At 40.2% G+C, this 550,833-nt stretch overlaps 20 protein-coding genes, 3 long non-coding RNA genes and 1 other non-coding gene across 42 annotated transcripts in view; 13 read left to right on the top strand and 11 right to left on the bottom strand.

The window, feature by feature from the left end:
* The window catches only part of fbxo18 (F-box DNA helicase 1), a 17,881-nt gene extending 14,252 nt beyond the window's left edge, over positions 1-3,629 (top strand). The window contains exons 20-21 of the mRNA XM_051392539.1: positions 2,721-2,855; positions 3,142-3,629. Of these exons, the coding sequence (XP_051248499.1) occupies positions 2,721-2,855; positions 3,142-3,303 (297 nt within the window). The 3' untranslated portion in view covers positions 3,304-3,629. The remainder of the gene's footprint in view (positions 1-2,720; positions 2,856-3,141) is intronic.
* A 669-nt stretch (positions 3,630-4,298) lies between these two features.
* Positions 4,299-12,133, bottom strand: il15ra (interleukin 15 receptor subunit alpha). Of its 4 annotated transcripts, none has more exons than XM_051392541.1 (8): positions 11,901-12,132; positions 10,791-10,994; positions 8,936-8,983; positions 8,785-8,832; positions 7,240-7,347; positions 6,287-6,388; positions 6,112-6,193; positions 4,299-5,921 (listed from the first exon to the last, which is right to left on the bottom strand). In XM_051392541.1, the coding sequence occupies exons 1-8, from the start codon at positions 11,977-11,979 to the stop codon at positions 5,840-5,842; spliced, it is 753 nt and encodes a 250-aa protein (XP_051248501.1). In that variant the 5' UTR covers positions 11,980-12,132; the 3' UTR covers positions 4,299-5,839. The 4 variants fall into 4 exon arrangements, with proteins under 4 accessions (XP_051248501.1, XP_051248500.1, XP_051248503.1 ...); XM_051392540.1 differs by having other exon boundaries at positions 6,112-6,196; positions 11,901-12,131; XM_051392543.1 differs by lacking the exon at positions 6,112-6,193 and having other exon boundaries at positions 11,901-12,133.
* A 754-nt stretch (positions 12,134-12,887) lies between these two features.
* Positions 12,888-23,116, top strand: rbm17 (RNA binding motif protein 17). 3 transcript variants are annotated; one of them, XM_051392588.1, is made up of 14 exons: positions 12,912-13,030; positions 13,159-13,204; positions 13,395-13,542; positions 13,736-13,852; positions 14,022-14,188; positions 14,325-14,437; positions 14,679-14,729; positions 15,247-15,385; positions 15,729-15,880; positions 16,337-16,387; positions 18,531-18,607; positions 19,178-19,276; positions 19,360-19,432; positions 22,812-23,116. In XM_051392588.1, the coding sequence occupies exons 3-14, from the start codon at positions 13,420-13,422 to the stop codon at positions 22,913-22,915; spliced, it is 1,266 nt and encodes a 421-aa protein (XP_051248548.1). In that variant the 5' UTR covers positions 12,912-13,030; positions 13,159-13,204; positions 13,395-13,419; the 3' UTR covers positions 22,916-23,116. The 3 variants fall into 3 exon arrangements, with proteins under 3 accessions (XP_051248547.1, XP_051248550.1, XP_051248548.1); XM_051392587.1 differs by lacking the exon at positions 13,159-13,204 and having other exon boundaries at positions 12,888-13,030; XM_051392590.1 differs by lacking the exons at positions 13,159-13,204; positions 16,337-16,387 and having other exon boundaries at positions 12,888-13,030.
* Positions 23,117-27,956: 4,840 nt separating this feature from the next.
* pfkfb3 (6-phosphofructo-2-kinase/fructose-2,6-biphosphatase 3) lies at positions 27,957-36,482 on the top strand. Of its 4 annotated transcripts, none has more exons than XM_051392584.1 (15): positions 27,957-28,188; positions 30,052-30,174; positions 30,325-30,421; positions 30,531-30,597; positions 30,704-30,778; positions 30,866-30,922; positions 31,044-31,168; positions 31,268-31,475; positions 31,589-31,735; positions 31,825-31,929; positions 32,061-32,190; positions 32,315-32,442; positions 32,623-32,811; positions 33,103-33,125; positions 33,745-34,994. In XM_051392584.1, the coding sequence occupies exons 1-15, from the start codon at positions 28,110-28,112 to the stop codon at positions 33,797-33,799; spliced, it is 1,608 nt and encodes a 535-aa protein (XP_051248544.1). In that variant the 5' UTR covers positions 27,957-28,109; the 3' UTR covers positions 33,800-34,994. The 4 variants fall into 4 exon arrangements, with proteins under 4 accessions (XP_051248544.1, XP_051248546.1, XP_051248543.1 ...); XM_051392586.1 differs by lacking the exon at positions 33,745-34,994 and adding an exon at positions 35,008-36,482 and having other exon boundaries at positions 27,958-28,188; positions 30,049-30,174; XM_051392583.1 differs by having other exon boundaries at positions 27,958-28,188; positions 30,049-30,174; positions 33,745-34,993.
* A 5,053-nt stretch (positions 36,483-41,535) lies between these two features.
* Positions 41,536-66,211, top strand: LOC127358978 (uncharacterized). Its single transcript, XR_007882574.1, has 3 exons — positions 41,536-41,590; positions 57,613-57,789; positions 65,772-66,211. It is a non-coding gene; the product is annotated as an uncharacterized LOC127358978 (long non-coding RNA).
* A 35,700-nt stretch (positions 66,212-101,911) lies between these two features.
* LOC127358927 (uncharacterized) lies at positions 101,912-111,671 on the bottom strand. The gene is made up of 3 exons (XR_007882567.1): positions 111,548-111,671; positions 105,214-105,334; positions 101,912-102,163 (listed from the first exon to the last, which is right to left on the bottom strand). It is a non-coding gene; the product is annotated as an uncharacterized LOC127358927 (long non-coding RNA).
* A 13,995-nt stretch (positions 111,672-125,666) lies between these two features.
* On the top strand, positions 125,667-162,995 carry ntf3 (neurotrophin 3). Its single transcript, XM_051392492.1, has 2 exons — positions 125,667-125,854; positions 160,626-162,995. The coding sequence occupies exons 1-2, from the start codon at positions 125,837-125,839 to the stop codon at positions 161,508-161,510; spliced, it is 903 nt and encodes a 300-aa protein (XP_051248452.1). The 5' UTR covers positions 125,667-125,836; the 3' UTR covers positions 161,511-162,995.
* A 19,440-nt stretch (positions 162,996-182,435) lies between these two features.
* Positions 182,436-192,638, top strand: LOC127358926 (uncharacterized). The gene is made up of 6 exons (XM_051392493.1): positions 182,436-182,546; positions 182,765-182,826; positions 184,456-184,581; positions 184,757-184,825; positions 190,283-190,378; positions 191,019-192,638. Exons 2-6 carry the CDS (start codon positions 182,785-182,787, stop codon positions 191,106-191,108), a joined length of 423 nt encoding a protein of 140 aa, XP_051248453.1. The 5' UTR covers positions 182,436-182,546; positions 182,765-182,784; the 3' UTR covers positions 191,109-192,638.
* Positions 192,639-202,675: 10,037 nt separating this feature from the next.
* ano2b (anoctamin 2b) lies at positions 202,676-269,577 on the bottom strand. Of its 3 annotated transcripts, XM_051392489.1 has the most exons (26): positions 269,262-269,577; positions 266,241-266,624; positions 254,407-254,505; positions 253,969-254,120; positions 253,520-253,574; positions 253,372-253,423; positions 250,223-250,278; positions 248,861-248,908; positions 248,027-248,091; positions 246,153-246,287; positions 245,461-245,621; positions 244,730-244,812; positions 243,868-243,954; positions 243,744-243,776; positions 242,799-242,882; positions 235,280-235,354; positions 234,824-235,025; positions 232,574-232,685; positions 231,908-231,965; positions 231,699-231,799; positions 228,366-228,508; positions 221,851-222,003; positions 220,510-220,562; positions 218,944-219,122; positions 207,649-207,754; positions 202,676-206,936 (listed from the first exon to the last, which is right to left on the bottom strand). In XM_051392489.1, the coding sequence occupies exons 1-26, from the start codon at positions 269,292-269,294 to the stop codon at positions 206,550-206,552; spliced, it is 3,096 nt and encodes a 1,031-aa protein (XP_051248449.1). In that variant the 5' UTR covers positions 269,295-269,577; the 3' UTR covers positions 202,676-206,549. The 3 variants fall into 3 exon arrangements, with proteins under 3 accessions (XP_051248449.1, XP_051248450.1, XP_051248451.1); XM_051392490.1 differs by lacking the exon at positions 243,744-243,776; XM_051392491.1 differs by lacking the exons at positions 242,799-242,882; positions 243,744-243,776.
* Positions 269,578-284,977: 15,400 nt separating this feature from the next.
* pik3cg (phosphatidylinositol-4,5-bisphosphate 3-kinase, catalytic subunit gamma) lies at positions 284,978-298,439 on the bottom strand. Of its 2 annotated transcripts, none has more exons than XM_051392755.1 (24): positions 298,283-298,439; positions 296,296-296,515; positions 296,042-296,213; positions 295,693-295,955; positions 295,475-295,561; positions 295,296-295,396; positions 294,981-295,150; positions 294,672-294,859; positions 293,997-294,104; positions 293,805-293,892; positions 293,290-293,719; positions 293,097-293,195; positions 292,873-293,008; positions 291,314-291,379; positions 290,961-291,104; positions 290,672-290,753; positions 289,430-289,533; positions 289,094-289,240; positions 288,795-288,885; positions 288,578-288,708; positions 287,788-287,899; positions 287,388-287,545; positions 287,112-287,193; positions 284,978-286,909 (listed from the first exon to the last, which is right to left on the bottom strand). In XM_051392755.1, exons 2-24 carry the CDS (start codon positions 296,506-296,508, stop codon positions 286,710-286,712), a joined length of 3,372 nt encoding a protein of 1,123 aa, XP_051248715.1. In that variant the 5' UTR covers positions 296,509-296,515; positions 298,283-298,439; the 3' UTR covers positions 284,978-286,709. The 2 variants fall into 2 exon arrangements, with proteins under 2 accessions (XP_051248715.1, XP_051248716.1); XM_051392756.1 differs by having other exon boundaries at positions 296,296-296,511.
* A 1,649-nt stretch (positions 298,440-300,088) lies between these two features.
* Positions 300,089-308,537, top strand: LOC127358785 (HMG box-containing protein 1). Of its 3 annotated transcripts, none has more exons than XM_051392166.1 (13): positions 300,089-300,185; positions 301,257-301,361; positions 302,361-302,468; positions 302,561-302,756; positions 303,350-303,476; positions 303,707-303,818; positions 303,931-304,040; positions 304,507-304,663; positions 304,749-304,893; positions 305,032-305,150; positions 305,326-305,509; positions 305,594-305,735; positions 305,877-308,537. In XM_051392166.1, exons 2-13 carry the CDS (start codon positions 301,271-301,273, stop codon positions 305,892-305,894), a joined length of 1,509 nt encoding a protein of 502 aa, XP_051248126.1. In that variant the 5' UTR covers positions 300,089-300,185; positions 301,257-301,270; the 3' UTR covers positions 305,895-308,537. The 3 variants fall into 3 exon arrangements, with proteins under 3 accessions (XP_051248126.1, XP_051248127.1, XP_051248125.1); XM_051392165.1 differs by lacking the exon at positions 300,089-300,185 and adding an exon at positions 300,212-301,119; XM_051392167.1 differs by lacking the exon at positions 301,257-301,361 and having other exon boundaries at positions 300,155-300,185.
* Positions 308,538-308,597: 60 nt separating this feature from the next.
* Positions 308,598-377,368, bottom strand: ptprz1b (protein tyrosine phosphatase receptor type Z1b). Of its 2 annotated transcripts, XM_051392161.1 has the most exons (36): positions 377,235-377,368; positions 374,807-374,949; positions 370,535-370,610; positions 367,809-367,942; positions 367,582-367,701; positions 344,016-344,084; positions 331,322-331,501; positions 328,863-329,014; positions 328,664-328,759; positions 328,498-328,564; positions 328,009-328,166; positions 326,836-326,986; positions 324,708-324,892; positions 323,341-323,467; positions 323,196-323,248; positions 322,189-322,692; positions 321,823-322,015; positions 321,007-321,234; positions 317,320-317,464; positions 317,134-317,225; positions 316,930-317,015; positions 315,873-315,893; positions 314,964-315,060; positions 314,793-314,875; positions 314,583-314,717; positions 313,886-314,017; positions 313,543-313,700; positions 313,243-313,378; positions 313,017-313,163; positions 312,842-312,935; positions 312,614-312,687; positions 312,375-312,503; positions 312,130-312,282; positions 311,823-311,965; positions 311,547-311,682; positions 308,598-311,377 (listed from the first exon to the last, which is right to left on the bottom strand). In XM_051392161.1, exons 3-36 carry the CDS (start codon positions 370,588-370,590, stop codon positions 311,234-311,236), a joined length of 4,578 nt encoding a protein of 1,525 aa, XP_051248121.1. In that variant the 5' UTR covers positions 370,591-370,610; positions 374,807-374,949; positions 377,235-377,368; the 3' UTR covers positions 308,598-311,233. The 2 variants fall into 2 exon arrangements, with proteins under 2 accessions (XP_051248121.1, XP_051248123.1); XM_051392163.1 differs by lacking the exons at positions 367,582-367,701; positions 367,809-367,942; positions 370,535-370,610; positions 374,807-374,949; positions 377,235-377,368 and adding an exon at positions 364,015-364,302.
* Positions 377,369-377,455: 87 nt separating this feature from the next.
* Positions 377,456-379,024, top strand: LOC127358787 (cytochrome c oxidase assembly factor 6 homolog). The gene is made up of 3 exons (XM_051392172.1): positions 377,456-377,652; positions 378,018-378,173; positions 378,346-379,024. Exons 2-3 carry the CDS (start codon positions 378,030-378,032, stop codon positions 378,442-378,444), a joined length of 243 nt encoding a protein of 80 aa, XP_051248132.1. The 5' UTR covers positions 377,456-377,652; positions 378,018-378,029; the 3' UTR covers positions 378,445-379,024.
* A 152-nt stretch (positions 379,025-379,176) lies between these two features.
* On the bottom strand, positions 379,177-402,450 carry slc13a4 (solute carrier family 13 member 4). Its single transcript, XM_051392164.1, has 16 exons — positions 402,320-402,450; positions 393,156-393,284; positions 390,187-390,323; positions 389,869-390,044; positions 389,643-389,706; positions 389,489-389,525; positions 389,293-389,376; positions 388,939-389,123; positions 385,895-386,014; positions 385,557-385,658; positions 385,090-385,191; positions 384,717-384,829; positions 383,277-383,389; positions 382,737-382,898; positions 381,658-381,795; positions 379,177-381,393 (listed from the first exon to the last, which is right to left on the bottom strand). The coding sequence occupies exons 1-16, from the start codon at positions 402,440-402,442 to the stop codon at positions 381,256-381,258; spliced, it is 1,923 nt and encodes a 640-aa protein (XP_051248124.1). The 5' UTR covers positions 402,443-402,450; the 3' UTR covers positions 379,177-381,255.
* A 121-nt stretch (positions 402,451-402,571) lies between these two features.
* On the top strand, positions 402,572-440,653 carry zgc:162331 (uncharacterized protein LOC793007 homolog). Of its 3 annotated transcripts, XM_051392168.1 has the most exons (7): positions 402,572-402,660; positions 414,264-414,354; positions 418,321-418,639; positions 432,681-432,872; positions 433,579-433,732; positions 433,830-434,015; positions 438,341-440,653. In XM_051392168.1, exons 2-7 carry the CDS (start codon positions 414,334-414,336, stop codon positions 438,657-438,659), a joined length of 1,191 nt encoding a protein of 396 aa, XP_051248128.1. In that variant the 5' UTR covers positions 402,572-402,660; positions 414,264-414,333; the 3' UTR covers positions 438,660-440,653. The 3 variants fall into 3 exon arrangements, with proteins under 3 accessions (XP_051248128.1, XP_051248129.1, XP_051248130.1); XM_051392169.1 differs by lacking the exon at positions 414,264-414,354 and having other exon boundaries at positions 418,043-418,639; XM_051392170.1 differs by lacking the exon at positions 414,264-414,354 and having other exon boundaries at positions 402,589-402,660.
* On the bottom strand, positions 415,758-415,829 carry trnaw-cca (transfer RNA tryptophan (anticodon CCA)). The gene has a single exon. It is a non-coding gene; the product is annotated as a tRNA-Trp (tRNA).
* A 2,071-nt stretch (positions 440,654-442,724) lies between the features above and the next one.
* Positions 442,725-446,093, top strand: LOC127359109 (G-protein coupled receptor 183-like). Its single transcript, XM_051392830.1, has 4 exons — positions 442,725-443,234; positions 444,042-444,138; positions 444,601-444,837; positions 445,084-446,093. The coding sequence occupies exons 1-4, from the start codon at positions 443,070-443,072 to the stop codon at positions 445,485-445,487; spliced, it is 903 nt and encodes a 300-aa protein (XP_051248790.1). The 5' UTR covers positions 442,725-443,069; the 3' UTR covers positions 445,488-446,093.
* Positions 446,094-446,820: 727 nt separating this feature from the next.
* On the bottom strand, positions 446,821-468,655 carry LOC127359108 (aryl hydrocarbon receptor nuclear translocator-like protein 2). Of its 2 annotated transcripts, none has more exons than XM_051392828.1 (17): positions 468,326-468,655; positions 459,093-459,204; positions 458,914-458,952; positions 458,786-458,827; positions 458,399-458,556; positions 458,231-458,313; positions 458,043-458,135; positions 456,956-457,073; positions 456,684-456,833; positions 453,332-453,566; positions 452,745-452,851; positions 452,187-452,337; positions 451,960-452,012; positions 451,751-451,862; positions 451,432-451,522; positions 450,518-450,614; positions 446,821-449,676 (listed from the first exon to the last, which is right to left on the bottom strand). In XM_051392828.1, exons 1-17 carry the CDS (start codon positions 468,366-468,368, stop codon positions 449,519-449,521), a joined length of 1,842 nt encoding a protein of 613 aa, XP_051248788.1. In that variant the 5' UTR covers positions 468,369-468,655; the 3' UTR covers positions 446,821-449,518. The 2 variants fall into 2 exon arrangements, with proteins under 2 accessions (XP_051248788.1, XP_051248789.1); XM_051392829.1 differs by having other exon boundaries at positions 459,111-459,204.
* Positions 468,656-474,419: 5,764 nt separating this feature from the next.
* On the bottom strand, positions 474,420-489,929 carry LOC127359067 (serine/threonine-protein kinase 38-like). Its single transcript, XM_051392743.1, has 14 exons — positions 489,550-489,929; positions 483,827-483,966; positions 483,085-483,136; positions 482,849-482,971; positions 482,664-482,747; positions 482,425-482,548; positions 482,132-482,286; positions 481,870-481,972; positions 481,653-481,714; positions 481,263-481,380; positions 480,935-481,058; positions 480,666-480,761; positions 478,987-479,078; positions 474,420-478,807 (listed from the first exon to the last, which is right to left on the bottom strand). Exons 2-14 carry the CDS (start codon positions 483,958-483,960, stop codon positions 478,683-478,685), a joined length of 1,392 nt encoding a protein of 463 aa, XP_051248703.1. The 5' UTR covers positions 483,961-483,966; positions 489,550-489,929; the 3' UTR covers positions 474,420-478,682.
* A 2,248-nt stretch (positions 489,930-492,177) lies between these two features.
* Positions 492,178-496,688, bottom strand: med21 (mediator complex subunit 21). Its single transcript, XM_051392497.1, has 4 exons — positions 496,612-496,688; positions 496,132-496,246; positions 495,368-495,468; positions 492,178-492,889 (listed from the first exon to the last, which is right to left on the bottom strand). The coding sequence occupies exons 1-4, from the start codon at positions 496,651-496,653 to the stop codon at positions 492,710-492,712; spliced, it is 438 nt and encodes a 145-aa protein (XP_051248457.1). The 5' UTR covers positions 496,654-496,688; the 3' UTR covers positions 492,178-492,709.
* Positions 496,689-496,732: 44 nt separating this feature from the next.
* On the top strand, positions 496,733-500,225 carry fgfr1op2 (FGFR1 oncogene partner 2). The gene is made up of 6 exons (XM_051392496.1): positions 496,733-496,981; positions 497,911-498,047; positions 498,274-498,391; positions 498,669-498,811; positions 498,962-499,075; positions 499,725-500,225. Exons 1-6 carry the CDS (start codon positions 496,957-496,959, stop codon positions 499,860-499,862), a joined length of 675 nt encoding a protein of 224 aa, XP_051248456.1. The 5' UTR covers positions 496,733-496,956; the 3' UTR covers positions 499,863-500,225.
* An 813-nt stretch (positions 500,226-501,038) lies between these two features.
* On the top strand, positions 501,039-517,273 carry tm7sf3 (transmembrane 7 superfamily member 3). The gene is made up of 12 exons (XM_051392495.1): positions 501,039-501,327; positions 504,819-504,973; positions 509,363-509,513; positions 509,917-510,037; positions 511,934-512,105; positions 512,219-512,396; positions 512,594-512,680; positions 513,358-513,438; positions 513,538-513,690; positions 513,792-513,892; positions 515,230-515,392; positions 515,487-517,273. The coding sequence occupies exons 1-12, from the start codon at positions 501,252-501,254 to the stop codon at positions 515,738-515,740; spliced, it is 1,692 nt and encodes a 563-aa protein (XP_051248455.1). The 5' UTR covers positions 501,039-501,251; the 3' UTR covers positions 515,741-517,273.
* A 2,401-nt stretch (positions 517,274-519,674) lies between these two features.
* On the bottom strand, positions 519,675-550,214 carry gas2l3 (growth arrest-specific 2 like 3). 2 transcript variants are annotated; one of them, XM_051392757.1, is made up of 9 exons: positions 550,076-550,214; positions 535,173-535,228; positions 528,097-528,283; positions 526,861-526,979; positions 525,983-526,124; positions 524,609-524,672; positions 524,349-524,490; positions 523,289-523,393; positions 519,675-522,339 (listed from the first exon to the last, which is right to left on the bottom strand). In XM_051392757.1, exons 2-9 carry the CDS (start codon positions 535,194-535,196, stop codon positions 520,948-520,950), a joined length of 2,175 nt encoding a protein of 724 aa, XP_051248717.1. In that variant the 5' UTR covers positions 535,197-535,228; positions 550,076-550,214; the 3' UTR covers positions 519,675-520,947. The 2 variants fall into 2 exon arrangements, with proteins under 2 accessions (XP_051248717.1, XP_051248718.1); XM_051392758.1 differs by lacking the exon at positions 550,076-550,214 and adding an exon at positions 537,697-537,887.
* LOC127359077 (uncharacterized) lies at positions 538,178-540,990 on the top strand. The gene is made up of 2 exons (XR_007882596.1): positions 538,178-540,542; positions 540,636-540,990. It is a non-coding gene; the product is annotated as an uncharacterized LOC127359077 (long non-coding RNA).
* Positions 550,215-550,833: the final 619 nt, after the last annotated feature.

Raw genomic sequence — 550,833 nt, 5'->3', positions numbered from 1 at the left:
AACAAGATCTGTTGACATATTCAGAGCCACTGCTGAGCTGATACTGTTGGAATGAAATGCTTTGCAAACATCTGCACATAAGCTAGTACAAGATATTATTATCTTAGTGGTTTTTCATTTACCGCCTCCGTTACTGGGTTTCTTTTGGCTGCCTTTCCATGTAGTTGTCAGGATGTGGTTGAGTGAAAGAGTAGTATGATGTTGTTTACCTTTCTAAAGAACATGATGTAGATCAAATTTGATTAACACAGGTATTGATAGTTTTACTTCCTGCACTTACATGTAGTGTTTTAGTGATTGCTTAATTCTCGGTGTAAATCCAGATTGCCATACTTTCTTTCTCTTTTACTGAACTGGTTTTGCTTGCTAATTTCATTTGGTGTCAAGTCGTGTTCGCTGTGGCCCAAATTGTATCACACGGACACAGCAGAAGCAGTAAGTCAAACATAACTTAGTCTTTGTGCAAAGCCTAGGTAAGAGTAAGTGAACTTGTTCAGGGCTGAAGAGTGCGACTAATAATCCCTCTGTGTTCTCCTGTGACCCAACTCACACACTCATGGTAGGATCATATCATGTTCTAAACCAATAAGAGACAGAGCTCGGGCGGGTGTTTGCCTCTGATTGGCTGTGGTCCTGTTCACCGCGCTAAATTGTGTGTGTTTCAAAATTGCCGAGCCCCGGTCCTTCGGCGACAGCATCAGACTCGGAACCAGAGGAGGAGACATCCGAGTCTGGGATACAGCCCGGCTCCGAGACCCAAATTAAAAAAGGACAAAATATATTCCTTCAGACAGGACTGGCTGAAACAATTTCCCTGGCTGTGGTACAACAAAGGACGTAACGCAATGCACTGCGTGTACTGTCAGGAGTGTGGTCAGAATATGGACGGAAATAGTGCATTCGTGAGCGGGTCAACAATGTTTCGTATCGAACTTTTATTTGGAAATGTTTTATTTTGCTTAGTGTTTTAGTTTGAAATTTAGTTTCAATTTCAGCTCAGTGAAGCACTTTAAACACTTTATTTTTCTTTTTATATATAATTGTGCTTTAAATGAAGACAAGCATTTCTCTACACCTTATTCTTGTTTAAAAATCATTCACATTATATGAAAGTTATGGAGAGCGATAAAAAGGTGAAAAATTTGGGTGCACCTAAAAAAAAAAAAGTTAGGCGCACCAGTGCAACCAATGCAAAAAGTTAGTCTGGAGCCCTGTTGTTGCCAACCTCATTACCATGTTCGCCTCCAGTTGCCATGATGCTCCATGCTCTCATTGGTGATAAGATAGACCCAGATAGTTTTGTACATTTTCACATAACCAGTGAGCAGATGTGCTGGATCAAGCCACACTAAAAGCCAAACAACAAAGACAACAAGAACCAAACTGAAGCGGAATGTGTGTACACTTCACTGTTTTGATTTCTCTTTTCTTGTTTTCCTTGCTTTCATACAAGTTGCATGAATAAATTGCTATTGTTGGAGTCTGTGCTGTGCGGAGAATATAAACCACCCACCGCGGCTGGAGCCACACATTAGTGCATGCACTTGTGTGTTTCACTAACTGGCCATTAAAGATGCACATTAGGACAAAAATTCACTTTCCTTTCCACATTACCCTCTGGACCACATGCTTCGAACATCGAGTGATGGGTTGGTGGTGACCTAATGAGAAAGAGAACGTCCTCAGTCTCTATTGAGCGAAACATTCAGAGACTGGTTTGTGTCTAATTGTGAACCAACTACTACAGATTTGCACTGAACGAAACAGAATAAAACATAATGAGGAACATTACTGTTAATTGAGGGGGATAAGGACGGAGAGAATAATTGCTCTTAGTTGTAAACAAGGATCATAGCTCTGCTTGAGCAAAATTTTCAGCATCTGTGTGCGGTGGCCTGGGGGAGAAGAGTCTGTGTAGAGGAAACGCACACATTTTTCTGCCCCCGCTAGTGTGGTCTTAAGCACATTTCCAAAGATCCTCCAGCTGTCCCATAAAACACAACCCTGGAAACTGAGACTGCTTTAAAAAAATATTTACAACATGAAATTTATACAGTGGGATCACAGAATATTTGCAGCATCATTGCATTGTTATGGGCTTGAGTTTGAACAGAGCCGATGGCACATTTATGTAAATACCTGTCTCCCAAATATGTGAAGTGGTCTTACATGATAAGGAAATGAAATGGGTGTGACACTAAAACTGGCTTCAAATAATATGCTGTGGCTTGTTTCCAAAAAAAATCAGTTACCTTTTTAAACTAACTATTCCTAAAACTGTCTTCTGTTTACATTCAGTGTGCTAAAACCCATTATGTGTCCCCTTGAGATCTAAGAAATGTGCGAGTGTCTTTCCTTACTCCTAAAACATCCACAAAGTTAAAAAAAAAAAAAAAATGAACTGCATAGTTTACTACATGTTTTTCTTGTCAACCCTCGTGTCTTGACTTGTATCTGGCAGTGCTGAGATGTAAAGCAGTGCAGCAGTTCTTTCTCCACATCTGACCCAGGGGTTTAACATTGTGTCTGATGGGCGTTTCCATAGTTTTAAAATTCAGAAAAAAGCGTGATACTAATTACATCCTCAATTGAAAAAGGAGGATGTGGTACAATAAAGGCATGTATGGCTAACAAACTATTGGGAACATGAGCCTAAAATAAATTGTACAGTAAACTCTTTGCCTCTCTCCACCACATCCTCAACTTCCTGCCGTTTCCAGGAGTACTTCCTGAAGTCAGAGATGCCAGGCTCATCGCTGAAGGCGGGCGAGCCTATCCCGTGCTGCGTCACAGACTGTCCCAACTGCCTAACACCCGGAGCGGCCTTCATCATGCGCAAACAACAGATGACATGCGTAAGAACCTAACAAACTCCTGCTAAGTTATAACAAACCAATTTTCTAATGCTTCCAAATACCATTTTCTCTTTTTGTTTTACATAGATCAGCACAGGTTTTGGCATTGAGATGTTGTATTTATGCTTAAAGCCTAGAATTTACTGTTAGCCTTTATTAGCCAGTTAGCGTTTTGTGAAAGTTGTATTGAAAAGTCTCTAGTCAAAAGTCAATCAGAAACTTGAAAACAATTCAGAGACATCGCTTGCTGTGGTTTTTAAGTCTCACTCTTTTGTCCTTTGTCCAGACTGACGGTGTGTCTGCTGGCGGCCCGTTGTGCGAGAGGTGTGTGTGGACACGCATCGGGCCAACTGCCTTCCTCATGACCGACGACGTGCTCTCAATGGCTGCAATCCCACGCAGACTCCGCCCGGTGGACCACCACGTGATGTTCATGGGGATTATCTAAAGCCACTTGACTTCAAGGACCTAAAATAAAACGGTCTTCTTTTGTGCATTGAGGGGGGAAAAAGGACTTTCAGGTCCCCTTTTTAAAATGCTGACCGGGGCGAGGAATACTGTCAGGCCTCCACCTACAGACACTCACACAGACTGAAAACTTTACAAGCTGTTTTAATTTGAGTTTTTGTATTTTTCTCTGTCAGATAAAGGGAATTGGATACTGTAACTATTGAGATAGTCTTTATGAAGGTAATTAACAGCCTACAGCACCCACAGTGTGATTGTGTGACAAAAAAAAAGTGTGTGCGTATTAAAAAAAATGGACAACTTCTGGCCAACTTTCCTACTTTTACGTTAAAAGAAACAACAAAACCACATTTTGTGAAGTCTTTCTTCTAATCAAATCTTTTTGGACTTTTTGGCAGTTGAAAGCTGTGTATTAGGAGCTTTTTTTAAAGTAACCAAGGCCAATGACTGCTCTAACTACTGCACTGGAACTTGTTGAACTGTGTTCCCGCCAAGCAGCTGCTTCTAACTGGCCTCTTGGCGAGACAGTCAAACATTCTTATGAAACACCACAGAGGCTTTTCAGTACATTTGACAAAATGTGAAGGAATTATTATTATTATTATTATTAAACCTACTTAGGATTAACAGTGTTCAAGGGCAATTAGGAAGATATATGTTTGAGGCTGACAACCAACCCCTCTGATACAACTGAACCTTATTATTCTAATGATAATGACTAGAATCTACACTGGACTATGTGACCAGCTCTGAGATTCATTTTGCTGAAAAGTGTCAGGAGAACACAACAGGAACTCTTCTGTTTGAACTTGTTGCTGAGCAAGTGTTTTTTTTGTAACATACTTTTGAAACTGGGGAAGCCAACCCCCTCATTCCAGGGAAGATTAACAAAATGAGGTGACTCTAATGTGTGAACTCAGTTCTGATCATCATCGTACGAATCAACAGGGCAGAGCAAGAAGAAATCCAGGAAAATAAGGTGATTCACATCTTTACTGTTCGCTTTCATTGGAAAATTCAGCATTCTTTTGAGGTTTTTTTTTCCCCTACTGGTCATTATAAAACAAAGTAGACATACAAAACAACATTATTGAAAAGCAGTGGCATTTTTTAAATAATACTATTAAACATCCAGTTGTTCATAAATATCAGGGCTCTCAGAAAAAGATACACATTTCAATAATACAATCATACACTGATTACTAATGGATGCTATTGCTGCACAACATGGAAAAGCTTTGCAGTTGACAAATAGGATATATATATACTGTGTACAGCTAGTTGCTATCGGGGCATGCATTTTACATTACGGGAAGAGGAAGAGATCTTATTTTTTTAAAAGTGACACTTATGGGGAGATGGGATGGCAGATGAAGGCTCAGTGTGGTGGTGAACTTCCTTCTGCATTAATGCCCATTATTTTCTTCATGGCCGGAATCTGAGTAATGCAGGAACAAACTACTTAGTTTGGATACTGACATCAGACATTACTCAAACCACAGACGGTGGTGGTTCTTACTAAAAACCCACACGACTGTGCAACCAGGGTTGAGGTCATTGTCTTGATATTTATTCTTGGACTGTGGGGAAGTTACCAACCTGGGGGCTGTTTATATTCTCAAGATAAAATGTGTGGGTACTGTAATTCTGCAGAAATGCCCCATGATGTTCTTACCATATCATGCAGCCCGAATTATTTTTATTATTATAATAATATTTGAAAAGAGACCTTGCTGATAATTTTTTCAAATACATTTTTTTTGTATGAATCTAATCGTTCAGTATGTTTAAGTGCCATTTTAAAAAGCATTAAATATATTTTCATGATTATTGTGTAACATGAAATTTAACCCTTTAACTCTCTAATTCTCCAGTTAATTAACTTACATAGATACAATTATAGTGCAGGCTATTGCCTTTTAATCCTCACAGTCTGCTGTTAATTGAACAATCAACACTGTACCATTAACAAATAAGGCTACCAATACTGTATTATCTCTAAAAAGGCAGAATAATTCCCTGAAAAAGCTCTTTTGAGCAAAAATTACAATATTTTACTAGGGGTGAGTATTTACAGCAACAGAAAACTATTGGAACTGACTGAAATGAACTGCAGTGCCTATTCATTGTGAGGAGAGAACATGTTTACCCTGGTTAAAGGTGTGGCCCATTGGTGTTTTTAATCAGACAATAATGGCGCTCTATAGGAGCAAAGGATAAGCTATATCGAACTTTGTCTGAACAGGCAATTCTTGTTGGAAGGACATATCCTGAGGGGTTGAAGTAGGCTGTGTCACATTGTCTTCAATATTAAAGTTCCTGAAGTGCAGTTCAAACATTTCTTTTACAAAAAGTCTTAAGCTCAGAAAAAAAGTGCAAATTTCACGTGAAGCCAGACATTGTGTTCTCCAGCACGATGTCCACAGAACGTCAAAAGGGGTTGTGTGGAGGCAACAACCTGTTCTTCATTGATGATCCCAATGCCCTCCAGTACAGCTGCTGCTCTCTACAAGCTTCTATGATGCCGGTGCTAATGGAAAATTATTCATGGGTGTCTGTTCTTCCACTGAGTACTGTGGGATGTTATTTCTGGACCTCCTAATGTACATATAAAGAAAACAGTGATGAGATCAAAACCATTCAAATGATAACAGGAATTCCCCCCCAAATGCACTTTCAGCACAGAACTGTTAACCACTAACTTTGAGACCTTTGACAGATAAACTGCTTGTTCGCTGCAAAAACATTCTACTCAAATAAACCAATGCTTTTTTTTTTTCTAACTTACCATTTATAATAAAAGATTCCAATCAAAGCACAGATGATCACGAGTGAAACACAGGCGATCAACGCAGCCAGGTTGCTAGGTACTGCTAATTAGAGAGAAAAAGTCAACAAGTGTTTTCCTTGTATGCTTTGGATACTCTGCTACAATTGGATATAATGACAGTGTCAAAGCTCACCTTGGTTGGACTTATAAGGGTTAATTGTGCTGTTTGAAGGCTTAGTGGTGGTTGAGGTTGGTGTTGTTCCGTCCCTTGCTTTGGTCTCATTCACAGTTCCTCCTTTCCAGCAGAGAAACAAAGACTGAATAAGATTTTGCTGTAGGCTAATTACTCTTTAACAGTTTCGCATATGGAAGATAAATGCAGTGTGAGTTGTACATCAATAAAGGATAATTGATCTTATGATATTCCCAATGTCATCCAGGTTTCTGTACTGTTTTGGCTATGCTTTAAGGATCCATATTTTATAATCGGATCAGATGAGACCACCGCCAATGTGTATAACGCCGAGTAAAATTCAGGTCAAAATTCTAAAGATGGCGTAAGTTTCAGCTCCCAAATCATCAATAACGAAAACTCGCGCCTAAGTCAGTAACATACACACTAAACAATATTTATTAATCATAAAAGGTGTAATAATTATTACAGTAAAAGATACAAATTATCAATTTATTTTGGATTTCTAATTGTCTTAACCTTCTTAAACATTTTATGTTGTTTCATTTTTAGGTCGACCCCTGTGTTTACAATTACGTACCGCATGTATTTGTTATATTTTATAAGGTTATCAATTAAAAATGGCTCCTATATCCTTCATACCCTCAATAAAGATTTGTATTTATAATATTTCAAACTGTATGCAGTTACACTGATATCGTCAACATAACTATAGTGGGAAATGATATATTAAAACATGTATAATGTTGGATACAATGACTGATAGTGGTCTCCTGCTTTGCTACAGTGCAGACCCTCTCCTCACTGGCTCTCTGCTTCACTGCTATTTTTGCTACTCTTTCCTTCTCTAGCCGGCTCGGTAGGCAGAGGTTTCTTGTGCGTGTGCTCTATGGGCCCCTCAGCACCCCCAGTTTGTAAAATCAGCGTGGCCTGTGTGACTGTAAACTATTTACCCTCTGAGTGATCTGACGTTGAGGTTGGTGCTGCACTGCGTGTTTCTGCAGTCACTGAAGCTGAGGTGCTTATAATCGGGGTCATCTGTAGGCCGGTGGTGCTGACGGCTGATGAGAAAAGAAATGTACTTTTACTAATACTGCATAGAGCATGACTGCATCTGCAACTACTACAAATGCTACCTCTTTTACTACACTGTTGCTTCTTCAACTACTATTTGTAAAACTACTGTGGAAGGAAACAAACTCATACTTTGGTTTGGTAAATGCAGGTGCATGGATGTCTTTGCTCATGCACGGACAGTAGTTGAGAAGTACTGTAAGTACGCCAGACATGATATTTTTCGGATAAAATGTGCCACATAATTAATAGCAAAGGGTGAAAACGCATGCAAGGTTTTGTGTTAGTCTGTTTAATATTATTACCACTGTTAAAACTGCTGTTACCACTTCTAAAAGAACTAATCCTACTACTACCACAACTACAGAGCAAGTCCTGTTGCTAAATCTACAACCATTAAAGCTACCAGAACAACTATTATACTACTACCTTTACTACTACTACTACTACAAAGGGAGGAAGTAACCAACAGACTGGTCTACTTATCAAATTTTGCATTTATAATATCAAAATCTCATTCATATTTGCACTCTCATTACTGTGACTAAGTCGAATTTGTATATTTTGACCTTTTAAGGCAGTATGAACAGATTTTTTGGCCACTTGGGGGCAGCAGAATAAGCTAGCTAAAAACCCAACAGTGACATATCAGATTACTATCAATACTCTTAATTTACCTCTGTTTTGGTCTCCACCAACTCTTGGGGGAAATATTTGGCTCTTTAGTTGCTATTTACCCCACCAGGCTCACCAGCTGTGCTATCACACACATCATACATGTTGTCATTTACTGACATGTTGGATTTAATTTTGTTATCCTACAACTATTGTAAACATGTACGAAAGTAAGTTTTATTTACAGACCATTTGAATGAGCTATGTTGTATTCTACACAAAAATGTGACTTTTACTTAAAGCAGCAACAAGGAACTTTTATTTTGTGTTGATTCTGGCGGCCCCTGTGGACAAAAGCGGTAGTGTTTCCACCGCCATGTCTCATTGAATTCAAGGGGAATTCAACCAAATCTGGCAGGCTTTAAGAATTACTATATAGAAATAGCCAATCTTGTCAGTGGTGGTCTTGTTTGCTTATGTAGCTCATATAGAGGGATCAATATTTAATTTAGACCGCTCCATAACCTCCTTGTAGTACGTTTAAGTAAAAAAAAAAGAACAATAATAAGTTTTGCTTGAGTAAAACTAACTCCTACAACCATTAATGCTACAACTGCTATTGCTACAACTCCTAACATTACTACTCACACAACTGCTGCTACTATCAGTTGCTAATGTTCATCACTACAACCGTACTAACATACATGATCTAGACAGAATCTAATCTAGACAGTAGATTTTTTAGTTTCATTATTGGTACTTATTTATTATTAGTATTTCTTCAAAGTTCATGCAAATACAGAACTCACTGACTGTGGTGGTAATGGTGGAGTCATGGGGAATACCATTGTTACCCACTGCAAGATCAGACCAACATTAATCAGGTATGTGGTGTGAAGAATACCTCTCTCTGGCTCATAGATAACAATAATTTCCCTCTCATGCATACGGTTCACTTACTTGTTACTGTGGTAATTGGTGGCTTTGTTGTGGTTATCTTTGGGTCAGCTGAAAAACAACAAATTGAAAGAAATTGTTTATCATCTGAAACTATGAATAATAACCCTAATACTCGCCTAATGTCAGTTGACAACCCTCCAAAGGACAAGTGGTTATAGATAATGGATGGAGTATTAATGTATGTGTACTTAAAGGACCAGGGTGTAGGATTTAGTGGCATCTAGCAATGTAGTTGCAGATCGCGTCACCATGCCGTTCCAAGTGCGAAGGAGAAACTATGGTTGCAACGAGAACGCCCCTATCTAGAGCTAGTGTTCGGTTTGTCCTTTTTGGGCTACTGTAGAAACATGGCATGATCTGTAGATAAAAACAATTCATTCTAAGGTAACAGAAACACAATGATTCCTATTCTCAGGTTATTATACACTAATGAAAACATACTTATGAATATTATATTCCATTCCTGCCGAGAGACCCTCCTAAATATTACACACTGGACCTTTAAGATACACATATATTTGTACATAAGATAACACAGATTTTCTCTCTGTGGGTTAACAAACATAAACACTTCTATATGAGTGTGTATAATGTTCATGTTCCTGTTCACTGAAACTTTCACTATATCCTGACAGTAGTACATGAGACAAGAAAAATCACTGCACAGACACAAAAAAAACCCTATTCCCTTCATTTGTAGCACTAATAAAATTTCTTGAGCGAGTTAATCTAATTAATTTTGAAGGCATACTGAATTACTCAAGTTCCATGCTCGCCACATGGAGCCAACCAAAATGCAGAAGGCTCAATTCCTGAACTTAATGTTAATGACAGCATACTAGTTCATACCCAAGAGGTTTTCATGAATACACATCTCCTTACGATCAAATCACTGTAATTTTGAAACTGCTGTAAAAGAGCAATGACTCATTTCAATCCTCACACAGTATGTGCTCACTCCCTTCCACCAAGTTACATACTCTGTATGAACAGGGACTGATCCACTAGACTCAGGAAGGAGATTTGGATCATTAGAAACACTTAAACAAACACATGTGCGTGGCTGTGCACAGTATAAAGACACCAGTGTGCTTTTCTGTGTTGATCATTAGAACTCCTCAAGGGGGTAGGCTGACAGGAGTGTGTATGGAAATAGATGTTTATGTGTAATATCTTTTGTAACATACAGATGCTTTCCCTAACGTTCGTATTTGGAGCTGCCTCTCAGGGTTTAGGAGGCGTTTAAGCCCCAGGAGGTGCTGACTTAATTCATGCTGGTGCTGCCAAGAGTGTGGGTGATCCATCTTTTCTTCCAACTCTCCTTTCTGACTTCAACTGGATTGGCGTTATTGAGTCTGAGGGTTGGATTAGACCAGCTGCTAATTTAGATTTGATTCTGGGTACAGATTCAACAAGGGGATATCAAACCCCAAACCTATATTTACATGTAGTCAGAGCCCCTCTGCGCTAAACTCCGAGACAGAGAGAGAGCAGATGATGAGAGGACAGAAGCAACGCGATCAGAAATTACAGCAAAACATGTCACATGCTCCAAGGATGCTGCACACAAGTCTTTGAATTTATGGTGAAACCGCTTAATCAGGGTTAGAATTAGCACCCACTTTTAACGTGTTTAAGTCATGTTTTATCTATCATAGGGGCATCCAAGAGGGCAAACCCCCACTGAGTCTACCATTGGTGGGAAAAACCCCGATGGTATATGTTGCTGGGTGGGAAGATATGATTCAGGCTCTGTACATATAATATGTTAACTGGGTGAAGAGGTATACTGCCTTCCTCAGAGAGTTTGGATTTTGTGAGTGATGCAAAGGAAAAAAGAACAAATAAATCTTACGTATGCACTGCAGTTTGGCCGTTGTCCACTCTACAATACCACGGTCAGTTTGTTTGCATTTGATGAGATTTGAGGTTCCCACCTTCCTCAGGTAACCTGTTACACATGTGTAGCGAAAAGTGTCGCTAATGTTGAAGCAGGTCCTCCCTGGAGGTTCTGTCAGACTGTGCTGGGGGATTTCTGGGCATTGACAGTTGCTTTTGACTGGAATAAAAACAACACCATGTAAATAAAATTAAAATGTGGATGCAGAGATTGACACAGACACAACAAGAGGAAATGTAATGGTTGACCTTAGTAGTTAGTTTCAGATGGCAAAGGAAGAAAATAGAAGACCTACAAGGAACTACAGAGCAGTTCCTGATGTGTGTTTCAGTTGAATCTTGTTTGTGAGGTATATATTTTACCTTTTACTATAAATTGTAGCACATGCTTAAATTAATCAATAACACAACAGCACCAGCAGCGAAATGCTGGTAGAATATGGAAGTAGCTGGTCGATTTCAGACACAGAATAACGATTTTCAATGAGTAAATTTAAACATTTATCTGCCAGTGACTTGCCCCCCCCCACAAACACACACACACTTCATAATATGTTTACCATGCTGGTTAAAAGAAAACATCTTTTTAAGCGAATAATGGTCGGTATTCTGTCCTGAAAACTCATCACTCGAATCTGAAAATGAAATATCCGCTTATACAATGTAAATGAAAGAGGCCTGGATCTCCTCAATCTCCTGTTTACCGAAGTACAGAATTGGTTTTAATTCCTTCAAATGTGTGAGTTTAAACATGCACGTGCATATCACTATTTTATTATTACAATGTTGCTGTTATATTTTCTTAAGAGTTTGTACTCACTGAATTGTGTTTTTGAATGTGTTTAAATTGTTACATTTTTAGTTGCAGAAACTGACTGCGCAAATCCTCTCAGAGTTTCGTGTTTGAGAAAGTGAAAGCAATTTAAAAACTAATTTAAGAATAGTTAATTTTTGTAAATGTTTTTACTATTGTTATTTTGCAGTGCCCGGGTTTGGAGCAAACAGCAGTGAAGAAGTGAAGAGTCCTGAACAGTAGTGAACATACTGTTGTGTGTATATCACTTACCGCCGCTGCAGAAGCGCGCAGCTCCGAGCAGACAGACCATCATAACGCAGACGGGGACTGAAGGGGGACCCAGATCCATCTGAGAGCTCTGTGGAGACTTAAAACATGTTCGCCGAATAAACCACGGCCGACAAGGCCATCCTCACTCCTCCTGTTGCTGTTCTGTAACTTAACTTTCGCTTTCACCGCCTTTTATGGCATACAACTTATGGTACGGGTGGAGCATTATCGATCTGTAGACGCCATGTTTGTAGTTCCATGGCACGGTATTTTTGACGTTTACACGGCGGCATCATCATCGTCATTTAAACGCATTTGTGTTTTTATGGTACAGGGACACGAGTACTTTAAAGTGTAACGCGACTACATTAAATTGTAACTTGGATATATTATGGTGTAACTAGAGTACATTAAAGTGTAACCAGAGTATATTAAAGTGTAACTAGAGTACATTAAAGTGTAATTAGAGTACATTAAAGTGTAACCAGAGTATATTAAAGTGTAACTATAGTATATTAAAGTGTAATTAGAGTACATTAAAGTGTAACTAGAGTACATTAAAGTGTAACCAGAGTATATTAAAGTGTAACTAGAGTACATTAAAGTGTAACGAGAGTATATTAAAGTGTAATTAGAGTACATTAAAGTGTAACTAGAGTACATTAAAGTGTAAGTAGAGTACATTAAAGTGTAACTAGAGTACATTAAAGTGTAACAAGAGTACATTAAAGTGTAACTATAGTATATTAAAGTGTAACTAGAGTACATTAAAGTGTAACAAGAGTACATTAAAGTGTAACTATAGTATATTAAAGTGTAACTATAGTATATTAAAGTGTAACAAGAGTACATTAAAGTGTAACTAGAGTACATTAAAGTGTAACAAGAGTACATTAAAGTGTAACAAGAGTACATTAAAGTGTAACTAGAGTACATTAAAGTGTAACTAAGGGCTCAGTGGTCATCCCGCCGCTAGGTGGAGCCAAATGTCGTTGTCGTGTTGTTGTTGCTGCCTTTACTTCCGTTTCACACAGCGAGGAGCTAACGCTATATCAAATGTGCTGCTAAACCTTTTTATATTATAACGTTTGGCACTTACATTAGTTAATGCCCAGGTATTTCTGAAACCGGTAGGTTGAAAACAAGCTAATTACATAGATGTGTATGTTTTAAACATAATTCGTATAAGACCAGACAGTTAAGGAGCTGTGTTAGCACTAGCTAACGGTAGCTAAATGAATTGTTATATTATTGACAGGTTCTGCTGGGGTCTAAGCTAACGTAAATAACTAAACATAGCAAAGGTACGTGACAGATATTTCCACATTTTGCGTTTATTGAATTAACCACTCAGTCACAAAACAGTGAGCCAGCGTTTCAATAAGGGTGCTGCTAAGTTACAACCTCAATATCTACACAAGTGTTGCACGACGGAGTGACGCTCCTGAAGCCAGCTCTGATTGTATCTAATACATCTTGTGTTCGTGTCTGTAGGAGACGGAGGTACTGACAGACAACAATGTCACTGTATGATGACCTCGGTGTGGGTGCCAGTGACACCAAGACCGAAGGCTGGTCCAAGAACTTCAAGTTGCTGCAGTCCCAGCTGAAGGTGAAGAAGGCGGCTCTGACCCAGGCCAAGGTAGGCAGAGAGTCTACTCCATTGATACTGGTGTGCCGAGAGAGGAAGTGACATAGAGTGACCTGTAACCATGCTAGTGGGAAATTAGGGACTTCACAGCAAGTGTGCAATACATTAATATATAAATAAACAAGGACACACTATAAACCCAATGAATACATGATGTGCAATGATTTTACTGTCATGTGTGTAGACCCAGCGGATGAAGCAGACCACTGTCTTGGCGCCGGTCATTGATCTAAAGAGAGGGGGCTCCAGTGATGAAAGACAGATCACAGACACTCCTCCACATGCTGCCGCTGGACTCAAGGTCTGCCTAATCCAAGGAACCTAGTCATCATTTTTTAAATCCCTCTCTTAAAATGTTTCGAGCTGCTTGATTTTCTCTCTATCTCACTGTCATGTTTTTGACTTGCCCGTGTGTGTGTGTGTGTGTGTGTGTGTGTGTGTGTGTGTGTGTGTGTGTGTGTGTGTTTCAGGATGCCGTGCCCAGTGGTTTCTCCTCTGGCGATGTGCTGATCCCATTGGCAGACGAGTACGATCCCATGTTCCCCAACGACTACGAGAAGGTGGTGAAGCGCCACAGAGAAGAACGACAGCGGCAGAGGGAGCAGGAGCGTCAGAAGGAGATCGAGGAGAGAGAGAAGTACTGTCATGCTCGATTATTCAGCTCACTAACCAATAAAAACAGCCGCAGGGATTAAACATGAGGGAGTATACCTTACTGGATTTTTACAGAAGCACGGGGCTCATGTTTAAAGCTTGAACTTGGTGTGTTGCAGGAAGAGGAAAGACAGGCATGATGGTGGAGCTCCAAGTGGTTTCTCCCGCTTCCCCACAGCAGAGGGAGAATCAGATGAGGAAGAGGACTATGAGAAAGAGCGGAGGAAACGAAGTGAGTAGAAACATTCTCCATTCCCGAGGCATTTTACATGCTTTTTATTTGCTCTCAGATTAAGAGGTAGGTCAACTGCAAGAGTATAATGTACCATTCAGGGACTTAAGGGAGAAACAAAAATACATCAAACATGTTACGTGAATTACATGACAATGTGGGAACATAGAATCACGATGTCTGATTACATTAATACATTGATGCTTGAACATGATGCATCATCTGTCTGTCTCTCTCCAAGCTTTGGGTGGAGCAGCTATCGCCCCTCCTTCTTCACTTGTGGACAGAGATGGTAAGTCTTCTGACCCACCAGAGGTTAAACATCAACTGAACAGAACAGAGCACACAGTGAGAGGTTTAAGATCAGATCAGATAAATATATTGATCTCACACTGGGGAAATTCACTCGTTAGAGCAGCTCAAGAGTCAAAAGAAGAGGGAAAGGAAACGTATATATAGTGATTGAGTAATTAATAAAACTTTGATGACCAGAGACAGACTATCAGCCTCTGTTAGTGATGTTAGTATTCTCTTAAATTAGCAGCAGTGACGGCAGTGTGTCTACAGCAGAGGGAAGCATCGTCTCCGTTATTGGTTGTAGTGTCTGTAAGATTGTAAATGTCAGTGTAAAATTGCAAGGAGGGAAAAACAAAGCCAGTCTTTAGTAACCAGGTTGTTGTTTTTTGCTTCAGTACCATCATTAGTTCATCATTAGAAATTTAACTGAATAAATTAGGCTGAAAAATCAAATCTGGTTGTTCTCCTCCTCGGTGCATGTCAATACTGGTTGTGTTTTTCCATGTTTTTAGGCTCATCCCCGTTCGCATACGAGGATGAAGGTCGCCCTGCCAGAGGCTCAAAGGCCGCCATCCCTCCGCCCATGTTTGAGGACTCAGACCGGCCACGTTCACCGCCTGGACCAACCAGCTCCTTCCTGGCCAACATGGGGTGAACAGGACACACACGCAGACACACGGAAACACACTACAATTAGATAATCATTAGTCACTTTGATTGAATATTGATTGACATTTTTGTCAAAAAAGCACATTCACCGACATAAACCTGGGTGTGTATTTTGTTTTAAAACTCAACAGTTGGTAGGATCAGCTGCATGAAATGTGTCAATACTCAGCCTACCGTTTGTGAGCAAGTGCTGTCCTGTATTGTCAAGAAAATGGCCTGGAAAGGTCCTGGATAATAATTCCTTAAAAGTGGGAACCCGCCTTAGTATTCAAATTAATTCCACTTTTTAAATTATACATCTTTTTCTCCCTAACTGCTTCCACAGAGGTACGGTGGCTCATAAGATCATGCAGAAGTATGGCTTCAAAGAAGGTCAGGGCCTGGGGAAGCACGAGCAGGGCCTCAGCACGGCGCTGTCCGTGGAGAAGACCAGCAAGAGAGGCGGAAAGATCATCATAGGCGACGCTGCAGAAAAACGTATGTCCTACCTTTTGTGTGTTATTTATTTATGTACATATATATATATATATATATATATAAATATTTAAACTTTTTTGCTGCCAACATTCTCTCATGATCAATGCTCTTTGTATGCTACACTCTGTTTACATTGTACATTTTTTTTACTTTGTTTTATGTCAAGTCCTTTTTACCGTTGAACTGCATGAATCAACCTCTGCTTGTGTTGTGTCCAGAGCTTACATGTGTTGTTTGTCTCAGTCTGTGTCTAACCTGCGTTGGCTTTAATTTAGACGGAAGCGTTTGGTTTCAGTTTTTATCTTTCGATGTGTATTTTTGCTCTCCGCACATCACGGTATCATTGCAAGATCAGTTAGATGTTTTCCTGTGACTTTGTGTGCATGTGTTCTTTTTCATTTTCTGTATGTATGTATGTGTGTGGGTGCGTGTGTGTTTGTGTGTGTGACTGAGCAGCAGGGTCCAGCCAGTCAGGCGCTGCTGAGACATCAGGCGGAGGTTCTGCAGGTTGGCCTCCACTCCCATTTTCTCTCTTCCATTATGCAGAGTGTGCTGTAACATTTGCCTTTTTATTCTAGAAGTGTGTGTTTGTGTGTTTGCATGCGTTTTATCCATATGTGTTTATCCATTGTCATGCAGTTACCAAATTAAGCGATGCTTTATGTCTCTTAAAAGTTGAGTTGTTCCCAAACCTTAAAATCCAAAAGAGTTCTGTATGAAGATATGACGTGGAAATGAGTAGAATAGTTTTGCATGGTGTTCTGCTTAATGTGTGCTAGTAATGCCAACACGCACAAGTGACTTCAAATCTGATTCTTTTGCTCATATATGACGCTGATTTGTTTTTTCATAACAGCACAAATCACATGGAATCTAATCTTTTCAATTCTGATTTGGATCTTTCATATAGTATGGTTGAAATCAGATACAGATCATATTTTCTGCAGTGTGAACAGTAATATCATAATTCATGTGACTTTTTCGTCACTCTCGATCAGCATTCATCATGTGGGTATTTTCAGGACCGTGATATGGGCCACATTTAAAAAATAATGTGGGGGAAAAAAATCAGTTTTGAGCAATAAATCAGAATTGAGTGCTGAAGCTTGCAGTGTGAACGTAGTGTCAACTAACACTGCAGTATTTGCTCATTTTGTAGTTTTGGATTCATTTTGGTCTACTTTGAATCTGGTCTGTACAGCTTGGCTCCTAATTCGCACTTGCTTGCACTTTGCATTTGTTTTGATTCTTTTAACCTACTCTTCTAACCGCTACACAATGATGAAATGAAGCAAAATCCACTTTACATATTCAGTATGGCTTGAAGGGATAGTCCAGCAGTTTGGGGAAAATGCTTATTCGCTTTCAGCTGGAGAGTTAAATGATCATAACTTTTTACCATTAAATATGAAGCTACTGCTAGTAGCCGTTTAGCTTACGTTAGTACAAAGGCTGGACACGGGGATATAGCTAGGCTGGCTCTATTTGAAGGTGACAAAAAAAACCCTACCAGCACCTCTAAGGTTTCCTAATGTTTGTTTAATCCATACAAATAGTGTAAAAATGACAATTTGCTCTTTTACAGTATGTTATTTGCCAGGTTGTTCTTGGCCAGGCTACTCCCTGGGTCCTTCACAGGTTGCAGCTGTTCAGAGCCAAAAAATAGTCTGGTACACACCCATAAAATGGTGAATTGTCGTTTTTGTTCATATAAAGCAAGCAAGATATAACGTGTTAGTGAACTTTGGTGGGTGGTGGATTACGTTTCCATAAGACAGAGCCAGGCTAGCTACTTCACCTTGTTTTCATACTTTATGCTAAGCTACTATCTGCTAGCTGCAGCTTCATAATTACCAAATATACATGCCCATCTTCCCATGACTCTCTGCCAAAAAGTGAATAAGCGTATTTCCCAAAATGATTTAAAGAATCCATATGTTAACAAGTTTTTCTCCACTAGCTTTAATGTTGCCAGCAATATAAATTATTTTAAGCTGAACTGCTGCAGTTGTATGAGCAGAGTGTGATGGGATTTACAGCTGATTAGCAGGAATCCCTGTTGTCAGTACTGTATACTAATCAGAATAAGAGTTTAGATGAGAATAGTCACTCTTTGAAATTCTCTCCTTGTTCTCAAATGGGAGTAGAAACCAGGACACCAGGTTCCCCCTGAGGAACACTTTGTGGCGCTGATTACCAGTTCAGGGACCACTGTTCTTAGTGTAACCAAGCACAACTGAGACGTTGTCTTGTGTAATACGCTATGTATGTATACATTTGCAGTGCTGCTTAGTCACTTTTCCAGTAACAATGATGTTGCACTTGAGTGAACCTTTTAGAGTATCAGCAGCATGTATAACACAATAAAAGCACTGTTAAAATATGACAAAAACAGCAAGACGTGACAGAGAAAGTGGATATCACATCAGCAAACACAGAACAAGATTTTTTCTAACAGCTTTGGAACAAAAGATTTGGGAATTGTTTCATTTATCACACGTACTGAATCAAACAACAAACAATCCGATAAAATGTTACGATAAAGCTGTTACACACTTTCAGCTGCTCCATCCAGCTTACCAGCAGCCTTTGAACATTCTCTCAAGGAGGGAAAAAACGTGACCTTTTGTTTCTGTTACTGTCCAACCAGCGGACTCTTCCAAGAAGTCCGAGGCCAACCCGCTCACAGAGATCCTCAAAAACCCGACCAAAGTGGTCCTGCTGAGGGTATGTCTGTGTGTTCTTAAACCCTCTTATCTAGACTGCATCAGTATCACAGAGTAACTTAAAAAATAATTCTTTACATTGTTTGTAGTGATGTGTCCCCACGTTGTGTTTTACATATATCTTACAAACAATACAACTAACTAACTGTATTCAAGTGTAATCTTGTGTAAAAAGTCAAAAGAAGGGGCGCCCGGTTAGCTCAGTGGGTAGAGCTGGCGTCCCATGTACCGAGGCTGAGTCCGTGCTGCAGCGGCCCAGGGCTCTAATCCGACCTGCGGCCCTTTGCTGCATGTCATCCCCTCTCTCTCTCTGCCCCCCTTTCCTGTCTATCTTCAGCTGTCACTATCATAAAGGCAATAAAAGGCACAAAAAATACTTAAAAAAAAAAAAAGGAAAAGTCAAAAGAATAGTCATAAAATGAAGAGTGGAAGACCTTCTAGCGTGGTTTGAGTACAGGTTTTGACATATTGCTTTAAATTACAAAATGGCAAAACTTATACAACCTCAACTATGTATGTAAAGTTGAGGTTTGCTGTAAAATCATATTTGAGGTCTGTGTTTGTTTCTCAGAACATGGTGGGCCCAGGAGAGGTGGACGAGGACCTGGAGGGAGAGACGAAAGAAGAATGCGAGAAATACGGCAAAGTGGTTAAATGTGTCATTTTTGAGGTGAGGGGAGAGGATTACAAAGTGTGTGAAGTGAATGTATTAATCAAACAGGACAATGACAAAAAACACATTTGTCTTCTCAGATAGCAGAAGTGCCAGATGATGAAGCTGTCAGGATATTTCTGGAGTTTGAGAGGGTGGAGTCAGCCATCAAAGGTCAGTATTTAGTCATCACATGCACAAACTTGATGTCGATTATTCAAGTTTGTTGTCAACTATTAAGTTAATCGCCAACCATTTTGATAATTAGTGTGATTAAACAGCCGGCCAGTTAATTGGGTTGCATTTTGAGGTAATCAGCATCAGCCTATATCTGCTATCACGAGGCAGATAAATAAAAAATGTCTTCAGACACATCTGCAGGCAGCCTCGTCAGTGTGGAAGGATGTCAGTGCTCCCCCTTGTGACTTTGGGGAAGGTGGTGAAAGAGTTAGTTTGGAGCCCTGTACTATAAGTTTCATGCATCCTGCTGTGAACATATGCCCGAATTTCCTATATAATACAATTACACATAACTTTTCTTTGATTTGTTATCGATAGCCCTGCCGATGGCCAATATATATATATATATATATATATATATTTTTTTTTTTTAAATATTTTTTCAAACTCATCGGTTTACCACAACTGATAATAAATTACTTGTTTTGAGTCCATTTTTAAGAGAAAAATTCCAAATTCTCTGATTCCAGCTTCTCAAATGGGATAATAGTTTCTCATTTCTTTAATCCTCTGTAAACTTAACATCTTTGGGTTGTGGACAAATCAAGACATTTCCTATGTCACCTTGAGCTTTGGCCAACAGTGATCAACATTTTTCACAATTTCTGACTAATAGCTTATCAATTAATTGAGAAAATGGTCAAAAGATTAATTGCTAATGAGTGTGGATAATAATAATCGTTAGTTACAGCCCTACAGGTCATTTTGCCTCAAAATAGGTGAAGAGCTCTGGAAGCTCACCAAAGAATCTGCACCTTTTGACGCTCCAAACTCGAGCCTGCATTATTCGTCAGTGAAACTTATTTCACCGCAGCCGTCCTCTTCAGCATTCCCATTTTGATGCTGCTCTCACAGGGTCATTTTGAAATCACAGTGGTACTTCCATAAGTAAGGAGCTGCTTTGTTTTTTCGGTGGGCGAACAACTTTATATAATGGCATCACTTTGTTCCTACCATTGCATAACTGCTCTAATAATGTGGGTGAAAGTGTGTCCCATTCTAAATGTGTTGGCCCAGATCAGAAACAAGGTGAGACTCGGCTCCCTGTGGTGTTACATCATACGTGGCCCAGCAACCCAGCCGTCTCCCTGCGGCCCCGGCAGCACCGCTCTTACATCACAGCTCTCAGAAAGCGGGACAGACACTCAAAGAACGATACGGAGGGCCACAGTCAGAAGTGTTGCGCTGCATGATCTATTTCTATAGATGATGATGAAACATTTTATTGCTCACAGGAGAGAGTGTCTCTTGTTGCGTGCCTCAACTCTATAGGGAGGTCAGAGTTCAAGCAGGAGCAGGTGGGATATGACCCCACCGTGCAGCCGCAAACAACGAGGGTTTGAGCCCAGTTTCACCTCATTTCCCTCTGTGACTGCGTGAAGTCACTTTATCAAGTCTCAGGTTGACATTTGTTCATGTTAGCTGTCACAGGGTTGGGGCACTGAGAGGGCATCAGGGTAACATCTGACCCTTGACTCTTGTCCTTGTTAGAAGCAGTTTCCCATAATGCTCTGGATATGTCTGGAATTGTATGCAAAAAGCTGTTGTGCAGATTGGAAATTGCTCACAAACTGGGGGACATGTGCTTGTTTGCCTTCTTGCTGAGAGTTGGATGAGAAGATTGGCACCATTTTCATGTCTGTGTTAAATGCGAAGCTACAGCCAAAAGCCAATTAGCTTAGCATAAAGACTTCAAACAGGGTGGAACTGCTAGCCTGGCTCTGTCGAAACTCCAGTGGTAAACAAATCTGCTTGCTAGCACATTTAAAGCTGACTAATGCACATCTCAAGTCGGTTTTCACTTATAAAGAATTAGTTTTGATTTGGAGCATAACAAATAACGGAGAGAACAATAAACAAGGTGAAAAGTAAAGACTGTAAAGTCAAGAGCATAAATATAAAAAGGTAAGATTTAGATTACAAATGAGTTACAATGTGCTTAACTCACATTAAGACTTTAACATACAATATTTGTTTTTAAGACTGTACAGTTGTGTGGAGTGTAGAGAAGTGCAGAATGTTGCCCAAGGAATGTGCAAAAGGTCACAGTGTGAGTATAACGAATATTTGTAATGTGCGAAGGAATATCTACGGGAGGTTGTGTGCTGGACTAGTTCTTGGTCAGGTGCATTGACTTACAGGAGTCTCTGCTGGTTGCCTGGATACCCCTGGCTCCTGGATGTAGCTTCATATTTAGCGTACAGGCATGAGAATGGTATGCATCACCTCATCTTACCCCTTCCAAGAAACACATTCCTCAAAATGCCAGAACCTTTCCCTCAGAAGAATATATTGTGCCATCTCCATACACACACTGCATGAGATGAGATTTACAGCTAAACAATCTTGCCAGTGTAATCACTGCAACATAACGCACTCTGTTAGGTACATCCAGTGTCAGCAGACTGAAGCTGATGTGCACACGCATGAATGAAAAGTACTGCATTAAATGTGCTGACTGAGGCGATCTTAAGTGTCCTACAAGGAAAGTGGATTGCTGGACTCGAGCAATATGAGGTTGCTCATTTCATTGATAAGGTTAGCACTGCCAGACAGGACAGAACGAACACTGTGTGTCTCAGCTGTCCCTTTTAATGGAAGGTTACCTTGGGGTGTTTGTGTGCATGTGCGTGTGTGTGTGTGTGTGTGCGTGTGTGTGTGTAAGAACCGTAGGACAGCATTTACAGTATGTTGTCGCACACACAATCGACAATCATGGGAAAGAACACTGATGTCATATTTCTCCTTTTTTTTCCCAGAAGTGGGAGAGCCAAAGCAAAATTGTTTTTCTTTTTCGGGCTTTTATCACTGGTACTTAGGGCAAACTGTTAGCATCACTCAGCCGCTTGCCACAACAGTTTGTTCCACACAAATAATTTTTTCTTAGAACAAGAGGCCCTTGAGGTTAAAAGAAAATCCATCAGCACAAAACAATTGAACTGTTCAATCTTGCTTCGTTTAGTTTTTTGTGTGCCGTGCTAGTACTACAGAGTACGTCAAAAGAACAAGAGACTAAGTCTTCAGCTCAACATTGTACCATTGTTCAACAACCACACAGTGAAAGGAATTTACAAGAGCCACAGAGAACGTATACATGTTAAAGACCCTGCACAGGGTCTTGTAAATAAAAGGCCTTTTTCACACTGAGGACACGTCTGCTCAAATAAATACAAATGCTACAGTATATTATACAATGTCAAACCCTGTCAAAGTATCTGAAGACAGATTTAATATGGCGGTACTAATCTGTTGTTGAAAGGTTTATCTTTGTACTCGGGTACAGTCTGACCTGAACTGTCTCTCTGCCCTGCAGCCGTGGTGGATCTGAACGGACGTTATTTCGGCGGGCGGGTCGTCAAGGCCTGCTTCTACAATCTTGACAAGTTTCGGGTTTTGGACCTTGGTGAGCAGGTCTGATGTCTCCCCCGGGCGCCAACAGACACTATGAACACACATCATCTCCCCGCTTGTACATAATAAACCTTTTTTATATTTCCTGAACAACAGTGAAGTGTCTGTATGTAGTGATGAGTCCATCTTGTAGATAGATTTTTTTTAACTGTGATGAAAAATACCTTTATGCCAAGACAAAATAAAGGGTATAAACTGTCTAGTTAACTGCTTTGTTTATTTGTGTACAATTGTTTTTCAGCCTCAAAATGTGAAATATTTCAGTATGGTGTAAACATTTTGTTGTAAAATCATAAATTGAACTCAAAACTTGCAGACAACCTGTTATGGTGCTGCTGTTAATATCCAAGAAGCCTAGTTTTCCTCTGAATTTTGTCTGACATAACTCTGGTTCCTCAGTAGTGTTAACACATCTCCAGGGCCCCATAGTCTTAACTTAGCCCTGATGGATTATGGGAAGGGGACTGGGGCGGTGAACACAGCCCCAGCCTCATTCAGAAGTTATGTAAGTGCACCAAAAGGGCCCTGGAGGTTCCAGCGAAATACGTCAGGAAGGATCCCACCGGAGCAGGTTTAATTCAGATCAGGGAAACGGGTTGGATATAAAATCAGGAGAAGAAGTGAGGCCCATTTCAAATATTTTATTCATTCATACTGCAGGGCTGCTGGGGTCAAAGGTCAGGGGAATAGGGATGAACAGGTTCTTTTTTTTCTCAAAATAATAAAGTGCAGATAAAAGTACATTCCTTTAGTTGTAGAAGCTGAAAATGACTAAATAAAATGCAGCCAAGTTGCAATTCAAAGAGCTACGAAACTGAATTCCCTAATGTGGTTTTGAATGTAGACAGTCCATGACTCAACAAAAACACAAAATGACCCACAAAAGTGCACGAGTCCATGCTGGGTGTCACGGTCAGCAGCAGGTTTGTTTTGGCCTTGTTGGGTGTGTGTGTGTGTGTGTAGGGACCAAGTGTGAAACTGATGGTGAGAGTGTGAGCTGAACGTGCACAGCACAGCAGAGTGATGTGATTGGCTGTCAGCGATTGGCTGTTAAATCATGACCTAAATACCAGTGGGTGTGACATGAGACGAAGTCGAGAGGTCACAATGCATTTAGCTTGAAGGGGTCTCTGTGTATGTTTGTAAGGGCCTGCAGGTTGACCTGGATATGTTGTGTCCAGTCTCTTCCAGCTCTGAAGAATTACAATGAAAGAAGGAAAGGAAAGGAAATAAACTTTAATACATATACCATCTGTACATATACCATCCATACAGTATACATGGTGGTGATTTATTTTGAATGGATGCAGCCTACCTCTGTGTGTTTGGTTAACGTGGTTTGACCTCCACCTTATATCACAGGGGCGAAAAAGTACCAATGCAACACTGTAAACAGTACAAGTAAAAGTCCTGCATTCAAAAAGACCATCTGTAAAAGTACATGTTTTGGGGGAAAAATGGCCCTACCACTGATATATTATTATTCATTAAGTTGTTATAACTGATGCATCAATGCATTTGTAGCATTTTACTGTTGCAGCTAGTCGATGCGGTTTCTGTACTTTTTGCTACTTTATATACAGTTGCCCTCCAAAAGGTTGCAAGATAAATCTGAGGGGCCCGGAGATGATTCATGGGGTAGGAGAGAATAATCTTGGCTTTTATTGTGAAGTAACCGATACTTCTACCTCTTTGGTCCTTGAACGATAATTGATATAAAACCATGTGAGAGGTTTAGAGGAGAAATGTTTCTTTGGTGGAACCAGACACTGCAAAATAAAAAAGTATAATATTTAGTAGCATAAAATGGAAATACTTGCTTGTACAAGTGCCTCAAAATTGTACATGATGTGCAGGATTCAGTGTTAGGCTACTATCAGGGAATCAATTCCTGTCTACTTACAGCAAACCTACATACTGTATATTATAACAGGTAAATTCATTGTTGACCATACTGCATTTTCTTCTATAATCTGGTCTAAACCTCACTGACAAACCAAGAAAAAGGTCAAATTAGTGTTCAGAGAAACGTCAATCAAAGTAGATTTCATTACAGACTAAAGACTTAATCAAGTGTTTTGCTCACAAATATTATTTTAATTACCTTACACTTAGGCGAGCCCCATTTGGATTCACAGCTATTTTCAGGGAAAGTTGGCCAAGACTGACAAGCAGTTTATCCTCCGGAGACAAAATACAATCTAAATCACTGTCAAACTCGCTGCATTTGCAATATAAGTGAAAGCCAAGAATTCTTTTATTTGCATGCTTAAAGGGGCAGTTCCCCCCAAAATTAAAAATAAATATTTCCCCCCTTACCTGTAATGCTATTCATCTATGTAGATTGTTTGGGTGTTAGTTGCCAAGATATTGGCTGTAGATTGGCTGTCTGCCTTCTCTTGAATATAATGGAACTGGGTGGCACTCAGCTTGTGGTGCTCAGAGCTTCCATAAGCATATTAATATACATTTGAAAAACTAACACACTAACTAACAACAAGGTCTGTGGGTTATCTTGGGTAACTGGGTCATCATTTCTAGAAAGAGACATTGCTGTTGTGTTTTTCAAATGTATATTTTTTTGGGTGATTTGAGCAGCCGAGTGCCATCTAGTTCCATAATATAGTAATAATAATAATAATAATAATAATAAAGAGAGGAGGCCGATACTTCCAAAACCCAACAACTCACATGAAAATAATCTAGATGATAAACAGCTCTACAGGTGAGAGGGAAAATATGTATTTTTGATTTTGGGGTGAACTTCCCCTTTGAGAAAACAATAACACATTATAATACAATAGCAAGCCTTGGCCTTGGTTCAGCAGCGTTTATACTAGTGTTACTGTAAGTTAAAGAAAGGTAACAATCTTATCTTCTAAAATCCCCACAGACTGCATTCACATTCCTATACACTTTATCTTTCCTGCTCTTTTTGTCTAAGGCAAAGTTTAAAATGTGTTTCACTATCAGGACAAACAACTGGCACAAACCAAGTTTGGTTTCACAACCACAGTTTCTCCACCCGGACACGTTCACAAGTCTCATATGACCTGGTCGTGTTTAGGAAAATAACTGCGGTCTTACTAATGTTTTCGGGGGATGTTCAGCACATAAATATCACAACTGTACTGCTGTTCTCTTTTCTCTCACAGCTAGCCTTTGTTCAAGTGCTCAACAGGAAAGGTTTGTCACTGATTAAATAAACAGGATATCAGTGTGAGTGCCATAGAAATGAGGTTTTTGGGGAACGGTTGGAGAGAGTTCAGAATAATAAAAAACAGAGGGTATAAACTAGTTTACTGTTTTCTTTATTCATGTAACATTATTCTATGCAAATGTATGTTTTTGTCGTTGTTTTCTGAGTTTAACATGTCAAACCTTTATTATTAGAGTCAGTAAAAATAATTATAAAATTAAATTCAGTATTAGAAATCAGCCTAGTCATGATGACTGGACCCAAATGGTATAAATACTTTGTCATAAAAGAATAAATCAAACTCAAAACGTGCGCACATCCTTTTGTGGAGCAGCTACTAATAACCAAAGGCTGAAGTTTTTGGGGAAAGGTTGGGGAGAGTTCAGAGGGTTTCAAGTCTAAACTGAGGCAATCAAGGAATTTCAGTACACTGAAAAAAGTTAAAGAACCGCAGCTGTTGCTTAAGTATTTTGAATTACGTGGTTTTTTGGTTTTTTTTCACAGTGTAGCCACAATTCACCGTTCGTCCTCACGTTGCAGAAAATATTATATTACTGCTTAACAAGAAAAGTATAAAAGTCACTTATAGTTTAATGAGTAAATCTGCACCTGAAGAGCACAGTACCTTAATGAATAGTGATAATAAAAGTGCAAACAGAATGAGGTCATGAGAAATTCAACAATGACCACCACAGACGAGCTTTAAGTCACTTTGAAGTAACAGATTGGTTCCATTAGGATCCACAGAACGTCAGAAAGCTTTCAGGGTTTCATACTAATGCAATGGATGGCAGGCCATGAATTAGATGCAAAATATTACAAGGTAATAGTGTCATAGGATGGTGTGTGTGTGTGTGTGTGTGTGTGTGTGTGTGTGTGTGTGTGTGTGTGTGCTTCTTATCTGAACTCTCCATTTGCAGCCTGGTGTCACAGGGGTCAGGTTGAAACTGTAAACCAGCAGAAACTCAGTGAGCTGTTATATTTAGTCTGTGCTCAGGGGCTGCAGGAAGCTGCATGCACACGCCGCAAATGAGAAAAACAGTATTAAATATATGGTAAATATATGTTCTCCAGGTCCTCACTCAGACTATATATTTAGTTGTTTTTTTTTAAGCTCTCCTACAATGTTTGACCAATGTGGGCTTTTTGATGTTTATGCTAATTTCCTGCACAGCTTAATCATTGTGACTCAATGGGATAACCCAGAATGAGGAAGCAGAGTGAGGTGATGTGACACTCTGCACGTTTCCTCTCAGACTGTATAAATAATAAATAAAGTGGTAGAAAACAGATAAATGACTATTTAAAATAATAGCACAGTAATAGATGAAGGAAATGACATTCAAAAGCTAAATACATTATATACAATACATCAGCCACATGCTAATCATCGAATGACTATTGCCCCCCTGCGACCATTTATAAAACTATATAAACAAGCAACAACATCGGAAATATTTGAAAATCAATACATTAAAATACACAGCGAGAGAGTGCAATAATTCATATATAGAATAATAATAATGATTCATATATAATTACTGCTGTAGTAGCACAATGAAGCGACTAATTCAAACATGCATCATAAGAACTTTTACTATAAGTATACATTATATGTTGTTACCGATAATAGTAGACTACATGTAAAATAATAATCAGAAATATTAAATAGAGTAACCACAGGGAGGCGCTGTGGCTGCCTCTGTGTGTGTGTGTGTGTGTGTGTGTGTGTGTGTGTGTGTGTGTGTGTGTGTGTGTGTGTGTGTGTGTGTGTGTGTTTGCATTTCGTCACAGCAGTCACGTTGCTTCCCGGCCGGGCGGGCGGAGTTAAATAGAGGATGTGTGCCGCAGACCGGCAGATTAGCCCGGCTCAACGCGCTCTGCAGACACTGTGAACGACCCGGTTCACTGCGCCCGAACGGAGGCTCCGCTCAAACAACCACCTGCTCTATTTTGTCCCTTTTTTCCCCGGGATCTAAGCGGCTCTTCAGTCTCTAAGGAATGCCCAGAGAGCTGACCCAGAACAGGATCCAAAAGATCTGGATTCCCACCAAAGATGACAAGCCGGCACCCCGGAGAGGTAAAACTAAAATACTCTTACTCTCTTTCTCTCTCAGAGTATCGCTATAGAAGTGTAGTGCCGGTATTAGTAAGTAGTATTAGTGTTTCTGGCGTTATCTATCTCTATAATACATTTATATGGACTTATAATGTTGATAATGTTAACGTGTTATGGCTCTTTTTTTTATCTCTTACGGCTAATTGTGACGAAGTGTCTCTGGTATTCAGGACCAGCTTGAATCATCACTAGCCTACTTCTGTTTCCGTAGTACAACCATATAAAGTCTAATACGTGTTTCTACTGAACTAAAAAGCGGTTTTAATTTACATTTTTATTATTATTTCTTCTTCTTCTCCATGTTTCCGCTATATCTGTAGTTAGCTAATTAGCATCCCTCGCACCTGTCGGTCGTTTGACTCATCATCATTTCATTGATTGGTGGTCCTCATCAGCACGCGCCGCACGTCAGAGCCATCCTCGTAGCTGCGGTCGCCATGGTAACCGCAGCGCCCCGCAACCTGTGTGTGACGGTTTTGGAGCGAAACCGTCTTCTAATTGGTCGGCCAGCGGCGCGTGTGCATAGCGCGACCCTGCCGCTGTGGCGTTTGTGGCTTTGTATGAAAGAGAGCACGGGGAGATTATTGATGAGGGTCGCCTGCTCAAAATCAATTTAACGCCACTGGGAAGCTTTCTCCTTTAGTTTGGCTATTTAAGATTTTTTTTTTTTTTTTTTACAGCTGCTGTTAAGAAGGTCAGAGGAAAAATATCTGCTAATTTAAAGCAAGAAAAAAAAAATACACTTATAGCTTCTCTTAGCTCAGACACATTGCCTCAAATTCCTCCTCAAACTGGGGTTCGCCAACATTTCTGCTCAAACTTCGAGCAGAGGAAGACTCTATCCTGCTTGCTTATAAGATTTGGTTCAGACAGACCAGCTGCACATGTAGATCCACATTGGTCCCTTCCTACTCTTGCTGCTGCTCATTCATTATTGATGTGATATTGAGGTTTACTGATCAATGAGAGGGAAAGAGCACTGTCCATGCTGAGGGACTGGCTTCTCACTTGTGCCTAAGATCTGATTCAGACAAAATTGAGGCTTTTATCAACTGTGTCCCTAATATTTTTTTTCCTTAAGGAGGAGAGTTTAAATAATAAAAGAGCTTTGAGGTGGGATGGGATGCTGTGCAGTAGGTGAGATGGACTGGTTGGGGGAATGGTGAATCAGATGTCTTGTGTTATGGAAACAGGATTAGCAGCACTGCGAGGAAGAATAAATGAGCTCTCAGGGCATTATCAGGCGATGAGTGGTCACTGCTGATGGAGATGGAGAAAGCAATCCTGCATACCTGGGTGAAAAAAGACCCTTAAAAGACAAAAATGACCTACAGAACATATTTTTTGGGTAGAATCAACACCACTGCAACCCTCCTGCCCACTGTGTGGATCCAGGGCAGCCTTCCCTGCAGCGACGTGCCATATGATATAAAATCTCCTCAGGGGCTCTATGCTGGGGTCACAGTATATTTGTGAAAAGTGAAAACAACTCTTCCTTGCTCGTCTAAGCTGCTTCAGAGCGCGTAGATATGGGTCAATGTGCAGTGAGGTGGAAGTAAAAGGCTAGTCTGGTGGCAGCAGGCACCCTCGTGCTCGCTGGGAGTGTGTCAGCATGGAAAGAAATAAAGATTATAGGTAAATAAGTGGTTTTGATAAATAAATCCAGGCAGGCTGCAGCTCTGGTTATTTGTGCCAGCTCTCTGGCTGCCTCTTATGGGTCTTCTCGGGTTGCAGAGCACAACATGTAAATTCTCTCCTTGTTGCAGTTTGTAAACAGGTGCTGTTACCGTAACATATCTCCCCCTCTGTCCCTCTCTGCAGCAGCTGGCGCCCCCTTTGGCCACCCCCCCACCGTCATCGTGATGGTGGGTCTCCCCGCTCGAGGCAAGACGTACATGTCCAAGAAGCTAACCCGATACCTCAACTGGATCGGCATGCCCACCAAAGGTACACAACAGACACACATGTAAACATCCCTATCAGGATGACACGCCACTGCCATGAAGTGTTTTGGCAGCATCAACTTGCATCCTGGACATAATTTCATGCTCATTCTTCCTGTGTGTGTGTGTGTGTGTGTGTGTGTGTGTGTTGTAGTCTTCAATGTGGGAGAGTACCGCAGGGAGGCTGTCAAGAACTACAGCTCCTATGACTTCTTCAAGCCCGATAATGACTGTGCCGTGAAAATCAGGCAGTAAGTTCCACACACACACACACACACACACATACACAGTTAGTCATATACTGTAAATGCTTTAATGATAACACTAAATGAACATCTCCACTGTCTTTGTTTTCTTTAGGCAATGTGCCTTAGCAGCCTTGAGGGATGTCAAGTCCTATTTGAAGGACGAGGGAGGCCAAGTGGCGGTGAGTTTCCCATCATGCATCACATGCTTTTTCTAAAACTGTCCTCAAATGTGCGACTTTATGATCAACGTCATCGTCTTACACAGCTGTTTCATGTTTCTTTCAGGTCTTTGATGCCACAAACACGACAAGAGACAGGCGAGAGATGATCCTCAAATTTGGCACTGAGAACGGCTTCAAGGTGAGTGTTACTACGGTGACCGAAAGACTCAAGGTACCACCTCGTCGACAATGCAGACTTTTAACGGCTTTTTCTTTTTGTGCCTAGATCTTTTTCATCGAGTCTGTGTGCGACGACCCCAGCGTCATCGCGTCAAACATCATGGTGAGTCACAAACATGACATCGCAATGGTGCTGTGTGACACATTAAATAACATTAAATGTTTACAACTCTCTGGCATCAGGCGTAGCATTTGCCGTCTGACAATCTGCCCTCCCCGCACAGGAAGTGAAGGTGTCGTGTCCAGACTACCGGGACTGCAACAAGACTGACGCCATGTTGGATTTCCAGAGGAGGATTGAATGCTACAAAACCAGCTACCAACCCCTGGACCCTGATCAGCATGACAGGTGAATGACCAGTATTTTTTTGTCAGGACGTCAATTTCAATTTCCAATACAACTCTCACAGAAATCACTCATCCCATCCTGTTTGCCTTCTTCCTCCAGGGATCTCTCCTTCATCAAGGTGATAGACGTGGGTCGGCGTTACCTCGTCAACCGGATCCAGGATCACATCCAGAGCAAGATTGTCTACTACCTGATGAACATCCACGTCCAGCCGCGAACCATCTACCTGTGTCGGCACGGAGAGAGCACCGACAACCTGGAGGGACGGCTGGGCGGCGACGCGGGCCTCTCGCCGCGAGGCAGACAGGTACGAACAGCCGCAGACAGAACCGCAGAAGTACACGTTTAGCAAGATGAGAAGTTTTTTACGCCATAATGGATCAACTTCAGGCGTTAAATCCTGTTCCCTCCTCACTGTAGTTTTCGACTGCCCTGGCTCGGTTTGTGGAGGAGCAGCAGCTGAAGGATCTGAAGGTTTGGACCAGCCAGCTGTGTAGCAGCATCCAGACCGCCGAGCACCTGGGGGTCCCGTACGAACAGTGGAAGGCTCTCAACGAGATAGACGCTGTGAGCAACACACACTATCACACCATATCACACAGCTTTATCAGTCGTTGTCGAACTGAAGTATAATGCTTTGGGTGTGTTCGTTTTAGGGAGTGTGTGAAGACATGACGTATGACGAGGTGAAGGAGAAATTCCCGGAAGAGTTTGCTTTGAGAGATGAAGATAAATTCTACTATCGCTACCCTGCTGGAGAGGTACACACACACACACACACACACAGTCTACAACCACTGGACACCTTCACACTTAGGCCAAAATCCTGTGGGCTTTGTAGTGTGATCAAATAAACAAACAATGATAAACAACCCCACCCTCCTGATTGCAGTCCTACCAGGACCTGGTCCAGAGGGTGGAGCCGGTCATCATGGAGCTGGAGAGGCAAGAGAACGTCCTGGTTATCTGCCACCAGGCCGTCATGCGCTGCCTGCTGGCCTACTTCCTGGATAAGAGTGCAGGTGGGTACTACAACTCCCATAAGCCCAGAGGTGTAGTGTCATGATCTAGATAATGAGTTATAATACTCCAGTCTGATACAACTGTGTTCATACCTGTGTTTTTTCCTCGGATTGGCTGTTGCAGATGAGATGCCCTACCTGAAGTGTCCCCTCCACACAGTGCTGAAGCTCACCCCGGTCGCCTATGGGTGCAAAGTGGAGTCCATCTATCTGAATGTGGAGGCAGTGAACACCCACAGAGACAGACCAGAGGTAATGCTTCATAGACGGATTACTGGGACTTTGTGCTCAGATAAATAGAAAGTCAGGGTCACATCCTGTAGAACTGCTGGGGGGTGGGAGTTCATCACAACTGGAAACGTAAAAAAAAAATGGATACAGCTTGGGCTTTATTTCTGAGTCTAAGTGTTGCATGTTGATCTTCCTCTGCAGGAGGTGAAGAGGGGCCCTGGCACATTGATCAGGAGGAACAGTGTGACTCCTCTGACCAGCCCTGAGTCAAACATCAAGAAACCTCGCATCGATGACCTAGACGAGGCTCCGATCCAGGAGCTGCCCCCATCTGTCGCCTCACTGGCGCTCTGCAGCCCCTCACACCTCCCTCTCGCCCTGGCTGGACAGGTAGGATTCTCACAAACACACACACAAACGCACTTATTGTCAAATGATTAAGACTCAAGTCACGAGAAGCTGATGCCTCACACCCAATTAGAGATTCTTTATGGTACGGTTTGTGTTTCTGCAGAACTCTTATTTACTCAGGATGGAAAACCCTCTTTCAAACACAGACAAAAACATTTCCTTCATCTGTTTCCTTTCTGACAGCTTCTGTATAAACTGCATGTATGTTCGCTCACTTGTTTCCCATCCTCTTTTCCTCTCTGCTGCGTTCTCCTCCTCTGCGCCTTACAGCATTGGCTGGGCAAAGTTTGCCTGTAAGTATTCGCTCAGTTCACTATCTCTGGCTGTTCTCGCTCTTTTTATCTCATCCCTCCACTCTCTTCCTGTCGCTGTGTCTTTTTGTTTACACTGTGGTTACTACTGACATTTATTTTCCCAGACTCCCAATAATACTTAACTGAGATCACACTTAAATCTGATTTTGAAATCTAATTATGTAAAGAAATATCAATGTACATTGTGCTCAAAATTCAAAAATGTACATTCTGTACCTTAATAGTCACTTTATATACTCTCTTAATAACATTTATTAATAAGTATTTATTATTAGAATGCAACACATTCCAGGGAACTGATATTTTGTGTCGGAATTTGTTACAGTAAGCCTGTACTGTCTCAAACCTGACTCACAAGAAATTATAGTTTGTACTGAGTAACAGCATCACTGTTTCCTCTCAGCGAGGGAAAAGAAAAAAAACATTTGTTCATAGGGAACTCAACTTCCCAGTTAACATTCCTGTGATTCCTGCCTGTTATCGTCACTGTTGTCGTCAGCACACTCTGCTTGTTGTACTACGTGGATTCATACTGACTGTCCTGTTGTTGTCTCTGTGTTTGGTTTATTTTTGGCCCGTCTTGTCCTGTGGCTTAAAGACGAACCATGCTCCAATATCTGAAAGTGGTTTCACTCTTAGTCTTTCAAAGGTAAACACGCTGTAGAGCCTTTGCAGTTGCTTCATAGTTCCGCCAGCAGCCACATCTGACACTAATAACTTCAGATAAATATACTACAACTAACAAAACCAGTTTCCTTTGGCACAAGTAACTCTTTCTCTCACAAGTTTACTCCATAACAAGGGGAGATTTTGAAGAAGCAGCAGACAAACCAGCAGGCTCATTTAGCAAAGACACAAATCAGTGCTTGAAATCAAGGATGTCCCATTGTCCCAGGGACCATAAAAATAGCACCTGGGGCACAAAGATACAGTGTCTGGGATCATTCTGGGACAGTAGAGTTGTCCTTAAAAGTGAAACTATTACATTTATAATATATATTATTTTAATTCTTAGGCTTTGTCAAGTGGCACGCTACGTAGAGAGAGACTGTTGTTACCAACCTGGCCACATTCTCACTACATTTTACCCACTTTTCAGACCCTTTTAGCGACATGCTAAAGCTAGCTTCCACTAGATGTGCTTGTTTTGTGCTAATCAAGAGTGTTGACAATAAAACAATGATGGTCAGCGGGTTAGCATGCTAACAGCTGTTGACTGCTACCAAATATCTTCCAAAATGGCCAAAAGTGAAAGTCCCGTGCAGAAACTACATCAGACATGACTTTCCTCTTAGTTTGTTTGTTGAATACACTGGGCTATTTCTTTTGAGAATGACCTCATATTGGACCACAGTTGCGTCTACAAACAAATAGTTCTCCAGTAGTTAAATGAACGATGCAAAGTCAGTGAACTTCATTAACTCCACGAGGGGAAATGGCATGTCTGCGCTAGTTTTGCTGGCACAGTGGAAAAGTGTGGATAGCGAGGTTGGGTGTGTGAGGATCTTGTCAGCTTCATTCATAATCACCTGAGGATTAACTCGATGCAGGCGCACACACACACACACACACACACACACACACACACAGTCATCCACAGCAGCCTATTCACACACTCATTAACTCAGTGCTAGTTTTCACGTACTCTAAAAATATCATAGAGGAAGTCAGTCCTGAGAAAATGCAGGTGATGTAACTTGTGGTTTAGGGATGACACTACAACAGAGAGTATAATTTGCCCAGGGGACATATATTTATTTTTATTCATGCAAGAGCAGTGTCTTTTGTGTTGTTGTTGAATGTGTTGCCGCAATACAGAAGGCCTCTAACGTCGTTGGTGCATTTCTTTTTGTGTTTACAGAACCTGAAGAGAAACTCATCCGGCCGCCATGACGTCCTGCAGCCCTGCCAGTGAAAGCGCACCGATGTGTGACGTAGCTCAAGAGGCCAGAAAGTGGATCGCTAACAAAGACTGAAGACAATAACATGAAGTTATTGTACCTTTTACTGTTCACAGAGGACTGTGGTTTAATTGCTGTCCTATCAGATATTTATGTTCAAAGATATGTCATTTCAAAGCAAGGCTCTTAAATTCTCCTTTTCTTGCTGTTGTTAGACATTTTCTTTCTCTCTGAGACTGATGAATCTGTGTTTTCTGGGAAACTTAACATCACATGTATTCATTTATTCAGACTGAAAGAGGCAAACTGTGACTCCTTTAAATCAACAGTTATTCCTGTTACAGCTCACAGCTCAGATGGCCGGCTCTCTGGGAAACCAGTTTCTTCTGGTTTGATATTTTGGAGAGACCAACCCTCATGCCTAGATAACACTTTCAGCTCATCCTTTTTTCAACTTATGGTTGCACTGTTGATTTAAAAGAGGATATAGTATTTAGTTTACATTGTAAACTATTTGGCACTTCTTTGGAAGCACTGGCATTTTTCATGTTTCTTAAAAAAAAAAAAAAAGGTTGTCATGATTTAATTGACTCCTTTATATGCTGACATGCTACGAAATAAGCGATTATTTTGCACAGTGGGGATAAATTTGTACTTTTGTTTGTTTTTTGTGTCACAATGTGTTTTTCATGTCATTTTACGTCACAGTAATGGAGGTGAATCTTTGCCGTAGAGTGCCTGTAGTGCTTGTTTTGCAAGCCCGACGCTGCTTCTCTTGCTATTTCCCTGGAAGTGATTGCTCGAGGAGAGGCACCACATTTCACCTAATAACTCCACATATCATTTTAATATTTACCTTTTCACCATTTGAATATTTATTTTTCATTGTGTTTAGTTTCAGTGCTACAGTACATGTCAAATGTACAGTACACAGTACATTTGACTGAGTTCTCTACACTGATGGGAAACTTAATTTTCAAGTTTATTTTCCTTGATTGCTGTCAATGTCTGCTACGCACAAATGTAAGCACCTATATTTTTATTATAACAATGCGTGCTGTTAATAATATCTTTGTAAATGTTAGTGTACATACAGAATAACTGGAGATGGATGGGATGATGACTTGGAACTCTTGGGAGTCTTTTAATGAAAAATGTGTGTGTTTTTGTACTTATGTGTTGGGACTGAATGGAAAGAAGCTGTTGCTCACCTCTCTCAGTAAAACTTTTGTTAACATGTTTGCTTGAGATACTTGAACTGTTTTTTTTCGTAAAAACTTGTTTTATTATATTCCTTATTTATTTTTATGTAGTTTTAAATGACTGCTTGGAGCGAAGGCACTTTGTTTTAATCAGAGGACTATGCATGAGAGGACAGTATGTTGTACAGTTGATTTTGCATCTGCTGGACCAATAAATTAGCTCCAGGAAAATATACAGTTTGTTGTTTGCTCATTCTTATTGTCAAACATTCTTATTACATCTACACTTTGTGTTTCCATTTATGGAGCTAATCTACTGTGTACACAGTGTGCTCTGGCTCCACTGCCTTCACTATCTCACCCATTCACAAAATCACACAATCACAGTGAGTCACAAAGTGTGAGTCGCATGCTGCTTATCAGACTAATCGTGACTGGGTACATTTAGGATGTTGCTGTGAAATTGCATCAGAGTGGATAATAAAAGGATTCTCTCTCTCCAACAAGATTGAGCACAAAATTAGGTTATTGTAGCAGTGATACATTTGAGTTCCATGGCAGATTAAAAAAATACTTTTCAGGACAGAATGCTTGGTGAAAATATTGACTGATGATAACGTCACAAGGTTATTTTAAAAATAATTTTGGAATGAAATCTACATTGTGTTTCTGAAATGATACAAAGATGCAGAAAAATGTGGCTGCCAGTGGGTTAAAAAAGCGCTGCAGGTGTTAATAACCTCTACGGTTTCTTCAAATTGTAAAACATACGGTTCAATAGTCAGTTTAAATGGGATACATGTGGCCCACCTGTAAAGATTCGGATTGGAAAACAGAATCCATGTGGTTTTGAGGATTGCCATAAAATTTCATACATCTGTGTCTCCTTCACAGTGAATTGTAGCAACTACATTTTTGATGTAACGCAGGAGTTAAAATATCTAGGGAATCCTACTTAATTAAAGACAAGTTTTTTTAATTTCATATTAAGTTTAATGCTATAAATCTAAAGCTATCTGCTGGTGGGCCAAATCAAACCTTACAGTAAGCCAACTTTGGCCCACGGGCCGCACTTTGGGCTGCCCTAGTCAACATTACTGCTAAACATTAGCATGTTACCATTGGCACTGTGAACATGTTAGCATGCTGATGTGAGCACAGTACCTCACAATCACAGTTGAGCATTTTGTGTAAACTACTTGGACTACTGTTTTACAACCAAATTGCTGTCTGAAGTTGTTGGCAAGCATAATGAGTCCTAGAGGGGAAAGTGTTCATTATATCCAGATGTTTGTACCAGCTTTCACATGACTGCGAACCAACACAGCAGTGCTGCTGCAGTCTACTCACTGACCTTCTGGCATACTGCTGGTTTGAATACATTTGAATTTGAATTTGAAACACCAGACATCTACCAGCTGCCGGGTGCGGCCACACAAACAAACTACATGAAGTATGACATAGTGTTTAGAATTGCACCCTGGGATGTTGTGTGTGTGGTTCAGTCAGGGGCCAGGATCATCTAAGCATCACCTCAGTTTGAATGGTCAAAAGTCAAAAACTTTCACAACCATTGGCACAATAGCTAACACAGTGTTGTAGATTAAAGCAGCTGGTATTAAAAGGCAAAGGCCTTTGGTGATGTTTCCACCACTTTTCATTAGTGAATGATTTGATACTTTTACTGCTTCCTGCTTTGCAAATGCTTTTTCTTTTCTTTTTTTTACAGAGAAAACTGATGCAATGTTTGTGGAACTTGTGAAATTGGAAATATGTTTAAGTAAATATACAGTATTTGCACATTTTGATGATTCATGGTCCTCTATAAGATGATTACAAACTATTTTGATGACCCACTACAGTGCCATCATCAGGTCAGTGTATTGTGGGGATAAAGGAGCCATTCATGAGTGAAACATTTACAGATGGTGGTGTGACTGCTCCAGTGACAGCTGACATCACAATCATAAAGTTTTTTTTATATATATATATTTACTGGGCTTGTTGCCTTCATTGGATAGGACAGCTAAACATGTACAGGAAGAGGGGGAGGGGGGTAAAGATTCAAACCTGTGGCTGCTGCAGGATTCAGCCTTGGTACATGGGACATATTTTTTATGTTTTTAGATTTGAAATTGGCAGTGTCTTTTCAAGACTGTTGTTTAAGCTTCATGCTAACGGATTACTGACATATATCACCCTTCAAATGAGCTGAACATTTGCCATTGTAATCCTTTTTCCTCTCCTCCTCTCTCTGTCTCTTTCCCACTCACTCACTCACTCACTCACACACCTACACACACACACACACACACACACACACACACACACACACACACACACACACACTGTGCATTTGCCAGCTGAATGTGGTATTTCCTCAAGTCTGAATCATGGGCAGACTGACTGTCTTGGCTCCAGCTGGTCATCCTGTGTGCAGATTGGTTATGTGACTGCTGTCAGGTTCACCACTTACAGCTCCGCCTCACACAGTGCACACACACACACACACACACACACACACACACACACACACACACACATATAAACTCCTGTGTATGTGACTCCTGACAGGTTTACTCTTTCCTCAGCACTCACAACATCACTGAAACTCTAAAACTTACTTTGCATTTTTAGCTTTGCATATTGTTGATATTCACATTGCGCCTCTTTTCCTTATCTAAGTGTCTTTTTGTGAATATGCAGAATGTTTCCGACACACACCCTCACGTCATTGCAAGCTTTTATCTTCCACTTCCTCTTGTTTCCCTCTGAGATAAATGTAATCATTGGTGGCTCAGCTGTCTAACTATATGTTTTGCTCAGCCTAAAGTAGACTTGCATGCGGTCTGATGTTGATACTGGTGGTTATGCTGGTGTATGTGTGTGTGTAATCTCTGTGGGAGAGAGGAGTTGCTGTGTCAGGCATATGAATAGTACGTGGGGTTGTTAACAGCCAGCGCTAAGCCAGCAGCTCCACAAATAGCTGCCTAATTCTGCGCTGACGAAGGATTGTGTGCGTTCCCAATCACTCAGGTTGAAGGTATACAAAGAGAGTAATGGAGACCGGCCTAGTTGGTCAATGGAGCCGAGTCTCGGAGTCTAACAAAAACTCAGCGCCTCTCTTCAACACGGGCACAAAAAGGAGCGACATTTTGCCAACATCTACGCACACTGTTTCACAGACTGATTCACTCTCATCAGGCGACCGGGCATCATGTCTCACTCTCTATCTTTGTTGCTCCTTTATCATGACTCAGCAGCTCGTCCTCCTCTACCTGCTTAGCTCTTCCCTTATTAGCTGGTCATGTGGCCCCTGTCCCATTTGAGCTCAGAGTAATCTCGGCTACAAGTACAAGTGTACCTTTCACATACAGTTCAGTATATACACATAAACACACAAACTCTTTGACCCATACGGACAGAAAAATTGATTCCCAACCACGGCTATTTGTACCCCAGGGAACATCTGCAGTTGCCAGGGATACATTGAAAACATGTGAGCAGCTAAACTAATTTGAACTTGATAAAATTAATAAATCCACAGACAGAGAATACAATGTCACAATTAAGAGTGCATTAAGTTAAACGGTTCAATTGTATGGAGAAATATTTTAACAATATCTACTTTTATGTCAGTAATATCCAGTTTATTATATTCAACTGAACATGTCTGGACCAGGATGGGTGGTATTGATGAAGGGGAGTTTCACACACGTCCGCCAACAAAGGTCTACGAAGGCTTGGGAACTATTGGCCTACATAGATAGATATCTTCTTACCTGCATTGCATCACTGCCAGTAAATACACATTTATGTCTTTATGACTGCTAGACATCAATAATCACATGATCACTAAGTCTTTGTGAAACATGCCCGTTTCCTTGTAGGGACACAGCAAGGTCACACATTCCTATCTGGCTTGTGAGTGGAAATTTACTGGGTCAAACCCGTGGAAAACCCATCTTTAAAGACCTACTGCCCTCCAAAGAGGGATGCTGAGCTATCCTTTCTAACAGACTGGTTTGATCAATAGAAAAATGTCAATCTGTAAATGGACAAAGCGGTCATGATTGAAGATAGTTGTTTTTGTGTTGGTATTTCTTCTTTAAAAAATGTATTTGTAAGTGCATATTTCTTTAACAATTCATTTTATTTTGTTGCCAAAGGGGCCAAACTTAAATGATAACATTAAATAAATGTTGCCAATGCTGATTCTGATTCTGATTGTCAGAAAGCACACAATTAAACAAAATAAATACTACAAGGAAAATCCAAAAAGCTCAACCATCCTGCCCTGGTCTACAGTCCCTGAGCTGTGAAAGTCTATTACGTATATGACTATGAAGCAGTGTTTACATTGAAACTGTATATGCTCAAGTTGACCTTGCATTTTTTCTGTTTTGTAAAGAATGCACTACCTCCATTATTTGTGCGGTGGAGTGAAAACTCATCCCTCTCTCTTTGTGCAGAGGCCATTGATGGGGAGATTTTGCGCTCAATGGAGAGGATAAGTCATTCAGCAGGCCTTGAATGGAACAGAGCAGATTAAATAGACCATGTGTTATCCCTGATTACACTGGTGCTGAAATAAAAGCCCTTTTACGTGATCCTCTGCACAGTTCCATCATCGTTCAAAAAATTGTTTTACTGTTGTGAATCTTCCTAATGTTTTGTTTCATGTCACATTGCATTGGTAGAATGCATCTCGACATCCAATGCTTGAGTAATATTTTATTTCTAATAAAGTTAAATAATATAGAAAAAGGAAATACAATAAAAACAAAAGTAACATAAGTAAGTTAAAGTAACATCATATTTAACTGTGCAAAATGACAGCAGAATTGCAATCAAAAAATGTACAAAAGTGATAAATAAAAGTTTTTCTTACTTTCTTTCTTTCTTTCTTTCTTTTTGTCTTTCAGTTTTAGACATTAGATAGAATAGGGTTTTGTTTTGAGTGGATTGTGACCAGCTTTTAGTTTCATTTTATGTCAGAATATAAAACCTCTGCCTCTTTTGTGTCACTTAAACACACAGATCTTATCATATGTTATCATACAATGTATGCACTCCTTTTAAAATAAATTCTAATAAGTAAATACATTTGTTCTACATGGGCAGTCTGTGTTGAGTCCTAAAGGAATGCTGAAACCTTATTACCTTTAGTTGTGGGTTTGTTGTATAGGTATGTCTTTCATGAGGCTAGCAGCTACAAAACAGGAAGTCACAACAATATTTAGCAACAAAAAAGCATTAGGCAAACATCCGTTCAAAACCATGGTCTTTTGAAGATGTGGCGTTGATGGAGATTAAAGGGAGGAGATATGAGGCACAACAGGTAGGTAAACTGTTAGGTAAACGGTGCTAGCTAGATTATAGTTAATCTCTCATATGGTTAGGTATGGTGTCCCACAAGGATCTGTACTCAGTCAACAAACTACTATTATTCAATTTATTTGTATTGTCAATCTCCACTTCTATGTGGATGACCCTCATCTCTATGTTGCCGGTAATCTATCTGATTGCTGAGTGTGTTTAGACCAAGTGGCAACCTCAGTGGCTTCTTCAAAGCATTTACTGTATTATTATCACTCCTTTATCTATTAGCATACAGTATCAGTACTGATTAGTTGATGAGATCCTGTATTATGGATTCAGTAATGTCCTTCTGCCTGGGATGGCCCTGGCTGCACACCTGGTTTTGTTAAGAAAGAGTCAAGGCTGCTCTGTCCCTCTGCACTGCCACTGGCCACTTTTTTTGCTCTGTTGAATTCAGAAAACCTGTAGATGAACAACATGGAAAGTTAGGCTGTCAATTATAGTATTACGATCTGGATGATATAGCTAACATTTTTATGTGTAGCAAAACACATCTGGAACCACATGTTTCTGAGAGAAGACCTGGATCTAAACTAATGTTGCAGGCCATATAACAATCTTTTATTTCTGATTATAGAGAGGGTTGCTAAAAAAAAGATATAGACTAACTCAGGGTAACATGAAAATATTGCTATTTCCTCAGGCCATTAGACTCCTGAACCAGAACTCAACTTGACCACTCCCCCCACCACCAGGACTTAGCCTGACACACACACACACATACACACACCCTTGCACATATTTTCATTTCTGATTACATTATTTAGATTATATTTAATTACATTATTTACATCATATTAGTTAGAAATTTTTATAACCAAATGTAATCACAAATGGTACAGCAGCAGCTGCAGGTGTGCCGCCGGTCGCCATAGTTGCCATCCGAGGTACTAGTGCGTGAGGCCGCGAGGTGCGCACCCAATGCGTAATATGGTTACCATGAAAAAAAGGAAGGAATCACATTAAGCTCGTCAGACGTTTCAGAGTTTCCTCAATATTAATACGCCAAAAAAGAAAACAATGACTGTTCACGAGTCCCAAAACACGAGTCTGAGTCGAGTCTGAAGTCTCTGTGTGTGCGACTTAAGTGTCAAGTCCCCATCAGCTAGCAAGTCGGTACATTGGCTGTTTGGAGCAAATAAACAGACTGCACGGATGGTGCAGCAGTCAAATTCATATGATGAATAATGCAAGGTGAAAATTTGCTTTGCTTTCTGTCAGAGCACATGGTTAGAGGTCTGTCTCCTAGCTGTTACAAGCTGGAAAGCTACGAATTATAATATAACTGAAATATCAGGCACCAGTAATCAAAGGTTGATACTCTCCCTTTAGGGATCTGCACTGGGATGTATTTTTCTGTTAAAACATTTGAAGGTTTTAAATCTGTAGGAGAATTGTATTTGTTGTTGGCATTACTGCCTTTATTGGATAGTGTGCATCAAGATAATAAAAGGAAGTATGTTGACAGAGAGAGAGGCGACAAATGTCCCTGTCTGGATTTGAAACCAGGATGTTGTGGTTACATGGAATGTGTTTCATACCACAGAGAGCCCAGGACGCCCCCACCAGAGAGAATTTCAAATAAACAGGCATTAGAACTTAAGTAAGAAGTAATTTGTTTTGCTTTACTTTTAACTGGGAGGAAATACATAAATTAATGCCATTGCAACTCAAGTGAATATAATCAGTAGTTAGTAAATCATTACTTATTCTGAGTAACATCCCCATCACTGGTGCAAGACTGCTGCTGATGTGTGTGTGTGTGTGTGTGTGTGTGTGTGTGTGTGTGTGTGTGATTTCTCATCGCCTGTGTGTTGATATCCAAGCCCTAAACAAGTTTCTGTGGAGGGCTGCTGTGATCACCCCTTAATGTCATCTACATTAGACAATCAGGTAGGTCAGATTTAGGTGCCAACAGCTAGACACATTAACATAATTCCCTTTGGGCCCAAATAGACACCAGATTAGTCGCTGGGTTGACAAAGAGCTAAAGCTCTAAAGAAGGAAAGTTGCCAATGTGGCTACAGAGTGCTCTTGACGTTATTAGACACCAGTGGCTCACTTCCTCTTATATTGATCCTGACTCTTCCTAGGTTCTTGCCAATTTAATGGGTTAGAGATAGCAGGCTAATAGGATAGTCCCGGGCTGCAAACAAGGCAACATTAGGAAAGAGGGGAGAGGAGAGGAGGAGGAGATACAGGAGAGAAGATCGGGTTAGAAAGGAGATGAACAAAGGAAAAGAAGGAAAATGAAAGTTAAGGACAACACAAGGACAGATCAGATAAAGTGAAGAGAGGGAGATGGTTAGAAGAAGTTAGAAGAAAAGGAAGGGAAAGGAAAAAGGAAAGGGTGAGAGAGAAAAGATGAGGCAAAGAAAGTTACAAGGGGAAAAGATGGGGAGAATTTAGAAAAAATGTGGAAAGTTTAGCCAGAAGAAAAGATGGCGTTTGTTCAGCGTGAGCAAAGTCACGTCCACCTGAACTCGTCTGCTTCTCATCCCTCCTTCTTTTACCCCCTTCTCCTCCTTTTTCCTCCCCCTCTACATGAATAATTGAGAGAGTGATGTGTGAAGGCTCACGTAGTCCAAGGCATGACAGAGAGAGAAAAAAAAAGGCGGAGTAATACCAGTGGTGGGGAGGGAACTAAAAGCAGCAGTGGAGATGAAATTGTGTGACACCTACATGTTGATAGGTCTATTTCTTCCTCTCTGAAGTCAGAGCACTGAGAAAAGAGGATGCAAACATTCAGGGTTTCAAAATACATGGTAATAATGTACACACACACATTTCTCATGTATGCCACCTTGCCAAAAGTTTGACTTTTGACAACTCACCTGGCAATTGTAGACACTTTGGCCATTGCTAACATGTTACTGTGTCATTGTGTTTTTTTCTAAAAGAAGTATTTAGTGTGCGATATCATCCAGGGACTTTCTGAGGGGATAGTTGATGATGCTATTCAGAGTAACAGTTAGGAACTGGTTTTGTTTAGCTGAAGAGGCAGGAATAATTAGGTTAAAGCCTTTTTGCAGGAATAATCTGATTGGTTAAAGCTCCTGTATAGCCATAGTACACCCAAAAATATTTATTTAGAAATAAAAGGGTGCCCCTTTAGCTCAGTGGGTAGAGCTCGCAACCCATGTACCAAGGCTGAGTCCTTGCTGCAGCGGCCCAGGGTTCAAATCTGACCTGCAGCCCTTTGCTGCATGTTGTCCCCTCTCTCTACTCCCCTTTCCTGTCTATCTTCAGCTGTATCTATCAAATAAAGGCAATAAACAAAAATAACTTTAGAAATAATAATTCTGTCCATTTTGAGGTCTTCTCAGGACTGTCTGTATGTACAGGTCTCAAAGTCTCCTTTGTTACTTGTTAAGTCTGTGCGACCTTTATGATTCTTCAGCACGTTTGCACCAAACGTCTATCTAACTTTAAAGTAGTAATACAGTAATTGAGTTTTTGGCCATAAACACAACATATTATGACCATATAAATTTTCTATAAATTTTAGCAAATTGTTGCCTATGTAGACGTGGCGAAACATTTAGCATTTATTTGGAAATGTGTTTCCACCTGACTAATGTGTAATAATGCAGCCCAGTCTCATGCCAGAGTGTGTAATAATCAAGTTTAGATGTCTAGATATGAAAATGACCTGCGTGTATGAAGGTGCATTATAAAGCGCAACAAAGTTTGCATAAGATGGAGGATGAGGTGGATAGATGGATCAAACAATCACATGACTTTCACCTAGGAAACCACTTTCTGATTCTCTTGTGAAATCGAAGTTTTATGTGTAAACTAACTTGTGTAACATAGCCTATTTAACTCACGTCAAGTACGTAATGTAACTTACAATCTTTACTTAAACCTTTACCAAGTAGTTTTGGTGCCTAAACCTAACCAAATTCTGACCTCAGCAAGCTGTATTTTAAAAGTATAACTGGATGATGCATATTTGTTACTGCTAACTTGATGCAAAATGAGAATGTGTTGAACTTACGCTGCCACGCCTAGATGTGGCAAAACATGACATTGCCACAGTGGACCGTGTAAATGTGTATCACACACTTTTAGCCCTGCTTTGGTCTGAAACAACTCCTATCTGACTCTTAGGTAATAAATGCTCAACTATTGATGCAGGTCGTAAAACCAAAACAAGGAGCTGAAAGACACTAAAGTCGGGTGGTAATTCCTTGTCACTATGAGCCCTTGCTGTTACTACTTACATATACATACCGGTAACCATGTGACTCATTGTTAAAAAACCCCAAAACTGATGTTGACTCTGACTCATGTTTTCTGGTTACTTTTACTTTGACCAAGCAAAGTCACAAATGGGTCCGTGTATGTTTTGGTCATTGGATTTTCCTTTCAGAAACGGGTATTAAAAAACAGAAAACGAGTGGTTATTTGATTTTCGTTTTAAAATACAAAAATTCAAATTGAAATACAAGGCGTTTTTCTTTTTCATGGTCAAAAAGGGATGAGCGAAATTAAAAAAAATATTCGATTTTCATTTTCTTTTTCATATAACAAAAAATAAAATCACTAGAAAACAGAAACGGAAAAAAGGCCTGTTTTTTCATATTCTGAGACCGGATGTTGTCATTTACAGGACGGTGCTGTGGAGAAGAAACAGTAGGCTAGTAGACTGCGGTCAATCCAGCCGTGAGTCCGATCTCCGTGGTCAAATCAGCCGCACTTAAATTTAGAGTGTACAAGTATTCTCAGCATTATGGTAAATGCGGAGAAACAGCGTATTTACTTCCGGTTTTCAAAATAAAGGTATTTAGAGCCGTAAGCTATAATTAAAATATGTTACATTAAAGTGTTGTGCCCCTGATGAATAAAAAAACACTTTATATCAAGTATACTGCACCAGTGTGGAGAAATGCCAAAATAAAAGTCTCATATTTATGCCTCCAGAGATTGCATATTTGACATATTTGTGTGTATTATCTCCATCTCTGAGACAAGTCAAAGATATTGCAGGCTGCACATTTATCACTAGTGCTTTTCATGAAACAAGACAAAGAAAAGAGATACTGGAAAAGTGCTGCTGCCCTAGGAGGATCATCGGATTGTCTAGCCTGTGAGTCAAAGTGAGTGTAGACTAAAGCAAAAAAAGCTAAAATGTGTGTCTGGACAGGACCCACTGTTTACTCAGTGAGAGGAAAAACACTGGAATGAACTGAATTTACCTCTGTTGGTGACCCAGACGGACGAGATGACTTTTCCTCAGTGCACAAAGAGTTCATTGATTCTGAGTGGCCTCAAGCTATTGTGTTTGTATCTCTGTGTTGTATTCTAGTGGCAAAGTGCATGAGGAGGACAAGTCCATGGATTATATGAGCTATACGTTCAAAGCTAAGGGGAGTATAACATTTTCACAATAAAATCGTAGCAACATCAATTGTAAAATTACACCAGAAGGTTTCAAAACACAATGTATGTAGAAATGTAAACATTTATTAGATAAGAGATTAATGTTAGCATAATCAAAGGATGCACATTTCACTTAATACCAGGCAGTAAACAGCTTGAAAAATGAAAACTGCACAGTATAATTATAAAATTTAGAACACTTCTTAAGCAAACCAACTTAAAATTTAGTTTTTTCTACAGTTTAAACATTTTTGCGGTAAAACACTATCAAATCTATGCATATACATATATTCAGTATTTTTGCTGTATTGCATATTGGATGCAATTATCATGCAATATACAACTCCACATTTTCTACGTTATTGCTCCTCCTTTGTATTGTTTTATTTATTTTCCCCACATGGTTTAATAACAGCTGGAAACTAAACAAAACTAAGCAAACACGCACACACTTTTCACACAAAAGTTCAGTTCAGGTTTTATTTAACGGATACAAAAATCACCGTTATCCAAACCTGCACAGTGGTGTTAGAGAGGAATTTAACATTTCCTGTCCCTGGAGCTGCCAAGTTTGTTCTCTAACCCAATCTATAAATACAGAGGAGGGTGAGGAGCACTCTGGGCTGAGGCAGATTGGCAGTGAGCTGCCTTATGTCACAGGTCCAACGAACTCATTGAGCCAATCGTGCCACCCGGTTGTGCTGTGTATCAACAAAGGCTCGCTGTTTACACTTCAGGCTTTTCGTTAATGACCTTATGCAAGTGTAGAGTGACAGGAGCTTCAAGCTGTGAGTGTCTTAGTCAAGGGGTCACTCCTTTCTAACTGGTTGGACATATGCAATATAGTGCTACAGGGAAATCAAGCATTTCCTGCCTGCCTATCTTACTGTTATAACATTACAAATAACAAGTCTACATAGCTGACGAGCATTAAATACATTTCAACATTTCAATAAGCCCCAGTCATATGACCCTGTTTACCCCGAGGTAATCAGTTCTTCAAACTTTATTTCTCAGTCTCTTGTTGTCTTGAGAAACTTAGGAAGCATTGAATGACAGTAACCAACTTCTTTATTTTGAGATTGCTGTAATTGGTTTTTGAAATACCAGTTGCTAAACCCGTTTGAACTATAGTTCACTGGGCTCCCAAATACCCAAGCCTTGTCCTGTTAGGAGGACACATGCAATGCATAAAACACAACCAGACAAGGTGATGTATGGTAGTTATGATTGCCATGAAGTTTCTGGTTTTATCCATCCAAACCCAGAAAGGCTCTGGTGGGAAACATCTACAATTCAAACAGGAAATCGAAAAGAAACAGTGTTTTTTATCTGGGAAACTTCCACAGCCCTATCAGATTAACTCATATATACCGTCATGTTCCAAATGTGTTCATTTTCATTTAAACTGGATGTTTTAAAAAACTTACTGAACCTATAAAGAAATGGAAATTGTTACAATAAATACTGGTACCACAGAGTGTTAGAACTGGATGTTCCAACCATTTATCCATTACTTTTAGTTAACTATTATGACTGTTTGAAATCACTTTTAGCTCTGTATTTAAACCAGTACATTTAGCTTACAACCATTTAGGTTATCCATTAGACCCACTTTTTTTCTGAATTACATTTAGCTAACTATTTCAACATTGTTTATAAATTACTTTTAGTTTGAACTATTTATTAGTTAATTTTGGCTAATTACTTACGACTTCTCTGCTTGATTGCTAACTAGATGTCACACACTCTCATCACAAATGTTTCAAATTAGTTAGCTAATTAAAACTACTAAAGTCTACTCTACAGTCTGTCTCTATAGGCCTAGTCTCTGTGATACTACAGATACCCCTGGTTGGGTATTATGGTTGTAGATAATGTGCCCCACAAGGGTTCAAGATAAATCAAAATGTGAATTTAAACCAGATTACAACAGAAGGAAGTTATATAAGTATAACAAGAATCCAAGAAAATCTAAAATCAACTGTGTGATGAGCTGACTACAAGTGTCCCTGAAATGTTATTGACAGAAATTTAAAGATTTGATGATTTAAAGAAGGATAAAATGGCAAATATGAGATATGATGTGTGAAACACTTTGTCACACTGAGATTAAACTGCATTTGTTGTTCAGAGGTCAAAATTTTTTTCAAATTTGAACTTTGCCTGATGGATTACAGATGAGAACTGCTTGTCCCAAACACACAATTTAATTTCTCATGTCTGACGCCACAATACCTGATACCTAACTTGACCTCCAGATTGTGGCCGCTCCCTGCGTCAGAGGAACAAATCCCCAAATCAATCTGATTCATTACAAAAGAGTTGTATTGTTCTGAGCTACATCGGAAAGTGTGTGAAGTCATGTAGTGATTCTACACAAAATCTGATAGCTTTAATGCTGAAATGAGTGATGATTCTGATTGGACAGTTTCTTTAGTAACAAACTGACCTAACTGAACGTCATCTCTCTAAATGTTTCTCCATAGTTGCTAAGCCAAGTTCCCAGTGTTGCAACAAGTCACTTCTGCAAATGTAAATTCTTAAGAAAATTCACCTTACTCTCAGTATGACCTTGTTCCATTCACAGCCACTTATCACCCCCATTCCCATGAGAACATAGGAGTCCAATCTGGTGGTTTTATGTAGTTATCTATGGGTATGAGAAGAGTTTTCTCCCCTCAGTTTTTGGGCTCCTCAAAACTTTTTTCTACACTGTATCAATGCAATTTGCCACATAGCTCCAGTCTTCATAGGTCTTTTAGGTTAAACTGACACATTTGTCATTTTGTTTTTGAAGGGAGTGATCGCCAAGAACCCTCTGTCATATCTACAAATAAACCAAAGCGAAAGCTAACTGTAGCCATGGTGCTGTGGGTGAATTTGTTAAGCTGTTGGTTGGATGTCAGACTCCTTCAGCGTCACAGCAGGGGGATCTTTCTGGGAAACTTTTAACCTCAATGATCCTCTGTCCTCTCAGCTGTAGGGCAGCTCTAATGGTCTTATCCAGGATCCTTTACAAACCTGCTTTCTATCTGCACGTCTCTGCCTTACCATCTCAACCATGTCACCCACAAGCCCGTTTCATCCTCAGACAGATATATAAACAGGGATTTATATATCGTATCCAGTTGATTAACTAGTTAATCTGGACATCTAAACATATCTTTGTTAATAACATACTGGTAGTTTGGTAGTTTTAAACCAGACAGCTCACCCTGCAAGGTATCATCAGGTTTGTCTTTGTGGCAGGTCTCTGACTCTGCAGTTAACTGGACCTTAATCCATCAAAGCAGCGTGTGAGAGAAGGTCTAATACTGAACATATCATGAGAGTATCTCTTAGCTGGTGTATATCCTCTTAACTCTCAGGACACTTGGCCCACTAACATAACCCCGATCTCTATAGGCATTAAGTACAACATACAGGCCATCATATATATCTGACATTAAAGGTGCAATATGTAAGAATTGGCTACCTGTCAAATTCATACTCCAAACAATTAGCATGGTGCTGCAAGGGGGCGGGGCCACCCACCAGCACAGTTTCAGACTTTTCAGATTTGAAATTCTTAATTTTAGAAGACAGCTGTTTGTATATTCAGATATTGCAAAAAACATTTGTGCAATTTGCACAAGTCTGTCTGGAATATCTATGTAAAATCTTACTTTTGATGCTTTGTTTTGTTTGTTTTACAAATGATTTCTATTTAGGATAGAATCCAAGTGTGGCAGGGTCTTTATAAGTGTTCCATATTAAGCAGGACTTTGCTTAAATTCTGCATCTATGACTTGCGATGATAAAAATATAATTAGCTTTTGATCTTCAAGCTATTTCCTATATCCAGCTCACAACACCTGTACACACACCCCTCATGTTTTCCAGAGGTGGCTGCTGACACCACTGAGAAGGGTGAGAAGAACAAAGTTTATGGTTTAGTAAAGTTTTGTAATTAACTTACAGTCCAGACACAGACACATGTCATTAGTCTGGTTTCAGTGGAGAGGTTTTGTTCTAAATGTGTGTGTTTAGGGGACTTGTCCAGCCTGATAAGACAGAAGCACTGCAGTGTGTCTCAGATGCAGAACCCATGGTGCTCTCTGAACATCTGCATGTGGTTACATAAGATGAAATAACCTCACATTGCCGGCGCAGCATCCCAACAGATCAGTGAAGGCAGTACTGTGATTAGGAAGGAACAGAATCTAACATTCATTAAATGGGATGCAAAATGTATTAAATGTTTTTTTTTTTTACATTTAGGCATGAAACGTTGTAAGCAATTATCAAAAACTGAGCAAGAAAGAGGCTTAATTAACACTAGAATAAGTGATAAAAATGATTTTGATACTGCTATCCTTGCAGACTCACTAAGAAACTGTCTGTCTTAGTGAATCATCACCTTCAATTAAATTCATGGCTGATTGGATTCAAACGAAATCTTCCTTTGTGTCCAGTCTTTTACTGAGCTACCTGCTATAGCTCAATAAACTCCCCTCTGGAAGGGTTTCAGGACGGCTGATACAACTCGAGTCACTTTATGAATTTTTATTGCGCACACATACACAATAAGCATCCACACACTAGGTAGCCTGACTGCTACAACTACGTTAGCCTGTCAGCTTGATAATTAGTGACGTTAATGAGCTAGATAGTTAGTTAGTTAGTTAGTTAGGTTGTAAACCTGCAACGAAAACACAAACACAAAACCCAGAATTAACCAATGAAATTATACAATCATTCATGTGATTAATTCTTGATTTGAATTAGTAGCAATGCTAGTTTATAGTCACTTACCGGCAAGGTGTACCAGTCCTGACCATCAATTGAATGAAAATGCAAACTAAAGTTGAGCCACCTGCGCACTGTGACTAATTATGTATACACAGACACACAGTCTGGAGACCAGGAATGATAATAAAACAAACCTGTAACCTGGTATGATTATATCACATATGAAATATAACTATACTAAATATGCCTGCATTCGGAATAAGGTGGTAAATGTACACACTTATTTCCTCAAATACCCCAGAACATAATCATAACATCTACCACTTTTAATATATATATATAAAGCAATAGTTACACCTGCTGGAAAGTTCTACACTTTGTAATGATCAACACTGCACACAACTCTGTGTTCTATTCTCTTTTTCATTGCTTTGTGTTTTTTTTTAATATTATATAACTGTTTGTCTGTGGGTGGTAGTGATGAAGACAAACCTTCTTGGAAGCTGTCATATACTGTAAACCAGTGATAGTCCTCCTTATAATGTGGTACGTGGTAGTCCGTCCGCTATGTGGGATGATTGCAGGTTGGTGTGTGTGATAAATGCATGACAGTTTGGATGACTGAAGCAATCCATGAGTCATATCTGGATGTTTGGTCACCTGTGTTGACCATGTACACTAATATGAAAACCAGAAGTTTGCCAGCTTCACTTCTACATCCAAAACATCCCGATATCGGTTTCCACTCATTTATTTCTGCCCCAGTTTTGTAAGACAAGACACCAGATCCCTGCTTTACTTTTGACTTGACATTTTGAGAAATATGCTAATTTGTTTTCTTATTATATCCCATTTCTGCCAATAGATCCACCTAAATGTTACACACTGGACTTTTACATTTTACAATAAAAGTCTTTCAGTCCAATTTGGACATTTTACAGGTCCCATAGTTAACTATAATTAGCTTCCACCATCTAAAAGAAGGGACATTTAACTGCAAATTCATAGGAAGTCTTTTTTGGAAAGAACTGTGTCATTTGGTACAAATTATAGGGGAAATGGAGACAGTGTTAGCACACGTTCAATTTAATTGTTAGTGTCAAGTATGCTGAATGTGGAAAAATGGGAAATTTTGTAGGCAAGCATACAGTTGAGCAAATATGGAGTAGCCAATAAAGTTTCCAATAATATGTGAATAATAAATTAATGAATAACGGTAACAACTTTATTTATATAGCACCTTTTAAAAACAGAGTTTACAGACAAAGCAAAAATAATAGCTGTGATTCACAAACTATGATTAAATATAAAAATAATAAATACCAAAATACAATTAGAGGAGCAGAATAAAAGCCATAAAACTAAAATGAAAATAATTATAAATAAATAAAAGTACAATATCTAACAAAATTACTAAAATGCAGTAAACAGTACAACATGCAGTAAACAGACAACATCACATGAAGGCAAGTCCATAGAAAATGGATTTTAAGAAGTGAGAAGTCACTGATTCTGCAAACCTCATCTCCTCAGGCCTTGGTGGCAAATCACGATGTTCATTTGGGCACAAATGGAGGTTTCTTTTATGGGAAATTCCAATAACTGTTAATAAAATCAATTAGTACTTAATTTCATAGTTCTTTCCAGGAAACATCCAAAGAAAATATTAGAAAATAATGGGCCTGTAAAATGAACTGTTAACATACAATCATATGTTACTGTTTATAGTATGTATTTCAGGCTTTATTCTTATTGATTCTGGTCCAGAATGACAGACTACACAACTGGTGAAGTTTGTAATGAAATGTAATGTTTGGAGATTAAATGATTATACAATGTGTTGTAGTACACAGCTGGATGTTTTGTGACACAGCACACTGCAGCTGGATAGAGAAAGGCACATTCAACCTGCCACCACACCGTCTACTGCCAGCACATGAAACTACACTGTAGGTCAAGGTGCAGATATAATCTGACCCCAGTCATTTGTGTGTATGTGGGTGTGTGCGCGTCTGGAGGAGAGGTTATAGTTAATCTGTCTGTCTGACTGTCTAGTAGTGGTCTGTCTGCGTTGGGATCAGTGCGTCCTGTCAAATAATACCATCTAATCTGAACTGAAAGCCTTTCCTCACATTCGCTGACCTCATACAGGTGGAAAATATCATGAAAAAACACACACACACACACACACACACACACACACACACACACACACACACACACACACAAACCATTTTGGAAGGATTCCCAGCATGACTCACTTTCACTGACCACACAGATGAGTGAGTCAGGCACTCGTGACAGGAAGGAAAATCAAGTGTTTCCCCTGTTTCCTCTCAGTTTTGCATGAGCTCATATGAAGCCAGTGTGCGCCCTCTTCAGGACAGAGAGAGACAGAGAGGAAGAGAGAGTAAAAACAGACTGAAAAAATGTCTGGCATCAGAAACTGCTGCCACAAACATTGCTAATCCACCGATGGCAGCATTCAAGGACCACAAAAATCCAAACCATATGTTACAGTATATTCATAGTCAAAATCTATCTGTCTGTTGACACTTAACGTTACTGCAGCTTGTTCTGTTTACTGAGGTGTGGTGAGCCAATGAGTTTAACAAATTGCTTTCCAAGTTGCAACATCATCGTCATACTGTTTATTTTCTGATTACTGCTGTTACAAACTGAATGTGGTATAACTCTCTAATTAATACTATACCAGCTGGACTTAAGAATTCCTACAGTCTGTCCAAATAGGCCAGTTTAGCCGAACATGCAGGGGTGGTCCTAGACCATTTGGTGCCCTGGGCGAGCTTTACCGATAGCGCCCCATCCCCACGAGAAAAGAACTCATGTCCAAAGAATTGCACATTTATTTAAACAATTATAATACAAACAATATAACAATATGTGCAAAAGAATAAACCTGTTCAATAATAAATATGCAAAAAATAAACTTTTAAACATATTTTTAACAGTAGTGCACACTAAAGAGTCAAAACAAAAACTTTAACAATAAAACATTGTGTGCAAAATTAGATACTGTAAAATGTGATTCATATAACCTATTAATCAAAATACAATATACAAAATAAACAAATAATGTTCAAATTCACCCCAAGTGAACAGAATAATATATTCTACTTCACACTAATATCACACTTCATTCACAATGCGATCTTTCTGGCCTTCCTTGCCGCAAAGTCATCAATAACCTCCTCGTAGGAAATCTTACCACCAACCAAACAAAGAGGTAAAAATGTCGGTCTTATGACTTATGACAGTCTTATTATGAAAATATTGGGCCGACTGCATGTTAATAACGACCAAACCTAGCCGAACGCAGCGGGACGTCACACACCCTCATTGCTACTTAATGTTAATGTTGTCGGTGAATTTAATAAATATATAATCAAAATTACGTACCTTACTCTTTTGCACCTTTCTCCCGCTCTTCTTTTCTGCGCTTTCGAAAGTGCGCCCCAGATGGCTTTAGCCGTTTCATTTTCTGTGGACTGTAGCTGTAACCATGGTAACCCGTCGACACACAGCCGACCGACCGACTGCGCATCAGTGTGCAGGCTAGCATGTTGTGACCGTGACGTGTAACAGTCAGAATTGTCATTTCTTTTACTTAAATTTAATTTATTTTTTATGTCAAAGTATTGTTGCAGATAGAGGGATGGCAAAAACTGTTGAAAAAATAAGTAGACATTATAATTTTAATTATAATTTTTTTCTCGCTGCATATTTGGCGCCCCTCACTAGGTGGCGCCCTAGGCAAGCACCTATGTCGCCTGTAGGAAGGACCGCCACTGCGAACATGGAAAGGCTCCACTCAGTGCAGTGTGTTCACATTACTGTAAGAGAGAAGCTGCAGCTGACAGCTAATTATCAGCCAGTAGTAATAGAGTTACTGTCACAACTAATCGTTGAACATCACATATATTCAAAAACTACTCAAACTATCGTGCAAACTTTGACAAAACCCAAAAATAAATCAAGCGTTGCACATCCAACTAAAACAAAAGTGTCTCGGTGTGACTCGTCCAGTAAACACAGCCTGGAAATAAGGCAACATCCTGCCGATGCTGCAGTTGCCGTGGCAGCATATGAACTCAGCACCAAGGTGACTGTGCTGTACTTTGGCCGCAGACAGGAATATAAACAGGAAATGGACTAACTAATAGGATTATGAGTCAGCTGCATGCAGGAGTGCAGTGAGCAGTGCAATATGCGTGAGTTGTTAATCTATCCCTGTGAGAATGACTCACTTTCACTATAAGGATATTTGGCTGGTCCTTTCTTTAGGATTGGGCAATCAAATTAAATGTATTTTTGTAATGCTGTCCACATTTAATTCAGAATGACAGAAAACAACTGTAACAGCTCTCTCGCTCTCATTGGTGTGCCTTCATTGTCTTTACATGCATTTCTCCAGTTGGACAGAAAACACTGCAGGACAGAATTTAAAAAAAGAGTTGAATGCCACCATTTGCTTCCATAATGTGTCAGTAGAGCTGCTAGATATTGCCCCCAAAATACCTCACTGTTTATGAACTCAGTTAACCTTCTCTGCTGTGTGAATTTGTCCAACTTTGCAGCAACCCTGCCACCTGCTGGACATAGAAAGTAAAACTACTATGTCTGACAATCTGCAGCTGCTGCAATTATAGGCCTTTTTTTTACACCGGATCTTTTGACCCTCACAGCAGGAAAAGCACAGGCGTAAAGAACATTATTATTACTTACCAGTCATGTTGGCTCGATGGGATGGCTCACTGCAATGATTCCCAGCCTTTTTCTTTAAAGGACCCCTTTTTCTATCATTGAGTAAACTGACCACCCCTCACTAAGTGATATATTTTATGGATACAATAGTACAACAGTACAGAATATACTGTACAAAGGACCCTAATTGTGAACACAATAAATTTGTGTCAAATTTGGATGAATTTTGAGGAGATTTTTTTGATCAGAGATGAGTTTTACTAATTTTTTAGGCACTTTTTATACTATTTTCTGTCTGTATTATGTATTTTTCTAATTTTTAAGAATCTTAACTACTTAATATACCTCTGTTTCAGACAAATTCAGTGTGTTATTCTCTCTGATGCGTGGCCATTTTCTATTAGCTCTTTGGTTGTTTAATTCAATTCAATTCAATTCAATTTTATTTGTATAGCACCAATTCATAACAGAAGTTATCTCAGGACACTTTTCAAATAGAGCAGGTCTAGACCGAACTCTTCATAACATTATTTACAGAGACCCAACAGTACCACCATGAGCAAGCACTTAGTGACAAGGGCAAGGAAAAACTGCCTGTTAAAAGGCAGAAACCTAGGACAGATCCTTCCTAGCAGCATAACTAAGGGATGGTTCAGGACTCACCTGATCCAGCCCTAACTATAAGCTTTATCAAAGAGGAACGTCTTAATCCTACTCTTGAATGTGGAGAGGGTGTCTGCCTCCCGAACCACAACTGGAAGCTGATTCCACAGGAGAGGAGCTTGGTAACTGAAGGCTCTGGCTCCTGTTCTACTTTTAGAGACTATAGGAACCACAAGTAGCCCAGCATTCAGAGAACGTAGTGTTCTAGTGGGGTAATAGGGTACTATGAGCTCTTTAAGATATGAAGAGGCCTGACCATGAAGAGCTTTATAGGTGAGGAGGAGGATTTTAAATTCTATTCTACATTTTACAGGGAGCCAGGGCAGACAAGCTAACTGCGTACTTTTGTAATGCGGGATTAGGCTTCAGAGAGAGAGTGAAGGATCTGCGAAGATAGCTTGTCTTCAGGCCTTAAAGTTTCAATCTTAAATAATAATCTAAACTTGAAAAAATCTTTTTGGTTTTTTTTCACAGAAATAAACTACCCACTGTGGAGCTTTGGTCTCCCCTAGTGGGGGTCCCGACCCCCAGGTTGGGAACGACGGGTTTACTGGAACTCTTTAATGGAACAGAGCCATCTTCAATGTGATCAGATACACCTGTGTCTCTGCTGCTGCTGTGTAGCAAGTCAAAAGATTTGCTGTGAAAAAGGTAATTTACTTGCAGACTGGCATAGTTTATTACCGTTCGAAACTCCACCCAAAGTGGATCTTTTCAGTTTGGGTGGAGTTTCTTCCCTCCTGCACGCTTGGAAGTGGCTGTATGAAGTTTACTTTAGTTCATTTCTTCACAGAACACTTAATGTACACAGAAACCTCTAAAAACCACTGTTGCAGTCTGTTCCACTCCACCCCCAATCTGTATGCTAAACACTTATATTTCTGATTAAATATGTGTAAATAGATGAATGATGTGTTCATGGAGTAAACTGAACAAACCAAATGGCTTTTTTCACAATCAGGGCACTTATATTATATATATTTTTAAATACTCCCATTTTTATTGTTTTTGTTTATATGAAGTTTGTATCATATGGGTTGATATATAACAAAGCAAAACAAAAAACAACACAGAAAGGGAAAGCAGCACCCCCCCCAACTTAAACATAATATCAAATTATTTCTGTATAAAAAAGAAAACCAATGGAAAGCAGAAAAAAGTTGCTTTTAGAAATATATGACGGCTGATTGGCAACAGGTGCTGAGTATATGGAAGAAATACTCCATTACTTAAGTGAAAGTACCAATACCACACAGTAGAAATACTCTATTCCAAGTACAATTTCTCATCCAACATCCTACTTGAAAGTAAAAGTAATAGTATTATATAACAACAAAAAGAACTTGTTCTGCCTACAGTCCCCTGTGACTGATTAAGGTTCTTTCTAGATTGTAATGTTGATGTAGCAATCAGTATTTTACTGTTGTAGCTGGTTTGAGATGGAGCTAGTTTTAACTTCTTAATTCACAGTACAGGTATATAGTCCAGTGGTACTCAGTCGTCAGGTTTGTTTAAAGGGTCACCAGATAAATCTGAGGGGTTGTGAGATGATTCATTGGAGAGGGAAGAAGAAGAGAAGAACTGTTCACACATTGGTATTTATTCTCTGGACTTTTCTTTAATCTTTAATTTTTTGTGAAATCTTAATGCTTAACTGGTAAGTATAGCAGTCAAATTAATGTAGTGGAGTAAAAAATACAATACTTCCCTCAAAAAATGTAACTACTCAAGTAAAGTACAAGTATCTCAAAAGTACAATAATGAGGTAAATGGACTTACCACTGCTATTCAGTAACCACAAATTAATAAACCTAACCTACATTGACACAATGTGTAGCACTAGTTTTGAAAGTAAATTTTTAAAAGAGCTACTTAATATTGTTAATATTGTCATTAATGTTGTTTACTGCATTTCTTCCTTTGTTTATGGGAGTTGGAAACTCCACACTGGCTGCTAAATAACCCATTACTGACCAGTTGAGTAAAGTTTAGTTTGGACTAATAAAAGACTAGGCTATTTATACATAAAACATTTACACAATACACAACATTTATTATTCATTACTATTTTCAAAAATGATATTATTACTTTACTCCCTGACAACAGTAATTCGTTCTAAAACTATTATATTACTTTTCTGCTTTTCCCCACAAAATTAGTAATTATGTCCCTTCTTCCCAAAATTCAGACTTATGACCATTAAATCCAGTTTTTTATGTTAAAATCAAAGTAATATATACTATAATATTTCTGTAATATTTCCAGCCACTGAATATAAGGTTTTCCATCTCCCATGCTAGTTTTCTTCACGATTACAAACTTTAATCCAAGGATTTGATTGGATTGTTGGATTTTAAATCAGTAAAAGTAATATTGTAACTAATTATTCATTATTCATAATTTTTATGAAATGAATCAGTAATTAGTTACACTACTAGTTACTGGGGGAAGTAATATTATCACTGTAATATTATTACCAGTGATGAGTTACTAAGGGGGAGCCAATTGTCCCACTGTGAGGCATTTCTTCACTGCAAAATGAGATACTGACAGTGTAGAAAAAAGTTCAGTCTTAAGGCTCTGAAATATGATAACATTTAGTTATTACTTCTAGTATACACTAGATGGTGCTGTAGGGTTTAAGATCGTAGCAGGAACATTACATTAAACATACACATATACATTATACATAGATGATAGTTGAAAACATTAGGATTACATTAAATAAATGAATAAATCCTTAAAGAAATTTTACTTCAATAGAGAAAAACTCCCACTAATAAAGTAAGTAATTATGTGTTATATTAATCAAAGGGACACCCAGTGGTGGAAGTATTTAGATCAGATCTTTTACTACTAGATCTACTTTTCTTAGATCTTTATTGTAGTAGAAATACCAGTGTGTAGAAGGACTCAAGTAAAAGTCCTGTATTCAAAATTCTGTAATAGTAAAATAATAATAATGATAATAATAATAATAATAATAATAATTTGAAGATAGTAAATGTCAATTAATATGAATTAATATGAAATGATTGAACATCTCAGATAACCTTTATAAGATTCAAGCACTTGGTGTTTTTCAGTGTTACTTTTCATGACAAACAGCTGACAAACTTGAGGACAAGTGAGGACACGAAGACGAGGAATTTTACTTCATGATGGTATCAATAAAGCTAAAATACCACAAGAGCTACTTAATTGCCTCTAAGCAAACTTTAAATCATTCTGGCGTTGTCAAGAGCTTCATTTCCAGAGGGATGATTACAGCGAACATTACAGGCTGTAGGTGAGAGGGTCAGAAACATTGTTCTGCCTGTCAGGAGAATTAATGTGCTTTCTATTTTTGCTGTGACGCGAGCATAAGTTCGAGGTTGTGAGAACAATGTTGAAAGTTGAAAGTTTAAGTGATTTAAGTGATTACTCTCTATTTCTGTCTGTAGGGCAGGTGTGGTCAGTGCTGTGTAAAGAAGTGAAGTAGCTGGATGGCAGCCTGTGTATTTATTTAGAGTTACATGAGGACACTGGCTCTTTGTTCCTGAAGTCAACAGCGTTTACACAGATAGGAAGAGTCTAGCTGGTATAAATGATATACAATATCACAGTCCAGGAAAACAGCAAATGTTTTATCCTGTAGCTGCTAGAAACAACAGTGAATACAGTGCTTCAATAAACAGTGCTAAACAGCAGATAAATATTAGATATGTAAGTCACTTGAACAGCAGAACCAGCTTCAAAACAGGAAGGATTATGGGTAAAAGAAAATGGATGCAGGCAGGGGAGTGTCCAGACTTTATTGACTAGGACACACAAGTTGGGCATTGACTTATGAAGGGGGGGGGGGCATGAAGTATATCCGTCATATTCAATTTATGCAGCATTATTCAGCCTCATTCCTGACATAGCCCGCCTCTGAAAGACAGTGCAGAGAGGATAACGGGGTGGCCAATCAGATTTCAGGAGTGGACACCCTCTGGACACGTTTTAGCATATTTGATCACTTTTCCAGTGTGAAAAGATTTAAAACCACCACTGATGGTGGAATGTAATTGAGCACTTTTACAAATTTGAGATACTTTACCTTACCTGATTGGATTTTTATGCAACTTCTAACTTTTTACTCCATTACATTTGTCTAACTCTTGTAGTTACTAGTTAGATCACACTGTTTCACACCCTCCCTTTCCAGAAAATGTTCTTACGTTTTAAGATAAATAAACCATTTAAACCCGTCTTAGCTGGAAAATGGGCAGTTTTTCACTGGACAGCCACACTACAAACATATGATGATCTTATAGAATATGATGCATTGCTGTAGATTAAACTACCCAACAGTATATAAAGTAGTTCAAATGAGCTCAGCCTTAAACATACAGCAGTAAAATGCAACATACATATTATTGCAGCAGTAATATTAATCCAAAGCACCTTTTTACTGCACAATGGGTACTTTTACTTCCCATACTTTAAGTCAATTTGACTGATAATATTGAAATACTTCTACTTGAGAGTAAAATTTAAGGATAAACTAATTACAAACAACAGAGACACACACAGACAAAAAGTGTCTCGATTATGCCTTTAATTTGATATTTCCCTGTGGCATTATATCATGTTTGTACTTGTGCATTTCATATAATCAGGTTGGACTTGATCTCACATTGCATGCTGCTTTCTCTGAAAGACTTTCCGTTTGTTACATAATAACATATGCTATGTCCTCTCCAAACATCAAAAACCACCTTGCACCCAAGTGTGTCACCTTCTTCACCTAAAATGTGAATGTATATCATCTTGCGGGTGGACTCACATCAGGATACCGTTTAGGTTTTACCCGGACCTTATGATGGATTATAAACCTGTTTATTGATTTTCTCATTTATTGATGTAACCCTGGGAATTGTATAGCCCGTCCGGGACTACTGCTCACTGTTAACTAAAGTCAGTGTTTTAATGTTGCTGGGAAAAGAGGGGCCTCTCCAGTCCAAGACACTGATGTTTTAAGGATATATACATTCAGTGTGGTACAGAATTACAACAGAAGGTCCCAAGATGCCAACTTGCAGTAACCCTTAAAGGAATAGTTTGACATTTTGAGAAATACAGTATTTGTTATCTCGCTGAGAGTGAGATGTAGGGTCCAAAATCAACATCTGGCAGACGCCAAATATGGGGAAATAAATTGGGGTCACTGGTGAGGTGGCCAGTAAATCAGTTGGAATCACATTGTTTAGGGCCAGGTTTCCATCTCTGTGTGTTTTATGTGTTCTGACTGAGACTAATATGACCCTCACTGTCCACTGTCCACTTGTTGACGTGATGAAACAAATCAAATCAACTCACTACTATCTGACACTTTCTACACAATGTCTGTCTCTGTTTTTGCCGTAAAAAATATCGTGTTACATGTTATTAGAGATGAGGGGACACATTCAGGGTGTTAAGCCACCAAAAAAGAAAGACAAAGAGAAAAGTCACAGATATTGGTGTTTGTGCGAGAGGTAGCAAGACTCCAAGATCCTGGCTAAAAGAGTCAGCAGCTGGTTAGAATAATTTAAAGACTGGAAAGAGGGAAAAACAGCTGGCCTGATGCAAAATCCACCAGAAGAGACTCCAGGAAGTCACTGCACCTGGCCAAGAAATAGTAGACCAATAATCAAACATAACACCATAAAGCCAAGAATTGTCGTTTACAGGTGCTGGTAGGTGTCAGTGTCAGGCTGGCTGTTTCCAGTCTCTGTGCTAAGCTAAGCTAACTGGCTGCAACTTCATATTTAATGTACATGTACATGAGTGGTATCAAACTTCTTGTTTAACTCTCAACAAAAAAGGGAATCAATGTATTTCACAAAATTTTGGACTATTCGTTGAAGATTTCTGGAATATTTGTCCATATAAATGTTGTGCCTTTAACAGAAATCCCCCTTCTTTGTTTGGAATCTAATCCTATTCAGGGCCCTAACATTAACCTATGACCATCGATCTATGACCTTAAGAAATGGTCAGCAACTACGTTTTTTCCAGCATCATTCATTGCGGTGTGGTGGAGACACAGTGTTATACTGTATGTTGTCAATGTTTTCTTTATTATTTTTGGAGGCCTGGATTTGGCCCACAGCCTGCTACTTGCTTACCACTGACACCTGAAGCATTTGACTGGTACAACTTGGCGATACATACGGCAACCTGCCTGGGTGCACAGGAAAAAACATTTTTATCTATATTATCATTTATTTAAATATTCTTTAAAATGTGGATCATTTCTTTGGATTTATGACGATTTATTTGTTTTGGCTGACCTTGTCTGACCACTCTCTTCCTGCTCTTCATTAGCCGCCTCCTGACTGACTGGACTTATTTGATTAGAGTGTCGGATCATTCTGTTACTGCTGATGAGGGCACAGTGTGAGGATAGATAAAGATAGATAGACTTGATTGTTCAGTGGGTGCATGTATCCGTCTTGACCGCCTATTTGCAACCATAGTTAAACCTCATGTAAAAGACCTCATCAAAATATTAAACTTGATATTGTTTGTTTAGCATTTTAATAGTCAAATTTCCCACAATGTTTTCGCCAAAATACACTAACCAAATCTACAACAGTTTTGATAATGACTGAAAACTGCAGGCGGATGTCAGGCCTGTTTCAAGTGAAATGCGGCATGACCCAGAAGAGAGTACTGCACATGAGGAACAAGTGGCAGAATGAGCTTGTGCTGCTGACAGATGTATTGCCTTTGGCTCTGAGCCCACAGCTTCCTACTATGTTCCTGTTGGGTAGTAATCACTCAGAAATAGTTGAATGACTTCCAATAGAAATAGCTGAAGGACTATCTCTCTTCCCCTTTCTGCACATCACTTCCAAGGACAGTGACCTAAACAAATTTGGGAAAATAAAGCAGTGTCTGTTATCTTCATTATTTTTCTCTGTGTACAGAGGACCAAAAAAAGATATTTTCCACAACTGGGCCTTTTGGATTGTGCAGCAGTAAATAAAGCACATCGGGAATAGCAACAATGTGCAATGTGAACATGGCAGAAGTTAAAGTTAAATAAAGAGAGAGTGCACTATAATTGGAAAAAAGGTCGTCGAAACTCATCACCTTTTTGATTAGTTTATGTTTGCTTTCATCAGAGAGGTCGAAGGCTGTCGTGTTCACATGATGTGGAAGATGAGTCGTGTCATTTAGTGTACGCTGATGTTACTGAATGGTATGAAAACAAACGACTGTTTAGACCGTGATGCCTCAGCTTGAGTGCTTCAGCTTGACTGTTGTCTTGGGAAAAACAAACTGGCACAGAGCGGAACGCGATACAAGTATCAACAGGCAGTTTACTGGTGGCTTTGTCACATGGCAGCGTGTTGCACCCTTGACAACATCATCACATTCATAATTACTGTTTAACACAACGGTGTGATCAGTTCCACGAAACTGAATCCTCTCATACGAACTTATTTCACATTTTCTTTCTAGAAACTCATTATGGACCCCCTGCTGTAATAGCTCTGTGATAGTGGCAGCTCCAGCGCCAATTCTGACACCACCCCCACTCTCTGTTTACTGCAGAGGCGTCATGCAAGCCAAAATTCTGAGGGCTAAATATTCGGGTAAATACTGTTTAGATGTCATTTCATGTCAATTAATTCCACTGTTATGGGTATTAAAAATGACACATCCACACTAGATTCTACAATGCTGCAACCTTTCTTGAAAAAGAGCTATCTATCTATATATATAAATTTGTATGTAAACTATGCTATTGCACACTCCTAGAGATGGGCCTGAATTTAAAATAATCACAACTACATATTATAAAAAAATCTAGATATTAAAAATCTGTTGGAGCAGGTTTCCCACCAACTTGAAAGGGCATGATGCCACTGGTTTACTGTGGATGTATTAGTTATTGATCGGTAATTGGTTTGTGATAACTTGGTTAAGTAAAATTCTGTGTAGTAAAATGCATCATGTAAGCACAGCATACTACACTGAAACAATAAAGGCCTTAAAAGAAAATGTTATTTTGTGGATCCTCTAAGATGACCTAATAATGCAGGTGTCGCCTTAAGGCCTCTGTCATTTCAGTTACATTGTTACTGTGTGGGTAAGATTGGATTCTTTGCATTTGGAGGGTCTGGCGTTCCATCCTGCTTTGATCAGCTATCCAGCTTTTACCTGGTGGTATTTTCTTAAAATGAGATGATGATGATTGTTGTTGATTGATAATTCATGTTTAAACAGTAACAGATCATTTGTAAGTCAAGATGTCCAAGTTTTGATGTCTACAAGTTACATAAAACTGACTTGACTTTGTTGACATTGCAGCGACCTGAAATGTGGATTTATGAATAAATGTATTGAAGTCACTTGGAAATCCCCTATCAACAAAGACAGTCTTTCTGTCTTCTTCAACTTTTCCTCTGGACAAAGGCTGTCTCCCAAAGGATACCACTGTAATATTTACAACACCTAAAAGCAGTTTGGAGAGACCTGCCATAAATAAATGAGATTTATCAGCCGGTTTAACCACCAAGCCTCAATACACATTTCAAAGAGACACTCTTTATTACCAAGTGTAACCTTTGTTATGTAACTTTGTGCTATGTGCTATTCTCTGCATGTCTTGCAGCCTCTGCCAAGTATGACCGTTTAACCACCAACAACAGTCTGGACGACAAGAAGCCCATCGTCTCATCTGGAGCAGGACTGAGCAATTGCAGCACTCATCAAATAGTTTGCACAGAAAAGATTCTCCTTTTTTGTTTGATTTCTGAAAAGAGTTTGTTGCTGAAAAAATAAGGGTACAACGGTACATGTATGATATATTTATTTGGAACTGTTTTGGCGGGCGACCTTCTGTGGTCCTATAAATCCTAATTATGTCAACAGTTCATCTAAACATATATCAAAATTAAATTCTATTCTTTCGGCTAGTCGGGTTAGCCTTGTTATTTACAAATGCAAATAAAAAGCTGTAAGAGCTTCTGATATAATTTAGGTTTAGGAGTGTTGCTGATATTGTTGGACCAAAGTTGGGTACGCTGGGTATGCTTCTGGAAACACAATCAATCATGCAATGAAAGGAGCACCAAACAAAGTTTGATGGTCTTATTCTTTGGTATGAAAAACCATAATAAGTCAGTGATAAATGTCTAATTACACAGAACAATATGGAGATAATTACTAAAGCAGCATGTAAACCATTGCCAATCCACACAGTACTTTTTGAAGAACACACAGAAATCAGAGCAAGTTGACTACAGACATAAACTGTGAGGTCTGAAATGGATTTGCTTCAGAGCCAATTTTGTATCCCACAAGGTTAGGTCATTATAAAGATATGTGGTGTAAAAAAGACAAGTTTGGAAACCACTACTGCAGTAAAAAAAATAGCAATGACATGACACTAGCCACATTCACATTGAAAGGCCATGTCTAACATGATCAGCTCAATTGGAAGGCCATTGGATTGCTGGACAAAGACGCTGATAGCTGTAATGCAACTTCTTTACAGTACCATTAGGTTGTCAGTCAATGAGGCAGCGGATGCACTGTGAATGATTGTAAGGGGAATCTAAATTTGGTTTGGGCCCTGTTAACACAGCGATGATTTTGATAAAAACGGAGATGTTTTTCCTTTTAAAAAGGTATACTTAGGGCGTGGCTACCTTGATACTGACAAGTCATTCTTAGTGAAACATCCTGCACACTGCCAAACTAGTGCTGATCAAATATGAAGCAAGATTCTGTTACTGTTTCTCACTTTCTTTCTTTAGGCTACTCAGGTCTTGCTGTTGATCTTTGCTTGTTGGGTGCTGATGGCCTCTCCATCATGCAGCATGGGGTCATAATTTGGGAATTCAATTCTGGTTGATTTTTCAAATAATCCCCTTAATGTTGGAGTCACAAGAAGAAAGAGAGCCATCTGCAGCATGCCCCATACCTTCTAATATACAGTGTCATATTTATTACTACAGAAATGCTCCTGTATCATTGCCTTGTCCTTATGGTCTAAACCTTTTGACGTCATGTTAAGGAGGCTTCAACTGGGACAAATGCTGGAGGATATTGCTGTGACGTGCAAACCACTTCATGAATGGACGTCCGTTGTTCAGCGGATGAAAAGACCTTATAATCCGCATGTCCGATTTTTAAACAGATCTGATATTAAGCCCGCCCACATCCACTTGATCTCCCTCTTCCTCCATCCTATTCGCACTCTGTTCCTTTCACCGTGTTCCTCTCCACTGACTGGTTTTCCACTTCATCAGAGTAGTGAGAGTCAGCGTAAAGCCCAAACGGATGTGTTCACTCCTTCGGGGGGCTGCAGGGGGAGTGGTGGTGGGGGCTTCCCTGATGATGTTGTAGGAGGATTAACCGCCCGCTCTGCCACCTCTCTGCTAGATTATGACTTTGGGATTATGTCTGCATTTACCCAGAGAGAGAAAAAAAAAAAAACATTTAACCTCTTGTGGAAAAGCTGTGACTTATTAAAATGGGAGCCAGTCTTGTGGGCTCTTGCTGGTCAGACAGCTAACCCTAACCCAGCTGTGGGGAAATTAATCAAAACTATGACAAGAAGAGAGACATTTACTATTTTTTTAAAAATATTTTATTAAGTTTTAAGCTCTTATGTTCATGGGAAAAGTCAAACATTACATGTGTATTTCATGTTTGCATGAACTTTACTGTATTTTGCAAAAATTACAACTAGAAAATGGGAGATCTTCTTTAAAAACACACAAGAATATTTGGAAAATGTATTATAATGGGAAGTTTGTTAATTCTTTCCTGTAAAAGGTTAATGAATTAATATACTTACTCTCCAATACTGGCAGTAATTTAGGCAGTAACTTTAAGACTGTACATGCAGATTTTCATACATGATAAAAATGGATTCACTTTGGTAAATGGTTGACAGTTACAGTATGTAAAGTTTCTCCAATTTATAGTGAATGGGTTAAAATCAATACATTATTACGGAATTGTTTGCTTATGACATAAACACATGCATTTGTGTGTCTGTATTTGAGTGTGTGTGTGTGTGTGTGTGTGTGTGTGTGTGTGTGTGTGTAATCTGTGCGTGCAGTCAGAGGAGCAGTGATTAACGCTCATCTCTACTTCCTGGTGGATTAGTCTCTGAGCATCGTGTGTATCGTCACGACAGCGGCTGTAGAGGATGTGACCCGTTACGGGGACGGTGTATAACCCTTCGTCCTCTGCCTGCCAGGACTGTTTGAAACGTTTCATTCAATGACAAAAGCATGGTTCTGGCCTTTAAAAAAAACCCCAAAATTACTTCTACTACTTGGTAGTATCGAGACTAAATAAAAAAACTGGCAAGCATTTTATCACGAAAGCAGGATTACAATTTAGATGCTTTCCCTTTAATAGCATGCAAACATGAAATAAGATATTAGAAAACATAAGCCTTGTGGGGAAAACGTGTAATCTGACAGGTGATCAAAGACATTTTAAATGATAAGATGTTCTCTTATCATCATGTCACTCGCCTCTTTCTATTCTCCCACCTGTTGCTGTTTTTTTTCTCTTGATACGGACAGTAAATTGTCTAGGTCATTATATCTTAGATGCCTCTGTCACCACCATGGCTTACACAAACATTTTCCTGTTTTTTTTTTTTTTTCGTTTTAGGGGGCATCAGGTCTTCGGTTTGGAAGTCTGTTTAGTGTCTGCTGTGGCAAATCTTCATCCAACACTGCATCTGCTCTCATTCATGATAAATGAAGGGTTGAACAGTGAGAGGGGAGTTTGTTCATGATGGAGACGCACAGAGATTGTTAAGCTTGTTACACAAACAGTCTGATATTTGGGGAAGTACACCAGTTTGCTGCTATATCAAGTCACATGAGAGGATTGACCTAGCATCCAATATAAATCAACAGAGAGTACATTTATATCAATCATCTAGGGAAAGAGGTTAAATAAGCATATTTCACAAAATGTTAAAGTACACCATATTTCTCTATGTGGACAGTCTGGGAAGGAATCCACTCATCTGTTAAGATGTTACAGATTTAACTTCGAACCTGAAGTGGGAGATATGGATAAAATCCTCTTTTACGTTGGAGTATTAATACAGTGACACAGTACATTTTCTGGCAAATCAACTGAATAACTGTTTACAGATAAAACCACCAGACAGCAATAGTTGTTTTAGGCAAATCCAGCAAACTGAACAACTGACAATAAGTAGGCCTTTTCATTAAACTGATACAAACAACCATAAAGAATCCAATATTGCATAAATAGCATGCTATGCTTTGAGCTAAATGCTAATGTTAGCATGCTCACAATGACAGTGTAACAAGCTAATATGATGCTGATATAATCTTTACCATGTTAACCATCTAGTTCAGCGCATGGGCATGCTAACATTAGCTAATTAGCACTAATCACAAAGTACAGCTGATGCTGCTGGGAATGTTATTAGTTTTGCAGATATTTATTCATATAGAAAAGACAAAATTACAATTCCTCCCATGGGGAACATGAATAATTTCATGACAATCAGTTTGGTAATTGTTGAGATTTTTTCAGACAGTAAATTGATGGACCCACCGAATGGCGGACACCGCCATCGCTATAGTTGCGCTGCTAGCATGGCTAAAAATCCAGTGATGACAACAATGCCCACAATGGCCAAGTACAGAGGCCGCTGTGAATAATAAAGAAATAAATAACACAGTATAGAAAAACAGCTGATACATGTATATTGTTTCACAATAAGCCTTTTGGCCAAACATATAGTATCTTGACCACATGTATCAACTCACATACATAACTAAAGTTCATATTCAGGCCCCCAAATTCTCATACTTGGGGGCCAGGTGGTTAAGGTGCATGCGGTGTACCTGCAACATCCTCTTTGATTACAGCCAGGGATCTTTGTTGCATATTGTGCCCCGTCTTTCTCTCTACATGGTGAAATAAAGAATCCTTAAAAACATCATAGCTTCAGGTCCATCAAGAATTGACAACCAGAGAGTCAGACCTTTTGCTCTGTCGCCAAATTATCTATGTTGTGTGTCTGCTGCTGTTTGTTTGCGTGGATAAGGGGAATCAGCATGCTATCTGATGACTCAAGAAACATTTTATTGCCACTGTGTTTTAAATGAGCTCTTGGTGTGATTGCAGCCTAAGGACAGCACTATGACTTGCAGGGGTCCATGAAAGGCGCTTCTCATTGAGGTTTTGATTCCATAATACTTGCTCCATTAATGTCAACCAAACCACAGGCACCAAAATGATATCAGTAGTCTCATGTGGTGTGAAGATGGTATTAAAAACACATTTGTGTTTATGTGCTAATGAGATCTTTGACTGGTATTCAGCCCTTGAGCATAAGGACTTCTTAGGGTAAGAGAACCTGCAGCACTTGACAGAAAGAGACAGAAAGAGGTTTGAACACAGAAAAGGCAGTCGGCAGATAACTTAGGTCACTTTTGTTCCTCATTATGTCATTAGACAGAGGTGGTCTTAAGTTTGCCAGCTATTTGCCCTACATGCCTGCTTTGAAGGAGGTGGGCTTTTGAAAAACTGGATTACATAACACCACAGTGCAGTCATCATTAATGTTGATTCAACCCGTCATACTGTAGGCATCAGTTAAGATTTAAAGGGCTCCTGTGATATCCACAACGATCTGCTTCTTATAATACAGTTTTACTGCAGCTGTTATGTAATTCTCAGCCTGTTTTGACACCTACGGTCAAACCGGGATGCTCCTCACGAGGTTCAGTAATGGACGATAACAGAGTCTTATTGTAACAGCTCAACAGTACACTTGTCTGCTGTCTCCATCCAGCTCTGAATACAGACCAATCTTTTATGTAAATACTTAAAACAAATCTGTAGTTTTCTATTTATACCATGCTTCCTTTTTTTGAAGGTTTATCATTACTTAATTTCAAATATTTCTACTACTTGGATAGCTAAGACACCAGCCATGTTAAAAAAGAATATGCTTCATTGAGGCCTACAATACATAATAATTCATAAGCTTAAAGTCTGCTGCTGTGCTGCATATGGAGGACTGAATTTAACTACATCTAAGATGATAGGATAAGATATACATGTTCCTTTATTGATTCCCGTGGGGGACAATTGAGTTGACACAGCAGCACTGTCCATCTTGAGCTGTCCTATCAAATAAAGGCAAAAATATACATAAAAACAAGTCACTATGTGAAAGGTGTTGCTTTTAGTGATAAAACCACAACACATTAGCACAGTTCCCATCTGCTCTAGGGTTTCTTCATCTTTTAGCTTGTTTTCTTTGGTTTTTAGGCAGCAGTTTACTATTTACTTTCTTTCTTATCTGTTTCTTATTTCTTGCTGTTTTTTTTTTTTTTTTGTGTTGTACGGTGTCCTCGAGTGCCCAGAGAGGCGCCTCTAATAATTTAATGTATTATTATTATTATTATTATTATTTAGATCAGTCTTGAACCTGTAAACGCCACAGCACCAAACGGCAGACAGACAAGGTTAGTGACTAACATGGCGGAGCATTTAGCTGTTATTAGAGAAAGCTATTTCTCTCAGAGACAAAGGGGTGAATATTTGGACTTTCAATCATCAGGTCGCCAGAGACATGACTCCGAATGAACGCTATTGTTGCAGTTAAAAAATCCCCAACATATCGCAATCAGTCAGAAAAATCACAATCGCAGCTATAGACTGAATCGTACCTTACCTCTGTCAGCTGACAAGTTTGATCCTGATTTAGTTAAGCACAGGCTTTGCTCTATATGTGTGCATGAAAGAGGTTCCCTATTAAAAACCAGATTACATAACAGGGACTGGACAGGCTAGAGGCTCCAAAAAACTCAATCTTAGGCCTCTTTTATTACCAAGATGTCGCAGAACAATGAAACATTTGGTATCAGCATTTGAATACCAAACTAACTTTGACACCACACAAGAGTTTCACAAAAAACTCCCCTCAAAGTGCTTTGAAGCGGTTAGCATACAATTTTTGGATCCTTGACGTCACCAGATCTTCTACTGTGACAAGCCCTGTCCTTCTATTAATACTGTATGTGTTGGATTTAGGGGAATTTGGAGAGCTCAGTTATGGTGCTAAAGACGGCTGTTTGTATAACAATATAACGACTGCTGTCAGCCTTCTTGAGATGTTCCCTTTTTCCAAGAGGTCAGAGACTGTTCAGGAGGAAACAGGCAAGAGTTCAAAGATATGAATTCAAAGAATTGATGCTTCATGAAAAAGGGACATGGATCTTTGTATTGAGAGTGCCATCTTTGATCAGAGTGTACCCAGTTCTTTTTGTAGTCCAAACAATCTGTATACACTCTTGTTTCTAGCATGCACTTGTTCCCAGAGATACTGCAGTGGATCAGAGCCACATGTTCTCCTCCTGGCCTGGGACTGAATCCCACTTGTGATTTGTCTGCTGTGGCTTCACTAGTTCGTCTCTCTTTCTCTACTTTCCCACTCTCTAAATAAAAAAAGCTGACTTTCAAGGAAAGGCCCACCCTCATATCCTATTACTCGTGTCAGAGATGATCAATTTCTAAATTTGGCTGCATTATGTAATTATTTTTAGTATACTCAAAGGGAAGTTTGGGAAATACATTTTGACAATTTGCCTTCTTACCAAGAGTTAGGTGCTGATCAGACGCATTGCTACAGAGATGGCTGCTTCCAAAACGCCTCGGCAAAATGCATCTGGCAGAACGGCTGGTGCACGATATAATGTGTGTGTTTGTGTTTATTAAGCCAGGCTAGCTGTTTTTGTTTTTTGTAATTTACTCAATTATCTAGCCAGTTTACTCCATTACTTGTCATTTACCAAATCCATAATCTAGCCTCAATTGCTTCGCTAGCCATTTGCTAGGCTGAGGGAGCCGGGGTTTGAACCATAAACCTTCTGACTACGAGACCACAGCTCTACCTTGTGTTTCCACTCTTTGAGCAAAGCTAAGCTAACCAGCAGCTGGTGGTAGATTAATATTGACATGACAAGTGGTATGAATCTTCTCATCTAACTCTTGGCAAGAAAGTGAATACATCCCAAAATTTGTCCAACCGTCACTTTTTTTCCCTTAACATTTTTGTTCCCAGCTTCCTTTGATCTCCCTTGTCTACTTCTGCTTCCAATACTGAGCTCCTATGTTTCCCAGAATGCTTTTTGACAGCCCTCTGAGAACTGAGGTTGTGTAATGTCACTACAACTTTATGGCACCAGAAAACAGCACTCAATTTACTGTTGATTATTTTTACTAACAAACATCATTGTAGCTGCTGAAAATATCTGAAAGGGACATGTCTCTTTTACACACACACCCCACACTGAAAATCCCTGGCACTTGTACACACAAATCAGCAAACGCACAGCATAGACATTTGCATGGTAAGCTCGGAAACAGCAGAATGGCCTTGCACCGGTCATCTACATGGGAAAGAATTTAGCAGCTATTCCCAGCAGCCACATTATTCATTTTCCCATATGTCAAATTTTTTGATTCACTCACAAATGCCTGGGGTGAACCAGGGTGACTGCATCCAAATAAAACTGGGAAAGCCTCCAGGTTTTACTGATTAAGTCTAACATTTTTGATGTGGTGTGATCATCGATGTAACTGGGTATAAAGTACTCTTTTAGACTTTTAGATCTCAGGCAGTTGTTTTTCTGTTTTTAATGTCAGAGAAATATATTGATGTGGATTCCAGATGACTTTGTCAACAGTAGGAAGACTAACTTTAGCTCCCGGTCCCCTAGCTTCTTCTTAAAATGCACGCTGTACCAATATTTCTCTCCTGGGAAGAAGCAGTTTGACATTTTCTGCTGTAAACGGGTCCAGAACAGGCTACTGTCTTACACAATCATTAAAGCAGATGTATGGTTTTTATGCAGTGGCTGTGGAGGCTGTGGGTGTGATTTTACAACTCAAAGGGCTGGATTCACAGTTTTTCCCACAACCCTTTAATTGAAAATATTGATGTTGAGACTGTGACACTGCAATAAAATCAACAGCGGGCACATTGGGTTACACAAACTCAGCTTTCAATTACAGCAGTAGCTCCATCTTGGTTGTGTGCTTCAACTTACATGACTTGTGGGTGGGAAGCAGCTGAGGGATCATGGTCTTGTTGCTGAACTTGTGACTTTGACTGGCTGTTTCGGGGGGGATAGTGCGAACCTCATGTCTGTGACATGATAAAGCTCCTCCTTAGCCAGCCTAGTGTCCTGAGGAATTGTGTCCTTATGTAATGAAGCGGAAAGTCAGGGTGTGGAAGTCAAGGTGGTGGATGGTGATGTTCACGTCCCATCACTTTTTTTTTTTACATTTCTTATGGTAGCCACAATCTTTCCCATTGGTACAGAATGTTACAATTGCTAACAATACCTCTATCATTGTTTATTTGCCATAGCCATGATCTTTTCTCAACCTTAACCATAATGAAGTTCCCATACACAAATACTAAATACATTTTAAAATGTTTACTAAAATACACATAAAAAAATACAGTACAGTGATTGAAGGCTTTATCAGACCAATTATACTGGGACAAGGAGGTAACAGAAAGACTTTTTGCTCACTCTAGCCTGAACCCAAAACACGAATGACGTTAAAACGTGTCAAACAGTACAAGAAGTATAAAATACAAGTGCAGTAGATCTAGCTAATTACAGCAACTCATGACAAAATACTCCAGCTGGTGAAACGTCTTTACCCTAAACTGTCAACCTCCTGTTTTTGTAAATGTCTTTGAGTACTCGGACTGTGTAATTTGAATAAACAGGCTGTAAAGTCAGTCTACTTTAAGTTTTGGATAATGGTTGAATTATCTAATTTATTATTTAAAATTAAATCCCTGACCATCAAACAGCTTGATGAACAAGATATTCAAGTTGTAAATATGAGATATATGAACAGTCTTAGGTGGCAAACGAGATCACCTTCCTACACACAAAGAAAGGATTTTACTAGATTTAGGAGGAGTAGAAGTCAAATATTGTTTTATTCCTGTGTAAATTCCGCCAAGGGTTTTCCTGCTGCTGTCCTCTTGCTGTAAATGAAATTTGTGTGTTGAAATCTTTGACATTTCTCCTTGAGGTGAACTGAAATCAGATCTTCTGTCTCTCATTACAGAGCTTGCAAAGGCACTTGGCTTCACAAGGGAAAACAAACAGATTTATTCCATTAAAAAAACGTCACCCACTGAGAGAAAATCAAGGAATGATTTTGAGTGAAACCAAAAACTCATGAGACTTGAAACAGAGAAATGTAACTACTTTCTCACACACAAACTTTCACAGTTGACAAAGAAAAGGAAAGATGAATGAAATGAACTTTAAAAAAAGAAAAACAACTCCCATCCTCCAAAGTGGAAGCCATAATCACTCTCTTTTTCACTCTCTCCATCACTCTCTCCATCATTTCCCCATCAGACAAAGTTTTGACATTGCTGTCTGCCAGCCGCCCCAACACTTCACTTCCTCTCCATTATCTCTCTCCTCCTTCATCACATCCCTACACACAGATGCTGACTCGTCTCTTTCTGTGTCCTAATTGTTCATACTCTCCAGTCTGGATGGTCCACACAGGGAACTAAAAACCAAACTGCTGTGGCAATCCAGTCGACCATAGAAATTTAGTATTCTGAGACTTTATTCACCACATTCAGTGAATAATTATATAGAAAGCTTTGGTGTAAAAATGCTAAATGCTAGGTGTCTTATTTAGGTAAAGGTCTGATTTAGGTCATAAAGGCCAGCAGGGGGCAGCTCCATTTGCTGCAAAAATAGGCCAACAGTATTGAGTCTCATGGAGAAATGAGCTGACTTCAAATTTTATTTATTAGCTCAGTAAACAATTATTAGGGTTAGGGGTTAGTGTTAGTCGCAAGTGTCAAGTCTTCTTCCATACAGCATGATGTTCATTTAGTAAATGATGGTCCCATTTAGAGTAAAATAGACGATAAAGCAGGTAATGCTTTTGGGCGTGGCTACTCTGATTGACAGGTCATTCTCAGTGAGTCCTTCCAGCTCAATGCACCAAACTCAGATCGAACTGCCAAACTAGGCAGTACTGATCAAATTACGAAGCAAGATTCTGTCACTGCGTTGCCATTTTCTTGCTGTGTGCTGTTCATCTGTAATACGAGATCATGTGTGACCAGGCGAGCTGCCAGTGTTTCCTGCTACGCACGAGTTGCATAAACCAACACGGCGATGGCTTTAATGCCAAACTCGAGGCTTCAAAACAATACTCCACAAACCAATGGGCCACGTCACAATAGGCTGAACAAGGGTGAACAATGGATGAACAATGGATGAAATGACAACTGGACTACACAGAATTATCACCCGACTCTGCAGTTCCTTTTCAGCTCATGGTGTTATAGACCCTTACAGACCCTGTTCGACCATCTGACAAGCTTCAGTGAAAGGATACTGCTGCTTTAAGTGTGTCTACTCCATCTATGGTTTTCTGTGTTGATCGTCACAATATGATGTGATATAGTGAAAAAAAGGTGATTTTTTCCCCCTTTAAGCACTTGAGCTCCTAAACACTTCAAAATGTGACATAGAGGATGTGAAGTGCCTCTGCTGTCCTGAATCCTCTTATCCTCCTCTTCATACAGGACAGGACTGTGGAAATAATTCATGTTGTGTGTCTGTCCTCCCTGGGAAAAAAAAATGCTGCCGACATGTCTGGGATGAGAGGAGATGGGAGGAGAGCGACGTCTGAAAATAGAGGAGAGGATGACAGTGGGTGAGAAGGATGGGCAGAGTGAAAGAGTGAGGCAGAAAAGAGCGTGTGTGGGACGGAGGGAGACTTGTCAAAACTTGGCCTCTTCACTGCTTCACCAAACTGCTTTTAGCACACTGCTCTTACTCAGGGCAGCGAGTGTGTGTGCGTGTGTGTGTGTGTGTGTGTGTGTGTGTGTGTGTGTGTGTGTGTATGTGTGATTGCGTGCTTAAAGATTGAACCCCCTGCTATCTCAAATCTGGCACTCAACTCCTCGCAATAGTTTTAAGTCAAGAAAATGTAATTCTTAAGTAGAAATGAGCAGATAGGCACACAGTTTACTACAAATATGACCCACATTTGATAGCTATCTAGAACTAATTTTAAAAATGGGGCGAGATTTCAACATAATTATGACAAACACACACACACAGCCAGTATTTTTTCACTGCTGTTTTTGGCCAATGGTGGTCTGACTGTTTAAAAAAATAGATGTATGTGCTCATATTTATCATTAAAACCTCTTAAGAACCACTTAATCTCTTTCTATGACTCCAGGAACTCCTTCAAGGAAAGAAAGAAAAGAAACTTCTCAAGAATCTCTGGATCCCATTCAAGAACATATACTTTTTCTCTTAGTCTGAACTCCTAATGATTACGTAAGAAATGACCAAAAATAACAATAGATTTGATTCTGATTTAAACTGGAATATCCTGAGGAACCCTGTGAAATCATCTCAAGAGTATATGAACCTCCATAAAGGACATAAAAACCCATTGGTGACTTTATTGGGGGTGCAGCGCTTGCGGTCAAGGCAATCAGCCACTTACCTAGAGCCGGGGTCTACTCGAGGTTCCTCCTCTTAAAAGGACGTTTTTCCTTGCCACTGTTACCAACTGCTTTTTCATGATGGGAATCGTTGGGTCTCTGTGAATAATAATTGCAGTCTAGACCTACTCCTTTGTAAAAATGTCATGAGATAACGTCTGTCATGATTTGCTGCTATACAAAGAAATGTCAATTGAATTGAATTGAATAGTGGAAAAATAATCATAATTAAGTGGTGGTAAGTAGGGCTAAATGGCTTAATACACAAATGGATAGGCCCTATTTACAGCTCCAAATGTCTCCTATCTGGACAAATTCAAGGAGGATCTAACATACATTTAGCCATATGTGTCTCCATTAGCTATATCACAAATCTGACTGCATCATTCTGGATTGTTCCACACTAGCGGCAAACCTCCAGTCAAAGGACGACATAAATCACCAGAGGAAAAATAACTTCTAGAAAACTTTGTTTGGCTGTCTAACTTACAACTATCTGGATTGACGGCAACTGAAACAATTTATGGTTTTGATGTCATTACTCAAAGATCTCTGGATATAATTGTTATGAAAGTGGCTTGTAATTACTTGTTAACAGTCATCAAATATTTTTACAAGAAATGTCATAATGTTGACTGAAAGACTGGAAGTCAAATGTTACATCATATAGCATATGGGGGCAATTGTAAATCAAAAGTTAAGACAACGTGAAGAAAAATACTGTAGATGTAAAAAATTAATTTCATACCTCAAAAATGAGTCTTTGCAGAAAAACCTTGACAAGTATGAGACATCAGTTTGTCCTTTGGCAAACCATGTGCATAATGAGTTTCATGCTTCTGCCTTATTTTTGATTGGTTGAGTTTTAAGTGTTACAATTGCTGCTTGCTACAATTGCCCCTGGTCTACCCATACTAACACAAACACATGATGAACTGAATGAATACACCATCATGGAGACTCACTTACACAACTCTCTAACCCATACACATCATTCAGTGGTTACTCTGATCAAGAAGTGGTAAATGCTGTCACTTTAATGGGACAGGAAGACAGATGGCTAATGGCAGTGTCATTGGCTAACATAGCTACATATGGGAAGAATAAATATCAAGTATGTAGCTGTATCTTTTTATCAGACTGCAATCCCTCCTTAATGCTTCTTGATTGCATTTACTTTTGGCTTAGCTATGCAAGCAGCGTGCCTTTGGGGGTGGCCATGTCTGTCTGACTGTTGGGCAACCACTTTGGTTCAGACATCTCCAATACCTGATTCTGGTGATTACTGCAGTGGCAAGTCGTAGTGACTTTGTGACTTTGTGAGTGACAGCATCATGGGTAGTTGGACTGATGATGTTAGGTTGTGGCCCCAGTTACAGATTAAGGTACTTCCCAATTCCCTCAACAACAATGTAAATAGTACTGTTACATAGAAAGCAAAGGGAAAAGTGCATTCAAACATGCACATAGTGTAGGGAGACGCCACCGCAGTAATGGCCACTTGTTTACTACACAAACATACTTTGACTACCTGCAAAACTACTGATTTTTCCTCAGCTGTACATTGTGTTTGGTGCTAATTAACTAACAACATGCTAAACATTATACCTGCTCAGCATCAGTAACATTTTCATTGTGAGCATGTTAGCATTTAGCACAAAGAACCATATTCTGACAGAGCCACTAGCATGGCTGAAGACGCTTGGTCTTGTTTGATATCACATAGCTACCAATACGCCCAAGAAGTGGCCATATTTTATATGAGGTAACACACACACTACTCCACTCCCTTTTTTCAATAATGCAGCCCCTGGTGGCAAAGCCTGGAATCACCTCTGCTAGAAGCCTTTCAGGAGCCCCCCTGAGGGCCCCTGCAAGTTCCCAACCCCAGAACTACTGCGTTGTTGGTTGTAACCCCATTATATCCAACAGAAGTAAGTATGGTGTACTGTATAACACAATATGGAGCATTTGCAGTTGCAACAAAACCTGTCTGTCTGCCTACCTCATTCCCTTTTCTGTACACACAAAACACACAAAACACACACACACACACACACACACACACACACACACACACACTGAAAATGAGGGTAGCTTCAACAGGGGCATACTATACATTAAAAAGGAATAGGTTCATGTTACTGTCAAAAAATCACATAGCTCTAGTTACAGGCCAGACATTGTGTATGTAGGTGTGTGTGTGTGTGTGTGTGTGTGTGTGTGTGTGTGTGTGTGTGTGTTTGTGTGTGTGTGTGTGTGTGTGTGCGTGTGTCAGTGAATCTATTCAGTCTTAAATAGGAAAGGACTTTTGTCTATTTATGGTGTGGTATTTCGTTCATCTTTAAATATTCAACCTTTCACTGCGAGTACAATTCGGAGCAGATAACACTTCCAGCATGCCTGCCAGACAATGAATGAACATGAATTTGGACGTATGAACATTTTTACTGTGTCATAATTTAACTTTGAAACCATGCAAGTAAGAGCTGGCTGCAGTGTAAGACAAATGATAGAGAGGGAAGTCACGAGAGAAACAATTATGAAGGGGAAAGAGAGAATGATAAAAAAAAATATCTCTCTGTTGTTCTCTCTCACATTCTGTTCCTGGCACTCCAGTCTGGGATGCTAATTCAGTAATTGATCCTGAGACGCTGAGGTTACTCTGTGTGTGTGTATGTGTGTGTGTGTGTGTGTGTGTGTGTGTGTCTGGGGTTACAGCCCTTCTTGTTCTGAATCAGGGATGTGGAAGAGGAGGAAGGGTCACCCCCTGGGAAACAAAGAGGGAGAGGAGGAAATTACAGAAAGAGAAAGAGTGGATAACAGATAGCGAGAAAGAGTTGCCTGAAGATTTAACGTGAAACTGCAGAATAAGAGGAAGGCATGACAGTGGAGAAGAAAAGCGAAGTGATTTTAAAAATGGCAAAAGTTGGGCTGTTCTGGTGGAATGTGCGCAGGGAATGTATTTCAGTGTGTGTGTGTGTGTGTGTGTGTGTGTGTGTGTGTGTAATCTGCTGGATATGTGCATGCATATATTAATATTTAATGAAAGTTAACAAACTTAAACACATCAAAATCAAACAGCCATTCCAAGTTTTGCAGGATTTTGTCAGACCATTTCAGGGAAAATGAACTCTCCTAAGGATTAAAATGTCTATAAACACTAGATCTATGTTGTATATTTTGTTAAGTTGTGTACTTACATTATCCCAAATGTTTCCAACAATTTTCAGACCCAGAGAAATCTGTAATTTTATTTAGGTAATGGTGTGTTTCACCAGTCGCCTGTTGATGGCGTATCCCCTTTCTGCATGCCTCAGTGTTGTGGTTGTGTGCCAGAAGCAAAGTCAGTCATGAATTGATTTTTTTTTATCCAGTTTTAAGCCACATCTTTTATGATACACTTTTTTAGATCTTGGTGGTTTCAACTGTGTGTTTGAACCAGATGAAGGATTTTAGTTATCGGACGTCTGGATCTTAAGTTATCAGAGAAACAAGCTGTTTAAGCGTGGCTGACAAGAACTCCGGGATGCTTTTGGATGCTGAACAGAGTGTGAGAAACACAGATTTTTAAGGTTGAACTGCTTTATTCAGTGTTTTTAGCAATTTTAAACCCCGGGTCTTTTTGTTTTAGAGAGGAGGAGACCTTGGTAGATGATTGAGCACCCAGTAAAAACCCCTGAATGATGAACACTGAAGGAATCCTAACTCTTTTGTTATTGTTTTGCCGTGAGAGACCCCATAGCAGCAGAAGTTACATGTTTTATGTTTAAGTTGTCATAATGTACAATACAAAAGGAAAATGGCACTCACTCTTCACTTCACCCAATTGGTTTTCTTCTTGAACATTGACTCTCAACTCTGCAAGACATTTGGCATCTAGATTAATGACATGTAACAAATGATTCAGGGCCAAACATTTGTTTGCTATGCACACATGTTCTTGATTTTTGCTTTGAAAGAATATTTTCAAACCATTTTTCTTCCATCTTCAATAAAGGCTTATTTTTTTTAACAAAGCTCTTTTACCCATGGAGAACTATGTGTTTTATTCCACACAAACACCTCCTTATTTACTCTATCCTCTGCCACTTTGACTTTCACAGTGGGACCAGATGAGTAATGGATATATGGAATGAAAGGCAAGTAAGACGAAAGAGAAAACGAATTATGTATCAACATTGAGCAGGTCTTTAGAGGACACTCACGATGACGTCTCACTCTTTATGTGAGTCCTGATCCACAGTGCTCTGTATACAGAATAAATATATAGCTAACAGAACAAACAGTGAAGGCAGTATCACACTGTGTTCAGATCTACACTGATCTGACTTTGGGCTGCAGGCTACTTCTTTGACCAGAATGCAGCTGAAGGATGATGGTCACAGCCATCACGACAAGGCCTCAAAATAAACTCAGTGAATTGCTCCTTGTGATATTATTGACATGACCATTTATATCGATTTAATACAGTACAGACCTGAGGCATAGAAGAATATAATATCAAATTATTTAAATTTAAACTGCATTTATCATTCATTTGCACTCTGTTCATAGTCAGATCCCTGCTGCACTCATTGCTCCACATGTGCCAATGAATAGTGAAGATACTGTACTGTTCCAGCTACATAATGCAATCACAAACTCACAGCATAATTCAATTGCAGGAATTTTGATTAAAAACATTGTATAAAATGGTCATGGCTGTGATTTTTTTCTTATAGTATTTATAAGGCTGAGAGTGACCAAAACCAGACACACAGAGACAGATTCTGGCAAACAACAGGAGCCATGCATAGATTAAACTCTGTCCTCACTGAGATTTTTCAGGTTTCTGCAGATGCAACATATGTAGTTGGCTGCAACAACCAAAGATTTCATGTTAGTCATTGGTTGCTTAAGCATAAACATGAAATCTGTTTCCACTGACCTAATTTCAGCTTTTCTACTGCTAAAACATCAAGTTTTACTGAGGCAGTCAGTACTGTACTGTAGCAGTCGGCAACCCGACAGATGTATTTGTGTCTTCAGAAGCTCCTTCTGTGTACTGCAGGTACCACGTTCAGACTTTACATGAACAAAATTTTGTGGTAAAACAGTAGTTTTAGGAAAAAAGCAAATTTGCTTTTACAGCAGTACATTTTTTTTGTCCACTTGGGGGCAGTGGAACCAAGTTGTGGACCCAATTTTACATATCATCTTTTAAGTTGCTTATTTATTAGTGCTGTCAAACGATTAAAATATTCAATCGCGATTAATCGCATTAATGTCATAGTTAACTTGCAATTAATCGCAATTAATTGCACATTTTTATCTATTCTAAATGTCCCTTGATTTCTTTTTGTCCCATTATTTTTTCTCATTTTAATGCTCTTATCAACATTGAAAAGTGGATCGGCTTGCTTTGTGCAAATGTTGTTTTTATTGAAAACAACATTGGCATATACTGTAGTGTTCAATTTCACACTAACATTCTCACTTGGAGCAAATAATCTCTCACACAATGTAACACTGTCCATCAATAAAAGGGTGAAAAAAATACTTTGTCACACAAACAGCCCCTTCAACAGCCCTTTCTAAGGGATCAAAACAGGGCGATACAAAATAAAATTACAGTGCACATGTAAGGTAAACTAGGACTCAGCCTATAGTGCAGTTAAACCATGGCTTAATACATTTCTCAAGTTTGCTTTGAACATAGCAGTTAGGCTACTGCTCTTTATTCACCAGAGGCTCAACCCAGCCTCTTATTTCAGAAAGAGTGAACAGTAACGGTTACCAATAAAAGGTAAGCCTACTACTTCTTTGCTTTGAGCCAGTTACTCAAACAGACAAGCCTGTTGACATTTTCAGACAACAAGGAATCCATCCATTTCGGCGTCTCGCGCTCGCCATCCACTCAAAACGTAACGTCTACTGCTCTTAAACAAGTGTGTGTGGCGTGCCTGTTGTTTTGTTTCCGGTCTAGCTAGATCCGGTGTGGTGTTGTAGTTTTTCTAACGTTACTAGTTGTTGCAACAGCATGTGAAAAAAACTACAAAGTGTGCTAGACGTTAATCTTGCGTTAAAAAAATTGACGCTGTTAAAATGGGTTTATGTTAACGCCGTTAATAACGCGTTAAACTGACAGCACTATTATTTATACACCTAGCTGTTAAGGAGAAACAGTAGTATTCAGTTGAAGTCATGTATTAGTCACCTGATAAATGATAAATGTAAGTCCAATAATCGCTCTCTTGCAGCTATGTTTTGTTCTCTACAAACGCTTGAGGGAAATATTTGGCTCTTTAGCTGCTAAATGCACAGCTAGTCGCTTACTGTGTCTGTCTGCTGCCTGGAACTGAGCAGTCAGTGCACAGCCAGGTTTTAGAGCTTTTTCTCTGACAACAGCTGCCTGCTGCAGCCGAACAAACTGCCATGAGAGTGGTGAGAGTGAACCAAAACAGTAAAGTTGTGGGCCAGACAGCTAAACAATGACCTGAACCTATCTATGAAGCTCAGTAAAACCAAGTAATCTATATTATGATATTAAAAATGATTAAAATAATTAAAAGGAAAAGCAACATTTGTGAAACTGAAATCGTGAAACGTTTTGCATGAAAAATCAAAATATCATAATAATATCCAATTCATTTTCTGTCAGTGGACTAATTGATTAATCAACTAATTGTTTTAGCTGTATAAACCGTTGGGTAGAAAAATGTATAATAAAGCATCATATTTTCTTAATTTGTTTTCTGTGCAAAACATGTAATTTGTAAAGTAATTACTAACTAAAGCTGTCATATACTAAAAAGTACAATTGTTCCTTCTGAGATGCAGTGGAGTAAAAGGAGAAACTGGTATGAAAAGAACAGATTCAGTACAACTACCTCAAAGTCACTTGAGTCAAGTACTTATTACATTCCAGCGTTTAATATCACAGGCTGCAGAATTACAAACCCACAACACAAAACTGCAGATTATTGCGAAGCATAAACATGATCCACGGGGTCGATGAGTCACCGAACATACCTTGAGGCCCCGGAGAGGTCAACAGCCAGGGTCAGGGTCACAGTAAGGGTTGGTGTCAAGTTAGTGAACGTGTATGGTCACCTGCAGGGGAAAGAGACGACACAAATACTTTCTCTTAGTCTCCTAGTCTTTCCTCTGACTATCCATAATGATTCATTCCTTCTATGTGGTTGGTGAGTGTGTGTGTGTGCGTGTGTGTGTGTGTGCGTGTGTGGAACTGCATGTGAAAGTAATTGAGAAGCAAGGAGGAGGGCTGTCAACACAGATTAAAATAATAAAGATTAGGTGTGTCAAAAATTCTGCTTTCAATTTACTGACCCTGAAAAATCTGTTTCTGCTATTGGCCATCTGTGTGTATGTGTGTGTGTTTGAAAAGAAAGAGAGAGAAACTTGAATTTTGACAGACAGCAAAAGTAATTATGGAGGTCAGAGTTGAAAAGCATCGTTTGGGTTTCATATGCATGTATTCACATGCACACTGTGGGTTAAGCAACCAGTGCCACACACCCACCCAACCACCCACCCAAACTGACTTTTCGAGCAGTTCAGTACCTCATCTTAGTGATGTCATGGTAATTTCGTTGTACGTGTGTGTCTAATGCCTTGGAGGACAGTTTTTAAAGTGAGCTTGATAACTCCATAATTTAGACATTTACTAAAATTACTGTTTACAATCTTCAGTCTGAAAGTATGCTGTGATTTTATCAAGCAATGTTTCAACTTGTGTTAATGTTTTTAATGTTAATGTATTGCCATCAGTCCATTTAACGAAGCTTGTGTTGTTATTTTAATTGGTGAAGGTTTTACTTTGGACTAAAATTCTTTAAGCACTCATTCATTTCCTTGTATGGGTGCATAATTTGAATGGAATTTTGAAACAGGATTCAAGATAACAGGAGAAAGGCAAACACATGGTGGAAAAGTTTGAGATGCCAGTGTGTCTGCTTTTGACAGATGAACCCCAGAGCTGAGAAATGTCTGTTTTTCATCATTTCAGCTCCAGTGTTGGCCCGGCCAGAGCTTTAGTAAAGGACTGAGGGTGAAATGTCAGTAGGAAGCATCAGTCTGTCAAATCATCATCAACAAAACCCCACTGAGTAGAGCTGAGAATTGACAGGAGTAACTGGCCTGGAGCAAACTGGGGCTGCCATAAAACTACAGGAGGTCTGTGTTCACACAAAGTCTAAAAAGTACTGCAACATTTATCCTGATCTGTCCTTGATCTTTTTAAAGGCTTAGATCTGGTGTTCCAAAACTGACCAGCAACAAAAACATTTGCTTTCCCTTTAGGTAAGTGTTTGAATGCAATAAATTGGCAAGAGAAATGTATGGCAGATGGAATAAAAACACAGCAAACTACTTTTTGCTATGTAAATACATAGTGGTCATGGTGTTCTGAACTGAGAATGATGCCTGTGTTGCCATCTCAGCCTCTCTGTGGTTTGTTTATAAAGCCGATCTCTGCGTGCAGCCGAGAAGAGCGACTGAAACTGCTGTTTTCCCATCTACGCTAGTGAAGTAAGGTTTTATTTCAACCAAACCAGAGCTGGTGATTGTTGCAACAGTGAAAATTAGGGGAGCTTTATTTGGTTTCTGTCCACTTTGCATTAAGTTACAATATAACAACGATATACAAGGAAAAATTAGCTTCTGTTCTGAGTCTGGTGGCGAGTGATAATGATATTATGGTTGTATAGTAGGTATATCTCTGTAGGGATCCTTTCCATAATGTTGTCAGACACGTAGAATAACATCCTGAGCCTGTCAGTGCTAAAAAGAACTTTTAGTGGATGTACTTTATTCTAATTAATAAGTTGTTGTTAGTCGTTAAGTTGTTAATAAGTTGTATCAAACAGAAATGTAATGGACAGCGCGCGGTTAGCTGTTTCCTGATGTCTCAAGACGAAGCTGAGCTAATCCCCCACTGACTCTAACATTCATTTAACGGACAGACATGAGGGTGCTATCAATCTTCTCAATTAAAAAAGCAAATTTTCCACAATGTCAAACTATTCCTTTAACTTTCAGGATGAAAACTAATAACCTGACCATTTGGTAACTATCTGTATCTTGAAGCAGCAAGAACAGGCCTTATTAATGCTCAAACAACACAAAACTATATAGCTTCTCTACACAGGAGGTGCTTCAGTGCTGAAACTGCTGCTGCTCTGATAATGTGCAGCCCTCACAACACTGGCTATGTAGACATTGGGTTAAGGCTCTTAAGTTCTCGGACACTAAAGGCAAGGTTTGGAAGGCTTTTCCTACAAAAATGTTAAGTGGCCATAATGAAATAAATGAAAAGACCATACCAGTGGTTTTACATGGTATAGCCCAATAAATACTAAATGCGTAATTTACATTGCATGCAACCATTTTATGAAGCCTACCACAAGCCTTTAAACTAATTTCCTACTTTCCAAGCAGATGTGGGTATCCACTGATTTCCAGCAATAGAAAATCAATTGCAATGAAGCTTGTCAGTTCCACCTGAGGTTTCAGATTTTACTTTCAAACAGAAAACTTTTTAATGCAAGAAATGGCCACACTCACTTGAACTTTCCCACCACATACGTGTTTCACTTTGTTTTCTATGTGTGAGTATGTCATAAATGTAATGCTATAGCCAGGAAATAAAATCTTGGGTATTCGAATGGCATGACTCCAGGCTGCAGTATTTATCGACCTCCACATGTTGCACAGTGAAACACGCAGCCACTTTAGGTATAAGAGGACAACAGCAGATTGATACAAGTCATACTGAGGCAAAAATAACACAGATTTTCAAACTGAAGGAATAAATTGGATTTTTAACCTACACATGACCCAGGTCTGATCCTTTTCATTTCAGGCCAAACCCATGAGCAGTGAGTCAGAAAAAACTTCCTGGTGTGTAAATCCCAGGATAGATTATCAACTAATCCAATTTCTACATAACAACAAAAAAAAAACTTCCAGAAGGCAGACACATCATGAGGCAGACTGACCCCATATTGACCCCTTATTATTGGTTTTGTTTCGGCACAGCTGATCTCATTCTGTGAGAGTGTGTTGGACCGAGATTACTGGCTATTGTAGCTCGGTGGGACAGAAGCCAACTTGTACATCTGAAGAGGGAAACAGTGCAGTAATTTGTTTATTAATACTTAGAATGTCATTCTGGTAGTATTGTTCAGTCAAGTGTAATGAGATGACGGATCACCGTGGCCCGTTTACTCTGAGCACCACTCCCTCGTCTTTATTCAGCACCCATGTCAGAGGAAGATGAAGAACCGCTGCAGTGGGGAGCGGTTTTGCCTTCCGGACTAAATTATAATAATGTCTTTCTTTTCATGCACTTGTCAATGTTTTCGAAAGTTTAGAAGGCTTCTCATAAGCCAGACAAACAAAAGACACAGAGACTGGATTATATAAGGGAAAGAGACTGCTGCTACTGTATAAGGGAAATATGTATTTGAAGGTATTGGAAAATTAAACACATAAATGTTGACAAAGGTTGTGCTTTAAAGAGATTTTAGGCTAGCAGGCAATATTTTTATTGAGAATGACTTGCCAAGAGTACAACAGTACAATGACCAAAAAAAAAATAGTAAGGTTTTCTACCCCAGATAGATCTAATATGTAAAACTTTTAACATTACGTACAAAATCTTGATGGGAATATTAAGACGACAATGAAAGCTTGTTTTTATCCATGCTAGTCACATGGCTGTGTAGAGGGCATTGTGTCTGTTGGTTGGCCCAGACTTAAGTACCTCAATAACTATTGGATGGATTGCTATAATTGTCATTATTTCCATTATTTTGTCCAGATATTCATTGTCCTAAAGGAGAATGAAACCTGAAGAGTCTTTGGCGAGCTTCCGATTTTTTCGCCACCATGAGGTCCACAACTACAACTACTGGATGTTTTTTTAACAGAATTTAGGACTCACATTCATGGTTGCCTGCCATTGATCCAATGGCCCATTATTCCCGAACCCCAATAGTGCCTTTGGACCACCAATTTACCGGCATGGTATAACTTACGCATCGTATTTAACTTATGTCATGTACGTAATTTAACTTAACTTAAGGTGTTTAATTCCTTTTTCCATATTGACAAAAGTTTAAACATTTATATTCATGTAGGCGATCTCAGCAGCTTAGAACTCGGTCAGGTGGGCGACCTGTTGGGTTTTAAGAGGTTTTAAACATCTAAATCATTTCTATAAAATCCAGACCAGGCCTCTAATTGAGACCTGCCTTTATCTGTCAAAACATGTAGCCCACCAGGCTAGTGAAGGAGACCTGCCTCTAATTGGGATCCTGCTTTTAATTATCTGATTTTTATGGGATTTATTTTAAGATAAAACTAGAGCAGCCTTATTCTTTAGTTAGCATAAAATCAGTGCCCAGAAAAAAAGCTGAACTCACTACCATTATATTTTGAAAAGTTATGTTGCCATTTTGTACTGACAGTGTGCCACTGCTCACTGCCAAGTAAACCTTTAAGAGAAAAGGCTGTGAATATGGTAGGTATTGCTCATAAAAGATGACTAATATAAAACAGCTTCTAGTTTAATATCTACAGGTTTATGTCCAGCTATCATTTTATTTTTCGTTCCTTCTTCCTTATAAAATATTACTTTCCTTATCAACTTTTCTCCATGTTTGGAATGAATTTGTCATCTTTCTGTCCCTCTCTCTGCCAACTGTTATGAAACATAATACTTTATTACCGTGGGCAAGCATTCCTTACAAACCAAACTATTTTACTACAACACAAAATGGCCCTGAAACAGACTTGGATTAAGTAATATTTGTTTTCAAACCATTCCTCTTTCTGGGGTTGAGCACAAACACCCAGTAGCTTTTTAGCAAGCAACAGGCTAACTGTAATTTCTACACTGGCAGCACTAAAACAGCTGAGTAATACTACACAGCTGCCAACAAGAGCTGAGCACTATAAAAATAAGATTTTACAAGTGGCAGATATAAGACTGCTGGCCTGCTGCATTGTTGTTCCACCTCAAAGCAGTGGTTCCCAATCTTTTTCCTTAAGGGGCCCCTCCTAAGAGACATATTTTATGGATATTTGATATTATATTATATATTATATTAAAACTCTAATAACAATTTAATTTGGTTTTCTTCAAAGAAATCATTTACTGTGTATATTTTTTCTTCGTATACGTTTTCCTAAAACCCCTTAAATATAAGAAAGCCTTGCAACCCCCTGAAAAGCTTTGGCAACCCCAAGTTGGGAACCACTACTCTAAAGAAACATTGTTCAACAATACACAGTAGAAGACAGCTGCAAGTACTGGACAGGATTTGAGATTAATCGAGCATTACCTCAAAACATTTATAACACATTGCCTCCTAGAATTGCCAACAACAGTAATTTTGACTGTCACAGAATATAATCAGAAGAACCTACAGAATAAATTCAGGCTACAAAAGCATATAAAATAATATAATACTCATTTAATAAGAACTAACTTCATCAATAGGTTGGTTGGTGTTAGGCTGTTTAAGCTTCACAGTCAATGCAAGTGACTTATTCTCTCCTTGCGTACTTTCTACACATGGGTTTGCGGCATTTACAGCAGGTGTCATGTGTACTGGTCCAGGCTAGAGTTGACAGTAACAAAATATCTGCAGCACTTTAACTTACATAATCTATTGTTTACCAGCAGAACTAATACAAACAATCTCTGGCTTAATTTTGTTCGCTCATTAGCTCAGCTGCTAGTTCACACAGTTATTCAAAAGATGTATTAAGCCATGTCTCTTTTATAGAGGAGTTTCACTCGACAGCGGAGGGTTAAATAAAAGCGAACTGTTCTTGAACTCCATGGCTAACCATTCTCTCAAAGGTCATCACTGTCAAGACGACTTGATATTGATCAAATTCTGGGCAAATCACCCCCATGAGCTAATCTACTAATTTCTGTGACTCCATGGAAATAAACTAATCCTGCAGTGATCAGTGTGCTAAAGGGTGGAGAAAACCTTAAATAATAAATAAAAAACATAAATAAATAAACAAGCATAATTCTAAATAACCTAAATAGCCACAGGTTAGAAGAATAATAAAACTCAACTACACCTGTGCTAGAGGCAAGCTGCTCTGGATCAGGGTGTTAAATGGTTCCTCTAAGTGTTTCTGCCTCATCAACAGAGAAGAAAAGATCTGCTTGTTCTGGTTTACAAGTGGAAAGGACGAGATAACATTCAACTTAAATGTCAGCAGTTGCATGTTGTTCTCAATGGGTCGGAGGCAGATATGTGTCCATGAATATACATGGAGGGGTTTGACTGGGGGAGGAGGAGGAGGGTTATTGGGAGGAATGTGGAAGAGTATGTCCAGAGTTTGTCTGTACCTGTGGGCACGTGTGACTGCCTATGTTACCTTTGCCTGTGTGTGTGTAGGTGAGTACTTTCCCCTTGTTTTGTGTCTCATCTAGTCTCAGGTTCAAGTCCCCTTCAGACGGCTTTTTGCAAACCACTCAATTTAAGAGACACAGCCTCATTACTTGCAGTATTTTAATGCAAATTACATTATGACAGTGCAGGTCAGAATACATTATAGATCATGTTTTACTCCAGATCTTGTTACTTGAAGGACCAGTGGGATTTAGCGGCATCTAGCCTAGTTTAGTTGCAGATTACAACACGTCTCATCTCAACCCCCCTTGTAGGAGAAACTACAGTGGCTGTGAAAAATGCAACAGACCCACCAGGACCAGTGTTTGGTTTGTCCATACTGGTCTACAAACATGGCACTTCAACATGGCGGCTGCTTCATGGTTGAACTGCTCATTCTAAACAAACGAAAACATGATTCTCATTTTCAGGTGATTATGAAAACATACCTATGCATATTATATTAATTTCTGCCAATAGATCCTGTAACAAAGTGGACTCACCCACACCATTTGTCACTCATGTACCTGTTCATTTGCAGCCATTGCATTATCACGAGTGTTTGTCTTGTTTCATTAGCTGTTATGTTAAACCAATACGTATAACTATCCCGATCTGTTTGTGTTGAGTGTTACATTTAGTTGAGATTTCCATTGTCCTTAAACCTAGGTTAACACAAAAATGAAAGAGAAACACTGTTTCCATTTCACTTTTATTGGTACTTTCATTACACAGCTTTATTATGTTTTGTGTTTAGAATATTTCCTTTGTCTATTAAGGTAGGTTTGTAATCTGTAACAGATTGTAGTGGCTCCCCATTGATAAAAGGATTAGAGGAATGCAGTTTTCTAAAATGAATGGGCATTTCCTTTGTTTGGAAAAGGTGTTTCAGAGAAAGTCTGACTTCTCACACCAATTTAGGAAATAGTCAAAAACTGGCCCGTGCTCCTCCTCCCCATCGTTTAGGAGGCTCACCCAGGCAGCCAAGATAAACAATGAAGATGATAAAACACGTCTTTTGGGGGAGCCTGTGCAAGTGCTCATTTTGTGTGATGGACCTATACTCTGACCTGCTGGATTCAGCTTAACTAAGAAAATCAACAACCCAGGAAATACTGGGGTGAACAGACTAAAAGCAGACAAAGAGTCAGAATTGCATCTTCCACCCCTTTAGAGGCTTGACAGGCTTGCAGGGGTCAGTGAGTTGCTGTGTTTGTGATACCATATACTTCTTCTAGTTGTTTAAAGCACTTGTCTGAAGTGCTTTCAACAGCCTTACTGTGTTAGATGAGACTCCTAAACTTGAATGTTCACAGGAAGTATAGAACATTTCCATAAAGTGGTCATTTTTCTGCAGTCAGTGCTACAGTGCAGTATGTACTCCTCTGCCTTTCAGGGCAGTATATGATCACACAGGCGTTCAGAGGACACAGAGGAGGTCACTGGATTCAGCCAGCACTGCATACATACACAAGCTGCATACAGTTTGCCGGTAAGTGTATCTGGGTCGTTCAGGAAGCTACTGTGTGGGCAGAGAGAATGTCAGCTGTGTCTTCCCTTGATTAAAAGAGAGAGGAGAGAGAGAGAGAGAGAGAGAGAGAGAGAGAGAGAGAGAGAGAGAGAGAGGGGAATGATGACGCAATATAATGCACAATGCATCATCTCCCTTAATCACTGATAAGGACCAGTGTTGCAGCTGTGAGTGTGTGTGTGTGTGTGTGTGTGTGTGTGTTCGTGTGTGTGTGTGGAGAGGTGTTAGGCTCAAGGTTGATCACTCTGTCCCTGTCTGTTCAACCTCTTGACTCCACGTCCCTATCTCAGCATCCCTCCCATCACCTCTAGCTCTGCTCTCTTTACCTCACGGTCAATAACTGACATTCAGATGTGTATCAATTAATTAAATCTTACCACTAATCTGTTGGTAATTGAAGACAGTGACGCCCCCGGAGGGTTCACCTGTTTTCAAGGCTTAAGGTCAGAGATATCTTGTTGTCATATCCTGGTAGCAATCAGCCATTACGATCACTTTGTTGTCTCAACACAATAAATAGTCCTGGTGACATTGGTGCACAGACAGTGGCCTTGTTTAAATACAAAGGATTGCTGCTATTGTCTGTACGATTAAAACTAATGGATCCTGAAAGCTGTATTTATAGAGGGCAACTATTCCCAAACATGGTCAATATAAGAGCCCGCTTACTAGCTAGACACCCAAGCCAACGCATGGAAAGCCCCTCGCCCCACTCCTTGGATTGCCTCTTGTTGGTTCTTAAGAAGACTAAGAGCTGCAGCCATGCTAGTGAATCTGTGTGGCCTAGCATGCCAACGTTGGTTAATCATCATTAAACACAAAGTACAGCTGATGCAGATGGGAATGTAATTCATTGGTCATAAGGAGTACGATCTAGACCTTCTCTTTTTGAAGACATAACTTGTTATGATTTTATGCTATACAGATAAAACTGAACTGAATCCAAAAAGCCAAAAGAACTGGACAAACTGAAATGGTTCCAGATGAAAAGTGAAGGGATCACCAAAGTCAGTAGGATTTATCCTCTGGGGAGCATAAAGGTTAGAACTGTTTGTCACACTATGATTCATGTTGACTGGTATAAATCAACAACAGTGGCTGAAGGTGTTTTTCCAACTTAGTTCTTCTAACAGAGCTTTAGGTTAATAGAAAGGGATCATTCTGTGTTGGTCTTGATGTGATACTTTTGAATGGAACCAGTATGGACAGTTCTGGAGGTTTTACATAAGACATACGTATGTGCTGCTCACGCCCAGGTTAGACTGTGAGGAAACTGTGTGAGAAGCAGGGCGGTGCTGGAAAAAGCTCACTGTGTAAATAATGTGGCGATGTGACATAGAAACTCTCCACTGAGGCAAACATGGTTGAGATGACAGCGCTGAATACGAAGGTCCAACCGGCTCCTTTCAGTAGTGATGGAAAAAAAAAGGGAGTTCCTTGTGCCTTAAAAGGTGACCGCTGCCAGCGGAGAGTAAAAGAACGATGTAAAGAAAATAAACTCTGTGCAAGTGCTTCTTAAAAGCACTACAGATTATCTCCAGTCAAAACACAGCAGAGAACACTAAGTGACAGATAATGAGCCACAAAGAAAACATTCCGGTTTGATGAAGGCATAATGAAGATGCTTGTCGACTTAGTCACCAAGCGTATTATGTGTCAAGGAATTCCTCATACTATCACACAGAGTTATCTACAAGGTATGGTGATGAGTGTTCCAGCCACAAATATTAGGTTGTTGAGTGAACAATTGCAAAAAATAAAAAATGCTGTGACTGCAGTGTACTCTGTACTTCTACTATGCGTTGCACAGCGAAAAAACCTGTGCTAATTCAAAGGTTAAATCACAAGTCCCCAGCTAATTTATTTCTGTCAAAATGTTGCAGATTTTTACTTTAGTGGGATAAAAGTATTTCATGGCATTTTCTTGAAGTAACCTTGGTGATTTACGCTAGGGCTTGTTTAAGAAATGTCCAAAGAGAACTTTATTTTGAAATTTAGAGAAACTTAAAACTTCACTTATGATGATTGGAGTGTGTGTCCCTGACGGTGTTCATTTTGCAGGTTGGGGTATGCCAACACTAGCAGTTCCACTCAAAGTTAACCAGAGAACAGGATGTAAGTTACTCAGATGCCAGCTGGCACACAAATACACTATAATTACACAAACACTTGAGTCCGGTAGTACTGGTCGGAAAATGACATTTTGTGAAAATGAGTTTCCCATGGAAGTGTTTGACTGGCAGCTGAGAGTGTAGAACATCACAGTGGACACAGAACACTGATAGAAGACAGTGTTTCCCTCCACTGTCTGTCCTTTTACAACATATAGCTTTTGGTGAAACCTGTTGTGCTGCTCAGTTTGTATAGGCCTTTATTACGGAAGACATTTCAACATTTAAATAATAAAAATTACTGATGACTAAATCCCATTTAGTTTACAGTGACCAGATTCCCCGGTTGTCTGGGATTGTCCCGTTTCCCAACAAATATAAACTAAAATATCCCAGTTTTCAGCATTTACTGACAAACTGTCCACAATTAAAATACTATAATATAATATTTGACTTGTTTTCAGCGCTTACATAGTATTTATCATGTACTGTCCCACTCATTATTACCTAACCCAACATAAAAACTTAACACACTTCTGAATCCAACACTGATCTGTGAGTCACATACATAGGCTCTTTCTGACAGAACCTGCATGCAAACAGTTTGCTGTCATGCCACAGAGAAAGAGTCGCGATGCAGCAGTCTTCTTAAAGTATCCGGCAACAAAAATGCTGCGTTCATGGCGTCCATGGTGTTGAAAGGTGTGCTCAGTAGGTGTGCTAAGCACTGAAATAACTTTCCCCCATACTGATAAAAAATGCCTATGGTGTGTGTGCATGTATGCATGCATGAACGTGCAGTAGGCTACACTTCAGGGTGCTGGTGTTTAGGTTTGAAGATACGCTTACATTATTTAGCTGCTTTGGTTTCAGGGTCCTGGTATTGGTCATGCTGGCTCACTGTCACCCTGTCATGACTTACTGGGACACTGAAAAAGAATAAAGTCATCATTAATGTTATTAGTAACACCTCTGCTTTTCCTGATGAGCCATAATGTTTGCTGTGAAAAAGGCCTATTTCCTAATAGCTAGTAGGGGCTAAGTAGTAGGCTAAGTAGCTTTCACTCAGAATGTGAAAGCTCATGGGGCGCTAATCGGACTGCCACTGGATGTAACTTTACATTCATGTTATTTTAACAACTGCTCTGTCATTGGCAGCTCCTGCACAAGCAGTGCTGTGTGAGGGGGTTTAGGTGGCATTAGCTGTCTGTCTCTCATGGGTCCAATCACAGTGATGACCAGACTGTCACCACCGACAGCAACAGGTAGTCCTGTAGTTACTCTATATGTACTCTGTTACTCCAGCTGGGTGGCAACTCTGTGTTGCAAAAAGACAAATATAATTTTAATTTCTTCTCTTCACTAATAACAGTCTTTGGTCAACAAGTACAAAAAAAAACAAAACATGGAGGGTACATTCAGATTGCATGCATACACACGTGTGCAGAATTGTACTGCCTAAAACAACTGTTCTTGTATGTGGGTGGTATGGGAGGAACAACAACTCTTTGTGTTGATGCTGTTCTTCCAGTAAGCTGGAATCCGTTGGCATGGACCATAACAATAACAGGCAGCAATTAATCTCAAATATGAGGTATGCATGTCACTTTGCCAAATCTAAACAAAACAAAAACAAAACAAAAACCCCAAATGTACAGATGCAAATCAGATACTCTGTCAGCATTTAGTTCCAAAATCGAATATCCATTACTGGAAAAATAACCTTTGATTGAAAATAGTTTTAAAGATGAAAGATCATTGGATATTTCATCTTGATGCATTCATTTCAAATCCATTTATTAATAATAAATAAAATATATTCAATCGTTTTGATATTGGATAACAATGGTTTTCTCTCACATAAATTACATAGAAAACATTACAGCACCAGCCGCTGTTTTAGTAATAGTTCATCTCTCAGAAGTCCAGCAAGCACTTTGTGACAAAGAGCAATGAGCATGTGGATTAATAATTTAGCTGTTTACGCTGCTCAACTCAAAGCAGATAAATGCATCAACAAGGCCTCAGCAATAACACTATCCGGGCGTTGGCTTCAACCCTGTGACCCTTCTTATACCCTGAGAGGAAGCTTCCTGCTCCCCCTGACCCTCCAGCAGGTGAACACACTGCACTGCTGCGAGAACAAGAGACGGAAAGTTAAGTCGACAATGAAAGCCTGTTCATTTCTCTCTTCCATATCGATGTTCAAGGTAGAAGCTTTTCTTTTTCTCTGCTATATCACTTTACTGTGTTATCTGGAAACACGCACGGCCAGTTTTAGTTCAGCATACGCTGCAGCAACTTTATTGAAACTTCACGGATACATATTAGGCGCTTGTTGTGGATATATTTTGATTGTGGTCGACCAACAGATTGTGCTGACAGGACGCCATTCCATCACCAATCAAGTCCACTTGTCTTTTTGTCTTCTCTCCTAAAATAACTTCTGTCACCCTCCCTGTTTGTACTGTTTAGCCAGACTGCTGCGCGTCCAACTATTATAAATATCTCAGGTGAATAAACATTGGAACAGAAAGTTACCCGGATATGATTATAAATGTAACTATTTAATACAGGACTGTTTTCAGTGGTGTATGTATAGGTTTTTATCAATCAATCAATCAATAAATAAATTAGTAAATATTCTGTTTTTGTTACTGGGGTTATTTATTGTTGAGAGGAAATTAGCAGACCAGTCATTACAGTAACAGTTAAGTGTATTATCTTGGTCTTGGTCTATTTTACTTTAAATTGGACCATCATTTACTAAATGAACATCATAATTTATTGAAGATGTGAAACTAGCGACTGAGACCCTAAACTCATCAGGAGACTGTTTACTGAGCAAGTAAATGAAGTGTCAAGTCAACTCATTATCCATTAAAGTGAATGGGATCAGTGTGTTATTGCAGCCAATGCAAGCCAAGATACCTAGCTTCCACTTACCGAATATATGCAAACTTAACTTGATAAAACAAATGTTGTGAAAGTACAGATGACTGCTTATGGATGATAGCCCGCACTATGTAAATGGGCTGTACTTATGGAGTGCCTTGCTAGTCTTTCGACCACTCAATGTGCTGTACACTAAATGCCACACTCACCCCATTCACACACATTGATACACTGATGGCAGTGGCTGCCATGCAGCAAACACTCACACACCGATTCACAGCATTGGGAGCAATTTGGGGTTCAGTGTCTTGCTCAAGGACACTTCAACATGCAGCGAGAGGAGCTAACCTTCCAGTTAGTGGACGGCCCACTTTACCTCTGGCCACAGCCACCCCTACATTTGTGGGCTTGCTGATATTCTGCAGTCAGTAGCACACCACCACAGCAGTTGATAGCACCCCTCTTAGCAACTATCAAGCTAGCAATCCGATATCATTCAACCACTGCCAAGGAAAAGGTCCACCCACAGGCTTTGAAGCTTAGGCTACGTTCAAACTGCCTGTCTTATGACAGTCTGAACAGCACAAAGCAGATTTCTTCAAATCAGATCCAGGCCACTTTCATATGTGGTCCTCAATCGGATACATATTTGATGTTTTTCAAAGCGACCTCAGTCTAAACGGTCATACTGTGAGTGAGACAGATGTCACAATTCTGCGCCAGAGGAGGCGGGGCGTGGCAATATCAGAACAGTTGACGAAAGCATGGCAAACACCGTTGACATGCGTAGCATCCATATGTACTACTATAAATTATAATGTGAACAACCACGCAAAAAAATCGTATCTCAGCAAGAAATCGGAATTGAGCATTAAGACCTGCAGTGTGAACGTAGCCTTAGTTTCATACATCTGTATTACCATGACATTTATTCTTATTATTCTGTTTCTATCATATGTTTTTCTTAAGTAGCTTCACAACGCTTAACTGACATAAATGTTACATGAGCAACATTATTAAAGACTTTTTAACACAATGGCAGCACATCACAATGTCACGCTCCCCTCAGGGTGACGCCCCACCTAGCCACACCCTGCAACAGGCCCCAGATGGCCAGCATCACTCACCCTGAGGTGACACACACTCCAATGGGACAAAACGACAGGTGCTTTATGTACAAGTATACAGAGTTGTGTTGCTGTGACTGTACGAGAACTTTTAAGTGACATTTTGCAATGCTTTTGAAACTTGGGCTCCAAGAAATATGTACTCCATAACACATTTTGACAAACAGGTTTCATAATACCCCCACTTTTCCCAGAAAACTATATAATCTTTTTTCTGGTTATTAGTTTTTGGGTCAGAGGTTGAGGCAGACCCACCCAGCAGCCAGTGAAGAGTCCACGATACAGTTTAGCGTAAGAAAAGAAAAACAACAGGTTGGTGGGTGAGCACATTCAATAAATCCCTGCCCCCCTGTCTTTAAGGGCCAAGGCTTCACAGCATACTTTGTCCTCATGCATTACACCCTTCCTGTCTGCATTTACCTCTGCCGTTGATTGCCTGCTGTTTTGTCACTCTCAATTCCCACATAATTCTCCACAGGCAACACCCTTTTCCTCTCCATTGTATGTTTCCTCTGTTCTCAGCATGCACTTCATGACCTGCTGCTTAATCAGACCCAATGTCTTTGTATGAAAGCATGCTGTTGTACAGTATGGTGATTGTAAACACTAATGCAGTTAATGCTGGTATGGAGCAGCAGAATGGTTTTTATAGTTCTGTGCTTTTCTTAAGTTCACAAGTCTCTCGTCTCCCATAAATGTTTTGTTCAACTCGACTGAGCAGAAAGATCAGGCTAAGATATGAGCAATATCAACACAAACAACATTTAATGCACCTGTTAAAAGTTGCAATGTGTAATTTAAGCATTTTTTTAAATGCTAAATTTAAACATCACATCACGGATAGAGTATGTAAGATTATACTATATACTATTTCCTTAATATTTGCTAAATGAAACAATTAAAGGACCAGTGTTTAGGATTTAGAGGCAGATTACAACTACACCGCTAGATTGCCCTCTCTAGAGCCAGTGTTATGTTTGTCCACTCTGGGCGGTTCAACATGGCCGACTCCATGGAAGTCAACCCACTGCATCTGCAGTTAAAAACGGCTCATTCTGAGGTCACAAAAACATGATTCTAATTTTCAGGCGATTATGCATTAATAAAAACATAGTGATGAATATTATATTCAGTTTCTGTGAACAGATCCTCCTGAATGTTACACACTGAGCTTCTCAGCTTCAGTCCAGCAACAATGATGTTTCCTGCGTTTTACGTGCCAGGATTTTCTCTTTAGAGTAAGTGTGTGTGTGTGTGTGTGTGTGTGTGTGTGTGTGTGTGTGTGTGTTACCAAGTTATAAAACAGTTCTCTTTCAGTCATAAAAATATAATGAAAACAACACAGTGCAGTAGAAGATGGTGCGTGTTTGACCTTTAATTGACAGTTTTTGGTTCAAATTGTACATGGGTGGTTTAGCACATGTTTACATATGATTTTATCTTTTTCTATGTCATATGGTTTAATTGCTTATACTGCAGCTTATTGTTTCTTTATTATGTGTGTTCATTATGTGTTTTTACTGTAAGTCCCGTCTGAAAATTTCCCCTCAGGAACTGTAACATTAGCTGAAACACCACAACATAAGTTCACTTGATTCAACCTTATAATATATTCAGTATTGATTAATCTAAAATTCCAAGGAACATTTTTAACCCACAATGACCAAAAATACAAGAGTAGAATCTATAAATAAATATATTATATAGTCAAAGGATCGGGTAGCTCTTCCCTGGAACAATCCTCTACCGCACAGAGACTGATGGATGATACAGGCCCAATCATTTGTCTCAGTGTACAAGAACCAGACTAAGAGTCAACAATTCTAGGGGCTCTTTAAGGCTGTACTTAGGCACAGCAGTGCTTTGAGCTACATTTTAAAAGCAGCCTGCTGACAGTGACAATGTTAAGCAGATATATATGTCCAATATCTTAGTTTAGCATGCCAATGTTTGCTAATTAGCACAAAACACAAAGTATAACTGAGGGGGATGTCATTGGTTGTCATTATTGGACAAATGAAAGATGCTGCTGATGAATAGATAAGAATATATAGGATAAATAATGTCAATCTCTGATTGAATGAGACTGTAACAACAAAGGTGTCACATTTTAAGATTTGTATTTATGTTGTGAAATCCCAGAAACTCTGTTTAGGCGCCATCTGAATGATATGACATTCCCTCTGTGTTCTCAGAGTCAAATTCAAAGTAAGTAAGTAAGCAAGTAAGTCATATTTCTCCCTCAGACTTGGCTCCAGGTTATAAAAAGATTTACTCAGTTAAGCCTTCATGAAACATTTACAACCTGTCCACAGTACACAGTAGCAGTATTTTATTAGTTACATTTTCCCAGGGTGAACTTTCGTAAGTTTTGGCTCTGACATGAAATGGCTAAAGAGTATAAACTTTGCTTAAGCTCATAAGAGGAACGACAAGTATCTGGAACACATGTTGCGGCTTGGTTCAATTTGTCAGGGAGGAGAAAGAATTTGCTCATGGTGCTAGCTGACAAATGTATTGGTTAAGAGGGCATACTTTTCTCCTCTGTTAACCTTGGTACAAAATCTGCCACGGTCCATCTCCTGAAATAATAACCAATGAACTTCAAAACATAAAGAAACAAATGAAGGTTGTGCTTTCTGTTATCAGCCTGGACTCTGACTGTCAAACACTTGAATCAGTCAAGCAGTGAAGCTCACCTGAACAAACCTTTCCTTGTTCGGCCAACAGATCAAAGCGCTGACAGAAATGAAGCCTTGTGACACAAGTTTTTCAGCTCAATGTGAAAGTTAGATAAACATCTGTTGTTAATTTAACCATGAGAATGTCATCTTAACGTGCAGTTAATTTAGTCTTCAAAAGCAGAAATAATTGAATTATCCCCAGGGGAAAATTTCATTCTAGAATAGAAATACATTTGTTAGAACAAATTACTCAGATCCTGTGTCACCATCCTCTTAACAGGAGCCAGGTCATGTCAGTTTTTTGGAAATGATGTTGTCACCATACAGATAAAAAGATGAATGTGTGGGAAGAGCATGAGGAGTCACATCTGCATCTTATTAATTGGTTAACTGATTCCAGTTAATGGCTTGTGGGAACAAATGCAGCACTGTCCTCAAACAAGACAAACACATTTTTGCCTTTGTTTGAAAAAACAATTAGACAATTTTATAGAGTGGAGTGGATAGACAGGCTGTCTCAAACCCCCAGCAAGAGTACTGGGGTGTGATTTTGGCATAGTTGGATACAAAGAGTCTCACAGATCTGGATACAGATCCATATATATACCATTGGCTCTTTAAGGATACAGGTCCTTTTTGTCCAGTGCAAGTTGAAACACTTCGTGTGAAGGACGATGACTCTGGGGATGAAGACACAGTGGGTTCAGGGACAGGAGAGGCATGAAACGAAGGAAGAGAGACGAGTTTGTAGCGAGTTAAATAGTAAGTAACTGTTAAAAGTTACAGATAATCGATCGTTTCAATAAGTGGAAGTTATTTATTCTGTGTTTTGTTAAAACAAAACATATTATATATGTTATACTGCGTTGAAATAACTAAATGTAGGTTGTTCAGACACATTCAGAATCATTTTCACCCGGCTGTTAAACTTGAGAGGAAGCTGGACTTCATCTCTAAATCACGATATCACAGAAAAATCCATCTCGCCAGGCTTAAATCTATGCGTTTGTGACCAGTACTGTGCTACTGAAAACTAGAGTCTCACTAAGCAGCACTATGAACGTTTCAATTGCCTTCCCAATTCCCCTTCCCTTTTCATTGAAGAGAGGCCTTTATTTATTCCAGGAGGACCACTTATTCTAGTGTTACCTGTTACCTTCCTACTCCCATATGGGAACTGCAGACATATCGGACTGGGCAATCTAACCCGACAACTCTCTTGTGCTCTTGTACACTCTCTTACACACACACACACACACACACACACACACACACACACACACACACACACACACACACACACACATATTAAAACCCCTCTCTCTCTCTTCCCCTTTCCCTCTCTCCTATCTGGCAGAGTGATCTAATGCAGCAGCTTTCCTGCCGTCTGGCTGCCACGACAGGTAAACTATACCTGCGGCCTTGAATTACCCTCCTCTGTCTTCTCCTCCCTTTCCCTCCTTCTCTCCCGTCCTCTCCTCCTCAACTCCCCCATCCCTCCTTCCCCCCTCTTTCTGTACTCGCCCCGTTTCTGTGTCCTGCTACATGGTCTCACGCTTTAGGTTAGCGATGCGTGGTATTGGACTTGCCATTGCAACAGATGGCCTGTGAGTGAGTGTCTATGTAAATGAGTGAGGGAGAGAGAGTGAGGGGTAATGGTAATTTTGAGAAAGCACATCCTCACTTTTCTTTAACTGCAAAACTTAACTTTACTTGAAGGAGGTTTATTGTTCCCCTGCCCCAGTGCGCTCTGTTGTTCTAGCCTCTGGCAGCTGTCACTCACCTACCTTAGCTGTCATTTGAACTCAATTAAACATCTGTTAAAGGTCTCCTGAAGCAGCTAGCAGAGTAATTTGCTTCCGCATATTTTATGAAATATTAAATATAAATATAAATTTATGATTAGAAGTAAGTGAAAAATGTTTCTAGGCATGGCAATGTCTCTCAGGTTGAGGGTGGTTCCACCACTTTGTTCCAGACTGGACTTAACACCTGTTGGATGGATTACCATGGAATTTTATACAGATACTCATGGTCCCGAGAGGATGAATCCTGATGAATCTGGTGATTCCCTGACTTTCCCACTTGCACCATCAAGAGATTGATAATTTTGGTTTTGACAACTATTGGTCTGTTTATGTAGAATGCCGTGTTATAATTTCACACCTTTAATACAAGCCGGCCAGGGGTGACGTAGGATGAGTGGGTTCCTTGTGTAGTGACATCAGGACCGGGGATTCCCTAATTGGAATTACTTTGCGCCTATACAAATTTGTTTCTCTCTGCAAAGCAGTCACGGGACAATTGAAGGTACTGTTTTTAGCTGCACAAGTATACCTACAGATGAACCGACTGCCCTGGAGAAATAGCGCATTACTCCTTTTGGGTACACTTTGGGGGTGGGCATGCAGCAAAGGGCCACAGGTTGGACCATCAGGTGAGCCACTGGTTAAGATTTTGTGCAAAACAGAATTGATGAGATCTCGAATACAATTGGAAAAATTAAAGAAATTGAATTGACATTGAATAGAGCAACAGAATTTGACAAATACTTTTGCATTGGAAAAAAATTGGGCAGCAAACAGAGAGGACTACATTGAATTTGAGTTTAATTAAGAAATGAATTGGTCAATTGTTTTGGAATGTAAAGCTGTCTTTTGGCAGTGATAATTCAAATTATATATTTTTTTCTATTTTCAGGGTGGTGTCTTCATCTAACAACGACATGGAAACCTTCACTTTCACTTGCAGGCATAAGGGGGTGGGCTGTTTTGCTTCAGTTTGTATGAGTAGTTATTATTCAACAATTCGCAACATTTTCTGCTACGTGACCTGGGAATCTTACAGGTTAACAATTGGACCATTTCCATAACTGTTGTGGGTGGGCATGAGTATGGTCAACAGAGGGTTAGAGCAAGAACAGACACTATGTATCAGTATGCAGCCACAAAACCCCTAAAGGAGTGGAAGACCCCTCTGAGACAATCATATGAGCGGGTGGATGTATTAGTGTGTGTGGTTTTATACAAAATCTATATACTCTATACACTAGTGTGAGCGCCACTGTGTGCTTTGTTTGTGAGTATTTTGCGTGTGTTACTGTTTGTGGTGACTATAAGGTGGACAACAGTAGATTGAAATATTCTCAGCCTTTGATGAGCTGTTGTGTGTAAGCAAGAGAGTGTTTTCCTCGCAGATTAAATGTTGCTCATGTAAGCGGGAGCATGTGTGTGTAAGCAAAAGACAGAGCGAGATAAAGGCAGTGTGTGTGAGTGAGAGTGTGTGCGCTGGAAGAGTGTAAATATGAGACTGAGCCAACAACTGAGCCGAGGAATCGAGAGGCCCCGAGGGAAAAGTCACAAGCTTCTCGCTGGGAAAACTTCTACTGAGCAGCAAGTTTTTTATATTTCTTCTTTTAAAAAATGATTTTAAAGTTTTTTTTTGTCTTCATCACAAGCATTGCCTTCATTATGTGTTTTTTTGTACACTTAAATGGATCACCTGAGAGTGGACTTGTATGAGAGAGTGAACACTGTTTCGTGTATCAGTGTGTGAAAGTGGGGTAAAAAGCAAATCGATGACCCATCAAACTGGGCAGAAACCTGATCCAGACTTGAGTAAAAGCTCTCCCTCTCTGTCCTTGTCTCACCTGTTTTCCCTGTTTCCCTTTTCTTTTTTTCCTCCTCTTATCTCTTCCCCCCCGTGCCACATCTCTCTTCCTTCTGTGTACCTTTTCTTTTTCCACCTTCATCCCGGTGCTTCTTCGTCCCTTCTTTATTTTTTCCTCCTCCTCCTGCTCATCTCCTCCTCCCATGCTCCTCCTGTCCTATTCAGCTCCAGGCCAAGGATCACTGTCACACACAAACACACAGAAGAATGCAGTAAGGGGAGAAGAGGGTTGGGGGTAAGTAACTCGTAAAAAAAAAAAAAAAAGGAAAAAAAGTGTAAGTTAAGGTTAACTGTCTCTCTTGTCCATGCTGTGTGAAGGAATGATGCCTGTGTGCCTTACTTCTGTTTCAGTAAATACATCTCACATTTTCAAAACAAACTTGTTACTTTAAGTTCTATGCATTTGAGGGGAATTATTGATTTTTTCGTTAGTATTACCCCTTCCCAACATGACAGACACAACAGACGTAACAAGACAAAAAAGATGTACCAATACGAAGCAGTTTCAGTCAGCTTTAAACAGAAATAGCCGGCAGTAATGTCCTTCAGGGATACCAAGAAAGCAGAGTGCTGCATTGGGATTGGAATCCCATGGGACTCAATGCAAATCACGCAGGAGCGGGCGGTTTTGACTTTGCTGCGGGTGGGAGCGGGCAGTCAAAAAAAAAACCATTAAAAAAAAACTGGGTCCTGGGATTTATCTTGAGCCCACCAGAAAGATGGAGACAGAGAGAGGACACATTAAATTAAGAGGAAAAGCAGGGCAAGTCTGGCATTTGGAGACATTTCAGTTGGTACTGACAGTCAAATAACATCTTTTCACCAGTCCCAGGGCTCTACAAGAGAGTACGTTATACTTTTATACTTTTAAAGAAGTATTAAGTATAAGTATCTGTACTTGAGTAAAGAATGTGTGTATTTTGCCCCCTCTGGTTTAAACACATGATACAGCTCTTAATGTGTGCTCAGTGGCAGACTCTGAGAGGCAGGTATGGGGGAAAAAAGAGCACAAATTGTATGCAGTGGGCACCAGTGCACAGAAAGTCATTATGCATTTATGGTGAAACCCTAGTTAAGATTAGTAGTGGAGGATCTAAAGAAATATTGATGGGGTGGCCAGTGGGTGGCATGGAGACTTTAAGGGAGTCAATATTTGCTTGGAAAAGCCCCCAAATAAATATATTTAAACTTAAAAACATAACACTATCGTGGCACATCAGTAAAGCGTTGAATAGAAATTTCTAAAGGTGGCATTTGAAATCAATAAATTGTTTTATTTCCAAATCTCTCTACATCTACATTACTTTTAGTTATTAAATTAATCTGATAAATTGTACAGCATTTGTGATGAATGATAATATGTTTATATATATATATTATATATATAGTATGTTATATATCAGTGGTCCTCAACCTAGAAATCGGGTAGATAATTTCAACGGATGGTCAAATGGTTGGGAGAATAAAATAAAATTACATATTGTGGCAAGCAGTGCATAATGAGAGGCAGGAAGCAGCTCTCAGTGATGTCATCCCTTTAATAATATTCAGCACAGGGGACAAAAATTCAAAAACACTACAACTGTGAAACTAGTTGTTGCTCTGTCTGTAGGTAAAGAAAATCCCGGTCTGCAGTGGTCAGTACCTATCAAAAGTGCTCCAAGGAAGGAAAAGGAGTGAACTGGTGACAGGGTCAGGGGTGGCTCATTGACGCACATGGGGAGTGAAGACTGGCCCAAGTCAGTACACAATATACACAAGTCAGGGGATTAGTAATTAGATTTTTTAAAAATATTTTTTTTTGCATTTTCCCTCATCTTCCTCCTTAAATGTTTCTGAGGCACTGTTTGAAATACTTTAAAATACACTGGTCTAAACCCTCCTGAGACCACTATTCCATAGTACAGAAATTGAAGAAAAATAGAATGCTGTCCTGTTCCTGGAAAAACAAATGCATTAGTTTTTCAAAGATATTTACAACCCATGTGAAACTGTCATGCCATGAAAACCGACAGTATCAGTTGTTTCAGCAAGTGCCCAAAATAACACGCTGACGTGCAAGTGACAAAGCCCTCTAGTGGCTGAAGGAATTAAGGTCGGGAGCAAAGGAGGGGAAGTAATAAAGAGCTAAAGAACTTTGGAATTTAAGATGAGAGATTTCACTTTGTTTTCTTTCGATGTATTTTTTTTAAGCATGACCACAAATGTTCCGTAACCTTAACCATATGGTAATTTTTGTCACCATGCCAACGAAGGTCCCCTAACTGTAATCAGCAGCTTTACATTTCCTTTCTTCAATCACACAGTTTAATCAACTTTTTTCTTTCTTCTGTGCAGCAGCTTCACTTTCCTGTTTCGAGCAAAAGCTTCTTCCAAGTCTTCTTTCTGTAGTTCTGGTCCACCCACCACCATCAAATTCCCCAACACTCCTACGAACGGATATCTATCCATCAGAAATTGTCTGTTTTAACTGCCTTAATTGGCTGCAGATGCTGACGGACACGAAACATCTACAATATCTCTGCAAGAACAAGACATTTTCCAAAGCACAAGTAGAAAAACACCTACGCAAATACTATAATCAGGTTGGGCAGCCCACAAAAGACTGTCCTCTAGGCTGTTCATAACAAACACACAGTGAAACCCAGTTGGGTACATCTAACACAAACATCCAGGCCATTAATAACCTCAGAAGAGATGTTTTGACAGTTAATCTGGATGAGATTTCCAACCGCTTGATTAGAAGATCATCTGAGTTTATTATCGTGTCATTGACTCTCGCACCATCTTTGTGATTTCAGAGCACACTGAATATTTATTGAAAAAACAAAGCTTCTTGGATGACACTCCGTTTCTACTTTTTCACTTTGACACAAACATTTTAAGACCTCCAAAGACACCATGGGCTGTGGGAAGGCCATGATATCCACTGGCAGGGTTTTTTGAAATATTGTTTATACAGATAATGGCTGGCAAGTGACCCTGTGCATCAAAATACCACCAAAAACATATTAACATTAATGATCAGGGTTGTTTAATCCCAGAGGAAAAGAATCATTTCATTTAAAAAGACTGATAGAAGTGGGGAAAAAAGGCTCCAAGTTTCTGGTTATTAAATAAATAGACACAGCCACAACAAAATGGAAAAAACCACAACCCAACGGAAGAGAGTAACAACTGATGTGTGGAAGAGGAAAGTTGTCTGCTTTCTTCATTAATGTTACATGTTGCATTCATTCAGCTCGCATCAGAGCGCGTATCAAAGTGCATTTATTGTATGTCAAAATCTAAATCTGGTTAAATATTAGTTTGTTACTTAGGACCATCTCTAAGGTTAATTTGCTCTGTCTGTCATTACTTTGAAAAGTGCTTTTCCCCCTTACATTCAAATATTACACAGCATCAAGTCACTATCAGCTCACAATAAAACCTCTGCATGTCCTTTTTACCTTTTTTTTTTTTTTTTTTTAATATAACACCGTCTCTGTGAAGTAGCTGAAATAAAGATGGTGTTAGACCTAGATGCAGATCTGCAGCATTTTCGAATCACAAACACTCCTGTGAAGAGACGCGCAGAGATGTCTCCAAATGTGAGAAAACGTTTCTCAAGTACAGAGCTGACATAGAAAAACTGCAGCAGCAATTCAAGGAACGCTTTCCAGATTTCTACGACATGCAGCTACGAATTGAGATACTCACTGCCCCCCTCTCTGCTGCTGTCAGTGAGCAACCCCCAGAGTTGCAGGGGGTAATTTCATTTTGGAGACTACTACTTGAGTCACGCTTTCCACTCCTTAGGGATTTCGCAATTTTCAATGGCCAGCATGTTTGGGAGCATTTACATCTGTGAGAGCAGCTTCTCAACAATGAAGCACATCAAGTCAAAAGAGAGAAACAGACCGACAGATGAAACTCTGTTCCAGCTCATGCAGATTGGATGCACAAACACTGACATTGACATTCAGTCCATTGCATGCCAACAGGAGAGGCCACAAGTAGAGACAGAACCTAACACTGTTCCACCTGTGGGTGAGGGTCAGTGACTGTTGAGTAAAGCAATTTGTGATTCTTGCGAGACTTGCATTGCTGGTTCTGGTTTGCTATCGTGATGATTTGCTATACTACGAGTTTGTTTACCATCGAAATGACTTGGAAGCTGTTATATTAAGGTAAAAATCTTGCATAGTATGCCTTTAAGGAACCCAAAGCTGTTGTGGTCAGCGTTGACCTCCAAGTTGAATCATGGCCTGATTGAAGTGGCCTGATTCATGAGTCATAACAGATCTGTTACATGTAGATTGAAATCCTTTCAGACCTCACTAGCACAGGAGGCACATGGAAAAAACACTTGCTTATCATACCAGATACTTTGGTTGAAGTCTCTATGTCCCAGTTTAAATAAAACACAGCCAGGTGTCTCCTGGAAAATTTAATTTATTAATTAATTTCTTGGAAATGTGCACACTTAACTGGGTTTACATTATATGTACTCTAGTAGGGTGTCCATACGTTGTCAGGCATTTGGTCTGGTCGGATCTGAAGTTCAGGGCACAGATTTTGTAATAAGAGGCACCTGTTGGCGATCCATGTGGGCTATTCTCAACTTTTTCTCCACCACGTAGGGCTGGAACACTGCATGTAGCTTGGCGATCACCGCACTGATGGGAGTCAATTGAATCTGTGCGGGACTATTCTGTCGTCTGATTGAGTTTTAGGAGCAGTGTGACGAGCAGAGTTGACTGGGACCTAGGGGTGGCCGATATGGGCAAAAAATAATATCTCGTTATTTTTTGGGATTTTGGCGATAAAATGTGATTGGAATTGTCTGAATTAGGGCTTGTGTCCACCAAACGCGTTTTTAGTGCTGAGAGCGCTCAAAATCTAATTTTCCGAGCGCCCAGCGGTGTTAAAAGTTTAACAGATTTCCACTTGAAGCGCTCTGAGCTCTGCGCTAAAAAAGTATTTTCGAAACCAAACCATTTCCATGCCAGAGAGGTAGACCCACGTCTCGGCACTAAATCATCTGAAGTACCGGTAGCTTCAGGGACTGGAGGTGCTTGCATTTTCTCTCTACCATCACAACGCACTGCTAAACTGTTGCAAGGAGGATGCTAGCGAGAGGTCATGTGATCACGTCATGTGATCACGTAGGCCCACTAGTTGTGTGACTGAATCCTGCCATGCTGTAGAGAGTGTTGCTGCACCGTGTATTAAGTGGATGTGAGGAGTTTGTGAGGAGTAATTTAAATTCTCGATAATGTAAATTTGCACATCGTCAAAACAACAATGATGATATTATCGCAAACGATATATATCGCCCACCTCTACTGGGGCCGCAGATGTTCTTGCTTTGTTGGAAGTAAGTTACTGTGCGAGTTCTCCTTACACTGGGTTAGTGTGTTTGTGTGCTCCTTGAAGCTAGTGGATGTTGTCAGACGGTGTGTCATTGTGTCATAAATGTGCAGCTGAATGTCAATCTTACGTCGTCAGTACACTTCCAAACCTAAAATGTCATAATTTTTCTGATGCTAACAGATCGCTCTTTTGTTCAGGCAAGGCAGGGGGCTACTAAAACAGTAGTGCTCAAGTTTTAAGGGGTGTAAGAAAACTTAAAAAATTTAGACAGTATGCCTATATCTCAGCATTTCATTCATTTCTGTGAATAAAACTAAATTAAATTGTTATTTCTAAAGCTTAGATTATTATTTGAGTTTTAAACTTTGAAGACCTGGGCACAAGCTATAGTCACAGAGCATTTACTCTCTGATAAACAGCCCTGTCCTGCTTTAGAAAAGTTAAAACAACCAAAGAGCTAATAGAATGATGAGAAGAGAACTTTAATCTGTCAAAAAAGAAGCCTATTAAGTATGTAGGATTGTTAAAAAAAATGTAAAAATACATAATACAGATACAGATAATTGAATAAAATGTTCCTAGAAATATCAGTGAAACTTCTTATTCACGGGAAATAATCTGCTCCAAATTCATCCAAATCACTTCCTGAGGTTATTGTATTCACTATTTGGGTCCATTGTACAATTAATCAGGTGTTCTGTACTGTAATTGTTGTGCATTGAATATAACATGAAATCCATAAAATATATCACTTAGTGAGGGGTTGTCAGTTTACTTAATAATTGAAAAAAAATCTGTTGGGAACCACTGCACTGAAAATGCTTTGGGGAACTCTGTATGCTACTGCCTCCCCATATAATAACATAACTGCTATTTATCAACACATTCAGGTCTCTTTCAGTGTCTGTCAGACAGGATAGAAACCAGCTTATGCGGAACAGAACACTATTATTTCACTCTGCTGTGGGTGTTGACATGCTGGAAACACACAGACACACATGGCAATGCATGCACATGAATGCACACACAAACATACATACCTTTGGCTCTCACACACATTCATTTGTCAACAGATATGGCCACGGCTCTGGAGTCCCGTTTTTCCTCTGAAGCAAAGGTCTTTTCCTCCTCAGGCAGCTGCTTGTTGTCTTTATCCAACTTGTCTGACTGGGCAAATAGGGAGGTGGAGCAAGAGGAAAGTGTTTTTCACTTTCTGTTCATCTTTTGTTGCCTTTACCATGCAGAGCTGCAGATGTTGTAGGATCCCAGTCAGATAAATGAAAGCCTTGACTGATGGTCTGACATGATTTTGTTTGTTTTCAGTGCACTAACACCATACACAGTCTAAGTTGGCTGAGCTCATTGATACTACATGGCAGCCTTTTGGGAAAGAACAGGTTTCCTAATTACATGTGTTGCGATTGTTTGATTGTCTTGTGATTTTTGGACATTGGAAGACTTGCTGTCCTAAACATAAACTCAATTCAAATAAATTGTAACTGGTTTCTCATTCATCCAAGTCCTGCTTATTTCCTGTAAGAGCCTCTCCTAGTATGAACTGGGTGAAAGGAAGGAAAACAGCTTTGGCAGGATACCAGTGTACAGAGTGCATGCTGCAATATATATTATAATATCAAATGCATGAATTTAATTTGACCAAATAATTGATGAGACACACAAAGGCACCACAATAAACACACAGTTGTAAATATTGGCTTTCATGGTGGTTTTCAGGGAACTGTGTCACGTTTTTACAGGCAACTTTCCATTGTTCACTGGTTCGCCTCAGTGTGTGTGTTTGCATGTCTATATTAAATTAAATTAACCTTTATTTACTCAGGGAAGGTTTGCTTAGCGCCAGTGCTCCTTTAGAAACGCCCTATTTCACACTCACAAATTCAGGCTGCAGCCCAGCACGACTGCACTCTGATGCAACTGGAGCTGCCTCTTGAAGCATTTAATGGTTTAGTGCCTTGCTCATGGGAATCCCAACCCTGGACGCTGAGGGAAGTGTGATTAAATGCAATGCCTTTGCGTCACCCTCCTGTTCCAAGCGTGTGAGAGAAACTGCTAGAGCCAAGATTTGTTTTGTCCGTTTTGGTCTGTTGCAGAAGCATTGAGGTTCAACATAGTGGCCTCCACAAAAGAGGACCCGCTCCCTCTGTAGATAAAAACGTCTCATTCTAAAGTAACAAAAACACATCAGTACTTATTTTCAGTTGATTTATACACTAAAACATATGTATGAATATTATATTGCATTTCTACTGATAGATCCTCCTAAATGTTACAAACTGGACTTTTACAACTGGTGTGACCAGGCTGTATACATTATATGATTACACATAATGGGTTTGCTTGCAAATTAACCATTAAAGGAGCAGTTCTCAATGACCATGTAATAAAAAAGTGAGATCTCATGTCTACACCTTTATGTTCTCTGCGATCTGAATGCACTTCAGTGAAGCAACATTCACAGGCAGACCAAATAATGCTGATCTCATAAGAAAATGGACCACTACACTGAGCAGCACATTCATCCAAAAAAGGGATGGTTTTCAATGGATTGAAGGCGCTTAACTCTTGAAAAATTAAAAAGACTTTATTAACCTTGGCTAATTCATAACGCACCAGTGCATTTGTGCACACAGGCCTTCTTTGGGATGTAGCATTTACTTTTGCCTGTAAGTTTACCAGCCAAATTTAATTTCAATTTGGCGACACTGAGGTGGAAATGACATCAAACTGTGGTTTTAAGGCTTTAAAAGTTTGTGAGTGTGTGAATCGTGAAAGAAACAGAACTTTCCAAAGTTAACACATAGCTTCCCCATATTCATTATCCTCCACACAAACCATTGTGTCTGAGCACATTTACATCACGTTTTACTTAAGGGAGCTTCATGTGGCACTGTTAAACATCAGTACTGTCAAACTGTTACTTTCTGTACATTCCTTCTCTGTGGCGTTCTCTGCTTTTCATTGGAACTGTCATTACAGAGTCTGGCGCTTTAGGTGACTCACAGCGGACAAACATGCCAGCCTAATATGCAAATCTGCTGAAGCGGCTGCAGAGCCTATACAATAGCCTGGAATTTGGAGGATGTCACCAGCTGAAGCGTCAATATAAGCATAGTCTTCAAAATGTTTTTCACAGAAACAGACTTTAGTCCTACCAAAGACTGGCTGAGGATCAGGCTTTTGTTGGGGAAGGTTAGGGTGTCTGCCGGGGTGTCGTTTAATATTTTTTTAAAACAACAAAAGTAATCTAATTCTTCTTTATTTTTTTTTACCACCTATTACATTGTCCTGGTGAATTTTTTTGGCCTCAATTTTGATTGAGTTCTTCAATATTGGGTATCGACTGATACTAAGGTCCAATGTACTTACATTGACCTAAATGTTGATTAAATATGACACACTGAAATAACAGCAAAATGTTATACTATATCTTAAATCAATGAATTGTTATTTAGTTATGTCATAATGTCATATGTCACAAATCCTATGAAAAGTTTGTTTGGATATAAAACATTAACTTTCCTGTTCTTGCCACAGTTACTTACAAATGCCACTTATGCAGCCTGAGGTGCTCTGATCAGATAAAAAGGCTTTTAAATGGATACAAAACTTAGTTTTAAGCTGTAACACTACCTCTGCCTCTGGATAATTCTGTTGTCCAAATAACGACAAAGTGAGAGTCCTCCCAAGAGCACTTCACGCATTGGTGCTTTAGGTAAACATTCTTTTTTTTAAGTTATTTTTTTGGCCTTTTGTTGGCTTTATTTTTATAGAGACAGCTGTAGAGAGACAGGAAAGGTGGGTGGAGAAAGAAGGGATGACACACAGCAAAGGACCAGGTCATATTCGAACCCAGGCCACTGCAACAACTCTGTATATGGGTTGCCAGCTCTACCGACTGAGCTAACCAGGCACCCCAGGTAAACATTCTTTAAATAGTTTAAACTTAGAAATGAGAAATTATAGTTATAATTAACGAGCAATTTCTGAAATTATTGCCACACGCTGCAATTTATATGCATTAAAGGTCGGGTTTAACTTGTGTTGTATTGTTGAGTTTAAATCCCAAGGTAATGTGACTCAACAATACATTTTAATAAAAATAATGTTTTGCTCAATGGCAAAACTTAAAATACTTAATACTATCCATGCTTGATCCACTTTCCTATCTACTGGGGTAACATCCAAACAGCATATTCAGCCTGTTTTTTTTTGTTGTTGTTTTTTTATGTTGCAAAAAAGCCAAAAACTCAAAGTATCTCTGGGTGTGTTGAAATGCTGGAGTAGTTTAAAACAATAAAGGACAGACAGTAACGATCACTCTTTAAACACCACTTTATCATCAAGACAACTGTCACACCAATCACACCTCAAATTATTCCTGTACCGACGTGTACTCAATTGCTGGCAATAATCACACATTTTCTTCTTGAGAAAGCACATAATGTGGTCATGTTTCTACAGCTTGTCTGCTACACTGCAGTCCAATGTTTGTAAAAATAATAAATAAAAACTAAAAACACATGAGTAGCCACTACATTGCCAAGCCTCGACCAAATATTTCGCAGACATGCACACTCATTTCACTGTGCCACTTTCTGGCGTAACCAAACCCTTACTCGTGTTCAGAAATGATTCATAAAGCTGTTTTGATGTGCCACTGCTTTGGTGAAAGGTTTGATTGAGATTAAGCCACTAGACTACTTGATTAAAGTTAGAGAAATACTGTGGCTAAGGTTTAAAGAAACCATCATTAACTGTTGGAAAGGATGCATGTAGTGGTTTCTCTGAATGAATGTAGCACTTTCTCCCTTCATCTTTGCCTCCTCTCCATCCTCAACTTTGGTTTGTCCTTCCTCCTCTGTCCTCCAGTAGGCTACCCTTCTTTTCTTTCAGTCTCATCTCACCTCCTGCCACACTTTCCACTTCTTTCTCCTTCTTCCTCTCTCTCTTCTTCCTTTTTCCTCTTCATGCTCTCTGCATTTTGCCTGCTTTCCTCCCTCACCTACTTTTTACCTTCTCTCACTCCATCATTCCTCCTGCTCCTCTCTCTCTCCCCAGAGAGCAGGATGAATAATGCAGTGTTCTGCTCTGATAATCATCGTCATTGGGCTTTCCTCTGATTTCTCTTTTTTCATTCTTTTAGTAAGACACACTTTGGCCCTGCTTATCATCAAAAATGACTTCCAACAGACAGCGAGTAGAGATAGATAAACTTGTGATTCTTGGCTGTATAAATAAACGGGACACTATTTTGGGGTGAGTCTAAAGTTACCAAAAAAGAGAGATGGTGTAGTAGTGCCATGATGATATAAAGGCAATTGTTGGTGGGTTGGGATTATACCCTTATTTATATTCCTTAAAGGTCCAGTACGTAGGATTTAATGGCTTCTAGCAGTGAAGTAGCAGATTGGAACCAACTGAATAGCGCTCGCCTTCCAAGCATGTAGGAGAAACTATTTCTGCAAATAGATCATCCTAAACGTTACACACTGGACCTTTAAATTTAAATTTGGTGTTTTATGAGCATATGGTTAGCATCTGGCCAGGGTGCAAGGGTGTCTGGGTTAGGCTTTAAATTTTTAAAATGTCATCTTTCTGCTGTGAGCAACACAGACTAAATTCCAGTTCCCCTCCTTTGTACTAGGGTGGAGGTGGAAATCTCAGAGACAGATACTTCAAAATTTTAAAGCTATCTGACTGAATTGATACCACAAAAAGAGGAGAGGGATGTTATGAAATATGTCTACAGTATATCTGTAAAAACATATTGGACATAGTATATTAAAATGACCATATGTCTTGAATATGTATTAAATAGATTTCCATAGGCTATATATCAAATGCATGCTTTGGGTATTGGTGACATTTGCATATTTTAGTAATATGTCAATCCCTTCAGGATCTTGGAAAATTCCAAAATAGTGTGACTTCTTTGATATAATAGACCTTTTTCACAGCAGCCATTTCAATATGAAATAGTTGGGTAAACACAGGTGTTACCACATTAATTCAGTTCAATTTAGTGAAGCAGAGCCTTTCCAGTGAGCACAACATGCACAATAGCAGCACCCTGGCTCTGTTTGACCTGAATGGAATAGAAGCGTGATTAGTATCATTGGTAAAAGCTGGGTTTACCTTACATTTTCATGTCAAAATGGCTGCTGTAAAAAAGGTAAATTAAAAATCAAACTGAACTTTTTGTGTGGGGCACTGCTATGACTGGTGAAACTCATGGGAAACTACAATTCTTGGTCAAATTTGAGGACATTTTTGTGGTCACTGGACAAACATCTCAACTTCTTGGAGGGACCGAGATGTAATTTCAGATTTTTCATAACATGGGAATAACACAAACAGATACTTGACATGTTGTACAAAAAGTTGTACAAAAAACAGTTGGTATACTTGTGAGGATGCTCCAAAGCCTTAAATTAATTCCCAAACCTTTCCTCTAACCACTACAACCTCAGCACACACACAGCTACGCACACTGACAAAACAAATGCACACATTCTAAGACAGAAAACGTGATTGCACACTGTTACACACACACTCAAATATCTCACACACTCGGTTCACACTAGTCCCTCAAAACCAGTAGTCTCTAATCAACACCGACTTGGTGCCCGTGTCAACACAAATACACACTCTGCCTGTGAGGTCTGTATGTTCACCAGCATGTAGGGAGGCTTCTGCTCTGCTGAAGCCACAGGTTGCGTGATTGTTAGCACACAGACACACACCCTCATGTCCTGTGTGTGTAACCCATAGCCTTCACTCTCTTCTTCCTCTGTTTATTTGTCTAAATGTCTGGGAGGCATTAGAGCAGAGCAGCAAAGCCCTCCTCACCTTATCCTCCCTTTTCTCCCTCTCTTCCTTCTTTACTCAATTCTTCTCCTTTGTCCTCTCCCTCCTCCTCATCCTCACTCATTCAGTTCTCCCTCAGGTGTGTTTGTTTTGTGTGCCAGGACACATCTGTCTCCATTAATTATGAGAATGTGTGTGTGTTTGTCTTCCTATTGGATTCTGAATAAGCGTGCGTGTGCTGCATTCATCTCTTTTTAATATGCGTGTTGGTCAACGCTGCTGTTTAATTTTCCAGGGAACGGAGAGTCACACGTTACGCAGAATGCCGTGACAAAAAAAAAAAGTGTCCCATCAATTACTCTGTGTTGATATTTTCAACAGGGACGGTGTTTGCTGTTGGTGGTTGGGATTGTTCGCTGATGCCTATCACAGTGCAAACAAAGAAATAAGGCGCACGGTGCTTTTGAACAGGCATGCTTGGATCTCGGCATAAAGCACGTGGAATTTACTGTGCAAACAAATCTAATCCGGTTCATGTAATTTAGAATGCTGCTTGTGATCTCGTCAGGATTTAGTCTGTCAGAAAATACTTGTTTGAGGTTATGTGGGGTATCCCAACACGGCATCATGTTTCAAGCTCTATGGACTAGCTTAGAATCTGGAATCCAGTCAGGTTAATACAAGTCATATTTATTTATGATGAGGTTTAAACAAACATAAAGACAGACAAAACAAAAATGAATGGACGCAAGACAAAACAAAAGCAGGAGGAGCAGAGTAGTAATTCCCACAGAAAGCTGGTTCGTCCCCTTCACTGTTCAAAGAAAAATTCACCAGGATGGGTGTGTATAGCTTCTTCAAGCCTCCAACCCAGGGTGTCTTTATATCTTTCTCTGTATTGATTGGTTGTTTTAGTTCAGGCCCGGTGGATTCTTACAAATGCCATTAGGAGCACTAGGAGGAGTCAGAGGAACCTAATTATGTCACAGATGATCTGTTTCTTATACTACTGCAGGACACAGTGAAAATTTCAGCAATAATGACAAACAGTTAAAAGTCACCTACTGCAGCTTTAAGTCTCCTTACTTTACTTGTTCTCTCTCCAGCTGATGGAATATGACACAATCCGTCCTTTCAACAGGTCCTGGGCCATTGATGAGGAGACCAGAGTCAAGCAGACTGATCGATGCTAGACTGGTGGCTAAAAAATGAAATGACGTGCTGTTAATCCAGCTATTAGCTAAAGGTCTTGCCTTAAATATGATTTAGTTGGCAATCGTAACATACCCCGTCTCCCACATCTTATAGTCAGAATCCCCCCCCAAAAAACTATTAGAAATATGTTTAATGACATCTAATACCCAATTATTTCTTACAGGAACTCAATTTCACAAATCTATATATAAAAAAAAAAAAAAATTCAAATGTTACGCTCATGTCTGTTTTGGTTTGTCTTTTCTCTGAGTTTCTTTATGAATGTTTTAAGCCATGATGTTTGCACGCAGATATTTGTTTAATAAAACATTAATAAAAAAGTTCTGATATCACTTTGATTTACTGTAGTTTTCAAGATTGAGAAGATTAAACAACTATTCATCTTTATGCTAAATCCCACAGCCCCGCTCCTGAAGGGAATAGGAGAAAATGCGACCTGGATTCCAAGCAGGTAAAGAATGTTTTTAGAATTAATTATCTTTTCTGTTGGTCCTCTATTATTTAGTTTGCAGTTTCTCCAGTTGTGTGTGTCTGTGGGATTTTATTTATTAATCTTATGTCACTTGGTGCTGTATGTGCTTTAGTGTAAACCACAGAGTTTCCTTGTAATTAAATGTGCTATATAAATAAAATGACCTTGCCTCACAATTACATGTCATTGTACACAAGAAATTGTGTTGACTTTTATTGGGAAATGACTACAAAGACTTTATTATATGTGTGTGTGTGTGTGTGTGTGTGTGTGTGTGTGTGTGTGTGTTTGCATGATTGCATGGTGAGTATGGCCATTAAAAATCTCTCTGACATAAGTGTCTATTACATAAATATACCTTACAGTTTTATTCAGGCGTAACCGGGTGGATACATAAAGAGCCACAATGTTTGCAGTATCTGATGCACTGATTTGATCTGACAGATAAGTAACAGCGTTGTTACTGACCTTATTAAGTAGATCACGTATTAGCCAAATCCAGGCAGTTCACATTAAATACAGTTTCATGTTCTGCTCCATTCATTTTAAGAGATAAGATAACTTGCGCACACTTCCTGCATGTGCTTTGCAAAAGGCAAAATGCATTTCAATGTAAAGGCAGGACTGTGAACAGTGTCGACAGTGACATTTTCCATTAGCTAATGTTACTCAGGTTTTTACTGTTCATGTAATTCTCTACCCAGATTTACCAGATATACACCTGTTCTAAATTTTTTACACTTTTCATAGACGGAATACATTTTATTACATGTTATATAAGGGAGAATGGCTCAAGAAACAGGGACTGGCATTGCATCTTATTTACAAAGGACCTTTATCAACTGGAGCTAACTCACTACTGTAGGTTGTTTTAAGGAAGTCAGTTTTGATCGGGGAAGAAAGATGAAGCCACACGCAGGTGAAGAGCTGTGGTGAAAGCACACAAGCCTCTAATTATTCTGAGGGAACCTTTTTCCATGTGAAGACAGCGAGTGCAGCGCCGGCTTTGATCAACACTGCTGAGTGCTTTTTGTGAGGTCTGTATCTGTTCACGACACCAGTCATCACAACACATAACTCTGTTTGTTACATGTAGTGTGTGTAGTGTGGATGTGATGGTGTGTCTGTTGTTTTTAGGTTGATGCATTGACAGTTCATGCGCCTAAAAAGTATGTTTGTGTAAGAACATGTTCACTTACAGGAAGTGATGTGTAGCTACAGCCTCACGTTACCTTACACAAATCTTAATCAGTTTAACACAAACGTTCAGAGATTTTGGAAAAAAAAAGAGCATTGCTATTGAATTCATATGGCTGACACCATGAGTTTGGATATATATCAGAATCAATCTGGGAGGAAACAGTTGGATCCCTAATAGTTGGCAACTGGTGCGCGAGAGGGAGTGATGGAAAACAATGCTATCAAGGAAGGTAAGAGTTTCCTGTTTTCTCACAGGCTGCTGGATTTTATCCTTTGTGCCTGTGGTAACCGTTCTCCTATACCTCACAGATTAGTTTGTCATATTTTTATGTGAAAATCCCTGTCTTATGTCTTCCTGTGAAACATTAAACTCCTGATGTTTTGATGTTATTTGACTAAAACCACCTGACACAGCTAGAAAATGCCCTAAGAATGCCCGAAAGAATTGAGTCATATTTTATATATAACTATTGTTTATAGAAAATGTACAACAGCAAAACCACTATATGCACTCAATAATATTTTACAATCAAAGTCAAATAAATAATTTTCCTGACAACAAACACAAACAGACTACATAGAACCAGCATTCCTTTTCGGTTGTTCCTAACTCACTATTAGATTAACAAGTTGTAATAACAACTGCAGACATAACTGCGGACAAAGCAGGTGGAAATATTACTTTTATACTTTTTCTAATTTGTATTTGAGTTGTCGTGAACTTGAGCAAACTGCACTGTTTGTTGTTGGTCAGGTAGAGTACAATGCATTTCAAAAGGACATTTCTGAAGTTATCTGAAGCTCTTTAATCTGTTTCTCCTCTCTCATATTTAACCTTCCGTCTCTCCGTCCTTCACTTTCCACCTTTCCTTCCACTGCATAATCTCTCCTCTCAACTCACGGCTCGTCTTCCTCTCCATCTTTTCCAGCTTCTCCTTTCCGTCACCTTCCCCTCTCTCAGCTGACTCCTTTTCTTTTCTCGTCGTCTGCCTCTTCATCCCCCCCTTTTCTTCTCTAAACTCCCCCCCCCCACTCCTTTCATATTTGATGATTTCACTGCGGTCCAGGATAATAATTACACAGTTGTCATGTCACGTGGGGAGCCTGAGGGACCTGCTGGAGACGTGCGTTGCCATTGTGCTCGTTAAAAATTTAAAACATCCTTTACAGTGATGATGCTGAGCGAAGGGCTGGTATTAAGGGACCTCTTATGATGTATGACTAATGCTTAGTCATACATCATAAGAAACATTTACAAAGAAAAGAAACAATATATTCCTCAGCATACAGAGATAAGCGAAAAAACTAAATGCAGTGCAGATGTGTTGATCTGTTTGATTGCAGCTTTAAAGTTTATATTTACAAGAATAGATTCCTCTATTCAAGTTCACATGTGAATTGCACTTGAGTTTTAATATTGGCTGTGGTTGAACGTTTTTAAAGTCTGTGTTGGTTTCACTTATTCGGTGTAGGGCGGATTACTGGCATGAAAGTAAACCAAGCAGGAAAGTAGATGGATTTTGTTTCAAACATGTTGTCTGTTTCAGCATTCCTCATACCATCTAGTGGTGCCATACTGCATACTGAAGGCGGGTGTGGCTGAGGAGGTAGAGCAGGTCGTTCGCCAGAAGGTTGTTGGTTTCATCCCTGGCTCCTCCTGCTGCATATCAAAGTGTCCTTGACCAAAACACCGCAACCCCAAATAGCTCCACGCAGAGCACTTTCAGTGGTTGGAAGACTAGGTGCTATACAGGTACAGTCAATTAACCATTTTAATTTTGGAAGCATCAACAAAGGACCAGTGGTGTTTTCAGTATGGAATAGGTGGAACCTAGTTTCCTGTTGAATATTGAAAAACTTGAATAGTCACATTAAATCATTTAGAACAAAAACAAAGGAGAAGGTGTTCCCCATAACAAACAGTGTGGACCAGTGGTAGGTTGTTTTGTATGAATATTCACAGCTCATTCATGTATCTCCCTGGCTGATAATTGGTGGCCTGAATGTGCTGCTGCTCCCCACCTCTCACTGAACACAGTAAGTTACAGAGAGCCACATGAGAGCTCATTCACAATACTGGGGACTCTTTTCAAAGTAGAGGAGGTTAAAGGTAAAACATTTTCCTTCACTACAATTTTTCTGTTTTAGCAGGGTCGTTTCTTAGACTAGCCTAAAAGAATGCTGCTGCTGAATATGGAATATTGATTGAAAAGAAAACATTTTTGCACGATAAGTATGCATTCATCAAGGCTACTGCATGTGTGAGGAAATATTAATTAAACAGCCCAATATATGTCAGCCACCAAAAGTCAGGGAAAACAAGTAGGAGGCAGAAAGGTAAAGTCGAGTGAAAGACAACTTGTCTTGTGGTGCTGGACTGAAAGCTCAGCTAAATAACTTTATCATGCATCTTTTAATGTGTTTCACTCTCTTTTCTCATGTGTTGCTTCTAGTCTTGTCCAGATGTGTCCAAAAAAACAGGGCCACAGATTTCACAACTGCTTTTCCCAGATGTTAGAAATCAGATATAGTGACCTCTGCTACAGTGGTCAATCTGTGGTGATGAATAGAAATGCCCTTAAATACATATTGCATGAGCCCAAACAAAACAGCATTTTTCAGTGGCACCACTTTTCTTCTATTTCAATGGTGCAAAGCCTCAGTGTGGTCGTTAAGTAAACAACGGTAGTTTATTCTTATCCTTTTTTAAAAAAGGGACGCAAATCATCAGTAAATATCCTTTTACAGTTACAAATACAAACTGTTTTAATGAACTGGGTATTTGTTGGACAACTATTGTGTTCTATCAATCCTAAAATGTCACAGCTTTACCTGAAGGTTTTCAACATATTTTCCAAAGAGTTTAGAGTGAAACGCATTATTATGTGTCTTTACATAACAATCATCTGCAAAATTTTGTTTTGCATCACTCCCTATCTAGTGCGTGTACATGTGCTTCCTCACATGTGCACTTGCAGACATTAAAATACAAACAAAACGGAGAATCCGTCATCTATGTCACTCAATAGCACCAGTAGTGGTCAAAAACTCACACATGGTGTCTTTAACATTTTGAGAATTTACCTGAGGAGGAAGGCTTTCTTGCCCAAGCTTTCAGGCAGAGCTTCTGTAAGCTTGTGCAGAAATCTGCCTTCATGGTTGATGGTTTGGCAGGCTCAAACCACATAATGATACTAAACTTCCCATAAACTTCCCATTTGATTGGCAGGGCTTTGCCCTGGCAGGAGGCTGTGCCTGCAAGCCACTTTACCTTCTACTTTGGTTACTTACAGTTTAATCATAATGGTCTATCCACCACTTACCTGTCCAATTATCAGTCAGGTCAGGTCTTGCCTGTGTGTACTGGCCAATGAGAAAGCTTTCATAGCTCTACCAGATGTGCTGTTGAGATTGACAAAGAGATGGAGGGGGAAGACCAGATGTGCAGCTGACAGAAGGCCGCCATGTCGGGTTTCTTTTCTTGGAGATATACTCAGACACAGAAACTGAAGAGTTTGTCCAAAAGAACAAATAAGCTGAATGCACAAGCTTTGGTTAAGGTTAGACAGCTAGACGTACTTGGTTAAGGTTAGAGAAAGATCATGGTCATGGTTAAATAAACCAGTGTTGTGTGTTGGTATAAGATGGGATGCAAACCATGGCCTCCAGTGTCAAAGTCTGCCACAGGATTTCAGTGATGAAATATTCAGTCCCCATTCAGAAACATTACAGATGTTTTTAGTGTTTGTTAGGGCAGCAGTAGCTCAATATGTAGGGATAAGTATATCTTCTTCTTCTCATAAAGCCCCTATGAGCTCAGGCCTCCGATATGGCTGCCAGAGGATGTGTTACACTCCCCGAAAGTCTTGTAGAGTGAGTAGGGAATAAAATTATAGGAGATTTGAGCAAAGCACTGCTCCAACTGCTATAGAGCTAAAAAGAGGTCTTACTCATCTCAAAAATGTCAATGTCAAATGTTATGTGAAGTGATTCCACACAACTCTATTAAATAAAAAGTTAATGTACTGAATTAAATGACAAAACAGTGAGTAAATAAAAAATATTGAATGTATTCATCATTATGCATTCAGCCAAACGGGTTACACTCTTGACTCCTTATAAGAGAAGCTTCTATGTTCTCTCAGGAAGGAAGGACCTTCTGGCTGTGAGGCATCACCACACTGTCTGTACATGTAACTGTGATTTCATTATCTTTATTTATCCTATTACGTATCTATTTGTGTGTCTCCAAAGAAAATAAAGATGCTCTGACATTCAGTGAATTTGTCCACTTTACACAGGACAATAAATCATTCAATCTAAAAGTGTAATCTTCCTTTTTAAGAAAGTTATTACATCTGTACTTTGCAGCATCTTTACTGAGTGTTTTTTTTTTTGTTTTTTTTTTTGTTGTTTGCTCCCATGATATCCTGATATAGAGGAATATATGAGATGCATGTATAAGGGAGACTGGGGACAAATGCAACACAGGGCGGTTGCAACAACTCTTATTCTTCTTGTTGACTTCTGAATGACTAGGTTTGCATGTGTCAGGATCAGTGTATCTAGCTAGCACATGATGTTCTATCATGACTGACAGGGTGGGTACCATTGACAGTATATGTAAGGGCTGTTCCTTACAGCTTCCAGGTCTGTGAAGTGAAGCCACTTGGGAAGTGTCTTAAACCTGCATTCTATGTAAAGGCCAGTAGAGGGAAGCTCCACTGGCTGCAATAACACAGATAACATACAGTCTTATGGAGAATGAGCCGACTTCTCACTTGATTTATTAGCTCAGTAAACAGTTTCCTAATACGTTTATGGTCTCAATCTCTAGTTTCAAGTTTTCTTCCATACAGCATGATGTTCATTTAGTAAATTATGTTCCAATTTAGAGTAAAATAGACATAAAGCATGATATGCTTTTGGGCGTGGCTATTGCCTATTTCTCACCTAAAATCATTTCACACTAATTTATGTCCATATTCCTAAGGAATTTTTTTTCATTTATTATTTTATTTTAGGGCTACTTAAGTTCATTGAGGGTTTTTTAAATCGCCCTTAAAATAATATGCCCCTGTCGGACTTTCAGTCTTGTGGAACCTGATAAATGTCAGCCAGCACTACATAAAGACGTAAAGATTGCATTAGTCACGCACACACATAGGCGTACCACACACACACACACACACACACACACACACACACACACACACACACACACACACACACGCTCCTAATTCGGTGTCCTAATTCATGTCAGCAGGCTTGCTCCGCTGACAGACAGTGGCAGCATGCATGCAGGTCTTTGCAGCAACATGCGCCAAGAGCCATCTGTCCTGTAACAGAAAGAGCGGCGTAGATTATGTTGTAGAGAGAGAGAGAGGGAGAGAGAGAGAGACTGACTGACAGAGAGAGAGAGAGAGAGAGAGAGAGAGAGAGAGAGAGAGAGAGAGAGAGAGCATTACGCACACCCTGATCCTCTCCACACATAACCAGTGTGGCGCACGGACCGGCGGCAGCCCTCAGAAAGTGGGAAGTTTTCGCCAAAGGATTCTGTCCAAAAATTAATCACCTTCATGTCGACTCTGTTGGATACTAACCTGCCGATGCTATGGTTACCTTTATTACGGTAGGAACTGCTTTATTTAGTTTGAGTTGGTACCTCGTGGAGCATTTGTGTCGCTTTGGTTCTTGGAGAATCTGACGCGAAAGAAGTGACAGAGACTGACCCAAAGTGTTCAGTGTGTTCAACAGACTTCAAAAGATGACAAAGACTCACAAAGCTGATCTTTAAGAGCTTCAAATCGTGTGATGAGCAGCTTTGCAGCTTCTGGAATTCCAACTGAAGCATGAATAGCTTTAAAAAGTTTTGGGAACAAGATTTGGCACCACAGACGCGTCTAAATTGGTTTTGGGTGCTCCAGATTAAATATTTACTTTTGGTATAACAGAGGAGTTGCATGATATGCTCAGGGACTTATTTCTTCCTCAAAGCTGAAGCGTTGGCAGGTAAAACAAACTAGAATGTGAGAGGTAAACTAGTGCGGACAAACTCACTGCTTCTCTCTCTCTCTCTCTCTCTCTCTCTCTCTCTGCACAGGTAGACAAAAGGGTTGGGTATTTCCAAAGCTCGCTTTACGCACACAAACATAAGAAACTTCTGCGAGTCTTGCTCTTTTCAAAGGCGTGTGCGACGTGTTGGAGGGAGCGGAACTGTCTGAATGCGCACAGGAACGGTTCAGACGAGGTTCATCTTGTATCTTTGGATTACCGACGCGCTAATTGCGCCTCGGCTCGCTGTTTAGTGGGAGTGAAAGATGATATGTCACAGTTGACTCCCAACACAAAGGCGGACTATGCGTTGAATCCTGAATCCTTCCCTCCCTGCGCGTTCCCTGCCCCGTGTGCATGAGTGCATATTTGTTTGTGTATGCATATAAACTATAGCCTGTGTGCGCACGAGGTGGAGAGAGTGAATGTTTCTGTGTGCGCACAAACGTTCTCTCCAACGGACCTAAACTTTCCCAAATTTGCCTTTTTGGATAAATGCAACAAAATAATTCATAATTTTTGGGACAAATGAGTGTAATGGTAAGGTAACATGTGCCTGTAATATTCAACACGCGATTATGTGTATCAAAAACGAAAGGTTAAAGACCTCCACATGTTTAAGGATTTAAAAAAACTTTAAAAACAAATAAGCCCAAATAAGAATCAAAAATCAAAATTTTCTTCAGTTTTTGGAGCTGAAGTTTCCTGTGCAGAGCTTGGATTAATGTGTGTTTTGAGTTAATTTTATACCTCCTTGTTTCCCCTCCTCAGCAATGTAGGGGTAATTCCCCCCCCCCAGACACCAGAATCTGAATGTTGGGAGCTGTTGATGGGATTACAGCCAAATAGCCCAGTAACCCAAAAATACTCCTGCTGTGTGTGTGTGTGTGTGTGTGTGTGTGTGTGTGTGTGTGTGTGTGTGTGTGTGTCCAGTGTGATAACAGAACATAGAGGCAATTCTGCATAATGGCTTTAACAGTGCTACGTTGCAGTTGTCTGTGTCTGATATGACATGTGGTCTGGGCAGCTTTGCGTAATGGTGCGCCATCAGTGGGCGTCTTGAGCCTCTGGTGGATGCTTTCCTGCTGCTGTGGGAGTCCACTCATGTGTGCACGTGCATGTATGCATGAGTGTGCGCGGAGGCCGCTGGAGCAGCTGTTGCAGCGGGCGGATTTAACGCACAGCCCCTCCTGACATGCAGGCATACAGCAGGGCAAGGAAATCAGGACGCAAGGAAGGAGGCGAGAGACAGGGGCCGGTTCCATTCTGAAACTCCCTTTAAGGGCACTTGAGTCGAAGATGGCCTCCCCGGCGCCCTGAGATAAGCTTTCTACTACAGCTGTGGGCTGTTATGTGTGTGTTAGAGCTCTGGGTGCAGTGCAGCTGCAACGACTCAGTTTAACAACATTCGTTTTGTGTTTTACGGGAGGAGAAGAGAGAAAAATTAGGAGTGAGGGGTGTGAACAGATTATGGGCTGGACTCATGGGAAGAACATAAAGTAGATAAGGGTACAAAGGGGCCAAAATGGCTCCCAGGTGGTTTAATAAACTGATAATGTTACTATGGAGAGTTCCTGTTTTTCCCCTTTGGCTCTGCATTCCAACCTTTTTGTGCTTTTGTGTATCCAGCTCCCCTCCTCTATCTGTTCCCTTCCTCTGCCTGTTTCATCCGTCGCCCCAATTTCTTTTATTTATGTTGCAGCAGTTGTCCAGCAACATCAGACAACAGAAATGAAGATCAAACTTACTTAGCCTCACGGATTACGAAACAGTTTGGACCTAAGGTTGCTGGTTTAAATCCCAGACCGCCAGCAGAAAAAAAAAGTCAAAGATCAAGACTGAAGTGTGTATTAAATGATGCACACAGCAGGTGGGAAGACAACTCATACACTCTGTCTCACAATTAACTGGAGCAGTTTTGGGTGCTGTTGAAATGTCTGTGGTTGTATGCTTGTAAGTCTACAGGTGTAAAAATGTCCATCTGTCAAATGGGGATTAACTTTTCCTCGATATTAAACAAACAGATGAAATGATGTGAGGTAACTGACTTGTGCTGTTAGTCACTGATGATTTTTCCCTCTGGATTAGAGCATCAGCCAGACACTTAAAGAGAAAAAGGCCGCCTGGGTGTATCATTGGTGTTATCCCACCACAGATGTTTCATTCATTTGGGTTCATGACACCTCCAGAGGGACTGACTGGAAGTTGTGGTGTCCTTGAGCCTCCCTGTTCTGGAAATCTGTTCACTCAACATGTGATGTTGCACATTTCTTCAGCTCTCCTCATGCTGTGTCATTATGTGTAGTGTAATTTAATTCATTTACACATTCAGATTTTTTTTACTATTAATCTTAATCCAAAAAAGCAAATCCAGGTTCATTGTATCACAGAATACAAGACAACGTGACATTTCAGTCATGAAGGTGCCTCAAAATCTGGAGAAATCTGAACCTGTCGGACTAACACAAAGAAAAGAGTATGTAAACATAACAAAAGCAGTTGATTGGGTATGATTTACTTCAGTGTTACAGTGAGGTAGGAGACATCTTGTGTCCAGCTGGAAAACTTTAGAAATGAACAACATTTGCATAATCATAGATTCTGGAACTTTAATAAGGTAGAAGGAGTAGATGCCTTTTAAAGGATTTAAATATGGAAATTTTTGTTTTGCAGATCAGACACACATTGTTCCAGGCAGACTATTTATATATATCCCCAATACATGTCTGGAGGGGATCTTTCAGTGGATAACAGGATGAGGACTCGGGGAAACTTTCCCAGCAGGAGGTGTCCGAATGTATTTTGTATTTCCTTGAAAAATATTTTTGTGTCAAATGTCAAATAACCACTGACGTAACACTAATAAACTATTCATCCAGGATAGGGGTATTGATTGTACTGGCATTAATGGGAACTCGGAGGTGACGGGGTCCAAATGTAATGCACAGAGGGTGGAAGGTGGGGAGGGTTAGAAGGTGCCCAACTGCAAACCTTACCCCAGAGCCCCCTCACAGGTTAATCCGGCCCTGCCACAAGGTATAAGTTGTTGGAACTGTGCAGTCAGACTAGAGAGGAGAGCACCATGACCTCTGTATGTATGAACATACTGGCTGTTAAGAAGTGGTGGGTGGACAGTCCTCGTTCCAGGCAAAAATGATTTGAAGTTAATATGACGCTTATGCAGTCTGAGTCTGTCAAAGTAAGTGGATATCTTCCAAAGTTAGTATTTTTGTACCAAATTTTCTTCTTTCATTTTGCTGAAATGACAGTAAGTTTGGAAGATAATCACTTGATTTGTTAAACTCAGAATTCTGAAGTAACATTGTACATTGAAATTTGATTGACTGCCATCAGGTTTATGGTACTGATCCAGATCCAAATTCATATCAGGTACTTTTATTTTGTAGCAACACAATACAACGTTATTCTGCGTTTAGGAAAATCAAGTTTTACATGTCCAAATCATCCAGTCACCAGCTTTGAATTTAGATGCTATTTTCAACATGTCCAATGTTTGAAACATAAATTTAAATGGAAAAGCATCAAGAGGAAAAAGTTGGTGGCAGAGAATAAATAAAACCTGTCACAGATGTGTTGTGCAGTTAGACCTGCGTCACATTCAAAAGCAGCAACAGTAACTTCTGCCATCTCCACCCATCACTCCTCTGCAACTCTAAAAGCACTTAACAGACATTTCTTGCAGGTTGCTTCTGCTTTTCAAGACATTGAAGGGTTTCGTAATTAAAGTCAAGTGGAGCTCAAGTACTTTTCTAATAGATTTGTGTCAAATTTGGTGTTTAACTTTATACACAGGGTCAAGCACCTAAAGCGTCTGTAGGGCCTTTTTCTAGCAAGTTAGTGAACATGAGTGACATCACTTTACAGGCTAGTCCTTTAAATCTGCAGACTTAAACCTAAATAACGGGCCTGTGTAAAGTGATGTGAGTAAACTGAAGGTCTGTGATGCTTCATTCCAAAGGGATGAGAGAGGCGATCAGGGATGAGAGATGGTTCAGCTTGTGTTTAGGATAAAGGATTTTTTCCAAACTTCCTTTGCCCTCCCCCTTCATTCTATACGGTTGCAGTTTTACAGCCCGGCCCGTTCAGAGATGGTTTACACATTTAGCCGAGTGTTTATACGCTGCACATTCTCATGGCTAGTTAGAGCAAAACACGCTGTAAGGATTTGGATTAGACAGCTTTCTCTGCTCTGTGGAGCAGAAACAGCACAGAGGAGGAGAGTTGTGTGCTGAAAGACACATATACATGTCAGGATGTTCATTTAGGGAATTCATTCCTTTAACCTGTAACCTAAACTGCTTACCTCCATGTAAACAGCGCTAAATCTTAACTGAAATCCTAGCGCAGCTCTAACGGAACAAAAGTTTCACCGTCTTTCTCACAATTCCCTGAGCAGATAGGGATCATGTGGTTTTCAAGGTGAGGCTTGGCCTTCCCAGCAGTTCAGTCATATGACAGTTCAGTCCTCCTCTTTCTGTCCATTCTGACCCGGTAATCTGCGTCTATGTCTCAACGATTTTCTTTATCTCCCTCACACTCGCTGTCTGGGTCCCTCATTTGTTCCTCTCTCTCTTTACATCCCCCTCTGCATCTCGGACTCTCCCTCCCAGCCTGTTATTCTTTCCACTCCCTCTGTTTCCACATTAAAAGGTAGACTCAGTGACCTCCTGATAGCATCCCTATCCTGATACGGCCGACCACTGATAGCGTCGACTGGGATGAATTCCCGTACAAGCCTATCTTCCACTTACTTATATGCCTCTACGGATTTGGTTATTGTTTATGCAGATTATAACTTGGCAATAGATCTATGTATGTATGTTTGCTTGCAGCTGTGGACCATTTTTATACAGAAATGTTTTCTGTTGCTTATGCAGATCCTATAAGTGAATTGTAGTTCAATTTTGTAGTTAATATAGTTTATTTGTTCAACCGCATATCACTTATTTGTCTTTTAAGGATCTATTTCAACTCCAGTTGCCAATACAACATATTAATAGAGGCTGGAAGGTTGTTAATGTTTTTACTGTACCAGGGGTAGAAGAAGTATTCAGATCATTTACTTAAATAAACGTACCAGTGAATTGAAAGTAATTAAAAACGTACCTACTTAACAAATTAACAACATACTAAAATAATAGTAAAACTGCTGTACTAGTATTGTCAGCAAAGTAAAAGTACTTGTTCGGCATAAAAATGGCCCCTGTTACTGCCAGTTTATAATCTGCTGTATCAGTAAAGTTTTTGGGGATTTTTCTCTAATCTTCTATCTCTAAACTACAGCTTTCAGATAAATGTAACGCAAAAAAGTACAATATTTCACTCCGAAAGGCAGTGGAGAGGAAACAAAACAATACAGAAATACCAATAAAGTACAAATACCTTAAAATTATGTTTAAGTAAAGCGTAATTGCACTAAATGTGCTTCCATCACAGATCAATATTCTGACTGTCAGATGGGTGTCTAAAAAGGTTATGCACATATTTCCATTGACTTTGGTGGGTAAGTCAGCCTTCTCCAACGTGCTACTGGATTATATTAAGTGATCATATCAGATTAAGATCTGGGGCTTTTTTGCCATTAAGAGGTCAGTTTCCTCTTGTTTTTTGCTGAAGCATGGCATGGATGTGTTGTTTTAGCCTTTCTCTTACATCACCTCCATGAAAAAGCTGAAAACCTACCTTTTGTTAAAGGACTCTTGTGTTTCACCCGTATTTTACACTGATGATTTCCTCACAGCAGTAATACCAGGTAGGCTGAAACTACCTGTTGTATAATCACAGCTCAAATACATAGAAAGCGTCTATCTTCATTTTTCTCTTATGGAATGAGATATAGGTGCTATCTGTGTGGACTGATGTGTCAGGTGAGTGACCACCTTTGATATTTGAGCTGACAGATGTTCAGATGGCCCGAGGGTGAGACTTGCTGCTTAGAACCACAGACTCACACACAAACCCAATCCCTACTTGTCCCCTACTTGGCTAAACCCTAACCCTAACATGAGACTAATCCTAACTTTAATCTTTACCCTGAAGCCAAAATTCCAACTCTAAATGTGGCCCTTAAGGAAGTGAGGATGATGGTTCTTGAAAAATGTCACCTTTTCATGAGCTAAGAAAAACAGGCCTGTTTTCACCTTTGTGACAATGCATAATCCAATGGGTTTTTAAATGCTTATTTTTTTGTTAACATAGGCAGTTATGTTTACTCACAGTTTGAAGGTCTGATTGTGCAGGTCGAAACTTGCTTGAGATAAGTAATCAAATTCAAATGGCTTTATTGGTTTGACATAATCAGATACAGAATTGCCAAAACACTGTATGATTGCTGACATTAGTAATCTGTCACAGATAATGCACTTGAAAGCCTGGATTGATTTAAAAAGTGTGCTGGTGTGGTGTGTTCATGTGGTGGTTTGCGGCTTTGACAGCCGAGAGTTGTGTGTGCTGGTGTGAAGGTGTGGGGATGGGTAGCAGAGGTATTTTTAATATACAAAAGAACAATGGATACTGCTCCTTATTGTTAGGCCAACACAGGTTGCACACTGTTGAATGGATTTCATCCTCCTCGTTCCTCTTCAGTGCTGTGCCTGGTGTTGCTGCTCGGTGGATTGCTTTTTACAGTGCTGTGTATCCCCCAGGCCTTTTCTGACATGAACATTCTCAGTATCTATGTCCAGTATAAACATGAGGGCTTTGCAGTGGAGATAATCTCTAAACACAGATATCTGCATATGAATTCAGAATCTGTAGGCAAGGGACAAGATTTTGGTTTGGGAAGCATTCTGGTTTCTGTTTGTATTCCACCGTAGTGCGGAGAGCAAAAGAGGTGGAACACACTGGCCAGAGTACTTGAGGTCCCCACATAGAATGACTGTAGACACCACAACTCCAACATGTAGTTTGAAAGTAAGTACAGTGTAGCTTCATAACGTAGAAGTATAAATGAAGCTTAAAGGTTTCGAGGTCTGGGTGGTGGTGGATGGCAATGGAACGTAAACAAAACTTACATGGGGTCTCAGTGTTCTTGCATGGTGAAAGGGAACCCTAATGTTCCTGCTTGGAATCTGTACCTTCTTCAAAGCATTAGCCAAATTAATCATAAAAACAACCTATTTTTATGCATTTCCATGACTTTTTCTGTGTTTAGTCTAAGTCTAAGTCTATTGGACCTATTTTGTGATTGTGTGTCGTGTGTGGTCCTTTCATCTTAATATGGCCATTTGGTGGTTTTATAAGCTCCTCTATTTAAGGACAAAATGTTTTGTCTGAAGCAGAATATAAACCAAACTAATTTTACAATGCTGTTTGTTTTCCATTGTTTACCATTAAAGCATGAGTAGCCTTAAGAACAAATGCAGGATAAAAAGAGGGTGAATACACAAATGGATGGATCACATTGCTGAGCTCAGCGCTGAACTGACAAGAGCCTTATGGTTAGTGAATCAATTAGTAAAACCAGAGGGAAAGAAAACCAAGCTGCATAATATCTTTTTCGTATTAAATAGCATGATTTCTTGCCCCAGTGCATGTGGAAGGAGAGCAGTGGTTTGTTTGTTTACATCTAGTAAGCAATGCAAAACACAAAATTTGTGTTTTGCATTGCTGATTAATGAGAAAAAAGTGGGATTAGACATCATGCCCTCTTTTGTACTAGGTGTTCATTGCATGAGAAGCAGAAAGCTAGAACAGTCAAGAGAGTTGTGAACATTATCAGAGGCAAATTAAGCCTTTAATAGCTGCATTCATTCAAATGTATGAATGTGGTAAACAACAGTAATTTGCATGGGGGCTAAGTCTAGGACAGAGTGTGCAATGTGACAGCTGGAGTAGTACAGCTCTTTCCAATGTCAGTGCTTCTCCATGCCTTATCCTCAACATATACATTTATAGCGGTGCTATTCCTCCAAATGATGAAATGTATTTCTTGGAAGGACAGTGCATAGAACTCCAGACAACTTTTCAGCAGGAAAATAATTGGGACACATTAATTTCCTTGCATCAAATACTGCACTGCACTACCGTTGGTAATTGCTATTTTACTTCCACATTATTATCAATACTAGTCCTGGCAAGGAGCACAGACGCCTTGTAGCTACATGCACACATACTCGCCTCTGTGTCATTTGCATGAAATGTTCTAGTACTGTGGATATGTGACTAAACAGCTGGCTAGAACATGTCAAACTTTTGATATGGTTTGTGGTGTTTGAGCATAAAGAATGCAAAAAATGAGATGATTCTATTTTGATTGTAGACTTAGATATTCAGCCTATGGCATTCATTCCTAAACACTGCTGCTATGTGACTTCTTTTGAACTAAACTAAACAGCATGCTAACATGCCTACAATGATAATGCTGCATGTTGATGTTTACTGAACATCAATATTTAGTAGGTATAATGTTTACCATCTTAGTTTATCATATTAGCATTGTAACATTTGCTAATTATCAACACAAACATTTCAACCTCATGGTGGTGCTAGAGGAAGAGTCAGTCGGGAACTTTAATCCCCGATGAATATTTCCTGACTGTCCATTTAGTTGTTAAGATATTTCACTTTGAACCACAAATATCAACCTCATGGAGCGCTACATGCAGTAAAAAGGTCAGAGAGCTTAGTATGGACAGAAATAAAACCACTTTCTATTCCAGTTAAGATATCATGGCTATGTGACACAGCATGATGCTAGTCAGACATAGTTAAATCTGAAATTCAACTGAGCAGATTTGTTATAGCTTGGATGACCAGTGTTGGCACGGAAGAGAGGACAGAGTACCAAAAAGAAAGATAAATAGCAACTTGATGTTTTTCTGGACAGATTCCTCGCTTTAGTTTGGATGCTTGTACTGTGATCCCAATGGTTTGAGACAAAAATGGATGTGGCTTCCTTTGCTACAGTAACTCATATTTGTTTCAAATTAATACTGCTGTTATTTATCCTGATGTGACTGGAGACGTGATGTGTCCTGGCATGACCAGATGATAAAAATCAGTCCATGTGTTTGTTTTATTGTGAAAGTGCTTAAGTGCTGGTTTGGACGGAGAACGCTGCAGTGTTTTACATGAGAAAAAAACCATTCCCAGAGTTTAGTCCCATGTGGAAAAAGGACCTCCCCTCTTGTACAGTGATCACTGACTGAAACGTCAGGGAAAGTTGGACAGTAATGCTAATTTGACATTATGGGCTTCACAGAAACCTTAATGGAATGCTACAATATTCTTAACAAATGTAACCTCGGAATCTTGAAATTGAAGATGATTGTATTTTTATACAATTTCTTACAAAAGAATTTTGTTTTTTTACACTTTAAGCCTCTTTTTCACATGCTGAGTACAGGTTGTGTATTTACTGTAATGTGCGTTTGGAAGGCAACCCCTGACATCTTTAAACAATGTCTTGTCAACACTGGGATATTGTGGTGGAAGGAAACACTTTTCTTCTTAGCACTCACAAGTTGAGAGAGGATGAGAAGCACAACCATGACATTTTCCATTTATTTGCCAAACCAAAATGAGACCAAATCTACAGCCAAATAGCTGACAGGTCATTAGTCATCCAGGATGTGATGCTCTTTACTGTCAGAAGTTAAAAACCCTGCTTAAGAGTTTCATTCAGGAATCAGATAACTGTTGTTTCTGCAGAAGCAATATCTAATCTGACAGTAAAGGAGATTCAAAAAATGTAAACATATTGTCATTCTTCAAAGAGTTGTGTGTATTCTAACTGACTGATAGGTTTCGGGTCAGGATTTGTCTCCTAAGAGATCAAAGATATGACAGCCAAGTATCTGAATAACATGCTCACTTGCAGGTTATGAATCCTCACCTTCTGTGTGGAGAACATTTTTAAACAGGAGCCAAAAACAACACCAAAGTCTGATCTGGGCAAACAGGAATGAAACTGACATATAGTAGGTGAGAACACAGGCTTTTCTCTGTTGCAGCCCAACATGTGAGCACATTCTGGTTTCTGGATAGAAAGTAAAGCAAAATAGGCGCTGCCATTAAAGTTATGACTCATCGTGAGACCTTTGCCCCCAAATAGTTGTTTTGGGAGCTTGAAACATCTTGAAATATTGATGAATTCCAGGCAGTAAATGTTTTACAGTGTAGACACACACATGTGCACAGACATGTAACATATAAATTGGTTCAGGGATGCTTTTATCCAAAGTGCCTGACAGTACAGTTAGTGCAGACCTGTGGTTTCAGAACCGGCAGACCCAGTGGAACAAACAAATGTCTATGTTTGAGTGACTGTACTTATGATGACCTACTATAACAGCAGTCATCCCAAAACCTTTCCAATCACTTAAACCTAATCCAAACTCTGTAAGCTTAAAATGAAATGGCAGTAAGGGCCAGTGAAATGTTCTCATTTTGGAGTAATGTCCTCACAAGTCTCATTGTTGAGAAATTTTGGTGATCTTAAAACAAGCCTATGTGTGACAACAAGGGAAAGTTATTGGATGACTGTAAATAGTAACAAGGTGTTGTAACAGCTGTGCAAGTTGAGAAGACTCAATAAGTCAGGGAACTGATTCTGTAATGTCCCTTGTATAGAAATAGCCTGTTTGGGAACCTATTGGCTATTATCTGACAACAATTTAGCCAACGTCCAGTGTTTACTCTCCATATGGACCGCTTACCTGCATGCAACCAAAGCCCGCTCAAACGTGATTGGTCAATATTACTAGCACTACAAAATGTTGGACCCTTGCAGACAGATTTATTCATATGCAGATATTTGTTTCTAAAAGTAAAACTAAACTTTACTAACGTTAGCTAACATTAGCCACCATAAGCTACTGCTCATACCAGACAAAGTTAGGTTGCACCAGAAAACTGTACTGAATTGAACAACACTGTGTTTCACTGTTTATGAATTTCATTTGAACATTACATTTAGAAGAGGATATTTCCTCTTTTAAAAGTTACAGTGGGAAGTTGCTTATAGAAACACAATACACACACATTTTGCATTCACACAGCTCTAGTAGATAATACAAAGTTTGTAGCATTCATTCAGACAAACAGGACAAATATAATAAGCAGGAAACAGCTACTGGTGCAGCCATTGGCTATATTTCCGCCATCTTTCCTTTAACCATGGGATACACAGGCAGTAAAAGAAAATTCATTTTAAGATCTCAGTCAGATGACAAATAGTGCCGGGGAGAATGAAAGAATGGAGCAGATCCTATCGTGAAGAAATTAATCATGACCTGTTCCGGAAGCTCAGTAATTGTCTGTTGTAGTTGTTGACACGCTTGTTGGAATTTAATGCAGTTGATTCTTTTAACACTCAGGGGAAGCTGGATCATGTGTGCTGCATGTGACACATTACGTTAAGGACTCGTTTGATCCTCATCTAATCTACCATGGTTTGAGAACTAATTAATGGCAATTACCAGAAGGACGTGCTGATTTAATTTGAGGGCTCAGATTTCTCCCACTTGGCATCAGGAACGTCATGTGCCGTGGTAAAACAAACACTGATGTCAAAAGTTTAAATGGATGGGGGAGAAATTTATAGATATCCTGTCAGTATAAAATGACTACATATCCTGTGGACCCATGGCCAAATGAATCTTCTAAAATGAGTTGCTGGGCCCCCATTCCTCCACACTCTTCTGCTGCATGTTAATATGATTAAACATATAAATCTTTTAAGTCAAACTGAAATAATAAAGGTATAAACAAAGATTTGACACACAGTAGGGACCTTCTTCAAGATCAGGTGATAAAAACAGAACAAAACTTTTTTTGCAATTTAATTTGCAATTAATCTATACCTGCAAGTAGGAACACTGGGGTCCAAGCACCTGATCGGAACCAGTGGTGTACCGACTTGGGGCCTGGGGTCCACCCTTGAATAGGGCTTAAAACGGTGGTTTGATCAAGCTGAGACATCCTACTGCAGTGAACACTGTCAAGGTCCGCTCCAACTTGTGTCCATACTTTCCTCTATAAATAATTTTACGCCTCATTCATAGTTGTGGTGTTTTATAGTTTTGGTACACTGTCAGCCTGGAGCTTTTTTGGGGCCCTTGCAGTGTTGCTTTCGTCAACGAAAATTATGACTAAATATCGTCATCAATGAGCCTTTATCACGTGACGGAAACGAGACGAGATGCAACGTAAACGGTGGTCATGTGACGAAAACTATAATCAAATTTATAATGCAATATTGTTGATGAATAAAAACAGGACTAAATGTGGTTTGCAAAATAAAACCTCTGCTACAATATCTCTCTTTTGTTGACCAAAACGAGACAAGACGAAATGTTATAACGTTATTTCATCTCGCTATTATTATTATTATTTTGCAATATTTCTGTCTCCTGAGTCTCGGGGCTGCATCAGCGCACTGCACAGACGCAGATGACGTCACTTCCTCAATCCCCACTTGCCATTATTTAGAAGATGCAGCTGCGGTGGGTTAACGTTAGTCACAGACACACACTTTTTATTTACATTTTTTTATTATGTCATTGTAGCTCGAGCAATCCAGCACCTTGTTTCTCTTTTAGTTAAACTTGAATGTAATGTACATTTGTTCTGGCATTGTCATTTGAAGCTATTTTATTTATTTATTTTATTTAAATGTATGTGTGTGTACTTCTTAGTACATATTTGGTAGGTAAAATAAATATGTTGTAAATTCAATTCAGAGCGTCTTCCGTGTCTGGAATTGAATGTATTCTTGAGTCTATAAGGTAACAATAATATAATAATAAGATAACCTTGTTTGACTTTTGAAATGGGTGACTTAAAGAAAATTTTGGTTTTGTCTATACTATACTAGGTACTTGTACTATATTAACTGGGTTAAATAGAATTGCATTACTAAAAAGAGACTAAAATACAATTTTCATTGACTAAAACTAGACTAAAATAGTCTTGGATAATTCTGACTAAAATAAGACTAAAATGCTCAGACTTGTAGTCGACTGAAACTTGACTAAACTAAAAAGAATATAAACGTGACTAAAACTAATAAAAACTAAAATGACTGTTTGACACAAAGACTAGACTAAAACTAAAATTAAAACAGGCCGCCAAAAACAACACTAGGCCCTTGGAGTTCTGGGGCTCCGCTGCAGTTGCCTACTTTGGCGGTCAGTAACCGAGCCCTGCACCATTAATCCAGGAAATACTACCACCATCATAAACACACACACACACACACACACACACACACACACACACACACACACACACTAACACACACTAACACACACACACACACACACACTGAAGCAAGGTCAAAGCCACTGTTGAGCCCTACAGTCTATTCCTGTGTCTGTGATTCTATTAGGCTTGACACCGGATTAGCCCTCCTGATCTCCACGGCTGATTTGGGTTGGTTATTATAACCTATTACTGCCCTGTCTCACTCACTCTCTCACACAACCTGTGCTGACACTCTGTCTACCACATATACTACAGTGTTCAGATCACGCAGTTCTCATTTGTCAACCCCACTCCTGTGCTCTTTTCTTGTTCCCGCTCCTCCTGAGGGCCTCATGTCTCTGCCTGTGGAGGAGACGTGGATTTAAGTGTTGGTGTGATTTGAAGTGAACTTTAATGTAACTACAGAGTGCTTTCTACAGACAAATGTGGGTTAGGGTTAGTGCTTGTGCTTGAGAGAAAACAAATCATGCAGAAAATAGTTTTGGTTTTTTTTATTAAAAAGAGGGCAACTGGAAGAAAGAGCATAACCCTCTGCCCAGTGTGTGTGTGTGTGTGTGTGTGTGTGTGTGTGCCCGCATATAATCCCAGTCAGAGTGGACCTCGTCAGATGTAGGGCACAATGAAACCACATCAAAGTCATAACACATTCTTCTCCTTCGCGTTTTGAGCAAACCACAGAAATCTGACACTGCGGCCGGTCCTGTTGTGTCTGTCTGGCCTGTTGTGTAAGATGGAGATGGATAGAGGCTTTTCTCGTTCTATTTCTTCCTCTCTTTTTCACACAAGGACTAAACAAGCGTCTGTTTCGCTGCTGCACTTGTTTATCCTACAGACCGGGTGGAGACAGACATGTGCCACTGAGGGTCACAAGTCTGCAAGTTCACTTTGCCACCCAAACACTTCAGCAGCTGGTTTCACTCATTAAATCATCTTCTCTGTTTGAAGTGTGATGGCTCGGTTAAACTGAAAGTACTAATGATGTTATCTGCATATTGTGGCCCCTCAGTGTTACTCCTGCATCAGTGCTGGGCTTTCTTTGTACATTTACCTGATTTAGAGATAGTCTAACAGAAGACACTAATGAGTTGCATTATGGGAAATCTTCAAGAGCTTATGGCAAATAGGCGAGAAAGGTCAAGATATCTTGACCTCTATTGCTTCGACTTACAGTGTTAAGTGCAATACTTAATTGCTTTTGAAATGTGTTAGCCTAAAGCATAAAATTAGGCACACAACAAAATAGAACACAACATCTCTACTTTGCACTAATTTCTTGGGTGTGTTATATTTACTACTAAGAGGAGCCAAATGGTTTCACAAGAGACAATTACAAAGTCTCCTAAACAGCATTAAAGGTGCCCTGTGGAGTTTTCTGTTTACTCACCAAAACACACAGCGTGTATCCTCAAGGAATGTGTTGAATCCATTTCCTTCCTCATAACACATTTGCAAAGTCAATTTTCTTTTATATAAATAGATATAAATATAATATATGATATGCTATGATATTTTTGGCTTTATGAGGGATGACAAAAAAAATTGTTTTTAAAAAAGTTTGAAACCAGTATTGTTTACATCCCTGTTTGCCTTCCTGCAGTCTTCCTCTTCTTCTCTGCCGTACTGCTGCATTTCTTGGCATGTTGGAGATTAGTGGAATAGTGTGTTTTTCTTTGTGTATGTGCGTCCAAACAATCAAAACAGGGACCCAGTGGTAAAAACATTGCTCCACTAGAGGTCAAAAACTCTACAGGGTGCCTTTAAGTTACCTCTTTGGAGGACTTTAGATCTTCCCCTCCTTCACTGACCGGCATCGTTTATGTGCAGTTTACTGGTGTTATAGTTCAGGTGATAAACTTCAAATTCCTCTGTTACAAATCTTTGCCATTTGGTTATTGTTGGTGTTTTATATTCTCCCAGTTGTGAGGTGAAATCATACAATTGGGGGGGGGGGTCCTGCAGGGAGAATCAACTTTGTTTGATACTTTAGTGCTCGTCTGTAGTGCTTACGGGAACAATCTTTGCTTGGCTGCCATGCTTTATTGTTGGATATGGCTGATGGATAGACTTGCTGACAGACAGTAACCAGTTTATTGTCCAACCAGGATGTCTGACCGATGACTGATGGTAAGTTTCCTTTGCTCCATGCCATATTCAACAATATGGCGCATGTCTGTACCAAGACAAATTGGACATTAAAGGATCAGGTGGGGGTCACTTTTGAAAGCACTGTCAACTTTTCAACAGTTGTTGTTATCACAAGTACAGACAAAACTCTGTCTGGCTCGGACTGGTTGCCTAAAGGGTATAAATGATTTAGAATTTGAGTAATATGTGCACTGGAAATAGTGATCATTTATTTTTACTTCTCTTGCTGGTTTATGTAGTCAGACCCATTATGTAGTCAGTGTGTGTTCTCGTTAGTTTTTCTCTGTCAGGTGAAGCAATGTGTACCTGTAGGTATGTACATACGTATGTACATGTACTCTGTGTTCGAACTTTGTGCACGCACAGCAGACATCTCTAAAGAAACACATCTTAATATGCGTACTAACCTTCACCCCTCCACACCACCTTTTATCATACAATTCAAACATCACTTTCCCTCTCAAACCCACACCACACCAAAGAGGCTTGCTTTTGCAACCACACTGAGGCATAAATTAGTTTTCTCAAGGGATAATCACCATGACGCAGATGACTCACCTGGCAGGAGACAGCGAAACATTCAAAGGATAATTCACTGTTATGATTGGAATTCTGCCGTTCCCTTCACTTACCTTAACACCCTGGGGGTGAAAAGAGAGCAAGGTGGGAGGTGGAGGAAGACGAGGAGAAGCTGCCCCGTTGTTAAAACCAAAATCACAAAGTGAGGTTTCAAATTGACTCAAATAAAATGTGCTGTTAAAAATGGTTCCTTCACTGCCCACAGGAAGTGGTGAGCTCACTAATTAACACGTTCAATCTTGTTTGGTTAATTTGTACAAATACTGTGTAAAACAAACGTGTTAAACTAAGCTCACCGGCTTCTTGGGATAGCTTCATATTTATGAAAATGATATCAATCTCCAACTTTCTTAAAGAACGCTATCATTTTAAGTCACAAAATCTTGAACTATTACTTTAAATGTGACCCACAGAACACCAGTGTTTCAGAAGAGGAGAACCTTGATGTTAATAAGATGTTGTTGAGGCTAAAATTACAGAAGAATGAGAAAAAGAGATAGCGGAAGAAGAAAAAGAAATTCCAAGAGTTAAAAATGTTTCTTTGTGTGCGTTCTGAAGATCGTTTTCCATTTCGCTTTCGTGCAACAGAAGTGTAAACAAAGTGGTTAAACACATTCTCATTTTTAAAATTCCTTGATAATCTCTGACTTGCACTACAAGTTTCCCTTGCCTGGGATATTTCAAGAATTCGTTCATCAGTGGAAAACCTGTAAAACTTCACTGCCCCTCCAAATCAGACCAGATGTTTTCTAGAGTTTGAGATTCAAACAATCCAGAAGGATCAGTTGCAGTCAACTTCCTGTCCGTATTGTTCTGTTGTTCTGTCTCTCATCAACACAAGTACTCATGCTGTAATTCTCAACAAGTTTATCTTGTGTGAGTTTTGAATTAACATCACTTTTTGCACTTCTGTTGACACCTCCAGCAAATTCCGTCAAGTTTTATTATTGCGGTACAGTGTTTTCTGTTATGATGAATTAATGTTTGCAGAACAAACACTTGGCTGGAAACTGAGCTACAGACTCTGCCATTTTCCCTCTCTCTCTCTCTCTCTCTCTCTCTGTGTGTGTGTGTGTGTGCTGTAACATCTGGAGTCAATTGGACAGTATTAGGGCTCAGACATTGCCGGGTGAAAATCCCTCTGGAGGATTTGCTGGTTTGGCACACTGCTCACTAAGCCCCATCACTAAGCGCCCTGACTGCATCATCACTGGGGTCTCCACGGTAACTGCAACGCACACCATCCTTCGCCACTGTCTCAAATTGGTAGAGTTGTGGTTTCCTGAGCCAGCAGGTTTCTGCCTGGAGCCACAAGTTCTAACTAATGGGTCAGGTGTGTATTTTTTATTGTAGAGAATTTGTCTGATGTTGATTATTAGTGCAGCTAGTAAAATCAGGGTTTGACTTATAATACCTGATCCAATACTAATATGAAAGAGATACTTAGTTAAGCAACATTAAGCCCCACTGAGTTTGGCCTCCAGAAGCTTACAGTGTTTCAGGGAAACTGGTCAAACACTGTTGGTGGTCCAGACTGGACAACAGTTGTGTCTTTCAGCCCAGTGTGTGTTTGCAGTGCAACGTTCAGGGAAACTTAGGCAATGACGCTTCAGTGGGTTGCAGAAGCTAGAGAAACTATAGGTTGGATACCACATGAAACTGTTTTATCAAACATTTTTATCACCAGTGATTCTGGTTATAGTACTCTCTGAGCTCAGATACCTCAGCTGTTTGCTTGCTCAGTATCTGCAAAGTGAAAGATAGCTGCTGATTAAATTGTGTGGACCCTACTGTACACTGTAGAAAACTCAACAAAATAAGTTTAATTTGAGTTTAATTTAAAGTGTTCTATTAGGCAAGACATGGCAACTTTATTTGTATAGCACATTTCATACACCAGGACAATTTAATGTGTTTTTAAATGTACAGCAAGGACAGAAGATTTCCAATTTGAAAAGTGCACTTAAAATTGGTAGTTTTGTCAACTTATATTTAATTAGTTTACAAAAAGAAGTTAAAAAGAAGTAATTTGTTAGACTTGCTCTTTAGTTCAGTTTTTAGTTTTCACCTGTAAAGCAGTTTCAGGTTTGATTTTTGCATGCACCGCACAGCAGTGCAGATTAGGCAAACAGCCACAAACATGAATCTGTGGATCAAATTTGTGAAATATTTTATGAAGAAATAATGCAGGGAGTGGTTGAAGTGGACACTTTATCACTCACGTTTGCTGAGGTTTGTCAAGTGATTTTTTCAAAATTTCAAGTGATATTTCTAGAGCCAAACAACCTAATCCTTATAGGACTAGCATTTTTACAGTGTACATAGCTGTGTTCCTATGAGGGTTGAGGAAGATTTGTGAATGAAACGAATCACAGTGAGGGCAGATAGTGTCACTGTAGTATTTTCCCTCAATCATGCCTTTGATGTTTTTTAATGCTTTTTGATCTACTATGCTTAAACTAGAAATTTCACTTTTATTTACTTTTGATTTTACCATATTGTGCAACTCTAATAAGGCGTAATATTGGACACAAAAAAGATTTAGGGTTGTATACGGTCTGTAAAAGTTTCCCCAGGACAGCATGCATACAGTAAGAGTGAAACACACAGAGGAATTTAAGTTTCTAGTAGTTACCACAGGAGTTGGCAGAGTCAACATGAAACACATATAGCTGTGCCTTAGTTACAGCACAGTAGGAACCTGTCTGAGTAATCAGATTGCTTTGCTAAAAGTGTGTGTTGTGTAACTGAGTCAGTAGAACAGAACACTTAACATCCACGTTAAAACATGCAGTAAAAACAGGCTTGTAATGTTTGCTGTCTTAAATGCGACTTCAGAGTTGTGTAAAAGTTAACTTTAAGTAGCATTCAGTGTTTGTTTTCACCGCTGGGATTTGGGAGATCTCTGCGCTATTAACTGCATCATTTACCCTTATGGTCCACTGGTCGGCTCGCGTGCCCTGTAAGGTAGGGATGACTCAGCTAACAGAGATGTTCGGAGCACGTCTGCATCGCTCTCCTCCTGCTCCACATGCAAAAGTGAATCTCTAATTAAAGCAACTGTCCTTAGATTTTTGGCATGGCAGCCAAAACAGAACGTACAACAGAGACCTTATGTGTTCTAGTCAAGTCCGGACAAAGGTAGTTTAATGACCCATTTATTGTCCCAAGTAAACACTTGGAAGGTAAGGTGCAGTAAATTATAAATATATTTATACTTCTATGTTACATTTAGAAGATACAGCAATTGTTGAAGTCACACTTATTTGTTAGGTTCTTGTTCAGTTTCAGCCCTTTTGGAGTTTAAAATTCTTGGACGTTACAAGAAAATGTCAGGTCTGCTTGTCCCAAAGATACTAATTTGTTAAAGTTGAACAGTTTAATTCATAATGTCTACTGTTATGCCTCATTATTTATTTCCATTTGGACACTAAGATTGTTGTCTGAATACTGGCTCAAATAAGCAAAAGTCTGAGTTTCTTTCCCTTCTGTAGTACTTGAGAGCAGTTGGCTTGCCTTATTAAGCATTACTGCCAGTAGATTACCAGGCTGGCGTCCCAGTTACTGTCAGTTCAGAGGTTAGACAGTGATTTGCTGGTCACTGTCGTTTTCATCCCAACTTCTTAAAATAGCTTAATCTTCTCTACTTTTATTTTGCCTTTAGCCTCTTTTTGCCTCCCTGCCTATTCAACTTTCCATTTCTCATCTTCCCACCTCCTCTCCTGGCTTCCCTGGCAAAATCACAATATTTGTAAAGTGACACTTTTTATTACCCGTCCTCATCATGTTCCTTTTCCTCCCCTTATTCCTCCCCATTCTCTGGGTGCTTCACGGTATCTGATACACATTACGGTACTTAACTAACAGCAACCTACACTTTTTGCACTGTCAAAAGACACAACTGTCTTGACACTGAAAAAGGTGAATTTCTATTGAAAATGAATGATGTATACAGTATAAAGCAAATACTACTGGTGTCTGCATGAAATAAATGTTGTGTCTGATAAGTCTTTGCACACACCTCATTATGCACGATGAAGCTCAAACATGCAACTATAGGAACAAGAAGAAAAATAAATTTAAAGGAGGGGACTTTAAAAATACATAAATATTTAACAGATTTTTAATATAAATTCAAAGAAAGTTAAACACCAGCTCTAGAAAAAAAAATCATAAAGACCTTTATTTTAATACATATTCATATAATGTATATTAAGGTACATTACAGGAAACATTTCCAATCTATACTCAAGTCCATAAGGTGACAGGGTTCTCAGGCAGTGAATCCAATAGTCAGGGGCGTTACCAGAGGGGTGGCACTGGCCACCTCTGAAATCTGATCGACCACCCCATTATCCTTACCCCTTACACCATCTATTAGAGGCTGTAAAAAGCTTTAAAGCTAGAGTGAAGATATGGTATCATATGAAACTCTACAGTTACAGCAGTAAGTATAGTCACACTGACTACAACAACCACAGCGGCAGTCAGGCTTGAGATGTTACTAACTGACGAGGAGTAAATATGAGTGTACCAGGTGGTCTCTAAGGTTTTTACCTCCTATATATATAATGAATGGCAATGTTTGACTGAGATCTGAAACCTCAACGGAATAAAAGAGAAGTGCATATGGAGCCAGAGTGTGCGCAATGCTTTCTCCTACTCTCTACTTCCACTGATCCACACGTCACTAAAATCCTAGGTGTGTGTTACTTTTCTATATCATACGGCGTGCATTGGGATCTTTTTTGCTGCCTGCTGAGAGTTTGCGGGCTAGAAAACCAAAACAATACACTAAAAGATGCTAAAATGCTGCTGTCATTTTTACTTCTTATCCACCTATTCCTCATCTTAGCACATCTCCACTGGTTGGCTCTCTCTCTCTCTGCTGCCAGGCTTCCAGGCGTCAACAATGCCGCTGGTACCTTTTTTACAGTTAATCAGACAGATGGGCTGGCGTCTGTCTTGCTCCAACACGCTACCCTTTCACTGCCAGTAAACAGCACTTTTACTTTTCACCAGAATGGAGTAGAAGGGTGTGTGTTCAATTAGTGGGCATGTTATCACCACCACGCCCCAAGGACGCTACATTCGTCTGCACTCTAACCTGTCACACACACACACACACACACACACACACACACACACACACACACACACACACACACACACACACACGAACAAACACAAACACACACACAAAAGTCGGATACCTCTCTGAGTAACTTTCAGCCTGTAAATGGTAAATTGAGACAACTCAATTATTAACTTCATAAATAAATAAATAAATAAATTTTTTTATGCATATTCAGAAAAGAATGGGTTGATTTCCTTCTAAAATAAATATCTATTACATTGATTTTATGTCAGTATTTGAAGTCCCCCTCCACCCAAAAATGTTTCCTTCTTGTTCCTACAATTGAATGTTTGAACTTCACTGTGCAGAATGAGACACTAGGAGAAGTGTGATGTAGAAACATGAAGCCACCAGTGCACCTACACTGAGAATGGACTTTACAGTGAAGTAGGAGACATCTTGTGTCCAGCAGGAAAAGAAATTTGCTTAATCATAGATTCTGAAATGTATGCCTTTTTAAGGATTTTAATGTGGAAATTATACTTTATTATTATCAGACACACATCATTGCTCCAAGCAGACTATTTGTATATGTCATTATACATGTCTGTCATCCATGATGAACTTTAATTTGCTATATTTCCAAATATTTTTGTCAATGATCTGAATGCAGGAATATCAAATGTCTGTTTGCCTTGAAGCGATGAGGCTGGTGTTGTAGTTTCATGTTTGTTTGAATTGGCCTGCAGGTCTGTGCTGTTAACAACCATTGACGTGCACACACAAATACAAAACAACACTTGTAGTATTCAGTCACATACTCATGCAGACAGGAGCGTTGTTTTTCAGGTTAACTGAGAGGTGCACACACTCACACACACACACACACACACCTACACCTGCTGTCAGGTAAACAACTGTTGTGACCCCCTCTGTTACACCAGCTTGTCTGAGGCCTCTCTTTCTTGTCTGTTAGGTTAGCACATGTACACACAGATAGATGCTCTTGCTGCATGCACTGGTGTGTAGCGCTGCCTGCACCAGGGGCGCCCCCAGAATCTTTTCATAGGGGTGGCCAGATGGGGCCACTGGAAATCCTAGGGTGGCACACCAAGGGAGGAGGGCGACGGAGTGTTACAGTGAAGGCTGGATGCGTTTGTTATTTGCAACCCTGTAAACTGTAAACTTGATCCAGTATATTTAAACATTATACATTATACATTGTCTCCGGATGAAGGATACGTGGAAATCAGTTTAGTTTTGGGCTAACTGACGTGATCAGTGTTTTATTAGCAGTGTGCCTTCATTATTCTTTTAGCGTATATGCACGATATGCTGGAGCATTGTAAGTGTTAATATTGCCTGAAACAAACAGGAAAGTTTCATCACAGACAGAATGCATGTATGTTGCCATGGCAACACGATGCATACAGTTTGCACTGCTATAATTACACAGCTGGTACAGCTCAGTTAGTTTGCATACATAATGTGTTCCTTCAGCTAACAATCAAAGCTATCATAGATAATATTGTACGGAAAAGAATTAATGAAAGGGTCGTGCCACTTTTAATCTGAAACTCTGACCTCCTCCGGAGCAGGTTAGGTGTGTAAATTACCACGGCGATCTAACCAGATTAAAAGAGAGCCACCTTCGTGACATTGAAAACTCTGGCTTTAGGCTCAAGATACCTCGCTTATCCATTAATCTCGCTCATTCCTCTTCATGTGCATACAAATAATACAAAACCTCACATTTTACGAGACAGCCAGCCAATCAGTCATTCATCACATCACAGTCAGCTGCTGCCATCCAGTACGTCACTGCTGGGGAAACCTGTCTGTGCTGCTGCTAAGACGCCTCCACACTAAGGCTGATTATCTGCATCAATCCCTCAGGAGTTAAAAGCTCAGAAGGCATGAGTCTGCAGCTTCTACCTGTAGCTCCCACACACTGAATGCAAGAGACACATTTTTGCAAACGTAACCTCAGGGCAGCTCTTCCATCTTATCTTATAGATCTGCCGTGTCACATTTGCGCCTACTCGCTGCACACTTTACATTAGGTGCATTTCTACGTGCAGCAGCTCTAAGCTTCAACACAAGCTTGTGGCAGATTAACAGCTTCAGTGAGCGCGGAGAGCAGGTGAGACGAGGATCTTGGCAATTTACCCAGCTCTATTTTCTAGGAGATGATTAGCACAGGTATTTTGGACACAGAGAGGAAAATGGGCAAACACACTGATGGCGGAAGAGCTTGGAAAGTTTGATACATGATACTCAATAAGAAAAGTTGCATGAATATCTTTGGAAAAGACAAAAGATTTGTAAAGTAGATTTGCCCAGATTGTATTGTTTCTGAGAAACAAGGAGGTTTTTGGAGTTTGTGGGGGTTGTTTGGGAATTACATAATTCTCTTCCTGTGTGTGAGTAGGGCTTTAGAGAAGGATAAAAGCACAAGCGGATAGAGAAAGGAGAGAAGTGAGGATGAATATGAGCAGATAGGAGAGTGAGATGATGAGCAGATGAGGGAGGGATAATGTTAGAGGGGTGAGGGGTCTGGACACTGACCTAATGTGTCGTGAGCTTCCTAAACTGAAAATATAAAATGAGCAAAAGGAGTGAGCGTTACTAACTTACAAACATTTCTTCTTTTAAAAGTAAAAAGTTTTTACTTCTGCCTTCTGTGATAATTTTGATTTGACCCAAGAAGCTTCTGATGTGTCTGTTAAATATAATGCAGGTCTTGTGATGGTGGCTCGGGCGGAGTTTTGTTTTTTTGCGTTAGTTTGCATTCTTCTTTGGCTGGCGGGATTACATTTATAGAAGAAAAAAGAATGTTTAATTCTATTTTATTTTCTATTAAATTTCTATTAAATTAGATAACAAGAAAAGAGAGATGAGTGTACTGATAGTTCAGCCAGAAAAGCCATGGCTGTACTTTTTACATTGCACATGCACTACATCTGTTCTATACTGACAAAGTAGACAAGACAGTGGCATAAAGGTTTAGTTTTGCAGCAGGGGTTTATAGAGGTGCATCCTCTGTTGTCAAAGCCAGGTTTCTAGGAACAGTTACATCAGATGGCATTACATCCTACAGCTATTTCTACTTACCTTTGTTATTACTTTATCTGTTTGTAAACATTCAAATCTTTTGCATTCACACTCACATTTGTAGCTCACGCGCACAGCTTATTTTCATATTACATGATAACTTATGTTGATCCCAGTAATGATGAAACACTCAAACCACTCCCTTTTAACCGTTATTATTGCTTGCTTCTCCTCTTTTCATCCTTTCCTTCACGTCTTCCCTCACTCCCTCTCTTCTCCCAACGACCAACCCCTCTTCTTCTCTGTCCTTCACCACCGCCTGAGGTGAAAGATTATCCAAATGATTCTGACATTTGAATAAAGGAAACGGGTCCTTTTCTGTGTAATTTTTTGAAGACGTTGGAGCTGACACTTTAATACCTGCCTCATCAAGCCCTGGCCTGTCCTCAAATGTCTGTCTTGTGTGTCAGTGACAGTAAATCAAGGTGGATAAAACACTTCATCCTTAGTCATGTGGTGGCTGATGTGCTGTCATAACATTAGTAAAAATGAAAGAATGCCTCAGGTTGGCATCTCTGCTTCATGTTGCAGTTCTGAAGTGGAGGGTGAACAGCTAGTGTGAAGGCAAGGAGGATTGATTGCTGCAGTGACCGCAGTGATACAGCCTTAACCACACTGTTATGGTCAAGTCTTAGGGCTAATCTTTGAATTTACTGGTCAATTCACTTTCAAAACCTCATCTATGATCATGAGCTCTGGGTAGTGACTGAGAGGATGAGATAGCAGATGCAAGTGGCTAAAATAAGCTTCCTTCTACAGTATCTGTAGGTCCACAATATTGTTGTATAGTATGGATTTTTGCGATGTGGCTGCCAGAAAAAAAAACCTTGTACTTTTCTCCATGATGCCCATGTTTATTTATTGATGTCTTCAAGTCTGACATGGATCTGTGTTTTGTCTGTCAGGCTCACTTGTATTGAACTTCAAGGGTGCTGTTAATTTGAATTTATCAGCATGTGTGAGATTTAAATGTGTCTGAAGCGCTATATATGCAGGTTTTAGTGGGGACATATGATGAAAATTATCATTGGCTATGGGGATGAATCTACATGATTATAGTTGGATAGAAGAAGGAAGTAACTAAACTAGGAAGTAAAAATGACTTCCTAATTCCCAGCCACCAGCGTCCAATTGTTTGATGCTTGTCTACGGTTACACTCTCACAAGCTGTCTCGCTCTGCAGATTAAAAAGAGCAAAATACAAAATCTTGACCCTACAGAGGTTTTAAAGCTACACACCTGGACAGCTAATGATCGAAAAAGAAACAAATATAAAATAAAATGACACATTTACACTGATGGAAATAATGTTTAATTTAACGAGTAACACCAGCCGCTTGAATTCTCTGCTGATGTGTCAGGCACTGTATTGAGTGCAGGTAACCTGCTTTTTGGCAGCACTCAGAGCCCAGTACACGTAAGCGTTATCTGGCCTTTGCATTGATGAAAAATCCTGTTCCTTCAGATGCGTGTGACGTTGGCCAACTGAAAAATGACTGAAATGTCTCCTGTGCAGATGCACTGTCAGAGTCCACAGCCACAGTGAGGCAGTTCGTGCTTTGAGCTAAATGCTAACCTCTGCATGCTAACACCCCCACTAATGACAATGCTAACATGTTGGTAATGTTTACAATAAGTACAACTCAGGCTGATGGAAATGTTTTGCAGAAGTTTTCACAGGCCAGGCGCCTGATTTACAAAGATATTACTAGTACATTTGGTTTTAATTACCAAAGCAGATGCAAAGAAGTTGAGTGAAAGCTGGTTTTGTCGTGTTGCACTAAATCTTCAAGATTTTGATTTCTCAAACGCCTTCCTCTCCTATTTATCAGAGTAGTAGGTTTTGGTGAGTAAAGGTACTTTTAACTAAGTCATGGAGCAGATGAATACATTGCTAATACACTGTGAAACACAATGAGTTAGGTCAACTCAAACTGTTTGAGGAAACAAATTGCCCTGAACAGTTTAACCATTAAGTTAATTATATAAATTCCATTCAGTTAATTGAAGTTACACTGATTTAAAATGTGTGACCAGAATTGATTTGAATAAAGTAACTTAACTGCATCTTCTTTATACAAATCCTACCACTTTTACTCCACTGAAGCAAATTATTACATTTCCTGTCAAAATGTAATTATGTGACAAACATCAAATCTTTATACTTTGGGTGATCGTGAAGAATTACTTGGATAACAAATAAACTGAAATTAATACAAAAAAAATAAAAATCCTAAGCTATAGAGCATTTCAATAGTATTTTTGTATTGATATAAAGTCCACTTAAAGAAAATGAGCCAGTGGAACAAACTGGAATTATATCGCCAGTACTTAAAATACTGCACACATTTAAGTTCACTCAAAACAACTGAGTTGCTTCAACAATTCATTTTTGATTTGGGTTTAATTCATGTCAATGAGTTACTCCAATCTTTTTGGAGGATTCATTTATGTTAACTTACTTCTCTTCTTAAGATGTTTTGTCTTAAGAAGTTTTTACAGTGTTGGTGGGAATATAGTATAGTTCAATAGGGGATAATCACATCTGCTTCTCTGAAGGGAGGGTTATTTCAGGCTGAGGAGCGGAGTCACAAGGCACATTAAACAGCCCAATATTAATAAACTTTACAGCACTCAGATAGTACAACTCAGCCTGATGGAAATGTTTTGCAGATACTTAACCATAAACTAAAGTATATGAATAAAAATCTAGAGTCAGTAGGCTTCATCATCTGGAGACCATGGATATCAAATTTCACGGCAATCCATCTGATAGTCATTCAGTCTGGATAAAAGTGGTGGACCGACCGACCAGCATCTCCAAAGCCACTCCAAAGCCACTCCGCTAGCACAGCAGAAGCTGATTTCAGTGTGTTCATTAAGCATTTTCGATCATGTATTGAACACATCTAGTGGAGAAAACTTTCTTACACACGGTCTCTTTTAAAATGATTTTAATGATTAAGTATCAGCACCAAAACAAGGTCCTGATTGTTATTCTTTAAGCGTGTGAGGCAGACTGTTTAAAGCAAAGATTCATCTTGTTTTATTATTCCATTTATCATTCAGGCAGATTTTTGGCTGGAGAACTGGCAGCTGGCAAAAGAAAATGCCAGAAAACATTTAGCCAATATTCATGTTAAATTAATGGGAGTCACATGGGGTGATGTGGTGGTGCGGGAAGACAAAGCCCCAAAACCCTGCATTCCAGTTTCACCCAGTTCTGTGACTATTTTCAGGCCACAGTACCATCTGAATGTCACATGAAAAATATATTTTCCTTGAGCAATTATCCATTTAAGGGTGAAGCACAACGCTCAGAGGCACTCGGTGAATTTCTTGTAAATATGCTTACTACTGTGTCGAATCCCTTCTTTTTTGAGCAGAAAAGTCGATTTAAGCTAAATTGTGCGCTTACATAAGAGATGCTGATGGTAACCTCGCCCTAAAAACGACAAGCTGGTAATGAGCACCAGTTCCAAATTTCCTGTCCTCATCACAACTTCACGGAATCTTTTATGACCTGTAGATGAATGTGAGGAATCCTCTGACAGTTCCCTGAGGCTTCAAATGTTTCTTCTTGCCCAAACCTGCTCCTTTAGTAATTTACCATATGTATACAGTGCACACTCTGAACACACTCTGAATCAGATGCAGTGGAAGCAAAGTTTCGAAGAGTGCATAATAAAGGATTACATGGTCCTTTCTGAGTTGACCTTTTTTGGCTAATGGAACAAATCCACCAGAAAATGAAGGAACTTGCTCAGACCTCAAGCTAGAGGCAATGCTGCTTTTCGTATTTCTGGAAAGTTTTGACATTTTGGAGAAACAAGGTTGTCAGCTAGGTTTAAACCTCCTCCGATACCAGTGTCAGCTGACATCTGGGTCAACAGTTACACAGAGAGTGAAAGTTGGGGTATGCTTGAAACAAACTAGTTTATACGGAGTTGTTTAAACACGTCTAAAAGGCAAAAGTGTTTGTATCTGTACCAAAAGGCCAAATTCGAAGCTGAAGTAAAAAGTTTGTCATTATAGAGAGGGGGGAGACATGTTGGATAGTACAAATGGGAATAATTTTAATTGTTTGTGACGTCGCACATGGTTATACACACAAAATTTGTTGGATGTAGTGAAGAATGAAAAAAAACCCAATTACACTTAAATCATTCATATTCAGCCACATATTGTATTATGTAGCAATCCAATTTCAGTGTAACTTTAGCTGTTATCAAAGGGGACAGAGGCTACTTCCAGAGATTGATTCTGTGTCTTGGAGAGACGAATGCATTCACACCTTCTCAACATCTGACTAGAACAAATCTTTTCAATCTGTCTTATGCCTATAGATGCATTTACACCTTTTTGAGACCGAATAGCACACCCAATATGCATGAAGTGTACATTGCTTCAAGAGAACTTGAGATAGAAGTTTAAATCCTGCACACTTTCTCACCCACACACATCCGGCCAATCACTGCAGTAAGTGGGTACGCTTGTCAGCTTGATGTTTCAGAAAGATGTGGAGGGAGGGGGTTTCTATGGTGGCCGACAAGGGCAAACGCGCCGCAAACGGGCAAAAGCGCCGCAAACAGCAAAACGCTACACACACGGAAATGATGTAAAACCAAAAACACAAACACATAAAAACAAATGCAACAGAAAAATGCTGCAAATACCAAAAACACACAAAACAACAAAACAACTGCGAGAGAGAAACGCTGCAAATTCACTCCACAAAACAGAAGTGCACCAGGCAACTAGGGGGACCCGACCTGAGGGATGGACTAAAAGGTATGTTTTCCATTATGTCTTTTTTAAACACTTGGCCGTAATCTTTTATAATATTATGATATTATAATTATATTATAATATTCTTCTAATACTATTATTATATTATAATATTATAAAAGATTGCGGCCAGGTGTTTAAAAAAGACATAATGGAAAACATACCTTTTTAGTCTCCTCTCTAAAACTTAGCCAACTTTCTTCTTCTTCTTCTTCTTCTTCTTCTTCATGTCTTTCAGGTCTGGTCCAACAGGGTTTGCGGCGCGTTTGCCCTTGTCGGCCACCGTAGGTTTCAGATGATAGCCGTGTTTTCATCCAAATGCATTGAAATTTTGAACCAAATTTCGAGTAAATCAACAAGAGGGAGCAAGAAGAAACAGCTCATGTTTGCTATGTCAGAAGCGTTTCCATCTCCCTTTAACACCATTAACTCTTATTCAGAAAAACATCACTTCAAGTGATTGTACTTGTTTTTTTCCTTCTTTTTTTGTTGCAAAATTGAGAGTTTAAAAAAAAAAAAAAATAATTCAACACAAAAGACATCACAGCATACTCTTCCCAAATACCTACTTTCCATCAGTCATCCACGTAAATGCTGCCCAGCCATGCCTCCAGATCTCAGTCTCAGCTACTGTAAAAAAAGAAAATGAATCCAGTCCTTTGTGTATTCAGCCAAAGGAAAAGGCAGACAGGGAAACACGCAACAAGCAGACAGACAAAGTTTGTCTTTCCTAATCAGCTCTTTGGTCACCGGTCAAACACAGTATAGAACCAAGCGTGTCTGTAAATAGATTCACCTTGATGCCTTTGAAACAGGTGGACTAATATCCTGACAATCTGTGGCTGCACACCAATATATTTTATCTTTTGGCAGCATTAACATCTGTCAGCTTTGTTCTTTCACATACACTTTGACTTTCATTGACTAAATGTATTTCCTAACCCTTTGTGTAAGCAACACCTAATTATAAGCCTAACCATAAACTGAAGTCCTAAAATAACTTCTTGTAGAGGTGAGGACGGGCAACGTGTCCTCAGTGGGGAGGTGTTTCCTCATTTGTTCCTACTATAAGCATAGAAACACAGCGCATATACACACATACAGCCTCATTATCACCCTGCCCAATGAGAAAGTTATTGCTCACCCACTGTGCTTCGTTAGCCTTCACGAGCCAGAATGTCAATATCATAAACTACAGTGAGCTTTTATGGCAGCGATTATGGCAGCAGGAGGGGAAATTAATTTGTCTGACTAGATGCAGTTTTCACAGGCCAGGCGCCTGATTTACAAAGATATTACTAGTACGTTTGGTTTTAATTACCAAAGCAGATGCAAAGAAGTTGAGTGAAAGCTGGTTTTGTCGTGTTGCACTAAATCTTCAAGATTTTGATTTCTCAAACGCCTTCCTCTCCTATTTATCAGACGTAGGACCACAAGTCACCACAAGTAGGTTTTGGTGAGTAAAGGTACTTTTAACTAAGTCATGGAGCAGATGAATACATTGCTAATACACTGTGAAATACAATTAGTTAGGTCAACTCAAACTGTTTGAGGAAACAAATTGCCCTGAACAGTTTAACCATTAAGTTAATTATATAAATTCCATTCAGTTAATTGAAGTTACACTGATTTAAAATGTGTGACCAGAATTGATTTGAATAAAGTAACTTAACTGCATCTTCTTTATACAAATCTTACCACTTTTACTCCACTGAAGCAAATTATTACCTACCTATTTCCTGTCAAAATGTAATTATGTGACAAACATCAAATCTTTATACTTTGGGTGATGGTGAAGAATTACTTGGATAACAAATAAACTGAAATTAAAACAAAAAAAAATAAAAATCCTAAGCTATAGAACATTTCAATACTATTTTTGTATTGATATAAAGTCCACTTAAAGAAAATGAGCCAGTGGAACAAACTGGAATTATATCGCCAGTACTTAAAATACTGCACACATTTAAGTTCACTCAAAACAACTGAGTTGCTTCAACAATTCATTTTTGATTTGGGTTTAATTCATGTCAATGAGTTACTCCAATCTTTTTGGAGGATTCATTTATGTTAACTTACTTCTCTTCTTAAGATGTTTTGTCTTAAGAAGTTTTTACAGTGTTGGTGGGAATATAGTATAGTTCAATAGGGGATAATCACATCTGCTTCTCTGAAGGGAGGGTTATTTCAGGCTGAGGAGCGGAGTCACAAGGCACATTAAACAGCCCAATATTAATAAACTTTACAGCACTCAGATGTACTTCTAATTAATAACCCTCTGAACTCCAAGCAGTTTCTGGGCGTTTTCTGCTCCTGTCACATTCTTACTCACTGTGGGTTTGTTTTTCCCTGCAGTATAAGTCCTGCATCTCTATGGAAACATCACAATCATGGCTAGAAGTAGGGAGAACTCAATAATGTCTTTTGTGCAGTATAACACAATTAAAATGCCATAAATCATAAAAAGAGAAAACATGTGAGTCGAATTTATTTGCTAATTTCTTTGGCAAAAACATTTTGTCCACAAATATTACCAATATTGAAAAAAAGACTAACTGTATATCGCCGCAAGAAATCTTCCCCGCTATCTCTGCAGTACAGTCTAATTGGCACATATGGCACATAATTTAATGATCTTTACAGGATCTGGTTAGTGCAAACAGTCCGTTGTTGGTGACATTTTAAATGATACATGTAGAATAAAGAGATTTAATGAAATATCACTATTTTAAGCTTAGATTCGGTTGCTTTTCCTGACGAAAGTGCCCGTCCTACATGATACGCTCAAGGCCCATCGAAAATTTGAATGAAAAACTAACAATCATTTATGTTCTTACAGTTTCTGGCTATGATAAATGGTGTTGTTGATATTTTAAAGAAATATGCATTTCAAACCTGCTGGCGGGTTATAGATATATAGATATAGATAGTTGCTGTATTTTATTAGTGACGTTTTTATTTAAAATATTCAAATTCCTTTCCAAGCTTTAGTGCTAATGCTATCTTTGTGCTAGTGTCTGGGCTCTTTTGTGTGGAAGTTCACCACCACTTATGGCTTAATAATTAAATCAGTAATAATTAATTTAAAACCTCTTTTTTTCAGTCCATGAATCTCATGTGACAGATAGAATAAAGCATTTTTTTTTAAAGGGGGGCTCTGTCGATTTAACACATCAAAGTCTATTTACAGGTCTTGGGGAGTACTATTGCAGTTGTCTTTTGTGGCTCCAGGGGGAGCTGTGTGAAGTCTGACAAATGTCCTCGAGTGAGGTCACTTGAGTCAGCATGGGTTGAGTCTGAAAACTACAAGTTTGAAAATGGAAAAAATCAGGGGGTATGGAGTGAAAAAGAAGTGCACTTTCCAGACCACTTTAGCCCAACTGCAGCTAAATTAGTTACTACTTGCATAGCATAGCACACCTGGATCGCTGACAGAATTGTCGGTGGAGGAGCTGCATTATGGGTAATATAGGCACCAGGTTTTGTCAAGGAAGAAGAATGTGTGGAATAAAAAATGTTCTTCTGCATCAATTTTGATCCTTTTTGTTTTAAACTGTCCATTGTGAGTCCGACAGTGTTATATGACTGCAATGCTAAATCTTGTCATCCTCTCTATTTTAGTGCCCTAGGCAAACTCTATAATTTTTTTCAACCAGAGTGAAGAAAGTGTGAAGGTGCAAGTGTGTGTGTTTGTGCAAATCTGTGTGTATATGTCTTTTTTCATTTTTCTGAGCCATTGATTGTAAGGTGACATTGCTGCTGAACAGATGCCCCTCCCTCCAACAGCTGTATCATTCAGCTGTAACGTTGCTGATGGGAACGAGTCACCTCTTTCCATTCACAGCTGTCTGTTTGTCCATTATCTCTCACCTCTTTTCTCCTTTTCTGTCTGGAAGGCATTCGAAGGGAAGGGAAGGTTTAGCAAACATGCATGTGTGTGTTGGATTGCAACATATACATAAAATACACATCAACACCTGTTTATGTGTGGAAATAGCATAATTATACTGAGTGGCACAGAAGAAAAGTATGCAATGTTTGTTTGTACTGGTGTTTATGATGAACATAATTATAAATATATATATATAATAAATATATTTTTTTTAAACGTAAAAAGAAGAACTGACTTATTGGCAGCAATAAGCAGCAGCTTACTGTGTGCGTCCAAAAAAATAATATATAAGAGTAAATATCACCATTGAGGGCATAACCGAGCCAAAGTATGACATACTGTAGTAAGAACAGAAGCTTTGGGTAGAGCCAAGTTGGGTAAACTTTTTGGCTAAAGACAAAAGCCAGCTGCAGTGGTTTGATGCAATCTTTGACTAACATTTCCAAAACTAATACAGATAAAAGTGTGTCTTTGATCATTTTGGAAAGTACACATCAAGGATTTGCAAAGATGGTAAGACAAGAGTCATGAAGACTGCAAGAGAAAAGTGAAAATAGTATTCAGTGTTTGATATTTTACTGGGTGAAAAGTTGATTCTGGTAGTTACTGTGGACCAGCTCTATGTGATACCTTTCATTCAATATAATGTATAACAGTTTGACCTTTCAGTAATTATCCAACAATGTGAGGTTATGACAGTTATGCAGTAAAAGCTGTTCAATATGAAGCAGGGCGTTACCGCTCAATCATCCTGCTGGTCCGGGGAATCAAACTGGCAACCACCCCATCATAAAACTACCTCTCTGCCAAGTAAACTACTTTTCACTAGTCTACAGGGTCATGTTTTCACCTCAATAAGCATTTAAGAAAGACAGAGACCACTTAGGGCGACACAACAAAGTGGGTGTTTATGACGTGTGTGTGAGACAATTTTCATGTAAATGTTTCCATGCAATACTCTGAACAGAATCATGAGGGTTTAATGGCCACATGGTATGTTGTTCATGTAGCAGCACGTAATTTCCCATAACTGTTTGTTCCTACCAAAACTGCTGCTGCTATTTACTTTGTGGTAACCAAGTTAAAAACAAGGATTCCCACAAAGCCTCAAAGACTTTCATAACTTGAATCCCAAGAGAAAACTGAACAATCCATGTTTTTTAAAGTATCTTTGTAGTAGTCCATGAGCTGTGTGTCACAGCCACTCCTGCAGCTCCAACTGCTGACTGTGTTGATAAACTGCCAAATCAGCAATCAGCGTATAATAACCTTAACCTTAAACTTTGTTTTACGACACCTGCACACACCTGTCTCTTTTCACCTCATCCGGTATCTTTGCCTCTCCCTTGCTCCTTCAATTCTCACATGCCCCCCTGAGAAGGTGTACCTCACTGTCTGAAAACCTCTGGTATAGAGGGACTAATGTTTGAGTTAATTGTTAATTAATAAAGAAGTTCTAATTTCTGTCAAAAGGAAAGCGGAGATATAGCATATCTCTTAAAAGTTTCTCTCTTTCTGTCTTTGCAGATCTTACAGGTGAATCTAGTGATGTCCATCCTGCTGTATGTGATGGTCCTCGTGTACCTCTATGGTATCCAGGCAACCAACATGGACAGCAGTCGCCAGGGGCAACAGCAGCAGCAGCAGCAGCCAAGTCCCGACCCCTTAAACTCTCTTATCATCCAGCTACTTCAGGCCGACTTGACCAGGGGGAAGACCAGGGGGAACCAGAGCCAGCAGGGGAAAAGGGACACTGAGCCCCAGGACACGCTGCCTCCTCTACTCAGTGCAAACTTTCCTTTAGAGGAGCAAGGCGATGCGGAGCAGTGGGGGATGGGTGGTCGCAGCATAGGGAACAGTGACGGTGTGGTCGACCAGCAGGTGATGCTGTTGAACACGGACCTTCTCAGGCAGCATAAGCGGTACAACTCACCTCGGGTGCTTCTGAGCGACCGGCCGCCATTGCAACCGCCGCCGCTGTACCTCGCGGACGATTTCGTGAGCGGTGGACTAGACGGCGGCGCGGCGGGAAACAAGACACGAAAGAAGCGTTACGCTGAGCACAAGAGCTATCGCGGGGAATATTCTGTGTGCGACAGCGAGAGCCAGTGGGTGACGGATAAAACCCAAGCAGTGGACACCAAGGGGGACCCCGTCACTGTTCTGGCCAAAATTAAAACCAGTGCCACGCAGGACATCAAACAGTACTTTTATGAGACGCGCTGTCGGACCCCCAGGCCCTTCAAAGGTGGCTGCAGGGGCATTGATGACAAGAACTGGAACTCACAGTGCAAGACCACGCAGACATATGTTCGAGCACTGACGCAGGTTCGCAATGCAGTTGGCTGGAGGTGGATACGCATAGACACCTCCTGCGTCTGTGCACTGTCAAGGAAACGTCATAGGACGTAAACAAAACAACACAAGCCCTGCTGGGGACTACCTGTTTGGAATTCTACTTCCTGTATAGGATTTTATTTCCTGTTCACAGTGCTCACTACCACAGGATTATGTGTCATGGTGGTGAAGAGCAACATTCTGCTATAAAATGAAACTTCTACTGAAGAAATCTTTGGGTCCATTTAAATGATATTTCATGTGTGCTGCAAATCCACAAGCCGGTGCAGAACCGCTGTTACGGAAGAACTCATTTGAGAGGGGTTGGGGAGGGAGGGAGTGAGTGTGTGAGGGGGGGACTGTACATATAAATTATTTAAATTATATGAAATGCATGTAGTTTATACATGTTTATCTATCTATATATGACGTATGAATATATTTGTGTTATTTATTGAAAGAAGTCTTCTTCAAAAGGAAAAAAATGTCTATAAAAAAGGAATGAAACAAGCTATGAACTCATTGTGAGACTATAATATAGAGCTGGGCTGCAAAGGTGCTTCACAGTAAGACTTTACATGTGCCTTGACCAGTGTGGCTGCAGAGCAGAGACATAGGACATGGTAACTCAAGACAGCAGTTGCCGCAAATGTTTTGGAGGTGAGACTAAAAAGTGACGGAGATGCAGGGCCCTGTCCTGTCCAATATGGGGCCTAAATTCTTAGCATTACCCCTTAATGAGAGATATATCAGAAGCTATAAGGCCTCATATGACCAAAACACAGATTTGAGTTTTGTGACCAAACACATACATTTACACTGCGTTCACAATTGACCATACTGCTATGTTGTAACACACCATACGTCCATTCATTCCTCTGGAAGACAAAATAAAAGTTCCTTGTGTGGAATCTGCTGGCAGTGATTGACAGAGATAATCCAACTGGTTTTCCTCAGACCACCTTGACTCTGTTCACCACATTTTACTCTCAACTGTTATCATGAGCTGTTTTTGTTTCTTCCTATTAATAAAAACCTATATTTCTTAAAGCTGGAAACATTTCATTAACAAATACCCATTTCGAATTCTGAAAAAAATGAATATGGTGATAAAGATTAGGCTACATAATGTAGGTGATACCATAGTACATTTCCTAACAAGGCTATTATTATTATTATTATTAATATGAATTACTTAATAATATTATATATTATATACAATAATATATAATATTAATTGTATAGCAGCAGCCATTGCAGAAGTCCCTCACCTGTCTCTTGAGTGTAAAACTTCAATCTCTAAAACTTTGTTACTGGCTTTGTGAGCATTTGTTCCTGGTTTGATGGCCTCTGCATTATAAATTTACTCTGGAGAGTACATTTAAAGAGACCCAGATATAACTCCCTCAGCTGAAATTCAGACTAAACAAAGTGGAATTGTGAGGTTTCCACACAAAAGCAGCTAAATGAATTCAATCGTTAATGTTAAAGGATAAGTTATAAGTTGGAAATATTCTATATTTTTCTTATTGTCAATAAATCCCATGAAAAGAAAACTAATGAACTGATTCATGAGCAATAATTGTGTGTTCCAAAAAGCTATGAAAAACACATCAGTGAGCTGTACTCATTTTAATAAACATGGGGACTGTAGTTTATTTTGAGTCTTTCACCATCTGTAAGAATTCAACCAAATCTGTGGCATAGATGTTTGACCTTTAACTGAAGCACAATTCCATCGAAAATATTGTCTGGTGGTGAGAGTCCACAGTTCAGCCAGTGAGAGAAACAGTGACGGTTGATCAGAGGTCTGATCAATAGTCATTTATTCTGCTATCTGATCAGATGTTTTACACTTCAGTTATCTCGCCAGTTACAGCACAGAGAGAGAACAAAGATATCACATGGAACTAAACCTTTCTCCAATGGGGTCAGTGGTCAAAAGATGTGTGGAGTTCACAATGTAAAAAAAAAAAAATAGATGAAAAGTGTTTGCAGGTGTGTGTGTGTGTGTGTGTGTCTACAACAATGATGTTTTAGAGTCAAAAAGCTCAAACTCCCTGCTGCCTCACATCATTTCACTCACACTGCAGAAAGCATTGTTCTAACTAGATGGCAAAAATCAATTATCTGCAGGACTAATGCAGAACGGATGCAGGAAGTATCGAAAGGGACTTCTACAATGGCTCCCACTGTGTGCAGCGCTAATGCACGATGAACTCAAAGTCGGACTTCAGTGATGGTCATCACTGTGGAACTCTCATTATCTGATGTTAGTTACAGTATTTAGACTAAAAGGAAGGGAAAACCCAGAAAAGCAAATTAAAAGCCTTACCTAAGGGCCAAGAGCAAACTAGCCCAAATAAGTCATATGTTGTTTATCTGCAATACATAAAAAATAGGTCCCAATCAAGTCTGAACACCCTGCCTCAGAAAAGGAGATTTCAGAAACATCCTAAGCAGCCGAAAATAAAGTGTAAAAATAGGGCCATTAATATAACATTTTGCAAAGCTCAGAAACAAATCTGATTTCATGCCAACAACCTGCAGCCTTCATAGAAAGTCCTCATGTCTGTGATAAAATGGCTCAACCATCGGAGAGCAAAGCAGGAGCTCAACAAAGACAGAACAACATAAATGTAGAGCGACACATCAGACAGAACGACAAAAAAAAAAAAAGAGAAACTGAAAAATTAAATTAAGCAAATCCCCAAATGTGCAGTGAGACAGATCGAGACCAGAGGCAATGTGATTGACAAAGATATGACTCACTCATTATCAAATTCCTCAAAGGTTACAGCAGAGCATAGGTGTTACGTGACTAGACAGAAGACTGAGTCAGTGAGGTGATACTAATAGGATACTTTAGAGTGATAAATAGGATTGCGAGAATGACAACACTGCATGTCCTGGGTAACCGTGAAGTATGAGTCATGTTGAGTATCAGTCAAAGTTTCAAAAATGGATGTACAGTGTTTATGGAAGCAAACAATCCCTCAAAGGGTCATATGACTGCTCCTGGATTGAAGAGGATGAACTGCACACGTGTTTTTTGTCAAACCCTCTGTGTTGTGAGGATTGGCTTGGCATGCATTTGATCTTGGTCAGTGAATCTTTTAAAGGAAAAATCCACCTTTAAACACATTGATACCAGGTTAAAGAGAAAAACACAATTGGTAATGGGTGATTTACCTTTGTTTATGCACTCCAGGGTCCCCTGTGTTATTTCTTGCATTGTTCTTCTACTCATGGACTATTGGCCAGATATGTGATATCATATCCAGATGTTTGCAAGAGTTGTGAGAGTTTGGTAGCAGAAAATATTCCAGTGATCTAAAACGTTAAAGTCAAACAAACTGAACCAGAATGAAAGTAAGGGCTTTTTGCTGAAGGTGCCAGCATGTATCAATGTTTAGCAGTCACATTGGGAAAATGGTATTGTTCAAAACCAGAGATAATGATCATTTAAACTCAGACAGAAGCACAAAGTAGATCAGATGACAATGTAGCTGCATGACCAGTAATATGTAACTCTCTTGACCAGAAGAAACACAGATACATTTCTTTTGCAATTGTGTTGTACAGGTATGTTCTCTTGGGGTTGTTGAAAGGTACTCTGGGAAATGTAGTAATTCATTAATTGAAGTAGTAAGGTGCTGGTACAATCAAAACACTGAATTACAACCCCCACTGTCATAGTCATCCTCATCACCCTTTACTTACATTTTTCATAAATGTTTGCTGGTAGCTGGCACTGAGCTAGTATTGCTGCTGACCATTCTGTTGATCCAACAAAGCTTAATGCATTAACAGGCTGCTATCTGTACTCGAGCAATTTAGGTCATGCTACTGGGAAATAAATAGATGACGGAAAATAAATAATTCAGAAAATGTATTGACAGATTTTGAAAGTGGTAGCAGAAGTGACATAGAAGCTTCCAACAGAGTTGACAACACACTGTACATCTGAAGGTGGATTTTCCCTTTCAGTGCCTTATTTTAGGGCACATACTGTAAAGTTACTTTACCTTCCTGGCCCAGATTTTTCCATATGGAAAGGATCACAGGATTTGGTCACAAACTTTATTGTACCTACGCATCCACAACAGCATCTGGAATTCAGCAGGGTTGCATCTCTCAGCTGGACTGTAAATGTCTGTGCCATAACATACAGACACTGTACAGTCTATATAAAGCTCTTATGCAACTTTTATTGAGTTCTGTTAAGCGGATGGTCCAGGCCTTTGGTTACTATGACTGAACTTTGTGAACTCAGAGTAAAAGGACATATTTTCTGGAGCCTGACATGAACCAAACTCAAGCACTGGTTTCAGTCAATCTGAAGCACTGGTTTTCCATGTTTACCAATTAAAAACATGCTGGGAGCACTGAATGGGAGTGTGATGGTCTTCTTTTGGTTGCATAGGGTGCAGAGTGGTGAGCAGGCTGGGTTCGAATCCAACCTGTGGCCCTTTGCTGCACATCATCTCCTCTCTCTCTACCCACCTGTCGATCTTCAGCTGTCCTATCCAATAAAGCCATGAAAAGGCAAAAAAAATGTGTATGTTTCTACCATTCACTAGCTATTGTGGTGCATATGTTCCATACAGTTAAACTGCTGCAGTATTTAATCTGTACTGCACACAAGCTAATAGTAACTAGTGAAGCTGAAAAGGTAGCAAAACAACCTTTCATTCATCGTGTGTGTGCTCCAGTACTTCAACAAATAGTACCTCTGATTGTAGGTTACAGAAAGGGTCAGACACAGTGCTAATGAAGCTATTCGACCATCCAGCAAGCATTTCTGATTAAAGGGGAACTTGGCAACTCTAGCCATTTCTTCGCTGGTTTTCACTTTTGTCGTTGCATGTTTTCTCAACAAGCTCCTCCTACAGCTCTGGGACGTATATTTCAAAACACTGTCGTAAAAATAACTCACTTGCGGCACCCTCCTCCCACTTTCTACCGTTGCTGATGTGAATTTTTCGTGTGGAACAATGTCCACCGAGGTGGGCCTTTATTATGCATATCTATGGGTAATATAGCCGGCGTGACTAACTGGTATTGAGGGGGGCGTATGAGTTTATGTGGAATTGCCGTAAAGCATTTTTTGTTTCTCGCTCGTTCTCGCTTCTCACAATACTTCGTATTTTCAACTTAACGGGACAGTAGTCCCAAAGTTGCAAGGTTGGTTTTCCGCCTGGGGACGCTAGGGGGAGCAGGGAAAGTCACCATTTTCACCAGAACAGGCCATTTAACCATCCAAATGATTTCTAAGCGGGTTTATTAGGTTGAAATAGTTGCCAAGTTCCCCTTTAAGTGTACTGGCGCCTTATTTACCATAACCACAATGAAACCTCCATAGTGGTTGTGTGCAGAAACCGAGAATTGTACAAACATCAGCATTGGATGTAAAGACAAGTACCATAATCTTGAGTTTTGCAGAGTCAGGTGATGGGGTTAATTCCCATATCTTGAGCAATCTAGCATAAAGTGCTGAAACATGTCCGGTAACTACTTACTAAGTATTACTTTTTCCTCAATATCTAGATGACTTTCGGAGGTATGGATGCAAAGTGGAACAGGAGTAGTAGTTCCACTGATGAACTCAAAAGTAGATCTGTACTACAGTACAAGAATGTATCAAAAGGTACTGTACACAACTCATGGGGCCCCACATGTACAAGTAAAAAATGTACTCCAGAATAAAAATGTAATCCTGCCTCTTAATACAAAAAGTAATATGATCCAAAACATTACTAGTATCAGCTTGGATGGGTCTCTCTTCTACTTTGCAGCTTCGGTTAATGAGTTATGCTGACGAGACCGTTCCGTTCTTACAGAGGATTATTGCCTTTTGAAGTTTTTACTCTAGAATTTCTTTGTTGCCTACAGACTGTGATGGAAATGATAACAGGCACAAAGCTTGGCAGTGATGTTAGCCAAGTTGGGGCATCCTGCAAACTGCTGTAGCTCAAGTCATGAGGTTATCCACTGCTGATTATCTCTCACCACCATCGCTTTTCACAAAATGTGACAACATTAATTAGACCTCCCATGATAATCCGTCACCCCTCTCTGCCTCCCAGTAACCCTATAGTCCTCATACAAGAGATGGTTTCTCCCCATATTTACCTCCCACCTAGAGGTGTGATCAGACATGCACCCCTTTCAAAGCCTATTCATACAGCACCTACAGGTGTACAGTGTTTGATTTGTTATTAATTTGTGGAACATAAAGGAAGTGGTAGGAGGGAGCAGCACATTGTGCTGTCTCTAATGACCCAGGGGTTTTACAGAGGGGTAAAGCTGATTTAAGGAGATGTACATACATGCAGAGCTGGGATTTGAGGCAGTAATCTCTTATTCTAAGAGGAGCTTACCACTTGTCAGGCTGCAGAGGAGAGCAGATCAGCAACGCCTTCAATGTGCTGACTGAATGCATGGTCATATTTAAAATTCTTTAGGTACAGTTAATTGTAAAGGGCAAATTTCAGTGAATGAAAGAAACCTAATCCCTGGGTAGACTGGCTGCACTGAGAAGCAGTAAACGTCTCTTTCCTGAAAAAGTGTATTGAAGCACAGACTTTAGTCGAATAATTAATCACCTGAAAATGTTTTTGTTACTTTAGAATGAGCCGTTTTTATCTACAGATATCCAATAACCTGCCGAGTATTTTTTGAAACTGCCTGCCCTTTTACAAACGTCCCAGATGATTCTTTGTAACAAACCATCCAGCACAGAACTATAATGTTTCCACAGTACCCCAGAACAGACAAACCAAAGACTGGCTCTAGATAGGTCCTTTTGTGGCCACCATAGTTTCTCCTACACACTTGGAAGGCTGAGCTGTATTCAAATGGTTGCAATCTACAACTTAACCGCTAGATTCCTCTAAATCCTACACATATCCAATGCTTTCTGACAGTGTAGTAGCTACATATATAGTGTAGTTGAGTTTAGTCTTTAAGTAATTTACATACATGCAAAATTGACGCATTACAACTGACTGACTCCTTAATAATTGTGTTCTTTCATTTCTTCTTTTACAGCCAGAGCTAAAAGTGCAGACATGGCCAATTTGTCTAATCTGTGATGTCACACCAACGTACAGCTTCAGACAGTATTAAAAGGGGAACATGGCAAAGGTGATTGTAAGAGCAGCCAGGATGATTACATGATGCTTAACCAATATCCTGTGTAACCACTCCTTTTCTGTTACATGGTTTGATTGACAGCATTACTATATTACAATAACATGAGGGTCATTTGAGGGAAAAAGCTCAAATAAATATCGCAGAAAAGCTTTCTTAATGGTACTCTACCCCTAAAGAAATTAATATTCATCAACATGTTCTTGCATTTTCTGCCATTCCTTCTAAATCCTGCTAGCTATGTTATCAGACGTCAAAAGAAAATAAATCTATGGCAAGTAAATTATCATACACCCCCCACCCCCAATGATTACAAATATGCCAACGGTCAGCATAGCTGCTTGGCCTGGGTGTTGACTTATATACCTGTTGCATGCTCGAAACAAACAAGGAAAGACGGTGGATTATATCAGGAAATAGGATTCTTTCAGCTTTAGACAACACAGATTCGACAGACATAGGCGTAAAGAGAGCTTGCTGAACTTCAAGAGGTTTTCCCTCTCAATCCTGCGTTGATACCTGTAGGGGGGATTTGCAGAGATGGGTATTCTGTATTCTGGACTGGGCTGTTCATGCTTAGCGGTGCGTGAGACCTAAACCACTGAAAGCTATTTGGGGGTTTTCATTCAGTCCTAGAGCCTGCTGAACGGCTGAAGGTCACAGGTCATGAGTGTTTACAGATGGCAGGGTCACAACAAGGATAAGAGGCAGCGAGATTTGCCAACTGTCAATCAAGCTCATTGCTGTTACTGTATTTCTGATCAGATCTCTTTCTTTAGGTCTGAATAATAGGAAACTACTTCTAAGCCAACAAACTTCAAGTTTGGAACCTCTGCCAACAAAGATCAAAAGAGGTTTTGTCTTCACCCATACTTATCTGTTTGTTCTCAAGATATCTAAAAAAAAAGTGATTTAGCTAGAATTTGGTACATCGCCTGTGGTCTGAAGATTAGGTGATAAGATGTTTGTGGCGATTTCCACCATAAAACACATTTCTCTTCTTAACTTGAGTATGGCATGAATCAGTTTGTTGATGGCGACACCACAAATCTATAATTATTATAACACTTCCTTCTTGCATCAGCCTCCAACTGAACTTTTCAACAAGTTCTCCAAATTAAACAAAATACAGCATGCAGTAAATACAGAAAACAAATACAGCTTTTGTGACTGCCCTCCAGTATAACATTCCGAAACTATTACAAGTCACTTTTGAACATATAATACACAAACCAACTTGATTAAAGAACAATCACAGTTAAAAGAAACAAATTCTGACATGTTCAGACAGGAGTCATAATCTGTGTGGTCATGAGAAGGCTTTTTCAATTGAACGTAACATGTAATTTTTTTGGCTTTTACGGAAATATCTGATGCTGTAATTTTTTGCCATACTAAAAATTGGCTCGAGAGAATTAATCCTACTGATTTTGGTGATTTTCCCTTTACCATTAACTTTGCAAGCAGCCAGACTCGGAAGATCACACAAGAATCCATCATGTCAGGAAGTACTGGCAGCTACTGGAGTTGCGGGCTAGGTGTGATGCAGCAAGAAGACACAGTTCATTAAACAACAATGATGGGTTTGCGTAGATGCTGCTAGCATCCGTTATATCAGAACTGGAGAGTATTTCTGCATTTAAAGAAGAGAAAACAACAGCAGTGAAGGCTTTTGTTGATGGAAAACATGTTTTTGCTTTTCAGGCTTCAGTAAGAGTTTGACTAGGTTATATGGTTCGTTAATCTAATTGGTTAAAGTCAATGAAGATGATGATAGACAGATGGTTCATCCAATCACCTGCCAAGTATTTCTTTAAAGTGCCTGCCTTTTTCCAAACAGTTTCCAACGTCTTCCCACATGATTCTGTGTAACAAACCATCTGAAGCAGTCAGGTTATTTTACCATGGCTATAGACTCTCAGTATTGTTCTTGGGATTACAGACTACACTTTTACATGATATGTTTTCTGTGCCAAATTCCCAAGCTTTTTTGTGTTTGAGAATATTCACCAATGGAGCGCAACATCATAATGCAATGTACTGTATGGGCCTTAATGTGAGTCCTGCATTATTACCGGTCCTCTGGATTGGTCCTATGCTAAAAGTTACCTTTATATATTACTGAGTAAATTTGTGATGTTGACTAAATTACCAAAAACAGAAGGTCACTAGGGGCCCAAAAACAATATTTCCCCTGGGGGCCCAATGCAAGGTTAATCCAGCCACAGTTAAGACATGACAGCTTATGCAATGAATGAATTTGTGTCTTAAAATAATAAAAGAGGCCATCCAATTATGTTCAAATACTTGTAACATCTTACAGTTCTCAAGCATACAAACATTCAAGGATTTTCATTGCGCGTGGGAGCCCTGTCAAACATACATTTAGCCCAGGTCTCATGCCAAAAGCTCTGACTTTCTGAGGATTAAACCCATGCTTTAGAGAGCCAGGTCGTACCCAGAGCAAGTGCTTCGTTCATCAGACATTCCAAAAAACAGCTTTGAGGGATCCACTAATACCATGTATTTAAACTTGCAGTATCTCAAGACATGAGTCCTAATATGGTCCTCAGGGAAGCCAACTCACAGTATTGCCCAAAATAGGTATTTTCTACAATAAATGTATGTATGAGGGAGCCCTTCTTTAAATGCTTATTAACAGTGAAATAAGTCACCCATTATGCTGCAAAACAGAAGGACTTTATTAAATTTAGTTAAAGGTCATTTCAAGGCTGCAGACATGTACACATTTGAAGCCAGGATACAACTGGATTTACAAAATATGTTTACAAAGCTGTACAAAAAAGATTTTGTGACATGTCATGCAGGATTTTATGCATTCCTTTTACTGATTTGCTTACTCCTGCATTTGGAAAAGTACATTTTGACCTACTGAGGCAAGAACGAGTCGATGTTCAACATCTGATGTGTCCCAGAATCAGAAAACTGAAGCTATCGTGCATTAGCATTTATAGTGTCAAACAAAAGTTGAAATTAGCCTGTAATGTGTTTTCTTTGCTATCAGCACATCACAGAGCTTTAATGCTGGCATAGATCCTTGACATTGGAAGGCAAAAGAAAAACAGAAGCATTGCCAAGTGCTTGATCTAAAGAAAAAACATGCTCAGTGTCTAAAGGAAGTTTTAAGCTACAGTACATTCAGTATTGACTCTGGCAGCGGTTGAGAGAAGCCCACATGGAGACATTTAATTGGGTCGCAATGGGAGGCCTGTGTGCACGGCTGAGGGTGAGCCCGTTTTAGTGCACACACAAACACATCAGGGGATAAGAAAAGAGGAAATGGAGGAAATGAGAAGGTGCTATTCACTGAGATGATTGGCAGGTGAACATTTCTGAACTGTGTGGCCGTTTCTGAGACGGTCTGCAGTGTGAACATCTGGAGTTAAACGCAGCATTAGCCACCCACTGGTCCTGTGTGTGTGAGAGAGACAGTGGGGGCGAAAAGCATAGCTTTGTATAGGGATTTTTACAGAACATATAGTCAATAAGGAGTGCTGTTTCCTCTACATTGGTTCTTCTCTCTTTGTTCTTTCTGTTTGCCTTTATGTTGCAATTGTTAACAGGTCATGTCTTATTCAAATGGACAGACCAGTAATCAGCAGCTTGACAGTAAAACAACACGGCTGAATTTGATTCATTAATGTTGCAGTGTGAAAATACAAAGTACATTTGGTTTGCATAATTTCTATTCAGAATCAAACAATTATTACTATTATGACCCTTGAATGATCATATATCTAATGGAAAAACATTTTAACTTAGTTTTGTGTGTGTTGGCTAACTTACTTGAGCCTTGTGCTATTTAAATCCTTGGTCCGGTTACAATCATTCATCATCAGAAAGGATGGCATTATGGGTATTTTCCTGTCACCTAACAGCTAGGCTACAATATATGCATTTAAAGGCAAAAACAGTAGACATGTATGGTTTTTACAAAATGTACCACAGGATTTTAAAGCTATATTTGGAGGGTTGTGGAAGCGGTGGGAGGAAGTGTGAGACGTTCTCATCTTTTAAAGAAAATAGAGAATTTTACAGCACCCTGACGATTTAATTGAAATGATCCTCACTGATTTACGGAGGAGGTTTTGTAGATTGTGATCAGTTTATTTTACCTCACTGCTTCCTTTTTTAGAAAGTTTGTCTAGATGAGACGCCTAAAACTATGTCTTAGCCCTTCAACAGGAGACTGTTTCATTTAAAGTTGACAGCCACAAAACAAAAAAAAAGTTTTATGGACTGAAGTAGAGTAGGATTTTATAATCCAAGGAGAAAGCAGTCCATCATGCTCATCAAGTCATCAATTCTTAAAAACACAGTTGAGATACTTTAGACTAACCTTTATTTGCCAATTTTTGCTGTACCAAAGAAAACTCAACCTTAAAAGGTGTGTAAAGATTTAACACAAAGCAAATTTGTGCATTACTCATGTAAATTTTATGGCTGGCTTACAGACAATGCAGACGTATGCACCACGTGACCACTAGCGGGGCCAGGATTTTGATTGTGGGTGGGCCACCAGAAAACTGGATGGGCCAGTTAAAATAAGTCAAAAAAAAAAAAAAAAATGGGTTCCCCTTCATCTCCGTTTCAGCACTTTTCTGCGGCACTGAGGACAGCGACTCAGTAGCCTACCTGTGTGGCTCTTGTGTCGCTGTCCTCAGCTCAGTGCTGAAGCGGACAAAGACATACACCTTGGCAGTAAGCCTAACTTCATTTATCTCTTTTGAACATTCAAAACACAAAAAGACTGAAACAGAATTATGTCTTTGGAGGGTCTGTTTCTCTCTATTTACTTACTTAATTACTTACTTTATTTATTTATTTACCTAACTGTTTCTTGCCTTGCTGGTGTGAGGGGGTGGCTACGGGAGGACTTGATGGGGAGAGGGCGGCCGAGCTGGATGGTAACTCGTCACTCATAACGTTACTTAAAATGGCACGAATTTCCTCCTCCTGCCCCTCGGAGCGTTTCTTGGTGAATTTAAATGAAAACAAGCTGCTTTGCTTTGCTATGTTGACGTTTCATATCAGCTAATAGCTACCGTCTGTGTCTGTCTCATTGAGCTTGCTTGAAAAGCTTGCGTGCCAACGTCATTCATTTCATTGGATCACTTGCTGGTGACGATGCAGCCTGTGGGCAGGCTTAAGAGTCCACACATGGGGTAGAAGCCGCTGATTGGCTGAGAAGCTTTCACTCAAAGCTTTCCTCAGGCTGCTTATTGGATGAACAGCTAGAATGAAAATCACTCACTACTCACTATAGGCCTGGGTCAAAATGGCCAAATAGTAGCGCCGCGGGTGTGACTGTTGCTCACAGAATTAAACCACTACCTTCTTTATTTCCCTCAGGATAAATAAAGTTCTCTCTCTCTCTCTCTCTCTCTCTCTCTCTCTCTCTGTCAGGTTAATGCAATAATTTACCAAGGTCATTTTCCTTTATTTACCATTAGAAATTCTTAATGAACATTTCACCACGCCCTGCAGATAAACAGTTACTGTTTTGCTGCTACAAAACCAGTGATCAGTCACGCCACCGGATCTGACTCCAGTACAATGAATGGATATCTACTGCTTCACCCAGCCAAAACGTTTTTCTAAGGCCGTCAAAATCAGAGGAATGGGCCACAAGTAAAAAACGAATCAAAAGAGTCTTTGTGCATTCCCCTCTTCACCCCTTTCTTCACTCCCCTGAGCCATTTAGATTTTCCTGAAAGTGAAATTAATATGACAGGTTTCTATTTTAGTAAAGGATGTTGTTTGTCTGTGTGGTGTTTGTTGTGAAGTAAAGCTGACCCATGTCTGTTTGTGTAGTCTGCTGATTCACACCCATCCAAATCCTTGTATGTGTTGAATGTTCAGGGTCATATTGTGGTTTGAAATCCTCTGAGCATACAACTTGTATACTTTTGTTTTCTCCTGGCAAAGAGCTCGAGGTGGGCTCAGTTTAAACAGCTGGGCCTGACCAGGATAAAATGCGGTTGAATCCACATTACAAAACTTGAACTGACCCATATCTGATTGAGTATGTTATGCATGGAAGGCTTTGAAAATTATTGATTAAATCCAATATCATAAACTCTTCAGAAAGGATAAGAATAACAGAGAAGGAATACAGTAGGAAAAATCCTATTCTGAATGCGAACATGCAGCAGCCATCTTTTCAGGGTAATCAGGGAAATGAAACTACTGAATTAATTGAGTTTTTATGATATTGTATTTCATGCAACTATTCAGCTTTTGTTTTTTTTTTGGACAGTTCACATTTTAATTTACTTATACAGAGTTCAAGTACAAGTCAGACTCTTAAAAAATAATGAAATTCATTTCAAAAGCTGTGGAAATTACAGCAGAGTTTCATTTCCAGACATCAGACGATTTATTTTCTGTTTTATGGGGGAAAAAAATATCCAGTTCTGGTATTTTTATAATTGGACTTTATTAACATTATTATTACAGTATGAAACTGATTTGCAGAGCAAGCAGAAATAAAACAACAATAAAAGCACAATAAAATCAAGTCAGAGATTTAGTCCACACAGCAGACATCCACCAGTGGTGACAGCTCACATACCACGCCATGCCAGCAGAAGAAAAACAACACAGCAACACTATGCTGCACCAACATGCAGCGCTTCTACTAGTGCAAGATAGAAGAAGTAATTTAGCATGATTGCGGGAGGAAAAAAAAGAAGCAATAAACAATATGCATATGGGGAAAAGGTATGTTGTGGGTAATTTTTCAATCTTAAGTCAAGCTAGCAGTGTGGCTCTATGGCAATGTCTGAAATGTCTCAACAACCGTTGGATGGATTGCCATGAAATTGTGTATACATTCATGTCACCCCTGGAAGATTTGCAGCAACTTTGGGGATCTCTTACCGATTTATTTAGTGACATCATCACTTCAAACTCCAAATACAAAATATGACAAAATAAACTGGTGACATTTCCATCACTGTATCAATATGAATTTCTTTTGTTTTTGGATTAAGTGCATTGTTGCAAGACTGTACAATCCCCTCAATACACAATCATGCTCTGCTTTTTCGAAAAGTAAAAGGTCCAGTGTGTAACATTTAGGAGGATCTACTGGCATAAAAGGAATATTTGCACGAGTGGAAGTGAAGTGGATGAAGCTGCTGGTGAGATGCATGCAGGAAAGTTTTCTGATCACAGAGAAGTAAAAGTTTTAAAAAGAAAATACAGTTATGAAGGAGAAACATAGTGTGACCGACAAGGACAAACGTGCCGCCCACGGGAAGACGTTTCAAACACGGGAATGAAATGCTGCAAATTCGCTCGACAAAACTGAAGTGTGCCAGGCCACTAAGGGGACCCAACCTGAGGAATGGACCGGTCCTGTGGGACCAGACCCAAAAGTCATGAAGAAGAAGAAGAAGAAGAAGAAGAAGAAGAAGAAGAAGAAGAAGAAGAAGAAAATGAAAAAGAAGAAAGTTGGCTAAGTTTTGGAGAGGACAGTAAAAAAATACGTTTTCCTTTATGTCTTTTTTAAACACTTGGCCGTAATCTTTTATAATATTATATTATTATAAAAATATAATATAATATAATATTATATTTTTATAATATTATAGAAGAATATTATAATCATATTATAATAATTATAATATTCTTCTATAATATTAAATAGTATTAAATAGTATTAAATAATATAATTATAATATTCTAATATTATAAAAGATTACGGCCAAGTGTTTAAAAAAGGCATAAAGGAAAACGTACCTTTGTACTGTCCTCTCCAAAACTAAGCCAACTTTCTTCTTACAGCACTAATGCAGGATAACTGCGGGCTAATAGATCAAGGTGGACTTCGGTAATAGCTGCTACTTTATGGTGCACAGGGAATTCAATGGCTATCACTCTTGTTTTCTTAACATCTCTAAAAGCCAAAGCACTAACCCCTCTAACGTCTCAGATTGCCTTGAAAAATTACATTATATACTGTAAATTGTTTTTACAAGGGACTATCCTCAATTTTCTTAAGCTTGTTGTGATTTTTTTTACCCCCTAGGAAATCAGTCCTTTTGTATGCTTTTATTTATAGCTCATGACTAGGATTTGACAAAGGAAAAACCTTAAGGTGTTTTTGTAGTGGTCGGTTTTCCCAACTCTAATAGAGGACAAGGGTGTAAGATGGAAATGTGAGCTCTCAGCTTCAATGGAGAGACAGAGATCCTCTCCACAATACTCCTGTTCCCATAACTCTCTGACATAATGTTATTTTAGTCCCTGTTGAAGTGGAGTCATAACCCGGTCACTCTAAATAATACCTTGTCTGTTTCTCTCACAGCTTGAGTGCCCCAGTTTTGGTCATAAAACCTCATGTTTATCTTTCTAAGTAACAAAAAATGGCAACTCCGGTCTCTAAGGCAGATGGATCGCGACGAGAAATATCATTAATTTTACTGCGGTTCACATAGGGATGGTGTCATTAATCACTAGGTCTGGCTACCAAACAAACTTGACTTAAATGTATATTCTTCCTCTTACATGCAACAAGTGGAAGATTTATACTTTGGTCAAACAATTTTCTGAAAAGCGTAAATACACTAATTACATTGGTTGAGCTATATTTCAGAGAAAGCATCCCTGTTACTCTTTATATTCCTTGGAACACAACAGCCGTGTTTCCACCAAGCAGTCCAGGTCAGTTCAGTTCAGTTCAGTTCATTTCGTAACACGTTAGAAAAATTATTTTCATGTTTTCATCTGAAAAAGTTGTGGATGGTACCAAGAGAACCACTATCTGTTAAGGGAAGTTAAAACACAGATTGGTCAGACAGAGTTGTCTCGTTGTCTGCACTCCGATGTAGAATTTCCCCAACTCTTCTGCTTTTTCAGCAGTCTTTTTGTCTTGCTGCCAACCACATACTTAGAAGAAAGAAGAAGAAAGAAAATGGGTATTGTTAGTGGGTAGTGTTTGAACTGTTTCTGAGCATGTTAGCATGATGCCTTTAGCATTCATATCTAAGCAGTGCTGTGTCCAAGTACAGCCTCAGAGCAGCTAGCGTGGCTCTAGGCTCTTGGTGTTGTCTCTTAAAATGTCATTTGTCAATTCTGTGAGCACCTAAATTGTACTAGGGTTGTTGTTGCCAGAGGTTAAAACTGTGACATGCCCAAATAATTACTGACATGTTCAGGTGGGTTTAGTCATAGTTTGAAAAGATGAAGATAAAGGTTGGAATAGTTTTACTCTTGGGGCCCAAATAATCCTCTCTGAATGTAATGAAACATCTAAAAAAATAAGCCCACCCACACGCATGTTTGGTGCAAACACAGTTTTTCAGCAGGGATTTGGATGATGTTCAAAACAGCTTTGTGCATCCAGCATACGTACAGTTACATCCAAATATTAGTACATGTCCAAACACTGTTATTGCCAACAAAGTACTGTCAGTACTCTTCCTCACAACATGACAGAATCTGCACTGACAAACACACATGTACACACACATTCATGCACATGTCTTAAAAACACAAAGAAGGCAGTTCCAGACCCCTACATGTTTGGGCTCCCACCCAAGCCTACTCTTGCACCACAATGGGTGTCCCACGGGTGGAGCTGAGTCCCTTGAGGCCTAGAACCGTGCTGGACAATGGGTACTGGGGAGGAGTTAAGCCTCTTGCTGCTCACAACTTAGTGGCCAAGGGATCAGGCATTAAGACACAAGGCGTGTTAGGAATCCTTCATGACAAGAGCTTTCACAGAGTCACTCCAGGTCACCACACAGCAGCTCACTCACATCTGATTTGAGGCAACGAATTTGGTCTTTGGAATGAAAAAGGACATGATGTCACACAGGCATCGTGCCACAGCAGTGATGCACTCTGCCCTCGTGTCACTTCAGTCAACCTTTGCACTTAGTATGGCTTCACAGTGTTCTTTATCGGATCTGTAACACGGCTATCAAAGTTTGTCTGTAGCTGTCTGCATCAGTACATATCTTGTATTGTATTGGGAGGAAATCAACAATCTTACAGAGTGGTGCACAGAAAACAACCTACCATTCAATTTAAGCAAAACCAACAAGACGATATTTCATTTTATGAAAAAAAAAAGACACACCCCTGTTTACATCAGTGGAGCTGAGGAGGAACAGTTGTGGGTTCCTCGGAATCAGCATCAAAGAATGGTCATGGTCATGTCAAATCTCTACAAATTACTGTATTTCTTAAGAAGTAAAATTGGGATGTGCATGGCCGAGGACAGGAGGACTCTGCAGCAGGTTTTAATAAAAAAAACAACAACAGAAGATTATTGGCGCTGAGCTGCCCAGCATAAGTGATATTGGTGACCTGAGGTGTTTATGCAGAGACCAAAGGATACTCAAAGACGGCACCCACCAACCCAGTTATAGTTAAAAGGGAACTCTAACTGAATTTCATTCTACAGCCTTCTGTAAAAGACAATAAAATAACCTTGAATCCTTGAATCCATCTACCAAAGCTGAGTCTTTGATGTAGTGATGAGGTTAGAGTCCGACCTGTGGCCCTTTGCTGCATCTATTTCTGTGTCTGTGTGAAAATAAATGTATGTTGCTTTATGGCATTTGCTGAATATAGTCTCAGTAGAGGGACATATGGGTTACGTCTGCTGCCACTTTCACACAGACAGTCAAATAATGATGGATGGAAAGTAGAGCTCCAGCCCAGTGGGAATGTAAGTATCTGAACTGAACCTAAAGTGATTTCCCTTTGAAAATACACAACCAATCTTAGGACCGTGAAGGTAAGGATATGCCTGCAAGCTTTTCACATTGTGTTACTCAAACTTGTATCAAAAGGGAATTCAGGCATCATTTCTTTAGCAGGAACTTTAAGTTTGCAAAGGTTTATAGATGCAGCAGAAGTTTAGAGATGAAGCCAAAACCGAAGTATCCCTGTTCTCAGCATTTTGTACTGTTGCCCAAATAAGACCATGTGAAGAGCAGTGTTATTAAAAATGGATTACAGTGGCATGAATGAGTCCAAGGGGGTAGTAATGACGGTGACTGAATACAAAGGCCATATATGGAGCTTTACACTAGGCTATATACCATGCAATGTGTATACAATGGAACACAAATAAAAGCCCATTAATCACTGCAAAAAGCTGTATAACCGCTAATGAATCACTCTGACTTTAGTTTGCTAAAGGGTTAGTTCATGTATTTTGCTGGGGGAAGCATTTAAAGACCAGAGCTGTTTCCTGTTCTGAGCAGGCTGATGAGTGATGTCAGCACGTTGGGGATGTTCAGGTCAAAGATCACAGCTTGTTGCTCACTCTGAGGGCGCTGAATGTACGGAGGTTGTGTGAAGTGATGTGGGATAGTAGATCGACGTGTGAGAGTTTGTGTTTGTGAGAACATATGGACGCCATGAGTGCTCTTTGTGGGCTCAGACTTCAAGTTAGTTTTATTTCCAGTGATGTTCTAAGATATACTGTAACAATAATGATTATTGCATCCTTATGTTGCAATCAAACTTAATGCAGTTAGGAAACTGTGTGCAGATTTCTATATAATGATCCTTTGAATGTAATTCAGATCATCGGGCATTTTTGACTGCTGAATTACTACATTATTACATCTTTGGTTTACTAATCAAATGTTCTGATCATGTTTTGAATGTCACAGTATGGCTTTAATTTAGACATCTTGTCTGCAGGGCTCACACACACACACGTTATGGGTTTCTAGGCCTGCCAGAGTTCTGTGATTTCTCATTATGAGTTTGTTCTGAGGTTAACAACCTATAAAAACCCAGTTACAGCTACAGTCAGGGCAACATACATAATTCTACAGTGGGAGGATGAAAATGTTGCACCTCATAAAGAACAATACTGTACTTAAAATGTAACTTCCTTTGATCTTTTACACACGCACACTCAACTCTGATCAATACAGTCATACTTTATACTGTGCTTTTTCATTTACACTCCCATGGAACATAATGGCTCATGGATAACTTAATTTTTTTTTTTTTTGCCATTGCCATTGAGAGCAAATGAATGCAGCTTCAGATCTGTGGTAATATTATTGTACCAATAGTCTGAAATTATTATACGTTTTATTGAACTCAAGTGCAGACAGTACAAGCAATAAAGTATGGTGCCATTTGCTATATATGCCTTGAAAAGGCAAAACCATTCAAGTAGCACTCTATGAAAAAAAGTATATGCTTATTCTACAGAAACTATAAAGACTACAAATAAACTATTAAAAAAAGTAAATTAAATGAATTATTCTTATTTCTCTTGGCATCTCTGCCATACACAGATACGCAAAGCTGAATATACAATAAACTGTCTATAATTAAGTGTGTACATGGAATTATATTGTATAAGCACTCTACAGGAAATTACTTAGTTCACCATTGATGTGACCAAAATAACTAAAAACTTTTATATTTGTACAGTTATTTTTATTTTAATCTTTTATCATGATTAATTTTATTGATTTTATTTATGTATTGTGGTACATTATTTTATTTAATTTATTATTATTATTATTTTTTTTTTTTTAACATATTTTAGACTATTTTGTGCAATCCTGCTGTGTCAGATGTGTCTATGTATTATCTACAGTATTAATTATTCAAGTATGTATTGTTTCCAGTCAGCTGGATCTGCTGGTCATCGTGAATGTGCTGTGACATTGTATAGAACATAAGCTGTCAGCAGTCAGAAGTTTCACTCTGCTTTGACCTCCGGCACTGTAACAGCTCCCAGACCTGTTCTTCATAAATGTGTCAACAGAATGACAGAGTGATCCACTGGAAACACTCTGAATATCTACCGTATATCCATCACATCAGCAGCTGTTGAGGCTGTCAGGCTCCTTATTAGCAGCCTGCTGAAAGTGCTATTAATTAAAATAAGAGGAGGTGATGAACTTTATTGATCCTAGAGGGGAAATGCAGCAGCAGAAAGCGGACTGTAAATAAAACTGAAGCTGCATGTTTGCACCAAGGATTGATGCAACTCTGCACAGAGTGCTGTGTTGGCATGTGTTTGAAATACAAAAGCAAATATAATAACCAAAATCAAGGTTTTTAAACAAAATCACAAATTTGTATATCAGCCTCAGTACCCCCCGAGAGTTAGATCAAAGGATTGATGCCACTCTTTACACTAAATATGAAACTACAGCCAGCAGCTAGTTAGCTTAGATTAGCATACAGACTGGAAACACATGGAAACAGCTAGCCTGGCTTTGTCCAAAGCTGACAAAATCTGCCTACCAGCGCCTCTAAAGCTCATTAATAAACACATTATATCTGGCTCCAATAAAACAACAACTTTGTACACTTTTTTTGAAAACAAAGCTTATTTATTAGCAACCTTGAAAGCCTTTGGACAAAAGCCAGGCTAGTCATCCCACCTGTTTACAGTCCCTTTGCTAAGCTAAGCTAACTAGCTTCTAGCAGTAGGTTTTTTGCATAAAGATTGAGAGTGGTATTGATCTTCTCATATAACTCAAAAAGAAAGCTAAGAAGGATATATCCTATATTAATTTAAGTTTTAATTAAAGTATTTACTGTTTGTGGAACTGAAGACCTCTCGGCCACAACCTCTCTTTTCTAACCTTCAGGCCACCACTCCCCAAATGCTGAGATTGAGCATCCTGAGGCCTCAGACTGATCTCACCTAATTAAAAACGCTTCAGAACTATCCATTATGCTCTTCTGACTTCTTGACTCTTTATTAGTGTGACAGTGGCAATTCTGACACTGTACTGTGGAAATAACTAGAATGTAGGCTGTGTGCCGTCACTGTATAAGAACCTGTATAGTTTGGATCTGAGCAACTTTCTGTTGGGACTCAGTCCTAGAAGGAGGCAGGACGCATATGTGTTCATGAGAAATTAAACAGAGAGGAAACAGTGGGAAGCTGCAGGTATTGATTAGCACACAGTCACTGTTGACCAACAGGTGAGTATGACTTTTATTTGTGTACATTTACATACATACATAGTTTGACCTTATTAGACCTTGTTACACATTAAGTACATATTTGATTGTATTTTTTGATCACGTAAACTGTCACAAAGCAAATATAAATGTCAGTTTCCTCTGAAATAGTTGTAGAACATGTCACGAAAATGAAAGGATTTAATTTATTAAACTGTGAATGTGTGTGTCATGAGCAGCAGACCTGTCCTGGATTAAGATGACTCATGTGAAAAGGTTTCAAGGGATTCCCATGTCAAAGGTATGTTATGAACTGCTGGAATCGGGCTAGAAACTTGACTGTAAAGATTGGAACAATCAGGGATATGTTTGCCGTTATTAAAAGCATGCAGTTACAGCTATTTTGCAAGTTCCTTTGTGTATTCATTCCTTATCAATCCAGCATCAACCTGGCAGACAGTTCTTCAGTGAAACCAAATATTTTTTCCGAGAAGAGCCAATAACAGAAGTAAACAACAACTTAACAGTACATATCTTCCACATCTGGATTTTCTAATTTTATGATCTGGTGACTGCAAAGACATTTGATTTGCATAATTTTTAAACTCCTCAAACAATTTATTGACCCTCTGGTACCCTGTGGATGGGGCATTATCATCTTAACACATGGTCTGTGGTCACGTTTTTCCATTTTTGCTAATTTATTTATTTCCTCCTAATCTTGTGCGATCACCCCATTTGATAGCTTCATATTCGAGCCGCCTTCTCATTTACAGTCCCTTTAAAAACTTTTCACCTCTCTTGGATGTTTACATTGTTTCAGATCTCTACAAAGAGATCTAAAAACATAAATACAACCACAAAATCCAGCCACAAATTCCTGATTGGATCAAGATCTGAACTCTGACTCGGCCACTCTGTGACATTAACATTGTTGTTTTGAAGCCTTCAGTTACTTTCTGCTTGGGCTCGGAGGATTTTCCCGTACTTGGCTGCATTTTTTTGCAACCTCCGCCCTCACAAACCTTCCAGGGCCTGCAGTAGCATAGAAGCATCCCCACAATATGATGCTGCCACCATCATGCTTCACACTGAGAGTGCTACAGTGTATTTATGATGTGCAGTGTTTTGTCGCTTTGTCTGATAGCCAATAAGCTCATTATTGGTTTCATTGGACTGTGGAGGCTTCTTCCAGCTGACTTACTCTGGCTGCACCCTGCCATTAACCTGCAACTTGTGACCCACCAGGCCAACTGTTGATGTCTCCAGTGTCTCCAGCCTCGACCTCTGAAGCTTGTAGCTCCTTCAGAGTTGCCACAGGTCTGTTGGTGGTCTCGCTCACTAATCTTCTTATTGCATGCTCACAGCCTCTGGGCAGATTTATTAGCTGTGCCATACTTTTTGTCTGTCATAAAGATTGATTGGACCTTACTCTTTGGGAAGTTCAGTGGCCGTGTAATGTTCTTGTAGCTATCCCCTGACATTTGCTTGTCAATCACCGTTTCACTGAGTTGTTTATTCGCCCCCATTGCGGAGGTTTTGCCTGATTGACTAAAGGTTGCAGCTTCCAGATAAATATGTATTTACTGCTGATCCCCAATTAACTTATTATGTGGCTTTAAAAAAACAATGTGCTGCACCAGTAATCATTTAGGTGTGTACATTGAAGTGGCAGTAGTTTGACATCAAAGGCTGTTGATCATAGGCAAAAGAACCACATTAAATATACTTGCTGTAAAAGACTGAAATATAAAAACTGAAATATAAAAACTTTTTAATAGGCACTGTGGTTTAATTAAAATCAGAATAGGCAATGCAGAGACGGTTGATACGTGCAGTAGAGACAATAGCTGGAGGCAATTTGAATCAAGGAGGAAGATGTGGAAAAACAAGTATCACATTTGATGAATAGCTGTTTTTCTGGTTCTAGTCAATGAGAGGTTTGTGTAAAGAGGAGGACTATGCTTTTCTGGGAATGTCAGAAAAGACGACGAAGGAAACGGCAAGAGTAGCTGGAGCTTTGGGGGATGACTGGCGAGACCAAAAGGAGGAGAGGGTAAGAGATAAGGAAGAGCCAGCCTCTAAATATAACAAGACCCACTATTATTACACTCCAGCTAATTGAAAAAAATACACGATGTGTGTAAGTATGTATATGAGTGGTGTGTGTGTGTGTGTGTGTGTGTGTGTGTGTGTGTGTGTGTGTGTGTGTGTGTGTGTGTGTGTTTCAGGTCCGCAGGCGACTGGAGAGAGAGCAGCAGGAGAAAGAGAGACTTCAAGAAATAGAAGAGGGCAAAAAGGTGGACACACACACACACACACACACACACACACACACACACACACACACACACACACACACACACACACACACACACTCTTTGGATGACACACTCTACAAGTCTGTACATCTGTGAAGCCAAACAGCCTCTTCATTCTCAGCATTTGGCACAGCATGAAGGCTTATGCTAAATGACACCAGCTCAGCCTCAACGGCTCTCATGTGATTCTCCTGAGGACACACTCTTGCCAATGCATGCATGCAGATTTTTTTCGCTCTCACCCAAACACGCGTGCACAAGCACAGACACCCAGGTTTACACCCCACAGCCAAGCAGTAGTTTCTGGAGCTGATTGGTGTAATGACAGATCCGCCTGGCTGTCAGCACCTATTTATTTGAAGCCAAACTCTGAAGGAAAGAAAACACTTGGGATCGTGGATCTTGGTAGCCCTCAGTTTCTTGTCGTCACATTTGAAGCGAGGATTTTGTGCCTACACTCAGCCAGCAGTATCCCAAATTATTTGTCATATTCGTATATTAGTGATCAACAAACGTCAAACTGAGTTTTCTCTCTGTTTGTGTTTCTCCCAGTTAATCCGCTCTGTGAACGGAGCTCGTTATTCACATTTTAAGACGCTGCGCTTAACATTTCATGAGAGCAGGCTGTTATAATCAGCCTAATGGAAACAGCGGGCTGAACAATCAGGCAGACAGGCAGTAGTGTGGTGTGAGATCGATGAGTGTTAATTTACCGGCGAGGTTCACTTCATCGCTCACAGCAAAATCAGATTCACTTCCATGGAAACGACAGACAGGGAAACACAACTCTGGCCCTCTGTCAAGGCTGCCGGGCTTATCAGTCGCTTCGAACATCACTCACACTTCACGGCGCTGAACACACACACACACACACACACACACACACACACACACACACGCTGGAGCACACTTAACAGCAGCAGAAACACACATTTGCCATTTTAAAAAGTAGTAGTGTGTCAATTCATTCAAAAACACACACACAGTTGCCAAACAGATGGACATCCTCATGGACATGGAATGCACACACACACAAACACACACAAAACAGCTGTGGGTGCTTTGAGCAGCCGCCTCTTTTTCTGACAAGTGTGTGTCAGGTCAACAGGGGGCGTGGGCTGTTGTTGTTTCCGCTACACACACAAACACACACACAAAAAGGCAGGAAGCTGATGAGAACATTTACCCTGATATAGAGGACAGTCACTCTCACCTCAGTATGGAATGTACTTTCCGCTGAACCCTAACTTAACCTCAGACACACACACACACACACACACACACACACACACACACACACACACACACACACACACACAGCCTCCATGACTTATGAGTATAACCCTTGACATATGCTCTCACAAACCCAAATACACGTATGCATGTATGGTTGATGCACACAAGCAACATATACATGGACACACACACACACACACACACACACACACACACACTTTTGGACAGTCACTCTGGATACAATCTCTCACATACACACTCAGTGCTGGAACAGCGCAGTCAAGCCAGAGGAATTCCACAAACACACTGTAATGTTTCTAACTTAACGTTCAGGTTCGAACTGCTTCTCCAAATTACACAAATTAAACCAAACCACCCAGAATAAAAGCATCCCATGACCAGGGTACATTTGAATGCCATTTCCAATTTAGTTCTCTGGAAGAAAGGCAGTACAGTATATAGTCCTCAAGAGGCTAGGCCAACCCATTTTGGTTAGACTTTGTTAACACAATTTGCAGGGTGACAAAAAAATAGCAAGCAGGAAAAGCATTTCTGTGTAAGCACTTTGGTTAAAGTCTTGCATAACATCTGGCCTCAACATCAACTGAATTTGAGGCTGTTATCTACAAAAGAGTCATGAGCAGCAGTACGCTACTGTTAATTATACTTTACCCCGCTGTATGTACTATGTTATTTGCACATATCACATCAGCACGTACTGTATCTCTCTGCACCAACTACCCTCTGGCTGTTACTTTCAAACTGAAAGCAGACAGAAATATGTGTTGTTGGGATTTTTTTCTTTGCAGACCTGGCAACTAAATTCAGGGAGTGCAGTGTGATAACATTGTGGGTGCAGTGAGTTGAGCTACAAAGAATGCTCAAAGCCTTATGGTCATCCTTAATTGACACCAGACTCTATAAATGCATATCTGAATTCTTTGGAACATCTCTTGTCTTTAGTTTGAGTGAGTAACAGTATTTGGATGCAATTCCATCATTAGACCAACAGAGAAAACTTGTTCCTGTGTACCAACAGAGTCCAGGGACTGTAATCTGCTGGGCTGGGCCAGTAAGACAATGATAAACTAGTTAATTCAGTTATCAAGCTATTTATCTCATTTTAAATCAGTGGACTGGAAACAAGTGAAACCCACTGGAATTTCCCAAAAATGTGGTACTCTGGCAACTGAGGTGTTTTGTTTGTCCATAAAAAAAACCTCAGACTGCCCTGACGTCAATCTGAAAAGTTTTCCTCGTGCCTCAGAGTTCAAGTCGAGATGAAATGTCGGTCTGGCAGGACTCACACTGTAAACACAAACAAGCATATTGACTTCTTTAAACACCAAGTAGCCAAATACTGATCACATTTACTAAAGGCCTAAAAGGATTCACACCGGTATATATCTTTACATATTATTAAGTGTTCCTATTTAGCTCTGCACCTGATTCTTTACATTACTTTACCAGTTCCCAGTTTCCCTTTCCTGACTTTGAAAGCAGGTCTAGTGAAATGTGAAGTGAAGCAACCAATTCAATATTTACAGTTAGTAGACCTGTTATTATTATTATTGATTTTTAGCCATGCAAGCAGTGTGTCACTAGGGATGGTAATGTTGGTCTGTTGGTTGGTCGGTAGGTCCACCACTTTGATCCAGACGGAAATGTTTCAACAACTATTGAATGGATTGTCATTAAATTTGATGCAGAGATCCATGGGGGCCAGAGAATGAACTGTAATGACGTTAATAATAACTCTTCATTTAGCTCCATGAATTGGGCCAGTACTCACCAGTACTGAGTGCCAGCACTTCTGATTTTTGTCCAAATTAGTACTGTTACTTTTTCCTCCAATGAAAGTTGTGAAATAATTGTCTAAAAATGACTACTTTGATGCATGCCCCCAAACCCCACTAATATAATCAGTTTTTGGCCCGCAGTATTTGTACAGTCTGTATACAGCAATGTTGGTGAGCCATTCCTAAAGGCAACTATCTCTGTGCAAACACATAGAACGCTAAAAAAACGGCAAAAGAATTAGGGTTGTAGTTGTGTTGTTTTTAGGGTTAAGGTTGTGCTGAATTAGGGTACTCCAGCAAGATTATTCGCTGGAACTCGTTATTGAGAAGGCAACATTAGGCTGTTCAACTAATATTTCCTCATATACAGCCGAGCTCCGAATGAATGCACTATTAAAGTTCCAAAAGTGTCTTCTTTTCAAAAAGTATTCAGCAGCAGAGAGCACTTTCTTTTGCACTCCTCTGCTTTCCAAACATGCACAAAGTCAGTCCAGCGTTAGATCTTATTTTGCTGTAATTTACGCAAATTAGAGAAACTGCAGCCAGGCTCATTAAATAACCTGCTGAAAGACTGTGGTAGGTTGGTAAATATCCCTCAAAGTGTTTCACACCTCTGAAGACATATGACACTCAACTCCACAACCAACACCAGTGGCCAGATGGCAAATTGCCGCCATGATGTTGTGATTGGATCAGAGGTAGTGAAACAGGTATTTACGTAATTTGTCAATTTGTCAGTGATCGCCAATTTAACACAATTTGTTCAACATGTGCTACTCTCTCTTCACACACCGCAAAGACGAACAAGTGTGTATAGAACATGGATGAAGTAATCATTCACATGTCCAAATGCTTCAGCTCAAGGCCTTTTCGCAAAGAATGTCCTGATTGTTCACCTTAAAGTGTGTGAGTGTTTGTATATATATATATATGTTCAGCGTGTAATTGGGGAAGTAACGGTTTAAGTGCTTTCACCTTCACTCCATGTGTCAGCAAGTCTTCTCAAAACTGACTGGCCTCCCACTTCCTCCACACATCACGGCTCCCCCAGCACACACACACACACACACACACACACACACACACACACACACACACACACACACACACACACACACACACACACACACAGCATGACAGAAATGTTAATTGATGACAGGCACTGTCCTTTGAGAGCAACTGGCCTCAGCCATCTCACATGTATCCCATCTAAACCGTTTAAAGTTTTCCACACACACGCCTAAAAGATTTCTTTTTTTTTCTCCCTCTGTCTCGCGCACACACACACACACACACACACACACACACAGAGAGAGAGAGAGAAACTATACATAACAATACACAAACACATAGCAGGAAACTGTATCCAAGAGAGTGTTACTGGGTCCAATTTGAGGTCAGGGATACACATCCAGCACTTTTCATCACTCTCTCACACACCTCTATACACACATGAACACGCCTACTTGAGGCTCAGAGGTGCAGTCCCAGCAGAACGTATGTGCTATTATATCATTCTACCAGGGGAACTTTGTAAGCTTTAAAATGATCCTACAGAGTTTACAGATATTAAAGAGGATTTAGTGTGAGGGATTGTGGGTGTTTTCTTTGTCAACTTACTTTTTTTTTCTGCCCAAAGCTGGTTTGCAGCTGCAAAATTAGGTCCTGATATTTGTTGTTTTTTAATATGGAGCATTATATAGGATTGGCTATATAAAAGGTACGACAATTTAAAATCTACTTTATCTATACAGTACAGTATATTGATTTGTAAGTGACACCTATGGAATGTACTTTCAGCTGAACCCTTACTTAACCTCAGACGAAGGTCTGAGCACATAAACTCTGCCTCTTCCTGCAGGATTAAGCAAAATGAAGGCAACACGTAGGCTGACAGCAGGACCTAGAAAGTCTTCCCCAACAAAAAGTAATCTCATAATTAATGACGCCAGTCCATACTATTGCTCGCACGTTTGTCCACCAGTTCCACTTAAATAATATACACAGAGATTCAATCACAGTGTGGGCAGAGTTAAGATAATGAGAATACTTGAATACTTTGTGTAAATGCAAAAGCCTGTGGCTCAAACATCACTACCAAATACTGTGTCCAGATACAGGTCACATGTTAAAACCAGATCATGCCTTGATGCTCCTCTATATATACACATTACAATATGAATAGGTTTTGGGGCACTTGAAGACAAAATAATAAAGTTTCAGGCCATGAAATCAAAACAATCAGCTGAAAGATGTTAAAACGCTTCTTCGACATTACACATAGTAATCTGATCTATTGTTAATGTGGAAAAAATTTAGGAGTGAAGCTTTGAAACTCAATTTTGGTGTTCATTCTTGTAGTGGACAACTAAGTTAACTGTGCATATCCTCTGTGTGTCAGGAGAAAGAGCAGCAGTGGCGGACTCACGTAGCGGAGCTGACCTCCAGCCAGGAGAAGACCCTGCAAGACAGACTGGCAAGACTCAGGAGATTCAGGGTGAGAATGACACACATACAAAAACAGATATCATAATCTTAGCTGTGGACCAACTGCTGGTGTCAAATACAACCAGCTGTTGTTGTTTGACATCTTTGACATGCTTAAGTTTACTGTGACGGTCTGAGACACCACAGTGTGACGACTTCAGCAGCCACAAGGCTTTTAACGTTTCAAAGCTCCTGCGGAACACACAAGCTTTTTAAAGATCAGAGACAAGCTATTTATCAGACACCGAGGGTTCCTGGACATCATCCTCAATTTACAGAGAGGTCACAGTTCGTCGACCTTCATTCAGTTCATTGATCAGGAGCCGTTAAAGGTGCTTGTCAGCAGCTCGTCAGTTGAATAAATGCTTGGTAAAGTCCAAAGCTGTCAATCAAGGGGTTATCTCTTATTTCATGTCACTCTGGTGCCAATCACTTCACTGAGACCACCTGTCAATCAAGTACTGTGGGAGGGACTGCAGATGAAAGTGTCTCTTGATCAGACTTCCTGTTTGCTGACCATTACCCAAACATTTTCTGACTATGTTTTAGTTTTAGTTTTTGGATTGTCCATTCAGCATATGCACTGTCAGTTTGTTAATAGCGTCTAGTTAAAATGTCTTTTATTTCTCCACACTTTTCTCCTCCTGCAGGAGTTCCAGAGGAAGGTGCTAGTAGAGGAGTCAGGGATGGAGGACAGGGCAGCCAGCATCACAGTCAACCAACTTCTCACTAGGATGTAGAAGCACCATATGAGAGACCGGCTTATGATAAACGTACTTATTTTGTTGCACTTTCACATCAATAAATGATGTGTCACTGTGTCAACTGAGACATTAGTGTGATCAATGTAAATGAATTAGATGCTCGTGGAAACCAGCTGCAGTATGAGGGACTTCCACATCGAGTTAACTCAGCTGTAGTGGCTGCAGGTAGCTGTTGAGCTGTGAAAACCTAAAATGTCACAGAAGTGACCCAGTTAAGAGCCAAATAGTGATAAATATCAAATCTGATATCAGATTGTGCAGCAGGAACCAATAGGCACTACAACTCCTGGCTACAGCTTTCGCCATTTAAACAGTAGATAAATGAATCCAGACCTGAAATAACCAAAATAACCTCCCCATTGCTACACACTCCCTATTCAGCACCGTTGCTGCAGGACAACTGAGCAATTGATTACAATCTTCCAGTTTTGTTCTTAATCCAAAAAAAGCCCAAGCTATTTAAAAAAAACAAAAAATAAATCTATCAGCATCTTCAAGCTCACTAATGAACTTCCCGGAGTCTTGCTGTCAACATGAGGTTGAGAAAGTAATAGCACCTAATTCCCTATAAAACCATAGCTACACTTTGGTTTTTTGTATGGCTTAAACAGAAGACACAAACTGCTAGTGAGCCTTTAAAGTGCTGGTAGGTGGATTTTTAGGCTTTGGAGTGAGTCAGGCTTGCTGTTTCCCGTCTTCTAGTCTGCTAAGCTAATTAATCACCTTTTGGATCCAGCTTTAATTGCGGTCTCATCTCTTTATTGTGGTCTCATCCCTCGGCAAGAAAGTGAATATTTCCCAAAAACTATTTCCTTGATAGTAAACCACTGTGGAAACTCCAACAATTGTAGTGTAACATAAAATTAAATCTCTGCATTCTTCAGCTGGCTAAATGTGGTTATATAACTACTGCACAAGGAGCCAAAACTGAGAAATTACAAAATTGTTTGTTGTTATATTATGATATTATCAGATTTGACATGACTTCAGATTCCCAGACTCACCCACCATAAATACTTTTTAAAGTTTTAAAGAAGGTTTGTGAGCAATTACTTTATCTGAGCTGAGTTAAAGGTGCTGTGCAAAAAGTTGGATCTTATCACGATATAATGGGGCTGTTTAATGGACTAAACTATTGTCAAAAAAGAAAAAAAAATCAGGCCATAATGTCTACCCAATATCATTTTATGATCATCTGCAGCTTAGTGGATGAAAATCACAATGAGTCAGACGAGAAAATAACCCCAGAATTATTCATTGTTTATGTTGTGTTCTGTTTTCATGCAGTGTCCAATGTGAAAAGGATGAAGCCTGCAAAGCATTTTGGGGTCATAAAACATCACTTTCTGTGGAATTTTGCTCTAAATGTTTCATGCCCTCATGTTTTTAGGGATTTATCTCAGCCATACGTAAATCTACAGCATGTGTGAGTGTGAACCTTGCTACTTTTTTTCCTTTCTTTCTTTTTTAAAAACACATTCTGGTAAATGTTCATATCAGTGTCAATGTGTGTCAGTCTGTGTGTGCGTGTTGCATCTATGCGTGTATTCGTATGGCAGGAAAGTCTTTCTATCTAAACAAGATTTAAGAGGTCCTGAGACATTTCAGCAGACTGTGGCCTTCTATGGTAAACATGCAGGCTAAAGAAGAAAACAGCAGAAAATAGACAGTGACATTAATAAATATGAAGCCTGAAGCTTCAGGGTCACTATGGACTCTTAGGACCAGCGTTCATCCTTGTTGATCACACCCAGTCAGACATTTCTGTTTTTGGAAAAATCCGTACACGTTACCATGAAGTATATTTAGATGCAACATTGGAAAATGAGTTATGGAGGAAATGTAATTGCTGCTTTTAAGACATTCTATACTGGTTACCTTTCTTGCTGAGAGTAAGATAAAAAGATTGGTGCAACTCTCATGTCTTTACTGTAATGAAGAAGCAGCACATTTGCTTAACCAGAGCAGATTTTGTTACCATTGAGCAGTGCCATGCTTGCTCTGTACAATCTTTGTGCTAAGCTAGACCAACAGGCTGTTGGCAGACATTTCATATACAGTGGTATGCAAAAGCTTGGGCACCCCTTAAAAAAATCACTGTATCAGTTTGTCACTTGCTGGGCTTTTGAAGCAGCAACTTAATTTTAACATATGTTATACCTTATGGAAACAGAAACATCTCAGTAGTGAAATCATTTTTATTGGTCCAACAGAAACATTTTTATGTGCATTTAAACAAAAATAGGCATGTGCATAAATTTGGGCACCCCAAAGAAATAATTCCATTAATATTTAGTAGAGCCTCCTTTTGCTGCAATAACAGCCTGTAGACGCCTCCTATAGCCACAGACAACTCCCTGAAGTCTGGCAGGTGGTATTTTGGCCCATTCCTCCATACAAAACGCCTCCAGTTCAGTCAGGTTTCTTGGCTTCTGTGCGTAGACAGCCTGCTTCAAATCAATCCATACGTTTTCAATGATGTTAAGGTCTGGGGACTGGGATGGCCATTCCAGAACATTGTACTTGTGCTGCTGCATGAATTCCTTGGTGGATTTTGAACAGTGCTTAGGATCACTGTCCTGCCGAAAAATCCAACCCTGGCGTAGCTTCAACTTTGTGACCAACTCTTGAACATTCTTGTCAAGAATCTGCTGGTACTGAGAGGAATTCATGTAAATGGTAAATGGTAAATGGACCTGTACTTGTATAGCGCCTTTCTAGTCTTCCGACCACTCAAAGCGCTTTTACACTACGTGCCACATTCACCCTTTCACACACATTCACACAGTGATGGCAAAGTCCATCGGACAGAAACTAACATTCATACACATTCACACACCAATGCACGGCATCGGGAGCAATTTGGGGTTCAGTATCTTGCTCAAGGATACTTCCAAGGATCGAACCCACAACCTTCTGATTAAGGAACGACCTGCTCTGCTTCTAAGCCACAGGGATTGGATTGTGGAAAGATGAACAACTACACCATCAGCAGCCAGATGTTTTTGTAGTTTTCTGGAGGTGGTCTTTGGCATGTCTGTGAACATTCTAACCATCCTTAGCCTGTGCCTTTCCTGTATTATTTTCGGCCTACCACATCTTTCCTTCACAAGGACTGTTCTTGTGGCCTTCCATTTCTGCACTACATTTCTGACTGTGGAGACAGACAGTCCAAACCTTCCAGATAATTTCTTGTACCCTTCTCCTTATTCATAATAATGAATTATCTTAGTTTTTAGGTCAGTGGAGAGTTGTTTAGAGGCCCCCATGTTGCCACACACTAAGAAAGAACCTAGGACAAGCACAGCCAGCAATTACCTATGTGAAACACCTGTCTTTGTAATTGAAGGTCTCACGGGCTAATCAAAGCAATTTTGTGCTGCAACCTGTCAGCTATAAATCCATACAGGTCTTGACATGAATGCGATTAAAAGGGTGCCCAAACTTTTGTACATCCCATTTTTTACATTTTATTTTATTATAATAAAACTATGTAATGCTACTCTAAGAATTTCTGTCTGGAAAACACTCAAATATCTACATCTCTGTAGGAAAACTAATCTTGTTGCTGTGATCTTCTCTTATAAAAGGTAGAGCAAATTATCATGAAATCTCAGAGGGGTGCCCAAACGTTTGCATACCACTGTATATCGTGCATTAGAACCCTATCAATCTTCAAATCCAGCCCTGAGCAAGACAGCACATATTAAGGATTTGATAAAAAACTGACTTGAAGCACGAGAGAGGACTGCTTTCGTTAATTTGCCTTTTGAATCAAATTACTTTGTGTAATGTGAAATAATTCCTGGTTGACAAGCACACGAAAAATGATCACTTACTCTTTAATGGCAAGCTTTCTTTTAAGCCTCTTTTAGCTCATTGTTTTGGTTTTACTGCACATTTAGTCATCAATGCTTTTTTTTCAGAAGCAATAGGCATTAATGAACCCACTGCACACATTATTCCTAGAACAGCAGAAAGATGATACTAGTTAGCAGTTAGCTGGTGAGGGTGAAGTCTATTACCTAGCAAAAAAAGGCCCAGATATTTCCCTCAGGAGTAGTTAGACCAAAATAAAGCTAAAAGGAGAGAGAAGGAGGAGAAAATATTAGACTTAAACTCATCAGGTGCAAATTAGATATATGACTCCAAATTAGTGCTCCATGTCTGCAGTTTGTGTAAAGTGACAGCTGCTTGCTGAAATTTTAGCCATAACTACTTAAAAACAGTGTCATTATGGCTTCATTGCAGCAAGTTTTTGAGTTAATCTGCCCTAGCGGCCAAAATCAACTAGCGCAGCTTTAACAAAGTGGCCTTAAAGCTGCAATAGGTAACTTAAATAAACACAAATTTTTGTCATATTTGCTAAGCTTTCATGATATCCTGAGAGTATCAGGAGACACATAATCTGTGAAAAAAAATCTGATTCCTCTGGCTCCTAGTGCCCCTAATGGAACTTGCAAGCACCTGAACGAACTCTGGAAAGATTGACGGTAACACACACAAACAAAAAAACACACACACACCCTTCTCTCACACTTCAAAGTTAATGTATTTACACAGATGGACAGAGAATAGGGTGTGTCCTGGCTGCAGTCTTTATGTATGCGAGTGTGTGCCCGTGTACATGTGTGTATGCATGTACGCACAAGATACGTTTTGCATATATTATTACATTCTTTTAGTTGTGTGTGGGTCTGTGTGTGCAGACATACAACAGGTTTAGAGTATACATGTGTTTTGTGCAGCGTGTGTATGTGTGGGGCTGGCTGTGTATATGTGTGTGCTTATAAGGTGTGGCCTGGGGCAGTTTTCAGAGTGACACATGAAAGAATTCACATCAGAGTTCTATAGATCGCTTTCATCCGTATATTAAAGGGGCAAAAAGACAAAAGCTGTTGACAGAGAGAGAGAGAGAGAGAGGGGAGGAGGAGAGGAAGGTGAGATGAGGAGGAACAGGAGTTTCCAGTGTGTCAGATGGGGAAAAACAGGAAGAAAAAAGAGGAGTATGTGACTTACAATGCAAAGTATAGTATTGCCCAAGGACACAGACATACAGGAACATGAACTCTCTCTCCTCACTCGTCCTCATCCTCCCTCCCTTTTCCTATAAGCCTTCCCAGTGTTTACGTCCACTAGAGCCCCATTCTGGTTGCAACAGAGAACAGATCATTATTTTACCACAGCTCATTTTCAACATAGAATTTCTCATTATTTTTGTTTTTGAATCTGTGAATTTATTGGAACTTATTTGATTAATGAAAAAAACTGGTTAAAATCAGTATTTTAAGAATACCACCTGCAGAGCCAATGGTGTTTCTTCCCATTTTCTCTTAAGAATTCTCCCAGCTATGCTATTCATGCTTTTAAAAAACATTAAAAAGGACACGCCATAAACATAGTGTTTCTCCAATGCCTGCACATCAGACGGTAAATCAATAACACTCATTAATACCATAAATAGGATTGTTTTGTGATGAAGCGTGGACTTTATCAAAACCTGCATTTCTTTAAACTTCAATTAGTAATCACTACATTTTAAAGAATTCTTTAAGACAATAGTTTTCTACTAGGGTCAGATGTCTTTGGACTTTTTTTTTTACAAACTCTGGAGCATTAGGTACAACAACAAGGGGAAAGAAAAGCAATGGAATTTAAAGGTGAAAAAAGAAATCAATGTGAAAATTCTTTCAGTGGCAAAACTGAAATGCAACGCCACCGTTACCTCCTCTGTTTATTGTTGTTTCTTTATATGGCAGTGCAGAATAAGCTGTTCTCAGTTCATCAGCTATGGCTGCATATTACATATATTTCAATGATCAGTTCAAGCTCCAACAGCTCCCTGCAGTTCATACACACAGGTGTTTTCACTTTGCCTGATCAGACCTCCCCTACCCTCTGACTGTGTGGGCGTGTACCGGCCGTTTGATTGACAGCTCCCTTACTCCTTCCTCTGTTTGTTCTTTTGTGCCTCTTAAGAACAGACAGCGCTTTCACACGTGATCTGTTTGGTTCTAGTCAGTCAAAAAGCAGCTAAATCTGCAGTGTTTCTGTGGGTAGGGCTGGGAGGGTAGTGTGAATGCGCCTGTCTATATACGTGCAAAAAAATACTTCCAACATATTTCAGATCATACAAAACACAAACAATAAAATGTGTTGTTTTGTTAAACAGACCAAACCCAGGTTCTCTCATTAGTGGTCTGAGTAGGAGTCCAATCAGCCTGATAAATTGAAAACACCCCTGTTGATCCAGGACCTTTAATTAGCACACAGAATACTGGGCTCTTCTCATTTCTCTGTTTTATGCCTCCTCGTCACCTCCGTCCTCCTGCCCGTGACCCGGAAATCAATCTCAGCTTGAAGGATATTTTAGTTTCTAAAATGCGTCTTGACACTTATTTTAGTGAGAAATAATAGCCTTGTTCAAGATGAAGTGCTCCTCGCCTGGAAAGTGAAGGAGATCAGGAGGCGGTGACAGAAAGCTGCAGTCAAGTCGGACAGTTTCCAGCAGCCTTCAAGAAATATACAGGAAGTCACAAAACGGCTACATCCAGATCATCTTAAGGCGACCTGTAATAGTTTGGATGTATAAATAACCCTAATCCATATGAACAAACTTTGTCATTATTACCAACCACACAAGATGTTTGTTGACAGATTAAACCTTCATTGCACAGCATGAAACAGCTACAATCTGGAGTTAAATATTAAAATCACACAGAAAATAAGGAAAACAGGGAGTTTGCTGTCAAACCTGTCCTTGCTGCAGCGGCCCAGGGTTCGACTCCAACCCCTGGCCCTTTTTATTGCGTGTCATCCCCTCTCTCCCTTTCCTGTCTATCCTCAGCTGTCACTGTTGATTAAAGGATAGATAAAAGACCCAAAAAATACTTAAAATAAGAAAATAAGAAAACAGATGATGCAGCTGTGCTGTTTCTGATGACTCTAAAAGGAACATGAGGACATCTCTTTTTAATAAATGCCTGTTGCCTCGTCTCTTCTGCCTCTGCGAGGGAAGGAATCAAGCATATACAAACTGAGAAAAAGAAAGGCCCACTGTGTGGAGGCTCTATTATTCTTTGATCAGTCAGCATGGTGTAGGTGTTAGTCCCTGTAGTGCTAATATTATACAAGAGCATAATATTGCATGGAAAAGTATTCTGATTTCATAACATTTAGGCTACTTAGATAACATTAAAGGTGAGGTACTCAAACTTTCACATCTCAAATTGTCTGAGCACCTTCCTGAAAGAGTAGAATAGATAGAAGCAGGTTTGTAAATGAAGAACTGAGACAAATCAGGGCAGGCTAGGAATTAGCCAGAGGCAGTAAACACACACAAAGATATGTAAAGGATAGAAATGCACCACATAACGTCATGTGGAACACCTCTAGAAAGAGTTTAGCTGCACGCAAGGTCACCTGGAAAACCATGAATGACAAAAAAAAAAAACAGTTAAGTGGATAAAAAGTTTAAAAGAGTTCTCTGTGATCCAAATCCTATGTAGGAGAAAATGGAAATAACAAGTATATCTTTGAGTAACTTTGATTTGAATTTAACACACACACCATAGGAGTGTTACCCATAACATTACCCATCAATTCTTTGCTGTCTATGGTTTTTTTAATGTGTTTTATTTTGAAGCAAACTGGTACATACTGTTTTGCACAGTTCTGATACTGCATTCAGTCTATGTCATACTGCAGCCAACTTCATTCATAATAATATAGCCCACATCATGTATGGCATATAGCTATTTAATAATTCAGAAGTGCCTGATGGATTATATTTCATTACATGAGGGAAATGAATGTATATGAATACTATGTGTGTGCTGAAAGAAAAGCGAAGGAAGGACACCAGGTCATGCTGCTAATGGGGTTTTATAAATCAGGATAAAAATTAATATTAAAAAATCTAATATTAAAAAATAAAAATATATATGTTCAATTCATGCTGTTTGCAGAATAACAAGGGAACTGTCAGTGATTGTGTGTGACAGTAGCACACAGCTAACACAGTTGTTATTGATTCATTCATTTTTTTGAGGTACCGCAACTAACAGTCAGATGTTGGGAGGAAATATGAGTCAGCTCCTCGAGTGCGTGCATTAACATACAGTAGTCAGCAATGATCTCAGCTCTGGTGCATAAATTAAACATCCATCGACTGACATGAGTCTGTCATCATCATCTGTGATGTAATGTGACTCTACTGTCAGATGATTCAGCTGTAAGACTCTTCCACAGGCACTCAACCACTAACCACTGCATGTTGCAGTTAAGTTTAAGGAGGTATTTTGTTCAGTCTCAGCCAAAATATGTACTGCTTGTCAACCAGTACATACTCAATATTTAAAAAAAAAAGTATAATTTGAGTAAAATCTCAATTTCTGTTTCCTTTTTGTTCTGTAAGTAGTTCTCTTATCTTTGTGCTTAAAAACATTGTTCTGAAGCTGTTCTGTAAATAGTTTTCTAATAAATATAACAACTCCTGTATCAATTTCAGGATTAAATGAACAACTTCTGGCTAGTCCGGCCCACATCTGGTCTAAACGCCGCCCGTTCCGAGTATTGATACAGATAATTTAGCAGCTAGATACAGATCCCTAATACAGACCCTTTTCACAGCAAACACTTTGACTTGCCAAAGCACGAAAAGCCCGGGTGGAATTAATACCATTACTAATGGCTCCAGTCCACTTAGGTGATCCAGTTCCAGGGCTGGATCTGGATCACTGAGCATGCTCACGCACTGACACAGCTTACTGGGACAATTAATGGAATGGAGCCATTGTTAAAATTATTATTTACAACGGTGCTTTTCCTGTTTTGTAAAAATCTAAATGTCTGCACTAATCTTACGTTTCCTTTCCACATTTCTGGAATAAATAAAAACCTGCATGTGTCTTCCCACAGAGCTGGAATAATACTTATACTTATGCCTTTATATTAGGCCAAGGTGACTTTGTCTTGTGAAAAACAAAACATCCTAAACTATTATTTCTAAATGTTCACAATTCAACGGGTCTCTTCCTGAAACAGTTCAGAGCTTGCATAATGATTGGAAAATGTGAAACAAAAAAGCATGCAAGGACATTTTGGTGCTATTCTCGCCCCCCTCTGGTCCTCCTCTCTCTCTATAAATACATTTAATACTGTACTTTTTCTGTTCCCTCTCTCTCCAACCTTTCTTTCCCTTTTCCCAGCTCTTGTCCAGTTCTATCCTAGTTAGGGGAGAACCAGTGGGACTCCTCAAAACAGGCTTCACCTCACCCTCCCCTGTCTTCCCATGCTTAAAATATCCATTCACCTCTGTGTCTCTACTCTGACTATTCTACCATCTGTTCCTACTTGTAGCTTTTTTTTACCTTCATATAAAAAGCAGGTTTGTGTGATTACCAACATGCTGCAGTGTGACCCACCATCAGCGTATGTTCTGACTGTGAGAAGCCAAATGTTTATGTCCTCCGGTCCCTGAGAGCAGGGTTTGTCAAATTAACAGACTATAGACTATAGTCAAGCCTTCAACTTCCATAACCCTCTTGGGAAATGCAGTTATACACACACGCTCAGATCAGACTGATGAATATAGAATATTAAAGTTGTGGACTAAGTTGTGGGATATTACATCATCATCAGAGCACGGCAGCTTTTTCTTGGAGAGCAGTTAACTGAACTGAGGGCTGTTCTCAATCTGCATTCAGCTCAAAAGGTCCAGCCAAAGGCGGCTTTGTGGTTCCAATTTGAGCCTAACACATTTCAACAAAAGCTGTTGTAGGACTAGTGAGATGGACGGAGCCGTTAGCTCAATCCCAGTTAAATGTCAGGAATGTGGACCCCATAATGTTACATTCAGGATGCTGATTGGCAGGAATGTATCCACTGCCACACACAGCGGAACAGCTCGTGTTGATCATGATCTTAATGCTACCATCATGTAAGCAGCTGGTGATTGGACACAGTTATTGCAGATTCCATATGTTGTATTCTTGCAGTGTTTTATTAAATGAAACAGTCTACCTAACCTAAAGACATACCAGAACTGCTGCCAGTTCAACTTGCTAATAGAGTGTAAAGGGTGACAAAGGATGTGGATGGCTTATAATGGATTCTAACAACATTCTGGATTTCAGACTTTAAAATTCAGCTAGATTATCTAGTGCACATACCAGAAGACAGGAGATACAAAAGGGACAAGTTTAAAGTTGCAAGAGGTTGCTATTCATAAGCAGTACGTGTGTGTGTGTTTGTGTGTGTGTGTGTGTGTGCGTGTGTGTGTGTGTGTGTGTGTGTGTGTGTGTGCGTGCTAATTGCAGCTAATTTTTCTACGATGAGGTTTTGCTCCCTTATGTTTTGGTTGCATGCCAATTTGGCCTCACACTACAAAAAGGAAAACTAACTGATGTTCCATTACAGACACACACACACACATCAAAGCAGAGAGCCACAAACACTAGTGCACATTAGAAGTAGGAGACAATTGCAATTGTGTGAAATTTAGTTAGCAAGAGAGAGAAGTTCAGTTAGCTAGAAGTGATGGATAAATGGATGTCATAGTTAAAAGTTACGGATAAAAAGTTGAAACAGATTTTTTAAAAGTGATGTTAACAACCTAACCATTGACAGTTCCATTGTATAAAACAATACTGTTAACAATTAGGCTATACAGTTTTATATAATTAGTATTAAATTAACATTCATGTTAAAATTAATTCAAATGAGCAAATTTGGAATATGATAGGTGGCTTTGATGAAGGGCTACTTTAGTTGATCAGGGCTGCGCGCGGGTGCATCTGATAAACAATTTTGAAAACCACTGATGTGGATGACACCATAAAAGCCGCTTTAGCATTAGATGCCAGTTACCCAGGTCACAGACCCTCTTTCCTTTCCTATCTGCTGTTTTTTTGCGTAAAAACTGATGTATGGTTCCTTTCTTGCTCTTTTTTCTTAGTATAAAATGTGAAAACATGGATCTGTGCATAATATATCATTTGTTGGGCATTATCTGTACTGAAAGTCATACAAACACTTCCTGTTAAAACAAAGATTCAAAATTCATTAATGAATCAGTTGCATAAAGGCAAATGTTTACATACCTGTTCAAAATGATGTGTTGACTTAAAGACTCCACCGTTGCACAACTCATATCATAATTTCATTTCCATTGTTCTACAAACATTTCTAGTCCCACAACAAACAAGTGACAGCTGCAAAGTTTAACTCTACAGACAGGAAATTATGTCAGTGTTGCATTCATGGAAAATAGGAAACTTCCAAGACCTTGTTAGTGCATGCATTGTTGAGATAATTGAAACTCTTCTGGTACGTTAAAAGGAAAACACACACGGTGCCCGGTTAGCTCAGTCAGTAGAGCTGGCGACCCATGTAGGGAGTTGCTACAGTGGCCGGGTTCGAATCTGACCTGCAGCCCCTTGCTGCGTGCCCCCACCCATCCTCAGCTGTCACTATCAATAAAGGCAATAAAAGGCCAAAAAAATAACTTTAAAAAAAAGGAAAAAACACACACCTCCATGGTATACAATGTGACATACACTCATTTACTTTAAGAGATATGGGATTTTTACAGTACATCATATTACAAAAAAAGCATGTCCAATGTGTTACATATTGCTTTTTCTATAGCTTCTACCTACTCTAAACCACTGCTATCTTATCAGTTGCCCTAAAACTATGAACACATCTGGGAGACACCTGAAGGGATTTTGTCCAGCACAATGAATATAAATCCATCAGGCTATAACTCCCAGTTCCCAGCTGTCTTCAATGACTGCATTGTGTATCATTGCGTAGCTGTTCAGTGATCACGGTGCATAAAAATGACAACCTTCAATTGTGATATCATCAGTGTACAAGGAGGGGAAAATGCAATTCCACAAACATAAAAAAAGAATTACTTCACAACCTAATCTAAGCTGCAAATGTCAGTGAGAGGTAGATGTTTAAAAACCGTATGAATTAACTTTGCTTACAGCTGTGAGATTGCTCATTATGTCTTGATTCATAACTTCATGGGAAAAAGGGTACCGTAACCCACTTGAAGCCTAATCCTAACCAGATTTGAAAAGACTTGGTATATCACAATATCACACATGTAGGAATGACTTTTGCAGAGTATCATCATAAACTAGTCACCAACTGGTTGAAAACTCTTTGAGTGATGTAGTGGTCAAAGGCTCAATCATAAGATGAGGCATTTAAAGCTGCCCTGAGCAGTTTGTGACCACTAGGTGGCAGAAATACTCTCAAACTCTCTCTTGTTTTCGGAAGGAGTTTCCTACTTAAACATTTGGCAGGCACAATGCATCAAGAGCATCCAAATGGAGTTGTGTTACTGCACACTTGAAAAATACAGTTCGATATTCACTCTTTTATTACTTTTCTGGTCTCCCCCAACTCGTGAGAAAAATATACGAGTTTTCATGGTTTATAAAGGGACTTTAAATGTGATTATAGTGTTTCCCAGCTTAAAGTATATTTTTACAAAAACCTGCTTTTGTTTTTCTTCTTAACCATTACAACCGGTAGGAAAGCTGAGATGGGAAAACGCAGGGTCAGCAACAGAAGATTTTGGCAGGATTCACCCTTCAACCAACTGGCATTTTTATGCACCTGATCTACTGGTTGCCAAGGAAATTCCAGGCAAGACAAGCTCAGACACAAATTTCATCTACCCTCAACCCATCTACAGCCAAAGTAGCCTACAAGAAGAAACAGGCACCAGAGATCATGACAAATATGATGGTAATTAACAAAAGCATTTCAATGTCTGTACATGAAGGATTATCTGAATATATTGCTGTCAAAATGGTTGAAATGCCACAATCTGGTAAGCGCAGGAATCTGCTTCAGGCTTGTATGTTTATTGTTTTCTAAAGACTTTTCTTTTGTCCAGGTAATCCCACTACCTGGTCAAAAAAGGCCAAAAAAATTCAAAAACAAAAAAACAGACCAATGAGATAAAAGCAAAGATATCACACAACATGTAAAATAATTTCATAATCCATCCAACAATCATGTATTTAAGAACTTCTACACCAGCTTACATAAGGTAAGGATGGACATTTCTCTTCTTGAATGACAAAAACTAGTATGACACCACTATCACAATTTCCATCTCCTGAAGTCCATGTGAATACATTTAAAGTTGACAATCTGTCACTGAGTCCTAACCTACCAGACAGATCTGATTGTATTGAAAATATAAGAGCAGTTATAAGGCCTCTGAAACAGTAGGCTACTGAAGGTTTACGGCATGTCGGCATGTTAACACCATAACAAGATCTTGATACGGTGTTTCAAGATGGTACCCATACATTCCAATCGAAGTTGCTCACCCAGTGTCTGCAGGACACATTGGCAGCAGGACTGACACTTCCGCACCATAATCAGGTGTCTTGACCCCTCCATGCTTAAGTTTAAACTGAAATTAAAATTAATTTAGGCTAAGAAATAAGCATAAACAATTATATCCTTTGTGTTTGCTTAGACTTTTTAAGAAATTTAAGTTTTATTAATTTTAGCTTTAGTTACATTTGTGTAGTGGGGGCATGGCTATTTGGTTCTGACTAACAATGTCATTACTGGTAACGTGAGCGGCCCAATATCTGGTGTAAAAATTGTTTTCGTAATATGATTTCAATTCCAACAGGTGGTGAGCTGATGTTGTTATTTTAGCATTCCATACGTTATTCCGAGATTCCGTATATTACTTGCTGTGAGATTTGACAAGTTGGTCATTTACCATAACTGACAGCTAGCTGGACCCCCTTCTTTCTTTTAATAAGCTAGGCTAATTAGCTTCCATTTCCCAGGTAAGAAGCTAGTCAGCTTAGCTTGCTGGTTTCCAGTGCTGAATGAAATTCAATTTCAACTGAACAGGGACAGATTTTTCAGTAACTAGTTCATCAACATGGTGAGAAAGCAGGTAAAAATGTTTTGCATCAATGTTTGTAGGCGACATGTTTCCTAGCCCCGAATGTCTGTTAAACGTTGCCAAAAGAACCGCCTGCCCAGAACCGTTCCCACTAACATTTATCCGTTTCTTGAAAAATGGAAATGCAGTGTCATTATAGCTTATGTTTCCTTACACAAAAAATGGAGAATTCAATCTTCAGTTTGACTGTAACATACAAAAGCTAATTCAATCAGTATGATAATAAGTTGTTAACAACTATACAGTGATAGTTAGACCGGATAGTATGTTAGCTAGCTAACAAGCTGAAATTATCTAAACCTAAAATCAATCAGATGTATCAGTCACAAACAGATGGCCCAGTTGTACAAAATAAAATCTCTTCACAGCCTGTGTTCCTGAAGATTTCCAACATGGCTGCCAATGGTTGCGTGACACCAGTAAGTTCATTACTTAAGTTTATTACTTACCTCCAAGTATGTCAGAGATTACAGTGTGGTATTTCATAATGAAGGAATGCTGATGAAGTATTTGTTCCCTAGACAATAAAAAACTGAGATCATTTCTAGCTCACTCCCATTCACAGTTTGCTAAAGAGTTGGCTTCCTCTTAGCATTTAGAGGTTATGTAAAAGCTGTAAAAGTCCCTATGGCTAACAGGAAAAAAATTAGCTTCACAGATCACCTATTTCTAAAAGTATACACTGGACTGGAATCTATGAGTGCCATACAACAGTGTGCCACATTGGCATGAGCATCCCTAATCCGAATACGCGGGGGCTGACGTATGAAAATGATTCAAAGTGATTCCTGAATTCTACAGAGCTGAAACAGTAAATGGTGTAAAAGAAAATGATTTGCTCTTCTTGGAGGCTCGCGTGTGCTTTCAGTACCATGTATTGAAAAATACAGAAAATGTGGAATGTTGGAGCTGCTACAAATTCTGTTAAAAACAAAAATACATAAAGAGCATAAGCACATAAAGCAGGAAAAGTCTGATAGTCCCCAGCCCTACTAATGAGCCAGTGTCCATTAATCCATCTGTGTTGAATCTGTCCATTTCTTAATAGTCTTTTCATTATCTTCAGTCTTTTCTGGGTTCTTGTAATATTCATTTGTTCAGCCTAATACAGTAATTATTGCTTGTCTACGCTATGAAGCAAGTGTGCCTCGCTAAATAATGTATTTTTACCAAAAAGTAAAAATTATATTACTTTATCAGGTGAACAGTCGGTGCAAGGAGGAACAACACACAGACACCCATTCAGCCAGTGTGGACATTCCACACTGAGACCAATGAACTCAAATTTCTTCAAACATGTGCTGCGTTTTTTTTTTTAAATTACAGCACTACTGTGTCACACACGCCAGGACACTAAAGACACAGTGAGAGACATTCACAGACTGAATCACCCGAGCAACATGTTCTCCAGTCCTGAGGCCCAGCTGAAGCACCCCTACAGATGTGTGTGTTACATGTCACACCGCCGTGTGTCTGGAATTCTCGTTTTCATTTCTGGGCGACGAGGGAATGTTTCTGGTGAATTGGCTGAAGCTGGCCGCCCTACACCTCGCCCTGGGCCCTTCTCCTCCCCTGTCTCCGGCCAAGCCCTGCTTTGGTCCTGAGGGTAGAGTACTGTAGCGGCCCGGGATGGGGAGGCCCTGACCCGGGTGGAGCACGTGGCCGCCCGGTTGGAGGGTGGTGTCCTTGGAGAAGAGGCTCTGGATGAGCTGGAATTTTTCCTTCTCTTCCCGTAAGAAGACATCCACCAGGAGCTTCTTCTCCCGTTTGAGCTGCTCCATGATGGTTTTGGGAGTGTCGGGGATCACCCAGGCGACCACGAGGCTCAGGAACATCACCAGATTCTGGAGGCGGGAAAGAAGAGGAGAGAGGGAAATGAACTACAACAACAAACTTCCCATTGTGTTTAGAACACCGGCATACACCTGTCCCTTTCACCTCATCATCTCTCCCAACACGCCCTCCCCACAACCCTCCTGTGCTCCCCCCGGGGAGACACGCATCACAGTTTGAAAACTCCCAATCTAAAAACTTGAGAGACATTGTTAAGGAATGTCCTGAATTCTGAAGGACATTTGGTAGACATATGTTAGTGAGGCGTGCAGGCGGAGAGACGGAAAGAGCTGTTTATCAAATGAGCTGGTCGCTAACTGACTGAGGCATCTGGTAAAATTCCTGATCATGATGAGTGTACAGCGTGATCCACCAAATTAGTACAGACTGGACCACACATATGCACAAACATTTACTTTATCCGTCTTTTTATTGTAGTAATCCATTAAAGTCAACTGAAGAACACCTAAAAAATGATCACATGAGAAACCTATCAATGCGAAGCAGCGTGTGTGCTCTTAACTGTTCTGCAGAGTAACTTATGTATGTGGAAAAAATGTGTTTGCAACCGTTGGAGACGTCTAATTCGACTAATTCCAAAATGTTGCGTCTCTCTCTCTCTCTGTCTGTGGTTTTGTTTTTAAATGGTCTTTTAACTGTCTGGACCTCAGAAACATGAGCTGATTGAAATTAGCTTGTAAAGCAAACACAATGAGCTCATACCTGGAACACTATGACGAAAGCCAGTCTTGCAGCCAGGACACACCAGTACTGTTTGGAGAACATGTACGCATCCGGAGACCACGGGGGTTCCCTGTAGTCCTTATACCTAGAACAAAGCACACATGAATCCAGCGTGGTTGCTAAAAATGGAAGTCAAATTTCAAATGTGGTTGGTTAAAATCAAAGGGTAGTTGAGCACGAGCAGTAACGAGAGGACCACCTATAGAAACAAAACTCAATCAATCAATAATCCAAGGAAGGCCCCTCCCACTCTGTTTGACTGTGATTGCTGGGAGATTCAGCGAAGAGTCTGAGAATCCGTCTCAGACAAACCTTCCTCCTCCGCTATTGTTCATTCATCCATCCTTGGACCCAAGCTGATTTATGTTGACCTGGCTGAGACCTAGCCTCATTAAAACACACTATTCCTCCACTCAGCTTGGGACCTGACTCAAAGTGCAATAAACTTTATTGGGATTCCTTTCTTTTGTTTTCTTTGTAGTAAACGGCCTTTATTGTGCTGGCAAAACAAACAGGAGAAAAACTCGAACCACATGTTGAACGAACGGAAGACGGCTTGAAATGAGGACACTGAATCAAAGAGAGAGGGAGACGAGAGAGGAGAAGGCGAAAGTAAGAAAAAGGGAAGGAAGAGAGGCAGAAAACATGGAGATAAAGAGGGAGACAGTATAAGGAACGTATGAGAGAAAGACAGAGAAGATGTTTTGTGCATAGCGGGCTTGTCACCGCACAAGAATTTATTTGACTGGGCAGGTTGAAGATGTGTTCTCATCCGGTACACACACACACACACACACACACACACACACACACACACACACACACACACACACACACACAGACAGACAGCATGAAACAGCTGTATATCTGTTTTGGTCACCAGAGTAATCTGAAGTCCAATTTCAGTTCAAGGCTTCTATGAGTGGAGGATCGTAAATAAAAACATCCTCACACCAGGTTGTTTCGTTTATTAAATTCGCTCATTGTACAGATTCAGCCACGTTTTGGTTATGCTTTGTTGTCTCATTAAAAAAAAAATTACATTGCTCCGGCATCGCTGAAACTACATTTCCCCTAATTTGTCGCTGGCAGGCTGCTGTCACGTACAAAGCCAGCTGGGTCGTGACTGATTCAGATCTGGTGCAAGTGTTGCATTAGCAGACTGTGAGAGGCCATAAGGTGAAAACATGGTGTAGTAATGTAACCTGTGGCAGTCGGACAATTTAGGCGCCATAGCTGCTGTTGCTGCGGCTGGCTGCAGAGCAACAAGGAAAGATCAGGCGATCAGAGAATAATGCAAAATGATGTCAAGTTGGCTGGCCCGTCAACATAACCACAAAATCTGTCACTTGAAGGAGGAAAATGTTGATGCTTTGTTATTTTCTTTCACTGTCCACTCTCTAAAGAAGCCAAAAAACTGAATAAAAACAAGATTCATTAGAAAAGAGAATCTAGTGGAGCAGCATCTGCTTTCAATAAGTTATTGTGTACATTTGTGTTCAGTAAGTCCTGGTACAAAGCCAAGTTGATGGACAAGTTTGACCTAGCTGTTTCCTGTTGGGTGCAATCACTCCTAAATAACATAAGCAGGGTGAAACCCTCTTTATACTCGACTGCAGGGATTATTTAGAATGTAACTATTTAAGTGCAGTCATTCATTATATATGTTAAAGAATGCAGCAGGATTTGTTCAAAATCAACAGCCGGCTGAGTTGACATTGGGGCTTGTTCTGAGTCAGGTTAGAAACCTGCTACACATAATCAAACAATATAGTTTTCTGACTATAATCATATTCAGTCTCTACTAAAGGCTGCAACACATTCTTCTGAACATGAATCTGAGGTACATAACTCCGTCAGTAATCCTGGACGTTGGGTGACTGCCAACTATGTCTACTATCAAACTGTGATTCTAATACAGGTAAAAGTAATCAAATGATTTGTTTGCATTTACTGATTGATTGAGCTTTTTTTCTCAACAATGGCCTGATGCCAACCATTGACAGTATATAATAGTGGCCAGAGCGTCCAGGTCTGAAAAGTGAATCCAATGTGGAAGAGGCGACTCTACTGTCTCCAAAAAAAGTCTGACTGTATTCAACGTAATGGCAAAATGACCCTGCTTCTCACTCGATTTATTAGCTCATTAAACAGTTTCCTAATAAGTTTATGGTCTCAGTCGCTACTTTTATGTCTTCCTCCATACAGCATGATGTTCGTTTAGTCAATTACAGTCCAATTTATCTACCTTGTGATTGACAGGTCATTCTCAGTGAGTCTGTCTAGCTCAACAAACCAAACTCAGCTCAAACTGTCAGACTAGGCACTGCTGATCAGATACATCAAGATTATTTTACTGCGTTGCGTATTTCTCGCCTAAAGTGTACTTTAAATGTAGTACAAAAGGTTTGTGACCAGGCCAGCTACACGCTTTCATCCAAAATTTCATCCACTTCTGACTCCAAGAAAAACAGGATGGCTACAGTCATATTGCCGAACTCGAGGATTCAAAACAGCGCTGCAATGGGAAACACTTTCGATTAACACCGCACAGCTTTTTTTGTTTGTTTTCTTTATTTGAAAATGAAGCTGTTTTTTAAAATAAAGGCCCTCAACTGTACACACTTTAAACTGTGAGGGGCCAGAGTGCAGGCCAGAAAGTGAAATTTCAGTAGCAGGTTACAAATCTGACCATCTACCAAACCTCTACAGATAATGTATGTCATAGCCATTAAATACGTTCTCATGTACTAATGCCTTTAAGTGTAGTGAAGGACAGCTTTATGTTACAGTAGCCTACCTTTGGGCGCAATTTTCACAACAGCTATTTTAAAAGAGTCATCCATTCCCTGTGGGAGGCGTGCAGAATGTACAACATATAGCATTCCTTTCAAGGCAAGAGCTGGGAGACAGTCTCACTGTAAATCTTGAGAACATCTTTAGGCAGAAAAATGCATCCTTCCAAAGCACTGAAAGCACGGAGGAGATAAATGAGATTGAGATTTATAGACAAAGATCTGCATTGTGAGGAGCTATAGCTATAGATAGAACTCTTCCAGCCAGCATTATGTCAAATTAATGCATTAAGTACATTAAGATAAACAGCAGACAGAGTTAAAATAATAAGGAAACCTATTCATCACTTATCTAGCCGCATGTTCCAACAAAAAGAAAATTAAGAGAATCAGGTTCAAGGGTCACACAAGGGCGAATGTTGTTTTATGGGGGCTTATGTGCCGCACTATTTGTTGGCTGGGAGCAGGGACTTCCTGAAGTTTTGTTGTCACCCTGAGGTTGCCAGGCAATCAAAGATTTCAGGAAGTCCCTGCTCCCAGCTAACAAGAAGTCCAGCACATGACCCCCCATAAAACTGAGATAGGTTTACATGTTTTTTTTTTTTAACGGATTTAATACATTTTAAATAATTTGTTAATTAGCGAGATTTTGTTTACACTATATTTATTGTTTTTTGGCATTGAAAGAACATACTGTACAGTGATACATACAATAACATTTATAAACAGCCCAACCGCCTCCTACTCTCACCATCCAATAGGAAAAAAAGAAGTGAAAGAGAAGAAAATCTATCCATCTATTTCATTCATTTTGGCCTCATTTCTTTCCAGGAATTGGAAAGATTCCTGGAATTGTCCCATATTTCTTGAATCTGTTTGTTTCCCCTGTGGCCACATAGGTAAATTTCTCCAAAGCAAGGTAGGAACCCATTTTCCATAACCACACTGCAGGTGTAGGGCCATCCATACTTTTCCACCTCAACGCAATCACTCTCCTAGCCTGAAGCACATATTAATCAGGGGCGCTGCCATGCGGCCTGGTTCATGGTAATCAGGATACATACCTAAACTTAGTGAGATTTAGCAGCACTGATAGGCACATTTTATTACTTTCGGACAGAGCCCGGCTAGTTTCCCCCTGTTTCCAGTCTTTATGCTAAGCTAAGTTAGCTGGCTGCAGGCTATAGCTTTATATTCATTGAACCAATATGAGAGTGGTATCAAATCTTCTCATCTAACTCAGTAAGAGAGCAAACAAGCATACTTCCCAAACTGATCAAATGTTTGTTTTGTTTTCCAAGCATTTAATGTAACTTTCTCACATCAGAATCCGTTTGGCCAGACCTCTCATGCCTTCCCACTCAATTCAAATCAGCTAATAAACATAATCTATCACTATCAGTGTCCAATGGCCTTTTTCATCCAAACTATAAGATCAGGCTATAAATGAATACTTTCTGCTTGTAAAGTACACTCTGTCCTGATGATTTTCACATCATGACTAATAGCTATGCTCCGCCTCCTGTCAGTCACGACCCTGTCACGCAATACACTCTTGCACTGAGGACAGTTTGACATCCAAGCAGGGACATGCACAGCTCACTGTCACACTGTCACGACTTATTGGGACACTTGAACAGAACAGCGCCATCATTAATGACATCCACACACACTCTTTCTCATGAAAACATCCATCTGAAGCCAAAATAGATGACTTAGCCTGATTGAGCTGTCTCACTAAGAACTTAACTAGCAGTATAGAAATACTAGAGAGTGAGGGCGAGATGTGTGTGCACGTGCGTTGAGTGTGTGTCTGTGTGTGTGTTAGTGGGGTCTTATGGTGTCTGATTCCTTCTCCTTATACAGTCATGAGTGAGGAATGCTGCCTGTGAGAGTCAACTCTTCTCTCCCTCTCTGTTTCTTCTTTGATCTATTCATCTTTCTCTCACTCGCTCACTGATATTTTACACAATTTTGTTGTGGATTAACTTCCAATGTGAACTAAAGTGTAAAACAAGACCTCCCGCCCTGCCATGCTCCAGTCAATTGAACTTAATTTGCCTGGGTGGAATTAAGTTTATAATATCATTATCAAAGAACATTTTTCCCTCTCTTTCTCTCTTCCTGTGTGTGTGTGTGTGTGTGTGTGTGTGTGTGTGTGTGTGTGTGTGTGTGTGTGTGTGTGTGTGTGTGTGTGTGTGTGCGTGTGTGTGTTTTCTAGACGCTCCATGTTTGGTTATAACGGTGCAGCTCGGCAGCAATTGGAGCATCTAACTCAATATTCTTTCATAAGACTCTCTCAATGAGATTATGGTGAGTATGTGAGAGACTGGAGAACGTGTGTGCGTGTGTGTTCCTGAGAGTTCCTGCTGCCAATACAGCGCCTCTTGGGATCCAGGAATACATTTGCAGACAAACAAGGGTCAGACCATTCCCATCCTTAAAACACACACACAGACACTAACCCCTCATCACAGAACGTGGCTGGTGCCAGGTAACAGACACCAAGAGTGCCTGTCTGTTGTGTGCAAGAACATGTGGGCTCCATACTGCACGTCTACCTTTCAGTTTCAGACGTTCTGTGCCATTGTTTTCCCTTTCCTTCCTTATCTCTTTTTCCCCAGAATTCACAGCAGAGAATGTGGACAACCTGCTTGCTCTGATCCAAAACCACTTCCATCCCTCTGCAGTTTATTACTTCCCCTTGGCTGCGGTACAGACAGAGATGGAAGAGGAACAGGAGGAGAAAAAACACCAAGGTCCAAAATTCTCACCCAACACCTTCCAGATTTGTCTTTGACAGCTAAAAGATCACTAACCACACTGCTCCAGCTGTCATTTCGGAGTTTTAATTTGGGAAAAATAGTCAGGAGGTATCAGTACAGTACATTTAGATTTAGATTTCTGGTGCTCATGTGCAGCCAAACAAAAACACAGCTGTCTCACAGATGCTCGTGGTTTTCGACCTTGTCTGCTCAATTGCAGTGTTTGGGAATGACACGTTTCGATGGATGACCATGAAAAACCTCACAGTATTATTTATGTATAGTACACCACTGATGACACTATCACTACACTTTGTGCAGACACTCATGATCCCCTGAGGATGAATCTTACTTATCCCACTTTACTTTTAGTACCACCATGGGATTATCATTTTGAGTGGATTTTCTTGACAACCACTGATTACCTTTAAATTTGGCACAAATATCCATGGTGTCCTGACAATGTATCACTAGGACTTTGGTGTTCTTGACCTTTCTTCTAGTGCCACTATGAGGTCCATGTTTGTGGTTTTGAGTGAAACGTCTCAACAATTATTGGAAGGATTGCCATGAAATTTGGTACATAAATGTTTCCCACAAAATTCCCTTTTCTATTGCTACCAAAGGTCACAATTTTAATTTGTGCAATACTTTGATTCATGACCAAATATCTCTAACTAATGACATTCCCATCAGCCTCAAATATACATTGTGTTTTAGCTAATTGTCAAATATTAGCATACTAACTTGCAAAATTAAGATGGTGAACATGGTAAACATTATACAGGTGTGCTAAACATTTAGCTCAAGATGCCACTGTGCTTAAAGCCTAAAAGAGCTGCTAGACCAGGGATTTCACACCGCAGGCCCACAACATGATGTCAGAAATATATGACCTGGTTATTTTATTATTTTCTCTAGTTGTTTCATAATAATTTAAACTACCCCTCCATATACAATTCAAATAAAAACACAATTCTATTTTAAAAAAATTTATTTTGTCTGGTGTCAAATAATGGAAAAGGTCAAAAGTGCTCACAAATGCATGCAAACAAAGAGAGCAGGTTAGAAACTGCTGTTTAAGTAGATATTTTTTTATTTTCAGAATCTTGCACCTCCTGGTAGTACTTGAACATGGACCTCCTATGAGACCCCAAGTACCCCATGAGATTTTATTAAATCAAGGGCAGATTATACTTCTCATCTCTTTATTTTAGCATTCAAAATTAAATTAATTTGACAGAAAGGAAGCTAGCGGTGAAGGTCAAAACTAAAGGGACACATAAGTTACACAATACCCATGAGACATCTTCATAATTCATGTAGGACGACATGTTTACTGCTGTGTTGTTCCAATCTGTCACTGATATTTTTACATTTACATTGAACTCAACTTATTTCTGAGCTAAGTACACTGAATAAAGAACACATATTTTCTATCGATGTACTAAAAGGAAACATCGTATCAGAAATTACATAATAAAACTCCTTGGCCCTCACTTAACTTCCACAGACGACTTCCTGTCAGTTAAGGGAACAAGTGCTGTCTTGACATGAAGCAGGTAGAAGGCTATAAGTCAAAAGACTTTTCAAAATCTTGTCCAGGAAGAGATAATGATTTGCAACAACATTCTAATCACAAGAGTTTGTGGTTAACTCGTCCTGTCTCTTGTCTTTATTATCCTTAATCTATCTGTTGATGTTGTCTATGTGTTCTTTGTTTTCTGTATATGGCTGTAAAGTTTTCTGACTAAATATAATTGATTTAAAGCTAACTGACGTCAGTACATGTCGGGAATGAGGAGAAAAAGTGCATCCCTGTAGGGAAATTCCCTTTTCTCTTGCCCCCTCCACATGGAGGTCCGAGGTCAGCCAAATGACAAGAGAGGCTCGTAGAGATTTAATATTCAGCTTAACAGTAACTTGGCAGGAACTTGGACCTGATTCACCTTTGAAGCAAAAGATTTTATGAGAATATGTTTCTGGCCAATTAGAGTTTAATGTTGTATAACAACTTATGAGCAAAAAGATTATCACAAACCTGTTGTATACAAGTGATGTGTGGAAAATCTAAGTACCCTGTATAAGAACATTTCATAGAAATCCTTTAGTTGCTACTGCAACATCCAATTTTCCCAAAGAAATAGTTAACCTCTCTTTCTGGCTGATATAAACCAAGTGTAAACTGATTTATGGTGTATTTGCATTAGACCTTCCAAGAGTAAAAGCTCATTCTTCTCTGAAAATAGTCTGCAAAAAAGTTTTCCTAACATTGACAACTATTGGCAGAATTCAATACAACTTTAGCCTCATTTTTATTTAGCACTCATTTAGCTCTGGGAATACAGTAGAGAAAACATGACTGCAGAGATGTACAGTGATGCTCTGCCCACTGATGCAGAAACTGTCTTCAAGTTCCTCACATTGCTGTTTTTAAATGTAATTAAAGATTTAATACCGTAGTGGTTGGCCTCTATCACACCATCCATCTATTCATCCCTCCATCCTACAGTGCTTCTCCCCTTCCTTCCCTCTGTCTTATTTCTGCATATTTCCATGCTGCCCTATCCCCGACTCTGTCTTCTCTTCTCTTCAATGATATCTTTAATTTCTCCTTCCTCAGTTTGACTCCATTATCCATCCATTTATCCATTCTTGACATCTTTTCCTCTCTCCTGCAAGTCTCCATGACAACAGCTGTGCATGTATATGCAGCAGCCGGTAGCTCGTTCACTTGCTACATTTTTGTTTTAATATGTTTTTGTTTCAGCTTTATTGCTGAAAACATCAAATGATGTTTGATTGGGTTTGATTTTTAAAGGCAAAGACAAAATTGTTCAAATTGAGCGGATCCTCACATTCTGTTTTCAGCTTTATTGCTGAAATACATATTACCTATTCCTAAACTAACCCATAGCCATCAGAAAAGGAAGCGTGGGATTTAGATTAAAGAGCAGCAGACTTTGAGATGATACACCCACCCAGCCAGATCAGCTTGACCAGCCCAACACAGTGAGTGCTTTCACTCCTGGAAGAGAAGGAAGAGAGCTGGATTGGAGGCCCATGCTGGCCCACGTTGGACTTAATGCTGCTTCTGGCCGGTCCGGTCTGGATGGAATGGGACCCAGACAATGGAATATCAGAGACTGTGCCCACATCTTTACAGAGACCTGCTCCATCAACATTCTGGACCAAGCACTCGACAGGCGGACTACTTCCCGAGCCGGCAGAGTGTAGAACGAGAGGAGGCGGACTTGGTGCTCAGAATTTATTTTCTGTTATTCAATTAATTGAATCATATTTTACTATGTATGCACTGCAAACTTTAATTTCTTCATTCAACCTTGTGTTAATAAATAAATGTCCTTGATCCCTTGATTCATTGATATATTCATCCATACAACTACAGTCCCCAAATTAACTGGGTCTTAAAGAAAGAAAAAGAAAGGAATGAACTGTCTGAAGCATCAGACATACTTTGAATTACATGCTGTAGTTGAATCATTTGCCTTGAGCCTGGAGGCGTTAACCACAACATAAGTGGCTAACACACTGCCTCCAGTCTGTACACTATACGGCACTACACACACTGCAGACACACACACATGCCCTTCTTAGAACATCTTCCATGCCTATAAGCATTCAAGGCCTACAGTATCTGGTCGTGTCTGAGACGTGACGTACCACACTACATTGACACAAAGACTGTATTCTTGCCCTGTAATTCTTTACTGTCTTATGTAACAGCAGGTTGGCCTCTGTGGGCGCTGGCATCCATGACCTTTTCTTCTACAGCGCTTTATATTGATATTATGAAACAGATGCTTGCCACTGGTATGAAAGAAAATGCATAGAAGATACAATAGTGCACTGTCTTTAGGGGGCTAATACCACTGAGCTTCACTGGTGTTGTGACAATCTCTGTCACATTTGTTCTTGTTGTAGACACCTCATCTTAACATACAGCGAGCGAGCACTATAGCGGATGTATACTATGAGCGACGTTGCTGCAACAACCTTATGTTAACCTTGTTTTTATGTATTTGGAAACATAACCTTCTTGTAACTCCCAACACTCTGATTTCCTTCCAAACTATGTCCTTTTTGATTATACAGTGGACTGCTGCCATTGATTCCTGCTACGGACCAAGTACAGCCAATGTGGCGCAGCCCAACTCGCAGTACGTCACGGTTGCTGGTTGCAAAAAAACAACATGGCGACCGCCATATGCCAAACTCAAAGCTTCAAAAATCCACTATTCCACATCTTTGGAAACTCAAGCAATTGGCCATCGCTCATATAATGCATCAGTGCTACTGTGTATACATGTTTAATATAGAACACTATATGTTGCTTTATCCAGATGATATATCAAATGCTCCAACTACACTCACTTTAATTGAGTGTTTTGGACACAAAGCCAGCTATGCCTTTAACAGTGTGATGGCCCTATCTAAAGCCAGTTTTCAGTTGGTCTACTGTAGAAACATGGCAGTTACATAGTAGAAGAGGGGCCACTCCCTCTGTAGATAAAAATGGCTCATTCTAAGGTAACAAAAACACAATGATTCTTATTTTTTATCTTGATTTGGATTATACACTACAACAAAACACACGTAGGAATACTGTATTGCACTTCTGCTACTAGATACTCCTAAATGTTACACTTTGGACCTTTAATTCTGCAACCTAGGCTGATTTATTACTTACTCTGCTATAACAAAAACAGAATGTATTGCTCCTGGATCGCTTTATGGAACCAACCAGAAAGACTGCTTTAAATGCAAAAGCTTTCAGAGTTTGTGGTGACAGCAAACATAGAACAATGAAGGGCTGTGATAGGGGTGTATGGATCTGATCTCAATGATCGGTATTGGAGCATATCGAGGCATTTTTAAACTGATTGGTATCGGCTATATAGACCTTTATTGACCCCATCCGATCATTTGTTTTTTATGTCGCCTGTCACACAGCTGTTTTTACACACCAAGCTGTCAAGCAATGTGCAGCCATCATCAACTCTCTCTGCTGTCTGCCTCCTCAAGCGGTAGAGAGCCGACACAACCACGCTCAACACACCAGTGCAAGTGCAACAAAAGCACTGCAAACCAAAAGTTAGTAAGATCAATTAACATAATCTGTGCAAAAGTCCAATAAAAAATGGATAGTAAGATATGGTTTCTTGATAGGAATAAAGGTTTGAAAGAAATAAAATTGAGTTGGAGATGGACATGAACCACAGAAGCAGAAACAGAGACACCCTTCTGTCAAATTAAATGGTCACTAGCCTTGAAATAAGCATATAATTGGTAGTTATTCGTTGTTAATGCAGAGACTGAAGAGAAGGTCAAAGTTATAAGCTATGACAAGACAGAGTAATGCTGTTTTATCCACTTAGACAAAATCCAATTAGGCAAAACTGAATTCCTGTGATATAAAAATAGATGAATTGACATGACTGTTTTCCACTGGCAGTAAAAGGAAAAATATATCAGAAAACAAGAAAAGGCCAGGAGTGTATAAGTGCATAAATATGTTCATTGACCAGGTGAATTAAATAATATTGTTTTTTTAAGACTACTTGATTTGTCCTTTGTATTTAACAATGCCTGTCACAAAGGAAATATAAAGGCAAATATAACTGTATTACTTCCAACATCTTTAAGTTCATGCGTGTGTGTGTGTGTGTGTGTGTGTGTGTGTGTCTTTTTACCGGCAGACGATGATGTCTCCGTGCTCCGAGTTCTGCGGTGCCGTGCCAGGTTTAAAATTAGACACGTTGAAGTAGGATAGCGTGTGGTCAATGAAGCCATGCATGGTGCCCGTCTGGCTGAACATGTACTGGTAGACAAGCCGAGGGATGAAGTCTGATGTGAAGGAGATCACAAAGGCCTCCAGGGAGAAAGAGACAGACAGTGTGAGAACAGTTTTCTATCATGAGCATTGATCAGAAGAAAATACACAATGAGACAAACTGTTAAACTTTTCAGTGAAAGCAGTCAAACTATTTACTTTCATTTGTTTAAAAGCACTGTTCCCGTAAACTACATTTTAGAGATACCCGAGTAATGCATTTTGTAGTCTGTAGAATGGATAGATGCAAGAAACATGCACAAAAAGGGGAACTCTGCTTCCAGTTTTCCACAGCCTCGACGCTCCTGGGGAAGCTTAAGCATGTGTATGTGTGTCCAATGCCCCATAGCTCTAGAATAAATAAAAACTCCTGCTGCTTGTTTTTCTGAATCCTCCACAAATCTGTTTAGTATTAAAAGTAAACGGAATAGGATTTAGTTAGCTGGCCAGAACAAATCTCAAGCAGAACTTGCCTGATTCCGCAAGCGGACACACACACACACACACACACCACACACACACACACACACACACACACACACACCGTGACCTCCACAGATTGGCATTGTTAAGGTGTTTCAGACATGATTCTGGGATCTCCACATGACATCTTAGAGCAAATGGAGACCTTAGATCTCCATTCAATATTAACTGTTATCATTGTGATGGATAATTGTAAATATTTGCAAGGAACACACACGCACCCACCAGACCTGATGAAAGTCGTATTTCGTGTCGAAATGTTTCCAGAGTTTGAGGTCAGTGGCAAAGCACTGCTGTATCTTTGTTAACATTCGGCATCCGTTCCTGTCCATTATGAGGTTAATGGACTGAACTTGTTTAGATTAAAGCTGAATATTGGGACTTCAACATGATATAATATCTTTGAAATGTACCTCTTTGTTATTCTAAGTAATTCAAGTAAGTAAGTCAAATGTGAACTGAAAGCTTTTCATTTCATAAATTTCCATGTAATGACAAAAACATTTAACTGTTAGATTCGTCATTTACAGGATTTTTCAGGGACATTTTAACTAGTCAAGTAATACTAACTGACAATGTAATAACTCACAAGAATAGGAATAATGAATACATACAGTAACAAAAGTTATACTGAGTGGCATCATCAGAAATGACAATGCTCCTTCTAGAGCCACAGAATACATTATACAAGTGTTTCCACAGGCGGAGGACTCCTCAACTGTGCTGTAAAATAATCCAGTTGATTTCACCCCAAATCTGTCCTATATGTTTACACTAATGACTCAAAATTAAATTAGTGCTCACTTATTGAAATGTTAAAGTGTATTCTGTGGGACCTTAAATCAGCCACATTATGTAGGGGTCTTCATGCATTTATTGTGCATATATCTGCCTTCATCGCGAACTCAATGCAAATAATAAGAAGCGCTGCATTAATACTTACATTTATAATGACTGAAAATTTTCCCATTCCACTCAGTATGTTGTACCATATACCTATAGAAAGAAGAGCAAGAAAGAGAGCAGTTCAAGTGATAAGGGTTAGGAAACAAGAACAGACAGAAAGAGGAACATCTGTATTAAGCACAGTGCCAAAATTGGAACTGGGTTCTGATAGGTAGTGTTCAAAAATTCAATTTAGAACTCTTCATAAAGAACTCAGTATCATAAACTGCATGTTTTATCTGTATTTTTTATGGCTGCAATTGCTTGTTTTCATTATAAATTAATATGTTGATAATTTTCTCAATTCATTATTTTTGGTCCATAAAATGTCAGAAAATGCTGAAGAATGTTCAGGAAAGCAGTTCAGTGAGACTAAATGCTAACATAGATAGATACTTTATTTATCCCGAGGGAAATTCAAGTACATCAACAACAACATCAGCATGTTTATCATTTTTGTTTATTTTTCTACTTAGCACTAGACACGTGGTATTTCATTAGATTTGCAGGTGAGAAACCAAAGAAGAAAGAAGTATTGGACAGACTGAAATGCTGGCCTAATGATGGTACTAGATGAGACATCACAGTGATTGTTAAAAATTATTACAATTCATCCTGAGGGAGATATAAATGTCTGTTTTAAATTACATGGCAATCCATCAAACAGTTGCTGAGACATTTGACTTAAAAGACCAAATGTGAACCTCATGGTATCACCAGATCAGATACTAGAGGAAAGGTCAGAGGCTCACCAGAGTCATTAGGATTTATCCCCTGGGGACCATGGATGGATGTTGGATGGGCCAACAGAGTGACAGACCAACAGACATTGCTATTTTTGACATTTCCTAGATGAAAATGTATTTAAACCCAAAGGAACAGGTTATCCTTCAAATGACTTACGGTATGACCAAAAGTGCAAAGAGGTCAAGTTGAAATGAAACTGAGTTTCTGCTGAAAAGATAACACTGAAGTGATATGAGCTTTCAGCCGACAGCAACAACATGACTATACTGAAGTGTAGGGGTGGAGGGGTGTCAGTTTTTAAACTCAGCAGTGAAACCTGCCTCACTGCCTGAAGGCACCGCTAACCCTGAATTGAATCAGTCTTGTTTCAGTTTTGGTGTCCCATGGGGTATGAAATGCTGCCTCACAAGAGTTTCCACTCTGACATGAAGGAAATTATGGAGGAAATATTTAATATTTCAAGTGTTTTTGGCATATAAATGATGGTTTAAAGATGTATTACATCACCAATTTATATGATATGATATATGATATGATTCAAGTTATGCTCTGTGTGTCTGCATTTCCATTTTTCAGTGTCACATCAGCTTACCGATGTCTTTAGCACGTACGGCGACTGGCCTGCGTAGCTCTGTAACAAACTTCTTGGCATCCAGTCTGATCTCGATGACGTTGTTGAGCAGAGCAAAGAGAGGAGCAAGCGGGAATGAAGCCACGAACAGAGAGACGAAACCAAACTGGATGACTGGAGAAAAGAGATGAACAGTCATCAAACATGTTAGTGTTGTTGACCATCAGTTTTGTTTAACATTTCTTGTTAATTGGTCCAAATGAATAAGTACAATAGGTCTGTCATAAATATGGATTATAATTGTATAATTCAACGAATAAGACCATAGTGCAGACAGGGTATCTGCATTTGAGTGTCTGGAAATGAAAGCCATATTTCCCATAAGCCCAGTTCCTCCATTCCCCAAGTACACATACCAACACTGGCACGAGAATATGAGGTAAAACAACATATACACATGATACCAACAACAAAGACACATATGTCTGATTCAAAAATGAGTGTGGTCCCATAGCCTTCAGCTACATCATTCATGGAAATCCCATTACTTATATTCACACAATTTATAAGGACACAATATCTTAAGGACACTGATAAGCCAAGTCACATGTTTTTACTGCAGGGCATAGTAGACTAAACAACACCTAAATCATATACTTGTGAGGTTCAAGCTTACATTATATTAGTTCCATGGTTGTCATAACATGTAAAATGCCACTGCCATTGTGAAATATTCTATCTCGATTATTGCCTTGCAGCAGAGTTCACAGACAGTGGTTGGTTATCACTTTATTCTTTGCCCATCTTTATCTCAAAGCAGTCGCTCTCCTTGTCTTAAGCTTTTCCATGTATGCACATGGAAGGGCAGGGAGGTCCCAGAACAGAGCCAAACTGCCAAATATAACATTCTGCATTTGTGATAAGTTTCTTTTGACAAAAGCCGGCCTGACTGAAGTACAGTCATTAACAATGGCTACATTTACATCTACATTAACAAGACAACCATGATGGCTTCAGCAATATAAGGTGAAGCCCATATGAATGTAATGTGGTTATGCTCACAGTCAGAGAAAGTATAATTGCATTAAAAGACCTCAAAGAACAAGCCACTCAGAATTGCCACTCCCTGCTGGCTGCCAACCGGATATATCTATTCATTCCATTCAGATAAGCAAGGGTCTGTCATGAACCAGCCGGCAATTCTATGTGGCTGCATCTGTATGTGCAGGATTTGAGAATGTTGAGTTGCATGGTGCTATGCTATGGGAAGTCAGAATGACCAGTGAGAAAGGATACAAACTAACTTCCTGCTTCAGTACAAGGCGTCAGGTTTCTCTTGGTAAACATATTTGCACAATGCACATGCTCTACTTTGTTGAAGTTGCTGTAAAAAGAACCACAACATTATTTGACAGCATTAGAGAGGTTGATGTAAGAAAGGAATTAAACCTACATCATCTGAAGCACACATTTCAAACTGCCACTAAGACGCCATCAGATTGACATTTGTGAATGGTCATTTGTCTGGTCAGGAGTCATACAGTCTGTCCAGACTCGCTCTGTGGTTGAGATGATGCCTTTTAAGGTTAAACACTCTACTGCACCAGCTAAAATGGGACTTTTTTATGATTAAGCAGTGTGTGGAACTATGTGTGTTTATCTATGCTGTATGTTTGTGTGTGTGTGTGTGTGTGTTGTGTGTGTGTGTGTGTGTGTGTGTGTGTGTGTGTGTGTGTGTGTGTGTTATATAAGTCAGTCTGGCTGGATAACCCTGAGACATAACAATGACTAATAATTCAAACTACAGTCGATGGGAATTTATGGTACAGCACATCACAATCACACACAAACACTGGATACTGTGTTGCCTCACTCAGTACTGTCAACTTAAATAGCAGTTCAATAACCAGAGGCCCCCGAGTGGTGACTTAAAAGACGTGTCCAGGCTTGGACAGGTCTTGTGCCACCACCTTTCCTTCGGCAACAGGAAGGTCAGAGGTCAGCTGCAGTAAGGCAGTCTGAGGACACTCCAGACAGGCAGATATTTGGATACACTGTTTGCATACTCTTCCCACCAGGCTGGCCTTGTTTTCTAGTTCCCTTGACTGAAAATGATTAGATAACAGAGCTGGGCTTGAAGTTTGACCACTAACTTCCATTTGTGAACTCAAAAGATATGACACAAAAGTCTAACATAACATCAAGGTTTAATATTAAGAACATTTTCCTCTTTGCTCGTCGGCCCGGTAGATCAGTAGGTCTGGCAAAAATAAATGTTACAGTAACTGCAAGTTTATCAGATTCATGGCTATAAATAAATAAATGAACGCTGGCGAAGCACGGGTATGGGTTTGAAGTAGAGCTTTATTCCATTATTGCCCAATAAAGGATCAAAACAACATCCACCTGCTTCCTAAGAATGGGGAAAGGAAACATGAGAATGACAAGGCGGTTTGCCTGACTTTGGCTGATGTACGGCTCTGATCAGATCGGTGGAACTTTAGCAGTGTGGGAACGGGGATTTCCAGCGAGCTGGAGACTGGCGGCTTCACCTCGGGACGCCACACTGAGACAAAGAGCGCAGAGGAAGAAAATACGACAGCGGAGCGGCGAGCGCTAGAGGGCAAGCTTAGAATAACCTCGCCATCTACCTGAGCCGAGGTTGACGGGTTCGAAGCTGGCCCGGGCACACACACAAAGGAGACACACACCTCAACGTGAACACCAGGTTGCACAAATACATCACACTGAAATACATAATGAGCTAACACAAACCCAGGACGACCCATTCAACAGCTGTGTGCGAGTGTGTGTTTGCATGTAGAGCTCAGACATTTCTGACATTCCTTCCTGTGCCCTGCAGCGACATCCGCTCAGTCTCCTGTTTTTCTCTCCCTCCTCCCAGCTCCCTCTGTCCTCACTCCGTATCGCATGAAATCTCCATACATATCATATCACGTCCCGATCAAAAGGCGAAACTAAACTTTTTGTCCTCAAGACTGCTCTGAACCCTTGATTCTACCAAACCACACAGCCGCTTTAATGATACACGTAAATGAAATGTCATTATTCTAAATATGAAACGTCAGAACATCTGCCGATGCTTCCAGTTGTGAGTGGTTGCAGCTCTTGTGTCTGTCCCTTTAGTAGAGATACTTCTAATACGCTACGCCTGGTCCATCTTCTAGAGGACTCTAAGTGTGTTTTGGACCCCACATTTACAAGAACATTTCCCACACAGAACGCAGCACATTTTGCCAATAATGCTTTGCTTACTATTTACTGTTTCTCCTTTAGATGTTGCCAGTTTCTAAAGTCAAGCTTGTTGCTGGATGTTTGCTGAACTGCTGCTGCACTTTGACTGCATCAACCTGAAGGAAATGCTCAGCAATATCAAGCTGTGTGGCCATATTAGTGGAAAATCATCTATATATTCATCTGCTGTATGCATCTCTCTTAATGACATTTTTGCTTTTATGTACAGAATAATTTATCATCAATGCATGTATTCAGTGGAGCCTTAAAGCAGATATTTTCACATTCAGTTAATAAATAAAATGAGTTTATCAACCAGTCAATCAACCAATAAATCATCACAGAGGATTGTTGGCAGTTGGTTTATGGACATTTCAGTCAATGTGTCACTACCTTCACTGTTTGGAGGTCAGGCATGAATGCCAGGAACCTTTACACCTCCTTCATTACATATCATCAGTGTCCTGACTATTGTAGTTGCATCTGGCAGCTGCCAACCCAGTTTCAGGGACTGTTCAATTTAACACATTATGATTAATTTAAAAAATAACGTGTTGAAAATGCAAATCAATATATCATTTTTAGGATTTGCAGTTAATTTAGCATACATTTCTGCCACTCCTTAAAGTCTCCTTGCCACCCCATGAATATTCCTCAGGCCCTGTCTAAAAAGCAGATTATGGAGATCATGGATGGTGATGAGCTACATCTCCATCAAACATGTCAGCTAAAAAGCTGAATCCTCTTAATTCTTAGTTCATATGTGTCACCCCTCTCAGATGTTATGTCATGTTATGTCAGGGCAATGTAGCCAGCTCTTTTTACCCCTGACTTTTACAAATAGCTGGAGGATTTTTGTCATTGACTTAGTGTTATTGTTGTGGAATCACTTTGACTAAACAGCTTTGTTTCATGTCTCGATTTTTTCCTGTTTTGGGCATCAGTGTGGCTCTACTTACTGCTTGAGAAAAGCGGCTAGAGGGCAAGGTTAAAACTGTACCAGAGCGTAGAGATTTTCAGTAAGGTGTCATTGCTTTTTCACATCCGTTGCAGGAACTAACTCCAAACACTCAGTGCAGACTGTGGGTTTTTATGTTTCTTACTGTCTTGTATTTAATCCCAGCTGTTGTTCTTGCTTCTTTAAACATAAACTCAATAGAATAAATTTCATGGGAAAGACTGGGACAGAATTTTAAGTCCTTCTCTACTGAAAAATTGATTTTGCTTATTGTTACTTCCCATGAATGTTTGACCTTCACTATGTAGAGTTTGACTCTAAGATGTTTTTTAAATTAATATTCCAAGAAGAGTATTTTGATATGTCTGGAGGGGATCTTTAACAACTTCATCATCGACAGTCTGTGATAGAACGTAGCAAAAACAGATATTTATATGACAAGTCTACAGATTAAAGCTTTAACCAAAACACTTCTATTTCAGTGTTAACAGCTACATGTTAAGCTGCAGTGTTGATTCAAGCAAATAAAAATTCAATGTTTCAGTTTAGTCTAGCTCTTCATCAACCCTTAAGGCTTTATTTGTTTCCCAGGAAAAGTTATGACTGAGCAGGTGTTGGTTGTAATCGTACAGGAGGCATGCCTACAGCTGTGTGTGTGTGTGTGTGTGTGTGTGTGTGTGTGTGTGTGTGTGTGTGTGTGTGTGTGTGTGTGTGTTATACCATCAGACATAACAACCAAACACCTGTAGCTCTTTATCAGCTAGTAACACAGTCACAGGCAGTCAATCAGTCAGCTTTAAAGGCACATAACTGTCCCTCCTTTCATCAGTTTAACCTATGAATGACCTTAACGATGGCATTTTGGAGACACTCTTTACAGAAGAATGTGAGATAAGTTAGAAAAGAAAAATCTTAGTTATCTTAGTTTAACTTCCCTATCTTTCATTTTCCCTCACATCTCATGCTGTCTCTGGGTTTTCTCTGCCTGCCAGTCTTTGTCAGGATGAAATTTAATGAGCCTCTGGATATTATCCGATTTACAGGGTTTTTTCTTCCACCATGTTTTTATGGTACAACCGTAAAGACAGACTGGTAGTTCCAAGCCCTTACACTGCCAGCTTTCCGCAGAGGGTCTGAATGGACTTAAGTAAAAGTGATGTAAAGATTTACAGGTTTTTCCATGTTTTCATCTCCAGCTGGACCAAATGCAGTAAATGTGTGAAAAGTTTTACGTCGTCTTACAATTTGGTAAATACATAAGTATGTCGTACAACCTTAAATGACTGAATTGTACTGAGGTGAAGGCTGCAATACCACACTGTAGAAACACACTTTTCCTACACTCAAAGTCAAGTAAAAGTACAAAAGTATTGGCATCAAAATATACTGAAGTACCAAAAGTGAAAGTATTCAACATGCAGAATGGCCCATTTCAGAATAACTCACTTTGGTGTTCCAGCTGGTAAAGGCTGCAGCTAATTTTACTTACTTTATTCTGCTGGGCCAGAAGCCTTTCTGACAGGCAGTACAAGGGCCGCGACCAAAATAATATGTCATTTGCTAATTAATAACAAGCTGTCCTTTTAAGCTTCAATATCAAACATGTTGATTTAACGTAACAGCTGAGACTGATTATGCACGAGGGAGGAAACTTTTAATCTGTGACTGCATCTCCACTGTTTATGTGCTTTGGCTTGTGATGGACATGAATGTAAATGACTGCGTATACAGCATGTGCTGTATGTGGCTGAATGCAACAAGCCGTCAAAACTAAATGACAAAACAGTGCGAGTGCCTTACAAATGACCATTCCAGAAATAATTTTCATGACCCTTTGTTGGCAGGGTTAAGGTTTGATTAGGTTTTGGCACATGCACTACATGTTTAAGGTTATAATAACTGTAATGTTGCAGCTGTGGCTTAAAGAAAACAACGATGAGTGTCGATGGAAGACGGGAAACAGTTTCCTGTGTCAAGAGCCATAATTCACGTCTCTGGTCCTGGTCATGTCAACATAAACCTAGGTTGTTTTAACAACTGACAAATGCTGCTCATAAGGGACGGTCTTTATGAACAATAAGCAAATACATCCTACATCCATATGCTCTTCAGTCAAGGTGTGCACATTTACCTGGAAAGGTCATGTTGGGGCACGCAGATACATTTTACATAACACCTCTCAGTGATGTGAGTACTCACATCACTGAGTACGTTGGTGCCTAAATGGCTGCTCTTTTCCCTGAGGCTATTTTTCTGTGTGTGTGTGTGTGTGTGTGTGTGTGTGTGTGTGTGTGTGTGTGTGTGTGTGTGTGCGCAGACTCACTCATCTCCATGTACTCAGGTGTGAGGCCTTCAAAGGGAGCCAGGGCGTAGTCCAGGTTCCACTGCTGTGGAGGCCTCTCCTGCTCACTCTTCTTCTCTGCTGATCCTTTATCTTTTATCGCACGCACCAACTTCTTCAACTTCCTGTCAGGGTCGGGGGAGAAGGTGGAAAAAGTTTAATGTAAAAATAAACACTGGATCACCTGCCAAAGTGACTGATTTCAGCCACTCACTGATTCTTACTAATTCTTACTTATACACCTCTGGCATGGTGGTACAGAGATGCTGCACTTGGCACTTTACTGCAGCTGACATTTCAAATCCTAATTCCAATTCTAATCCAATGAAAAAGAAATGTGTCTCCCAAACAAACACAGTATTTATTTTACAAGGTACTGAACCTGAATGTTTTTTCATCTGTAAATGTGAAGCAGGGTGGTGCTGCTGCATGAGATGTGTACTCAGTAAACCTTCCCTGGAACAAAAGATGTTGAAACGGTCTCCGCTTGTGAAACATAATAGACAAGCAAGTATTTACACAGGTAAAGTAATGCTAAACATTTCATTGCGAACCAACCGCACGAACAGCCAGAAGCTGACTGTTTTCAAAGAAACGTGGACGCCTTAGAAGAAAGTAAGCCGCAGATTGGCATTAGAGTGAAAAGTGAAGCTGTGTGATGCTGACAAACTGCTTCTGGGAAAAACAGTGGGGGGGCAGAGAGTTATTGTGTGTAATTATCTAAGTACATGACATAATTTCCACTCACAGTAAGTGAGTGTGCAGATAAAGCATATGTGTAATATGATAAAACATACTTTATTTGTGCTGTGTATGCATGTGGTAGGGCATGTGACTGTGTGCACTGCTTGTAAAAAAACTAATAAAAGCAGCTAAATGCTTGACTGCATTATTTATGTGGTTATTATCACACACACACACACACACACACACACACACACACACACACACACACACACACACACACACACACACACACAAGATGGTATGGCACATTTAAGGAGGCAGAGAACACATAAATGTTTACGGCACTTTACACACATACAGTAGATAAAGACACACTCATACACACACAATTTAGTGTATTTGAGTACATACACACAGGTTCATGTTACTGAGGGGAGATTAGAGGTTTCTGATGTAGGTCAGGACTCTCTCGCTCTCCTTCTGAATGTTTAATGTATCTCTCTACATAAAAACCCCCCTGTTCTTTTTCTCTCCTTTGGTAGCAATAATGTTGTTTTACTGTCAGGTTATATCATAACTGGTTATATATCTTGTGAAAAATGCAAAGCATAGGTCAAAAATGTAACCAAACATTCAGCTGGGTGTGTGCCAGTTAACATGAAAAACATCAGATTATTAATAAGAATGATATTTTGATGTGAATGTGAAAGGGGTCACTTGTACAGACAGTTATAAACTAATTCTGCAGCTCTATGCAGCTTTTAGCCAAGTGGAAAATTAAACATCTGATAAGTTAAAGACTTAAAGGATGTTGGTGTTTTTAAAGGACAATCAACTACTAGAATTTGGACAGCATTACCGGACAGTTTTTGTGAATCTGTTTTAGTATTTTTCTGCCCTCTAGTGGTCAAAAATGAAAGTTCAACTCACAAATGTCTAAATCAAAATTTAAAATGGGTTTAAATCATTTTAAAATATGTAAAAAAAAATAAAATAAAATTGGCTTTGTTTCACTCATAAATATGTTTTTCTTCTTGTTCCTACAGTTAAATGTTTGATCCTCACTGTGCAGAATGATTTCTGATTATTAGAATATTTTTGGGGGGTCTTTTATTGCCAATAGTGACAGCTCAGGATAGACAGGAGGCAGAGAGAAAGGGCCATAGGTCGGAGCTGAACCCATGGCTTCTGCAGAAAGGACCCAGCCCTAACTAACTTCATATTTTTTGTTTTTATAACACCGGCATGCACCTGTCATCACGCAGTCTCTTCACCTCATGTCTTGCCCTCCTGTCTCACAGTTTGAAATCCTGTGTCTCACATACAATTCCTTGTACACACACAAACCATGTCCCAATTCAGGGGCTGCATGTGCTTTGAATTCCACATTTCAAACCTCAACACGTCATAATGACTCAACAAGACTGTCTAGTCCTGAAGGCTCCTCCAGATGCAGCAAAAACACAACCTTCATTTATAATTCAACAGGCCACAACTGTTGTGCACCGTGTCACTTGTTTGGGAGCCCAGAATGACGCTGCTGTGAGGTCTCCATAGACCTGAATCTTACTTGGGAGGATGTAAACATTCAGCCCACCGGTCTCCAGTCCTCTGAAGGAGACACCTCTGTCGTTTGCTTAGCACGAAGGATGCAGCCCCTGGGGAGCTCCTAGGGTGTGTTATTTGGGAGATAGCCAGCTCTCACTGAAGTTTACAACATTAAAATCTCTGCAGGCTCTTTCTTATGCATCACTATGATAAATGAAAACAATACTACTGCTCCAAAAGAAAAATCTCTCTCAACTCATACAGAATTTAACTGGGTAATTTTATCAACTTTGTTTTAAAGGTAATATATATATATATATATATGAGCAGCAAACTTTGGCATCTACTGGGTTTTTTCAATGCACAGGTCCATCTCTTATACAACATGGAATAGGATGAGGAAAATTACTAATGATAGATGAAATCCTCATACTTTATTTTATATGGATTACAGACTATTTATGAACTGACAGGAGCTTTTAGGGTCAGAAACCTGTGAAAACCTCTAATGTACTGCCTTCACTCAGCTGCCCCAGAGACTACCCCTAAAGCTGCTGTCTAGCCTACAGTATAAAACTGTGGTGTTACTGGTCGAGCTCCCAGGTGTGAAAGCTTTTAAGTGGATGAATGTGAAGTACATGAGTAGATGGTATGTAGATGGACTAACGTATGCGTTGTGGCACGCTGATCCCTTGCGGGGCGTCCTGGAGAAACCCGAGTGTTTGATGAGACTCACCCAACGGGTCAGGAGGTCAAGCTGTGCTTACAGCAGTGGTAACAGTGCAGCCTGAAGTCTAAAAGGCATCTCTGTTGTGTGACAGTTGTTATAAACAGAGCTGACCTCCGACCTTTGGGGTTTGCATGTAAAAGTTGTTACAAAAGAAGTACCACTGTACAGACATGGGAGGAATGTTATTAGAACAAGAAAGGGGAGAGGGAATCTTGTAAGTGCTTGTGACTAAGCATGTTTTTGTGTAGGATTGTGTGTTAGGTGTCACTGGCTCTTTAGACTTTTGACAAAATGTCCCACCTTTGATCTTATCGCCATGACTACAGAAAAAAGGAATATATTCTACTTACGGGATGCCGATCTCAAAGATGTTGTTCTGGATCAGCTGCTTCCCCAGCATGATGATGCTGAGCTGAATGCACAACTCAATGAGGCAGCCCCCTGGCGCACACTGAGGGAGACACACACTTCATGTGGTCACTTTCAGTCATCATCACTTTATGTTTGACTAATTCAGCCAAGTGAATAGAAACACAAGATGTAAAGTCAAATGACAAACCTCTTCCATCCGGTAATCATTAAAGACATAAACGTAATTTCCAGGCCGACCAGCAAACCTGCGAACACACAAACACACACAACACAATAAAGACTGAGAGGCTGAATTCACACTGCAGAAATGACCCTTTATTAAGATGATGACGTTGGAAGTGGCTAAAGAGAGAGGCATCTCACTTCTTTCTCATCTCTGTTGAGAGTTGCACATACTCAGTGCCACTCAGGGCGCTTGCAAGGAAATGGCAACGGGTAAAGACAAAGTTTGCTTAAGCGCATTTCAATTATCCTGAAAACAGGAATTTAGGTGATGTTAAGAGGATGTGGGCGAAACTCCAACTATGTCTTGCGCAGTTTGCTGCAGGTTTGAAAACTAGCTGGATATAAAGGGGTTTGTTTTTCAAAGGCACGTCAGCCGACAGCATCTCACTTAAAGCTGAACCCTTCATGTATCTCCAGATTTGGATACATTGAATTTTTGACATAAACTGAATGATCTTTATTCTCCTTATTGAACTAAATGTACCCATTGAGTTAGCTGAAAAACGTTTGTCACGAAGCTGAAAACAACACTGTTTTCTTATCATATGAAAAATTGGCATTTTGGAGTTGGTTTTCACAGGACAGTGATGCACAAACACACTCCCACACACATGAGAGCAGGACTCACCGTCCCTTGAAGAAAGCCACGTAGAAGATGGGTGCGTATGCGTTCATAAACTTGAGCAAGAAGGCTTTCAGGATGAGACGCTCCTCAAAGTCGGTTTCTGTTTTGGGAATCTCTGAAAAACAGGTCAAGTGAAACTGTAAGAAAGACTTGGCAAATGGAAGGTATGTATGGTATATTAGGCTTGGCTAACGTATTTTATAAATGGGTTTTTCCTCACTGTTTTTGTACAGTGTGTGTCTCGAGGTGGTGATTACATGAGAACTCAGACTCACTGTTCTGAGAAAAGTGGAGATTCTGGAGTCATAACATAATCACTGTGGTGGAAGTAGGTTAAAATACTGCCCCCCCCCCTCTCTCTTTCTCACACACACACTTTCCCTCTTTCTCACACTTTTCCTTCCCATTCTTTTCCTCTATTTCAGAGGGTTTGAATATGAATGTAAATCTGGCTGAAACCTCCTGGGATGACTGATGGGATGACTGGAGCATGAAAGCATCAAAATTTCATCAAATGGTCCAGCAAGAGGCAGGAAGACTCTTCTGACTCTACAGATGCAGAAGAATACATGTAAAAAATGAAGATTTTGTCCGTTGAGTTGCTGAAGCAGTATGTTTCTCTGAACACTTCTGAAATATGTCATCACGGATACTGACTGAATGACTCTCTGTCTCCCATTAGTAACGAGTAAGGTGCAGAGGCAGACTCATCTAGAAGTTGGACGAATTTAATTTCTAAAAGTATTGCAAAGTATCTGCAAGTATGTATAGCACATTTCTAAAGTGCTGTTTATTTTAAGGAGATGAAACTAATTTAAAGTATAGGTGCTCATTTTTCTATTGGAGGCAATTGTACCTCTAAAATATTTATTACAGGAATGCGGATTTGAGGAATATTGGAGTGGAAGAATTCAAATACCATGTCAGGGCTAAATGCAGAGAAAAATGGGCAGAAGAAACCTGGGAAACGCCAAATTGAGAGAAAAATTATAATGGTGAAAAAAAAAATCTAATACATTTTATTCTCTACTTTATTTTATACAATTTGCAACAAACATTAAAAACTTCATGTTCCCGATTTTGATTTGATTAGAATTTAGGATAAAGCGTTAATTGAGTGCTTATTTGAGAATGTTTTTGCATTTACTGAATATATTACTAAAGCATGGAATAGGATGAGAAAAATTACTAATGAAAGATGAAATCCTCATACTTTATTTTATATGGATTACAGACTATTTATGAACTGAATACTGTGTACTGACATTAACAGATGCAAACATGTCGCTTTTGTTTGGCTTGGGTTATGTTTGTCTAAATGTATTCATTATGTTTATACTACGGCTACGTGTATACATATTTTAATTTCATTGTTGGATAGCTTCTGGGGAATTATATGTATGCCATTCACATTTATATGAGGTCAATATTTTGTGCTGTTCGATGCTGGTGGCCATAAATATCATAAAGTTTGTTGTGTTGTTAAATAATGTGTTTTAATAAATGGGTCATGAATAGATATGGACATGAAAACAAACCTATTAATTCTTTCAAAAGTGCTGCAGCCTTATGTCTAGAAAACAAATCGTCAGTTGGACCTGGACTTCAAATATTAACTGATGGCATTTTTGTGCTACACAGTGACTTTTATGTTTAAAGAATGGTTTGACATTTTGGGGAATACGCTTATTTAGATAGCGATACAGCCAAGAGACGGTTAGCTTAGCTTAGCCCAAAGACTGAGAGCAGGGGGGAAAGGCTAGCCTGGCTCAGGTAGAAAGAAATGTGCGCTGTAATATACCAGCAACTCTTAAAGCTTAAGAAATGCACACATTATATGTTGTTTCTTTATCTCATAGGAAGTGTCAAAACAGGACATTGTTTTTATCTTCAGACAGAGCGAGGCTAACTGCTTCCTCATGCTTCCAGTCTTTGTGCTAAGTTGAGCTAACATCTGGCTCTAGCTTCATATTTAATGTACAGACATGAGAGTGGTTTCAATCTTCTCATCTAACTCTCGGCAAGAAAGTGAACAAGTGTTCTCCAAAAATGTCAAACTATCCCTTTAATAATTCAGATTGCATGACTCTGAAATTGCTGAGGCTAGCTAGTAAGGTTTGTTTTAACATAGTTGGATATATGGTTCATTTTCTTGCGTTCTCTCGCTTGTGTTAATGTTTTCAAAAGTTGCATTGCATTTGTTTCTCAAAGCCACTGTACTACAAGAGTTAGTGACTGTATGTATTTCTGTACCTAGCTCAGTCAGCCACAACGCCACAGCGCCGTAGATTTCATCGAGGATCAGAATGACCACTAGGTTGATGATGACCGCAGTGGCCGTCACCGTCACCCGGACGTTGGATTTGGTCTCCGGGTCGGGGCTCATCGCCATCAGGGCCGACACTGTGATGCGGTAGATGATGACGCCAAAAACTGCTGAAAACGTCAAGCCAAACTGGGAGCAAAACAGAAATAAGAAACAAGATAAATTAGTCATTACTCAACCATATTTGTCTGATACTCACTGTGCAGAGGCCGGAATTAATATAAATAATAAAAAAGAACACATCGACGTCACTCATACACTCATTTATGTACATTACTTATGTCGTATGCATGTTTGTTTTTCTATTTAAAGTGCTTTCATCCATACATACAGAGAAAATATATGTTCCAAGTAGAGCATTAACCTGATTTTTATGTACTTACCATAAAGAGGATAGAGGAAATGTTGATGAAGTATCCAGGAAGACGGTCTTTCCAGGTCAACTTCTCTATGGCAGCCTGACAGGAAGGAAAGGGGGGGAGAGAGAGAGGAAAAGTTGGCAGTCATTCATACAATGTCCAATGCTTCATCAACGTTTGTGGGGAAATCTGCGAACAGAACACAGAGCCGCCCACTGAGACATCGCCAAAGAAAAGAAAGGAAGAAAAAGGCTGTTTCATATTGACACTGATTAAAAAACAAATCTCTCTCCAGTGCCCTGATGTGAAAAGCATTGTCAAAGTTCCCTTTCCTCCTTTCAAACTGTTTGTAAAAGCTGAATGGAGAGTTGAAGCAGCAGCAGCATCTGTATTTCACCGCCTCCACAGGAAGTCTTACTACATCTCAACAGAGAGACATAAAGGAGCACAATAGCCCATTTTACAGCCTGCATCCTACAATTTAAAGACCAGCTTGGAACAAACGTCTTCATTCAATTGATGCTAAAATACCCAGACATCCCCCAGTTAATGTGATGTATAATTTTCCCTGGCACTTATATGGGAACATTTTGTGAAAATATTCATGTACATAAGAAGACATAAATTAACCAACAGACAAATTTAGTAAAAATGTAATAAATGAAAGTAGTAGGTCAATAAAATGTTTTACCTTTGTCATGATTACCTTGTATGACTCGATAACGTTGTGCTGCATTAACAAACTTCCTGGTATCTACTTAAAGAAATGCTGTAGTTCAACATTTTAGAAATGATTTGCTTTCTCGCTGAAAGTTCCATAGCACTTTCATACTTTCACACTAAATATGAAACTATTCTACAGCCAGGAGACAGTTAGCTCTTCCTTTCATAGAGACTATAAGCAAGGGAAAACAGCTAGCCGGCCTCTGTTCAGAGGTAAAAACTGGAAGTTGTGGTTTAGTCTAGCACATGACTCCCCGTAAATCCACAACTTCATTAATTTCAGTGATTTTTACACTTCAGTTTTTGTACATATTTAAAAAAAAAAAAAACAGATCTAACATGTTAATTAGTTAGCTCTAGAGGCTAGCTGGGAACAAATGTTCTCATTCATTTGACGCTAAAATACCCAGAGAGCCCCCAGTTTACGTGATCCCAGGCACTAATGTGGGAACAGTTTGTGTTGTTTTAGTATTGAAATGAAAAAATATCACTACTGTACATAAGAAGACATGAAATAACAGTCTGGATTGTCTGGTGATAAAATGGGGGTAAAATCAGGATTGGGGAAGGATGAAAAAGCATTTCAGACTTTCCTAACTCCACCCTCATGCCCACCCAATTTAGTGTGTATGGTATGCTTCCCTGAACTTAAAACCAGTGGGAGAAGCTGACCTACTTGCATCAAAAAGAAAAGTCACTTCACTGGCCTGTCAGTGGTTAAATATGGTTTGATCTCTGCAAAGACAAATGATGCATCTCCATCCTCAGGTATGTGACCCCCTTCACCCATATACACACATATACACACATGGGCAGGCTCAGGAATTTCACACACACACACACACACACACACACACACACACACACACACACACACACACACACACACACACACACACATACACACACACACACACACACACACACACACACACACACACAGAGGCACTCACACAGACCACAGAAATATGGACAGATTCTGTACATCCAAAGACCTTTAACATGCTCACTAGCAAGACAACACCACCATCTAGTGAATACACAGGCACAGTGCAACCTGCCCTTACTCTATTCCCACAGACACACATCAAAAGCATAAAACTACAATACTATAGCCATTGTAAAAGTTACTGCTCATTCTTCAACTAATATTCAGCCAGTATTCCATTATGTAGATTGGTGCAGTGTTTCTACAGTCTGGCGCAGTTTTTCTCCTGCAGCTGAGTTGCAGAAATGTTTCCTGTGTTTTACAAAAAGCCGAAAAACTGAATGAAAAATGTGCAACTCTTAATATTTCTCAGAGCTGATATCCCCCAAACATTCAGATCTGGCTGCATTCATAACCAGCAGTTCTCATTAGTTTATCCAAACTCTGCAGCGTTTCCTCCTGTATCTTATTTTGTTTGTGAAAATAATACTTTTTGCAAAAAATACCAATATACCTCAAAGGACCACTGTGTAGGATTTAATGGTGTGGCGGTATAGTTGGAGATTGCAACTCCCTCACTTCACCCTCCCTTTCCAAGCACAAGTGAGAAACTGCTGTGGCCGTGAAACGCGAATGGGCATATCTAGAGACAGTTTTTGGTTTATCCCTTCTGGGCTATTGCAGAAACAAGGCAGTTCAATGTGGCAGACTCCCTAGAAGAGGACCTGTTCCCTTTGTAGATAAAAACAGCTCATTTTAAAGTAATGAAAACACACTGATTCTTATTTTCAGATGGTTATACACTTATGAAAACATATTAGTAGATCCTCCTAAATGTTACACACCGGACCTTTAAAGAACCAAACACAGAAATGAAAAAGTATAGTTCAGACTAAAGAAAACCAACTGTACATCTCACATCTTCCTTATTTCATACTGTCATCGTAAACATCGTACGGACAAATACTATCATAAAACTAATGTTAACTAGTTCATAGCTAGGTAAAGTTAACTAGGTAATAAGTTATCAAACTGTTGCTACAGCTTCAGACATCACAACAACAGCATATCTTGGCAAACTAGATGTTAACCTGAATGTCGCTTTTTTTTTGCAGCACACACAGAATAGTTAGTGGACTGTGAGGAGATATTGTCTGATTTGAACAAAATGTGTATTGCATTAGAATCACTGACCCCACCTTTACATATACCTTTAAGAACTGCCTTTTGGTGCAGAGGCTTGATTTCGAGCAAGATACTGAAGAGCAGCGCATAAGCACACAGGTTAGCGAACCTGAGGGATTGACTTGAAGGACAAAAAGACCTCCAGAGTGGAACTGTGTGTGTGTGTGTGTGTGTGTGTGTGTGTGTGTGTGTGTGTGTGTGTGTGTGTGTGTGTGTGTGTGTGTGTGTGATGGTTGGTGGGGACAGCCATCAAAGACAAGGGTAGTAGTAAATGGGTCAGGTGTTATATTTGGCTTGAAACCTCCGTTGAGGAAAGCCCAACAAAGCCTTTATCTCGTGACAGAGACGCACTCACAGTCTTTATTTCTCTATGTCACTCGCTCCCTCTGTTCATCCCCCCCCCTTGCGCTCTCTATCTTTTTCTCCTTGTGTCCAAACTCTGGTTGTCCTATACCCAGTTTTGAAGTCACGTTCTTGTCACGGTCTGATAGCCAACACTGCACGGAGCAGTACCAAGATGTAGCCCAGTCGCTGACAATCACTGTCTAATCTGACACCAACACACACAGTAATTACACGTAGGTGCACAGAACAATATAAAAGAATCCCACAGCTATACCCTAACACATAAATCATGCTATATCATTAATCAATTATGTCACATAGGCTGCGTTCACACTGCAAGTGAAACTGCTGCAAATTGGATTATTTTTTTGCTCACATTTGAATCAGATCAGTTTTTTTAAATAAAGGTACAACAGCATAAATACATGGAATCTGTTCTTGTCAATCCTGATTTGGGCCACTGTTGTATGTGGTCAAGATCCGATATATTCGTCACAATTCTCTATACAATCACCGTAACCGGTCTTTTGCTACAACTCTGCCTCCACACACACACCTCTGTACAGAAGTAGCAACCATTGCTGCACAAAAAGCCAAAACTAAACCTCAATATCATCTGCTCATGAATATGTTATAAAATATAGAAAACGTTAACAAGATAAAGTGATATGTCATAACAAGAAAAGTGTCTTGTAAAAATATAATAATTTAGTAAAATAACAATAAAATATGTCATGAGAACATGGAAAATATTTTGTTATAACACACATTTTTTTTTAGTAAAACAAGAAACTTTTCATCTTACAGAGAGAAACTGTGCAAGTTTTGTCATGTAGCAGCGATATGCTATATGAATTAAAACTCTCACTCAAGAATTCTCACAATAGAACAAAATTGTCAATTGTTCACAACCACAATCCCACAATGCAATGCGTCACATTTTACAGAGGCAAAAATGACTGTTGTGCAACTCTGCAGCTGTCAGTGAGGATGAATGCCGATGATTCATAGGTGTCAGAAATCACAATTTACTGCTCGCTATAGATTAAACTACTAAGTGAATGAATGAATGAGGGAGTGAAGGCATGCCAGTTTGATTCTAAAGATACAAAGATATACACACAAGAATGCTTCACTTTGTTTAGAATTGGTGCCAGCAGCTTCAACGTACAATATGCAATTTCTGCCACTAGGAGGTCTCTCATATCAAAGTAGTAACAAAAGATTAAGCTTGATGACGCTGTGAAGCAGCGTGGGATCATTGGAGTTGTTGTCTTCACCACCATTAGCGTCAATGCAATCAGCGTCTTCCGGTTAAGATTTTCACTGTTCATCATTTATGAGGTTTTTATCAGGAAAAAAAACACTGAATAACGCATTTTTTCTCCAACGCTGTTTGGCAGACAAAGGACATCCCGGAGGGGCTGCGAGCCGAGCTGCTGCTAACAGTTGTTTCTCTGATAACTTAAGATCCAGACGTCTAATGATTAAAATCCTCATCTTGTTAAAATGTATTGATAAAATGACAAAGATCTAAAAAGCGTATCATAAAAAAATCTTAAAACTGGATAAAACAGTAAATTATGACAGCCTCTAGCAGACAACCACAACGCTGAGGTTTCTATGTTTCTATATCTATGGTTCCTTTATTATTATTATGGCTGATATAAATATTATCGCAGAGAACCAACAAAGAATGGTAGTAAGCCAGATTTAACACATTCGGTGAGTCCTTGTGCCGACTTTCCAGTGGTAAAATATTTAATATCATCCTGTATATAAAAACCTTTTTTAGCTCTTTGGACATGACTCAAATTATTAGCACTGACAGCTCCTAATTTAAGAAATGATTTGAAAAGTCTTGACAGAGGACCGCCCGTCACTGAGGAACAGACGTGGCTGCAGTGAATAAATAAACCAGAGGGTAACGTAAGAAGAACTGTATGTTATATGTTTTGTACACTGAGTATTGAAAGATAAAAGATAATAGATCACACAGTACATTTCTCTCTCTCAGGTGTGATAAGTGTGTGTGTGTGTGTGAGAGAGAGAGAGAGAGAGAGAGAGAGAGAGAGAGAGAGAAAGAGATTTCTGTGTCGCCATAGTGACGTTCACTAATCTTACCCCTGGCTTCCTGCCCAGCGTGCCTCACTCCCACTCAGCCGCCCTCCCTCTGTTTCTCTCCATCCCTCTACTCCTCCAAGTCTCTCTCTCTGTTTATTTGAATGCCTCTCTCATTGTCTTTTTCTCTTTGTCTCTTTTCATGTCTTGCACTCTTTGTATATTTTAATTTTCTTAACCACAGACAATTGGTTTGAAAGTTGTTGCCAAAGCAGCAGGTGCAGAAATATAGTAATAAAATTCAAAACAGCAGTTAAATATATACGTTTTTAACAGCAGACATATTGACTTGTCATTGCAGGAACAGCACAGGTATGACTACTGATATGAAGTTATGACAATTTCTCTTCATTTGGGTGTTCCAGTAGTAGTTTAACTGGGAATTACAAGTCCAAGTCCCCCTCCACTCAAAAATCAGATTTTCTTGTTCTTCCTACAGTGTGATTTTTGAGCTTCACTGTGCAGAATGATGTATGTGCAGAGTTTGACATGGACGGACAAGGATGTTTTCACATTCATCTGCTGAAAGTGGAAAGTTTCTCTGAGCTCATTGAAAATCAAATTTTTAAGGGGCGGGGCCTACCAGCATGATTTGTGACATCACAGATAGTTTGGAAGTCAGTCCTGGTCCAGTATGCAACTCCTACAAAGAGTAGAAACCTGAAGCCACCAGTGCACCTCCACTGAGAATGGACTTCACAGTAAAGTAGGAGACATCTTGTGTCCTGCATTTGCATATTTATAGATTCTGGAATTTTTAATGAGGTAGAAGGAGCAAATTAATTTTAATGCGGAAATTAAAGTTTTTTTGTGGGAAAAAACGTCATCATTTGTCTGAACACATGTCTGGAGGGGCTCTTTAAGGATCCCAGCCTGACTTCTGTTTAAGACACTCAGCCCTAAACTCATTCATTCCTACTGAAGATGTAAACAGCAGTAAGCAGTGTATGTGTCGGGGACTATTTTGAGCTGTGGACTAATACGCATTTGGTTAGTCTTCAAGGCTCGAAATAAACTACAGTGTGTGTGTGTGTAATGAAGGAACAGTGTGGTTCACTGATGTGTGTTTTGCACAGTAATGGCTCTCTCAGGCTTTCACTACACACACAATACTTGTTAGTTGGATCAAGTCATTTTAGTCTTTTCAAGGGATTTCTTGACGACGACAACAAATATTGTATCTCCATCCTAATATCCTTCAATATCAATGAATATCTCCCTCTGTCAATCTTTAGCCATGTGTTTGAGTGTAGGTTTTGTCCACCCACGCACTCACACACTAACCAGAAATGGCAACCACAGAGACTGATAATCCCTCATTAGCATCAGCTGTCTGTCCATCTAGTCCTTCTTCAACATGTCATTAACTCCAAGCAGTGCTTAAAAAAGCACAGTAGCTAAATGGTTACTCAACTTTGCATCAGTGAAAGTTCTGTCTTCTCAAACTCACTTTTTGACCTTTTCTGCTTTGGAACAAAAACATTCCACCTGCTGGAGTTTCCAGACACACTGCCTCTGTTTTCATTGATATTGATTTTTTTTTTTGTTGTTGTAAAAAACAGATTCATCTCCTCTTCTGCTGAAGGTAGGTGCATTCTGTTCCCTCACTGCTGGGAAATACACATTATTTTTGCACAACAAAATGTCTAACCTAAACAGGCTCAGTCTCTCTACAAACAACTTTCCATGGTTGAGCTTGAGTAGACGGGAACAATTCAGAGGTTTCTTTCCAAAAATGACAAAAATGGTGGTCTGTTATTAAAGACCTAATACGTAGATTTCCCACAGACTGCTTTGAATAAAAACCTCCAATTACCATATATCTCATTTGTACCTCATTAATGGGAGAGAGAAGCTCACATAGGACAGGAAATGAGAGTAGTGATTTGCAAGGCGAACTTTCAGTCAACTTCAACTAAGCAACAGACCCTGAAAGAATAGTTCTGTCATGGTATGAGTCCCACAGACACTCTTAAAAACGTTACTAAGGCTCAGTTTGCTGCTGTGAATCTCAGATATCTGGATGAAAGTAGTTTTCGTTTTAGATGCACGAACAAGTACCTGAGGAGTTGAGACTGTAGAAGCCAGAGGATGGGACAGGAAGACAAGAACAGATAGACTGCAGCCTGGAAACGGAAGTGAGGAGCAGGAAGAGGAGGAGGAAGAGGAAGTAAAAGAGGAAAAGGAGGAGATGAGGAGAGGAGAGGAGAGGAGAGGAGAGAAGAGGAGAGGAGGGGTTACCGGTATTCCTGCAGCCATGGCAGACAGTAGTTTTTGTCTCCATCTGTCCTTCCCTGTCTCTGTCCCGTCCTCCGGCTTGTCTGGCTGCAAGACAAAGGGACAGGTTACACACACACACACACACACACACACACACACACACACACACAGAAACCACGCCTAAACGTACAAAAACGTATACACAATCACAATTAAGCCATTTTCTGCCCCCAGTACAGACCCTTCCCTATCTTTATTGCTTTTATTATTAATGTATATGCATAATAAAAGCATTCTGATTTTATACTAATTTAGAATGTATGTATTGCAAAATGTATGAGGTATGTGAGGGATAATACACAATGAGTTATACGTTCCACGACTGTAGCAGAAAACATACAGTATAGGCGAAGAGTTGTCAGCAGCCATGGTTTTGTACTGTATATATACAATCAATATATAAACAATTATTTCAATTCCTTGTGGGGGAACTGTGTGGAGCTTTTTCTTTTTCTTGAAACACAATGTTGACACACACTACAAAAAAAACAAAAAACACCAGTCGCATCCCTCAGGTTTCCTACTTTTATCCCGAGGTCAGGTATTTGGGATGGTGAAGCCGTGATCCTGAATCATGTGAATCACTTCCTGCCTCTGAGATTCGCGCTGTGGCAGGAAGCCATCTGTCGCCGCAGCAAAGTGTATGTGGGCCAACAGAACTCAATGTGATTGACCCAATTTAGAGACTGAATCTAGATCGTTCCCAATCAGTAGATTATCACACTAATGTCTGCCGTGCGCTTTGGAAACCAGACTATCAGGATCCATCTGGATCATTAAGAACCATCTGATTCCAAATGTGGAGACTGAGCCGTGTGGGCGAGTTTCATGATCAGCTGATCACGCGTTTGTTTTCCCAGCAGAAAGGAATATATGGTGATATGAATGAGTTTTACTGTAAAATACCTTTCCATTAGTACTGTTGACAGTCAGGTCCAGCTAAGAGAATGGAATCCATATGTTCATATTTCGTAATGCAAAGAGTTAATAGGCTTTATGGGAAAGGACAGAGGTTTCTTTTCTTCCCTACCTCATTCTTCTTCTTCTTTTTCTTATTTTTCTGCTTCCGCTGTCTCTTCTGAAGGAGGATGTTTTCGTACTTTGGCCTGGGATGTTCCTGAGACAAAAACAGGAGAGATAGTCACAATTGTATGTACTTACAAGTGTTTTTCGATATCCAATATCCATAACTATAGATGCTTAACTGTGTTTCATGTCCTTTACTTTAGATAGCAGCAGTAGCAGTACATATGAACATATTATTAGACGTAAGAAATATGCTTACCCCCATTTGGAAGCCTTTTGACTGAAAATTTAGTTTTTTCTGACTTGGGGTATAGAGGAATAATTTTGGCCACAGCAAGTATAATAATAATTATTCCAGATAGAAAGTTTATCTTAGGCTCAAATTGAAGTTTATGATTGTGGGAAGTTTTCTATATACAATTCAGGATACTCCCTGCCAATTGTCATACTTATATGATTATTAATGCAATTACAGTACCTTCATATTTGCGTCATTTCACCTGAAACATACCCCAAAAAAGGGGTTTCAGGTTCTCTGACATCAAACAGCGCTGAGTTGGGGGTGCTTATTATCTACTTCTGATGACCCAAGCTATAGGCTAACTGGAAATAGTTAGCAGAAAACACCCTGAGGGCTGGACCTGGCTGCCGGACTCTACTGTTGCCATGCACTGATATTGTACTGTAGGAATAAATAATCTTAGTCGACTTTGCCATTGAACGTTTAGAAACATTGTTGCTATAAAAATGTAAAGTTTTGTGATTTGCTCGATGCACTTATGTCAGTGTGTTGATATGGATCCACACATTTCTATGTTGTGTGCAATTTGTGTGACTTTGCTTATGTCCTTATATGCTGTATATACCTCGTCCTCCTCGATGCCGGTCAGATCCCAACTGAAGCTCAAACTGATCTGACGGCGCTTCCAGTGCTCCAGGAACAGGACCGCTGCACAAACACAAGTCAAATCATTTGGATGAAACTCCTTAGAATGATCTCCATCTTCAGATGCACTGACAAACTGATGCATTTATGGTTTGGCAGTGATCTGACTGCTGATCAAAATAAAGAGTTTTGGCACATGAAGAATTTTCTTATTTTCACTGCCCAATTTTACAAACATTACTTACTTGCTTTCTACAAGTAAGTAAGCTTCCTACCGCATCTCATGGATGAAAGCTTGAGAAAAAAACTAGTAGGTGGGCATATCCTGTAGAAAGCTCTGGAAAAGGGCTGGAAAGTGGGAATATTTGGTTAAAAGCTATGGAAAAAGCTAATAAGTATTTGTTTGTAAAATTTGTTTCTATTACACTACTGTTTCCAGGGTCAAAAATGTCCTCTAATGCCCAGCTCGTTTTTGTTTTACCAAAGTTTAACTTGGAAAAAACAATTAACCATTAGACTACATAGTGTTTGTGCTGCAAATCCAAATGTTCTTTTTTTAATGTACTTTCTGCATTTGTTATCCTGTAATGTGCTGTTTTAGCTTGTTGCTCTCAGCGGGACTAGCACTTGAGGTGAAGGAGGTTGTAAGATATTAATGAGCAACTTCACGTTCAGGCCACCCTTTTCACACACACATATGCACGCACTCACCCCACAGAGACATAAAGATGGCGAAGAAGACAGTGGCGGGGTTGTCGAAGAGGTGTGAGGCTCTGGCTGTGCCGCAGGCGGTGCTGAGGTGCCAGAAGTCACAGACTCCGTCACACAGAGGACACATGGTGAAATTGAGACTCTCGTTACACATTTCCTGGCTAAGGAGGGAGAAAATCGAGACTTAGGTCACACAGCACTTAGATGTAACAACATTAATCCAGCCTTAAAAAAGTTATGTTGCTGTACACAGATTCAGTGCCTGTGTGTGTTACATTTAACATTAGAAATGAATGGAACTTTTTAACACATAACCACAATACGAGCTTCTCTGCTTTGACCCTATTCATAGTCGGTGTAGGCTGAATTATCAACCTTTTGCTTCATGACACGCTCACACACTGCCAGCCGTACCTTCTGTGTTCCTCCCACACAACTCTGACTAAAGCCAGCTACAGCAGGTATCTGGGCAATCCCTGTCTAGTGTGTGTGTGAGGGCATGTGTGCATACATTTAATCATGGTAGGAGGAAATCCTAATTTTCTGCATCTTTCTAATGTTAGTATTTTATCCAGCATCTTCCACATTAAAATCAGGAGAAATGTCACACTGGGTTTTGTCCATTTTTTTGTACCTTAATTCAACTGAAATGTGTGATTTTACAAATGCAGCTGCAGTACACATTGTAGTACCTGGGTATATCAGTCTCCACTGTTGCCACCCCGAAGAAAAACACAATGATTCCCACTATAGAGGCTGGTATCAGCAGCTGGGTGTATACACCGAGCCAGGCGAAGTAAAGACCGATCTTCTCGCCGAAGTACTTCCTGTGGGGTAAAGGTCAGGGATTAGGAGGGGAAAGTGTCAGTGAAGTTCACGGTGAACACGGAGCAGACTGTGGAGAGTGAAGCAGCAAGCTGGAATCCTAATGCTGTGTTAAAAATAAAATGCTAAAATAGAGAAAGAGGTGTGTTAATGTTTTATTTAGGGATTTCATTCATTACAGTGAGCTTTTGAAAAGCACCTTGTGTACAAACTCCACTTCCTATGCTACAACAGAGAGACTATGAGCCTCAAACATGGACTTAACTATAACGTTATAGAAAAGATGTTTTAAAATTTTAAGCATTTTTTGTCATAAAATTAAACATCCATTACACCTGGTTCACACTGCCTACCTAAGCAATGCGCGGCGGCTGCCTCGCTGAACCTCTGCGGCTCGCACGCCTGAGGTGACCACACCGAGAGCATTTCTGCTGCAGGGCTGCTGCTGCCAGCCCTATCTTTCTATACTGAGTTTGCCTTTGATAATACTGTACAATAAAAGCCCGGTTAACATATGAATAGATTCTGTCCACAGAATTGCGAGAGCTTTCAATTTCAAACAGATTTAGAAGGTGACATGTTCTAATGTTGGAATAACTATGAACAGACCCTTTTCGCTGTTTATTTTTGCATGGAACCACGTGCGGCTTGCGGAAAAAATAGGAGCGAAGCGTGACTCACGCGGGCAGTGTCGCTGTTCTAATCTGCAGGGCGGCGAAAATATATAACAAGACAATCCGATACACAGGCGCTGCAGAAGCAGGCAGTGTGGACCAAAGTTAAGATTTTGAAGAACATTTAAGAACATTCTTAGGGGCCAATCACACAGAGACGCATGGCTAAAAACCAAACCATTGTTCCCCCATCATATCAAGCAAGAGGCGGGCTTTACCACTTCCTTCCTGTTTCGATGCTGTTTACTATGCTGGTGAAGCTCAGACAAAAACAGAAAAACACAGAAAAACACTAATGAAAGAATCGAAACTGTTCGAACTTTGACAGAAAAGTCTGTGTTCATGTGGGAATCAAAGACTCACAGTGATTGGGAAAATATGTTTTCAGGGCCTTTAACTATCCCTAATAACATAATCATTTGATTGGTGGTACTTGCTAGGGGCAGTACACAATCTGGTGGAAAGCAATACAATAACTAAAATACACAAATCAGAACCTGTTCCCTTTTAAAGGACAGTTTTAGTAATTTTGTGATTTGATTCTTTTACGCTCTACATTTCATATTCTCAGAGTGAAGTGGTCCTTTTCATTTCTGATTGAAAGGACAGGTTCTATCTTTTATTTAGTGTGTCTATTTTACTACTCATATATCCACATAGCAATAGCCAAAGAGAGAATTCCCTTCTAAAAAGACTATGTATAACTTTGGGAGATATAGATATATGGCTAATTCAGACTTCAAATTCACTTTATAATTCATTTTCCACAGAAACGTGCAGTATGATTACTGTCACTAGCAACTTCCTCAAAGTACATACTGTGTGTGCAATCACATTGACCCGCAAAAAAAAAAGATTTGGTTGGGATATTGTAATAAAGATAAATTTCAAAATTCGGTTTGTGAACTACAATAACCATAATGCACTGTGATGTCTGTATATTTGCAGTGTGTCATTCACTAATCAGCTGTCTTGAGTTGTTAATTTGATGAAGCAAAACCATTTAGGGCTGAAAACATTTGAGTTACTGATGTGATTTCCACATTTCGGTGCTGTGGTCACGTTACCTGACAAGATCAATGGGCTGGTACTTGTAAAAGGCCGAGTATCTGGCCCACTCCTCGTGAAGAACCTGACAGGAAAGAGAGACAGAGTCAGTGTGGGTGTGGGTTGTCATGTTGAGCATTTACCAGATGTGGCAGATTGAAAATCAACAAACAATCCTCAGAGCTGATCTGGAGGCAGAAATAATTTGACTGGTTGAGTCAAACCTCAGTGGATGAAGCCAAAGAGCTGCAGTTTGAGCAACATTATCCCAAAGCGAGGGGAAAGAGAGGTAAAGGAGGAGGAAGATGAAAGAATATCATCTCACAACAATGAACTGGTTTAACAGTAAAACACGATTGCCATGACCATGATTGAATGAAGATTATTTTAATTTTCACTTTCATTTTGACCAGAGTTCATTGTCTGCTGTTGTTTTTTTCGCTTTGCTAACCTACTCTCCAAAAACAGTTTTTGTTTTGCTCCGTCCTTTGAAATTCAAGTCAGCCAGCGAGCATTGTATTCCTGAGCGCAGCTCTGCCTCGGAGAAATGTTTATTGAACTTAAACTCCAATCTGTGACAGTATTGGACAGATGGGAAGAGGAGGAACAAGCTCAGAAATGAAAAAAGGAGAAAGACACAGATGAAACCATTGTTTAGAGAAGTTCAGGTTGCCTAGCTCTTCAGCTGTTGGGAGTTTAAAATGTCTAGACTTTCAGATGACAGACGTCAGCACTGTACCACATTCTGCAGTGCTAGAGCAGTGGCTACAGTCTATAGCAGTGAACATTTTGTAGTTTATCTTTAGACAGACACGTGGAGGGAAGAGAGAGAGAAATGAGAGGAGTGGGCCTACCTGTCTGTCACTCTTCTCCTCAAGGTGTCCAGTGACCTTGTAGTCACCCTGAGGAGCGAGAAGAGAGGGTGAGTGCACATTAACACACAGACTGCAAAAATACATTATAATTAAACAGAAACTGTCCAAATACAATTCTATTCAATGTTATTTCTATAGCACCAATTCATAACAAAAGTTGATTTACAAATAGAGCAGGTCTAGACCGTAATCCTTATAAAATTATTAACAGAAACCCAACAGTTCCCACCATGAGCAAGCACTTGGCGACTTCCTACACTACACACATTTAGCTTTTAGAATTTCTTAAAGTTTATGGTAACCCTTTCTGTGAAGATCATATCTATAATGCATTATAAGCACATTCATAAAACATTACAATGTATGTATATGGCTGTATAAAACTTGTTTATAAAGTAGTATAAGTGGTGGATATAATGTATTATAAATTTAACATTCATAATGCTTTATACCTCCATACCAAAGCTACGTACCTATTGGCAATCTTTGCTGTTATATTATCATACAATTGTTAATAACTTCATACAGTGCTGTCACTTTAGTTTAAGCTTACAAAGTCCATTTTATTGATGTTTGTAAGATACTATTCATAAAGAATTTATAATAAGTTGACACTTTAGAGCAGTTCTCTCTCTTTATAACGTTATGTTTATAATGTTATGGTGGTTATCATTTTCTGTGTGACCCAGGACTCAGATTCTTCATTCAAAAATGTAATAATGTCTTATAAACATCAATAATTTGCTATAGCAGGACTTTGTAACCTTAAAGTATAAAGTGACCGCATTGTATAAAGTTATATGATACTAAGCATAAGTTGCAAATAGTTATGTAGCTTTGGCATGGAGGTATAAAGCATTAGGAATGTTAAACTTATAACACATTATTGCCACTACTACTACTACTACTACTTTATAAACCTTGTTATACCGTTAGTTGTCATGCGTGATCATAAATATTTATAGTTTTATAAAGCATTATAAATGCTATATCTTACATGACCTTCATAGAAAATGTTATGTAGTTTATTTGAGTGAAAAATCTACCTGCAGAGACTTAAAACTTGCTTCGATATCTCATCAATATCGCATTAATTGAGTTGTGTTGAGAGCAGGGATTTTTCTGAGAACCCTCACTTGTTTGTGCTTCCAATGTGCATCTACACAGCTTCAACATTTGGGATTATTAGTGTCAGCTGCTGAAAATTAGAATTTGGTCTTTTCTTCCATTTCTATTTCTGGCTAGACTGATAAGTTTCCATTCTCTGCAAATTGAATATTGTAGTGTAAAATAAATTAAAACCAAGTGGCGCCCGGTGGGAATTCTAAACCTCACACTTACATCATGGAGAGGGAAGGCCGAGTCATACACGCCTTTAGCTATCATCGTGCTGATGCCTGGAAAAGACAGAGAGAGGGAGGGAGACATGAGAGAACCCCAAAGCGGTATTTGAATGTCACTCTGAGGTTTTTTTTCTCCTCCTGCCCTGTCATCCAAATCATCACTGAAACCCTCACGTACCTTCTATGTAAATCACGACTGCATCGACTGCAGACACATTCTGATATTGTAAGCTTTGTCTTTTGGTGAAATGGGACATTTTCTCCTCTCAATAGTCTGGGCTAAAGATTTACTTTTTAAACCAGAAACTCAAGCAGCTGGTGAAGTAATAGTTGAGTCACCGGCATTAATGAGCGAGTTAACACCAAATGGCTCCAAGATGTGGCGTGAAATAAAGTGGTAGCCATTTTAAAAGAGCACCTTCTGTTATTTATCTTACATCTAGTGCTGCACACTGCTGTGTCCTTTTGATATGTTATTGATTACTGAAGATGAAACTCATCTTCTCACTAGTTCAGATTCAACGTCGTGTTCAAGGACACTTGGAGTGGTTGTAAACTCGGACTTTATCGGTGTCACTGACATTGTGCTTCCAACCAATTGGTTGTTGTCTAGCAGTCTTGTTTTTGTTGCACATGCAGGAGCTCGTTCTCTAGCTGGCTTTACATTCACATTAGTAGGCTGCATAGCCAAGCTATTGCAAAATGTCACAACTGCAGCCTGCACCGTTTCAATTCCATTTTTCAGTGCCAGGCAGACTGGGATTGGTTTACGTAGGTAACACTTTTAGTCGAGAAGTGAAGTCCTGACCTGTGAATGTCATGGCTGACACGGACACGTCTGATGACCTGGCACACCAAACTGGCTCAAAGTAATTAATCAATAAATGATCGTGCCTCAAAGGTGACTGTGAACTATGCAGTGATTAGCTGTGCTATTAATGAAACTCGCAACTCGCACACAGACAAATGCTGGGAATGCTCACTTTACCGGCTACTGGCTAGAAACAACCACAACTCCCAGAGGCCCCGGCTACAATCTCAGCCTGACCCAGGAAGTATGACCCACTTGTAGAGGAGAAGAGGAAGAGGTCAGCAGAGACACATGGAGCGGGCTCTGTGTCCGTGTCTGTGTGTGTGAGATAAAATATATACACCAATAATGAAGAGGAAAGAGAAGATAGAGGTTAAAGAGATGCAACTCTATTTTCTCTCCCCTTCCTCCCCTGCAGCTCCATCAGTACCCGCTGGCTGAGACCTTCTGCTGTGATGGGGAAGCCAAGGAGACATATGGTGGAACACTGGAAACGGGTGTCAGCTCATTTCTATATGCGAGTGATGGGTCTCATGAACCGATAGCCAGCTGTTATCTGCATATCATTTAAATCTACAGATATGAAAGGCCCATGTTAACCTGAATGATTTATGTGTCATACAGACAGTGATGGACCCATTTTTCAAGCCTCATTGAATCATTTGTGGTGTGTCTTACATATTTGTCGTTTTATGTAGCTGCGCCATCTCAATAGACTTTGTCAACATTGCCCACACAAGTGATAAACAACTGACACCGCTGCTGAGGTGAGCTCAGACTTTTAATTGCCAATCGTCCCAGCGGATGTCTTGTAGGAACACGCTGATGAGCAGGGCGTTGCTACAAAGCCCAAAACAAATGCCCAAACAAATTAGGGTTAAAAAGGTGTCTGTCTCATCCAATTATCCGTTCATTGCTCTCCTTCTTTGTGTCAGCCGCACTCCACCTCACTTCACCTCCCCACTGAACTCCCAGCGGGCATATCAATATCACCTCCCACTTCACCTGTAGTCTACCAAACACAGTCCGGTCGTATTTGAGAGTTTCAGCACAACCTCGAAATGCAACTGACAGCTGGCTTTGCCCTGCAGTGTCACACACTAAGATGTTACACAAGTGTTCCACTGCACCTGCTTTTCCTTTTTAATCTCAACCTTAAAGGGATAATATGCATGCTTTTTTTATGTCCCACAGCAGGAAATAACCTATGTCTGCTGGGGGTTGATCGAGATGTTGTTCATTCTCGGGGACTATTACCCAGCCTGTTGCTGGGATTTTAATTTTCCAGGCTATGCATGCGCTTGAAGAGAAAACTCCAAATCAAAATTTCAATACTACACTTCATACTGACTGGCCGTTTGAGCAGCTTTTGAGCTGATGGGGATGGTGCTTAAGTATGAATCAGTGATCGGTATTACAAGATATCCACAACAAAGGCTCATAAAGACTTTTTATTAAGCCAAAACAAGCAACTGCCACACCATAATTTCCGTCAATAATGTTTTCATTTGATCTTGAACTGTGAAGCACTCTGCGAAGTCTGTTTCGATATTAGCTGTAGCCTATAAATCATTTATCATCCCTTCTGATGTTTAATAATGACGAATGAAATATCCCTGCAATGATGATTTACAGGGACCTGTGATGAATATGTGGTACGGGTGCTATAAATAGCCACAGCCACTTGAAAAAGTTCCACTTTTTCTTCTTTGTAGTTCTTCTCGTTGATAGCTCTTATGAGAGGTAGAGAGGGCACAGGTATTTATATGCATACAGGTTTTCCAAGGGCCTTTCTACGTCCATTTATGGATAATTGTGGGACTGGAAAAAGATTGAGATTTATAAAACCTAATCTAACCTAATCTGCATATTTCTGTCTTTGAATCATGAATCCACACAGAGTTTTATGCATCTGGGTTTTATCCCAGTTTTGTGATTCATGACCTCTTTGCTAGATTCTTCTTGGACCTCTGCTGTTTTTAGCAAGTCACCTCCAAAATTAGCCTGTTTTTAATCAATTACAGGCCATCATACTTCAAAGGGATGGGAGAGGTAAGCAGATCCTGTTTCTTGCCAACAGAGGTGGATAAAATCATTGATTATTTTGTGCACCATTTTTAACAAGGGACAACACTGACCGACCTTTCTCAGATGCTTATGCCTGCAGCAACATTAGATCTCAAATGGGTCCACCTAATGTCAATCATTTAATTACTGACCAAGTCAAAGTATACATGTCAACCTGAAGAACGTACAGGGATTGAAAGGGCTGCATGTGTTCAGTAAACTCCTCCCAACACACACTGTTTTGCCTATGAACTGTTGTTTAACCTCACCTATGGTTTGACAGGTTCGTACACACACGGTCCGTCTCAGGATCTCATATACCTACAAAAGATGTAAGAATATTAGACTGGATATACAAGCTAATCCTAAAACACACCGCATGAGGGAAAAACAGATTCAGTGTGAATGAACACTTACTATTCGGCCCCTTGTGGCGTTGTCAAAGAATGTGTCTTTAGATGTGATGTTGTACCTGCAAGACAACACAACCGATGAATAAAGAGCTGTGTGTGAATCTTCAGCATTAATAACTGCTAAAATGTAGTGAGTCATTAGAAGTATGAGCAGTTTGCTAACATTAGCCACCTCAGCTACTGGTACCAGACCAACTGAGGCTGTAGATACAAAACTGCTGGGGGTATTGAACTAAACAGTGCATTTTATTGCTTATGAATTCAACTCATTGGATTTTAAAAGGAATTAATGTGATAAAGGTGCCATTAAATTCTACATCCCAGACATTTAAATTCAGCTCAGTTCTGCTTATCTGTGAAGTTGTGGTTTATGACAGCCATGGAAGACATAAAAGTGTGTGTGTGTGTGTGTGTGTGTGTGTGTGTGTGTGTGTGTATAGGTGCGTGTCTCACAGATGGAGTTTGTCCCTGGAGAAGCAGTGTGAGAGAAACTTGGTGCGTTCGTGGTCCTGATGTGGTACTTTGGGCTGGAAAGGCTGGTTCATTTTCCTCCACATTGTGCTCATAGCGGACCCAAAACCACTTTCCTCTTTAAGCTCATAACTCTGATGAAACACACAACACAGAATGAGTCAACTTAGTTAAGTGCCTTACAGAAAATACAATTTGTAGAAATGAAACGCTAATACATTATTGATATAAATATCATTATCAGTGTCTCTCTAGGATTGCTTATTGAATTCTGTGGCTCTGTAAAGAAGGTGAAAGACTCTTTATCAAAACTTTACATTTACCAGTGATGTTTTAGATTTAGAACATTTTCTACAATCAAAGCTAAAAAGAGCTGCACATGGACTGCTAATAAAATTCAAACTGCTACTGAGATCTCACCGTCTTGGTGGGGACTTTAATCTTGAGAAACTCGGCCTCTCGACACAGTACCGGCCAGGGCGCGTGGAGACGAGTGAAGCTGGGGCCGTGGGTCTTTAACTGAAAAACAAACAAAACTTCATGTAAATATATCTTGATTTCGTAATTGAATGCTGACCCGAACCTTCAGGAACTGAGAAAAACATGTCCACCCAGTCTTGTGGTCAGATTCAGTGGGTAAAATAATCCGATATGTGTGTCTGGATCCCCAACAAGATACAAGCTACTCAGTTACATTCATCAAGCATAGATGCCAGCTTTAACAATAGGAGGATTAGGAGTTTTATTCTTCATGTTTCTCTGTTCCTTATTCACATGTACTTTGTGTCTGAGCCAAACATTTTTTCTACTTTTCAACTCTTTTAGTAGAAAAAAACTTATTTTTGGGGGAATATATTACCAGACTGCTTGGCTGAAACTACCTGCTTACCAGACCATCTGTCAGTTCTGCTTTGCAATCCAATATAGCCGACAGACTTTAGCAGGAGAGGCCTCAGTATGTGCAGCACTTACGCTGTACTCAATTGCTTCTCAGCTGCTTTTGCCTTCAGATCTCAAAATTGGCATCTGAAGCCGCAACACAACATTTCAGATTGCACAGCACTCCAAGTTGTACTTTACATCTGAACCAGTCACAACCAATCCCTGTCATCAGCCTGACCCACTGAAACAGTTGGCGTACCAGTTTGGCCAGCAGCATTACTGGTATTTATAAAAGATAGATGTAGCCTCTGTTCCTAAAGCAAAGCCTGGAGCTGTTTTTCTTCACTACTTGTTGTTGTAGCCAGTTCCTGATGCATTTTTAGTTAATTTTTCTGTACCTAACGAAACAGAAATAATGTATTTACTGTATGTAAAATAAAATCCTGACTCATCTAGCTTGTTCTGCTAATGAATCATTGTCCGGTGCCCACACTGTAATTATTATTTAGTATTAAGATGCATTAGCAAAATGTGATAATTGTCAGCTTCAAATAGCATCAAAAGGTGTGTGTGCACTGACAACTTCTGGCCCTCTGTAGTCGACTAAGGAGCAGCAATTTAACAGAAACATAAAGCTCATTGTGAGCAGCTGTGACAACTGCTGCTCCAAAATCTATGCAGCAGCCAGTATGGAGCTGTGTGAGTTTGTGTAACCAGAAAATAAAGAGAGCGGAGCCAGCAGGGGACAGCCAGGTAACCTTACCCTCCCCAGACCCCCGTCAGCTTCAGTGAGGGGGGGGGTGACAAAAGAAAGGTGGCATGGCAAATGATAGAAACCTGAAACGATTCCCTTTCTCCTCTCTCGACTCCTACTCTCCTGAGATCTCTCACTCCCCCTCACCACCACCCCTCCTCACATATATATTACTGTACCTTCTGCTACCCGCTAGACACTGTTTCACTGACTGATTGATTGACTGGCTGACTCACTAACTGTCACTCTTGCTCCTCTTATATTTCATTATCTTCTGCCTCACTCACATCCACACTGTCCTTGGTCATACAAAGCGACACAGTGGAGCGTAAAGCCATTAGCCTTTAACTCTCCTTTATTAAAATGTTACAGAACATATGTACATATAAGACAACTGTTTGTAGGTAGCATGTAGTTTTAATGTTTGAACTTTCAGTCTGACTTTGTGTTCACGTTAGCTGTGTCCTGTTGGGGAGGGGTTGTTATTTTTGCCCTAACCAATCAGTGTTAGGGCAGAATAAGCAAGAGTGACATATTTGTCCCAAGGATGTCGTTTTAAGTCAACATGGAAGATGGCTGCTAGGAACTGTTAACTTAATGTTTGTCATGTCCATCAGGCAAATGTGCACATTTATGATTTGTTATTTCTGCAAGTCGGCTTACAAAAACCTGTAAAGCTGTGTCAGTCTCACCCATGCCTGATGCCATTTTTCTGGCTCTTTGCAGAAAGATGACATCCTAAATCCTATACCTGCCAACAAAGCTCTTTGGTTCACCGATCCAAGAAATAGCCATCAATGAGCATCAACCCTGATGCTTTAAAGGTCCAGTGTGTAACATTTAGGAGGAAATAAAATAGAATAGATGATTCATAGGTATGTTTGCATTATTTATTGGGAGCGACTGGGATTGAGCAACAGGTTTCCTCCAAGTGAAAATACTGGAGATACATGAAGTTATTTGAAGACAGATTATTTTAAGGAGTAACACGTCAATTTCTGTTTTCAATTAAAGATTAACTGCAGCGAGTCTAAAAACCTTGCACTGCCAACAACAACATGTTTTTTCCACACCCAGTGCAGAGGGGTATTGCACAAAAGTAGGATAAAGAAATCCAGGATAATTGAGCAAGCGCGGCTTGACTTAGCCTGCTCAGCGCATCCTGTCTTAATTGGTTGCACGTTTGCCGAGCCAGGATTAAAAGGTGCGGCTATGTCAAGCCAGGTGTAGATAGTCGGGATAAGTGCGTGTTCACGGCATACTGAACTAGACCTCGCGATCGCTCACAGAATCACCGATGGGAACATGGATAAGAGTCGCGCTTCATATTTCACGGCCGCTGAACAACAGCTCCAGATGGAGTTCTATGAAGAGGTTGAAGGTTTATGAAAAAAAGGCAATACCAATGCCATAATTAAAGAAAGAGAGAAAGCCTGGCAGACAATAGCGGACCAGCTTAATGCTTAAGTAGTCCAAAACTGTACAATGAATAAACAGTGCTCCACTGGAACTGTCATAATTAGGCTACAATTAAAGGACTAAAGGAGTTACTTTAAGTCCACTAATCAACGGTTGTACACTTTGCTTTAAATGTGGCAAGTACAGGTGCATGTTGCTCAGGAAATGTAGAGTATGATTAAGTGCTAACAATCCATCTATTTCTATCTATTTTATTTTTCTATCCTTCATAAAGAACAAACTTGTCTGGCCATAAAAGGACCTGGCAGCAAGTTAAAATTAAATACAAGAACATTTTGCAGGCTGGAAAGTGACTATAAAGTGGATAACAGTGAACAAATGAGGTGAATAGATTAGCTGTCTGCTGACATGTTGAATGTCTGTATGATTGTAGCAGTTAAAAAAAAAGCCCATAGAACTGGCACAGGGGGCCCACCAAGCCACGATATGTGCGGCAAATGGCTCCTTTATTGAGGTTCTCTGCATCCCCAACAGAATAAAGGAAGCTCCCACTTGCAAAACATCTCAATGTAACACAGACCATCTGTGGTACAGTGAGAGCATGGCTTCTTGCCATCTGGTGCTGTATTTTTGGACCCAGCAGCCTACATAAATATCTTAGTCCATCACCTGAGAATCTGTATCTCTCAATGAGATAGTCATCTCCAACGGCCAATGGGTCTGACCTGTCCTGGAAGACTCTTTCATTACTAAATGCTCGTCTGAGGATTAGGGCTTCCTCATCCAGAACATCCTCCAAAAAAGGGCAAGCCATTATGAAGAGGGAACAGGTGTGAATAATATATATATATATATATATATATATATATATATATATATATATATATATATATATAATGGCATGCCGTTTAGGAAATGAAGCTTTGAATATACTGCTAAAAATGTGAGAATACTGAATGAAATTAAAAACCTAGTTGTATCCTTTTCATCAAAGTGATAGCCTTCTGAATTAGCTGGTTTTACAAAATGGCATCAGTTGAAATATTACAATACTTTCTTGAACTGGAAAACTTTTTTGCTTCTGCTGCCACGATTAAAAAAGGAGTGAACTTCTTCGTCAGGAGAACGGTATTGGGCACGGGTACTATGGGAAGGATTTTGGCCCGTACAAGCACTTGCCAATGAGTTAATAATGTCCTCATTGCTCAGTATTGCTGCCACAAGGTTCCTGACTGACTCATTCTCACTTCTACAAGATGGCAGCAGTGCCTTGATGACCAGTCAAGTTTCATTCCATATATTCAAAGTTTCATTTTATATATTCAAAGATTAATTTCCTAAACGGCATGCCATAATATATATACTATATTGCCCTTGTCACAGATTTCATTGAAAACACCTTTGCAACTTCATCAGCTGTGTTTTGTAATCTCAATTACTGCAATAAAACACATATTTATGCAATTTGACAAGCAGTCTTCATTAGCATAGCAATATAACACTTGGCCTGAGTAATAATACTACCACTTGAATCAATATAAAACGACTGTTGCAATTACAAACAGCCAACAGATTTAAATTAAATGAGAAATGACAATATATATGTAATATTTTACTGCAAGATAATTAAAATGATGCAACATACTTAGAAAGACCATTGACATGCTGTAAAACACATTAATTCCTCACAGGATTGACGATGGACTAATCTTAGCCTGACTGTTAGCCTGGTCTGGAGCAGGCAAGCTGCAGAGAATATATCACCATAGTAACTTGGCCGGGATAAGTTTGAGCTGCTTTCATGCAACCGACTTGAGGCTAAATTCAAACAGGATGACCAACATATCCCGGCTTAATCCCATATCTTGGTTTTGTGCAATACCCCTCAGGCGTGATGTAGCATGATGCTTGTTGTGGTCATGGTGAGGCCACTGCACACCTGTGTTTTTGTTGTGCCTAGATGGAAGATGCAGTGCTTTCTAGTTCAATTTTTTTGTCAGATGACCCTTCGTTAGGACTGGCTGCATTTCTTCATAAAGGGATCAAATCATGGTAAACACGACTGCTTAACAGTATCTAAGACAAGTGCCATTGCTATGACAAGTGTTTCTCCAAATTAGACTACTTTTCCCATAATCACTGTTGCTACATAAACAAGTAGGAAGTTCTTTAACTATTGGCCCTTCACCACATACTACACAGCACCATCTTCTGAGTGGTGGTCTTTGTTCATGGTGCGTATTGTACTGTCACAAAATGAAAATGTGCAATATTATAAAATGCTGCCTCATTCTTTTTACTTCAGCCTCCATACCTCGCCTTCCTCCCTCTCTTACTTATACCCAGCTTCTACCAACATTCATTATATTCTACCCATTGCCTCACATTCATTTCTCAGCCCTCTCACCCGTTTTCCCTTCTCTCCCTTCCCTTCCTTACCCCCTCCCTTCCTTTCCCTTCTATCGCTCCATCAAAAAGCAGAAGATATAAATACCTTTCAGCCTGGAGAAGGTTAATTAGTAGAGGGATTTCCAATTAGCTCTTTATCTCTGTAGGGGGGGTAACTAGGACGCCGCCGTGGGCGTCTTTGGATGATGGGGGGTGCGGGGGTGCGGGGGGGGCATCAAGTATGAGAGGGTGAGCTGTTAGGCGACAGGGTCGCTGGGTGGAAAGTGAAGTGTTGAGCAGAGAGACAGTGAGTGAGGAAGAGAGCGGATGGTGAGAATGAGAGAAGGATAAAGACAGTGGTAAAATGGATCACACAGAGAAAGACAAATAAAGACAGAGACACAAAGAGAGCCTGTAAGGGGGGGTTGACATTACAGGATCATTACAGGTGGGCGGATCGTGGGATCACACTGGATACATCTCTGGCTACCTGTTGCACACATATGCTATTACCTGATCATTTGTGTGGACTGGCTGTATTTTTCAATCACTGAAACCTGCTGCTTCTTGTTTCCACACAATAAGAATGTGATCATAAATTGTCAAGGACCATGTCTTAATATTGGTGGATTTTAATTTATGTTTCATCCTAACATTATGCAAAGCTTTTATTTTCACATTTACATTTATAGCAGGAGCAGCTACAGGTTTCTGCTGCAGAGCTTTAACACACTGAAAACCTCATCCCTAACATATGGAGTTTGGAGTTGCCACAGTAACAGTTATGGTTACACTTCATCTTGAGTTTTTATGCTCCCAATTTCTGTGCTTAGACAATCCTCTCTTATAAACCCAGCCTCAAAACCTTTTGCCTGCTGCCTTTCCAAAATAATGTAATAATGTTTTTTTTTTTAGAAAAGCTGCAGTGAAATCAGGCATTTTAGGCTGCCACAATCCTCAAAAAAGCCTGCAAAATCCTGGAGGGACTGTTTTATCTTATAACCGGAGCAACAGGGTACTGTTGTCTCCTCACAAAGTCCAAACACATGGGTATTAAGGTGAATGGGAAAATGTGTTAGTCCGTCTATATGTGTGAGGAAAAGTTGCGACTATAAGTCTACTCGCAACTTTTCCTAGGCAGTACCTAGCGTCTCTACCAGTGTATTCTGGGAAAGATGCCAACCTCCTCTAAGTATAGATGTATAAACATAGCTAGATACCGCCACTTTTTGCCCAAGTGTTACTTGCTGTATTGCAACTGTGAAATCCCTTGCAACTCAAAAAGCAGTTCCCCATAGACCACCCTTACATAAGAGACGTCTGTCAAACCATTGACAGGATACTTCTGACTGCAAACAAGGCGAGTATTATGAATTTCCATGAAGGTCTCTATATTTCCAAAAGGGGCTTTTCCATGGGCACTTCTGGCCATCCCAAGTCAAACCCTGATTTGCGTTACCAATTTAAACACATCGAGTTGTGCCAGAACGCGCCCAAGATGGACCATCTCCAGAGTTAGGCCCAAGTGCACCCAACCGCCTCCAAGCCAGCTGTTTGCTTTCAGCTGTATTGGAGTTGTGTGAACTTACTGCTGATGAAAACTCAACATTTCATGATTTTTCTGCTCCATAATAAAACCTGTAAATATTAAAGTAACCAGGGACTTTATATTGTGAAGGATTCTTAGGAAATAAAATGTGTTTATCAACATAGCAGAGCTTAGCTAGCTGCTTTTCTTCAATAAGAAGTCGGCATACCGCAGAGAGGAAAATGGCGTGTTTATTTGTGCTTAAGAACATAACCGCTGTGAAACAATCAGAAATAAAGTTTGCCTTATCTTCCCCTGAGTTTCACGATGCTAACATGACATTTAGAATCCTTTTATTCTTGTTTAAGAGATCAGTGTTGTGGGTTGTGGATGTGTTTTCACTATTTTGTGACATTCACCTTAAAAAACCGCTGCAGTAATTGCCGGACACACCTTTCCCTCCAGTAATCTTAAGTGTTCTTGATATGATATTTGTTGCCTTTAATTGACATTTCTCTACAACACAGTGTTGCAGCAGGACTTGAGCAGGCAGGTGTAGTACAGAGGAGTGTGCTCTCCTTCCGTCTGTTAAGCAATTTGTGTTGGAGAGAATCACTCTCTGCCGATGGGAAGTCTTACCAAACAGTTAATCCTGCTCATTCTGTTTCACCAAGCCCCCAATGACTGAACTCTTCAGAAGTCCCGGCTCCACTTCTTAAATTAACATCTTGCTCTGATTTAATTAAAAGTGTTCTGTAAGAGGATGTCCCTAAGAGATCAAAGGTCAGCTCAATAATCCTCAGACACAGTCAACAAGTTTGACATTTAAGCCGCTCTTTTTTTCTACCAACCAATTAATGTGAAGTCAAACAGGTTGCTATAAAAGAATGACTTACTACAGGGGTACTGCTACACTGAGCAATGCTTAAACAGTGAGCACTGACTCTATCATTTTTTGTACTTGGCCAATAAGTCACATCCATCCGAGGGAGGTGTGGCTAAAATCAGTCTTGTAACTAGGCTTGGGGAGTAACAGATTACATGTTACTGAGTTACGTAATAAGGATATTTTAATCCATTACAGTTACCTAAAAAAAGACTACAGAAGATTACAGTTACATTATTAAAAAGGGGAATTATTAGAAGGATTACAGTTTTAAAGTACATTTTTTCTTGATTTCCATTTTCTTTTCTGAAGTTACATTGTTCTGTTGTATTATAGAATAAACGTATTGTTATGTCTTTTCTCTTGGTTTTAGTTGCATATTTGGTGTAGAGGTAATCCAAAAGTAACTGAAAATTATTAAATTATGTTACTTTAATATTGCAGTACTTGGATTAGGTTACTGCATGTTTTTTTAACAAGTAATTAATAATTGTATCAGATTACATTTTTAAATTAACCCTCCCAATCTTGCTTGTAACAATACAGTACAGTCTAACAGAACCGTATTGCCGTAACTAAATATGCTTTGTGAAACATTAACTGTTTCTTTGTTGAACGGTTGGTTGGTTCAGTCATTCGTTCGTTCATTTATTCAGTGCCACGTTTTCAACCTGCTGTAAAAAACAAAGCCAAATAGAGGACTTCTTCAAATATGCTGAATATTGAAAATGCTAAATAGCAGATTTGCTTGTAAAGTGAAATTTGAGGTTAATAACTCAATACCAGGACCACAAACAGATTAACCATAATCCATCAGAAAATATTGCAAAATGCATTAAAACCTATTGGCACACATTCAATGATCCTTGAAACCAACAGGTCAACAGTTAATTCTCTGTCTCTGTGATGAGTTAAGTTCATTTATTTCAAATTAGAGAATCTGTTTGCATCATCCTGGTACAGATACATTATGTTGCTGGTACTGCATGAACTCAATTCATTTGCTGCATTATTGTATTATCTGCACATTTTCAATTTTCTGATCTATATGAGTGATTAAGTGAGTGGCAAACCTGCGGTTATTATCAGACAACACCCCCCCTCTTTGCCTCCCACAACCACATCAAGCTACACCCTGATGGAAGCAGTGTTAGAGTACCTGTCGTTACATTCAAATGAGGAATATAGTAATGCAAGCCCCCCCAATCAGTGAGATAAGGAGCTATCAGTCAGTCAGCTAATCTCATCCTGGCTTAGGCTCTGTGGCCGCACTGTCAACAATCTGATTAATACTAGCCTGCAGACCTCACACACTGCCAACTGGCTGCCAGCCAACACACACACATGTCCACAGTCACATGTATAGCGAAATGGGTATCACACACATACTAAGAATTCTCTATCCCGAATTTAACAAAACTCTTCCCTGAACATTATACTCCACTGTAATACTGTAAGAGCGTATTGGTAACCATATCACTGCTATGATGTAACAATTCACAAATTGCAAGACTGTTCCTTGGAGATTCCAACAGCTGAAGCGAGCAACACTTAATTTTCCCAAATGATTCCTCTCTTAGCGTCAGAGCCAAAGAGCAGCAGCAGTTCATTTGGTAATGAGTGGAACTTTAACAATAACTACATTTGTACAACTCTGTGGCAGTGAGCCTGCAGCCCCACTACAAGAACACAGAGCACACAGACTGTGTGTTCTGCCAAGCGCCTACTACACGTACACACACACACACACACACACACACACACACACACACACACACACACACACACACACACACACACATACGCAGACCAATAGCAGGACTGAACTACACACTCTCACACACAAATACTGGTTGCTACGTAACACACAATCACAGCGAAAGCGATTTGTACATGTCAAAACAAAATTACCCGTTTCAGGCTGAATTAGTAAATCGATACAAAGGGGTCAGCACAGCAGCTGTGTTGGCTGCAGCGACCAGAATTAGTCTGCCAGCTCACATGAAACCATCAGGCCCTTGTGTGGACTCCAAAATAAACAGAGTCCCAGTCATATATATGGGCGGTAGACAGAAAGTAACAGAGGCATCACATGAGAGATGGGTTTAGAGTGTAAGTAACTGACTCATGGTTAGAAAACAGTTATATTCAGTAAACTGCCACTTAGCAGTGCAGGTCGTCTATAAAAGAGGTCAGAGAATCAACGCTGAATGTGAATTTTCAAAAGAACATGAACAGAGCTCAGAACTGAGACCTCACTGTATTTCCATCGGATGAGAGGAAGTCATTAAAATTATTTTTTGAGTTCAGTTCATAGGCTCAGAATTGGTCTAATCTGGGCCTAAAAAATGGCAAAATTACATGTTTGAAACACACTGACCACGCAGAACAGTCATCAGTCTTTACTGTTTCCATAAGATCAATGCACATATACATTATTGGCAGTAAATATCATTGGTTTAAGGCTTCATTTGTCTTCTCGCAAGAAGAATGACTCATCAGACTTGATTTTTTTTTCCATGGCTCAGGTTTGCAGGTTTGGTGCAGCTCGTACCAAGTTATGCATTTGTGTGTTGCCCTGGATACGAGATGTTCTGACACAGAACTTCTTTAAATACCACTTTGTAAATCATTTTCTATCAAGACTTTTGTAAAATATGTTTTTGATTGAATGATTCTGAGGTCTGTTTTATATAGAGATTTGATGTTTTTTAAAAGAATCCTGTCATGTGTCGGTCTATCTTTTGGTGAGCTTAAACATGTCTTTTCCTTTAAGACATGAACCATCATAAGCCACCTTTAGGTTTCCTGTAGGATGCTCACCATGTAATATGGACTGACTCTGCTAAAAGAAGCAAAAAAAAAACAGATTTATTCTAATAAAAAAACAAAATAAACATAGCGTGGTGCAGCAAGGTGCAGATTACTGCCTGTTGACAGTGTTTATACAATGACAATTTTATGACAATTTGATGACTGAATTTTGAGTGTAAAATCGAGCTAGTCCACTGTGAACAAACTGACCCGGAAAACAGACCTTGATGATATTGTTGAAGGCCACAGGAAAAGAATTATCTCATATTTATGTGCACAAAAAAAAAAAAAAATCACCTGTTTTCACGGATCAAAAAAACGAACTGTCAAAAAATGCTTATGTGAAAAAATGATTTCACCTGTTTGCCCAGATGAAATGAACAATGAAAAAACTTAGAAGAATGATCATGAGAAAAAAAAGATACACTTATCTTTCAGGGCAATATTCTGTACACATTAACTCAGTAAGCTCACCTGTCTGTGTATCTGAGTCTAATGACTTACAGCGTTTACAGTCCCAGTGTTAGCGTGCCTTTGGCTAATCTGACACATACTGATCAACAGATTTACAATAATGACTCCTCAGCACTTCTTTATGTAGTGTTTTTTTGTCTAACAGCAGCAGGGTGATGGAGGCAGAACAACGTGGCATATAAAACTTAAAAAGGGACATAAAATGTACATTTCAAAGTTTTATAGAAACCTCCCCATGACACTCTCTTGTTGGTATAATAGCCACCTTATATCCTTCACAACACCTCGAGTCTCACCCACCTCTTTCCTCTACCATCTGAGCCAGGTTCCTATGTAGGCGCTCACCTTAAATAGCTCAAGACAGAGTTACATCAGATCCTGTGTCGAGATTTATCTTAAAAAGTCCTGTAAAAACAAAAGCATTTAGTCTGTGTATCAAACCACAGGCTGCTGGTTAATGTCTGAAATTATAATCCTGATTTACCATAATTACTCATCTTATTAAAAGGACAATGCGTTTTCCAAATATCAAACCCTTCAACATCTTCGTGTACCAACAGAGCAGCACAGAAACACGCCAGTGTTTGACCATTACCTTTCTGGTTCACTCTCACTGCTCTCATTAGCATTGATTCCAGCAGCAAGACATAACTGTTTCCAGTAAAAAAAAAGCTCTGATAAACCTACTGTACGCTACCAGCCCAGCTCTAAACAGCAGGCAGACAAAGTTAGGGACTGGCTAGTGAACATCGAAGAGCATTTAGCAGCTAAAGATCCTGATATTTCCATCAGGAGTTGGTGGAGACCAAAAACAGCTAAAAGGAAAAGTCAACTTTACATTCATCAGATGGCAATCTGATGAATCATCTGAAAGACACACAATGAGAAAATACGAAGTGATTGTGATTGTGAAATTTTGAATAAGCATGTTTCTTGTATTAAAAGGCTGCTGGTCAAGAGTTTTCCACAAAATCATCACTCAAAACTGCATTACCACATATTAATATAATATTAGAAAGTAAAAGCTATAACACTATTTTAGGTGTCAACATGGAGAAGAGAGGAAGAGGAGAACATAGACATTAGTAAGGCCAAAGATGCACACTCACCTCTCTGTCTCTCTCTATCTCCAGGCCGGCCTCCAGCAGGTTGGCTTCAAATTCCTGTCTGATTAGACGCATCTCATTGTCAGCAGGATCCGTTGGCTCGTTCCCTCCCGCACCTCCAAGCTCCATGAACACCTCGCCGACACTAGCCTCTCCTCCCAGTATGGCGCCTCCTCTTCCTGCCGCCGCATCTGAGCCCACCGACGGGGGAAAGTTGCCATTGGAAACAATGGATAACCTGTCATGTGAAACTGAGGTGCTGGCATGAGATCGTATGGAGCTGTGCCGCCGCCGCTGAAAGACCAAAACGTAGTCAACTTTCCGTCGGCCATCAGAAAAGCAAAGGCCTTCTCCGATGCTCTGAGGGCTTGGGGTTGGACCCACGACCTGTAGGGAGCCAAGAGAAATCAAAAGGGAATGTAAAATATACAGTAACTACTCTGTAAAAGCAGGAGAACAATAGTGATGACCATTGGAACTGCTGTGAGATAGAAAAAAAACAGCCATCTCCATGGTATCACAATCAATTTAACAAACACACATTTTTAAAGACAGCATAGACAGAACCCTTAAGCAGCAGTGGAGTTATGTAATAACCGTTTGAATGAACCTAAACATCTACTGCACTGTCATCACACGCAAACAGAAGTGGCTTTTGGCAGGTTCTCAAAACCACTGAAGTGAGAACCTTCAGCAGCAGAGTGGGCAGTCAGCTCACCTTTGGCAGTTTTATTCTTTATTTAGACAGAGGGAAAGTAGAGAGGGAGACTAAACATGGAGGGCGCAAGAGGGAACGCTCTATAGGCTCGGGGCATGATGGGATATTTATTTAACTTCCTGAGAGCAGGTTTTGTTACTTATCAGCAGGACATATTTCTGAAATATGGGGCTCTATGCTGTATCTGTTCATTTCTCTATTCACATACTGTCTGTGTATGTGTGTTGTAACACACAATTACTGACTTAATTTATTTGTTGGAATTAGACTAATAAATTGACTATCAATAACACAAATATGTGTCTGTGTTACTGTGACTACAGCTTCATGAATGTCTTTCTTAAAACCAGATGAATCGTCTTCTGTGCCTTGGTCTGACTTCTCTTTACAGTGCAACATTTAACCAGGACAGTACGCTAATAATGGAATTACACAAGTGCAGGAAGAACCTATTGCAATACAGCCAAGCTAACTACCTTACGCTATATCTTCAGTCATAGCTAAGTCATTGTGTTTTTATCTTGTTTAAACAATAAAAAATACAATGTCAGTTATATACATTTGATGTATTAATATGTATACATGGAACAAATGTACAGTCAAGCTCAAGTTTCCCATGCAATAGACCATATTAGCTTCATTTGTGGTATTTTGGTCTGAAGCTGCTGTCGCTATAGCTCTGCCATTGGTTACGTCTTTCTAAAAAGAACAAATGCTAGTGGAGGTGACTTTATCTGTGCCTCGGAATTATTTTTTACATGTGTAGGAAACAAGTCTTCTACATTCATCACAAAATGCTTTAAAGCAGAGTTTTTGGGGGGCGGCAGAAGCAAGTTGCGAACACAGCATTTACATATCACCTTAGCCGCAGTTACAGGGCAACATTAGCATTCCTTCGGAGTCATGTTTTGGCCACCTGGGGAACATAAGTCCAATATTATTATTATTATTATATAAAAAAACACTCTCTTTTAGCTCTGTGTTTGGACTCTTTAGCTGCTAAATGCTTAGCTAGTCGCTAACTGTGTCACTCTGCTGTTTGGTGCGGAGCGGGCAGTGTAGCTACACAGAATCCTACACATTGGTCCTTTAACTTTTCAATTCTGAAGTCACCTTCCTCTTTATGACGAAGGACCTGGTCAGAAACATCAGAAAATGTAGCTTAATGGACTCACTCACTGGCTTTAGCTGTCAGTCAACATTAATATATGGCCACATGCTAAACCAACAACTTCCTGTTGGGTGGCACAATTTACACCTTCATCACTTTTTTTTACATGGGCTTCATCCACGATCATCACGCCATTGTTGCTATATTGTGCATTATGTTTACTTTCTGCCATTTTTTTCGAATTCCTTAATACACCTTTTTCACAGCAGCCATTTTGACATAAAACAGTATGGTAACACAGGCAATGATACTAATTACGGTTCCATTCCATTTAGTGTAGCAGAGACTTTCCAATGAGCCTAAGTGCACAACGGCCTGAATGGAACGGAACCTTAGTTAATATCACTGGTTATATCTGTGTTTATCCTACTATTTCATGTTGAAATAGCTGCTGTGAAAAAGGTCAGTTCTCAGTGTGGAATTCAAACCCTATAAAGCCTTCAGAAATGTCCAGAATTATAATAATTTCTGTCCTATTTAAAGAGGTAGAACTGAAAATAATCCATCATAATGAGATTTTGAATATTTACATTTCTAACTACCTATTATAAAAAACTACATTCATTGTGCATGCCGCTTGGAAACATAGCAGCAGTCTACTGTCCAATAATGATATCCATTGGAGGCTTTCACCTGGTGACACATACATACGGCACACACACCGGTTGCAACCCTCAAACTCTTCACACTTTCCCTAAGGCTTTCTGTTTGCTGACACCAAATAAAACAAGGTACTAGGAAGATACCCTCTTGGTTTAGCTTGGCTGCTTCCAAGAATATTCCCACATGCTGGTGTTAATAAAACCTCTGGGGGACGTTCCCTGAAGGTTCCCAAAAGATTATACATTCTATACAGAACAACTGTTTCCTGATACCATTAAACATTTCAACATGGTGAACAGTGACAAATTAATAATAAACACATCACTTATGTTGTTGTGCGTTATGCTGCCTGTATAGTGGGTCAGATGCTCTCCTATACAGCAGCAGCAGTTACAGAATCGCCTGCCTCCTAGGTGAGTGTAACAACTGTTACAGTGGGTCGTAAACAACACGCACACACAGATCGCTCTCAGGTGTAGTGAACTGAACTCAAAGCAACAGAGTGGCTGCGGATGGATACGGATGTACTTACTGGGATCTTGACTTCACTCGGGGAGATCTGCATGCTGTTGCGCTTTAAAGACACACGGAGAAGTAGAAAAAGAAAAAGAAGAAGAGAGGGAGTGAAAGTTGGCGGTGTTCGCAGATAAAAACAGCCGGACTCTTCATCATCACCTTCATCCCCATCATCTCCTAAATGATAAGCGAGTTCACTCCAGTTAGTCCACAGGAGCGACGGCTCATCTGCGCCAGATCACATTGTTCTGTTTCAGGAGGGTCTGTCAGGTATAAGAGGCTGCGCATAGAGAGTCTGCAGCCTGATCACATGCCGGTGATACCCATCTATCCAACTCTGCGATCTGGAGGCTGCCTGCGCACCGCCGGCGCTTTTTGGCACAGAGCGTGCCACACTGTAAAAAATGTCCGTCTTCAATATGTTATTTAGGCTCGATGCCCACTCTAAAAATGTCGTTTTAAGTAAAGAAAATCTAAACATTTTTGCCAAATTGATGAAAATGTAAATTATTTTCTGTGTTTTTGAATTGCTCTTAGAATTAAATTTCAGTAAAAATTTAAAAATTTAAAAAATTAAAAATCTCCTGATTTGCAGTAAAACCTGGAACTACTTAACCTTTCTTGGGAGTTTGTTTTTCTATCTCCTGCTCTTTTTTCGAAAAATGAGAGGTTAAGATGGATATTTTTTGTAGTGTGGAGAGAGGGACCAGCCCTACACTGACTTACTGGGAGAGAGATGTGTTTTCCTAACAGCTACACCCAGAAGGAAAAAAATGTAATGTATTTGAAGCATTATTTTTCATTATATTTCTGTGCATTTAAGAATAAATCATTCAAACAGCCTGCACAACAGACTTCACACACACCTCACACACACTGATGCCCCATGAGGCACCACTCACCCCAGGCTTTACCATTAACCTGTTTCTAATATCAGTCTTAAGCCTCGACTTTTTAAGTATTTTCCCTAAACTAATGTTAGCCTTGAGCTCATGCGCTCATACCTTTCACTCAAAGTCAGATGGAAGTCAGTTTAATTCACCAAAATATCTCAGTTCTAACTCTTATTTTGAAATACAAGATTAAACCAAAATTTAGAGAACAGCTCCCTCTGTCATCATCACAGATTCTAAAAACTAAAGTCATTTTAATGAGTTTTTTCAATTTTATGCTAACTCATAAAATGATGCAACGCTTTGAAATACATGACCCACACAGGAAATGTTACATGATAATTTTACAAGTTGCTCTGAGTGTGAAGTTTTTAACAGCACACTTTATCTGGTCCTGTAATTACCTGTAACAAAGTCTGTGATTCCTCAACCCATGGTTCTTCTTTATAAGGTTCAGGCTCCAGGATGCTGTAGGACATGGGCTCCAGTCCAATTCCAGACATCTCTTTGGTCAGATGGTATAAGGCGTCGCTGTGGATGGAGGAAGACTCGCTGAGTGCTGTGGACACTCGAATGAAGCCTGCACCATTGGTCCATGTGTCTGGAAGACATTTATTTTGAAAATTAAGAGAAATGCAAATGATTATATCTCAGGGTTAAGCATCTTGATTGGACATTTGGTCATTTAAGACAGCACAAGGCAATTTCAGGTTGAGATATAACAGCAGAATTTTGATGGTTAGTAGGAGTGTGTGTACCAGAAATGATGTATTGTGATGTCAGTCACTAAAACTCCACATTTCAGGGCTGGAGGAGGTGAAAAGCTACTTCTATAGGCAGTGGGTGCAGTTTACTCTGGGTAAATACTTCCCACCAGAGACCAAACGCAAAACTGGGTGAATCTAGAGCCTCTTGGATGATTCAGCTGTATTGATTCAGGTGTACTTTCACATCTTTTCCTGTGCATATTTCTTTTATTTATCCAGGCAAAGTCAGCCAGACACACTGTCAAAGCTTGCTTCACATTTATGCACTTCAAACTTCTCATAAAAGGAACATAAAAAGATATGGTTCCTGCACCATAAAATGACTGAGATAACAGCATACAATTAATGAAATTGTTTACACATTTGGCTGAACAGATTTATCAGTTGCCATCTCACAATGTAAAAGATGTATTTTTTCTTCTATCTACTGGCTTCGGTAAGAGTTTGACTATGTTTTATGGTTCGTTGACCCGATTGATTGAAGTTTTCCCGTGATAGACGGTAACAGACAGGTGGTTCATCCAGTCACCAGGTCTTTTTTTTAAAGTGCCTGCCTTTTTCCAAACAGTTCCCAACAACGACTTCCCAAATAGTTCTGGGTAACAAACCATCTAACGGCCAACAGCTGGTTAGTTTAGTTTAGCACGAAGACTGGAAACAGGGACAAACAGCTAAGGTAACAAAATCTGGCTATAAGAGGACCCCAACCATCACCAGTTAATTAATGAGCTTTAAAGGTGCTGTTGCTGTATTTTTACTTTTGGACAAAGCCTGGCTAGCTCTTTCCTCCAGTATCCAGTCTTTGTACTAAGCTTAGCTAACCGTCTACTGTCTGTAGCCACATATCTAACGGAAAAGATATGATAGTGGTACTGATCTTCTCATGTAACTCTCTGCAAGTAAGAGATAACGCATATAACTATTGTTTTATCAATGCTTTGCAAAGCACAAGTTCTTGTTCCCCACTGTGTCTTCTCATAATACCCTACACTGTAATGCAATCAGTTATTTTAACAAAAACTTTTTACTATTTTTGTTTTCACAGTACAAATAAAAATTAAAGCTGCAAACAGCGTTGAGCGGGACCTCGCACTCCACGCAACTCGGGGCGTGCTGCGGCCGCGTCACGTGCCGTCGTAACACATACAGACCACAACATGAAAATCTCACGTAAATCAGCTCAAAATTGCGGACATGCCCTTTATTGTACATGCAGAAATAGCACAACTTTTAATCAGCACCATTTTTTGACTGTATTGACCAATTTTGAAGTAGATCCGATAAATTCCCTAGGAGGAGTTCGTTCAAATACAAGGCGAAAAATTCACCAAAAAATGCGCACGGAATTCAAAATGGCCAACTTTGACGACACGCCAAGGACATGCCCTTCAACGTACATGCACAAATAGCACAACTTTAATCAGCACCATTTTTTGACTGTACTCACAAATTTTGAAGCATATCCGATAAATTCCCTAGGAGGAGTTCGTTCAAATACAACGCGTAAAGTTTGCCGAAAGTGAAAATCAAAATCAAAATGGCCGACTTCCTGTGGGGTTTCGGGTATGGGTCCAAGAGGCTTTTTTGTACGTCCCGGCATGTTACACCTGCCCACTGAGTTTCGTACATATCGGTGAAATGTGGCGTCAGGGCTGCTGTTTTTTCATCCTGTAGGGGGCGCTACAAACACGACAAACACGATTTTTGGTATGTGAGCTTCAGGCACCACTCTACACGTGCCCTGTGAATTTCATATTCATAACTATTACAGTCTCCGCACAGTGATTTACCATGCCGCCAGAGCACCACCTAGTGGCGTATTTTTTTTGTCCTTTTTAAGTGAGCCTCAGGGAGCCATGGGCAATCATCGTACCAAGTTTCATTTTAAGCACAAGTGCCGTTGCAGAGATATAAACTTCTTCATTTTAAAGAGCGCCACCTAGTGGTGATGACCTGAAATTGTGCATGATGCCTAAGAAAGACATGAGTAACTATGGACCCAAGCTTGGTGACAATCGGACGTACCAATGTGGAGAAATGGTCCACTTCCTTTTTTACGAAAAATCCACAGGAAGTGTTAATTTTATAACGTGCTTATTTTTTTTATATCAAAATTCTTTGAATTACTTTTTTATTAGGACGGTCCCCACATGCTACGTGAAAAATTTTGTGCGAATCAGACAAAGCGCATGGGAGGAACACGGAAAAGTGGTTTCTAGACATTTCGTGCTCTAGAAAAAAAAAATTCTAGGCGGAAGTGGGCGGGGCTTACGGGGAGATTCAGCTCTATGCACTGAACGCGTGGATACAAGGTTTTTGAATGTGCGACAAACTATGCAGAAGTTATTAGCCTAAACGCATTTTTTATGATAGTAGCGCCACCTAGTGGCCAACCTGAAAGTGACGCATAGAATATCCCCATTTTCACCAGGCCTGACAACTTTGCCAAATAAAATTTAGTTTTCGTATATGTTCGGGGGGCAAAGATGCAGTCAAAGGGGGCTAAAAATAATAGGTAAGAAGAAGAAATCGAGCAAAAACAATAGGGACCTCCAGCGGTCACTGGCTCGGTCCCTAATTACAACATTAAGTCAGTGTCACTTAAAATTATTAAAGCTACTTGGTCAAGAATTTATTTTAAACTCATCCACTTTCTCCGCACACATTTACAAATAAGAGTCTAGATTTAATGCAGTCTTATCAAACCTAGAACCTCTTGGTTATAGTGCGGTCTCCCCATTTCTGAGTTTTGAGGATCAACATCTTCAGTCACTGCTCATTGTTACTGGAGCCACAAATATGCAAAGTGGCCTAGTGAATCTTTGTTTCACGCTGTGCAAATTGATGTGTGTGTCAGTCATCACAAACCCTGTCTCAAAGCACTTTACAAAGGACAAGCCTACGTACAGCTGAGCCAACTTCTCAACAATCAGCCTCAAAACACAAAGAACACCATATAATACAAGGAAACAAAGACAAAATTTTTTTTACATTTTGGATTCTGTACATGGTGCAGGGAAGAAAAAAGCACAAGCAGAATACTTGTTGCTTTATAGTGTTGATTTTTCCAAACACTTCCTCTGGGAGTGCAGTGGTGACAAAACAGATATTTTTCCATCTTCATCAATCTGACTGCTGGGTTGTCAGGAGCTGCAACAGATTGCCGTTTTTCTTTTTCCTTTTTTTTTTTTGCAATAAGGTTACTATGTGTGTGTATGGTTATTTTAGGGATACAGACAGCTGTAGCCATAGTAACGCACCAGGCCACGTGCTGTGCTCTCATTTCAGTACCATGGACAGCTCTCTCTCTCTCTCTCTCTATTTAATTCTATCTCACTCTCTCTCATCTACATACAGTTTAAAACACATAAACATACAGTATGATGTATCACCATGAGAGCTGTCTGTCAGGTCAAGAGGGAAAAATATTTTGAGAATGCCTACTGAAGCATTATTAAACTATAAGGGAAGATACATTCATGGCAACAGTTGTGTTCCTCTTCCTCACAGCTTACTTGACAGCAGCACAGTAGCCTGGAGGTTAGAGAGGGAGGCCTGTAACTGGAAGGTCGCCAGTTTGAATCTGGTAGGAGGGTAAATGAATGAGAAAATCCCTCTTGTATAAATATAAAGCAAGGCATTACAGGAACCAAAATGAGGCTCTGATGAATGTTTCCAGAATCTAAAATAAAATAGATAGTATAAAATCTGTTTCTCTTCTTGTCCCAGTGTGATGTTTGAATGCTGTCTGTGCAGAGTCTGACACTTGAAGGATGTTTTCACATTCATCTTCTGAAAGTGGAAAGTTTCTCTGAGCTCATTGATGATCAGATTTTAAGGGGCGGGGCCTACCAGCATGATTGGTGACATCACAAATAGTTTGGAGGTCAGTCCTGGTCCAGTATGCAACTTGTACAGTGTGATGTAGACACTTGAATCCACCAGTGAACATCCACTGAGAATGGACTTTACAGTGACGTAGGAGACATCTTGTGTCCAGCAGGAAACTTTAGAAATTAACAACATTTGCTTAATCATAGATTCTGGTATTTTTAGTTAGGTAGAAGGAGTAGATGTCGTTTAAAAAGATTTTAATGTGGACATTATACTTTTTTGCTAAAAACATATCAGACACACATTATTGTTTCCAAGCTGACTATTTGTACATATGTCTTAATACATGTCTTGAGAGGATCTGCAACCAAATACATGTTTTCCAATTGAAAACTTCATCTATTCTAGAGAAGAGATTCCTTTAGTAGGTTCTGAGGTATTTCATACACTGAATTTAGAAATACTCTCATCGGGCAATCTATCTCATAGAAGTGATGTTGAGTGTTTAATTAATTTATTTTGTCACTTTTATATTGTTCTGTTATCATATCCATTTCTTCTCACAAGGTGTTCATGGGGACAGATTACTATAAATTGGGGTTTAACTTTTATCCCCTTAAATGTGCTAAACAGTGAAAAAGCAACCACAGTTTCCTCCGAATGTTGCTTTATATCAGACCCTTTTGGAATTTCACTCAGCCTCTGTTCCTCAGAATGATTGTGTAAGATAAACACTCTGTATTTTCACAGTAATTTCTAATGGCAGAGACAAAGGGCATCTTTCAGGGAACAGCTAATGGGCAGCAGCGCAGCACAAAGACTTAATGCTGATGCTTTTATCACATGTTGTCTCAGCTCTGGCTCGCTGATTGTATGGAAGCCTCTGCCAGGACACAGCTGAATACATTTTTAACCCTGTCTTATTTGCTTTCGTGTTATTACCATCTTGATTAAACTAAAATACTTATTTATTACAGCTGTAAAACCTTCAGTATTTTGAAGTGATGAGCAAGATCTGCAACACGAAGCATTAACTGAAGAATAGAAGAATTTGGCCTAATTATTAAAGTGCCCATCCATTCAAAAATGTGTTTTGCTTTTTGTTACTCGAATGTTTGAGATTCACTGTGCAGAATGGTGTATGTGCAGAGTTTGACACTTTACTGAAGGGGCAAAAGTTTCTCTGCGCTCACCATAAAGGTTCCCTGTGGCGTTTTGTTTAACCTCTAGTATCGCTAGTTCAAGTTTAGTAGTGGAGATTCTATGAGTGGGTTAGGTTTGTCTCATGTACCTGCACAAGAACACACACGCACATGACGCAATACACAATCCTACCAATGGTTTCACACAATTTCACTGATCTACAGGTGGCAGGAAAGTGTCAAGAAATACAGCAATGTCCTAACAAAGAAGAGAAGAAGAAGACAGTTAGCAAGTTAACAAAGATGTTAACAATGCAGGATTTTAAATACTTTAAAGAAAGATTCTTTGCAAATAGTTTACTTGGATTTGTGAGACCTGAAGGATGCACACAATGTGTTTTGGTGAGTAATGTTGAAAGTAACTCCATAGGGTACCTTTCAAGCATCAGTGTGTAGGACTTAGTGGCATCTAGCAGTGAAGTTGCAAATTGCAACTAACTGAATACCACTTGCCTTCCAAGTATGTAGAAGAAACTATGGTGACATTTTAAGAATTCTTAATTAATTTTGATTAAAAAAAAACCCTATTAGACGCAAACTGTTATTCCAAGAAGACAACTTTTTATATCTCTTCAAACATGGCTGGAGGGAGTCTTTAATTTTTCATTCAACAGCACTGATAGAACTCTCCCCATGTGCTATTCTGGGTTAACAAACTACATAGAAGCCAGCCATGGATGCCAAAGGAAAGGTGTGTGCTACAGTTGAAGCGTAATTATCGGCTATCAATCGGCCATCTCCCATCAAGGCTACAGTATTATAATGACTTTTTAACATAGAATCTCCTGGAGGCTGGATAGTAAATCCTGATCAGAGCCGCCATCATTCCCCTGCTGCAGTCAATATCCCCTGCCTGCACCATTAGAAAATGTTTCCCCTGAAGCAGCCCAATAAAATGCACTACAATGCACAAGTTGCGTCTTCTGAAGTCAGCGTCTCAGCTCTGGGCCGTTTCTGAACAGCGGGGATGCTTCGTTTAGTCAGTTTAGTTATTATTACTATCCTCCTCCTGCTGTTTCACTAAAACCAAAAGTAGAATTTGAATTCCGACCTAATGACTTCCTCACCTCACGTACAGAGGAGAGCAGCAGTCAGCCATGTACACTAACCGGGATTACCGCCCTGCTTGAGGTTTACCGCGAGGGAGCACATGTCTAAGACATGCCATCCTTAAAAACTGATCAAATGTGTCAAAATATTTCCTCCGGGAGACAAGCTGAGAACAACAAGCGAACTACATTAGCTCAGAGGGGCCTGAATGAATAATCGAATTAAACTACAGCAGCCTCACATGCAACTGTATACCCTGCCTGCCGTAAAGAGCTGCCTGTTGACGGCTGCCCCACACGGCCTGCTGACACACACACACACAAACGCACACAAATGCGCACAAACACTGGGGGAAATGGGACGGGACAATAGGAGGGTTTACTCTACAGTGGTCCTGTCTAGTGTGTCCTTTTTGTTGGGTGAGGATACAGGAGGGACAGGCAGGACAGGCCACACAAAGGAGGGTCCTGCTGGGTTTCCTATACGTTACCGAGGCACTCACCTGGGCGGGTAGAGGAGGGGGACCTGCGGAGAGCCATTTCACCTTAACTCTGAGTAACTCCAGCTGAGAAGCAGGCCTGGTTTCCTTCAAGTTCACAGTCAGTCAGTCAGTCAGTCAGTCAGTCATGCTGGTTTGCTGTCAGCAGCAGGTGAGAGGAGCAACAGCAACACTCTGACTCAGTTGTGCAATCCTCAGCTCAGTGGAAGCTAAGCTCTGCTGGGATAATACTCTTCTCCAAATGGCTGGCTGGGAAGCAGAAACTCCACAAGTCAGCTTATTGTGTACACTCTCTTAATACACAGCACACCGGGCTTGTGGGTAACAGACTGGCTGGCTGATTGGGTGTTTCGCAAAGGAATTACAGCCACACACAGACGAGCAGAGATTATTGGGTCTTCTAATGTGCATTAATTACTGTGCCTTCTGTTGCAGTTTAGCTGCAAACCTATGGGGTCTTAAGGGTCCACTTCATGGAGCTTAAGCCCAGGGAAGAGGCATCCTTGTGTAAATTAGGTAAATTAAGTTATACAATGAGGTTCACCCAAGAAAGGGAGAGGCACATGTGACATATGGACTTTAGGTCTTCAGTGACCAAAGCAAGTTTTATTGTCACATACCGTCATACAGGTGCAATCTTATTGAAATGTTTTCCATAAGCTCCAAAATTTGTTCAATAAAAACAATGTAAAATAGAACAGTAATAAAGAATAGAAAATGTAACAAATAACAATGGTTATTATCAAAGTAATATGAGTAAATAATAATATTTATATATAATAATAATAATAATAATAAGTAAAATGTATTCTTATTGTAACAGGGGAAGGGGGTGTATGCCGTCTAAGGCAGTGTCCTCATTTAGAAAGATAACAATGACAAAGTCAGGCTATTAGCAGCTCAGGATTTAAGTTTTTGAATAATATTGTAAATCAGAATTATTTTGGCCAGGATAATTGTGACCCTAAATTTTTAACTCGTCCCATGCCTGTTGCCAGCTGAAACTTATAGCATAGAGTCAGAGAATTCATGTCCAGAAAAGATCCAGAAAAAGCTAATCCTCGTCTTTATGTCAAGCAGGTTGGACTACTATAAAGGGCTGTGTCTCTCAGTCACTCAGAACGCCACTGCTGACTAATAATTGCTTTAAATATAGCTACTGCTGCTGTGTGACAAAATAACAGTAAATGAGGTTGGCTCAAGAGTCATCATGTGATCACTGTATTTACATCAGTTTATAGATCACTAAATGTTACATACATCTCTGATCTAGAGGTAAACATTCTGCACATCTGCATACTCCTAGACAGCCTCTTTCTTTTCCACCACTTTAAGGAAAAGAAATTAATGAAATAAATGCTCAAATTTGCTGCTGGAGTTGTGTGTTGCACATTCGACTTCCTCCCAGTCTAATTGCTTGGCCAATCTCCTCAGGGACTAATTGTTCTACCTGATGGTAACTGAAGCTAAATACAGATAGAGTGTGAGAGGCAGTGTCGGGTTGCACATGCACAAGCACGCACACACCAACATGTACTCCTATGCGCCCTCGTATTCTGTCAGTAAGGGTATCTCATGTGGCACACTAACTGCCGGTGCCCACACACACTCATGCACGCGCACCCAAACACACCTCCACATTCAGTCTCCGGTTACAGCGTGCAGATATGTTCAGGGTGTTAAATATTAAAGGCTGTAATATTAACGGCTAGGTGTTGTAATTGAGGAAACTGCTAAAAGGTCAAGTTCGAAACAGGCTGCTCTGGTTGATCATGTTGTGTAGCTTCTTCAGCAGCACTTCTCAAATGTTGACTTGACCTAAGTTCAGTGTTACTCCTGTTGTATTTAAGTTTTTATGTCTAAACATGTGAGGACAGCAGCCACAACATGTAAAATATTACTCCAATCATAGTCTAACAGCCTATAACAGATCTTTTGACAGAAGCCATGAGAGAAATCTGACCATAGAACTATTCAAATTGTAAGACAGACAAACACATATTCAGATCTGCCAGAAATCCAGAAAGTCGTCTGGCAGCAAGACTGTTGATCATTCAGGCAATTGTTTAGACCGCCTTTAAACTGTATTTCAAACAAACAACAACTGATCCGACAGAAATTTAGTGGGATTCTAAAATTAGACAGGGGCAACTTGTCATACTACGGCTTTAAAGGACCAGTGTGTAGGATTTAGTGGTATCTAGTGGTGAAGCTGTAGATTGCAACTGACTGAACACTGCTCCCATCTGTATATGGCGACCTGGGAATGAGAACTGGCTGTGAACTGTGTAGAAGAAATTACGCTGGTCACGAAGGTCAAGAAAAAAACTAAAGTCCCCATCTAGAGCCAGTGTTTGGTTTGTCCATTCTGGGCTACTGTAGAAACATGGTGGTTCAACGTGGCAGACCTGCGGCATCTGTAGATAAAAACAGCTAATTCTAAGTTAACCAAAAAAAGAATGATTCCTATATTCAGGTGATTATACACCAATGAAAATATGCCTATGAATATTATATTGCATTTCTGCCAATAGATCCTCCTTAATGTTACACACTGGAGCTTTAAGGTATCCTCAGATTGAATGCAAAGCTAATTTTAGAGACAGCAAGATTACATTCAAAACAATGCAGACACTGGTGGAAGCAAGCAGATGCAAATTCATTCTGAATGGCATAAAATTCATGCCCCTGTGACTTGTTTCAATTTAAATTAAAAATGTTAAGTTCTCACATCAGCCATAGACTGACTCTGTGTTTATGCTGCTAACAGCTAAAGTAAAACCTGGACGTTTGGTACATACAGCTAAAAACAGAAATTAACCAAATATAGAAGATACATTTGTGGGAATAAATCAAGGTGTAAAATTTGTTTAACATACGACCTGAAAGCACCTTTGCTCTGTACATCTGGGGGAACACAGTTTGGGGATGTCAGCTAATCATCACCTGGGATCTAAGCTCACCTTGCTATCCCAGGCCACCCCGAGATGCGCCCCTGGTGCAGAGCTGTGCTGTTAGTATGAAAAAGCATTATGGAAGACAAACAACTAGAAATCTTTTGCAATACACTGATTTCATTTCACGCAGCATCATAAACAAACATAGAAACCGTATGCTACACCAACAATAAAGATGACAGGTACAATATATGAATGGAGACAGCTTCAACAGCTACACAGGTCACACAGCCACCTTGTGAATTCAAAGGGAATTCACAGTATTTATATTTTTCAAGCCACTTAAAAGCAGCTGCCGTAAATACCATAAATAGACTGTATCACACCCACACATCATAATCATATACATGTTCATATAAGCATTTACATTCATACATACACAGATATGTGCACACGTGCCTACACCAATCTCACACAAGCACACATATTTCAGGCTACTTGTCGTTGGCTACAGGCCTTCCCAAGCTCTTAACCTTTAGCTGTACACATCACCTGGGCCCATATGTGCTAATTAACTCTAATTAACCTCAACCCAAGTCCTGACCCTAAAATAACCCCTGGGAGAGGTGAGGACAGGCTACAGGCCCTCACCCTGAAGATCTAAAAGGCAAACTGTTCCTCGCTAAGACAGAAGTACAGGTACACATTAGAGCACATACGAGCACACACACACACACACACGCACACACACGCACACACACACACACACACACAGGAAGAGTGATTTCCCCCGTCGTCTGATCTGGTTCATGTCTTCCTGGAGAAGCACCAGAGATAAAAGAGAAAGAGAGAGAGAGAGAGAGAGAGAGAGAGAGAGAGAGAGAGAGAGAGAGAGAGCGTGAATCGATTCTCGATGCTCCAGTTTACTCCAGTTTCTTCCAGTTTCCTCCCACACCAACCTCAGCCACCTGTCAGAGCCGAGGTTGTTATTCCATAAAAGCTACAGCATGTGAAGCAAAATCAGTCCGTAATTATTTCAAAGCCATCTTTGTATCATTGGATCATAAAGTGATTTTTAACATTGGTATAACTTGCACATATGAATGAATTTGGTGAACTGATCACATAATGGGTTTTTCTATGCTGAAATTAAATCTTGGGGACGACATTCAAAATGTCTGATGTTATGCCATAAAACATGTAAAATAAAATAAACATAAAACTGGGGTATTGGTTCTTACCAAAATGCACGATGTCTATACTTTAGACCTAAAAAACATGTTACATGCATTTAATAATAATAATAATAATACATTTTATTTGTAAAGCACTTTTCATAAAAGAATCTCAAAGTGCTACAGAAACCAAGAAACAAAATAACAAAAAACACTAAGGGCAATAACACATTAAAATCAGCAACCAATAATAATTCAAGTGATAAAATACATTAAGAAAAACAAAAAAAAGGACAACTTAGGAATGCCTGCCTGAACAAGAAAGTTTTAAGCCCTTTTTTAAAAGTGTTCACAGACTGGGGTTTTCGCAGATGTTCAGGGAGGGAGTTCCAGATGTGAGGGGCAGCGGAGCAGAAGGCTCGGTCTCCCATGGTGCGGAGTCTTGAGCGGGGCTGATGGAGGAGGTTTGTGCTTTGGGACCGGAGGTTACGGGTGGAGGAGTGAGGGGTAAGGAGGTCTTTGAGGTATTGCGGGGCGTTGCTGTAGATGCAAAAGTGGGTGATGAGGGCGATCTTGTATTGGATTCTTGAGGTTATGGGGAGCCAGTGGAGGTTCTGAAGAATAGGGGTGATGTGGTCGTATTTGCGGGTTTTCATCAGAGTTCGGGCAGCACAGTTCTGAATGAATTGAAGTTTCTGAAGGTGTTTATTGGGTATACCGATGAGCAGGCTGTTACAGTAATCAAGCCTGGAGGAGATTAAGGCGTGGATGAGTTTTTCTGCGTTAGAGAAAGTGAGGAAGGGGCGGAGTTTTGAAATGTTCATGATATGGAAAAAGCAGGTTTTGTACAGATGTTTGATGTGGTTTGCAAAGGTCAGTTGTGGGTCCAGTTTCACACCGAGGTTGGTAACTTTGGTTGAGAGGGGGATGTCTTGACCGGAAAAGGAGATGGAGGTTATGAGTGATGACTGGACCTGATGAGGGGTGCCAATTTGTATGGCTTCAGTTTTAGAGCTGTTCAGCTGGAGGAAGTTGTGACTCATCCACGCCCTAATCTCCTACAGGCAGTTGGAGAGGGCTAGAGATGATGGTGAAGAGGGAGCAGGTGATGATGAAGGGACCGGGGTAGAGGATAGGTTGGGGTTGGTTCATAGGTATAACTGAGTGTCATCAGCATAACAGTGAAAAGAGATACCGTGTCGGCTGATGACACGACCCAGTGGCAGCATGTATAAGATAAAGAGCAGGGGTCCTAGGATAGATCCTTGGGGGACACCACAAGTGACGGGGGCTGTTTGGGACCTGGCAGTTCCCAGGCTGACGTACTCTGTCCTGTCAGCGAGGTATGAGGTGAACCAGTCCAGTGTGGAATGACGGAGACCAATGTCAGTGTGGAGGTGGCTTAGGAGGTGGTCGACATCTCTCATAAAATGTTTGCAAACGCTTTGTTTGTTTTTCAATGTTAAACTGCTAGCTTGCGGTCTTCTACACTTCCTTTGTTATACCACTGTCAGACCATATTCAACCAGATAAGTCAACTGAGAATCAATACTTATTTACAGTGATGACCAGGCCAAGAGGCCAAGTGAGGCTGATATGTCCATCAGTAAACTCTGTAAATCCCTCAGAGTTGAGGCAGAGAAGATACAGGACATCAACTAGAAAATAACTAGAACAACTTTCCTTCAAAGCTGAAAAAGCACTTTCTACATACAAAAACCTGAAGGGTTGGTCCTGACCCCTGAGCAGAGCAGTCGGACAGACAGACTGCACGGTTCCTGTACTTCATGGGAGCGCTCAGCCGTGCTCAAACTGGAGCAGATAACAATGTAAAGAAATCAGTGACGAGCTGGTGTCGACTCACATGAAGTCAAAAAAGACTTTGTAACTTAGTTTTTCGTGCACAGTGAATTTAACGTACTGTATGTTTACCTCATTCTTTGACACTTTGGCCTTGTTTGATATCAACATCCAACATTGTAATATTATATATGACAGAAACCAAGGAAAAGCATATAGTTCCCCTTTAACTACAAACTTAACGTATTGAACTCAGTAACTGCAAGAAGTATGTGTAAAATTAGTGATTTGGATTCATCTTGAGCAGATTATTGTGTTTAGGGAACTTTTTATAAAATGTTCTGTATGTATTATGTATTATTTTAATTATTTTGACAATCATACACACTTATTCGGCTTCTTTTCGACAAATTCAGTATTTTCTTGTCCCTGGTGCTTGATCATCTATTTATTTAACAATTTACTTGACATGAGCTTATATAGTTAAATGTATGTATGTATATATATATGTACTGTGTATATTTTAAGTTTTCTTACACATCTTAAAGAACCAGTGATACTAGAATTCAGACTATCTATTCAGGATTCATCCTGACAAAAAAAAACACTGCCCATGGCTGAACTCAAATGATCATATTTAAAGACATTAACTAGCACAGAATATTTATCATCAGGGATTTCTGTGAAAAATGGACCTTCCAAACTAAAGTCAAAATCTCTTAAAAGACTACATCTTATTCAGTGTTCGTTTTCTTTATTTAAATATCGCATGCGGTTTGCACAACCCATGGTTCAATGGAAGCCATTTCTAATCCAGCCATGTAATTTAATCAATGGAAAATAAAGCTGCTCGTCTTCATTATTCCGAAAATCTGATTCCTTGATTTTTGACAGTTGGCACGACACATAGAAAGATAAACACAAACAAAAAGTATGCTAAAGAGAAACAGTGAACAGAAGACAAAAGCTTCTGCAACCCATTCACATGTCACTCTCTACACTTCCTCAATAGACCTCCATACAGTTCATAGGTGCGCTAAAAAGCTTACATTCAGCAGAGTAACAGGGTTTACACAGAGGCCTTAAAGCTGCGGGGAATGAGGAGGCTTATCTGTATAATCCATTCAGACCCTCAACATCCTGTACATCAGCACATACACAGCAGTTTACAGCCACGACACACAGTGACATGAAAGAGACTTATTGTTCATACTGTTCACTCACACCCACTCATACTTCTCTGCTGAAGTAGTGCTGGAAAAGACAGGAAGAGGATGAAGAGATGAATGTAAACTGATGGGAAGAAAGAGGGAATTGTGAGAGAAAAAGGAGGCAAATTTGGGAAGAAGCAGGCGAAGGGGGAGGGGATAGGAGAGGAGAGGATGAGAATGCTCACTGTGTCGGGGTTGAGACTTGTGGTGTTGCCCCATCTTGTGGTCAACATCCATTGTCACAGTAGATATTTTAAATGAGTTTCCAATTGGATCTGACTCAGGGTCAGAATAATGCATGTGAAGATGGAAGATATGAGAGAAGGGGGGTGTAAATTACTGGAAATGTGAAGTGCAGTCAGCAGGAGGTCTGATTTATAAAAGAGAAAATACAAAAAACAGTATTTTTAGTGCATAACTTTAATTGTCTGATATGATTCCATAGAAAAGCTGTTCCAGTTATTCCATTTGCAGAATCAGTGATTGAATGTTTTTACAATTTACAGTCACAAAAGGCTTTATTACAAAATGTTATTTATGAAAGAAGAAATGAAGGTTTTCCATCACATCCAAAAAATACTGATTTTCAAACTGCTGAGGCATATTGAAGTTTTTATCGCCGACTGGAAAGTAACTCAAAATGTAACAAAACAATCCACAATCTGTGGTGGCCAATTCCTTGAAACTCCATTATGACTTTAGGTTTACGATGTCTCTTGCCTCAGTCTCGTACACTTGTCCGAATTCATTTCAACAAAAACTTGAGAGAGAGATGTGCAAATTATGAACTTGTGGCTGTCAGTCAAACTGGCTTGTATGGGTGTTTACTTTGTTTGAAAATATGACCTGGCATAAAAACCGTTGAAGAGATAAAAAGATCACATAGATAGTTTAAAATCCAGTTATTGTAAAGAGAATAATCTTACTTTTTACATGGTGCAATTTAAATATTCCAAATCATAAGGCAGCAGACAAAATCCTGTATATGTTCCGCTATCCTATAAGAGGCGACTGCAGCACTGACCAGCATGTGCTAAATGTCACCGACAGGCCACCGTAGCGTTCCAAAGCCACATACAGCATGTAGTTATAAATTAGCATAATTCAATTTTATTTTAATACATATTTTTGGAATCAAAATTTCACAAAGTTTTTCAAGACATCTGAGACACTAACAATCAGTGCAAATGATACGATTGTTAATAATATAAATAATAAACTCTTGAACACTTCATTAGTAATACATTATGTTCTATCTCTGACCAAGATGATGCAACTAATTCAATAATTCCTTGCATATTATTCAGTAAAAACTGAAAAAATATTTCACAGGCTGATCCTTTAACAGCTCCTCTTGGAGTGGAGGACAGTGTTGCACGACTTCAGTGAGAATTCAATAACCAGTGTGACATGTACCACGTTTTAAAATGAAACAATGTGAAGGAAATGTGTTTGCTCAGCAGGAAATGACTTTGAATGAAACAGCTAGAAACAGGAAGGACTTAGACTTTGTAAAAAGGATGAAAATAAAGGGTGTAAAGATCCATTTCCTTTTTTTGAGTTTGGTTCCTTATTTAACCATAATCTACTGTTTTGGGTCAGATAGAGCAAAAGCTTGAAATGTGTAGAAATTAAAGGTAATTCTGACTCAAGCTAGTGATGATTTAGGAAAAAAAACATATGACTTTGGTGTGGATGTTTGACTTGGTCTAAGCTGTGTAATGAGAGCACTCACTCCTGTCGGACTGATTTTCGGACTATGGTTAATAACATTTAGCACTTGGGAACTTTGGCATCTTGGTGCAAGTCTGCACACATAGGTTAAAATCCTCCTGATTTGTATTCACTTACACATTTTTTCTTCTTCAGTCACTCCTGCAGACCGTATGCAGTTTTGCTTTTAGCGTTCCAGTCTTCCACTCTCATTATTCTCCATAAAAACATCTTTATATTTGAGATAAAATACAAAATCTGTGTTTGCAGATATAATGTAAATAATTTCAAGCAATCATTTTCATAGCTACCCAGACTTTTCTGTTGGAACCCTCTTGTAAGACTCTTATTTACATTGACTAAAAAACTGAAATATGAAGTGGAAAACTTGAAATCTTAATCTTTCATAATTTATACAGAGTCCTAAGTGGACCGTTTCTCCACACCCTGCTTGATCCCCAGCACCAGATGAACAAACCAGTTGATCTGAACCATCCAGCCTTTCTCCCTGCAGATCTCTATCTGGTCCAGCAGGTGGCGCTGCGCCTCGTCCTCGCTGCGGCCGACAGTTAGTGCCTCGCGGATGTACTCGATATCCTCCTTACTAGTCAGCTGGGGCATGCCTGTTAATGGCCACAAATAGAGTCTCCATCAGTTTCTGTCTATCATTCATAATCTGATCGTCTGTCTCCTTTTAAACTACTGAAGATAAAAGCATAAAAGCTGCACTGAATGACAGCCAGCTAGTTTTAAATCATTAACTCAAACAACATTTTGAACTACAACTCCTTTCCTATTTAAAGAAATAGTGGTAACAAGTCATACCGGTCATCAGCATCATGGAGAAGAGGATGATGAGCAGGTTGGTGTGGTGCCGAAGGGCAAGGTAAGCCTTCACACACACGTCCTGAGACAGAAATAAAGGATAGATAAATAGATAAATAATTTATGTAGATCACATAAATACTGTACATACAGACAAATACAAGCACAGATATTTTAGATTTGGGATGATGTAACACATCCTCCCTAAAACCTAACTAGCTGATTCCTGCAATGTATGTTGAGTGTATTCACATGACAAAATGTCATTTTCTGCACCTGGAATTTCTGGAAGTGGGGGCTGCTCTTCTTTCCTGATGTTCCCATGACGTACAGGAAGTCTGGTGTGAGCACGAAGGGAACCCACTCCTTACTGATTCCCATGAAACTCTTATAATTCCCCAGGATGTGGCCGAAGTCGATGTGGAAGAGATTCCCTGCAGAAAACCAAAAAGGAGGTTCGGTTTCAGTTTCTCCTTTAGTTTTTAGACATAGGTAAACAAAATGATGACATTTATTAATACATAATATATTTTACAGATACTCAGGGGTAAGCTTTTTATAATAATTTAATCAGAGCTAAAAAAAATGGTGACTTTTGTGCAAATGGTACAGGCTGCAAAATTTCTCAGTCATATATACACAGTGAGAAGAAGATTCAAATAAAAGACGTCATTACCAGATTCAGTGATCATGATGTTGTCATTGTGGCGATCTCCAATACCCAGGACGTAGGTAGCCACACAGTAGCCACCGCAGGAGTACAGGAACCTCTCCACAGCCTGCTGGAACTACACAGAGAGAGAGACAGAAAACAGTTTGTCACACAATACAACAACTTTCTAGATAATTATTGAAACTGGCATTGGTTTTTGTTTTGAAATGTCAGATTCACTGAGTGGATTCCTCGTTGTTTCAGGAGAGCTGCAGAGTGGTTCAGAATAAGTTGGAGGCTCTGCAGATGCGTGAAATTGAACGACAGTCAACATAAAATTGCCCTCCTCCATAAAATCTTTTACTGTAGATGTAAAAATTAATCTTCTATGATGGACTAGACAAAAATAATACTAAAGCACCGCGTGGAGTCACAATTCCTTCTGAATAAAAGCTAAAAGACGATGCAGAGCAGGAACATTTAACAAAAACAAGATAGGGACTCTCGGGGTGCAGGTGTCACGGCTAAAAGTAGTGCGTGTCTGCGCCTGAGGGTTACTTCCTTCCTGACAGCTAGACTGCGACTTCCTGTAACGTCTGAAAAACAGAGCAGCTGCTGGAGACAAAACACTGAATCCATAACATTCCAGCTCTAAGAGACAGGTTTACTTCTTACTGAGAGGATAACAGAGGAATGTTTGTTTTCAGCTGGTTGGATGGGTGCGCTGGAGAAGTGAGAAGTGAGGTGTTTCTGTTCCTAAGAATCTTGATATAGTCCATATAATAATTATTTGCATGCTGAATCTGATGCGTACCTTGTCCTCACTGACACACTTGTCCCGGAGCCACTGATAAAGGATTTCATCTTTAAAAGCTCCGGTGCTTCCTACAACACTCTGCTGGATGTTAGCGATGGTGGTGGCGTCCTTCACAATCTCAATCATACCTGCAATGCAACGGTAAAGACGAAAGGGAGGGGGTAACTACCACAGAACGGCTGATTTTCCGTATCGGTCCGGTTGAATAACAAACCTATTCTGTTTCCGGTGGAGATGCAGCCGTATGGTAACAGACAGAGGTCCAGGGATTCAGTCTCCCAGATCGACTCCATGATCAGCAGGATCTGAAGGGACACGAGAGGAAACTAAGTAAAAAGAATCTTTCTAAGAGTCTTTCTTCAGTCATTTGATACCTGAAAACAGAAACAAGAAGGCCCACTCCAATCTACCTCAATTATGAGCTATAGAAAAAATAACTCATCAGACTACACCCAGAAGACATTAAAACTTGTTTTGAAAAAGTCTCTAATGTCAGACTGTGCTGCCGCTCACCTGCAGGATGAGCATGTCCTGTCTGAGGTCATCGCCGTCTTTGAAGATTATGCCAATGGGGTCTTTGGACAGAGTGGTGGGGTCGGCCCTTTTAAACTGCAGCCACAGCGGCTTCTTCTTAGACGCCATCACTTTACACTGCTCAATCTGAACGTACACAAACAGTATTTATCTTCAGTGACATTAATGTTCACATCCACATTTCATTTTTGTTTATTTCACTTGCAAAACTACTTTTATAAATTGGTTATTATATACTGTCTTATTGCAGGCAGCTAAGAAATAAGTGTGTATGATTGTCTCCACTGCCAGTGTGTGTGTGTGTTTGTCCCTCACCACCAGGGCTCCAGCTCTGAGTCCAGGATCATAAGGAACTCGGAAACTCTTGGGTAGGCCGGACAACTGCAGAGCCTCCAGCTTTTGACGCAACTGAAACACCACTGACAGCACACACACACACACACACACACACACACACACACACACACACACACACACACACACACACACACACACACACACACACACACACACAGCGTTAGTTTCACTGCTTGGACATATGTATTATCTTTAAACCACAGTCGATTAAATAGTTTCACACACTACTGCTACTAAATGTCAGTTTTGTTCTTATGGTGTTTTCCTTTTGCTATATTTAAGGCAGGACCTCATGCACGTTATAGAGTTTAATAAAGTGTACATCAAAACAACGAGTTTACTGTCTGAGATTGAGTAGCTGCAGCAGTAGTAGTGACCATTAGCACGTGTGAAAGACGCTGTAGTGGATAATGTTGGACTGAATCTTTGATTGTTAGGTTTTGTTCGGATTGTGCTCAGTTAAGTGTACACTATATTAAGTATATTTCCCGCTTTGCCTTGCCGTCAGACAGCCCTTTCTGATGAGAAACTGAAGCATTTATATCGATCTATGCTCTCTACAAAGCAACCAGACTTCATTGTTAAAAAGAATGATTTTACCTTGCAGTTTCTGGTCCGCCACTGCCCTAATGGGTTAGTTTGTTTGTGTAATTGTGTGATGTCGGTGTTAACACCTAAATTCGGAACCAAGCTAACGTTAGTTGTTAGTGGATCGATGCAGCAGTAGACCAGCAACTACTGTGTGCTGCGAGGTAAAATTACAATTTTTGTCAAAGTAGCCTGGTGGCTTTGGAGAAAGCAATATAAACACAACAATGTAAACACTTTCCTGTTGGAAAGGCTGTCTGGCAGTAGGGTAAAGCGTTGAAAACATTCTAAATATAGCATACACACTGATATTGGTTTTGTTAGGTGATAGGTGATATGGTTTGTTGCTGTCCCTGTCCACAGCAGTGCATTGTTTAGCTCCCATGCTCGTAATCCTGTCTGCTTCTCCAAATTTAGGCAGTGACGACCTCCGTCTACACTGACTATGGATAAGTACCTCATAAAGTACAACCCCACTTCAATAAATCTGAATGGACAAATTAAATGTTCAGTCTCATTAAGAAATCTGAATGTTAAAGTAAATACACAAAGCTAACAGAACCCAGAAAGCATAGAATTTCATCATAGGAACTGAATATTGCCGGCACTCACCTTGTGCAGTGACGTCATACTTATCAGCAGACATGGCCTTGATGTCACGGGTGACTTTCTGCAGAGCCTCAGTCATCTCCACCTGGAGAGCATGGTGTAAGTTACTCACAGATATAGCTGACTCTATATAGTCTAAAATACTGCCAAATTTAGCTGGCTGTCAGCCATCAGTCACCATCTAATTAGGAGTTTGTTGTGATAAGACAAGGCAAGACTGAAGCATTTTACACCTCAGTGATTCTGAATCTACACACACCATTTTATGTAGGATACATGACCTACTGCTCACCTGTTTCCTGAAGTCCTGCAGCATGTCCTCACCACAGCCTCTCAGGTAGGCCTCCAGCAGGACAGCATACCTCTGCTGGTAATGCATGGACTGGGCAATCTCACTGCGCAGGAACCAGAAGAGAAAATGACCTATACGCTTACTCTGTGGGGAGAATACAAAAAAAAGAGGAAAGACTGACTTTAATTAAGTGTAAATGTCAACCTGTGCATACAGGTATCTTTCTACTGCTGGAGAGACAGTAACACTGTATGATTATTGTAACATTAATCCATGTAAATGTTCAAATTAAACACACAGACAGACACTGTCAGACAGTGGGAGAAACAGATACAGATGTTGGTACCACGTACCCTCAGAGCTCTCTTCAGCAGGAACCTGACCAGGGCGCTGTCATGGTAAGGCTCAAACTTGACCGCCTGCAGGAGACACACACAAGCAATGTAGCTTAAATAACAGGATTTTCAAGTTTCGGCAGACGCACATTCATGCATACACATGTTTTCTATTTCTGTTCTGTCATGGGAAACCCCTTTGTACACACTCCAAACCACAGGGTGGAAATCTGAAAATGTTTTCCTTTAAAAAGCTGTAACAATAGGACAACATTTGGCTTTTTGTCAATTCTGATTTAATCCTGAGGAGTTGTGACCAAGCAGTGGTGTGTTAAGGCTTTGGGGGACAAAATCTAGACTGAGGTCAGAGGTCACGAGGCTGAAGGTGGACTGTGGGAATAAAAGAAGGGCAGTGAAAACACAGAGCTCACTGTGCTCACACAAGACTGTCATTCAGATGTTAAAATGTAGGAAGCAGAGAGTGGTTCAGCAGGTCGGAGGTGAAGACAAATAATGATCACGATCTAATAAACAAACATTTTACTGCACTATAACATTATGTCCTGAATGAAACTCTATTATAGAATAGGGATGCAATTGCAAACTATTTGTATTATCAATGAATCCATCACTTACTTTTCGGATTGAATGACTTTAATATTACCTTCAAATTATTATCTCATTAAATTCAGTGAGTCATTAAGTCTATTACAGAAGCACTCAGAGGCAGGTGAGAAAAATCATTCTTGTTAAGTTGTTTTCTCTCCTGTGTTTATGACTTGAGAACAGGTTGAAAACAGACAACTAAGGAGTAGAGAAAACTATTGAGAAAATGTATCACCAGAATGTTTTTTCTCTTTCTATTGTATGTCAGAATGAATAAGAAATGCTAAGTGTCCTAAAATATCTACACCATCATCAGTGTCCTTAAATTCATTTTGTTCTGTGTTTGCTTGTACATTGTTTAGTTGAAACATACAGACCATTTAGAATGACACCTGAACAGCCTGTCAGTGTAAAACCTTTGCCTTTTTGGATCTCAATCAGCATTATTTCTCTATGTGTACAGTATTTAGCATTTCATATTAACATATCAGAATGTGCATTGGAAAGAAACCCTCCACAAGTTCACTGGATACAGAGACAACAGTATCTGTGAAGGTAGGAGTCATTTTCCTATCAGACCAAAGAGCCCTTTGTTGGCCTCGGCTGATAATTCATATTACTCATGCAAAGTAGACCACAGTGTCACTATGGAAACCCATCAGAGGACAAACACGCAGTGTGTATCTGCTGAGCCGCCTCTTTTCATGAGCTTGTGAGATGAGTGCAAGTCCAGTGAGTTACTGGAAGAAGCACTGTTCTGTAAGCCAGCCAGCCTGGTCCAGTATGCAACCTTTACAGTGTAATGTAGAGACTCGAAGCCACCAGCGCACAAACACTGAGAATGGACAGTGTAGTAGGAGACATCTTGTGTCCAACAGGAATATTTGCATATTCATACATTCTTCCTTTTTATAATGCAGAAATGGAGCATATAAAAACAAATAGAAAAGAATGGAAAATACACAACACACCTGTACAAGCTGCAGGAGGTACCTGAGCACATCATCATCTCCCAGAGTCTCCAATTTCCTGACAGCCATAGAGCGAACCTGAGCGTCTGAGTAGTGACAGTCCAGCAGCTGCATGGCCAGACCAACGTCCAGACCACTGAACAGGGACAACATGATGACAGGTGATGGGACATTCAACCTACCGTGGACAGATATATATAGCGGCAGTGGGAAAGCCCTTTTACCTGCTGTCCCACGCACTGCTGCGCTCCAACAGACGGTGTGTTGCTAAAACATCTTCCTGTTTCCCCCACCTGACTGAGCCCAGAAGCTTTGGGTAGGCCCTGAAGACAAGGAATCGGGGGACAAATTTTAATAAGAGCATAATGATGTAACACTCTGTTGTACATTTTCTTTGGAATAAAATAAAATAAGTACCTGGGGTCGCGCATACACTCATGCCTGAAGTGCCAGAGAAGCTCTTTGTCCTCAGGACTGAGGGGATGCAGGGGGTCTGTAGCCACGATAGCCGCAAACTGCTTCTTTAGGTGGTTTGGCATCTCTCTCTGACCTCGCTCCCCACCCTCGGCCTCCTCGCCCCCAGCCCCGATGTCCCGGCCCACGTCGCGACTCTTGGGCAGCACCACGGGGTAGCAATACTTGTCCAGTAAAATGGCGATGGCCATGGTGGAGGCCTTGTCCGGGTTGGTGGCTGAGGTTAGCTTGTCGGCGTTGATGCTGCTGCTGCTCTCCTCGCTCTTCTCCGGCATTTTCCACATGTGGAGTATGAACTCGCCCTGGCGGAGCAGGGAGCGGTGGTCGATCAGCAGCAGGTTGACGTAGTACAAAAGGCGGCTCTTGGTCTTTCCTGAAAGATGGACAGACAGACAGACGTGGGCCTTGCTCTAACAACTGTCAACATGATGAAGTAGGCAAATGTTATTAGACCTTACCATCATGGCTGCCTGTTACTGCTGTATTATCCTGGTAGGTAGAGCCTCCCTTGGAGTTTGGCGTCTGGGGCTGCTTCCCACAAACCACCTGGGTGGGACAAATAGGGCAGAGCAGTAATACTACTATTTTATTCTGTCAAAAAATATATATATTAGGAGACTGACAACAATGATCACAGATTAAATGTTTACCTGGAGGTTGAGGCGGGCTCCTTTAGGCAGATCCTTGATCTTAATGTTAAACTCCAGCCAGCAGTTCCACAGCACTTCTTCATTGAAGGATTTAGAGGACGTCCTCTCCTGAGGGAGTAAGGGCAGGGTTAAACTCTGCTATCTCGGTTGTCCAAAACCTGCTATTTACGCATTTTTTCGGGAAAAAAAGTGCTTCCTGAAATTGTTGGTTAAAAAAACAAAATCCAGCTCACATTAATTTAAAATTTATGGTTGCCATTTTTTGAGCAATATCTATTTTATGTATTTAAATACTCTCTTTATAGTGTTTTTCATTGTTAGTGGCGGAGTCCGCCAGTATCCTGCGGTATACAAAAACCTTCACACACAAAAGACTCACAGGAAACGGTGCAGCATGTGACACAGTGTTCATATTATCTCACTGATTTTAGCCTCACTGTTCACTCTTACAGACATAGCAAAGAGATCACATCAAAAGCATTCAACTCGGCTTTTATTGTGAAGCTGTCAAAGGAAATGCAATGTATTTCTCACTGAGGTTAGAGCAGTGTAATGTAACAAGAAGAAGCAGCCACAGTGAGCCGTTGGGACTTTATGTTCTTCTAAACTAAAAGAAGAAACATCCTGCCTAATGGTTTTAGCAGCCCTAGCTTTTGTGTGCTTGGACTACCGTACCTGGGCTAGAAGCTGCTGGCCGTGGAAGATGCTGGCCTCTATGAAGACAATGAACTCTGGGATTTTGGGGAGGGATGGGATGTCGATACCCAGCACCTTCACTCTGAACTTCCTATTACAGTCCCACATGGAGATGGTGAATACCCGTTCATGGTCCTTCTCATCAATGGTCAACTGCTCATGGGTACCTGACAAAGAAAGGTTAGGAGGAGAATTATTACCACTAAAAGACAGACAGGTCGACCACGTCTCAATGAATTGGACTTGATGCATCCTTAAATACACACACAAACACTTCTGTTAATTTACCCGCGACTCCGGTGCAGTCATCTACTTGTGCCCAGTCCTCCTTCTGGACCAGATCCAGCTCGGGATCAGGTGGGGACTCCAGAACCAGGTGGATTTCCTCGCCGTTCTTCAGACACTGACGGATCCAGTTGAAGTTCTGCAGCGGTTTATCCCCGTACAGGTACTCCTCCCTGTGTGAACATAAAATATGAATGAAACTACCCTCAATGATACAATCCAGTGAATCACTCTTCTACTTTCAATGCAAACTTGATCACTTTGGCTCCATGTATAAGTAGCGATGGTAGGATTGATGTGTTTTAGTATCTGACATACCTTCCACACACACGCATCACAAAGTCTTCCTCACACATGTTTTCAGGAATGCCCAACAAAGCTCTCTTATTGGCCGTCTTTGTGAAAAAACTTGCCAACACCTAAACAAGACAGATAATTGTTAGAAAGTGGAACAGTAACAGAACAGAAAGTCGTACTCATCAATGCTGTTCAACTACCTGCGCTGGTGGGTCATCGATGGAGACCTTGATGGTCTGGCTGGCCGTGCCGATGTGGATCACTACCAGGATGTTACCGTTGCCGACCTGAAAGGAGGAACGAAGGAATGAAAGGATTTTTTATGCCCAAGATTTTATTCTATATAAGCGGTAACAGCAGAGAATACCTTTTGGAACTGATCATTCACATAATAAAATCAATCAACCTACACACACACCTTGCTAAGCAGGTGCTCAGGTAGTGGCTTGCGGGTCACCCAGGGGTCCATGGAGTAGAGCTTTGGGTCACGGTCGGACAGCTCGATGCGCCGCGGCGTCAGCAGCTTCCTGCGGGTGAACTCCAGCTCGTCGTCGTGCACGTTGCTGACATCCGTCACGTCGTAGCCAATCAGGTAGTTGAGGTAGCGCTGGTACTGCAGGGACTCGTCCGAGGGCTGCGGACGGGGAACCATCTGGATCCGGCCTACATCTTTCTTCAGGGCTTTTAAAACACAACAGGTGAGTTTGACATAATCAGAATGTAATAACTTGTTGTTTCTGACTCCACATTGTGTCACCGGTCGGTACCTCTCCAGTAGCGAATGCAGTCCAGTGTCTGAAAGACCTGGTGCTTGTCGTAGATCTCACACACGTTGCCTTTCTTCTGGTAGAGCAGGATGCAGTGGTCGGGTGAGAGCCGCTGGTAGAAGTCAGGACAGAGGTTCAAAGTCACCGCCTTCAGCCACACCTGAGCTTTCACCTGGAAGACAAGAAATATCAATATGATGCATGTTCAAAGCCACTACGAGTGCCATTTTAACAGCATCAGTACGTCAGGTGACCTGCTCCACCGTCCAGTTTCCAGCCACCTCCAGCTGCAGAGTGTCGGGGCTGTTTCCGCCCCGCGCCGTGGTGGGCAGGACAAACTCCACAGCGATCTGATCCATGGAGCTGGAGGAAGACGAGGTGATGGCCTTCTTTCGTCTCCTCCTCCGGTTCTCTTCTCGCAGGACTCTGGGCTCTTCGTCGCTCACCTGGATCTGCTTCCCGTCCATCGCCTAGCTTGAGGGGGACGAAAGACGCACAGGAACAGAAAGACAGAATACTCCGATGCTGTCATTGTGTATATATCTCATAGTCCTTTAGAGGCAGGATCATCAAAGGAGAGACAGTAATGCAAATAAATCACAGATAAACTGATATATTGATAGAGGTAGATATTTGGAATACCAGTTATATGTATGTTTCATTGTTTATTACCTTCAGTCACAAGGTAGCTTTAAGATAGATTTAAGGTAAATATAAGACTTTTTAAGACCTTTTTAAGACTATTATGAATGCAACTTAAGAACAAGTAATGTTAACTTTATTAATCTAATACACTTTTAAGTCCTTTTAAAATCACATTTAAGACATTTTAAGGCCTAAAATTATTATAGGCCTTAAATAATTGGATTTAAGGTTTTTAAGGACCCTGTTGACACCTTGCACTGCAGAATTACAATTTGAGCAAATGAAGCGAGGCAGAAACTCCTAGTGCACCCACTGTGAAAGCCTCCTGAGATTCATTCATTGAGACAATGCATTAAAGGCGCAAGTGATACAAATAAGTAAGTGAAGTAATTTACGATTCTGTTAAAAGGTTCTGTTTCCTGTTTCTGACAGCAGTTGTCAAATGTAATAGTAGAATCACACAGTGTGAAAAAGTTAGTGTGTTACAACTGTGATGTATGTTTGTCATTTTAAGACTTCAGTTTACAGCCGTTCGACTCGCAGAGAAAGATGTTCTGTTTAATACAATATGTTACACAGAAAAGCAGAAAATCCTCACATTCTGAGACACTGGAACCAAAGAATGATTGACATTTTTTGCTTAAAATTACTCTGATAATTAATCAATTTTATACATGTTTTAATATTAATTTATATCAATCATCTTGTCGATCAACCCACTAATTGTTTCAGATTTAAACTGCAGCTAGCAGTGACAGTGATAAAGATGTGGACTGTTTATGAATTAGAAGTTGTTATAATAGACTTTTAAGAAATTTAGAATTTGTCATTTTACTACAATATAAGAAGAAACTAAACAGCTGTTTTGTTGACTGAGACTGTCCACCTCCATTGGACCTCCTGACCAATGCAGAGCAATAGTCTCTTATTGTTTTTGTCTAAAACAAAGATGGCAACCCAATAAAGATCTTACAGGACTAAAGTGTAGGAAAATCTCTAATTTCATTTCTACAACAAATCCTAAAAATAAATTCAAAGGGGTTTTATTGGCATGGTAAACAACATGGCCAAAGCAAGTGTAAAATATATAAATTAGTAAGAAAATAATATCTATAATAGTAATAATAATAATAATAATACAATATAATAACTTGAAATAAGTAGAAAAATAAATGATATTGATGATATAAGAATGATAATAATGAACTCATGATGATAATTGTGAATTGACTGCAGTGGCTGAGGTCACAGGATGAACTGGCTGGAGTTTCCCTTCTGCTTCTTTCACATCAGCAGAGGAAGTTTTGAAAAGCAGGAAGCAAAAACTCGAGCCAGCATGGATGAAACAGTCTGTGCACACAGAAAGTCAGTCTGCCGCTGTAACCACTGCGTTACAGCCGTAAGTAATGTCTGTTTCCGCAGTTAAAGCGGACAGTGACAACCCAGCGAGCACTGAATCACACTTTAACGAGCAGACATAGCGGAGCTGGGTTGGTCTGCGGTCAGTGTAACGGTACTACAGCTGCCATAATAATCGGAACAGATGCGTCAATTCTTGTCAAACAAGCACATAAAGTTTTTTTTTTTGTGACTCACCAATAAACGCAGACGGCAACGAAACCCGGAGCTTTGGGCGAAAGTTTCGGCATTTATGCTACATGAAGAGACCAGAGACTATAGCGAAAAATAGTTTTTAAACTGCAGACAAAGTCCGCATTAAGGAAATGCTGCGCTTCTACCCGGGAAGTGTCAAGCTCACCGGCTAACTTCTACCAACCAGAACAGGAGCAAGACTTCCGGTTTTCTCTTCAAAGTAAACCACGTACCGCGGCTCTAAAAACGTTTTTTAAGAAGAGTAGACAGATAATAGAAACATTTAATTTTTCTGGGTCGTCAGTTGGACTTCAAAGTGTATGTAACAGAAGGTATTGATGTTTATTCATTAGTTTTTATTTTATTATTTATTGTTTATTTCGAAAGTATAAAACGGACGTTGTTATATAATCCTATCAACCTTCACGTCCTGTCGTCGTGCAGTACCTCGCGGTGGCCACTGGATGGCAGTAAACACTCACGATGCTACATATTATAACATAACTTTCTAACACGTTGGCAAGCTCTCCACAACAGAGAACTGTTTTTTAAACACCACACTGGTGTTACTCTTTATATTTGAAATAATCACACGAATAATGATTTGTTCATTCTCATATAAAGATATAAAGTCTCTGATGTGGCACTTTGGCCCATCTTTAGTTCAGCCAGCCCTGTTTACTTAAACCCTTACAGATATTAAAGATTTAAGACTTGATTTGTCAGGTGTGCTGAATTGTTTTTGGGATTATCTCAAAGTATAAGGACACTGGGACTTGTTGACACTTTCACTTTCCCTTTTTGACATAATAGTTGTATTATAAATACATATTTGATTTACTGATTTATTTAGCAAATCAATAGAATAGCAAACATTATAGTATGCTATTTAAACATGCCTACTTGCTGGCGTACTTGTATTGATGTTACATTTACATGTTAAACTGTGATCACACTTGTAATAACTGGGAATTTTGTCCCTTTGTATTTAAATCTGAATTTACTCATAAAGTTACTCATCATGCAAATACATATTTTGCAATAAAGTACTTTGTTTTTACTATTTTTGCTGAACTATACATATACACTATATACTTTTATTTCTTGAGTACTTGTTGTAATAAAGTAACATTAGTCTTTTACCTGAGTAGTTTTTGGCTACACCACCTCTGACTAACCTCTGACGCACCATTTCCTACGTGCAGCTGTGAAACATTTACAATTACAGAGTGAAGAGTGTACTTAGGGATATTAAGGGTTTTATACAAGGCGTACAAACATGTGTCGGACACTGTCTGTGACCAGGTTACTTTGCTGAAATTACCTGTTGGTCTAGTTGTGCTGGATATATGACAACTGAGCTTAAGGCTATTTGTATGCTGCTGATCAACAACATTCATACTTAGAATTGTCCATGTTCTCAAACTTACATAATCTCATGTTTATACTCTGTTTTATCATATCATATCATTACACCCTTAACAAGCCCTCAGTCTTTAAATCAGGCCAAAGAGTGAATATTGTGCTATGAACATGTCAGTTCTTTAAATTGCCATTACATGATCTTGCCACAATGTGAGACTGAGAGATAATACTTTCTACCAATCTTGTTGTCTCACTACGTTCAAACCACGGTCATTCTGTTTAAAATAATATATATTCAGTATACAGCAGATTACACGTTTGGTAATTGTCATTTGAGCTACTTTTGGTTCAGCCATCTTTCATCATGTTAACCCACCCAATGTTTTATTGTTGTGGTGATGGGAATGAAGAGAACAAGTCTGCGTTGAACTGACCAATGAGGATGAGAGAAGCAGTAGATTGACATGACGTCTGACCAATAGGATCGCCGGGGGAAATGTGTTTATACCAGCCCCCTTTCCCGTACAAGGCGACTGTTTTGGTGAGTTAAGGAAAGTTCATTGAAATCATTTATGGCTTTTAAAGCGTCGAATTTGAGATGTGATTACACAATTTGAATGATTTCCCCCTGAACTTGGCTCAGGAGCAATAACGTGAAACTGTCAACGTTTATTTTCTGCCGTAAATGCAGTTTCGCTGCTCTCCGTAAAGCTTCATTGTTGACGTTAGTTGTTTTGTTGCCTTTACGCAATAGGACTGCTCGTCCATTTTAATGTGTTTAAACATATTTGGACACCGCGAATCTCATTAATATCGTTAACTTGTTCGTTAAAATACAGACGGCGACGGGTTTTCTTTCGTTTTCGTCGACGTAACTTCAGTATTTCAACGGCACTTTTGTTTCGTCAGTAGATAAAACGCTGCTTCGTCTGAACTTTACCGACGCTTCGACACACAGACACCTGTAGCATGTAACAGCAGCCGGCAGTGGCTCAATAGTTAGTCTGTACTGTGCGGTTAATGTCGTGCTTTTGACTCCTTTTAAACTACTTACTGGAAATGTATTATCGCTGCCTTTCTCAGTATTGAATGAATGGGCTTTTTGTGCGCATGCGTGCAGGATCTCAAAAGTTTATAAACAAGGGGAGGGAGTCACATGACGAGAATATTGCGAAATAGATGAGATAAACATACTCTTATCATGTTTACAGGTTTATATCCAATTAGATTCATAAACCTCCATTAAATACTTCAGTGGTAAATATAATGGAGCATGAATGTGTCTAAACATAGGTGTGTTATTAGGTAATGGCAGCTCAGTGTTACCCCATGCCACCTCAACCATTTATAGCCTATACATTACAGCTCAGTGAAGGATTAAGTTTCTCTGTATGTGTGTGTGTGTGTGTACGCTTGACCCCTGGGTTCCCGTAATATGGCTAATGCTGATACTGATGCCAGTAGTTACCTGTACTGTAGGTGATATTTACTACATATATTTCTTATATCCTTTATTTTGAATATTTACATTAAAGAAATTATTATAATGCTGGTAAAGACATACTTGCGGGCTGTTAGATTATACATTTATTCAGCTGTCTGCATGTTTCAGTGACCGTTGGCATCATGGTTTGGGAGGTGGTGACCCCGGCCGTGCTGTCCAGCGACCCCAAACATCAGAATGTGCGGGATTCTGAGACTCAGGGTGAACACACAGGTAACCACAGAGCAGTGGACCTCCCAGTTCACCTGCGGCTGTACTGTGTAATTACTGACACAATACTCTTACAGTGATTTAGTGTTGCAGCTGTTGGTTGACTCACCAGAGACAGATGGTCAAAATAAAAGCAGCAGAAGATGAGATATGCAGTCTTTGGATTCTAACCAAGAGTCTAGATTTGTTTTAAATTGGACCCTGCATTAATCTACAGCACCTCCATTAAAATGTGTAGTTTCCAGGCCCAGGCTCCGGAGTTACAAAGACATTAGACAGCTGAGTAAACTGATGTTAATGTGTGTAAAATCAGTGGAGTGTCCCAGTAACTAGCAACCAACCAACCGCCAGACAAATCTGTCAAATTGGGAAAGCTGTTTGCATCCTTATTTCCAATGATATACTAATAGTTATGTTGGCAACTTATGATTATTTTCATTGTTGATTAATCTGCTGATTATTTTCTAGATTAATAAATTAATCATTTGGTCTATAAAGAAAGAAGAAGTTAGAAAATAGTGAAAAATGTCCATCCAAGTTTCCAAAGTCCAGTGTGATATTTTTAAATGTCTTATTTTGTCAGTCCTAAATCCAAAGATATTCAGTTTAATATGATATAAAACAGTCAGGAACTCTTTTTTTTCTGCTGGTAGTAATAGTTGTCAATTATTTTTCTGTCGATGGACTATTCAGTTAGTCGACGCATCGTTGCAAATCATAGGTGATGAATAAATAGAATGAAAATATCAATATATTGATAAGAATGGCAATGGACTAATAATTGATGGATTGATATGTAAGTTTTTCTTATTCTATTCATAAATGTGTTTTACTAGAACTGTTCATACTTTAATACTCAGACTTTGTAGTTCTACTCAGTAAATCACTCTGTAAATCTAACATGACGAGTTGTTCTACAGGCTACGTTAAACAATGAACAAATGTAAAGTTGCTGGGAAATTAAACTTTGACCTCCTGTTGTTTGTGCGGTCTTACCTTCAGGAGTGATGATGGCTGCAGACGGAGACCAATCACTTGACCTGCTGTGCTGTGAGGAACGCCTCCCCTCCTCACCCGGCTTCCCCACCAGTGACAGTTACATGGAATACGGTACAGCGGATGGATGAGTAACGCATGTGGGCTTCACGTTTCTCAAATCAGTCAGACTTTTTCAGCTAGTGCCTGTCTTCTCCTCCTCCTAGACGACCTCCCAGACCTGCAGGAGGTTCAAGAGGAGGCGGAGCCAACAGCGCCACCCGTCTACCAGGTAGACGTGGGTGTGTCGCACCAGGAGCGACATGCACACGCGCAGCTTCCCGACACACACTGGCTGACGCAGCTGGCTCACATCGCCACGGGACCCCAGAGCCCACTGCTGCAGGAGTCTCCTCACAGCAGGTAGCTGCGTAACCATGTTACTGATCTAAATAAACCAAATAAGTAGCGAGCAGGGCCGTAGCTAGGATTTCCAGAGTCTACAAAGGCCCCGGTATATCACCAGCCCAAATAAATTCATTGAACTGTTCAAATATATGTTTTGTACAATTTATCTCTACAGAATTCTGTTTGACAATGCAGTTTCAAATCCTGCCCCTCAAAGACAGGAATATAAAGCCAGTGGAGGACTAAAACCGTCACTGTAACTTAAATTGTCAAATTTAAGAATGTTGACTTTTAAAAAAACATCAGAATCAAGCTCAAAATGTGTCATTTGTATGTTATTGTTGAATGTAAAGCATTTAACAGAGACACTACTAACTCAGTGGTAGCTCCGGCCTTGCTTTTAATCATACCAAAATGAGAATTAATATTCACAAACATGCAGCGCTGAATCACAGTGAACAACATGAACTTTAAGGAGTATTATAAGCTTCAGTATTACAGGAACACCACTTCTTCTAAATGTGCCATCCGCCCTACAGAGGACTTCCTGTCCTTTACTAGCTGCTACAACTCAATGCGTGCAACTAATGAGCCTCTGTCATTTTCAGTTCCTCTCCGGTCTGTCTCTCCAGCACCAGCTGTAATCTACATTCCTACGCTCGGCCTCCTCCCCCTCTCCCCAGCGGCACCTCGTCACCCCCCAGAGGTCACGGCAGGGAGCGTCGGCGCAGCAGGGTAGAGCTCACGTTTACCTGCTTCGTCATCACTCACCGTCATTAAATACTGTCAACAAATACAAATAAAAGTATTTTATGATCTTTCACGTATTAAAACTGATTGGCCTCTGACCCTGTGCATTAGAAAAGCTGTGTGTTTGCAGTTTGTTTGGAGGACAAACCGACAGCTCTTGGCTCTGTTTATTTCCCAGTCGTGCCTGACGATGCTGTTGCTTTATGTTTCAACAGAAGAGCAGTGAATGTGGGTCTGCAGTGTCAACCAGATCCTCTCTGTCTGATGACGAAGACATGGGCTGGAGCTTCTCCTGGCCCCCCACGGCCTGGCACTGCTTTCTCAAAGGTACACACACACACACACACACACACACTCTCACGTACAGGCATACACAGGGCAACTTGATGATGAGATTTTATTCTAAGCTGTTATCTCAGGGCAGCTATTCTGTCACCAGGCACTCATCTGCGCTTCCACACCGGCTCTAATGTGGAGTGGCAGGACGTGGAGGACCTGGACTCTGCTGAGGAAGACTCTGGCGATGAGGAGCAATCCAGATCTCTGAAGGTACATTATGCAAGAAGCTTGTGGCTGCAGTTCGACTGTCAGGTCTCTGAGTTCACAGTGTACTTTTTGATTTAAGTCTCTGTCTGTAGCGTTATGTGGTCTTTGTCAGTTTGGCTCAGTGTTAATGTATTTTTAACAATTGCAGCAGCAGCAATCTGAATAATTTACTACAAGGAGTTTTTAAATAGTTAGTTAGTCTCAAATTAATACTGATGCCTCAATATGACCTACATAAACAAACAAGACCATCACAGAGAAGTTTGGCTATTTGTATTTAGTTATTCTTAATGCACGCCACTGTGTTGGTGGAAACATTGTGTCCACATGCGGTGCCAGAATCAACACAAAATGTAGGGGCTTTAACTAAATGAAAGACTTAGAAGGTAGGTAGTTCTGCTCGCAGTCTATGTATGCAACAATAAGCAATGGTCCACCAAAAGAACAAACACTGCATGCTCTTCTGCAGAGTTATGGTTCTGAGGGTCTGCAGCTGGTGGAGCATTCAGAGATCGTGTTGTCTGGTCAGGCTGTCCTACAGCTGACCTTTGACCCCGGGGCATTCGGACATGCCCCCCTGACCGCCCGGTGCCAACTTCATCACCCCTTCTACATCAAAAACAGAGGTAGGAGTGATGGTGAGAAAACGCTAGAACTGTTCAAAACTCTGATTATATCCACTTCCTTACACTCTGGCTCACTTCCTGTTAGGCTGGTCGTCATTTTACCCGAGCTTGACCGTGGTGCGTCATGGGATACCGTGCTATGAAATGGAGGTGGGAGGTGTGTGCCTTCCTCCAGGACACAGAGATGCCAAACACACCGACGACTCACTGGTGTTTGACACATTCAGGAGGTAAAATGTACCTTATGGTATAATGCTCCAGTAAACATACAATACATGTGATAACCGTATGCTGTTCTGAACCTAAAGCAACAGGTTAGTTAGTGTGTGTGTGTAACGTCTGTTTCTATATGTGTGTGTCTTCCTCAGTTACGATTTCACTCCTCTGGATTCTTCTGCGGTTTACGTGTTGAGCAGTATGGCCAGACGGCGGCGAGCCTCCCAGTCCAGCGGGGGAGCTGCTTCTCCAGACAGAGACACACCACAAGGTACTGTGCTTCAAATCTCCCACATTTTGAGACATTGTCCACTGTGTGAGTAATTAGAAACATTAAGAATAATTCAGTTTGTAATATCCAGAAACACACCGTACAAAAACACACGAGCAAGGGTCGAGGATGCGTTTCATAAAAGAACAATTGTGGATGTGTTTAAAACCTGCAGACGCCCACAGTCCCGGTCACTCCCATTCTCCTCGTCAAAAGCCAACCAAAAGCCAGAATGCCAGCACAGCAGGAAGTAGTAATGCCACGCCCACCAAGTGCAAGCGGCCAATGAACGCCTTCATGCTGTTTGCCAAGAAGTTCAGGGTTGAGTACACACAAATGTACCCGGGCAAGGACAACAGGTGGGTGTGATTACATGTGTGATGTGAAGCTGTGGTGTGTGTATCAGTGTTTATTATAAAGTAATGTGTGTGTGTGTGTTTTAGAGCGATCAGCGTCCTCCTTGGTGAGCGGTGGAAGAAGATGCGAACTGAGGAGCGGCGGGCGTTCACCGTACAGGCCAAAGCCCTCGCAGACGAACAGAAAAGACTCAACCCAGACTGCTGGAAACGCAAACGAACCAACTCTGTAAGGACACACACTCACTTACACACGCGCACGCGCACACACGCACACGCGCACACACGCACACACACACACACACACACACACACACACACACACACAGTGCCTCCTTCTGCTGTCTAATTCCTCCTCTGTGTCCAACAGGGTTGTCAGGGAAATTAAGGTTGCTGACATGAAGAGGAAGGATCTGCATGGCCTGTAGGAGTACACACACTCTCACTCTCTCCCCCACACACACACACACACACACACACACACACACACACACACACACACACACACACACACAGTGTTCAGAGGTGAATTAAAGGAGCTTTGTGTATATTAATACAATGCTTCGATATTATATTTTAACAACAGACTTGATCTCCCAAAGTGAGGACTTGTTTCCGTCATTTGAAAGAGTCTCACAGTAAAAAAAAAAAAAAGAGCACCAGCATCTACTTTCTTATAGAAATGTTTAAGCAGCTCTCTTGCTTTTAAAAAGTGCTAAATGTAACATTTTAAAGAGTTATAAATCATTATGTGTTGATAGTAATTATAACAACGTAAACAACATCACATTTGAAGGCTCCAAAGCACCTCAGCGTCTCCCTACGGAGAGAAATATTTTTCTAAATGAAATTACGAAGCAGATCAACTGGTTTTCGTCTATGACTGGAGTTCATCTCCACGAGTGATTTTACAGCAATGTGACAATAAAAGAAAAAAAAAAAAGAGATTCTGATTACTTTCAGTTTCTCACCATATGCTTGAAACGGGTGGAAGGTTTGGTGCTGTAGCATTTTAGGTAAAGTAGAGAATGTAGCTATTTTCCCAAAATTAAATATTATATATAAAGATATAAACAAAGTATTTTCTTGCCTGTATTACTTGCATTTGCACTCAGTGTATTGCACAAGACCACATATATTTTAACTTTGCTTTCATGTAAGTTATCATGTAATATTTAGTTATTTAACAAATGTTTGCCATAAATTCTCAAATAGTGGACTTAAGAGAGAACCAGGCCTGTATTACAGAAAGAAATGTTGTGTTTCCATAACAGTTGCTTGAGAAAGTACAATGCCGTGGTTTTATTAAGCTCAATTCCTTTACAGCCACTGACAGATACGAGTGACAGCGTGTGCTCCCTAGCTTTTATTTATTTTATTTTATTTGAGAATTTACCATACATATTGACATATATTGACACAAGGCATATAAGACCACATGGGTATGCTAGAGAAAGTTGCCATTATAGCACAGGCTGTCGGGATGACAAGAGGACTTGATTTGGGTTTGCCAGACATCATCTACACTGCTGAAGTGTCCTTATAAGGAGTTCGGTCTACACCTGCTCTATTTGGAAAGTGTCCTGAGATAACTTCTGTTATGAATTGGCGCTATACAAATAAAATTGAATTGAATTGAATTGAATTGAATTCAAGACACTGGATCCCCAGCAGCTGTAGGGGAGCAACAGAAAATATCCTCTCAGTGCAGGAATCCATATATGTTATTGCTTTTGATTCTAACATTATCTGTGTGCCATATTAAGATTTTCTTAGATGTGTTTGAGTATGTTTGTGTATAATCAAAGACACATTAATACAGGGGAGAGCTGACGAGGGTTCATGTTACTCACAAAGAGTTAAAATGGAAAAGCACAGAAAGTGCTTGTTTGGCCCCGCCCCTTTAGGTTTCTGGTGAGTTTTGGTGGCTTTACTTTATGTCCATAGAAACAGATTATAAAAGCATTTGTAGCATCTGTGAAGACAGGTAGTGAGCACACTGAGAAAATACTAAACATTCTGACAGCTAGGATGGGGGGGGTTTGTTAACAGTGGAATTTGTTGCCATAAACTACTCATTTATCAGTAATCAGAAAAATCTGTTTTTAATCAGGATGTTGGTGACTTAAGAAATGTAACATGCTGAACTCTGAATGTGTTTACATGCACCCAGGAATCTAGTCTCCTACAGGAGCACCTGCGGCTCAGGGTGGAGGTCTGGAGACATTTATGCTTATTGACCCTCATGTAGTTTAGGCTGCCTCTGAGTCTGGAAGCCTGTCAAACAGCCCTCAGAATCCACTGACTGTACAGTGATCCCAATGATTAAGACTGTGAGGGTGAAAATTGCTATCACACTGATGTTACAGCTTAAAGCGAGGCCTAAAGCATCATGTCTATGTTCTAGCTACCTAAATATATTCTCCATAACCCCTTTGTAGGTCTGTCTAAGCAAAAAGCCATTTATTCATAAAATATCATGGCTGGAAAACAAGGACCCAGAGCCCACAGGGCACAGGATACAGAGTAGAAATCTATATCCTAAAAAAAAATATATATATATAAACCCAGCCGCTGAGGAGTGCATGTAAACACACTCACTGCAAACATGATGATGTGTGAGGCTTTGATTGGCATGTTACTGGATGAAAGTGCTTCATATAGAGTTATATATTATATGCAGAGTGTGGAGGCTTGAGAAAAGTGACATGTTTTACAGAAATAGTCAAAAATAAAATGAAATACTCCCAGGGTGGACACTCATATTATCACTGCATAACGAGGTTTATTCTTAATGCACTATATACACTTTATCTTATGTGACTGCTACAGTATAATGTGTAATGGCAAATATTAATATGATTATACAGAAATATATATTTTTGGTTTTGACTTAATCTGTGTTAGCCTATCATGGTTGTGCATTGATTATTTAACTTTAGTTTGTCTTTACTATCATGTACAGGTCGATCAGGGGAGACAATGCAATACAATGTATTACGGTATAAATAAAAGCATGATAAATCTGTAATCCCATTCATCCTGTGTCTTTATGTGTTCAAGAGTGTGTGGAAATAAATTAAGGGATAAGTTTGGGTCTAAACAAGAACATTTTATTTTTTCCTCCAAGAAAAAGAAACAAGTTGAAATCATAAACAGGGTTTGTTCAACCTGTTGCTATATACATACTGCACCAGTGTATGGCTGGAGATAAAGGTATAGACATTAAGCTGCTACTGTAATCATAAAGATAAAAAGAGATAACATTCCATTAAAACTATAAACATGATCAATATTTCCAGGCTAAAATTATCAAATAGAATCCACACAGTTAAATATGTGTAAATGACTAGAAAATCACTTTTTATAGTAAAATAGAAAATATATAGAGGTACAGTATAAACATACAGCAATTTGGCCTTTTGATGTATTCAGGGATATTTACACACAAAGAGTGTTGCGCTTCAATCTGCTTTGAATCGCTGTCTGGTTGAGCAGCAGTAGCCGATCTGTGCCATTGTGCATCCCCAGATGAGCTAACGGCAGAGTGCACGCGGATAGAAGCCGCAACATCGTTTGAAAGATCGCGTCCGACGCAGGGGAAACATTTGGACTCCCTTGAAATGAAAACAGTCGTAGCATGTGGCACAGGGACGCAGAGGAAGTGCAGGGTCGAACATCAGCAAGTTCAGCTGTTTGTCTCTAAACTGAATGTTTGCAACAATGTGACAGCTGGCTCAGCTGAAAGATGGACTGCCTTACTTATAGCTGATTATATGGATGGATCACTCTGTTGCAGCAGTGGTTGGAGAGGTTTAGATATTTTCTCTAGCTGTTGATCATTTGAATCCATTGTTAACTGACATGAAATCAAACTGTTTACAGCCACGTGTCAGCCTTACAGGGGCTGTCAGGTGTTGTGCAGATTATCACTATAAATCTGATCTTTTACAGATTGTCTGAGCCTGATGACGTTCCCCCCACTCTCCTCTCTGACCTTTAAGTTAACGAGCATAACGAGACTTTAAGAAAATAAAAAAAAAAAAGATCACAGGTCATTATTTTGGCATATTAGTCACACAGTTGTATCAAAACCGGTTTAAAGTACAAGAACATGAATTACAAAAGGCACGGGGGGGTACCAAAGACCATGGAGCCAGTGGCAACAGGACATGAACAGATAAATTCAACAGCAGTAAAAACCAGCAGTCAGTTTACTGTCACTAGTGAGGCCTCAAGAGATTTTGGTTATTCATCACATTACTCTAAATAAGGATACGTGGTAGTTTGAGCCCCAGAATCTGCTGGTTAATGTGCAGTGCATACAATATCATCAAGGGTTGAGGAGGGTTTAGCATAATTTCCCTTTTTTAAACATAAAAGCTACTTTCATTTGTATTTATTTGTATTATCGGAACTCCTGCTTTAACTTTGTTTGTTTTGCCTGTTTTCCAGTTGCAATTTTTATTTCAGTTTTTTAGAAAAAAAGATGGAACACATGAGAGTGACGAAAAAGAAGCAAAAAATAACAATTGTTCAAATGAAAAAGAAAAAATGTTAAAGATTAATTTAGGAAATGAGGGTAGGCCTGTTACTGGAATTAAATAACTGACTCCCTTCATCATTAAGAAAAGTGATTTTAGATTTTAATGAAAGCCCTCAAAAGGTTTTTTTGCCGTCTCTCTGCTGCTTCAGGCTGCACGCTGAGCAGCAACACATACACAGCTGGAACGTCTGGAGGCTCTCATTGGAAAAGGCAGTGAAGCTTTTTTGGTACCACTTTCTAATAACGAGCCTGTTATAAAGGACTTTTTGAATTTTAAACACGTCTTTATCAATGGCTAACAAATTGTTCACCAATGCTTTATAGATCAGTTATTGGGTTGGCAGAAATCTCATTGGCTCATGTTTATCCTTTCTATTCTGTAAAAACATAGTTATCAATCTTGGGTTTTCACTTTCTAATTAGCAAGTCTGTGTTATAAATGTTTAATAAAGGGCTTTAATTAGCAAGTCTGCAACATGTTACTAAATGGATTTTGGTCCATCTCGTCTGCAGCCCTTTTCCAGAAATAACTCAAAGCACAACCTGGCAACACAAACATTGTTTATTTAAAGACTTATAACTGATCTATAAAGCATTACTAAATTATTTATTAGCCTTTAATTAATTAACTAAAACCAGGCTGCCTGATCAGACAGTGGTACCTTTCACATCATGGCGGGTTGGTCAGACATGAGCTCTGTGTCTGGTAGATTCTGTAGCTTAGTCTGCTGTGCATGCTAATGCTGACAGTATGAGAAGTAAAGGTCATCCCTTTAATGACCTGTCTGCAGCTGCCAGATGTGTTTGGAGGGAAAACGAGACACACATGAACTGCGTCAAAAAGAAACTACGTAAATGATAAAAAGCAAACTGCAGACAGCAAGTTGTTTGAGCTCCTGTTTAATGGGATTCACTCGTCATAAAAGTGGTGTTTTTGTTTTCATTATTTATAATTAAAAGGGAAGAGAGTGATTTGGATTACTTAATGTACGACTGGATTACTTATTATTATTTTATTTTTATATTTTGACTAACGATCTCTGATTATTGAGCATACTGTACATTAAAGCATTAGCATGCTCAGTGGACACAGCTATTAACCATAGACACAAACATGATGCCTTTCATCCTCTCATCACAAATGAGTCAATGTGCATGTATGTGTGTGTGCTTGTGTGTGTCTACATGAGGGACTCCAGACTCTCAGCGATGTTAGTCTGTCCCAGTGGTACAGATCCGTTCGTTTCTGGACTCTGCAGGGCTCTCTGGTCCTCCTGGCTGCTAACCAGACTCAGCACAGCTCGGTACAGATACTGGTACTGTTCCTGTGGGGCAAAACACAGCTTCAGGACTGAACCATGTTTTATTATAAAATAATACCTCTTACTGCCTTATTTTTTTTAAATAAATTATGATTATGATGATTATGATGTCTGAGGTGCAGTTGTTCACCTGTGTGTGTGTGTGTGTGTGTGTGTGTCTGTCAGTACTTACTACATCATTAAAAACCCCAGGTCTCATGAGGTTGGTCATCCGTGCCACCTGGTAGACGTCAACCGCTCCTTCCTCCTCAAGCTGACTGCACAGGGTGGTGAGGGCACAGAACAGCCCTGATGTAGCACCTCCCAACCTACACACACACACACACACACACACACACACACACACACACACACACACACACACACACACACACACATATAAATTTACCCTTGCAAAGAAAGAACAAAATGTCAAATGAATGAATGAACCTGTCTGTGTTGTACTCACGGGTCGTGTATGACCGTGGGTCCGTCTGAGTGTCTGCTGTGCTCTCTGACTGTGTTGACCAGATCAAAACTGTTCCTGATTGGGCTGTCTGGGTTGGGCCAGCAGGTGGCGCTGTACTGGCGCACCTCCAACACATAATTGTTCTAGACAGAGGCAGAGAAAAACAGAAAGGAGGGAGTGACGTCTGTGAGAAAGATAGTGCCTCAATATCTCAAGTGATTAAATGTATGCAAAATACATACATACAACGCCACGTCTGTGTGTGTGTGTGTGTGTGTGTGTGTGTGTGTGTGTGTGTGTGTAATACCTGTGGAGACTCCATTGTAAAGTCCTGCACCAAAAGCCTCTCGTCATTGGACAGACATACATGCTCCTCGCCCGAATACGACACAGTGAAACCCTCAAAGCTCATTGGCTGGTCTTTTCTGGGCCAGTAAACACAAGACTCGCCCTCCTTACTCTGACATAAACAGGAAAACATGTGAACGGGTGTGTTTATATACAGTCACGTACCATACACAGTATGTGTTGGTGTGTGTGCGTGTGTTGTACCTGACAGTGTGTGTCTGGCAGACAGACAGCAGTGTGCGTGTTGTGTTCCCAGATCATTCTCCAGAAATCTGCCACGGTGCTGCTCAGAGGAGTCTGGCTCACTATGAACTCCTTACTGTGGTGGTGTCCCTGAGAGAGCACGAGCAGCATCAAACTACCAGCGAACGGTTTGTTCACGTATTAAAAACAGAAAAAAAAACAGCCTTTAATAAAATGGTAACAATCTCCAGTTGTCTCACCATGACGTAGGAGGCGTTGATGTACCCCGTGGCGTTTGTTTCTGAAGCGGTCAGACACACTCTTGATCTTTCCACTGTGCAAAAACACAAAGACGTGACTCAATGAATCACTTGCGAAGAATAAAGGTCTTAAAAGTAGATTTTTACTGCTGGTGCTCTCTCTCAGAGCCTCAAGATCAGGTAATGAGCTCAAAGCCTTTGAAGATCCTGTGAACCGGCCCTGCTTACCAGGCATCAGAGCTCTGGCTCTGTTCCTCTCAGCATTGCCGTCTCTCAGGGCCGTGCTGTAGTCTGCGTGCTTCGCCTGCCGCTGACTGATCAACTGAAACGCAAACAAACATTCAGTGTGCACTTGCATGATAATGACCCCAAATCAGAGGTTTATAAAGACAACATGCTAGACCTTGAACTGTTTGTCCATGCGGGTCCTGCCCGACACCCCGGGGGTCAGGAGGTCGGACACGTAAGTGTGGAGGAGGTCCGAGGTCACCGAGGTGTCACGGCTCAAGATGGCCTCCACCAGAGCATCGTGGATGAACACGTACTGCTCCTATAGGAGAGAGACAGGTGGTGAGACAGTCTGTTCCCAATAAGGATGGACATCAGTGGGTGTCTGTCTGTCCGCTTACCTCCGTCTGGACCAGGAAGTTCCTCTGCGTCCGTACATGTTTTAGGAACCCGAGAACGTTCACCGTACCCTGATCCTGGATCTGCTGCAGCATGCTGTCTATCACTATGTAGGTTCCTGTCCTTCCTACGCCGGCACTGTGACACACATCACATGTTAAATACATGTACTCATGGCATATGGCATATCTGACATAACACACACACACACACACACACACACACACACACACACACACACACACACACACACACACACACACACACACACACACACACACACACACACACACACAGTGTACCTGCAGTGTACCAGTACGGGTCCCATCTCCTGTGTCCGTGCCCGGGAGGATGCTCTGATGAAGGACAGGACAGGCAGAGTGTATTCTGGGACGCCCATGTCTGGCCACTGGGTGTAGTGGTAATGGAGGACAGTGTGTTCAACTCTCCTCTGAGAAACCTGGAAGAGCAGAAGGGGTGTTATTATGTGTGTGATTTTTGTGTGGGCACTATTTGAGAACACATGTATCTAAAGAGCTTTACAAAGCCTATGTTTGTGTGTGTGTGTGTGTGTGTGTGTGTGTGTGTGTGTGTGTGTGTGTGTGTGTGTGTGTGTGTGTGTGTGTGTGTGTGTGTGTGAAGTACCTTATTGGTGGTGTCTCTGACAGTGAACGTCCGCAGTGTGTAGTAAGCGAGGGTCTTGCTGCTCTTCAGGGACACCTGGTATGGACCGTATTCCTCCTGGTTCTCCTCCGGCCAGTACTGGTCACATTTTGTCTGTAGAAATATGATATAAGATGAAACAAGAGGATGACCAGCAGAGATGTGTGAGAGAACGAACACATCCCTCCGTCTGTAAAAAACACTAAATAGTTATTGTCTGTTCACCATGTCAGAATTGACAAGAAATGATAGAATATTGTAGCTGAAACCATAAGGTGGCAATAATCAAATAATGCAGTACTGATATGAAGGTCACATTAAAAAACATAAAGCTGCTGTAATCAATATTTTTATGAACAATGGCTCAAATTATATATATATTGTTGCTTATAGTATTTAAATTTTACAGTACATAATAAACATAATGGTAATGTCTTACTCGGCCATCACAATTGCACTTTTGTTTCAAGTAACAATTAACATTCACTTAAATGTGCATCAGCATCTTGTTTTAGATAACATAAAGGAAGAAGGCTACAAAATTACATTCCTTCCAGATGAACGATGAACACTACAGATTTCCAGATGTGTTATATAATACAATTATATATCCAGATTTTTTTTTACTGATCTCAGGTGCTGTTTATTTCAGACTGGTTGAAGCAGAGTGACCTCCTACCCGTCCTTTCTCCTTGAGGTTGGTGATCATGACAATAACGCCAACATTCTGCTGCCAGATCATCCTCCAGAAGTCTTCCCTGCCCGCTCTGAGAGGCCCTTGAGCTGCGATGTACGCCCTCGTTCGCTCATAACCCTTCAGAGGAAACCACTATTTAGTCAAAGAAAACACAGTGTAATTACAGTTTATTTTGGTGGAAAACACACTTACGTCTACAAAGTTAGCGTTAATGTAGTCCCCGCATTTCCCATCTCTGTCCAAACTGCTGGAGAGCTTGACTCTACTGTGGTCATCTGATGAGAGGAAAAGGTTGATCAGTTTCACCACTGCTGGCTTTTACAATTAAATGTTGAACAGTGATCGTACTGAACAGTGACGTACAGGCCAGTATGTTGATGTATCGGTTCTTGCTTTTGTTGTCTGGGTGATTGGAGCTGTCGGCAGTGATGCCCATGTCCACCGTGCACGCCTGCACCTCCTGAAAAACAATAGAAAACACAATTAAGATTTGGGTTACTCGCTCAGAGGAAGAAAAACTTGCTAATTAGCACAAAGAGTGAGCATGAGATGTGGCTGTTTTCCTTCTGGACAAACAGGTTGTTATCTTTTTTAATCTTTCATTGGTCTGTAGCTGTCTATATTATTATAATACAATGGTCAAGAGTCTAGAGTGAAAACATAAGCACACGAATGAAGCTATAACCAGAATTAAGATTTGTTTATGGAGGAATAAAATAAGGATTTCGTGGGACAAAGACAAAGAATAGCACACATTAGGGTTACAATAATCCCTGGTTCATTTAGTGAAGTCCACACATGTGCTAAATCCATCTCCATATACAGGAGAAGGAGGCATAATTTGTGATCTATGCAGAAGACTGATGCAAGTGTACCTGACCTGTATTAAAGATTCATATTCAATTAAAATGTGGGACAACAGTCTTACAAAAACAGAATTATTACAAAGGCAGTTTTCATTTTTATTTCATTACTATAAATAAAAAATGCTACTCAGAAGGGTCCTTGGCTCCATCTCTGTTTCAAAATATGTCTGAGAATCGGCTTCAAAACAAGCTCAAATCTGAAGAAACAAACTAAAACTCTCATTTGTACACATTTATATCCAAATGCCTATTCATTACTAGCAAAGAAATTTACTTTAATTATTTACCAACTTTACATTCAATGTCGTATCTGACATAAATGACGCAGTCTACAAACACACTACTGGTTTGTCAACAGAGGGTCAATCTCTGCAACTGCAGAGGGGTCATACTGTAGGTGTCTTACCTCATAGGATTCTTTGACAATCTAATGGAGGGTGGTGAGGATGCAGAAAGCACAACGATGGTGGTGGAGGTGGTGAAAGGAGAGTGGGAGGAGGAGGGGCAGGGGGCAAAATGTCAAACAGACAGACAGACAGACAGACAGACAGACAGACAGACAGACAGGGAGTCAGTGCAGGTACAGGAATATGGGGTTCAGATACACACGGAGAGGGCGGTGCTAAGTGGGAAATAGACTGATATTCCCAACTGAGCTGTTAGCTTTTAACCATGTTAGCCATGTCCTCTCGTTGTACACTGTGAAATATTAAGGCATCGTATAGCTAAAAAGGTTTGTGTGTATCTACAAGTCAAGGCTCTGATCTGCTCCTTCAGTTTAGCCTCTTTTTTTTTTTAGATTGATATAAAATGTTGGTTTGTTGCTGCAGCTACAGAAAAGCCCAAAACCATATAACAAAATGGGAGAAAACACACAAATACACTTACATGGGAGAAGTATACTTGAATTAATCCTATCTGTGTGTGTGTTACTCAGGAGGTTCATGCTAGGAAACAGAGGTGACTAATGTCATGCAGATGTACCTATTGTTGAAACACAAGCTGTTCTACAAAACAACATTAAGATATGTCAATACTCCACATGAGACATTTCTAAAACACCAAGATTAAGACTTTTCCAGCCTGAAAGCTTGTAATAGGAAGTTTTTAATCCATCAAAACCTGCCTATGAAATCCTCTCCTGTCCTATCCTGAAGTCCTGTCAGGGCTGAGAACCAAGTAGCACTCCCATGGTTAGTAGCGAACACCCTTCCTGAATACTGTTGCACAACATGTTGTACATGGAAGTTACACATTATCACTGTGCTGCAGGATATCCCTGAAGAACATGATGTTAATAGAGATATGGAAGAGCATTAAAGAGCAATGAGGTACTGTCTACTTATACACATGAACCAAAACTATTTCTACTATTTTTTTATTGGAGGATTCTTTCAAAATATCTTGTGGCTGTTTACGTTCCCCTCATAAAAAAAGATTCTAAATATGAACGATCCACGTACCTCAAAATCCTTGGAGAAGGTGTTGGTGGTGTGCAGCTCCATGACGTGCTTCACAAACTGCTTCACTGTCAGCGGCTCGTGACCATCTGCAACCAGACAGTGAACATTTAACTGCATGCTTCGTGGCACAGTAGTGTTTGATCTCACACTGATGGTGTAATAAATTCCTGTGTGTGTGTGTGTGTGTGTGTGTGTATGTGTTACCTGTGGCCAGCAGCAGGGGTGTAGATGGAGCTGATATGACTTTAGGTGATGCACCGTCATCTGGGTAGAAATTAGCCGCCTGGAAACAATTTCTGTGACACAAACAAATGAGAATTGAAGTGAAGTGCACAGGTGAAACTCATCCAGGCAGATACTGACCTAGTGTGTATGTGTGTGAGAGAGTACCTCCAGTAGATGAGTATGCCCACAAGTACCAGGAGACAGAGGATGGTGAGAGTGGAGACGACAGCCAGAGGAACCACTGTCCTCTTCTCCCTCTCCACGCCTCCGACCAGTCCGATCCGAGACTCGTGGCTGCTGTTGCTGCCCTCTGAGACAGAGGATGAAAGAGCGTCAGAAAGCATAGAGACAGACGTAAAGATCATGTCAGTATAATGATCTCTACAATTTTAATTTAAAGTTTGTAAATCAGCCAAAAGCTCCAGAACAGCTACTAAATGGATCTTAAGGTCAAGCTTTGTCTGCTTCTCAGCCAGCTTCTAAAGGAAATCTGGCTTTTTAGCCTCTCCACTATGTTCTGTAGCTAGTACTAACTTCATCTGTCTGCTATTTGGTGCTGGGCAGGTGGCATACCATTATCAGAGCTGAGAAAACGCTGCCTGCTGTGGCTCTAAAACGAGTTTGAGGGAGCCTAAAAACCCAATCAATGAGCTGAGACACTAAAATGCTCCATAAAGCTGAGGCAAACTGCCAAGTTGGGTAATAATTCTCGGTGGGTTCGTCACTGCAATCAACCTGTCTCACATTACACACATTTCATCCTCTGTAAATGTAAAAATATTGTTTATTAGAGCGTTTATGTTTCCACCAGCAATAACAATGTTGTTTGGCATAAATGTCTATTCAGTCATTGTTGCTGAAGATATAAAACAAAAAGCATAATTTGGTGTGTAGGATTTAGTGGCATCTAGTGGTGAAGTAGCAGACTGCAACCAAGTGAATACCGCTTGCCACCCAAGCATGTAGGAGAAACTGCGGTGGCTCTGAGACTTGCAAAAACCGCAAAAAAGCCCCTATCTAGAGCCAGTGTTTGGTTTGTCCTTTCTGGGCTACTGTAGAATCATGGTGGTTCAACATGGCTGACTATGTAGAGGAGGACACACTCTCCCTCTATAGATAAAACTGACTCATTCTAAGGTAACAAAAAACACAACAATTCTTATTTTCAGACGATTATACACTAAGAATATTATATTGCATTTCTGCCAGTAGATCCTCCTGAATGTCACACACTGCTCCTTTAACTCCAACTGTGTAGGTTGACACTAACTTGTATGTATGAAAGAAGTATGTAAGAGGGCAAACTGCCCTGTCGTATTGGGTCGCAGAGAGGCAGAGCTGAGGAGAAGCTGAGCATTGAGGGACATTTACCTTCCATTTGCTCCTTTGCGGCCTTGCTGCCATCTGTCAGTCTGAGCAGAGGGACGCGACGCCCCAACACAGGACTTCTTGCAGCATGAAACAACAACCCGTCCACAGTTGAGAACGGCTGTAAACTCTCTCCAATCACAGATGCATCAATGTCCTCTTTACCACCTACTTCAATGTGTTCCTCCATCTTCACACCCCCATTACTTTTACCATCAGCGTCTCCCTCTGTGTTATCCTCCAGAGTCGAGTTACCCCCAACGATGTGACTGTCAAGACTTATGTTTCTCTTTTCTTCATCATTTCCACCACCATTGTCATTTTCTTCCCTGCTGCCAAACAGTGGGGACTCTGCTGTAGGTTTATCTCGACTGGCAGACAGCTGGAGACCTGGATCCCTTCTTCCAGATACAACTTCTTTGTTGCCATCTGCCCTCCCACCACCACTTAGATTTTTACTGACAGCTTTGATACCTTGTGTGTCATCGCTGACTTTCTTTACTTTTCTCGTTCCCTCTGCATCGCCATCTCCAGAACCAAGGACGTCCTCAGGCCAGCTAAAAACTCTAAAATAGGACTCAATTTCATCCCCACTGCCAGTCTCAGAGTATATTATCTTTCCTGCTAAAGTCTTACCTTCAGTTTCTCTCTCTTTCTCTTCCAGCATGTCACAACCTGCTGTGCTATTGAGCCGTCTGACACTCTCATCTGGTTCACCATCCACTTTCCTCACTCTCTGATTCACAGTGTCGTGTATACTTTGTGTCTCTGCGGCTTTTTCACTCTCTTTCTTTCTACTTATTTCGCTTCCTGCCCCATCTGTAACATCGTATTTTTCACTATCCATCTTAATTCCTTTTGATTTACTTTTCTTCACAGTGTTATCCATCTTGAAGCTAACAGCTGAGTTTAGAATAGTAGAAAGGTCAGTCCTGACTGTAGTGACTCCATCAAACTCCTGATTGAGCCTTTTGCCATAAAAGCCGGAGCCTGATCCACTAGAATCAAAGAATGATGAGTTCTGTTCCTCTTCACGTCTATCCGTCCCGTCATACTCTTCATTGTCAGGAAGTGGCAAGATGTTCAGACCGTCTTGAATCCTACCATCAGTATTTGTGGTATTTCCCTCAACTGTGTATGTTTTTGATAAGTTGATGGTACTCGAGTCATTATCAGGCACAAGAGGAAAGGAGTATGCAGTGATTAAGCGATCTGGAGAACCCAAAGTGGTAGAGGTCAGAGGGTGTTCTAAACCCATTTGTGAATGGACAATAGAGTGCTCTTCAGCAGTCTTGTCATTATGATGAAAGATAATGCCGCTCCTCTTATCTTTAGCAGAAGGACGGAAACTGCTTGTGTATTCATTAAAAGGGTCGAGAGACTCAGGTGTGACATTGAATAAATCTCCTTCAGCAGAGAATCCTCCTTGTGGGACTGAGACTGCAGGATTTGGAGGGTTGGCGGTCACTCCACGAGGAGCGTTAGGAGAGTTTGTTAAGCCAGAGGACTGATCAGAGGCTGAGTCTTCAACCTTGGAAGTGGGTGTATTTGCTGAAAGAAAAGCCAAAGTAAAGGTCTGACAGAAAACTTTTCCAGGACACCAGCACTGTATAGTGTCCTTTCAAAATGTGCTGCTCATGCCAGGAAAGATGGAAGAAAAGGTCAGAATTGAACGTCCCATATAAGGTATAGTTTGACTGAAGTTGAGAAATTCAGACACAAGGACAGTCTTGACTTAGCAATGGTAGTTTCCTGGCATTATCATGCCCGAACCACATACAAAATGCAAGAAGAGAACCAAGAGTCGCAAGTTATTTATTGGTTTCCTGAATAAAGTGAAGACACACAGAGAAGGCGCCACTGTAGATGAAGTGAACCCTGCATTCTGTGAGAAGGACAGAAGGAAAAATACAACAACCACCAGAGTGCGCCATTGAGCCACAGAAAAGAATGCAGACCCAGAAGAGGAATCCCAAAAGTAGATGCTAATCACAGAGCTTGAGTGGACTCGAGTAGATTATACAGAGCCAGGAAAAGTACGACCTCACGTGAAGTCATAACTCAGCAAGAGTCACAGCATATTTAATTTCTGAACCAGTTCAGAGAGTGAGGCAGCCACTGATTATCACTCTAATCATCATCAACGCCAGCTTATTCTTTTCCGACCATCATCATTACCACCACCACCACCACCACCACCACCAGCATTATCTACATCATGCCACTATACAACATGCCACCGAGATCGCAGAGCACAGCAGTGATTAGCCAACAGCAGTGGGCTATTAGAGGAGACAGGCAATCATCCGCCGCAATTAAGTCCAGCTGTCAACCCACCACAAAAAACCATTTATTTATACCATGCTGCTGCCGTGTAATATCCCTCCCATTATAAATTCATAGACGCATTTAAGAGTAAAGGGAGTAAAAGTCACATCTTTAATGGTATATGATATATCTTTGTAGAGAGGGTGTTCATCTTACCATTAAACATGGGCTGGGTTGTGTGCATCAGCACCCTGAGCAGAGAGGAGGTGGTGAATGATTTGTAGACTGACTCAGCGAGTGTGTTGCTGGCGGTCGCCGCCCTCGCTGTGATCCAGAGGGGGGAGGGTGTGGAGGACACTGAGGCTATGGTTTCTGGTAGGGGTTGGTTTACAGGGGCATCGCCATCATCAGAGGACGGCGGAGAGAATTCACCCATTTCGTTACCTGTGGGACAGAAGACATACAATGATAATATGGTGACACCTGTTGCCACATCTCAACATGACACATGGCAACATGATGATCTGACATGCTATGATGTAATTAATTAATGTAGGATGTCATGTGAAGTGATCTAATGAGACATCATGTCACATTTTCAAACAATCAACTAAAACAAGAAACACTAGTTAAACAAACATCTTAACATCTTGTCTGGCCGTTGAGACAAGGTTAGCAAACTTAAACATCAAAAGTGAACAACCATTCAACAGCCATGTGTTATGATTACAACTTAAGCAGCAATAGCTTTTCATATTATTTATTTGAAACACTTATTAAATGTATACATTTAAACGAGATTCAATTTAAAATTAAGCTAAAAACAACACAACCTAAACATCAGTGTTAATCTGAGCAGAATCTGTGGCAAGCGTCCAGCAGAGGAAACATTTTCTGCTGGTACCTATTCAAATATTTATGATCTTAAATTCCTCCTTGGCACTGCAGAAAGGCAGCAGCAGCACCAACCCGAGATGTTTTTGGTAAACAAGAGTGCCAAAAAAAGAAAAAGCTCTTCAAATCAAATCTGACCTGGCAACACAGCAGCAGCAGCAGCAGCAGCAGACACTGTTGAGGCAGACGTGGGGGTTTCTAGTGGAGAGTTGTTGACTGTGTCTTCATAGAAGACATCTGTGACTTGGATGTCCTCCACAGGAGGGGTGTAGAGGTCCGACTGGGGAGAGGGGAGGTCAGTTTCATCGGCTTGGTCTGGTGGATCCCTTGACTGCAAGTAGAAAAGGCAGAGCACAAAAAAATTAAGGTTTCTTGGATGAGGAAGAAACATGAACAAAATCTTTGGATAACTAAAACAATTTGGTATTATATTGAATACATTTTCAATAAGGATGAAGGAAATAAACCCATTGAGAAAAATAGGCAACGTGTTCAGCGAACTACCTGATGTGGAAGCACTGACAGAGAGGCCTCTTCTGTGATTTGTCGGCGGATCGTCGGCGGGGTAGTTGTCCGAGCAACTGGAAACAGGAAGCCCGGCTGCTCAGTTACATCAGTTATCCATATTGCCCCATTGCCGTCAAAACCTGCCTTATTGATCGACTGGTGTGTTCGGACCTCCTGGTCCTCATCAATCCAGTTCTGATTCACATAATCGGGTTCCGACTTATTCCAAATCGGCTTCTTTTTCACATTCTGGTTGAGTCGCGTTTTCTGTAAAACAGCAGACTCGGAGGGAGTGTTTGGAGTTGAACGGGTGCTGGCCTGTCCTGGGAGGTTCTGATTTGTTTGGGTTTGGAGTCCGGGCTGGTTCTGTTGGTGTGTAGGTTGGTTCTGGTAAACTCTAGTCTGCTCCACTGGGATCTCCTCCACGGGGCTGTGGTCCTCTGGAGACAAATCCACCTGATTCTGGTTCTCTGGTTTCTCCCATCTGGCTTTAGATGAGACCTACCAAGATAAAGAAAAAAGAAAAAAAGAAAAGGCACTACTGAATGGAGCTGTGTCAGAAGGTGCTTGGTTATATACCATGTATATCATAAGGGACAGGCCATTGGGAACAAAAACACGTAAAGGGCTTTCATGCTGTCACCCCTTCTTCCTTAAATAAGGTGAATATAAACCAAAGACAGAGTGGTGGTGCAGTTGTCTTGTTTACTTCTTCAACATTCAAATTAACTGATAATAAAGTAATATCCATTCATGCAGTGTGGAAGAGCACAGGCTGTGCTGGTTCTCTCAGTGAACACAGCAGCACTATAGTGTTTCAGATTTCCCTCTTAAACATGCTGGAAAGTCCTTTATAACCTTTTGTGCTGCTCTCCAAACACTCAATGACAAGCCTCTACTGACATAATTACAATAATTTGCATAATAATCAGGTTCACTGATATGAGTGAAAACAAGGAAAACTCAAAATCAATTCCAACATGCAGAGTGGTATCAGGTCCTACCTCCCTGTTGCCTTCCAAGTCTTTTGCGACAGCGTCAGGATCTGAATCGCTTTCTACAGAGAGAGGAAAGAAGCAAAGACTGTCGACTGTAGCAGTTAAAATATATGCTCTTACTTTGTAGGAGTATTTGCGTGTGTGTTTGTACCAGGGTCTTCTAATGGCATGTCCACTACAATCTGGTCGCTCCATCGTCCTCTGAGTCCATTGGTGCAAACAGCAACCACCTGAACCACATAGCTGCTGTTAGCCAGCAGACTGGGGATGATGGCACCCTGAAAAGTCACACAGTTTAAATGAGTGAATTGAATTTGATTTTGAACATTATTTAACACATAATTATATAAAGTGTGCCTTCATGCTACAGCCACTTGGAGAGGCAGAACGGTTTCAACCATCTCTATCTATTTCTCCACTCGCTCGTTCTCATTTGCAGCAGTTGGTGTCAAGGTCAGTGGTGGGGGGTTTTCCTGTGCAGTCAGCTTATCATAGGCGGTGGTTTATTGGTCATTGAGACAATAAAAATACTAAAGATAAGCATCATCAATTAGCTGAACTACTCTGTAATCTTTCCATGTTCCGCCTGGTAACTGCAGAAGTACCCCCGGGATACAAATACCCCTGGGTGAAATCACAGATTTGCTGGGAAATGAGTCATAAGTAAACACTGCTAACCATGCTGTATTTGACATTTACAGAATATAACTTCAAGTTGCACATACAGCAATAATTATTACATATAAGCCAGTTCATGCTCATTAGTTTTATACTATGGACTTGAGTACATCACTACATAATAATAGAGACTATAATCTAGTTGGAATTGCATTACCACAGTGTGTTTGTGTAGTATGTTAAACTCTTGCAAACACAAAAAGTAAAGTAAAACAATGTATGATGTACTGTAAAGCAAACATTTAATATAGATAATATTGGTTATATTGCTTTATCAATATAAAAAACCTTTAAAAAATAAAAAACACAGACAAAACAAATAATGCACTTCCACACATACTGGAGGGTCTGTAAACAAAAGGTGGGGATTACATTTTCTAACGGCCCGTCACTTGTGTCGCAGTATGTTGGTCGGAATATTGATGACTCGTCTACACACATACGCACACAGACGCACGCGGATATACATGTAAATGCACATACACACATATTGCTGATCACTTTAAGGGATGCTCAATGACCCGTTGAGAGGCCAAGATTGATCGTGACCATCGATCACTTTAACAAATCCCGATCCCAACAGCAGTAGCAGTGTGAGTGTGACGGACAGAGTGAGAGCGGAGGGATGACTGACAAATGATGTTCTAATATTTGCTGCAGGAGAAAAGGGAATGGCTGTAATTTCTACCTATTATCTATTTATCAGATGTACCTGTGTGGCCTGTAGATAATGGTGCAAAAACATTACATGCAGTCAAAGCTGAGTGTACATATGGGGGCTGTTTGGTTTTCTCTGTTTTGTGAAGAGATGTGAAGAGATGTGAAGAGATTCTTTCGTACCACGTCCTGGTCCCCGTCTGTCCTGTACTCCTGCTTGCTCTGGTCTCTGCCCTGCAGCCTCTGGTAGGTGACCGTGTACCAGTCGATGGTGGTGTCGTAAACCACGCGGGGACGCTCCCACATCACCATGATGGTCGTGTCGTTCTGGGCATCGGCCTGAACGTTCTCTGGCTCCGAGCTGCAGACTAGAGATGGCAGAAAGAGAGAAAAAAAAGAGGGCAAGATTGGTAAGAACATTTAAATATTGATAAGTGTGGATGTAGCAGAAAACTCAATAGGAAGCCTTAAAGAAAGAGATGAAGAAATACTGAAGGTACAACTGGACATCTAAACATGAACAGCACAGAAACGGTGCAACATCTCACATTAAGTTGAGCTGCGGAAGGTGACTTGACGTTAATCGACTGCACTGGAAATGGAAGAAAACAGGAATACATTTTAAAGAGCCCAGCTCAGGAGGTGAGCGTGGCAATGAGTGGGAGGTGTGTGTGTGTGTGTGTGTGTGTGTGTGTGTGTGTGTGTGTGTGTGTGTGTGTGTGTGTGTGTGTGTATGGCTGCATGAATTTGTTACAGGCAAAAAGACCCTTTTCTGAATTTCTGAACACTTTATTTCAATTTCAAAAAGAGCTGCAAAAATAAATTGCCTGTGCTGAGAGGAGCAGGGGCACTAAACTACAAAGTCGAGCTCCCTGGCAACCCAAAAGACCCACTTTACTTGAGGGTCGACATTATGAAGCTGGAGAGCGTTGTGAATTATATCTTTTGATGATCACGACGAGGCTGACCTTGGAGGACAGCGTTACAGCTAGAAAGGAAGCAGAGGACGGGCAATATTTTCAGTCAGAGAGAAAAATAAGATTAATAATGTATTATTTATATTGATCCCTGAGGAGGGGTTTAAGATCCTTCACCATGCTGCCCAAAATTTGGTATAAATTAGATAAGTGAATAGATTTAGAGCTCCGGAGAAGTGGAGACTCTGGGTTGACGTCTTTAAAGCCTAATAAGGAAGACTTTTTAATAGTACCAAAGCATAACATACTGTATCTGCAGGGAGTTAATAGCAACTGTTGATCAATACCAGTTTCTCAGTTGGCTGCTGAGATCTCTGCCTTTAAAATTAAAAGCCACATGACTAGCTCCAAAGACTAAAAAATACAATAAATTAAGCGGAATGTAAATGAAATAAAAATGATTCTGTCAAATCATCTTAATGTGAATCCAAAACTGTAAACAGAAAAAGCAACACTGTAAACCAAAGAAGAAACTTGGAACCAAAGCTGCAGTCGTGTAGCACAGTTATCAGTTCTCCACCTAGCAAGCTGCTGGATGGCCTGTGGGCACTGAGCCCCCACCCGTGTCAAAACAGGCTCAGCAGCACAGAGAACAAGAAGAGCGAAACAGAAACAAAACTGAGAACTAAGAGCAGAGGTGGAAAAGACACAGAAAGGGACTAGAAAAAAGAAAACTTAATTGAAATTAATTGATTTTAAAATTATTTCAAAATAATGGACATTTTTCTGTCCGTCTTGTTTTGTGTTTGAGTTCATGCTTTAGAAATACCATTCACATTTTTTTTCCTGAGCTTTATTTGACTCCATAAAACAGCATCCAACAAAAAAACCATGGTGAAATATTAACAGATTACAGTGGTTGAAGAGAGCAGCTCTTTGGGTTAGGGCTGAGGGGAAAAAGGGTTGAATTGTGCAAAAAATTGTTGCTGATAACAGTGGAAGTATCTAGATACCATTTTGACACACGTTGGTTTAACTTGCAGTATTACAGTGTAATGAGAAGCATGTAGTTATGTTTACCACTTCACATAATCATGGAGATTTGGGTCATAGACCTAAATTTGGCTCAGTTAGCTGAGGTTTGTAATGGTACCATGTCACCACAACATCAGAGGTTTAAACCTAGTCTGTGACTTTAGCAAATAAAGCAGAAACATTATAAAACAATTAGAGGGTAACACCAAGGTGCACATGTACAAGGTGCAGTGACTCTGCTGCTGAAGATGCACTCAGCATATCATGATGTAAGAGCATTTAAATGACCTAAAAGTCTAAATAAAAGATACTGAAACAAACATGCGGTAAACTTTTTGTTTGTGTGTTTGATGACGTACTGGGTGTGAGCACGTCCTCCACTCCGGTGTACGAGGCGAACACCTGACCCATGAACTGCTGCTGCTGCTCCCTGAAGTTGTTCTGCAGGTAATCTGTCAGCATCACATACCCAGCCTGCTCCATCGTCATCACGTCGCAAAACAACTCCAACTGGGTACACAGAGACAGACAGACAGAGGATGGGTGAACAGAAAGAAGACAGGAACCGAAACAAAGAAAATAAACATGTGTCTGTGCATCTTCCCTGTTTCTATGCAGTTGCCAAAATAAAGCCAACACTGATGCTTGTGAGTGTGTGTTTGTTTAAGAGGTTTGTGCTGGTGCCAGGCGGAGGCAGAGAGACAGCGCTGCTCTATTTTTGGTTCGCTACAATGTGCCCATGTCATGCCTTGCCACCCCCGTTTCAATCATGCAAACAGACAAACACACACAGACACACACAAATATGCACATGTAATATACACACAACCACTTTCATGACCTCATTCACTCTCCATTAGTCTGCTACATAATTGATAATTACTACAGAGACGATTTCATCCAAAGTCGCCGCTCCTCAGAGTTCCTTAAAGGTCTTCAGCCTGCGATCAAGCTGCAGTAACGTTATAGTGTCGGGTTGTGTTGTTGCTGCATAACGGGCCTCCTTATTTTTTACCAGATCATGCCACAACAAAAAACTCTATTCTGTAAGATCACATTTTGGTTAAACTGTCACATAGCATCACTTCAATGTGACATTTTGTTTTTATTTTGTGCACAGATGTAAAAGAAGATTGACCTAAAACCAACCACAGCTACAACCAGACAGTACAGACAGCAATAACTTTACAAAAGATGTTTTTCCATTTTAACTTAAAGCCAGTGTAGGCTGATGACAGAAAAAAAGCTATAGAAAACTTTTCTTTTTTCAATATTGTGAAGCACTATGACTGCATACGCCTAATATTGAACTGAGCATCAGCCTTTCATCAGACACAATAATACCATTTTAATAGTTAGAGCCGCTGTCATTGATTTCAAAAGAAGCTTTTTCTTTATGAATGAAAGAAATTGGCATTGGACACCTGTGTGTGTGTGTGTTTGTGTGTGTGTGTGTGTGTGTGTGTGTGTGTGTGTGTGTGTGTGTGTGTGTGTGTGTGTGTGTGTGTGTGTGTGTAATAAAACCTACTGACCTGTGTTTCTGATATAGCTACAGTGTGTTTAAAGATGATCCATTCCACCGTCTCAGAGCAGGGAGGTTCAGTTAGTGAGCCGTTGTAGATGTAATATTTATCTGTGTTATTTGGAAGCAAGGACCGCAAGGTGAAGGCTTCCATCGATCCGCTCTTACCTGGAAAATAAAAAGTCTCATCAGTAAACAAAATGTTACAAACAAACAAGTAATAAATGTCTCAAGATATAGGACCACCACCTGGGACATGGCATTTGAAAAATGTCAGACTGTATGTTAAAGGTTCAGTTTGTATCATTTAGAAGGATCTGTTGTCATTGTGGTCACTGGATGCCATTAAATCCTACAGAATCATGATTTTGTCTGGTAAACAGAAAACCAAATACTTAGTTAAATTAGTCACCAGCTGAATTCAGCTACTTTCTTTGTAGAGGATACATTTTTACCCAGTGATGACCCAGAGCTAGCACTGTATGTAGAAGAGACCTACCAAACCTGCTGACGGTGTTGACTGCTTCTATAACAGGACTGAAGTTCTCGTTGTCTTCCAGGCTGATCTGTGGAAAAGAACAGGAGCTTTTATTGTGGAGCAGGCAGACAAATATACACTTTTATTATAATCACAGATTGATCTCAAACTCAACAGGCTGACCCACCTCAAAGAGCACAGCCAAGGCAGCGGTCCTCCCTCCTTCCCTAATAGCCTCATCCAGACTTTGGAAGCCATCTGGATCGTAACAGTAGATCTGCATCTAAACGAGAGCGAGAAGCAGGTAGGTGAGCTGAACTCTGGGAGACAAATGTGTGAACGATAAGTGTTGATGGATAGGCGACAGATGTTGTGTATTTCTGTACCTCCAGAGGGTATTTCATCCCATTCAGGCTGTGTTCAGACCCATCTGAGGTCACGTTGCAGCGCCCCCAGTGGAAGCTGATTCTACCAACACGGAACCTGGAGCTCAGCCCTCCTCCACTCACAAAGAACTCCCCTTCCACACTGATGGCCACTAAAACACACACATGCACACACACCAGTTTAACCTTTATGTTGACCACCCTGTTGTTACAGAGAAAAAAACAATCCCCTTTATTGGTGACTGCCAGAGTCAAGCTTTTCCTACAACAGGTTTAATCAGGGGGATGTTTGGGGGGCTGTGGTTGATTGCCACGTCTTTCAGTCCCCCAGCAGTCAGCGGTGGTGGTTGCCACTTGGCCACCAGGCTCCAAAGCTTTTTCCAAATTTGCCTCTAAGCAACTGAAGAGATGGGGGGAAGCAGTAACTCAAAACACATCTTCAGTCATATCAAAGATGCTAAATCTAGCAGGGAAAAGGATATGAGAGTGTCTGACTGCTACAGTGTGGATCTGTTCATCTATTCATGCATTAAATGTGGATATTCTGGTCTGTTAGCAATGTTTTCTGGCAGTCAACATTTGTTTTTTGTAATTACAGTGATAATTAACGTGAACAATACTTGAACCTGCATTAATTGACTTTTTTGGCCAGTTGGGAGCAACCAAAAGAGAACATTTACATATTATTACCATATAAACAATAGCAATATATACTGCCAATATACACTTCATTAATAGCATGAGTGAGTGAATCACCATAGCCTCTTCCACCGTTTGGAGTATGCAATATGTCTTCAGTCACAATCTACATCTGTCCAACAATCCACAGGCAGTCCATGATGACTCAGCAACAATACCGTATGAGAAAACAGTCACATTATCAGCTGAAGAGTGACAGGAAAGGGGAGGAGCCAGTGAGGAGATGACACGCAGCAAAGGGCCAGGCAAACTTAGCAAAAGGTCTTTTATTTACACATCCAGCAGATACAGAGCAACATTAGCTGTGATTTAGAATTTCTGGCCACCTGACTGATGTAGGGCTGGTATTCAGCTATCCATTTAGCTCTGCTTTTAAAGTCCACCTGCTGCTGAGGAAAATATTTGGCTCTTATCAGCCAAACACTCCACTATGTCCACCAGCTGATTGCTAATTCTGTCTGCAATTGAGTGCTGGGCAGGAAGCATAAAACAAGTTTTTTAGAGCTTTTTTGATGGAAACTGCCTGCGGCACAGATGAGAGCAGTGAGACTGAACCAAAACAGTAAAGTTGGAGGCCACAGAACTAAAACAATGCTGAAAGATGCTAAAAAGAAAAAAAAGAGAAAAAGAAAGGAGGGGAACTGAGTCAGGTGATATTTGGGGTGGTAACTTTTTTCACATTACACATCCATTGTTAACCTAAAAACACCGATGAGAGCGGCTTAACACACAGGTTTTGATGTAAATTGTGTGATGCTTGCTCTCATATTAAAGCAGACTCTGTTCAGCTTACTTTGTTGAAGGACTTTGTTGATTCAAAACAGGATATAACATTCACTTTAGTGAGACTGTGCAGGCCATATATTTCTTTGATAATATCATGACAGCTATGCAATATCTGTTTTAATATGCAATTTCCTCTCCGACTTCACAGAGAAAAAAAGATTCATTTTAGAACCATTAACAAATAGGGGGTGCAAACACACACACACACACACACACACACACACACACACACACACACACACACACACACACACACACACACACACACACACACACACATACACAGACACGGCCCAGGCTGTATTGGAAAGATGGTGACGATAACTCAGACAGCTTTCAGTTGTTTATCAGGCCAAACATCACTCCACACGCTGCCTCTCCTCTCACTGTCTCCTCACAATGTCTCTCCACTGCTCTCTCTCTCTCTACATACATTTTTTGCTCTTTTGTTGCCTCTTTTCTGTTGCTCGGCTTCATCTCTGCCTCTCGACATCGATCATCCTTCCTTCTCCACATGATTCCCCGGTACTGCTGTCCCTCCAGTTGCCTCTCTCTCAATTACTTGGTCCATCTTCTCTCTCACTTTGTGACTCTTTCGCCTTTAAATCCTTGCTGCTTCTTTCTCTCATTAACCTCTGAGTTGTGAATGATTTTCTTTCTGTATGTGGAATAGTTAAGCTCCTCTCCACATCTAGGGATTAAGATGTCATGTTTTACAGCACCAGAATAATGTCAAAATCATTTCCATAGATTGAATCTACTGTGGACCGTATCTTCCTCTTCTAGTTGCTGCTTCTAGTTGGATTTTATGCAGTATGACTTTGCAGACATGGCTTCGACGATGTTTTGATCATGGCCAAATTAAGCTTGTAATTCCTGTGGATTATTTGATCTACTTCTCAAATAAGAAAACCAGGTTCTGCAGGAGATGTACAGTAGATAGTAGTAATAACAGTACAGGAACATCAACCTACCAGTCTTCCCGTTGTTGTGGATGGTGCTGGACTCCGCCGTCAGTTGGTCCCAGCCTTCGAGTTGCAGATTCTGGTACTGCAGCCTGACCTGGGTGAACATCTCATCGATGTCCACAGGAGACTGCCTGGCACTGTTACAGGATGGGTACTTTTTACCCCAGTTGCGCTGGTTTAGGGTACCTGTATGTGAGAGAGAGAGTGGCAGACAAAATAAATTAATAAATGTTCATGTGTTCATCTGTTGTCAGCAGAAGATCTGGAAGCTCAGCTGCGCCCTGCTGTTAAACCAGCGCCCTCTTGCGGCTTTGTGCTTAAAAGAGTCGAGCAGATTCCCCACTCGATGTAGAATTTAAAAAAACGTCCAGTGTGGAACATTTAGGAGGATCTACCAGCAGAAATATCACCAGTAAATGCCACTACATCCTCCACACTGGCCCTTTAAATGCAGTCATGGTGTATGGATGTTGAGATGCTACACGTGGCGCCTTTAATATACCTGCACAATACATCTAAAAGTGTGTATTTCTGTTTACAGACAGTATGCTAACTGTGAAATGAGTACAGCTCTAACGAGGGCGGATGGTCAAACTGTAGTTGAAACATTACTGGATGGCCTCAGGTCCCACTTTATCCTTGCACTCCATGCGAGTGTGCATTATTAATGCATGAGTGCATGTGCATGAATTTTCAGAATTGTTTTTATTTTTTCAGGGGGGACTGCACAGCATGAATTCTGTTTATACTTATTGATGAGGAGTGTGTTGGTGTGTCTCTGTGTGTTTTAACAAGGGTTTTCCCATGAATAATGTACAAGAATATGAACGGCATCAGGACGGGCAAAATTTGCAGCCAAACATGCAACACAAAATCCCCAATCAGAACAGCATAGGTGGAAAAGCAAAAGGAACATCCTTCTGTTTCAGTGCTCATAAGATTTTTTTTAATTTTGTATTTTTTTTTGTGAGCTATTAAATATTCCTTTTTGAGGGGGGGGGGCCTTCACGTTTACTGACATGCAGTGTGTGTGTGTGTGTGTGTGTGTGTGTGTGTGTGTGTGTGTAAAATATTCACTCACGTGTCCACAGTACCTGTGTACTGCTGTATATACTTATATATACATATATATATGTGTGCAAGCACGAGCAGCTCGTTGTCTTTGCATGAGTGAATGTGTTAATTTACGGTGCATGCATTCATCCGCTCTTAACATTCAGTCATGTCCTCCAGGCACAGCCAGGGAAGTCTCAGCGTCTCAACTGCATTTATTATGCTGACTAATATTTCTGAGATAAAAACAAAGTAGAGAACACTGAAAAACTGACAAATAATGTAATGTATGACAACAACATAAAGAGATCAAAAACATATACTGTCATAAAGATTAGGATATAGCACACATCAGTATCATTAAGAATTTTGTTGGATTACAGGTGGAAAAAAGAAAAAAAAGTATATTATCATAAAAAAAATCTATTTTCTATGAGTCACACTGTATGTGGACCAAAGACTTACTGGATGATGGGAAAGCGTCATTAGATGCTTCTTATGCAGTGCTTTGTCACTGGTGTGTGTGAGTGTGTTTTACAGTACACAGTGAAGACAATGGGTCTAATGAGGTCAGAGCAGATGGTTTAACTGTAACTGGTCACACATGACTTAACAGGTATTGGCTTTACATTCCTTGTTGGGTGGGAGTGTGTGTGTGTGTGTGTGTGTGTGTGTGTGTGTGTGTGTGTGTGTGTGTGTGTGTGTGTGTGTGTGTGAGTGAGAGAGAGAAAGAGATCTTGTTTATCCCAAGTTCAACTACATTAAAATCTTGGCTGTACTGCTGCCTGATTTGTCATACAGTTGAACTTGTGGAAACAGACTGAAGATTTTGGTGAAAATGTCTACTAAACCCACTGGTTCAGCAACAGCCAGCAGCATTTTATTTACAGGAGTTGTTTACTAGTCACATGTCCACAAGTAACAATTGTTTAATTTCCTCCTGTAATACTGTGGCTTCTGGACACAGCTGGAGTGATGTGTGTTTGGCTGTTTGTGTGATGTGAGAATGAACAAGACACAATAGTCCAAAATGTGCACATATAAAGACTCCAGTAGGATCGTTGTGGAGATTATTTTTCTTAGCAACCCAACAAACAGTAGTCTAGTATCATATCCTGCACACAAACAACAGATCACAGACAACAGAGACTAAATGAAAAAGGAGCTACCTGTGTTTTCTGTGAAGACATGTCACATTTTAACAGTGACATGTACACAGTGGACTTGTCATGTTTACTGCAGGCTCCTGCCAATAACAGTGTGTTCGAGTCAGCCAAAGAGAGCACCCCTTCTGGCTGTCAATCATGTCGACTTATAAGCCGCATCAGAGACCATAACATGTTTCCCACACACACTTTCTTGCAGAGAGTTAGACGGATTGATGCCTTTCTCGTGTTGCCTGCACATCGAGGATTTAGGCGTAGATTCATTGGTCTGGAACCAGACACAGCTAGCATGGCTCATTCAAATGTAAAAACACACAAAAAAAGGTTGTGGTGGGACGGGGACCTGCATTCACGCTGCTGTAACTTTCTGACGGCCTGGCGCAATGACTTTTGACTTGGTTTTTACATTTCAGTTTGTGTACGAATTAAATAAACGAGATCTCTAGTTTCAGTTTCTTTAGCAAGGTTTACACATCTGCCACTGAGATCTGTAATACTGGTAAATGTTATAATTAGAGGTCAAAACTGAATTATTGTCATGTTTGATCGTTCTAAATTAGGTGTTGTTTTCTGCCAGTTTCGTATTTTTAGCGAAGCCGTTGATCACAGTGCATATTATTGCACATTTCCATCGTGACCTATATTTTGCATGAAAGTGCGAGCAGTGTACTCATGCATCTGTGTGCTGGGGAAATGACAGGGGGTTGTCGGTGTGTCAATGACCACATCTGGCCTCAGCAGCCGCATCAGTCAGCATCATCACACACACACACACACACACACACACACACCGAGTTAGTCTTCTGACATAACGCTACCATGGCAACAAGTAGCTGACAGGTTGGAGAAAGGAATAACAAAAATCCCCCGAAGCTAGACTTTCCTGTCTTCATTTAAATCCATAAAACACACACACACACGCACACCCACTCACATTGAGTCAAAGAGTAAAATTTGGATGATTAAATATGGAAATTACATTTCATATCTCTGAGTTCCACTTGCTTTTTCTTAGTAGTCCCAGAATAAAGTCTGCTGATGCTGCCAGTGTACCTACTGCTGTCAAATTCAAACGGGAGACTTTTAAAGCAGAGAGTCTGCAGTTTTGAGAAAAAATTATAAGCAGTATTATACTATTGTTTTCTCCTTGCTTTTCCCCTTTCTCCCTCTCTCTATATATATTAACAGAATAGATAATAGGCCTATCAAACACAATAAAATACAAATTTTAACTTCTATAGGAAGAATTGAAAGATATTTGCTAATGTTCAACCATGTGGGATTTATGCTCATTTATGCTTCAAGTGTTCAAGATCGAAATAACCCAATTTGACATGATTTGCTTTAAAATGTAGATTTCATTCAGTTTGATCTATGAACTAAATCTGTAACACTGCAAAGGATGAGGGGGGAAAAAAAGGAGTAAAGATGTCTGGAAACTTAGTGAAGAAACTTTGTGCTCGGCAGCAGCTCAAAGAGCAGTCAGCTGTTAAAGTGGTCACGGCAGAAACCATTTACACCTGATGCGGCTGCTGCTCTTTTTACCCACTACAGCCCGATCACTTCAGCTCACCCCTCACTCTCAAGGGAGGAGAGGTGAGACGGGAGAGGAGCGAAGATGACAAAGAGGAGAAAGGAGATGCAGCAGCAGAGGACACAAAGGTAGGAGTGCAAAGAGGAGCAGAGGAGGCGATAAAGAACAGACTGAAGAGAAGAATGGGTGGAGGGGATAAGAGGGGGAGGACAGAGGAAGACAGAACCGAAAGGACACGGAGGGAGGAGAGTGAAAGTGTTTTCTGTCAGATACACTACACAGATGTGTGTTCCAAGCAGATATACAAGAAGTGCACAAAGACACAGATGTGTGTGCACTGTCTGTCTCTCTCTTGCTGCCTACGCTTACACCAATTAAGCTCCTTTGGACTGCACAAACAAACACAAACACACACACACACACACACACACACACACACACACACACACACACACACACACACACACACACACACACACAAAGCTGATTTCACCCTCTGTGGAAAGGTTCTGCACTGCTGAGCGAGCTAACTGTTCAGAAAACATGCAGGATTATTAAATTGAATAATGTAGGGCTTGACTTTTGGGGGGGACTGTCTGCTCCTGTTTGCATCACTGCTGGCAAAAATAGCTGAATATGTATCAAATATTAAAAGCAAAAAACGGCTGCTGGTTCAGTTTAACCCACAGCGGTGCTTCTGAATCTGCATCATTGTCTGGCTGGCACAATAAACCACACATAAATCCTCACGCATCCAGGACCCCAGTCTAGATCCTGAAAGGTTTGAGATGTAGCATTTTGTGGATTTAGATGCATTAGTTCAGAACTAGTGAGTATTTGCATTGTCCATTAATATGTTTATTATATTATATTTATATTTTTCAATTAACAGATTAGCATGTGAAATTAAAGAAACGTCCAATCCACAGTCCAAAACAAAAACATAAAAAAAGCCACATTCAAGTAGCTGGAACTGATGACAAATCACAAATCAATGAATTGACACTATTTAATTACTGTAAACACAAATAAGGCAGCCTCTATAATAGACCTATTAGCGAGCTGAATTGATTGGTGAGCTTTGCTTCAATTCGGTCAAGCACTGAACAAATGTTCCAAATGAATTTTTTGTTATGCACAATGTCTTGCGATTCAGTACACTCAGAAGAAGTGCCGTGCCCATCACTACGCCTTGCATGTCGTATTGGACCCTCAACAGTTCCCTGATCAGATCAGTAGGAAAAATGCTTTACGGCACAAAGAGGAAGAAGTTTCTGATGATTGCAGATGATAGAACACCTACAATGTTTTGGACAAAAAAAAAAAAAAAACCTATTCTCTGAAATCTCAATATTGCTATTAGAGAGCAATCGTGCTGTCTCAGCAGGCTTCAATCAGTTTCTCAGTTTGCTTCTTCGATTATAACACAGCAGAAGCCTGAACAGAAAAATAAGAATTTCTCCTTTGTGTGAGAAGAGACTTGAGTCATTTTTATTCTGCAATCAATGTCTATGAATGCATTCTCTCACACACACACACACACACACACACACACACACACTGACTGACATAAAGGAGTGAGCCTAAGGCTGACAAGATCTAAGCTACTAAATGAATCTATTATGAATGGCAGAGATAGGACTACACACACACACAGACACACACACACACACACACACACACACACACACACAGACACACACACACACACACACACACACACACACACACACACACACACACACACACACACACACACACACACACACACACACACACACACACACACACACACACACACACACACACACACGTCATCCAGCGAGATCTACAATGTTAATGATGGACTGTCACAAACATCAGCAGCCAGCGTATCTGACAATCAGAGCTGTCAGATTATTCAAAAAGAAAAAAGACTCTGGGTATGAAGTCCCCGTATGCTCTATATGTGATCTCTGCTCTGTCTAGACGTGGGAATATGAAAGAGTCTCTGGAGTGAGAGACGACCGGGACAAGACTCTGTGTGTGGAGTTAGTTAAATATTAAACAATGGCAGACTGGCTCTCTGAACTGATTTACTGTTTATCTGAACTTATCCAGTGAAGGTTTACCAAATAATAGTGCCTCAAAACTTACTTAAACCAAATCCCCCCTTTGTCTCCACCTGTTTACATTAAATGGGATGACTCCTGCCTATGAGTAAATGTTGTATAGCCCAATCTGCCTACCTGTGACTGTCATGGAAGACAGATAAAACTGGGCAGGTTAGCAAACAGTGAGTGTGCTGTGTGACTCTAATTTTTGGATACTGAAGCCATCACAGGTCACACAGTTACCTCTCATGGCCGTGTGAACCCAGCCACATACTGGTGCAAGCAAGAACGAGGAAAGAAAATGGGGGGCGGAGAGTGTGTGTTCGCGAATGAAAATGGAACACACATACACACCCCTCTGCATCATTACCTCATGTCTCCCACAAGGCTCCAGGAGCAGCCCCAAAGACTGAACAACAACTGGAGCAGAAGAGAAGCCAGTCCTAAATATTTGGTGACTAAGAGAGCGGTTGAGAACATAGTGGGTGGTGAACACACACACACACACACACACACACACACACACACACACACACACACACACACACACACACACACACACACACACACACACACACACACACACAGAGACAGACACATGAGATGTGAGAAGGAAAAAACACAGCCGAACAGCTTCCTGGTTGAGAGTTGCTCAGAGAACTGGGATCAAAGCTTCAGCGTTCTCCTCTTGTCACAGTGGAAAAGCCTCTACAACAGCTTTTAGACCCTCATGGGACACTAAAACCCTCTAATTAGAATTGTGATGATAAAATCAACAAAGACATGTTAACGGATACTTACATGGATTAAAATGAATTCAGGTTACAGGCTTTTCAACAGCTAACCAATTCTACAAACATTACGTAATCATACTGCAGGAAGAAGACTGTCTGATATTTTGTTTTAAAAGGACTACACTGATTTTGTGGGATTATGTATTACTCATCCGAAGTTGTCATGCATTAAAGCAGTATTAATTGATTTTTCTTTTTTTAGCATCTTGGGTCAGCAGAACAGGCTGACAACACACTGACATATCAAAAACTATAAGTAAGGAAAACATGTCAGCAAACAGTTTCTTGTTTACACACCTAGCAGGCTCAAAGCAACATTCCTGTGGATAAAAAGAGAATAATATCTTGCTCTTTTGCTGCTAAAGTGACATTGTTCACCAGCTAGTTGGTGACTGCGTCGTCTATCATCCAGCTGCTAGGTAGATGTTTTTTTTTATGAAAGCAGCTTGCTGCTGTGGATTGATCCAAAGTTCGGTGACAGAGAACCAAAATGCTAAAGCTGCAGTCAGCAGAACCAAAACAACAAGCTGAAAGACACTAGAATTCTCCATTGAGCCGAGGGGAGCTGCAGGGTCAGGTGCTCGAACGTGTGCACGAGGCTACTATGGATGTTCTATGTGTGTAGTGGCCAGTGTCATCTTCTTTGCTGTGGTGTGCTGGGGAGGAGGCATCGGGACTTGTGCCGCTAACAAACTGGGCAAGCTGGTGAAGACTGGTGATGGATTTGAACAGTGTGGAGATGGTGACTGAGAAGAGGATGAGAGGGAAGCTGGAAGCCATCATGGACAACCCCTCTCATCCTCTCCACGCTGAGCTGAGGCAGCTCGGGAGCACTTTCAACCACAGACTAATCCAGCCACGTGCCTCAAAGCGCTTCGGAGGCTCATCTGTAACATCAGCCATCAGACTCCACAACGCCACAGCACCCAGTACCTCCCAGCTCCACTGACTGAACTGTTAACCATTAACCTGCACAACAGTGTTTTCTTTTGTATTACACAATACCCTGTAACACTGCACATGTACAGTTATTCATTCCAGTTATCAGACTGGACCACATTCAGCTTTATTGTATACAGCTATAAATTCCAGGTTTCTATTATATTTTTATTTTTGTTTTTATTTTATTTTATTTGTTAAATATACCACATTTCCCCTGTGCAGCTGAATTCAATTTGAATTGAACGCCAAAACACAGCACAGCACAAAACTATGAGATAGGAGTTTACATCTGTCATATAACAGCATTTTTCTCCTGTGTCTCAACAATTGTGAGCCATTGTGGTAAACAGAAGAATCATGGCGTCAACCAGGAATCTGCACCTGTGTATATGATTGTCAAAAACGCAGTGTGCAGCTAGATGATATCATGTTGCGTCAAAAGTTGAGCCAGGTTCAACTCCTTGGTGGACTAGCCTTCATGCTTTTTTGGAGACCTCTGCAGTGGCACTCACACAGCATCAATGCAGTGGACTTGAAATGAATGAGGAGGCTGTGGGGGGGGGTTCCCACACACTGCTACTGTTGGTCTGGACTTCATTTACAGTATATGGGAAAACTGCACCCACATTATCTCAGAAATGCGTCTTTTGATGTTCCCTTCCCTTCATCTGTGACAGTTACACTTAATGTTAACATACCAGCAAATTACTTAATGTTAGATGACTATAAACTGTTCACACCTGCATACTGATCCAGAATTAGGATTTTCATGATGAGTGTATATTTTACATAAAGGATTCTTCTGGGGTTTGGTTAGATGGAGCCGTCACACAGCCTCTCATGCTGTCTGTATTAGTTTAATCCTAATGATCCTGCTGTACTAATGAACGATAGATACATGATGTTTTCTTGGAACCTGCTGCACTATTTAACCAAGAGCGTGATCTGATTCCAAATGTGAACATATAAATCATTTGGTGTCTGCCACAGTCTACGTCTCTTTTCAATCAGATCATTTATAATACAAAGAAATGGTCTAAGGACAGAATTTTATGAACTTATGCAGACAGGAAGAAGTATTCATATTTAAAATATGTATGTAGGTGTGTGTGCTCCCCAGGCAAAGCACTAGGGGAGTACTGAAGCCTAGATTGCCCCCGGGTAAGACTAAGAAGAGACAGGGAGACAGACACTGATATGAAATAACTGTATATAACTATTCTGATGGTTCATATTGATTTATCTGTGGTAAGGAACTCTTTGGAAATGGATTATAATGCTGTTTCAATACAAAAAACAAGTAGTAGCAGAACAGTATCACTACAGAATTTATACAAACTTGTAGTTTTGTTGTGATTTCTGGAACAGTATCCTACTTCGTACTTCATCCTACTGCATTTGCTTGAAAGAGGAAACTCTGCATTATCAGACACAAACACATGCACACATACACACATACACACAAAACAGATGGGGCCCTGGGGGGTGTCCTCCAGGCAGAAGGATCCCAGGGACCCCCAGGAGACAAAGCAGAAAGGAATGATGAGGACAACATGGAGGAAGAGGAACAGGGAATCTCAGTGTACGTGCAGGTTTAATGTTAATCATTTTACCAAGCTACCAAGATTTACATCAACCAAAAATGAAGAAACCAAGCTGGCACAGACATTACTGATAAAAACTGGAATTTCTATTCCATCTCTGCCTCAACTATAGATCATCAGCAGGTATACACATTCTGACACTATATAAATATGATTTTAAATCTGCATTAACATTAAAATTATCACCTGACTCTTCAGTTGCCCTCCCCTCTGTAAATTGATAAAAATCAAACCAAACAAGCATGGTTTGTTTGACAAAAATGGTGTATTATGATATTGATTTAGCCTAATTTTAAACTTTCCTCCTCTGCCTCTCTTCCTTTCAGTTGAGTTCTTCTTTTTCAACTCTCCGTCACTCATTCTCCTGCCCCCCCTTTCTTTTATGTCCCTTTATTTCCCTTTGCTCCCCCCCCTCCCACCATCACCACTTCTGACCCAACTAAAAAGCTGTGCACGGTGCCTCACAATGAAGTGAGTTTCTTTCACATGTTAATGCTTTTACTCACAGCTCAGTGCACAGCACAAGGCAAGAAACAGAGCTGCACAGAAAAACAAGACTGTGTACACTATATATATATATATATATATATATACACACACACACACACACACACACACACACACACACACACACACGGCAGGAATGGCTACTGTTACACTGAATCCAAATGAACTGCCACTGAGTTGTCTTCAGTTTTGATGATGAACTTCCAAACCCAACAGAGAGGAAAATGAGAAGTTTAGAGTACAGAATGAAGAAATAATCAAAAGAAAGAAAGAAAGTAAAACACAAAGCAAGATTACAAATGGAAGTGAAGAAGACATGGAGGGAAAGGAAAGGGCTTCTACACTTCATTTCTATTGCAGACAGGCTTTTCATCATTCATGTCCACTTCAGTGTATCACACACAAAAAAAACGATTACACTTTGACAGACGGGGTGTATGTGTGCGAGAATTGATTGTTAAGATTTGACAGAGGGAAAGAAAACAATCTGCAAGATGAAAATACATCTTCTGATATTCATGTTGCTTTGACTAATATGAGCAGGAACATGTCGAATAAACACAATCACACAGCTGTACTGTTAAGTGTGTGTGTGTGTGTGTGTGTGTGTGTGTGTGTGTGTGTGTGTGTGTGTGTGTGTATGTGGATTGAGTCACTGCATCAATTTAAGTCCATTAAAACATGGTTCATGACGAGGTTTCATGTTTAACGTTGTGTGCAAAGTTAATTTAACTGGGTGTTCAGACCCATCACAAGCAATTAATAATGTAGTGTCATTTCTTGTAGTTCAACAAATTGGTTATGTCTCAAAAAACATTCAGTTTGGGGTTTTATATTGAATTGTTATCCATTATATATAATTTCATAATTTAATATTTTCATATTTTATAATTGGACTCATAATATGTAACATTTTCCATATTAAAATGTCTAAAAACACCAGACCTATTCTGTTGAGACTGTACTTAAAATATCCCAAACGTATCCAACAATGCTCAAACCCAGACATTTTATTCAGTCAACGGTGCTTTTCCTTGCTTGCTCTAGTTGCTATAATGTTCGGGGAATTCATCGGATACGTCGGAGAGAGGGATGAAAGTCGGTGAACATGACTGAACGTAACCTGAATAAAACTTTAATACAGTACGTCATCTGTGAATAATTGAGCCACGTCAGATAGATTTTCATCACCAATGGCGGTTGTTTAACAATCAAAACAAATCCTCCCATTATCCCACGCTACTTCACGTCATCATCAGACTACATCTTTTATTAGTGTTTTAAGGTGAGAGAGCCCCTAGCTGCAGAAATGACATACTGTGCATTTAATTTCCTAGAATGTGGAAGTGTTGTGATGTGAAGTCATTTCACTGCACATGGAACTAACATATTTTACCTGGCATTGGCTGTCATGGTTTAATGGGAATCTTTAGAAATGTAGATAAAAGGACTGACTAAAAGCGAGCAGACTGACAAAGAAAAATCTTCACACACTTTCTGCTAAATTCAATTTAAAAATATACAGTGCTCATTACTGTGCAAATGCTCTGCAACTCATTTCCTTTTTATCATTTTGGCTCCTGAACACAGCATCACGTTTTTTGAGTGGCAGAGTGGCATTAACTGTGTGTCTTTGTAAGCGGCTGAGAGGCAGGGCCTCAAAGAACACATCCAAACACTGGATCCAGCACACCGGAGACCAGCACTGCCAACTCTCTTCTCATTACCGGCTGCTCAAAACGTCCCTACAGGCCATCAATACTTATTTCTGAGAAACAATCATGGCTGAAAAATAAAGCTGTTATATTTATAATGAGCAGGATCAAAAATGTTGTTTTCACTTTTCCTACAATTAATACAATTACCGAGACTTTTATCAGTAATTATCCATTTGATTGTGTTCAATATAGCTTTCGTGTGCCTGTTCCAACTGGTGAAAAACTTCTCAGCTAATAAGCTGCTGGTCTAATTTGCAGTCGTGCTGGAGGAAGTTCTGAAAGAATGGCTTGTACAAAGTGAAGTTTTATACTTGGTGTATCTACCATGAGAGGGCTATGTGGACTGCAGTTCTGTTATATATCATCAAAGTATTATGAGCTTCCAATTACATGTGTCAATTATCACCAGCAATCCATTTGGGGTGTAGGTTAATACATTGAATAGGTCTGTATGTAGCCCACTGATGACCTGTTGAGCGTGATCGCTCCTCCTGACCCCCCCGATCATTAAGAAGCTAATCTCTCCCTCTGGGACCATTACTGTCTGTCTGTTTCCACTCTTTGTTTCTGTCGGACCACAGATTAGCCCGGCAGGAGCTTTGTGCTGAGTTAGCTGATGTCATCCAACCATATGGTCCGAGGCAGATCAAGGCTCTCTCACGGGAGATCTTAACAGACAATTCCTTCAGTTCAAGTGATATTCAGACTGCTCAGACTGACATTTACTAATCTGATGGCACTGTCCCGAGTACTGTCTGTTTTAAGAAATGCCTGTGTGATTTGGATAGGCGAGCAGAGGGCAACTCAACCTTTGGGGCTTTCCAATTGAAACTTCCTGTCACTGACTGATGGTTGAACAATCAAGTTTGAGTCATCTAAGAACATAGAGAAACAGGTCCTGTGTGTTTCCAATTGTACCATACTTTATTTTGCTCGTGTTTTAATGCTTTTATTATTGATGTAGAACGGATTCTGAAACATACGTATGAAGACATTTAAAAAAAAATAATAATTTAAATAAACATTTTTTTCTTAAATTTGTACTTTGCAACTTGGGCTGATTTACACTGTTGGTCACTAAATAAAGTTGCATATTTGACTGACAACAGATGACCTAAATATTAAGATACTATCACCATTTATATCACCAGTACTTACAGTTACAGGCTGTACATTTTTACAGCCTTTAGTTTACAGCTTAAGTGTGTTCAAGTGTGGAGTACCTCTTTAAATTGAGACCAGTTAAAAAGTCATTGTTGTAGGTTAAACAGCAAACAGCTCCTACTGACCTGAGTACGACCAGTCGATATCTTCGGGGAGTTTCCTCAGGCCTCGGACGAGCGGCTCTGCTGCCACAACTATAGTAGAGAGAGTAAGAGAATGCTTATTAGTGTCATTTTGCATTTCCAAAAACACACACAAATGCACAGACTGACAGGGTAAACCACAACCAGCTGCCGTGTGACTTTTCCTGCCATTCAGAGGATGCCTTTCATAGATACGTAACTTGCCTGCAAATACAGTGACTACCATCTTATTCTGAGTCATCAGTTTGATTTTAATTGGACAGTTTGGGGCATTCTATCAGCTGCTGCTACACATACAGTGACTTCCCTCTACAGTCACACGGCACCTAAGCAGTTTTTTCTAAGCTGGAAAATAATTTGTGTGCAACACACTCAGGTTTCTGGGTTGTGGCAGAAGCTGAGCACCAGCCCTTGGTCACACATGCACTGGGTACCACTTTTTCTGGTTATCACCAAACAGTAGACCACTTTACAGGGTACAGGATGGTGCATTGCCATTAACACCACTTTTCTCAGCCCACACCCAGACACAGCTATCTATTTCATGGTAGTAATTTTCACTCAGGGACAGTAGAGGATACAATGATGTATGAAGTCACAGTTGGAGGATTCAGTGTAGTGTGAGTCTAGAGTGCTACCAATTCTCCTACATTCGCTAATAGCTTTATGTCCCTCTCTAGCCGTCTTGTCTTGCTACATGACATGTAAGGACACTGGACATAAACACACAGACGCACAACTCCCTCTTCCTTTCCTTTCACTTCCTTTATATTCATGCCTCTCTCTCGTCTGCTCTTTCTCCTCCTGCTTGACAATCCTCTCCGTGATGGTCAGCAGATTACCAGATAATCCATTGTATCTGTATAATAAAACATACACCCGGTGCATTTTCCATGGCAGGAATGAACACTGCGCTAACCAGTATATTTTCTAATAATCTGCAGCAGATGGATAATGTTGCTGGTGGGAAAGTTGCACATCCAAAAATCCCAACATTAACACTCCAACGCTGCCAAGATTTCGTTCCCATTAAGGTGACACATACTAAAAACATGTGTTTTATGACTCGAACATTATTATTGTTAAGTGGTTTGCAGACAGAAATGTAGCCTATGCATGGGTATTGACAGTGACACCTAAAACACAACCAGATGGCATATTTTATGTCTTCAAAAACTCACACAGAGAAGCACTTAGAGAACACAAACAATCTGATAAAGCCTGTTGCTGAGCTACCCTCTATATAGTGAGGAGGAGGAGGAGGATGAGGAGGATGAGGAGGAGGAGGAGGAGGAGGGAGCCGGGCTCACATTCTAATAGAGATTACAATATCAAAACTATCTGGTACACAAACAACATGAATACATCAGAAGTAAGAGGAATAAAACAATACATCCACCTCTTTCTTGATCTTTCACTGTGCACAGAAAAACCAAAAACCTCTCCTCCAAGAAGATGAAAGCTCTGTGTAGAGTCTGATTTAGGTCATGGGCAACCACCACCATATCTACTACATTAGGTCTGTCCATGTGGCACAGATGAACGCAGTATAATCCTATTGTTTACAGCAGCCAGATGAAAAACTCTGGCTAAATTACTGCACATGCGTGACACCGTGTGACCGTGAAGACGTGAAGACATGCAATGCAGTGCATCTTCTGTGACAACAAAACCCTTCTGTATCATCTGTAAAATCTTCTGCATCAATGAATATTCAACAAAACCCTGATACCGAAGCAGCCACAGGGGGATTTATTGTGGTACTTCACAGTTGTTTAACTCACTTTTGCTTCTTTCCCACAGAGACTGCGTGCTTAAAGTAAAAAATATTTTCTTTCTTTTCTGCTTTTGGAGGTTACAGGGAGCTCTCTGCTAAGGGATGAAGAGCTAAAAACAGACTACCTACAGATCAAAAAAGGTCTTTAAAAGTCTGAGCGGTGACTCATTTCTTAGGCCCTGAAACAAATTATAATTACATGTAATCACAGAATTTTTGTGATGCTTCTTCACTGCAAGATGAAGTTTATTCTTGACCTTGCGAATAAGTTAATAGTCCTTAAAATAAAATAAATTGTGGAAAATGAAATGAATTGGAATGTGTAAGAAATGCAAATGAGAAATGATAAGACAGTGTCGGGCACATGATGATGAGCTCTATACTGTGCCATGCTGTACTGACGGGAATGACAAATACTAGACCAATATATTCAAAAATTAAGACAATTACGGCCTGACCTGATTGACATGGTCACATGCAGCTTGCTTGTCTGTGTATATAAGTAGGTGGTGAAAAGAGGAACAAAGAAGAAAGACGGAAGAAAGAGTGAAGAGAGAGGGAATTGTAATAGGGGACAAAAACAGACTTAAATCAATGGTACGTCTCTTATAACGCCAATAACTTCAGGAGTTTATTTAAAGCCTTCTTTCTCAGTGTAATACGTGCATGAGACTACGCTGTCATTCAGACTGCCGTCTATAAATTCTGTGTATTTGATGAATATATTCATGTCAGCACAAAGGAGGAAAGACTGAGGAGAGAAATGAATGAAAGCAAGCAAAAGGGGAAAGAGTGAAGAATGGAGTTGACTGTGGGGTTGTAGCGTCAATAATGGCTTCATTAACATCACACTGTGAGGGATTTTAATCTAATTTGCCTTTGGCATAGCACCGCAACACACACACACACAAACGCACACAAATATACCCAAAGGATCACTTGCTGTTTCAATGTGATTTTTGAGAGCTTATTACTGAACAGAATTTCCATTTGAAAAGGCAATGTATTTGAAATATTTCTTTGACCTAAAATAGGGAAACCGTACAATTGAAATTGAGCTATAATTTAATTTACGCATTAGAAATGCATAATCAGATAGTGGACATGCTTAAAAAATGCATTTGAAACATCCTCAAAAATATAAAAGACACTTTGAAATACACAGTAAAGTATTAAAGTAAATGTATTTTCTTCCCATGTGGTCACTGTGGCCACACCGGACTTGACCTGATGAGTACACATTTATAAAAGTGAAGTAACAGGTCAGTCAGCGGATGCATCCTGATGTGACTACTGAGTAAAGTTCCTTTGAAACATTTAAGTGAAGCTGCACTCACAGGAACGAGCTGGCCAAGTCAATTTCCCTGCAGTGATGGATAACACCTCTCCGCCAACAACTATGTCTGAGCAGCCTGATTCAATGAAGTGACACAAAGGCTTTCGGATGGGGGGGGGGATACAAACCATATTCATGTTTTTAATATTCATCGTTCACTGACCTGCTCAAACTGAGGACAATACTAGGACAAAGCTCTTATTCTTATATAATCTTGAGCTCCTCATAACATTGGTAAACGGTTCAAGAGTCAGAGGTCAGCAAGGCCTGGAATACCGTAATTCTGCAACTGCTGTTATGTAACAGAGAAACAAACCATCAAAAGTATAGCTGCCAGGGTTCCAGCGTGGCTTAGGGCTTAAGATGCCAACCATGGAGCACAAACGCCCCGGGATGTTGCATCTCTCTCTACAGTCTGTAATAAAGGCATAAAAATGACCCAGAATGCACCTGATGCCTGTGCACAGCATCATGACTCTGAAAGGTTAACTAAATAGGTAATAAATAGCTTAATGAATTAAAATATGGACCAAAAATATGTTTCAATTTGGATTAAACAGAGTTTTGATTATCCACCTGGGTGTGTTATTGGGATTTTATAAATCTAATTTTTGTAAAGGGTTAGGGTTAGGGTTAAATGTTGGTAACCTCACAACCTCAGCAGACAAAGTTGTGCGCACCCCCTGCAACCTCTGGCGTCCCCCAGGTTGGGAACCACTGCTTTAGACAACTGACGATAACGCATGGTTCTCGGAGATATAAAATGGCAACAGCCTACTAAAGTAGTGGTGAGCCAGTAGTACTATAAGCTACAGAGACACAGAGACAGAGAGACACGGGAACTGTCAGTCATTGGAGGCAGCGGAGGAATAAGGAGATGAGACAGGGCTGCACAGGTAAACAGCCAGGAGCAAAGAGACACCAGTGCTCAGCTTTAAGAGCACAGCAGATAGGGATGGGACTTCATTGCTGCGGGCTGGCCATGCATGAAGCTCACAGCTGAATCACTGTATTCTTCCACCCATCTGCACTCTATCTGCTTTATCCGATTTCCCAGGAGGCTCCAGAGACCTGACATTAAAGGTCTAGGGGACTGCTGTGGCAACGAGACATTTCTATGGATGGTGTTTTATTAATATAGGAAAGGTCAACAGACATGCATCGTTCTGCTTCATCGTCACGCATTTATACACCTTCATCCTCAACACCTGAACCAAGCGAAAACTGATGGAGTAAAGACTAGTTTCCAGTTATAAATGTGTGGCAAACGTTGGCTTCAGCCCAATTTGAACTATTCCCTGTGTACTGGCATGAGTGAGTATGACTCGACGGCTGTCAGTGTGAGGCAGAATAACGAAGCAAAATGAAAAGCCAAATGAGGATGTGTGACAGTCAGACACATGATACTCTGACTACAAGCTCCACTCATACTTAAGTGTCACTGAGGGTAATTTACCAAAAGAGCACCACTCATAAACATGAAATATGGCCAAAACATGTTGAGGCAATGCAGAAGTGAAGATCATTAGCTCTCACTTGTCAATCAGGTGGCTGTTAAAATTCCTATCACAGCAAAGGACTTTGGGTCTGATCTTATAAGCATGTTTGTTAAATTATGTAGTGGAGAGTTCAAGTGCTTGACTGACAAAAAGCAAACAGACACCCAAGCAGCACTCCATGCAGTTTGTTTTGTGACAGACACAGACATTTTAAATGACACTACAATATTGTTGCTGATAATGGGATTAATGCAAGTTACGTTTTTTTTATTTAACCAAATGGAAAGCACAGCATTTTGGAAATTAAGTCCTCTATTTGCATTTCCAATAATTTACATCTCAATAATCTGAACAGCTGTCTGTATGGTTTTTGAAGAAATAACAATAATAATAATAATAATAATAATAATAACAATAACAATAACAACAACAACAATAATAATAATAATAATAATAATAAGTTATAATCATTAAGATTTTAATTAAATATAAAACCCTGTTTTTACGCTATGTATGGTTGCAATTGTTCCAGTAATAGTAATTTAATAATTTTACATTCTGTAATTACTTCTCCATATAAATACATAGTCGTGGTCATTGTTTATGGCGGAGTCTGCCATTTCCTCCCTGGATTTAAACTGCCTACCTTCACAAGAGAGAATCACGGGAAATCAATCAATCATTTATTAACGACCACACAGCTAAAATGGAATTTGCTTTCAGTACAGCATGGTAGGATGATGTTGCATGCTGGTACTTTAGTGTTATTGTTAAGGGTTTCTCAATGATATAAAAAATAATGATATGATACTGTTCACTTTTCTAATGCTGTATCAGAGCTGTTATTAGTTACTGCTAATGTAAACCCAACCTTTCCTACTTCTGATAATTCACATTAAAAGCATTCAAATAACGAAACACATGGTGGCTTTTATTGTGAAGCAATCAGAGAAAACCCAATGTACAGCATTCGTTAACGAAATCAGATCGTTCACCAACAATGCATTACTTTTGGTCATCGGATCAATTTCAAATACTGCAGAGAAAAAGGAGAACGAGCTGTAAACGGATACGAGTGTTTCTTATGATGAATTTCTGACAAAGTAGCTGCTCAAGGAATGTCTGCTGTGATATTAAACCTCACTTGCTGTTATCACGGTAACCACGGGTGTTGCCAAATCAATCACAAATGCAAGGCTCGTGAAATTACAACCTTCTACTCTTCAGCCTCCCGACTGGCTAATGTGTCCCCTCAGATCCTCTTGCATCAATCCATCACGTTCCGCTCATTCCAGGAGTGATTTTGTGATGAAGTGTTAAAATTGACTGTTTTGGCGTATCCCCTTGTCCTTGACCCTTGCACTTCTTCAGTTACCGATTTCTTATGTTTCCTGTAACGCCATTCAATGACACAGAAAGAGAGGGCACAAGCATGAACTCTGAATGAACTTTCTTTCAATCTAACATAGTTTTACTTGTAAAATAATAAAGCGAGCTGGTCTACAGCAGGTTGTCAACCTTGGAGTGTGTATTTAATCATTGTAACTGCATTGAAGTCAAGCCTAATAGTGACTAGTTTTGAATCATTTTTTTCTTTAACCACATGCATTTTTGGGATGGAGTTGCTGCAGGGAGGATTCACTGGATCTCTGTGTTGTTAGTGTTGGGATCAGTGAGCTGAACACTAATGAATAGCACCGTGTTGGATTACAGGACTCCTGGGGCTGATTTAGCCCGAATCCCTGCGATGAGGGAATCGTTCATCGGCTGCATTTACACCAACACAAACTGATTTTTAACAGTAGATGTGATTACTGTCGTCCTATTAAACGAAGCACTGTGTTCCTCCAGGGACAGAAAGCCTGTGTGTCCAACCCACAAGAGTGAAAGTGTCTGTATGGTTCAGTGAATCTATCCATCTATGAAGGGTTTAGTTTGAAGGCTGATGAATGGGACTGTGGGAGCGTTTTTATCATTTTTTCAGTCAGCTTTAAACAAACTATGTTTTAAGCTGATTTAGAACCAAATCATGGAGTAACAAAATATCTGTACAGCGCAGCAAAAGCTATGGTTGTGGAGGACCGAGTGGATCAAAGGATGTAGCATAGCAACATATTGTCATGCATTTCTGCCATTCCGCCAGACTTTGTTTGTCCCGTGCCATCAAGAAGGTGTCTGCAGTGTACAGTCTGTCTGAATTCATGTGAATGCAGCATATGGCAAAACGGTGCTTTGAGCTAAATGCTAACATGCTCAGAAGGCTGACATGCTGATGTTTAGCAGCTGTGCTTCCCATGCATGTTCACCATCTTAGCACACATTAGTAGCAACATGCAGCTGAGAATGATGGGAATGTCATTAGTTTTGTAAGTGTTTGGTCATAAAACAAAGTAGTAGACAAATAAAACTGGATGACCTGATGATGGTGCTAAATTAAAAAATGTCCACCTCATGGTGGCGCAAGAGGAAAAGTCAGAGGACAACCAAAATAAAACCTCACAATTCAGTCACCCATGGCAATATAAGAAGTCAAAAGTGCCTTTTGAACTGAAACAAAATTGTTAAATTGATTGGAAGTTTTTTTCTGAATAGTGCCAACGTGCTATTTCCTTCTCCTTGAGCAGCTCTTAGCATTAAGTATATAAGTAAAGCCCTCTGTCAACACATAATGAGTAGCATTCCTACAGTGAACTACAAATGAAACTGACTACTGTTAAATATCTGTTGCAGAGTGAAAGGACTCAGAGACGACCGCCATAACTGATGAGCACACGACATCCGTGTCACATAAAACGTGTCACCTGTTGACCTCAGTGTCACACACACACACACACACACACACACACACACACACACACACACACGCACACACGCACGCACGCATACCACCGGGGGCCAGACTATAACTTATATAGCATTCAGCTGTGTTGTGTGTCACCAGGTTATATTAGTACGCTTGACCTCTCTCTCATTCACCGTTTCAATGTTTCTGTCGCCTTATCTCACTCCGTCAGCCTCTGTCTGATCTGCTGAAGGTTTCATTAGAAAGTATGCACATGGCCATTAACTACATGGACACACACAGACGAAGCAGGGAGGGGAGAGAGACGATCTATAGCTTGGTATCTGGATAATGAACATTTTAACTTAAATGCTGATAGGACAGCGCACATCACCATTATTTACCCGTCTAATTAAATGTCCATTTAATGGCTGGGACAATATCGGCCATTTAATTGCCCATTGAATTAAATCTCAACTATTGAATTACCAGTGGAGGAGATAAAGATTTTTGTTTTGTGGATAAGGAATAAGGACAAGTTCTCTTCCCATTTTTATCTTTATTTATTTACACTTTAAAAAGTACTTTGTGTAGGCAAGTTCCTCGTACGTATAAAACCTTACTTGGCAATAAACCCAATTCTGATTCTGATTCAGATTTTCATCCACTAGGTTATAAGGAAATGTTGTCTAGTGCAGTTTTAAAATCACATATTTGTCCACACACTGTATGCATGAGCCCAGGCGTTTTGGGACCCTTTGTGGTCCATTTGTGCCCCGCTACTAATGCTGCCGCACAGGAGATGCCTCCCATTCATCTCCCCTGTCCGGCTGAATGAACGAAGCCTCACAGAGAAGTCCAGAAGCACAGGTTATGACTTAATGAGATTAGGCTCCATATTAAAACGAAGGATATTGTTTCTGAGTGCTGAACAAACCGCGCATTGTTCCACAGGGACACGACAGCATTAAAGCCGCAATATAAAACCTTATCAGACAAGCCTATCACTGGGATCTGTGTGTCCGTATGTGTGTGTGTGTGTGTGTGTGTGTGTGTGTGTGTGTGTGTGTAAAAGAGTGTGTGGAGTGTCTTGCACTCCAGTTGTTCTGGTGGGGACAAGGGAGGCAGTTTTGAGGTGCCCGTGAGAATTTGGGGCCCTGCATTGGAGGTGGTAATACAGTTGAACAGCTGGGGGGTTAAAAAATCCACACATGTGCACGCACACACACACACCCACACACACCCACATACAGTGTCAGGTAACACCCCACTATGTCCAGCCAGATGGGTATCACAAATTCCTTTGCAGCCCTTCGGCTCCACAAAAGTCCAATAAAACCAAACTGTTCTGTTATTTAAAACTCTGCTCCACTTTAACCAAAAGCACACAAGCACAAGCACACGCACACACACACACACACACACACAGACAGACACACACACACACACAGACAGACAGACAGACAGACACACACACACACACACACACACACACACACACACACACACACACACACACACACACACACACATAGCTGACCACAAAAAAGTGATCGCTGGTCAGATTCTGCTGGGTCTTTACATGACAAAAGTATAGTTCAGGGTAACAGACTGGAGTTTTGTTACTCTTTTCAGAGGCAGAGCTGAGGATTTTATTTATTTATTAACATTAAGCCAGACGCCTTCCTGATCCTTTGTTTACTGTAACTAATTACAGTCCAGCACACCAGAGATAAGAAGAAAAACAATAAACCCATAGTGCTCATAACTCACAGAGAGCTGCAGTCTCACAAATTAATAACAGCTAGCAATTTAAATGAATAATACCCACACTGACAGCGTGAGTCAGTGAATGATGCAAGCAGCTCAGCTTTGGGTTAAAAAATGTGTCTTTTTGCCTCTTTCAGTTCCAGTTTGCAAGTGCTGCATATGAACTGCAATAGTAGAAGGTTTATACTTGAGATTTTCTCTGTTCAATTAGAGGCAAGGGAGCTTTTGTCTTTTTCCTTTGGGCTTCACTTTAGCGTTAAGCAGGTAAAAACTGCGGTTCCTCTTCACTGCGGTTCTTTGCTATTACTATACACCTGCATTTTATTCATTCTGAGCTGTCCAATTACCGACCCAAGGCTTGGGTTAAAGGTGTTAAGGGGATGAATGAACATGTTGCCTCCATATTTTACCCCTGAGCGGAGAGATTTCTGATGCACTGTGAGTGGTAGAGATCCTGCAGGGGACTGACCTCAAATCTTTGCTTGGGGCTAAAAATCAAACCTGGCAGGCAGGACATATCTTACCAAGAAGCTATGAATAAATGACCCGCATACACACATGATACATATGCTCACACACGCATGCAGGGATTCAGACACACACACACAGATCCATATCTCTGACAAATGAGGTGAAAACAAGTATCAAAGAAGATAAATTAAACCGTGATGCATGTAGGAAGCAGTGTATGATGTGGGAGGCATTAAGGACACGCACATACAACAGGGAGAAAGAAATGGGGACTTTGGGAAGCCAGCCAGTTGGCAGCCGCATTTGTGTGTCTCTATGTGTGTGTGTTTAATGTTACAACCCAAATGCTCACCCCCCACCCAAAGTGTGTTTTCTGTGCATGCAGGCAGCGAGTTCTGGTTTATCCACTGAGCATGTATGATTGCACATGCCCACATGTCCTCAGTTGTGAGGGAACTGCGTGTGTGTGTGGCTCACTAATCTGCCTGCCTAGTTAAAGCAGCGAGATGCACCATTTCCATCTGCTCGGCTCACAAATTGAGAAAATACTGTGTGTGTGTGTGTGTGTGTGTGTGTGTGTGTGTGTGTGTGTGTGTGTGTGTGTGTGTGTGTGTGTATGATTAGTAATCCTGTAGCATTTCAGCAGAGCAGGCCTGCAAACTACCACTCAGCTTCTAATGAAAAAAAAAAGAAGATTCTTAGAAGATTTTGTATCTGAAAGTATTGATTACTCTTTAATGAGGAGAGCAGAGCCTGAAGTCTGCTGCTGTTTCAATCAGTAGAAGAAGGACACAAAAACGGACACAAAGAAGAAAACATTAAGAGATCTGGCTTCATAAAAGGGCTTAAAGATATTTTGCTATAGGATTTTCTGTTTCAGCTTCCTGTTTAATATTTAATGTTTCAACTTAAACACCCAATTTCTGTTTATGTGCAGCAGATTATACAGACTAATTCATCTGCTGACAGTTTAGATGTTGAAAATCATTAAACTTGCATATCGACAAGTGTTGAGGCCGTGGATGATATACTTTCATTGAAGAATCTAGTCGACATGTTTTCCATCAGCATTCAGCCTGAATCAGTGGAGTTTCCATGACAACAGTTTACAGCGTCATGACAACGGAAGAGCCCCCCGATGGCGCGTGGAACACCCTGACTTCCTGTCGGCTTCCTACTCGGAGTCTCTGTATTGCCATGGATACAAAACCATCCCCTTGCTTCTCTATCTTTCAGTGCAGGGTCACGCCCCCAATTCCTCACTTGTCTTGCGCACACACACGGATAATCACACAAAAACATTTGTGTTATTAAGTATTCAGAGACACTTATATGCACTCACAGACCTGCAAACATAACCCTTACACAAAGAGAAGCACGCATGTATATTTACACACTCACACACACAGCTGTTTCTGAGTGTGCATGTGCCTACATATATATATATATATATATATATATATATATATATATATATGCGACCTGGAGGGGAGACTACTCTAAGCCCCCACCCAAAGATTTCTATTGAAATGTGTGTGTGTGACAAAGGGGGGTGGTCGGCTGGTGGGGGTGGGGGTTAATCAACTTTCAACCCACCGATTGGTCACAGCAACAGCCCCCCGATGAACTGGGAAAAGAAAGTTGGTCCTGTGCTGAGATCCAGTTGACTTCCACTGCGCTCGTCTCTGAATTCCACGCTTGACGAAGCAATAGTCAAGCCTCCGTTAACTTAACCGATTGGTTCTGGTTCCCACTTAAGTTCGCTGCCTAAAATAACAAACCTATCTGCAGCTCATCAGATGCGACCAAATGTCGACTTCTTCCTGGAGGGAAAGAAAAGGCTTCACTTTGAGTTTGAGTTGCGATTCCTGTCTTTGTTTCCCTCTTTGAACTCTCGGCAATTCTCTGAACAATAAAAGGGATATTTGTCAGCACTTCAAGGAAAGCAACTTCTGGTACTAACTTTGCATCTCCCTGTCTAACTTTCATTCATACGGTTTTTCACAGCAGGTTCCTTATATACAACAGAGCTTGAAGGGAAAAGAGACTTTAAATTGGGGAGCTCAGTAAACTTCAAAGAACTCTCCTGTTTTCTGTCTGACTGCCTCACTTGGTGTAATGTAGCCATGTTGACTCAGGCTAAGTCAGAAACTGGAGTTAATACAGGATCTCTTCTCCCATTTGCACTAATGAAAATACTGTAAATGTGCCCTGTTTGTCTTGCATGGATACTAGTTGGAACTCTTCTCAGCTTGGAAGATTTCATTAATCAAAGCTTAAGAACAAAAACAAAACTGTCAATATGCAGACAAAGCTGGACTCATACAGTTATAGGTACTTTATATACTATTATTTTTTGTATTTTGTAGGGCTAGGGCTGCAACAAATCTTCATTTTCATCTTCAGCCATGAATCAAGCTCTGCTCCAAAGCAGGGAAAGAGAAATATGGATGAAATGTTTCTATAAGTAGAGCATGTGCTCATCCGTGCATTTGCATGTGTAATCATATTTGTACGTGGTAAGGTCTCGTATGCCCATCAGCTGGTGAGCCGAGTAGTAGCAAGGTTTTTTTTCCCCTCTCCGGTAGCCTCAGTCCTTGGTGCCAGCCTTTTAAAAAAAAAACAACAGTGGCTTTTGTATGTGGGCACCGACAGAGACAGACGGCCATTGTCAGCGGCTGTAACTTCAGACAGACCTCCTCAACTGGAGAGACCACAGAGAGAGCATTGGCATTTTGTGGTTTCAGTGACTTAGTTTCACTCTTCCTCTCCTTTTCACCTTTTGTCCTGTGTCATACTGTCATCCTCCTTTTCTCCCTCATCCTCCTCTGTTAGTTATCCCTCGCTACATCCTCTGGTCATTCTAGTATTTACACTACATTTTTAGAGAAAGACGTGAAAGACAAATCATTATTTTATACTCTTCATACATAGCACGACCTCTCATTGGCATGGTAGTCATTCCAGGAAAAAACTGAAGACCGAAGGGCGCCAGCATGCTCCAACTGAAGTGCTTCTCAGATGTTCCAATAGCTTTGAAACCTTTCTCCACCCTCATTTTACATACAGACAGCACTGCACCTTCAATAACCAATGCACCTGACAAAAACCTAAAAAAGGTCATAAAGTCGCTGGTGGAGAAGCCAGTGAATTAGAGAACTGTTTAAAGAAAACTGACTTTTGATCCTGTTTCAAATCCATACACTGGTGGCGTAAGGGTGGAACTACTCTCTTTAGACCCAAATCCAAACTTCCTGTATAGCCTTGAAAGGTGGCTCTACATAGGCTTGCTCCTTAGTAGAGGACAGCAGCTGTAGTTAGCATCAGCTCACAGCAGTTACAATGGATTCCAATGGAGTTTAATAAACTTCTCAAGACACTCCTACAATATTATCCACAATTATCCATTATCTACACTGTTGGTCCCCATGTTCAGTATGTTCCTAACACTGGTTCAACATCATTGCTAAATACACTACTTCCTTGCCTCTTCATAACTTACACGCTCCACCAGAACTTGTTGATATGTTAAGAAGTGGACTTGTTGCAGAAGTTGTTTTGATGCTTTTACTTTGACTCTGGGTGAAAATGTTCAGATTCATAGTGCAAGTCTACAGGCGGGGCAAGTTTTTGATACTGAAATGCTAGATTTGGAGTCGTGGGTCAAATCAGGTTAAAGGGAAGAGGAGAGAGGAGAGTCCTACTCAAACCAGGAACCTTTTAACACATTTGTGTCTGCTCTGTTGACTCTTGGCTTGTGTAATACAAGCGACCTTTGCACCACTGGTTTCCACTTTTACCTTTGAGACCCTCCTTCTACCAATCAGTGCTGACAAGAGCAACCCCAGTAACTACTGAAGAAACTTTTGAGTGACATAAGTGTTTCACTGAGCTGAGTTTCGTGTCCAGGCTGCTCAGCATCAAAGAGATTCAGTTGTTCTCATGGCACAGACCAGCTTTAAAATAACTGTGACCGTACGCTGCCACAGTAAGAGCAGACTGCAGCTAAGTGGATTAAAGAATAAGAGCACTTATGAATAAAATGCTTTAGATGGAGAGACCAGACGAAAAGCCAGTAGAGAGTGGGGGAGAGACAAGAGGGATGGAAGACAAAATATCACAGTAGAAAGCAGGCAATCAATTATTCAATGAAACATCTGTGGCTTTAGCAATGCCAACACTGTGGTGACTAGAACGGTGCAAAGCACTTCTTTCAGCACACTCACAATACACTCATAAATGAGATTTGAGATAGTGCTCAAATTTACAGAATCACACAATATTCTGGAGGATTTAATGATCTGTGTAAGGAAATGACATATTTCTGTAATATTTCATAATGAAACATTTCTATACAATAATAAAAAGAAAATCTGATTATATGTTTTCCTGCTAAAAACCAGACAGTTAAGCCAAGGCTTTAGGAAATCTTTCTAACAAGATTTATTTCCCTCAGTGAAGATTTTGATTTGGCTGGTTTACAGAGCTCGATTCCATCAAGCTGTGTGTGTATGTGTGTGTGTGTGTGTGTATGTTTGTAAGTTAGCGAGCACATCTTAAGGATGCAGTTCAAGCTAGAAGGAGGAGGTACAGTTATAACTCGTACTATCAACAGTCACAAAAAAGAGGAGTTTAAAACAGTGGTGGTTCATTTAAAAGGGGTCTATACTTTGACATGCACTGTGTTAAGTGTGTGCTTGGGTCAGCACAGAGCCCCAGTGATATATGATGTTGATACCAATATCCCTACTTAAGTTAACAGACCAATCTTTTGAGTGTCATATTTCAGGATTTTGTCAGTTCTGCCAAAAAGTTGCAGCAAGTGACAATCAGCAGGATAAGATAATGCTCTATGAGGTGTTCATTATCAGGATATTGATGGACAACGGGGAGGCAACCCATCACTTGCCAAAGAGAAAGACCATTGATTTATATTTTCATGCATTTTGCAATCAAATCTATAGATTCCACAAGCCTCCGTTTCCCTGGTAACACCTGAGGGTTTGACTAATACCTGAAGCAATCATTACCATCCCATAAGATTCTCATGCAATGGAAACACTGTTCCCTACTCCAGTAATAGGACAAACTTAGATACGATGGGAGATATTTCTAATCCGCTCAGCTATGAGCCAGAAAGCTAACGTTGTGCTATTAAGATTCAAACTCAATAACACTGCATAAAATATAATTTACAGTATGTTTAACAACACGACTAGCTAGCTATTCAGCCATGTCATTGTCCCCAAATCAATAACAAGATTTTCACAAACAAATGCTGCAGCCTGAAGAGGAGAGTTGAATAACGAATGGGATGTGAGATTTAATTGCAACTCTTCTGAGACAGGCAGTTTCATCCCTGCTGTAATTTACTGTGTCTCTGGCTCTCTGTTATCACTGCTCTCTACATATTATTTATGGATTTACACGTTCAGTATGCTACTTGTGCCGGAATGTGTGTGCCAGTATTTTGTAGGCAATTACTATTACACCATCAGGCATCCTGTCATGCCACCGGATGAAACCCCTCAGGTTCAGGTTCTCTGAGTGCACCGGGCGGGCCAGATGGTATCTCACAAGGAGAACATATGATCACTGAACTCACATTAACCAAAAGACATTAAATATGACTATATGAATGTATGCTGGTATGTTGGCCAGATTCTTTTAGAGGCAATATATATATTATATTAAAAAAAAAAAAAAAAAAAAAAAAAAAAAAAAAAATATATATATATATGCAGTATTTGATGGTGGGGTTTTTGTTTTGACAGTAGTAAATACACTGCTATACTATATAATCAAATAACTGATTAAAACCTATACTGCAGCCAGCCACCAGGGGGAGATTGAAACGTTTTAGCCTAACTTTTGGGGAGCTGTCATGTCGTCCATCTTTACATACAGTCGATGACACACACACCAACTGAAGTACACACACAATAAATGGTACCAAAACTCTGATATAGATCCTATTGAGCTGTTGATCAATGGCATACAGGCAGTTGTTGTTTCATTCCATATAACCAATCATGCACCACTAATCGGGTAATCCAGCAATGTGTTTGCCACCACTTCCTATTCAAACGCTGTGGCTAAACAAATTAAAAATAGGTGAAACTTGTTGTTTAAGGCATGCCATGTGAGCTCTGGTGGTACAACATCATTGCACCAAAACTTCTTGAAGTATAAGAATGAGTCATCTAATATGAGAACTGAAATGCAGTCTGCTAGGACTGATTAATGCGTAGAAGGAGTCAGATGCAGTTCTTCATGTTTGGAAATCTGAGCAGAAAAAAAAAATGACAGATGAGCTAGAAGAAGAAAAGGGCACAGATACAACCATTATGCTGAGCTGATTCAGATTAGGTTTAAATCTCTAACCAGGAGGATCACAGGATACTAAAACTCAAAGCTACAGGGGTTTCCAATAGGCTTGGGCAGTATCAAGGTATTAAAGTATATCACAGTATTTAGAAATCCCGAAGGTAGGATTTTCAATCCCATCAAAAAGACACTCACAGACGGTCCTCTTCCTATTAAACTGCCCCCAGAACATAGAGGGGCGACAACGCATGACACTGCCTGACATCATCTTCAACACAACAAGGCAACATCCCTCTTCACTTTTCCAGTTTTTGTTTTCCAGAAACAACATAAATACATCTTTACTGTGGCTTTGGGAAGCTACCACCTTTATCCAATGACAAACTCTAACCTCCACTGTATTTACTTCACTGTTCACCTTTTCCTCTGCTCTGCTCTTATTACAGAAGATATCAAAGGATTGTCAAGTGTAAGCATGGACTGACGTTTTTTAAAATCCTGGTGCCATGGTGGCTTGCCTGGTGGAGCTGGCGCCCCATATACCAGGGCTGAGTCCTTGTTGCAGTGGCCATGGAGTCTGGCCTGTGGCACTTTGCTGCGTGTCATACCCCTCCTCTCTCAAGCTGTCCTGTCTAATAAAACAGAAAAATACCCCCAAAAAAACCTACATTGAAAAAAATAATAAAAGTCAGTGAATAAAAAAAAAAACTGCCGTTGCTATTGGTTATTGGATGCATTCAAACAACAATATACGCTCAAATCCCTTTCCTGCATGCACATATGGAACCACAGGCAAAAGGTGTGATAACCACTGAGAAGTCAGATGTATAGAGGCAACCATGCTGTTGAAAAGCATATGGCGCAGTGAAGGAGTCCAGCTCGAAGACTGTGTTCACTGGCAGAACTGCTCGGACAAACAAGGCCAAAACGAGAGTACCCGCGACATCGCCGGGACTTGTATGTGTGTGTTTGTGTGCAAGAGTGCGAGCAAGGAAAAATGTGTTTGTGTGTGATTTTGAATGGTGTCCAGGCATATTGTGGGACAGATGGCTGGAGGATGCTCTATTTCCTTTCCCTAAAGGAAACAATCTTTCTCTCTCTATGTATCTAAACAGCATCTTTAACACAAACATTTTGGAGGAAATGAACCAACTTGCATCAGATGGCGTGTGAACTTGCAGCCACAGCAAAGTGAATCAACCGGCTTAAATTCATCTGCTAAAACTCACTCGACGGCTGCAACTTCAGAGCGGAGCCGAGGTTTGAGTTTTGCAAAGGCATTTTTTGAAAAGAGCATCAAATCTACCAGAACATGATCTCTTGTGCTGGGATCCAGAGATGGTTTGATTCTAACCATCTCCAGTTAATTAAGGGACAGCTTTATCCTCTGGTGACAGCAGGTGGAGGGAGGAGTTAAAGGCCACGGGAATTTATGGGAAATGTGATCTTAATTTTCTGAAACAAGAGCAGTAGCAATAACGCTGCCGTGGGTAGAAACAACCAATCGAAAGCGAGGGAAGGTTTGAGGAATGACAGAGCTCACCATCTATCACCATTTGTCTATTTCTGTACCAAGTTATATTGAATAAAAAACGTCTCATGGGCAAGACTGAGTTAATCTGATCACACAAAAGGGAACACGCAGGTTCGTGTTCAGGACACGAAAACACTTGGAAACCTCTGATGTCGGCTTCCTGAAAAGAATGTCATGAGATGCACTTTTCATAGAACAAACAAACGATTGAATAAAAAATTATTGGATAACCTTGTTAAGAATAAGTGTTAAGCATTTCAGCATGCTATTCCATTTCTCAAAGGTCAAATCTAAATGTCAACCCCCACTGTGGGTTCTTCAGAGGGTTCAAGGGGGTGCTCAGCAAATATGGGAATTTTTGCATTTAAATGTTCCACTTTGGTAAAAAAAAATAAAAATAAGTCTTTGTCCTGTCTGTGTGGACAAACATTACATAGAAAAGCAGATGATACATCAGGCATTGTACGTGGCCAATACTAACCTCAATACTGAAGACCCAATAGCCATATGTCGGCCAATATCCTTTACATAAACACATGAGGATCCCTTGAATTTTACAGCTTAAAAAAAATCTAGTTGTCAGTGCCCTCTGATGGGCAAACTATGTAAGGGTGTCACTGCTTCAAAACTAACTCAAACATACCTTTGGTTTCTTATGCTGCAGTTTCTTGTGACTCATTGGCTGACGTCATTAGATGTGTCATGCCAATTTGATGATGTTGTATGTCTGTATCTTTATCAGGAGTGAAGTGAGATCCGAATGGACAAAGGAATCCGGATATATTTCAAGCTCAGGCTATTAATCAGTGTTGGGTAGTAAGGCCTTGCTAGTAATACTATTACTTCCCCAGTAACTACTAGTGTAACTAATTACTAATACATTTCAGTAATAATAATTTTGTTGTCACTGCCTACTGATTTGAAATCCAATAATCCAATCCCATTCCCACATTCATTTTGTAACTGTGTATGTCATGAAGCAGGAAGTAAGCTTGGAAGATGGAATTGCTTTCATTCAGCTGCTAGAAATATTCCAATTACTTTGATCTTAAACAAAACTTGATTTTGGGTCTGAATTTTGGGGAGAAAAGGCACGCAGAAAAGTAATGTAACTAGTAGTGTAACTTGTTACTTTTGGCAGGGAGTATAAGCAATAATATTACTTTTGAAAAGAGTAACAAGTAAGGAGTAATAAATGACATTGTTTGAGTAATAAGCTCAACACTGTTATTAATACACTGGAGCTCTGTCCTCACAGAAAACAAACTGCTCTTTGAGGAGTGCTAAAATTAAAGCACCACTTTTCTTCTCAAACTTGTCTCAACTGCCGCTGCTCTGACTCTTAACTAAATGTTGTGTTAAAACATTTCACTGACCTGATTGGGAGCTAAATTCTGAACACTCAAAAACTGTAAATAACTGCTCCACTGCCAGTTCACAAAAAACATGAAGTGATGATTCATCTTGTTACAGACTGTGTTGTCTTCTTTTATACTCTTTGGAAATCAGTACACAGACAGTAGGCTATCTTACTTCCACACCTGTTACTGAAATGGGCACCAAACCTACTCTCAGATTTCTTCAGCAAACAGGATCTGGGCTTTGACTGCAGCTCAGTCTCGGAACTCAAATGATTATGCTTTTAACAAACCATTGCAGTTCATGGATTTACTCTCTAAACTTGCAGCCATAGCATTATCATGGGGAACCAGAGCCAACATGGACTGTAGAAATCAATCAGGTGATTCTTGAAAAGTTTTAGACACAATGGCCTTCCCTTACAAGGAGAGCTATGGTGAGTTTAAGAGGATATTCAGCATTCAAACTGGAAATATATACCCTAAATCCGAATTTTTTTATATATATATATATATATATATATATATGTATATGAATAACAAAGAATACAATTCACGACTCAGTTACCTTTAAAACATATTAAAATATTATATGCATTTTAAATCCAAGTTTCTAAAAGAAACGCGCAGCGTGTCCCTGAAAGCAACACTTGGACTGAACGCCTCTATCAGAGAACTTCATCAGTGGGGGCACTTTGAGCACCTTGTTCAAATCCAGGATCCACAGAAAGCACACGGCGTCGTCACACTGCACAATTTCATTCATACTTCAACATGTGTTTGGAAAAACGGTTCAAACTGTTCAAATCATGCCGAGAAAAACCCTGAATGTGCTGCAGAGAAATCACTTGAAACTAAATTTGAGTGGACGGGAATATTAAGCTGCGGGGACAAATGTCCTCGTCGGAAATGCAGCTTCAAACAAATGCAATCTACATGAAAGATTCATCTTTCTCTGCCGCCGATTGCACATGTTGAAACACACGCTGAAGTGTGCAGGATGTTAAATAACCGAGGGAATCGAACAGACGCACCGCTCAATCTTTGACAGCTCCAAACGTCCACAGCATCACATGTCGGACACCACAGTCAATTAAATCAGGCTCCCCCCCCCCTCCAGTTCTTACCTATCTGGCTGAAAAGGAGCAGTTGGGAGATGAAAACATCGGTCCTGGGAACTGCCGTCTCCATGGTCTCGGCGAGCAAATGAACCGTAGAGAGGCAGAGAGTGGCTTTATGAGGGGCGGACGGCGGCTCGGGTGCGTAAAGATGCGCTACCAGCTCATCTTCCCTCCGCGGCTGCCTCTGTGTGGGGCGGCGGGACCAAATGCTCGGCTCGGCGTGGTTCGGCTGGGTTTGGTTTGAGGACTGTTGGCTCGCTGGCTGGTTGGCTGACAACGGACGCGCACTCACGTATATCGCAATGAGAGACGGGCTGTGTGTGCGCGCCGCCCACTGCCCTTAATGGAAATCACTGTAACACTCCTGTAATATCCTTATGATATTACTACGGGGACACTGTGTGTGTGTGTGTGTGTGTGTGTGTGTGTGTGTCTGCAGCATGCAGCTGAGATTTAGAAGCTTTTATCTGCTCGGGCAGCAGTATGGAATATCCTATAATATTCCTATAATATCCATCTGTGGAAGGAAACCAGTTTACAGTCAACTTGTCAGACTGTATGGTGGATATAAAGCAATGTTGTAGAAAAAATGCACATATCATAAAGACAAAGTGTATCCATGCTTTGCCGTTTGTGACCATCTCCTACACTGTCACTGTAATGATAATATAATATTTCTACAGGCTACCATACAGTATTATAGTGTTTGGTTTGTTATACTGCTTTCTGACCTTTTATTCCATGTATCACTGGTTGGTGCTCTCTGTGATCATGCACCATATATGGGCTAGTTTTGCTGAATTTGCACGGTATATCTGATCTGATCATTCAGCCCAGTCTCACACCGAAGCTGTAATAGAATACCTGTAAGTGTCACATTTTGCTTTGCCCTGATGTGAAAAGTACACCCATGTATGATGAGCAACAAAGTTCACCTAGGGAGGGGTCAAACCAACCCAGGATTCTCACCCAGGAGGCCGCTGTTCATATCCAGTGTGAAACCACAAGTCACTGTATTTTAAGTTACATACTTAAGTTAAGTTAACAAACCTTACTATCCTGTCCTAATCCTGACCAAGTAGTTCAAACAAACAGAGGAGGACTTTTCACAAAGTAACAAACCGTACAATCTTTTCTAACACCTAATGTTGGTGGTTAAACCTAACCAAACTACGACCTCAGCAAGCTTTATTTCACCGGCCTGTGCATTACACAGTTTGGCGCGATCCAGAATGCCGTCCGATCATTATATCAGATAAGAAATAAGTAAGATAATAACATCAAAATCAATCAAATAACATATGGAGTCTGTACAGGTAAACAGTTCCATCATGGGAAATAAACAAAAAACAGGGGAATCAGGGAGACACCTGACAAGTTTTTTAGATTTTGTTTAAAGTTGTGAAAAGAAACAAGAATGTGGATCCAACCAGCAGGACGATCCCCATAGCGGACTCAGTGTGTGTGTGTATTTGCAGTGGTGGGAAGATTTGGAAAGAGTTGGACTATAAGATTCCCATGAAGTACACAATGGCATAGTAATAGTGTGTGTGTGGTTTTGTGTGTGTGTGTGTGTGTGTGTGCGTGTGTGTGCGCGTGTGTGTGTCTCTTGTGAAAAAGAATTAGTGTAGCTCCACAAGCAACAGGCTTCAATGGTGCAATAACACACAGTTGTGGGAGCTTATAAATGTTTGTGAGAGTGAGTGAGTGTGAGACAGGCTTCTGTCACACAATAACATGCTGCTCTCATTACTCTGTGCGCATTAATTAGCATAAATTAAGAGAGATAATCCTCTTTAATTCAAGCGGGAGCCTTGTCTCACTTGTTGGACCAACATTTTTTCGGATGCTTGTTACAATATCCCCTCTGCCTCTACGCTTCCGGTATATAAGCCTCTGTGTGTGTGTGTGTGTGTGTGTGTGTGTGTGTTTAGGAGAAAGAGAGTGTGGCTAGTGGAATAACAACACGTTGATTGTAGCATCAGTCTATAATTACAGACAAAAAATAGAGAATAGAGAAAAAAAATGTAATGCTACTGAAAAAATGCCCCTTATTGAGTCTTACATAACAAACACAAGAACACTTTCCACACAGACACACACACACAGCCTTTTTGAGCTGAAGCCGAATGGTACAATGTCAGTCAAAAGAGAAGGAAAACTAAAGCAACATCATCTCAACAAAACACACGTGTTCACACACACAGAGTTGCCGTCTGCTCTGACAGGTGTAAAGACACAAGCTGTGTGCTGAATGATCACAGCGCACTGTCGCCTCCTGCATAATACCCGCAGCTTTTTCAGACCCTGTCCTCGTTGCTGTGGAAAGCTGATTCGGTTTTCAGTGCACACAGACAGCTATGGATTATGGATTACGTGTTTGCGCTCTCTTTCCTCATCTCATCTGACTTTCCTCTGACTCTGTGCATTGGCGCCGTAAGTGGAGCAAGGTCAACAGCTCAACAGGAGTTCATGTAGGTCATCCACTGTCAAGTGTTTGGCCCTGCTCTGTCTATCACACAAAGCATCTTGAGGCCACTGATCAGATTTTCATGAAGCTATGGGAAAAGATGCACACCATGGCTTACATTGTTTGCTCTAAGGGTGGCGTGACAGTTTATTAATCCTCTCTATAATATATAAACTAAACCAGGTGTTTTTGATTTGAGTTTGACAAAGCTAAGTTTCATGATGAGCTCAAAATTGCAGTTGTAGGTTCAAAGAGACTGTTACAATGTTTTCAATCTTAATTGTACAGGGCAAAAAACAGAAGTTATACGAGCATAACAAAAAACAATATGGATCCCAAGATATAGTCCAATTCTTAGGAAACATCCAAGTAAAGTAAAGCGTGTGCTATTAAATAAAATGTCTTTCTCTAAAAAGTTCAGTTAAAGAAGTCATCAGCTGAAATAACAAAAAGTGATAAAAATGTGCCATTTACTCTCTTAATCGCTACTTCCACCTTACGTTTTCATTATGCGCATGTGTGTGGTGTGTGTGCCTGAACCCTTGTTGCCATGACAGTGGATGCCGTTTCCGAGTTGACAGTGATATTGACTTCCAGCGGTGCCAACTGGAGGTCAGCATCCTGGACACCACCGGGCTGACAAACACAGGTCGATGTGTGTGTGTGTGTGTGTGTGTGTGTGTGTGTGTGTGAGTGAGTGAGAGAGAGATAGATGCCATCGGTGGTCGATGCCTGCTATGGAGCCACATAGCTCTGTGTGTGTGGCTTGTTAGTCCTGCAGATGTATAGTGTTTGGGTTATTAGTGTAGTTAATTAATGCCTTTGTGCATTTGTGTGTGCACATGAGTAAGTGCTGGAATCACTGGTCTGTGGTAGCATGTAGGGAGGGGGAGTCAAAGCTGGCTAATACTAAAAACATTTAACATCTGGATTACACCTGCATTTCTTCAAAAGGGAAATTATCTGGAGGCTATGAGACGTCTCCTTCATCGCATAAGCATAGATTCAAATGTGTGATTTATTTTAGTCCTTTATTTTAACAAACATCTGGCAAATTCAAATCTTATTCCACTACAAGATGAAGAGCCAGGATCTGGTGTTACCTTTGGTGTACGCCACACAGTCGATGTCTGCAGGCTTCAGCCCTGCTTGCTCCAGCGCCTCCTTCAGGACAGTCAGTATGACAGCACGGTGGTGCCTGGCGGTGTCGCTCGGCATGAAGCCTGATGGGTAAAATAACGTGGTCAGCTTCAAATGCATAGTGTTAGACTGTGATACATTGCCATTGAGGTGAAGGTGACAATAGTGCTTTAGCACAAATGTGACTTGCCTTGACCAGGAGGGGTGATGTAGGTCCTTCTAGGGTTGGAAAGCACTTCACCATCCCTGATGATTCCAATGCCGATCTTATTGGCACTGCCCTCAAATCCTATTACTACAGTCATAGCAGCTAGAAAAATATCTCTAGGAAAGAGAAAAGCAACATGCAGTAAGGACTAAGCACTCAGTAACCAGGCTTCATTCAGCCTGCCTCAGCTCTGCCCACATCTTTGCCCATTTTAGGGTTAGCTGGGAGTTTACATTGTAAACTGCTGTTTACAATGTGAAAAGTTAGGTACTTTATCTAATGAAGAGCCCACTGACCTATTAATCTGAGCAGGAAAATAGATAAACAGACACAAATAAATAGATAGTTGCCTTCCATCAGCCATTTCTACATGGCTATAAAAGATATCAATCTAGTTATTCACAGTCTGCTGAAAAATAAATAATGTACAAAGTCTTAAAGTTTCCTGACAGGCAGGGATGTGATGAGGATTTTAACTGAATGAAGGAAGATGCCATTTCATTTAAAATTAGTGGGAGTAACATGTCTCCACATTACTATTACATTAAGTAACAATTCAGTTAGTACTTTAGATTCTCTTCTTAAAAAAGGTAAAAAATGAAAGATGGTCTAATCATTTATTCAAATATTCTCTCATATACTCTAGTATTATACAGAAGGGGTCATGGCCAGAAACCCCACACTGGCCCAAACAAAGAGATGCTATAAAAGGAAATTGGAGGCTGTGGATCCAGCTGGCATCAGAAGGTAAGTGCTATATCACTTCACTGATGATTGATGATTTACTGTTGGTGTTAGGATTCTGGAGATTTCACATGAATGACTTCATCTTCATGCAGAAAGCCAGTCAGCCCAAGTCCAGACAGAAAGATGAGAAAAGTGGCTGCACCTGAGGACAAAAATAAGGCTAACCCCAGTGTGAGGAGCTTTAATACAGCAGGCTTTGCCACTGAGGATTCCACCTGAGGCCCAAGAGAAGATGGATACCTCAATGATGAGTCCCAATGCTGCAAAATGCTCCAAGGTCACTGACAGAGAGTCAACCAGTCAAGCAGACTCTGATAAAAGGCTCTGAGGTCCAAAAAACCCCGTCCTACAAAAGGAAACCGGAGGCTGTTGATCCAACTGGTATCAAAGGGTAAGTGCTATATCACTTCACTGTATTGATGATTTACTGTGCTGGTGTAAAGATTCTGTAGATTATAAAAATTTTTCATCTTTGTTCAAAAGATCAGACATCGTCTCTCTAGACAGGAGGAGGAGGTGGACAGTGGACATCAGTGGAGAGCAGACAAGCAGAGACAAATCTATGTTGACATCTTACAAAAGGAAAGTTAGCAAAGCAAAGTTACATCCACATGAATGGCAGGTTTCCCAGCAGAACATCGCCTAAAGCATCACACTGCCGGCTTGCCTTCTTCCCATAGTGCATCCTGGTGCCACGTGTTCCCCAGGTAAGCGACGCACACGCACCCGCCATCCACAGGGTGTAAAAGAAAACGTGATCCTGATGCTCACGCACCCATTTTAGGCACTTTCTGTGCAAACTGTGATGCACTGTGTGTTCTGACATCTTTCTATCAGAACCAGCATTAACGTTTTCAGTAATGAGCCACCCATGACCCTGTCATTCTTTTGTTCAAGACCTTTCCTTCCTTGGACCACTTTTGATAGGTACTGACCTCTGCAGAGGGAACACCCCACAAGAGCTGCAGTTTTAGAGATGGTCTGACCCAGTCGTCTAGCCATCACAATTTGGCAAAAAGTCTCTCAAACCCTCACGCTGCCCATTTTTCCTGCTTCTAACACATCATCTTGAGGACAAAATGTTCACTTGCTGCCTAATATATCCCACCCACTGACAGGAGCCATGATAACAAAGTAATCAGTGTTATCCACTTCACCTGTCAGTGGTCATAATGTTAACGTTTCTAATGTGTCCATTTCTATTTCATTTGAAGATACCTCTGATATTTAAAGATATGCAGAAAATGAACCACACTACAATCAAACCTACACATATAGAATACAGGAGCTCTTATTGGCCAGGGCCTGTTTGGAGGCTAAAGGATGGAGGGAGATTTGTTTAGGCAAGTTTATGCAGATTATTTTTCCCAGTCAGAATCCTCATAAGCCAGTTTGGTGAATTATGTACATCGAGTTTATCCTAAATGGGCACTTATATTTAGTAATGTTTTGGTATTTTATTGTAGTGTGGTCAGCTAGAGCAAAATTAAAGAAGAGTCCTTGATTGTAGACAATCACGTTAAGCATATTGTGAAGAATTGGTGTGGCAGGTACTCCTTATTGATTTATTGACATCTATATTGTTATGTATATTTTCTTCAGTGTGCATGAAGTGGAAGTAAGCGGGTAGGTTAATTCTTGTAAATTGGAAAAACCTAAATATCCATAAACAGTATTTACAGAGTGAAGCTGCCTTCTGCAGCTTGTGCAGGTCTAGTGCACACTTATCTGGACTCAACTTGGAAGACAACGTTCCTGACAGGTGGGGTTTGTAGTAAATAATATTAAAAAGGTAAAAGCAAAGCTTTGGTCTTGTGAACATTTACTATGATTATCTCTTAAATTAAATAAGTAGTAACACTAAAACAGCACTTACAGCATCATGGGACACCCACACTATAGAAAGGAGGATGCAGTGGGTGTTGTCATTTTAACATCAGTGAAAGTGAGTGTGTGTTTACCGTTCCTCTGTGGTAAATAGTTTGGCTCCTCTCTCCTTACATATCACCCCCATCATCTCCTGCAGACGCAGGTTACCTGCAGAGGAAACCAGAGGTCACAGTCTCTACAGGATGGACTCTATTAAGGACAGTTCAAGGACCGTTCAAAGCTTCTGATGAGGCTTTAATGGCTGGAATTGGGACTGCTTTGTTTAGTTATGATAGGATGAACCTTTCCTGAGCATCAAGTTCATTTCCAAACAAGCAGAATAACATCAATTCATTGTGGCTCTGATGAAGTTACAATAAGCAGAAGAGAAGTAAAATAAGAGCCAAGAGCAATTCAGGTTAATAGAAGCTTTAATTTCAATCAACATAAAATATAAACATGAAATATAAATGTAGATACGTTTTATGGGATGCCAGGTATTCCATAAATGATCTTTTTCCCCCTTTTGGAGAGTAATATAAACTCTTAGACATTTTCTAGACAGGACAAATCTTTTGTGTTGTTGCTATTCTCCTAACATGACAGCTTCTCTACACAGTTTGGTGATTATCATATCCAGCAATGACAACATTTGTGTTCTGGTAGGAAGTCATTTCTCCCACAGGTAACCTGTTCCTTTAAATTAAAAAACAGCCTTTAGACTCACACTGTGACTATCTCTGACTCCTCTATTGTACATCTGTCCCTGTTTGACTGATGAACTTGTAAAATAGCATCTCTAGAAAGAAAAACCCGCCCTTTCACACTTCAGGACATTTTCTGTTGAACTTTCAGGTTACTGCCACATTGTGATTCAGGTGCAGGATGAGTCAAGGATCTAAAAGCACTTTTATTTTGGCGTCTGTGTTCTAATTAATTAACAGGCAGGTTGACCTATGAGTCAGTGTTGAAAGAAATTTTTTTTTTTAGGGAGAATCTGCTCTAATTAGTAATCAATAAACTCTTATTCTTGTAGATCCATTATGCTTTAAAAGGTCATATCTCTCTTAAAGGCAAGACGAAACAAAAGAAATCAAGAGCCAGAACTCAGGCGTTTTGTGGAGAGTAATGCAGTGGTTGTCATTCATCATGAGCATCAAGCAGCATCAGAAAACAGTAAGAGCTACCTGCCTGTATTTGTGTGTGTTTCTGGAACTGAAAGTGAGCAAGAGTGTGTGTATTTAAGTGTGTGTTTTGGCCTTTTTTACAGACTATGTGTGTCTGACTGTGATCTGACATTTACCTTCCTGGCATACTAAAGGTTCCATCACAGATCTTAAAGTCATATGACTCATCTCGCACGCGCGCACGCGCAGGCGCACACACACGCACACACGCACACGCGCACGCACACGCACACACGCGCACGCACACACACACACACACACACACACACACACACACACACAGAATTAGGATTACTACCTATTAGGACATTTTAGTCCACATATGGACCAAAATGTTTCCCAATTATTGGATTTACATAAATTATTTTATCAGTTTAAAGCATTATGCCAGTGCATTTTCAGATTTTTACTTTTCTTTCTATTTCTCAGCTGTCTCTAGGGGAAAAGATATTTATATATTTAAATAAAAGATGAACGTGTTAGCAGCACGTGGTGATAAATGGAGGGACTGAGCAGAAATCTAGATGTGTAGATCATGTTGTGCATACTTATTTAGTTTCTCATTATCATCTCAACAACCTTATTTCAATAAAATCAAAAGTGTTTACATAACAGTTTCTATGAGTTACCAAATAAATAAGATAGAGAGAGACATAAAGAGAGTGGAGAGAGACAGAGAGAGAGACAGACAGATGTAGGTGGATTGACCAGTGTTTTAATTAAGATACTTCATGGACAATTCTTGTGGTTTAGCATGTTTTAGCTTAGTGGCAACGTCAGTGGCTGATAAATGTAGCCAAAAAGGAACTGCCAGAAACTGTAGTTCCTCTAACAGCTACTTGATGCTGGCTCCAAAAGTGAGTCATATAAATATTCCCAAATTTATAGGAGAAATAAAAACATGGTTCAAAAACTTTTGCTCTCTATAGCTAATTTACCCCATCCATGACAACTGTACTGTGTGTAATTTTTATATAACTACTAGGAGTGGGCGATATGGGCAAAAAATAATATCTCGTTATTTTTTGGGATTTTGGCGATAACGATAATCAGTCGATATCCTTTAAAATGTGATTGGAATTGTCTGAGTTAGGGCTTGTGTCCACCAAACGCGTTTTTAGTGCTGAGAGCGCTCAAAATCTCATTTTCCGAGCGCCCAGCGGTGTTAAAAGTTGAACAGATTTCACTTGAAGCGCTCTGAGCGCTGCGCTATATGAACCACAGGTGTGGTTTGCCTTAAGCCAAAGAAAGTTGAACCTAATCAAATAAACCAAAACTCTTCATCATATACACTGCATAAACTTAGTGCAAATTTGTTTTGTTTGTGCATTCACAATACTTACTAGTGGAGAGGTGCATGATGGTCAGAAAGCAGCTGTACCAACTAACCAATAGAGGTGAGAGAAACTATGAGGTGTTGACCTCCTAATACAAGAAAGAGATCAAAAGGTAATCAACCAGACCGGCATGGCTTAACTTTAACTGGTTTGGTCTAGAGTCCACAATAAATATACCTTGACATCTCAGCCTCTTCTGGGGATTCAGGTTGTGCCTGACAACCTATTGCAGCTACTGTATTCGTCTTTATACCCACTTATACCATCTTATTTCAAGTACTGTCATCCTTCTTTTGACATCCTGGCTGAGCTGACACTGACTGACAGGTGACAGCAGGTTAATGACCACTGCAGACCCTCTTTTGTCCACGAAGTAAGTGACAGTGAGTTGCCAGGTCGTTTTTGTGGTCTGTGAATTTAGAGGAACAATCCATTCTACGAAGAGGCCCACTAATACATTAATGTCGTTTTTATTACTTCTGAGACACAGCAGGTATGCAGTTAAGCTCTGGCTCTAGGCTGTGGTAGCTAGTTCTCTATCAAGGGACAGTACTCATCCTGGAGATACTCATTTAAAAATGTGTCTTTCCAGTAGCGACATTAATCATTATGATGATGATGTGAATGGATAATACATCACATTGCTGCAGTCTAATTGCCCTCTTCATGTTTCTAGTCCTCTCCACAGATAAGCTGATGCCACCTCACATGGCTGCTGTAGACAGTGTTGCAGAGGGAGGAAGAGAGAAGGCTTCACTGCTTTTAATAGCCTCAAAATGGCACTGTGGATCAGCTACCTCACTAGTTTCCTAAAAGATTTCCAGAAAATAAGTCGTTTTGTAACAGAAGGGGAAAAAAGGTTCAACAGCTCTCAGACTATAATGAAAGCCTCTCTCACACAGCAGCTAAAACCAGCAACCTGTGAGAGCAATGTGATGGGGAGAGCCTGCAATACCCAACAGGGTGAGCCACTAACACTGCCAGGGTTCAAGTTTAAAATCCCACTGATACCACCTATGTGTAATATGTACAAACTTATATAAAAATGACTACCAAAAAACCCTGAGGTCCTACACAGAAACTCAATATTAACTGATGAGAACAAATCTTCCCTCTATGTTCTCCTTTCAACTCAATTTATACAATTCCCTTTTAAACATTTTATACCTTCTGAACAGGTCATAAGCAAATCCTTCTGTGCTAATACTTCTGAAAATGTCCATGTCTAGTAGAGGAGAGATGTACCTCAGCTGGAGGCACTGGCTCTGCAAAGAACAGCCATTTCAGTGGCCAAAGGTCACTGTGAATCATGTCCAATTATTAACATAACATCCTGAGTATGATATAAAGACTGAAGACTCAAGAGAACTTTAATGTCAACCCATCCATATAAAAGTACACAGTAGGGATGAAAAGTGCAAATTAAAGGAAAAACTGCGCCGTGTGAATATTGTAAAATTTCTAAACATTGACCCTTGAATTTGTCGAGAGTAGTTGACATAAAGTGATCCTGTGCATTTTAAATATTTAAAATAGTTTCTGTGAGGATAAAAGTGTTTATTTTTTAAAGTAGCTTCTACTTTCTGCATGCTTATTTTGCAGGAATTGTGAGCATTGGACACATTTATAAAAAAAAAAAAAAGAAAAATTCTTGGGAACCAAAATAAAAACACTCATTGAGAGTGGAGGAAACAAACTTCAAGTGAGGTCAGTAAATGGTGTGTGATATGAATAGTGAATGAAGTTCTGTCTCCCAAGCAGCTAGAGAGACACACTCAAGTCTCACACACACACACACACACACACACACACACGCACGCACAGGGCGACAAACACTTACTTTCCTAAGAAGAGGGTGAGCACCTCAACCCTGCATCAGAGCACTTGTTTTTTCATACCCTTCAGTCCACACAAGCACACGAACTGAGATGGATTGCTGCTGGGCGCCATGGCAACCAGTGGGGCTATTCTCCGTCACTGTGGCTGAGGGAAAAAGAGAGAGAGAGAGTTAATCAACAACACACATTTTCATTCCGCCTTAACTCAGTGCCAAGCTATGCGCGCGCACACACACACACACACACACACACACACACACACACACACACACACACACACACACACACACACACACACACACACACACACACACACACACACACACACACACACACACACACACTTTATTGTACATTCATGTAGCTCAGTGACAGACACTTGTTGTGCTGTGCAGGAAAAGAAGCTTTCAGGGAGGAAACAAACATTCAGTTTGTCCTGCTTGATGTTAATGGAACATGAATGCACACACAAACATACACAAATTAAACGTTTAGCCTCTAGTTAATGCTACAGCAAACACCAGGGGGAAGGCAAATCAGAACAAATAAGATTTTAGAGAACAAAAACTAAAATGTATACCACGTCTACTACAGTTCAATGGTAACTTTATATGTTAATTGTTGATCTCATTTTGAGAAAAGGACATCCACTTATTGATGAAGGCATGAAAATCCAGCATATATGTGTTGTTGAAGGTCAGAGTCATTCAACAAAATGATTGTGATAGGCCTTTTAATTGGTCAGCCCATTAATTGGGCATATTATTTGGCATTTTGAGATAATCTGCATCGGCTGATGTCTGTGCTCACAAGGCCGATAAATAAAACATGTCTTCAGACACATTTGCAGGCAGCCTTGTCAGTGTGGCTGTTGTGGAACAATGTGAGTGCGCTTGTGAATTTTCGGAATGTGAAAAAGTTTCAAGTGATGTACTATATAACTTTTCATAAACACAAACATATGCCTGAATTTCCCATAGAATAGAAAACAATAGAACATTGATTTGACTTGGTTTTGATATCAGCATTATATATCAGTAGCCCAGCTCTCTAAAGATCAGCGTCGGCCACTGAAAATCCCATATCAGTCGAACACTAGTTCTGAGGACAGGGATCTCTCGTTTTTCAAATACTACCAAATGACAACACTTTTGCTCACTTTAAATTACTAGAAAACTAAACTAAACCTGCATTGTACTATTTATTGTAATTGTCAAATCATCTAGTCTTTTTCCTCTTTCGGAATAATTTTATCTGTGAAATGTTGAGGAAAGCGATCTCTTTAAACCCTTATCCTCGTGTGTTCTTTTAATGAAGCAACAGGAGAAGATTTAGTTTACTCAATAATCAGCTTTATTCTTAACACCAGTAGAGTATGCAAAGTTTACAGAGCTCTGGGTCCAAACTATAGCATCCCTGACAAGCCACCAAGTGTGTGTCAGTTCACAAAGTCCGACTCTCTAACTCTCCCTGACCCAGTGTGTTATAGTAAATCAGTGAGAAACGTCACAATAAGGCGTCGTCTTCTTCCCATCAGCTGTAGGCGCCTTCCCTCCTTGTGGTATCTGACTCCAACGCCTCCGGGTGTAATCTGAAACTTTACATACAAATAGACAATATGCCTGTTCTTTGCTACAGATTGATTAACACTATCTAACCTTATCATGTAACTGACAACTTATTCATTTCCAAATATGGAGTTGTTTTGCATGATTATGTGGCGCTCCCTATATCTCAAGATCCTGTTGTACGGCTGCAGGGAGAAACTGTGATTAGTGTGGCCCTAATCGTTGCTGTGAGTTTGCTGTTTATCCATCCGGTTTCTCAGTACAGAGTTCATGCAATATATCAGCCTTCTATTTATTACACGGTGCTCAATCATCCTTATTTGCTAATGCAACTTTAATCAACTTAATCAAGCATATATGTTTTAATCATTGGTCACATGACGGATATAAAACATAACATACCTTCAGAAAGAATTGTGAAAAATGTCCTCAGAATGTCAACTTCTGAGAGATTTTCATTTTTATACATTATTCTATTAAGGAAACAGAGAAAAGAACCAAAAAAGACTGGGAGCAGCACATATTTGGCATTTCTGCTCAATTAAACAACTTAATTGATCAAAATGATTGCAGATTTTTTCTGTCATTAAACTAATTGATTGATTGATTGATTGTTTAAGCGCTACTCCAAGCTATGCAACTAATAAATAAAAAATAAAAAATTAAAAAAACTCATTACAACATTTCAGAGCTGGTTTGGCACATACTGTCTATGAGTTATTAAACCAGGAGCCTTTATTATTCTTTACATAACTAGCTCTGAAGAAGCCATTTTAACCACGATGACACATGTTGAAATGAGATCGATGAGACACATGGGAGGGATGCTACATTAGCTTACGTCAGCTGACCAATAACTCACCTGTTGCTTCTTTCCGGTCGTGTATCATGGCAACCGGAGGAACACTGACACCGCCACATAAGTTACATAAGACGCCATATTGTGTTTGAAAAGGGTCTTCTGGAGGGATTGTGGTTCAGTCAGCTGTACTTATTTGGCTGTTTACAGTCGCAGTGAATGTTTTCTAACTTGTCACTTGATTTTTTGAACCACCTGCGCCATCACCTGGCGCGGTAGGGCCAACGCGCCTTGACGTCATCACGACGCGACGAGGAAGCGCCGCTGTGCGCGCCCTTCACTTCGCTCACGCGTTACAAAAAGTCTTGTCCTTTCTTCACGGCTGTACTCTGATATTTCTGCTGTTTATGGAGTGACAGAAGCAAACAGCAGAGGTGGATAGGACGAAGAAATCCTTTCGGAGGTCTTAGCGTTTTATCCGGTGAGTGAGGGGAGTTTGTAACTGCGGCTCACCGTCCTCGGATTGGACGAGAGAGAGGGGTTTGAACTGTTGGTCGTCTGGTCAAAGTGAACACGGTGCACTGCTCTTATTTAGGTTAAATTAAGATATTAGGTCATTTGAGGCTGTAAAGTGACATCATAAGCATACAGTCACATTACAAGTGGTGTGCACCTGAGGGACAGTATATGAGGACACACAGTGAACACACAGCATTATTATTACTGTAAGGAAGGACTACAGGAAGATACTTCTCAGCTTGTTTTAAGGTAGCCAATTATTCATAATGCTGTATTTCAGCTGTTTCATTCATTCCTGTTACTGTTCTTTTTTTACGTCCCTCCCAGGGTCAAACAGTGATGGCGGCTCCAAACTCTGCAGAGAGGAAGGCCTGCTGGGACGCCAGAGACCGGCTGTGGAAATGTCTGGATGACAATGATGACAAAGCTGCATCCTGCCAGAAGTTCCAGAGCGAGTTTGAGACAACTTGCCCTGCTCAGTGGGTAAACTATACTTTCTTTTTACCTTTGTGATGAGTGAGGTCTGTATTTACCATATATCGTGATGTAAGCATTCTGGAGAAGTAAAACTCAAACAGGCGAATAATCACCACTGACACAAGCACACGTCAGTCAGCTGAAAGCTTAAATCCTCTTTTCCATTTTTCCCTTGCAGGTGAAATATTTTGCCAAGAGGAGAGACTTCCTGAAATACAAAGAGAAGATGCAGGCAGAAAGCTTCAAACCTGCTGAAGACCCCCGGCAGCCGTCTTAACCACGAGACGGCAGACTATCAACATCTGCGACTAACTGACTTTTAGCCTTATTCAGACCAGGGCCAGATGTGCAGGACTTGGAGAAGAGTTTCCCAACTTTATTATGAACCTGAACTTCCCCTTTATTGTTATTTATTTGTACAGAGATGAAAGCTGCATCAAGAACATGCATATATGCAGCAAGAGCGCTCTGAGCTTCCCCCCTCAGAAACACTATGTCAGATCATGTTCACCCACCCAGCTGGTCTGAGATGTTTGATAGCAAAGGAATGAATCCAGTTTTCTCAGTCAGTTGGATTACTCGTGAATAGAGTACTTTGTGATCAGTGCGGCCCTTACACATATCACACACACTGGGTCTGTATCAACACTCATCCTAACACTGTCCAAGATGATTTTTTTGTGATGTGTTTCACCTCCTCTCTATTTCTGTTAGTGTGATTTTACAGATAAAAACTAATCTTTACTGATTGCTGATAGTGAACTTTTAATTTCAGGACAGAGACTCATTAGGAAAAATCTCAAACGTGTGACAGGCTTGTGGTGGTGTATGTAGATAAATAAAATAAATCAATACAATCAGTGGTTTTAGTTGTTTTATTGCTGTGCATGTGTAACGTTGTATCATTCTAACTCTAGGTTTTGTCCGAGTTAGATATGAATGAAACATCAAGATATAACACATAATTTAGGAATATAACATCTCATTTTGAAAAAAAGGCAAAGGCACATTATATTACAAATCTGTATGTATTTACAAAGGAGTGTGGCCCCTGGGTCAAAGGTCACTGCTGCAACACCATCAAGATGTAAGAAACCTTCAGTAGAACTGAATAAATTACAAAAGAACAGTGTAGGCTTTTGATTCTGCCTACACTAGAACCTAAACTTATAATGGAATGATATAAAAAAAAGAGCCACAAATTACATTTAAAATTTGTGTAAAAATATAAAGCATATCTTTTTATATTTTTGCACAGTACAGTGAATGTTACGTGCAAACCTTTTCACCACCAGACAACAGTTAATGTGATTTGACAAGTTGATTGAACGAACTACTGAACCATACAACCCTGTGCTACCTCACTGTCTCTCCTCCTTAAAGGCTGTGACTCTGCAGCCTCCCAAATCCTTCTGTGTTCACATGCCAGGAGGAAATAAAGACCAAACATGGTCATCCTGTTGCTTAACATGCTGATGTAACAAGTTTCATACAAATATATATGTATCTTGATCATTTCTGTAGATATTGATGCTCAATAAAGATTTGTTTGAGTGTACCTGCTGACTTTACACTGATCAAATTTTTAAGGTTTAAAATCATATTGGCAAAAGTGACAACATCAGCTAGTAAAATATTAAATATAGTACAGTTTACATTCTTAATATACTTAATTTACATTGAGAACATGGCTGCGAGAAAGCAGAGTAAAAAGCAAATTACACTACTGCTTTCCATCCTGCGCTGCGCTGAGATCACAGCAAGGCATTAACACTGTCGGGGTTAGAGGTTCCCACAGGAGACGTGTGATGTTAAAGTGTAATATGACAGGCAATATGGTGAAGGCACTTGTGTTACTGCAAGGCGCTTTGAGTAAACAAAACGGCAAAATGTTCACAGTATGATCGCTCACAAAATAAACTTCAGAAACTTTGGTAGAGACATCATTCCTAGATTTGTAAAGCAATGCAGGTAGCAGCTATGCCTGTGTATATGCTTTCAATGTGTTGCTAAATATACACAGGCTTTTATATCTTAAGAAACAGATCATGTAGACTCTTATGTATACAGTACATTATCAGCCATAGTAGAAGCCTCTTTTCATGCATTTATCTTGCTTTGAAGCTGCAGTAGGAACCTATAAAAATAATAGAGATGCTTTGGGACCCTGGGAATTAGACTCAACAGTCAACTATCTTTCTTGGCCTCCAATGCAAAGCGTCTTTATATCTTTCTTGGCTCTGATTGGTTGTTTTCGTTCAGGCCCAGTGGATTCTTACAAATCCCATTAGGAGCACAACTCATGTTCTACTGTCAGGATATAGTGAAAGCTTCAGCAAATGTTACAAAAAGTTATTTTTATAAAAATTACCTACTGCAGCTTTACTACAGCAGTCGGCTCTTTCTTTTACACTGGACAGTGTAGCCAAAGTGATACATCGAAACTAAATTTGTGATCATAAACGTATGTGATCTGGCTGCAGAGCAATACATTTAAGTGCAGCAGAAGTTCAGCAAGCATGCAGTAAAGAGAGGCTTATCTACAGTAGCTTATTTCTATCTAAATGCAAAATAATCCACAGGCATGGTGTGTGGCTCTGAGGACACTTACCAGGCAGCTTCTAAAAACCTAACTTATCATTGTTTCTATTATAAATCAAAATATCAGTTCTTGATCACCAAATATGTTTGTAGCTTTTTAGTAATATCTTCAGTGATTTTGGTCAAAACAGAATCTCCGTCAAACTTCGTTAACGGAGGTAAAACAAAAAGGTTCTTGCTGGAGGTCAGAGCTCCACACACTGGCCACTTTGACAAAGGCATTCTGAATTCCTCGTAACGCCCCCTTATGGCCAAAAAGTATACACTTCGAATTATTGTAGCTAAGCAACAGGTAATGTTTTTTTCGCTCTTGTCTTCTTCTCCTCCTTCCCTCCATCCTTCTTCCTCCTTCAGGTCCAGTTTAATCAGTCTAAGAGAGGGCTTAACTCTGAGCAAGACCGTCCTCTTGACACATTTCCATGTCGTCTTTCCTCACAGAAACACCGCCCCATCTCTTTCCTTCCTACCAGCCGCAACCCGGCGGTGGTTATAAGCTCCCGCTGACGTTCCTGGCCACTGCCCAGGTTGGGAACTCAGTCAGGTTGAAGAGGGGAACCCCCCACGTGGTGATGGCCAGCATCACTACCGCCACGCCGATCAGGTTGACCCCAAAGCCGGCTTTGACCTGGATATGAGGAGGAGGGAAAGGAAAAATAAATGGTAATATGTTGAAAAATATGAGTTGTAAAATTAGTTTATATGAAAATAAATATGATTATTTGGTGTTTCGGTTCGCCAAGAGTTAATAAAAAGAAAAATCCTCATCCCTCTGAACAACAACTTTGACACATTGTACTCTTGAGCCTTTTGATGCTGCAGGTGCAGAAAGAACATGTGACTCTGTGTGTGTGTGTGTGTGTGTGTGTGTGTGTGTGTGTGTGTGTCGTACCATGTCGCTGATCTTCACGTGGCCGTAACTGAAGACTATGGCGTTGGGGGGGTTCCCCACTGGAAGCATAACCCCGAATGACACGCACATGGTGGCCGGGATCAAAGTGTGGAGGGGGTTGATGAGCAGAGTCTCTGACTGGAAGGAGGAAGAGGTTGAAGAAGAACAACAGGGGTAAAGAGAGAGAAAGGGAAAGAAAAAGATGAACCAGGTGAGAGGAGGAGGGAGAAATGACAGAAGGTAGATGAAGAAATGGAGAGCATTAGGAAGAGGAGAGGTCAAAGGTCATGTTGAAAGCTGCTTTCATAGGCTTTCATATTTACATACCAAGGTGCAATTACACTAACACAAGAGCGTTGGATATTAGTGTTCCCTGCTAACACGTTAGCTTCCCACAGTAAAAAGTCTAAGTGACGCTATTAATTCAAAATGGCCACACACAACACAGCAAAAGCAGATCATAGAGAGGAAGATTAGAGGTAATGTGTGGCTTTTAAAGGACTAGTTCGACATTTTACAAAATGCACTTATTCGCATTCTTGCTGAGAGTTACATGAGAAGTTACTCTCATATCTGTCTGTTCAGTGTGAAGCTGGAACCAGCAGTTGCTTAGCTTAGCTTAGCTTAGCATAAAAACTGGAAAGCAACTCTGGAGTCTTGTCATCACCGTGAGGTTGCCAGGCAACGAGGTACAATGTGTCAATTAATGAGCTTCTGAAGTGCTTGTTGTCTGATTTACTGACTGTACTTTTGGACTGCACCACCTACCTATTTTCAGTCTTTATGCTAAGCTAAGCTACGCTAACAGTGCTGGTAGTGATATTGATCTCTCAGCATCCTTTAGATGAAGTATTTCATTCTTTTGTTTTGCTAGTGTGCTCGCTATGCAGAAATTCCCTCTTCATTGTGTAAGTTAGAAATTTTGGACTACCTATTATTTTCTGAGCACAGCCTCACTGAATGCATTATTCACATAAAGGACCTACTTTATTCATCTAAACACACAAGTCTGAATTGTATGTGCTTTTTTCCCCCTTGTTTGTGTCTCCCGACTCTAAGTGTGAGAGTGTGTGTCGTACCAGCGCTGAAAGGATGGGCAGGAAGACGGTGAGAGTTGCCGGGTTGGAGGCGAACTCGGTGACCGCCGACACCAGCAGACAGGCCAGCAGGGTGACGGCCCAGGGAGGAAGACCACTCATGGGCTCCAGCTGTCTGCCAATCCACACTGACAGGCCTGACACCTGCACACACACACACACACACACACACACACACACACACACACACACACACAGATATTCATACAGACATGTAAGCAACCTCAAAGAGTCAGCCTCTCACACTCCAGTTGCAATCATGTCTACCTGAACCTGACCTCAAGTCATTTAAATCAAGGTTGTGCAGACAGACAGTAAGAGGCTAGAGCTCCTGGTGGCCATCTCTTGTCATTACCAGATTCAATCTCATTAGATGCATGTAAATCACATCATTTGAACATTTAAAACTCCATGAGAAAACCTGAGGCTAATCTTGAAGATAAAAATGGCTCCTAACCCTCAACCTACTCCTAGGATGGTACAGTAATGCAATACAACAGCAAACAAACACATGTATAGTACCTTGCAACCAGCAGCCAGTGCATAGCCTCCTCCCACCAGGATGACGATCTCCCATGGCATCAGTCTCTGGAAGTCCTTCCAGGTGATCATGGGAGCCAGTGGGTCATCGTCCTCTGATGGTTTAAAACCACAGAGAATATTTATCAGTACAGCTGGATGGGGTAATGCGTTGTTTTTATTTAATAATCGTCACACCTAAGAATCATTTTATTATCAATATTTTTAGTATTTCTGTACAAAAATATTGTGGATTTTAAAAACACAGCTTTGTACTGTTTAGTTTTTTGGTAATGAGTGATATTTAGAGATTAGTTTCTGCGGAAAGAGAACTTATTTGTAACTTCATTGTATTTTAGCATATATACAGTATACGATAGATAGTTTATGCTTTACGTCCAAATGATTTAGACAGAATTTGGTCCTAATCATAAGGAAAATAGAAATTTCTTTAAAAGAAAAACTAAAAGTAATATTAATTTATTATTGGAAACTTTATTATTGGAAACAAATATGTTAATTGGTATGCTTTTTTTTCGCATTTCAGCAGACCTGTTGTGAAGACAATCTAGGCTGCGGTATTCTAGCGATTTATATCAAATAATTATTTAATTATTTAATTAAGTTGAAAACTATTTTCTCTATAATTACTACCAAATAACACAGTTCCAGTTTAAAATTGAGGACCCAAAAAATAAATAAATACTACATTTTCTGAAGCAGTGAATTCATGTGAATGAATTCATGTCCTGTTAGATAACCTTTAGCAAAAGAGTAAAATGTTGAACATAGTTTTTGTCCAGTTTGTGTGTTTTGTCTATGTCTTAAACATCAAACATTGTAAAAAGACAAATGGCTCGCAGCTGTTTACACGCCTGAACTAGATCTGCCTCTCTTACAGGTTACGGTGTTAAGAGGTTAGTGGACTGTCGAGTGACCACACTAAAACATGTGTTGAGCGGCACAGTGAAATACAATAAATGTCAGAGTTTTCCAGTGTTTTTCAAACTCTTGCTCAACCGTGGAAAACGACTGTGTCTGAAGTTGAGCTTTTCCTGTTTAAACAGAGGTTTTTCTGACCTAGTGAACCTGCAGACGGGCAATAAATCAACCTTCACTGGCTGGTAACAGCAGGGCAGGCGTGAGACTTACTTTGTCACCGATTTTGGGATTAGAAGAATATTAAGTGTTGTGTTGTGTTTCTATTGTTTGAGTTAAACTTGACAGATGAACTGAGTAGACCATAACAACCACAATGTGATGTCTGCACCATCACAGTAAATATATAAATGGTAACTGAGGTTGATTTGCAGTGCTGAACAGCTTCACTGATACCCCTTACATTGTCCGATATGTTAAACCCCACCCGTCTGGTGCCCTGAGGAGATAAACCAAACATAGTACAGTTATATCAAAAAGTGCCAGTTGGATGAGTATCCCGACCTGTGTTGCTATAGCTGGAGGAGGAGGAGGATGAGAAGGGTCGCCTGGCAGGGATGAGGAAGAGCAGGAAGCCCAGAAGGACAGACACTGTTGCATCGGTCCTGTAGCCTTTCCTGAGAGGGAAAACACCCACATAACATAAAACACAGATATAAAACATGCAGAAGAAGAAGAAGAAGAAGAGAGAAAAGCTTTAAGTTCAACATAAAGTTTTCTCACAGTGCATGCTTGCACTGTCTATGTGCTCTCCGTCTGTGTGACAGTGTGTGTTTATGTATTTCTCACTGTCAAACCGCACTACCCACCTAAAGCCACTTACACCTGTCTGATCGTTAACACTTGCAGTGGTGTGTCGCAAATTATGGGTACTCACTTCTCAAAAAGAGATGTCCAGCCGGGGACAAAACCAGGCTCTCTGGTGAACCACAGCAGAGTCATCAGGATGAAGAAAACACCGGTCACCACCTCCGGGTAGCTGGAACACGCACGCAAAACCACAAAAGCAAGTGAGCAACAGTTACATGAGCGATAACATGATTGTGCCACGATGTCATTTCTGGGTGTGTGAGTAAGATACACAAACACACACACACAAACACACACACAGGTTACTGCCAACAGTATTGATGTTTATTTGGACTTTAAAAGTCTCACAATCCTCCACTCAGGTGAATAATTGCATGCATTTCCAAACAAATTCAGGCTTTCATTAGTTTTCTATATGTATTTTAATCTTACATAGAGCTGGATGTTTTTGCAGTATTTGGACAGGAAATGACCAAATTCCCATACAACTTCAAATTTTCCAGGGATCATCATTTAGGATATGCATGTACACACCTGATGGGTCCCAGTTTTGCGTACTCCTCATGGATCCTCTTCTCTGACAGCATCTCTCTCCTGGTCTTGCGCTTCTTGCTCAACGAGCACGTTTCCCTAAAGCTGAGCAGACACGCAACAACAACAAACATCAACCACACGGTGACCTGACACACTCAAGAGGCACCGTGGCTCAAAGGTGTGCAGACTGAGGGATTATCCTGAGTCTATAATGATAAGATGCATTACTCCTGCCCAGCAAGTAAGAAGTGGACGTGTAGGATACACACACCACCATAATCACACAGTACACCGGGATACAAAAATAAAAATACACACCCAAACACACACACACTCACTTGCAGCCAAGGAAGAGGAAGTGCAGCCAGAGCCAGGTGAGGATCAGCATGATGATGGCGATGGGGAAGCTGAAGATGAACCACGTGCCGAAGTTAATCACCTTTGCATCTGGATAGCGACTGGAAAGACAAACAAAGAGAGAGACAGAGAGTTTGATTAGGATGTCGGCATGTGTGTGTGTTTGTGTGTGTAGGCTATTAACATTTAACACTTATTTTATACAATGTTGGCTAGAAATGGCTTTTGCAGCCAGTAGGAAGAGGGCTGATGGGATATGCGCAGCACGGAGCCACCAGCCACCATCATTTGTTTACAGTCGCATTGACTGTTAATGTGATATATTGATGTTTAAATACTACACAACCTCTGAACCTTGGGACCACTGACAACACCAACAAAAATGGGACCTTATCAGAGTAAGATATAACCATTTTAACCCCATCAGCTGCCTACCTTGACCCTCATGTGTTTGCTTTGACTGACAGCTTTTGTCATTCCCATCTGCGTATCTGTGCCATAGTGGGTGGACAGAATGTAGTATATTAATAACATTATAGTTATATATTATATATTATAATTTAAAAAACTTAGTAGACTTAGTATAGGTAATGGCTTATTAAAAAGTGAGAATCTCATGACTTTTTGTTCATGTCTTGACTGCCAATGACATATGGCTTATAACAAATTAGTAAATGTTTTATAACCAGCATTAGTAACAACTTATAAACCCTTCATAAAAGGGTTCTTACTAAAATGGTTTGCATACCAATTGCTATACAGTAGCTTTGATTTTAAACACATCCCTAATGACAATTAATGTATTTCCCTCTACTCCTTTGAGGAATGAAGCAGAAGAGGTGCAGAAGCAGAAGTAGTAATAGTGGTATACACTAAATTATTGTGTGTGTGTGTGTGTGTGTGTGTGTGTGTGTGTGTGTGTGTGTGTGTGTGTGTGTGTGTGTGTGTGTGTGTGTGTGTGTGATTTAATGCTACTGCCACCACCTATGGTTCTTGTATTTCCTCGAAAGCTCCACTTTATAGTCAGCAGGGGCCACAAGGGTTACTGACTTGAAGACACACCATCAAAGTCACTGTCAGTGTGAGGCACCGTAAGAGATGTTTACACAGATGACACTCAAGATTGTTTGTTACTGTTGTATAAAGAAAAGAAAACTATCGTAGGGCTCAGTACCAAACAGCTGTCTGTGCCGTGTACTAGTGGTCATTCATCTTCAGTGCACGCTAAGCTCTAACAGAGCAGGTAACTGTACAGGTGGTAAGGTGCGTTTGCTCAGACGTGCTTCACTGAGCTGTGAGCTGTATGGACACCAAGTAGGGAAAAGGTGACATTGAGAGATGATGATCGTGTGCGTGCTGCAGAAATGACTCTGCCATCCTTTAAATAATCCTCAGTGATCCTTCACCATCAATTGCTGTGAAAGTACAGGAAAGCAATACTACATGACCAGTGATGTAGCACTGATTTGAAGAACAAAGTTGGGTAAAGCATGGCCTATAAGCAACAACAACTGATATAAGGAAGAGGCTATGACATTTTACAAAATATATTCCAAAATCATGGTATGCACTGTAAATATGTATCAACAAAGATTAACTATGGCTTAAAGAAGTCTTTAAAAAGACAAAAACAAAAAAGGAAAAATGTGTAAAATTTACTAAATGCATAACATAAGGACATTAGAATGTAATTATTCCTGTCTACCTTCTTTAAACCAAAATTAACAATTTTTTGGCCACCTGGGGGCAGCGCAACAACACTGAATCTATACTATACTATCACCTTATAAAGTTGTTATTATAAATGTGCTAATAAACAGTTGTCTGTCTGCTAACATGCAGCAACATTAGCATGAAGTTGAAGTCACTTTTCCTCCTGATGACTGTAAGCCTGTTAACTCTCATTTTAGCTCTGGTTTGGTCTCCTCCGCTCACCTTTTCCATCATTCAGTGCAAAACTTCCAAATCACAACAAACCCATTGCACATTCATACAAAGAGACACACACACTACTAATCACAACAATTCATAAAACTTTCTAGCTCTTCAAAACACTAAATCCAGGTTGTGCTTACACGATTTAAAATAGCTCAGTTACATAACAACATATAAACCGGAGCACAAAGCATCAACTGCAGACTAAAAACGCAGGATAAAAGACTTGAATCAGAATTATCTGTCTGCCGACTGCTTTTACAGTCTGTGTCCGTGTAATTGAGCTTATCAAGAGGCTTAATATTTATCTTTAACCTCAGTCATAGGGGCAAAGGGTCAAGCGTGCCTGTCAAAGCTTGTGTGTGTTGGGGGGGTCAAGTTGATTGCTTGGCTTTGTCTTACTAGCACAGACTTGTTGCAGACAAGGACTTGGACTGACTGACCTGAACACACACACACAAACACACACACACACACACACACACACACACACACACACACACCAACCTCATATACATGCAAGTTGACTTTATTTGACAACATTTTACCAAGATTTTACTTAAAAATTCCAACTTGAAGGCATAATTTGGGGAGATTTACCGCTTGGATTGGTTGCTGGTCCTGGTAACATCTCTTTAGGACTACTACTGCGCACGCTAACCCCCCCACACCACACCCACACACACACACACACACACACACACACACACATACACAATCAAAACCTGACCTTTGTACAACAAGCTGCATCATGAAGGAGGCCATTCTGCCGGGCTTAGCGCTGCAGCTGGAGGAAATCGGCTCTGTCAGGACTGCAGAGGCTGATTAGTTTGATCTCAGAACACGCGTGCCCCCCAGATACTGAGTTAACATGAACTGTTTCAGTCCAACCGGCCCAGCAGCCAAGAAATCAATCAAACTGTAAATGTGCTTGAAAGTTGAGATGGTGTCTACAGACTAATACCAAACTAAAATATCTGCCTGACACCAGTTTTGAAAGCTGCTTTGATATCTATTTGTACTGTCAGCGGATGGATGGAAGATTTTCAACTCATTACAGTTAAGTGTGTGTGCAAGCATGTGTACCTACGTGTTAAACTGCTCTGCAAAGATGAGGTTGGTTGACGTCCCGGTGATGGTGATGAGGCCGCCGATCGTGGCAGCGTAGGTGATGCTGAGTGACAGGCATTTACAGATCATGTGATCCCTCTTGGTGGGATACTGGGAGTCTCTCCTGGCCCTCACCCGCTTCACGTTTGGGATTTCGATAGCAACCTAAGAGAGAGTGAGGAGAATATTGTAAATGAATGGAAAATGTTACTGACATTATTTGTCTGGAACTGGTGAGGGAACAGGGAGTGTTCTTCGTTTTTGTTTCCAGCAACCTTCCTGTCACACGACCACCTCTTTAACCTCTAATAATCTGTTTGAGTGTGTTTCTAACCTGAGGCAGGTGTCCATTGGTGTGTCTGAGGTACTGGTTAGACATTGCCCTTAGACCCAAACCATTGACCTCCTCAGTCTGGACCTGAGAACAAGAGAATAACACCTCACTTACAGTTTATAGATTTTTCTGTTGCACTTCTGCTATTTATTTGACTTCTGTCTACTTGGCAAAAAAAAGGTTTTGCAGGTCTCACCTCACTTAGTGTAGAGAGCTCCTGTTTATTGCAGTCACTGCAGAGGGAGAAGAATTGGGGTTATTAATACACATACTTAAGTATATATATAAACATCAGATTTTCACTACACGATTATCGCAACCAAAATAATTCATAATAACAACAGACGTACCTGTCGTTGCGATAGAGAAGCTCTAGCTGGTTTTTGTCCAGATTCTCTTCTTTATCTGAAACAGCTGCAGAAAGCAACATTCATCATAAACGTGTGACTGGAGAACTGTTGGTGGCGTTTCCAAAGTTTGCATCGTTAACAAGAGAGATTGTTCTGCTACAGTTGGATCCACAGAAGCTTTTATAGCTCAGTGACCTCCCCCTGTATGCGACAGAGCAAGACGTACCGCCGTCATCCTCGGGGGCCTCTGCGGTTTCGGAGTCGTTGTGGCTGTCGGCTAGGCCGGTGCAGATCAGCTGCTGCAGGACGGCCTCGGCTATGGGCATCACCATGGCTGTGGTGGACGTGTTGCTGAGCCACATGGACAGAAACACTGTGCAGCACATAAAGCCCAGCACCAACCTGGACAAGAGAGACAGGCACATTGGTGTGTGCGTGAGTAAGGAAATTTTGGTCAGACCTCACTCTCAGTTTTGGATTTAGTGTGTATGAGCAGGTCCTTTTTACTGACTGTGTGTTAAGTGTGTGTGCGTGTTCTGCTCACATGCCGGGCTTGGCCCCTGCGATCATCACCATGCGCAGAGCGATGCGTTTGTGCAGGTTCCACTTCTCTATGGAGGCTGCCAGGCAGATGACTCCCATTAGCAGCAAAGTGGTGTCCTTACAATACTCTGCTGCCACCTAAACACACACATATACACAGAAAGAGGCACATTTCAAGATAATAAAATAAAAGTTCATATAATTACAAGAAGAAAAATAAACAGCATGAGATGTGAGGGGACAGGAAGGAGTGACAGGGTCCTTTTTCTTTTCCCTCCTTCACCCACTTCCCTACTTCCCCCTCCTTTATTTGGATCAACACTTACAGTTTGCCATTTGTTCTTTTTAATCTGCTCTACTTCCCACCTGCAGGGTTCACGGCCTCACAGTGTTGTATAAGCCCGCCCCAGCGTCTCCTCACCTCTCACCTAATACCCATGGCACTTCCTCCAGCCAGACTTTTATTTATTTAATTGCAACTATAACATGAAATGCATTACAGAATTTTTCTTACATGAATGTTTTTGAAATTAGAGAAGTAGGATAATTTTCAAGTACTAACTGTTGCTTGATCATTTTGATGGAGCTACAAACTGGATAAAATAATTAGTCAAGAAATGGATTGAAACATTGAAATGCTCACTGATGCCTAATGTAATATGTAGAAGTGAGGCACAAGTTCCAGGTTTAACAGACTTATAATAAATGCTACATATACTGTACAATATACTGGTTATCTGTCTTCTATAACTTCCTTGGCTCACCAATGTCAGTGATACATTTAGAATCCTTGTTAATCTGTTTTGATTTGGATTTACAGCCAGCAATCAGTTAGTCATCGTTTCAGTTTCATTTAAAATTTATTTCAATATTATGTCTTTGGTCTTAAGAAAAACGTTGGACACTCAATTATTTAGAAAATGACAAGTGGAAAACTTGTCAAAACAATGAGTGACAGAAGATCTTTAGTTGTATGTACTTTAATAGCAATGTGCTATGCAGGCATTGAGCCAATACTCACTAGGAGAGAGGGGGTTTCAGGGGAGACTGGAGGTACGATAATAGAAAATGTTGCATAAAGCTCTGCTGGCATATTTACCGAAACCCCATCACAAGAGGCTTACAGCCCCGTTAACAGGCAGCTTTGTCACCGTTTGTCAATGCGATTGGGTCACATGAGGCGTACAGCTCCCTTTTTATGTAATGCTGATAAGAAAGGTGAGGAATGGGGGGGGGGCGTTGAGCTCATTTGAGAGGAAACTTGTGTATAAAAGTAGTATAAAAATTAGTGACGCCGCCGGCTGTCATCGTCAGTCAAACCACTTAAATTTGAGGGCTGATGATGGTTGTTAAAGCGTTTGAGGTACGTTTGAATGCAATGTACTCAGAGATGAAAGAACACTGAAACATTAGTGAGATAATGACGATGAGTACCAGGTTAATGGGGTTTTCTACATGCTCCATATAGTTATGGCTGATAAAACCTTTACAGCTAAGTGACAAAGCCTCTGTCGTACTCTGACTGACACGTTACACCGCATCATAAAATCCTCATGGAAACATATGCAGAAAAATTTCCCATAGACTCGAAAGCAAAGAGCGATGTAAGTTGATCAGACTTCTTGCAGTTCAGAGCACAAAAAGGCCTTTCACCCATTTTCTTCTTGATCTGGACTTACTGTACATTCGCATATACAGCAATCTGATCAGCTGACTCTTACTGCCAGCACAGTAACATGCCGTCACAACCAGATATCCCAGCATTCACGGTAGTCCTGCTTGTTCCCTACATTGCTGTTAAGCCCTTTATGCTTTATAATAAGTGTTTTTCTCACTTTTCCCCCTTTAGAGTGACAAAGGTTGACACACTGCAACAGAGCCCTTGTTTCACCTTCCAATATTTACTCTTCCCAAACAAAAAAAATTTAAATTTTACAACCCTTGCAGAAAAACTGAGATAAGTTATCAAATGAGTTCTGTAACAAGTAAACATTATACAAACAGTTCTGTTAGTACACCATGTAAACAGATAGAAGGAGTTTGTTATTGGATATATAAACACACCAATTATACAATAATTACTTAAATTAAATAACTAAACCACTGTTATTATAATATTGCAGCTTAAATTGTCTCCATGTCTCTGCTCCAGTGTGCGTACTCCAATCAAGTCCTTATTTAGGTTGAAGCGATCAGAACTTGCTGTTTACAGGGCAATTTCTGATTCCACTGATTTCATAAAACTGCTATGTAAATGCGGTGAAGAGATAATGTTATCAGCCAACATAATTTGTCTATTGGAAGCAAATGCAGAGGAGGTGGAGGGGGGCAACTAAATGTTCACCTGGCTGTTGAAGACTGGTGTAGATGTATGACAACTGGCAGTGACAAAGCCCAGAGATAGCTATCCAGCTCTGGGGCCTTATGTAGCTTTTTAGCCTCTTTTAGCTCACTGTTTCCAGCAGCAGCAGGCGGCCATTTTTTAAAGCAAAAAAGCTCCACTGTTAGCTTACAGAGAAGGTTTGGGACTAACATTAGAGTGGAAAGGAAGTCAAACACCTAGCTAGCTAATGAGCCAGATAAAGCTGGTGGAAACCGAAACAAAGCAATTAAAACAGTGAAATTAGACTTATTGTGAGGCTGGGGGGAAAAAAACGCAGCTCGTGCTAATGTGTGCTAACGTTGCTCTGTGTCTCCTGAATAAAAATATCAGAACTGTTTTGTAGCATTTCTGTCCTTCAAGGTAGCCAAAACCCCAGAACAATGAAAGCAGCTCTACATTTGTGGAGATGGAAGAAACAGCAGAACCAAAATATGACCCTTATCTGGGGCCAGAAATCATAAGATAAAGAATAAACAAAATGTATAGACTATGTCACACTTTGTCTACCTGACTGTTTAGTTACAGTTAGCACTCTAACAAGTTTTTGCAGAACTAAAACTGTCAGACGACTAATGATGGAGACCCACCTCGCTGGACTTAAGTACCCCAAACAGCGGATAGAGGAAGGCGGGTACCAGAGCAGCAGCACCCAGGGGAACCGCCTCAGACACCCAGTAGACTGCGGTCACCATCAGCACGTACGCACAGCATGCCTCCTGTGAGAAGGAAAACACTTTGTCACTGACCACATAAGACACAGGTTCATACTGTGTTATTGCCTTCAATCCACAGTGACAGCTGAAGCTGCTATGAAGCTACGGCCAGCTTAGCTTAGCTCATCATAATATCTAGAAGCAGGAGGAAACAGCTAGCCCGGTTCTGTCCAAAGGTTAAAAAAAATAAGCCTACCAGTAGCTGCAAAGCTCACTAATTTACACGTTAGAGCTCATGTAATAATTAATACAAAATAAAGTGTAAAAATGACAGCAAACTTGTTGTTTTGGGGGGATTTATGAGCATATTTTGTTAACTTTGGACAGAGCTAGCTGTTAACCCCTGCTTCTAGGCTAAACTGAGTTAACCATCTCATGGTTGTAGCATATTTATTGGGCAGGAAAACAGTTGGATATCAGAAACGTGCTCAGGTACTGACTCAATATGTATGATATATACATGTATGAGTCACAAATAAGCCATATATATAATAGACATTGATACATACAGTCATAACAGCATCTGTACAATCTCACATGTACATGCACCGAAAGTTGCACATATCCACACATGCTCTCTCACACACTTTCAAATATTACTATATTACTATCATTATTATATTTATATTATTATAAGCTTTTGTCAGATTAGTGTTTGCGGGACAGCGAGGAGTGTGGTTACTACTCAAAATCCAGCTGGGCCGCACACACTCTCTCCCCGCTTTCTCTCACACACAAAAACACACAAACACACACACTGATGTTGCATTAATCTGGTTAAGGTTATATAATATCGACATACCGGCCTCTCATACTGCTCTGTCGCAATACCAGCGAGCTTAGTGACAGGCTCTCCAACCTTAAAAACTAAAGAGGAACCTTGTGACATTTGTTAAGATCTTAAGAAAAGAATTTTATTAACCTACCTTTTACATTAAACCCCAAATTCAAGGATGTGTCTTTGCAGTTGACAAGCTGCTGAAAAATATTGTTCCCATGATCACATACTTTAAGTCAAACACGGAATGTGTCTGCTCTGTCATGGACACACGCAGTACTGTTGGAAATACTGTCACTGTGCACGTTTTTAACCGTGATTATTAATGTAATATTTGGATACAGTGTTTTATTTGTTGACTTGCCCCCCCCCCATGAGTATTAAACATACGCAGGTCCCGCTTCTGCCACATGCTGTGTGAGCTTTGTAGTAGGCTACTTTTACGTAAGAGGAAAATTCAGTCCAACATCTTGTCAACAACAGGTCAGTTAATCTCAAATTAATAACCCCAGAGGAGGGAGAATTAGCTGCAGGGCTCCAGGACAAAGCATGCCCAGACCTGTTTGGACTTCACAGGCATTTAAATCATAGACTTACTCTAACATGAAAAGTGTGTCACATATGTCCCCTTTAAGCTTTCTGCATCTCTGCTGTCTGTTTAAATTAAATCTAGTTGTAAGTTATAACATTTTCATATACTTTATTTGATAACTAAAAAGGTACATACAATAAAATACAACTTTCTGCTCTAAAGCACCATTAATAAATGAAGCCTAACGTTGCTTTCATAACAATTAGTTATTTGTCAATAGGAAATACATTAGTAGCTCCAAATGCCATCACCATGTATCTGTATCCAAACAGTATAGAAGCACACAGTCTTTATGTAGATGCTGTGTAAAAACTGTAACTGTAGGCTCTCGTGCTAACAGGCTCACAATGCCAGTGCTGACATGCTGATGTTAAACAGGTATAATGTTTACAATCTTAGTTTATGTTTGCTGGCTAATATGTAATGTCTGTACAGAATTTCATGGCAATTCATCTCATTGTCATATATATATATTAGATCAGACAACATTTGGTGTTCATTAGTCCCTGTATGTAAGGAAACTTAGGACTTATGCAACAAATCTAGTGACATATACATTACGTGAATATGCTAGATCTCTCTGTGGTTAATGAGGAGACAATCATGGCTTGAATGCAATAGTCAGTCAGAGACAACAGTAGCTGTCCAAAACATTTTCAATACCCAGAGATCGGACAGTATTAAACTATGCAGTGTTTGAGCAGACAGTAAAGAAACCAAAGAGACACAAGAAAAAGACTGGAAGTTGGAGTTTCATTTATCACTTTCTGTGAGCAGGGAATTTTAGTTAATGGTGATTATGGTGAAAATATGTGGTGCCATGCCATTGTTCCGACAGACCATTATTCTGAAACCCAATAGTAAGAAAAATTTCCCATAGGACCGAAAGCCCATTTGTCAAACACTCATTCATTCGAGTCGATAGAACCACAGGCCTAGTTCCGAAAAATACTCACTCTGGTTTCACTCATTTACGCATGTAACTTAACTGACATAACTAACGGACTTATTTTAACCTAAACTCTAAAACTTAAGTAGTTTTGATGTGTAAATCGAACCAAACAGCAATTGTTTTCACAACGGTAACGACATATTTATTATTGTATGACATGATGATAAAGATCACCTGACTTCGTCCTTTCCAAGATGGATAGAACATATTAAGGGTAAAAAGCTCCAGGGAGAGTGTGTATTTTTGGAAAAAACGTTTTGGGAGTAACAGCCTGTCGGATCAATGGGCTTTCGGTTTAATGGGATATTTTTCTGACTATTTGGGTTTTAGGAAGAATGGGCCTTCCAAACAATGGTCAGTCCCCAGATAAGCTGACTTCAGGTTGTGTAGCCAGGAGTAGAATCAAGTGTCAATCTACTTGACCACTGACTGCACAATAATGTACAATACTGGATAGACTAATAAATAAAACAGAAGACACGTGAAGATTGTTTTTATCAGCTGTGTTTTGGCATTGGTCTGGCTCTCATGGCCCAGGTTGTCACTCTAAAGCCACAACCTCTGTTCCTTTTGGATGCTTTACAGTGGATTTAACTTGGCAAGAGGAAAGAGGCATTTCCAGGCATTAGCCACAGCTGTTGGATTAGGCTGAGAACAGAACAAGGTGTTTGGGTTCATAATCAAAGAAGACCTTGCCAAGGAAAATGTTACAACAATTTAAATCCTTTCCGAACACATGTAAACTTTGTAAAGAGAGAGAATGCTGTAAAAGAGACATTTAAACAAAAGACAAAATGTTAATGTACACAAACTGCTTTAGTCAACAGTTGTTTTAATCATGATATCTGTCTCAACATTCAGGAAACACGAGGTAAGCAAGGAGCCTGATAGCGGGATTAAGTGTCTGACTGTTGATCTGTCATTCACACTGAGAAGAATGAAAACAGGAAAAGAGTGGTGGCATAAGGGGACGAAGAACAAATGGACAGATAAAAAGAGACAAACATAAACAACTAAATAAACACAGGGTGGGGGGAGAGAGATGGTCTTATTCAGCAGTTCAGTCACTGATCATTGACTATTGGTCCCTCCCTATCAGAAGATAGTTGCCACACAAGAACTGCAGCTTCAATCAGATCCTCAAACATTCATCTGTGCTTCTTTTTTCTTTGCTCTAGTTTTGCAAGTTAAAGTGCTGGGTAAGCAGAGACGCAGGAATCACTGAGTGGCTGATGCAACCTCTGTGATAACCAGACTTTATGCTGAGACGTGTCAAGGTGCAGACGTCAATATGTGCCGGTATTCTAATGGAAGAAAGCCTTATTTGCTCTGAAGAACTGATTTTGAGATGGGTTTCCATGCAAGAAATAAACAATCTAACAAGAAAAGAAGAAGTATTAATCCTCCAAAAAGTGTGGAATCACTCAACCCAATGGATAAACCTAACTCAAAAATAAACTGTTTAAGTAATAACTCAGTTGCTTTAGTGAACTTAAATGTGTGCAGTATTTTAGTATTTTAAGTATTGGTGATATAATTCCAGTTTGCTCCATTGACTTATTTTTTTAAGGTAACTTTACATCATTACACAAATATAAATGCCACTGTGCTATAATAAATGATATTTTCATTTTTGTTTTAATTTCAGTTCAGTTGAGTAATTCTTAATGATCCCCCAAAGTGCAACGATTTGATGTTAGTCACAGAAAATAGTCTATAGTTAAAACTTAATTAAAGTAGTAACTATTAAATTAGTAAAATGGTAATTGGTTAGCATTTTGATAATAAATAAACAAGTTGTTTTTATCATACGTCAGCTGTTTTGACAGCCAATGTAATAATTTGCTTTAGTGGAATAAAACTGAGTGTTAACATTTTTATAAAGAAGATGCAGTTAAGTTATAGTTATATATAGTTAGTCTTACTTTATTATTTGACTGTAATTTACTTACTAGTTCAATTTTCTGAATGGAATTCAATACTTTCATACTTAAACTGTTTGCATTAATAAACTTAAATGTTTTAAGGCACTAGGTTTCCTCAAACAGTTTGAGTTGAACTAACTCATTGGGTTTTACAGTGAAATAGCCAGTAATTGTTCTTAAATTTTTTTAATTTAGAAAATAAGTCACACAGTGTGCTGATATACTGTAATTTAATTTGACTACTTTCAGATTTACTGACATTTTAGGGAAATTGTGAAAGAGAGACCGGGAACAGTTGCTGTGACAGGCATGAAAGTTCACTTCATTTTTTGCTGTAAAAGAATGTGATGCGGGAGTGCCTGAGGTGAAACAGACAACGTTTGTGCGTGATTATGTGTGTGTGTGTGTGTGTGTGTGTGTGTGTGTGTGTGTGTGTGTGTGTGTGTGTGTGTGTGTGTGTGTGTGTGTGTCTCAGCAGGCTGCACTACATCAACACTGCCAAGAAGTTTGAGCCCTAACGGAGCTTTCTGGAACAATCACATCCTTCCGATGACTTTCCATCTCACACTGACAAAATCTGAACAGAAATATTATTTTTTTTGTAGAAACCAAAACAATGACTATACACAACGCTGCGGGATGAAGAATACATAATCAGCTTTCAAGTACAAGTGATCAAGTTCTCCATTATTCAACAGTCGGGCATTTTGGCTGCAAATTCTATTTTTTATAAGCATTATGTTTAACTGCAGACACCACATGATCCCGCATACTGAGGAATGAGGAACACCTACGTTGTGTCATGGCCACAGAGAATTCTGATTGGCAAGAGGGTGCACATTATTTTGACATAAATGCACGATTCTGATACAATAGCTGCATTAGTACTCTTACATTAATACTGATAGCTAATAGGTTTTCCTTCTGCTATGATACTATTCAGAAGATACAGACCCCAGATGAAGATTAGACACCACCCAGCGTACAGTCATAAAAACTAGAAACATGTTTTTAAAATGCTTTCAAAAAACAGCTAAATATGAGTGGAAAATGCAGCCGCTGATGAACAGACTGACTGAAGACGTCCAGTGGACAAATGAAATGCCAATGGAGCCCTGTTGCATCCAGTGGACATTCAGATAAGTAAAATACAAGTTTGACTAACCAGAAGAATTTGAGGTTTTGAACTTAGTAGTAGTAGTATTCAGTGAACTATTTAGCTGATTTGGTGTTGATCAATGTCAACTTGTTAGCCAGATGACTGCCATATCTGCACAGCCGTGCCATTATTATTATATCTATTATTATTAGCCATCAATAATAAGATAGAGATAGGTAGAATCAAGTGTTAGTTATTTCACATTATCATCAATGTCTATATTCCTCTGGCTGGCAGTTAGTATGAAATGATGACCATTTTCCTCTCTGATAGGGCCAGATGCGATTTCAGGGATTTGTCTGTCTACATGAGGGTCTAGTATATCACCATGACCTGAACAACTCATTCAGATGAAAGGAATGTTTTCCTCAGACCCTGATAGTTCCCTGAAGTTAACACACCAATTTCTATCTCAACATGTAACAAAAGCCCATTGATTGTCTCATCAACTCCCTTTTATCTCTGGACAGTGTAGGGGTTGGTTGGTATTTAGGAAAAAGACAGTGACTTAAGAACTCCTGATAGGCAGATAAGGCCACAGCTGAAACCTGTATTCACTGTATTCACCAATCAGCGGCGGGCTAAATGAACTTTTAAAGTGACAGACAACATGCACACACATGAACATGTTTGTATACCCAAACTTTAACTACTGACCCCAAATCAGCTTTTTCCAAATTGGGGACATTTTTCTTAACTGATCTTCAGTCTGAAATATCAGATGGACATACACACAATTTAGCATGTTTAGCTAAATTGCTAACATTTGCTAATGAGCAGATAGAGATGTGATAATGAAAATGTCATTAGTTTTGATATTATTTGGTTATATGAATGTAGCATCCGAGGGAACAATTAGTCATATCCATGTATATGCCCAGCTGGGCTCACGTCTGTTCTATCAGCTATTAATAGTCCAGTGTGTAGGATTTAGTGGCATCTAGCAGTGTAAATGCAGATAGCAACTCCCTTGCTTCACCCTCCGCTTCGTAGCACAAAGGAGAAACTACAGTGGCCCCGAAATGTCTGAAAAACGTGAACGCCCCTATCTAGGCCCAGTGTTTGTGATGAGCACTGTGCATCTGCCATTGTCTTTGAATTTCTGTCTAGTCGCCCTCCCTCCCTCTCTGACCTGGCCTGACTGCATCCAGCAGATGTTCTGTCCTGCTGCAGCTGCACACAGTACCACTCCACACACACACACACACACACACACACACACACACACACACACACACACACTCTTCTTCCAAACCCCTGCCACATTCTTGACACAGTTTGGGGTCCCTGATGTCGTAAGGAAGCCACGTGGGGGCCAAAGTCCATCGTGGTGGTGGGTTGATTATATAACTTAATTGCCTGGATTGTTTTTCTTTGTAGTGGAGATTTTGTTCTTTTGTTCTTTCTTGGCCTCATCCTGCGCCACCTTCCCGTGCCAAAAATCCACCGGTCCTGACATAACAGCAAGGCTCCTGGGCGACAACGTGATTGGCTGATGGACAACTTGTGAGCATGCAAGAGTTCCTTTGAATATTAATGATGTTACAAGAAACACAAATAACTGTGACACAGAAGAGCTCATTTCTAACACATAAGCACACACCTGTCACCACCTGTACCATTACTGTTTGAGATGGTGGTTGTTGTTGGCAACTACCTTTTCTAGGTTGGGAAAAAACCTGACTGAAAGTTAATATTAATGGTGTGTTTATGAGCATGTGACTGTGGTATTATTAATTAGCAGCTAAACAAACACACCTGTCACATGTGTTTAATCTTCAACCATGTCTTGCCTGTTGTGTGCAGCGTTGATAAGCCACCATGCGGTGAGATAAAGTCCAGTTTTTAAAGCATAGGAAATAAAGTTTGCTGAATATCTGCATGCTTTTATTTTGTTTTAAAGTAGCGAGCATTCACAGAGTTCAGTGTAGTTTGATCGCAGGACAAAATCATATTATATGAACTAAAAGGATCTTTTTGTGGCTGACACAAATTTGGACCTAGCCCTTGTTTGTGCTTTTTATTAGTCATGATTAAACTGAATCACAGCGTGAAGCATCAGTGTTGCTTAGTGCTGGGTGCAATCTTTGAAAAGCTCATTTAAGAGCACTTATTGCTATATTTCCAAACAATAATTTTAACCCTTTCTCAAGTTTTATCTGTGTTTTCTAACCCAGGTAGCCAGAAATATCATATGTACAAGAACATTATTAACATGTAGGAGAGTATAAAACAAAAGAAACAAACAATATATACCTATATAGCTGATAATAAAACTTAATTTTGGAGAGATTATTCCCAGTGAACATCTTTGTTTGGATTAGGAAAAAAAACCTCCTGTGATCCCAGTCGAGCATTTTCCAGGATATGACACGCACAGGTCTGAGCCTCACTAAACGTGATCCTGTCTTAAATCCAAAATCCTACGTACAACCCTTCTGAATCTGAAAGTTTGACACAACAACATGATTTCGCCATGCTCAATCCTCATCTGACATTTCTACAAATTATCACCCCTCAACAAAATCTTTATCTTTATATGTAATTCAGTCATCAAGGAAGCTACATCTGTGTCTTGGAAACATTTTATCCAAACAGGTGAATTCTTGTAAAGATTGGATTTATGCAGATTGGGATAATCCTATTGTTTCCAATGCAGTTTCACTTCAGTCTCAGAAATTCCCCACAAAAAAAACATGAGCTTGGCAGAATAAGACAGATTTCACCTCCTTTTCCAATGGCTCTCACAGCAAACAATTCAACTGAACATGAGCCTAAACGATATCAAGTTGTTCACTCTTCTCTCCTTCCACCCCCACTCTCCCTCTCTCTCTCACTGATCTCCATCTCATCAACATGTCGCGACATCTCCTCTCCACACACAGCTCAGCTGATGATCAGCACAGCTCGGGGACAAGCATTCATCAAAACAGAGGACAGTGTGCCTTTTGATTGATTCTTTCTGTTCTCTCTCTCTCTCTCTCTCTCTCTCTCTCTCTCTCTCTCTCTCTCTGTCTGTCTTTCTCACTCTCAGACACACACACATACACACACACACCAAAACCCCATCAGGACACTACAGCCGTTAGCAGCAACCAGGAGGAACATCCACAGATCAACTGGATGTTGTGTTTATCTCATGTTTTCGAGGTATTTATATGGTTTGTTGGTATATTTAATAATGACTAACTAAATAACTCATTTTGAATAAAAGACATAAGCAGCATGTATGGTACTTTAATTTATGCTGTAGTTTTTGTGGTATCTCTGCCAGATCACTGCAGGAACGTATAGTCTGTGTATGGTTTGTAAGCCTTCCTTGAACCTTAAAAATAACAAAAAAGACAATTTTATCTCCTATATCTTTTGGAAGAAGTGTATCTGTGATACTCAATAATTAACTGGATATGTCACACATATGTTCTTAATTTCCAGTATAATAGCCATATATTTCCCTTACAGTAACAAGTACTTTAACAGGTTTACCTTGTCATATTTTATTTGTAATCTCACTTAAATTCTTCCCTAAAATCATACTCTTATTTTGAAAATCCTGACTTTCTGGCAGAAGTTCTCTTTGTGTTTCTATGCTTATAATAAAAAAATCATATTTTATTTTCGCTTATACTCACGCTGGTGGGGTGGATGAGCGGTAAGGGAAGCAGGGACAGCGGGATGAACACCACAACGATCAGCTTCCTCGCCTTCCACAGCTTCCTGAACAGATCCATCCTGGCTGCGGCCTCTAGCCTCATGGGTTACCCGGGGCTCAGGGTCGGACCGGCCACAACTCAGCAGAACCGGGTGTGAAAGTCACAAACCGGCCGTTACGGGAAGGTCTCGAACCACCAGCGGACTGGAGGAAGGAGGAGGAAAGAAGCAGACTCCTGGGAGCGCGTAAAGTTCTCTCTTGGCTGTGCGCTTTTACGCACAGACCGTGGACGGTGACCGGACCTGTGTGAGTCTCCGTGAGGTGAGTGAACTTTTTTTTTTTTTTTAATCTGAGTTTTACTTCCACGATGTTTGACTGTCGTGCCATGCACTACACCCGCGGTCCCCCTTCCTCCTCTGTGGGTTTGATGCTGCTGCTGTGAATCTTCAGGTGAGGCTGCAGGTCCTTTTATGACCCTTGATAGGTATGCTAATTAACCACGGCTTTGCCCCACCCTCTCTGGCTGAGTTTCGACCAATCACTGATGAGTAAATTTCGCACAAGCGTGTGAGTGTGCATGTAGAAGCTTTTTGCTGCTAAACTGTCTTCACATGGGAATATGACCGGGCTTAGAGGGAAATAATGTGGGACATAATAAAATATTATTAGAATAGTAGGGATGCTAGATAAAATGTCAAATTGAATTCTTCAGGAGATAAGATTAAACAATACTAAATAATACTATAATACATATATATATTACAGAATATTTAAATAGATGAAGAGGAAGCATTACAGGATACAACAGAAGATAAAAATCACCATGTTGGTCATAGAACATGCAATTAAGTTTTTTAGTGGGTATGTGTTAATAGTAATTCGTTTTAATTAATAACTGATATTTTTATAATATACACCTTTAAATCATGTCATTCTAAACAGGAATCCTTAACACATCACCAAGCCTAATCAGTGAAACAAATAGGCCAGGAAAGGAACCACTGACATGGGGCTGCAGTCTCACACTGCCCTCTAGAGGATTTACTGAGTCAGTGCGAGCAGCTGCAGGAGCCTGATGGAGGACAACATCCCTACAAGCTTCTTTTACAATAAATGTCACAGTTTCCCCTCCCATGAGTATTCTAACTCTAAATATAATTCAATAGTTTTTTTGTTTTGTTTTAGTTATCAGGGTCAACCCTCGAGAGAAGAGGGTCAACAAGGCAGGCACAGTAGATATTCAGGCCTGTATGTTTTCAGCATAATTTGTTCATTTATTTAAATTCATCTAAGAATACATTTTATTTATAGAACAGAAGATAAATGTAACATTCCCCATTAGTGTTATAACAGTATTATTGCAGTGTATGTATGTAATACTCTTTTGGTAAAAAATTACTCACACACAAAATACAAGACGAAAAACCTAACACACAATAGGTCACACAACAGTGACCTGCTTCCTTTATTGTTGAATTAATTACTGTTGTATGTATTCAGAACTGCCACCGCTTTCTGTTTGTGAGGAACAAATCTTTCGTGTTTGTTCTACAGGTTGAAGGTTTATTAGACTTCATTTAAGCACCACGTAGCCACAGTTTGGCTTGTGGGGGTTTTGTATTTTTCATTAGTTTATAATTTATTTTGTTTTTAATTTTTGTGTTTGTGTTTAGTTTTAGTTTGGTTTTATTAGTTTTAGTTATCTGATTATAGTATGGGGGATATTTGGGGTTATTTGTCAGGGGCAAGATTTAAGAAGTTCAGAATTGTATCACAATACAAATACAACACTTACTCATGCAGACATCCCAATCTCAATAAACATGCATAAATGTCTCGTCATGTTTGTTGTGTTCACAAATGAGAAAGACTAAATCTAAAGACATTTCCTGTATAATTTTTTACTTTATTTTCTTCATCTTCAGTTCATCTTCTGGTTAAACTCAGTCAGAAGTTACAAAACACCTTGAACACATTGAGTGTTACATTTAAGCAGTGTATTTCAAACCATGTGCGGGGCCCTCATATGACAAAAGCTCACACGTACAGTAAGCAGCAATTAAACGCACCAAACCGCTTTTGCTCCATTGTGTAATGAGGATTAATTCTTAGCTTCTCGTCCAGCAAACAAAAACCCTGCCTGCCTGGTAAAAGCAAGGAGACGTTTCAGGGGATTATCTACTCAGTGTACCGTAATGTGTGAAAATGGGGAAGATGAAGTGAGATTTATTACAATTATAATGACAGTGTATAAAGGAAATGTACTATTCTATGCTGAAATATTGTTTGAAACACACAGAATTCTTTACCACTAAAGGTTTCTGACTGGTCTGGAGTCTAGCTCCACAAATTAAGTTCCATTTGGTGCGTGTGTGTGTGTGTGTGTGTGTGTGTTTGTCTCCTCTTCATTGGACCTTTGAGCTTACATAACCCAATCACTCTTAGCTAATTCTCACTAAACCTCTTTTAGTCTTAAACAGTGTAAAACTTTGTCAATGGCTTCACACTTCACACAAGTGTGTGTGTAATGGGTAGTGCTATATAATCAGTCTCATTGTCACAGAAGCTGTCACGGATTGTATGGAGGCTTGTAAGTGCCAAAACATATAAAAGTGTAATATAAGTGTTCAATAATTGCTCCTCTTCAGTAACAGTGTTTGTCTAAGTGTAAGTCACACCAGGTCATTGTCTCTAGACTGACAGCAGCCCGGGGCACCCCTCAGCAGGTGTCATTACTAAATTCCATCATCTGGCAGGTCTGTGTTTGTCCTTTTGCTCAAACCTCTGGTTTTGATTGGATCAGAGTCTGGCTGCGGTGCAGCTGCTTCTTGTTTAGATTGTCTGTGTTCTAGTCTGCAAAGTTAAAGTTGCTGCCAGGTACTCATGAAACTAGGGATGTTCGATATTGGCTTTTCTGCCGATATCCAACATTCCGATATTGTCCAACTCTCAATTTCCGATACCGATATCACCCGATACCGATATCTGCAGGCTTTTTACACCAAAACTGTTAGGTAACAACATAAAATATCTCCTATTGTGGAATTAACACATTATGCCTAATTTTATTGTGATGCCCCACTGGATGCATACATAAATGCAACATGGCTTTCCAAATGTAAACACTGTCTGTGCACAATAAGAGAACAACTTCAACTTTCACTGTATTAATACTGAAAAGAGCGCTAACGCTAGTCGCTGGCTAAGCACTAGCTTTGGTTAATGTGTTTAATTGTATTATGCACCTGAAGGAGTGCTAATGTAAATTCTAAGCCAATTGTTAGTTTGGTTAAGAAACAGCTTATAGCAGGGTAAAATATTTAAGGTGCATTGCACTTATTTTGTGTTAATATTAAAATCATTCAGCTTTAAATTGTTTGCTTGTTAGCCACGGTTAGCAACCAACCAGTCTAGCGTGTAGTTGTTGTTGTTGTTGTTATACGTCATCTAGCGCACCGGTAAACGTCCCATGCTGCGTTCATGCAGGCTGGGAAATGCTGAAGCCTACAGAACAAACATCGATTATAAAAACCCGATACCAATAATTCCCGATATTAAATTTCTTAATGAATATCCGCGGGCTGATATTATCGGACATCCCTACATGAAACGGTTTACCAGGATTTTAGAGAACAAATTGACCCAGACTCCAAATATACAAAGAAAAACATTTCTTTCAGTTTAAATGCTACTACTAATCAATATTTTTAGAAAAACAAACGTTTTAAAACATGTTGTGTTTATAGCTTGTTTTTGGTGCCCCCAGGTGGCCAGACAAATCCATTAAATCATGTTTTTTTTTTAAACTAAAAGAAAACACGATGTGTAATTTGTCTGTAATTGTGGATTATAAACTCCACCTTCAGGATGTTAAAATCCTGAAGTTGCCAGAAACAAAACTGAGGACACAAGCTTATTCCTCAGTGGTAGCTGTGGCCTTGTGTGCAAAGCCTAGTTTACCATACCTTGTGAGTTCCCAGCAATTAGGGACCTTCCCTAGTTAGTAATATTTTCCTAGGCTCAAAACTTAGGTTATAGGTCGTGTGTAGTGTATAACATTTAGGAGGATCTATTGGCAAATTGAATATAATATACATAGGTATGTTTTAATTTGTATAATTTCAGTGTATAGTCACCTAAAAATAGGAATTATTGTGTTTTCGTTACCTTAGAATGAGCTGTTTTTATCTATAGATGCCGGGGGTCACCCAGAGTACCAAAGGCTCCAAAAAGCCTCTCCCCTAAAACTCATGTAGTGCTTAATGCAGGCTGACGTTCTTTGATGGCCTCATGATGTGTTGATCTGCACAGTCTCATCCAATTATCCTAAAATCTATTAGGATAGGACACTGAATCTATCTTTGTACAATCCAACCCCCTTCAGTCCACCTGCACTAAACATGTATAAACATACAGTGCAAACTAGAAGCTATCTGTTCAGTCGGAGGCGGAGCTGTCCAGCCTGCTGTGGTGCTGAATACTGTTCATGAGCACCAGCTTGGTTTACTTTGCCTCCATTATTACATTAGTTACAGTCAAATATGCAACCTGCTTTACTACAAGCCATGCACTGTTTGCGTGAGCATTTCGTACTGTCAATTAGTTATTCATAAGTAGATTGAAGCTACATTACGATGTATTTTTTGCCAGTTATCAGTGTAACCAATGTCAGTCTAAGCCAATGTTAACTTACAATGGCATCACGAGAGCAATGGTTGCATAAGATGTTGGAATAAATGTTTTTGGAAGATAATAGCATTTTTTGAAGACGATAGCTTATCCAGTTCCCTTTAAAGCCCCTATTACATTAAATATAACATAAATGTAAGTCCAGAAAACATTGTTAGGTAATAATTGTTATTGTTAATCTCAATTAACACTTAACTTGTATCAGCCAGTTCCAACTTTTTACTGAAGCTCTATGAGGTTTACACTGAGTGTAACATTTAAAACATAGACTGTTTTTATGAGTGCGCTACCTCATCAAATGGAAATATTCTAGATGTCTTGTGCATCATTTTTAACACATTTCCTGAAAATTATTCCTAAAACTCCAACACTTGTAGTATAACAAACAAATGTATCGTGAGACCACCACATTTGACCCAAATAGTGTTGCTTTTAACCCGAATGAAATCCAGCCTCCAGTTATCTTTGGATGGATGACTGGGATTGAAGAGGTTAAATCTGTAAACATGTAGATTACAAAGGGAGTTTTGTAAAGGAGCACAAAAGTACTGAAAAACAACTCAAAATGTGTTAGTGAAAGTGTGTGTGGTGGGGGGGGGGAGCTCAAGTTGCAATACCAGCCAATAACCTCAAGATGGTGCTTTGTGCTAAAGCTGAGACACACAGCTTAGTATTTTGTATCCAAATTGTAAGCATATGAACAAGCTCTGGCTCATGAGAGCAACCAGTCTTCTAAGTGCATGAGCTGATATGTGTGTTTCAATCCAATGACTCTATTGGGCTGTAATCATATACATACAGTATGTATGGAAAGCAGAAATAGAACAATCATTTGAGATACCAGTGGATTTATTAGTATTGCTGTCATTGTTTTTTTTTATCCTTTATTAAAAAAACATTTATTTTATTTGTTATTGGCATTTTTTAATCATCTGTAAGTTTTTTTTATTTAGGCTTTTTGGCACTTGGTCATCATTGGTGTCGCTGATTGGCAAAGAGGAAGCGGTTTCCCTCTGGATTACAGTTTGTAACTAGAAAATGCAGTGCCAGATTGTAGCAAACTATGACCTCAGATTAGGAATCCACACATTAGTGATTAGTTGGTATTGTTTTTTGGAACAATACCAACTAATCACTTTCTTACTACAGTATTTATTGACTCCAGTACAGCCAGGTCCCGCAGCGTAGATCAGACAAGCTACAGGGATCCTAAAGTCTCCCGGCCTCACACAGTGTCACTGCTTATTTAATCTGCCGCTGCTGTTCGCCTCCCAAATTAACGTCAAAGCTGCAGGGAGTCACCCAAAGCTCGGCTCTTAAATCCTTAGAGTACAGATTTACAAGTAGTTCAGCGTTTCGGTCTTGAGAGTTGAGCGGTAATCTGCACGTGTGGGAACCAGAGAACATAAACAGACACCTTAAACTACTGATTACAGTTTAAATTTAAAGTTTTCTTTTGTTTCTTTTTTTCCCCCTTTCCTGTTTTTCCTTCATGTCTCACCATCGTACACTCCTATCTTCAGCTCCTGTGATGGCCCAGTTTCCTCATAGAGATCAATAACTTAATCTTTCATACTTAACCTCAGTGATGGAAAAGTGGCATTTTGAGGCTACACTGTAATTCTCAACCTCTCCAAGACAGTCAGCCAGTGTGGGGAGTACTTTTTCCTAAAGAATGTGTTATTCTTCTACAAACACACACACACAATAAGGCACCAAAATAACCACACACCAAGTGAACAAAATACCTCAGTGAGTGCTAAAGGACGCTTCAAGGAGACTCCAGCAGTGGTTTCTCGTGAAGGATTACTCGCCAACTGCTCCAGGGATTTGAACCAGCCGCCTTCCAGTCCTGACCTATGCCCTTTAAATCCCCTTCCTCTCGTTTGACCCCTGCTTCGCTTCTCTGGGGTCAGATGTGGTTTGTTGCAGCGAGAATCAGAAACACAAGTCCCAAGAAGAAGTAGGTAAAACATGAATCCAATCAGTGGAGATCCTTTAATTTACAGTATCCCACTGTGCCGCAGTAAGACCCTGAGAGTTGTTTACTGTTGGTATGAGGATGTTGTGGCTGCAAAAGAGGAGTTTTATGCAGTGGAGATGTTCTGAAAGTAATGAGTCGACTTAGTCTGCAAGCAGACAGGTCCAGAGAAGAAAGAGGTATGGGCCCAGCTGGAAATGAGCAAAAGATTCTTACTAAAAATAAAACATCAAAAATGATAAGTACGGATTATGAAATCACTCATGAAGGTGTGCTCGGAAAAAAAACTTTATTTTCGGAACCTTGTTTGCACCTGAAAACTTTTGAAAGCCAAAGATAACTTGAACCCTGAAATGTCAAGCTAAAATTACTAAATTGCTAATTTAAGATTAATCCCACCAGTGGATTTATGTGTGATTTAGGTTTTCATTTAAAAGTGATTCAGACATTTTACCTGACTTTGAAGCCTTTGGTGAGACATGCGTCACGGTCACAAAATTATTTAGCCAGGATAGCTCACCTGGTAGATCTGGCTCCCCATGCATCAAGGTCCTTGCTGCAGGGGCCCATGTCTAGAATCTGACCTGTGGGCCTTTGCTGTGTGTCATTCCCTCTCCTCCACTTCCTGTCAGTGGCAAAAATTTTTTTTAAAAATTCATCATCACAATCACAATCATTTTTATTTAGCCAACTGAAAGTAACAGTTCTATCACGACAGTCAAATACAGGTAACAGGGAAGGACCCAAACGCAGAAAGACAGGATCAGTTTAGCAATCTAATGCGGAATTTGCCCACAAAGTCACAAGGCAGGCAACGGTCTAAACCAGGAAGAAGGTCCAAACAGGCAAACTTATCAAAAATGATTTGGAAAAGAATCACAAGTCCAGGGATCAGGCAGCTCAGGTCCAGAAGCTTGAAAGCCAAGCCACAAAAACAGAAAGACAACGAGGAACAGATCTGGGCTGGTATTTGTAGTGAGTGGCTGATGAAGGAATGAGGTGCAGGTGTTGGGAGATGGGAGTTGCAGGATCTGGAATGAAAGGACAAAAGTATGACGACATCTGGTGGATGGGAGGGGCAAAAGGGTGGCAGTAGCTCAGTCTGCAGGGACTTGGGGACCAGAGAGTTGCTGGTTCAAGGCCAGTACAAGTTGATATGTTGAACTTTTCAGCAAGGTAGTCAGCAAAAAGTGGATACAGAGCAACATAAGCATTCTTTTAGAGTCATGTTTCTGTCCACTCAATATAATATAATTCCAGTATTCCTTCTACTTTTAGCTCTTTTTTGGTTTCCACCAACACCAACAAAGAATATCTGGCTCTCTAGCTGCTCTATTATATTACTAATTGTGCCTGTATGCTGTTTGGAGCTGGACGAGTTGCATACACTGAGTTTATCACTGAGTTTATTACAGCTATTTTGCTAAAAACAGCTGCCTATTGCTTCTGGAAACAGGTTGGGGAGAGCAGTGAGAGTGAACCAAAACAGTAAATGTATGGACCATAACACCAAAACAATGAGCTGAAGGACACTAAAACACAGCAGAGATGAGTGATAGGTATGGGTAGGTTTGTGACTATGAGAGACATGTTTCACATCGCATTTGAACCTGTTAAAATAAAAATATTGATTAGCTTTAATCTTGAAAGCCTGGAAATGAAAGCACAAACTTGCAAATCAGAGTTAGCGGACAGGAAAAGGGAAAAAATGTCAAACAGAAAAGTTAAAGGTTGCCTTCATTCTATGTGGATCTACTATAATCATCATCCGTATAATCACCTTAACTGTGGTGATTTCTACCGTTAGATCATTTGTCCACTTGCTAAATTGATTCATATCAATCACAGAATCACACATAGAAAAATTCAAATGATACACTGCAGGATTCTTTCCTTTGTGTATATATATATATATGTATATATAAGTAACTGTATATATTTGTTTATTTTATTTAGTTTAATTAATTTTTTTATTCTATGAATTCAATCATAATTTTTGTGTTTACTTACTACATAATGTGTGTAGCATAAAGGAATTATTATCATCATACAACCTTTTGTTGTATAATGATATACATTTTCTTGATTCCTTGAAAACCTATTATGCAAACCATAATGGATGTATTGGTCCAACTGAAAAATGTGTAACTACAAAGAAAAAAGTATGGATAACTTTTGACAAATAAAATATTCCACTCTTCCCCATGGGTTTTCACAAGCGGTTTGCTGCAGTCCTTAGTAAAATATAATCAAAGTGTCAGTAGAATAAACAGAATTAGAGCTTTCCGGCCGCTGCTGTGCGACCTCATTATCCGCCAATTCTTCACAAGAATTCTCCCAGATCTCCATCATTTGAGCTGATGCCACAGATCACTTGGACCCCAGTGAGAAGGACTGTCTTGTCCTTTCTTTAACCTCTCGTTAGAGGAAAACCCCTCTGTCCTGTGTGACCCTGCACTTCCATAGTTAGCACAGCTTATTGGCTTTATGTGCTGCTGTGCCTCATACGCACGGGACACACTAACACACAGGTGCAAACTATGTAGCGTATAGGGACACACTTACACAGTATGACACATGCATGGATGCAGATACACAATATATTATGCATGAGTATGTGTGTGTATGTGTGTATGAATGTAGCACAGGGAGACAGAAACACACAAACTCAAGACTCAAGGCTGTGTTTAAATGTATGTGTTTGTGTGAGCGCGTGTACTTGCATGTGTGTGTCAGTGTGCTGTGTTTTTTGTGTTATATAACAGTATTTAATGTGGTCTAAGATGTCACATTAGGGATTAGCTTGATAGTGACAGAGCTGCAGATTGCCATTGCCTCTGTCTGTGTGTGTGTGTGTGTGTGTGTGTGTGTGTGTGTGTGTGAGAACAGAGACAGACAGACTTCTGATGTTTATTACACATCAAAATAACCACACTGTACATGCTCGTAGCTTTATTATTCATCAAAAGCATGAGCCTGTGTTTCCTCTGTCTGGCTGATAAGCTCAGAAGCGAGTGCTGTCTGTCATTTTTTGAAATCATTTGAACTTTTTCTGGTATACAAAATTGTTCCCCAAGCTATTAGACCTTGCTTGTTTTTATTGTATTTTCAAAAAGGAGAAGCTGTTAATTTCCTTTGCAGCGTCTCCAAACTGTGAAAAGCTGCTGTTGGTATTTTAGCCGGCGAGCAATAACAGCTGTGCAAGCACACCGAAAGAATTTAATTTAAAGCAAATTGTAGCTGCATTAGGCAAGGTTTTTATGGAAAAAGTACACCCATGCTATCAGTATAAATCAGAAAATGGGGCTTGAACAGAGAAAGTAGTTTCAGGTGTTTATCAATGCTTTTGATCCGCAGGAAGAATGAACTTGAAATGTAAGTAAGTACGTAAAACTTTATTTATATAGCACCTTTCTGACACAGAGATCCAAAGTGCTTTCCAAACAACAAATAAATAAAACATTACATACACAAACACAAACATAGAGAGCATGTAAAAACAAACAAAGGAAGATAAAACAAAAGGGAGGGATAAATTAAAAGAGACACGGCAGAAAACAAACAGGGAGATCTATAAATATGCTTGCCTGTAGAGGAGGGTTTTGAGCAGCCGCTTAAAACAGTCCACAGATTCAGTGAATCTAAGTGATTGGGGAAGACTATTCCACAATGTTGGGGCTAGAACAGCGAAGGCACGGTCACCTTTAGATTTACAGTTAAAGCGTGGAACAGATAAAAGGCCAAGATTTGAGGAGCGGAGTGGCCGAGGAGTGGAATGAGGAACAAGGAGATCTGAAATGTAACTGGGAGTTGTGTTTGAGTGTTGAATGTTGAATGTTTGAGTTAGCACTCTTTGCAGAATAAATCTCACATGAACACACAGAGATCCATTTGTTGGCTGGCCACAGAAACAACTCCAAATTGCTGCTAATGTTGTATGGGCCACTGTTTGCAAACACGTTTTAATGTTGTGGTCACAGCTTGATCTGCTGCCACCAAGTGGCCAAAAAAATCTGTTAATACTGTTTTAAACAGTGCTTACTACTGCTTTTTTAAATATTTTTCTTGTCGCAGTTGTTACTACAATCAGATCTAACATCTTCCTCTTTGTCATCACATTTGATATGCTGACTGTTTTCTTGGAGAGACTTCTTTGTTAGATTAACAATAAAAAAAAAAAACTCACATTCCAGTTTAACAAAGGATGGAGAGTGACGACCACCAATGTGAGTGTCACCCCATCTCATCCATATCTGCCTGGCTGCTTGCTTAATCCTCATAATCCTTCTCACAAGTGCTTTTCACTCAAACTCTACTATGAACATACACAGTTCTCTTAAAAGTGTTAACACGTGATGAACATCGGTCAGCACAAGTTGCCCATGTTTGAGCTCAACCATCTGAGCTCTTTGTTTTGTGCCATGAAGCAACAGATTTACACTGTGATTTAACCGCAATGTGATATGCAGAGCTGAGGCTGATAGTCTGCTCAGTGACCATCTCATTTGTTTGCACTAGTTATACATATAGCATGTTTCATAATGAATGTGGTAATGATTTATTGATGTATAAAAAGGCTGCAAGTAGCATATTGAAAATACTATATATAATTGATTGTTAATGTTTGTGCATGCCTTACAGTAAAGACTGGGAATTTCCTTCCAATCAAACTTAAATTTGTAGTCAGTGTCTGTGTAAAATTTGAATGAATGCAGATGTGAAAGTGGGTCATTGCAACGAATGGCAAAGAAAAAATTAGGAAAACAAACTTAAGATAATACAACAGATAATTACAACTAAACATGTTTAAAACACTGAAAAGAGTTAATACAAGTACTGAACATCACTAGAGACTGAATAATGCCTGCTTACATAATAATTTCACCAAACTGGATCAAGTGTCCTTGTAGTATGGCATTTTCCTGTATTAGATTACAGCATATTGTTGATGAACAGTCATCAAATTTATAGATTTGGCACTCCAACTGACTCAACTCAAAGTACGCTTGTTATGTGTTCATTGAGCTACAAAGAACACCCTCATTATGGTTTTTACATAACAAATACATAGTAGTAATACAAGTAGTAAATGTCAAATGAATATATAAATAATCTCTATAAACATATATTATGAATGCAGAATCTGTAGGTATGTCTCAAAACCTGTGTTTTACTCATCTTTGTTTTCAGGAGATAAACTGAAGTTGCGATATGACAAATACATGAGATGAAATTTTTTGTCTTTAATGTATAGTGACAGCAAAGGGCCACGGGTTGGATTCAAACCCTGAGCCACTGCAGCAAGGACTCTGGTACTCTGGTACATGTGGCGCCAGCTAAACCAGGTGAGCTATCCAGTTTTGGAAGATTTCTTGGAATCCTTTAAACCCTGACTTTCCAAGTGCGTTAGCAAACAAGTTGCCTACAGCAGACAAAGAGCAACTTTACCTATACCTGGAGTCGTGTTTCCGGCCACCTGACAAAAGTCCAAAGTTATTTACCTTCCACATGTTCCACTTTCTTCATGAGCTAGTTGCTAACTGTGTCTGTCTGCTGTTTAGTGCTGGTAAGGGAGCTTTTATAAGTTTTGCCTTTTGCGGCTCAAAATGAGGTTGATGAAAGTCAAGTCATGGGCTCAAAAACCAAAACAATGAGCTAAAAGAGACCAAAAACACTGCAGAGTTGGCTCTGTGTCCATCACTGCGAGGGACCTCTTTAAAGCCACACATTAAATATTTATTCCTGCAGCTTTAAAATAAATGTTTAAAATGATTCTACCTAGATATCACAAAACAAGTGGGTGGTGGATTTTTCGGAGAGAGTGCTAACTCATCACTATGTTGTATTTTGCTCCAGCATTTCAGGTTCCCACTTCCTGTGCATTAACTGTGTTTTCCAGCATTAATTAAAGCCTGACACCTGAAACCACCTTCCCAGTTGAAGCCCCATTTTCTGATTTATTCTGATAGGATGGGTGTATTTTTACCATAAAAACCTTGCCTAGTGCAGCTATAATTTGATGGCTTAAAATAAAACCTTGGATCAGTCCTTTGAAGCCTTTTCCTGTGTCCACTTTGGCAAAGCTGTGGCTGTAAATAATGTAGTTTTGCGGCAGAAGAGCTCAACGCGTCCCCATTTACTGGCCGAACATTCGATAAAAGGCAGTTTTCTCAGGCTAAAAGCGCTGGATCTCACTTCATCTGTCTTTCTTTTCCAATCTCTTGCTGTCTTTCCTTCTCTCTCTGATTGTTTTCCTCCCAGTGCTCATGTCATCGCTCATTCTGCCTGCTCCTCTATCACTCTTTAATCGTTCTCCACCTCAATCTCTTTTCTTTTATCTCTCCATCTTTCTCCTATTTTTGGTCCCAGATGCATCAATTATTCATGTCTTTGCATGGACTTTCTGACTGGAGAGCTATCAACAAGAGCTATCAGGGTCATCATATTACACCTGAGCATCCACCTGTGACACATATAGTCCCATAAGAGGATGCAGGCACATGCACAGACAAACACAAATGGGAAATCGTGCACAGATTCCCCTGCCTACAGGGGAACTTAAGGAACAGAAGTCACGTTTTTCAACGCATGGCTGCAGGTGAAAAACACAAGAGATCCAACAGTCATTTTGAATTTATTACGCAGTGGAAATAAGAATCATCTTTCATTTGTGAAGTCTGGACAGTCAGTGTGCTTATTCTCAAGCTTTGATATACTTAATTTTGAACAAGCAAAGGTCTCAAACACATGACCCTGGTGTGATTTGAACACACAACCTTCTGATCTGGAGTCAGACGCGCTACCATTGCGCCACAGGGCCTCATGCTGTGGTTACCAGTACATTGTCTCATACTGTTAGAGTATGATAATGCTGACATACTGCAAGAAAACATTTGCGTGACCTGGGATTTGTGTGTATGAGAGCTCAGTTGTTAGAGAAATAAGGGCAAATGAGCATTGTGGTGTAGTTTGACCTGAGCCAATATTTGTTAGCTTTGCAGAGCAAATGCCACAAATGGCTACCTTGTGAGTTGAGCTTGTACTACAAATGTCTTGGTGTCGAAAACTGTGCATCCAGCTGCAGTGAGTCCTCTAAGTGGATGCTAGGCTCACTTTCCAGCTGGCAATAAGCAAAGAAAAATTTGTGGCTGCAATAGTATGCTATGATAGAAATGTGTGATGTTAGTTATTTTAAACAGATTATTTTATGCAAAGAAACACAATATGAACACTGGTTGGTCCCATACTGCAGTGTTACATGCATGTGAATAATGTCAAAAACTCTTTTTGATATAATTGTGGGGTCTTTGTTGGTTTAAGAGCCAGAAGTGAACTCTTGAATAATACAGGGGTTTGTGTGTTTCAGGGTATGCAACAGCCACAGGGTACTGAGCCCATCTGTAATGGAGAGCTGACCTAAATTGTATATTTTCTAACCCTGATATGTCCAACTGTGTCTGAGCCTGCAAATGTCAAGGGTAGTATCCAATAGTTGCTACCAGTAGGTTCCCCTCCATTTAGAGTCCTCTTTAAGTTAAACTTTTATTCCTCTGCATGAATTTTAATTATATAATTCAAAATTAACTGTGTTTACATTCTTTCATTTATTCACTGCAGAAATTGCTTAAATGGGTGTTACTGAAAAGGAGACAATCACTGACCCTTTCTTCAACTAAGTTGGTCTTCATCACCTAAACTGACTGAGCAAGACGGTTTGTTACTATTGACAGTATACATAATGGCCAAAGCTTCCTGGTCTGTGAAGTGAAGCCAATGCGGAAGTGTCTTAAACTTGCATTTTATGTAATGGCGGGCAGGTAAGGCACTTTCAAAGAAATACTCAGCAGCTGATTGGATGAACCATCTGTGTACCATGTCCATCACAGGCAGACTTCAACCAATCAGCTCAACAAACCATATAACATAGTGAAACTCTTACGGAGGCCAGTCGGGAGAACAGCAAAAACATCTTTTCCATCGAGAAAAGCCTTCAGTGGCGTTCTTTGCTCTTCTTTCAGTGAAGAAACACAACTGATGCTAGCAGCATCCACACTAACCTCTTAAGCAACCGCCTTTGTTGTCTCTGACATAGCTCAGAGCTACGGTGGCTATGAATAAACAGTGCGTTGCTATGCCGTAACCTTATAAAACAGGACTATAAATTCTGCTTTAGTTTTCTGTCAGTCGTACTCTCTTTTCAAACCACAGTGCTTACCTCAAATGAGAGATGTCGACCGTCGTGTGTTGAACTAATTTTGTGATGTTTCGTCACCTGAGTGTATCATTCTATCTGCTGCTCCGTGGACAGCACTTCCTCCACTACAGTACGTTGCACTTATGGTTGGAGCTGCTTGTGTCTTACGGACTCTCTCTCAACATTGGATGACAACGTTATTCTGTCTGTTCTGATTCTCTCCGGCCTGTCTGACATGGCATTCTGCTGAATACTCAGTTTGGGCGGCTTCCAAAGCCTCTCCTAGCCTGGTGCCTAGACTGGGGGTCAAAAGCTAACCCGCAGCTTGTGATTTATTGGGCCGATCCAGTAGCCCATATTGATCAATGTGAAAGGTTTTCCAGTAAAAGTCCAAGTGACACCTTCAACTCTCTGCAAAGTCAATACACTGAAACTGCAGAGGGAGAGGGGCAGAGAGGGAAAGAGCAGCAACCAGGAATATCAGGACTTAAGGCTGCATGAGTTACAGCTCAGCACAGCTCAGCGAATGAGTTACTGTTATGCAAGAGCTCAGTCAGCCCAGCTGGAGATCAGAGAGAGAGAGAGAGAGAGAGAGAGAGAGAGAGAGAGAGAGAGAGCAGTGGACCGAGTGAGGAGTGAGAGCACGAGCGAACAAGCTGAGGGACAGAGAGGAGAGGGCTGGAGAGAAAACAACAGCAAGTGAGCAGAGAGCAGAGCCGATTACAGCTGGATCTATCATTCACACACACACACACACACACACACACACACACACACACACACACACGATCATACATACTCCCTCACTTCCTCTCTGTGTCTGTCATACCTTCTTGCAGCACGGCAGCATCATGAGTGGCAACACAGAGGGGGTTTTCCTCTCTCCGCCAAGGGAGTGAGGACAGAAGAAGAGGACAGACAAGAAGGAAGAAGTAAGAGAAGAGCAGGGAAGGGGATAGGAGAGGAGAGAAAAGCAGTGGAGGAAGACAGAAAAGTAGGACAGGGAAGCAACAAACTTTCCTCTAAAGGATCTTTCCACCTCATACTGAGACTTTGTTTGAGCCAAAGTGCCCGACCACGAGGCTGTGAATCCCTGCTTCCTTTTTTCCTCTCCCAGAGCTCCTTTTCTTCTTTAGCTGACCCCATGTCTCCGAAAGTGGGACCCACCGTCCAGAGCACAGGCACCCACCTCTGGGTGCTGCTGTGTCCCTTGCTCTGTGCGCTGGCCCTGGCTAGAGGCTCCACGCTGAGCCCTGAGGACTTGCAGAGCACTGCAGCCATGTCACTGCCAGAGGACGGGACAGGTACAACGTTCCAGCTGCAGCCAGACCTGCAGACTGAAGCCCAGATGGAAGCACAGACGGAAGCTCAGACAGAAGTACAGACAGAGGCTCTGACAGACCCGCCAACTCAGAGCATCACCAGCAACTATACAGGTTAGTCTGTCTGTTGATTGATTAGATTGATCAGTGTGAGGTTTAATGATGATTTTTACTTTGTGCCAAAAGTTTCTGCTGCATGCTTGAAGAGCAAAAGTTGAATCCAGTGAAGCCGAGTTTGGACCAAACTTTTCCTTGGAAGCACGTCATGCCAAATTGTTTGGTAGATGCACTTACGGAATACTCTGGATGATTATTATGTGATGAGAGCTGAGATGATAAGCCGATTAAGTCCTTTTTAAGCAAAAATGGCAAAAATGAATTAGTCTCAGCTTCTCAAATGTGAGTATTTAAGCGGGTTTTGTAATCTTCTGTAATAGTTATGTGAATGTCTTTGGGTTTTGGACTGTGGAAAAGAAAGATTTTCAAATATGTCAATGGGCTAGGGGAATTGTGGCTAGACCTCTCTACAGTTTGATTGCCAATACCAGCAATGTTGACCCTCTAACATCACACTAGTTACAATATAAGTCTTGTTATTTGACTCCCCATTGGCATCAACACTCCAAGCAACAACGTAGACTAACAGAAATTATATGAGTAATTGCAAAAAGTCCTTAAAAAAGTTGTTCAAATTGTACCTGTTGTGCCAAAACTTGTTTCTCCTTACCTTAACCTAAGCCTGACCTTAGCCCAAGTTTCCTCTGTGATACTTAACTAAGCTAAACTTTCCCATGAATCAAACAGTAACCACGGAAAGGAGCGCTATAACGTACTGTACACTGTAACAAAAAAATAAGCTTCTAAGACGTCTGCGTCTGACCAATATCACATTTTATCCAATAACAAGTCTTTAAAAGCTTTCAGAAGGCTTTGAATTCCAGCGTTGAAGCTGGTTTGCAGTTTTTTCCTTGAGCACCCCTATGAGAGGAGACTTAATTGCTCCCAAAACCTCCACTCTGTCTTTTTATCCACACACCATGAAACAGTATTCACAAAACTACAAAAGACTTGATTTCCCCCATGAAACTTATCAAGAAAGCAACAAAATTGGCCTGTAAGACACTTGGAGTATTCATGCACATAATAGTAAAGTGTGTGTGTGTGTGTGTGTGTGTGTGTGTGTGTGTGTGTGTGTGTGCATTTGCATGCAAGCTTGCTTTTTGATATGTGTGTGCATGTTTGTCAGTGTGAGTGTATGCATGTGTGTGTGAATGTGGGGTATTTGGAAAGTGGGGACATTTAGTCAATTCTTCACCAGGGGTTACTGTAAGTAATGCATTAATATGTCAATATAGTGGCATTATATCAAGGGTCTATAAAAGTACAGGAGCACAAACCTGAGTCGTTCTACATGTGTTTATTCACGTCTGACTGTTTTGGTGTGTGCTTTTGTGTGAGTGCATAAAAACAAATGTGCACCTTTAGTGGCGGCAGGTGATGCAGTTAAAGACAGTTCGTTATGTCCAGGCTGGGTGCTGCTCAGCCTGAAGAGAAAGCTGCAGCACTCGCATGACTTCACCTCCACTGGAGCATGAGCTGCCTTTCTCTTCTCCTCCTCTCCCTCTATCCATTTCTCTTTTCTTTCCCTTTCTCCTCACCGCTGTTTATTTTCTCCAACCTCTGTCTCATCTGTCTCTGTTTTTCTACTAATTACTTTTTCTCCCATTGCCGCTTTGTTTCCCACTCCTTACTTTTCTATTTTTTCTACTCTCTGAGTGTCTGTCACTTCTTCTTTCATCTTTTATTTCCTTCCACTGTCTCACTCTCTCTTTCGTTTCCCACCATTTATTCTTATGTCCCTCGCCCGGCCCTTCTCACACACGTGTATGCATAAATACCCTACAGCAAATGACAAAATGCAAACCTCACGTGCCTACTACACTCATAATACACAGACATACACACACACACACACACACACACACACACACATACATTGGAAATGGCCTCACTCGGCCCAAACGACACCAATCTTCTTAAAGGTTTAGAGAATAAACAACACAGTTGCTCGTTCATAACGACAGCTGTGTTTCTGACGGAGCAGGAATAAGCACTTTATACTTTAATAACACACGCACACACACGTACACACAGGTGATCAGCTGGCTTTCCACATTGCGCCACATGCATGAATTACGCCACACTAGAGCGTCTATGTGAGAGAGCTTCCAAAAATTCTAAATCCTGGAAGTGTGATTAATATCAGTGTTCCCAAAACCAAAGTGTGTGTGTGTATGACAGTATAAACTACTTATTTTGGCTACCATTAACAGATAAAAGCTCCACATTTTGTTTATTTTTTTTCCGCCACATTTTAAGCCTATTTGACTTTTTCCTTCAGGTCTGGATTACAGCGGCAATACTGTGCTTATGTTTGGACATTTTAGCCGTTTTACTTTGGGCTTCTCGAGTATAAAACCAGTCCCACTTGTCATTTATGGGACAAAAAATGAATCCAGTTAAATATAGAAGACTTTTGTACGTGTTGAGCATTTAGACACAGAAGATTTATAAAGCTGCCAAATCAAAAGCATTAAATGAAGACAAAGCTGGAGAAGTTTATGTTCTAGCAGTGGTTCTTTTCAAAAAGGCCTATCAGATGAATTCATCAGTATCACCTGTCATATTCCAAATGTGCTAATTTGAACTGATCATGGGAATCACTGTGTTATAGTAATATACTTTCAAGCATGCAGGCTATGTACATGTTAAATACAGCACTGATTGTTTAAAACCTTAAAAAGACTACATTTGTCTCTCTGTGCTAATCCCTGAATATGTTTTCTGTATTAATTCATAGAAATTAACTAAGCTTGTTCATATCTCAGGGAGGTCAGAGGTCAACAAGAACTGGTAGAGATTCAGTGTCGGTTGGGCAGGCACAGTCTGAAAGTCTCCTCCATCTCCACACCTGCTTGCTGAATCCACTCCTTTAAAATCGATGGAGCACTTGTGTGAAGGTTTAGCTCACAGAGCCTTGGAGCGCTGGATCAAACCAGAGCTTTCAGAGTCCGTCAATACAAGCCGTGACTCATTATGCAGCTCGTTCAGGAATCCTCACTGCCGGCCGTTCCTGGAAGTAAATTGATCAGTCCATTGAGTTTTGCTATTGATTAACTCGTCCTCATCTGCTCCTCCTTTTACATTAGACTGCATTAACACACTTGTAACCTGTGTTTTAGTAGCTTCGGTTTCCTTTATGCCCATGTAATATATATAATAATAATATAATATAATATAATATTTTGATCTCATTTTGATGTTTGCTCCATCTACTTCTTTCTCCAGAATGACTGACCCCACATTTAAGTCAGACTGAGTCGATGTTAAAGGGGCTTTTCCACCGTTGCGTGGTAACTCACCGTTTCTAGCCATTTCGGTGAGGCAAAGGCGGCAGAGAGAAAGCAGTTTCGATCACGCCGGTAGAGGTATGAACACAGATTTTGCTCTGTTGCCAAAAGTTCACCGTGCTGAACTTCTGGTGGTAACCGCCTGGCTTTGGTCAGTCAATTATATTTATCTATCTATATGCTTTCAATTGGCCAAATCGTCCAACGTCATAATGTTTCTTTTCATTGTTACGCAGACGACACACAAATATACCTTCCCCTGAGACCCAAGAAGCCTAGCTGCTGTTCTAGATTGTCTAAGAGATATTTAATGTTGGATGGCACAAAAATTGCTTCAACTCAACAATTCTAAATCAGAAATCATATTGTTCAGTCCCCCAAACCAGATCAGTCCCATTCAGAGTGGCATTGGTCCCTTCTCTGTTAATGTGAATCACGCTGTCAGAAACTTGTGATATTCTGATCTCGACTTTAAACCATATAGCAAAAAAGTTGTCCAGTCCTGTTCCCCTCATTTAAGAATTGTTTCTAAAATCAAAACAATCCTCTCTCACCTTGACCTGGAAAAAGTCATCCATGCACAAATTTTTCCAGATTAGACTACTGTAACTCCCTCCGCTCTGGCATAAACCAAAGGTCACTCTCTTGCTACCAACTAGTTCAGAAGGCAGCAGCTCAGCTTCTTACTGGTTTTAACAGACAACATCACATCACCCCATTCCTGGTGTCTCTCCATTGGCTTCCTGTTCATGTTAGAAGATTTTACTGATGACACAAATCTGGTTCTGGCAGAAATGTTGACCCCCTGTGAGCCAGTTTGCAGCTTTAGGTCCTCAGGTGTGGCCCTTCTGGCTGTTCCAAAATTAAATTGTGCATTTGCCATCAGGAACCCTTGGCTTTGGAACGACCTGCCTGAGGAGACTTCTTTCAAATCACTTCTTAAAACCAGTTTCCATAGACTTGCCTTTGTGTGATATTGTGTTTTTAGTATCTATTTTATTTATTTTTTTAATTGTCATTTTATTTTCATGGCTTCTATTCTGCTCTTATTATTGTTTTTGGTATTCTTTGGTATTTAATTACATTTTGTTTATTACAAAGATTGTTGCTCTGTCTGTCTAAGAACATTGTAAACTCTGTTTTTAAAAAGTGCTATATAAATAAAGTTATTGTTATTATTAATAATACTGGACCATAGTGGCACAGTGGCTTTTAAAACTGCTTCACTCTTTTGGGGAACGCCCTTGCAGGTAGGCAGTTGTCAGTCAGTGTGGTTTTCGTACGGTGGTGTGAAAAGGCCTTAAGAAGAGTGAGAAGCTGCAGCAGGGCAGTCGGTGTCCAGGTTGACCTCCCTATGGGGATTAGGCAGGCTGATGATGAGCAGCGGTTATTTCAGCCTTAGAAAAGCCGTAAGCCTTAACATTAACACGGTAACACAACCTATTAACCTCAACAGAGTATGTGAGAGTTAATGTTAGTGGTAATCCGTAAATGAGGCATATATCAGTTACTTAGCAGGTAGTCTGCATCTTAATCTGGCCAAGCAGGAGTTTACAGTGACTCCTTACTGTCTCTGGAAGTATTTTTTCTGTAATAAGATTTTGTCTCTAACTTTTCTGCCCAAAAACGCTTATTATAAAGACTTTATGCATAGTTTTTTGAGAATGTCCCTTAGTGTCTGAAGGAATGAGCCCCCCATCTACTCTTTTATTATATTCCTACCCAAAAAAAAGTACCGGAGAATAAGTGCCACAGAACCACAACCAAGTTATTTTAGTTCCAAGTGGCAAAATATTCTAACAGAGTCCAGCTTCTTGAACAAAAACCAATACTATTATTCAGTTTTAGATACAGCATCTACCGCACCATGACAATAAGCTGCTTATTCTTCACTCTGAGTCTCTTAAGATAAGATCGTCAGCCAAAAGCCTAAACGTAAATGTGAAATGTTACAATACCTGTAATCTGATTAACTGACTGGCAAAGCCAATTACCTTTGTCTATTCCAGGCTATTTCTAGAGCAAGAAATCCTGTTAATGACACAGGTATACAGATGCACACACTCGCGGGTAGTCCAGCGTCTTTTCAAACCAATTACTTCTGTCTATTTGAGGGTGCAATGCATCGGGGACCATGCTGGATCTGCCTTCACTCATCTATCTCACATTAGCATTACAAACTACTTGATCCTGTTCTCATATACAGAAGAACAAAATTAGTATATTGTTACCCAGAACAAGCAGCAAAATGCAGCAGCGGTTTAGTGAAGATCCAAACTTGTCTGCAAACATGCACAGGGAGAATTTCTGTAGGGACACATACTGTATGTGCAAGGGCACACACACATAAACACATGCAGTGCCAGGGGGTATTTCTGTCATCGACACACACCATCGTCACTCCTGAGCCCTACAGGCTTGGCAAGCTTCAGACAAAGAGTTCCTTCTGTCTTCTGCCTGTCAATCCAGTATGGCTGCTGGCAGTGACTCAACTTCATTATTACCTTCCCACGGCTTAAAACTAGCACTGCTTGCTGAACAAAGTCACTGAGGGAGTCTGAAATGAGCCTCCTCTCTGCCCTGATGGTTGAAGCTGGATGGCAACAACTGAAGGGCTGGAGGAATGAAAGTCAAGAGGCAGCAAGACAAACACACCTCCAAAAATCAAACCACGCACTACGCCTTATCAATGAAAGCAATAGTTTGACATTGAAGTTAAACATGGTTGGTTGATGTCAGTAGCTAAAAATCTGTCCTGAAAACCATTCCTGCTCTGTTTAACTGGAGTCCAAGCACAATCACATCCAGACAAAGCTGCCTGTTAAAGGACAACTCTGTTACCTTTCAGCTTCTGCCTGTGGTTTCTGCATTTAGTCAGTCGCAGCCAAAAATAATCCCTATACAATACAAATGTCCTTGGTCACTTTATTTCCCTCTACTAGCATTTGGGAATCACAGGACACAAACACTAATGCATGGCTAAGAAAAACATGCATGTCCTTATGTGTTTGCACAGGAACACACACTGTGCAAGCAGAGCAAGAGCCGGGGGGATTAGGTAATCAGTTGTGATACCATGCATCAGTGAGGTGCCACAGAAATAGGTATACTGATGGAGAGGACAGAGTGGCATGATGTTTGTCTGAGAGCAGACCACGTAAAACTGGAGCAAGGGGACCAAAAAACACTCAAGAAGAAGAAGAATCAGACAGGAACATGAGGATGAACGAGATGAAGCTAGTCAGTCATCAGCCAAGAATGCCATCTTTCATTAACTTCAGCTCAGACTTTTAGCGTCTGGTAAAGTCTGACTCAGAATAAATTTATTTTTAACCATTGTTTATCCAGGGTAAATTGACAAAGCATGGAGTTTTCTTCCTGCCTGCACAAACAGCAGACAGACAGTTAGCGAGTAGCTAAGATTTATAGTCCAAGTAGTATTGGCCAATCACATTTGAGCCACATTGACTGAATTGTAATCTCAGAACCCATCGGCTATCGTCCGATGACCATTTAGCTTTTTATTCGCTTTTTAAAAATGTATCTGCATTCATCTGTGTCTTCTCAAGTTGCTAAAATTGGACTGTAAACAATGCATGGAAGAGGAAGTCTTAGCCCGCATATTAGGGGTGTGAGAACATATTGATATATTGACTTAAGTATCGCAATATTTAGTTTTATGAAATTGTATTGAGTCTCAAAACCACTGTTTTCATTTTTGTGTTTAAACTCACTACCACTAGATAGTGTAGAGAACGTAAAGTGAGGGCTATGACTTTTCTTAAATCACAATATAGCCTTGCTTACAGTACCGCAATATATTGCAATATACTATTGAATTATGACCCTTGTATCATGATACGTATTGTATTGCGAGATTTTTGACAATATATTAGCCTTACAGATATCCATTATCCAGATATCACTAGGAGCAAAGAAACATGGCCATTGTCCCGAGAAACTAAATTGTTGTCAGACAATGGGTTACCACCCTGGAGAACCAGATATTTCCCTCAGTGGAGACCCAGTCAGAGCTAATAGGACAGTAATATAGGACTCTTGTCAGATGGACAGAAACACAGACAGATTAACATTTGTTGAGACAAACTCTCACAATAACTGCAAAAAAAAGACTAAGAGCATTCCGATATGACCTGTACTGTAATTAATGGAGCACTCCACTGATTTTACATATCAAGATCAGTTTACTTGTGACGGGTGCTATAGTTTCCCAAACAGTTGCCATGGACTTGAACAGGCAGGGAGAGTCTAACAAAAAAATGCATTTAAGTTGCATTACTGGAAGTGTAGGGTCCAGTGTGATCCAGTGGAGAATGACCCACACTAGGGTCATGAGTTGGGATATCTCAAACACTGCTATATGCACTGTTTGGGCCATTCTTTATCATTTCTGTCTTTGGACTTTATGAAAAATACTAAATCAGTGGAGCATTTCCTTCATACTTGATTATGTAATGGACTATTTGCCTGCAACATACTTCCTGAAATTGTTTGATGGTGTAATGATCAGTTAATAGGACATGGTCTTAAGTTGGGGGTTTATGATGCTAAAAAGGAAACAGAGTGAGTAAAGGTCCTTGCAAGTACATTAATACAAATATGTGTGTGAAGGCAAGACATGCACTCCTTATGTCACTGTACAGAACATCTGTGTCTTCATACATGTGTACATGCCATGGGTGCATCTAGCGAGTGTGTGTTTGTTCTGTTCACTCATTGTGTGCATGTGGATGTGTATGTGCGTGTCTGAATCTTTAATGTAGAGAGCCTAATCTTTATTTAATCACAAACTATTCCGAGTGCTTCCCTGACAGAGACAAGTGGGGAGGGTTTTAGAGAAGAATACAGCGGAGTGGATGTTTGGTTGGCGGTGTTGGGTTGCCGGGTTTGGGGGTCCAGAAGTGTATTAGCACCCCACTGGCAGCTGAACACTTTGATTGGCAACTCACAGTTTCCACGATGACAGAGAAGCTTTCTGAATGGGGCCGAACCAACATGAAAGAGCAAATAGAGCGTAGAGTCAACACACACATACACTCACAGAGCTAATGTAGCGTCCTCTCTGTGTGTGAAACACACACTACCTGGACATCAGTGCAGACTTCAGACACATACACACACCCTCATGATTAAAAGGCCAATGTCAGCTTCCAGCTATTGTCATACGAATGTGCACGTGCATACACAACTTTACTTGCAGCAAAACTGGTGAAAGATAACCAATAATCAAAAGCAACAAACATTTTCAATATTTTTGGCATTAATTCTGTTTTTCATTGATGTTGGGCTCCTGCTGGGGGTGTTCTTTTTGTTCGCTCCACACTAGCGTCTTTGTTCCTCTTCTCTGTTTACAATAGCGTGCCGATTTGCGGGGAGGTGGGTGTTACTTCAGAGTAGGGATGGCGACGAGTTTCCTGCTGTGGCGTGGCAACAGCCAGCAAAAAAACACAGCTCACCTCAGCTAGAATCTTAAAATGCAGACTGTCACGTAATATGTTCAATATTTTATCTGCCTTTATTGAGGTAAAGGCTTTTTCTTTGGCAGGCGAGTGTGTGTGTGTGTGTGTGTGTGTGTGTGTGTGTGTGTGTGTGTGTGAGGAAGCTTAGGATGCACATCCCAAATTTAAATCCTATGATTTGGTGTAAGTTTCCAGAACACATACTGCGCATATACAGTACATACATTAGCTAATGGGGTTTTAACATGAGTTTGTTAGTTAGCTATATAACTGATATACAATGCTTGAATGTATGTGAACCTATTAGATTATTTTAGATAGTATTTTGGAGTTTTCAGTGTTTGGAGTGTTTTTGTTGAATCAGAACCAGTATTGTTTATATGAAATAACAGGTGTATGTTTATTAATTCCGTATACCTTTTTGAGTAAATCAACATTGACTAAAGGTGAGTCAGGTGGCATGAAATTGTATTATAAATAAATAAGTTGACTGAAACAGATCAGTTTTTACCTTATCGTGCAGCCTGAGCCGAGAGGAAAATTAAATCTCAGAGGTTTGTGATGCACTTGCAAACAAGCCAGCCTGTTAAACTTGGCCAGCTTGTGCTGTATCCACAATGCCTGCAGGAAAGGGAAGCTTGCTTAGCTACATTTTCTTAGCCTATTTTATTGTGTGGTCAGGCATAGTTATGTAAACTTGCCACCGTAGGAACAGTGGTTGCATAACCTGCGAAACGTGCCACAACATAACCATGCGTAATGATACAAATAGCACTACATCTCTGCCAGCTGCTGTCAATCGAACCCAGACCTGCATAGCCATTGGCTCACAAATAAATTCAAGATTTTCTCTTATTGGGCTGCTGTTTACTTACTCTACTGTAGACAAAGCTCAATAAAAGCTCAATAAAAATGACACTGAAAGTTAATTTACCATACCATCTAATAATCAATATCCCCATGTGAGCAGGAAATAACTGTGTTGTTCTACACCATGTGTGAGTCTTTATTATAGATTGTTATAGGACACCTCCTGCTACTGAAATAAGGTGTGATAAATTCACCAGATGAATCTGAGATGATAATTAAAACCACCTCATTTTAATTATACAATATCATATCGCTTTCATTCAAATGCAAATTCCACTCCTCAATATTGTTTCACTGAGAGATTTGCATCTCTCAAACACAAATGACAGGATTACATTATTATCAAACAGTAACAGCTTTGTTGCAGTGAATACAAAGACAGGAGCCTGGCATTTGCAGACGTCTATGTCCAATCTTCATTAAAACTCACATTTTAATTGTCCACCTTTCTCTTGCACAGTGTGGAGAAAAACATGATGTCTTTTATTAAGAGTAGATGTGCTGGATTTGGCTGTAGCCTGACTAAAAAGCCCTTTGTGAAGAGACATTTTGCTTTGGAAGGTTCCTAACTGAGTAAAAGAACCTGGAAGCATTTCAGTGGCAGCCATGATAAGAGCTGTTTGAATTCTCTAAATGCTAAGGAAATGAGCTTCAGTTGTTCCTTTTTTATCTCCTTTAGCAGGGGATACTATGGACCATCCTTTAGATACGAAAGGAGATAATGTCATCCCACAATTTCTTGCAGCAGCAACATTTAAATAGCCGCCCATCCACGAACGCAAACAACCAAAATGGCCGACAAAGGACACAGATCCACTTGCTCGTGCCATAACTTGCTAATATGCTTATATGTTTTGAACTTTCTACAATATGTTAAACCCATAGGTCAACTCTGAACGTGACAGTTGCAAAATCTAATTGTTGAAGTTGTCATCCTGTGTTAAATACTTTGTAAGTATAGTATAAATAAATATTATTATATTAAAACAATCAAAGTATTAGTCATTCCTCATACTGGGTTTTGTTATATTGCAGCCTTTAGGAATATTTTAATTGTTCTTCAGTCACAGATGCTGAATCTTAACAAGGACCAGATTCAGAATGAGTTTTAAGTTTTCACATAAAAGGACAATAACAGACAAAATGTACAATATGGCTGTAAATTGTTTTTTTGTTGTGTGTGCAGCAATGTTCAAAAGATCACAGTATAAAGGATATTTGCAATGCGCAGTAGAAGATTATGATATGTATAGTTGCAGATTTGTATGACTGGTAGCCTGTACATGAATCAACAAGGTACAAATGTAGAGTCTAAGTATCTAAAAAGCACTTTTTGTAGTCCATCTTCAGAACGTTGTAGTTCCATCACAGCAGACACACATCATCAACATTTGCCATCGCGTAATTACGTAGCGTAGCAAAGTGCAGTCGGATTCACTCAGCACCGTGGTTGTCTTTTCCTGAGTCCTTAAGAATTCTTCTTTATGTCTTTACTTGACCTCAGGACGTTTCCCATTGAGATCAAGGAAACATGTGTAGAATAGGACATAGGACCTACTTTTTTTGACAATTCAAACAGACCCTTGGATTTGTGTTTCCACCATCTTTGCCAGTTACTTAAGCTACAAAATCTTAATTTTGGCAAAGGGGTGAAGCCTTTGGAGCAGAGGTGCTACTGGTGGTGGTGATGCTTCAGCATTTTTTTTTTTTCAGCTTTTGGCTACGGTGGTGGCTGCCAGATACACACACATACACACACACAGAGTGATAGCATCAGTAAAAGGTCTCTTAGGGGAAACAGAATGGCTTTTAGTTTCCCCTTTAAAAACAGAATCAGCTTGTCCTTGTTTCCCTGTACTGTACCCATTACGCACGTGTCTGCTGTGTGTGCTTTGATGTGTGTGTGTGTGTGTGTGTGTGTGTAAGGGAGGGGAGGTTGTCATCTTCCTACAGGATCATTGGATCCTCTCCCTCTCTGTGTCTACCGCTGCAGAAATCCTCCCATCTGTCGCTCCTAATCAGCAGAAAGCAGCTTGCATGTTCACAGGGTCTTATAGTGCGATGACATCTCTCTCTCTCCCTCTCTCTCACTCTCTCTCCAACACACACACAGATTACTAACACTGACACAGCAAAGCAAACTGCAGCATCACATGCCCTTCTGGCTGTTAGCAAACCCAACACCATGCTTTTCTTTCTATGTTCAAATCTTTTTAAGGCAAGAGCTCTTTTAAAGCTGCGCTAATCTTTTTTTATTAACTTTTTTATGGGTTATGTAAAAGGTGTCACTCTTAGTGACAAACCCACAGAGAATTATCCCCCAACTCTGCAGTTCTATGCATGTTGTATTGTCTTTAAGCTTATTGTTTTGGATTTGCAACCCCCAGCTTTACTGTTTTGGTTCAGGTTGGTTCTGCATTTAGCAGCTAAAGAGCCAATTATTTCCCTCACGACATTAATTCCAGAAACACAACTCTCTGTAAATAGACAATGTTTGATAGCATGTTAGCTATTGTCAACTTAGACAAAGCTGATAATATGCTAGTATTGTGTTTACAGCTTGTTATGCTGCTCCCAAGTGGCCAAAGAAATGTATTAACACAGATTTAAAGAGGTAAACAACTAGTTTTCACAACTGAAATCTAGTGTAACACAGTATGTGTCTGAAAGGTTTAATTTGTTTTTGTAAATGTGGGTTGATCTTCAGATCAATAATTTCATTTAAAAAGAACAACATGCATGGTGCTTCCTCCTGCAATAAGTTTCTATCAGGTAACTGTTATCAACTTTATCAATCTGCCATTAATCAGAACAAACACTTCCTTGCAATTCAAGTAAAATATGGTTTCTTTTTGGATAGCAGTCTAATCATCTGGTATTTTGATGCAACATAATGTCTTATACTGGCCCAGAAATCCCAGCTGCTGGCCAAATGCTTGCTGAGTCATCAGCATTGATCAATAACCCTGCCCGCCAGCTGCAGATATCATATGGTCATCATGTGCTGCACGGCAGAAATAAACCATACTTATTTTCCATTTGAGTAAGATCCTTTGTGAGATGTTTTGTGCAACTAGCGATGCAGTCGGTTTACATGAGATTTCCTGAGAGCCTAAAAAAATCCCTGCAGCACAAATCTAACAATAGCTGCAGTATCACGAGACCTCTCTGAGGTATTTGCGTATTGTAGCATGGGGAAGATAAAAATAGCACTTTCTGTCTCTTCCTCTCCTCATCTCTCTGTATCCATCCATCCAGTGTAACTGTTAATCTCATCCTCCCGGCATAAATAACAGACACTCTGGACCAAGTTTGACAAGAGAGTGGAGAGACAGGCGAGAGAAGACAGGAAAAACAACGTGTGGGACAGAGAAGTAGAAAGAGGCAGACAGAGACAAAGGGTCAGTTAGAAATAAGTATTGGGACAGAGTTAAAAGAGTTTAAAATATCCAATAGCTACAATGGAGTCTGGTAGAAGTAAACAGGCTTATTTCAAGAGGAGCCATAATCCACCAATGGTCAACAATCATACACAGTCCTAGCCTGAGAACCACACAAATCTGCCGAGCTCATGATGCGTCATGTGTTGTGGTAGATTCGTGAAGTAGTCTGGTTAACACATTCCAGGAGAGAATGGCAGTTTTTTGACAAAGGAGAGTGATTTTTGCTATTTCTAGAGTGAATCCGACAACTTATTACAAGTAAAAATCCATTTTCTGTGGTTTCTTAGAAGAGAACCTGGGAAATGTTGAAAGTACACACTACTGGAAGTGTTTCTGATGGAGTGAAACAGTTTGAAATTTGCTCTATATTGAGCAGTAAATTGAGATTTCTTATATATCTTACATATAAATCACAATTTTGCATCATAAATAACAGCTGCAGAATGGTAATTTTCACACTCACACTATTAAATGCAACACATTTCATTGTGGGATTGTTAGCAAATATCTGATATTTTTTAGGGCAATATATAGAGCATAAATCTGACACTCAGAATTCAGACTAATTAATAAAATGGCAGACTGCAAATATAGTGCACTATATCAGTGGTTCCCAAGGTAAGATTTTGTTACCTTTTGGCAGAGCCAGGCTAGCTGTTTCCCCTTGTTTCCAGTCTTTGTGCTAAGCTAAGCTAACTGACTGCTGGCTCCAGCTTCATATTTACTCCACACTGAGTGGTATCAATCTTCTCATCTGACTCTTAGCAAGACAGCAAATAGGCATATTTCCTAAAATGACGTACTCTACAACCTCTACTCATTATATTTTCATAACCACCGATTAGCTCTCACGAATCAAAACCACCAACCTTCCTTATTTATGTCCTCAGCTCTCACAAGTTGTTTCGTCGATCAGTGAAGTGACCATCTGCTTTGCCTCCTATCTTCTCAGGTCTGTCCTGCGTCCCTGTCCTGCCACCACGCCGGGGTTCTTTCTACGTGGAGAGCGGCACAGGCGTGTCAATCGGCAGCGTGTTGGCCTTCTGGTGCAGAGAGGGATACCAGCTGGTTGGCAGCGACAAAATCTACTGCAATGTCAGGAACGGCAAACCGCAGTGGAGTAACTACCTGCCTGTGTGTGAAGGTAAGCAGGTTTAAGCAGGTTTATCTAGGGAAATCAAGCTGATTTTCAGCTTCTCTTTACAATTACCCATGTTCCAAATGAGCAATCTTCTTCAGCGAGTAAGTTAGTTCACAGCAACCGTTGTGGTTTCCTGCATTCGGGATGAACTACTCCTGCAATGGTTGAACAAGTTCTCATTTCTCACGTCTGGTTATGCGTGAAATCTGGTTGCAGCTCGCATGTAAAGCCTCACTGGGGAACTTGCACAGCACCTTTTCATGCTCAGGGAACATGTCAACCCTTTTCCTCTAGTCTAATCAACTTCTCGCTGACTGGAAAGAGGGAATAGGACAGAACCGTTAGTACATTCGAAACGTACTGCACGAGGAAGATCACCTTTATCAATCGAGGAGAGTATAAAATAAAAAATACACAAATGGTTGCTATTTCGATTCCTTTTCCTGGAACATTTAGTGTTTGTCCAGTGGTTAAATTTGTAATCATGTATTTACTGTTTATTGTTCTGAACTTGTGCCATGTACTGCCAAACAGAGCCTTGTACTTAGTGGATAAATATACACCTTTTGTGTTTAATCATCCTCCAGGACCAGAGTACCAAATATTAAAAGGTGGTGGTTGACAACATTTACAGGCCACTACTAAACACTGACATGTAAGTTTTTATTCAAATAAATCTTTAAATCATTTAATTTTTACCCCCCTACAGCGATCCCCAGACCTGAGGACCGAGGCCTGAGAGTGGCTGTGTTGGCTTCAGTGGTGAGTGGCATTGTCATCCTCGCCATGTCCCTGTCCTTCCTCATCTGCTGCCTGCAGGAACGATCCAGTCGGGACAGAGCCAAGAAGGAGGGACGGAGCAGGTAGGGCAGGAGAGAGCGGTGCCCTCAATACCCCCTGTTCTCAAACCCCCCCCGGTGTATGAGGACTACTGAGCTGATAAGGCTCTCTTCATTTTAGGCGCAGAGAGAAACGCTCGGCCCGTCGCAGCGAGTGTTGGCTGGAGAGAGAAGAGGGTGAGTGGGAATCTTTTCCCCCTCCCAAGATCTTCCATCTCTCCCAGAGGATGAACCCCCGGCTGGCTCCTGACAGCCCCCTCTACCTGACTGGAGGACTCGGTGGATATGAGAACAGAGGATACCAGAGGTAAACATCAGAGAGAACCAAATATATCATGAAGGTTGGCACTTTGTGTTGAGAAATATAGTAAAAAATAGACCAATGCTGAACAGCTGTGCAGCCCACTGTTATCCTAAACACATTTGGCATTTATTGCTAAAAATCTTAATAATGCTATGCCTGTTTGGTGCACCACCTATACCAAATGCTTAAATCCATCCAGTTTACTAAGTTTCATTAAAAAATACCATGATAGGTGTTGCAGCTTTGACAAAAACAATAGATAAAGAAGGTTTGGCCTCTAGACACCATCACAGCAAATGGATGACACAAGCTGACCCGTCACCTTATAATGGGACCAAATAGAGGACACCTGTGCTTATGTCACGTACACATGGGATATGCAGTCCAATACATTTCCATTGTAAACCCCTGACGTATAGAATATCACAACATGTGAGCATAAAACAGGCAATCAGCATACCAATAAAACAAATAATTATAATAAACAATAGATAAAGAAATAATGGATAGATTCCAGGAAAACTGTCAGAAAATGGGTGTTTAGTAACAGCTCCAGATCCATGTTCATGGCTTATTGCATCAGCAGTTTGAGAACTCGTGCCTCCTCTACTGTGATTGGTCGTTTTATGAAAAGTTAGACTGACAAGTGCAGAACCTCAAAGCTACCTTGAGCTGACTGAAATGTTGCATTTTTCTGTCAACAAATCCCTTGAAAAGCAGGAAAGCACTGAATTGATCTTACCAGCAAGTATTGCCTCTGAAGCCAAAGCCTGATATATCTGTCACTGGCTGACAGGTTCCTCCACTACCATGAACACACCGTAGTTTTGAGTCAGCCCCCCACACACTGTCCTGCTGACACTCAGTAGCACATCAGAACTGCATGAATCCACTGCAGATAATAGCCCCGAAAAAATGTTTTCTATGAAACTACGTATTTGACACAAGATTCACGTCTTCAACTTTTAAAGCCTTTGTAAGGGGGCATCTTGTTCAATATAGCTCTCGATTTGAAAAAGCGGAGAGGGATAAATTACAGAAACTAGAGCAGGATATCAAGGAACTTGAGAAACAACATATGCAGCACCCTGAGCGGGAAATATGGAACAAGTTAATTAAGTTAAAATATGAGCTGAACAATAATCTACAGAAAAAAGTTGAATAAGTAGTATTCCAATCAAAAGTATTTTGAACAAGGTGAGAGAGCAGGTAAGGTTTTAGCACATAGGGTAAAACAGATGCAAACCTCTAACTTAATTCCATCAATATTTGATCACAATAACAAGCTGATAACAGATAAAAAAGCGATTAATGAAGTATTTCAAATATTTTATCAAAAACTATATACATCGCAAGGAAACATTGAAGAACGGAAATTGACGGATTTCTTTTCGTCCATTAAAATTCCAACTGTAACGGAGGAACAAAAAAAAAGTTATTAGAAGGAGAAAAATTCTGTCAATTCACAGTCTCCGGTTAGGAAAAGCTCCTGGCAATGATGGATTTCCGTCTGATTTTTATAAGAAATTTGTGGAAGATCTTGCCCCAAGATTGTTAGCTGTCTACCAGGATGCATTGCGGAAGGATAAACTCCCAGCTAGTATGAGATCAGCTGTTATCACTTTACTCCATAAAAAAGGGAAAGACCCACAATATTGGAGAAACTATCGTCCAATCTCGTTAATTAACGTTGATGAAAAAATAATCTCCAAGGTGCTTTCCAATCTGGTACATGCTGATCAGATGGGTTTGTTAAAAATAGGTGCTCAGCTGACAATCTCCGCAGAATATTACACATAGTGTGGAAAAGCAGGAATGATATAGACCCCGTAGTTGCCTTCTCCCTAGATGCAGAGAAGGCTTTTGATAAAGTTGAATTTGCTTTCCTCTTTCATACATTGGAGAAATTCGGGTTCGGTCCATCCTTTATGCAGTGGTTACAGCTAGTATATACAGAGCCGATGGCTAAAGTAATTACTTATGGTGTGATGTCACTTTCATTCAAACTTAGTCGTGGCACTAGACAGGGTTTACCCCTGTCGCCGCTGATATTTGCCTTATTTCTGGAACCACTGGCAATTGCATTGCGGGAAAGTAAAGACATTAAAGGGCATCAAATGGGCCATGAAGTACATAAGCTTTTTTTGTACGCTGATGACATTCTTTTGATTACAAGTAACCCAAACACAGCAGTATCCAAGATCTCTTCCATTATTGACATATTTTCAGAAATCTCTGGCTACACAATTAATTGGACTAAGTCAGAGGCCATGCCTATCTCTACAATATGTCCTCCGGCCATTAGGGAATCATGGCAGTATAAGTGCCTGACCTATCTCGGGATCAAGCTGACAATCTAACATTTCTCCGGTTATTCAGGCTATTCAGCTCTCTTACAAAACTGGGCTAAATTGAATATATTTTGTTAGGTAGGATTAACTTGGTCAAGATGATCATCTCCCCTAAAATCCAATATATTCTGTACATGCTACCATTAAGTTTTCCTCCTAGCCTCTTGAAACTATACAATACTGTCATGAAGAGTTATATGTGGGCAGGCAAAAAACCAAGCTTTAACCGATCAAAATTATATGCAGCCAAAGAAAGTGGAGGCTTATCATTGTCTAAAATAGAGTGGTATCATTATGCATTTTCACTCTCCCAGTTAGCTAAGATAAATAATTTGCGGAAGCAGGTGCCTTCCTGGGTTAAAATAGAAGAGGAACTGGTGGCTCCAACCTCCCTTGAGGCGTTTTTTACTCAGATGGGAAGACCGGTACCCTTTAAGGACCCAGTTTTGACCTTTGTACAAGAAACCTGAATGAGTGCTTATCAACATATAAAATGTAGCCCTCATCTTGCCCCTAAATCTTCTATTTGGTATAACAAAAAAATATTAATTGGCAAAAAAACACCTGTGGGAGAAATGGGCAAAAGCTGGAATAAACTTGCTTTGTGACTTGCTTAGCGAAAATGGATTGAGGTCATTTGATGAAATTAAGCAAGAATATAACCTTACACAAGAGGATTTTTGGAAATTCCTACAAATTGGGCACTGCATTAAAGCTACTCGGGGGAAGAACCCTGATCCCATGACCAGGATTCAGGAGTTAGTCCAGGTAACTAAACACCAAAAATGTGGAGCCTCTAAATTTTATGAAGTTTTCAGGGAGGCACGACCACCCCACCTGGAAGGGTTGAGACTATGTTGAGAGAAAGATGTGGGCGAACAGATTTCAGCTGATAGATGGATGAAGTTGGTTGCATACTGGCATAACTGTTCTCGTGAAGCACAATCTCAGTTTATTCAGTACAAATTGTTTAACAGAAATCACTGGACCCCCAGTACAATGGCCAAACTAAAACTTAAGGACAGTAACACGTGTTGGAGGTGTGAGAAGGAAGTGGTTACTCTGGTACACATGTTGTATTCTTGTGAAAAAAAATGCACATTTGTGGTAAAAGGGTTGTTACCCTCTTAAATGATCTATTCGGATTACAACTCACCAAGACCCCAGCTCTGTGTATTCTGGGTCTGCTGCCAGACAATAACACTTTGACTGGAAGACAAAGACTATGGATACGTTTGGCTACTACAACAGGATGTAGAATAATTCTGAGACACTGGAAGTCATCTACTCCATGCTGCTTTAGGGAATGGACTGAACAAATGACAAGAATGGCTAGATATGAGCGAGTCACTTACAGAGTAATGGGGAGAGAGGTTATCTTTAATCAAGTCTGGGGCTCCTTCTTGATGTCAATAGAGGGGTTGTCTGTCTGAATATAAGGCACTGGATCTGATCCAATCCGATATAGCGTTTGAGTGGTAGAATGAGAGGACAAATGTTAAACATAGGTGTAAGGCACATGTCGTTGTTGTTTTTTCTTTTTCTTCTTTCTTTAATTTTAAAACGGGACAGTGGATGATGTATATGTCTTGCAATTTGTGATGGTGACATATGTTGTACTGTCTGTCAAAAATATTGATAAAAAAAATAAAATAAAAAAAAGACTCACGTCTTCAGTAGGAACCAATGAGCCAATGCAACGGATGTAATGAGCGATGGACTAAAATATTGTTAGTTTTTGGCCTTTTCATATTCTTGTTGACAATAAAGACAATATAGAATGACACCAGCCATATCCTTTCACATGGTGTATGCGTAGGACTCATTGTAGAAAATATATGCTGGTGGTTCTAGGAGGCCGATGCATACTATTGACAACTATGTTAAAGAAGAAAATTATTTTCTATATAAGTTACAACTTTGGGTCTTACTTTCTCACCCCTCATTTCTTGCTCTCTTGCTCTGTCTTTCATACAGGAGTCAGGAGAGCTTGCTGAAGGCCTCCATGCCCGGGCTGTACCGCTCCGACTCTCAGCTTTACCCACACGTTGTGCTGCAGAGGGTCCCAACTCCGACTGCGCCCTCCGCCCCATCCGCTCCGTCTGCCCCCCTCTACCTCCACCTCCCTTCCTCCTCCTCCGCTGCCTCCTCGCCCGCCCACAACCAGCCTCACATCATGGCGCAGTATCCCACCCCGACGTACCCGCCAAACCCCAACACAGCTGTTCCCGCCTACCCACACCCGGCGCCTATCTACCCCAACCCCAACCCGACACCACAGCGGCCATGGCAGTAGCGACGTCTTTCACTTTCTCTGTTCTAAAGCAGACATGAAAAGAAGGTGTAAAAATGGAGAGGCAGCCAGTGTAGAAGTCCCCCCTTTGTGCTGCATGCTTGCTGAACTTGTCCTGCATTTTGGACTCAACAGGAACTTAACACAGATTTTCTTTTTCCTTAATTCTTACTGAACTGCTGCTGCACTTCCTGCAAGAGGAGTTCTCTGGAGGAGGTCCTGCTTTATTTTAGCCGTCGGAAATTACGAGAAAGCTTCAAGTAGCCCGTCGACAAGGGAACGCAGGAAGCTTTAATTTAAGGAGTGACGTTTATGAAAGAATAACCTGCAATGAAGGATCATAAAAGACTTCGACTGTGGCCGCCACTGTTCAGGCAGCTCAAACCTATCAGCAGTGTTCATTTTTTAAATAGTTTATTGTTATGAAAAGGATCCCTATCAGCCTTCATGAGGTCCACATTCTCTAACCTAGACAGATATATATATATATTTTTTTTTTGCTTTAAAACTAAAGACTTAACATGAACTTTGGAAATCTCATGTGTAATGTAATGAAAGGTTTCGGGTCACTTTACAGTTCTTGTTAATATGTCCAAGTAGTTTCCCTCACTTTGGAGTAAATAGACTGCCAGTAGGGATTTATGGGTAGCAAACACACTGTGATTAAAATGCAGCTGTTGCTGCAACTACTGAATGCAGCCAATTTTGTGCTGTTTGTATGGATTTAATGATACAGTGATCGTTTTCAATTGATCCTTCCTTTCTCACTGAAATTGTTAACAAAATGTAATTTTTTTTCTGTCTTTGTTTATTTTTCTCTCCTTGTACTGCCGCAACTCACTTAACACATAATTATTTATGACAAAGCTAATTTTATGGTTGGCAGTTGGACTAGTGAAGTCATCTAGGGCCCCTGATGGATTAGGAACATGTAGAATATACATGACTAAAATACTGACTGGGAATCAGTCCTGGGTCAGATAATAAGTGCAAATTAATTAATTTGCTTGATGTAATTTCAAGGTCCAGTGTGCAGGATTTAGTGGCATCTAGTGGTGTAGTTGCAGATCTGTCGTTTCCCCATCCCCTTCCAAGTGTGAAGGAGAGACTACGGTGGCTCTTAAACATGCGAAAAACACAAACACCCCTATCTAGAGCCAGTGTTTGGTTCTGGGCTACTGTAGAAACATGCCGGTTCAACATGGCGGACTCCATGGAAGGCGACCCGCGGTGTCTGTAGATAAAAACAGCTCATTATAAGACAACAAAAACACAAACAGGTTCACAACACTCTTTAAACACTAATGAAAACATACCTATTAATATTGTTTTCCATTTCCAATAGCTCCTCTGAAATGATACACACTGGACCTTTAAGTCTGATTTGAGCCTCAGATAGGTTCAGACAATACTTTGTTAATTGCAGAAAATTATGCAAAATTGATTTTCAATTTCAAGAAAAGCTCTTGTGTGACATAACAAAGGTTCTCTATGTAAGTTATAGCAAACATAAGGCAGTCAGACACACTGCGAGACTGCTGTTTTGTCCCTGACGCACCGGAAACTGCACAGAAATGCACTGATATGTAAAGTTTGAGTGGAGAGGTGGAGAAACTTCTGAACCATGTCGACCTATGAACTCTGAATCACTTGAATTCTCTGAACTTAGGCTGCAGTTGTGCAGCAAATGTGGATTTTGTTCCTAATTTCATTGTTTTTAAATGAATAATTAACCTTAAACCTTTATTATTTCCTTGGTCTATGTACAGCTTTTTAATCATAAACTGTCTAAGAGGCCCTTTACTGTTGCTTTAGTCAGTCCATACTCCAGCTGTGGGGCATTCTTTATTTTTAGAAGTAGCCACACTAACAAATCTGCACTTTACATTTTTTGAAGGGGGGGGTTTAAACAGAATATTTCTCTTACTGTAAACTATTTGTTGCATAATACTAAGACTGCCATAAAAGCTGAATAAAGATACTTTTGTTTAGTTGAACAGTTCATAGCATGTGCTATCAATGTATGCCAGAAGAAAGGAAGAAGAGAAAAACAGATGAAAGCAGAGAGAAAGGAGAGAAAAGTGAGACCTAATTCATCATAGTGTCGTGGCTGTTGAAAATGAGGAGATGACCTCATTTGCCTACAGAGCGACACAGACACATGAGGAAGATGGAGTGGTTTGACTTGTCTGCCATGTGACACTACTACTATGTTGGTGAGAAAGTTGATGTAGCAGCAAGTAGATCATTTGATCAAGGATGCTGGCTTTAGGGTACTGAACAAACCATTGATACGATTCAATAAGCACAGAGCAAACTAATGAGGCTCATCCAACCCTTTAATCTTAATGTCTGAATTATTTTACCAGGTATTTTCCGTTTGTTGCCTGAATATGAGGGCCAGTGCATTTAACCTGAAACAACTCAATCTAAAAAGCAAAGTATTGAGAGGTACATTTCTCTAGGTCAGATTCAAATCTGCCCTTTCCCTGAATAGTTTTAAAAAACAACTGAAAAAAATGGATGCAAAGTAAGTAAGCATAGCAAAAGAATTGTTTTAGGATGAGTGTCTGAACTGATTATTATTGCCATGATTATTTTCAGGATTGTATTGTTTTAATGTTTTAATTAGGTGTATTAGTGTAAAAGCCTAGACCTCAGTACCACAATGGAAATAAGTCATGTGACTTAACTGCGACATCCTGATTAATTTTAGTACTGTATGCACATCTGTGTATTTGGTAGACACATAAACATCTCTGTAAAATCAAGCTACTGATAAGAGGGTGGATCAGTCTAAAGCATGCTGTACTTCAACAGTCTGCTAGTAAAGTTGAAATATATAACCTGGCTTCAGTGGTGACATTTAGTGAAAGGAAGACAGTTTTGGTAGATTTTCATACAGATGCAGTTTAAGAAAAAACATAGACCGAAAAAACATCAAATCAGGGTTGGAGAAATGAATCTGAAAAATCATTCTCATTTGTTTAAATAATAAATACATGTTGCAAACAGTAAATAAATACATGAAATTGAATTTAAGTGTTAAAAGTTTTACAGCCTTTGATTTAAAAAAAAGCACATACAGCTGACTTAAAGAAGTTACTTTTGAACTTTGATAATGAGAATTGTCCCCATGTAGACAGACAGACAGACAGAAAGAAAGAAAGAAAGAAAGAAAGAAAGAAAGAAAGAAAGACAGTGGGCTGCTGTTTTGGTCATGGGTGAGTACTAATTACAGTGGGAGACCACAGGCACGGTCTGTGTGCAAAGGAAAACTGGTAGGAAAATCAGGCAGTAAACAGACTCCAAGCAATGGAAATCACCTGTACTGCAAAGGTATACATGCAACATACCTTTTTGCATGTAAGGGTGGAAAATCAGCACCTGCTCATTTGTTTTTTTTCTGCCATGAAAATAGTTTTGTTTGAGTGTTTTGGGGGTTGAAGGGGCTTTCAGCTGCAGGTAAGCAAAAACTGACTAAAGACTGCAAGAGAGACAAGAGGAGAAAGAAGGCATACAAAGAGGTAAGGTGGAGTTTGGTGTTTAGCTTTAGCTTTTTACACCTTAATAATACAAACAGAACTATGGATCAGTTTGTGCACTTAAAATATAATGGCTTTAAGGAAAAACTGAACCCTCCAAACTTGACCAGAAAAATAACACAGTAAAAGTCACAGAGAGGTGAATGTATTCTAATTTAAATTTTATTTTCTAATAGCCTAAATAACTGACTTTCAAAATGTAGACCTGAAGAAGTTCAATGTCTATCGACATCCTACATGTTACATGTACAAATGTAACTAAAATGACTTACATGGAGTTCAGCATATGTAGAATTTTAAAGCAATATACCTGTGTTTAGTACTTAGAAGGATCTGTTTGCCCAAATAACAGCACATATTTCACCACTTACTTGTAGTTAAGCCATGCAGATGGTTTTGGTTTTAACAGATATCACCGTCCACACCAAAACAACTGAATTAAATTTGTATTGCTTACAGCTATGAGAAATTAGATTTTAAAGTATTGAACAGCTACACCTCTTGTTACAGAAACAGTTACACTTATTTTACCTTTGTAGTGCCAAATGAGGCACTGACAGCATCTGGTCAGAGTCTGGAAATAACCTTTTTTGCTTTTATTGCCTTTAATTATCTATGTGTACCTCTATGTGTTCAAGAGCCTAATGCAATACAGAAAGAAACAATAGTCTGAGTACTATTTAAGAACATGTGATGCATCTATGACAAAGGAACTTTTCTCGTCTTACATTATACATTATATGAAGTGTCTGACACAGGATGAAGTGAAATGTTCATAATCATTCTCTTTGATTTGACAGGATTTGTTTAGATATCTGTATCAGAGATCGCCAGCAATCCAGGGTGCTCTCCTGAGATTTTCATCATTATGGCCAAAGGGTCAATTGAGGGGGTCTTAATGCAGTGTCGTGGACATGGTTTGAGTGACTTCTGGTTTGGCGCTGACATTTCAGTCCTGATCATAGGAGTGTTGGCTAACGGTGCCCTGCTTTGGCTATTTCTGAGAGAAAGGAAATCACTGTCTGCCTCACAGGTAGGTACACTGCTCCCAACACGCTCTGAGGTATTTTTATTTAATGTCATATAACAGTTAGTTTTAGCCCGTTGTTTAACTGAGTTTAAAATCTCTGATCTTGTCAAGTTCTCAAAAGTTAATGAAATTTCAGATAGAGAATTTTTCTATAACAAGAACACAATGTGACACCTCAGAATCACTGAACTGCTCTGTTAGCCTAGTTTCCATCACTTTTGACAGATACATTTCCAGTTGACTGGTGTGGAAAGACTAAAAATACAACATTGTTAACTGTATTTTTACAGTAATATTATGACTGGTAACTGTAGAAACACAATATATTACTGGGATTTTCATCTATATTAGTGTAAAATAATAACACTATACTACTGTGAATTTACTGCTATTAGCCCGTAATTTACTGTAAAAGTACAATAATATATTTTACCCTGAGCCGTAAAATTCACTATTCAATACAATTCACGATACTGAGTTCATGATGCAATTTTCTTGCAGTTTCTTTTAACAAAATGAAATTGAAGGCAAATTATGACTGAAGATTTCCTCAGACAAATCGACAAAATGTATTTTCTCTTATATTTTCTTTATCAAATAAATAATATTTCCTTTAGTGAAGTTAAACTAATGTGTTTGCCTTGATACTACAATTGATATCATAATTCATTTTTAGCTCACCAGTTTAAATGCTCACTTTTTTAAATTAAACTATCTAGTGATATATCTTTACATTCCTACAACACATCATTATTTTCTTAAATTTTAACCTATTTAAGCTAACCCAGTGTCTAAACCTTAATCTTTCAGGTTCTAGGTGTGAATCTTGTTGCAATGGATCTTGTCTACCTGTCTATATTGCCTGTCAGCTTGCTTCTTAACTTTGATAAATCAGGCAACAGTTCAGGTAAACACCGCCAGAGACTGTATTTTCTATGTGTTCTATATGTGTGCTTTTGGTGTAGATTCTTGTCCTTCTACTTTTTGTTTCTAACTTCCTGTGTAAAATGTGACTTTTGTGTGAAAATGGAAAACAGGCCAGAGTTCCAGCAGGCAGAATCAAAAAGGGTGGAAAGCTATAGAGGATGTAAAATAGACTGGTAGAGTACTAGAACAAAACCTGTACATATATAGGTGGCCTGATTGGGGGAAATAAGAAGCAGGTGAGTGAGTGGGTGCGGAAGGTCAGGTGGTAGAAACAGCGGGAAAGGGGTTAGGACAGGAGGGAGTAAACAGAATGAATGTTATGGCTTTGTCTTGTATCCAATTGGCTAAATGCTGTCTACAATGATGAGATAAATGTTTCAGTTCTGGACTCACGTTTGACTGCAAAAGGCAAGTGCTAACACTGTAACTGTTTATTCACCAGACTTTACAGACATTAACTGGGAAATTCCCAACAATCCAGATCCATTGTATTTGGCAAGAGATGTCTTCAGTATGTTCAACCTGATTGGCTGTCCCCTGCTGCTGACTTGCATGTGTATTGAGCGCTACCTGGCGGTGACTAGACCTGTGCTGTACCTGAGAGTGAGGAAGTGGGAGTACAAAATGGCTGTTTCTGCTGTGGTGTGGTGTGTCACCTTTATCTTCTGTCTGGCAATGGGTAAGTGATGGGTGAGTTCTGCTTAGAAAATCTGTCTCCAAGCAACAGCAGCCAACATGGCATCATCAGCCAGGCAACAAAAATACAAATATTAGAAGTAACTCCAACAACAAAAGACATTAACCACTGAATATTTGGCCTTCAGAAATGCCTGGCCACCAGGTGTTTAATGTTTCCTCCGCGTTAGTTCTCAAAGTGGAATTTAATGTTTTGAAACTGACATTTTGATGTCCTTGTCTTTTACAGGTTTAGTGGGCAATAGTAGTATCATTATGATCCCCGTTTCCATCATCATTTCCAGCCTCTTCTTCCTAATGCTTGCCTGCCTTGTGGGTGTGGTCCAGTCACTGCGGCAGCAAAGCCCTGCCCACACCACATATGGTAACAAAGTCCACTCTAAGACACCCCTAAAGAGACGGGCGGTCAATAATGTGTTGGTTGTGGTGGTGCCTGCAGTGATATCTTACGTCCCAGTCCTGATAATGCTTCCCCTGACTATATACATATATTATGCGAATAGGTCTTTGTTTGATACCATATGTGTTGCTGTTGAAATATTCATCTCATTCCCCAGGTTTGGTGTGCTCATAGGTCCTTTGTTCTATCTCTCCAAGGCAAGACAAACGTGCTGCCATAGTGAAATAAATTGAATGAATAGAGACATAGTGCAGCAATAACAGTAAACAGTCAACGGGTGACTTACTGTTTTATCTTTTTGAAAGCAGTTATATTGTAAACAATCATTATATGCACAAATAAAAACGCAATCACATTCTCAGATCTCAGTAGTTATTGCTAAATTGTTTGTAGTCTTAGGCAAGAGGACCTTTTTAGACTAACAATAAAGGATCTTTTTATATAATGATATTAATGGTAAAACCAAATAAAGAAAATGCTGTCAACAATCTTTCGATCACCCAGAAATTAAAGTTAAAGGCTATGTTTTCTATGGATGTGTGAGCAGGTGGTAGCATCATGTTTTGTGTTGTAAACTTCATACTTGCATGTGTAAAGCTTTTAAAAACATTTTTATTAGATTGAAAAATATTATTACTAGTGGGTACAACCTTTAGGGAAAGCATAGTACATTTGGATCGGTCAAATTAATACCCGAAAACGTCCCATATGTTTTTCTAATATTTAATATATTAGGTTTGGAGCATTTTAAATCTTCGGAAAATAGTACATCATCAGCATAATGTGAAATTTTAGTCTCAAAAACATGTATCTCGACACCTACTACATTTTATTTATTCCTAATTCCTAATTCACAATTTTTCTATTGTAAGTACAACTATTAGAAATTTGAGATCGATTAAGAGACTATATTGTTGGCAATGAATCCACAATTTAAGATCTCAGAGGCACAAGGCAATATTGTAGAACAGCATGCAAGATGATGCTATGCTTATGAAGTCATTGAGTTCTTTTACAGATTTGCCTATTTTTTATCACATGTTCTGATCTTGTTTTGTTGCCTTCATTTTCTGAGTACAAGAGGTATGTAAATGAAGTATGACTCTTCATATTTATTCCAGGATATAACACAGGTGATACCAATATGAATGGGCAGCCATGTTTCGTAAAGCACTTTATTATCTAAAGTTCTATAAGTGATCATGACAGTGATTTTAATTTCCTGCATGTTTGACTTGTACTGCATTTTGTAAAGGCCAACAACTGTAAAATAAAATGATGTGTGTTGTGTAATGATGTGTCAAATCTTTCCTTTAAAATGTCATAGATTAAACCTTTATTTACAATCTACATCCCTCTACCTAGTTTGCCCCCTATATCTCAGCATTGTTTCAATGAGGAAAGACTTTCTTAAAAGTGCAGTTACTTACAGGTCTGCCTATTTTTAAAATATGAGATTGAAGTATAGTTTGGAAATGAGAAGTTATGAATGAGATTCCTGCCTCTTGCAAAAATAACATCTACTCATGATGATATGACAAAATTGAAATTATGGTACATACAAAATAGAATTCAGACAATTTCTGAAAAAATTTACTTTCAATGACTTCAACCTCCATTCCTAGTTACAGCAGATACATCAACAACAATTTGCACATACAAATATCAGACATTTTGTCCTTTGATAGCAGGGCATGTTCAATATGCTTAAGTGCCCATTTCAAATGGCACGGATGGCAACATAAAATATTATCCAGTACCAACAGTTTTGCTTTTAAAACCAAAGAGAGCGCATAACAGTTGTTTTACAATTGAACCTTGTCAAGGCAACACAATCACATTATGCTTTCAAGATTAGAGGAACCAGTGATACAACCAGAGATACATGTACTGTATGAAGGCCTGTCACTGAGTTTAAGGGTAAAATCCACCCTCACATACACTGTTCATATATGTCTAAAGTACATTCAGGGGTGATAAAATGCAATTTACTTTAGGTAAAGCCCCAGATGACTAGTTGTTAGGTCATAAGAAAATAAATAGCTTCATATGTGATTATTTCTTGATTGTGGCCATACTCCTTGCTCAGACCTCAACTAATGCAGCTGTTAAAATTAGTTTCTCCATTCCACTGATGAGTTTTCATTTGGCTCTTTGATTTATGTCACCAAAACCTGATGATTACTGTAAATGTTTTAAATCACCAAATCATGTTGTGCTATTAAACTCCATTGTACTTCTGGGATTATATAGCCAGTTTGTTCTGGTACAAACAACTAAATTGATCCAGAGTAGTTGTTTTTTTAAAACAATGTTGAGATGCTTCGAGGTGGAGTTTCCTTTAACAAGACGCAGTTGTGGTCATGGGACATTCAGAAATAGATAAACTGCAACATTACTGTCTCCCTAGCAACATAAATACTGTAGTTAATTTATGTGCAGTGATACTGCAGTTGACAGGAAGGGTAACAAGCAGGGGGATAAAAGACACGACACAACAGTATTCAAATCTGTCCAAAAAACATGTTGGCTTGTCCCTTGGAAAATATTCTCCCATCAATAGTGGACCTTCCATATTTTCCCAGGAGTTCAGTGTACAGTAAATTACCTTTGCAGAACTGTCTGGAGTACAGTAAATACGTGATATGTGAACACACACAGTATAGGCATTCTAGGGCTCAGTCCTTTAGTGCACATTCAATAAGAAAACAGACACTTTACAAACTCTATGGAGAAACACTCCATGTAAATACCCCCTCCACTTAATGAGGTTTTCTCTATGGATACTTTTGGGACTTTTAGTTAAGGGGTGTGGTTTTTAAATTTGAGATGTCTACATATTTAGCATGATTTGTGACATCACAACTGGTAGCCAATTGTGCAAATTACACAAGTGCAAAATGAGAAAAAAAAAACTGACTTTTCTGTAAAAGCTGCATTGAGTGGTTAAAGTGGTTTCAGCTTCCTGTTTATTTGTAAGTTTTGCTAAAAAGTTGAGTTATCCTGGGACCAAAAATGTAAACAGGAGTCAATATTTAAGTATTTATTACTTAGTAAAAACAGTCCCAAAGTAAAGCTTTCTCCATGTAACCAATTTTCTCTGTAGTTTTTGTTAGTATTAATAGCTAACTAGCTTGTAAAAGTGGACATTGTGTGTTGATGGTGCCAGATGTTGGCCACAATATTTTTTTAATGGTTCAAAGTGAAGTAATTCTTTAATAATCAGTTCGGAACGTGCGCACACCCCGCACATATTGTAAGACTCAGCTAGGTTTATGTGTTCTGATCATTGGTTCTGATCATATGATGATTCTGCACCAGTGTATTGATTGATTGGACAGTTTAGTTAAAGTTCTACATCATGGTTGTATTGTACTGACAAAATCAGACATGCTTTCTGAATAATTTCTTGACATAAATAAGTGTTTTGAATTATCTGGTCTAAATGATAGAGTACATGTGGTTTGTGTGGATGTGCTAAAATCTTCCAAATGGAAAATAGCTGGATCAGTTGTGGTGGTGGTGGTGGTGGGTGGTTTGGGGGGGTGCGAGGCCTGACGTATCTCCATATTTGCATATACAATGAGTCGTTAATTCTCAATAAATGGGAGAAGGGGTAGATGATCTTTTTAGCCTTCTTCAAAACTTACAGGACACAATCAGACAAACACGACTCAGCAGAGTATTTTTTACAGGACTTAAAATGTGTCTGAAAGGGGATCTTTAAAAAAAAAGTTTTTAAAAAAATTGAACAATCAGACCATGTTATGAAAAAGATGTCATCACTGGGTACCGAATGGTTTAGCAAATGTCAAAGGTTTGACGGGTTTCTCTAGCAGCACTGCACGTGGCAGGAGTCTGATTCTCCTCCAGACCTTGGTCAGTCATTGGGGGCAAGCAGAGCGAGTAGATGGATCATTCTGCTGTGGAAAGTCTGGGTTTTAACCCCAGTTGATGATGCTGAGGTGTCAATGAGGAAGACACTGAAAAACCACAGGCTCCATGAACACTTTAACCTCACTTTCCTTCAGGCAAGAGAGGACCAACATGGTAATCACAGTCTTAATAATTCCTATTAATTTAGTCTTCTATTTGTTAAGCTTCCTCGGGTGCGACATGTTGCTTTGGTACAAGTCCAGTGGGTTCAGTTGTGCAAGGCCAGATCAGTCGGTCACAAAATGAACAACTGAGTGCCAAAGTTCTCGGCAAATGGCAAGGAAACGGCACAAAAGAATGTGAGAGGGGCTTAAAGTCTGTGCGCCCTCTAAAAAGGCCAGTGTAAGTCCTCGAAGTCCCCCGATTGACCCATGTTTACATCCGTCTCCAGCAAGCTCATGATGACCGCCATGGCTGCCTCATCGCTGCTGAAGCTGCTCAGCCCTGGCACCACCATGCTGTCCAAGTCCAGCTGGGACGGCTCACCTGAATGAAAACAAAGCCAAGAAAAAGACTTGACGTAATGGAATATGATCCATCTGCAATGATCAATGTTTTCTATTATCTGGTGATAAACAAATTTCTACAAACACTTCTACTTCAACTGCTACAAAAAACATCCAACTGCAGACCCCAGATCTGTGAGATGTGATCAGATCATTTTCTTTTCTGCCACAAAATTATGAAAGCAAATTCACTCTTATGTTAACGTTTTTTCACACCTAGAGAGAAGGTATCAGGACTGTAACTTATGTGAGAAAAATATGCTAAAAGTGAAATAAAATCCAATCTATAGGAGGGCATTTATAGCATTTTAACATTATAGTTAAAGTACAAAAATTATTATAGAAAAATTATAGATTAAAGAGTGTTTTCAGAGCATCTTCTGACATTTTTGTGTTTCTGTGATGTTTGCAGTGCATTTACACTGATCAGCCATAACATTCTGACCACCTGGTGGTCATAATGTTCTGACCCAGTCCTCTAGCCATCACAATTTGGCCCTTGTCAAAGTCCCTCAAATCCTCACGCTGCCCATTTTTCCTGCTTCTAACACATCGACTTTGAGGACAAAATGTTCACTTTCTGCCATGATAACCAGATGATCAGTGTTATTCAATTCACCGGTCAGTGCTCACAATGTTATGGCTGATCGGTGTATAGCTTGCATAAAAACAATAAAAATGTTGCTTTACAAGAATTATGATGGATTTAGGTGTTGCATTTTGTTTGTATCTCCTAACTGGATCACTTGACAATTAGGTAAAAATGTCCAAAGCATTATTGGAACCTTTCGGACCACTTTTCATTATCGTGCTGACAGTACCTGTACTTTCAGAAGCTGCGCTGCTAGTGCCCGCTGCTGTCCCCGAGTCAGACTGGGACTGCGACGAACTGCCTGCTGCCTCCTCTCTGCTGGACGCCTGCAACAAGTCATGTTACGTTCAAACACCGCACAGGACCTAATGTTTCACCTTTCTCCACTGAAGTGTGTGATTAAACTAGAAGCATAGAAGAGGCTGCTGTCTTACTGTACACACTTTTCTCCATATATATTAAGTTTTAGTGCGTGTTATATTTGACAGGACATGTGAGCATAAAATCTAAACTTTAATGAGGAACTTTCATTTTGTGTTGATTCCGGACAGAATCCGACCCGGTGGCAGGCATTAAGAATAATCAGCCAATCTTCTCACTAATGGTCTCATGTGCATATATAGGTCATAAAGAGGCATCAGTATTACATTCAGACAGTTTCATAACCAGTTAAAAACTCCCTGTAGTAGGTTTAAGTAAAGTATAAGTACATGGGATAATTATATTACAAGCAACAGTACCTCCATGTATTATTGTTACATGAGGTTGCAAACTCAATCAATTGTCAGGTTGACCTGTACGAGCTGCTTCCAGATTATGTGTCTACATCACCGGAACTCCCCATGTCACCATTAATTTGCTTGAAAATATAAAATGTATGAAAGACCATTTTACATTTGCATATAAATACCACTCCACCAAAATTAGCATAAAATGACATGTCAATAAACATTTGCATAATGAAATCTACCAGAATGTCAAAACACATTTCCATATAAACTCCCTAGCCATGCATTTGAATTAAACCTCCTTATGCTACTAAAATTGACAGTAAAACAAGAAAACACAAATGATGCCTCTTTAATGTTTAATGAGGAAGAAGTCTGAAGTCTCAAAAAAAGTCACGATGAAGAGGTCACTCACACTCTTGCTGGTCTGAGGGGAAACCAGTGGACATCTCTCCTGGGCCGGGCCAAACGGACTGGAAGCTCCGCTTAATGGAGAGGAGTTCATCCTGCTCAAAGACAAGAACACAGCAGAGGAAATTATTTTTTGAAAAAGTCTATTTATTATAAATATTTCCTACATATGTACATACAGTGTATATCATATGTATATCCTACTCTCCTGCATGCCAGTGTGTTTACTCATGTCCATGCCAACTTTTAACCCATTTTTTCCTAAAATGTGATTCTCATTCTCTTCAGTTGTACCATTCTGTACAGATATACACACAATCCACCTGTAGGAGTCGATGAGCTCATTAGCTATTTGGGTTCCTATGCTGCCTGCGTAGATCATTGTGCCAACACCGCTGGAAAGGCTGGGAATTATGGGTATTTGCTTTGTGTCTTCTGTGGAAGAAGAACAGTAAAATCAACCTTTACATTAAAAACTGACTCACACACAAGAGATAAATCCATTTATGAATGTAGGGGATGTGTTTCTTACCCTGAAGTGCTTTCGAGCTGGCTGCTTCTTCATCTTTTGTGTGACCAGGCCCCCTGTTGGTGCAAAGGAGTATTTATGCTGCTGTATCATACATAAGCTGTATGTTAAAGCTGTTATGATCGGAAAAAAATAAGTTTTTGGACAATCAGTGTCAGTGTCAGACACGAGTGAAAATGACACTGTCTCTCAACATTTAACCACATCTTCATAAATGAACCAGTACTTACGAGATAACCCTGTTTAAAGACGTGATAAACTCAACTTCTTTGGTCCATGGATTTGTGAAACTAAACCACTGACTTTGGAGTGAAACATAGGAGCCATATTTTGTTTTAAACTTGTAACACGCCGTCTCAATCTTCTCCTTGCTTCGAAGAGCTGCCAAGAGATTGGACACAAGTGTTATCACAAAGCACAGTGTTGCTGCAAGCCCCCTGGTCAGGAGTTCATTAGAACAGGTAATTTTGTTTAACTTGAACACATAAGGGTGGCATTCTTGTAAAATAAATTTTTCACAGCAGCCATTTTGACATGAAATAGTAGGGTAAACACAGGTAATACCAATAATTCTAACTAGGGTTCTGCTCCATTTCGTGTAGCAGAGCGGACATGCACCTTGACTCCGTTTGACCTTACAGAACCTATTAGTGTCATTGGTAACACTGTGTTTACACTACTATTCCATGTCAAAATGGCTGCTGTGAAAAAGGACTATTATCTCAACTAAGTTCTAAAGTGAATCTGATATATTTAAGTTGCCAGCTGTGGTTGGTCTGCTCCATCACCTTGCCTGTGTTTCTCTGCGAGTTGCTGCAGGTCGTCCTGGTGGAAGTACTCATAACACGACGTGCCAAGAACTTCCTGCGGCAGGTAACCGATAACTGTCGTGGCTCTGGTAAAGAGGGAGGATAAGAGTTTATTTAGTCTGGCTTTCACGGTCTCTCTCGTTGTCTCTCTGGATAGTGTCGGTTAAAAAGCAGCGCAGAGGGAAAATGGAATGAATGTGAATACTGTGTAAGTGAGCCTCTCCACATGTAACATTCAGCAGTCACACATATGGGAAATTTGATAAAATGAGTCACTATACTTGTGGTATGAAATTACTTCCCAAAAAATGAGAAGAGAGTTTCATGTGATGCCATCAAGATGCACAGCTCCTTCTAAAAAAAAATAACGGCAAAGAGAAAGGATTATCTCTGACAGTTGAACTGACAAAACTCATGCTGTTGGCTCAGAGGCCTCCTCACCACAACACGCCTTCTGCCATTTCTTTCTCAGCGGAACCATGTGCTCAGAACAAATCCATGACTCACAAGAGGGAGCTAATTGGCAACTTGTGCGAATGGACGTAGTCAAACTCGTGAAAACTCACCGTTGGTCTACAAAAGTGAACTTGCCGTCAATCGCGCAGCGGGTGACGAACTCAGCGGGCTTGACGTTGATGTCTTTGGAAGGCTGGTGGGACACGTGAGGGAGGAGGCGGCACACCGTCACCAGGCAGGTCAGGTTTGAGGTTTCCTTCTCGCTGTCACCTTCTGAGTCCAGCTGGCTGCTCGGCCAGCTCCGCATGTATCCAGTGCAGTGGAGGGTACAGTATCTGTAAGTGTCTGTGGGCACAAGAACAAGTAGCTTGTAAAATGTATGAATGAAATATTATTTAAAAAGTTGTGATTATTGCCTGAAAATTTGTAAATATAGCGGTTCATAGTATAACAAAATGGCAAGTTTTCAGCTGTTTGTATACACGCATTTATGATCAACTGATGTGTAGTCAAGGCACTGTTAAAATCTGATTTTATGTTAACTCTTAAACTCTATTAACTTGTTGGAATATTACTGGCATTACTTTACATTTTACCTAGTGTAAACAAATCAACCAACAATGTCTGAGTCCACCTCTCTTAGCCCAGAACCCATTCACTCCTACTGATAATAGAAATCTTTAACAATGGGCCCTGTAGTTTTTAGCAAATATGACACAAATGGGAGTAAACTGTGCTTTTGTTGGGAGCTATTTCCAGGTATGGATTAATACACATTTGGTTCTTTTAGACATAGCCATACAGCCCAATCGAAAGAGCTCATGTACCACCTTCATCGACACCCACCGTCCTGTTTCTGTGCTCATTTAAACTATTTAACATATAAGTGGATATTGCTACATCATTAGCATCCCTAAGTCTTGTTTTTATATAAGACATAGTGGTCCTGAAAATTAGTATGTTTAGACTTTGTTTCTTTCTTTTTTCACAAGGTTGGTCAAGTTTGCATTTGTACTACAAATCACCATCTACCCTTGGCTTTACAGAGCTGTACAGCTAATTTCAGCTCATTGTTTAGCTGTGCAGTCGGTAAATTTGCTGTTTTGGTTCACTCTCACCGTTCTTCTAGTGTCATTTCTGCAGCAGGCTATGTTTTCAGCAAAAAAACCCACTGTACTCAGCACCAAACAGCAGACAGACACAGTTAGCAACTAGCTGTTGAACAAAGTGGAGCATTTAGCAGCTAAAGAGCCAGATATTTCCCTCAGGAGTTGGTAGAGACCAAACACAGAGCTAAAAGAGAGTGAATTTTGGACTTATGTTCATCAGGTGGTCAGAAACACCACTCCAAATGCTGCTGGATGTGTTAATAAGCAATTGTTCATTGGTAAATTTATCATATCAACATAAAAGCTGCTCATATGTCAATATTGTGCTCTCAACTTTAACCTATTACAGTATATAAAGACCATTTTAACTAGATGACCTTTATGTGATTTGCAAAACAACAAATACATAACTAGATGTACTTTTTTATTTAATGAAGCCATTCAAATTATATAATTTTCATGTAGTCACTATAAGAATATTATGGGACCTAGGAGATTATAGTTTAAAAATCATTGTTTCCTGTCTTTATGAAATGCAGTGCAGTTGCTGAGCTTGGCCACTGAGTGGCACCACAGCTCCAGTTTCTGTCACCACAGTTAGGTTTACAGTAAGTGGGGTTTGGGGTTTGGACCTTCTTTTTTGTTTGTGGTTATACAAGGCTGTAACACTGACCTACTTCCTGTGCAGGACTTTGTTTTTTACATTGTGGCATCTATTTGGGAAAAAAGTCTCAATCAAACACTGAATTCTTTCCACCAAGGAATGACATTAGGAAAAGACAAATTTGTGTGGCACAGACAGTGCTAATTCTTTTGAATGTCTGTTTTTTTTTTTTTTTACAATACTCAAGTGATTAGGTTGATCTGACTTTTCACTGGTTTAATTTAGAGATGCAAAAATTTTGACAGACTCAGAAAATACTGGGAAAACAATTAACTTATGATAAATAAATAAATATTATTTCCATGGAAATTGAGGTCACACCTTGCCACAGAAAGGAAGGTTTAGGCTCACCTACTACCTACTTGCTTACCTACTACCCCCAGAAAACTTAAGCTAACAGGTGGAGGGACCCACTCATTTCCAACTCTCCACCAGATCTAGATCAGATAATTTCTTTATTCCCTGTTAGGCAGGCTAGGCAGGGCACTTTTTCCATTGTATTAGTTTGTTTTTCACTGGTTGCCCGAACACTGACCTCATTCCCTAGAAACACATTTAATTATCTTATTAATCTTTTGGTACACATCCTCCCTATCTGTTTGTGCCAAACCCTGCAGGTTTGTTGAACATTATCGTATATACAAAGCTGAATAGCTCCAATCTTTTCAAGAAATAACTCAGTCTGGCAGTTCCTCTCATCTGAATCCCCTCAAGTGCTCTCAAGAGAGCGAGGTAACAGAAACGAAATGATCCAAAACATCAGAGAGAGTGTTTTTTTATTCTGTCCTGCTCTGTTGTACATGAAACCTCTCTTTGAGATGGTCAAAATGGCTTTGAAGATAACAGACCTGGCTCCAGCAGTTATTTAGGAACCATTTCTGAGATTACATTTCATCCTAGGTAGCAGATGAGTGGAGTTGGCTGCATAGAACCCATTCAGTAGTGCCAGCTTAGTTATCAAGGGTTCAATCAGTATGAGATTGTGACTATAATACTTTCATGCCAGAATACCATGAAAAGTATTTCCTGCATAATTGAGTTCTTTAGAGAATAAAAAAAGCCTCTGAAATACAGCACAAAATAAATAAAAATCATTTCACAAACACACTTGTATCAAACAGAATTCAGTTAATTTTTTCTGGCATGTGTTGTGTCTTCCTTTTACAACAGAACTTTGATGACGATTAGAAGAGCCATCTTCATTTTGACTGTGCCTTGAGCAGCACATCCCATCCATCCAGTATTTCAAAGTGAGAACCATTTGGAAGTACTTACTTTAAAATAGGACACCACATAGAGGAGAACCAGAATAGAACCAGATCAGTGCACCAAGCGGTCATATGAACCGAAGGGAAGTCAAGGTTTTGTCTCTACCTGTGCGTACGTATCTAAAATAGAGCTTTACTTTATAATTAAATGATTGAAGAGTAGCACTGAGCTAGGTCAGACAGAACACAGAACAACGAGCAATCCTGTTCATGTACGTGTACGGACATTAGAACAGCTCTTTCCACCACCCCAACCGTACCTTATGTGCTATAGTTTTGGTCTTTGATATATGTGTTTCCTTGACCCAAGTGTCTCTGATTGAGCTAATACTAACATTTCCCGTGTGGCGCTCTCGTTGTGACATCATAAAATGTGTGGGTGTTTGGTAGCCCTCCCACCTGGAGTCCAGTCTAAACCCACCTTTCTTTTTGGAAATACCGGGCAGCAAGTGTTTGTCCTCGTGCTTCCCCGCAACCCGACTGTGCTTCATCCGGCAGAAGAAGGACCTCCGGGCTCCAGTGGTCAAGTGGGAAGGTCTGACGGGGGTATCTGTCTGGACCTGAACTCCCGCTGCACACAAAAAGACCAGCATTTGTGGCGATGACATATAATGCTAATTGTCAGCTTCAGCTAGCTGCAGTGTGGATTCCACATTAGGTTACAGTGTCCATTTTACATGGCAACAGACTTACTTGCAGCATCAATGAGGCGTTGGCGAGGGTATAACTCCGAAGAGGCCAACTGTTCCTTCACCTTGTTGATGTCTTTGTGGTGGATGAAATTGAACAAGCTCTGCCCGGTCAGCTCCAACTGTGAACCCAAATGATATACATGCATTAGTTCAACTTTTTACTGTCTATGTTTTACTTAATTGGCTTTGTTCATTTTGTACAATGAGACTTAAAAACTATTTTTTTTTGTGCATTTCCAACTAATCTGCTCCAAGTTGCTTGTTCAGTTGCATGAACATATAATTTACAAGAAAAAGAGAACCGCTGCAGCATGAATCCTGTCATGGTTTACTGGTAAGCCCCCAAATAACACATGCTGCCCTGCAGACATGGAGTCAGATTTCTTTAGAAGCTTTTCTCTTGCATCCCTCCTTATCTCCATTCCTCTCTGCTTGCTTACAGTCTGTATAAAGCTGAAAAATGTGGCCAAGAATGTAGAGCATGTGTGGTTAACATTCTGCCTGCCAAACGCTATAAACTGACTTTCAAAACATGTATAAAAGCTCAGATTGCTAGCCCTGCAGAAAAATAAAAAACAAGATTGAACTTGATTATTCAGTTTTACTTGCAGTATGATCAGGCCCCCATCAGAGCTTTAATTAAATGTGTTTTGGTTTTCTCACAACAGACTCACACAATTTGTGTCCACAAGGGCAATTTATGTGAACACTGAGTTCTAAAGATCGATGAATTATGTGGCAATAAGATGCAGATGCTGAGAGCAGATGATGGAGACTTTTATATAGAGTCAAACAAGGTTATCAGACTAGTCAAAAATATGAATTATGCTTCATATTTATCCATATTCATCCCATAACCATGTAGTAAGAAAAGTATATAGCTTTATATTTATTTCCTTTAGCAGAAAGTGCTGACAGTTCTGTGGCTCCATACTTTTATGCCATTTTTGCTTCATTTTGATAAAAGAGATCCAAAGAGAGGAAAAGTAGCACAAAAAAAGGGGCCAGCTGAACCAGCAGGATGGTTGCCCTCTGTTTTTTAGATTTAGCTAATTAAAATTAGTGTGTGATGTAGAAGTGCAACGCACCCGGCTAAAGTTGAGGATCTTGGAGACGGACTCGGAGATGAACAGGATTTTCGCCCGGTCACAACTTACAACTAACAGGAAACCGTCTGCAGCCTGATAGATATACAGATAGACAGACTGACATATAGATATACAGACAGATGTATAATCTAACAGGACTGGTTGGGGTCGTAAACATGAGCACCTACCCTGAGCAGAAGGTGCCTGAGGTCATCATGAGGCAGGATGGAAGGCTTGTAGGTGGTGTTTGTAAAGGCGCTGCTTGTCCCAGCTGAAAACACAGGAGACACAAACTCTTAGATGGAACAGAACAGACATTACTAATGTTGTAAATTACTAGATGGGTTAAGAGGTACCTTTGAGGGCTTTCAGGTGTTGCACGGCCTTCCGCAGCACAGTGAGTTTGTCGAGTTTTCGAGCCATGGGCTGACAGGCAGGGATCATGGCGGAGAGCTCGTCAATGAGGGTGTTCATTTTATCCCTCCGCCGCTTCTCAATCTGGCTGTGAGGCTCCCTGTAGGTGCAGTCAGAAATCAGTCAGTGCCACCGAACGCCCTAACGACTGTATCTATTTTTGGGGGAAACAATTATCTGGAGTTCCTAATGCAATTATATTAAAACTGTGAAAGTCATTATGGTTTTAAAATACCTGCTCACATTAGACACTCAATGAGACTAATCAAAGCCACGAAGGCTTCTCGAGACACAGCTGGCACAGTAATTTGATGTAAAAATAGAATTACCTGAAGCATTTCATTTTGACTTGCTGATCCTCTTCTTCAGACCTGCAAATAAACGGATCAAAATTAGAATTTTTTGCCAGTATTCTCTCATAAGACAGTGTGTGAACAAAGCCAAGACGTCAGCGTACCTGCTGAGGTCATCCTCCATTTGGAAGTCGAGGCTTTGCCTGTAAGATCGAACGGACACATTGCGAGTCGTTACATATTTAAGAACAGTGAACATATTTACTACAGAGAACAAAGAGTAAAATTACACTGAATTTGTAATTTCTCTTCACAAATAACATAGCATAACATAAGCTCTTACTGTACATGGGTGTCTGACCTCTCCTCCACATCTCCCTTTCGTTTCCTTGGCAGCTCGACAGCTGGCAGCGAGGAGCCTGCTTGGCTTGGGCCTTCTTCCTCTACAGTGGGATCTGATACATGAAAACAACCATCGCAGTGATGTGAGGGACCGCGAATGCATCAACCTTAAGACTGGCTTGTCAGGTGTTCTATTAATAATTCACCCGAATGAATGAATGAATGAATGAGACTTGCTCTGCCACGAGGGTTTGTGCACATATGGAGCAGCGAATGAAAAGAATTCATCAAGAAGAGTGAAGCTGATGTGCAAACGCCTTTAACTAAATTTAAACAGGTGTTTTACTTTAACACAATAAAATTAATATTCATACAAATGAATAAGTAAATACAAACCCACACCTTGTTTGGATAACAGAATGCTTGTGTGTAAACTGTGTGACAACAACCGAGTCAATGCACCTTCAGGCTATCTAAGCTGAGCTAATTACTGGCAGCGACCAAGGCTGCACCTGGACCTGTGTTCAACAGATCATTATCATATTCAAACCTTTATAACTGATCAGCTACGGATTACTGGTGCATGCACAACTGTGGCATCCGGCAAGAATAGAGCTATGTTCTTATCTGTTATCACAATTAAGTCAATTGTTGCACAGTGATTGTTTGAAATATTCATTAATATTTATAACTAAGCATAGTACTGTTATGCACAATGTGTTTGATGTTTTTATTAATATTTATAAGTCATCATAGAATTGTTACAGCCTGTTTGGTTTATGTATTTATAAATATTTATAAGTCATCATAGGAGTATATTGTCAGTGCTACATTACTTTAATAAACAATGGTATCATGCCAAAGTGTGTAATACACTCGCCAGCTCACCGTGCCAGTGTCATATATTGCCTTGGCTAGGCGCCTAGGCCAAGTTAGCAGTTATAAATATGCAACATTCAATTACACTTTCAAAATAAAGCTTGCTGAGGTTGCATTTAGGTTAAGTTTAGGCACCAAAACTACTTGGTTAGTTTTAGGAAAAGAGTGTACCTGACGTAAGCTAACTTACCTAATGTACGTAAAGGTCCAGTGTGTTGGATTTAGTGGCATCTAGTGGTAGAGTTGCATATTACAACTCACTTGTTTCACCCTCCCTTTCCAAAAGGGAGAAACTATGGTCAATAGATCCTCCTAAATGTTATACGCTAGACCTTTAACTTAAGTAATGTTGACTTTTGGTTTCAGGATTTAGATTTCACTATTTACAATCAACTTGTTTTTTTTTATTTATTTAAGTAACATTGACCAAACGATTACTAATTATTATGGCCTTTCTTTTTTTTCCTGAAAGTCCTACAAAGCATACAGTAGATCCGTATTTGCCAATCACAAAGTAGCCTATCACGGCTATGATTTTTTACACGTATTTTGAAAATAAGGTCATTTTAGCACCAATGTTTGAAAATATTTTTTGTCCTCAAAAGCCCAACTTTTTTGTGCGCAGACAATCAGGATGACTCATAAATGTGTTTGCAGTGGTGGGTGGCGATTATTTTTAAGAGGCTGATATCTCACTCAGGAATGTTTATCTCACTGTGGAAAAAGGCATATGCCTCTTTAAAAGCTGAAGTGTGCCTGCCAAAAGCACGACTGCCAGAATTCTTCTCTTTCGTCTATTTAGTCTCTTGCCAAACCAACACTCTCTACCACACACACACACACACACACACACACACACACACACACACACACACACACACACACATTTAAAATGCCTTGGCTTAGTCTGCTCTGCAGTCATCTGTTTCTAGGCGAAGTATCGGTGCACTGGCTGACGGTTGCCATTGAATGGCGCCAAACAGCCAGCTATGATCTGCATTTTGTCAGTTTAAAAGGCACGTGAGAGTAAATGGGGTTTGGGCTATGTCTTACCTAACACTTATATAATGCTGTAACAGTGACCTACTTCACTCTCTCATATTTTAAATTGTGACATCCATTTTGTACAACAAAAAAAAGTGCTGATAAAAGTGAACAAAGCTTGTCAACGTGACCGTGACTGACCCACATTCTCCTGGTGTCTCACTAAAGGAGGAAAAGTAATTGATAATAATGGCAAACTTCTCATAATGAACCCATATTTCTCAGCTGGTTTTATAATATAAGCTTGGGCGCCTAAAGCGTTTGCACACTTTATGGAAAGAGTCCTAAAAGGAAAAACCTAGAAACAAACCGTCAAGGGAAGCGTATCTGAGTGGTCATAGCGACCCTTTCCTCAGGTAGAAAAGTCAAACCTCACAAACAAACACAGCAAGCTTTGACAAACAGGCACAGCTTTTACAATTCAATCAGCAGTGGAGTGAACTTCAGTGATATTGACTACATTTCCTTTAATCCTTCCAGAGGAGTTTAGTGGGTCATTACTGACGCATTTGTGGTACGTGGGAGCAGGCGCTTGCCGGCTCTCCCTTCCACCCACCACAGCACACACCGCCTCCAACGTCACACAGTTTTTCCTGTTTCCTTATTAGTCAGGAATTCTTTCCCTGGGTACCTATGTACCGGCCCTGCCAGCTGACTGGCTAAAACGTGCCATCTAGGAAGGTACAGGGCCTGCTTTGTGCTGTGCCGAGAGCATGTATAGACCGCCACGCTCTGAGTCACACCCCGAGCCAAAAGGCTCCGGTCGTGACGAGAGTGCTGACGAGAGGCCAAGCCTGCAGGGCAGCACATGACATACCATATTACTCAAACACAGAAACACAGACCACCACCCATGGGAGAGATGCAGATGAGTGTGAGAAACTCAGTGTGAGGAAGAGTACATGACCTACACATGCGGTTCTTTACGGCTGTACATTCTCTAATAAGTGCACATTTCATCCCACTTGAATAACTTCAAGGTATTTGGTTGTGGAAAGTAGAGTATAGATGACCTGATTTGAATTATAGACACGATGTATTGCCAGTATAAATCCACTAGAACACAAGTAAATGCAGTAACTTCATTTAATACAGTACAAATAAGCGAATTCAATAATAAAAACACAAATACTGGAATTCTAACAAAAAAGCAAGACCAGCTAGATGGACAATAACTTCCATATGGAGCCACAACTGCACAGTTGAAAGCCAGTAAATCTGAAGCACGTGCCAATCTCTAACTAGCTTTTGACATACGTTTAGGATATAAACAATGCTATATTTATGCAGACAGCTCATTTCAGTCCTTTGTTCGAGCTCAATAAGTCCACAAAAGCAGAGCTCGTCCTATGTTTCCTCCAACACAGACCCGAGTTACAGTAAAAGCACACAATAACAGGTCGTGAAAGGTTAGCAGGGAATGTTCAGCGTGTGTCCAAACAGCATAAATTACAGTACTGTGCTAAACAGCCAGAGCAAGGATCTGAATACAAGCTGGGTTTAAGGTTTGACTACACGTGTGCAAATATTTTTTAATAAAAACACTGAGACAAAAGAATTCCAAGTTAAATATGTATGAAGGTACGAGAGTTACATCTGTGTTTACTTGATTCTGCAACTAAACACCGGAGTTTGGTTTTCAAAATATTTAGTACATTTGAAAATTTTGGTGTCACAGGGCTACATGGAAAAAGTTAACCCAGTAGAGAAAGAAATGTACTGTTAGTCATAAAATATTATAGACAATGAATACATTCATGAACAATACATTAACAATAATTAGGAGTATTTATGGTTTACATGGCTTACTTTTTTGTAAATACATTCACAAACATTCCCTTCTACAAATTACAAATGCATATGAGGAGCTTCTAAAATACAAGTTTGAAAAAGAGCAATCTTCCAGTTTAAAGTGACAGGTTGATGGAAAACATTTTTTTTTACAAACTATCCTGTCTATGTTAAATATACTAAATACATTTTGGACATTTTTAGCATGGTTACAGTATGCTTGAAATTAACTCCTATGAAAATTTCTTAAATGAGTTTTTCTGTATTTTCTTACAGACACAGTAAAAAAAGTTAAAATGAGGGCAGTCAGTCTCCTTTTAAACAAATAAAGTACAGATATGAAGCTTTTCATACATACATAATTGTTTTATTTTATCTTATATGTTATTCTAATGTGAACTGAATTATCTGTTTGGATGTTTGTCACATGAAGGAACTGCAAACTTTCCTTTTGTTGTACAACCTTGTGTTGTATAATGATGCATACATTTCCATACCCTGGAGCATTCTGGCTGCTGTCTTTATTTGGTTTAGCTCGTGTCATATTTTCCTACACTTATTTCCAACGTTTAAATTTAGCAGCTTGTAATCTGAAGCTCATATCTATGCAACCAAACTTACAGCCACATGTATTTATTCATTGCGTTTTAAACAATCTGGCTGCACTCGTAGCTAATTTGCTATCATTGCTAACTATTTGGAGGGCTTTTGCTTAATAGTCTATCACATACTGTATGTTCAAAATTGCATTGCACTCTGAACTCTTTCTGCATTACCTGTGAAAGATCATATTAGTGACACTGTATTCACCACTGAAACTGAACACGTTTTTGTTGTTAACTTTGTAAAATTAAAACAATCTACCCAATGCACACATCTATATGAGTGAGGTATGGCGTGACTTTTCTAAAGCTGGCCTCATTGCAGCCTATTAATGCAACTGGCTTCCATTCCTCTCACTCTAAGATGCAGAAGCGTATCAACTGTATTTTGTTTCTACAGGATGCCACTCATTAGATCAATACCTTGGCCAAGATAGAAAACATATCAACTATCCAGACACAGTCATTGGGACAAACATATACAGTAGCAGTGTAAAATCGTATCACCTTCATCCTTCCAACATCTTTATATCCTTTCAACCTACAAACATTGAGCATTTATCACCGCTGGCTCAAACAGCATGTTTTTCAAAGGATGGATAGTCTGTATTCTCATAGCTATTTTGCAAAACTGTCAGGTTCAAACATACAAGGACACTTCCTTTGTTGATATTCAACACAGATGGCTGTTTCAAGGCCAAAATGATCGGATCCATCAACAGTGCCAGGACTGTGACCCTTTGTAGTTTCTTAGTCCATTAGTGCTCCATGTGCAGACCACTAATGTACCAGTGGATGTAAACAGTGACTAGCTTGCTCTGGGGTCACTGCACCATCATCTGTTACTTTTCAAAATGAAATCACATTTCCTTTGTCCAAACTTGTTTCATACAATTTGTCACCAAAAAGTGTGAAAACAGCAGCTTTCTGAATTTGATTATTGGTAATACTGTAATTAGGGCTGCAACTAACAGTTATTTTCATTATTTATTCATCTTGATTATTTTATTGATTAATAATTTGGTCCATAAAATGTCAGAAAATAGAAAATGTTAAAACGATTAACTGATTATCAAAAAAATATTAACAACTGCATTAGAAAATATTTAGTTCCTTGATAAAAAAGATTTTGGCAAGAAACATTCAGTCATTGAGCTTAAAATTCCCTCACCTAAACTGTTAAACATGTGTAGAAGTTAATTATTATGCTGTTAAGAAAACTGGTTTTATAATCTGCAGCTTAAATCATGAATTCAGCAACTACGGTGCCACATTTTGTTTGTTAAATGCAACGACAAGCTAGAAGACAGGTGCGGGGCTATAGCCAAGAGACCACAGAAAGACAAAATAACTTCAATGAGGAAAGAAAATACCCACAAAGAGACACAAAATAACCACAAACACATGCAAAATGACCACAAAGAGACATAAAATAACCACAAACACATGCAAAATGACCACAAAGAGACATAAAATAACTATGAAGATTCAAAACAGCCATAAATATACACACAAAATAACTACCATGAGACACAAAATGACCATACAAGACACAAAATAACTACAAAGAGACACAAAATGAGGACAATCTCCACTGTAAACTAAATGGTTTTTCAACCAACAGCAGCACCTGAAGAGTCTGACTCACCTACAGAATGTCACTGATAGAGACACAGTTTCACACATTCATTCAGGCCAACCCTCTGGCCCTGTCGGTAGATGCTGCTAGTTGTACTACCAATACAATGCCTATATCTCTGCTACTATTACTGGCTCACTGAAAGTCTGTGTGTTGTGCTCTTATAGAAGTGATGAGGGCCATTTGTCTCCAGGAGCCCATTGTCTCATCATCTGTCCTATCTTTCTTGTGATAAAATAAGGATTCAGTATTCCTGAGATATTAATCTTTGTCAGTTGTCGTTTTAATCCTTACATATGTATGCTGTAATGTCCACAATATTGAGATTATTACTTATTGAACAGTTGTTTCATTATCCAACTGTATAGTTGTAGAAGTTGTGGTAAAAGTTGTACTGGGAGTAGTAGCATTTGTTGTAGCAATACAGTAGGTTACAATACTATACTGAGTATTAGCATGAGTAGTAAATGCAGCAGCAGTCATAGTAAAATCTGTAGTAACAGTAGAAACAGTACTACTAGGTATAGCAGTAGTAGTATCAGCAACAGCAGTATTAGAAATACTGTAGTAGTATTGTATCTGGAGGAAGAGGACCAAACTCCTGGTCATTATGTACAACCCCTCCCATCCCCTACATGACACTGTGGCAGAGAAGCTCCTTTAGCAACAGACTATTACAACTAAGTTGCACTAAGGAGCGCTATAGACAATAAGACTGTACAACTCCTCCTCCTGCTGGCTCATCACTATGATCAGAGACAGGGCTGCTCTACATGGTGTCAGATCTCCATTTATGTTTCTTTTATAGATGTCAACTTTTTGTTTTTTTTGTATGTATTTTATTATTCTATATTTATTATTTTATTTTCTATCTCTGTCTGTTTCTAGCAGAATTTGTAGTTTTTGTGGTTGCAGGTTAATAAAAAGCATTAACACTCAACACACAACAATTTTATGACATGACAAGAGATGGGCTAATAAACAAGACTGGCAGACATGACAGAGAACATATTCCATAGAAATTACATTATGGCTGACACATCTATAGCTGCTAATGTGGAATTGAATCCAAGTGTCTTCTCACCTCAGCTTGAGGTAAGTAATTATCAGATTTTTTACTGTGTGATCTGATCCACTGAGACATTCATATCGTCGCATTATGCCAGAGCTCAGTTTCTCTGCTTCCATCGAGGAACATAACTACAAGTATTGTGGTTTTGGATGGATGCAGAGACGGCGCAAAGCCTTAAATCCTACAGTTACAGTACAGTATGTTCCAGGTTATTTCTGGTTGGCTGACCTACAATTACTGCAACTCCTTACAAAAAGCACAATGCATATTGTGTTACAAAGCACATGCAATTTTATTTGACTGTTAGGCAGGGAGCTGCAGATGTACACATGAGAATATAAACACGGACTATGAAAGTTATAAAGGCAGAGGCTTATACCCAGAAACATACAGTGAGCCAGGCATTTTAGAACAAGATTACAGAGTAAACACAGTAAGAAAGCACTTGAAACAGTATTTATTGTGTGTTATTTAAATACTAAATTTACTTCAAATACAGAAATTGTCAACAATATAGTCAACCCCTTTAAAGGAGGCTTTATTTGAAATATTGTATTTAAAAGTCTGTAGTGAAGTTTAATGGAAATATAGGGGGATGCAATGCAGTTTGCAACATTTTTGTAAAAATATATTATAACAATAATTCACTTTGAATATTGTCATTCAGTGATTCTTTTTTTCTTTTGCAAGATTTTATATGTAAAACATTCTAAAGGCTAATACAACATGTTACAGTGTAAACAACCTTGAAACTGATACTTTAATTCAAATTTGTACTTTTGATCTATTATTTTTTTATTAAAATGACTACTTTTACTTGTAACCTAATTGTTAAAAACACTTTCATTACAGTATTGACCAGGTTCTAACCTTTACTGCAATTCTACGGAAGAAAACCAAAGCAAAATAGAAAATACTTCATAGGGAGTTTACACTTAATACATTTAATTTACAGTTTACATTTTAAAGCCTAATAAAATATTATTTTAGTGCTTCTGTGGGTAACAGAGGTAATCATGATTTTATGGTGCCCCTAATGCACTTTTAGGATATTTTAATCTTAAAGATATGTGGCTGGCTATTATGTTATATTATTATGTAATATCCCAAGATAGTTTTATAGTGTGTTGCTGGAACTGAATAAATATCTTTAATAATAATATTGCACCTCATAATGTTCCCATTGTATTGTATTAAACAGGTTATTTTAACACTTATGGCACCGTCGAAGCCTACTAAATAATAATAATAATTGTTTTGGTTTTTTTCTTATAATTTTCTAAAGCGCCTTTGGTGTTGAATGCAGTGTTAATAATGTCGTGGCGCCTGCTTCACAAAGTTTGGATGGCTGACATTACTGCAGTGCCTCTCGGTGTGATCTCGGAGCGGCCGGGAGCGACTGCCTCCCTCTGCTGCACAGTGAAGGCAGCGCTGCTCTACTGATCTACTGACCCAGTTTTGAAAGAAGCTAAACGAGAGAGGACAAACCTCGCGGAACCACGTGACAACCTAAGCTCCCCGAGAGCAGTGAAGGTTAGACGAATGAAAAGAAAAAGACTCTGGCAGCTTAGGGCAAGATGGCGGCCCTGTCACAACAAACTACATGGTTATGGTGAGCGTGCTAAAAAATGTAGTTGTTAAGGTTGTTGGGGAGGAGGGGGCCGGTTGGCTCGTTGCCATAGTTACAGTCACGTGGTTACATGAGGTTTGAACTGAACAAAGTACCCCCCCCCGCTCCGTGCGCGTCCCGCCGGAGACGAGCACGTAGTACGGAATAATGAATGGACGGGCTACCACCGGTTGCCAGTCGGTGTTTTAGGTACAGTAGGTTAGTAGGCAGGTGCACATAGTAACGCGTTACTTCCAGCCATTACTTCTTCCGTTAGGCCAGGCGCTGTCGTTACCGGCAGAAGGAAGGGGTCGCTTGTGTCGTCGCCCCTTAATGTCACCATAGAGTTGAATTAACAATAGCCCACCATTAAAGCCCACTCTGTTGCCACCTGGGTCGCAGACCACCGGCCCCGTCCATCGTATGAAGGCGGTAGAGAAGTTCAGAAGTACTTAATGGAAGTCTAACCTCTGCTTTGATTTGGGGAGGGGGGAAGAGGACACTAAAAATGTAGTCTCCCCCCCCCCGGTTACATTAATAAGAGCAACAACACAGCAAACTACTGCCGTCCCCAGGCGACCCGTCCCCGACCACCTACCTGCTGGTCTGTCCGCCGTCCCGTCAGAGCCACCGGCCGACATGCCTACAGACTGGAGCCGGTGTGCCCGGTGAAGGCTACGGAGCGCCGCCGCGCATGTGGAGCCACCAGCTGTAGTAGTAGTACAGAGGAGAGGAGGAGAGGAGGAGAGGAGGGAGCTGCGGAGAGCCGGGGTGTTGTATAATTGACTTCATTTTTTTTTTTTTTTTTTTACAAAGGAGGCGGAGTGGGGGGGTTGGGGGGCAGAAACGTGAGGGATGGGTGAGAACGGAACACCCGCGTCCTTTAGGAAACACGGAAAGGAGTGAGGAGTTCACGCATGTCTCCTCCCCCATCGCCCCTTTTCCGTTCATTCATGCCGGTGTTTACTTGATGGAGTGAACGGCGTTTAACCGGGACAGCGGCAGCCCATTCATTTCTCTCTCATGAATCAGCACACACACACACACACACACCTTCTGAAGGAGGCTGGGGGACAGCAGGGGGGTGTATTGTGTGCAATGGTCGCAGCAGCATAAGAAAGTGTGTTTCAAATGTTCATCCACCGTTCAAATGACATCTGGTTGTATTATTAGTGTTTAACTCTCGCATCCCGGCTGCAGCGCTTATAAAGTCACGACTAATAATTGTCTAACGACGGAAGGTCCAACAGGAAACGTCTAATGAGATTGTGACAACGCTGATCTAATCATTTTTGGATTCATATCACACGGAGGCGGCCTGGTCCTCGACGGGGCGGCGGGAGATTGTTTCCTCCGCTGTTACGCTCGTTTTGGTGACCTGAAAAAGCGTCACCGATCTGACTTTGCTTTACTCTCTCGGTTTCCCCAAAACAGAGCGGAGATACAACGAGGAGGTCTCACTCTGCCCCTCTTTCTTTCTTTCTTTTCCTGGCGCTGTATGTGATCAGCACATTCACAGCCACGGGTTAATAACCGCGGTATAAAAACAACCATATGGGAATAAACAGATTGTGGGATTTTCTATATTTACAAGATTCATATGAGGACACTGTTAGAGTTCCCTTATGTTGAAACTGCATTCCAGATATGTTTATTAAACATACAATGACTGTTGTGAATAATAATCAGTGTCTGATCTGGTTTTTCCACACAAAAGTTTAATGAAAACAAAGAGTCCTTGCTCCAATGGCCATGTGCTCGAGTTCAACCGTTGCTGCCTGTCCTCTCCTCTCTCTCCCACCTCTCCCGTTACTCTTTGGCTGTCTGTACACATTAATGTAGTGACCCCCCCCCCCAAAAAAAAAAAAAAATTACATTTGCTCCTCCCTTATGGAAAAATCCTAAAACTAAGCCTACATGCAAATATTGTTCATTTCAAGAGTTGAACTGCAGGACACAAAATGTCTCCTGCTTTACTTTGAAGTCCATTATCTCCTGTAAGTTACATATTGGACCACGATTGGCTTCCGAACTATTTGTGATGTTAAAAAAGGTTTTCTTTCTAATTTTTGTTTCTATGGGCTACACTGACCTCCTTCATAAATAATGCCAAGTTATGTACAGTACTATATTCAATAGGGCTGCACAATATGGTCAAAACATCATATTAATCAATTAGTTTGACAGATTTTGTGACTGTGATATGATTTTGCATCCCAAACTTAATTTTCACTGAAAAAAGCTTTTCATATCATGATGATGTGACATTTTGGGGGGTCTGTAGCAAACAAACATGTTTTTCTTTAATCTGGAGACACATGATTTGTAGGCCAGGGCATCGCTTCAGAACTACAATATCACACATTTTACCTTTATCAAAAAACTGCAGTTTCTGTGATTTGTCATATTGTGATTTCCATAATATTGCAATTCATTTCTAATATTCAACTCTCATAAAGGGGACAGCAGAGATGGTCGGTAAGTGTTACTGTGCTTTACATGAATATATTAAACATAATTTTTGACTCAGTATAACATTGTAAGAATGTAGGGCAAAAACTTCAATGCCCAGGCTTTTGTGAAAACAAAAATATTAAAATATTTGTAGCATTTGTTGTATCTCTTCATCAATTTGTCAAACACAACAAAAATCCGAGTGAAAACCCGAAGTTTAAAAAAACAAAACCGAAGTGACACATCGCCTCCAACGTTGACGATCTTCGGCCCTCACCTACATAGTGTAATTCGAGACCTTTGCACGAGACTTTACGTAAGAAGGAAGGCTGCACGTGCCAGCGAGAAACGTGTTGACCTATATATTATATAACTCGACGGTCACGTGGCCACGGTTGGCTCGTTAACCCATTTCAGGACAGTCCGCGGAGAAAGTCCAGTGTCCCCGTGCACTTCACCAACCGGGAAACACCGTGCGTGGACAGGAAGCACCAAAAACACGGATAGTGACATTGTGACTGACTGTTAGTGGAGCTTTAGAGACATTTCAAGTTACAGCAACAGTGAATCCACACAGCCTGCACACACAACTCTTTATTGGGAAGAGTTTGTTTTTATTGATTGTACCATCATAACTGACTATTTCAGATTTAAATATATTTAAATATATCACCCCGAGTCCATTGTGGCAACTTGTGTGGAGTTACACACATTCTAAGCAGATAAATCATAGTATATCTTCTGTACTTTGTCGCCTTTAAAGCCCAGTTTAAAACAATACAAGGTCAATAGAGTAGTGGGGGGGGTTGGTTAAAGAGGGGCAGTGATTTAAGGATGTAGGTCTCATGTGGTCTTGCCTGGTTGTGCTGTTTGTGACCTTTCCTCGTCGGTCAGCCCCACCTCTGGCTCTCTTTACACATCCATGAGGAGAACACAGTGGTTTGTTTTTTTTTTTTAACTCATGACAGCAGAATGTCACACTTTCTCTCTCGAGGACTGTGTGTTCCTGGTTGGGGTTTGGCATATAGTTACAGAACCAGCAAATGTTTAAGGTGTCCTCGTTTCGTGGTCGTGGTACACACGTGGTACACACAAAAAGTCAGCTTTTAACCTGAGGAAAACAACTTTATATAAGCCGAACTATGTTATCCCTATAGAGCCATTCTCTTTTGATTTAGGTCAGTTTGACACCACCTGGAAACTACGCACTGACTCTAAAGGCTTCGTCATCTTACTTAGGGTCAATATTTAGCTAATTAAAGTTGTGTAAACTGAGCTGACATTACTCTCCACTCCAATAAAGTAAAATAAATTAAATAAAATGGCAATAACTTGGCTGCCTTTCAGCTTCAAGTGAAAACAGTGTTTAAATGGTGAATTAACAGCCAGAAAAATCAATATTAAGTAAAGCTTAAAGTAAACTCATCTAAAATATACTGAAAATGTACAATTAAAAAACTTCAAATAATAATATACTTTTATTTATAAGCTTTTTAAATAGCTCCTTACATAAAAAAAAAAAAAAAAATTAATGATCGATAAATTTAAATTACTAATAATATGAACTAAGTGTAAGTATAAGTGATAATGGGGTCATGACATGGCACCGTCACCTCTGCATGAGCTGGTGCGTTTTAGTAACCTGGTTGTTGTCGGCTTTCTGCAGTAACCTGATTTCTTAATGTAAACCAGAAACCCGGTTTCCTTAATCGGGGGAAGAGATTAAAAGAAACCCGGTTAACACAAGTAGACTTTTGCTGAGAGAGAGAGGGAGAGAGAGAGAGGGGGAGGAAAAAAAAACTTGATCTGTTGGCCACTCACACACGTAACCATGTTTGTTTGTAAGGGTGACCGACACGTGAGGACGGTCAGACAGTCACGGCAGTGTGGAGGGATGAGTGCCAACAGCTCTACATGGAGGTGCAGACTGTCTAACATAAATACATAAATGCATCAATAAATAAATAGAAAGTGGGAATAAAAGTAAAATGAATAAGCACAAATCATTTCTCAACAGCCGGACACACAGTAAGTAAATGTGTCATCAGTTAATAGCCTGGGCCTACTACTGTAGCCTCTCATCATTAATATGCTATTAAATATAGCCTATGGAACATTGTTGGTCTCTGGTTTACAGGGGAATGTGATTATTGTATGTACGCCTGAGGTTTGCAATGCAGGTTATTAAAGTGTGTGACCACCTCGGCCCCCAGCACACATTTTGAATATTTTACCACACTTATTTACCTGCAGTGCCTCTTAAATCATTTTTAATTACATCAGTTAGCACCATTATTAGTTTTTTGCATTATAAATTAAAATGATGTTTGTGTAGTGTGACCAAACACGCCCACAATAGTTTAAAAGAGTGACATTTATTAACAGTATAGGTTTTAAAGGTGCCGTGTTTACAGCACTGTCTCTGCCCACAGAGAAGTGTTAAATATTCTGAGATAAAGGTTTTCACATGACAACAGTTGTTTAATTCTGAGCCAGTGTCCATTCATCAGAGCCTGAAAAGACACTCATGTACGTCAAGAGCGCCCTCTAGTGGCCTCAGTGAGTCACAGCAACAAGCTGTGCTGCTTTGCAAAAGGAGTTTGATGTTCAGTTAACTGTTCTTTTAAATTTCATTTATACAATTATAGGTCTGTTTCAGACATCATTACTTGCTTTTACTCAATATTTGCAATGAAACAGAGTAAGAATGAGCACTGGAAACATTTTATTGATTGACTATGCTGCATTTCTGTAAATTTAGATAATTAAGTAAAAAGTCTGACTGTAAATCCCACATTCACACAAGGTAAAACTGTATTTCATTGGATCAGTTTACTTTTTCTGTTTTGTATCTACCACAAAGTTTGTTTTTATTCACACCAAACCTCAGATATTTCAGTTAGTTGTAAGTATAATCATTTAAAATGCAGGAGACTACAGTAATAATGTAAGGCTGGAAGACATATAATTAAACCAGAATTTAGAGCACAAACATTTTGTCTGTAATCAAAAGAAACGGTGTCTTTTTCCATTGTTAGTTGCAATTCTGTTTCAGTTCTCCTCACTTACGTAATGAGGTCAAATTGAGGTGAAAGGCTGCTGTTGGATACATAATAAAGAACTGTACTCACTCTTATGGTTGACTAAACATTCTACTTTCAATTTCACAAAATGTATTTGCTTCCTAAGTATGATTTTGAAGACACCTTCAAAAACAACAAGAAAGAGTCTCATGATATGGAAGCCAAAAACTGCTGTGCTTGCAGTTTTTTTTTTTAAATACTCGAGATCACAAGTTTATGTATCTCACGACAAAATATCAAAAACTTATTGAATGAGCTCAAAGATGCCTGTAATATAAAAGATAACTTCATGCAACGTCCATTACGGAAGCCCAGAACGGCTGTGCATGCAGTTATGTTTTTAATGCTGTTATCTCGAGAAGGAAAGTTAATTACTTTGAGATAACCAGCTTTGTTATCCTCAGATAATGAGATAACTAACCTGATATCAGGAGAAAACAAATGCAGATGCTGATACACTGTAATGCAATTATTAACGTTATTTTAACTAAAAAAAGAACCCGAAAATTTTAAGTAACCCATACAAAACTTTTCATTTCAAAAAGATTCTTGATGAAGCAGCTTAGAAAATAAGTTTAGTAAGCTTTATAAGTTAATGAAACATTCCTGAATCAGTACTTATTTAGTATTTTGTCTTCACAGTAAAAACAAATAAAATAAAAACTACAAAAGTAAGTCGCTTGAATAAATGAATAAAATAAAGCTACTTGATTAAGATTTTTGTTTTTTTAAACTTACAAAATTGAGTTAGTTTTACTTAAAATTTTCGGCGTATGATAGACGTAGCACTGGTTCAACAATATGGACTGCGCTGACAGCATTAAAAAAAATTTGTCCTTTCTTTCTTTCAGCTTCCGTACTTCCAACTCCTTGACATTTCCCACTCAAAGTAACTGCTGATTCTGAATGTCAACATTACTCACTCTCTAATTCTTAACCAACTGAGCAGCTCCAGGTTGCATTCCCTTTCACATCTGTTTGGGACTGAATGGATTATGCTCACAAGCATTTCTAATAGTAGTGCCATGCAGCACAAGATTACTGAATTAACTCCAACACTTCAGAGCTTTCTCCGGGCGTGTTTATGGGACGTGTGGTCTTTACTTAAGCCCCACCTGCTCCCCATCTCCCAGCATAAAAAATAAACTTTTAGGCTTGTTGTGTTTAATTTTATTATTTTGTGCATTTTATCAACATAAAAACTCATCAACGTGAATGAATATATTAATGAGCATTTCCTCCTTCACTCCACAGACAGTTTCCTTCAAGTGTCTACAACAATATGTACACAGCATTACACATAAATACCTCACAACATAGTCCTGGTCCGTGGAGGGGGAGGAGAGGGGTGGGGTGGGGGGTAAACCTTAAATTCTTTCTTTTACAAGGGGGGGGGGATTACATATTACTAGCTTAATCACAGGGCTTTGAGGTTTCCGAGGACCAGTTACATCTAAAGTAGATTCTGGATTTGAGTGGGCCTTTAATCTGATTTATATTTTACGTTTGTGTTAATTGCTTTTTAAAAAGGATAAATACACCTCTTTAAACATCAGTCATGAAACATTATGTGACAGTGATCTGACCAACAGCTCACAGGGTCAGTCAGTAAGTTGGTTTGGTCCATCAGAAATGAATTGTCTAGTTTAACTCGCGATAAACGATTTCCTGAACTCTTTTCAACCTCGTGGAGAAATGAAGTCGCAATAATTTAGCTCCCTTCAGATAAAGTGGCACAGTAATGGTTTTCAAGTCATCTCATACATATACAGAATTGTATGGCTCCCCCAATACGGCATTTACCCTCCTTTTTTTCATCTCCTGTGCATCTACTTAAGAAGAAAACAAAAAATGTAATAATTTCTACTTCTTACAACACATGAACATGAGTTTGACATTGAACGCACATCACCTCACAACAAAAAGCACTGAGTATCTACTTCATACCTCACTTCTCACACAGTCACACTCACTCACACGCTAGTTTTTCCATGAACAATCTTAACTGTTTGGCTGGGAAACAGGACGCTGTGAATACAGCAGTTTGGCCTTTCCCAGGTTGTGTCAGTGTGTTCCAGTGATTAGACACAACCGGGAATCTGCAGCGGTAGCCATCAAAAGAATCCCCCCCCAAAAAAAAAAAGCAAGCCTGTGTTACAAACAGAGGGCAAGCTTGAAAGACAAGCATTTATAAGACAGGCAGGGTCTAATGAAAGCTGCTCTCCACCTGCATTATGGGAAATGTAGGATTCACTGTTTTTAGAACTTTAGCCATACTAGGGACTAAAAAGGGAAGATATCTCAGCCTCTGCTGCATCAATTTTGAGCATTTGTTTTAAAAACTGTCTCTTTGTAAGTGCAATACTAATTTGCTGGAGTGCCCCTTTAAATTTGAGGGAAATATTAAAAATCATCCAATTGAAATAAAGTGAATATTAGCACAAAATCACATTTATCAACACCTTCAACAAAATAATTTGTCAACCCTAATTTGTACAGACTATGTACTTTTTATATACTTTTTAGGCGGTCTTTATAGTGCGTTCTTAGCCAATTTTAACAGGACTACCAAAAAAAATTAACTATGAGAAGAGGGACTGGTACAGGTGTATTATAATAACCAACCTCCAACTTATCAAACCACAAGACCACTTTCTCTATCAATCCCACAGAAACAGCATCACAAACAGTTTAATAAGGGATTCCTGTGATGGCTACAGCTGTCCAATATGATACAGTCCTCAGTACGTCTCCTGTCCCTGTATGTACATTTATAGCTTCTCTTGCATTTTGACACTTAACAGACGTGCCGACTGAGAAACATCTGTCTCTGCGCACTCATTTTCTGACTCGTGTAGAAATAGAAATGAAAATTAATTAAATTATTTCATAACCAAGTTTAGCTCTCTCGAAAGGTGTTTTTTAAGGTAGTTCTGAGTTAAGTGCAGTAAGCGACAGCTACATCTGAATTTGTATTCAGACCACGACATGTGATGATCAGAGTTCTTTGGTAACTATTTTTAGCGCTGTGTCTAGTCACAACTCTGAGCAGACGATAAATGGGTTGTTGTGTTAAGAAAGACAGGCCCGCTGTTAGCTTTTTATGTTTAGGGGTTTTTTTTGAGAAAAACAAAAAAGAAACATTAAATACATCCAATGGATACTTAACAAAAAACATTTAAGAACCTCTAAGACAAAAACCATACATGTTTCCAAGTATCTACCTATTTTCATTCATCTTTACTTGACAAAGACCCTTTGTCCATTGTGTTTGCCTTGATGTTTTTATGAGCCCATTGTTTTCTTATGTAACCTATAAAAACCTGTCATTTTCTGTACTTCCTTTGTTTCATCACTCTGTTTAATCATCTTTATCACTGAACTTATGTTTTATGACTCTGCAGACATATTCAATGACACATCAGAGCTTTCCATTGGCTTTAAGAGATACAAGTTGACTTCTAAAGCTTATCATTTTTCCCTTTCGCTTTCACTTTTCCCCTGTTGTTATTGTTCTCCTTCAAACAGCTTTATTATTATTTCTAATAGCAATTAATACCTTCTGATTAATCTCAGAAAACATTTCAGAAGTATCTTGTTATTATTGTTTTTTAGCTATTTAAAAGGCACTTTGCAGGTTTTTTCCACCCAAGAGGGAAGTGACTGACCCTCGGGCTCATTAGAATTAAAACCAGGGGAAATATCAATTACTGTAGCACTAATCTGAACAAAACAACTGGCTCTAAAGGGAAGTGACACACTCTGCACTTTGTTTGGCACAAGGGAACGGGCAACACTCCACAGTAACGGATGTCGAGCACAGGGTAAACTGCATTCAGATGTTTCCTGGCAACAACTTGTTGTTCCTCTGTGAGAAAGAGCAACAGCCCCTGAGGCAACGCCACAGGAAGAGTTGCCCCACGGAGCTGACACAAAGTCACAATGTGTATCACCACCATCAGGGTTCAAGGAGGATTCCAGCATGATTTGAATTTTCGCTCATTTGTTTTTGATTTTCCATCCCCTTCTCTCCACAACCGTCACTGAAAACAACTAGACCCGTTCGATTCACTCTCCTCCATCACTGTGCAGAAGAGGCAAAAACAGTTTTATAATGATAAAAACTTTTGGAAGAATTCTGGTTGCTTTTTCTTATATAAATGTATTGTTACACGTCCTACAGAACCCAACAAGACTGACAGTCTACAGCCATGCTAGCAGCTCTGTGAGGCTGCACTTGTTCACAGCTGTGCTTTGAGTTAACGTCAGCATACTGACATCCACAGACAATGTTAACATGTTGATGTTACCCAGGTTCACCATCATATTTAGCATGTTAGCATGGTAACATCTGCTAATTTGCCCTAACCTCAAAGTACAGGTGATGGAAATGTCATTAGTTTTAGAGGTATTTGGTCATTAAACAACAAAGTGCTGAACAAACTGTTATTCTGACCCGATGAAAGTTATTACAAATCACACTGAGGGGAACACATTTCATGGAAATCCATCCAATAGTTGTTGAGATATTTCATTCTGGGCCAAAGTGATGGACTGACATTGCCATCTCCAGACCTACACTGCTAGCATGGCTTAAAATGTGTCTATAAACCTAAAGCATATCAATACAGTGCAACAATTTTGATGCTAATTGAGCTTCCATTGGGATCCACTAGCATTTTGCTAACAAGAATATTCTAGTATATAATATAGCTGATTTTGAGGGTTCAGGCTCCACTTCCTGTTACAAACAACCCAATCGAGCCAACAGATGTAAGATTTTGTCCCCCTTTTCGCTTTTAAATGCCATCTTTGCCAGTGGGAGCCAAAACCCTGGAAACCATGCTGGAACGTTCCTTTGAAGTCCATGAACAGAGTATAACAGTATGGGCGAGAACAAGTTAGGACTACCTTTAACTCACTAATCTTTCAGAGTTTGACTACAGTGTATAGAGCTCGTCTTCAGTAACAGAAATTCTGTTAGCATCAGAGCTAATTTAGCCGCCAGTGTAGAAACTACCGCTGTGAAGATGTCGATGCAGTGATTTGTATTCCATCCTCACTCCACACTGTTGCTTTTAGGCAGTAAAAAAATCCTCTCCAGAAGCGATATGCCGCTGAACATGCAGATATGCTGATTTAGTGTCCTAGTTAGTGAGCTGGCCTGAGAGCTATGGCTAAAGACGGCACGTGTATACGATATAAACAACCGAGGTAATGCGGTAACGCTCCTTAATTTCCGAGCTCTTGGCGGTTCTTGCAGCGGCTGAGCAGACCTAAATAACTTTTGATGAGGGTTAAATTTATACTGAGAGGCTGACAAGCGCAGCCTTCAGCACCAGCGGGGGCTCCACGGCCCGACCCTGTGTCCGTAAACGTCTGTTTTCTCCACACAACACCGTCTCCCTGGTTGGTGTGTCAGGCCTTCCCTGCCTTCATGTATGTGGGGATGGTGCCTCGCTGAGTCAGACCCTCAAAGCGTTTGTATGTGTAGTTGAGGAACACCCAGTCCTTCGATTTAAAGTCCGGCTCTGTTGCGCTGGCTGTTAATAAACAAAACAAAAGGAGGTGTTACTTTACGTGAGGGCGCTACGGATCATACTGTGTAAATGAGAAGCCATGAAAATATTAAAAGAGAGTAATCAGCGAGGAGCAGTCACTTATTGTCAATAATAATGTTCCAAAGAAGGTGTTTTCCAGCAGAACATTTCATAAGACGAACCTGGCTGAAGGATGTCTGATTCAGGGAAGTCGTCAAAGTTTGAGGTGTCGTCGATGCTCTTGATTTCAATGGAGATGGCTGCTGGCCGCTCCCTGTGGGGGCAAGACAGAGAGGATCATGGACGGTTGAGGAGGAAGGGAAGAAGCTTTGCTTTGTGCATAAGCAGTTACCTTTTCAGACATAGAACACGCAACATCGCTGCCTTCATCTATTTAGAGTCATTTGTTAGTCAGACATAAATGTTCCGTATGGTTTTATTCAGACATTTACAGAAGGAGCCAAGTGCCGGATTTTCAGGGGGTGTTCAATTGCTCTTTAATCACATTTCCACCCCAAGGGCAAAAATCTTCCTAATAATGTAAAATCTTAACTTCTTATTTTCTCTCAGCAAAAGGCGATTCTACTTGTATGCATTACAGTGATGTTAATCAGGCTTTATTCTCTCCATACCCGTTTTACCTTGTGTTGCTTTGGCCTTGACATTAATCTGACCGCACTTGAGTCACGTTGAAGTGTTCCCGAAATGTTATAGGTCTGACCCACTTAGACTGTCATCTGGACTTTTACATAAAAGTGACTCATTCAGATATGAGACCAATATGTTAAATTGCTACCACATTTATGTAAGGTGGTGTCTGTCTGAAAGTGGCTTTATACTGAGTATTCATTTTGTCAGATCTTTTTCTAATTTAATCTTAGTCCAGTTGTTTTTATCATATTAAATCAACCGAATCCTATTTTTAAGTCCAGTTTTAGTTGACTTCAAGTCTGGGCATTATCGTCTGATTTTAGTCATAAGATTATATTGAACATTTCAGTCCATCTAGTCAAACCAAAACCAATCATTTCTTGTCATTTTAGTCAAACGCATGGCACATGAGATTGTATCTTATTATCTGATGAGAAACAGGTTGAATGATCAAGAGGGTCTAGTGTTCTGGTGGTATCAATTTATGGAATATATCCATGGAACATGTTCTGATTTGCATCTTTATTTTGAACCAACACACTTCAATTACTGGCCCGGGGCCCAATGCCCTTTTTAAAACCATTAGAAAACAATGAGTGCTGTACAGACAATAAAATGTCACCAGCTGTTTTATGGCCACATTGCATCCCTTCCGATAAAGCAATGCCTTTGGGTTTTTTTCTCAGCCTTACTGTAACGAAAATGGGCCCAAATATCACCTTGTTCCTTTCGCTCAAGCCTTGTTGTCATTGTTAACCTGCTTTCTGTAAAATGGGTGGTGTAAGTTAATCTGACTGTGCTGCCGGTGTAATCGCGATCAGAGTTATTATAGTTTGGTATTTTCCATTAGTTTCATTCTAAAGAAAGATTTAATCAATGTTTTTATTTTGTAGGGGACTTTTGAATTTTCGTTTTTTTCCCCATCGAAAATAATGCATGCTGATACAGTCAGGTAGTGTTTAATGATGTTGGTGCTGTTATTGTCTCATCTTATTCATGGCAAAAAGTTATTTATTTTTTATTTTACCTTTATTCAACCAGATAAGCAAATTGAGAACCAATTGTCATTCACAATGACGACCTGGCCTTAAGGCAGTGACAGGCCTTCAAGTCGTTACAACAATTAAACACAGATACAAAAAGGTCACTGATGAACATTTCTAGTCATAGTTTTCATTAACGATATTAGAACTATTCATGCTTCATGTACCTGATGTGCTCCCAGTCCACTGACTCAAAAAACTGATGACTCTTGATCTCCTCCACGCTCACAGCTCCAATCCTGTTCTCAGGATCAGTGCAATACCTGAAACACACAAACCAACAGCAGTCTGATTAAAGTCCAATCTGTCCAATAAACCTTTATATACACATCATTCAGACATATAGTCACTGTGTACACCAACATGTTTGCCCATGTGGCCTTCATGTTAGTTTTTAGAAGAAAAAACTGAAATAAAAATGTATCTTTTCTCAAACCTTAATATCAAGTCTTTGGCCCTCTCTGAGATGGGGACTTCAGGTGGGAAGACAAGGGTTTCCTTCCAGTTCATCACCTTCCTGTACGTCTCCTGCGGTGTCTCAGAGCAGAACGGAGGATAACCTGAACACAGACAACGAGCATTTTAGAAAACGCTGGCGGTACCCCAACACTGCCTGCAATAGTCCACTGACTTGTAAATAACTTGTTGTAATTTCACACATTATTTCATTTGTGACATCTGCAATGTGTGAAAGGATTACACATTCAGAAAAACAGTTCTGCTGTAAAATAATCTTTCTTACACACAGACATCTGCATGCTTACCGATGAGCATTTCGTACATGATGACACCCAGAGACCACCAGTCACACAGCTTGTTGTATCCCGTCTGCATGAAGACTTCAGGAGCAATGTAGTCTGGCGTTCCCACAGTAGAATAAGCCTGAGAGTCACATAGAAACAGAGAACCTGAGGACTCTGGGTAGGAATATATACACATTAAACACTGACAGGTCAATGTTCAATTAATGTTGACATGAAGTTACATTAGCCAGGATTTAGAGGCTGCTGTGTCAATTTTTGCAGAGACCAGGAAGCTGCTTTTTTCCCCCTTTTCTTCTCCTGCATGTTGCAGCAGGTCTGTGCACTATTCTTTCCCTCCATCTCTCTAGCGTCTTATGCACTTCTTTCATTCATAAAATGCCAAAGCCTTACCAGCTGCCTCCGGTTCTTCTTCCAGGTTTCTGCTTTCCTCTTGGAGTTCATATTTTGAAAGGCTGCCAGACACAGGAGAGTAAGAGTGATTACTGAAATATTTACAGTGTTTTTGCAAAAGATCAAAGCAGAGTCTCTCTGAACATTTATTATAGGGTTTGGATCTGGTTCCAGTGATGTTCGGTTTTTCTTGTCAGTATTAGATTTTTAAACTCACAGAAATCACTGGGCGGGTTGTGCGTCAGGTTCCTGTAAAATTCTGTGCGATGCGCCTTCTTCAGTCCCGTACACAGGCCGAAGTCTGACAGTTTCACGTGTCCCTGGTAGCACAAACACATTTCATGTCATCTGAAGAAAGCACACACACACACACACACACACACACACACACACACACACACACACACACACACACACACACACACACACACACACACACACACACAAAAAACATCTGGGTTTCTGTCAGCGAGTCTCACCCTGGAGTCCAGAAGCAGGTTGTCTGGTTTGATGTCTCTGTGGATGAAGCCCAGCTGGTGGATGGAGTCGATGGCCAGAACCGTCTCTGCGATGTAGAACTGGGTGGCCTCTTCTGACAGGGTGTCCTTCTTCATCAGCAGGGTCATCATGTCACCTGGCAACAAGGTCAGAACTTTTAAAAATGATAATACAAAACATTTTTGTGCAGATTAATTTCGCACTATAGCGATTCATGCTGTATCCCGTTAAGTCTGTGATGACCTCAAACACAAACAAAGTTATCAGTGCAAACCTCCAGGCAGGAACTCCATGATGAGGTAGAGGTTCCTCTTGTCCTGAAAGCTGTAGAACATCTTGACCACCCAGGCGCCGTCCGCCTCCACCAGAATATCCCTCTCTGCCCGGATGTGGGCAACCTGCAGGGAGACGGTAAACAACATAAGACACTTGCAGAACGAAAGCGTGATCGCAGCAGCTCTAACAGCATGCCTCGACATCCCTGGGAGACTGTGGTGCAGACAAATACTTTACCTGTTCTTTCTCCAGCATGTCTGCTTTTCTCAAAATCTTCATGGCGTAAATGTGACCTGTGTCTTTTTTCTGCACCAAACGGACCTGAAGGAGACAACATCACAGTTAAATTCATGAGGAATGGTATTAAACATTTCTAGCAATGAAATGTTCTATTTAAATGTACAAGGGCTTTTGTTTTGTACCTCTCCAAAGGCACCTCGTCCAATAACTTTGAGGGACTCAAAGTCGTCCAAGCCGAGCCGCGTCCTCTTCAGTCGCAAAAACTCGGTCTCCTTACGGGCGTGCTGTGAGCGGCGCATTACTTTCTGCAAAATATGGACAGATAGATAGTGAGTAATCAGAGGAAAATTTAAAAGGAAAAAAACACCTTTTTCTAAAGAATGTCGGTCTGTAAGCGAGATGACAAAGCGTACTGTACCTCCTCATCTGGCAAACCCTCTTCATCCATGGCCTTCTCCAGCTTCTTCTGCCTAGGAATTAAAAAAAGAAGCATACAATGAAAATAGTGCTTTCATACAAATCTGAAAAGGGCTAAAAAAAAATATAGCAAATTGTACGATGAACGAGTGAGACATTTTGGAGTGAAAAACGTACAGGGTCAGATTAAATGTCCTAAAACTGGTCAGATCTTGACAATGAATCTCCTGTTGGTTTACGCAGGGTGTAAACAGTGATTCAGCTGCCTTTTACAAGCGGCACTAAACCGTGTTACCCGGACTAGAGATCAGCTCACATGTGGTAATGTGAGAACACGACAGGCAGATTATGAGATGCCCTTTGTTGTGCCCACACCTGCGATGAAACACCTCTGCACTGTTTCCTTTTCCAGCAGCGGATGGACTGACACTTGATGCTTAAAATAACAGATACATACATGCAGAGAGGTAACTGAGATAACTGGCTGCACTATAGTGAAGGTGTAGGACAACTAGTACTGCATGGGGTAATTAATACAGGCACATTGTCCAGAAAGTAAAAGGTAAAGTAAAATAAACTTTGTTTATTGTAGCCTTTGTTGAACAGACGTACAATTGTCTGGAGTAATACTGATAAATAATGTAACTGGACGGTGTGTTTCCATACATTTGTATGGCAAAAGTGCAGGTGGTCTAATATCAACAGGTACTGTCGGCTATATTAACACATTAAACGAGTTTTACCTCATCTCGCGCTCCTCGTGCTGCGTGAGCAGAGTGCTGTAGAAATTTTCCAGTGTCAGCTTGGCCACAGTCACCCTCTCTCGGGTGTGGTTGCTCATGGGAAGGGCAGCTGCAGTCCCTCCCGTCATGGCCATACTATCCTGTACGACAACAAACAAAAACCATCAGGTTGTGCACATCAGTCCAGTCACTGTTTCTACCTGTGTGGTAAACGTCTATCTGAATTTTACTATTGATTTTCTCCACTTCTACAATATTACTTTAACCTGCCAGTGAGAAGAAACAACACTTTCATTCTCTTACTACTTACTAATTAAAATCCTTTACCAATAAACCACACGCTCAGGAGCTTTGCTGCTGCAGCCTTACTTTGTCTGATATGACAAGTAGCTTATGGCAGCTGATTGGTGGGAGTATAAATCAGCACTAGCATTAGCATGTTCCCAGTATCCTTGCATGTTAGCAATTACTTCACAAGCTACAGTTCACTAGCCCTCTGAGTAGCCCCTACGTCACCAAGCCTGTAACAATGTCTACTTGCTGATAGAAATCACTTGAACACGTTCTCGTCTGACTGGTCCTTTATCCTGTAATCGTCACTCATTGTAACGGTGTCTCCTGCTCGCTTGCTTTAAATGTGTAGGAGGTTCACACAATGCCCTCTGTTCAGGCCCCAAGTATCCTGCAATGACAAGAACCCTCACAGGCTTCCCACCCACCAACACAGACAGCTACAGGCCTGATGTAGTGGCTGATAAGTTTACCCCTATACCATCTGTGTGACTGCCCTCTACAGTATCTACAGTGAGTCAGTCAGCACAGGAATGAACAACGTAACCTTGCAACTGAGGTTAAATGAGTGTGTCCAACATTGTGTAATGTCCTATTAAAGGAGCACTCCACCAATGTTTTGTATTATGTATAAAGCAACAGACTTTGATAAAAATCGAAGCAGTGTGTGTCAAGCTCCAAAAACGCTGAATCTTACACTTCCCATAATGCCATTTGATAGTCTTTCATTTGACACTCCACTCCTGGCAGACAACTATGTCTTTTAAACTCTGTTGACATTGTCAGACTTTAGAAAGTGCCCTCCAGAAACACTTTATTACAACTGTTTTTACAGGCTGAGTAATACTGTCTGATGAATTAACTGATGATCGTAATGTGTAAAATCTGTTGAGTGCCCCTTTAAATATACATTTTAAGAGCTGCACTGGGTCCAATTGTAATGTAAAAACATCACAGTGCTGAATTTAAATAGAGAATATAAAGAATAAATTCATAAAGCCAAGCACTGAAATTCAAAGAGCAAAATGACTCCTAGATGGCAGTGAGCAGTGCTCTCTGTAAAGATCGATTAAAGCGCCTCAGCCTCACTCACACACTCACACACACTCACACACACACTCACACTATGGAGACATGCTGGGTTATGTGATGTGCAATTTATTGACGACATGCTGCATATTTCTGGGTATTGAAGGTTTTAAAACTTCCATATTCAAAACATTATATGCGTTCTTTTCCCCCTTCAGTGCACGAGGTAATCAAATGCAACCCGATGGTGTAACCTTTTCGGTTCTGACTGAGAGGCCACACTGGGTATTGGTAAATGATCAGGAGCTATCCATTTTACATTTCAATGAGAGCAGCTCTGGAACAGATCCCCTGACCTCAGACTACCAGGAGTCAGATCCCCGGTACAAAAATATTCTTGTGACCCTAAAAACAGTGGCAGGGAATCATGTGTTGGGTGGCTCATGGTCTGCAGGGTTTCATTCCAGGAACTAATCAGTGAAACCGGCACAGATAGTTCTCAGCACGCATTCCTTTGCGTTTTTTACACCATCTCCGATAATGTCAGACTGATTCTAAACCAAAAGAAAACAAACAAAGAGAAAAGAAAAAGATCCTGGAAAGGTGCTTGTCACTCATCGTTCATTTGCTAGAACAACAAATCACATAAGAAATAGCACTTTGGTCCGTATCCACGCTCTCTTTTATGAAACGTTTGGTCTCTCCCAGGCAATTTGGGAGCTACTTTCTCTATAAGGGCACATTCTGACATCTTGGATTTGATGTGTAGTCCTGGTGTGGGTGGAATGAAAACCACAGAGAGTAGAAGAAAGAAAGAAAGAAAGACACACACACACACACCACACACACACACACACACACACACACACACACACACACACACACACACACACAGGTGAAGTGGAGGTTATTTGAATAAAAACCAAACATGAATGATGTAAAGGACTGCAAGGACAAAGTCAGTGCTAAGAAGGGGAGTTCAATTCTCTTCTTCTTTAAATTAATAGAATATTATTTGTAACATATTATGTAATAGAGTGAAAGAGGAAGAGGGTGGATGTGTACATCATCAATCACTTCAGGAGTATGTACGGTATGAATGGGCTTGATTAGCTCACGCAGAGATAAAACAGCCCTGCAGTCCTAAGATAGGACCCATGTTTCGTCTAGTCACAGGTCCCTTTTTCCGTCCCGGCCCCAACAATCCCACAACAACAAGACGCTTCCTGACTTCTGAGAAAAATCACTGAATCACTGCTGAAAACTGCTCGGTTTGGGAGGCTTCTATTGGCTGGAAAACAAGGACACTGGCAAAAAAGGGTGTTGAGTTACTGAGGTCTGTGCAGATTTACTGGAGCACAACACTCCTAAGAAGCTCAACGTCATCACTAATAAAATGACAATCTTGAACAAACACAAAGCAGCACCAGAAGACTAAATACAGCTCCTGTGGTCTCATGTGTCCCATGTAGGCCCTTTGTGATGGCGGGGATCCTCTGTACCTACTGTAGGTACGACAACAGATCAACAAAGGCACACAATTCAATCAAGGACTGGTGTTCTTTTTGATCAAATTTAGGTCCCTCAGTCAGGGTCGCTTGGTGGACAATGTGTGAGCATGCTGGGTAGTGCAGTGACGAGCTGAAGTAGCTGTATAACCGCAGGAGATCAGCAATGATCGATCACAATGCTTTTATTTTGACTTGATTTATTATTTTTATTAAGAGAGTTTATCAAAAGTCCCTAAATGTCGAGGTTTTCCAGGACACGTGGAAACCCTGGTGTTACCATGGTAATCAACATCCAAATAAGTATTTGAATGCTTTGGATTTTTTTTAAAGACAGGTTGAAACCTGATCCTGCAGCGTTTCCCACAAAGACTTAACTTGGGCGGACCGTCGAGGTATATTAAGGGCTGACGACCCATTTTACACAGAAACACAGGGAGAGAGGAGAGAGAGAGAGAGATGTTATCTGGTATTACGTTAGCAGACGAGAACAAACAAGGAGACAGAGGACACTAGCTTGCTCTCCATCCCTGTCATCAACCCCTTTATCCACAACCTAATTATTAAAGCTCTACATTTGTGTTTTAATTTTATATTGTCTAAATCAAATATTGAAAATGATTTTTTTAAAAGTTGTATTCATGGTCAACTGGGGAATAGAAGTCCAAAATTCACTCTCCTTTTAGCTCTGTTTTTGGTTTCCACTAACTCCTTTAGCTGCTAAATGGTCCACTATGTATACCAGCTAGCTGCTAACTTTGTCAGTCTGTCTGTTTTTAGAGCTTCTTCACTGAAAACAGCTGCCTGTCGCTGCCAGAAACGATGAGAGTGAAGAGAGTTAAGAGGAAAAGTACTCACTCTGTTAATACACAGTACAACTATTGATTATAGCCTCTTTAATGATGTCTAATCTAGTCTAAATTACAATTTAGATTTAAAAAGTCATCTTGTAAAGCCATTTATTCAAAGATTACATTCATATTATTGTTACTTTATGTCCTTTCTGTGGAGGAACATACTGCCCAGGTCTACCAGTTAGCTGTACAGAGCTCAAATTGAGCAATGGAATTAATGTGCACACTTGAGTCATTGGCCTGGGTGGATTCTGTGTTCGTTTCCCCACCAAGGTGGAAAATTAAGTATTTAAACTGTTACACAGTTTTGCCTTAAGCTCAGACTGAAAGGATTCAGTTTGGCTTGAAGCTAACCAGATCCACCCCATAGCTAAACAAACTAGGTTATACCACTCAGGCACTTATAAGGAAGTGCATTATAAAAGCACGCTCACTGTCTGGAGAGCCTGCAACCTAAGAACAGGGGACAGGGGCCGAATCCGGCCGGCCAAAACTATAATCTATAAATAAGATCAAGTATTTGTTCACAATTAATTTTAAAAAAAGTTTTAAAACTCAGATGGCATTCCCTCCTCTTACTGAAACTGTTAAAGGACTAGTCCATCAAAATTATACAAAATATACTCATTTCCTCTGTCGTGATGCAGATTTGTCCTTTAAGAAAACACTGCCCCAGCCCCACTCTGAATAACAAATCAAATAAATAACCGTCCTCCCAGACATTTTCAAAACCATACATAGACAAGTATTTCCCAATGAATAGTGCTGACAGCGAGGTCTCTGTATGGATTATCCTGAGTTTTCGATACTGCATAGCTAACAACCAACAACAACAAACAACAACATAACAAGAAATCTATCATCCTGTTGACACACTGAAATCCATTATCTGAGCTGGCAGATAATGAGCTGTTTTTAATACTATGTGTGTGTAGGGAAACTTTTGATCTTTTTAAGTTTAAAGTTAAAATAAAACCCAGGCAAAAGATCCAGATAGTGTAACTTTTTCCTCACGTTAGGTGTTGGACTTCTCAGTCTGGTGTTTAATTACTGAGTTAAGGATGTGTGTGTATGGAAGTACACACTCACACACACTCACACACACTCCACCCTTTAAGTACTGTAAGTGACTGGACAGGAAACCCTTTCCGTCCCAAATGAAAGGGTTCAGTCATGACGCCTCAGAGAGGAATGGGGCGCACACACACACACACACACACACACACACACACCAAAAAAAAAAACAACTATACAAAATAACAGGCACTTTTGTGTTGAAAAGTCAAATTTAACATTCTGATGATGGGAACTTCATAGTGTGCATCAATTATTCAATAATATTCCATCAATAAAATGAACATTGTGGAGCATCACCTAAGATAACATAAGGCAATATTTCCATTATATATCCTTATTCATAGTTACACAGTGTTTGTTTTTCTAGTGTTAACGTATACTTAAAAATATGCTCCAAAATTAGAGAGAAATGCCAAAAAAACCCACTAATTTTAAATATATTTCAAATATATTGGCAGATGTGTACTGTCAATGTATTTCAAATTAAAAAAGGGCTAAATACATGTAAAACTAATAACTTATTAGTATGTTAAATGAGTAAAGTAATTGCTTTTATCCCAGTGTGATGAATTCCACTATGACCTGCAGAGATGGTGTTCAGTGAGCTGTTACACATATGAAGGTCCAGTCTGGCTAATGTTTCACAGCTCACCTAAACTCAAACTTCTGGTACGTCTGCGTTACTATCTGATACCAGTCTGCCACTGCTGCAAGGCACATGGCGGCCGATACTACATTCATATTAAGTAATTAATGAATTAATTAATATGAATTATAGTGTTAATATTAGGTGATGAAATACAAACACTGGCTGAGTTAGTTGCCGTGTTGCGTTAGCTAGCTATTTGGCCGCTATATCGTTATTCCCTCTGCGGCTGTCTGGCAGGTTCCATGACAGCCACAAATAAAAAATCTCGACAGCATGAAAATAAAAAGCATTCTGTGTGAAATATTTTTCACCTACCTCCGTGTCCTGCTCCAGAGTCAATTATTGGCTTGCCGCCACCCCACGACCCAGAAGAAAGAAATATATTGTGTTTTTTCCCTATTTTCTGCCTAATATTTAGGCAGTTGAAGGCTCGAGAGGCTCCAGTTATTGGCCACCCTTCAGAGGAACTTCTCAGGCTGCACAGTAAACATCGCCGATATTAACGCCAAATCATAACAAAAGTCCCCTGACGTTGCCAGCACGCTAACCTGAAATAATTTGAAAACATTTTACGGTCTTCATTTTGTACCCCCTGACCTCAAAATGCCGCGCTTTATCCGTCTTTATCGCTATAAAATATGAAATAAGCAGCGCTGCTTCCCGGGACCGTTGGGCTCATCAGACGCTCCGGCCACGCAACGGCGTTGTATTTGAGTGACGTTAGAATGAACCAATCAGCGATAAGGAAAATGATCTGTGGTTTCCATTGGCCAATCATATGCGGAATATACACATGAATGACACACGTATCAGCCAATGAGAAGGTCTGAACCGCCCTGCAATGGTTGTGTTCCAGGACGCAGGTTCATTTGGCTAGCAAGCATTTGTAGCTATGAAAGAATATACTGTAGCTACAGTAGTTGTAAGCTCTGTTACATAATTTTATTGGTCAGTGCATGCCCTTATTAAAAGAAAAATATTATTGTGATTCTTTTTAGAACTATATTACACAGACAACACTGAAATAATTTGTTCCTTCACACATAAATAGCAAGTGCCATATAAACTACAGGAGGGTATCTAAGGTCAATAAAAGGTCACATATGATCAAACATACAAATTACAGGTTTTGAATTTCTATAGTTGTAGTAAGAGACATTTACTGAAAAAAAAACATATAAGACTGATATTATTATTATATTGAAATATCCCTACTTTACTATACATGACAGCAAAAATGTAATCTATACCCCATGGACTGCTTTCACCTACTGACAACACAGGAGATAAAATGCCATGAAGTATGATAAGATACATATAATATGATAGAGCGGCCAGACAGGCAGCTATAGTCTAGGAATATATATAGAGGACATATTTCTATTAATGCAAGATCAGAGACCATTGTTTAAACAGGACAGTGCAGATTGTTTTCACATGACAGTACAATCTAGAAAATAGATTTGTTTCATCCCAGCGAGGGTGCTTTGTATTCACCCTGTCTGAATCCTTTCATTTCCTTGTTCACTTGTGTCTATATGCTAAAGGTCCATAGTTCAAAGAACAAGTGTATGCAGTAAGGAAGTGTCCTGATTACTACTGAAAAATGCAGATAACAAAACTGGAACACCAACAACAAACTTTTGTTGACCAAAACACATCGTAGAGCAGTCCAGGCTGGTAGCTCAAGCGTCCCTGCCATAAATCTCCTTATTTGGACGGGCTGAGTACTTTTACTGTTAGAGCCATGATGTCAACATACACAGAGGTGGGTGTACCCTGCTAACACGTCTGGGTGTGGTGTCCATCAGACAAGGCTGTTTTTATATTTCTCACATCAATGTGGTCCACTGAGCTGTGACGCAGCCCCTATATTTAGATTTGGGATATAAACTCTCTGGCCTGCAGCCTATGCTTTGCCAAGTTCAGTGTGAAACAGACTGAGCCACATTTGTAATGAAACCGAGACGGCACATGTGTGGAAACATTGCAGTGACAGTTATGGCGGTTTTCAAATGTTAACAGTTCAACCTAAGAAGGATTTTCATACCTCAGATTATTTATTGGATTGTCCAAATCATCTTGTTTTAAATCATTTAATCACTACCCGGGTCCTCTCAGGCTGCTTGGGCTTTAGAAAAAAAGATGCATACAAAAAAGTCTTTCTCTTATCTTTAGAGACTTCATAAAAAAGGGTGATAAGAGCTTTTGATGTCATAGAAACACATAATGTGGCAGCTTATGCAATTCAAGTGCCACTGTTTCCCCCCCAAAAAAAGCATAAAACACACCCCAAGAACTCATCTTCAATGTGTTTCTGATCTTCCTCGCCTTCAATCTTCTAATTTCTCATACTGAATCTTTCATTTTCTAAGTTTCTCTTCCCTACATAACATGCTATTCTTATCTTACTTATGAAATTGTCTCAGACATCATGAAATATACTTAAACCACAGCTCAGTTCCTAAAAACATTGGACATTTTCAGGAAATTGTGTTCTATTTCAGATGTTTCGCTGATGCTCCCGTTTAGATTGACAGAAAATAGCGAGTCATCCATCCTTAAAAAGTGTGGTCATACTAAAAATGAGATCATTCCAACAAAAGCACTGAGTGTCAAGTTATGAGCTCTCATATTTTCTGCTTCATCATGATTTATCATTTGTGATTCTTTAATGAAATATGGGCCGTAGTACCATGATAGACTCACCTGATCAATTTCGGGCTGATACAGAATAAGGCACCACAAATGTTTATGATTAAGGACTGAAAAAGACAACAGTCCAGGCATTTTGGATATGATCTAGTCTTTTTACAAATAAATATGATGAGCTTGTGAGCACTGCAACAATAAAAATCCTCCATGCTCTGGAGAAAAGTGCTTCTTCTTATTGTTTTCCAATAAAAAGATACAATTAGTTAGAATAAATGAAAACCCCAAAGACTTTGTTCAAGCTTTATTAAAAAAAAAAAAAAGACTCATCAGTTGTGGAGTTGCAGTGAGCTGAGCAGTTTTGTGTTGTGAGGTTTTTGAGTGAAGATACTCAAAAATTTGAATTTCAATCATTTCATTCATAAATATCTACAAAAACAGACGTCATCAATTTACAACATATACATAAAACATAAAAAAACATGACAGGGTGACATATTTAGATCAAAGCCTTCTGGACTATAAAGAATATTTCTCTTTCAGCAGAATGGTCCACACACAGACCAGTGTGTATGTGACAACGTCTTGTACTCTTTTCCAACGGGTACCCAATGCCAACGTCCTATGTGACAATAACACTGTAATTAAGCAACCAAACGATGTTTCAATGACTGTGTGGCATCTCACATTTCCTTTATAGACAGATTCAGCATATTTGAGTGTTTTGAGGCTTGCAGCTGATGTTTGAGGGTTAACATAAAGAGTGAAAATGAGAAGGAAATGACAGAAAATTGTCCAGAACTGCATCATGTTTGTTGCGGGGTCAGGATTCAGCCGGTGAAGGGTGGCTCGGTGCTCCGTTGCGGGTGCGTAGCTGAGACTGGGCGATGTCAGCCAGGGCGCTCTGGATCTTTTCCAGCAGCTTGTCGCCGCGGTAAACCACCTCCTCGAGACGAGCTGCTGCCTCGTGGTTCTCCTCCTCCAGCTGCCGTAGACTGGCCGCCTGACGAGGGGTCACAGCCAGTCAGATTCATTTACAATGAAACATGAAGGTATTGTGCATCAAATGAGTGTATTTTTATTTATTTATGACTGTGACCTTCAGCTCTTACACTAAACCAAAAACATCCTTTGTTCGAATTATTTATGACAGAAGGTTTTGTGATTGACGACTCCTTCCCTCTCCCTAACTTGGCTGATGCACTTGTGACAACGGACATTAATAGCCAAACTATTTAAAGTCTTTGAGCTACAACATAGAAAAACAACTGTGTTATTGTGCTGTTAAGACAAATGCCAGTTACTTACGATTGACTGGAGGCTCAGAGAAAAGAAAAATCAAACGGGTGTAAAGGAAGTGATTCACAGGTGTGCTCAGAGTCTCTTGGGATGTTAGTGTGCAGCTGATACTTTCACTTATTAAATACTGTATTGACACAGTTACTTATAACCAATAACGTAAAACTTCAATTAAAAGCAGGGTCCCAAATAGACGCAGGTCTCCTCTAACAGCCCGGTGTGGCTACACGTTTTGACAAATAAGCACAAGTCTTAAATCCAGACGCCTGGTCTGGATTTTATAGAAACTCTTTGGATGTATAAAACCTCTTAAAGTCCACTAGTTAGCCTGCTTGAGTGAGTTCCTAGCTGCTTAGATCTCCTACACAAATATAAACTTTCGTCAATATGAACATGCTGCACATTGTTAGATCAGTTAGATTCTCCACAGTTCAGTTGTTCAGTTCATATTACATAAACCACAGGCAAAGTATCAAATGAATGATTTGTAATTTATATGTCAAAAACCTATAAGTAATATTCATACTGGTTAAAATAAACAATATGATAGTAGTGAGCAAGAGTTTTGTATAAAATTAATTAAAGGCCTGTCCCATATAGATGCCTGTTCCAAATATAGGAATGTTGAGTTCAGTGACTGAAGCAAACAAAAGCCTTGACTATTAATTGAAGATTTAAGCTGTGCACTACAGGACAGCTGCTGTTATGAGAGCCTCTCCTATTTCCCTGTCTGCAGATATGTCCTCGTTTTTATTGGTAAATCCGTCTATAGTGCTTATGAGCAGAAGTTATGTTCAGATATTGTTGTGGGTCAATGATAGCTGAATTCCATTTGGCTGCTTTATTGTTTATGCTGGCTCACTGTTGCACTGTCATGACTAACTGGGATACAGAACAGAGTCATCATTGATGTAATTTAGTAACACGTGTGCTTCGTCTATTACAACAAGTGACAATGTCCTGTTGGACTGACACCATCCCTCTACCGGATGCCTTATTAAGTCTCATCACCAAACACGATATTGTGTCATGCTTTCATGTTACATGTGACAAAACTGAGAATATTTGCCTACCATTATTATCCATATTGTACTATTTTTGTGGTATATGTAGATTCACTGTACAGTTATTTGTAGCACTTATGTAATTCAAAACCAATACAAACTTCCCACTGGGATTAATACAGTACTCCATATTTCTATTTTTATGTTGGACAGAGCATCAAACACTTCTTTAGTACAGTAAATGAAGGATATCCATGGACAGTATGCTCTCATATCCTCTAGTTTCAGGAGAGGAGCCCAGCAGCAACACTGTTGATCTTTCCTCCCTCAACTTAACCAAGTGACAGAATTAAATTCTTTAAAGGTCACTTTTGTCTACACTGCTACAGATGACAAGAACATATCAAAATGATTTGTTTTTGGTAAAGTTGTTATTATGCCAAAGTTTAAGAAATACAATGTTCAAAGAGTTAGAAATGGTCTTTCTCATCCCATTCTTAACTTTTGAGTGATGTAAACTAAATGTACTTAAGAATAACTTTAGAATCAGAGTCATCCTTATCATTGCATACTGATAAAATGATGTTCTGGAGACTGTGGATGTAAGCTGTAACTAGTAACTGGTGTAACATTGAATCTACTGAATAAAAAGGTGCTCAAAAATACATTTAGAAGTCATACTCTATATCCTAACAGTCATTCCAGATATATATCACTTGCATACCCTACGCGGATCATTTGAGTTAATCTAATATAACCTTCTAATTTCAGGAAAGGAATCAACACAGAAATAGCAGCAACCTTCCCTCTCTCTTTCCACTGTAGACAAAATAAGAAATTCAATTTCAGAGCTCATCAGAAACTCTCATTGGCCCTTCAACAACAGCCGTACATTTTCAGAACCCCAAAACACTTACAGTTGGTCGGAGTACAGTATATGATAAACTGATTTATTAGTTTCAGAAATTAAAAAAATGTTGTTTGCTTTATACGCATCAGCATGCATCATTTTCTTTTTCAGAGTCTTGAGCTGTCAAAGCAGAAAGCAGCTGTTCACCTGGCTCCCTCTGCTGACTGAAAGCTAGAAATACTAACGTGTCTGTGTTCATCCCATTTTAAGCAGAGAATTCGTAACTGGAATGCGTGTCTGAAAGGTACTTTCACGTGAATGTGCTGACCTGCAGAGCTGCCGTGGACTCCTCACTGGGGAGAGAGTCGATTAGTACGTCCACATCTTTGGCTGTTCTGGCGATCAGGGCTGCAAATAGCTGGGCATATTCTAGAGAGAGACAAACATTTGGATCCTAATGTTAAAAGAAAATAAAAAAATCTCTGTCTTGTGGGTTAGCAGATTATCAAACAGTTAAGACAGATAATATTAAGATACAAAGATATAAAAACAGACTAAAGATTTTCAGTGTTTTACATAAAGAAATGTACACAAACGATGTAACAATGTATTTTCTCATGCAACACTACCTAAAGATACAGTATTGTAGCTGCATTGTGGTTTTATATAAGTATTGCTAAAAACAATCTGCAATGATTCAGAAGTGATCCAGGCTAAGGGTATTGCCCAATACTGATGTACTGAAACTAATGGGGCTAATTCTTCTAAAGTGTATGGTCACATAAAGCTGTAACATCAGCTCTTGACTCTCAGTGGCAAATTTATACAATTATATTCTTTAAGTCTGACATTTTTAGGTATTGTTTATAAAATTGTGTTGTTGCAAATGATACCTGTGACTGGGACATTGAGTGTTATCATGGATTAGTCTGGCAATACACCTTCAGTTTACTAAGGTCAATATTGGATTGATACATCAATGTAAACCAGAAAGTGTTGAGAGACAATAGATATTATATTTTATGAGAAAATAGAGAGGCAAATCCCAAAGATGAGGGATTAAAGGGTTTAAAAGAGGAACAAATAAACCACCTTCGGTTGGGTTCGCTGGCTGATCTTTGTTGATGGCCGTCTGGATGTTACTGAAGGAAGCTGGAGGCGCACATTGCTGCAGGACGCCGATGGCATTACAAAACTGATCTGCAAGCTGGACACACAAAACAAATACCATTCAGCTCAAAGTCACACTTTCATTCAAGCAGGAAGCTAATTGTTGACGCTGCTAGTCAGTTTGCTACATAGTAAATATGAGCCACTTCGTAGTTCCCATGTTTTAAGAGTGCAGCACATACATGGAAATGTAAAATGCAAACAGTAGCAGATGTTTGTGTGTTCAATATCACCTCGAGCTACAGGCCCTCGGTCGTTAGCAGCCCGGTGATGTAGCAATGTTAACAGGTTAGAGGAAAAACTGGACTACTGCAATCAGCAACCACCTTCAAATGCTACATACAGTCAAATATATAGTTGTTTTGGTTAGCTATTGTTTAAAAACACCCAAATGTTCCTTACCGAATTGACAGCGTCTTGGAGCTGTGTTAGCCTGTCCGCCATGTTTTCTGTGATTTAACGAAATCGCGCGAGAATTTCCTGATATGATAACATCTCGCGGGATTGGACGTGATTTGGGAAGCCTTGTTTTTGCATATTATCGTGTAGAGTTAGCTGTAGCCGCTCCACTCATCTCGAGACTGACTTTACAACAAACGAGTGGAGATAGAGACACATATTTGTGTTTTACAGAGGAGTAGTGCTGCACCACAACCTCTACTTGTAGCTCCTCGATGGGGACGAAGTAGCCTGGAGCTAATGTTAGCCGCTAACATCAACAGGAAGTAGCGGACTAGCTAAATTCCAATGGCTTGCACTTTGAGTTCTCCAGGTACAACACTTTATTACTTAACCGATTTCATAACGCTAGAGATAAAGGAGTATTTTGAATGCCAGGCGACCAGTTATACGAGCATTTTTAATGTTTGTAAGGGACTCAGGTGGAGTAGCAGGACAGCTTTACTGTGCTAAGTCAGCTAATAAGTTAGCAAAGACTTGTTTGTGCTGCTGGTGGTCTAATACTGATTAGTCAGTTAACTGAAGCAGATACACACAGTGTGTAAGTGGGTTTACGTTTACTACAGCTAAGGTAAATATGGCGTACAAGTAACTAAATACATCTCTTACAACAAGGCAGTGTTAGCTCGAGCGAATTAGCTGACACAGCAGCTGTCATCCAAGGTGTGGGAGAAGGAGAGTAGGGTTAGCACCGAGCTAATGCTGTTTGTGGTTAGTTCTCTGATTAATCTTTTATTGATTTGGTCATTGTCTTGAGCAATTCATGTTAGTTGGATTTACTTAAGTGACTCGAGTTGGGCACAGTCTAACATTTCTGTTAGTGTCACCCTTCACTTAAGGTCAGAAAGCTGTGTAATGAATAACTTGATGAGGAATGATGTGCTTTATCTAGCCCAGTTTACTACCTGAGATAAAAGCCTGATTAAAAAGCACAGACTTGTAAATGGAAGTTGTGAGGGTTGGGCAAGTTTGAGGAGATTAAATATCACTGTGTTTGATTTCATATTCAGGCTGTTTATGTATTTACATGCAAGACTTTTGAACCAGTCATCAAGTAGCCATATTGGGAATAAATCAAGTAAAATTCATTGATCTTTACAGAAGAAAAGAATAACTAAACTACCCCTGCTTTTACAACACTATTTAAGATTTTATTTGTCATCTTACCTGTAAGGCACTGAATGGATTAGTCTACGTGTTAACCTGCTGTTTACTACTCTGAAATATATTCCCTCCCCACAGGCATGAACTGTACCTTAGAGAAGGTCCTGGCTGATGCCAAATCATTAGTGGAAAGGCTTCGTAACCATGACAACGCTGCTGAGATGTTAATCGAACAGACGACATCGCTCAACAAGCGAGTGGATGCCATGAAACAGGTACGGTGTCACATGATGTTGCTGCCAGTTAAAGATGAATGTTCTGCAAAATTTCAAAAAGCTAACATAGACGGAGTGAAAGTAAGTATAAGGGATGTGATTAACTTTTAAGAGGCTTTTTTTTTTTCCTTTTTTGAAACATGTCTTGACTTGTGAGGCCAGCAGCAATAAAACTGTTGAAAAATTGTTGTTCAATGGCAGTTGGTTGGTTTTCTCTTATTGGCAGTACCAGGAGGAGATTGACTCATTGAACCAGGTCGCACGACATCGTCCCCGTTCTAGTCTGGTTCTGGGAATCCAACAAGAGAACCGCCAGATCAGAGAGCTCCAGCAGGAAAACAAAGGTAGTCTTTGATATTTAATGTTCATCTTGTTGTATGGCTGCTTTATCCAGTTTTGAGGAAAACGGGACAAAGAAATTAGGTATTTGTTAAAGCCATCATCCAATTTTGGTAGCGAACTCCTGTTGGTCACAGCCAGACCTTTTGTATTTTTTATAAAATAAGTGAGGTGTGGTTGCTTATAACAGCAGGGCGACATGAAGCTGACTTATGTTCTTGTAGGAGTTGTATGCAATATTGTGTCCTGCACAAACCAAGCCTGTGCTCACTCTTCCTGCAGAGCTACGGACGTCGTTGGAGGAACACCAGTCTGCGCTAGAGCTCATCATGACCAAATACAGGGAGCAGGTGTTCAGGCTCCTCATGGCCAGCAAGAGGGACGACCCCACCATCTTGACCCAGCTGAAGGAGCAGCACACCACGGTCAGTGAGGCACACCCTAACCCTTTAATAAAGTAACTTAAAGGCACAAAAACACCAATAGAATGTTGCACTATTTTAAACATTTTTAATACTGTTTTTATTTACATACTTCTGCAACCTTTTATTTATTCTTATTCACTTTTTTTCTAGGAAATGCAAGCACACATAGACAAGATCAATGAGATGGCCTCTGTGATGAGGAAGGCGATAGAGGTGGACGAGGGGCGGACATGTGAAGACGAGGAGAGGATTAAACAGCTAGAGGTAAAAGTCCTGCCCTGTTCAACATGTACTTCCAACTATTCCAAATACACAAGAGACCCTAGTTGTCCCAATAAAATTCCAGCCAGGGTTACAGACTCTTGTCTGTGAACAGAAGTGACAAATCAAAACATGAGAAGAAAATCCTAGATAGCTTTTTTGTCTTGCTACACTTTGATAGCTGTCGATTCTGGCGAGCAAACATGACACAAGGAATTCTAGTGAGAAATAGCAGCTATTGCAGAAGTTATAATGCTAATGTAGTGTGTATGACGTCACCAAAACAAATCATAGAAGCCCCCTCATCCTGGATAAACCAGACACTAGATGTCAGATATAATATTGCATTAGTCCAAAATAATCTGTCATAATATATGACATAACTTGTAATATCACTTTTTTTTTTTAAACACACCAAAATGCAGAAAAAGATGCTAGGGTGTAATTCAGAAATTGTGTCATCACATAACTTGTCCAGCAGAGCGCGCCCCAACCCATTATTTGCAATACCGTGGAAGCAGCTCACTAATGGTTGAACAAAACTGACATTAAAAAGATGCAGCATTAAGTGAGAAGCCTGAAAGTAACTAGTAGACCTTCTGTTAGTGGTGGTCTCATTTCTTCTGAATGTTTGGCTGTTTCTATATTTTAGCTGGAGAACAGCGGACTCCGAGAGCTGCTGGGAATCAGTCGCGAGGCTTTCCTGATCCTGAAGAGAGAAGACGCATCAGAGAGCACGTCACTGTCGCCGCTGCTGACCAGCGCTGACGTCAGCTTACGGAAGAGTTAGAGAGCCCGTGGCGACTGCCCCCCTCCCCCTACTGCTGCCACTACTGTGTACAGTGTGTACAGTCTGTTGCCACATACCACTAGACCTTTCACCCTGCAGATTCTTCCAACGATCGACCTTCCCCTGAAGCATTTACAGCATGATGGTCCAGAGCTGCATCCCCGACCGGTGATTCACACACAAGCAGTGTGCACATACATCCTTCTCTCTTTTTTGTTGTTTTTTTTTTGTTGTTGTTGTTGGTACTTCTGTTATGTTTGCTTTTTTTTTGCCAGCATGCATGAGTCTGTGGTGTCTGCAAGGTTTTAATGTGTGAATGGGTAAAAGAAGGGCTTGAGTTAAAATAAACCTGTAAACATGAAATAGTCTCTGCTGTGTTTATGTGGATTTAATTTACCTCTCAAATGTGTGACACAGTGCAGATTCCCATGGTTCTAGTTCTGCTTGGTTGGCCTGTGCAGGTACTCCACTTCTCCCTTTCACTCTTCATGTTATTGTAACACATCGTCAACAAAAGCTTAAAAGCAGGAATAGAAACATTATCTAACACACAGGATCTGCTGTCACATCCTACTACCCCCTTCTGCTGCAAAGTACTAACAAGGGAGTTAGGAGCATATTATGGTGTTTATTTCAATATTTCAGGAAAAAAATTCTGTAAATGTAAATAATCAAGCATTATTATGTACACAGAGAGTAGATGTTTGGAAAGACCTCCCACTCTGGTACTACAAAGATCCACAAACGTCATTTTAAAGGACCCTTGTGTAGGATTTAGTGGCATAGCAATGATGTTCAATTCAGTTTTATTTGTATAGTGCCAAATCATAACAAAAGTTATGTCAGGACAGTTTTCTAATAGAGAAGGTCTAGACCGTACTCCATAAAAAATGATTTACAGAGACGCAACTAACTGCACACTGCTGGCTAGATGTTAGACACTGGACCCTTAAAGCCTGTGTGGAGTTTACTTTGGAGTTTGCCATATATGGCAAGACATTACAAAAGGGAACTCACCAGTCATGAATAGCCGCCAAAACAAAGATCTAAACGAAGTAAGGGGCTGCTAGAAACTGTTTTTGTAATCAGATGAAGTTGTTAAACTGATTAGTGATTCATCTTGCTCACATTATCGATCTCAGTGATAGCAGTGGGCGGGGGTTGGGGAGCTATCGCGGGATCTAGGGCGCGATTCTCGCGGAGGCATCGTTCAGCCGTCAAGGCGGCAGAGGGAGAAGAAGGGTCCCAAATAGCCGCCCAGCTCAGTCAAGGATGTTGCGTTTGCAGGGACCTCTACTACTCAAACACAGGAGACTGCGACTTTACCAATGATTGCACTGAGCGACGGAAAGAAGCGTGTTGTTTACCGGATAAACGAAGCGAAGGAAAATGTCTGGTTGGATGAGGAGCCCGCCGCCGCTGCTGCTGCTGCTGCTGCTGTGTGGAGTTCAAGCTCAAGTAGAAAGTGAGTTACTACAGACAGTATTTAATGTCCTCACGGTTCACTGTTAGCTACGTTGGTTATCTTTGTCATCTTTAAAACGGATAAGTATAGGGTCATGTTATCTACCTTTGTAGGACAGCAGGGTGAAAGGTCGCTTTGTGATTCATTGATACTGTACTGTATGTAAATCACTTCAGTGTCATTGGGCTGAACTTGTTTTTGTTGTTGTTGTTGTTGTTGTTGTTGTTGTGCAGTTTTAGCTCACTTTAGCTTGCAGTGGAATATTTTCTCTCACACAGACCCTGAGTCCAGTTTATACATCCCAAACCCCATTTAGTCAATTGAATTCAGTTCAGAGGGTTTATCTGTTACACAGGTTTTAATGGGATCTAGTGTATGGTGATGTTATTGGGTCATCGTAGATACATTCTAACTAAAAATCCTGTGATATTTATATATATGACAGTTTTGGACTCATATTTAGTAAACCTCCATCTAACATGTATTATAGTGTAACAACAGGGGCATCAGATGAGCTGTTGACAGATTAAGTTCAATTCAGCATATTAGAGTAAAAGAAAAGTCTAAAAGTTGAATAGAAAAATCTAAGTTAAGCTAACATTGTCATTTGGATTTTGGCCTTTGAATCAACACAACCTGTGGCTGCAAGAAATGGGGTAGTGAAACCAAATGGAGTGACGGTATTTACTCTGATAGGTAAATAAAGACTTCCTACTAGACAGCTGAATACCAGCAATAACAAGCAGACTCGACGCTCTACTATCTGCCATCACAGCTTTAAGACTCATCTAACCAACCACACAGAAACTTATTTTAAATTTGATCGAGGATTTAGTGTTTCCATTCCTGATTTTCGTTTTGTCAGGGTGGGAAAGCCTCAGAAATGGCCTCTGAAGAAGACATTATAAAGTCATACAATAGAAAAATACCAGACAGTTAAGAGAGTAAGTAGGATGTGAAAAGATCTGAATAGATTCCCAGCATGTTTTTCTATAGTCCACATCGTGCTGTAGGTAGACACAGAGCGCTGGATATCCTATATTTGATTTTTAAAAAAAGCTAATATGAGTACAAAATATTTATGTTTTAACCATGAAATAAACTTTATGTTATGGTTTCTACCTCACTCTCTCGGGCTCATGTTTTCCCTCTTGTTCACATGTCAGATAAATGCTGTAGCAGGTCGCTCCTGAGCTGGAGTCTGACCTGCAAACAGTCAGCACGTGCACCCTGCAACTAATCCACAGATCTTTACTTTTTATACTTGACATTCTTCCTCTCTGTACGAGAGACAAATACAAGACCCACACATATGAGCCAGGTTGTATGGTGATTTTAAAAGGTCATAAGTCATGTTGTGCAAACTGGGTTGTGCATGTTGCAAATAAAGACAGCCAGCAAACGCAGCTGTCAACTCTTTCTCAAATTGAACTGGCCCACTGAAATCAGAGTTATCAATAAAAGAGATAAAGGGTGAGGAAAGTTCAGTCTCACAGTGGTTGGTCTCAGAGTTGAGCTGGAGAATATCCTGCAGAGGATGGCAGAAGTGATAGTTGCAGTCATTGTGAAAGGTGCTAAGGTGGACCGTATGTTTACTACTGACAAAAGTTTTTGCAGTATTGTATTTCATATTATAATTTCTTGGTCAAACCACACTTGCTTCTCAGATCTAACTGGTTGCTGTTGCTGAGTAATCGTTAGAAGTGGTCATGGTATTACACAACAAATCAAGTATGGCTCCCTTTCTGCACATTCCTCTCAGATAAACCATTAATGGTTACTTTAGAGTTAATACATCCATAGTTGATGAATTGCTACTGTTATTAAAATAGAAAAGAAAAAAACAGCATTGAGTGAGGCAGACGATCAGAGGAAGACGTGCTTTTCTGGCCAGTCCAGAGGTTTTCAGAGACAAGTTGAAGATGGTGTTTGAAAGCACATAGGGCATTTATTTACATATTTATTTACATACTAGTGACAGACATTATCTGGTATTTTAAGATTACTGTATGTGCATTGAAAGATACCTGCGCTCACAAGGTCAATAGACAAATAATGTCAGTGTGGCTGCTGTGGAACAATGTTAGCGCTCCCCCTTCTGAGTTTTAGGAAGGAGGTGGGAAAAAAACAAACATCCTGAATGTTAATGCGTTTCTCTCATCCTGAATGACAGCAAATCTAATCTAAAACTGTTACTGGCTAGCATTAATATATTCTTATGTTACAATGTATAGACTAATGCAGTTAAATGACATCGCTTCTGTCATACTGTACTCCACTCTCCTGTAAATACCTGTCACATTTAATATTTAGCTAGTAAAGCATAAGTAAATGTGTTACTCATTAGTTTTGATTATAATTTGCATTATATTAGATGCACAATGTAGTTTACATTAGCCCGCCATCTGCCGCCCTGCTCTCTAAATATCAGCATCATTAAAAATGTCATACAGAGTCGACCCACCACTAATACATATTTAAAAGTCTTTTTTAACAGCTTAAATTAAAAGCTGATATGTTGCTTAAATGCCAGTAGCAATGCAGGCCAGAAATGGACCATTTTACAGTGTAAGCAGCCATCAGTCACAGCCCACAGTCTGGACGTTGAACACGTTTATACAGCAGTTCTTTCAAGCAGTGAAACGAATGGTGATGGCATTCTTCAGCATTTCAATATAGTGCCTCCTTACTCAACACAGAGCGAACTTCTTCATTCAGCCTTTTCTGTAAGATCCCTCTTTGGTGTGCTGATGACCTTGTTTTAGGTCGCCTACTTGGCTTAGCACCAACTGTCTGTGATGTCTGGGAGTTTATAGATCGCTGCATGAGGCCTTGTGACCGCCACAGTCCGTCGTTGTTCTTCTCCACAGTAATTTGACTGAATTTAATTGACTGAAACAGGATAATGAACGTAATGTCTGTCATGTACATCCATAGGCTGAGGTAATGGTGTGACATTACTCTTGTAAACTTGGGAAGATCATGAGAGAGAAAAATATTAACAGGAAAAAGCCTGCCCTGCAGTCAAGCTTGCAACCTCATGTGCAGATGTATCTGGTTTTACTGTTTGCCTTTTAATTTCCTTGTGCTTTTTTCATGCAAGATTATTTTGTCATGTGTTTTCCATGTATCATTTTGCCGGTGTATTGGAAGCATATGGGTATGGAATATGTTCCTCTCACTGTCTTCAACCTCTGATACGGCAGAGGCTTCTTGCTGACCTTTAAATTGCGTTTTCTTAGTGTGTTCTTTAGTTATTTATGTTTTTATTGTGATATTTAAGTCAATAAACGAATGAACTAACTAACTATCCCAGTGATTTTCTAGCATTAAACAGTCGCTATGTCACCTTAAAAACAATCACAGATTCTAATGTCTTAGAATACATCCTGTAGCAGATTGGTTTATAGGCAGCACAACACAATCAATCTACTACAATACAAACATGTGATTTATTGGAAATAAATCTGACTTTTCCCTCTCTGTCGCAGACCGGGTGATTTTCCTGCCGGGAACGTTCCAGAACGTGAGCGTCTCCCAGAATGAGACAGTGCAGGCCGTGGTGTCCAGGATCCCCCCTGAGGTGGCTTTCATCACTCTGCAGTTCCACACGCAGCACCGCAACGCCACGCTCTCCTACACCAGGGTGAGGAAGTAGATAGGCCACTTTCTAATCTATTGGGCACAGGGTCCTTATTTTAAGAAAGGAGAACCGAGATGTGTGTGAGAGGATGTAGATAAATATTTGTTTTGTCTGGAGTAGGGATGTGACAATATACGATATTATCGCGTATCATGATAAAAAAAACACTCAGATGAATTTATCATGGTGAATTTTCCAGTATCGGGATAATCGTGAATATCTTTACATGGTTTGACTGGAAAAAGTTGTCTGGCATTCCAAAATCCTAAACCTGTCACTATGGCTGAAGGCTTGGTTTGCCCGTTGTATCCCCTCACTAAAAAAAGTTAAACCGGATGTGTGGAAATAGTACAAAAATAAAGAACAGAGAGATGAGGATCTGTGATACAATAAATATATGTGTTTCTTAACTAAATGCAAGGTAAAGTGATTCCAGTATGTTTTAGTGCCATTATATATTTTCAGGATTATTGCGATGATATCGTGTATTGCGATATTTCTGGACAAGATAATTGTGACAGGAAATGTTCATATCGACCCATGCTTAGTCTGGAGGCTGATGGATTGTAATGGTAAAATGAAAGTTTACAGAAGTTCAGCTAAAATGTGATACATTTGTGGTGTCAGTAGCAGAGATGGCTGGTAAAGGGGCCAACCCATGCTGCGGCTCATTGTTTTTAAGTAGCCCCGCTTTTCAGTCCTGTTACCCATAGCTCTGCATTGACCACCACTGGTTTTTCTGAGAGCACATACTGCCGTGAAACTGGAAGCCAAGGTGTTCATGTAACATAGCTGAAATGAGGGATAAACATAGTTTATACACTTTATTTTAGGCTGACACCAATGTCATGTCATGCTGATTAATATAGGCACAGACAAGCCTTTCTTCCTGTGTTCTTCATGTTACAGAGATTGCACCAGTACCCTTAACATGGATTTATAGAAGTAGAAGCAGTAAAGTTAGCGGGACTAAGATGAAAGCTTAGTGACGGTACGAGTTAAAGATGTTTACTTTTCTGTTAAATCAGCAAATCAAATGATCAATTATCATTTTCTTGAGTTAATTGAGCGATTCTGTCTTTGGCATGGAGTAGTGAAAACACAAACTAAACGGTGAAATCAAAGGTATGCTTCATGCTATAGGAGCAGGCAGTTAGTTCTACCTCCCAAGTTTAATGAATGAGTCTTTGTAAGCGAGGTCGGCTGACCCGCTGAGAGAAGTGGCAGTCAGCTGATGTACAGTCCACCGGTCATGAGCAGCAGACGGGGCGGCCCTCGAGGGAAAACCTCCTGGCGTCGGTCCCAGAAGTCTCAAGGGGGGGGGACAGCTCGGTTTGGATCCACGCTGCGCAGACGGGGCAGATAGGCTAATTTAGTTCAGCTCTGTTTTTGCTGGTGATGTAAACGGCGGGAAGCAAGAGAAGGAAAACAAATCCATGTCAGATTCTCAGTGGCAGTAAATCTCTCCTCGAAAAAGAAGGAGAAAAACGACAACTCTGCTCATCATCACTAACACCAACACGACCAAATCTGCACAGGAAATTCACAGCAAAAAGAGGAAGTGTGTTTTCAGAGAGGGGTTAATATAAAGTGCACACTACACTCTTCAGTTTCCTTTATATTGTTATCTCTCCTTCACTGATTTCCCTTTTCTCTTTATTTTTATCACTCACACTCATTTGAAGTGGTAAACCACAAGATCCCTTTTTATGTTTGTTTTTGTTTATTCTGCCAGGCAGTGTGAACGCTGTCTATTTACTCTTAACTGGTTAACAAACCGTGTGTATAAAACCAGACTTCAGCATCTTTAAAGTGGAACTAGGTTGCTTTTATGAACCCACAATATGCTCGGTTGAATCACTGTGGTGTGTGTGTGTGTGTGTGTGTGTGTGTGTGTGTGTGTGTGTGTGTGTGTGTGTGTGTGTGTGTGTGTGTGTGTGTGTGTGTGTGTGTGTGTGTTAAGCTGTAAATATTTTACACACTTGTGATTACACTGGTTTGCAGTTCCTCTGCCTCAGATAAATTCAGTGAAACCCACGTCGAATGGAGTATCTCTACCAACTCCAGCACAGTCCAAACAACACGAGTGTCACACAATGGAGTTGTTGTAGGAGCAGACGGACTGAGAGTCGCACTGTGCGGGTACAGTGCTTCGATGCTGCCAGGCCCGTCACACAACCGTAATTCAGCATTTGCTCGCTGAGAAATATGTGGCAAAATATACAAGGCATGTTCCCTGAAAATGATACTTTGGTACAAGGCCTAAATGTTTCCACAGTGCACACCTTTCAGCCTCATTGCCCTGGGTTTGAATCTGAGCTGCAGGAGGCATGCTGCAACATTATGCATGCAGGAAACCCTGTTGAACGCTGTGTGTAACCACAGTTGTTGCACACAGGTGACAACTTGGTCAAATATTCCATGGAAAGCAAAATACAAAAGGTGTTGATATCCCAACAGGTGTAGAACACGTAGCAACGAAAAAAAAAAAAGAAGCCACTTCATTGTGGTCTGTTGACCGAGTGGTGGTACACGTTGATCAAATTGGATTTTGTTCTACTTAGTCATTTTTTCCATGTGGTAACACACGTCCTATTGTCGTCAGCCAAATAGTTCATGTGAACTGGCAGTTTATCAGTTCAGGATGTGGTGGTCTCTGTCACACACTCATTTGACTCATTCTGCTGTCAAGAACACACACATTTGGTTGAATTACTGAACATTAATTACGTTTGACTTTGACTGGAATGCAATAATGAACTTTAACATTGAAAATTTTTCATAGTAATTTAAATATGAATACTCCATGGCCAATTTAATACTATATAACAGGTCTTTAAAGGAGAAGAATGAGGTTATTCTATATTATTCTTATTCTTAGTAAAAAAAAAAAGAAAATCTCAATGCTTTACAACCACCACAAAGATATAAATCCTTAAAAAGGTGTCACAAATATAGTTTTTTGGGGTTTTTTTTAAGGAAAAATAGTTGACTAAAGCAGCTGGGCAGTGTAGTTTTTAGCAAACATCTCAAACGGGAGTAGATAGTGCTTTTTCAGCCTTGAATCTTGGCAATAAACTACAGCGCCCATCAGACTTTGGTTTCACACACATTCATTATTAGTTTTGGTCTTTTCATGGGATTTATTGGCAATAATAAAGCCACTGAACATCACCAGACTTCTCCTTTTGAAGTAGAGCTATCTGTGAAACCTCCTGGGCTTATTTAAACCTCTTCCATGCTCTGCCTGTGAAAACAGTGAATTCAGTTTAATTGCAGGAGTTGTTCAGCAGCTAATACAATTGGTACAAAAGAAGATTCCAGGTACTTTACAGAGCGTGTTTCTATTTTTAAACAGACACGAGCATTTTGTTGACCTTTTGGTGGCGAGCAGTCTCATGAGCCTTATCATAAGCTCAGCTGTTTGAATATTTCACTGCTTTAAGAGACTGCAGAGAATCATAATCCTGAGCAAGTGATATGTACAGCTGGTTAATAACACAGTAATCCATGAAACAAAGAACCAAGTGTGTTGTGATGTTTTCAGAGGAGAAAATATGTATTATTGCTGGCAGAGGATTGTCTCATCCTCCGTCTGTGTCATACTGTCTGTGTTTTCTGTATCGGATCGTTGTCTCTCACTTCCCACTGTGGAGTTTAGGCATCCATCTACATTTTAGGGGACACATCTGGAGAGTGTTTTGTTCTTCAACATGTGTCGATATCTGGAATTTTTTTAGCTAATAGAACCTGTATTGTAGTGACGCTGTTTCAAGTCGTCACTTTGCTGTTAAAACTAGTGACTAATCTTCTTTAGAATGTATGTGGGTTTCATTCCATACTGGATTGGCAGAAGGGTGGGGGTCATTGGGTTTTTAGCCAGTGGTTGTCCACCATTTTTGTTCAGAAATATTGCATGGATTGCCCCGAATTATGTACAGATATTCGTGGTCCCCAGAAGAAGAAACCTAGTGAGATTGATGATGACTTCTCCTCTAGCACCACCAGGACATTTGTGGTATTGAGTGAAATACAACAACTATTGAATGGATTGATAGAAAATCTCCTCATCCTGCTCCATCAAGACTTTGGTTTATCACCAAATTCGTGCAAAACAAATGACATTCCCATCAGCCATCAGGATGCACTTTGAGTTTAGTGGTAATTAGCAAATGTTTGAAAAAAAAAAAAAAAAAAGCTAAGATGTACATCTATAAATTAGCATTGCCATTTGGCAACATTACACTCAAAGCAGCCAACACTGTGCCTGAATACAGCCTCACAGAGCTGCTAGCATCGCTGTAGACTGATTCTGTTTAAATTGCGATCATACTGTTTATTTGCTGTTGCATATTGTTTGTGCTGACAAGATGATGTTTGTGTTTGGTTCAGATGCCAGGCCTGGGTCTCTCTCTGACGGCAGTGGACTCGGGGCTGCTGTCGGCTCTCCTGCCGAGCCAAGTCTCCCTCTCCCTGTTCCTGTCTTCTCCTGACGGTGAAACTGTGGCGGGCACCGGGGTCATCCTCCCGTACTCCAGCACCGGTACTTCCTCTCAAACAGTCTACTGGGCAATAATGTCATGCCGTTACAAAACACGTCAGTGTGCTTCTCCTCTGATTTGTTTCACGCAACCTGAGTCTTGCGCAAGAACACAAGGAAGTTGCAGCTACCGTTCATGAAAACTTGTTTCTGCAAACTACAGCAGCAGCTCTCACTGCAGGATTAAAAAATAACTCTCAGTTCATCGTGATTATGGCTCACTCATGCACACCATGACTTGCATTGATTGTGCATGCTTGCTCATATGCCAGCCTAATGTGTTGAAACACCCTTACAGCAAGTCATCCTGACATGGCAGCGTGCCACTAAGCCTCAAGCGAGGTTTTTTTTTTTTGTCCTCTGTGGGCCTGATTCAGCATCTAATATCAAATGTGTTCTCTTTTAGACCCGGTCCCTGGAGCCTGTAACATGGAGTTCAACCTGGACATTGACCCGAACGTCTATATCCACTACAATCTCTATGAGACAACGATCCGTTTTGCACCAGCAAACTTAGGATATGAGAGGTAACGCACCAGACAGGCTGGAATCGTCTGCTCGACTTCCTGTTCAGCCCGTTCAGCTGTAGGCAGCAGCAACTCGTCTGCCAGGACCCGCGTCAAACTGCCTCACTGTTTACTTGCACTGAAATGATCTCATGCTCTATCTGCCACACACACACACACACCCTCCTCCTCCTCCTCCTCCTCCTCCTCCGCTGTGGCTGATAGTACTCACTTTGTGTTCTTAAGAATGCCTGTTATGTGTCAAAGCCATCTTTGGGGCAGATAAAGGTTTTGTTTGCTTGTTCAGTCAGGTTTGGTTTGTGCATGTTTGCCTGTTGCTGTTTTGGCTACAAGGAATATCTTGTGTGATGCTAACGATGTGGAGATGGAGAGTTATTCTCCTCTGGGGGAATTACTAGTTGTCGGACAGTTAATCGCTGTTTTGTGGAATATTTGGAAATTCCAAACGGCCTGCATAAAATGTGGCAAATTTAGTTTTCAACTCATTGGCAACATTGGTTTGGACAAACACTGGTGGCTTTGTTGACTGCCTTTGGTTGTCAGTTCACGTCAGTTAAAACTGGACTTGTTTAACGTGCCTGACTGGTGGAAGGTATTATTATAGCATACCACACCTACCCCGCTTTACCGATTACACACTAGAGTAATGTACACACTGTACATTACTCTAGTTGTCATAGTAAACTGTTTTTGCAGCTCCTATCTAAGAAATCAAACTAGTTTCCTTTTTTTTGTACTAACAGGAAATGAAGCAATAGGTGCTGCAACCATGGATGTATTATAAGAACTGGTCCAAAATGGCGCCCAATTCACTTGAGTGACAGTTAGACCATTAGACAAAATGTTTTTCTAGCTTTCTCAGCCCATTGCACACCATTTCCATTTTTAATCATGGCTCCGGGACTTTTTTTTAAAATGTAAATCCTGAATAAAAATGTGAAAACGGTTTCACTGACTGCTGGAATATCATATATATACATAAAATAAATATATATACACATATATATGTATATATATTTATATATGAAAATGAACAAATACTCAGCAGTTTTCTCAGTTTTGAGCTGTGTGAATTTTTAGAATTAGTTTCTAGTATGCAACTGGGACACAGCTAATGTCCCACAATGCAACACACAAAGAAAAATGAGGGTGTTTAGACAATTTGTGGAGAAGGGTGCTGCAGGAAAAAAAAATTTAAAACCAAAAATAAAGCATGAAATCTTTGAAGTACTTCACTTTCTCTCCTGGCAGCAGTCTGATTGTCAGGTGTTAATTCGTTGGCACACGTCTTCTTGCATCATTTCCAAAATGTATTTTGTATACTATCTGCCCCAAAAAAGTCTGCTGTGCAGATATGCACAGTGTAAAGGTACAGTCAACGATTCAACGTTCAAAACTCAGGACTGAGTCTAAACCAGACTCCTGTCTCACAAAGTTTTAACACCTTCCCCTACAGCAGATGCATGTGTGAAGGTGGTATACTGAGTAGTGCTCAGTTATATAAGACTGCTGTCACAGCCAAATCTCTGCTTGTCAATATTCACACACTCATTTCAAACTACGAACCGATAAACCACAGAATTAGAAAGAATGACTTGACATAAGTACCGTGTTATGACAAGTTTCACTTTTACTGTCTTCACACTCTCACCCACTCTCACACTCTCACAGCCTTTGTTCAGGGTGTCGGTTAAACAACATTTAAACATAAATGTCATTAAATGAAGTTTCCACACACATTATAGGCACTTGTTTACCAGAGCGTGCACTATTGTATTATAAACTGCTAAAGCTAAAAGTACACCTGAGCTCATTTCCATCACACTGGAGCAGAAGCTCAGACAGAAACGTACAGAACTGAAGCCAACTACACTGACTGTCCTCGATCTCCATCAGGGGAGTAGCTCCTCCGGCCTGCGACCAGTCGACAGAAGGCAACACGCGCTGGCGGCTTCAGTATGACGTCTACCAGTACTTCCTGCCTGAGAACGACCTATCAGAGCGCAGCCTGTTCACCGCCATCCAGACCGTGGCCGACATCCAGGGCATGATGGAGAACGGAAAGCGGGTGGGGCACCAAGAACGTGTATTTTCTGGAGTGCTTATGTTGTTGTTCAGCTTCACACCAACTGCAGCTTTAACAATAGCAACAACAAACAACTCTCCTCTACCTCCACGCAGGTCATGACGCTGTCATCGTCCGATTTGAGCACGGCGGTGTTCAACTCCATCCCCGGCCAGGGCGTCATCTACTCCGTCATTGTCAGAGACCCGCTGCTGAACACCTCGGCCTCCTACGTCCCCGTCCACACCTACGCCTGCAGCTTCGCTTCCACTCTGGACGGCTGTCAAACACTGGGTGAGCTCCTGTGTGCCTCAGACACATGATAATAATCTAATCTCCTGATATTATATCATCGACTTCAGAAATAGCAGGGAGCTTACTGCAGAGGGAATCCTATAGAGGAGGAGGTTTGACCTTTAGCTATTTTTTTTTTTTTTTTTTTTTAAACACAGTTAATGCTTTATATTAAGCTTTTTTTTTTTTTTTCCTAGGAAAGGTATCTACAAAGATTTTTTTCACCATCGCTGGCTTGGCAGGTCTGTTTGTGTGCTTCTGTGGGCACAGATTCTTCAAATGTGGTGAGTAGTAGTTGAAGTGATTTTTATTGGTGTGTTATCATAATACATATTAGGATACTCCAGAGGACATCTTCATCAGTTTAATCACCCTTGTGATAGTGAAACCAGAGTTAATTAAAAGAGAAAACAAGTTCCTTTAAAAACAGAGAACTCAGAACTCATGTCTCTCATAAATGGAGCTGTTTGCAGTCAGAGTTCACCGTAGGGTCAACGGAATAGATCAGCGGGGGATCAGAGGTGATGTTTGCGAGTCGTGACTTCTTCATAGGAGCTTGAAAATGACTCAGACGGAAGCAAAGGCTCTGACTCAGAATGACGATGCACCTATGCGGATTCCATTTGCAAGTATTTGTAAGAGTGAATATCAGAAACCCAGTGCCTCGGGTGGCCTGCCTCACATGGTCTCCCTCGCATGTGATGCAGAGACGTATTTGTTCCGAACTGAACCCATGACTGAGCTGCCTCCGCTGCCAGTAGTTCTGGCAGATCTGAAAGTGGCCGAGTTGTGTGCGGTTCCATCCAACCTGGATTTTAAGGAGCATTAGTGCTGTTTGTGTGGGGTGATCAGGCTAATACATGTCTGACCTGCTTCTGGGAATGAATCACTGTAACGTTTGAGTTTTATTCTCTCTCTCTCTCTCTCCTTTTTCCTATGTGTCTTTCTCTCCATCATGCAGAGCTGTTCTGTATGGGATTCAGCTTTGCAGCGTTTTTCTTCTTCGTGCTGATCACAAGGACCACAGGCCTGGACTATAACAGTGAGGGTTTTTTTTTTCTCTCTGTCTGTTCACATGATTCAAGCCACGATGTGTAGAATTAGTCTGAATTTGGTGCCCCCTACGTTTCTGCCTCTGCAGTCTGTCTGGCCCTGTCGGCGGTCATCGGCGTGGTGGGCGGGGTCCTCCTGGTGATGAGCTGGTGGCGGTTCGGTTCGGTCATGGCCTGCATCATCGTGGTCGGACTGATGCTCGGCTTCCTCATCGCCTCCACTGTCCTCTTCACTCCTCTGGGTAGGGAAAAAAAAACCCCCGCTGTGTGGTCCCCCAACACGACCCCAGTCAGCCATTAGAATATGTATTGAGTATGTTTCTGCGTGCTGGTCTCTCCTCAGGTGACCTCGATGTGTTCAGGCGCTCTGACGCCGTTTTCTGGGTGACGTTCTGCTGCATCATGATCATCGTTCCGCTCTTCTTCGTGCGCTGGCCCAGAGAGGTAACAGATGTAACACCTCGACCCACTCGCTGTAGTATGTGGAGCTCTTCACTTTGGCCTCATCTAGTGGTAGGATTAATTATGAAGACATGAGCCAGGAGGCGAGTAGCTAGCTTAGCATAAGGACTGGAAACAGAGGGAAACGGCCAGCCTGGCTCTGTTCAGAGGTAAAAAGAAAACCACCCACCAGCACCTCTAAGGCCGTTTAATCTGCACACAAACAGCAATGAGAAAGAAAGACGCGTTGCCCACTTTGGCTATTTTTGTTTCACTGGTTGCCTGGCAACCTCACAGTGATGACAAGACTCCAGGAAACCACTGCACGCGGCCAAGAAATAGCACGTAACTGCCCATAAACACGCTAATAGAGCTGGGTGGTATACTGAACACCTACACCTGTTTGTATTTCATATAGATTATAGTTTAGGGTTTTTCTGTAGTTTTATTTTGTTTTTCATTTTTGTTTTCAATTCAGTTTCCAGAGTGGTTTGGCTCGTTTCAGTTTAGTTTTTAATTGTTTAAAAATGTTTAGTTTTGGTTTAGTTTTTATTAGTTCCAGTATTTTTCTAGTGTTTTTTTATTATAACATGGGGGGGTATTTGTCAGGGGGAAAAGTTTAGAAATTCAGAATAGGTATTACAGTACAAACACACTGACTCACAGGCTTGTAGACATCCCAGATCACAACGAACAAACATAAGCACCAGTGCCTCCTCAGGCTGTTTGTGTTGACAAATTTGACCAAACTGACGAAGACATTTCCTGTATGTTTATTTTAGTTTAGTTTAGTTTTAGTGAACTATAATAACCTTGCAGTGTGTAGCTAAAGCAACCGCTGTGGCTCGCTGTGAACAGCACTACAGTCGGAGCAAGCTGTGTAGCGTGTAATGAGAGCAGAGGTTTATTAACTGCGTACCCTTCTTAGTAACAGTTAGAACTTTATAACATAACAATTAATAACCCACAACTAACACGCTTTAACGGGGCAAACACCGTGGCACACGGCAATTTGTGGCAATTCTTGTGCACATTTGAGAAATCTCTTTGAATACTGAAGTACTTCTGAATATTTTATGTCAGTTTAGAGTGTTTTAGAACCATTTTAAAATATTAAAGGCAAAATAAAATACAGATATACTTACACATTAGTTGTCCTCAGTGTTCATTTGAATGTTTTATTGATGTTTTAATTGACCTACCAATCACCAATATTCCAGTATTTAATGTGTCTCAGCATCAATCTTTTACAGCCAGCTAAACACCTCAAACTCAGTAAGAATTAAAGAACAGTGTGTTTCTCATGTAACTTGACTCTTTTTGTGTTTCTTTAATATCAGGGAAACATCACCACGTGCGGCGTCGTCGGAGCTTACGCCGTCATCCTCGCCGTCAACGCCTACATTTACACCAGCCTGTCCTACATCACAATGAACATCCTCAAACGCTTCCTCAACAACAACTTCAGCGCGATGTTCACCGACGTGCCCTTCCAAACCATCGGTGAGTTCACGGCTGAAATCTCAGCAACGCCATCACACTCAAACATCCGGTCTCGTCTTAACACAGTCTCCTCTCTTCGTCTCTCCTCCACCAGACTACGTCATGATCACGGTGTGGGTGGTGCTCGGCGTCAGCGGCATCGTCCTGCAGCTCTACCGCGAGCGCTCCCGGCCGTTCTTCCCGCCCAGCCCGTACCTCATGTGGCTGCAGGAACGCGAGCGCCGCAAGACCAACGTCCTCGACCCGAGCCACCACTTCCCCCCGCTGTCCAACCGCCTCCTGGCCAGAGTGCGGCAGCTCACTGCGCGGACGGAGCCGGTCGGAGAGCACACGCCCCTGCTCCTGTAAGCCTCGGACGCCCCCAGCGGCGGATTATTTCACACACAGTCGGGGTCTGAACCAGGGAGGTAAAGATCCCTGGGGTGCATATTTGACCTCAGAGGCTCAGACTAAGAGAGGTACGGCTCCTGACCGTCTCAGAAACGCAGCATAAACAACCCCAAGAGGAACTGTATCACTGACGGTCTACAGGTGGATTTTAATTTTTTAAATCTCACACGTACAAAAAGGTTTTGTACACAGACTGACGCCACTTCTATTTAACACTTAAATGACATTTTAACTTGTCGAGAAGAATTAACTTTTGTAAGAGCTGAAACTTAGCTGTCGATGCTTTACGGTATCTGTTGCTTCTGTTCATTTTACTGTTTGCACTAAAGTCACAAACTACTAACCAATGACAGCACGAGGCATTTTTACCTGTGGAGAGTTCGGTTCATTCAGCGACAAAATGTTGTCGCCCAGCTGGCATCTTGAAGAGTGCGTCCACTCAGAACTTGTTTTTGTAGTTTGGTTTTAAACCTATCGCTCAGGCCTGATGATAAAAATACTGTGTGACCTTAAAGTTGATTTAAATCTTTAAAACTCTGGCTCCTCCTAGTGCTGCTGATGGCCTGAATGAAAACAACCAATCAGAGCCAAGAAAGATAGTTAACTTTTGAGTCTCATTCCAAGGTCGTCAAATATCGAAGCTGGGAATGAGACTCATCAACTATCTTGAAGTCACGAACCCAAAGAGTCTTTCTGTCTTCAGTCTGGCTCTGATTGGTTGTTTTCATTCAGGCCCAGTGGATTCTTGCAGATGCCATTCGGAGCACTAGGAGGAGCCAGAGGAACCTGATTTTTTCACAGATTATCTGTCTCATGTGCTACTGACAGGATATAGTGAAAGTTTCAGAAAATATGACAGAAAGTTATCTTTATAAAAATTACCGACTGCAGCTTTAAAGGATTTTTGGTTCTAGACTAAACTCTAAATGTGCCATTTATCCTTGAATGTTTTCAGTCATGACGGGGTCAGTAAAGTGAGGATCTGTGTCGCAAGCAACAAAACAAAAACTGACAAAAAGTAAAACACAATATTGCACAGTTTTTAAAATGTTTGCCTTTTCACAATAAGAGAACATATTTTTCTCCTCCTCTGCGTTCACTCACTCAGAAGTGATGTTTTACCCTCTTGCTCACTGTCCGCTCAGTGTTTTTGTAATTTGCACACTCGATTTTAACGTATTTAATTCTTCTCTGGCTCTGATGGTGCTGATTGATTGTTAGTCTGTTAAAACTCATGTGCCATGACTCTTCTCAGGGTTTCACGCTCAGCTTTTAGACCACAATGCACTGAGGCAACTGATGAAACCTTCGACTCTTCGGCCTGTGAGCCTGTAAATGTCTGTGTTTCATTCGGCTACCGAGCTAAACTTCACTTTTTCAGAAAAAAAACAAAAAAAAACAATACGCAGACTTGTCTCAATTGTCATTGAGGTCAATTGTAATGTGTAATTTAACATGTTTTGATATTTAATAAATGCCTACAGGTGAAAACTGGCTTTCTGTTCTGCTTCTAAAGGTACTCAAAGATTCCTCTCAGCAAAACGTTACAATGTATGTGAAATAAAAAAAGGCTAGGAGTATTTTACAAAGCATTATGAATATATATTCTGTATGTTCTGCATTCTTTAAACCTACATTAACTGATTTTTGTGCAGCAGAAACATCCTGTAAACACGAGTTGATATTGTGAACCTGTTAGCAAACAGCTGCTTTTTTACACTTCCAGCAGACACACACACACACACACACACACACACACACACACACACACACACACACACACACACACATTATCATTCATTAGGAGTTGTGTTTCTGGACACTTGATCAAAGTCCAACATTCACTCTCTGTTTAGCTCCGTCTCTACCAACTCCTGAGTGAAATATCTGGACTGAATGCTCCACTGTGTTCACCATATAGTGTAACTTTGTCACTCTGCTGCTTGGTGCTGGGCAGGTAGACGTCCAGCGGGCTTATCGACAGCTGCCTGCTGCCTCTGGAACTTGATGCTGGTGAGAGTGAACCAAAACAGTAAAGTTCCGGACCGTCAAAGCAAAACAATGAGCTAAAAGAGGCTAAAACGCTCTGTGCCTGAGGGGAACAGCTGCAGAGTTGCAGAATAATTTGCTGTGGGTTTATCAATAGAAGCAACACCTTCTGTCATTTGAGCGACTGCTGATATAAAACATTTATTATAGCAGCCTGAACAATCTACTCAGATTTTAAACATATTGCTCTCATCAGTGGTATTTTTATTCAAGTGCTGTACTTCAAATTCAAGGTACCTTAAGTATTTCAATTTTATGCAACCTTATCAACTACTCTACTACATGGCAGGGGCAATGATTGTACTATTTACTCCATTACATTTGTCTGACAGATTTAGTCCCTAGTTACTTACTCAGATTACAATTCTTTATACCCTTTCTGTCCAGGTAAAAACCGCATCTCCAAATTAGTTTGTTTTATATTAGAATTCTTCTGATAAACAGAAGGAGGATTAAGTGTTTATTACTCAGCAGTATATAAAGTGGATCAAATGAGCTCAACCTTAAACATCTACAGCAGTAAAATGCAACATACACATGAAAGCAGCAGTAATATTAATCCAGAAACACCATATATAACAGTGAAACACTGACAGTCAACTGTCAGTACTTTTTATACTTTAAGTACATTCTGCTGCAAATACTTACATATATTTACTTCAGTGAAGTTTTGAATGCAGACGTTTACTTTAGCTGGAGTATCATCACAGTTTGATATTAGTATTTTTACTTAAGTCATTGATCTCAATACTTCTTCCACTCCTTTGAGCCTACTTGGACCTACCTTGGAGGTTGGAGTCCAGAATGCCTGTTTAACTAATTAAATTGACTCTGGGCCTCAGTAAACCAATCAGTCGACAACAGTTGATTCCAATTAAGCTAACGATTGCCCCTCTTGACCTTTGCTGAAGAAGCGCAGTGATATTATTAAGTGTTGAGTATAAGTGTTTGACTGTTTATTTGTTGTTTATCATGAGAATCTATAAAAGGAGATTTTAACTTGTGTATTTACATTCTAAGTTTAAAAGAGTCACTTTTTCCTCCCATCCCTTCACTCAACCCCAGTGCAGTGCTTGTTTGGAGCCACTAGAGGGCAGCAGAGTACAACAGGGGACTTTTGGAGGACCAGTTAAAAAAAAATGATAATGAAGCTCACTTTTTTAACCTCTGACAAGCTTTTGGAATGGATGCCATTTACAAAGGTTTGATGAGATTTAATGGAAACACTGAAACATCTCTTCATTGTTCCACAGTAAATGTTTTCCATTCAGCCCGTCAACCTACTGCAGGTTGCCATGATTCCATATTTCATCCATCACTGGGGATGGTTTGTATCAAAGATCCAGCAGAAAATGGTTTGGATGTTGTCTTCAAATTACAGTTTACTTTATTATTTGCAAAAAAATTTGAAATGACTAATTGTTCTTTCTGTGGACTGTTGGAAACGACCTCCCACTTGTTTGAGCTGTCCTTATGTTTTTTAAACCGTTTTCATCATGTTTTATTATTTAGATGGGTTGTTTGTTTACATCTGCAACTCAAAACAAAATATAAATATTTTATCTCAGTATATTTTATAACTGAGTCATAAATAAACCTAATTAGCACTCTACCAACCCCAAGTCTTAAAAACTCTAATATATATGTTAATTGTTTTGTATTTTCTTTGTTTTCTTTATACTTACTAGGTATACTATACCTCTATTCAAATATTCTGAGGACTTTGTTCCAGGCGCAGTGAGTTTTACGGCTTTAGAGGGGGAAACAAATCCTCAGAAACATTTGGAGGACCAACGTGAAAGAGCAAAACGTGTTAAATCAGACAAAAGCCACGTAGCCAAGATAACCTTTTAAAACACTTGTCCATTTATTAATCAAAATGACAAAAAGGTAGCTGGAACAAGAGACACAATCAACAGAATCAACATTCAAATTCTGACAAACACGGCGGTTTCTGTAAAGTGCCAAACAAGAAAAAAGCCTCACTTATAATATATATACTGTATACACACACACGCACACACACATATACACAAACACCACATAGAAAACTAGATTCTTAATACACACAAACATTAGAAACCATATAAAAACAATGTCTATACCAAGTAGATTCTGTTCTAAATGATTCTGGCCGCTGCAGGGCCTCGAGTGTTTAAAAAAAAAAAAAAAGAGGCGTTTGATCAGTAGTTCATCTGCGACTCGGGCTTTCCTCTGAGAAACCAAAGTCATGAGTGCTCGTACACACTGTGCAATTTTCATCAGTAAAAACCGTTAAACCCACCCCGCCACCCCCGATCATCTAATACATTCTAATGCCGCTCAGAAACGAGAAGTTTCCAATGAAGGCACGCAACAGGAAGGTCCGTTCCTGCTGGCGCTTTGTCCGGCGCCACGGACACGAACCTCCCACCTAGATATCATTTATACAAAAATCAGACACAACTGTCCACCAGTGGAAGGTATGATCTCACTGGGGAGGAAAATACATCAGAAACCATGATTTGTGTTCCAGTTATGTCACTGAACTCCAGAAGTGTCACAGCTCTGGTCGCCTGTACAGGCTTCACAAGCTGCTTCGCCATGAATACCAACCGAATCCTTTTCCTGCAAATGTTCACATAAGTGCGTTTTATTAAGTCATGGCTATGTCCTTAAATCTTATGTTGACCTAAAAAAAGCTTTGAGGTTATTGTTTGAACGCGTTTTTTCTCCTAAATTCTATCCTTTGTTCTTTAAAAGTCAGTTGACACAAATGATTTTGTAACGGCTGTACGTGTAACGAAGGTGAAAATGTAAACATTGTGCAAGTTTTAGTGTTGACCAGGAACATGGAGCTGACCTCTCAAACAGACCATTGAATCGGAACAAAGACCACACATACAGAGCGGGACATCTTTGACCCTTTGGGATTAAAAAAATAAAATAAAAAGACTATTAAATAACATACAAAAACCAACAAACAAAAAGTAATCTGAAGACAAACAAATGGCCAGAAATGAGAAGCCTGATGAAGATTAGTCACATGATTCTGAGCTCCAACAAGTGTTGGTTTGTGATAGAAGCCGTGTGTGAGCAGCCTGCTGGCTTTGGCGAAGTCCTCAGAGACCGCCCCGTTACGTCTTCTGCCTCCTCCTACAGTTCATTTCAAAATACGGGTCCCCACTTTTGCTGTTGCATTGTGGGATCTTCTTGCAGGGCTCGGTCTTAACAGCTTTGATGTTGGGGCTGGTTTTCTGCGGGGCCAGGGCTTGTCCTGGAGTCGCTTCAGGTTTTTGACTGGACTTTCCGTTTATGGGGTTAGTGGTGGCTGCTTGCTTCCGCCCCGCCCTCTGTGCTGTGGCTGGTGTTTTCTGATTGGCTCTGCTGGCGGGAGAAAGGCCTGTGTTGCCCCCCGGGACCCGCCCAGGGACCCGCCCGGGGACCGCGGCAGTACCGCGCGAAGGGGCAGCAGCCGCCACCTTGGTCGGGGCCGGCCCCTTGGCTTTGGCTGTGACCTCTTTGCTCTTCGGCAGGGAGCAGGCGGGTTTTGGCAGCACCGGGGAGGCTGTCCGTGAGCTGGGGGTCCAGGTTTGGGCCGTTGTCGTCGCTCCTCTCGGCGTTGGCGTCGCTGCAGCTTTTGTGGCCGTCCGGATCCGCCTGGTCGCCTCTAGACGGAGGCGTGAGGCTGGGGAGCCGGGACGGCGCTGTGCAAGGCGAGAGCGCTGGCTGGCGCCCGTTGGTGGCCGGGCGTCTTTAGGGGTGGCTGCCCGTACTGGTGCAGTGACTGGGCGAGGCACAGAGGCTGTGGTGGGGGAGGTGCAGGGGCTGGAGGGTTTGGGGCATTTGGAAGACGGTTCGGGGCAGACGGGGCTCCTGGGCTGAGATGTGGGACCGCGTGGTGACGGTCTGAGCTTCAGTTTGGAGGCGGGGCTTGGATCTGCATGTGTGGGTGATGGAGATGAGGATGGAGTCAGAGCTCTGCGATGGACCTGCACACCCTGACCCCCCGGGCTGGGAGACTGTTTGGAGGAACTTCCCACAGGTGTGGAGGGCAGAGAGGAGGACCCTTTGGTGGTGATGGGCAGGGGCAGCTGGGTGGGCTTCCTGGGCGAAGAAGGTGTCCCCTGGAGGTTCTTCTTGGGTGCAGAGGCGGAACCTTTTCTGGGCAACGTGGGCGTGCAGGCCGGGGAGGGGGTGTAGGACCGACACGTCTGACCTGCGGCGGTCACAACCGGCTTACAGGCCAAGCCGGAGGAAGATGAAGATGATGAGGTGGAGGAAGAAGAGGAGGACGAGGAGGAGATGAGGTTGTTGACAGCGGCGAGGGGGTCCATGTCAGGAGGTGGGGGTGGAGCTGCATTGCCATGGTGACCTCCCAGGCCGGGAGGGCCTTTCTGGAAGGCCAGGATCTTCTGCTCCAGGGTGGTGAACTGCAGAACCCGCAGAGGGTCGTATTTCATCAGGAAGCCGCGCAGCGTGTCCCAGCCGCCCCCGACGCGCACCATCACATGTTTACCGTGAAGCATCTGGAAAAGTGGGAAAAAATAGGTAAGAATATTAAAAATCAAAAATCAACAGTGCCGTATTCCTGGAGGTTCCCAAAATAGCTGCTGCTGATCTGTAGATGAGCGCGTCTGGCTCGAGGCTTGGCACCGTGGACAGCAGTGTAATTATGATGTAATCGCCTAACGCTATCCACCGCTCTTGAGTAACGAGCTTACATGTGTCCAATCACAGCCAGACAGTGATGTAGTGAAGATTCTGCCAGAGCTCTCACATTCACACACACACACAGAGTTCCCAGTGTGTATCCTAACACACTTTTAATAGTATGTAAACACTGTATTAGTGCTCGTACTGTATACTGAGCCAGTGCCAACCTAAACTGATAATCTGCATCTGATATACACACAGATTGACCATCGCACTTTAGGTATACAGTTTGTAAAGTACTCAGATTACTGGAATTCTATTTTAAAAAATGCTTCACAGACTCCAACAGGGGAATGTCCTCTCTGCTTGGCTCTGTCAACAGTGAGGTCAAAGGTCAGAGGACTGCACATCGTCCTGGTTGATGGTCTTATTCCCTTAACCTCCATGCTGCTCCAGCTTGCTCTTCAACCGTCTTCTATTGTCTACAGATCCTGGCGTCCTTTTTCAACCATGTCTGCTGAACTGGATTCAACGCTCACATCTCCAACAGATGTTAGTTGAGTCAGAATAATAGAATATGAGACCCTGGCATGTGACATGATGTGTCTTTTAAAAGCTGTGACATGACCGGGCTGCTACTTCTGAATGGGACAACTCACTGAGCGTCTAGATTGTCTGCATTACTAACGTGAAGTGAGCCAACACGAGTCCGCCACCACTGCAGAGAGAGAGAGAGAGAGTGTGTGTGTGTGTGTGTGTGTGTGTGTGTGTGTGTGTGTGTGTGTGTGTGTGTGTGTGTGTGTGTGTGTTCAGAGCACTCACCCGAATAAAGAGGGTCTTGTCTCCCAGTCTGTAGCGTCCCTCAGACAGGTACTCAATGGAGACCCTGTTGGAGCAGTTGCAGGGCGGGTCATCCATGCCGTGCTCCTACAAGGGACAACAAGAGGACCATAAGGCGGCCATATTGGAGGTCTCACTGGCAGCAATATTGGATTATCTTTGCAAACGAATGAAGTTATTCCATAAACTAACATTTACAGTTGAAAGATAATTCAGTTTAACCTCAGATGGATGGAGAACAAAGAGAGGCATTTAAGGAGCTCCAGTTTTTAGTGAACAATAATGCAATTATCACTGAATGAAGCAGTGAGACAGTGAGTGATGAATAACTGGAAGCTGCTGATAGGAATGTGTGAAAGGAAAATGCATTTGGGAACAAATATACTAGCTGGTGGACGCGTTTATCCAAACTGCCTTCCACTTCGATGAGTGCAGTTATTTTTAGTGCAGCTGTCTCCTCTGGGAACAAAGCCCCCAGCCCTGACAGTGTCAGAGCCTCGTTTTACCCACTGGGGGAATAAACCCACCCAGCACTGACAGTGTTAGAATCAGTGTCCATCAGGAAGGATTTCTAACAGCAGCTGATGGAGGAGCGTCTGCACTGTGAAAGAGATGAAGTATTTACACAAATGGGGAGTTCATTGGCGTGTGTACTTATGGCTGTATGACGGCACGCGTGACGGCGAGTCACAGGGCGCCGGCAGAGAGTCACGTGGTCAGCTGGGATGCGTCATACCCCGTGGGGTGCCAATGGAGCGGCAGGAGCCTTGGCTCGGCTTCAACTGGGTCGCACATGTACCACCTATGCGGTGCTAACGTGATCAGCTGTAGCCCTTCATCACTTTACATCAGTAGTTTTCTTTTTGCTCGTTTGTGTGAGACTACACTGAGGTAGTGTTTTTTGGGGGGGCAGTAACTTGACCGGCTAGAAGGGGTGGGGCATTCTCGTTCCACACTTCCCGCCTCCAGGTGTTCTGTGTGTTTAAAACCATGGCGGTGTTTATTTCCTGTTCATATGTTGGAGCCGTCAGTCAGAACTCACCCCCGGCTGGTAGAGGCCGCCATGCTGACAGCACACAGTGAAGGTTTTGACGGCCGCAGGCGGCTCCTCTGTCATCAGCAGAGTCTCCTCCAACTCAATCTCCTTCTCCAGCTTCACCAGTACAGGAGGTTCCACGCCGTACCTGAGAGACACACACAGCGGCGTTCACACGTGCACCTCTGGCAATAAAACACTAAACCCATCTTAAACTCTTTGTTAATAATCATCTGAAGCGGCTTCTTCTGCGCTGAGGGACTTACTTGGAGACGATGCGGCCGATCTCCAGCAGACACAGACAAACCTGCCGAGGCTCCTTGTGCAGCACTGAGGCAGAAAACACAACAACGAAGAGACTTTTAATAAATAATCTGAAGAAGCAGCTGCCTCTTCTGAAGAGAAGGGTGGAAGAGAACAGCGATGCTGGGTGACATTATGAGCACATAAGATAAATGTAATATTCCCAGAGGGCTGGTCGGGTGATTCATGTAGAAGAGAAGTTTTGAGTGAAGAGCCCAACTTTAAAGGATATTAATTAAACTATAATATAGTGAAGAAGAGACCATTCCTGGAACAGCAGAGACGTATGGCTTTCTTCCTAAATCGCTCCAATCCGTTTTTTTGGAGAGCCATTACTTGTAATGATGTGATCCCCCATACAGAGTACTCAGGGTGATTGCTCTCCACAACAGATCCTATTAAACCATTAAGCAGTAAGGCTTAAACAGAAGAGCTCTGCAAAGTTATCAGGAGCTTACATCCACAGTCTGTTTACATCCTCAATATGAAGCCCAACATTTGCTCCAAAAGGTGTGGGGTTCATTATATATATTATATTATCAGTAACACTTCAGTGGCATCTCTGCCTCTTTCCCCCTATCTTTAGAGTATTCTCACTCAAGCACTAACAGTAAAATGTTCCAAATGATACGCATGAATGAGGTGGGTAAATACATGTTACAGTGTTTTGTACAAACCTGCAGCTAGATCCACATCCTAGTAAATATGTATTATTGTTTGTTCTTTATCAGGACTCTGGTGTCTTATTTTTACTTGGTCTCAACTTCCTTTTGGCCTGATTTGAAAACTTTCTGGGACTCAACCAATGCTCGCTAAAGAAAGACAACTTAAGAGGAATTATTATTGTTTCCAGTAGGTAGACAGTGGCCAAGCACATGCAGGAAAACTCATCATGATACTATTTCCAAAGGTTTTTAAATACAATAGCATAGCGTGGCTGGTGTCACACAGGTGTAATAAAGTTATCTGGATCCCCTGGAATAAAAGATTTACCAGAACATCTTTCTTGGATAAACAAAACTCTTACTTACTGGAATTTTTTATGGTTATATAAGAGGAAGGATTGTAACAAACCATCTCAATCTTTGCACCAGAAGTAGCACTTTAATAAGTTACTATGGGTTCTTGTAGATTTATGTGTACAACAAGGTCATATCAGCCAAAAAACAATGTTCTTGCTTCCTAAAACTCAGAAGGTCAGATTTAGGTGGCTGGATTTTAACAGAATTAAGGCTGCTGTACATGAACTGATAGAACTACAAATAGAAAGAATGAAGTAACTCCAGAATCTATGACAACAGTCGCACAGTTGCAGTGATATCTGCTGCAGCTCTTACCGAGGCCCTCTGACTCAAACAGGTAGGTCTCCTCCACACCGATGTGGCGACACCAGGCCAGGAAGTTGGCGGTGTTGTCGCGAGCGAAGAAGGAACCGGGAGAAGCGTCCCGCTTACATGCAACCTTCCTCGTGGGAAACAGCTGTCAGGAAACATAAACTCTATGAAGCATCACCAGACTCGGTGTGGGCATATGTGTGAAAATGTGAGAATACAGACAGGTTTCTAATAAGGTCATTATGAGAACACACGCATGATTAGCTATTAACGTCTAGCGATCTGGTCAGAGCCCTATATTTTAAGGTGATGCATAGTTTTGCACATATATAATACTTAACTCTTGCATTGAGACAGTTTTATATGAGTTTTACCTGAATACAGTGCATATCTACTCTGTGGTAGGTTTTAAAACAAGAGGAAGTTCACATAGTATAGTTTACTTGTGCAGGCTAACAGGAACGACATGTAAGCTAACATACATTTTCTTATGCTAACCTTACTTGTGTGTTGGGGGGGGGGGGTTACTCTCAGTAAATGGTCTGGGACACACACACACACACACACAATTCATTTCTTACAACCTGCTAGAGCTAACTGTGTGTTGTTGTCTTTGCATTATTACTGCTACTACCTGCTGCTGTCACTGTCATGTGTCAGGTTAGCTTTAAACACGTACACTGCATCAAACATTTGTAGAAAAGTGGCAAAACTCCACCTGACAGTCTGAGACAAACTGAACTTGAACAAATGAAATTAGTCAGAGTTTTTGCTCACACTGTGACCTGCAGAGCCCTCCCCAAACATCCCCCACGTGCGAGCATGAAAGCTGCCCTTTGGACGATTGTCCGAGCTATTCTCGTCGCTGCTGTCTGACTCACCTTGCAGAGTGCGGAGGGGCAGCTCTGGGCGATCTTAGTCTGCAGCACACCGATAAGCTGGCACAGCTTCACGCCGTTATTCAGCTCCTCCATGAAAAACTCTGCTCTCACCTCCTCTCCTGGACAAACAACAGTGAAAAGACAGAATAAATTGTACAGCACAATGCAACTTATCCAACTTTTTATCTGCATTAGTCCTTTATAAAAGATGTCCTCACTTTTTGTAGGTCAAAACCACATCTGCAATAAAATAAAATCAGCACAGATTTAATATAGAATTCTTCTTCACTCAATAGCGTTTCCCTTCTATGGTGGCTTTTGTTGTAGGACCTCGCAAAACCACTTCACATTGACAGTTCAACAGAGCACCCCCTACAAACTCCTCAAGGACTTATGGCACTCCCACGACCCCTTATTGTAAATCACTGCCCCAGGAAACTCAACAAAGGCCATGTGAAGTGAATTTACATTGGGGACAAAATCCACAACAGCTATAACATTAAGTGACAAAGATTTCTCCACAAAAGTTTATTTTCCACACAACAACAGCCGAGCCTCGAGGCTAGAAACTTTATCCGTTGCACGCCACCTGTTTCTGCACTATCTGGCCCCTCAGGATTGACTATCAGTTGGGTCACCACGGTCATGAGTAACTCATGCTGAGGGGTTGAGTACTTGCCCACATTCCTCATGAGAAAATCTGAACTGTCTGCTTATAAAGACAAAAAAAAAAAAAAAAAACCTGGTTTCACCAGTCAACAATAGAGTCAGTTTCCAGTCAGCTTCAGTTTCCTCACTGCTCCATTGTATCGTAAGGGACAATAGATGTCAGTATAATGGTAGAGACGAACCAAATGGGGGATTTTGTTCCACTCCTATTTCTATGGTTTGCTAAGGCCCGATTGTAAATAGCAGCATCCAAATCCAATTACATGGGAGACCCGTGTCAATTGTGCTTTGGTATTTTCCTAGCCTTAAGGGGCAAACTGTTAGCATGCAACTGCCCAGTGATGACTGCCATATGCACAGCTTTAAGCACATTTACTCTGTTGTATGAATACACGTACCTACATCAGAAGAAAAAAAACAAAACCCAAAAATGAACATCTGTTTTACGCAAAAGATGTCAAGACAACATGATACCAGACAGTCAGAGGTGGAAAAAAACCAAAAAAACAGACCAAATGAGACTAAACCAGTAAAAGCGGTACTTTGTGGCTGACACACAGCACTTACCCAGCATGCCGGTGAGCCAGATGGCCAGGTCCTCCTGCATAGGTACCAGGGTGGCCTCATGTCGCACTGCAAGCCACTGGTCATACTGGAAGACGTCTGCGAGGCCGGGGCCGTGCCGCTGCGCTAGTGGGCTGCGAGGGCTCCTGGGGCTCAGCAACGGGGCATCGAACCTCTCACCGAACCACACCTGGAGACGAGGAGGAGGAAGTTGAAGGATGTTTAAATGAAAGACTTCCATCCACGTTGATAGAAAGAAACATTTGTAACCATGTGTGTGTGTGTAATCAAAATCAACGAGGTCAGCAACCTCCAAGATCTCAGAAGAAGATAACATTAATATGATGTACATAATTTCCTTGTATGACTCAAAAGATTAGACACACACACACACACACACACACACACACACACACACACACACACACACACACACACACACACACACACACACACACACACACACACACACACACACACACACACACACACACACACACACACTCTGACACAATATTACAACAGATTAGTGTGGCTGCCCACTTATTGAGACATCTGCCTAATCTGATCTACTCTCAGTTAGTCATGGTTTTAAGATATTCAACTTCAAAAGGAACATTTCGAGAAATACACCTGTTAGCTCTCTTGGTGAGAGTCAGATGAGAAGATTGATACCATTCTCATATCTGTATGCTAAATGTGAAGCTACTATCAGCAGCCTGTTAGCTTAGCTTAGCTTAGCATAAAGACAGGAAACCGCCTGTCTTGTTCTTCATGAAGTCACTAGGCCCAGCCAAGAAATACTCCCGCACCGTGAAACCACAACTTATCATCTTAAATAAATTATTAAATTAAATAAACAAGATGTGTTCATTAGTGAGCTTCTGAGGTGCTGGCACGCAGATTTTGTTACTTCTGGACAGAGCCAAGCAAGCTGTTTCCCCCTGTTTCAGATCTTTATACCAAGCTATGCTAACCAGCTATTGGCTGTAGCCTTACATTTACCAGCCAGATCCATTTTCAGCAAGAAAGCAAATAAGCAATTTCCCAAAATGTTAAAATGTTCATGAGACCTGCGTTTATTGTCTTTCTATAAACTTAAACGCCTAAACTTACTACAGCTTTTTTTTAACTGGTTATGAAATAGTCTCAATTTAATACTGATGCCTCTATATAACCTACATAAACAAAAAAGACAATTGACTATTTCTGTCTAGTTATTTTTTATGCCTGCCATTGGGTGGGATTCCACTTGAATCAATGAAATGAGGTGGGGGGAAACACTACTGATTTTGTCCACAGGGTTCACTGGAATCAACACAAAATGAAAGTTTATTGTAGCTGCTTTAACTGCTTTTTATTTTAGTCCTTCCAGACTTTCACGACTCACGTCTGCTTTTGTCATTCAGACAAGTAAAAAAAAAAAAAGAAAAAAAAAACAGAACCAACATTATCTCTTCAGTGAGGTGTTGTGAGATGAGCCTGAGGATTTTCCTCAAATACAGTGAACAATTTGTGGGGAAAAAACTGTACAACAGGATAGCATTTTGGAGACACCTTATTATGGATTTCTTTTTTAACCCTGGATATAGGTTAGCAGTTTCTCCACAGCCAACTGTCTCTACAAGCCAGCAGTACAGCATTATCATACTCTAGTTAACATTCAGCCCTGCACTGTGAGAATATCAGAGGGATTTTAGTGACCCATCCATGCAGGGATGCCGTCATACCACACTCACTTCTATGCTCTACTGGAGTTCGCAGTGCGCTCCGACGCTGCCGCAGCGCTTCAACTTTTGACCACTGTGGTTACTCTGGGTAAAAACCACAACCTCAGCTTTATCCCCCAACAACCCACCAAAACCTCTTATTTTAGAACATCTTTCATTGTCCACTGACAGACAACCTTACAGTCATTATTTTCTTTGGTTTCAAATATAAAAAGGAAAAAACTGAGACAATTGAATGCTGTTGCACTTGACTGCTTAAATGGGTGTCTCGCAGTGGTTTACAGTCGGGGGCTCAGTGCCTGGAGCGAGCCGCTGATCCCGGCTCTTGACACTGATGTCCCAACATATCCATCTCCACTGTCACACCCCTCCCTCCCGTTCCCTTCTCGTCACTTCAGTTCTGCACTGACAATTCTTTCACATAAAAAGGAGAGAGGGATTATTCATGTGTAGCCTCAGTGTTCTTGGTTTTACAGCCACAACCTACATTAATGAAATTATTAAGTCAGATATATTTTCAGGAAAAAGATGGAGGAAAAAATGTTTTTTTATTCTTAACATTTTAATTGTTCGCAGGCAGCAGGAGGGGGTAATCTGGAAACCAGCAGCAGATGTGCACTATGACGACTTGTCCAGACATTACATAACCGCCCCCCCACTCCATCTAGTTTGTTGACATCTGTTTAAGATACAGCCTTTAATCTTTGTGTCCATCACATGTCGTCAAGCAATAATGGGACATTGAGTCCACTGTGGTGAAGGGGTTATTGTGCTTAAAACAAGGCAGAGTCTTGTTGAGGCCCTAAATTCATTGTGTGTGTTCGGCCTACAAACAGGAAACCTTCTGGCCAGTCGAACAGAGAGCTTTTTATACAGTAATGTACTTCTGCTGATGCTCTGAGCTTCCCTGCGGGTTAAATGTGTGTGTATGGTAGTGTGATATCGCTTCCATGAAGCATTGGCTCTAGCAGATACTGAATGTTTAAGGCGTGGCCAAGATCTCTTTATTTACTGGGGCTATTTAAAAAGGCAACTTGAGGGGAACTGAGGGTGTAACAAGTTTAACCTTTAAATCTCACAATGCTTCAATAGAAGAGATTGTCAAATTAAGGGGGGTGACAATGAGTCTATATTCATTCGGACTGTTTAAAATTTGGCCTTAACCTTACACCTAAATTATAACTTCAAGGGCATACACCAGTGATCGAGTATTGTACTTCTTCTATTCTCAAGAGACAGATTGAAAAAGGAACGGTCAAAATCAAAGTAGCAGAGGCTGAAATAGGCTAACTTTGTATGGTCCAAGCTGTAAAAACACTGGATCCTATAATTCCCATGCAGCCTAACAGCATCTTTCATTAGACGTCCTAAATGCGCACCTCTTTCAATCCCCACACCTCTAGTATATTATGCAGACTTTACTGTATGTTTCAAGGACAAGCAGAAACATTTTTTTACACTTCATACAGAACCCCAAGGACATTATACAACTGTTTTCACAGGCTGAGAACTCCTCGTGACAAGTAAACTGAACATAATGTGTGAAATCGGTGAAATGCCCCCTAATAATCAACTGGAGGCAACTCATTGGACCAACTTAATAAATTAATCATGTGATTTGATTGATCAGGTAAACTCTTAAGGCCAAATAATAAACAAAATGGACATCAGTGCTTTGGGATGTCTTTTTTGTTTTCTTCAAGTTCAACACTACCCGCCATCCTGGGTGACCTTTGAACCCAAAAGGGTGGCGGGGTGGGAACAAATATGTGCGACTGAGGAACACGAACATAAAAAAACAAAAGTGTCAAAAAAAAAAACCTGCCGTTAAAAACTGAGAAGGTTACCTCACTTCAAAAAGGGATGAGCTGACCCCCACACACACACACCCCCCACCACACACACACACACATTACATAACTCAGTTCAGAAGGGCAGGCTGCCCACGGCGCAGGTTCACAACAACATATATGTGTTTCTCCACATGCAGCTAATTAGAAAATAAGGCAGCGTAGCGTAAGGTTTAGAAGTTACGTAAATATACAACAGGATAATCCACCTTGTACTCTGTCACCTGACTGTATACAGGATCACAGCGAGCATTCAGTTCATTCAACTAAAATCTACATTGCACTGAGTATAGATTAAGTTTCTTTCCCCACTTCTGTCCTTATTAGATACTGGAATGTAGCTTGGTAATCCTGGTAAGAAATGCAGCGTACCGAGCAGTTTGTAACTGTACGTTTAGCAAGGGTGACTAAACTCCCTGAAACGATATTCAATAGCAGGAAGGCCAATGGGAAAAGAGGGTTGTAGCAATATGTTCCAAAAATGATCCTGTCAATCCACTATTGAAATTTCTCACACACACACACACACACACACACACACACACACACACACACACACACACACACACACACACACACACACACACACACACACACACACACACACACACACACACACACACACACACACACACACACACACACACACACACACACACACACACACACACACACCTCGTGATGTTATTTTCTATAGTCATTATATAAGCTGCTCTCATGACAGTATCATGTGTACGAAGTCATGTATATGAAGTCTGTAAACAACAAGCATGAGAAATGAAAGTTTTTTCACTATAGCTTTGTCAAATGTTCAGCTACAACTCCAACTAGAAGTTAAATTAAAATCAAACCAAAACACCTTTCCACCCCTTTATTAAATGTGAAGCACTGTTTACCCTCTTTGCAATTTTTGAAATCTTCTCATGGCCTCTGACCTTTCGGGATCAAGACTAAACCCAGAGCTGTTTGGTTTGGCCGGGCTGAACTAACGAGGTCATGCTGCCCTTTTCAAATAGTAATAGAGCTACTTGGGCATTCTGTTGGGTCACTTTCATTTCAGATATTTGTAATGCTGGGGGAAAAAAAAGACCACGTAACCTTGGTTTTAATAAGGAATTTAAGGAAATCTTGCAAGACAATTTTGCTGGAGAAGAGGTGGGTTATTTGAGGACTGCTCCTCCAACTTGTCAACTGTGATCAATCAGTGCCATCTTCCTCAGAGTTTGTGTTAAGGTTTTGTAGGTGCTGCTCTTTTATGTCTGTTGAGCCACAGTGTGCATCTCTGCTCATGCTGACAACTCGCTTCTTCTTCTGTCCATCACAAACACTACCAAACCTCCCAAAGGCTATATTTAGAGTGAGTGTTTAGAATAGAAAATATGAAAGCTGCAGAGACAGAACTCCCCAAAACAAAAATATACATGCCTTACAAATGGTTTAATTAAAGCTGCATGTATCAGTATTTGTACATGAACAATGGGTCAAATGTTTATGTGTTATGTGAAAGTGGTAGCTAGAAATGAACCTCTTTCAGCTTGTTGTTTTTAATATTACAGCAACTTTTTTTGTTTTGGTTAAGGTGACAAAGTTAGCAACAAGCTAGCAAACATAGTGGAGCATTTAGGAGCATAAGAGCCAGAATGTTCGTGAATGGAGACCAAAACAAAGCTAAAGGTGAATGCCGAATATTGAGTGAACATTGGATTTGCATTTATCAGGAGACCAGAAACAAACAAACTTGAAATTTTGCCAACTGTTTGCTACCACGTCACGCCATATTAGCTTTGTTAGGTGATAATATATCAGTGTTGTGTTTACAACTTGTTCCAATTCCCTTACTGAGAGAACTATTCCCCTACTAAAAGCAAAATTCATTTAGGTTCAGTTTATAGCGCTACATGATAAAGAAGCTACAAGAAGACAACACCTCCACAACCCTGCTCATTAATGTACTTCTAAACCTCGTCACTCCAGCGTTTTTGCTTTCCATTTTTGAACTTTGAAGGATTATTTGTTAAGAAATCCCCAACCCCATCAGGTAAATTCATAAACAGTGTGAAGCTAAAAACTAGCATTTGTCAGCTTTTAGTGAGAGGTATTTGTGGATATCACAAAAGAATTCTGAGATTTATTCAGACATCCAAGACGTGAAATCAAAACCTGCAGACATTATATTTTACAATGGCTGTGTTTCACTGTTGCATTAATAGATGTGCCCATATGCTACTTAAACTTCCATGAGTGCATACACTTTCAGCATGGGTGAACAGAGCAGTCAGAGGGTGACCAGTTATCGGATGTGACTGTGCTCTACATGGGCAGTGAAGCTCTGAGCTGAGCGCTGGAAGTAGCTGCGGCGTTACAGTTTCTGCAGCACCGCCACAGCCTGATATGGATCAATATCCTCACAGGGTGCCTTTGATAACACGCAATATCACTACTAGATTTATTCTTGTCTCCCCATCACAGACAGATAAATGGGAGACTTTTATTGCATTTGCTCCATTTTCTTTATAGAGATGCCTATTTAAAAATCACCACTGTTAGCACTGAATGAATTGGAATGAGATGTACTATAAACAGGAATTGTCCTTGAAGGGTTATTTATTTATTTATTTATTCATTTATATGTAAACTACTCTTACCAACATTTTAGACAAAGCAACAATGACTTTGAAGAAACATAAGGTAGCCCACAGAGATAATGCACCTTATAAACCAATCTAAATATAAAAACCCTCTAATTATCACATCTTTGGGGTTAATATGGTGTGTCTGAAGCTAGAGCATTTAACCACAGTTCATCAGCAGCTCGGGGGAGGCTTTTCACAGCCTCCTCAACACATAGGCATCAGTCTGAGAGGTTTCCTGCCACATGTTATGTGCATAGCACTGGGATACATATTTTGCATATCCACAGTCCAAGACGGGTGGGGAGCGCCAGGACTTTCCAAACCAGATGACAGAGAAAAGCCCTCCGCAATGAGGTGCTGCCATGTGACAAAACTGTAACACGATACGTTTGTTGTTTTGGGTTTTGGGATGGCTGACACTTTGTTGCTGGGAGGGGAAAGGGAAAAAGTGCTGTACATTCCACCCACTCCCCCTAAAAAATGTGCGGAGAAACTCCTCGGGGTCCGAGCAGTGGAACGTCAGACATGCATAACAACAACAAGACGGCATGCCGTAACACAGGTGGGTTCGCCACAGCTGTCGAGTGGGAGACAGATGTCTGCACTTCTTTATTTAATCTGAATAACTCTAGCACAGTCTGAGAACACATTCCCCCAATTTGGCACACAAATACTCTTGGTGACTCACTGTTTGAACACTAAGAACGGCACAGAGACCAAAAGAGGGCGCTATAAGTAGTACTAATGCATTGAGACTTGAAGTAAATACAATCGTGTGAAATTTCCTGCTTCTTGATCTTCAACCTGTACCACTTCCAATAAATTTCCAAAGTACATCTATTCCTATCTAGATGGGATGAGCCTACCTGGATGCCAGTCTGGACAGCCATGACTGCAATCACAGATGATTCACTTCTTCATTCTGTGGAAAGATAAGACAGAGAGATGGGTGAAAAAGAGATAATATCGACAAGTCAGTTGTACTTCTATTACGCTGCAGATCAAAGACAGTGTCAGTAAAGAAGTTCAAATGGTCGCCTCTGGGTCTCTGAAAAGGGCTTATCAAGATGCACATGGTATCTGATTATGGGCTAGTCAGGCAGTTGTGAAGAAACACATTGACATTTTAAGAGATTTTAAGATTGATACCAGTCTAAAGAGAGTAGGGGGAAAAGGGGAGTTATACACTGGAACTATTTCTTGGTAAACAAAAGCGAGAAGCAGTAACTACCCGGAGTCTTGCCATCACCTCGGCGTTTCCAGACAACCAGCAGAAACGCTGAGCTGATGGATAAACAGTTTGTCAAGAAATATTCCACCACGCAACTCCCTGTAAGACTACAAACTGATATTTTGAGATCTCTGTTTGTGTATGGTCTACACAAAGGCGGCACAATGTGTGAATTCAGTTTTAGAGGTTCTGGTAGGCAGGTTTTTGAGAGAGCCAATGGAGCCTTTTCCTCCTGCCAAATCAAACTTCTTAGGATTTCAACATCTTTAGTCCTCTATGACCGTAAACTGAATTCTTTTGGTTGTGGACAAACCCTTTGAGCTTTGAGCCACTGTGATCAACATTTTCTGACATTTTTTCAGTCCCTCCAGGAAGTTGCAGGTAACGCAAATTCAACCCTGTGAATTCTGCATGGAATTGCAATTTTGTCTATTCCACAAATTTGACCAATCGTAGTTTCCTGCGAGTTTCACCATTCATAGCAGTCCCCCTCGCAAAACATTGAGCTATACATCACCAAATTACTTAAATTTTATTCTCACTGGAACAAGTCAGCTTTGATTTTTAATTAACACAATAAAAAATAAATAAAATATTGCTGTCTTTTGCAAAAAAAATGCAAGAACACATAACATACATTGCAATTTTTTTTTTCTTTTTAGAAAAGCTGCCGCAAACAACTAATCGATTAAATTGAGGAAATGATCGACAGATTAATCTATAATGAAAACAATCGTTAGTTGCAACCCTAAATTAAAATGCATGTAAAGCTCACCCAGGGCTGGACGATTTAATCTAAAATCTATATCACATTATAGATTCTGATAAGTTATTTTTCTAATACATCATAACATTTTATTTCTCATGTTGGTTTACTACTATACGTTTGTACTGAATTATTATCACATGACCAGTTAAAAATTCAGGTGATGGTCTTTGGTTTGATATCTCTGGTTATTGTGGCTATTTTGAGTACACAGAATTAAGACAATTTATTTATTAAATGCTAAAATGCAATAATAGTGAAGTTAGGTCATTAAGAGAATCATGATGTTGGTAACTAAATAGATTTGTTTAATCATCCAGCCCTCCTCCAGAGCCGTCTGACTGCTGGGACACGGGAGTGAGACATGAGAAAACCCTGTGAATGACCTGCAAGCTTAATTGGTTTCACACAGCGACTTTTAAGCTTAATTCAGGACATACCCCGATTATCCCATCAAGTCCATTCAGTCTTAAACTAATTTCAGACAACTGGCTCGTCCATCTACAGTATATATCAGCCCTCACTATCAGTGATTCCTCTGCAAAAAGCCTCAGCTATGAGCAGAGAAGACAGCCTTCAGTCTTCTTCCAATTCACTGTGTAATGAGTGTGTAATCAACTTTATAAGACATGAATTCTGCAGGTTGTCCGGGTGAATCAGCGGGTAAAGTTGAATACCATGTAACTCTGATGCCCTGTATAGTGATAACGGAAAGTAATAACGGATGAACATTACAGAGGACAGTTTAACAGGATATAAGCTGCAAACAGGCACTCAGGATGCTGTGAACGGCCCTCTGGGTAAAAACCAGCCGGGATGTGGTTTTTGTTTGAGTTTTACTGGATTGGACTTTCTCACGAGGAAGTGATGGGGTTAGTCTGAGTGCTCCTCTCTGCCCTTTCCCATACAGGATGTGAAGGATTACCCCGACGCTCATGTCCCTGAGGGTGTGTGTTTGACAAAGAGAGGCTGTGTGGGTGGGGGGAGAAAGCAATCACAAGCACGTAGATTCTAATAACACTGATAATTTAGTCAACACAGCTGAGACAATAGTCCCCCACCGTCACCAACCCCCCATCCTCCTCAGACACGCAAATACCTCATGGAAACCTAAATATCCACACAAAAATGGGTTTGTGAAACTTCTAGATGTATGGTGTTTTCCACTGATGTCATCCTGCGCAGAGGGCTGAAACTGATATGAGAAACAGAAACATCTAGAAATGCCTCAGACACTAAAATCACATCCTCTGTTGTTCATCAAAAGGGCCAGCCTGAGAGTGCTGCGTCCAGTCATCTGACACCACAACTGCAGCTCGCGGGAGAGAAGATGCAAGTCAGCGGCCAAAAGGACGGGACGGGGCAGGAAGGATGACAACACAAGACAACCTACCTCAGAACAAAAACAGTACGGTACCGAGTGAGGAAACTGCACCAAACAACTCCGATCAGCCTCAAAAGGACATCCTCGTCAAAACCCAGCGCCACGCTCAGTGCTCTCCAGCCAGAGCGGCTCCTGCCTCTGTGGTTCCACGAGTGAGCGGGGAAGGAGAGGCAGCGAGAGCATGACAGGGAGGGAGGATGGATGGGAGGAGGAGGAGGTGCAAAAGGAGAGCCCTGACTAATGAAGTGGCTACGCTTCGCTAAGCCCTGACCGCCCCCCCGCCCCCCACCCAACAATCCTGTCACGGCGGGACCCTTTCACAAAGCCTCCATTGTTTTGTTAGCTTGCCCCCCCCCCACACACACAACCACACCACACACACACACACACACACACACACACACACACACACACACACACACACACACACACACACACACACACACACACACACACACACACACACACCATCTCCAAACCAGCAGCCAAACCAGGAACTCCCCAACCAGGATGCAGTGAAATGGAATGAGAGGGAATAGCGGAGGTGAGGTGGAGGGGGGTTACCTCCACTTCCTTTTCATCCCCCCCTCCTCTCCCTGTAGTCCCACCACAGCACTCCCACAACCTCCCATACCAGCACTCAGCAGAAAGTTTGACTGGAAAGCAGGAAAACAATAAGGGCCTGGTGTTTTCTGACGGTTGAGGATGTAGGTATCAAGGGAGATGGACTGTGGAAAGGGTTCCAACAGATTTTCCTTGGAGAGAGAAAACCCCAAGAAAGCAAAGAAAGGAACATGACATCATATGATCGACTCAGATGCACAGATGTTGGTTTTCTGCAGCTGTTCCAACAAGCTCTGTTTAATGAGTACAGTGCTGTTTGATGCAGGATTTTTAACAAGTAAGTCTAGTATGGAACAGTACATCCATGCCTCCGCCCTTGCATTCTCTCGTTTTGGGAACGTACTGTGGAACATAGTGAAATTAGCCTGAGATCTTCAATGTACCCTTGATGTTTGGTCAAAGACAATGGCGCAAACACTTTCATTCATAGTATACTTTAAACAGTAGATCAAACGATTAAAACTAAGAAATGAAACTGCATTTTGAGTGATTCTTGCACTGATTAAATTCAATGAAAGTTTCTAGCATCAAGTACAAGATGGAAATATCATTAACTGATCGAAAAAGGTCAAGGACCAGCTCTGAAAAGATTGATTTGTGGCATCTAGGCCAAGCCTGAAAAAGGTTTTCAAAGGGTCAGTGATGTCTTTCAAAGAAGTGTCCCCAAGGCTACAAAGCGGAATAACCCGAAACAGTGACGGAATTACGACATCTAGGATTTCAGAGGAGGGCAACGAATTTATAGAATAGAATGGTTCTGCTTCTTTTCAGCATGCAGGCGTTCGTGAAGGGTCACACTCAACAACACAGGACAAAGGGCAAATCTCTAGCTCTGGACTCCAGTTGTGTGCATCTGGGGCCTCAGCAGAGCCTGAGAGCACGACTCCCTACAGGGACCAAAGGCACCCACACACAGTCAAATGTCAAGCACAGAGGAGGGCGAGAGAATCGACGCCAAAAAGGGGAGGCGAAGACAAAACATGTTTTATAGTGGTGGTGAACTTGGGAGTGGCACGCTTGAAAGGGCAAGGCTCGACACTGTGACACTGAGCACTACCACGCACATTCCCCAACAGTTGCTGGGAGAAAACACAATGCTGGCACTCTTCTGCCATACATCTGTAATTTCCTCCGCCATCTCCCTGCTTCTGTCAGCATACAAGATTTTGGATCAAGACTTGGAGGTTTTTGAGATGATTTTTGGGGCCAAATATGCAGGCGAGCCTCTTTATGGATCAACTTACATCACTGATTGATGATCTCATGATGAACCATCAATGAACAATTATTTTTGGGGTTTCTGAGAAACCCTTGTTCAGACTTTTTCCAACTTTCCAAGGATCCCAATTCTCTGTTAGGATTACAAGAACATTAGCTTTTGTTCAGGTGTACACGTGTGAGCCTTTCCAATATTTCTAAAGCCCCATAAGGATTAACTGAGTGAATGAGACACAGGAACCTGATGCACAAAAGACCCAGGTCAGGTTTGGGTTGACTAACCTGTATTTCTTGTCAGAAGTGAAATAAAAGCTTTGTTGAGAGGTTTATCCCCTCGGGAACACTGCTATTTCCAGATTGAATGGATTCAAATACTATTTAAGCATTTACTTCAGATAGCTTTTCCAGATGTTACATTTGTAAAAGCACTGCAGCACATATATGCAATTACAGACACTGCTTTAGGTATTGTGTAATATTCCAATTATATACTGACTGAAATGATCTTGAATTCCCAGTGGCAATGCAGTTACAAAGTCTATGACCTGTAGATATGCTGCATGAATTCATAAATAAAAAAGGTTCATAATTGTATTTTATGGCTCTACTAAAATAGGTTTAGATGTTTTAATGTTCAAAAAACAAATTTTTCTCATACTGCCTATAGCTGAGCACCTATTTTCAGCCTCTGTCTGAAACGATCGGTTTTAGCTCCTGTCTTTTTAAGGCCCCCCTCCCGAAAAGCCCAGTCTGCTCTGATTGGTAGGCATTATGACGCGGATGACGCTCCGGCCCCTCCCACTTCCGCCTCAGCGTTCCGTTGTTTTCGGGCAGTTAGCTCCTCACTGCTACTGAGTTTAGCTGCATTTCTACCGTCAATATTAATTCAATAACTGCTTCTAAACCAAAAACTTCACCACCGGACATGTTAGAGCGGGAGTCTGACCTGAAATCACGGAGAAATGAACAACATCAACAATCAGGATTACAGCTTTCTGTGACGTTTTCCACAGGTAAATACTGATATAAAAACCTCTATCACATAATGTTGGTGTTTATACCTTAATTATGAGAACCAACACTGTGTTGTATGCTTGTCTTTACAGGTACAGCAGTGAGCAGTGACCTACAGTCTACACAGCCCAGTGAAGTTAAACATATTATATGCCTGCAATACTTTATCCTCTACAACATGTCAACATAACTGAAGGAATTACTCATCTAATAAAGTAACTTGTCTATGTGGTTTAAAAACTGCTAGTCTGAATGAACGAATAGTCTGATATTTTAACTTGAAAGTATTATTACCAAAGTTAACCTTCAGATATGTAAAAGCTGCAATTATGTTTGAACCCCATTAAAAATACTGTATATATACACACTGAATAATCTATAATTTATATTATATATTATGATGTCATTTATCTTCCAACATAATAAAGTTTGAATGTGAGACAGTAATGTATTGTGTTACAGGTTTAAATTTCACATTTTCATATTGATAGAACTCTTGTACATGCAGGAAATCTTCATAAAACTTCTGTGAAATAACATGTTATTTATATAAAACCACACTTATTACTGAATTTAAAAATGACCAAAACTCCTCTTAAAAGTAAAACACTTAATTTATATTTCATTCATATTCCAGTTACACATGTTGTAAGTAACAAAGCTAGAACTTTTATGTAAACTGTGCAGATCATGTTCTCCATCAAGGTAGTTTCTAGTATATTGAAGTGTGATCTAGTAATGGAGCTCTGCAGTCAGTGTTCATCTTCATGAGTCTTCCTTTGGATACCCAGACTGTCCTGATGCTGCAGCTGTCTCTGTCCTCTGATGAGTCCAGGAACACCTGAGCTTCATCAGGTCACCTGTAAAACAAGGCAGATTCAGTGTTACTTGTAAGACAGCATATAATATACAGTGTAATATAATATACAGTATAATATAATACACAGTGTAATATAATGCAGTATAATATAATACAAGTACAACAGCTCATTGTGGCTCACAGTAGTCCTAAGTTATAAAATAAAATAATAAAGCAGTGTCACTGGTGGGAGCTCTATCGTTAACTCCGGTGCACATAGGTCGAGTTAATTTACACACCGTACACACACACACACACACACACACACACACACACACACACACACACAACGAAGCTAGCCCCAGCTGGTTAGCACGTTAATAAGTTACACAAACAAAATAATCACCATAACTCACTCCCGGTATTTTGGTAGCTTTTAACGAGGGTTAACGATCACACTGTCCCTCATATTACAACATAAAGTCCGACAGACTCAGTAACTATAGTAACACAGTGACATCACAGAGCTGCTGTGTCCCCCCGGCACGAAGCTTGATGATTCACGGCATAAACTTTGTGTGAATCTCTATAAAAATATCAGCAGGGGAGAATATGGAGACATCTGCACCAGCTGGCTTAATAAATGAACCTCACCTTGTAAGTTTCATGTTCATCTTGCACACATTTAACAAACATTTAACAAACATTTAACAAACAATAACTACGTTAGCATCACTGAGGCTCCTGTAGCTAACAACGGTTAGCATGTGCTAGCGGTACACGAACAATGAAAAAAATTCTTAAAAATACTTACAGTGACTTCCTCTGCCGTCTCTCCACAGACAGTTGGTACAATCCCTCTTTCAGGAACAGTCTTTCAGCCGGTCCACTGTTGTACTGACCGAGGTTGTGAAAACAGTCCGACACAAAGTGGTTCAGACACGTTCCGGTTTTTCCGACATTGCCTCAAAAATAAAAATAAATCCAGTGGCTCATAGATATGTAAATTAGTGTTGGTTCTGTGCAGCCAATGACTGAACAGTTAGTCTGCTGAAGCCTTTGCCCAGACATTAGGCTGGCAGGCTGGGCTTGTTTGCTTGTTCTCTGCTAGCTTGCTCTTTTATAGTAACAATGGTGGAGCTCCGATAGTCAACACAGGAAGTAAACTGCGGTGGGTGGCAACATGGAGCCAAAATGACGTCAAAAACTCTGAACATATGAAATTGAGTGATTTATCTCCTGTATTTTGACTGAGGCATCCCTTAAAAACATGACTGAGTCATTTTTTTCCCCACACTTTGCCTGCTGATAGGCCCTCCAGATTCCCAAATGTACATAATCAAATGATTAAAAAGTTGGTTTTGCATAATATGTCCCCTTTAACGATTATGGCGAATCAATTTATCTTAATGCGTCCAACAAGGTTCTTAAAACACAACTTCAACTGAGCAGTTACGAAGGGGTTGTTCTGAAGGGATGTACCTTATAAACAAACCACAATTAACTAAGCCAACTTTCCTCATTAAGAGGCCTATTTTGTCCTCATAGTACTCAACACAATCCACTTTGTGCCAGGAAAAGGTGCTGAGTAAATAAGAGGAATTGCCTTTGTCCGGGTACAAATGAGCGGGATAATGGACTTGGAGTCTATTATAAGCAAATGATCTAGTCGTAGAGATTCCCTCTAGCCTGAACTAAACATAGATGCTGTGTATATGTGTGTGTTTTGTTGAGGGTGGGGGGTGGGACATCTGTCCGCATGTTCCCCACGCAGGTCGCCTCTCTCTCTGGTCGCAGCAAGTAATCATTTAAGAGGATCAACGCTATTCCAGACAGCAGAGCGCATCCGCCTCCACGACGTTCCGTCATCACAACATACACAGCACGTGGCGCATGCATGCAGCCCACGGCAGGCCGGCGGTTCATGCGAGCACCCGTGCATAAGTGCAATACAGAAATGAGAACACATTATGTAATGAGTTAAAAGTAGAATGTTCCGGCAGCGATGTCCTTTTGATTGTACACTATATGGCACTGTGTGTGTGTGTGTGTCAGGGGAATAAAAACTGATTTCACGTGAGAAAAGAAATTCTAACCAAAGTCAGCTATGTGCAGTTTTAAAAACCTCTGGGGTCTCTGGAGGTGTTCTGTGGAGGTCCCCCCAAAAAAAGAAAAAAGGTTTTATTTCATCATTTAATTCCCTGGAAGTTAGCACAATTAGAGCATGTGTTCAAGATAGCATGTGTTCTGCACAGCTTTCCCTCCTCCGCTTTGTTTGTATACCCAACAGTAACTCTGAGCCTGTAGGTTGGGACATCCAAAGGGACTTTTAGATGGAAAAACATGCCTTATTTAAATATTTCTCATAATGTGAGATAATGTTGCCTAATTTTACCTGAAAGCTTTTTCTTTGGAATACTGACAAGTTTTGAACCCCCGTATTAACTCAAAAACATCACAAAAAAGGAAAACATGTCCTATGCTCTACTTTTCACCACTCGGCATGTGATGTCTTCTTTTTTAGTCTTTATAAGGGTCACTATTCTTCATCCGAACTGCTTTTCCAATCAGGAAAAAGCATCTGAAACCCCCACACCCGATACCTTTCCGAGTCAGAAATGGGATTGCTCTGTCTAAAACCGAAAATTTAACCAGCTCTTTTCCCAGTCTTCACACAGTTACTTCCATAACTTTGTGTGTACAACCAAATACAACATCATGAGCGCCCTAATGGAGAGACTGGTATGCCTATTTGTACGCTTAATTGTGTCTCACCCGATATATGGCTTAAACTTGTTTGTTTCGAGCATGCTTATGCTTTTTCTACATCATATATTTTACACCTGAAAGCTTATGAGTTCGGATTCTACTGGACACAATCTGATTTGAGAGGTTTTTGATGTGAGAAGCCCTATTTTTAGGCGTTTAATTTGATAACTTCAGCAGGCAGAAACGGATGAGTAATATCTTTGTGTGTGTCCTCAGTACCCGTGGTGTGTGAAGTGGCTGCAGGCCAGCTCTCAGGGCCAGCAAACCTCCTGCGCCATTCCTCTTCCCTGCAGTCCAAAAGGGTTACTGGACCCAACTTCCCCCCGGAGAATACTAACTCCTCCTCTATTAAACTCCTTCCTGCTGAGCCCTTTGTGTCTGGACTTAATTACCCTGTCGGAGGAGCGTTTCATTTAGAGCCCGGCCTCCCCCTTTTCATTGCAGATGGGGCCCGGCTGCACTGTGTCGAGAGGGGAATTCATTCAGTTGAGGAGAATGAAAAAGTAAATATACGTCAACGGTCTGTTGTCAAACTGAGCACGACATCTTCAATCTAACTTTATTTTCTAAAGCAATTCTGTCCCCCCTGGGCCTGTACAAGCTTGCTCATCATGGTGTTCCATGGTAAAAGACTACCCCCCTTTCAAGCAGGATTAAAACATTTCTTGGCCTCCTTCCTCTTGTCCTTGTTGGAGCAGGCTCTCCTTAGAGGTGTGATACTGTGAGTAAAGTCCATCTTAAAGGCTTGAATGAGTGGGAGCCACCTGCCAATCCAATTTTGATTTGTTGAAGCTAATCCACAGCTCACCACACGCCACTGGGTCATCTCTGGACTTTCGAAGCCCCTCAGTGCTGACTCAGGATCAGGCTTCCTGCCTTCCCTTCAACAACCTTGACCAGCAGAGGAACTGATACCAGCTGATTCCAGGTCTGTAAAAAGAGATCAGTTTGCAGCGATCCGTACCTTGCATGTGAGCTGCCAAACGAGATTGTCACTGGAGTCAAACAGAAGATACAATCAGCCGTGTATTTACTCAAAACATGTTGATCCACTGACATCCCCTCTTTACAACTCGGTTGCTTTTCAAAAGGACAACTTGTGTAGCCTTACAAAAACTATTGGCAGTCACATGGTCATCGTCTTAAAATCCAAACACTTGGGATAATATGTTTAACAACCTGTGAGTAGAATTTAGTGGCATCTAGCAGTGAAGTTGCACATAGCAACCAACTGAATACCCTCTTGCCTTCTAAACGTGTAGAGAAACTACGGTGACAGCAAAGCCTACGAAAAAACACATAAGGCCCCATCTAGAGCGTGTTTTGTTTGTCCAAACTGGGCTACTGTAGGAACATGGCGGTCCAACATGGCAGACTGTGGAAGAAGACCAGCTCCCAAACACACAAAAAAAACCTCCTTCTAATGTAAAGAAAATAAAATTAAAACAAAATACCTAAGATGACTTGATGAAGATATTTCTCGTCACATGTCACACAAACTTGAAACAGCAATAATACTGTGAGTTTTGGCCATTTAAGGAAAAGATGAATGAATGGGCTGTGTGTGGTAATCAGGTGACACGTCACATGCACTGGTTTGTTTACATTTTGGAGACATATCTTCCTCAGAACTTTGACTCTGAGTATATTACTCAACAGAGCTAAAGCCAAATGACAACAAGACAGTTTTATAACGGATTTCCATCAGGGCACCAGTCTGTGCCAACTGTAAAGTCTGAACCTACAGTTTAAACATTTTCCATTTTCAGAGTCATCTTCCTCATTTTTGAATTCCCTGCCTACATGATGTCAGCAGTCACTTGACTGTGTCAATCAGCAGTGACCAACACACAGGCACGGCATCTTTTAAGCTGCAGCAGGCCTGGCAGGATGCCCACTCCGGGCTGTTTCTGCTGACCGACCGACCGACCACACACACACCCACTGCAATGACATCATTGTTTCTGTTGCAGCACAGGCGTCCAGCAGGCCCGGCAGTTTGAAAATACCTGAGCACACTACCAAACCAGCTTGACCATTCTGCAGCTGTTTAAAAAATGAACTGATGGTCATCCCATAATGAACAGAAGAGCATCTCATCATGGGTTCATTAAATTAATGAACTGGGACGTGAAACTGTTGACACATAGGCGTACCGGGAGGGAACCAGTGGTTGCAAAAGGCTTTTGATTTCAAAAGTGATATTCTGTCTAGCAGCCAAAAACTGCCATGCCTTCATACTGTAAACTTACCAGTGTAAATACAGTTTGTGAATCACGGCCAGGCTCCTCCTCTATTACATATTAGTTAATTATATTAACCCTTAAATTTCCTTTACTGATAACACGTGTGATATTCTAAATCCAGTCACACCACATGTTATTCTGTGTCAGAGTTTTGCCAATAATTAATTTCCACTAATTGCCAAACACACATCATTGCTGTGTAACAGGCTTTATCAGTCAGTTCAGATAAGCCTCTGTAGCCCAAACAGTCAAGTCGCCCCTTCCCAACTCTTCAAAGAAGGTCAGGCCAAGGAGACGGGAAAGGTTGAGGGGTCGTCAAGCTCAGCCTAATTAGCCACATTTGTTTGTCACATAATAATCCTGGTTAGTGTATGGGGAGGTGGGGTGGGATTTAAAAACTGGGACACCTTTCACCTTAATCAGCCTCACCAGTGTTAAGACATGGTGGGAGAAACTTGAGCTCCCTTAGATTATCAGTGAGCAGAAACAAGCTCACACCCCCATAAACAGAGTGATTAAAGGATGTATTTTAACAGAGTGACAATGAAATGGAAGGATAAACTGTCAGTGCTGACAGGATATGACAATATCAGAGAATGTAAACAGTTTGATTTTAATGTGCCTAATCTGCAAAACTGTATTCACTTAATACTTGTGTTGTTGTTGCTGTTGTTATCATTATTATTATTATAAGAATACAAGGATTACTCAAAATCTCCCATCATACAAATATCACCACCATCTATGAATAATGCATGATGTCTGCCCTATAGTGCAACTATTTACAGTATCTACACGCATCCACCTACAGAATAACAAACCCACTTTTACACACACACACACACACACACACCCCCCACTATTCCCCTCCTGTAAGCTCTACCCTAAATAAATGAGGGGTAATCCAAGATTTCATTATCATCTCCATTGTGTCCACACACGCAGCATCGTAGTCCATATGTGCCCACGTGCATTTTTAACTCATTAAGCCTTCTTTGTCTCATCTGTTGTGGGGTGTGTGTGTGTGTGTGTGTGTGTGTGTGTGTGTGTGTGTGTGTGTGTGTGTGTGTGTGTGTGTGTGTATGTGTGTGTATGTGTGCGCACCCCGGTCTTAACTTCTTTTGGGAGCCTTGGCAGGCCCAAACTGTGAGGCCTGATGCCAAAGATCAAGCAGATGGTGATTATGAAGATAGCTGGAAATGGGGCTGCTGCTCCTGTGTGCACTCATTCATTGAGAGCTGTGCAGTGACAGCTTTGTCCGGAACAGAGCACTGTACTGTACGGTCAGTGATCTGGTGATAGATCATTGTCCAGTCTAAAAGGACGACAACATCACGAAGATGACAGCTCCATTTTGACGCAGTGAAGCCCAGCTGACAAATAGACTTTTAGTAAGTTGTCTTCCCACCCAAAATAAAACAAAAACAAAAACAAGTCTTGCTGAAGTTTAACTAAATTAATGAATGCACCAACTGGATCTATAAAGACCTACATTACTGTACTGTTGTTGTAATATGGTCCTACAAAATCTTCAAAAATCTAAGCTGTACTAGGTAACTTTATAAAATGTACATTGTAGATCCAAATGGCAGCAAAAAGGTAAGTTGACTGTCAAATTGCATTAATACATTTTCTGGCCACATGGGGGCAGCGCAACAAGCTGTAAACACATAACTGACATATACTACACATTATAAGTTGTTATAGCACCCATTTACACCTGCTGCTAAGTCTTGTTTCTGGCCACCTGGCACATAAGTCCAACATTTACTATGTTTTTGTATGTTTTGCCAACTCCTTAGGGGAAATATCTGGCTCGGGCTGTAAAACCAAAACAATGAACTAAAAGATGGTAAAACGGTCCATAGGACTGAGGGCAATTGCAGAGTTTCATTAACTTTTTGGGTTTGTCACTTCAACTGTCCCATTACACATGTCATTTTTTCCACAGTTCCACAAATCCATTTATTTCTGAGATGCATTTACCAGATGAAAACTGAATAGCCAAGAAAGGATAACAATGTAATGCTGGGGAGCCCAGGTTTCTCAGGACAGTGTTAACTAACATTCAGTTTGACTCTCTGTGGTTGGAAAGCGTCCAGGGAACAATAACAGTGTCTCAGTGAGTGGGGATGGACACATTCTCTGGTGCAGCTTCACTGTGGGCCTGGGGCTGATAAGACAGGTGTGTTTCGGTATAAACACTAAGCTTAGAGCGGTTAATATTTTCACACAGGGAGCATATTTAACTGACCACTGCCAATCATAATGCAACTTGATACAAGCCAGTTTTTTAAAAGCCTAGCAGGTCAACCAGCAGGGTCAGCCTGCCCATCGGCTGATTGGCGTTCGGATCAATAGAGATGCTGGAAATGATTGGATGTGCTGTTAATTAGTGTGCGACAATAAAACGCTGTAGTTAATCTTTGAACAGCATGTGAGGATGAATAATAGTGACACGCCTTCTCTCATTCACCCACCCTCCTTCCTTTTTCTCCAGTCATGAGTTACATTTATATCACATTCTGTGTAATGGTGTAAAATAAAATGTGATGACATGCAGAAGAAATCACAGTGGAAAAAATTATTCACAGCCACACTTTCAAGTGTTCATACAGAGTGACTGAAGTGAAAGGAAACGGCCATTCAGCCTCATTATCGGGGTAAGTTACAAGGTCAAGTAACAAAATCTTGTTATGGAGGACAAAAATAAACATCACTAGTGTCTGTGATAGTGTGTGAATGGTCTTTCCCCCGGTCTAACCCTCTTTGCAGGAAGCACCTGCACAGCCTTGCCTTCACCCCCCCCCCCCCCAACCCCACCCCACCAACAGGAAACCAGGACTTTCTGTACAAGGTTTCATATATTCTATCCATCTTTTTTGTCCTGGTACAATAGGTACACCAGCAGAGGGCCTTTTTCTCCCCACAGGAGAAGGAACGTCACCCTCCACCCTAACCTAGCTCTTCCTAATGAACTCCTCACAAACACAGCATTCATCAGCCACTGCGAACTCACACTACCATCATGCACCCTGGGAAGCACTCTCTCCAGGGTTAGATGTGCACCAGTGAACTACAGATCCCCTCACCTGTCTGTTCCCACCTGCCAACTGAGAGCTGCTGTTTCTCTCTCTCTCTCTCTCACACACACACACACACACACACACACACACACACACACACCAGTGCCAATCAGCCGCCTGTCATTATGTAAGAGTGAAAGCTGCAAAGTGCGGGGATGTAAATTGGTTTAACTCGCAGCCCTGTCATCTAAATTGAGTTGTGGCTGGTGTGAAAAGGAGAGTACGTCGTGTATTGAACAGTTAAGTGGTTAACACGAAGCCTTGAGCTGGAAGTGAACAGCACTGCAGACACACTTTAAGCTAGCTGTGTAGAAGATGTTTTAGGCAAAAAGATGTAAAAACTCTCAAACTCAATTTCAGTTATACTTCAAGCTGCGTTATTTCTGAACTCCTGGCAGCTTTACTGGACACGTCTATATTCTCAGAGAGGTTAAAAACACGCTGGACTTTAAGTTGTGTACAGAAACAACGGTACTGCCAGTACTTTATAACCCGGACCCGAACAGCTTCCACGAGGCTCCCTCATGGATTTTGGGGAGAACCGGAGGAAACTAAAGCACAGGCGAAAACTTTCGGGATAAACGTACCCCCGTTAATTCCCCTACGGAGATAAAGTTACATTTTAAACTTACCAGCACCACTGGAGGGGTACAGAGTCTTGCAGCAGAAAGTCCGGGCAGTTTGTGTTCATTTAAAGCGTTTTTTTTCCTTGTGGAAATCTTGAGTTGGTGCCGCAGTTATCGGGAGTTACTCATGTTCTCCGCTGCTGTGTTTGTGGGCAGCGGTGTTCGAACCAGCCAATCAGAGCGCTCGGTGCGCAGGGGGCGGGGTCACAGGCTCACCTGAGTGTCATTTTACTGAATGAGAAATAATGTGAATGAGAAAAACACTACAGGGATTCTTTTTTACATTTCCCCTTTTTCACATAGTTTTCATGCAGTATTTTACTTCTCTGTTCCTCCAACAGTTGTAGGAATGCTGCAAGGAATCCAACCACTACCTCTCCAATGTGCTTTTCCTAGTTGCACTTGTGTCTACTTTATCTTTGTTCTCATTGTGGTGTATTTATTTTAATTCACCATAGCTTATGTTTATGATTCTGTAAAGTTTGTGTACATAAATAGTGCACTCATATAGCACATTTTAAAGCTGCAGTAGGTAACTTTCATAAAAAATATATTTTTGCCATTACTGTTGAAATTTTGACTGTGTCCTGTATATGAAACAGATAATCTATAATAATAATATAATAATCTATAATAACAATATTAATAATAATAATTTAAAGCGTCTGTATTTAATGCCCTGGAATGAGACTCAACAATCAACTGTCTTTCTTGGCTTTGATTGGTTGTTTTTCTCTTCAGGCCCGGTGGATTTTTGCTAAAGC

This window comes from Dicentrarchus labrax, unplaced genomic scaffold (assembly GCF_905237075.1).
Source record: "Dicentrarchus labrax unplaced genomic scaffold, dlabrax2021, whole genome shotgun sequence".
NCBI lineage: Eukaryota > Metazoa > Chordata > Actinopteri > Moronidae > Dicentrarchus > Dicentrarchus labrax.
The sequence above is the reverse complement of the archived record's forward strand: the minus strand, read 5'-3'. Positions and strand labels throughout refer to the sequence as shown.

Excerpts from the sequence above, each read along its gene's own strand:
- il15ra (XM_051392540.1), bottom strand. The coding sequence starts at position 11,979 with ATGGATCTGGGTCCCCCTTCAGTCCCCGTCTGCGTTATGATGGTCTGT. Across the intron at positions 10,995-11,900 it reads TGCGCGCTTCTGCAGCGGCG|TCAAAAGCAACTGTCAATGC; the intron begins GTAAGTGATATA and ends TTTTTATTCCAG. Across the intron at positions 5,922-6,111 it reads GGAATCTTTTATTATAAATG|GAGGTCCAGAAATAACATCC; the intron begins GTAAGTTAGAAA and ends TATGTACATTAG.
- rbm17 (XM_051392587.1), top strand. The coding sequence starts at position 13,420 with ATGTCACTGTATGATGACCTCGGTGTGGGTGCCAGTGACACCAAGACC. Across the intron at positions 14,730-15,246 it reads TTCACTTGTGGACAGAGATG|GCTCATCCCCGTTCGCATAC; the intron begins GTAAGTCTTCTG and ends CCATGTTTTTAG. Across the intron at positions 19,433-22,811 it reads GGTGGAGTCAGCCATCAAAG|CCGTGGTGGATCTGAACGGA; the intron begins GTCAGTATTTAG and ends TCTGCCCTGCAG.
- pfkfb3 (XM_051392583.1), top strand. The coding sequence starts at position 28,110 with ATGCCCAGAGAGCTGACCCAGAACAGGATCCAAAAGATCTGGATTCCC. Across the intron at positions 30,923-31,043 it reads TCATCGCGTCAAACATCATG|GAAGTGAAGGTGTCGTGTCC; the intron begins GTGAGTCACAAA and ends CTCCCCGCACAG. Across the intron at positions 32,812-33,102 it reads CTCTCGCCCTGGCTGGACAG|CATTGGCTGGGCAAAGTTTG; the intron begins GTAGGATTCTCA and ends TGCGCCTTACAG.
- LOC127358926 (XM_051392493.1), top strand. The coding sequence starts at position 182,785 with ATGACTCATGTGAAAAGGTTTCAAGGGATTCCCATGTCAAAG. Across the intron at positions 184,582-184,756 it reads GAGACCAAAAGGAGGAGAGG|GTCCGCAGGCGACTGGAGAG; the intron begins GTAAGAGATAAG and ends TGTGTGTTTCAG. Across the intron at positions 184,826-190,282 it reads AAATAGAAGAGGGCAAAAAG|GAGAAAGAGCAGCAGTGGCG; the intron begins GTGGACACACAC and ends TCTGTGTGTCAG.
- ano2b (XM_051392489.1), bottom strand. The coding sequence starts at position 269,294 with ATGCAGATCTCCCCGAGTGAAGTCAAGATCCCA. Across the intron at positions 266,625-269,261 it reads CGAGTGAAGTCAAGATCCCA|GTCGTGGGTCCAACCCCAAG; the intron begins GTAAGTACATCC and ends GGCTCCCTACAG. Across the intron at positions 232,686-234,823 it reads GTTGTGGCTGACTGAGCTAG|AGATTCCCAAAACAGAAACC; the intron begins GTACAGAAATAC and ends CCTGTTTTTCAG.
- pik3cg (XM_051392755.1), bottom strand. The coding sequence starts at position 296,508 with ATGGACGGGAAGCAGATCCAGGTGAGCGACGAAGAGCCCAGAGTCCTG. Across the intron at positions 295,397-295,474 it reads TCGATGACCCACCAGCGCAG|GTGTTGGCAAGTTTTTTCAC; the intron begins GTAGTTGAACAG and ends TGTCTTGTTTAG. Across the intron at positions 287,900-288,577 it reads AGTGTGTCAGTGAGGACAAG|TTCCAGCAGGCTGTGGAGAG; the intron begins GTACGCATCAGA and ends CTCTCTGTGTAG.
- LOC127358785 (XM_051392165.1), top strand. The coding sequence starts at position 301,080 with ATGGCTAATGCTGATACTGATGCCAGTAGTTACCTGTACT. Across the intron at positions 301,120-301,256 it reads TGCCAGTAGTTACCTGTACT|TGACCGTTGGCATCATGGTT; the intron begins GTAGGTGATATT and ends TGCATGTTTCAG. Across the intron at positions 303,477-303,706 it reads GGGAGCGTCGGCGCAGCAGG|AAGAGCAGTGAATGTGGGTC; the intron begins GTAGAGCTCACG and ends ATGTTTCAACAG.
- ptprz1b (XM_051392161.1), bottom strand. The coding sequence starts at position 370,590 with ATGATGGGGGTGATATGTAAGGAGAGAGGAGCCAAACTATTTACCACA. Across the intron at positions 323,249-323,340 it reads CATGCCATTAGAAGACCCTG|AAAGCGATTCAGATCCTGAC; the intron begins GTACAAACACAC and ends CTCTCTCTGTAG. Across the intron at positions 312,504-312,613 it reads TCAACGCCTCCTACGTCATG|GGACACCACCACAGTAAGGA; the intron begins GTGAGACAACTG and ends GTGCTCTCTCAG.
- LOC127358787 (XM_051392172.1), top strand. The coding sequence starts at position 378,030 with ATGGCGGCTCCAAACTCTGCAGAGAGGAAGGCCTGCTGGGACGCCAGA. Across the intron at positions 378,174-378,345 it reads CAACTTGCCCTGCTCAGTGG|GTGAAATATTTTGCCAAGAG; the intron begins GTAAACTATACT and ends TTTCCCTTGCAG.
- slc13a4 (XM_051392164.1), bottom strand. The coding sequence starts at position 402,442 with ATGAGGCTAGAGGCCGCAGCCAGGATGGATCTGTTCAGGAAGCTGTGG. Across the intron at positions 386,015-388,938 it reads TTTGCAGAGCAGTTTAACAC|TCGCTATCCAGATGCAAAGG; the intron begins GTAGGTACACAT and ends TTGTCTTTCCAG. Across the intron at positions 384,830-385,089 it reads TGGACATCTCTTTTTGAGAA|GAAAGGCTACAGGACCGATG; the intron begins GTGAGTACCCAT and ends TTTCCCTCTCAG.
- zgc:162331 (XM_051392168.1), top strand. The coding sequence starts at position 414,334 with ATGTGGCGCCAGCTAAACCAG. Across the intron at positions 414,355-418,320 it reads TGTGGCGCCAGCTAAACCAG|AGCTCCTTTTCTTCTTTAGC; the intron begins GTGAGCTATCCA and ends TTCCTCTCCCAG. Across the intron at positions 432,873-433,578 it reads CTACCTGCCTGTGTGTGAAG|CGATCCCCAGACCTGAGGAC; the intron begins GTAAGCAGGTTT and ends ACCCCCCTACAG.
- LOC127359109 (XM_051392830.1), top strand. The coding sequence starts at position 443,070 with ATGGCCAAAGGGTCAATTGAGGGGGTCTTAATGCAGTGTCGTGGACAT. Across the intron at positions 443,235-444,041 it reads AATCACTGTCTGCCTCACAG|GTTCTAGGTGTGAATCTTGT; the intron begins GTAGGTACACTG and ends TTAATCTTTCAG. Across the intron at positions 444,838-445,083 it reads TATCTTCTGTCTGGCAATGG|GTTTAGTGGGCAATAGTAGT; the intron begins GTAAGTGATGGG and ends TGTCTTTTACAG.
- LOC127359108 (XM_051392828.1), bottom strand. The coding sequence starts at position 468,368 with ATGTCGGCCGGTGGCTCTGACGGGACGGCGGACAGACCAGCAG. Across the intron at positions 452,852-453,331 it reads TTCACTTTTGTAGACCAACG|AGCCACGACAGTTATCGGTT; the intron begins GTGAGTTTTCAC and ends CCTCTTTACCAG. Across the intron at positions 451,863-451,959 it reads CAGCTCGAAAGCACTTCAGG|AAGACACAAAGCAAATACCC; the intron begins GTAAGAAACACA and ends CTTCTTCCACAG.
- LOC127359067 (XM_051392743.1), bottom strand. The coding sequence starts at position 483,960 with ATGGCCATGACGGGAGGGACTGCAGCTGCCCTTCCCATGAGCAACCAC. Across the intron at positions 481,059-481,262 it reads CATGTACGAAATGCTCATCG|GTTATCCTCCGTTCTGCTCT; the intron begins GTAAGCATGCAG and ends GTCTGTGTTCAG. Across the intron at positions 479,079-480,665 it reads GTGGACTGGGAGCACATCAG|GGAGCGGCCAGCAGCCATCT; the intron begins GTACATGAAGCA and ends TTGCCCCCACAG.
- med21 (XM_051392497.1), bottom strand. The coding sequence starts at position 496,653 with ATGGCGGACAGGCTAACACAGCTCCAAGACGCTGTCAATTCG. Across the intron at positions 496,247-496,611 it reads TCCAAGACGCTGTCAATTCG|CTTGCAGATCAGTTTTGTAA; the intron begins GTAAGGAACATT and ends TTGTGTGTCCAG. Across the intron at positions 495,469-496,131 it reads GCCAGCGAACCCAACCGAAG|AATATGCCCAGCTATTTGCA; the intron begins GTGGTTTATTTG and ends GTCTCTCTCTAG.
- fgfr1op2 (XM_051392496.1), top strand. The coding sequence starts at position 496,957 with ATGGCTTGCACTTTGAGTTCTCCAG. Across the intron at positions 498,392-498,668 it reads GCTCCAGCAGGAAAACAAAG|AGCTACGGACGTCGTTGGAG; the intron begins GTAGTCTTTGAT and ends CTCTTCCTGCAG. Across the intron at positions 498,812-498,961 it reads TGAAGGAGCAGCACACCACG|GAAATGCAAGCACACATAGA; the intron begins GTCAGTGAGGCA and ends CTTTTTTTCTAG.
- tm7sf3 (XM_051392495.1), top strand. The coding sequence starts at position 501,252 with ATGTCTGGTTGGATGAGGAGCCCGCCGCCGCTGCTGCTGCTGCTGCTG. Across the intron at positions 509,514-509,916 it reads CCTCCCGTACTCCAGCACCG|ACCCGGTCCCTGGAGCCTGT; the intron begins GTACTTCCTCTC and ends GTTCTCTTTTAG. Across the intron at positions 513,439-513,537 it reads CACAGGCCTGGACTATAACA|TCTGTCTGGCCCTGTCGGCG; the intron begins GTGAGGGTTTTT and ends CTGCCTCTGCAG.
- gas2l3 (XM_051392757.1), bottom strand. The coding sequence starts at position 535,196 with ATGGCTGTCCAGACTGGCATCCAG. Across the intron at positions 528,284-535,172 it reads CTGTCCAGACTGGCATCCAG|GTGTGGTTCGGTGAGAGGTT; the intron begins GTAGGCTCATCC and ends CCTCGTCTCCAG. Across the intron at positions 524,673-525,982 it reads GTTTGAGTCAGAGGGCCTCG|TGCTGCACAAGGAGCCTCGG; the intron begins GTAAGAGCTGCA and ends TTTCTGCCTCAG.